General features: G+C 51.5%; 2 protein-coding genes and 1 long non-coding RNA gene across 4 annotated transcripts; 1 reads left to right on the top strand and 2 right to left on the bottom strand.

Annotated features, from left to right (window-relative positions):
- Positions 1–162,657: 162,657 nt before the first annotated feature.
- On the bottom strand, positions 162,658–179,692 carry CUNH6orf118 (chromosome unknown C6orf118 homolog). Its single transcript, XM_053668759.1, has 10 exons — positions 179,668–179,692; positions 176,300–176,970; positions 175,372–175,488; positions 174,565–174,624; positions 173,121–173,245; positions 170,612–170,670; positions 166,973–167,154; positions 164,703–164,756; positions 164,123–164,181; positions 162,658–162,821 (listed from the first exon to the last, which is right to left on the bottom strand). Exons 1-10 carry the CDS (start codon positions 179,690–179,692, stop codon positions 162,740–162,742), a joined length of 1,434 nt encoding a protein of 477 aa, XP_053524734.1. The 3' UTR covers positions 162,658–162,739.
- A 5,757-nt stretch (positions 179,693–185,449) lies between these two features.
- Positions 185,450–521,445, bottom strand: PDE10A (phosphodiesterase 10A). 2 transcript variants are annotated; one of them, XM_053668737.1, is made up of 23 exons: positions 520,903–521,445; positions 395,688–395,822; positions 281,946–282,074; positions 252,329–252,357; positions 242,990–243,110; positions 242,030–242,079; positions 230,643–230,783; positions 228,502–228,657; positions 227,313–227,363; positions 226,310–226,368; positions 224,577–224,628; positions 219,180–219,322; positions 216,743–216,835; positions 214,417–214,603; positions 210,667–210,809; positions 209,779–209,862; positions 208,107–208,257; positions 206,596–206,751; positions 200,562–200,734; positions 196,413–196,524; positions 195,163–195,243; positions 192,306–192,394; positions 185,450–190,916 (listed from the first exon to the last, which is right to left on the bottom strand). In XM_053668737.1, the coding sequence occupies exons 2-23, from the start codon at positions 395,734–395,736 to the stop codon at positions 190,799–190,801; spliced, it is 2,367 nt and encodes a 788-aa protein (XP_053524712.1). In that variant the 5' UTR covers positions 395,737–395,822; positions 520,903–521,445; the 3' UTR covers positions 185,450–190,798. The 2 variants fall into 2 exon arrangements, with proteins under 2 accessions (XP_053524712.1, XP_036981988.2); XM_037126093.2 differs by lacking the exons at positions 395,688–395,822; positions 520,903–521,445 and adding an exon at positions 361,357–362,251.
- On the top strand, positions 202,730–206,598 carry LOC128627970 (uncharacterized). Its single transcript, XR_008392274.1, has 4 exons — positions 202,730–202,852; positions 203,760–204,482; positions 204,570–204,636; positions 204,847–206,598. It is a non-coding gene; the product is annotated as an uncharacterized LOC128627970 (long non-coding RNA).
- Positions 521,446–576,716: the final 55,271 nt, after the last annotated feature.

Genomic DNA, 576,716 nt, shown 5'->3' with positions numbered 1-576,716 from the left:
ACTGGTAACTGGAGCCAGTTACATAATAACTTGCTGTTGTAAACTTCATGAAAGTGATGCTTTCATGGTGGCTTTTATCCATGAGATATTTCAGGACACTTTTGGGCAGAGGTCTAGTCCCCTTTAAGAGGCTCTTAGTATAATCTTGCCGCCTAGAGAGTGAAGAGGAACAAAGGAATATCACAGAAGAGTGTGTCGTAGTAGAAGGGGTTTAGTTCACTTACCATTTGCATGCCCTTGAATGAGATACTGCCCTTTTCAAAAAGTGGTTCTATGTATAAAACGGAGAATATTACTCTTCCTAGAACTTCTGGTAAGGATTAGTTATCACACTTACACAAAGTACCAAAGGTACCTGACACGTAATAGCATTTAATAAATATTGTCTTCCCACCTTTCAGCACAGTATGCATTTCTGCTGGCAACTTCCTTTAAGTGATTAGGTAAATGTTGGCATTCCTGAAACACACAAGACTCAGCCTAATGTTTCAGCCAGGTTAGAATTCACTCACAAAACTGAAGAGCCTCTCACCGGCCCAAACTCGCCCAAGTCTCAGCATCAGTAAGTGCAGCCCACAGTGGGTTTAGCCCTGCCCGGTGGCTCAGCTGGTCGGTGCACTGTCCCCATACACCAAGGCCGTGGTTTCAAAGCAACCAGTGAACGCATGAATCAGAGGAACAACGAATCAATGTCCTTTCCTCTTTCTTCCCCCTTCCTCCCCCTCTCCAAAATCAGTCATTAAAAAACACAATGGATTTAATACAACAAATGTTAAAAATATTAACATCGTTTCTCTTCATTCATAAAAATACTAAAATAAGGGAATAAATGAGCTTTTTGTTCACCTGGTCATAATACTACAAAACCTACTCATTACTTTGGAAACTGGTAAAAACAAAGAAGATGAAAAGATAATCTTTTATCGTTGCCTTTCTTTTATGAGCCCGATCGCAGCATAACTCAATGTGATAAAATTTTTTATGTTGAAAATGTCCCAGCTAATTAATGAAGAGTGAATAAATAAATAATAATTAGATTGTCACCATTTTGTGACATCTAATAAAGCTATGGGCCAAAGTTATAAACACCCTTACGAACACTTCTCGTCGGAAGAGAAAAGGACTATTCATGTTTTCCGAGGGAAGAAAGCAGACAATACTCTCTCAGAAGTGTTCTTACAGGAATTTGATTTCAAATTAAGCTGTTAGATCTCATTAGCAATTCACAGGAAATTCAGAAAGAGATGACATATTGAATGATACCACAGGGATGCAATTAACAACTTCCCAACAACAGTCTCCACAAAGGACAGAAGACCCACGTTCACCAACAAATAGAATTGTGAGGAAAAAAGGAGTCGGGCCTGGACATAGATGAAAAGAAACCAAAGGATATCCATTAATTGCAATGTCTGGGCATTACTTTGATAGGAATTCTAAAAACAAATTTTAGAATCGTGAGACAGTTGAACCCTGACCAGCTGGTTGCTAAGATTGGATTGTGGACGAACTACATTGATGTGTGCTCCAAAGTACTCCTGGGTGGAGAGACCCTGTGCGTGTGTGCAGGCGTGTGAGCTGCTCTGTGTAGATAAAACAAGACCGATCATCAGTTGATAACGTTTGAAGCTCTACAGTAAGTATGTAGTGCCCCTGTTGGCTTTCATGTGTTTGCAAGTTTCCATCATTAAAAACACTACCGGTGGATGTTAATTTCTTTGAAAAGTAAGAGTCCTCAGCACACTCTCCCACCCTTTGTAACTTGGCTGTGAATCGCAGAAGTCACTTTCCCTCAAGTGTCTTACACACTCGCTACTCATTATCCTGGCAAACACTTCGCACGCGCGTGTCTCCGCCCTGCCATCCTCTCAGGAGTGTCCCCCCTGTCCCTGTCCACTCTTGTTCGGTAGTGTCTCTCCTTTCGGCCTCTCTCCCCAGCCCAAGTGTACACTAATCATTTATGCCTCTGATGTCTCCCAGTGTATGCTCTCCCTGGTCATGGCCTTGGCCTCCTTGCTTCTTTCTTAGACCATCACCCACGTGCCCTGCCTGCCTCTGAGCGCCAGCAGAGCCGGCTCCAGGCACCTCGGATGTTGTAGCCCCACTTCCGAAGTGGACACGATTGCTTACTGGAACTCCGCTTCCAGAGTCACTGTTTTCTACACTCACGCGTCCCATGCACACTCCTGAAAACACTAGAGTGGCCTGTGGCTTCTGGCAAAGGGTCTTCCAGACCCCAAAAGTCATCTGGTCTTTGTTATCAAGGGAACAACCATGCTCCTGGCAATGGCAGGTCACGTGCTTCTAAACGCAGCCCCTGGACTGCATTTGAAGGGGCTCCGAATTCCCCGGGAGGCTCTTCCCGTTCCGTTCAGAAGAACGACCCTGTGCTCCACGTCCCAGCAGCCCGGCCGAGTGGCCCGCCTTCAGAGCAGGCGCTGGCGTGTCTGCCGTTGGTCTGAACGTGGTGGGAACAGGGTTCCTGGGTTCCGATGTGTCTGTGACAAGAATTCTCCACCTGCAGCTTATAACCAACAAATGTACTAGAGGCTGCTCTCTACCCCCATGAAGGGAAGGCACGTATTCCTGAGCCTAAGGTTAGATGCGGTTGGGTCAAGGAGTGAAGTCCGAAAGCTCAGGTGTGGAACTCACTCGTCTAACGACTGCTGAACCAGGATTCCGGGGACAGATGCCACAGCCTGCGGGGTAAGCAGTCCTGTCCTCATCCGTCCCGTTATTACTTTTCTGGGATTTACATCTCAAAGCAGCAGCTGATGGAAATCACAATGCTTTGTGGAGTGATAATGCAAATATAATGCTAGACCATTTTTAATATAGCTGCTGATAAATGCGCTATTAAGTGTATATAAACCAACAAATATGGGCCAAGTGGGTACCAGGGAACATGTCTATTCCTGCACAATTCAATCAACTGATCAAGTAACTAAGGTCAGATAATAAACACGTCTGCATATCAGGGCTGCTGTTCTAACTTCACGTTTCAAAAAATTACAGCTACATTGAGATATAATTCACATACCATATAATTCACTTTTGAACCCTCAATGCCAGGGGGACAGGCACAGAGGTTGGCGTGTGAACACAGTCACGCAGCCATCAGCACTATTTTCACAACATTCCCTCGTCCCCAAGTGAGCATGTCCCACTACCGATCACCCCGTGCCCCCCCACTAGCCACCGCCAGCCTGGGTGCTGCCTGTACGGATGTGCCTCTCTGGACGCTCATGTAACTGGGATCACACAGTATCGGTGCCGTGGTTTCTGGCTCTGGCACTCAGCACGACGTTTGCATTGCTTCCTCTTTTTGCCTACTTTGTACAGATGCTGCTCTCTATTCCTGCACAGACACTGTGTGTGAGCATATGTTCTAACTCTCACATTAGGGTGGCCAGGTGGCGCGCTCATCGTACATTCAACATTTGGGGAAACTCCCACACGGTCTCCAAAATGCCTGGCCCACTTTGCAGTCCCATCAGCCTGTCTGAGGGCCCGGTTTGTCCACACCCTCACCAGACCTCGTCCCCATCCATCCTGTTGATCGTAGCCAAGCCAGCGCAAGTGGAATGACGCAGCATGGTCATTCTGATTGGCGTTCCTTACTGACTAAGTACGTTGAGCATCTCCTCATGATGCTGGTTGTTTGTGTATCTTTTTTGGAGTGATGTCTATTGAAAGTCTTGGCCTATTTTAGCATGGACATTTCTGTGGTTGAGTTGTAAGAGTTCTGTGTATATTCTGGATAGATCTCCCCTCACAAGTGCAGGAGATGAGAGCAGAGCCAACTCGGCCCCCTGAAGAAACGGTGCCCCGCCCCAGGGGTCTCGGGACACAGCCGCACAGCCTGTCGGCGGCCAGGACGGCAGCAGCACTGACCGGGGGTGACGGGAAGCGCTTGCCTTCTTCCTGCATTGTTTATTGTTTCTATGTTATGTACAAGGAACACAAAGCTTTCAGAATTGAAGAGGGATATTTTAAATAAAATTTGATACGTGAATCTGGATTAACTTTACCCACCAGGGTGCTCAAATCTCAAAATGCTAGTTGTCTAATAAGATAAAAACATACTGGTCACGGATGCAAAGTCCAAATCAGGCAAAGCAGCCGCCCCCCACGGCATGGCCGGGCCACCAGGCACATGTGGAAGGTAAGGAAGGGGGTTCCAGAGCGGCAGAGTCCCCGAGGGCCCCTGGTCCCTGGCACCCTGGACTTGTCACAGTCCGTTGGCAAGGGCTACTCACGAGGTTCCTTCCACACGCGAACCTGGAAAAGGTTCAGGAGCCCACGGTGGGCATTTACCATCACGCTCACAGTGGGGGACTGGTTATTTTATGATGCGCCGTAGTGTAAAAAAATGACAATGGTATCTTACGATAGAATTGTTTTCCTCTCTTTACCAGAGGAAAATATCCTTGAAGCTTTTCATTATAGAAACAGAAAGTTTTCCCAACTGGTCCATTAGCAGGTAGCTAATGGATGTGGTCTTCACATTTAACTGTTAAAGTAGGAAAAACAAATTGTACACGATAGTAATAACTCTCTTCTCCTGAAATTTTACCTATCTCCAAAACATTTAAATAGCATTCGAAATAAAGTGTGTAAATAACAGGAAAGACCACGGAAATGAACTTGCTGATGTGACGAAACAATGAATGCACTTCTGTTTCATATTCTACAGCGCGCACTCTTCCAAAATCTATTAGAGGAAAGATGCAGTAATTTCATCTATACAAAGGACATCATGTTTATTGGGTTTAAATGCCTTTCACACACTATTATGATACATACAGAGGAAAATGATGCCCACCCGAGGCATCCGGTGCAGTTTCACTTACCCTGCGATACCAGCACCAGCTCTGCAAAGCCCGGCCCACCCGTCCCCGGACCTCACCCGGCCCCACGAAGAGGCAAGGCCGGGTTCTCCTCTGCTGCCCCCACTGCTCCTTTCTCTGCGTCCTCTCAGTGCGCCTTCGTGAGCCACCGGGTTGAACAATTCGGTCAAATAAGAAACTGGCAATAAGTGGCACTGTGTCGCTTTAAAATGGAGAGAGAGGGACAGTGAGCAGTGCAGCGAGCTGCCTGACACAGGTGCTTACGGAACTCATCTGAATGTGCGGTACAGAAAAACCACGCACGCTGAATTGTCACTTACACAGTGCTGAATTCCCAAGGAGAAACCTGTGCTACGCTACCGGACAGAAAGGAGGGACTCACTGAGTATCGGAGAAACGAAGGCTCAAAACAGGGGAAACTTTAAGACAAATGGATGAAAATGCATGGATATCCTACAGATTTTAACTACATTCGCGATAGTGAAAAATAGACATTTTTAATTTGCAAATCCTACTGAGGAAACCTCTAGACACTGAACTGTGCTTATGAAGGTGAACTATATTTACGTAGGTAGTTTTCCTAAATAGTAATAATAATAAGGAGACTGGCTTCTTGTCTGCAGTTTTTCTCCAGGACATGATAATGGAGAGGAAATGATAACAACATGAACTTGAATTTGAATCCACACGTTTCTTTAATCCTTTTAATAAAACTACTTTAAGTAATATTTTCTTACAGACTTCCATATGTAAACTCCATTACTGGTTACTAGGCAGCGATGAGAAGACATTCTTTAGCCTTATTAGCCGAAGAATTGGGCTTCAGATGCACTGACGTATAAGCCGATTGGCTGTTTTTCACAGGTGGACCTCCCTTTCCACTCATTAAGCTGCTAGTGACTTTGCTCTGAGGAAGTGTCTTGCGCCTCCCGTGAGGCACGGGGGTGGGGCTCCGACACCAGCCAGGGCCTGGAGACTGTGGCGCTGGGGTGGCCAGTGACACAGGGAACTCACCGCTCTCAGGTGAGGTCGTGATAGTTACGCGGCCCAGGACCTGTCAACAAGTGCACTTCCGCCCCTGGGTCCAACTCCGTCCTGTAAAAGTGGATCTCGGGGGTTTTCTGAGCAGCCAGGGAGAGGCACACTCATTCAGTTAGTTGGACTTGAACTTCTGCCTGTGGTGCTTCAGAGAGGCCAGAGGCCGAAGGCAGTGTGGCAGAAGTCAGGCCACGGGAGGGAGAGACGAGAGCAGGGGACACTCCAGTCCCTGGGTCCAGCCAGGCCGGGAGCCGGCGCGTTGGTCCTTTGATCAAGTAGATTACATTTTCACACAGCACCCGAACGGGCCTTCTGTCACTTACAACTGCTCCGAAACTCTTCACTATAAAATGCTGTGCGCTTGTTGCAAGAAGCCCCCTTGCTCGGCGTGCGAGTCCACTTCAGGAATGGTGTATAAGACACAGACAAAACAAATGCTGTTACTTTGTTAGCACATCTCATTCCAGATCCCAACATTGTTGTGCCGGTTGACTACCAAGCACTTTTGCTCTGGGTGACGATAGACAGTTAACGCACATGCACACGCACACGCAAGTTCACTACCACTCGGGATAGTCGGACAGAAGCACCCAGGCTGCAAAGGTAATGTTGGCGGTGCTCTACACGCGCCCGGAGTAATGGCGGCCGGTAGCAGGTGTACACAGCGTCCTCAGATGGTGATTGTGTATGCAGAGGACAACGATTATTGTCATCAATAATGTCTCGTATGTATTTAAAAATCTGCTGTTTTTAAATTAAACTGAAGGAGCAGGATATCAGTTCACCTGGGAATTCATTAGTTCTTCCTGGGTTAGAAAATCTGACCTTTTAGACGAATGTCCAGATTTTCCTAACTTATGATGATGTATAGGCTGCACATAAAGGTCAGAAGTCATCTTTTTATAAGAAGAAAAGTAGGTAAAAACCAAATAAAAATGTGGCTGTAGCATAGTTCTATAGTTAGCAAATGAAATTATTCTTGATTATTTTATTTGTTGAATATTTAAAATGGGAAAACAAAATAAATAACTACTCATTGCTAAAGTTAACTCATAGAAGGTTGACATTATATAATTGTCACTGTAATAATTCAATTAAAAATTATCCCAAAGATTTAACAAAGGAATAATGAGAAAAAATAAAAATAATCTCAGGATTAATACATATGAAATATTTACAATTATTCACAGGAATGAAATTTCCACTTGGATACGGTTAAAATTAGTGAGATTTTTAGCAAATTGCATTTCAAATGTGAAACATTTTTTTACTTCATATATTCACAGTCATTAATAAAATATAAATATGTCTGTATAAATAATCCAGTTGCATGCTCAACTTGTGAATTTTTACTGGAGATAATCTTTCATAAATTGGTCAGCTTCCATTATGGCATCCCTATTTCCTATGGTGCCCCCTTTACTGAAACCTTGAAAGAAGTTCTAAAATGTGTGTAATGTCACATGTTAACATTATACATATTTTATAATTTCATACTTGTTAAATGTCTAGTATTAAAAAATGGGATGAATGTCTGCAAAAATGAAGAACACAGATCTCGAAAACCAGAAGCTGAGAGGACATCCACGGAGAGGCCACTGTTCACAGACTGTAAGCAGGTCCAGGGAACAGGAAGACCCTGCAGGACTCGAGTCCCCACCGCAGGAACCGCTCGGCTGGAGCGTCTGTCCTTCGCACGAATAACAGGGCATCAGTGTCGCAGGGCACACCTGTGGGCAATGCACAAATACGAGCTTTCAGTTCTCCTCCTCTCACCCAGAGCTGACGTCCAAAAAATTGAAAGCAAATCCTGACGCTTTAAGAATAAAACTAAAAACTAGAACCAAACATGGCCGTAAATTGGAAGTCTTGTCCTCTGTCCCTACTTAACTACTTATATGTGAAAAGAGGCATTTTCTAATTCAACTATCCTCATTTATCTGTAAAAACACAAGTTTCACACAGCACAGAAATACCAACAACGATACAGACACTCAAGAAATACAGCAGCTCCTATAGGACCTCCCACCACGCAACGCTCTGAAAACTGCCCGGGCCCCGCTCCCCAGAGCAGGAGGGTCCTTAGAGTGCAGGGCAGCTCCTGGGAGATGCCACTGCGGGTCTGCCCCTCCTGGTCCCACCCTGCGTTCTGGGAAGTCACACCGGGACCGGAGTCTAACACTTTTTAAATGTCTTTCTTGGATCAAAACATTCAATGACAAACACACTTGAAAAATTAACTGTTCAGACACCCTTGCTATTTAAAATTCAAGTGCATGCTCTTCAGTGCAACTGCTGTATGTGAAAACCAGAATTTGAGTTTTAAGTCAAATTTAAAATGAAAACAACGGCAACAACAAAATACCACTTCACCACTTGATTTCCCACAAGTTGACCTTTGGATACATTTTGACAGGAAATTTTCAAGAATAAAGGGAGGACTCTTGAAAACAAAGTCTTTCTGAATGGGATAAATACAAATTTAAAAAGCAAACACAAATACAAAGAAAACTTCAAAGTGAGAGCGAAGAAGCATGATTCTAGAAAGAGTCGGCGTGATGATCTGATAGGGTGGAGAGCCAAGGGGCGGAGGGAGAGGGGGCCTAAATTGTAGAGGAAGCTCCGGGAGATTGAGGCTGCTGCGTGTTCTCAGACGAGAAGTGACGAACTCATGGGCGATGCTGTTTTGTCCTCCACGGATGTGCAGGAAGCCAGAAGGACGGAGCCATGTGGGGAGGCCACCGCACTCATCCAGGGACAAGGGCTAGATGACTGTGTGAGCTCCCTCTGAGGTTCAGGCCCCAGGCGTCCGCGGTGAGAAGGAGTCACCGGGCACACTGTGGTCGGGCCCAGCATCCTTACCCGGTCCGAAATGTGTCTTTCCAGCAAAACGAGGGCCTTGACTCTGTCCCTGCAACCATGTTTATCTTCAGCATCCCTTGTCATCCCCCCAGACGCAATAGCCACATTCAAACGAGAGAGCGTGAGAGTCTTCAAGAGGGGGTTGCTGACGGGACGCAGCACAGACCCTGTGTCCTGGGATGACCTCCCCCTGACACAGGACGATCTGTGTGCAGCTACCCGGAGCGAAGGTGCCCTCCCAGACGCCCCCAGGCCCAGGGCATGGGGCGAGCGCCATCCTGGCAGGGACAGAGGGCCAGCGTGGGTCCCTCGGACCACCACACTCCCTCCAGCAGCTTCCATAGGCAGAAGTGTGCAGCGAGGTCCGTGAGTGAAGAGTGCGGTGGGGACTCCTGAGCCTTCTCCCCAGCCTCCCTCTGGTTTCGGAAATAGGTTCTTTGTCCAGACTCACATCACGTTCATTCAAATTCACAGAGAAGCTCCACAGTGAAACACAAGCCATTTAGGAAACTTTAATTACTTGACCAAAGCATAAAATATTTATGAGAAAAAAGAACTTCTAGTAAGTCCATAAAGTAACTAGCTGACAAATTAATTAGTGCTTAATAACAAGAAATCCTATCACTTGCCAAAAGCACCCCAAGTCACTTATGGAATAAATAGACCGTGTTTTTTCAGCTGTGACTCCCACTTAGTAATTTTTGGCCATTACTATAATTTTTTCTCTGGCGTATGCAGCATGATTAGTAACACATGATGTTAATAACCCCGGAAATGGACTTCAGAGTGTGAATTTCCACGTTCGGTGCAGACGCAGCAGCGCCCTCTACTGCAGGAACAGTGGTCTGGCGCCTCCGCTGCATTTTCCCTCTTCACAAACGTTGAGTTTGGTGGATAAAAATTTAATACTAAAAACAAGCAAACCCAGGCCGCGCTCCTTTAACAAGGCCAGGCCTTACTGCTTTTGGATTTCTGAGCCCATGGCACATGACTTTGGTGTGACAACTCGGCAGCATAGATTCCGTTGTTCAAATGCTGACATCAGTGCTTCTACTTCGGCAGGACATGATCACAATTACAAAGGAAAATTCAAAATCGTTGTGTGTGTTTCATAAAAGTTAATTTTTAAGTTCTATGAAACAGATCATTTGGGGGAAGTATTTATCAGAATTGCTCCGAGGGATGCTAGAAACCCAAAACAAAACAAAAATAAAGTAAGGCATTAAACCGTTCAGTTTATATAACTCTCTTCAAAGAATAAGATGCAGATGGTTTCATGTAAAAACAACTGAAAACTACCAACAATAAAATTACTTCAGTACTGATTTGACAATTTCATAAAAGAGGAAAAAGGAAAAGTTTTGATAGCTCTTTAAAAGGAACCGTCTCCCACTGACCCCAGGAAGCTGCAGACCAACACAACACGGCCGCCAATCACATCCAAAATTGCTCAGGAAACAATGTGACTGAACCATGAAGAAATGTAGCATTACTTTAAAATTGATCTGCCCTGATCAAAAGAGCTAGACTGTGGAAGTTAAAGGTCACTTTATTTTTAGAAAATTGATTAATATCCATTTATTAATCAATTATTAATTAATTCTATTATTAGGTAAGAGATATGCAATATGATAGCAATAAATTTTGTAAAGTCATCTGGGAAAATTCTTAGGCGTTAATGACAATAGGAGAAAAAAACAAAATTAAAGTAGGTGGGTGGTTTCATAATCTTTCTCTCTGCCTCTCTTCACACATTGGACACATACTCAAATACATTTATATTTACCAATATATGGCATCAATAATGCATTTTAATAGATATATCAATAATACATACAAACTGCTTGAGATAGACAGGCCAGGTGACTGAACCCAGACACAAAAACAGTAAAACTACGGAGACAGGAATAGTGTCTGGCAGCAGCTGTGCCTGTACCATGATGGGTCACCCCTGGGATTGTGTTCGTTCTGTACACAGAGAGAACGAGAGAGATGAATTCACTTTTCTTGCCACAATTTTGTCATTCTGTGTGTCTTTTGGCTATTTGCGCTAATGTCTTGCATTAATCGATAAGCTGCTTTGGTTGAAAGGCAGCTGCTGCCTCTTTTTTGGAGCAATAGAAGCTCAGAAATCCACGTCTTCACATAATAAACGAACTTTTCCCCCAGGAAACATATTATATAAACAAACTCTAAAATCATAAAACTTACAATTTAACAGGATGAAACATTTTACAATTTTAGTTGCTCTTTGACTCATTCAAGAAAAAAGGCAAAATGTTGAAATGCGTTAAAGAATCTAAGTGAGAAATTATTTAAGGAAAACATGGTGTTTCTGTTCATTTAAGAATCACTTAATTAATAATAACAATCAATAACACTAAGTCCAAGTTCAAAGGCAGAATTTAATATTCAGTAAAAATGGGAGTAGGTGTCAACTCAAACCAATGATGAATAGATGGTACTTTAAAATAACTTTTTTAGCCCTGGCTGGTGTCGCTCAGTGGATTGAGCGCGGGCCTGCGAACCATACAGTCAAGGTTCGATTCCCAGTCAGGGCACATGCCTGGGTTGCAGGCCAGTTCCTAGCGAGGGACACACGAGAGGCAACCATACATTGGTGTTTCTCTCCCTCTCTCCTTCCCTTCCCCTCTAAAGATAAATGAATAAAATCTTTAAAAAAAATAACCGTTTTGACTTCCAGTCAAGATGGAGGTGTAGGCAAATACACTGTGCTTCCTTGCACAACCTAAAGAAAAACAACAACAAATTTAAAAACAAAACAACCAGAACTGACTTAAAATCGGACTGTGTGGAAGTCCGACAACCAAGGAGTTAAAGCAGAAACATTCATCCAGACTGGTAGGAGGGGCAGAATCTGGCAGCTGGGCAGAGAGGACTTGCAGCAAGATGGTGGCTGGCAGACCAAGGGGGTCCCACATCCATGTGTGGATAAACCAGGAGGAACGACTGGGGAGCAAGACAGACAGTACAACTCAGGGTGCCAGTGCGGGAGAGATAAAGCTTCAAAGCCTCTGACTGAAAAAACCTGTGGGGATTGCAGCCATGGGAGAAACTCCCAGTCTCAAAGGAGAGTTTGTTGGAGAGACCCACAGGGTCCTAGAATGTGCACAAGCCCACCCCACTGGGAGTCAGCACCAGAAGGGCCCAATTTGCTTGTGGGCAACAGAGAAAGTGACTGAAAGCCAGCAGGGAGCCAAGTAAGCAGCACTGTTTCTTCTTGGACCCTCCTCCACTCTTCAGTGCCAGAATGCACTGATGTAGTTGCCCCGCCCCAGTGAACACCTAAGGCTCCTTCTCTTAATACATAACAGGCTCCCCAAGACAAAAAAAAATGGCCCAAATGAAAGAACAGATCTAAGCTCCAGAAAAAAATACAACTAAGTGATGGATAGCCAACCCATCAGATGCACAGTTCAAAACACTGGTCATCAGGATGCTCACAGAATTGGTTGAATGCAGTCACGAATTGGAGGGAAAAAAATGAAAGTTATGCTAAGTGAAATAAAGGAAAATATACAGGGAACCAACAGTGAAAGGAAAGAAACTGGGACTCAGATCAATGGTTTGGACCAGAAGGAAGAAAGAAACATTCAACCAGAACAGTGAAGAAACAAGAATTCAAATAAATGAGGAGAGGCTTAGGGACCTCTGGAACAACTTTAACTATTCCAACATCAGAATCATAGGGGTACCAGTAGGAGAAGAGGAAGAGCAAGAAACTGAACACTTATTTGAAAAAATAATAAAGGAGAACTCCCCCAATCTGGCAAAGGAAATAGATTTCGAGGAAGTCCAGGAAGCTCATAGAGTCCCTAAGAAGTTGGACCCAAAGAAGCACACACCACAGCACATTATAATTACATTACTTGATTAAAGAGAAGAGAATCTTAAAAGCAGTCAGAGAAAAGGAGACAGTTACCTACAAAGGAGTTTCCATAAGACTGTCAGCTGACTTCTGAAAAGAAACCTCACAGGCAAGAAGGAGCTGGAAGGAAGTATTTAAAGTCAGGAAAGGCAAGGACCTACATCCAAGATCACTCTATCCAGCAAAGCTATCATTTACAATGGAAGAGCAGATAACATGCTTCTCAGATAAGGTCAAATTAAAGGAGTTCGTTATCACCAAGCCCTTATTATATGAAATGTTAAAGAGACTTATGTATGAAAAAGAAGAAAATAAAAACTATAAACAGTAAAATGACAACAAACTGAGAATAACAAAGGCTAAAACAAACTAAGTAAACTACAACAGGAACAGAATCACAGAAATAGAGATCACCTGGAGGGTTAACAGCAGGCGAGTGGGGGAGAGGAGAAAGGAGGAAAAGGTCCAGGGAATAAGTAGCATAAATGGTAGGTAGAAAATAGACAGGGGGAGGTTAAGAATAGTATGGAAATGGAGAAGCCAGAGAACTTCTACGTACGACCCACAGACATGAACTAAAGGGGGGGAATGTGGGTGGGAGGGGATGTGCAGGGTGGAGGAAAATAAAGGGAGGGAATGAGACAACTATAATAGCATAATCAATAAAATATATTAAAAATAAATAAAATAATTTTTGAGCCAATTACTCAACTAAAAATGTATAAAATTATAGTTTACCCTGTTAATTTTATCAAGATAATGTTACATGTGTAAAGAATAAATTGTAGCCCTTGCTAGTGTGACTCAGTGGCTGAATGCAGGTCTGAGAATCAAAGGGTCGCTGGTTCGATTCCCAGTCTAGGGCACATGCCTGAGTTGCAGGCCAGATGCCCAGTAGGGGGCGCACGTGAGGCAACCACACATTATTGTTTCTCTTTCTCCCTTCAACTCTCTGAAAAATAAATAAATAAAACCTTTAAAACCATAAATTGGATACAAAAGCAACATTTGAAAGAAAATATAGATGACCACATAAATCCTGTGGTTTTAGAAACACTCCTGCTGCTTTTGATTCTACTAACATCTAAATACCATCTAATCGGTGTCCAGCCCGGTGGTTGGAACTGTCTGAGTGGGCGTCACCTCTCATGAGACAGTGGGTCTCGGCACCCCGCCACAACACTCACGCTGACGTCTGCAATGTTCCCCTCAGCTCTTGACCACCAAATCTACGTGAACCTTAGGCTGCTCACAGCAACACTTAGCAGAGTTCAAGAGCATGACACTTTTGGAATCTTCTCACGAAAGCGATTCTTCTAAGGGTTACTTAGAATCCTTAGAGATTCTAAATAAGTAAGACACAACGAACCAGCAAATCTGAGGGCTTTTGGATTTCTAGTAGAGGCTAGAGAAGCACTTTCCAGCGATGACCCCCCAAAGATAGAACCCTTAGAGAAAAAATGAATAGATTGATAACACAGTAATGAAAAAACCTGAATAGCCTTACAAAATCAAATGTAAGAATGAGAAGTAAATAAAAATCTGGAAGAAAATTTTACCTTATGTCACAAAGAGGTTCACGAACCTTACTAAATTTTTTTTCATGCGTGAAAACACAGTGTGTGGGAAAGTGAGTGAAAATTAGCACCTAAGCGAACACACTATTTATGACGTGAATTGGCCCAGCTCCGGAGGTTCACTCACAACGTGTGTGGGGTGACTTTCAAACACAGGAACTCGACACGGAGACCAGCAGGTCTATTCCAAGGCCTGTCCCCCAAGGAAAAGTTAGACAAATACATGTTGAATTATGCACACTGGCTACGACAGATTTACTGCATTCCAAGAGCGGCACTAACCACGTCACGAATGGTGACTTTCTTCCTGTCCCAGAACTCTGATATTGCCCCTGTTTACACGTGGCGGACCCAATGACTCAGAGCAGTTTGGAAGCCGGTCCACATTCTCCTCGCTGTTTACCGAACAAAGCAGGAATTTAACGGGGGTGCACGCAGACCAGGTGCCTGACCTCAGCACCCTGCCGCCTTCTGTGTGGGGTGTTCACTGCGCCCCCCACTCAAACTGCAAACGAATGAGGACGAGGAAGAGGAGAAAACAAGGCTGAAAGAAACGACGCATTCATTGATGCACTCCTAGCGAGTGCACGCAGTTCTACAATTTGTGCCTGTTAAGAATAACGCCGGATTATATCTACCAATCAGAAATACTTGGGAGAGTGAACAAAAACTTCTCTGTACAGGTAAGTTTATGATAGAAATGTTTGAAATTCTATACGGGACAGATTAGGGAACTGTTGGCCTTTTTATTAACCTGCATACCCTGCTTTGCATAGAAATCATATTTTTACATAATAAAGAAATGATCAAAGTTTAAAAGAAATAATAACATATTGAGCCATAGAACCAAAGTGCAGGGGTTGGAGTCCCTGGGAGTCTCAGACCACCTGAAACCCAGACAAGGGCCCCGTGGACTCGCCGGGTCAGGGAGACTGGGGCTCCCATGTCATGAGCGAGTCTTACATAAACGTCCCCCCAAATCTGGTTGGGAAGCTAGGAAGAAAAACAACATCCCAGTTTTTAACATTTCTTTCCGGTAATCCTTCCACACGTAAACATCTCCCAGTTGTATTTTTTATTTTTTCAATTACAGTTTACATCCAATGCCATTCTGTATTAGTTTCAGGTGTACAGCTTTACCTAATCACACACTTTACAAAGTGGATCCCCCAGTATTCCCGGTACCCACCGGGCACCGTACCCCGTTGTTAGGGTATCCCTGGCTGTGCTCCGCGTGCTGGGCTCCCATCCCAACACCATTTCTCTAACTGCCAGTCTGGGCTTCCCAAGCCTTTGCCTTTTGGACCAGTGCCCCGCCTCGCCCTCTGGCAGCCGTCAGTCTGTTCTCTGTGTCCGGGAGTCTGTTCCTGCTTCACGTATCGTTTACACTGTTCTAACCCCAGTCATTCTTACTGGGGAACGTCTAGTGAGACATAGAAGAAACACGAGCAAATGGGTTGGAAAATACTCGCACGATGCCTGTGAGCACAAATTCACCAGCCGGTATGTCGTGAGTCCACACCAGAGAGGCGGGACGAGCACCCGCGAAAAGTCCCACCTGGCTCGCCTCCTCCTCGTCACCCTAAACACCCCTCGTCTTTGTCACCGCCGGCTTTTAACAGCCACACAGAGGAGCCAGGGAGCAGGTCACTCTAACACCCTTTGTGTGTGTGTTTGCTCCCTGGAAAAGGAGTCCTGATTTACTGTCCATTAAAAGGTGCTAATGAGCAGGAAGAAAGAGCCGCTGTCCAGCGCCCGGCCTGGCCCCTCACCACTGCTGGCTGAGCCGCCTGGGTGCTGGCAGCTAATGAACCTTTTTATATTGCCGGTCATAAAAGGGGCCAATGGTTCTCCTAGCGGCAATGGACTCTCCAGCAAAACCTGCCTAACAGGCTTCATAAGGAACTATGAAGAAATCAATGGCCTCATTGAGGTTAGTCTCACACAGCTGGGCCGCAAACTAATCTAGGAGACGTCCATGCAGTGCGAGTTCATGAACATTTTTTTAAAAATGGCTTTGCCACTGTATGTGCCCTTCAGTTTTAAAAGGGAAAAATAACACATTCCCCTCTCACTCAGCCACAATTGTCTCTATCACACATCAAAGAGAGCCAGAAAAACAAAACCAGAGACGGCAGAAATGAAGGAGGAACTGAAGGGGCGCTTCGTCCCCGTCCCTAGGAAACAAGGACCCCTAACATTTGCCTGGCACTTCCAAGTTCATGGGTCATTTTGCAACAGTCTTGGGAGGTGGACGGTGCCACCCCGTTTCGCACACGGAGCCCCGAGTCAGTCAGCAGGACAGGCCCGGGTGCGAACTCAGGTCTGTCCCTGCCAACCACAGCGAGTGGCTTGCGCCTTTGCTCCTGTTCTTCCCGGTCTCCCAGCTGAGGCAGATGGTCTCGCAATGTGCTTCTTTGTCTTTGTATCTGTGAGGCAGGCAGGGAAGACGGCGAGTGTGGAATCAAAGCTTCCTTCCTCTCCCTCCCTCCCCAGCCCCTCCCTCTCTCTGCCAGGAAAGCCCAGACCCCTGCACGAGAGCAGGAGGAGGAAACAGACTTCCCTGAGGTGGGACAGCGGGGTGTGGGGGGGCCCAGCGGGTCTTGTACAACAGCCCTCAGGGAATAAAGATGGGGGTAAAAGCCAAGTGTTCGGAAAACGTATCATAGACAGAGAGGAAACACAAGGAAACAGCACCAACGAGAGGAGAGTTCGAAGCAATGGGGCGAAGGCTGAGTGACGAGCCCCCAAAGATGCCCGTGTCCCCGTCCGCAGAGCCTGACACTGACCCCACAAAGCAAAAGAGCACCCGAGATGGGATTAGACTAAGGATCTGAGATGTGGTCCTTACCTCCGATCATCCGGGTGTGCGCTAGACACAGTGGCATGCCTCTGTGTGACGGAGGCAGAGGTTTGGGTGCAGAAGAGGCGATGGCATCGTGGTGACTAGAATGTGGTGTCACGGGAGGAAGGAGGCAGGAGCCGAGGAGGGGAGGGGCTCCATAGGCTGGGCCAGCCCCGCAGCCTCCAGCAGGCACCCGCACCGTCAGCACCTCCGTGCGGGGCTCTGACCTCCAGAACCTTCAGAGAATAAACGCGTTTTCAGCCCCTGTGTTGGTGGCTGTGTGTTACTCACTCCGATGGTAAATGAGGACATGTCCGATACCCCAGTGACAGGGAGATGGAAGGCCACGGCTTCCAGGGGCCATCGAGTATGACGTAGGGTACGTGGATTTCAACAAACCATAGCAGACTTTCAGAAAGAAATCGAAGAACAGCAAAGACAAGGAGAGAATACCAAGGTTTTCAAAAGAAAAGGGACCACCTACAGAGGAAGACGCATTGGGAGCCCCAGTAAAAACGAGAGTTGCAGAAAGACAACTAGATGATAATTGTAAGGAGATAAAGAAAATGTCTGTAAAGGAAACTTGAATTTTATGTCCAGTTAAATATCATTTAAATGTTAACGTGAGACAGCAATGCCCTTTGTGAGACACTCAGGAAAAAACGCCACAAGAGGAATTGGAAGGTGTGGCAGGGTTTACGAGAATTAAGCATGAACAAGAAACTAAATACGCCTGTAGCCGCCCAACAAATACGGGTGGACATATTTCTGCAATGGTCCGATGAGAACAGCACGGTGTGGTGGTGGCCATGACGGAGGCGCTGCAGGCACCCTCCAAACACGCGTTCTAAGTGAACAGGACATAAAAATACCTCTCCCCAGTGACAATATAGAGATTCGTTTTATCATTTCAATCACTTTTTGGAGAATTGACCTCTTTATCATTAGGTACTATCTGTCTTTACCCCGGAAAATACTCCTCATATTCTGGAGAATGTTGTATTTGAAATGAATAGAGCTGGCTACTCGGTTTTTCACTGCTAGTCGTTTGTTTCATTTGTTTGACTGTGGGTGTTTTTCCTGCTGACATCCTGGGCTCTGTGGTCTGGTGTCTGCAAATCATCGGGGCTTTGCAAGGGAAGGAAGCTGGCACCCCACTCCAGCCCCACGGAGCTGAGCGCTCGGTCTGCTCACGACTATAAAGACAGAGTGCATTTCAGCCTCCAAAAGCAAAAGCACTGGAATGTGCCCCTTTCCGGAGTGTTCCCAGAGTTGTATCAACCGGCTTTCCCACAACCGAAGTGAAAGGGCAGTGTGCAGTCGGGGCAACTCCCCATTCACCCAACCCCGGACTGGCCGTGCCCCTCAGAGGGAGCTCCGTGCCTGTGGTTTTGGAATGCGAACCACACGCTTGACAAAAGCCAAGGCAAGTAAACTCAGCGTACAGGTCTTGGAGGCTTACAGTAAAGGCAGGAGTAAGATGCATCCACATGAACATCCAAGACAAAAAGGACACGACACACAGCAAATTAACCATGAGAGGCCAGACCCCGGAGCACGCCACAGTGCGTTGCAGAGTTGTGCTGCCTCCCAGAGCAGCCGCTCAGCTCACAGTGCAGCTGGGAGATCTAATACTCGGCACTTCCTTCCTGGGCTACCGCCTTGTTCCTTCACGTCCAGAACTGCCACAAGTCACGAATACCACGGATCTGGTCGCAGCTCTACGGGGAAGCAGAGAATCACTACATCAAACATAAATACCTGTATTCCACTCATCTTAAAGAAAAAAGTGTAAAGTTTGAGAAAATAGAAAAATATTGCAAACTGTTGAAATGGTGTCATTTTTTATCCCTTCATTTGTCCTAAAAATATCATCAATTTGTTAATGCTAAATATGCAACTTCTAGGAAATAGTGTTTTTATTATTAGTTGTCTCTTTAAAAGTTTATAGCATTTTCTCACAAACACAAACAAGGATAGACAAATCTTCAGTAAGCAATAGCCAAATGAGATAAAGTTATGGCATTTGAATGGACCAAGGTAATTTTTGATATTTTGGTACTTTGTTTTGCTTTATAGCTTTTGAAAAAACAGGTTTACCTTTGTGAGATTTCAAATGAGGCTTAAGTAGTACATTTTACAGTTAGTGAGAGCTCGCCTTTAAAGCGTCACAGTTGGAAACTCGAGGACAGATGCACGGAGTTGCGGGACGGACACCTGCCACGCTTATCTGCGGACGCGCATGCGCAGAGTTCCCACTGCTCCCAGGCAAGTCGGTGGGGCGCAATGGCTGGGTCGGTCAAGTTCAACGTGATTATCAATAGGAGGGGGTCAAATGTGCTGTCCTACTGTGCGTTCTCTGTTTCCCGACCTATTCTGTTACTTTGTGCTTCTTACCAGTATTCATTTTTCACTAATTAAATATTTTAATCATTCCACGGTGTCTCTCGTGGCTGATGGAGGGTGTAAAAGACCATTTCTCATGGTCTCATTGCAAGTAAACTCTTTTCAGGACATGGATGCGCGTCTGTTTCCTCTGTCAACAGTCGGCGGGAAAGTCTGCATGGAGCCCTCTGCGGGAGAGCACACGCAGCTGAGACACACGCGTGTGCGGACCGGTGGAAGCAGATCGGGTCGCGCTGCACCACCTCGCAGGGCAGAGGGCGTGCGCCTGGTCCCACGTCCCTTCCTTCCGCCGGGTCTTCACCGCCGGCTCGCACACCGACTTCTGCGTGTGGCATGCACTCTGCAGCACATGGTTCCTCTTTTCTTCAAAACATTATCTTTCCAGGCAGTTTGAAATAACACCAGCCAGTTATGTTTGGCCTCATTGTCCCCATTCCCACGGTCCCTCCTTCCATCCACTTCCATCCACTTCCATCCACAGCCGTGACCCTCCGCTCGGAGAATGTTCTTCATCCGCCCCGTAGTGGACATCTCCTTGCTGTAAACACCTCAGGGGGTTGCTTTTCCATCATAAGGTTCATATTTTACATCGCGTGTTGGTGGGTGTAGATTTTGGAGTTGATGTTGTGCGCTTTCCGCTTTGTGTATGTTTAAGGTGTTTTTCCATGTTCCTCACCATCCGTCATTTCTGATTCAAAGACTCTATGAGTTTTCTTTGCCCCCTCCCACCTACTGTTCCTCTGTGCTGTGTCTCTTGTCTTTGGTTTAATTTCCAAAACTTTCCCACGTTGTGACTAGTTTGGGAGTTTTTCCTTGTTCCCCCTCCCAGGAGATGGAGGGGTTTCTAAACTTCTAGAGCCTTTGGTTTGGTTTTAATGCATTAATTTTGCTAAAACTTCACTCTTTAGCCCTGAAGACTCTCTCAAGGAATGCTCACTGCCAGTTTACGACAGAGGCCTCGGTGTCGGCTGGGGGCGGGTCACGGGCCAGGCCTGGCGAAGCCAGTCCCACAGTCCAGCAGCTCACTGAGCAGATGGCCCGTCATCTGTGCTGAGGATCCGAGGGCACCTGGCCGCTCTCCCATTGCTTCTGCTTGTTGATGGATCCACACAAACCAGGTCAGAAAGAGTCCCAGTTAAATACTCATTCAAAGCCTATTACAGGACGACGTTCCAGTTTAAATGGATACAGAATGCGTTAACTAAAATACCCATAAAGAACAAGGCATGAACAATCTTTGTAACAATGCAATCCAGAAAATATTTTGAAAGCCACTGCTTTGAAATGCAAAGCACATTTATCGTGTTATTTCTTGCTAAGTGTGTCCTATAGATATTAAAGGAACAATATCTGCCGTCCATGGCGAAGCCACTTCTATTTTTATTGATGTGACGGGCAGGGTGGCAAACTGTGAGGCTGGGCCAGGGGCCTGGGACAGCTCAGCTTCTGGACATTAATGGAAACTCCGCCCATAAGGAGCTGGGCGGCATGGCCCGCAGTGACACGCTGCCTCTCTTTGTCTCATGTCCCCCATCTATGACAGGGGACAGTTCATCCCAGGACCCCTGAGACAGCAGACAGGACATTTACAGTGTGCTCTTTCCCCCACAGTCGGTCTCCTTTCCAAGATCACGCCTTTCTCTCGTCTTCCTTTCTCAGTTAGACCGGCGTGTCCCCACGTCTTTAGTCCCCACCGGTGGACCGCCCCCCGTGCCGCATGCCTGTCCCCATGGTCAGACAGCAGTGCTTCTCCCGACACACAACCCGTGTCCTCTCGGTGGACCCGTAGGCCCGTCTGGGGCCCTGGACACAGCCCGCCGCCTCCTTCCCCTGAATTTTCTCCCCTGCACCCGCGTTGCCGTCCCGTTTCACTCCCCGAGGGAAGATGCGTGGGCGGTTTCTCCTCCTCTGTCTTACTTACTGGACTTTGTGCGAACGCTCCTCATCTTTCCAACAGAAGTAGCTACAGTGTGTTACTCAGAGGACGACACTGACCATTCCGTGTGCTGCTGTTTCAAAAGCACCGAGAACCTGTAGGGAAAGCTCCGGACCTGTTCCCTGTTTCTCCCGAATGAGAAAGGTTACAAGACAACAGCTAATACTGTGTGTGTACACCTGCTGGGCACAGTCATGCCCCCTTCGGAGAAAGGAAATAACCATAAACAACAGCAGCTGCGTGTTTTAACTATTACAGCCGTGTTGGGAACAGGCCTGGTGAGTCCAGGTCCCCAGAAGAGCGAAGGGCGCCTCACCCGAGCAGGAGTCCGCAGGTGCTTGCTTCGCTCCCGGGTTTTCTGGCTTCAAGCCCTGCGTTTTTTCGGGGGCTCTGTGTTCACACCGCCACATCCGTAGCTGTGCATTCGCTCCCCCTCTAAATGTTTTACACTCCCTTCTATGCTCACTCTCTCGGTGGGCGATGTCACCAGCGAAATGGGTACACCACCTAGAAGGACGCATGAACAGTCACCTCCCCACATACGCTGTTCGTCCAGTTCATCAGCGGCCCTGGTCCGTCTGTAACACGCCTGCTCCTCCCCTCTCCACTCACCTCGGACCCTCGCCGGCTCCCACACAGTGAGCCCAGGGCCTCCCGGCTCCGCAACGGCGTTCGTCCGGCCTCCACCCCAAACTGCCGCTGCACGGTCCTTTACACAGCACAGACCTGTCCCCGAAAGTCTCCTCCGCTCGGTGTGAACACCTGAGATGGCCCAGCCGTGTACGGAACCAGCGTGGCCGTGCTGCGCTCTCCCTTCACGAGCGTACGTACGCACAGAGAGAGATGAGTGGTGTCCGACGACAGGGTGCGACACTGAACCCTGGTCCCCAGGACACAGTATGTGGAGGTGGTGAGTTGGGACTTGATTAGGACTAGACCAGGTGGTGAGGATGGGACGCCATGATGCATTATTAGTGCCTTGTGGGGGAGGGAGGGGAAGACCGGAGCATCCTCTCCCCCCCACGCTGTGTGGAGACAGTGAGAAGGTGCCACCTATAAGCAAAATGGAGCCTTCATCAAGAACTCAACTGCCTGGCTCCTTGATTCCTGAGCTCCAGCCTGCGGAACTGTGAGGAGTGAAGGTCTGATGTCGAGGGCACCCCATCCATGGCGTTTCATTGGGGCCCCTCCGGCAGACCGAGATAGACAGACAGACAGGTACAGACAGACATTTTGTGTGAGACCGATGCACCCGAAACAAGCAGATTCTTTCAGAGTGAGAACAGCATTTTCTCGCCACCGTAAAGCACATCATGACCTTTCCTGCACTGCATCCCTCCAGAGCTTTCCTGGTCTTCCAGGAAGAATCCCCGCCGTGTCTCAAGGTCAAACTCGAAGGGGAAGCGCCTTTCCTCCCAGACCCCAGCCGCCTCAGCAGGGCAGGCGCCGCAGTGTTGGTCACGGTCCCCCACGGCCGGTGGCAGGTGGCTCAGCCTAACAAATCACCGGGGCCCATTCCCTGGCCCCGAGGAACCTGTGGGAGATGATGACTATGGACGGGACCAGTACGAGCACCCACTGAGTGTTAGGGGAGAACAAGACGGAGAAGAAAGGAGACATAAACCCAGGTGTCCGTGCCAGCCTCTGAGAGCTTGCGATGAACATGCGCCATGAAGATGTGAGACCGTCTGCCGAGCTATGAAGTGATGGATATCACTGCTCTAAGAGCTTAGCAAAGCGTCACAGGCATCTCTGTTCTACCGTGACCGGTTCCATTCCATTTCCATTCCTAAGGATGACCACGGAAAAGTATCAAAGGAAACAAAAAGTTTGCTCACTGATTCAGGCGCAGTGAGCTATTCGCCTTGGAAAGGGTGCTTCCTCCGCAGGCTCACGCAGAAAGCCTTGACTTTGGGGCCCTACACGTCGCCTCCCCTGGGGCAGCTCTGCAGCACCACAAGGCACACGTGTGCACACACTCAAGGGGCACACACAGAGGGGGGCACACCCTCACACCAATTCCTGAAACCTCGTGGAAATGAATTTCTTGTCTCTAGACACGCTATGGACTTAGCAGTAACGCTTCCCTCAAATGCCGAAGGCAAACCTCAACTTAGAATTAGATTGAAGAAATGTGTAGCACATTTTCTTGATTTTTGAACATCCTCGCAAAGAGGTGAGACGTTCCCGTTCCCACGGAGCCTTGTCTTTCCAGGAGAAACGCCGGTTTTCACCCAGAAAACCTTCGCCTTCTCCAGGTGGGGTTTTGTTTCCGGCAAGACGCTGTCAGAGTCCGTGGGGCTACACAAAAGCATCTGCTTCTCAGGAGCACCGTCAGCAAGAAAATGTGAGCACTCATTAGCGATTAAATTAAATATTAGCGTTCGTTCGTGATTAGAATGAGCTTACGACAACGGCTGTGTGGCTGAATGCTAGATTGTGCAACTATTTTAACACAGTTTTGCATTAGCCCCGAGTCACTAACTCCCCATGTGCGTGCCTCAACCGGCTCTCCCGTGCCCCTTGTCACTGCCGGGCACCCCGAGGGAGGTCTCCGCGGTGCCAGTCGCCGAGGCCTGGGCTGCATGGCCGTCAGCCTTTCTCCACGACGTCAGCAGTATCGGCGCCGGGGGCATTCCTGGTCCGGACACAGTGCCGGGCAGACTGGAAAACCCACTTCCCGCAGAGCGGAGTCCCCACCGCGGCATTTCCGACCTCCAACCTCCGACCTTCGGGGTCAGATGTTTCTTCATCGGGGGCTGGTTTGCAGGGGACTGTGCTGTTTCCTGAAGGTCATTGGCAGCAACCTGGGCCTCCGTTCACTAATAGCAGGGAGCAGCCCTCGGCATTATAAAAAACAAAATTGTCTCCACATATACCCTTTCTTACATAAATTCATTGGTTTTTCTTAGCGTAAATAATTAAAATAAGTGAGTTTTCTGAAGGAGACAGGGCGTTTTCCCACAGACAGGACTCACAGGATTCCAGACTAAACACCAACCACCTTCCTTTCTTCCTTTTTTTGCGTGACCCCCAGTCCTTTTTCAAAGTGGTTTTGTAATTATTTTCTTAACCATATGTCCTTTATTTTTATCCTCAAGGGACTGAACTGGTAAACAGTATAGTGCAGGGCAGAACGGAGTCTTTCCTGTGTTTATGACTAGGCTGTGCTCTCCACAACGTTTGAGCAACCTTAGCTTTCTCAGTTTATAAACTGAGTTTACAAGATGCAAAGGCAAGTCTTGTTTTACCAGCCAGATCAAGGCTTGCCAATAAAATGCACATTTCTAGCAATAAGCCCTTTCATACTCTCCAATGTCAGAGGCCACTGACTACTGCGTGGCGTGATTTTTTTTTTTGTAGGGAATTGACGGTTATTGTCCAGTCTGCTCGGCACATCTCGAGGACGTGTTTTTCTGAGCAGAGTTGCTGGGTGGGGGCTGCCATTGGCTCCATCTGAGTTCCCAGGGGCCTGGCCACACAAACAGTCCACTCCACCGCATTGGAGCACCAGAAACTGTTTATGGGTCAATGGCACGGGAAGATGTAAAGAAAACCGCGGGAGAACTCAGTTAGCTCTGTCTGTGGGGAAGTTCAGGATGGGCCCCCCCACCTCAGAGAGCAGGGGGCCGCCTGGCCGGCAGCCAGAAGGAGCCCGGAGAACAGGCCGTGTCTGCGTGGAGTCCGAGCGCTACAGAGGCCCCGTGCTCACCACCGCCCTGTAGCATTATCACTCGGGACCACTGCCCTTCCCCCAACCCGGTCGGTAGCAGCCACGGCTAGAGGTGGGGGGCCCACGACCATCAGAGCACCCCCTGTAACGTGAGTGACAAACAGCACATCCACAGCGTGTCCCCATCTGCTGGCCCCTGGGTGGCCTTTCTGGAACAGCACACACGAAATGCAGCTCCCCGCCTCGGAACTCCTGCATCACCTCTGCCTGTGTGGTTTCTGTCTCTGCGTCCGTCCGTCTGTCTGTCTGTGTTTATGTGGCTCCCATGTTTACAGAAGCCTGGAATACAAATGAAACCAGGTTCTGCCCCAGACAGCCAGCAGCGCCCCTAACCCAGCCCCTTCTCTCCTGGCGTCTGCACTCCCGCAGCCCCTGAAGCACAGGCTCCTCCCATGTCACGGGGGTCCGGAGTGTGGCGGCGGTCAAGCCCAGACTCCCGCGGTCCTTCTCCTGTCCCCCCTCATCCCTCAGTCCCTTCCCATCAAATGCCACCCAACTACATACCCACTTAGAGGTCGATGCTACTGAAACAGAAAAAAATAGAAAACAAAGTCACAGGCAGAGAAAAGAAAACTCGGGGACAGAGAGGACAGAGTGGTGACTGCCAGAGGGAAGGGGACGGGTAGACCGGGGTGCGGGGCCCGAACGTCCGGCGGCGGCAGGAGGCTGGACTTGGGTGGCGAGCACGCAACGCAGTACACGAGTGACGTGTTGCAGAACTGCACGCGGGAAGCCTACATCATCCACGTCACCCCACAAGTGCAATTAAAAACGAAAGTGGCAGATGAGATAAGGAGGTGGGCTGTGAGAAAAACAAAACGAAACACAACAGCCACAAGACCGCTTTTTGTGATATTTGCAGTGACTACGCAGAGTTTGTATTGTCAGCTGTAAGTTTACAAGGTTACATGCATATTCAATTCCTCCCTGTATTCCATCCACCTATAACATCAACAGGGAGGCGTAGATTATTCAGACACCAACAAAGTTTTGTTTTGCCACAGGATCGGGTGCTGTTTAGACACACACAGAGAAAGTCAACATGTCTGTGAGAGATTTCTTTTTAATTAATGTTGATTAAATATTCAGAGAAGCCAATTTTTATTTCCCAGCATACAACTTTTAATGACTCTCCTTAATGCTCACGTGATTTCCTCTGTTAAATTTTTTCCCCGTAGCACTTTCTCTTCTCAGTATGTTAGGAAAAAAACGTTACGGAGAAGAGTTTATTATATCTAAATTTATGTTCACTGCTGAGCAGATGCCCACAGGGCACTTGGGAAGCGCCTTCCCATAAATCAGGAGTAAGTGGGTGGGCGGAGCTTTTCCCAGGAGCCCGTTGGAGCCCCGGCTGCGGTTGGCTCCCAGCAGGTAATCTGCCCAGCTCCCCCCGCCCCCGCCGCCCCCAGCACTGCAAGGCCGAGCTTACAGACCCTGGTCCTTCCTAAGTAGACCTGTTTCGTTCACCCCTCCGCCATGCCGGAGGGCTTTACACCTTTACCAGGAATGTTTGAAGAAGAGGCCCACGAAGGCGTGTTGACACCTGCCAGGGTGGATTTGTAGCCGCCTGACATGCATCTGCTGGTGTGAGAGAAGCTCTTCCTCTTTTCTCAGTTTTTATCAACGATATAGACGTCAGCCAGTAGGCACGGCGTGCACACAGCCTAAAACGATGGCTGTGACAACCGACAACAAATTGCACAGCCACGATGGAGCGAAAGCCCCTTGCTTTGTGATCAGAACAAACTGCATGCAGCGCCCAGCTCAGAAGCGCCGCATCCCTGCGGCTTGGTCAGCCCCTTCATCTCTCCCTGCCGCAGAGTTTTCCCATGGAAAACGGAAGTGTTTCTTCCTGCAGGACAGGAATACACTGTGGGGGAAGGAAACAACGTGGAAAGTTTTCTGGGCAGAGGGGACCGCGGCGGCCACGGCGCTCAGCACTCCCATTTGTAACACACCGACGTACCACCTGAGGGGACTGTCCATCTCAGCTACACAGAGGGGGCACGAGAAAGCATAGGAGGGGCTGCATTCACGGAGGATGTGTTTGGACACACAGAAAACCCAGGAGAATTTACAAACAAAAACTTAAACCTAGCATGTGCCTTCCACGAGGTAACAGGGCATAAAGTAAATACACAGAAGCAGCTGTAATTTAATGTGTAAGCGACGGTCTGAAAATAAAATGTTAAAGCACTATTATTTTCAGTAATATCAATCACTTGGAATAACTGAATAAAACCACAAAGAGACATTCGAGAGCCTTCCAGAAACTTACAAAGTTCTGTTGTGCAAAATTAAAGCAATCCTAAATGAACTGAGGCCTATTGTGTGATAACAGGTTGAAAAACTCAATATACTGAGTGATTGACGCCAACTTGTTTCCACACTGACAAAGGCGTCAGGACAGTGTGGGATTTGAAAGGGGACAGATAAATATGTGACAGACCAGAATACAGAACACAGAGTTTTTCTAACATTTAAATAGAAAACGAATTTCCAACAAAACATCAAACAAATAGGGAAGTGAGCATTTCTTTGACAGATGGTGTTGAAAAGCTTGATGTCCAACTTAGAAGAGAGGGTGCCTCAAACGATAGCTTATAACACTTTTCACTCAGTGTAAATAATTAAAACAAGTGCATTTTCAAAAAGAGACAAAGCGCCCTGGCCACAGCGGGGATCTCACGGGATTCTAGACTAAACCTGCCCACGTTCCCTCTGCGTTTGCACTGAACACAGTGTTGGTTTTTTGCTCCGGTTTCATAGACATGTTCTTATTCCGCCTACAGATTCCGCCTCCTTTGTTTTCGGCCCCAGGGTCTAATTTGGGGAACATAACGCCAGAGCAGTGTCTTCATATCGTATTCTCCGTAATCTCAGGTTACGCTAAATTTCCAAATAAAAATATGCAAAAATATACAGCAGTCGCCCCTTGCTCATGATTTTATGTTCCATGGTTACCCACCTCTGTTCAATAAGAGAGATTAGCAAGATAATTGACAGGATGACCACACACTGGAGATTATACCCCTATTACCTGCAGTGGACAAGTGACCTGCATCTAGAGTATTGTTCCAGCACAGGGACCCCTCTGGGGCGGGCTGTTGATAGCTGGGGGGCCATGTATGTTGATAGAGGGAGGGTAATGAGAGCTTCTCCTCTGGGACACTTGGTTTGCAGGGAAGCTAAACCGTCTCCTAAACGTACAGTTCAATACAGCGCAAGGAAAGACATGAAAAGGGCTGCCAATGGCCGAAAGCGTGACCACTTTAGTATTTTTAACATGCCTGTGATGAACCGAAGCTCAAAGAATATACAAATAGCATAAGGAGAATATCAACACTTAAAGGACAGTCACAGAGAAAGAGCCAAACAGAACAGACAGGAAGAGCAGCAGGGAGACGGCGAAGGCGGGGCTTCCCACTGGAGGTCGCCGGGACACCATTGTAGGTGGGGCGCCCACGGAACAGGCCCTGTGACCAGGACGTGTGTGTGAGCAGTTCCTGGGGAAATTCATCCCTGAAACAGCAGAAAGGGGTGGGGAGTGAGGTGGAGAAAGGGGGAAGGATGGAGGAAACTCGCGGGGTGAGCGTCTCGGAGCTGTGTGTCACCGCGGTTAACTGGGACATGATCGTCACGGAGACTTCTGGAAGCCAGTGCAGAGCGAACATCTGAGAGGTGTCTCACAGAGGAGTGAAGGACCTTGCGTCTCTATTGTCCCATCCCCATGATGTATAACCTGCCAGGGGGACAGCAGTGTGGCACATAGTCCCTTGCACAGTGGTCGGCATGGTCCAGGCAGAGGGCTGGTCACTGGGCAACCAGTCGGGCAACGAGCCATGGTTACTGTTGCCAGGGAGAACGAGAAGCGTGTGTGGAACGGCTAACACGGGAGGGAACCAGGGCAGAAAGTCGCCACCTCTGCTCTGGGAACCGCCCGACTTCTGACTCTGAAAGTTGCTGTCAAACAAAGGGAAACATTGCATCCTATCTCTGCCACTTGGTATGAAATGCGCTCTAAGGTCATTAAAAAGCTCTAGCCTGTGAGAGTTTCCTTTACAGAAAAATGCCAGCTAATAACTGTAGCAATGAGGGAATAAGGAAATAATAATTCTGCAACACCTAAATAAAATAATTTAAGCAAAGACCACATGGTGAAAAAAGGCGAGCTTTTTAATGAATGGAGGGTGCAGGCCACCACCACTGGACGCGGGGTCAGTCTCGGCATCACAAGCAGTGGGGTGCCAGGCTCGCTCCTGGGCTGCAGACCAGGCCGACCACCAGGGGGCCAGCTGCTCTCCAAGAGTTAACCTTGAATCTCATCCGTCACTGAGAGCTTGCTTGGAGTTTACAGGCAATCCGGAAGATGGAGGAGTGAGGTAAATGGCTACATGAGGCAATCAATAAGCCAAGAAACTGTTACTTTCTACAAGGTAATGTACTCAGTTACTTCAAGTCAATGGCATGAGAACAGAAATGATGGGGTGATTTATTATAGTTTAAAAGACCTAAGAGATTGAACAAACACAGTGAATGAACTTTCTGAATTTCGCTTCGAGTAAACCAATTGAAAAATCCTATTTCTGGGACAATCAGAGAAACTCAGATATGAAAGGAGTACTAGATGTCACCAAGGGATTATTTTGATTTTTGATACATGTCATAAAATAATTAAGGCTATGTAGAAAATGTTCTTATCTCAAGAGGTACATACTGAGCACATAGTGGTAAAATCCTAAGGAATCTGGACATTTGCTTTAAAATTTCCCAGTACTGTGTGTGTGTGTGTGTGTGTGTGTGTGTGTGTGTGTGTGTGTGTGTGTGAGAGAGAGAGAGAGAGAGAGAGAGAGGGAAGGAACCAAGTGTGGCTGAGAGGTACCACTTTACAAGGTGAACCAAAAGTCAAAGTAACGTCAAAATGATGCCAAGGAAGGGTTTGTCAGCAAGGTGTCGCTGCATCATCCAGGCACATCTGGGTGAAACCCCCCCCCCACTCCTGCCAGATCTGTCCTGGCTTTTCCTCTCCCAAGGAGGAGGTCCCAGCGGACGAAACAACTTCTCTCTTAGGGGGTCTCCCATGCGGCTAAAAGAGAACGCTCACTGCTCTCAGGCTCTCAGAAGGTACCACTTGCTGTTAGATTTCCTTTGCATTATCCATTACGCATTTATTGGCTCCCTTTCTTTGACTAACCACTTCCCCTTCTTCTCATTTGACATTTATTTTATGCAAAATCTATCCCTCGTCTGCAGTGAGACCAGCAGGCCTAGAGCGAGGACTGACTCCGAGAACTGGCAGCTTGTGCGAACTGGCCCGTGTTCCCCACTGGTCCAGTCCCAATAGTGGACTGGGCCGGGATAAGCACAAACTTGGAGACTGATGGTCTCAGACTCTGGGCAGGAAAAAGGAAGAGACCCTTGGAAACCCGCGCCCAAGTGGGAGAAACGATTGTTCATTGAAACCCCTGGGCATCGGTCTCCTGGTATCCTCTTTCCGTAGCCATGCAACCTAGCGGGGATTATACAGCAGAGGATGACATTCTGACTCCGAGACACATCCATCCAGCTCCCTCCCGTGTCGTGCCCCCAGTTCCCGCTCCATGGCCATGGCAGCCAGGGCTCTGACCGCCTTCCTTCATTTCTGCCGGAGCCGCGAGAAAGCGGAGGAGGCGCTAAACGCTTGGCTGACTTCCCATCAGTCTGCCCTTCCCTTGCAGCCCATTTAGATTTCACCCCGAGTCTGGGGCCATCAGCCTCCAGCTCCACTGATGTGCAGAACAGCACAACATGTTAATTAAGCCGAAAAGCACTGTGCCAGAAACAATTTCATTTCAAAATATATTACAAATTTGAAAACAAAACTTCCCCAGTTATAGGAGCAGGCTGAACATGAACAGCAATCAGCCACACTGATGTGCTGTGAGGCTTACCACTGGGTCCCCCCTCCAAGGACGTGCAGAGAAAACCATCATGTGAGTCCTGACTAAGGGGACGTCTACAAAGTACTGGACTGGTGCTGTTCAAAACTGTCGAGACCATCAAAACCCCAGAAAGTCTGAGAAACAATCAGGCCAAGAGAAGCTTAAAGAGACAGAATAGCTGGACTGGGCTGAACAGCGAGTGCCCGCCCCACCCAAAATGTCTGTCCGTCTCAGAACCCAGAAGTAAGTCATTCTCAGACATAATCAGTCAAGATGAGGTCACAGCGGAGCAGGGCGGGCCCTAATCTAGTGTGATTGGTGTTCTCGTAACAAAAGGGGGCACAGAGACAGGGGAGGGTGAAGGGAAGATGAAGGCCAAGAGATGGGGGAGGCGAGGAGAGGAGGAGGCAGGGGCTGGGCTGGTGGGTCTCCAAGGCCGGGGAAGCCGAGAGCCTCCTGCCCCACCGGGATCTGGGGGGAGGGAAGAGGGTCTTCCCGGGAGCCTGCCCAGGGGGCCCGGCCCTGCCCACACCTGGATTTGGGGCACCTGGCCTCTGGAACGGGGAGCCAATAAACGTTTGTTGCATTGATACACTCAATTTGTGGTTCTGAGTTATGGCATCTCTAAGAAATTAATACATGTCTAATTAAATTGCTAAATATAATGTTGTGTCCAGTATAGGACCCTTAAAAAAGAAGAGTAAGTAAAAAGTAAGGAAATCTAAATAAATGATGAATTTGATCAGTACTAGCCCAATATTTATAGTGAACATACCGATTAATGTAAAGTGTTAATAATGAGAAAAACAGGGTATCTGGGGGCTCTGTTGTACCTTCATAGTTTTTCTACAAATCCAACATTGTTATAAAAATGATTTAAAATAAAACTTGAAAATGTCTACCACTTTTTCTTGAGTTTTAAAGGAATCATTCTGATATTGAAAATGTGATCCAAAGTATCTCAAACGTTAAAAGTTTCAGGCTTTCATTAATGTGGGAGCAGTTCTTCTAAAAACACTAGAACCAAGTGCTACAATTTTTCAATATAACATTATCAAAGCTAAAGAGGAGGAATTTAAAGGTAGTTTAAAGTTCAATAATTAATTACTATGCTAAATCATTATGAGCACACTAATAGATGCAAAGAAACACATTTGTTCCTGATTAAAAATAATTACTTGCACAAATAGGAACAATGGGGTATCTTCTAAGAGCAATGAACTGTGTAACAATAGAATGCCCAGCGCACTTCCGGCAGGTGAAACAGCGGAAGTGTGTTAACGGGACGTCCACGCAGAGGTGGCCCAGTCTGTGCGACTGTTTGTTATAATTCTGCTGGGTGTAACCAACGCAGAACTCAGCAAATAGAGAAATGAAAATAAAACCATACCGCTTATAACTATTAAAGATAATATAAAATGTCTGAGAGCTTTAACATGGAACCTATTGCATTTGAGGTGAAATCAGGTGGAACGAGCGGTGGAAGAGCAGAGGGGGCAACACGGCCGTGCTTTCTGCCTTCTCTCCACGCGGTAGACCCCGCGCTGGTGTTTGGAAGAGCCTTAAACAGGCACATCCCCCCACACACACCAAGAATCTTTGGATGAATGAATGAACGAGAGACAGATATACACTAAGTGAATTCCAAGTGTCTCTGACTTTGAAAATTTTTGTGTCAATTAACTTTTTAATTTTTTTTAGAAATCATTTAAGAATCAGGACCAAAACCAGATCGGATACCATATTAGTCAACGTGTGCCAGAAAAACAGAAGCAGTAGGAGGCCACATATCTGGTCGCCTGGAGAACACCGGCAGATGGGCTGTAGATAGATAGATAGACAGACAGACAGACAGACAGACAGTTGTGTGGATATTCAAGGCCGAAAGAGAGAGAGAATTTATTATCAGGAGTCGGCTGTCCCGGTCCTGGGGCCTGGCAGGTCAGTCCCAGTCCGCAGGCTGCTGGCCTGTAGGTGCCGAGAGCAGAGAACACAGATGAAGCCTGCAGGCCGTCTGCTGAGAACCGACTCCTGCCCAGGACGCCCCTCTCTGGCTCTATTCAGACCTTCGGCTGGTTGGATGTGGCCCACCCACACTATGCAGAGAAATGTGCCCGCTCAGCACGCACCCGTTTTTATGTTCTACTCATTCCAACACACTCTCCAAGTTGACATATAAACTTGACCATCACAGACAGACTTTGGCTTATCACGTTGACACTTACATTTTCTCAAGTGCCTATGTTAAAAACGTCTCGTTAGGTCCAATCTCTACTTCTAACTCAATTTTTTCTGACTCCTGATCCACCCCCCTGTTCCTTCCACCTCAGTCCCCCTTTTACTCCCTCAGCATCATCCCCTTCTTTTTTGGTAGAATAAACTGCTATTCTTAAATTTCTGAAGAAAGCCAGTATTTGGAAACTAGTTTATCGAAAACTAGAACTCCTATGTTACAACCGGGTGCACGTGGTACCCATGACGTGAGGCCAAGGAACGAGAACACACTCGGACCCTCCAAAGGGGTCTAAGCACAGCAGTATAAGGGGGGCACGTGTTGTACAGGATTTCATGTGATGCTCTTTAAATTGTTCCCCATCTTTGTTTAATTATGGTTGTTATTGCTCCGGTATATTGATGGAATAACTCATCTGAGAAGAATCACCTTTCTCTAAAACTCCTAGCTGACCCGACGCAGTTTCTCCACCACCTGAAAGAAAGAGCAAGACTGTCTGACTTTGGTTTGCACTTGGCATGGCTCCGTGACAGGGCCGTGCTCAGACTGAGTGGTGAACTTCATACGAACGGACAGGAAGACCAGGTGAAATCAGAAAAGAACCATTTTTCTCTGCAACTGCCTGCGGATACTCCCTTCCACTCGTGAAATATGCATCAGCTGTTAATGAAAATGCAGGGTCCTCCTGAAGGAAAAGCAGAAGTCGGGCACACGGAAGCCGCCAGCACCCTGGCCCCTGAGCCCTGGAATATTAACCTCCGCGCAAGTTGAAGTGGGGGCTCCTGTGCGGAGGTCGTGGAAAAGCGCCCCCGGCGCCAGCGCCAGGGCGGCTGACAGTTTCTGCATTCCAGATTCTTCTCCAACAGGTTAATAATATACCAGGGACTGGGAAGTTCAGGCTTGCAAAAAGATATGGCATGCTGTAGAATATTTAGGGTGCCCAAATTCAGAAATATGTGTTATAGGTGACACGAATATCAATCAATCTGCCTTAAGAAGTTTGAGAGATTAAATTAGGGGAAAATAAAGAAACACAAAGAGAGATATCTGTGGGTATTCTAACTTGGCTGTATTGTGCCAGTCAACGGCCCTGCGTTTTTTCAAAGGGTGCATTTGGTCCACCCCCACAGGAGCCGTTCCCAGAGGCCTCTCTTCACAGGACACTGAAACGTTGTTCCGGAGAGCAGGGAGGGGGCCTCTCACCAAAAGTAGGCTGAAAATTATACTCCTGACTTAATGAAAAAAGTTTCAGCTGCCCCTTTAAGACTTGAAAACATGAAATTTTATTCATAGAAAACCCTCCTGTTCTCAGTTCTCTTAAATTAAACTTTAAACTTTATTAACTTCTGATGAAGTCATACTCAAATATTCAAGTATAAGATTATGCATGCACATGAGTTATGCAGAGATAACTATATGGCTTTGAAACCAAAGTCAGTTCTACTGAGTCAGAATGAATCAGAATATGACTAGAGTATTACCTGCTCTTTTCCTCACACACACATACAGTGTTTATGTGTGTGTGTTTATATATATATATATCATATGTACATATATGTGATATATATCTGAGTGTATATACCCACATACTCATATATCATATAGATACATTGATATAACTGGCATAGACAAACTACAGCTCTGGGTTTAATGATAAACTTTCTGTTTAGAATAGCAGCATAAAGTCAGGTTATCCAGCCTTGGTACTCTCTTTCTTTTATGGCTTCTCTACATGGCGTTAGAACTACGGAATCTGGTCAGGGACCATTCATGAAGCCATGCAGTAGGGTGTGTAAGACACCCAACTGTCTAGAGAATGGTACAGTGCATGATGGGAGTGCAACAAGCAGTTTCCATGACGATGTGGAAGAGGAGAAGGAAGACTAGAACACGTGGGTGGAAACGAAACATCTGGCTTTAGTGGAAACCATGACGGAACACACGTGTATGTATGCACCCTTTTTCCTCCAAAACACTGCAACTATTACAGCAACAACAAAAAAGAAATATTACCCCAAACAACAGCGAAAATCTACAGGGGCAGCACAGGGTTGGAGTGGTTCCCTCAGTTTGTGAAAGGTGGTCAGCAGGGCAAGGGCTGCAGGGAGCTCAGAGCCCCGGACACATCTCGAAAGGGAGCCCAGAGGCCTTGGGCAGGAGGGAGGTGGGGTACAGGTGGGCTGCCATCCAGTGGGGACAAAGGTCTGCACACAGGTGATGGGCTTCCGCTCCTTGTCCTATGCACACCAGCACCACCTGCTGCCAGTCCACAGGACTGGGGGTTTAGCTCCTGCACAACCCAAGCTGGGGGGACAGAGATTTAAGGCAGTAGTTGCAACAGAGGCCTCGGATAAGGTGAGCGGTTGAATACAGGAGGTTAAATTCTGTAACTGGGCTATAGAGACTTCAGGACCTTTCCCCGACAAACTCCCAAATGCCAGCTGCCGGTTTCACGTCGCCCAAGACAGGACACTGTCGGGCTCCTCTCCAAACACAAGAGCCACAGCAAAAGCCCTCCGTACATGGCCACTTTCCACCCCTGCCCCCCGGGCCCTCTGGTCACTCTGGGTGGGAGCCTCCCACGTCGTGGTCCTTGGCTGTGCCCCCAGAGTTTACAGGGGCTTTCCAGGGACTTACTCAAAATAGGAGCACAGAAAGAAGGGCACCAAAACTACTATAGACACATATATCCAAAAAGCTCAACAACTAATCAAGCAGAGTAAACACAAATAAAAACACACCGAGTGATATTATAATCAAATTGCTGAAAACCAGTGACAGAACTGGAAAGAAGGCAAAACGCACATTACTACAGAGGAACAAAGGCAGTGAATACAGAATTCTTTCCAGAAACACTGCAAACCAGAAGCAATGAAGTAAAATTCTAAAAGTTCTGAAAGTAACTGCACACTTAGATTTCTGTACACAGGAAATCATATTTCTAAAAGGAAAACCAAACCAGAGCTTGTTCCCACAAACAAAAGATGAGGGAACTGGTTGCTCACATGCCAGCATTAGATGAGATATTCAGGAAGTTCATTAGGCAGAAAGGAAATTATACCAGATACAAATCTACATATACACAAAGGAACAAATAATGATGGAAGGAAAACAATGTAGGTAAACACAAATGTATTTTTCTCAATTTTATTGTATTAAAACATCATTAACAATCTTAATAAAAATCACATTAAATTATAATATTAATAATGAATAGAGCTATAGATAGTAATAACAATAGCAGCAAACTTGGGATAGAAAGTGGAAGTATATACTACAACAGTTACTGATTGTGCATGAAGAGATGTAATATTATTTAAAGGTAAGACATGATTACTTACAGAGGCATATTATAAAACTCAGAGTATGCACTATAATCACAAAACAAAACAAAATATATACCATACAATGGTAGAAATAAAAGTGGACTACTGAATATACTCAAGCCAAAAAAAATAAAACAAGAAGATGAAAGAAAAAAGAACAAAAAAAAAGCTAAATAAAAAAATACTGAGACTTCCATCTAAGATGGAGGTGTAGGTAGACACACTGTACCTCCTTGCACAACCAAAGAAAAGACAACAACAAACTTAAAAACAAACAAAAAAAACAACCAGAACTGACAGAAAATCAAACTGTATGGAAATCCAACAACCAAAGAATTAAAGAAGAAACATTTATCCGGACCTGTAGGAGAGGTGGAGATGGGCAGCCAGGGTGGAAAGGACTTGTGTCAAGGTGACAGCTGGTGCAGATAAACTGGGAGGAACAGCTGGGGAGCAAGACAAACCCAAAACCCGGGGTTTCAGTACAGAAAAACGAAGCCTCAAAACCTCTGACTGAAAAATTCTGTGAGAGTTGCAGCAGTGGGAGAAACTCCCAGCCTCAAAGTGAGTACATTGGACAGAGCCACAGGGTCCTAGAATGTACACAATCCCATCCACCTTGGAATCAGCACCAGAAGGGCCCAATTTGCTTGTGGGTAGTGGAGGAAGTGACTGAGAACCAGCTGAGAGAAAGCAAGTGACACTGTTCGCTCTCAGACCCCTCCCCCACATTCAGTGCCACAGTACAGTGATGTGGGTCACCCTGCTCTGGCAAATACCTAAGGCTCCGCCCCTTACCTATGTAACAGGTGCACTGAGACAAAAAAAAAGGCCCAAATGAAAGAACAGATCAAAGCTCCGGAAAAAATACAACTAAGTAATGAAGAGATAGCCAACCTATCAGATGCACAGTTCAAAACACTGGTAATCAGGTTGCTTACAGAAATGGTTGAGTATGGCTGCAAAACAGAGGAAAAAGTGAAGGCTCTGAAAAGTGAAATAGAGGAAAATATACAGGGAACCAACAGTTAAGGGAAGGAAACTGGGACTCAGATCAACAGTTTAGACCAGAAGAAAGAAATCAACATTCATCCAGAACAGAAATGAAGAAACAAGAGTTCAGAAAAATGAAAAGAGGCTTAGGAACTTCCAGGACAACTGTAAACACTCCAACATCCAAATCATAGGGTGCTAGAAGGAGAATAGGAAGAGCAAGAAATTGAAAACTTCCTTGAAAATATAATGAAGGAGAACTTCCTAATCTGGCAAAGGAGATAGACTTTCAGGAAGTCCAGAAAGCTCAAAGAATCCCAAAGAAGTTGGACCCAAGGAAGTACACACCAAGGCACAACATAATTACATTAGCCAAGATTAAAGATAAGGAGAGATTCTTAAAATTAGCAAGAGAAAAGAATACAGTTATTTATCCCATTAGACTATCAGCTGATTTCTCAAAAGGAACCTTAAAGGCAAGAAGGGGCTGGAAAGAAGTATTCCAAGTCATGAAAGGCTGGGACCTACATCCAAGGTGACTCTATCCAGCAAAGCTATCATTTAGAATGGAAGGGCAGATAAAGTGCTTCTCAGGTAAGATCAAGTTAAAGGAGTTCATCATCATCAAACTCTTAGTATATGAAATGTTAAAGAGACTTATCTAGGAAAAAGAAGATAAAAAATATGAACAGTAAAATGACAACAAACTCACAACTATCAACAAACAGACTTAAAACAAAAACAAACTAAGCAAACAACTAGAACAGAAACAGAATCCCAGAAATGGAGATCACTTGGAGGGTTAACAACAAGGCGGGGGGGGGGAATGAGGGAAAAAGTACAGGGAATAAGTAGCATAAATGGTAGGTACAAAATACATAGGGGGAGGGTAAGAATAGTATGGGAAATGTGGAAGGCAAAGAACTTATACGTACACAGACATGAACTAAGGTGGGTGGGAATGCGAGTAGAAGGGGGTGTGCAGGGCAAAGGGGAATAAAAGGGGGGAATGGGACAACTGTAATAGCATAATCAATAAACCTTATTTTGAAAAATATAGCCAATATAATTTCAACAATATCAACAATATAATTAAATGTTCATAGTCTAAACAGCACAATTAAAAATGAAGATTTTTAGACAAGATTAAAGAGCAAGAGTCGATTCTATGTTGACTAAACTATTTGGAAGTACTGACATGTTGAAAATGAAGGAACGGAATCAGACCCACCTTTTGCACATGCGCATTAACCTGTCTCAGGGCGTGGGCAGACAGTGTGCTCCTTCCTGAGAACTTTAAGAAGTTCATGTCAAGGTGTCTATGTGCTCCCTCCCACCCTTTGGATTTTGTCAGATATGTTATTGCCATAGATGCTGAGCATGTCACATTTTTGGTGATTTTTGTTGATTTAAACAAATGATAGCCTTTAGAAATTTAAAATATATATAAACATTAAAAACTTAATGTTCTTTATCCTTAGTTGGTGTTGCTTTTGAAGCTGGGTTTCTTTCCAATTCCGTTTGCACTCAGCCTATGGTATTTCCTTTAGTTTTTTGGCATTGGGGGTTACCTGCTGAAGGTTATGGCTTTCATATTTTTCTCTGTTTAAACTATTTTTGTTTAAGTTTTGAAGGATGTTCCATTGGAGACCAAAATTCATGTTGACAATATATTTTTTCTCTCAATACTCTAAAGACATTCTCCTTTCTTTGGGCTTCCATTGTTTCTGACAGAAAGAAACAATGGTCATTTTCATTGTGGTTCTTAGCGTATAACACAGCAGTGGACAAAAGTTGGTCATAGTCATTCGCAGGGAGAAGACTCGCAGGTCGTAACAATTACAGCAGCTAATGAACCCACGAGAACCGCACGGTGATGCGGGCACCTGCCTTTGCCCAGCCCTGTGGGTTCTTACCCTCTGCAGCTTTCCCAACACCCTCTTCATCAGTGGGTTACAGCGGCTTAACTGTAATTTGCCTGGTAGGGTGTTCTCCTCCTCTTCCTCCTCTTTCCTCTTCTTCATCATCTTTAACTTGTCATAGGAACCCGACCTCCTTGGATTGGTGTGTGTTTCTGAGAAAAGCCCCCATCACCATCACTTCAAGCGTCCACCGATTTCATTCTCGTCCCCTTTGCGAACACCAGCTCCGCACTGGCTGGACACCGGACACGGACCCAGACGGCCCCGTTCCTGTTTCCCAAGTTTTCCCTTTACAACGCTGCGGTCGTTTCCACATCTGCTCACACAATTGCTGGGCTGCATCTGGCCTCCTGACAAGGCTGCGAAAAGCATCCTCATTTCCAATAAGTTTTTCATTATTAACATTCCCATTTCTGTCTTTTTTTAGAGTTTGTTATCTCTACTGAAATTCCCAATGCGCTCATTTCTATCACCCACTTTATGGGACACTTTAACACGTTAACCAAAATTGTTTTTAAGGTGTCTGATAATTCCAACCTCCGGGTCACTGTTGCATCTGGATTTATTGACTGATTTTTACCTGGATGAAACAAAGCACGTTTTCTTGCTTTTCCATGAGATATTTATTTCTCGATTAAACACCAGATGCTATCTAATTTTGACTGCTGGTCTCTGATTTCTTTCTCATCTATCCATGCTCTGAAGAAAACAACAGACATTCATGTGCTCACCACATTTGAGAGTGGTGTGTCTTTCCATTTTTGTCCTTTAGAGCAGTGGTCCCCAACCTTTTCTGGCACTTTGGACCGGTTTTGTGGAAAGCCTGGAGGCAGGGGGAAAGAAGGGGTGAGGACACAGGAGGCGGAGCTCAGGCGAGCTTTTCTTGCGGGCAGGGTTGGGGACCCCTGCTTTCGGTTGTATTGTGATTTCCGCAATGTGATGGGCTCGAGAAACTGTGATTTGGTAGATTACCTGGCTCGTCAGGTCGGCAGTGACGGCCCGTGAACATCTGCATCCTACGTGGAAGCAGATACCCCATTCTGCTTCTAAGTGGGACAGCAGCAATGTCCACGGGGGTGCGTGACAGTGTTAGGACCGGCCCTTTCAGTAGTATCGTGCTGCTGTGGGCTTTGGGGGTCAGCTCAATGACAGCGGCAGAAGTAAGAGAGGCAGCCCGTGTGGCACATGTTCCTCGGGGACCCTCTATCAAACCAGTATCCCCCTTTGTCCCTTTAGCCTGTGGGGAGTTCATGGCCCCTGCAGCTCCTTCTCTGATGGGCAGCTCATTGTCACAATATCTGGCCCAGCCAGCAGAGTCACTGCCTCAAAGATGTGGTCCCAGGACTGGCTGCGTGGCCCAATACAGTTTGAAAGCGACAATGACTTTATCACCAGCATGAAAAATCTCGTTTGTCTACCACATGCATGGGCACAGCCGCCACTTAGATTGTCACCATGGCTGCCTGGGAGGAAGGCCCGTGATGGCCTCATGGTGGCGGAAATAATGACTAGAGAGCCGTGAGGAGAGAGCGTCCATTTTTCAAGATGAAAAGAGTGTTGGAGATTGGATGTGCAGCAATGCGGATGTACTTAACACTACTGAACTGTACACTTAAAAAGGGTTGAAATGATTGATTTTATATCATGTGCATTTTGCCACAATGAAAAAAAAAATCCATGAACGTGTTGGTTGCTTCCAACTACCCAGAAGTTTAACAGAAAGAGGATAACAATGTCAGGCTTTAAACATCTCAGGTCTCGGTGCCGCCAGAGAGTTGGGGGAGTTTCTCCAAGAAGCCTAATCACTATTGCCCCAGCAGGGCTTATGTAGCTTGAAATTAGGGAAGTGTTTGGTACTGAGCATTGCAGAATTACAATATTTGAGTTTACAGGCTCTCTGGGGCACTCACAGCTGTCTGAGGATTGCAAGGGGCGTGGCATTGCCCAAATCAGGAACCTTGGCAGCCTGGCCATTGCCCCGTCGAAGGAAAGGGCTCTCTGATTTTATAGGAAAAGATGAGCTCCCGGAAAAAGGAGCCAAGAGACAGCATTTCTCTTCCAGAAAAAAGATGGGACCGTTTCTTGCAATGGGCATCAGGGCCACAGGACAATTGAGGGGCTCTGACAGAGGCTCCTTGTCAGAGGAAAGGGGACCGTGACATCGTTCCTCATAAAAATGGTGCTGGCCATGCTGAAACATGACTTGATCTACGTAATCAGAAAAACTCGAGAACCACGGAGCCCAGATCTAGTTTGAGCACAAGAGGAAGAAGCAAAGCCTTTCGCACACAAGCCCAAAGTCCCTTGAACGAGGAGCATGCTGGCTTCCCTTCGGATTTCATAGGAAAAATCTTGCTACACCACAAGTATAGCTCATAAATCTTCCTCCGTGCCTTCTCAGTCCTCTAGGTGAAATAACCTTGCAAAATCACAAGGGAAATAACTAACAATTCTGGATATTATTAGACACGGGCTCTAAGGTGATGCTGGGAGCCCATCCAAACTCATGGGAATCCAAAATGTCACTCTCTGCAACGCGAAGTTTAAAGAAGTCATAAAATAATAGCATTTGGTCTAAATCCTTCTCACATTCACACAGGTGCCCTGTGGTCACATGACCAACTCTTGAAACAAAGCTGAAGTAGACATACTCACCAGCTGGGAAGACTCACCCTGGGTTTTTTGGCCTATGAAATAATGACTATTATGATACAAAAAGCCAATTAGAAGCTTCTGGAATGAACTCCACCAACCAAAACAAGAAAGCATGAGCAATACCACATCCCTAAGGGGTTTGCAGGTATTTGTGTTACAGTGAAATACTTGAGGGATGAAGGGCCGTGATTTCTGTAACAGCCAACAGTGTCAGTTATGAATTCACTCATTCACTAACTCCTTCCATTCACTCATTAGATCTTTGCAGTTACCCAGACATTGTGGACAATCATTGTGGATGTTTGTGACAGCGACACACCGCTACCTCGGTAAGACAAACGTGCCGTCCAAGAAGAGCCTGGAGGGCACCCTGAAGACCTGAGTGAGCTGCACACGCAGGGACCTCATCCTCTGACGGGCCCCCTCCTGCTCATTCCACCCTCCCCAACTCCACTCACAGACAGACGCACGGGGGCTCCCTGTGGCCAGCTCAGAGAGGAAGAACGCACTTGAACTTGGAGCCCCAGTCAGTCCTCCTGGTCTGTTAAGTGGCTGTGGCCCCCCAGCCCCACCTGCGGGTGGGCCTGGGAGGAATCACCCAAAGAAAAGCCTCCGGGCAGAAAAAGCATCAAATGGCACATGGGGCGCCTGCTGCCTGGGTCGAAAAGTGGCCAGAGAAGGGGTCTGTACTGATTCACGGTGGATGACTAGCTCTTTGGACAAGTGTACATGAACCTGATGGAAAAGACAGAAAAATAGGTGGCCAGACACCTGGGGAAGAGACCTGGAGGCGGGCCCTCAGAACCTGGGGGTGTGATAGGCTACGCTCCTCGGGGACTTCTCCCCCAAGGAGGCCAAAAAGCAGGCTCAGACCCCAGGAAGGCACGGCGGTGTTCTGCGGTGCCCCTCGTCTCCAACGCCCCCCTGGTGTTTGCTGAGCTCATGCAGATAAAGGAGGGCAGGAAGGGGAGAACGGCCGCACCTCCGTGATGTGGGCGTCCCTTCACCGAGGCCCAGCTGCCCGGAGACTGCTGATGGCCCTGCCTACGGTGTTGAAGCCACCTGAGCCCTCAGCATGTTGTCATTCCTGGGAGGAGACGCCGGCTACCTGGAAGGTGGATTGCACTCGTTCTCCTTATCATGGCACACGCTTCCCCGAGATGTGGGAGTGGCCTCTCCCCCACCTCTCTGGCAACGCCACCGCCCCAGGATGGCAGAACGTGTTCTTCCCAGTAGTAACATTCCACGAGACCCGCCAAGAGACCACATTCTTTCTTCAGCAAAAATGGTGTGATGGGCTCCCACCCACGGATTTCACTGCTGGTTGTCGTTTGTTTGTTTGTTTGTTTGTTTGTTTGTTTTTCACATCCGAGAGTGGCTTGCCTTCTACAAGTTTGGAATAGCCTGTTAAAGAGTTAGCTGGAGCACCAGCTAAAGACACACTGTGTAAGTTAGGAATGTTGTATTCAAATGTGTGATATATTCTTTGAACAAGCAACCCATATATGGTGCCCTATTAGTTTTCTATCGTAAAGCAAATTGCTACCAACATAGCAGCTTAAAACAGCGCTCCTTGGTTAGCTCACAGGTCCTGTGGGTCCAAAGTGTGGGCGTGGCTGAGCTGGGTCCCCTGCTCAGGGTGCAGGCTGGGTCTGGGGTCCCTCATCTGCAACTCAGGGCCCTTGCTCTCCCAAGACCCTGTGGTCTGTTGGCAATGTCTATTTCCCTGCATCTGTAGAACTTAGGGGAACTTGCTTCTGCGGGCCCAGCAGGAGAGAGCAACTCTGCCTTCTAGACCGTCTTTAAAAGACTCACCTGGGGAGGTCAGGCCTACCTATGGGCATTTGATTAACTCAAAGTCTGTTGTTTAGGGACTTTAATTCTATAAGCAGAAGTCCCTTTACCTTTGCACAGACTGGAACCTAATTCTGGGTGCTGAGTCTCACGTGGCCACAGGCTCCACCCACACTCAAGGGGAGGTCCTTCTGCAGGTGGGCACCACCTGAGAGTCCCTAAGCCACTCAGAATGCAGTCTGGCTAGACTGGGAGTTTCAGCCCCTGAGAGGTGGGTAGCACTGGTGGGAGTGTGTCCAGTGGGTTTCTGCTCAGTGGCAGAGTGTGTGGCTCGGCAGCAGCCCTGGGGGAGCCGGTCCCCCAGGTCCTGCTAAGTGATGTGCAGGCTTGTGAACCACTTTCTCTGGCTCTTTGCCCTCCAGATCCTGCAACCCTCTCATCCTCGATTGTCTGCGTTAAATCTCCCTCTGCAAAATGTATCTAGTGCAGCTTCCAAGTTCTGCCTGAACTTTGAAAAACAACGATTTGTTTATAACGTAGGCTTAATAAGTTTGAGCTTCCTCCTGCTCAAGATATTGAGATTTGTTATCTTTGCTAGGAAGTGTCTGCATTTGGTGCACACATACTGCCTTGTAGTGTGTCGCAGTCCACAGTGCAGAATCTGCTGGGCTCTGCCAACCGTTACCGCAGGACAAGTATCAGACTTACTCTCAACACCTCTCAGCACAGACCTTCTTGCCAGACGGGGGATTTTGGCTGGTAACAAACAGTGAAACCGTGGACACTGGAACCTAAGAGCACACTTCAACACTGGAAATTAGGTTAACCATCCAGTTCCTTATTTTGCACGTCAGTGGACAGAATTGGCAGTAGATATTTATGCGTGCACACGCATGTGTCATTTCGTATTTGTGTACTCCTGTGAATTAAATGACCTGGGGTATCCTCGCACAAATGACACGCGGGAATTTTTTTTTTCAGTATAGCATGTGTTCCCAATCGCACTGGCTGGGATGCCGCCTCAGCAGAATCGGGAACAGCAGCAGGTGGAGCCCCTGCGGCAGGGCCAGCTGTCAGGAGGAGGAGCACTGTGGGCGTGTGTTACTGAGGCCATTCATTCACACGAAGAAGAAAAGTCTTGATGTATGAGCTTCTGCTCCCACTGAAACCCCTTGTTTACAAATTCAGATTAGTGGATTTCATGTCCCTGGTGATGAGGTCTTGAATGTATCTTTATCTAAACAAAACACATTTTTCCTTAGAACGTATTAGCTTAGGAGTTGGTATGTTGTATCATTTTGTGAGTAAACAGATGAGGAATTAGAATTGTGACCAAATTAAACCAACAGACTGCTGCTCTTGGTGGCTTTGATCATCTTGTGTTCCATATAATATACTCACTTCAGACCGAGATGGCTCCAGCCACATCTCATCACAAGGCACACGCTTCCGTAATTTTCTCCCAAGAAAACAACCCAAAGCCGGTGATTAATTTCTCTTTTTTCTTCTCTGCCAACAATGTCATGTCATCCTTAAGAAAGCCTCACAATTTCAAGTCACCTCAGAAGAAATCAACTCAAAAACAAGAATGAGTCAGGGAGGAAACGGGGCAAATCGACCCAGGGAGGTGTTGGTAAGTCAGCCTGAGAAACGAGACACTCAGAGGCTCTGCTGTGACAGCCCAGCCTCTGCACCTCCACTCAGGGCTTTCCCCTCCTTCCTAAAAACGCCATTCGCAGCCTGTCCTGGGTTCCCTTACACAGACACATCAAGGTGACGTGTTTCCTATCACACACAGGTGCTCTCCTGAGGCAGGGCGCTTCCTCAGCCGTGAACCTGAGCCAGCAGCAGGCACAGAAACCAGACCTTTGTCTTCAAGGGACTATGACTTCCACTGATTCATCACAGCTTTGTCAGGCAAATCCATTTTTGCAACATCTTCTCAAGGGATACTTATTTCAAATTAAATGGCATTATTCCCCTGGAGAGGTTCAAATTTCTGATAATAGTAAAAAAGTCCAAATTCCCCCTGGTATATTTAGGAGTTCCTTGTTATTAAAAATGACCAGTATCAGCCTAGAGCCCCTGCTTGGCTGCTGCAATGGTCAGTCAGGGCACACAGGACATATGGACAGCGCAGGAGGGCTGCAGGCCACACTTCCACCCCTGCCAGCTCCTCAGGGCTGTCCCCAAGTCCCTGCAGACCAGCAGGCATGTGCACTCACCAGTCTGAATGTTGCAGTCCACCCGCTGGACTGCGGCAGCCTGCTGGCAGGTGGACAGTGTCAAAAGGGTAAGCATTCTTCCGGGGCTTACAGGAATTTAGAGCATCAAAGCTCCATCAGTTAGAGACCGAGAGCCCTCATCCGGCTTGGGTGCTCTCCAGCCTGGTATCCTGGGCTGCCTCGTCTCCAGCTGGTTTGACTTGGTACATTTCCTAGAATCGAGGGCCAGGTGTCCAGCCAACTCTGCCGAGCCAAAAGGCGTTTTCATTTTGGATGGATATTAGCAATTCCGATGCAATTTTAAATCTTGCAGAATCATGTATAAACATAACCTGATTTACAGCAAAGCTAGATGATTCTGACAATAGTCCTCTGCTTCTTGTAAAAATCCAATAAATGTTGATTGATTTTTTTAAATATGTATCATTAATTCTTCCACTAATGATGGTTGGATGATCAATTTTAGGTCTAACTGGAGAACACACCAATTTTATGAGACCGAGTAAAATATTACCCAGATGATTCAAGTGAAAGAGTCAATTACCATAAGTCACAATTTCTCAAGCCCCAAATTACATCAAGGTAGACATACTCATTCCATAGAACCGGTGTCAATAAGCTTCTGTCTGTGGGCTTAGTAATCACATGCACAGATTGATCTTCCAACATTACCTTTTAAACTCCATGAAGGGGAAGCTCAGGGCTTTTGAAATTGCTTAGCCTTTGTAATCTTGAATTCAAAAGCAGAACCTCGGTCTCCACTATCTGGAGGAATGGGTGAGTCTGAGTGAGCTCAAGTACCAGACCAGTGTATTGACCTTTCTTGTTCCAAGACTTCCAATCAATAACCTCTCTAAATCTAATAGTTTCAGTAATAGAACTGTTCAGTCGTTCGTTCACGGAAATAAGGATGCATACAGTTACAGTCCAGAGCAGCTCAAAGATAATGAGATCGACACCTTTCATCTTCCTGAGGATTGACAGAGAAAGATGGGAGAAAGAAACAAAAGGTTGAAGACAAACCCCAAACTTAGTTAGTGAAACCTTCTGTGTCTGTATAGGGTTCCAGTGCACACAAACAGAACACGGCACACAGTGATTTTTCAACAATTTATCTTCCTTTTTACCCACCCCGAAACACGGACTTCGGTTAAGAAGACAGAGTTAACTGAACACCTTTTCAATGCACATACTTTATTTCCCAGATGCAAACCACCACTCTGTGTAAAGGAGGACCACAGATCGAGAATTCTTTGGGAACAGATCCCTACAGTTGTACCGCACACGACCCCATCACTGTTTTAACGCAAGTGGTAAAAAAGAAGGAAATAACCCTAAAACCAACACTCTCTTCCATTTTTTAATTTACAGAAGTCCAAGATTTGCCTGTATTCTCTGAATGTATTTAGAAAACAAATAGGTCTAAGGATTTTTAATAAATGAAACCATTTCAGTTAAATTCAAGGTAAAACATCCAAGGGCCTTTATTTACATTTACCACTACCTTGTCATTAAGAATATTTAACTAGAGAATTTTTGTAATTATTACCAACTAGTAACTCTTGGTCTAGGAAAAAATAATTTAAAAAATTACAACCTACAGTTTATTTTTTTAGTCTAAATGTAAAATATTTAGGAGTAAAATAAGGGTTTACAGACATTTTGTGATTCTCCTGTTTGTTTAGTGATAGATAGCTTTAAAACAATTAGTTAAAATTGGCCACAATTATATAAGAAATGAAAGGGATAAATTAAAATTATTTTGGTGTTACAAGATACTTGTACTACCCACGAAGTGGTATAAGTGCCACCCTAAAGCAGATTAGCATTAGTTGTAAATGTGTACAACAACTGTAGAGCAACCTCTACAAATGTTACAAAAGAAGTATAACTACTATGCTAAGAAAGGAATAAAAAGGAATCACATAAAATACTCAATTAAAACCACAAAACACACACAAAAAAAAACCAGACTGGGAGACAAAATAGGAACAAAGAAAAAGGGCAAAGAATAGAAAACAATAATAAACATAATAGATATTAATGCAACTTTATCAGTAATCACTTTAAACATCAAGGGTCTAAATTCACTGATCAAAATCACAGGGGCCGTCAGAGTGGATTAAAAAAACAAGACCCAATATGTGTTACAAGAAACCCACGTTTAATATAAAGAAATATCTAGATTAAAGTAAAGGGACAGGGAAATATACCACGCTGACACCAATCAAAAGAAAGCAGAACTAGCTGAATCATTTTCACACAGACCAGACTTCAGACAGAGAGAAGTTATCATGAATAAAAAGGCTCGTTATATAATGACAAAGGGGTCAGTCATCTGAGAAAACACAACAAACTTGAACATGTATACATCTAACGACAGAGCAAAAATATATATAAAGCAAAATCTGAAAACCTGTGCAGGGAAAGAGGTGAATCCACGGTGACATTTGTGACTTGCACGCACCTCTGTCCGAAATGGGCAGAGCCAGCCAGGAAATCTGTGAGGATGTAGCTGAACTCAATCAACGTCATCAGACAACTGGATACAGTTGATGTCTATAGACCACTTCATCTGACAAGAGCAGAACACACATCCTACTCAAGCTCCTAACAAGCAGTCACTAAGACAGAACACATTCTGGTCCAAAATGTGCACCATAAATTATTTAAAAGAAAAAAAAGTCACAAAACGTTTGCCCTCAGACTACACTGGAATCAAACTAAAAAGAATGGCAGTTGGAATATTCCAAATTACTTGGAGATCAAACAACATACTTTTATATAACACATTGGGTCAAAGAAGAAATCTTAAGAGAGATTGAAACACTTCTTAAAAATATGTGCCCATCAGTAAATGAATGGATCAAAAAATTGTGGTACATATACACAATGGAATTCTATGCAGCAGAGAGAAAGAAGGAGCTACTACCTTTTGCAACAACATGGATGGAACTGGAAAGCATTATGCTGAGTGAAATAGGCCAGGCATTGAAGGACAAATACCATATGATCTCACCTTTGACAGGAAGCTAAAGAATAAAACAAACAAGCAAACAGAATAAAAACAAAGACACTGAAATAGAGAACAAGTGGGCAGCGACCAGAGGGGAGAGGGAAGGGAACTTAAGGGGAAAAAGGGGGAGGGATTTTGAGGAACAAGTATGAAAGACACAGAGATGAGGACTGTGGGGGTGGGAATGGGAGGGAGGGGGGAGACCGGGCGGGGGGGGGGATGGGAGAAATAGATTAAAAAAAAATGTACTTGAAAAGTAGCTAAATAAAATTTAAAAAAATATATGTTTTACTGATTATGCTATTACAGTTGTCCCATTTCTTCTCCCATTTATTCCCCTCCACCCTGTAATCCCCCACCTTAGTTCATGCCCATGGGTCATACATAGAAGTTCTTTGATTTCTCCATTTCCCATAATATTCTTAACCTCCTCCTGTCTATTTTATACCTACTATTTGTGCTGCTTATTCCCTGTACCTTTTCCCCCATCCTCCCCCCACCCCTCCCCACTGATAACCCTCCATATGATTCTGTGATTCTGTTCCTGTTCTAGTTGTTTGCTTAGTTCATTTATGTTTTTGTTTTTGTTTTTTTTTAGATTCAATTGTTGATAGCTGTGACTTTGTCATAATTTTACTGTTTGTATCTCTTATCTTCTTTCTCTTAGATAAGTACCTTTAACCTTTCATATAATAAGGGCTTGGTGATGATGAACTCCTTTAACTTGACCCTATCTGGGGAGCATTTCATCTGCCATTCCATTCTAAATGTTAGCTTTGTTGGATAGAGCAATCTTGGATGTAGGCCCTTGCCTTTCATGACTTTAAATACTTCTTTCCAGCCCCTTCTTGCCTGCAATGTTTTGTTTGAGAAACCAGCTGATACTTTTATGGGAACTCCTTTGTAGGTATCTGTCTCCTCTTCTCTGACTGCTTTTAAGATTCTCTCCTCATCTTTCATCTTGGCTAATGAAATTATGATGTGCCTTGGTGTGTGCTTCCTTGGGTCTAACTTCTTTGGAACTCACTGAGCTTCCTGGACTTCCTGGAAGTCTATTTCCTTTGCCAGATTGGGGAAGTTCTCCTTTGTTATTTGTTCAGATAACTTTTCTACTTGTTGCTCTTCCTCTTCTCCTTCTGATATCTCTATGGTTTGGATGTTTAACATTTAAAATTGTCCCGAAGATTTCTAAGCCTCTCCTCATTTTTTTGAACCCTTGTTTCTTCATTGTGTTCTAGTTGAATGTTTATTTCTTTCTTCTGCCAAACCATTGATTTGAGTCCCAGTTTTCTTCTCTTCAATGTCGGTTCTTCAGTCACTTTCCCCACTACCCACAAGCAAATTGGGCCTTTCTGGTGCTGATTCCTGGGTGGGTGGGTTTGTGTATGTTCTAAGACCCTGTGGGTCTCTCCAACTAACTCACCTGTGAGGCTGGGAGTTTCTCCTGCTGCCCCAATCCCACAGGTTTTTTCAGTTAGTGGTTTTAAAGCTCTTTTCCTTCACACTGGAACCCTGGGTTTCTCCGTCTGTCTCATTCCCCAGTTGTTCCTCCTGGTTTATCTGCACTCAAATGTGGGACTGCCTGCTCTGACGGCCACCACCCACACTGGTCCCCCAGTGCCACCTCACCGTGTCCTCTCTGCCAGACTGCCCATCTCCTCCCCTCCTACAGGTCTGTACGAATGTTTCTTCTTTAACTCCTTGGTTGTCAGACTTCCGCACAGTTTGATTTTCTGTCAGCTCTGGTTGTTTCTTGTTTTTAAGTTTGTTGTTCTCCTTCTTTTGGTTGTGTGAGGAGGCTCAGCGTGTCTGCCAATGCCTCCATCTTGAACAGAGGTCCTCCCAGCTTTGTAGATTAAAACACTTTTAAGTAAATAATCATAAAAATACAACAGTTGAAAATGTGTGGATTGCAACAAAAGCTGTGCATGCAAGGAAATGTATACTATTGATTATACATATTAGAAAAGATAAAGATATAAAATGTGAAAGTCCAAGCTTCTCCTGTAAGTGACTAGAGAAACTAAAGCAAATTAAATTCAAGTTAAGCATAAAAAAATAAAAATTAGAGCAGAAATTAATGTAATTAAAAACAGAAAATCAAGAGAGGAAATGCACAAAACCCAAAATTCATTCTTGGAAAAGTTCAATAAAACTGATAAGCCATTGGCCAGGATAGTTAAGAAAAAGAGAGGGAAGACAAAAATTACTAATATCACAAATAAAGGAAAAGCATTAATACAGATCATATAGACACAGAAAGCATACTAAAGAAATGTTATGAAAAACTGTATGCCTACAAATGTGATAACCCACATGAAATGGACCAATAGCTTGAAAGCAGAATCTGCCAGAATTCACACAAGAAGAAATATACTATTTGAATAAACCTATATCTATTAAAAAATGGAAGTTCCAGACCCTAGTGGGCTCACTGGTGAAATACCAAACATTTAAGAAGACATTATACCAAGTTTTCTACAACTTCCTTCAAAATATAAAAGCAGAAGGAATACTTTCTAACTCATTCTATGAGGCCAGCACCACATAACGTGAAAACCAGACTAACCTACTGAACACAAAATTATAGGCTGATGCCATTCATAAATATAGATGCAAAATCTTCAACAAAATATCAGCAAATTCAACCCAACAATGTATGGAAAGAACTGCACCCCACAGCCCAATGGGATGCATTTGGTGTGCAAGTCTGGTTCAGTGTGTGAAAGTCAATGTGACCCAAACTACCAACAAGCTAAAGAAGAAAAATCACACAATCACGGATAGATAGATAGATGCAGAAAAAGCATTGGACAGAATCCAGCACCCACTGATGATGACGATGGCGGTGATGATGGTGAGGACGGGTTTTAGCAAACCGGGAATGGAAGGGAGCTTCCGCAAACAAACAAGGAACATCCATCCAGGCGGCAGCCCCTCAGCTGCTCCCCTTGCTTCTGCCTTTAGCCTCCATCCAACAATCAGCCTGTGGCAGCCACTGTGCTTCCCTCCCTCCGTTACTCACTTCCCTCCCATCCCCCAACTCACTCCAAGTGAAATCCAAGTCCATGCAGCAGACAAGGCCTGCAGCATGTGCCCCCTTTTGGCTTGAGCACTTCACTTGCGTGACCCCCCTCACTCCCCTACCCACGGGCACCGCAGCTGCTGCTGTGGGTCTGCCGCTGTGACTTTGATGCCTGATCCAGAGCGGCCTTCCCAGGGCCTCCTTCCCCAGCCGCTCTAACCCCACCTTTGGGCATCTCAGCATCCAACATCCTGGAAATTGAAAAACTGGCCAGTCTCCACCACTAGGGGCAAGACCAGGATGAGGGACAAAAGAATTTCTCCCAGGGCACAGAATCAGGGTTTAAAAAAGGAAATACCCCACCAACGGCCACACATTCTCCACAAGGCCCACCCAGAACAGGCTCTGAAAGGCTATGGACCAGCGAGTGCTGACGATCCCCCATTCTCCAGCTCCTGTCTGCTCCGGAGAGGGGGCTCCGGTTAGCCTGTCCGCGTTTCACACTGTTGCAGCAGTGTGAACCAACACCCACGGCGGGTCTGCTGGGCCCGAGCTTCCTGAGTGCTGAGAATCCATGGTTGAGTCTGTGGACGTTGTTGAGGTTTGGACCTCGCAGGGCTCGTGATGACTGGGTGGGGCCCTGGGAAAGCTCTGCTCGGAGGCGGGTTGCAGACAGGTCCCTGGTGCCACCTGGTGACTGAGTGAGCACTGCAATCCACACACCTGGCTCCAGGGAGGGCTCCGGACCTCGTTCTTGCCATCGGAATGTGACCAGCCAGGTCAGGGCAGGAAAACAGGTGAGACGCCTGTCTACAGGCTGTCTGTCCCCTTCTTCCCAGGGCAAAGCACTTGGACTAGCGGGGCTGCCAGATTTCAGGAGCCTCAGGCCTGCAGGGTGTCCAGCCTTTTGGTGTCTTTGGGCCACATTGGAAAAAGAAAATTGTCTTGGGCCACACATGAAATACACTGCAACACGTAATCAAAAAATATCTCATGTTTTAAGTAAATTTACGATTTTGTGTTGAGCTGCATAGCCCTCCTGGGATGCATGTGACCCGTGGGCCACAGGTTGGACACCCCGCCCTGCAGTCAGGACAGTACCCTCAACCTCGGTCTTTTATGTGATTGAGCAACAGATTCCCATGGTCAACTTGAAAACTCGGGGTTTGTTTCTGTAATGGCTGTTATTGCTGTAACACATTTTCTTAGGCACTTTTCTATTGGTAATCCCCAACTCTGTTTAAAAGGTCTTACTCTCTTCCAGAGATGGAAAAGTAGGATAAAGACTAACAGCCCCCAAATACCACCCTACACACACTCGCATGTGCACCCACAGGTGGCTTTGCCCAGACAGGACTCTCAAGTGCCTGTCAACAGAACAGTCTGTTCTGTTGACACTGGTCCAAGGTGACTTTCATCTCTGCCTGCACAGGTACGTGTTACATGATGTTCTTTGACTATTGATACTGACGGTGATTTTTTTAAAAATGACAATGGCAGTAGCCTATTAAATTTTAATACAGAATTATTAGTATTAAACAGAGATTCCTGTAAAATGTTTTGAGAAGAGATAAAAGAAAATCTGAAGACCTGAGAGTCATTGACAAGAAGTCTGGAAGTCTGGAAGCCAGAATGGGATGGGGAAGGTCTCCACGTGCCCGAATAAAATACGTGAACTTGGTTACGGTACATGTGCACCGACATGTTTAAATTCTCTCCACGTAAATGTCACCTCTCAGAGAAACGTTCCCTGACCACCAGCTGATGGGGACCCTGTCCCCCAACAGGCACGTTGCTCTTCCTCCCACACGCCTTGCCTTCCTGCCCGTTTTCTCCACCACCGTCACCTGCGTCGATGACCAAGCCAATGACGTGGCCAAGGGTGGGTGTTCAGTAACTGAATGAGTAAAGTGTGGGTGCTTGTGACAAGTTTGTGTCACCCCATGCTTGTGGCTAGAAGCCTTGCTCTGAAGTGGCAAATAATCTCATCGACCTTAAAGCGGGAAATTCATTCCCAAACACTTGGTGAAGTGTCCCTCCGGTGGCCACGCTCTGCTTTGTGTTCACAGTTCACTTTTCTACACCTGGGGACAATCACACATGGCGAAGGCCAGGTTGTCCTGCTCACACAAGCAGACAGGAAGCAGCCTCCCCTCGGGCCTGGACGGTGTGCTGGACACCGGGAGTGTGAGGGCACATCTTCAAACCGCCCCCGGAAAAGCTCATTATTGAACACGCTAATTAACAAGGTTTTTCGAGTTCTGCATGCCCACACTCATTAGGTTCACTTATAACCCCCAAAGTAGTTCATTCTGCCAACAGACATTGGCATTGAAAATTCTTATTTGGGGGAGAGAAAAAAAGTACTTCTGTTTCTATAATGTCATTTGAACATGAAATGAACACCTTAACCTAAAAATCCTGCATCGTTCTCCGAGTCCCTTCCCTGAGCCAAGGTGCGTATTTACAAGACGGTAAATTGCTGAAGGACTTGACTCAGAGGAGAAGCGATCTCGGACAATGCTGAGAGGGACGGAAAACAGCATCGTGGGTCTCTTTCTCAGGAGTGTTTGGTTGAGGGTGTTAGGTCTGACTCTCTTATTGCAGGAAAAATTTATCTGCAGTTATTATGGATGGAAATAAAGCCATTCAAGTTGTGTGTGTCAGACCCGAAGTGTGTCACGCACTGGGGTGTCTCTGTTGACAGGAACTGGCAGGGGCCTCTGCTGTTGGAAGCCCTGCTCGTCCCTGGAGAATGCAACTGCACCATGACCTTGAGGCAGCAAATCTGCCAGGGGGTTGAATTCATTATGATTTCAATGGCAATTTCACTGCCCAGAAGGCCCAGTTTATTGGCTTCAGTCCGGTGGTATTGCAAGGCTCCAACTCCGATTTTCCTCTGCTTGTGCAGAGGCCGCTGGGCTCAGGCAGAATGAGTCATTATGACCAACTCCTGAGAGACTGATTCATAAATGAGAATGCCAATATTATCCATTGAAAATGTGGGCTATCGATGGGGAAGGGTGGGTATCGATAGAATCCTTCTCTAGAGTTCAGGTCTCCTCGCAAAAAAAAATTTTTGAGGCCACATTCTTTATTTTACTTAGTTCATCTATTATTCTAGTCTCTTAGGTAATTTTCCCAGGAATTAAAGGCACCGAAATTACCTGGCCTATTTCTGTGACATGAAGCAGCTATTAGCGAGATCAAAGACAGTGTTAATTAAGCTCGGGGTTTGCTAATCCCCACCAAGTTACTAGACCATTAGCTGAAATTGCAGCCTAATCCTGTCTGTATATAAAAAAACAAATAAAAATCAGTTTATAGTAGAGAGTTCACAAGAAATGCTGCGGTCGATATAAATGTTTATTCTTCCCCATGAAAAATTATCCTTTTGTCTGACTCATGAATGTGTTTTTACAATAACGATTTCTTTTTAAATAGGTTACATTGTCTTTCACATAGGGTGCATGCAATTCTGCTAACCATGCCCCATGTATCAAGAAATTACTCAAGAAAATGGTACAAATTTATTTGAGAAGCTGAGAGTCATTAGCTTCGGATGCCACTGTCAACTAAAAGATGAACATTGGTAGGCACGGATTTCCTGATTGTTGCACTAAATGGGTCTACCGCGTGATGAGGAACCTAGTCTGCTAAGGATGGGAGCACTGACTTTTATGTTGCATCGTGAAGTCTGAAGTCGAACGTTTAACGTGGGGCAAATTAAGATGTCACCAGCACCGAGCAGATCTGATCAGTCAGAAAAGCATAAAAAGGGATTGTTTCAGAGGCGGCTCAGTGAGCAGCTGCAAAAGGCATAGCTGGGCGCTTTCTCCTGGAGACTGCCCCGTGAACTCCTTGGAGATTTTTCAAAATACAGAAGAGTAGCGTTGTAATAAGATGACAATACTAAAAATAAGTCATTGAAATTCTTCATGTTAGTTACTGCGCCAGTGTCTCACATATATTGTATTATATACCAGTGTGGAGTAGCAGTAGTAGCTGGTAGTGGATTTTAAGTGAGCACGGTGGTATTGCCCCCACTTTGTACTCACAGAGGCTGGGGGGATTCGACAGCTTCATTTACAAGGTTGGTCAGAGGCGGGGTCAGGATCTTCTCTGTTCCCTTGCGCACTGGAAGATAGACGAGAACTAACAGGATGTGAGAGTCCAAATGAAAACCTTTATGACTGTGGACTTGACAACAGAGCCAAATGTTTGAGAAATGAAACAACAAAGCGGACTGAACCTGAATAGCCTTTTATCAGTGACAGGAATTGAATTAAGAAATTATTAGGGACCTTTTTAGAATGAAAATTCTGGGCCCAGATTGTTTGATCAATAAATTTATTCAAAGGTTAAAAAATAATACTACCATGCTTCAGAAATTAGAGGAAGAAATGTACACCAATTTATTTATTAGTCTTGCATTAACTGAGCAAACCAGAAAAAGAAGTAATAAGAAGTGAAAATTATAGACTAATATCCTTTGTGAACATGGACAAAAATAACAAATATTAACACATGAAAACCAGAAATACATAAAAGGGACAAAGATGCAGTTTTATCCCTGAAAGATTGATTGTATAAATATAAGTATAAATAGTAATTTACCACAGTCACAGAAAATAAGATTAACTATATATTTTATTGATTAAAGTGTTTTTTAATTTGAGAATTTTCAACCCTAATTCTAATTAAAGCTCTCAGAAAACAAAAATAAAACTTCCTCAAATGAACAAAAAGTATCCGAAAAATATGAATAACATGGACGTAACGGGAAAAGCAACGCTTTGTCCGTAAGGTCAGGAACAAGGAAAGTAGGTCTCCAACACCATGTCTGCTCCCCAGGGTCCTGGGGGTCCTAACCAGTGAAGGAGATGATAACAATAAAAATGTGTCCACGAGAAAGGAGTATAGAAGAATGTTCACAGCAGTTTTATTCATTTTAGCCAAAATCTGGACAAAGTCCATGTGTCCATCAACAGCAGAGCACATCAAACCATGGCAACCTGAAACAGAGCAAAAGACTGATCCTCCCGCGAGAATTTCCAAGTCTGCAATAAGGCAGGAGAAGCCGCTCACCGGGAGGTCCATGGTGGAAGGCTCTGTTTATATGAGGTTCTTGAACAGGAAAATTAATCGATGGTGGTAGCAATCAGAACACGTACAGCTGCTTGGGAAGGAATTAAAGGAAAGGGGTTTCCTTTCTTCTTTTTAGAAGAAAGGAAAGATTCTGTACTTTGGTGAGGGTGTCAGTTACATGGGTGTGTACATTGGTGAAAACTCGCCCATCGGAAGGTCTGTGCATCTCACAATGTGTGGAAATTTATCTCAAAAAACTAAAAAGAACTGTAGGCAAAAATTGCCACTTCATTAGTAGTGTAGGTTCTAGGTATGGGTTCTGAAACACTCTGTGAAATGTATTATAAGGCTTGAAACACTGAATAATTATGATGAGGGTTTAAAAAAATAAAAGCGCAGAACTGAAATGGCGGAGTCAACCCCGCTGTGTCACCTGGGTCCAGGTGCTGGTGTCCTAGCAGCGGACAGAGAAAGCCGTGCCCCTTCCACGCTGCGCCTGGCGTGGAAGCACTCCTTCTCGGGAGAGCTCCGCCTTGTACGACGCCTTCTAACCTCTGCTGCTCTCTTTTCAGGCCTCACACTGCAGAAACTCCTCTTCACTCCTGGACCCTGGCTCTCTGGTGGAGCTTCCTGAGAACGCAGAAACTGCACATGGACGAGACATATTTGGGGAGGGGTTTCCATTGCCACTCAGAGGTAAGGAGGTGCTCCACTATTTATGGTGAGAATGTCCCCAAAGCCTTGCGGCCCACTCGTCTCTGGGTTCAGATGAGACAGGGCTGGGAGACTGGAGAGGACAGCAGTAAGGACAACGTACTGTGAAACTGAAGGAAAGCAGTGAGGCGCTCCAAACGTGGGAGCACAGTGACATTGCGGGAGTGGGGGCAGCAACAGGCGGATGGACCGCTGCCAAGTAAGTGGCACTGACTCATGGTTAGAAGGTGGTAGAACCCTCCTGGGCTGGTTTATTCGATGGGACTAAGGCATCAGGGGAGCAGAAATGCACCAACGTGGTAAAGCTGGGAGGCAACACAGAGAGAGGCACCATCTGAGGGCTGACCTTGGCAGGAAGTTGGGGTCCCTGTACCTGACCGTTTGTTTGGGCCTCATCGATGTACCTTTAATTTCTCTCACTTGATCTTAAAAATATGCCAAGTGCTCAAATGCTTTTTTGACTTTTATAGCCATGTAGATCAATTGGGGGGATAAACGTAATCAATACAAAATCACGCCATTTTAACATTTGGTTTAAAAAAAATGTAACTAAGTCACAGATATAAATAATCCTGAATTTGCTTTTTATTGCATGAGGGGAAAAAAAGAATCAAACTATAAAGATGAATTATTATCAGAGGAAAAGTCAAGTGTCAGATGTGTGTTTAAAACGCACACCTCAAGAAAAAAAAGAAATGAAAGCCCTCTCACTTTAGATATCTACTAAAAGATACTTAGTTTCTCACTTAAAAACACTAAACGGAGTTTAATGTCCAGTGGCATGATGTCACCCGAGTGCTTTACTTTGGGAAAGACAGTGTCGTTGCCTCGAGACTTCCTGGAAGTGCCAGTGATGATGAGAACGTGTCCCCACCTCTGACTTGCCTCCGTCTCACGGGCCCTCTGTCTCTGTGGTAGTCGTACCTCTGGTTCCTCTGCATGTTTTTTCTGCCCTGCCTCATAAACAACTGAAGAAATCTCCTGGTTCCACTCTCAGAAACTAGCTACTAAAACAGTCCAACTGGCTTTCCGAGTGCTAAGTCTTCCCCGAGAACCTGGACTCAGAACCCTGGGCATGTTACTATAATAAAAATTCATGGTGACAGTCTTGACATACAGCTATGAAACGCAGAGCAGTGGTGGAAATGATGGCAGTACATATCTTCCAAACTGCATTTTACAAAGTTACACAGGTCATTGTATTGGTCCTTTCGTCATCTAACTCCCTAGCGAGGAAGCTCCTTCACACAAAGTTGGCTCGATCCAGCATGATTGGTTCTACATATGCAAACCCTGCCCAAGCTCCCCAGTGGTGCAGGGAAATGCAGGCTGAGAGGTACCTGGCCGCTGTCAGAATCAGCATGGAGACCCCGGGGAGGCAGCTGGGCAGGACTCGCCTGCCGCCCCCATGCCCTGGGGAAGCCTCATGTCTCCCTCTGTGTTGTGACCAGAACCACAGACCCACACACGGAGCAGATTAAAGACTAAATGCTCAGCAACTGAGCCGAGTGGTGGCTACTGAACATTAACCCCATAGAACCTCACGTCCTAGGAAACGGGGTCAAAACACTGCCCCAAAAGCCTGGTCACAGATCCTCCAAAACTTCCCCAAATTGGCAGAGACTGTCAGTTGCCATGGTGATGAGAGATCACAAGAGGCTTCGTGCTAAATAAGAACAGAATTGTTTCCAAAAGCAGATGATTGTCACTCTCCTTCAGTAGTTTTTTTTTTTTCCCTTTTTCTGTTGAACAGGTTTGTTTCTCCAAAGTCATTCTAACCCCACAGGTTATTCATGGATTTCACTTTGGCACCCTTTTCAGAACTTCATCTTCGGTAATAACTGTCATTTAAGTGCTAGAAAATGAAGATGGCATTGCCGTTCCTCCCTCAAAAGAACAAAATGTCCAAACAACTACAAAAAAATGTGTTTTAAAAAAGATATCATAGAATCATATACCTGAATCCTATATAATTTCAGTCACCAATGTCACGCCAACACATTTAATTTAAAAAGGCATCTATTTGCACTTGGCTGTGGGCTAAATTGAGAACATCATAAGCAGGTGCATTCTTTGTGGGTAATTTAAAAATTTAAAGGGTGTGCTTTTAATATCCCTATGCCCCTGTAATTCTAAGAAATGCCAATGACAAACTATCCCTCCACCCTATGGCGCGCCCCTCCCACCACCCACCCACCGGCCTTTGTATGGTTGGTTTTAGGTTTGTCCACACAGGCAGGCAGCGCTGGGCTAATCTAATGATCAGTGGTTTTTGATCAGGCCGAGGGTCGGGCACGCGGTCCGAACAGGGTAAATCACAGTCCGTCTGTGAGACCGGCCTGGGCACTCTCAGAGGCACGATCTCTCTCTTGGAACCCACGTGCCAGAACTGCATAAGCCAGGCCCTTCTGACAGCTCCTGGTGCTGGGGGACTGGCCTGGGAACCCGGCTGTCCTCGAGGGTGAAGAGAGCCAAGGCAGGGCGACAAAGGCCCTCGTTGACGTATTTAAAGCTAGAGATGTGGCCACGTCTGGTGCGGAACCCAAGTCTTTCTTTCGTTCATCAGTTTTTGAATTCTGGTATTTGCAACCGAAAGCATCCTAACCGATAAACCACCAGGTACGAATATTCTACTTCTCTTTATATTGTAAAAGGCTAAATTTCGTTATGCGTCTGGCCATCAAGTTCAGTTCAACTTTCTCTGTTCTATGAAGTGTCCTCAGTGCCTTTGAATAGGCCTGACGAGCCGGTTTCTGAGTGTCCACTGGACCGTCTGCGGGCTTACTCACAGTATCTCGATGGGATTGCTACCTTCATCTCCTACTTGTCTCATCCAGAGGGCACTGGATGTTACGGATTAAAATATCTGTAAAATACACTTACAGTTAAACAGCTAGTCATTGGTCATGCAACCGCTCAGTTGTAAATACAGCAGCTATTTTAACTCTCCCCTTACACTTAATTTTCCTTAAAATTCTCTCCTTTGGACTCCATGATACCTCGCCTTCTTCTCAAATGAAAACAGGATCAAACTCTTCTCTTTCCGAAATGCTTCCATTGTTCCCCAACACGCCTTCGAGGAGGAAATGAAGACCTTCCTAGCGCAGGTCACATGTGTGATCGTGGTCGTTGCGGGTTGCTTTGCTGATCTTCCCACCACAGCTACCGCGGCTGCGTCCTGAGTCTTCGGGGTCCCTGCTTTCCCTGTTCACTCACCACTGCGCCCAGGCACTGGGCATAGCCTCTCCCAAAGGACAGGTATTTGGTCATCTGCGTAAGAAGTGAGCGAATGAAACAAAACCGGCGTCCCACTTGCTCCTGGGCGCGCTGCTCTGCCTCTGCTTTTCCGGAACGTGACCTGCCCACATCGGCCCCTGTGCCCCACACACGCCCTCCCAGCCCTCACTGCACCCACTCCTTCTCCCTCTGAGTCTGTGCTTTGCACTAACCAGAAAGCCCCTACCACACTCCCTGCCTAATAATAACTCCTGTCTTTCCAGATTTGTCTGTAAGTCTCTCCTGACCTTTTCTGCCACCAGCTGGATGGGGTGCTCTTCATCTGTTCTCTGACACTACCTTCTAGAACCTTTTGTGCTGGTCATTATTACGGTTTTGTAGGGTCTGTCTGCCTCTTCTATTGGATAACGACAACTCCGTGCGCCGGAACCGGCCGGTTTCCTCCATGTCTCCAACACGGTGAATTTCAGCGCCAAAATCTAGGTTTTCACATGAAATATTTCACAGCCACCCAGGGACCTGGATTCCACGTGTAAACGAGGACAGTGCAGACCATCTCTGCTCCCTGCTGTACATTCAATATTCTGAAGTGGACGTGAGCTACATCGCTATAAATCACAATGTTTTCAAGCTCCACTGTTTCGTGACACGTCACTGTGGTGCATGGCTTGTGCGATGTCTGCCCTTGCTACCTCCTTGTGCCCACACACTTGCAAAAGCCCCTCCCACCTGGGCTTGACCAGGTGAATTGCTTTGAAAATGAAACAATAGCAGACATGACAAAGGTAGAGACTTGAAAAGTGCCTGTTCATTGAGTCTCACCCACTCATGCTTTTGGGACCCTTCTGTCATCAAGAACCATGGACTAGCCCGATGGGGTAGGTAAGAGCCTGCAGAGAGAAGGAATGAGCCAAGCAGCTGGGCGTCCTGCCCTTGCTCCGGACCAACCAGCCTGCTATCGGCCAGGTAGGAGGGAGGCCTTCCCAGGCCTGGCTGCGCCTGTGCAGAACAGCAGAACCTCCCAGCTGACCCCCAGCATCAGTAAGCGTTCGCTGTGTCTAACCACTAAGTTCGACATGGTGGGTTATTTACTGAAAGTGAACTGACAAGAGTCACAAAACCTGAGTAATTGAGCTATGCCCATAAAATGGAAAATCGAACCCGAAAATCACTTTCAGCAGAAGTGATAAAACAGAATAAATATTTCCTCTAGGACACAAATAGTCTTATACATGAAGTCTATGTCTAGGTCTAAAATCCGTCTACGGACTCAATGAATATTTTTGAGCACTTACCCTATGTGCCCAGCACACATTTGTATATTCTGTCATATAAAATATTTCAAATTAATGCAGCTAATTGGTTGAGACTCATCTTCCAGTTCAGGATGGATCTCAGCTCTGCATGAGAATTAAACACAGAGGAATGAGGAAGAGGAAGGAAGGAAGTGGTGGTGAAGGAAGAAATTATATTCAATGAAACTGCAGTCTAATTTCTACACAAGCCCAGAAAGAAACACACAGAAAGAAAGCAAAGCATATTTTTATTTTCTTTATAGTATAAAGGAAAATAAGAAATACATGTGTGTTTTCACTTGCTAGCAACTTCAGGGAAAATAAAAGCAGGAGGTGGATAATGGAGGAGAAACAAGTGACATCTCTAGCTGTCTTCAGGCATGCCGTGGGGGGACATGACATCTGCAGTGAAAGAAAGACAGTGTCTGTGATGTGTCTCCTGGGAAATAGAAAGTCAATGCATACGCGTGGCAAAAGCGATTGCTAAAATTATTGTCAGTCATCACTTCAGTCTCGAAGTCCACCTGAAAACAAAGTGGGCCCCCCCTTCTCCACGGGTCTCAGCAATTTAGCATTGAGCAAGGCTTGTGCTTAAATTAATTACAAGGGAGAAATTCAGGCTTGCAGCTCATAAAATGCAGGAGATGCCCCGCTTTCTATCAGGGAAAGACGGAGCACTAAACTGGAGGAGGGAGGGGAGAGAAAAGTCGTAAAAGGGCAGCAGTCATTGCAAAGCGTGTCATTGAAGGGCTTCTCTCCCTGGGGAGGTGGCTTCCCAGGGAAGGATGAGCTATGCCAAACAGGCTCTGGGGCTAAGTGACAAGACCTCTTAGACAATCAGATCAAGGGGACAGTCATTCAAGCAGAAATCCCCCCTTGGCCTTATCATCACTATCATTTGACTTACAGAGAACCAAGCTCTCCAGGGACTGGTCAGAAGTCGAAACCCTGCCTGTGCACTGTACATGTATGTGTTCTTGTGCCCCTGTGTGTATGTACATGTTCTTGGGCCCCTGCATGTCCGCACAGGGCTGTGCCCATAGATGTGTAACATATTTCATATGCACTATTCATGGCATAAATACAAATAGATTGAGGCGTGCCTTGGATATGGTTCAGAACAGGCCCCTTTCAGCAGGAGTTTAAAATGAACATTAGACTGTCTCATTTAATTAATTCAGGAAACAAACTATTGGTTCAGTACTGCTAAGGGACAAGCCCTGTGCTAAGCCCAGGACACACAATGATGGATGAAAGCAGAGAAGGTCTCTGCTCTTATGCAGCAGATAAATATCAACCAACCACAAAATACTGATCAGAATTACCATGGTTATAATCACGAAATTCAAAAAGGTGCAGGGATGCAAGGGATGTAAACATGGTACAATATTTGCAAATCAATAAACATAAAAAAAACCAAAGACAAAAATCACATGATCATATCAATAGATGTGGGAAAAGCATTCAAAGTACAGCACCCATTTATGATAAAACCACTTAGCAAAGTGGGAATAGGGGGACTATTCCTCAACATAATAAAGACCATATATGAGAGACCTACAACCAGCATCATACTCAATGGGCAAAATCTTAGAGCTTTCCCATTAAGATCATGAACAAGATCAGGAACAAGGAAAAAGACAATTTCCATAGTATTGGAAGTTCTAGCCACAGCAATCAGACAAGAAAAAGAAATAGAAGGCATCCAAATTAGAAAGGAGGGAACAAAACTGTCACTGTTTGCAGATGGCAGATGGTAGTGTATGTAAAAAATTCTATAGACTCCACCAAAAGACTACTCGGCCTAGTAAATGAATTTGGCAAAACAGCTGGATACAAAGTCAATACTCAGAAATCAAAGGCATTTTTGTACATCAACAATGAAACATCAGAAAAAAAAATCCCATTTGACATAGCAACAACAACAAAAAAAAGTACCTAGGAATCAGCCTAACCAATGAGGTAAAAGACCTGTACTCAGAAAACTACACAACACTGAAGAAGAGAATTAAGGAAGACACAAACAAATGGAAGCATGTACCATGCTCAAGGATTGGAAGAATTAACATCATCACAATGTCCATACCACCCAAAGCAATTTATAGATTCAATGCAACCCCTATTAAAGTACCCATGACATATTTCACAGATATAGAACAAACATTTCAGAAATTTATGGAACCATAAATGACCCCAAATAGCTGTAGCAATTTTGAGAAAGAACAAAGCAGGAGGGAATCACAATACCTGATACCAAACTGTATTACAAGACCACTGTAATCAAAACAGCCTGGTACTGGCATAAAAATAGGCGCATAGACTAATGGAACAGAACAGAGAGTCCAGAAATAAACCCAAGTCTCTATGGGCAATTAATATTTGACAAAGGGGACAGAAGCATAAAATGCAGCAAAATAGCCTGTTCAACAAATGGTGTTGGGAGATCTGGACAGCTACATGCAAAAAGTTAAACTTGAGCACCAACTTACACCATACACAAAAATCAATTCAAGGTGGATAAAAGACTTAAATATAAGTCATAACACTATAAAAGTCCTAGAGGAAAACATTGGCAGGAAAATCTCAGATATTTCATGCAGCAATATTTTCAGATATGTCCCCTAAAGCAAAAGACATAAAAGAAAGAATAAACGAATGGGACCTCATCACATAAAAAAAACTTCTGCATCGCTAAAGAAAACAGCATTAAAATGAAAAGAGAGCCAACCATATGGAAAAACATATTTGCCAATGACACCTCAAACAAGGGATTGATCTCCAAAATATATAAAGAACTCACATGACTCCACTCCAGGAACACAAAAAAACCAATTAGAAAATGGGCAAAAGACTTGAACAAACACTTCTCCAAGGAGGACAGACAGAGGGCCCAGAGATACATGAAAGGATGCTCAGCATCACTGGCCATCAGAGAGATGCAAATTAAAACCACAACGAGATACCACTTCACACTGGTCAGAATGGCCAACATAAACAAATCTACAAACAAGTGTTGTAGAGGATGTGGAGAAAAGGGAACCCTAGTGCACTCTTGGTGGGAGCCACTGGTGCAGCCACTGTGGAAAACAGGGTGGAATTTCCTCAGAAAACTAAAAATGAAACTGCCTTTTGACCTAGCAATTCCACTTCTGGGATTATATCCTAAGAACCCTGAAACATCAACCCAAAAGACTCTATGCACCCAATGTTCATAGCAGCACAATTTACAATAGTCAAGGGCTGGAAGCAACTTAAGTGCCCATCAGCAAATGAGTGGATCAAAAAACTGTGGTACATTTACACAATGGAATTCTATGCAGCAGAAAGAAAGAGGAGCTCCTACCCTTTGTGACAACATGGATGGAACTGGAGCTCCTTAGGCTAAGCAAAGTAAGCCAGGCAATGAGGGACAAATACAATATGATCTCACCTTTAACTGGAACATAATCAACAAAAGAAAAAAGCAAACAAAATATAACCAGAGTCATTGAAATTAAGAACAATCTAACAATAGCCAGAGGGAAGCGGGGAGGGGACTGTGGGGAGAAGTGTTTTCAGGAACTACTACAAAGGACATGTGGACAAAACCAAGGGGGAGGGTGGAACAAAGGGAGGGAGGGGGGTTTGGAGCAGGTGGGAGGGAAAGGTTGGGAGAAAATATAGACAACTGCAATTGAACAACAATGAAATAATTTAAATTTTAAAAAAGAAGAGGGTATGAATGAAAAGGGGATTGAAAAGAAGAGGGGGAATGGATGAAGAGGTACGAAGATTAAGACGTACAAATAGCAGTTACAGAATAGCCATGGGGATGTAAATAAAGTACAGTATGAGAAATGCAGCAGCCAAAAATCTACACACGACCCATGGATGGGGGTGCTAGGTAGAGGGCTGGGGCAAAGGGGGAAAAATTAGGACAATAACAACATAATAAAATAGAATCTTTTAAAAAGGGGGAAAAAAGGTGCCATCAACCTGCACAGAGGAATTTGATCTAATTGGGGAGATTAGATCAACAAAGACCTCCACAAAGTCATTATTTTTGAATAGAATAAAGGGAAACAAAGTGAAACTGGGTGGAGGTGGGAGGAGGAAGGGCTCAGGGTGGGGAGGTGGCCTGTGGCGAAGGACAGGATGGAGCTTTCAAGGTCGTGGAAGAAGGTCACTGCTGCTCATCACCCACCCAGAAAGCAAAGGGGAGGAGAGTACAGAGGTCAGGAGAGGCCAGGCTGGGCAAGGCTTGGTAAGATGCATGGATGACTCTGGATGCTGCCAATGAGCTCTTTAAGCTGAAACTACCTCAGACTGGTTTGCTTTCTAGAAAACTCAGCTGCAGTGCAGGAGCAAGGCCAGTGCCAGGAAGCCAATTTGAGCTAACTCAGAAACCACATGGTGTCATTGGTTTCTTTCTCGATTTTTCTTTGAGCAATGGACCCCTGGACAGAAGAATGTCCAAATGCTGAGGCTCTGGAATATGCTTTGGGCTTTTACATTTATTTGTGGGACTTATGCCACCGTTTTTGTTGGTGAGAACTCAGACATGCTGCTTGGTATAGATAGAACACCTGTGTCCCCCCCCAAATTCACATGTGGAAACCCTACCCCTTCCGTGGTGGTATGACCAGATTGAGCCTCTGGGAGAGAATTAGGGTTTGAGGTGGTTATGAGGTGGAACCCTACGACCACCTTAGAAGGTAGTTAGTCCCCTTCTAAGACTCACCTGAGAGAGGCTCTCAGCAGAACATAACCATGCTGGGCCCGTCATCTTGGACTTCTAGCCTCCAGAATCTTGAGAAATAAACTTCTGTTGTTTCTGAACCACACAAGACCATTACAGTTTGTTTTAGCAGCCTGAACCAACGCACACACCAACCCACTGTCAAAGTCCATTATGCCAGCAGTTTACACACTATGTCCTACTGCATACGGCACACACAAAACGCGCGCTCCACACACATGGCTCAGGTTATGCAACACTGAAAATCTGCATACATCATCTGAATGCATAATCTGCATGCAAATGTCAATGAAGAGTCTTTGACTAACGACACTCAGGGAACACCATTCAGCCAACATCTACACAACCTCATTGATCCAAAGACACTTACTGTTGTGTGTGTGTCTGTGTGTGTGTTGGAAACCTATTAGTATCTTTCTGGGACACAGAAAATAACTTTGAAAATAGGACCAGAATAATTTATTTCAGGTTCCACAAGACTGTGGTTCAAAGATGTAATCGCCACTCTTTCATTCTTGGAAATTCTGCAGCAACATCCAAGTGACTTAAAAGTACGACAGTTGAGGGGCCACAGCTTCCCTTCCAGGTGGACGGACTGATAATGTTTCACATCATTTCTCCAAGTGCGGCAATTTCCTTTCTTTCTGAACAGAAACCACTCCTCACCTTTCCTGGGAGCGCCTTCTGGCCTGTCACGCTTGTCCGCTGCCCCAGCACCTGCTAAGCTCACGGCTGTGAGCTAACCTACTTTATGGTGTATTTCCCAACAACGGTATTGTGAAGAAATTCAGTTCTTGAGTTTCAACCAAACTGACATCTCCACCCTTTTAAACTATATTTTAAAAATCTGAGAAGAAATTTAAAAAACCAAGACAAAAGAGAGACAATCCAGTTAACAATTTTTCACCTTCTTAAAAACTGGGAAAAAATTTTAAAACACCTATTTTTAATCAGCTTCTTCTGAGCTGCACAAATAGATCCATTGACATTATCTCTTCAATATTCACAGGATTTCACTGGAAAAAAATCTCCCAGTAGAAATACATGCATATAAACTTATTTTTAAATATAGTTTACAAAATATATTTACAAAAAACTATTTCTCCTCCCAGCAATATGCTCTATTGACTCATTGCACCCAGTAGTATAATGTATTGATTGTTGCCTATGGCTGTCTTCATTCCATTTTAGAAAGAACATAAATGAGGAACTAAGCACATGCAATGAGTGGAATTGAACTGAATTAAGAGAACACATTTGCACACACGCACAGTCCATACACAGGCCTCTATGCACGAGAGAGAAGTGTGGCCGGAACACAGAGAGCGAGGGTGGAAACTCAGCAAGAGTTCATGGAGTTAAACGGGGATCGGTTGCCGTATAGCCAGCGGTTTTTTTCACCGGGAAGCTGATATAACCAGACCTGCAGAGAACAGCCATTCTGTGTTCAGGGTGGAGAACCCACCGGAGATCAGGGAACCTGAGCTGGAGCGTGAGACAGAGGTGCCACAGAGCTGTTGTGTCTGGGAGCAGAGTGGTCTCCAAGCCCCTCTCTATGCGCCACCCAAGTAAGCAGAGCCCGTGAACCAGCAGCCACGCAGGTCTGGACAACCAGTCTGAGCAAGAAACAAAGATGTGAGAGAAATCGGTCAGAACCAGCCATTCGGGATTATCGATGTGAAGGAGATCGCCAACGACCACACAGTGCACAGCCAAAGAAGAGCGCCTGACACAGAGGTGGGAGCCGGCTGTGTTTGCGGGGCAGACAGATGAAGTGGGTGCTGTGAGGAAGGTCCGGGAGGATGGAGAAGAGAAGAAGGGAAAGCAAACCCGTCACCATGAAAACCAGGAGGAGGCGTTTCAGAATAAGAGTGGCACCACCTCCAGTCTGCGGGGAAGGTAAGGAGAGACACTGGCATTTAGACCTCGGGTCCGCGGCTCGGGACAGGCCTGGGACATGCAGTGGGGGCAGGAAGGGCTTTGGGAGGACGTAATACAACTCCGTAAAGGACTTGGACCAACAGAAAAGCAGGTGGAGCAGCGGGATGGAGATTCCAGAGTTGAGAGTGTAAGATGACGGGGGTGTGTTAATATAAATTTCATATTTATGTTAGTTGATCTCTGATTAAAGTTACTCGTCACTGAGGAGAGGCTGGGTAACGTGGGGAGAAAGCAGGGAAAGGTGAGCAGGTGACTGCCCTGGGGGCGGGAGGCTGGCACTGCATGTGGAGACAAATAAGAAAAGAAAAACCATTTGCAGGGGAGAGGACCCTCTTTAAACGTGCTGGTCAGAAATGGAAGGATTTCTAAAATCCAAAGGTTGTTACATTCTCTCTGTGCAATGTGAAGCGAGTGGAAAATGAGGTTCAAAAGAGTGAAAAAAATTGAAATATGTTCTCGGGACAATAGGACTAAAAGCTTGTCGGGAAAACACCCGACAATTGCCAGTTGGAAGTGCAGGTCGGGAGGTCAGATGCAAGCAGGGTGTTCCTGGGCGAGGCGCTGGAAGGGGGAGGTGAGGGGGCCAGCGCTGGAAGAGTGAGCACGACAGCCAGGGAGGCAAGATGACGGATCTGAAGGATTAATGGAAGGGGTCGGGGCTAAAGGTTCTCAAAGTTTAGGTGGGCGACTGTACTGGAGGCCGAGGGGCCTGAAAATGTGAGAGTGAAGAAACATCACGTGAGAGGGGTCTGGGAAGCCAGAAGGCGGGGTGCGGCGCAGTGCGAAGCAGGCAGACCGGCGCAGAAATAAGGCGGAAGGGAAGTTCCAAGGTTGCTGCAACGCCTTCAGCGAATGGTGGTGTGTACATTCCTGGAGGTCCGTGATGAGGAAGAGCAGAATATATACGGCACAGGCCTCGGAGAACTTGAGTCTCATTATGGGTGTCTTTGGTGGTGGTTTTGTTTGATTTTATATTTTTCATCTATTTAATACAAGTTAGAGGAGTAATATAGTCTGAAAGTGGAAACTGAGCTGGAAAAAAGTGTCCAGCTCTCCTTCTGAACTTGACAGGGGTGTCGGTGACATGTAGGGGGAATCCACACGACAGGGCCACCGCAGCAGAGCTGCAGCCGGTGACCGAAGGAAACACGAAGTCAGACCAACTCTGCAGCATGGCAGTCGGGCTTGTCTGGGCAGAGAGGGTTCGCTGGGATGGAGCAGGGCCGTAGCACATTGAAGAAGGCATTGGGAAGCAGAAAGTTCCAGAACGAAAATGCAGGAGACCAAAGAGAGCTGCTGGGCTAACTGGTGAGATGTTGGTATAAGCAGTTGGGATCAGCAGACAGCGACTTTGCCAATATTGTTCGGAGTCACCCAGTGGGAGTGAGTGAAGGGCTGTTCAGTCCCCCACAAAGTCCACTGAAGACCGGACCCTGCTGGACTTCCTCCAACAGCCCGGTGCCGGCCAGCAAGCCCAGACCGAACTCTCTGGGGTCCTCACAGCTGTGGCCTCCAGAGATGGGGCAATGGCGTCTCTTCATGCAGATGCATCGGTTGATGCTTCTTCTGACTTCTTAACCAAAATTGCTGCTACGTCCCTTCTTCTGAGGACGGGCTCTTGTCCAGCAGCACCCAGGACCAACACAAACTGACACACACATCGGGACTGTACAACATCGCAGTGTGTAACACCACTGAACAGTATACTTTAACATAATTAACATGACAGATCTGTTAGGTGACCCTTAGCACAGTTATAGATTTAAAAAGAAGGAAAGTAGGTGAGAAAAGAGAGGGGGGAGAAGGGCCCAGCAGCCGCACGGGAAACACCCTCCCCGGGCTCACTGAGCCGTCAGTCGGGGAGCTCAGGGAAAGTCAGGTCTTTTTTAAGCGGAGCAGTGGGTTTGGGGGGTTGGACGGATGATTAGTTTGCTGGAAGTAAGAATTCGACGACAGGAGCCGTGGGGACAGAAGATGGATTGTCCCTGCCGAGCACTAGTGTCCGACCGCCTTCTTTCCCTCTGCCATTTATCTCTCCTCTGTTTCTTCCTTGTAAAAACAAGCTATTTGTTTCAGAAACTAAAAACAGTGGAAAAATTTCGGAGATCACCTAACAAAAGCTCACATGTTATAGGTGGGAAAACTGACTTCAGGGGCGGTTACACAGATCGCCGACGCCACACATTAAGACAAAGTCAAGATTGAAACCCATGTACGTCACTTCCAATTCAGCATGAACATCGCTCCTTCCAAAGGCAGGGCAAACACTCCATCAATTTTACAATGTTGACCGTTTTCAGCTGATAATTCAAATGTACCATTTATCTATGCCTTTTAAAACCAGAATGTTAAGTCCATTAAGTACATAGATAAGCTGTCAGTTAACTTTTCCAAAGTCTTTGACCAGTAACCGGGTTTTGAGAGACCATTTTTTCGATGCACAAGGTGCAGTGTGTGTCTGTATGTGTACGAGTGCGGGTGTGCCCTCGTGAGTGTGTAACTGTGTGTGCACGTGTATGTGTGTACCAGTGAGTGCCTGTGAGTGTGTGTTTGTGCTCAGGAGAAGAGCAAGAAGAAAATATGTCTGGCAAAGGGAAACATCAGTTAAAAAACAAAAAATAGAGGGTAAACTCCCTAACCTCAAAAAAAAATTAAAACATTTTCAGGGAGACACGACATGAAATGACAAAACAATTACAAAACAATTCATCAAAATTACACAGAGCACAGCAAATGTGTAAACTTGGAGATGATAGAAGGCAAAATGTGGTTCTGAATAGGCCGTTGCAGAAGGCAAGAGAAAACCTGGACCGGGAAAACCAGGCCTCCCACTGGTGGTGGCCCCATAGAAATTACGCAGAAAAAGTCTCTCTTCAGAGAAACTCATTCGGTCCCATTCACTGTGGCATTACATGTCCTCTCGGGCGGTGGGTCAGGCCTGGACGGGAGAACAATATAGAGCCTTTACCATTTTTGATGTCACCCTTTCTGTCCTCAGATGCCATGGCCTTGACATTGCTAGTATCACTTGACCCTGCCCTCCCTGGTGCTCCGACTGCTGCTCATCGTTCTCCCAAGTGCAGAGTTCGCTGCATGTGACTGTCCCCCCATCCCTCGCCCCGTCTACATGCCATTCCCTCTGTAGAGCCGTCATTCCTCCTGGACTGTCACAAAGCCTTGTCCGTCCTTTTCGAATGTGCTCTCCTCTGTTCTTCACTGAGCCCCTGGGCTTTGCAAAGGCCTCCGACGTATCCTGCCCACGTTCTGGAGTCTGCCCTCACTTACTCATAGAGGTATGTCTGGAGGCTCCGTCATCTATACATTCCATCCCCCACCCAGGCTCCATTGGGGGCCTCTCGCCTCTGCTGGTACAACCCCCCTCGGCCGACCCCACTTTGCCTCCCCCTTTCCCAGCCCCAGTCACACCCCAACTTTGAAGGAATGACGTTTTTTCTCTGAGCACACCTTCCAAGAAGCAGAGCACACTCCACGTGTGTTTTTACTCTGGAAAATTGAAATATATACATTTCTCAATCGTGTTAACTGGAGGAAAGATATCAGTGGTGGGAGAGAGACGTTTTCATGCCTGAAGCACTTTGTTACAGGAATTTAACTACACACGCATCTGTGTCTGCCAGTTACAGCTTTACCCACTCATCCGTCACGGACACTCCGCTGCCTCTGTAGCCTGGTGACTTAAATCATGGTGTAATGAGCGTGGCAGTGTTGGTATCTCTTCAATATCCTCTCTTCATTTTCTTGGGCTATATATGCCCAGGGGCCAGGTTGCTAGAGCATATGGTAAGCTCTATTCTAATTTTTTGAGGAACCTCCCTGTGTCTGACAGCGGCCACATGAATTTTTAAAGCTCCACCAACAAAGCCCACTGCTTTTTCTCTGCCCCCTTGCCACCACTTGTGGGGACAGCTATTCCGATGGGGGTGAGGTGGGAGCTCCTGTCCTTCTGATTTGTATTTTCCGATGATTAGGGATGTTGAGCACCACGCTTTACGCTCTGCTTTCTCTTCTGTGGCTTCTAGCAATGCAACGAACTTCTCCCTTGCCCTCCTAATTGCTTCTTACAGGTTTTACAGAAACCGCCTCCATATTTCCCCTCTCCAATAAACAGGCCTGTGTGCAATAAACTGCGCTTGGTCTCGAAGTTCCCGTTCTACAGGAAATGACACATTACCTTTGTCGTTGATGGAACTGGCCAATCTGACGTTGCTCCTCACCACAGCTGCTCATCGCCCCCCCACGTCTTCACTCCAAACAACCCATCACACGGAAGAATCGCTTCTCCACTCTCTCTGTGCAAACACTTCTAAAGTGTTAAGATGAAAAATGACGTGCAGTGAAAAATAATGTGGGCTTTGTCAAATACGTTTTCCAAGGCCCCGTGACTTAAATGGCACTTGACTTCTGTGAGCCTTGGAGCTGAGAGTCTACAAAACACCAAGCTCAACACCTGGCCCACGGAGTTTGAACCTGGGCACTGTGTACTGCACGGAGTAACCGGTAATCAACGTTTTCTCTTAGAAAGGTGTCCTGGCTCTTTGAGAGGAAGAAACCTGAATCCAACTGATATTATCCATTAACACAAGTGCTGCAAGAAATTGTGAGAACTTCTTAGCAAGTAATATTTATACTGAAAATGAGATTCAATTTATAAAGACTCTAAGCATTAAATATAAAATGCTAATTGTAGAGATGAGGCTTGAGATAGGATATGTAAATATTTCAGGTTTTGGTAGCTGTTGTTTAACTCTTTCATATTTAAATATTTGATTTTTAACATAAACCAATACATGTCCATAGCAAATTATAAAAAAGCCGTAAGTATGAAAGGACAGTAACCCCATGGTGCCAGTGACATCCAGTTCCACTTCTAGAGGACTGTCAACACTACTACAAACACACTTTACAAATCATTTCCCACAATGCACCTTGGGGATCCTTCACAGCACCACGTACAGATTTACACGTCTCTCCCACGGCATAGCATTCTCCTAAGTGGACGCTCTTTAATTAAGGAACATTGGTGCCTACATCGCTGTTAGGAAAACTCTAGAAGGGTAGGCATCCTTGAACATGCATCTGTGTGCACTTGCACACACAAAATGCCTAGCAGCGGGGTGTACATTGAGTGTTTTTATTTTAAATTATTTTCAAAGCGTGACTCACCTCTAAATTGACTGCGCAGACTTCTTCAGGGGATGGAGAGCATGTCAAGAGTGCAGATGAAATTTAAAGGACACCACCAAGTCTACAGCATCCCATTGTGAGTAGCACAAAAATCTGATAAGCTACTCAAAAATTATTACCCCATCAGAAAAGTCACAGCCATCACTGACAAATGACTGCAGGTTCAACATTTCCTGCTGCTTCACTGTTTTCTCCCTAACAATAACAGAAATATTAACCACCATGCACTTAATAATAGACAAAAGATATGAATTTACATTTCACCAAATAAGCTATGTGGGTTATGAAGAAACACATGAACAAGTTGCTTAGAATCGCGGGTCATTAGAGGAATACTGTGGTTAAAGGCGCAGGGGGCACTAACACACACCTACCAGAATGGAGGAAGTTGAAAACACCCCCTCGGGGAGGTCTGAGTGAGGAGGTCGGAGGGCCACACCTGGCCACCACTGCCGTCGGAAACATTTTCCAGCACCGTTTGGCCTTTTCTTACCAAGTTAAACACGCATGTGCTCTCTGACCGAGGCCTTAACGCAAGAGAATAAAAGCATGTGCTCGTAGAAAGCCTTATGTGTTCCCTAGGCCTTATTGGTAGATGCCAAAAACTCCTGTGTCAATGAACAAAAACAGATTGACCGTGGGACGTTCATCTCACCATAGAACACCACCCAACAATATGCTGAATGAAGTAGTCACACACACTGCAAGGAATGGTCTCAGGATGCTCGTCCTGAATGAAAGCGATCAGACAAAGGGGTAGCAATGACTCTGGAAGAGGCAAGCAAAGTAATAACGAAGTGAATCCAGGCAGCTGGCGAAGGCAGGGAGGCGCCAGGGTGAGGGCACCTGAGGTCGCACTGAGCAAGGCTCCTCACCGTGATGATGATGTGGTTTCACCAGGAATTGGGTCTCAAAAATCGTGAAACCATGCACACCAGATATGTTGGTCATGTATCAATTATGCCCCCAATAAAATGTTAAAACAACTAGCCCTGCCTGGTGTGGCTCAGTGGACTGAGTGCCAGCCTGCAAACCAAAGGGTCACTGGTTCGATTCCCAGTCAGGGCACATGCCTGGGTTGTGAGCCAGGTCCCCAGCAGGGGGCGCACAAGAGGCAACCACATGTTGATGTTTCTCCCCCTCCCTTTCTCCCTTCCTTCCCCTCCAAAAATAGATAAATAAAATAAAATCTGTAAAAAAAAATAAGTCAAAATAACGTATTGCACATGAAAACTACCTTCCTGTTTTAGGAAAGCAGACTGTTTGGTAACCCCACATTTGTTCCACTGTCCCTGTCCCCCACCGGGGCTACAGAGACAAGTGAACAGTGATGGACCTCTCCATCCGGGTCACCGAGAAGGCTGTCACAAAGGCCACAGCACCAGGCTGCCCTCTGCAGTCCTCGTTTGCCTGCCTGGGCAGCCATGGCCTTGACACGTGCAGTCCCTAGAGGCTGCCACGATCCACAGAAGCTTTAGACATTTGCTCTGCTGGCAGCATGAGCACACGAGAACCTGGGGGGGGCCAAGGATCTCTGCAGAGCCCTCACCCACAGAGCCACGATCAGGGGCACAGTGCAGATGCGCCTTCAGAATAGGCGCCTTCCGTCTGGTGGCTGGAGTCCAGCCTGCCCCCCAGGGAACACTCCCCAGGTTCTGATACACAACAGCTCCCTACCCGAGCCCTGCCCATCTCACGACCAGGAGCCGAGGGATGGAAAGAGGGGACAGAGGTCTGCCTTCTCTGAGAACCCTGAGGTGACCAGTGCCAACTCTGGAGCCCAGCCAGCTCATAGAACAAAGATGACGTCAGCCATGAGAACCAAAAGTGACAAGATTGGTAGAATCCATGGACGGGCCAAAGCCTGCAGCATGGCTCTTCCATGTGATTGGCTGTAGCCAGAAAAATCCCTCGTGAAGGCTCAGGGCGTTCACGGCTGTTCACGGCTGTAGCAGGCTCCTGTTGTCTGTGCTCCTGCACACATCATGAGCCTTCCAGCCCCACTCGTCGCGTGGCGTTTAGACTGCTCCTGTGCATCTCTGGCTTTCTCGCCAAGTGTTCTAAGTCCTGGGACTGGGTTTGCTTTAACTGTGTAGCCCCAGCAACTCGCACATCGTCAGCCCCTCAGAGGTAGGAGATACAAGCCAGTGAGCAGATGAACAAAGGGGTGAATGCTGGAAAGCGCTCTGACATCTTAGATGCCAGACACATAGACCTCCAGGTACCGGGAAAGCTTGACACAGGACCCTCGCATCGCCCGGGGTCGACAGCACCCTGCCACACCCCCAGCCCCGCCTCCGGGGCAGACAGCAGGACCAGCCTTTTGAAGCTCATTGTCCTGGTGAAATTGTGCACCGGCCTGGTGAGCCCTGAGAAGCTGACTCTGAAATTAGCTTCTCGGGGGACTCAACTCGGTCCAGTGAGGAGACCAAGCACGACGGCCTCTGGCATCGGTACCTTCAACACTGATTAGCCCGTCCACGCCAGATGAAGCAGCGAACAGAGTGGCCAGGTCAGGCGGTCTCCTTACACTTTAACAGACATTAATTATTCACTGATCAAGCTCATTTGTACCTAAATGTTTCCCGGGGTAGAAAATGCAAGGCAGCCTGGGTTATGTTCTTCTCCTACAGGGTGTACTTGATGTAAAAGCAGATGGAAAAATTGTAACGTTTGTGTTTCTCACGAGTGCTCATTTCACCACTGAATTGTTGACTGTAGACACAATTCTCCGAGGTGAATTCACTGTATGGAGGTAGTTTCCACAACACATTCGAATTTTGGTAATTGGTGTGGCAAGAACAATATAGAGTCACTATAGACCAGCGATGCAGATGTGCACTGGAACAAAATCACGGAGTGAATTTTATGTGGGTAAGAAGACTGTTCCGTGAAGCATGATCAATGGAGCTTCATCATCGACACTTAGAACAAAAGACACAGGAGTGAGGCCCGGCCTGGAACTGTTGTTCTGAGCCCAGGTCTTGTGCCGGCTTCCCAAAAGCCTTTGAAACGGCAGGCACGTCTATGAAGTGCTAAGACTGGATGCTTTGCCCTGGAAAAACAACATATGTTTAGACGACAAGAAGTTTTCTGCACATTTTCACTTTTAACAGTCACTGGTTACAATATGCTGCTTGAAATATGTTGCTTTCTTTTATAGCGTGTTTTCTAATATTGAACATATTTCAAAGTTGTAAATTTTTGCTTTGGGAATATAATATTTCTTCTAAAAGCACGGCTTTGAATGGGCTATTCTCCTCTGATGGTGAGACTGACAGTTTTACTCTCTGACACTGCACAGCCTCAGTGGGAATCACAGTCTGAAAAGCCAGTTACCATCAATAAGCCACTGTAAACGATCTCATACGAGGGCTGAGTTTCTAAGGCTAAATAACAAGTCTACTTCTAAATCCATAAGGTATTTTACAACTTGGTTATTATTTTCATATGTAATAATAATCTAAAATTGGAATTATGGCCCCCGAGTCCCTGCGGTCTTCATGACTGGTGGGCACACAATGTCCCAAGCCTCTAGATCTATAGGAACAGTAACTGAGTGTGTCCTGCGGGCACATTTAATTTTTTGCTCCTTCGGGGAATGAAATGTTATGTCTCTCCATCATGTTGTTGGAAAGGTGGGATGAGACCCACTAAAATGGTTGATTTGGGTGCTTCCCTGAATGTTCTAGAATTAAACTGCATTATAATCATTTGTTTCTACGTTTGCATCCCCACCAAACTATCACTAAAATGTGTGTTTTCTTTGCATCCAGAAAGCAACAGAAATAAAAATCCGCGCATAGAAAAACTCAATAAATGCTTGTTGAATAGGTAAAATAATGGATTGATGGCCGGAGGGATGGACACATGAAGTCACCGCCACGTGCCGCCTGACCAGCGGGGATATTGATCGTCACAGATTCCGGGCCATCCAGCCCTCCTCCCTCTTTGAGAATGAGCAAGGGCTTTAAATAAACTTCTGAAGGACGCGGCTGTGTGTGATAATTAGACACCGAGACATCTGCAGAAATCTTCTCTGAGTCACACACAGGTTCTCACTGGAGAAAAGGAAGAGCCACGGCTGTTTCCCCTAATACACTTTCATGATTCTGAAGATATTTAGATTCTTTGTGGATGAGCACAGCCCTCAGTGCCAAAGACTCATCCGCCTATTTTTATGCTGATATCCGAATGCGTGTGATCCTCCCCAGAAATCTGCTAGCAGAAGCACACAGGGGGAAGCATGGGGCAAATTAAGCCGTTTTCAGGTAGCCGATGCACTGGTCCAAAATAGCTCTGCTTATGGAGACCGAATGCAGCATCCAAATGCATTTCCGATGCAATTATTTTTCCCCACTGGCTTCCAGGTAAAAAAAGGGTCTCCAAATTGATAGCGATGAGTCCCAGCCACTTTGTTGGGTCCTCTGCTCACTGTAAATCCCTTGTTACAGGAAAGTCAGAAAACAGCACAATCACAACCCAGTCCAAGCTGTTTCCCTGGACAAGCCAAGCGGAAATGAGGCGTTTTTCCCTCCTAAACAATAATAAACTTTATTTTGAAATAGTTGCAGCTCCATGTAGGCAGAATTAGAGAACATATTTCATTTCCAGCCCTTTTAAGAACTAATGGCAGCATTACTTCTCATTGTCCTGGTAAAGAAAAGGTAAAGGGTTCTCTTTACTGAGAAAAGATGAGATGTGTAGGTTTTAAGGAAAAGACGCAGCGGCTAATGGCACCAAAGTACCCCACTATTTTGAGAATTGGCAATCAGTGCCCAATTTTGAGAGAAGTAAAGGCACAATAACAGGAAGTTATTGCAGATATCCTTCTTTGCCAGACAGCATCTGCGACCGCTTTTGTTAATTGCATTAAAGCCAGCTGCCATACATCCAGACACAGAACTTTTTCACGCAGGAGAGCATCCTGCTAATTGTGATGTTTGCCCACTAGAAAGAGGAGTGTGTACCAGCAGACGGGAAACGGCCTTGCCTTGTTACTTAACCGCACCGAGGCTTACGGCTCAGGAATTGCCAAGTAATTAAAGTAGAAGCCAATATACTCTAACGTGAGGTCCTGTCCCTTGACTGCCGTGAGAGGTGCCAAGAGGAATGTCAAGTTTTATTGTACGCCCAGGGCTGGGGGCGGTGGAAGCAGAGGGATGAGCCTCGCCTCGGTCCCAGGCTGCATCTGTCTGAGCAATGAATGAATGAAGCGCTCAGCTACTTTCTCCTCACCTGCCCCTGTGTGTCCCTGATGGTGTTTCTGGATCGTGCGGGACCTCAAGGCTGTCCCTGAAAACGTGAACATCTCCAGCGTAGAGGGTGTGAGAGTCAAGATTCCATTTGCACTAACCCTGAAAACGTTTTCGGGGACTAGTTCTATAAAATAAGTTCTTTCTTCTCTAAGCTGGTTCCCTGGCTTTAAATAAATGTACGATGCACCTTCTCCATGAATTCCCCACTCCCTCCAATACGAGCCCAGGCCCAGAATGTCCTGCTTGTGACATTCTCTGCTGAGAAACCCTGGAAACAGGTGCATGCTTCTGAAATAGATTTTAAGTCGAGGATTCCGCTGGCCTCCTGGATTCTATGAGCTGAGGCCAAATCGCAAAGCACTCTGCAGGTCAGAGAGTCATCCGAACGGCAAGAGGCCATTGCACTGAAATCCTCAGTGTGTTCTCTCATGTCGGGTCACATCCCATCAAGGGGAAAGAACCGGAGCAGAAAATAGGCCCCCATGTCTGTGACTTAAATGTGTCTTTTTAAGAGCAGTACTGTTGGAAGCAGCTACTTCATGTAAATGCAGCCTGGAGCCATCAGAAATGTCACCAGGAAATCATGTCATGGGTTCAACCGTCAGTGTTAATTAGAACTGAATAATCCCGTTGCCTTCTGGGAAAGGCCTCGGAGGTTTCAAGTCACGGTTACTTCTCACCCTGCGCTCTCCCCACTCCCACTCCCCGCCTCCTCACCTGTCCCCTCAGTGTCCCTCACCTGAGGAGGTGACTCCACCATCCCTCCAGGTGCTTAAGCCAGAGGCCAGGCAGCCAAGCCCAGCCCAGCGGTCCCTCCGGTCCCTGCGGCCTCGTGCCCAGCAGATTCCCTCTCGCACGTGCCCAGTGGGTCAGCGCCGCGTTCTCCCCACCTGCAGCTCTGTTCCACGTCCGTCACCTGGATCGCTGGGTGGTCCCCAGACGATTTTGTGCAGACAGGCCCGCCCCTGCACCAAATCTCCTTAGTTTGGCGATTGAAGGCAAACTTCATTTCAGGCAGATCTGACAGCATCGTCCCCAGGCGTCCCCCTGTGTCATCTCTGTCAGGGTTCTGAATGTCCTGGCCCCTGTCCGCCTGCTTCAGCCTCTGCACACCCCTCGCCATGGCGCTTTGGAGCTCCGACGCTCTTGCCGACATCCTCTACATCTGCCGCTGCCTCTAAAACACTCTCCATCGCACCTCCAGCGGGTCCGGGCCCCTCCTCCTTCGAGCCATAGAGCCCGCAGAGCGCTCCCTGGGGGCCTGCTGGGAGCCCCCCGACCAAAGAAGACAGGACCCGCCCTGCCCGTCAGATGCCGCGTGCTCTTCTTCTTGGGCACCTGTCACCGTTGCACTTACAAATCTATGCAGGTGACCAGGGGCCACCTCTCCCTTCCCCGCTTCTGCTGTCTCCCTACCTGGGCACACAGCAGACCCTGGCAGGAGAAGTAAATTCATTAGGGAGTAAATCAGTGTGTACCTGGGGAATGGACAATTATGCCTTGGTGTTCTGGCATTTTCACAGGAATGGAGGATGTGATTGAAATGCACCAACACTGAGTAATATGGAGAAAGAATGTGAGTCAGGGTGTCTGCATGGCACACACTTCAATGCCTTATTCAAAACCAGAGTTTTTACATCTTAGTATAGAATATGTAGGTACTAAAAGCAACGTGTTAGTTACTCCTGAAATATATTTAAAGAAGTTTTGCTGCCTAATTAAAGTGAAGAACCAACAATTTTAGATCTTACCTCTTTCTGTTTCATTCTCATTCTGGACACACTGAGAAAAGCAAAAATATTTCAAAGATCGTTCCACCTCAAGAACATTGTTACCATTTTGACTGCATCACTGAAACCCTGCTATGCATTATTTATCAGAAAAGAATGAGTAAAGAATGCAGAAGGATGTTGGAAGCAGCCCCCCTTGTTTTGGGATTCACGGTGCTAACTCTGTTTAGGAGGAGGTCCCGTCCTCTCCAGCCCTCACCAGCCCGTGCGCAGCGGTAGACGGCTCCACAAACCCGACACCACGGGCCTCTACTTTGAGGACGTCACTGGGGCCAACCCACTAGGCTAAGCAGCCTCCTGGTCTGTCCAGAGATGGGAACGTGGGCTGATCCTTTCAAGGTCACTGTCAGTTGCACAAAGTAGTGGGTGAACCTTGAACATCTGTAAGCCTCCTAGTCAGGTGTCTGCAATGACAGTAGCTCCCTTCACACAGGCCACTCTCCTCTGCCCCTCGCAAACGTGTTCTTCAAAAGAGAAGGCTCTACACACACTCTTTCCCTGACTTGACTTTCTGGGTGCCCCTTCACACCGCAGCCGGCCGCACTCTGGCTCTGGCTCAGCTCTGTCATGCCAAGGGCACAGCCGTGGCAACCATCCGCCACGGCCTCGGTCTGGCAGGGCCAACAGACCGCAGTGCTCACCTTGCTGAGGTCTCCGGGGCATTTTTAAGTGATCACTGCATTGTTCTCAAAATTCTCTTTAAAATGAACATGCATCTCTGATTCTATGTAACTATCTGCTCAATTCACGGTACATTTAAGGAACTCCCTTCTGGTTTCCAGGATTCTATCCATGGTTCCCTGTCTTCCCTCTCAGCACTTGACCTAGACTGCCTTGTTGCTGATGTTTAAATACTCCATTAGCTGGTTTGTCTTCAGACAAGCATTCCTCTCAAGCCCCTATTCTGTGCTTTTAGTGACATTAACAGCAGTGTCTATGAGGTGCCAACAGTTCTTCAGTTCAAGTCTCCATCTTTTCCCCCGAAACATCATTTTTGTTTGTGTTTCCTATGCCAGTAACGAATCCACTGCGCGGCATTACCACAGCCTCACCTCCGTCCTCTTCCTAAGGGGTTCTTCGCCGAGATTAAATTGGAACAAACCTGAGTGGTGCGCAAACCTGAGGGTGCTCGAGAGGGGTGGCGATCACCGAAACCCCCCCAAATCTCCCCGCAGAGTCCATGTGTTCCTTTGCTGATTACATTTTCCACGCCAACCCCCTACCCGATACTCAAAAGTCTGCGAACTCTGAAAAGTCAAGAACGGTTACCTCTCCTTCAACCCTCATACCTAATATATTCCAAGCTTCTGTCCATTCTGCTTTGGTGACTATCCAAGTCGTTCCTTCTCTTACAGTTAGTGTCCTGTACAAAGTTCATTTCATCTTCCCATCCTAAGAAGATCTGTCTACAGTGTAACAGAGCCTCCATCTTGCTAAAACACTTGTCCTTCTAAATAACAAACCACAACGCCTTCCTGCCGGAACCCTCCCAAGGCCCGCCGTCCCGTCCAGAACAACCCTCTGGGGTGGCACCCGAGGCCCCATGACCGTGCACGGCCCGGCCCCCTGACGGGACACCGCCTGGCCCTCACACACCTGGCACGCTGGCCACAGGTCCCCCCACCTCCTTCCCCCACGGTCCACACACGGCGCTCTCCTCCTCCTGCCCCTCCCGACCCGCCTCGGGTGTCCCCCGAGCCCAGTCACTTCCCGTCACCCAGCACAATGACGCGCCAAACCTCCGTGAGGATGGCACCTCAGCACAGTCCCTGGTTCCCCTGCACGGCTTTCCCTCCCTCCCCGGACGCCTTTCTTCCTATGGACACCGATGCCCCCCAGGCCCCGGCCCCAGACGTCGCAGGCCTTCCCCGCACCAGGACCGTCCTCGGTTTTCACTCCCGTCACCCCAGCACGTGTTCCTCTTCCAGCAAATTCCCGGCCGTGCTGTTCCGGCCTCTCTACCGGCCTGTAAGTTAGGAAGAGGGCTTTCGGGTGTGGGGGCGAGTTGGTGGGGAAGGCGAGGGGCCAGCTGCGGGCAGCAGGAGAGAGCCCCGCGCCCTGGCCTGCCCATCCCGCCCGCCACCGTCCTCCTCGCTGCGCAGCTACCCGAGTCCTCAGGACCAGGAGACTGGAGTCCCTACCGGAGGGCTGCGGGTGGGCCAAGGCGAGGAGCAGAGGGGAGGAAGGAAGGCCGGAAGGGAAGGGAGGGCACCGGAATGGGGGACCCAGGGTCCCCGACAGTGTTTCCTGCCTCGTCTCACCTGACCCCGGCAGTCATCCTGCGGCACTTTACAGGATGATTTCACACATGTGGCAGGACAGAGGTCAGAAAAGAGAGGAAGAAGCTGAGGAACCAGGAGTCAAAGACAGCGACACAGCGGGTGAGAGAGAACAGAGAATCCACCTCGGGAAGAAGAGGCACCACTACAGGTGAGGCAGGGAGGGGAAGGGAGGGGCAGGGAGTGGGAGGGAGGGGCAGGGAGTGGGAGGGAGGGGCAGTAAGGGGCGGGGCGGGGGCAGCAAGGGCAGCGGGGGGCGGGGCAGGGCTCAGCAGGGCCAGGCAACCTGCAGAAGAACCATCACCAGCTCTTTGAAACGGAGGAATGTTAACTTTTAATAGCACCAGTGGACCCTGATTCCTGAGCTATTTTATCTTATTATTTCCTAAGGAAAAAAAAAAAAACGAGAATTAAACACCTAGGTAATTAGCACAGTTATTCTTTCTCTTCTAAAAGTATGTAACCTAGTGTCTATTTTCAGGCCTGTTGACACCTTCCCAGGTCTCTATTTTTGTGCTCTAAATACAATCTTCAGTAGTCAGGTACGTTTCTTAGTTAATTCAGCTGTGGCACGGCATTCGGTGCCATCTGGAACCACTAATTTTATTTTGTTTGCGTTCTCCAAGTGTGCTCTCACCTGAATTTCAACAGCAGCTATTTTCACAAAGTCCTCATTATTTTTTAATTTTCCAGAACACATTTCTTCCCCTTTCCGGTGTGTTTAAAGGAATGATTAAAGAGGCCAAAAGAACCGATGCTCTGTGAAATGTATTACTTTGAGATGTCTCAATTTTAACAAATGTCAATAAAACTTTGTTGAAACAATAGATTTTCACTTCTTAATTCTCTTTCCCATGCTTAATTAAAAGACTCTTCAAAGATTATTTTTTAAAATTCCATTTTCAAATCTGCAGATTATCGATCCAACCTGCTTTGAGTAGTATGTAATAACAGTGAGTCACAAACAATGAGTTCGACAACTAAGGCAGCAGCACAGATGAGCTCACGTGGCTGGAAGGGGAGCAGTGAGAGGCTGTCAATAAGGAGCAGGTGTGTGTTCGTCATGTCGGCCCACGCTCTCAGGTGCTGCCTCCTCCCAGCTCCGAGTGCGGACGCCAGAGCCCGGCCCTCGAGAAGGGTCACCCTCGTCAGTCCCTCCTCCAGTCCTGGCTCAAAAAATGGAAGAAGCTCAGCACCCTCGACCTGACACCGAATCATGCCGTTTCTGCGTCCCGCAGACAGCAACGCTGCCTGAGCTTCTGCCCCTTCCCTTATTTCTAAATCCTCCTTGAACCCAGCCTCCCAGGACACTGGCCCTCCGGGGTGTCCAACACCTGCACTTAAAGCTCCCCCCACATGTCCCTGGGAGCCACCTGGCCCCGGTCCCGGGCCTGATATGGCGCTCCCGTCCTTGAGGACGTACCTGGTTCGTGCCCACTGTCTGCCCGCTTAAGCTTCCATCTATCACTGAGCTCAGGTTCCCACCACCTCATGGGGCCTGCAGGTGGGAGCCCCGCCTCACTCGGCCGCACTGGCTTCTGGGTGGGTTTTCACTCGTTTGCCAGCCCCCGCCTGTGCCCTGCATAGGGTTGGAAGTGCGTCTGTCTCCACAGTCCCTTCAAGTGGTCATTCCAGGGATCAGATTCCTTTCGGCGTTGATCTTTCTCAGTCTAGTTTGTCTTAACAACAACCAGACCGGGTTTGATGAAGTCTAAGCTCACAGTGAATGGCGTGCCTCGGTTGGCTGGGCGTTATCCCACAAAGCAAAAGGTCATCAGTTCGATTCCCAGTCGGGACACAGGCCTGAGTTGCAGGTCCGGTCCCTGGTTGGGACGCAAACAGCAGATCCGTTTCTCTCCCTCTCTTTCTCCCTCCCTTCCCTTCTCTCTAAAAATAAGTCAATAAAATTCTTTAAAAGGAAAAGAAATCTAAGCTTAACACTTTTTGATATCTGAATAAAAACTCAACCACCAAACAGTGGTATATCGCAGCAAGTATGTGGTTACTCAAATTGCAGTTGTGTTTTAAAATTCGTAACACGCAGGCTCAGGGACGTGCAGAGAAGTTTGCACAGGGGGTGGAGAAGATATTCCTGGCCACGACAGGAACAGTCCCAAGGACCCAGAGGCAGCAGAGCTCAGGGTGGTCTTGGGGACGTGAACGGTGTGGGTGGAGATGACCCTGGCCAGATGCAGAATGTGGTCCAGGACGGTTCTCCATGATGGGGGGTGTGAGTCGCCTCCTGAGAGATTTTCTCCGTAACAAACACTGTGGGCGGGAGTAGGAAGATCGGGCTGTTCCTTGAACACCGCTCACGCAGTTGTGTGGAGGAGGCGGGACCGGGAGGCCGATAAGGGGCTTTGCTGTTGTCAAAAGAAAATGAAAGTGAGTGCATGAGTTCAGCTCATGCCTCAGACTGCAGGAATGGAAGTGACAAACAATTCAGACAGGCCATGGGTAGGAAGGAGTGGTTGCTCATTTGGGGAAGACAGGAAAAATGACTGTCCACTGTCCGAGTTGGGGAGACAGAGCCCATGATGAGCCCATGGTCCAGGAATCCACACGTCATCCATCCATCCATCCGTTCACTCACCCAGACATGTACCAAACACGCAGACTCCTGTGTGTCTGCACCACGGAAGGGACACTTGGACCACACATTTCCGCCTGTGACTCCGGAGAGACGGCAGGCTGGGCCTCAGCCCGCAGGCAGGACGAGAATGTCATGACAGTCAATGGAAGAAGCAAAGGAGAGTTCATAAAATTAGGAGAGAAAAGACACAGTGACTGTGAATTTTAAAGATTAGACCTTTTAAGAATGCCAGGCTGAAGCTCCTTGCAAAATCCCTCAAGGAATAAAACTGGAAACGTCATTGGGACAGTTTTAAAAAATTTAGTGAGGTCCATGATTCATAATAGCACTGCATCAATGTGAAGTACCCTGAGTTTAATGCTCATACTGTGATTATTTAAGGGGTTGACCTTTTTTCTCAGAGACACACTCTGAGGTATTTAAGGAGCAGCATTAGGTCTGCCACTTACTCTCTAATGGTCTAGAAAAATATGATAGAGATATGTCTGTACTGTCTATGACTGAAATCTATGGTTAGCATATAAGTATAATTTATAAATGTAGAGAGACAGAGAGAGGGTGCTAAAGAAAACAGGCAAGTATGCACAGTTAGTAAATGTGGGTGAAGGATATGCAGGCTTTACTTATCTGCTCTTACATCTGTTCTGTGCGGTTTTTCTATATTTTGTTTATTTATTTTTAGACAGAGGGGAAGGGAGGGAGGAAGGAGGGAGAGAAACATCAGTGTTCGGTTGCCTCTCACACGCCCCACACCGTGGAACCTGGCCCACCACCCAGGCATGTGCCCTGACTGGGAATTGAACTGGTGACCCTTTGGTTCCCAGGCCTGTGTTCAATCCTCTGAGCCACACCAGCCGGGGCTCTTTTCTGTAGTTTTGAAATTATTTCCAACTATCAGTTCATCTCTAAAAATTTTATAAAAATACTTGAGGGAATGTGGTCATTTTAGAAAAGTTAAATGAAAAAGTGGAAATTCTCATAGTAGAGAAAGTTTTAGGGACTATTTAATCTAAATAAAGTAAAAAAAAAACAACACCTTTTCATGTTAGGCATACAGGATCTGGCCCATCACTTACTAACCACTCCTCAATCAGAAACAAAACCTGTGTAAGCAAACAGATGGAGTTAAGATATTAAAATTCTGGGCAAAATCAGCAGGTAGAAAGGTTACCCAGGCATCAAGCATTTCCACTGACTGGACATTCAATGTCTGCGACCAGCGTCAGCTCTGACTAAAATTTAGCCACCGGTGGTAAGAGCCTGGGGGACCCTCCTGTCTAACAGCCGTCATAGGGCTCCTTTTGCTCAGAGGCAGCCTTTGTGAGCCAATCAGAGCCCTTCCAGCCCTGCGGCTTGTTGGCAGACTGTATGTTTGGGCCATTCCACCTTTGTCACACCCTCGGGGCTGAATGTAAGCATCACTCCAAGGCAGGAACAAATACAGTAACCCAAGCATAGTTACCTCACTATATTTTAATTTGGGGGGATACAGTAAAATTATTGAATGTCTTAAGTGTTACACTTATCAATTTTCCTGCCAATGCATGTTACACGGGTGTGCAGAGAATTCAATGGGGAAGACTAGTCTTTTCAACAAGTGCCGCTGATCGACTGAACTTCTACGTCCAGAAGTATGAGGTCGGACCCTACCTCACACGGTACAATAATCAATTTCAGCTGATATATTAGCTGACACCATAAAACTCTTAGGAAAAAAAGCATGGGAGTAAATGAGTATGGCCTTGCACTTGGCGATGGATTTTTTTTAATATGAAACCAAAAGCGTGAGCAACAAAAGAAAAAAAACACATAAAATGGACTTCACTAAAGTTAAAAACTTTTTGTACACTGAAGAAAAATTTTAAGCAAATAAAAAACAAGCTACAGAGTGTGAGGAAATACTTGCAAATCACATATGTGGTAAGGGTCTGTTTTCCAAAATATGTAAAGAACTCTTACAACTAAAGAACAAAGAGACAACTCAATTTCGATATGGGCAACGGGCACAGGGAAAGATGCTCAGCATCACTAGTCATTAAGGAAACACGAATGAAAGCCACAGTGAAGTCCCACTTTGCACCCACCGGAATGGCTGTAACTCACAAAATGGAAAATAACAATGGTGGGATCAGATGTGGAGAAATTTCAGCCACCGTGTATGACAGGTAAACAAACACTCCAGCTAAGTGGAAAGTGGTCTGCTCGTCCCACAAGACATCGAACATGGACTCACCACATGACCCAGCAATTCTACACCTGGCTAAGTGCCCCCCAAAACTGAAAAGTGTCCTTAAAGAGAAGTGCGTGCATGTTCATGGCAGTCCTATTACAAGAGCCCCAAGATGGACAGACAGCCCAGAGGTCCACCAATGGACGGTTCAAGAGACAAAGTGTGGCATCTACACACAATGAGAGACCAGCCACGAGAAACAAGGACATTCTGACAGGTGTGGCAATGCGGATGAACACTGAAAAAACATTACATTAAGTGACAGAAGCTAGATGCAGGATGTCACACATTGCATTGCTTATTTTAAATGCCTGGAATAGATAGAAAATAGGTTGGTGGTCCGCGGGGCGGGAATGGAGGGCCGGGAAGCAGCTGGTTCAATGGGCAGGGTCCCCTTTTGGACATCAAAATGCTTCAGACCCAGAAGGAGGTGGTTTCACATCACTGTGATTGTACCAGATTTCACACTGAACTGTTCACTTTAAAACACTTAATTTTCTGTTAGGTCATTTTGTGTCAATAAAAAATAAAAAGCGCATATCATTTTCTTCATTTTTATTACTGATTTGATTTTTTATTGCCACTTGATAGGGAAAATACTAGATACACTGAACAACCCTTTCCGGGTTAAAATTCAGCATCTCTTATTAGTCCATTCAAGATGACCTCGTCATGTCCATTTAAGCTGTCATCTTGTCCATGCTTGGCCTTCCTCCCCCTTCCCTGGGAGGACCCTCCCATACCGATCTGTCAGGGACCCACAGGGCAGTGGCGATGATTGTTTCCCTCGCTTTCTCCTGATCCCACCGCCCATTGTTGAAACCATGAGTCATGTGCTCCGCCCGCTTGGACAGCGTGTGGATGTTGCTCTGACGGGTGGTGACGAGCCAGCTCTGCACCCCCATGTCCCATCTCCGTGAGCTCCCAGCAGCACCCCATTCTCATGCCACAGCTCTGGCTGGGAGGAGCCCCTCAGCTCACACACAGAGCCCCAGGTGGGCACAGTGACCTCTGCCTATCGAGCTTGCTCTTCTTGAGCGAGGAGAAGGGTCGGAGGCAAGGCCCCCCAGCAGGCCGAGGCAGGGCGCCGAGTCTCATCAGACGCCGTCTTCCCTGGCGGGTTAGCAGCTCGGGAAGCAGGAAGCGGTTCCTTCAGTCCCGGGGCGGTCTGGCTGTGGGAGAGCCAGCTGAGCGTCTATGCTGGCGTCTCACATCTGCAGGCTGCAAATGCAGGCAGAACTTCCATGTTGCTGCCTGGAAACAGAATTCCTTCTTCTTTGGCAAAGCTCAGACTTTGCTTTCAAAACCATCATCTGATTGGATGAGGCCCACGACATTATGGAGGTCCATCTGCTAAAAGTCAACTGATTGTAAATGTTTCTTGTATCTGAAATACACTTTCACAGCCCCATGCAGACTGGTGTTCGACCAAACAACTGGTCTCTGTTGCCCAGCCAAGTGGACACATCAAATTCTCCATAAGGGCGACAGAGAAGGGGCTTGGAGCTTGGTTCCGTGAGCCTTTCAGACCAGCCCTGGGCGGGCCGCCTCCAGACATTTCTGTGCAGGAGAGAACCAATTTCTGCTCTGTTTAATCCTCTATTTCTTCCTATTACTTTAAACCAGGCCTAATTCTGGCTGATCCGTCTGCTGTCTTATTCTTACCGAGTTGATGAGACGCGGCCCCCTGCCTCGGCCCTCTGAGAGACCCTCGGGCAGAAGGAAGTAGAACGATCCCATTTCCCCTTCCTTCTCTCTCTGTCGTCCAAAACTCCTGTCTCCCTCCGACAGCTGGGAGTTTGGTTAAAATTCAAGGTGTAGATGAAACTCCTGCCCCCCTGGCTGAGAAAGAATCCCCAGTTTTCTCAGTCTCCTGCTGGTCAGGAATGTGCCGTGTCTCCCAGGTGATAGGACAGCCAGTGGCTGTGGAGAAGATGAACAGATCATTTCACTTGGTGCCCCAGGTAGCTAAGCCGCCACAATTTAATGGTCCATGTGCCACTCAGACACACTTGTTTCAATCCCAACCACACTCAGAGACAGAGCCACGGCCCCTGGGTCACGGTTCCACATTCCCAGGAGAGGGATTGTACGAGCCCCGGTGGAGTGTGTGTCCACTCTGGTCCTCCGGCCGGGACAGGAGGGAGAGTCGCATGGTGTCCACCTTCCACGTCAAGGATGCAGCTCCAGATTCCTGATTGGATGTGCACAGAGCTTAGCAGCTCTTTAGCAGCTCTTCACCGAAACAGCCCCTAAAACTAGACCCAGGCGTGGGCGTGCGGGAAAGGGGAGTATGTGCATCTGTGAAACAACATCCAGAGGAGCTTCTGAAACCTTCTCAGGGCAGGGAGATGAGCGGTGAAAAGGCGTTGAACGTGAAACCAGCGATGTGAACTGCAGACCGAGCCACGTCCAACAGTATCCTGAGCAGGGCTCTGTGGGACGGTCTTCACTCATTCTTAGCCCTTTTCCGAGGGAGAGAGACGTGGACAGCTCTGCGTTTGCTCTCTGGCTGATCGCTGTGTCCAGGTTTCTCTATAGGTAAATCTGGTCCCTCCTGTAGGGGTCGCACTGCTGTTGCCCCAGGTGGTCAACCTCCCTTCATCTACTTGCTGAAAGAACAGTGGTTAAAGGCCGTTAAACAGCCTCCGGGTGGGGAGCTGCCCATCGCTGGCTCCCACCCCACCACCAACTCAGACGTGCGTGGGGCTGAAGTTCTTTGCCCCATGCCAGCACTTTCTGCCAAACCAGTGGCTTTTCTCTGCCAAAGTCAGTCTTCTGGGCTTCCCAGTAATGAGGAAGCCTTTTAAATCTCTTCTTTTGTGTGTGGGAAGAATTACTTCCCATCAGAGTGGTAACAAAAAATAGTTGGCCAAGCGCACCCATGTGATCTGTTCCATCATCCTTTGAAATTTCAAATTCAACATTGAACACTGAATATTAGTGTATCTCTCAGGGTCACATGGTGAGGCTTTAACTCCTCATGGATTTTTTATGAGAGGGCTTCAGTAAGCTTCACAGAAATCCAGCAAGAAGGGTTCTCTCGGGAGTCAAGGGCCCTATTAACATACTTATCCTCCTTATTTTACATTTAGTGGATTAGGAAATATACATCCCCTTTTTTCGTAAATGCAGAAATGCGCCCGAGGGGAGCCCACATCCAGCCTCTAGCCCAGGCGCCTCAAACCCCGGACGTCACAGAGGACCCCTCCTTAGGGAGGCCACGTCCATTGCACCACGTCACTCGTGTCTGTCGCCGGCGTGGCTGCGGCTCCCACCGGATGTTTCCACACTGTGTGGAGTCCACAGGGAGTCAACACGGGCTGAGGCACCCTCTGTCTCACATCAGGGGCTGCCTCCTCCATGCTGGGAAAGGATGAAGCCGTTACCGGAACCTAGAGCCACACAGACCGTGACGCCATCCACTCCATGTGATCAAGTGGGGACTGAGTTGGAGGAACGCGCTCCAGGACCTCGTGTTACAGGCTCCTGGCGAGCCTCCTGGCCAGAGGGCCCAGCAGGTGCCATTGGTCCAGTTGGTGCTGGGCCAGCTCCTGTGGCTCAAGCAAGGTGGGGAAGGAGCAGAGGATGCCTCAGGGGAACAAAGAGCAATGACATGTCACATGCTGGGACAGCCATCTGTGACAGGTTCAGAGGCTCCCTGCTCTCCTCTGCCAAGCCAGAAGGTTCTCTGGCTCATGTGCAACCTCTCCTAATTGGTCCTGGCTTCCCTTTCATAACAGTCAAGCTCAAATCTTCTCTCAAGATGAAAGAACCAGCGGTGACACAATGTCAAGGTCAGTAGGGTCTACTGACTCTTTTTCCTCCTTTGAAGACTCACCATGATCTCTTACAGTCCAGGCTCCAGCTCACGGCTCCGTCCCAAGCCCCTTATTCTAGTATTTGCTGACCATTCTACAGGCAGAAAACACCTATTGAGTTAGCACAGGAATGAGTGAGTGCTTGGCCTTTTCTCCTTAAAATAGACTTTAGCTACAGTATCTGTATGCCCTAGAATTTCTAGAGCATTCTTACTTCAAATATTCTCACTCAGCACTCCCACCGAAGTCCACCTACAGGTGACAGACCACCTGCCCTGGTTTTCAGCTCCAAACACAGTCACACAGCTGCCGAGACCTGGCTTCCGTGTGCCAGGTGTGGGCACTGAGGGCAACCGACAGTCTGCAGAGTTTGTGTGCTGTCCTGGTCAATACCCCCGCTCACTGGGGCGCTGTAACCCGCCAGCCCCTTGACCCATTCTGTGTGTTCAAAGCAGAGTTCAGCATCAATTACCGAAGAATCATTATTGTCGAATTGCAGCCTCTTGCCTTCCAGAGCAATGCCAAGGTCATTACGGAACGCCACACTCCGGAAAACCACTCTCCCCCTCTCCCCCAATCTGGCTTCCCTCACAGAAAGGAGAGCATGACCCCCTGCTTACGGAAGGGCAAGAAAGGCCTCTGTTCACTGTGAGTTCAGCTGGAGTCTGCAGTGCTTCCCTATTTCAGTCTCTGCAAACAAAGTCGTCAAATGCAGCCAGTTTAAAAAACACGTTAAGGAGAACCCAGGACCCTCACGTGGCCCGTTTTCCCGTTTCACTAGTCATATTAGTGTTCTTTTGCCCTTTAAGCGCCACAAGTTCAAGAGCACAGCTGTGTGCACATCCTGGAAATATTTTTTCTCATTGCAATAAGACATGAGAACACAATTTCCCAGGACATAGATAACATGACAAACACCAAAGTAAGAACCGAGACAAGTCGGGTCTGCTACCACTAAGAAGCCGGGCTATTGTTCACTCAGAGCTTTGCCAGGGCTCTGGCTCTGAGCAAGTCAAGGAGTCGTGTGATTGGTGTGCTGGCGTGCGCATCAGCTTTATCACCTACACCATTATTAGAAACACGGAGTTTGTTCGAAGGTGTGCAGAAATAGAAGAGGAGGTATCTCTTTCTAAAGGAAAAAGATTGCTTCCTGGGGTGTGGTGCTGTCTTTCAAAAGTCCACGCCACCTGCTGACAAGCCAGGTGTCCCTGATGGCAACATTCCTGACACCTCAGGTCCCCTAGAGCTAAAGCCGTCCCGGTCACCTGGTCAGAAAATGGGAATGGAAAAGGAGCAAAGGGGGGAACGAGTTCTGATTTCCTCCAATGTCTCAGTCTCACACTTAGACATGTAACAGGGAGGGGGATGGTGGGTTTCCACCAACATTGTAACAACTTATCCCCTGGAAAACACAGCAATTTTTTTTCCTTTATGCTTCTCTCCTTATCACAATCGTTGTCATTTTTCTGAAATTTTGAATTTTTATTCCATTTTCATGTATATTTAATTCCTTTCGGCTCTTCTCTCAAAATATGTATTTGACCAGTGTTCTTTAATTTTTCCCAATGTACAAACTTCCCAGGTGTTCCACTCATCCGCTTTACCTGGAGCTTTCCGACGCCTTTCTCTGGCTGCCAATTCCTCCCTTGTCATTGTATCCGTCCACTGAGATCGAAGTTAGTTTTCTGAGACATGCAGGCATGTGATTCTTGATCAATGCTATATTTCTCTCTCTTGCTTATAACAATGATTCACAAACTGGGGAGAAATGCAAGGTACATATCAATTTCCTAACTCAATATATAAAAGTGCCAGAACAGTCACCATGTAGTTCACAGATCAAAGTCCCACTTCTTAAGGGGAAAAAAAACTAGCTTAAACATGAAGATAAGTTTATTCTTTGGTTCAGCTCTACAGGACAGTGTGTAACTAGGGAAGATTAAGAACTGGAGATTCCCGTGACTCGAGGACTGTCCCCCACGCATGGTTTCTCTTCTCTGTTACTCACTTTTTTACTCCAAAACTTGTATTTGATTCTTCATATACATAATTTTGCTACAGACTGAATGATTGTTTCCCCTCAAATTTACATATTGAAATAGTGACCCCAGCGGAACCTTTGGGATATAATCAGGTCATGAGCGTTAAGATGCCATAATGGGATTAATGTCCTTGTAGGAAGAAACAGGAAACTGGCTTCCTCTCTAAACTGGCTTCCTCTCTCTCTCTCTCTCTCTCTCTCTCTCTGTCTGCTCCGCTGTCCACCATACGAGCATCCTACCTGACATCTAATCCGCCCACAGCCTGATCTTGGACATCTCAGCCTCCAGAACAGTGAGAAATAAATTTTCTGTTATTTAAGCTCCCCTATCAATGGGAATTTTTAAGTCAAATTTTTCTCTCTATATTGATATTCTCTGATCGGTATGTTATTGTTATCAGTATGCTTTCCTTTAATTTTGTAGACATTCTTTGTTGTAAATACAAATATGAGCTCCCTTGGGGACATTTTTATTGAACTACTTTTTTTTAAACCACGAATGCGACATACTTTCTTCTTTGCATGCCTTATACTATTCTGTTGAAACCTGACTTTTTTTAATTATATATTTTAACAACTCTAGAACTAAATTTCTTCAGCCTCTTGCCCAACAAAGTTTGTCTACATTGCTGATTTTTCTGTTGTGGTTGCAGCTCCCTTGTTTAACTACTTCCCTGTGCTAATTCTATAGACTCTATACGTTGAAATTTGTGCCAACTGAGCTCTCTACTAACAGTTTTTATCCTTATTTTTATCTCTAAAACTGGCTCCTCTGGGTCATACTTGGATCCGTATAATTTTGTCGCCAACCAATGACTGGTTGGGAGATTTTTTAATAGGCTTTTCCTGTATGTCTTTTACCCTTTGCCAAGTGGATCTGTGTGAGAATTCTTGTCTTCAAACTGCAAGTATTTTGCAAGACTGCCTTAATCTTTGCTCCCTGCTGTTCGAAGCCCCAAGGTCAGCTAGAGATGAGCAACTGGTCCTTTCTCCTTCCCAAAGTCTCTCCCGGTCACGCACACAGCCTTTCGGATCACCAGAATCATGTCAGAGCTTTTCAAATTCACTTTTGTCTTCTAGGTTTTCCTCTAAACTCCACCTGGACCGTTGTTTTCCTGAACTGAAATGACAGCCCCAGACAACTGAGATGTTGCCAGTAGTTTACTAGTGTTTTCGTAGTGACCAATAAGTGCAAAAATGTAGACAAAATTAGCAAATGCCTATAAAAAGCAGAATTTTCAGCACATGCCCGATAAAAATAGAAACTCTGCATCGCCCTATGTCGATGGCAGTGAGCAAACTTGTAATTCAGTCTCCCAGAATGAAAACTCCAGCCAACCCCAGAGAGCTTTATCGCTAAACTTTTCAAATCCTTAAGGAAGAAACCTTGACAGTCTTACACAAACTCACCCAGAGAAAAGAGTCAGAGCCTCAGCAGCGAAACCTGAGAACAATACAGGAAGGAAAGCCCAGCACGATCTCTCCAAGACAGAAACAAAAGTCCTGAACTGCAGGGAATTGAATCAAGCAGCAAATAAACAGGATGATATGCTGTGATGTATGGAACTGATTTCAAAAGCAAGGTATTTATAATATCAAGAGATAATGTAACTCTCCAAATCAATAGAATAAGTAAAAAATTCATATAATTAAATCAATAAATACAAAAAACATTTTATGATATATCTATTTATGATAAAAATCTTTCAGCAAACTAGAAATAGAAGATAATAAGTTAATCTGATAAAATGTACCTATAAAATACATAAGCAAACACATTCGATAGTGAAATGTTGTAATGCCCCCTTCTGGGATGGAGTGTGTTAGAGATACTTCACATTATTATTATACAAGACCTGCAACGATGCAATAGGGAAGAATAGAAGAAAAAGTATATGGACAGAAAGGAGGAATTAAATCTGAAATTATTTATGAGAGATATAACTATGCACTAAAATTTTTAATAGAATCTATAAATAATTTATTAGAATTAATAGGCATGTTTAAATGGTTGCTCTATCTAGTAACCTTGCTATGAATACAAAAGTAAAAAAATAAAAATGCCCGGTTCAAACACATTTTTTACATCAGCAAAGCAAAACCCAGATCACAGAGAAGCAGCTGCCCCCTGCCCTTCCCTGCCACCCCGGTCAGCGTGGTCCCGAAGCCGCCACGCGGGGCTGAGCAAAGTCGCTCCCCGCCTGGGGCCTGGTGTGGGACGTGGGAACTGGGGTGGTAGGATCCAGGCATCCTCACAGGACAAAGAGTCTCACAGACTCACAGACCCCAGCAGGGGGCAGGCCTGCTGTGTAGCATCAGAGCACAAGCAGGGTGCGGGGGTGTCCCAGAACTGGGATGACACAGACTGGAGACTCGGAACTATGGGAGGTGACCATGCTGAGCAGGAAACCCTGGCGGGCGGGAGGTCTGGCCTGGGGGTCTGAGTCTAACCAAGGTGAAGGCCAGCACCCGTGCACAAGGGAAGGGCTGGTGGGGTCGCCCAGGGGGTCAGTTAAATGTCGGGGCTGGTGGAAAAAGTGAATAAATTTGAGAGAGCGAGAACAACAGATTTCTTGTGTCAGAAAACGGCAAGAAGTGCTGGGATTCAGTGATGTCAGTGTGAGCTAACAGATTTCAGTAGCTATGGGAAGATGCAGAAGGACAGGCAAGTGTGTACACACACGTGCACACACACACTCGTGTACACAGCCATGTACACGTTTCGTCCCTCCTCTGCCCACTGCGGGGCCTGGGAGCAGCCGAGCCAGTGCTCCTGGGTCCCCCCCCACGTGGTGCACAGCACCTCCCTCACACCACTCTCTGTGAAGGAGCCACAGCTGCCTGGAGAAAGGGCCCTTCTCGGTCTGGGACAGAGGACAGGGAAAATGTGCCTCGAATGTCTTGTCCTTCTTGAAAGCAAAAGAGTTCAGGACAATGGACTTGTCTGTTTATTGGACAATAGACTTGTCAAAAGGACGTGAAAATCATCCCCAAAACACTCTTGGTGGCCACATCTGGGACAACCTGAGGACTGAAGGTAAATAAATAAATATAATTAATTAATTAATTAATTAATAGCATTTTAATTTGTTGAATAAAGTAGAAATCCGTGAGTCCCTGATGACACGCATACATGCTACATACATAAGAGACAGGCTGTTTGCGTCATTTGAAAATACCTCCCCTAAAAACACATTAGTTAATTACACGGGGTAAAAACAGAGTCTGGCACACACCATGTATTTAAGTGAGCGAAGCTGTCACTTTCAGAAAGAAGACAAATCAAATGCTGAAGCTCCCCCTACAGGACACAGGAGGAGACAGGACATCACCCTTGTTCTGTTCCAAGGTCAAGTGCTGCAGAGGAAGAGATCCGATGGGACGGGTGCAGATGGAAACAGAGACTTATAATAAGAACTGGCTCATGTGCTCCTGGAGGCCTTGCAGTTCGATGATCTGCAAGCTGGAGAACCAGGAAAGCTGGCCGAGAGGTTCAGTTCAAGGTCAAAGGCCTGAGAACCAAGGAAGGGGCCACTGGTGTTCTGCCTGGAGTCTGAAGGCCCAAGAGCCAGGAGTCCCCAAGTCCAAGGGCAGGAAAAGATGGACATGCCAGCTCAAGCAGAGAGGAATGAGCCCTGCCTTTGCTCTTTGTCCCCCAAGAGATTGGAGGGTGCCCACCCACGCTGGGGAGGGAAGCAGATCTCTGGACTGGGTCCACCCGGTCAAAGGCTCCTCTCTTCCAGAGTCACCCTCAGGGTGCACCCAGAAATGGCGTCCCCCGGCTCTTGGAGCTCCCTCTGCCCAGTTGGGTTCGCACATAAATTAACCATCACACAGGAAATTCAGCCTGGAGTCTAGTCCTGAGAGAACGTCGGACAAGTCTGGTGAGGAGCATTCATTAAATAATGGGCCTGTAATCTTCCAGAGCACCCAGCTCGTCGAAACCAAACATCGAGGCTCAAGGCAAATAGGTACGATGTCTGAGCCTGAGCAGTGTTTTCCTGCTGTGGGTGCCAGTGGGATGGGTAGAGAAGTTTGTTTTTTTAAATGGACAAAAGCACTACACTCCCTAGTATAACATCTTTAAAACCGATGACCATTTCTATTAAATATGTGCATCGCTTTTATGCAGTCAGTTTTGTATGGAGAAAAATATACAACTTCAGAGAAAGAAAGTCGGGTGGGAAGATACACCACATAGGTTATTCTCTGTCACATTGTCATGCAGATCTCATGACAAAGTCCCCACACATTTCATATTTTGGTGGAAATGCATACGAGAGTTCTGAACCTGACGCAGAAGTGGAGAGCCAGGATTCCGTGAGGCAGTCTACGGGACATGGAGAACTGTGTAAAGCCATGGGAACTAAAAGAGTATTGACAGCAGGACACACAATAGAAATAAAACATGAAGCATCCTGAAACCGAACTCCCCCCGAGGACACTTTATGGGGACAAAGTCCGACCTTGGCGAACGGATGGCATTTTCCCAGCCTCGCGCTGGGTCCCTTGAATGTCACAGGGAGAGTGGAATGGCCTCTCCCTCCCTCCTCACCCAGGGCACCAATTTAAATATCCTCGTGTGGCCTGTGGCTACCATATCGGAGATCAGGATTCTAGATGATAATGTAAGAGAATAACTATGTGACCAAGAGTGAGTAGATGCTCCTGTAATAGAACACAAAAGAGTGTTTTCCATAAAGGAAAAGATGGATAAGTGAGACTGAATATGATTTAAGGAGTTGACATCACTGAGGGGGCAAAAGGTTCGCCAAAAAGTTGGAGAAGGTATTGCAACCCATATGGATAGCAACCCCCCAATCCAGAATCTGCAGACACCTCCCATACATCAATGAGGAAATTACCCCAAAATGGCAATAATGAACAAATGGTTTGTGCAAGTACTTCACAAAGAGAATGCCCAAGGAAATTGTTCTTTGCGTCCTGTCAACAGGTGCGTAAAATGCAAATCACAAGGTATCACTACACACTCACTGAACTCATTACAACTAAAAAGATTGACAAACAGGACAAGTAGCAGGGGTTCAGAGCAGCAGGAACACCCCCACTCTGCGTCCCCACTCCGTGGGTGGTGCCCCGGAACCCACTCCGGCAAGCGGGCATACTAAGTTTAAATATACATCCACCTTAAACAACAATGATTCACTCTGACAGACACATTCAATATGAACGCATGTGTTTGTGGACCAAAAGTCTTGGTCAGGCATGTAGAATACTCCTCAAATTGGATTTGTCCGGTATTTTCTCATGATAAATAAATTGGGGCATATGATAACACATTGTGGAGTACAACAGAATATTATAAAGATTATGAACAAATGATCACTAAATACAACTTGGAAGACAGAAAGAAGACAGAATTCACACCTGTGATTCCTTCTGTGTAAGATTCAAAACAAGTAGCGCCCCTGATACAGTGTCCTAGACTCCACTTCAGGGTCATCCGTGATGGAGAAAGGATAGCAAGCCGTGACTCCTAGAGACATTAAGGGCTTCAGGGGTATTCATACCGTTCAAGTTCACAGTTTGGATAATGGACCCACAGGTTTGCTCCCGTTGGAGCAGGCATTCAGCCCTATGCTTGTGATTTGTCATTTTTTAAATGTATTTTATGACAATACGAAATGATATATGATAACATGGTTACTGTGACCCTCATAATCTTAGAAACCTGCAACATGAACCGAGCGTATGATTTCTTCCCCTGCGCCTGCAGTCCTGAGCCTGGGTTTCGGAAGTCGCTACGCCTGCCAGTTGTCGCAGGAGCATGCTTAGCTGTTTCGGTGATCCTCAGAATTAACTTTAATTAGTATCTTTGCAATTCAAAAAGTAAATAAGACCATGCTTTTTAGAGACATTGAGAATATCACAAAGTTCCACAAAGAATTTTGTTTCCCATCCCCTCAAATAGTGGCATGCACTGTTTGAAGTGAATGGAATTCTTGTTCTAGCACAATTTTTAGAGTCTAACATTTCGAGGTGAATTTTATCACACTAACAACTTTTGTAAATGATTTCTGGGCTAAAACATTGAATTAGGATGATTGCCCTTCAGCGTGTCGTTGGAGGTTGTGTAATGAGCGTTTTTTACACAGATGAGGAACACCGTTATCCTGGCAGACATATAAAGCAAACCATTGTCTCGCCAGTTTAATACCCCTCTTTGTTTTGTTCTCTACAAATCCTTCTGGAAGAAAAACACATGTCCTTCTCTTCATTCTTTACTCCCCTCTGGGGCTCGCCTGGGTTGCTAGTTGCACATCCTGTTTTATCTACTTTGGCCCACTGGGACCAAAGACCTTTTTGTGACTTGCTTTCCATAATACCAGGCATAAATTGCTATTTATTATCAACACATATAAATGCACCGGCACTGTCAAGGGGAAAGTTCTCTTAGATGGGAACATTTGCATAAAAATAGGTGCTTGCATTTTAATTGCAGGGAATACGGCTACTTTTATCTACCCCAGCCTTAAAAACTAAAACGAGCAGAGGAACAATGTGATGGGAAAGACTCATCTGTCGGCTGATAAGGACTCTACCCCGGTCTCACATCAAACTACAACAGGCTCAGAAATTAGTAGTTACGTGAAAATGGTATTGTCTCTTATTAATTGGCCAGAGTAGCCTTCTTGTAGAACTCAAAGATTTGAGGTCTTTTAAGTTTTAGAACACTTTGCCTTAAATTTCAATTTGTGGCATTTTGAAATGCATTCTAGTAAAACCTGGGAAGATAGATACAAGGCCTGTCCAAAAAAAGTTCAGCCATTGTTAATCTAACAAGAGCAATTCACTTGATATTGATGTAACCTGGCAGCCAAGGCGCATGGACTGGAATGCACATGCGTGAACAGTGACGACTTCACTGCACTAGCCAGTGGGTGCAGTAGACACCATTGAGTGAGCACGTGTGCTGTGTGACCGTCAGAAGCAAAATGACTGAGTGAGCAGAGCAATGAATCTGCATACATTTTGAGTTCAGCTTGAACGTTCCTCCACAGAAACTATTCAGATGGTTCACAAGGCTTTCGGGGACAATGCAATGAGTGCATCACAAATACGAGTGTGGCACTAACACTTCAGAGATGGTCGAGAATCTGTTGAGAGTGATCCCCGTTCTGGAAGGCCTGCAGCAAGCAGAACCCCTGAGACTGTTGAGTGTGTATGGGCTGCAGTCGGCAGAGATCAGCAACTGGCAGTGCGAGAAGTAGAAGCCACCGTGGGGATTCTAGAACTACTGCGTCAGAGATTTGGATGCAGGCTCTGGGCATAAAACACGTAGGAAAATAGGTTCTGTGGCCTCTGCTACCAGAGCAGAAGGCACATCATGCAGCAGTTGCTAATGACTTGATTGGAGCTGCTGCTAATGACCCCGATTTCCTCAAGACGGTCATAACTGGAGATGAGTGGTGGGTCTACGGCTGTGATCCAGAAATGAAGGCCTGTCACCCCAGTGGAAGTCGCCCGGTCCTCCACGCCGGGACAAGGCATGGCAGAGTTGTGGCGGGATCACGACCGCAGGGACTGTGTTTTCTGGTGGGGGAGGTGCAGCCCATCACGAGTGCGCCCCCCCCCCCAGGCCAAACAATTAACAAGGAGCACGGCCCCATGTTCCCCGTCGGCTGGGATGCAATCTGACAAAACAGCCGCAGCTGTGGGCACCCGGTGGTTGGCAGCTTCATCACAACAAGGCGTCTGCTCGTGTGTCACTTCTGGTGAAGAGTTTTTTTGGTGAAACATCAAATCACTCAGGTGACACAGCCTCTCTGCAGCCCAGATTTGGTGCCCTGCAACTCCTGGCATTTCCCAAATCTCGCGATAGGGCGGCCCTAATGGCATTGGGAGAATGGGATCCCAAGGTGCCAGGAACTGAGGCGTCAGGTACAGTGTTTCTTCCCTCTTGTATCTTCTTCAATAAATGTCTCTGTTTTTCATGGTACGTGGCCGGGTACCTTCTGGACATCATTTACTTTCCATGTGTGTCTGTTACCTCCACGGTCATTCTCACTCCCTCTCCCAGTACAAGCTCCTTTTCACTATAAAATGGAACATTGTCCAAAAGTTCCTCTCTGGCCTGTCAAAAACACTGGCGAAAATGCTGAGGAGGTATTCCCACCACGCTGTGTGTGACAAGCTCATCTGATGAAGTGTGGCACCTTTTGTTACACCCCAGTGACCCTACAGAAGAGTTGCCCGTTCCTCTTACAGAAACAAATTGCATTCTTCTTCATCGAGTTTCTCCTTGCAGGAATAGCAATAAAGCCCGCAGTCACTCACCGGCCGAGCTGTTCCTACACTGTGCCGTCTGATCCGAGCCACTAATGTGACCTGACGGCTTCACTACTGTGGTAACTTGTATCTGTGCACGTGTGTGTGTGTGTGTGTGTGTGTGTATTTTATTTATATTTTAGAGGAGGAAGAGAAAAGGAATCTCTCCTAACCTGGAAAAAATGCACATGTATATACATATATTTAACACTTTGTCCTACCATTGAAACCCAAATGAAAGAAAAAATACAGAACACGCCTCGTGGCATTTTCTGAAGGAGAATTACTGTGATTTCTGTAGGCCACTGATCCGCGGCTGCCACGCACCGCTTTCAATGGAAACTTTATATTTTCACTGTTTCTATGCCACGTCTTTACCCCTGTGAGATCTCCGACCTGGTAAAGTTATAAAAGGAAAGAAAATTGCGCCTGAAAGGTTTTGAGCAGATTTTAATCTCATCCGTACGTGTTTGCCTCTTTGGTGAATTTCTTTAGTTGTTATTTCAGCTATTGGTGTTTTGAATAAGAATTCCCCACACACGTGAATGGCTTCTCCATCTGCTGGAGCTTCTGGAGGTAAACGACAACGCCTCGCCACGGATTTAACATCAGAACCTCGGCGTGGGGCTCAGGCGGGTCTGAGGCTGGGAAATGATGAGGCAGCTTTTGTTTCATTTTCTTTTTGTTGTTGTTGATTCAGAACAACTGGATCCAAACAGAAAATGGGCTAAAAAATAAAACACAAGTCAGAGGTGATTGGAAGTTTGTTTTACATAATGACATATTTTTCCAAGCAGGTATTAGTGTTGAGTTTTTGCCTGTCTGATGAGCTAAAAGGCGCACGAATAGTTGAAGGAAGAATAAGATGGCGTTGATTTAAAATTCCAGGCCCTTCGGTTGAAATTTCAGAAAGATTCCCCACGGCTCTTCATTTACTGAAGATTTTAAAAAGCCAGTATGTTGCCTATGAACACAAGTTATTTATGAATTAGTCTGTCTCAAACCTGACATCCCTGAGCCACGCCAGAGTCTCAAACCTGCCACTAAGTAAATAAAACAAGGGTCAGAACCAAGTGAGCAAGAGCGACTGGGAAAATAAGGACTTAACATCACAGTAAGGGACGTGCAGAAGCGAGCGGTCTGGCTTCCGGCCGGGGCTTGGTTGTGCAGACTGAATCTCATCGACGCATTCGGCGGTCTCGGGCTGCCAGCAGGGACAAGTCTGCTCTGAAGCAGAAGGAACCGAATCTGTGGGGGAAGCAACCCGAACTCCACAGTGAAGTCTCCGACAATCACAAGACACCCTCGGCTCTGGCTGTTCCCTTCTCTTCATTCTGAGAAGGGGTCCAAGCAGCAAGACCAGGCATTCTTCTTTTAGGTGGGCGTGGCCTCGATGGTCGACCTCAGTCAGAGGCCACCGGGTGTCCTTTACGGGCAGCTGTGTGAACCGGACGCTTGCAGGCCAACTGTCACTGTCGAGTAGGCAACTGGGGTGGAAGGGCTGTTTCTGATCCCAAACCCAGACCAGTGTGCCAGCCGTCAGCCTTTGTCACCTACATGTGCTCCCTGGTGACAAGGGAACTCTGTGCCTGTGACTAGGGTTAGAGCAAGAGAAAGAGAGACAGAGAGAGGAAGAGCTAGACAGACAGACAGACAGAGACAGGGAGAGACCCAAGCATCTCACTGGCTTTCAGTCCACAGGAAATTGAAAGTTTTGAGAGTTACCTCCTGTGGAATCACTGGGGAAGGCCTTTCAAAAGCAGAGGTTTTGAGCAGATATTAATCTCATCCGTACATGTTGCTGTTGGGCACTTCACACGCTGGCCACCAATCAATATGGTGATGACAACTCTTCGTAATAACAGTTTCCGAGAGCGTGAGAAGGAATTTCAACTGTCAACCACGTCACCTTTTTCCGATACCTATTAAATCCTGTGTGATCGCTATGTTCTAAATCTCCCCCCATATCTCTACTGACACAAATTATAGGACATAAAAAATTCAGAAGTAAAGATTATTCAGAAAAATGTCCTGGGTAAATTAGCTAAATTAATTGGGATATGAAACAATACATGCAAAAATGTTTAGTGTATAATATTTAACAAGAGCTAAAAAAAAACTAATATGAACCTAACATTCTAATCTATAGCCAATTGACATATTTATTGAGAATTTACACTGTGCACCACCCTGGTGAAAACGCAATAGATAAAACAAGTTAAGCAAAACTTATTCACTGTTCTTAATGAAGCAGCATTTTAACTGGGATGATAAAACAAACACTAATAACTTTAACACACACTAGAATAGAGTAAGTAAGCAAAGGGTACGGTGAGCACAGGACGACTGAAATGGGAGATTGAGTCAGAAACAGAGTCTGAGGACTATTTTAAATAATAACTTGAAAGCCCATGATGAGACCTGATACGGGCACCGAAATGAGTTATTCGTCCCACTGAGTTTTCCACCGTCACGGCTGAATCCCCCCAAATTCACATTCTGACGCTCTGACTCCCCACACCTCAGGGGTGACAGCCTCTGGAGATGGGATCTGTGAAGATGGAGTCCTCCAGGGTGGGTTCTGGCCCACCTGACGGGGGTCTCTGTAAGAAGAGATTAGCACGCAGGCACACAGGGGAGAGACCGCCCGTGGCCACAGTGACCACCTACAAGCCCAGGAGAGAGGTTTCCGGAGAACCAAGCGCACCAACAACTTGTTTTGGGACTTGCAACCTCCAGCACTGAAAACATGAAGCTCTGCTGTTCGAGTCACCCTGTGATATTTTGTTATTCATCTCTAACAAATAAATAGCCTACATTTCAGGTGTATGTGTTTCCCATGCCCCGTCCTCGTAGTTAACTCACTGTAGACGACGCTGTGGTGAGGTGCCCAGGTCGCCTCCAGGAGACCAGCGAACCCATCCCTCTGGACCGGTGAGTAAAGGCTGCTTAGGCTCATGGATGTTGCCTGTCTCTGAGGAACTGCCCACAGCTGACAGAAGGTGCCACACCTGGGAAATCACTGTCACCATCTCATAACTGATGGCCCAGAACAAAGGGCTGACTGGCAGGGGGTGTAACGCCGGCCCACTGGCCTCAGTGTGGGTGGCCAGCTCTCTGGCAGCGCTGACGCTCTGGTGCCCTCTCGCTGTGGGTCAGTCCAATGCTGGACTTCACTGGAGCCCGGGGAGCCCAGCTCTTCTCCTGCCCTCCCTTGCTCCATGGCCTGCTTGGCCATGGCGGGGACTTCTCCAGAGGGGCACTGTCTCAGTGCATCCCATGCATTGAATCCTACATTGAGAGCTGCTTTTAGGGGACTCCGCCTAAGGAGGGCGGTGACTTTTGAGGTCCTGAGAAGCAGGTGCCTGGACCACCTGAAGGCAATAAAGTTCCATTGATTAGTGGCACATGGAGTTTTGATAGGATCTATCATGCAAGAGTTTGATGCTACGCAGCAGTAAAGAAGAAAGAACTCTTACCTTTTGCGACTGCATGGATGGACCCAGAAAACACTCTTCGAACTGAAATAAGCCAATCAGAGAAAGACAAGCACATGATTTCACTTATGTGTGGAATCTAACGAACAAAATAGAAACAGAGGCATAGATACATGAAACAGACTGAGGGCCCCTGGGGGGGAGGGAGAAGGAGGAAGTGGATGAAAGAAAATGAAGGAATTAGGAAAAACACATACAGGCGTGACCCATGGACACAGACAGTGTTGTGGTGATTGCCTGGGGGGTGAGGGCTGGGTACAGGTGGGCAAAGGGGGGAAAAGTGGGGACAACCGGAATAGCGTAAATACTAAAATATAATTTTAAAGGCTGCTTGCTGAGACCAGCAGCTGTGGTGAACTTGAGCAGGATAAAGTGGCTCTTACAATACCTCAGACTCTAAAAAATCACGGAGCGTGGGAATTATAAGAACTGTAGATCTGGGTGGATGTCTCCACATGCCATAGACACCTTGAGGAAAATGGCAGGCTCAGATGACTGGACCCGATTTGAGCCTGACGGGAAGGTCGGCTCACATCTTCGATCACAGTCAGATAAACGCTCCTGTCCTGCAGCCAGGGGCGAGCAGAGCCGAAGGCCAAGCTCAGAACCCAATATGGACAATGGACAAGGTCAGCAGAGGTGGCCCAGTCCCTGGCTGCTTTCTTGCTTGTCGCACATCAAGCCGTCCATGGCTTGTACCGCCCACAACCCAGAGTGAGCTATTTCTCTAAGCAGTCCTTGTTTCCTTGAGGGGGAAATGATATTTAATTTTTTAATCTGAATGTAAGGGTACTGTGAATATGGTAGGAAGGGTCAAGTGCAGTAAAGTCAGGCTAAAATCAGTATTTTTATTTGTGTATATGCTAATGTAGAATTAAAGCTACAGATCAAATTCGAGGATTTGCAGTTTAATATTTTATTTTTTCCTGAACACAATTTGCAGAGTCAAGTAGTTTAATATGATGTCAGGTGATTTCTAGTGACTCGGTAAAGTTAGGGGCGTGACTGAAAATGGAAACACCAATGACATCTACACCTTGTTAATCCTCCACGAGATACTTACAACTGTATGTACCTATGGAAATAAACTTCAAAAATCATAAAATGTGTAATAGATGCAGGAGTATATACTAAAGTAACAGAATAGAAAACACAGGAGCAACCCTATTTATGGTTGACATGTGGTAAGATACAGTTCTCAACTCAAGTTTTCTCATTAATGAGTTACTGCTTCTAGTATTTTCTTTAGAAGTGTGCACAGAAAAATTCGTGATGTTCAAAGCATTGGGAGCCAAGCTCACTAGGAAAGAGAGAGATTGAACATAAATCATTTCAATTTCAGTGTCGGAAGAAAGCTGAGAAATCAGCTAGTGCCATTGGCGCGCCGTCGGTTGTTCTGAATAGACATGGCGCACGGTGCGGGGCGGGGGTGGCGGGGAACAGGGAAGGCAGCACAGTATATTCCCCTACCCGCAGCCTTGCGCCGCGACTTAAAATATAAATGCATCCAAAAAATTGTGTCCATTTACTTAAAGGATGGCAGAACATAAAATATTATAGCATACCAAATGAGTCCTGTGAGTCATAAAATGCAAGTAACTTCCGTTTTTTCTGCAAAAGTGTAAGATTTGAAAATACTACCAAGATAGGCACTAACCATGAAGATTCATCACAAGTGCAAACCTGGGCTAATGTGCTGCTACCCCGTCATCCGCTGTTCCAGGTACATCCGCTCTCTATTCAAAAGCATATTCCACACAGCGATGCTTCTTCTCCATTCAGATGCTCCTTTTGAGGTTTACTATAAAAATGGTTATACAGAGTAAATACAGGAGCCTTTTCTTTGATTACAGCATAAAAGGCATTTGGTGATTCAAGACCTGTTGTTTAAGTAAAGTATTTACACTAGGAAATGACCCTCTTTGACTAATACTCATATATACTGGGTGGAAGACTGGGAGCAGTAACAGGAAAATGCATATATTTTTCTTACTTTTGACTTCATTGCTCTACTTTGAAATCTTAATGCTTTCTTTATTGTAGCTTAAGCCTGCTCATCAAAGACTCGATGAGGACCTACTACATGCCTTGGTGTAGTAGGTGCTTTTCATAGAAAAATTAGGTCTCTTTCCTCTGAGAGATTTTACAAGTTATTATTATACAAGACAAATGTAATACGTACTATGGTGAACACACATACAAGCACTAAAAGCAGAATGTGGCAAATGTTATGTCCCAGGCATTCTAAGGGGATGGACACAGGTGGCGTCACTGTGGTGCCGGAATTAAGGAAGGGCTTCCAGTGGATTTTGCTTGGGAGCTAGACCTTCAGGCTCAGGCAGGACCCTGGGAAAGGGTATTACAGATAAAAAGCCAGAAAGAGCAAAGCTGGAAGTCGTGTGCAGGAAATTGAAAATGTCCTAGTAATACAGGATTGTCCTATTTTGTCTATTCTTTATACCTTTTGCCATAAAATATACCCCTTTCTGAAAGTGTTCAGAAGGGAGGGTCTGCAAATAAGGGTTTTTACAAGAAATGAAATAGGAAATACCAGATCATGCAAAACGGTCAAGGAAATCCAGATCAGAGAATGTTATTGTATCACGTAAGTAGACACCATGGAAGGTTTGGGAACAGAGCAGTCAGGCCGTGTCTTCTCTGAGGCCTGGAGAAGAGGCTGGGGTGTGGCGAGAAGCTCGGGTACCATAACAGAAGAGCAACATGTTCTCAAGTATAAGGGACACTTGACCCAGCCGAGCACTTCCCACAGACCACTCTTCTGATCCTCTCAACAGTCCTGGGACGCTGTGCTGGCCAGAGGCACCTGGAGGATGCTGAGATGCGAGAACAAGAGACTGCTCCAGCCCAGAGCGGACAGGCTGGGATACATCGCGGGCACCTTCACACGCTGCGCAATGGCCCAAACGTACCCCTAGTATTGCGATCTAGTCAAGGCTCTGGCTTATTTCCTTGGGTTCCTTTAACTCCCATTTCACCAGATTTCCATGACCAGCTTCACCAAGCTCCCGTTCATCGTTATTACAACAGAAACGCTCTCGGCCCCTCCAGACCGCCATTCCCTCACCGCCGTCACACTGCTGTGCGGGTCCCAGGTGCTGCCCGGTGAGTTCATTCCTTTCCGGCCTCCAAGCGGGAGCCTCAGGGCCCCGCCCTCACTCCACCAATTACGAACTCAGTGCTGAATAGTGACAAACACAGGTGACGACCTGGGGCCCAACCGTCTAATTCTTCTGACCTCGCTGAAGAGATAAGATTGATACGCTTGGGAAATGAACGTCAGGTGAGAGGTAAAGAAACCGCAGAGCGTGTATCTTCACCCCCAAGTTTTAAACCATTGAGCTTGTTCCCCTCGGTCCCGAATATGTAAACACAAATGGGACGATTACGCCGGCGAATGTATAAGGGGGCAGGGGCAATAGTACATGTACAGTTGTGAGCGTGCAAAACACAACAGCTTATTCTCATATTATTACTTAATAGTTATGGTATTATTTTTCAGTACGAACAACGGTAACCCTAGTTTTGCGCAACCCTGTACTGTAAGTCCCTAAATAAAATATTGTCAATGGATGAAGTTCCCGGTAGTAGATTCTATTAAATCCTAGGGCCAAAATTACTAGGTGTGACGTGAGGAGAGGGGACGGTAGATTCAAACTGTTTCAGTGCCGGGTTGAACACCTGGAATTACCTACTGGTTAGGGAGGCGCTTCTGAAGTCTTGTCTAACAACAAACAAGCATTGAGAGCTGTCGAAAGCACAGGCCCTCTGCAAAACCCATCAGAACGCCTGCCTGGGTTTTTTTTTTTAAATCATTTATTGTTATTCTACCACAGTTGTCCCAACTTCTCCCTCTGGGCCCTCCTCCACCCATCCTGCCCCCCAGTCCAGCCCCACACTGTTGTGCCTGGTTTTGACTAAGTGATTTTAACCTAAATTTGAATCTCTCCCAAAAGTGTTAGTAATTTTTTTCTAAGGTTTGTAGTGAAATTAAAGATGTGAACAACTCTAAACACTATTTCTCTAAGCTTTGCGTCTGTTTTGCCAGCTGAACGATTCCCAACCCGACTGCTGAGGGCAGCCCCCAGGTTTTTTCTGATCCACGAGGGGGTGCCTCATCTCCTGCTTGTGGGGGGGGGGCCAAGTAACGGCTCACCCAGCAACGAGACACCCACGTCCTCATACCTCAGGCTGCGGACAGAAGTTAAATCCTCCTAGAACTCACTGTAAAGGCTGAGTCTATGTTGTAGACCACTCTGCCTGGTTCTAGGAATTGTATCTCGACCCCTTGTGGCTAAGGGCGAGGGACGACCTTTGGAATGCCAGCCACGGGAGACAAAGCCTGTCTCTGGTAGCAAATGCTACCTCAGTTCCTCTTCCTGCCCCCAGAGCTTGGCCAGAAGTCAATGACGGGTAAGACCCCTCACAGCGGGGAAAACCTAAGCCAGACTCAATCACTTGGGAGGCCTTCATGGAAGGACTCGGGGGGCTGCAACAAAGAGTAATGGACTCCCGCCCCACCCACCGGCTTTGACATAGCCCGAGTCCCCATGTTCTCTGGGAGAAGCACTTCCTGGCTCTAATGCCCTTAAGCCTGAATACCTGATGGGGAGAGGTGCAGCTCCTTGCTTTGCTAGAGCGTGTCCTGGGGAAAAATCTGGCATCACAAAGACTTGCTGATAAACCTGTGAAATCTGCTCTGCTAAGAATGCTTTCATTCATGTGATAAGGGTCCCAGAGGAAATGAGTGTGTCTCCCAAAGTTTCTGAAACTCTCTTCCTGACAGACACTGACTCAGACTCCGAAGCCCTCAGATTTCTTTGAAATGTTATCTACAGTTTGATCCTTGCCGCCCTGTATTCCTGTGTATTACAACCTAATAAAAGGCCATGGAGGGGGGTGCTCAGGGCCTTTTTCTCCCCGGAGAAACTGGCCACAGCCCACTCCTCTCCTAAGCAGATCTCAGCATCTCTCGGTCATTATTCACTCACTCGTGTCCATGGCACTTAGGGGGACTTGTAAAGAAGTCGCCCCCACAAGTCTATATTTTGAATTGAAAATAGCCTATGATTTTGGGATAAGAATAGATTTCTAAGATAGTACACTCAAACAATCACAAACCACAAAACAAAAATTGAAAATTGAATGTCCTCAACATTGAAAACGTTGTTCCTTAAGAGCTCTGACAAATGAAGATGGCAATCCACACCCTGGAAGCAAGCATTTTTAAAGGTGTTTGCAATTTTTAAAAACTTGGATCCAGAATATATAGAGATCTCTAAAATAGTGATAAGAAGACAAATAAAAACCTGCAAAGGAGGAAAGGATTCTAATGGACATTTTTACCAAAGAAGATACACCAGTGACTAATAAGTAGAAGAGAAGATGGTCCGCACATACAAACTAAAACTTCAGCAAGACGCCACTTCAATGGTCAAAGGTAACAAGATCGACTCTGTGACATTTTGGCGAAGCTGTGAGCGGCTGCAGTTCTCCGACCTCGCCCTCCCCAGTGGGATGGCTGGGCGAGCACCGCTCTGGACGATAGTTTGGCTGATACATTCAGCACGCAACCCAGGGGTCTTGCTCCAACCTCCCCAAAAGAATTTTTAAAATTATTTTCAGGCCCTATTCATAATAGCAAAAACATGCAAAAAATCAAAATATCCACCCACTGGTGAAAGGACAAACAAAGCACGGGGCATCGATAGGGTAGCACAGTATTCACCAGTGAGAGAGACACAACAACATGGCTGAATCTCAAAAGCACTGAACAAGATGCATCCAGGCAAAAGGAAGCCCAAAGTCCCCAGGACGAGGGCAGGTGGCTGCCCTGGGCCGGGGGAGGGGCGCCCAGGGCAGCAGAGGTGGGCCCGGGGCCTTTCCCAGTTGACAGAAAAGTTCTAGGTCACAACTGTCATGGTGGGGGTTGTGTGATTGTAAACACATCAAAATGCACATGACACTAAAAATTGGTGTATTTTATCATATGTAAACTTAACCCCCTTCCAACTTGGTTTTAAAAAAAAAAAAAAAAAAAAAAAAAAAGGGGGGGGGGAAGGGGAACAACATGGATGACTGGAAGCATTTGTGGTAATGGAGGCATTGAAGGACATATTGACAGATGCTAAAGAATCACAAGCAAACAGAATAAAACAAGGGTAAGGAGAGGGGGAGGGGAAGGGGGGGAAAACACACACCCACACACACACACACACACACACACACTCCATGATTTGAAAGTGATGTTCCGACACATTTTTCCTGGGCATCTTTACCTGAAGCTCAAAAAAGAAGTATATACCCAAACATCACCTGCACGCCGTTTTTCTCAGCATGTTAAGACCGGGTGATGCCACCTGCTCCTCACACTGAGCTCACGTCCGAATTTAAACCAATGACACAGAAACCGCAAAAGTGCCCCCGCCGCACCGACCACGGGCGGGTGTTTGAGGTGGTCACTGCGGAAAGTTCTATGGAGTGGCACTCGTCTAAAATCACGAGGGGAGCCCTCTTTTCAAATTCAAATGGGAAAAGGTGTCGATTCTCCCTGTGGTCTAGACCTACACCCGATGCAGAGAAACTCCTAGAAACACCTTTCCAGGAGGCCAGGCGGTGGAAACACAGTGCTTTCGCCATCGTACATGGGTGGCTAGGAAGCAAGGATTCCAGAAGATTCCTGGTTAGAGCACAAGGTAGGGGGTCAGGAGAAGAAACCATTTCTGTCGTGGGCTCTGACAGATCCCGGTGTGAGGCTGTGAGCTGAGCACACGGGGAGGGGCCCCCGTGAAAGCAGAGGCCAGAGCAGGCTTGACGGAAACACGCTCCGCCCTTGAACAGCAAGCCTTCCTGTCCGCACGGGCAGGGAGCGGTGCCTCCGAAGCCCTTTCGTCTTTCTTTTTTTAAATAGATACCTAAGCGGCAAGATAGGCTCCTGCCAGAAAAAAAAAGAGGCTTCAATCATTCTCAATTTCAGTAAGCTCATGGATGGGAATATTAATCACATGAAAACAGTATATTTTATAAGGACCTTCTAAGTATCAAACTTAAAGTTAAACTCCTATTAATTAGTAATTCTTGTTGCGGGAGCTTCTAGTAGCCACAGCCAGGTACATCCTCAGTGAGCTCAATGCGCAGCGTGCACTTACAGGCTAACGGAATCTCTGTATAGGACCTGGCGTCTGAGTTTCTCACGATGCAGAGACTCACCGTCCTCGTGTTTTCCAGGTCCGAACGTTAGAGCTCTTACAAAAGAAAAAGGTTAAGCGGCTGTAATGTGGTTGTTTGGGTATAAAGAAACATGTGAGATGATTATTGCAGAGAAATTCTGTGAAACAGTGGCCTGCTACGGGGAAGCATGCAAATGAAACCTTTTTGCTTCCCATCCATCCTCACTGGCGTGGGGCCCCTGGCATGGGGCCTTCCATCACCCACCCGTCGGAGCTGCCCCAGGAACGCCGGCGCTTCCCGAGACGTATTTATCAAGCTGGGGATGAGGTTTTTCATTTTTATTGCTGGTCATGCTCTAATGTGTTTGGAGAAGAGATAGCGAAATTGAAATTGGACCCGTCCTATCTCTCCAGGCCAGCTGAGCGCTGGCAGGCTGGAAAAAACATGGCATGTGCCTCTCACTCGTTTAAAGCAAACACTGAAGGGTATCTTTAAAGGAGCTTTTCTTACCCTTTGGAAGGAGAGAGACTCCACAACCTCTGCATTTGTTGGAAGGGCTGGGCTCCTTCCCACATTGTCGAAGGCCCTTGACATCCGGCTGCAACGTAACTTTGTCAATCCATCTGCTTTCCCCCAGCACCCCCTTCTGGACTCTGCGCTGGACTGTGTGCACCCCACACCCCTCTGCACCCTGGACATGTTGCCCCTCCAGCTCCGCCCAGCCCATCACACCCCTTCAAGGTCAATCTCCAAGTAGCTTCATCTCCAGTGAGTCTATTCAACAAACTATCATGGACGACACTCGAAATTCCTGTTGGGATTTTCGGATGCAGGACAGTCCGCAGACGCCATATCCAGCCCACTGCCCGGCGCTCCCTAGTCAGGCGTCCAGGTGGGCTCCACTGGGCCGTATGGGACCCCTGCACATGCCCAGGGGATGAGAAAGGAGGCTGGCGGTGTTCCCAGCATGCCCCGCTGCAAACTCATCCCGATTACGCCCCACCCTCCCTGGGTCCCCCAAGGGGCGAAGTCTGTGGGCTGCTGCCGGTCCTCCCTGCAACTTTGTGCCCACCCTTCTCTGCAAGAGTGAGTCTTCGCAGTACATGGTAGAGGTCAAAACACTCCGGGCATAGAAAAGGCACTTCCATTGTATCAATAACAGCTGGGGGTAACGGAACAGCCCCATTCTCCCTGCGATATCCATCTAGTGTCTCCGAGACCAATAAAATGCAGAGGGCAGAGGTCACACAAGGGCAATGCGTGGCAGAAATACAGATGTGTAACCAAACTACGGGGAAATTCCCACCTTACTAGTAATCACAGAAATGCAGCCTAAAACATTGCATTCATCTCTAATCTCAGTAAAGATTTAAGTGAAAATATGCATTGTATAAATATGCACTATTAGTGAGAGTGTAAATCACGCAGGTTCTTAAAAAACGTCGTGCCCTTTAAAGCAGTAATTATACTTCAAGAAATTTATTTTAAAGAAACTGTAGTGACATATTTCATTAACAGCATTATTTATAAGAGAAAACCAAAGCACCAAGAAAAGAGAACAGTTAAAATGCAAATCTATACTGAAATTTCATGCAGTTCTTTTAGGTAATGTTTTTTTAAAAAATATTTAATAACATTCAGTGATGCTTATTATATCATGTTAATTTAAAAGTGATTTGTAACTATAATATCATGTACAGGGTTACCCCAATTTTGTGCTCTGTGTATATATTTCTATAAGCAAAATTTTTTCATTATATAAACATGGGTATTTATGTGTATTTACATAGAAACTACTAGAAATAAATATAAAAAGGTATTAATAATTATTTTCCTGTAACTATTATTGTTTTCTTAGTTTTATTTCTAATATACTATACTATGAGATTAAGCTTTTAAAATGAGAAAAGAAAGGAGCAACAACATAAAAAAATCTATATAACTGAGAAATTAACTAGCCAGTTAATACCCTGACACGAACTGGTGTTTTGGGCTTGCTTTTCATTGTTTCTGAGGCCTCAAAGTGAGACAGAGTGTACAGCACAGAATTAGACGTAGCTGTGTTACCACATTAACAAAACAGCAGCCCAAATAACCGTAGGAAAGGGGCAGAACAACTGATTTACCCCAATAGTGAGTTGTATTTAGAAACTGCTCTGTGTGATGACCACGGAAGACAGTGTATGAAACTGAACACGTACTCAGTGTGATGTGAATCAACGTAGCAGGAGACACTCTGGGACCATTTCCATCACTGAAGGAAGGACATACTTTACCAGCCAGTCTCCGATGCATGGATCAGAAATGAACAGGTCTTCCCAGCGTTTACCAAAATAAAAGATGATGGGCAGAGAATTGATAGAGAGTAGGTAGATAGAATGTAAGCAATATTAATATAAAAATAGCACAACTGGAAAGGGAACAAACACAAGTTCAAGGTGGAAGTGTTATTTGCTCATTTGATTCGTTCACTGGTCACATCATTCTCTCTCCACTGGGAAGAGAACCAGGCATCAGAATTTCTGATCCGTTCTCTATTAGTTTTCCATGGGCACATGTCACAGAAGACACTTCAGAAAAATTAACGCATTACCAATGACTAGAACTGGGCCTCCAACTTGTATAAACACAGCGAGGGAGGTAAACCGGCTCAGAACGACCTTGACTTTTCCTCCAGTTGGAAGCTCTGGCAGCACCGTAGCTTACGTGGCCTCACCCAAGCTTCCTGCCCATCTCTGGCTCCCACCACCAGGGTGCCACCACATGGCTCTGCGACCAGAAGTCACTCAAAAGAGGGATGGGAGCAGTATTTCTCCCAGGCTGACGGAAACCCTGACCCGCAATTTATCACTGCCCCTGTGGGAGGGGATACAGGGAAAGATGCTTCTAAATAGTGAAGAAATCAAGGAGGGACATGGGAAAGATCTTTTAACTACTCAGCTCTCCATCCAATGGCTCTAATTCCTCTACTTTAAAAAAGCATTAAAGTTTTACTTCCAGTGGGGCTGCTTCCCCCACACTTATCCACCTGGCTCTTCCTCCCGGGCGAAGGAGCCAGAGGAAGGCTGCGGTGGCTGCCATCACCCACTGCGGGGACTGAGCCTTTAAAAGTGAGTAAAAGGGCCACGATCGTCTATTGTGTTATGTTCTGGGCACTGTGCTTGCTGGCTCCAGTTGAACTAATCCTATCAAACGCTGTACAAAATAAGCGCCAAGCGCCCAGAGGGCCCCACAGCTGGAGGCGGCTGGAATTCTAACCCGAATCTGCCCAGACCCAGAGCCTTCACTCTTCACATCGCTATCGCGCTGCCTGGTAAACCCATCAGTTTAACGCCATCAGCTGGATTTCAGTCCTGGGCAGACACAGTTTCAATGTGCTCAGGCTTTCTTTCCTTGCACAGGAATCTGTTCAGTATAGATTTTAAGGGCACAGATGTTCTGCGCAGGTGGAACTAGTTGTCCCCTGTGCTCTCATTTACTCCAAACCCCCAACATCTAAACCCACCCCATTCCTATACATACGGACACACGCACATAAGTACACAGAATGCATGTAGCGCATCTCTCTGAAGTTGTGAGTGGTGGCAGGAGAGACGTGAGGTGCTGAAGCACAAAACCCGACCCTGCGCCCTTACAACTGCCACGGTCCTGGCGAAGCTGCAGGTGGGGTTGTTGGCCACGGAACTCTGCCGGTGCTCATGCCACCGCTCTGGCAGCTCCTTCACAGTGGCATCTTTTCTTCTGATAATTGTTATCATTAATAATAATTATTATTACTGGTATTGCTCAAGAATCAGCATCTACATCAGACACAGCTGGCTGACCAGGAGTCCCATTTTCTTGTGTTTCAGGCCCCAGCTGGGAATGACTGGTGCATCTTCCATGTCAGATCCAAAAAAGCATTCCTCCAGAATCCTCCAGAGTCTTCGCATGCCTGCTGCTGAATATCGCCAGCAGTGTGCAGACAGGGGTGCTTCGGTCCCCCGAGTCCCTGAATAAGACACAGGGAACTGAATCCCCTGTATCTATCTACCAACTCTGAGTCCAACCACGTGACCTGGGCTGATAAGCAGGAAGTGCAAACCTCCAATGACAGGGACACCCATCAGATGCCCACCCAGTCCAGTACAACCTCATCTGCAAAACCCTATTTCCTGAAACGGTCTCATTCTGAGGGTCTGGCGGATGTGATCGGGGGGATGCTGTTCGGCCCAGATCGAGGCGTAAGCACCAGGAGCCGAAGCTCGTCCAGGGCCATGTCGGAGGCTCACTGCCACAGCCTGAGACCCTGAGAGTCGGGGGCGGTAGCTGTCACCCAGCTTGGTATCGACTCTCTGCCTTCCCCGCTCCACAGAGCCCCTCGGCAGCAGGTTCTACTCCCGTGGCCCCAGGGAGCACTGCTGAGCTCAGGTGCAAACCGCCGCCTGTAGCTCTGATCTGTCTGAAGAGCTTCAAAATCACACTTGGATGTGCCCGACCAGCGTCTCCGTGAGGGGTTTTCCAAACCCTTGACAACAAGGTTTTCTAAACTGAAGTTACTGTGTGACCCCTGCAGACACACAGCAAGCCGCTCCCACTCAGATGGACCATCGTGCCCGTCTGACGCTGCCCTGCGCCATCCTTACTCCCATCTCCTTGGGGCTCGTCCCAGGGCTGCCCGAGGAAAGAACCGGACAGCCCCTCACCCGCCACCTCGTCCCTTCCAAGCTGCCGCCATCGGCTCTGTCTTCCCAAATACACAGCAACGAGGGGCAACTCCTTTGTTACTTTGTTATTAAACACTTTCCATTTTAAATTGTTCACCCTGGTATTTAAAAGCCTCACCATGGGGTGAAGCCCCATTTCCCTTCATATAATCAATCAGCCCTTTGTCTTTCTTTATTCAAGTGGTTTCTTCTGCATAAATTATCCTTCTTAGTTCCAAGCATCTTTCAAATGCTCTCCTCAGTTCAGGAGTCTTCAAGAAGCTCTTCCACAGATTAAATGTAAAAAAAGGCTCATCCACGGACAAAGCAGGCCTGTTCCTGCCGCTACCTCCGGCCTGAATCACCGTGTATCTGGAACAAACTCATAGACGGGTGGGCGGGGCTCCCCGACTGGAGGTTGAGATTCTGGCGAAAAGGGGCAGATTCTTGGTCTTCTTACAAACCCCAGGGCCTCACCCGGACACCTCCTCCCTTCTCGGGGTTGATAAGTGGGGGTTGAACACTCGATGAGTAAAATACTCCTTAACTGTTTTAAATTCTGAAGCGATACACGTGGAAAACAAGCTTTCCACTAGAATCAGCGTTTGCTCTCAGCATCCGGTGAGGCCTGTTTATCTGTCCCTTTCCCGATAAGGAATCTGAATGGTCACCGCCCAGGTTTAAACTGTCAGCAGTCAGTTCCATGAGAAAGAGAAACGCGGAGAAGGAGGGGAGGGAGGGGCAGCCTGCTGCCCTGCAACCGGAGAAAGATACAGGTTCCAGCTGCTTTTAAATGACTGCCTCTCGCCCCGGCCCGCCGGCTCTGCTGGCCGGAGCGTCTCCCCCGGCACCAGGGTCAGGGCACATGGAAGAGTCCCCGAGTGAGTGCCCGGATGTCTCTGTCTCTCCCTCAACTCAATAAATAAAAACGAAGCAAAATTTTTAAATTACTGCTTCTCCAAAGATGCTCAGAACATATCCGCACGGGTTTGGTCTGATTAGGGGGGCGCAGTGGAAGTTTTCCTCCCAAAGTCACAGCCGCCAGGGGGTGCAGTGGAAGTGCCCGCATCAGCCCAGGTACACAGATGCCCTGCCCGCCTCCGGGTGGCGCTGGCTGGGTCGCCTTGTAAGATGGGCCCCTCACCTGCCGCCAGGGGCGTCTCAGACACAGCCGGGAGCGTGGGACACTTGTCACAGCAGATCCAAGCAGCTCTGTCCAGTCCCCCTGCTGTGTGTTTTCAGAATTTCTTGTCTCCTTTTTTTTTCCCAGAGCCTGAAACCACACAGGACTTAGATTATCAGTTAGAGAGGCTCATGCTTGTAATCACAGACATGCCTTGTGCATTACCCACACGACATTTTACTTCCTGAGGAAACATTAAAACTTAGTTGCCATAGAAACGTCACCAATTCGTTAATTCACCCTCGTTTTCAAGGACAAACCCCCACTGGGACCAGCAAAGACAGCTCCAGGCTCCTGAAGAACCGCTTCCCACGGGGACACAGGGTGCCTCCTGGCTCCCTGTTCACGGGGGTCCGCACCGGCAGGGCCGCGCCGCCTGCAGCTCCACGTCCCAGAGCAGAATCCGGTCCTGCTCCTGGTTCACAGCGCAGTTAGCCAGGCAGGGAGGTGACTGTGGCCTCCCCTCCCGGCCCTGGGCACCCGGGACCCTCGAACCTTCCCCTCCACCAACTTCCCAGGACTCCTGCTTTGGGGGAAGGCTGGACACCCCCCATGCTGGAGTCCCACCCTAACGTAAGGCTCCCCCGGGACGGGGACCCTGGTCCCCTTTCTCCCGGATGGGCCCGACGCCCGGAAGAGTGTCCAGGCCATGGGTGCTGCCTGTTGAATGTGTCAGGGGTCACAAACATCAGCTATGACACCACCCTGCGGATGAGGTTCTGTGGGCCCAGGGCCCCCGCCCCCAGGTACCTGCAGCAGAAGGCGCAGGGGGGCTATACCACCAGGGCGTGGTGCCTCGCTGTTCCAGGTTCCTGGCGCCTGCTCGGTCTGTGGGAGGCTTGCAAGGCCAGAGGAAATAGAAGGAGCCCTTTACCTCGGTGTTTTTCCAAAGTAGAAAAGCATTTTATTATTCAGTATGAAAACTGTTCTTTCAAGCACTCCCACTAATTTTCATCAATAACGAGTCTGGAAGACTGACCATGGAGGAATGAGGACACGCAGCAATCCCTGCCCAGGGAGACCACGCCCCTGTTTACTTACCCAAGTCTCTGGGTGAGGCCGCGCCTTACCCACCGGACAGACAGGGACCCTGCCATCCGAGAAAAGCCACCGCACCTGTGCAGCGCTCCCCCCCTCCCGGTGCGTTTCAACAGGAGCTGTCTTTGCTCTGAGAGACGCTCCTCCCTCCTCTTCAGAAAATAGGAGAAATTGTGCTTCTTTTTAAAAGGCATGGAGAGCAGTGCTGTAAACAGAGAGAGCACACCCTAGGGTGCTATTTTAGAGCTTTGATACGTCAGAAGGCACCTCCTCACACTGAATCCGCACTGGATCACCTGCCACGGCGAAATTGTCCTGCAGGGGGCAGGCAGACCCACCTCTCCCGTGTGCACGACAGGCAGCCACGGGCTGACTCGGAAGGCCACAGTGGGGAATCCCACAGGACTGGCCCTTTGTGCCCGGGATTCAGATTACGACGGACACCTGGGGGCAGCGATCCCAAGATAGTGGATTTCCCAGTACTTCCAAAAAATCTCTAGTGGAGGCCACGTGAGCGTAACCTGTGTGGCCAGGTAAGCCCAGCAGCAGCCTCAGTAGTGAGTGGAGATCGGGTCCTCTCCGAGGAGCTCGATAGCATCTCATGTTACGGATGCGCCGGTCTGAGAACCCACAATGCAGTGGATTTTCGGGGGGACCGCCGGACCGTGCACCCCGTGGGGCATAGCCGCCCCATTCCCACTGGGCTCTCCCACACCCAGGACCGCAGGGGCACGCTTATTCGGTTAACAAATCCGTGAGAAGCTCTATCTAAACCACTGTTATGACTTACGATGATTTTATGCACCATCTTTCTCATTTTAATCCCACTAGTCCCAACTACCGTCTAACTCAACTTCTCGGCTGAGGGATACGTCAGCTGCAGCCAGGGCCGCCCACCTCCGGAGCGGGAGCTCCTGGAACAAGACGGTTTGGTCTCGGGTCAGACAGAGAAACCCCCTCCTGAATCAAACAGCAGCGTTCCGAACCAGGCCAGGTGTCCCACAGAGGTGTATGGTAGACGTTGATAAACCACGGTTGGGTTTCCTCCTCCTCCTCCTCCTCCTTCCTTTTGCCTTCCTCCTTCCCCACGTAGCCGCCGTCACGTTCTCTGCTCTGGAATCTATTTTATTCTCTGTAACCTCCTTTGCTGAAATACGAAGGCAGAGACCAAGAGATGATATGAGAAAACTCACGGAGCCGCAATTCGACCAATCGGTCGATCGGTTGGTACAGAGTGCGTGTCCCTTGCAAGGCCCTGGGCTAAATACCGTGCGGAAATGGGGGCAGTGCTGCCTGCCCGCAGGGAAAAGCCACCTGCAGAGGAGACAGAGTAAAACATTTTTAAAGAACGAAAAGTTGCGAAGTGTAATATACAGCAGCACAGGCCACAGAGAAAACATTAGAGCAAATGCAGAGAAGGGAGTACAGCCACACACCAGGGGCTGCCTCACCCGCTGCGGGCCAGGCCGGGAGTGAGGGGGTGACCGTGACAGCCTCTGAGGCCATCCTAAGGGCGCTCCTCTGTGACCATTGTCCACACAGGCTTAATTAGCAGTGGGACATGTCTGAGTCCTGTCCTTGGCCGGGACCTCAAGGGCATGTGGAAACTCCAGAATCTCCCCATAATTTGGCGCCTGCTTCCCTGGTCATTCTGGGAAAACTGGGGCAAGAGTGTATGGAGCACCCGGGCTCCCCCGCACCCCCATTCTGGGAGAGGGGCACAGGCTGCCTTTCTTGTTGTCTCCACAGAGGAGCTGGGCACCCGGTGGGAGCCCATGGCAGGGGAAGGCGGTTTCACGTGGTTTTAGGGGCGGCTAGTGTTTAATCCGCCGGTCAGTGCCCCGCACTTCACAAGGACTTAATAAACATCTCTTATTATGGCTGCATAAATGAATATTTGAAGTAGAGTTACAGGCACCATCACATGAACCTTTAAAACGTGTTTGATGCAAATGTTTAGTTTTTGGCCCCAAAAGAGTGTTCCAATTAATATTCCAACCTGCAGTCAACAAGAACAGACTCATACAACCCGGCCAACACGGAGTAGCGATGCTTTTTAAAATAGTTTCCAGCTTGATATTTGAAAATGCTGTTTTAATTTTTCATGTCTTTGAATACCAGTCAGGGTGACCTTTATTTTTATTGACGTTTACTGGGCAGTTGTATTTTTGTCGTTGTCGCTGTTATTTGTGCCTGTCCTTCAGCAAGGCTTCTCTCAAGGTTTCCTCCGAACTTTCTCATGCCCAGGGAACACAAATTAGACTGAGAGGCAGGAAAGGAGCCTTCTGGCCTCAGAGCTGCCGCCCAGGCTCTGAGGCCAGATGGCCCAGCTTTGATTCCTGGGTCTACTGCTTCCTAGCTGTGCATCCTTGGTCAAGTTACTCAACCACTCTGTGCTTCCAGTTTGCTCGACTGGAGATAATAATCCTGCCTCATGGGATTATCGTAAGGATTCAATGAGGGTTGTAATAAGAACTGGACGAGGCGGTAGATGCGATGGGAAATGATCTATCGGTTTCTTCCATCGGTTTATCACGATCTCTGCTTTCAGAGAAGGTCTGTCGGTTCCACAGTCCAGCCTTTGACAACCATATGCAGTGCCTGTTAGGACATGGGCTTTGGTAAATAAGGGACACAGTTTGTGTATCTTCTTGATACATTATTGCCTTTATCAGTAAGACAAGTTCTTTTGTATCCTTCTTACTGCTTCCCCCGTAACGTTTTTCTGCGCGCTGGCCTGCCCTCCTTTAGACAACACCCGTCACGTCTTCTATTCCTCCTGCACTGTGACCCCGGCGCCCTGGTGTTTTGGGCTCACAGCTCCTGCAGACCGCAGAGGGCTGGGTTTCTCCCAATCCGCCCAGAGAAATGTTGTCTTTAACAGAGGAGTTTAACTTGCTTGTCTTTTGGGGGGTTTTGTCCGTGTTTCGCCCGAGCTCCCCGCTCCCTTCTATCTCCTCGGTGCCTCCGAGGCCTCCCCTCCCGTTTCCACACCTGGCGGCTTTGGGATGGCGATGGAAGCTCTTCTGGAACCTGGCGTTTCCTTCTGCCCTGGTAGGGAACTGCAGGTTCCGGAACTCTCTCTCCCAGTAAATGCAGTGGTGGAACTTGTACGTGGCTTTACTTACGCTCCGTGACGTCTCTATGAAGAGAGTCCAGCTGAAGTCCTTCCCCTTCTTCCCCCACCTGAACAGCTCACCTATCCCAGCCTCTCCTGACATTAATTTCTGCTGAAGCGTAGGCATCCCCATCGCTCCTCCTTTGTAGACACGCTGTCCCTTCGGTCTGGCCGATGTTCGGGTGTCCGTCTCCCTATTATAGGGTTCACGGTTCTCCTGGGACAGGACTAGGAGTAAATTTTTATTTAATGCGGAGACTTGTGCTTTTTCAGATCAATGATTCATGTCTTCTTCCCCGTCATTTTATTTTCTTTCTATAACCCTTATGTAATACATGTGAAAACTTCAATGTCTGTCCCAACGTCCACTCGCCCTTCTTGGTGGTAACAAAACCTGAATCTTTACTTTTGTTCCCTGGAGCCATGGCCCTGTCCAGACCTTCTGGACCCTGAGCAGAGCACTTAGAAAATCATTTCATCTCTGTTCTCAGCTAGTCTGATTTACGGTGAGGAGTTAATAATGCCGGCAGATCAAATTGCTGTTTCCAACACAATCATCCTCTATCGCATCATTTCAGCAGTGAACCCCTGTCCGCATCTCCTCACACTCCACCACGTAGTTGCTCTGTTTTATGTGCGAAACCACTCACGGGGATGATGCCAATCAACACCAGCGTAACGCAGGTGACAGGACCAGACACAGTCAGAGAACTCGGGGCACAGCTTTGTACCGGAGACCGCAGGTCTCCCCTGCTGTCCATCCCAGTGAACTCAGTCCGATTTTCACCCTCAGTTACTACATAAAGAGTGACCTAATAGAATACATAATGTAGCGTCTCGCACATTCCCGACGCAGATTATTTTTTAACTCTGAAGCCCTGCGTCGGGCCAAGTTTAACAGAGGTCCTGTGGGATTCTCTTCAGCCAGTTCATCAAATGTTTCACATCCTTCACTCAAGCGGTGGCACCAAGGTAAGCAAATGTGTGGAACTGTTACAACTCTGTGAGTTTTGATGTCATTGTTCCTAATAACCCAACACGCTCCTTTCTCCAGTGCAGAAAACGAGGTCGTTAGTGGCAGAAAAAACCGCAAGCACAGCGAGCCTGGGTCACCTGGCTCTTCCTCGCCATTTGCCCATTACCTGCACTACTTTGGCTCAGAACATGCACTCACCTTAAAGACCAGGTATTTTAAAGTGGCTTTTCTACATTTGCTCTATTTTAGATATCACGTAGGTTTCAATCTCCAGTTATCTATCCTCCTTTGCTTCTTGATATCAATATAGGAAACATCTTTAATGCTCAATCTGTATAATTCGATTTGCATTAATAATCATACATATAATATGTCTTCACGCACAACATTAAGAAGTTTCATTCACATTAGCAATAGGTGCTTCTATAATTAGCTTCCACCAAAGAGAGAAGCCAACAGCTGTCCAATGACATTTAAGAGTGAATATATTTATTTTTTTACTTTATTATATCAAACTCACGGTTGCTGCCAAATTTGTTTTTCCTTTGAAACATCGTCATTACCTGGTCACTACCCCAGCTGCCAGTGAACTTTTCAGGACAGACTGTGGCGCAGACAAGGGAAGGGAATAGGTGGAAATAAACTGAGTAGCTCATTCTCCTTCGCCCGAACATTTAAAGTTGTCACCAGTATCCCCCTTCTTATTTTAGAATCTCTTATGCAGCTCTCTGCTCATTCCAGAAGGGACACATTGCAAATGGAAAATGGGTGGGCAGCTGATAAGGACTTGGTAATTATATGACTGCAGGTGGTAGGATCAGGAGCCTACAATTTAACGCAGTCACGGAGGAAGGTTTCTCGCTCACAAAGGGCAGGGAAAGAGTGTGGGTTTGTGCTGACGAAAACCACTGCCGTCCTCATGGGTGGTTTTCTGCACGCACCGCTTCTTGTGCTGCACGAAACTGCGTCTTGGCTGCGGAAACAGACGCAGGTGAGTCTAGCCGAGAAGCAGCCATTTGTAGGGAGCGCGTCACAGGGCGCAAGGCTAGCCTGCAATTGTGACATGGCAGACACTCCGGCCAGGAACGACCCCGGAAAGCCATTTTTCCCACCGACCCACGCACCACCCGCCTGCGTTGGGTAGTGCGGTGTCTTGTTCCTGACCTCTGCTGTGACATGACCCTTTTCTTCTCCATTCTGGAGGAGGCAGAGCATTTAGTAGAAGCCCCAGGGGACTGATGTAAGCTCACTCCGCCTCGCAGAGGCCGGGCCGGCGGGCTGCAACACAGAACACCGCCATCCGCTCGTTTATCACGAGGAGGACTAAGAAGACATCACGACGATGAGCATACATGCGCCTGGTTTCCAGGGGCCCTCCTGTCACGGACACAGGCCTGGGGGATGGGCGCGCCCCTCCGCACGCACACATGGTGACTACCAACTATTTCTGAGGATGATAAACGCATCTGTGCGCGTATCTCTTTCCTTTTCTGATTTAATCTTTATTGTATTCTTTCCAATAGCCTTTAGTCCCCTTACACAGCCCTTCCCCCGCAATCCCCACACCGGTGTCCCTGTCCCTGAGCCCTTTTTCCTTCTGGCTCCATCCCTCCCTCCTCACCTCTCCCCGCACAGCTGCCATCCTGTCGTCACCTCTCCCTCTGTGACTCTGTCTCTATTTTGCCTGTTAGTTCAGTGTGTTCATTAGATTCCTCGTGTGAGTAAAATCCTATCTGTCGCTCTCTGCCTGGCTTATTTCACTCAGCGGGATGTTCTCCAGGCCCAGGGGGTGGTCCGCCTTGCCTGCGAAAACTTTGCTGTATAAACAGAGAAAATGTAAAATATCGGTGTTTGGGTTCATGACCAGATATACCTCTGGCTTGTATTCAAAACGAAAATACCCAAAAAATACACTGAAAAGAGATTTCTTCATGAAAACTTCATGGATTTCAAAAAAATTAAAATAAAACAAAAATACGCTCTTTGGGATTCCTGCTTTACCATCGCCTAGGACAGCGAAGCTACGTAGGATGTTACAGTTTTAAAAATTTGACCGAGAACTGCAATTACCCATTCCCCCTCCAGCTTGTGGATTCTTGGTATCTGACTGCAGAATTACCGTCAGGAGAGTCCCTGGGCTACCGAGATGTAAAATTAAAGGTCGCTGATATCATAAAGCAGAAATAATTGTGCCCAAACCAGCGCATGCCTGGATCATTCTGAAATACACTTCACTGAGTACTTGCCCCTCCTCACTGAGTGCTGTAACAGTTTGAAGGCATATTTCATGCCCACCTCAGCGGAGAGCTTCCCCGGCCCACGTTGCTTTGAACGTTGCAGCTCCAGGGAGCATCTCAGAGTGTGGGAGGGAGAACGGGGCGGCCTCCGAGGTGGACTCTGCTTCCCTCCGGGTTCGCGTCGCCGTGAAGTCCGCAGGGTCGGCCAGCATTAGGGTGGGAGGCGCGCACTGATGACCGACAAGGTGCCGTTTGGGTTTGGACCTTCCCCGGAGTCGCCGGCATTCACTTGCCCCTGTGCCCCAGGATGCACGCGTGATGCCAAGCACCTGCTGGGACCGAACACACTCCAGCAGCTCCCGGGCCCGCGGGATGCAGAAGAGGCCGCCTGCCCACTTCCGCGGGTCTCCTGTGAGGCCGAGTCACAGCTCTCGGTGGCTCGTGAAGCAGGTCCCGTGACAGTGGGAAGAGCCACCGCGGTGGTGGGAAGTGGCTGCACCGGGACATGTTTCGGCTACTCGGTGACTGTGACCCTCAGCACATGGTCCTCCTCTGCCTTCGCCAGTGTGGACACAGCCCACGGAGCGCGACCCCTCTCCCGACCCCAGCGGGCCCCCAGTGCCACGTCTTGCAGGGTGAGGGGGCCTGGCATTCACTCATTAAAAACCTTCGTTCTCAGGCACTTCTGCATCGTGAACTTCAGAGGAAGTCTCATCCGGTCCCAAACTAATAGTCATAACAATGAGGCGTTAAAATGTGGTTGAAATTTTGCTAAACAAATAGGTTTGGCTACCTACTGAGTCGGCATGAACACTTCGTGTTTGAGCCCCTCTTCGTCCTCCAGCACAAGAGGGCGGGGCACACAGCACTCGGCAGTGAAGGACGAAACCAGGACAGCAGGGACCGCGTGCAGATGTGACGATGGGGAGGGAGCGCACGGCTGTTGGAAAGACGGGGGATTTCAGGGTGCGGGGGCAATTTAAAAGTTTATTCAATGTTCACTGTGTGCCAGGCACCGTTCTAAATCACTGTGCAGACAGTGACTTGTGTAACCTCCCCGACAACCCATGTGGGGTAGATAGACAGATGTGGTGATAGATGGATGACAGACAGACAGAAAGCAGACTAAATGAGAGTTCAGGTAGAGAGATCCTTTCCCGATGAGGCACACACTCAAGGTCAAACACACAGTGAGTGGGGGCCGCCTTCAGACCCGGGGAGTGCAACCCAGAGCCGGGGTTCAGAGCCACTGCCAGAATTCCAAACAAAGGAGCAGAAAGCAGAGCAGGACGGGAGGAAGTCAGCCTGCAGAGCGAGCCCTGAACCCATGGCCTGTGCCTCTCGCGCACTGGCTTGCTTATGCTGTGGAGGGAGGAGGGGGTTCCAGGCAGGCGTGTGTGCTGCAGCTCCACAGGAAAAGGCCCGGCTTTTCCAATCGGGACTCATTCCAGTGGGCACAGCCCTCTCCACACCACGGTGGGCCCCACGGGGCAGAGAATTCGGGGCCGAGAGGGGCCCGGAACAGCACCCAGGGGGAGCGCTCCGCAGGGGCTTAGGCAGGGAGCACGTTCTCTCAGCACATCCTGGAACAGGCAGCCGGTCTCAGAAAGCAGGGCTGGAACACAGGGAGTGCGGGGACAGACCTGAACGAGGCGGGCAACGTGGAGCAGCCTTCGGCGCAGCGGGCAGAACCACAAGCGCGGGAGACCTTCCCGGAACTGAGGGCCACCGAACTTGACCCGAAGAGATGAGTCCCTGGTGCTAGTGAAGCGTGGGCCTCAAGTCCAGTGGAACCTTCACACCTTCCAGGTGCTCAGAGGCAGTTCTCACACCCAGGAAGGAACAGCCCTGCCCTCTCAACCCACGAAACAGCGCCCTGCGGGATGAGGGCTTCCTTCCTCACAGTGCACAGGGGAACGGGGCCGTCACACATTTTTAAATACTCTGGACGGGCGGGCGCCATCTGAACGACCAACGTCCAATAGCCCAAATCCTGGTGACCATGGCGGGTGATTCCAAGTTTCCTGCAGACAGTTGCTCTATTGAGGCTGCTGCACTGAGTGCCCTCAGCTGAACCCTTCCTACTTAAGGAATTAACCAAGCACCAGCCACAGGCAGACGTAAGCTGCTTTGTCATTCTGTAAACAGGTCCAGGGGTTCTCAGTGTGGCTTCTGGAGTCCAGATTTCTCGGGTTTAGAGCGGCCCTAATTAGCTGAAGCTATTCACATTTACACAAATCCACACTGTTGTGTAAGCCTCTTGTAGCCGGAGGACGGAACGTGATCTTACATAATCGGGGATCTCACCCTCCTGGGCCTCTGTCTGGTTAGATGCAACTGCCCCGTGTTGGTGACAGGGCAGAAGAACCCGCCCAGAGCCTGGATGCCAGCCAGAGCCAAAATTATTGGAACTGGAGAAAAGATGATTTGGAAAAACCACGGGAAAAAAACAGCCCCCATGATTTTCGCCCAGACCCTCTCACACAAGGCGGAGTCAATGTGTTGAGGGGCATGATTTGGACACTTTCTCCTTGACCCACTCGTAAACCCCCCAGATTTTTTTCACCCGAGATTCTTTCTGCATGTCCCACCCCCCGGCTGCTCCACCATCTGCCTTGTCCAGGACTCAGAGCACCGGACGTCACGCAGGATTCGGTGGCATTATCCCAATTCTGTCCCCAGCCCAGAACCCTGTTCCTTTTTCCACGGATGAAAGACACAAGAAATGTGAGATCAAAGATGGTAACAGGGTCTGTTTCAACCCATTTAACCTCCTTAAGAGAATAAAAAAGAAACAATAAGAACACGTGTTGGGGCCCCTCTGTTTTCCGTGGCGACTATGAACCAAGCCTTCCGCACCTCTGTCTCTAATCTGTAAGGCCTGGGTCACGTGATGGAACCCCAGTGTCCCTGAGCTGTTTCCAACTGATGGAACGTGCAGCTGATTGGTGCTCCAGGCGAGTGCTCCGGACTCAACCTCGGCTGGCCCGCAGAGCCCTGTCCTCCAGTGCCCCTGCTTAAAATAGTCCCAGGCTCCCTCCAGAAATGCACAGTTGAATGACTGTGGGCTGTGTCTTCATACTTCAGGGCTTTTTCTGTCTCTGAATCCCTGGTGGTTCCATGTCGGCCACAGTCTGCTGGGCACCTGTCACCGACCTTTGTTTCAGACACCCACTGAGTCCCTGGCACGAGCGTCCCTTTGGATGAGCCGCAGGAAGGTGGTTACGAGCAGGGCCTGCGCAAGTCAGGGAGCGGTCAGACCGCGTCGTCTCCTGACGGGGAAGAAGTGAAGAACAGAGCCTTCATCGCGTGAAATACTGGCGGGCGGGGCACCTCGTTACTATTTTGGCAGTGACAGTGATCCCATATTTTTGGATCTGTTAACAAGTAGCTGCGTTATCCTGGAAAAATCGATTTGCATCTCTGAAAATCGCCTGACTCATTTTGCAGTGGGCAGATTTGACGAGATAAACTGCCCGATCCATTTTCTCTCTAAATTGTGTGCGGTTCGAACACCACCTCGCCAACGGGCCTGACAGTTGACAACAAATGATTGATAATCTGTCTCATGTCTTTTTAGAGACAAAACCCAAAAGCAGTGCCCCCCATCCCCCGCCTCCGCACCTTCTGTGCGCCCCACCCAGACCCTGCCACGCCCACAAGCTCTGCCGCACTGGCTGGGAAGCCGCTGTGGCCCCACCACCACCACCACCACGAGGGCCCCCCCGCAGACGTGCACGGCACACCAACCAAGCACAGCTGCTCCAAGGCGGCACATGCAAAATTTCAGGCATGCAAATTGGCAAATCGCAGATTGACAAGTCACTTCATCTAAAAGACTGATCATTCGTGTCTCGGAGCAGCCGCTGACAGGAGGCAGTGACAGGAGGCTCGAGCCACGGCTGCCAGGTGTGGGCAGCGTCCATTCCTTCTCGGAGCGCGGCGCACAGATGAGTAATGAGTGATCTGAAGGGACCCGAGTGGGGTCACGTTCGCAGTGGCCTGGATCTGTCAACCAGCAGCAGGAACAGTGGGTGGCACGTCATCCCCAGCACTGAGCGATGTGGGCGGGTCTCCCGGTCCTGCCTCGCCCGAGTCCCCAAACCGGGCGTGGTTGTAATGACCCGAGGCCTTGCTCTGCCGCACGTGAGCTCCTGCAGGCGGGCCATCACCAAGGAGTTTAAAAAATCTCCCCCCCAGAACGTACACATGAAGGGGCTGTCGGAAACTGTGCGGTGGGCAGCCTACGAAGGGTGAGACAGAAGCGGTCATTCCTCAGTTGGAAAGCTCATGGGCACTCAGAGTGGAGTCGGCTGTCACTTCCACTGAGTTGTCCATCAGATTCAGAATCCAGCACTGCACACAGGACTATCTGGCCCAGAATCTTTGGCGGCAGCACAGGACAAGCTCCTGAGCGAGGCTGAGGAGCTGCGGGGTTGGAAGCAGAGCCGTAGGGAAGAGGGAGTGTGAGCTCCCAAGCTGTATTGGACTTGCCCGACACTGTTAACCCAGACGCAGAGGGGGCCGTAACAGAGCTCTCAGGATTCCCTGACGAGTGGCTCTTCCGACTGCCGTGCAGCGAACGGCAAACTCAAGGTCAAGCAGACGACCTTCTCTGTTCTCGGTATTCTAAAATATATTCCTAGATCTAGAAAATCCAGTAAAATATGACAGCAACATCAAGTCTGTGCACAGTAGAATTACTTAAACTGAATTATATTTTCCTTTCATGGCATCAGCTTATTTTGATTATCCTTAAATGAGGAACTCTGAAAATCACTGTGTTCTTGGAGGTCCGGTACAGGAGCCTCTCCTCCTCATGTGAGAGCTGAGACAATTGAGAAATAAGCAAACAAGCAAGCATGACAAAGGCAAAAAAAAGAAGATCACATGATGGAAATCCAACACAATATCTTTGAAGGACAAACCAATATTAGAGAATTTTCAGGCAACAGGATTATTCAGATCAACTCACAGAACCAGGAGGTGCATCCACCTGGCAAGAGGCAATAGGGACTGGCATCCTTTTTGGTGGCAATAGAGCTTCCCGGATCAGAGCTAATGGTAACTCAGGGGAGCAGAGTAGCCTGTGTCCCAGCGGGCCCTGCTTCCTACCAAACGCACTCAGGAGAGACGGAGGTGTGCAGGGCCGGGACGATTCTGTCACAAAGCCCCTCCTACTTGGGAGGGGACCTCAGGAACAGGGAAGGGGCACTCTCTGATAAGAGCTAGAAACAATTCAGCTGCTCCTGTAAAGCTGTCACTGAGGGTCCTATTGGTGCCTTACATAAAACGTAACCTTCGTTGGAATCTCTGAATGAACCCTTACCTGATACGAGCCCCAGATCAGGTATCTGCTTGGAGGCCTCCACAGCGAACATGTTTAATGTTATCGTTGTCTACAACTTACTTCCAGATGCCCCCTCTCCTCTCCCCCCTCCCCCCTCCCCCCCTTCTCAGTAGCTGTTGCCCTCACCCAACACCCTGAGGGTCTCACACACTGTCCACACCCAAAGGCCGCCTGGAGCGCTTTAACAACAAGGTGAAATAGTAAATAAATAAATACTGGATTTACCTCATAAAACAAATACACCCTGGCAAACAATATGTCAAAAAGGCATTTTCCACACACCACAATGCATTTCATCTTCAGAGTTCTGATTTCCTGTCAAAATCAGAACAGAACACTGAGCTTTTCTGTCCACACTGGAACCGTTATTTGACAAAATCAATTGCTCTTCTTTCTCTACTTCCAAGGTCCACGAGTCACAAATATAATTCCCCAGCTCAGATATCTTTTTGGCATTTGCACTGGAGTGTCTGCAGGCATCTCAAAGGTAACATATCTTCAAATGAACTGATGGCCTCCCTTCGAAATCTCTCCCATAAAATTCCCTTCTCATGGAAATGTCCTTGCTGCTCGACCTCCAGAAAGTGTAGGCCTCCCCCGTGTGCCAAACGCATCGAAATATATGCTGAAACGAGTGCTTTTTACCGTCACTAAAGCTGATTTCTAAAATTCTGCATGGAGACCACTTTCGTCACAGCAGCAAGAACAACGACCCAGTGAAACAGGCACGACCAGTGACGATTCTCGCTCAGCAATCACGTCAAGTCTCCAGAAACAGTCCTGCGGGCATAGAGCAAGTGACAACCATCTCGTCAGGAAAACCAGCAGCATCTCAGTGAGAACAGGAAGGGTCTGTAACACCCGGGCAGGCTGACTCCGTCCCTCCTCCCCTCTCACCCAGAGTGACAGCAGCGCCCCGTGAGATGGGCGTAAGAGGTGCATGGCTTCCTCTCCCCTTCCACTCCCGTGGGGGGGGCCACCATATCTCCCCAGTAAAGGAAAGCCACCAGGACGCCCCTCCCGAAGGCCCTGGTCCAGGGCAGCCGGGCCTGGGGCTCTCGTCCCACCCAGTTCTCATCGCTGAGCAGAAGCGTGGTCTCGGCAGGGCAGATGGGGAATCTCTGGGCCCCGAAGCTCTCATCCCAGCCCAGGGCCCTTCTGATGCCCTTCCGGGTGTCCCAGAAAAGTGGCACCCTGCCCTGGCCCCAGCTCAAGAGCAGAGGTGTGGACTTTTTGCCCAGCGGAAGACGAAGGCCATTGAAACGGAGGACTCCACAGTTCCCCCCAGTGAACTAACTTTACTGGAAACAAAGCCGGGCAAAGTTCAACTCCAGTGGAATCACTGTGAACAGCGGCAACTGTGGTGGTGAGTGAACGCGAGGAGGTTCGCAATTCCATCAGAACGACAAGAACACCAGCCAGAAGCTCACCACGGAGAGCCGTGAAGACGAACGCTGAGGAGAGCCCCTTGGGGTCGGAATGACCTGCACGACCCAGGCTCAAGGTGATCCCTCACGGAGGCTGTAATTTCACTGGATCCGACTATGGAACCATTTATGTTCTGGAGCTTTGTTGAAAATAATAGAACAAATCACCCAGCTATTAACCCAGGCTGATGTATGGAGGGCATATGAATAGAGGGAAACAGTATTTTTTTAAAACCCTCTGCTAAAATCAGCATTATTCAGTGGTCCCCAAGGATGTACCTCAAAGGGGAAATAGACCTCATGGAAATAGTCCAGCCAAGTCAACATGCAAACGACAAAAATAACAGTCCTGAGGGGTGAGGGATGATCAAAACCCCAGTATCAGGTGCTACAATGTAATATGTAAAACATCAACAAAGTTGATGTTTTTAACAACAACAAAAGTTGTGAAACAGAGAGTCTGGAAAGTGTGACCCACACACAAGAAGAAAACAAGTAAGAGCAGGCAACTGAACTGGCTCTGGAGAGAACCCCACTGTCCGAAGTAGCAGACAAGGCTTTGAAGAAGCAAATAAAGTTTGTTCAAAGACCAAAGAAAATTATCCCTAGAGGTGTAAAGTATGATGAAAATGTCTTATCAAATAGAAAATAGAAATAGATAGAAATTACAAAAATAACCAAATGAAAATTCTGGAGCTGAAAAGTAAAATAAATTAAATGTAAAGTTTATTAGAAAGGTGCAACAGTGGGTTTGACAGTAGAAATGAACAGAATCTCAGAAAAATGTGGGATACCATTAAGTGCTCTAACCACATACATAGGAAAACTACCAAAGGAGAGGAGAGAAGGGAAGAAGTAGAAAAATATATTTGAAGAAATAATGCCTAAAGCCAACCCCAAATTAAAGAAAAATATTAATCTACACATTCAAGAAGCTCAGGAACTCCAAGTAGGATAGATACAAAGAGAGTTAGACCCAGACAAATGATAATAAAAAGCATTGACCAGTACAGACTGGCAGAAGATCTTGAAGGCATCGTGAGAAAAATAACTCATCTTTGGGGTGTGCAAGAGAGCCCCCAAAATATTAACATCCGAGTGTTCATCAGAATGATGGAGGTCAGAAGGCAGTGAGATGATATGATCAACACACTGAAAGGAAAACAACTACCATCCAAGAGTGTCGAAACCAAAACCACATTCAAAACTGAAAGCAAAATAAAAACGTTCTCAGACGCACACCAACTAAGCAAATCCGTCACCATGGTCTTGGCGCGCATGACTTGCTAAAAGAAGTCCTTCGGGCCGAAAGCAAGTGATCCTAGGCAGTTGGATTTCATTGAAAAATAGTACCATAAAGGTACCTATATAATTATAAAAGACAGTGTAAGTACAAATATTGTCTCCTTTCTCGTCTTAACCGATTTAGAAAATGATCATGCCGCGAGAAGATATGGAGGAAAGTTAAATGCGTATCACTAAGTGAAGGGACCCGCTCTGCAAAGGCTACAGGCTTTATGACTCCGTGTGACTTTCTAGAAAAGACAAAACTATAGAAACAATAAAAAGATCAGTGGTCGCCAGGGGGTAGGGAAAAGGTGAGGTGACTCACATGGGGAGAAAAGAGGATTTTTATATGAGGTATTGCAATAATACAACCCAGTCATTGTACATTTGACCAAATCTTTAGAATGTGCAACCTCCGAATGAACCGTGATATAAGCCTTGGACTTTGGTGATACTGTGTCGAGTGAGGTTTACCCTTCGTAACAAATGTGCCGCTTTTGAGGAGGATGCTGGTCGTGGGGGTCCGTGGCCCTGTGGGGCAGGGGATATGAGGGAAATCTGTGTGCCTGCCCTGCAACTTTGCCTAGAACCAACACTGCTTTTTTAAAAAAAATTAATAATATACATTACATTCACAATCAAGTGATTTTCTGACCAGTTCATCAACACAAGTCAGTAAGAAAAGAGTAGCCTTTTCAAAAATGGTGCCAAGATCATCTGGATATCCACGTGCAGAAGTCTGAAACTGGATCCCTCCCTCACACCGTACCCACAACTCAACTCAAAGTGGACCATGGACCTAAAGGTAACCCTCATATATTGTGGGATTGGGGAATTGTGGACACACTTGGAAATCAAACTGCACAAAATGTTACACTGCAGTTACCATATCACCAGCAATTTACTCCTACGGATGTGGCCAAGAGACATAAACATTTGTGCACATAAAACAAAACTGTGCAGGAATAATCATAGCACTATTATTAATAGTGTTCAAAGGTGGAAACAACTTAGAAGTATATCAACTAATAAATAAGATAATCAGAAGTACATCCCTAGAATGGAATGTTATTCGACAAAAATTGTTGTACAGAACAATCAGTAACAGAGTACGGACACACGTCACAGCCCGGATGGATCTCGGGAACGTCCTGCTAACTAAAGCGGGGCAGTCATAAAAGATCATTTTCTCTACCGTTCCCTCTGTGGGAAGAGTCCAGAACAGGCAAACCCGTAGGGGGGAGCAGAGTGAGTGGTTGCCTGGGGCTGGGGGTGAGGTAACAAAGAGTGACCATCGGTGGGCATAGATGTTAGGGGGAGGGGGTGATGGAAATACCCTAAAATAAGGCTGAGTTGGTGACTGCACAACTTTGAACATATTTTTTAAATGTTGAATTGCACACTTTAAATGAGTAAATTACAGGGTATGTAAATTACATCTCAATAGGCTCCATAAAAAAGTTACATGTATGCCACTTATTTTTACGTGTTTCAAAACTAAGATTATGTAAAAATAAAAGAGGTCCTTTCTTTTCTTTACCTGCCACCGCCATCCTGTTCGCGGTTCCAACCCGTCCTTCAAAGAGAGAGACGCGCGGGGTGGGGGTGGGGGGCAGGCGGAGGAATGAACGCCCAGAGCGGAGGCCTGCAGCCACGCAGACCCGTCTGCAGGTAGAAGCAGCACGAGCCGCGGTGTTGACCGGCAGCTGGGGGGCACCTGTGCCGCGGGTCTCGGCAGCACTGCCCTGTGCACCCTGTTGGGTCCCACGGCCTCTGCAGAACTCGGCAGGCCTTCGGGTCCGCCCAGAAGAATGCGCATGCGCTGTGAACGAGAAACTTTGCCACAAATTCAGTAAGACAGAATGAAGGCAACATTAACACACAAGAGACACCTTTCAAAATGGAAAAAAGGCCTTGAACTTTTTTAAATTCTCTCTCTATCCAGACAAGGAAATGGGACGATTTGAGGAAAGGGGACAAAGAAGTGAGGGAGGGGTTTTTTTCTTAATCATTCCTCCACGGGGCTCAATCCATCTTTCCCCCATTTTTAGACCTTTTCCCTTGAAAACCTGCAGTTTACCCCCCATTGCTTGCGAAGGCAGTGTCCCTGCTCCTTTGCAGTACAGGTGACCTGGGCGACCTATGTTGGCTCTTGTTCTCACGCACATTTGTCATTATTATTCTTCACACCCGCCGCTGCCCCCGGGGCCTCCGGCACTCACGACTGCCTAGCACAGGCAGGGACTGCGACCTGGGCGGCCCCGTGAGTGAATGGGCTCCTCGGGGACCTCCCAGGGTCACTTCGCTTCCCAAAGTGGGGGCTAACTTCCTGCTTGTGTGGAGATGCCTTCTGAGAAGCCTGGGTCACAGGTTCGAGTATGCACTGTGCTAAATCCCCTAAACGGTGGGAGCACCGGACTCGCCACCAAGCCGACAGTGGGAGGAGCCGTTGTTGGAACCCCCCGGGGCCTCGGGCCATCAGAAACCACAGGCGTCCTCCTTCCTTTGGGGCTGGGCCAGCCGCAGGAGGGAACAGATAGAAAACGGCAAAAGACAGAGCAATGCTGCTAGAAGGATGGTCTGATGTACCTTTCTTCCTTTTTAATGTTGGTTTTCAATTACTGTTTACACTCGACACTGTTTTGTATTAGTGTCGGGTGTCCAGCTTAGTGGTTAGGCGATGGCACCCTTTACGCAGTGATCCCCGGGATGTTCCCAGCATCCACCGGGCGCCGTTCGGCTCTCACCGCGTCACCGAAGGGACTGGGAAGTCCTGATGGGCAGTTATTGCACAGTCGTCCCGGGACATCAGGGGCACGTGAGGAACACACTGGCTCACTCTTCTCCGATCCTTACGTAACCCATGCAATTGTAGGATGCGTTCTGTTGTTCACACTTGCTTCCTACACGTGGTGGTGTAAGAATCTTTTTAATATGTGTCTTGGACAGCAGACGTAATGAGAGTGAGTCAGAAACATCGCCTGCAATAAAACCGGCTCCAGGGCCGGAGGAGGGCTCTGGCCAGGACGCACCAAGGCGGGAACAGTCTTCCAGAGGCTTCGTCCAGCACCTCCGCCCGGCACGGGCCAGGTGGGCCTTCCTTCCAGTAGTCCTACTGTGTGGACCTAACAGCCCTGGTGCCTTGTCAGGTTTGGAATTTGCTTGGCCTCTTCACCTGGAGGAGAAACCCTGGCAGACCGCGGTGTTAGACGCTGGCACCAGCCGGCTCCTCTTCTCACGGGGACGCGGTGACCTTCCCCCTGAAGCCCTCGGACCCGGAGCGTCTGGCCGGGATGCACTGGTGCTTTCGTTCAAGTCGCACACACGGGCAGCGCCCACTGTTGCCCGTGAGCCTGCAGTTCTGCCTTATGCCCAAGCCAACGGCGCTCTGCACCCCATCCTCTCGGTGCCTCAGTGCCGGTGCGCCCGGGGCGGGCTGTACTCACCTGGACCAGACAAGAGCAGAGGGGACCCGTGCGCTCATCAATAAAGATTTCGACCTGGCTCCAACCAGTGGAAACTCTCAGCGTGTCCAGACATTTTCTGTTCCGCAACCGGACGCTGTGGACAGATGAAGACAGATGGCATCATCCAAGAGCCGGTTTTCCTGACAAAGGAGCTCAGGTAGCCACGGCCGTGAGCAACCATGACCTCGGACATCTCGCGCGGAGACAGGCTGAGGGAGACAGGGCACAGCGTGCGAGCACAGCTGCCTCCCCTGTGGAAAGGCTGGTGGAATCGCGGGGGCGATTTTTTGTTTGGTTGAATTCTGTGTCCCGTCATCTCTGAGAGGAAAGGCTGGCGGTGTGACCAGTGGATTCACACCCCTCCCGTCGGGAAAAGCCGCGGTCTGGCTCAGCCATGCTGGGATCCAGAGCATCCAGACCTAAGCCCTTACCATGCCCCACCGGATATTTTAAGTCTGTTATGTCAGGGACAGTACAGTCAGTGGGCAGGGGAAGTCGTGAAAATGGGGCACCTTACCAATCCAGCCGCCTGGGCAGTGTGCCCGCCCGGCTCTCGGAGTAGGAACTGACAGCGGCCCAAGGTTGTGTTCCTGCCGCTGGCAAACACGCCAACAGGCAGTGACAAATTGCAAGGTGAGCAGAGAGCCTCTTATCTCTACGGAGACTAAAAGGCGGTCGGCGACTCCTCTTATAGCTCCGTGCGTGTGCAGATAAGCAGTGCGTGCCTGGTGTCCCGGGAATCCCGCCCTGGATGTCTCTGCCTCTCTCTGAGCGGATGCTGGTCCCGAGAGTCCACGTACCACGGAGTAACGCTGACGCGGAAGCATGGAGAAGACAGGAGTGTGGGGAGGTGGCCTTGGAAGGACCGGGGAGAGCACTGGGCGCAGCAGCGACCCTTGGACGCCCTCGTGAACTATGGCCGTTAAAGGTCCAGACTGGTAAAAAAAATCACACCCAAATGGGCGTCCACTGCCGCGGTCAGCCCCGTCAGGACTGACGACATGTGTCCATCACACTGCCAATGCGGTTTTAATGTGGAACAAAACGTGGAAGTTACAGGGACACGTGGGCCGTTACAGTTCATTATCATTCTGCGCGTCAGAGTGTAGATAATGAACACAGCAAGGAAATGAAAATTAATTACCGGATGGAACACAGAAAATAAAAAACATATTCACTGATGATATTTTCATCAATGTCACCAGTCAAAATACTGGTTGTCTTTGTGTGGAAAACAGAAAATGTAGCGGAACTGATGTACACCGGGCGTCTCCATCTGCAAGACGGGGGTCCCATTATCGCAGGGCATGGCCGTGAAAGCCGTACTAACGGTGTTCGCTCTGGGCCCGTGCGGGCGCCCTGAGTTGAGCTTTCCCGGTCTCCGGGCAGCGGAGGGCATCCTGTCCCCTCCTGAGAAGGCCGTGTGAGCGCCGGCCCCCTGCGGACAGGCTCAGCCTGTCTCTCGGCCTGTCCTGACGCTGACTTACCCGAGATCAGATCTAAGCCACCTTCTCAGGAACTAATTGATTCAGCGAATCAAATTACGCTTTTCCATCCATAATCTCTCTCTCTCTCTCTCTTTTTAAAAGATTTTATTTATTTTTTGAGAGGTGGCAGAGAAACATCAATCTGTTGCCTCTCTTACACATCCCAACGGGAAAAACCTGCAACCCAGGCACGTGCCTTGACCAGGAATCGAACCCACGAGCTTTCCCTTTGCCACAGGCTGCCCACCCCGTGAGCCACACGGGTCAAGTTCCGTTCACAGTTTCTGCTGAGGACTGCAGGTCTGAAGTGTCCCCGCGTTCTAAGGAGAAGTGCTGGCCAGTGCAAACAGGTCATGTCCAAGGCCCGACCACCCTGTGCTGTTCTCCCCGGCTGTGTAAGGACACCGGGCAGGACCGGACGAGATGGAGGAGGAGGACTTTCTGGAGAGCATGGTCGCCTGTATGATGGCCCCCTTCACGCAGAGGGAACAGCCGGAGCCACCACCCCGACGACGGGCTGGTGTTGCCTGCTAGAAGCACGGAAGGCAGGCTGGGTTGCTATGTGTCAAACCACCCCGACGTTTTACTGCTTCAGCACGGCAGCCATTAGTTTGGCTCACTTTTCTGTGAGTTCGAGAGGTGACCAAGCTGAGATGGGCTGCTGGCCTCAGAGGGACCCGCTCCCGCGCGCATCCTGTGGTGCTCTGTCCCGCGGCAGGCGGCCACCGTGGCCGCGGGCACTGAGCTGGGATGCCAGCGGAAGCCCACCTGCCCCCTGATGCCTGGACTGAGAACAGACGGTCTCACTTTGGGCCGAATCTCCTCAGACAAGCCAGTCTCAGGCCACCTGGATTCGTGCACAGAGAAAGGAACACCTGTAATAGGCAAAGCTTCAGAGTCACGGACAAAGAGCCCTGGACCAAGGAAAGCAACGTTCATACTGTTCTTGCCGTTCACACGGAGCTGCTGAGGCAGTGAACTCGGTGACGGAGCAGGGCAGGGCCAGGTGACGCAGGGCACGCCACTCAGGGTGGAGAGATGGAGTCTCTCCACCACGCGAGGTGCTCGTCACCAGAAGCCAGTGCGGTCGGTGTGTTTGGAAATATTACACGGGGTTCTTGTATAGGTAATAGGTTGCAAAGGGAAAGAGCAGAAGCAGAGTGATCATTTAAAAGTGATTGCGGTAATAGAGGCAATATTTGATGGTGTCTCGCTGAGCAGCTGGGGAGCTGCAGGAAATTCAATTAAATCAGGAAATATAAATAGAGCTGATAGGACCTGCTGGTGTATGAACTCAGTTGATAGGACCTGCTGGTGTATGAACTAGGGGGCTATGGAAGGAAAGAGAGGGATCGAGCATGAGGCTTAGAGCTTTGCAAGGTGACTAAGTCATGCTACTCTTTCCTGGGAAGGATGAGAGTGGAGAAAGGACAAGTTTGGTGAAGCAACTCAAATTCCACTTTTTACTTGGGAAGTAAGGGATGTCCATGGTTTGTTCAAATGGCACCACCAATCAGCAGTGAGACAGAGTGGTCGTCAGGGTGGGCAGAGCCACGGTAACCAGCATATTAATGGTTATTTTAAAACATGGAAACATATTTGATCACCCACAGAGAGAATAGAGAGAGAGAGAATGAGGTCTGGGACCCACTCTAGTAAAAACCAAATATTTAGAAGTTATGTAGATGATGAGGAAAGAGCTAATGAGACCAGAGTAGCCTGTGAAATTATCCGCCAGTTATGAACACAACGCAACCTTCACCTTGGCACCAGTACCGACCTGTGGGGCTGCATAAGTCTCCATTGTGGGGGGCTTGCTGGCCTCTGCTCACCGGTGTCATTGGTACCCCTTTGTTTGTAGCAACAAAAAAATGTCTCTAGACGTTACCCAGTAATACCCAAGGGCCAAAAATCACCCCAAATTGAGACACATTATTCCAGAAAAATAAAAGTCGTCAACTGCGTCAGATGATGCTGAACAGTCACGTGCACCGTGGAAAAAGAGGGGGCCACAGGGGTCGTCACTATGGGGGCTGCACCGACCCTGATGGCCTCCTTCTAGTGTGGACGCTGGTGGGATGGAGGCCCAGAAGGGCCAATGATTCCAGCTGAGGGGTGTAGCGTGAACAATGTCAAGGACACGAACATCTGAAACCACACCACCCAGGAAAATCAGAGAGGGCTGCAGACTCCCCGCCAGGGCCACTCCGCCTGCGCTTTCACTCGGCCACACTCTGAGCGCACCTCCCTGCTTCTGGGGTCGGCCAGGGTCCCTGCCGCCCACCCTTCTCTCTTGCTGTCATGGTGCCTGTGGGAGCTCTTGTCCCTTACACCCCAGTCACTCAGATTGCTTGGCAATCTGTCTGGGAATAGCCCCCACGTGGTTAAGGTCAGCCTGCAGTAAGATTAACTCTGAGCGAATGTCCCCCTGGGTCCCAGTTACAAGTCTGAGGGCCAGACACATTCTCCCTCCCCACGCAGGCCCACTGAGACCCGTGACCTCCAGACCAGCTTTGCTGGGCTCCCCTCCAGGGGCCAGGGACAGGGGAACTCAGAAATCCACGGTAACCTTGTTTCCGGCTGAAGACAGCTTCTGCTCCTTAGTGCCCACTTCTTGCTCACTTTCTCTGGTAATTAAGTCATAGTGTCAGTAGATGGACTCAAGCTATGGACCTTTCTGTGCAGACTGCCCAGCGTAGTGATGCCAGTCCAGACTCCGTTCCCAAACAGCTGGTAGAATCAGTGAGGAAACTACATCAGTTCCGCCTGCACGCTCCGCTGAATCCCCCAGAGCGAAGACCCTCGTCACCCTCCCTCTTCTCGTCCCCCCACACCCGGTTTTACTTTGCATTTCTCATCATCTTAGAACAAATCACGGCTTCGATCCGCCATGTTCTGATCACGTTCTGTGTTCCAAGCTCCAGGAACTCCATGTGAACGCAAATTCCGGAGGGCAAGAATCTTCCTTGGTGTGGTTCCCGGGGAAACTCAGGTTGCCAGGAACTTGCCCAGAACGCAGCGGGCGCTCCGTAAGGGGTTTGTCGAAGGATAGACCTGGACTCCTCGCAACGGGCAAACCGTGGGCCGGAGAGCAGTTTAGAGCCCGCGTCCTCTCCCCTCAGGGACGCGTGGGAAGGCCCGACTCTGCACCTGGCTTGCCTTGTCCCTTCTCCAGACTCGGCCTTTGCTGCCAACTCTGGCTTGATTGCCTGGCTTTAACCCAACTGTCTCCCAAGAACATGTTTGCTTCGTAGTCCTACCTGAGAAGCAAGCGGTGCTGTTGCTTTTTGAAAACTATAGTTTCTAATCTTTGTACCTCAACTTCTAACTCACCCCAAATGTCTCTTTCTCACCCTCAGTTTGTGACACTGGCCTTTGACACCTTGTTCAAGGTCACCTTGGTTGGAAGAAACTGCATGGCCTCTGAGCGCTGGAAGGGTAGCACGTGGTTTGTTTGGCTCTACCCAGTTTAATCGGAGCCAAACCATGAGGTTGCTTTGATCAGTTTCAGAGCATTTCTTCATCCCAACAGTGGGGGGCGCTGAACTGGCTCTAAGCTCACCTTCGCCGTTGTGCCGCTGCAATGTCATGAGCTCATTCTGCTGGGCGACTGCTGTCCCCACCCAAACAAGCACCCCACCACGGGCGTAGACCACGCTGCACTTTGCTGTCTGAATACCCATGGGACAGACTCTTCAGAATAAAATCTGACAACCAAAGTCTGGTTCCCACCTGACATTCCTCCACTGATTTTCTCGGGTGGGTAGCTTCCAACGCTACCTGAGTGGTTAAAAGGGAAAGAGTCGCTTTCCGAAAGGTGGAGGGCTCAGGCTCAGGGACACGGCGTCCCCCGTGCTTGTCACACCACCAAAGGGCACTGCGTGCCGTTCACTGTGTTCAAACACCCCACTTGTCTCATTGCCATGCAGGCAGGTCTTGAAGTCAAGTTCGTACAAATGAGGAAACTCACAGGGACTCTCGGCCTTATTCCATCTCAGTGAGTGTTTAACGTGACGTAAGACTTTCAAAGACTTCCTCTCCGAACCCACCCATCAGTCATCATAGTGCTCACGAGCTGTGGGATGTTGAAAACATATTAAGAACGGTTTTTGTCTTCAGGGCCCATAATCCAATGAAGAGAGTATTGCAGGTTTTTATAAAAGGTTACTTTTGTAAACAGTACAAGGCAAAATACTAGGACTCCGCGGAAAGGGAGAGATGAAGTTAGTCTGAACTGATTAGGACCTGGGTGGTTTGAATAGATGAGAAGGTTTGTTTCTAAAAGTTAGCTTCAGTTGAATTGACGTCATGGAGGGCGTGGCATTCACAGAATAACAGCAGAGGAAGCGGCTCCTCGGGGGTGTGTCCACACCACAGGTGACCAGCTGAGGTCATGGATTAGTTAACATATTTATGAATTACATAAATATGTATTCATGTATTATATATAATACATAAATATGCATTAACATATTAGTCCACTGGTTTCTTACTGAACGTGTTTCCTATTCCAGACACATTGAGTTGGTGGTGTGAACCGAACAGAAATAATTCCCGCCCTTGTGGCTCTCATGGTTCACCGGAGACAGAAGCTAAACAAGTTTCCGAATGAAGGGACCGCACCTTGTGTTACTCACCAGAAAGGAAGGAAGCAGGACTCGGAGAGGAGTGGCGGGGAAGAGCGTGCGGGAGAGCACCGGCGAACGCGAGGGCCCCGTGGGGCCGGGACCCGGGTGGGATCCAACCACCTGCACAGCAGATGGTGGGACTGCAGGCAGGCGGACGGGGACCGGAGCAGCACCAAGCGAGTGTGCCGTGTAGGGTGATGGGTTTTGTACAACATGGTCAGAAGCTTGGTGTTTATTCTAAGAGTGATTGGAACACCTTAGAGAACATCAAGCCAAAAACTGACATATAAACTCATGTTTAAAAGAAATCATCCGTGCTGATGCATGAGAAATAGAACAGCGAGGACATACCCAGAAGAGAAGAACCCACCCGTGTGACTGCTGCCGCCGAACTCCAGAGGGAAGACGCTGACCGTTCAAGGGGATGTCCAGAGAAAAGCCAGCGTTCTCGTGTTAGATGAGACTCCTGACAACATTCCAGGGCAGCGCTGAGCCATTTTTAATCTTACGGGAACACCTATAGTCACGCAGGGGAAACAGTGGTGGGAGATGCCAACATGGAGGGAAAACCAAAGGAAAAATTCAAAGAAAAAGTTTCAAAGGACACAAAGCTGCCAGCTGGAAGGACTCGCCTTGGAAACCGGGCTCCTTCCTACTCTAAGGTGGTCGGCAAGGGAGGCAGCTGTTTGGCCGAGGGAAGGAGCATGACTTTATGAAACATCAAGGCGCAGATGGTGTGACTGTCGTGTGCCAGGACACCCCTCCCTTCCTTGTTCCACACCCGTCTGGCCCTGCACAGGTAGGCAGGTTCGCTGCTGCCTCCAAGAAGGTGTCCAGATACGCTACAGGTTAATGGACCGAGATGGTCAAGAACTTGAAGAGGGCAATGTAACCGGATGGTGAGGACCGAAAACAAGAGATTGTTGAGGAATCGTGGTGAGGAAACCTTCTAGAAGCACAGGGAGAACAGAGAGCTTATAGCTCCCCTCCTTTCCCACGGCAACCAAATATGTGGAAAGGAGACTCCCCGTGTGAACGATGATCAGCACAGTGAAGTCAGCGTACCTGGTCGGGGTGGACAGGGACGGAGCCCACAGCGGGGGCAGGGCAGGCCTGCGAAGACCTCGGAGCCTCTAACTCCAAGCCCAGACTTTCTCCAGGAGGACAGAGCTGAGAAGTGAGCTCCTGTCCAGAGCAGCAATTGCATCATTGGGACCGAGTGAGTTCAAAAATTTGCAAATAACACAGCGTTAGTTTGAGGGGTCGTATGAGCACCAGTGGGAAATTTAGCTGCTGGAGTTTATGAAATTAACCAAACCTAAATGCCTTTCGGACAACTGCCACCGTCGCCTCCACAGAGCTCTGACCTGAGAGGCAGTGGGTCATCCTGGCAGGGCAAAAATCAGGTAGACAAGGTAGGGGACTCTCCAAACCACGCCCCACACTGAGCGGTTCATCCTCTCCACACTCGGACTCTGCTGCGCTCTCTCCCCAACGTCCCAAGCCCGGTTTCACCAGTTTCTGTGCCCAACCTCACTCTCGCCGAACAAACCAGATCTAGCCCGTCTCTCTGGAGACGAGCCGGATGCCACCCCCGTTCCAGAGAAACAGCACGTCCGTGACCCGATTACATTCCATCTCCCTGAAACCGCAGTGATTCCAGTGGAAAGGGGCTTCTTACAGCTTGAGCTGTTGATTCCTCTCAGGGGGCAGGATGTAGATTGGCTCAGAAAGGATTTTCGAGCAAAAATCCGTGCTGAGAATGTTCAGGGGAGCAGGGTCCCGGGCCCACCGCCCACCCATGGGGCCACCCCTCACCTCCTCTGGCACAGGCTCCGTGGTCAGAGCGCCGTTTTTCAGCAGAGTGCCGATCACACTGCGTGAACCTTCTGCAGCCTCTTTGGAACTTAGTCATTCCTACAATGATGCCGTTTCATCGTCATTTAATCTGGAAACACAGCCTTCCCAGAATGCTACAAGGAGCCTACAGCTCAGAACGGGGCGCAGACTGGCTGCGTGGCGGCTTTGGCGGTGTGTGGCTCTATTAAACAGAGTCTATTTGGAACTGGACAAAGGCAAGGACTAAATTAGAATCGTGGTTGGCAGGAACAGTCCCCCATCTGGCCCTGTAATCACACTCCACCTTGACCTGCGGTGGTCCCTGCCTTCCAAGCCCTGACTTTCCTCTGGGAGGGAGGCAGGCTGGGGGAGGGGGCGGGGGCAGGCGGAGAGACACACGGTCTAGAAAATATATAGTTGAGACTCTCTTATTACTCACCCTTTTGAGAAGTGAGCTGTATGAAATTTATGTCGAAATGGCTCTCTCTTTTACAGTGAAAGGAAGCTTCCAGTCGCCTAATGAGTGTGAGCACTTCATGGCCACGACAAGCAGGTGAAACCTGTAAGCCTACTGTCCCCCACGCCCTCCGACACGATTTCCACTAGGACCCGGCTCGGCGACCCTGAGCCTCAGTGGTCCCTTGGCAGGCTCAGCCTGCATTGCTGCTGGCACGCGGCATTTTCCAGGACTTGCCGCGGCCTCTATTACAACCCGGTTTCACCTTCTGCGCCAACAGGAAATTTTCTACAGCTCTCCTGTCCCCTGTGGGGACAGTGCCAGGTGGCTGTGCTCTCTGTGGTCGGACACTGCCCCCTACTGGCAAAGTGCGCTCTGCTCCACTTCTGATTTTATTTTTCCCTGTTCTGACATAGCCTGCTCCTTAAGCCATAAAGATTTAGCTTTTATCTTTCTACTTAAAACCACAACCAATAGGCTTATAATCAAATAAAATCAGCCCTCAGTCTCTGCTGGTGACAAGTCTGTGAGATCTTCCCAGTCGGGGCTGAACTCACTGAGGCGAGGCCCGAGCCCCACTGTCCCTGACACGTGGGGACTGCGGCCGTGCCCAGGGTGTCCTCAGGCCCTGCCCTCCACCCGGGCCTTCCCACCGCCCTCTGGTCTCGGGCACCCGGTGGGTGGTCCCAACCCGACCGAGACCCTGCGCTAAGCCTCCAGTTCACCTCAAAGGCCTGTGACACCCAATAAATAGATGGCCTTGAAGGAGGAAATGACACTGATCGTCCCTAAATATAGCAAGGGCCTGATGGATGTGTGATCGGGACCACAAGCTCGAATTAGCCTGTCAGAATTTCCCTCTTCCTGCGCCAGCGTGTCGAGTGACAGAGTTACTCACGGGACAGAGGACAGGCTTGTCAGCGGGAGTGCTGGCCGGTCCCTCTGGGCAGGCCCGGTTTAATTCCGGTCCTTTCCATGCCTGAAGAGTGTGTGTGCGTGTGTGTGTGCATGCATGTGTGTGTGCAAGCTGCCTCTCAGACGCTGGAGTGATCCCACAGTGAGGCATCAGGGTAAAACAACACAGTCACTGAAAAGGCCCAAACGTTTTCGCCTCATTCATTTTCCTTCCCTTCTGCAAAGGAGACTATCTCCAAGGCCGAAACGAAATAGGCCGGGCAAGGAATACGGAATCCACGCTGAACTGCTAAGACCGCAGCTAGAGGAATACAGGCCCTGCGTGAGAAACACCCACCCCCCCAAGGCCCTCGGGGCCCCCCAGGCTCAGCGGGGACACAGAAGTCAGCCAGGGTTTCACGCTGACTCGGAAGAAGGTCCCTCTGGTGCCAGGCTCTGCCTGCAGCAGAAGTAGCCATGGCATTGGGTCCTTCAGAGCAACGTGCTGGCCCAAAACGCACGCCGAGAACAGTGTCACCTGAGGAGGTGGGGACGGTTCCCCGGAGATGCCGGCCCCGCCGTCGATGAGGGCCAGGCTGTTGCAGGCTAACCCCAGGGCTGGCAGGAGCGCCCTTCACCGGCCAGACGGGTGTGTCCCAAACACACACACGTCGCTGGATTGCAGAGATCTGCACGCCCTGCACCGCTGTCTGTCGGCCTCGTCCGTGGTGGCGGGGGTGGGGGTGTCTCGGGGTCCAGAGGCCGGGCAATCCCACGGGCCTACTCAGAGCCTGACAGTGAGAGGGCGGAGCCTAAGCCTGGGCCCCCGAGAAAACGTCAGCAAGGGTGTTCGTTTTCCCCGGTCATCTGTCCCCACCAGCATGGAGAGCCCCTCAGCGGCCGCATCCGGTCCCTGCTATGGGCAGGGGTCCTGGGCATCCTCTGCCTGGGCTGAGCCACCAGGGCCGTGGTGAGCGCCCCACCCTGGAGTTGCGCTTCAGGGAACACCTGCACCCCGACTCCATGGCAGCCCCCAGCGAGCTCCACCGCAGACTGCCATCTGCTGGCCGCCAGGGCTGCCCCGCCCTGCAGGGGACAACCGAGGCAGGGACGCTTCCACTGCATGGGGACACAGGGCCCACGGGCCACAGCCACCCGCGAGGGATGGAAGACAAGCCGGACTGAGGCAAGTAGATGACAGGCCACCAGCAGAGTTTGTGTCCGGGCTTCCCGGAGGTCACCTGCCCTGGCCTCGGTCACCGTCACTGTCAGGTGGGCAGTGGGTGGCTGGCCTCCTCACCTGGATCAGGACAGGATGCAGCAGGGTCACCGTCCCTGACGCGGCACTCGCTCTCAAAGGCTGTGGGGTGCGGCGCCCCGAGACCACGCTCTCAGGGTGCTGTCCGGGAAGTGTGCACCCAGAGACCCCAGCAGGTGGGGCGGACACAGGGCTGCGTGTCCTGTGGGACGGACACCCTTCTGCTCGAAGACTACAATCCGCAGGCCTGTCCCGATATCATTCTGAGTGATGGGCCTTGTCCCAACCCCTAACCAAATAAATAAACGCCGAGAGGGGGCACAAGCGAAATGAGCGGAGCGCACGGGGTCAGAGGAAGGAGAGGCACCAGTCCTGTGGCCACAGGGACAGAAGAGAAGCAGAGCCCTGACTTGGCTCTGGGGGCCACCACACGGTCCTCACGGTCCCTGGGCCGCTGTGGCCACAGCAGCACACATGAGCAGCCTCGCAGGCAGCAGGGCTCAGGGGCTTCAGACCGAACACACAGTGTGTCTTCACCTAGAAGGCAGCTTTGGGTGAGCAAAACGGGGCATTCCACATAAAATCCCTAAACTTCAAAGCATTGATAGACCATATTCTGTCATGTATTTCTGTTTTCATTCTGGTCTTATCTGAATTTCTAACAGCTCTGTGGGGATACATTTAACACACAGGACACTGTGCATGTTTGAAGTGTACAGTTTGGAAGCTGTTGGAAGGTTTATCGAGGTTACGAATGTATCGACCATGTGCGAAGTTTGTCTCTGCCTCATGGAACCCCTCCCTTCCTTTCTCGCCCATTTATCCTCCACCCCCGGGCAACCACTGAGGACTTCTGTCATTACAGCCGCTGGCATTTCATAGCATGTCGGCCACGGGCAAACAGCGCAGACACCTTCCCTCTCTGTGGTTCTTCCACGGAGCATCGCTATTCTTGCATTTACCGCGTCAAGCCTGCATCCACAGTTTATTGCTCGTTGTTGCTGGGTGGTCGTCCACTGGAGGGATACACAGCAACTGTTCCCCCGCACAGCCACTGACGGACAACTGAGTTTCTCCCAGTTTGAGGTTATTGCAAATAAAACCGCCATGGACATTGGCATACAGATCTTTGCGCTGAACTGAGCTTTCATTTCTGCAGGTTAATACTGAGGAGTGGGGTGCCTGGGTTGCGGAAGGTGGTTCTTCAAGTTGTTTGGAAAGCACGCAACCTTCTCCCCGAGGACCAGCCCCCTTGCAGCCAGTCCACCCATCCTGCTCGGTGCTCAGCTCACCCTTTTCAGTGTTAGGCACCCCCGTTCCGATGGGGGTGCCTCACCGTGATTTCAACTCGCCTTTCTCTGAAGTCTAGCAGCGTGCACCTCTTCTCGTGTGCCTGTCCGTCATGGCTGTACTGATCTTCTTCACTGATCGGTGTCAAAATCAACCATTAATAACATTTTTGGAAATTCCATCACCATTTGTCATTATGGTGTATGGTTGCCCAAGTTGTAATTTTCCTTTCATCTCTATTATTTATTTACACACAGCATGACATTAATAATCAATCAGTTGTAAGGTAACCCTTCTTGGTAAAAATGAACCAAAATACATTTTTAGAGTTTTTTTATCCAGATCCATTTGAGTGAAAAACTTTGTATACATCAGTTTACCCGAGAAAAATGTGCTTTTACTTAAGAAATGTACTTATTTCCTCATGAAAGTCAATTTGAATTAATAAGAATTCATTTTCAATGATTTAAGTTCAAGAGTTTTTAACAGAGATATTAAAATTTTCTGACATTTGTGCTTTGTCTCACCATAGTTGCCCCTTTTACAACATTTAAATGATCCATTCTTACTATTCTTATTAACTTCAAAGTTTTCCAAGGCTCATTTGAGCAGAGTATAAGAAGAATAAATAAGCAAGTTTCATTGGTTAAATATTTAAATATATATGTCATGTATACAAGGTCAGCCCAGAAGAAGTCCAACCATCGCTAATATGATGAGAACGGTTTCTGTGACATTGATTTGACTTGGTGGCCAAGGAGCGTGGACTGGAATGCACATGCGTGAACAGTGACGACTTCACTGAACTAGTCAGTGGGGGTGGTAGATGCTATTGAGTGAGCATGTGTGCTGTGTGGCTGTCGCGTTCAAAATGACTGATCGAGTAGAGCAACGAATCTGCATCAGTCTTGCGTTGAGCTTGAACATTCCTCTGTGTAAACTATTCAGATGATTCAGAGGCCGCAGCTGTGGGCAACTGGTGATTGGCAGCTTCATCACGACAACCCATCTGCTCATGCATCACGTCTCATGCAGAGATTTCTGGCGAAACAGCAAATCCCCCAGGTGACTCAGTCCCCCTACAGCCCAGATGTGGTGCCCTGTGACTTCTGGCTTTTCCCAAAACTAACATCACCTTTGAAAGGAAAGAGATTTCAGACCATTGATGAGATTCAGGAAACTACGACGGGGCAGCTGATGGTGATTAGAAGACTATGTGAGGTCCCAAGGTGCCTTCTTTGAAGGGCACTGAGGCGTCATTGTCCTGTGTACAAGTGTTTCTGGTATCTTGTATCTTCTTCAGTAAAAGTCTAGTTTTCATACACGGCTGGATACTTTCGGGACAGGTCTTGTATATGTGCTTGGGCATGTAAGAGAAAGAGAATTTTTTTTAAAAAAAAAAGCAAGTTGTATTTCCTTTTGAAAACATCATTATAAATACATAAATCCAGAGTTCTGGCCAAGACGGAGGTAGAAACCCTTCACTTCCTCTCACAAACAAAAGGAGGATGACAACCGATTGAAAATCAATGAACAACCAGAAGACCCAGAAAATCAAACTGCATGGAACTCCGACAGCCAAGAAGTTAAAGAAACAGCCAACCAGAATGAGACATGTAAGGCAGCTAACGCGGAGAACCGTGGGGCGGTGGTGGACTGTGGGGGTGTGGCTGGCTGCAGCAAGACAGGGGACCAGGTGGGTGGGGACGACTGAGTGGGAAACTGAGACTCGGAGCTCACAGTGGACTACGGCAGTTGTCTTGGTGGGAGAGACACCCAGTCTCACACCAGAGTTCGTTGGAAAGTGGGCTAGAGCAGAGCAGGTGAGCTGCAGTGCTCCCTCCCCCGCCCCTCCCCCACAGCACAGCAAGGAGGGCTGCCCCGCCCTGGCGAATCCCTAGGCCCCGCCCCCTTACAACTTAACAGGTCACCGAGACAAGGAAATATGGCCCAAATGAAAGAACAGAGCAATCTTCAGGAAGAGAGCTAAGCGAGGAGACAGCCAACCTATCTGATGGAGAATTTTAAACTCTGGTAATCAAAATGCTCACAGGACTGATGGAGCTTGGTGGAAAAGTGAAAAAACAAATGAAAGATGCCCAAAATGAAGTAAAGCAAAATATTCAGGGAACCAACAGTGACAGGAAGGAAACCAGGACTCGAAGCAACAATTTAGAACAAAAGGGGAAAATAAACATCCAACTGGAACAGAATGAAGAAACATGCATTCAAAAAAGTGAAGAAAGTCTTACAAACCTCTGGGACAACCTGAAATGTTCCAATATCTGAACTATAGGGGTGCCAGAAGAAGAGCAACAGCAAGAAATTGAAAACCAATTTGAGCAAATAATAAAGGCAAATTTCCCCAATCTGGTGAAGGAAATAGTCTTCCAGGAAGTCCAGGAAGCTCAGAGAATCCCAAAGAAGTTGGACCCAAAGAGAAACACAACAAGGCACATCATCATTCAGTTACACAAGATTAAAGATAAGGAGAGAATCTTAAAAGCAGCAAGAGGAAAGAAGACAGTCACCTGTAAACGAGTTCCCATAAGACTATCAGCTGATTTCTCAAAAGAAACCTTGCAGGCAAGAAGGGGCTGGAATGAAGTATTTAAAGTCATGAAAGGCAAGAACCTCCAACCAAGATGACTATCCAGCAAAGCTTTCATTTAGAATAGAAGGGCAGATAAAGTGTTTCCCAGATAAGGTCAAGTTAAAGAAGTTTATCATCACCAAGCCATTATTATATGAAATGTTAAAGGTACTTATCTAAGAAAAAGAAGACCAAAAATATGAACAGTAAAATGACAACAAACTCACAACTATCAACAAATGAACCTGAAAAAAGAAAAAGAAAGAAAACAAAAACTAAGCAAATGAGAATAGGAACAGAATGAGAGAAATGAGATCACATGTAGTGTTAACAGTCGGGAGGGGGAGGGGAGGAATAAGGGGGAAAGGTACAGGGATGAAGCATAATTAGTGGGCATAAAATAGATGGGGAGAGGTCAAAAATGGTATAGGAAGCAGAGAGCTCCAAGAACTTATCTGTACAACCCACAGACATGAACTAAGGGGGGAATGCTGGAGGGTTGGGGGTTCAGGGCAGAGGGGGATGGGGGGGATTGGGAAAACTGTAATAGCATAATCAATAAAAAATTTTAAAAAGAAGAAAAAAGAGGTAACTGTGATGTTAAATAAATAAATAGATAAATAAATCCAACAAAACACTAAAAAATAAATAAATACATAAATCCAGTACACAAGATTTTACACATTTGGAATTGTCTACCAGTCTACTATACCAAAAAAGTATATTCCCAGCTATACAAAAGGACAAATAAACACTCATAAGTACCGAACATCTCAGTCATACCAACAACCTAACAAGCGATAGATACCTTTCTGCCACATGCCTTTCGACTGCTCATGGACCAGCTCTTAGTTCTCTCATTTGGTCACATTGTTTAAAGTGCGTACGTATGGAGAGAAGTGTTTAGGATGCTCCAATACTGTGGCTAAACAGTTTCATTGTAGCAATGCAACAGTTTCTGGCAACGGAGAGAAATGAACCGTTCACGGACAAGACGAAGTCTCCCCAGGGAGTGTGGGAGGCCAGTCAGAGGAAACAAGGAAAGGCAGACAAAGCGGCCAGAATGGAGGAAAGAGTCTGGGTGAAAATGAATCTGTGGGAGGAGAAACTTGAGATGAAAAGTGTCCAAGCATATTTTGAAAAGCAGGCAAATACCAAAGATTAAGGAGAATTTTTGCCACCCAGTTCTTAAGTGGGAGGACCAGCCCTGCCCACAGCCTGCTCAGCATCCTGGCTACTGCAGGTCGACCAGAAGTCCAATCTCAGGTGGGCCTTGTCTTTGAGGACAAGTGGGCATGTGTTGAACTAGTTCTTTCTGTAAAAATTACCAAACGCGTGTGATGACAAGAGAGTTACCCAACATTCAAGGAAATAAAACGCGCAAGGAGTACACTGTCCACAAAATACCAACTATAAGTAAATGGAACAGAAAACAAGTGTTGAAACAAATGCTTCAGGTGATATTGGAGTGCGTTATCATACATGCTAAATTACCTCGTGAGCAGTTATGCCTGGCCCCGTTGAAGAAATACAATACCTTTTTGCCATCAGGTTAAATAATTTAAAACATAATTAATAATTTGATAGAACAATTACAAAATCCTTCAAAGCCCTAATAGTCTGTGAAGCTCATTGAAGAAGTAAATCTGTTGTCTTTAAGCACTTAATTTTTAATACTTGAACCTGATTTTGCTGTCCATATTTAACTGAACCATGTTTTGTCTTTTGGATTCAACTGAGAAATAAAAATGCTCAAGTCTTTATTTCTTAGCCTTGTGAAAGGAAGATTAAACCTTGTCTAATTCTGGTTGAGATTTTTACCAAAGTCCTGTTTTAAAATTGCAGCAAATTTTTTAAATAAAAAAATAAATAAAAGCTCACCTATGAGTGAGCCCTCAGAGATGAGAGTCTCACTTTTCTAATTATTATTCTTCTAAAACCTGGTTTTGCTTCCCAATATTCTATTGTGTGAAAAATGAGATTTACTTGCTGTATGAGAAAGAGATTTGTATCCCTTCTGAAAAGCAATGCTTGCACACTTTTACCATCATCCCCTGTATGCTCGCCTATCTCTGGTCACCTGTCTTCCCAAGAAAACCCCCTGGAAGCGAACTTGCAGAGTTGAAACTGTGCGCTGTTTAAGCTTTGAACGTGCCTGCAAACTACCCTCTGGGATATCTGTGCTCGTTCCCACGGTGCCCAGCAACACCTGGGCTCTTTTTAAACACCTTCCTAGTTTAATGTAGCACCTTTTTCACTTCTCTCTGCTCCAGCTCCACGCTAAATACACCCCCACTCGGGGCTAAATACACCCCCACTCGGGATGGCCAAGGCCACCACCTGCTTCCCTCCAGCAAGAAAGAGGTTCCTAGTTAAGCACAAAGTGCTCTGCTGCTGAGGTTGGACTCACCGCAGATCCCTTCCCAGGATGGATCTGCTCCCAGTGAGGACACATGGGTGCTGAGGACACAGCCATCGGCCCGCCTGGGCCCGGCTCTCCTCCGGCACTTAGAACGCGTGTGGTCACTGCTCCTGCTGAAGAAGCGCACGGAGTGTGACTCGATGGGGCCTGAACTGCCTGCGCCCCCCTTGCGTCTGAGCACCCTCCTCCGGCAGCTCCCGATCCCTGTACTGAACACTTCAGCCGTCCTGCAAGCTCAGGTGTCTCATTGTGGTGCCCACCGCCCACCCGACCTCGGTTTGTTTAGCTGGCCTCGTCCCCCCGACTTGCTTACTGTCTCCAGAGACTGTCAATCACCTCTCCCAGTTCACGTCAGACCATATCCAGGACTCACGGCCCAAAGCGCTTCTGTCTTAGCAGCGGAACCTGTGGACTCCTAGAAACATGAGCGAGTTGCCAGCTCTCATTTTCAGCCCCGCATGTGTGGACGCCACGGCAGGCCGGCCCAGCAGATGGAAATGCAGTGCCTCAGCATCCGTCTGTCTGTCTGTCCTAAGGACCGTCCCCCTCGGGCCTACTGTCTCCCCAGTCTCCCCTCTGGAACTTTCCTGTGAGAGCCGTCAGCGTTTTCCTGGTTGGGGTGCGTCTCCTGGTGAGACAGACAGACAGACAGATGGGTAAACAGACCGTACTGTTTGCATATAAACATGCAGATATCACTGTACCGTACGTATCACACTAAATGTCCATGTCTAATACCTGTTCATGAGCGTTTGTACTCGGGCATGCAGAATTACTCAGTTAGGAAGCACTGTCTTAATTACAGAAAGTTGGAAGCTCCACCACCAGCTGCAGCTCCCCCAACCGCCCCAGAACCTCAGAACCTCGCTCAGCCCAGGGGCCGTGCTTGGACGAAATCCCCACCAGGATTTGGGGACCAGGACGGTGACCAGGACGCTCTGACCCTCAGACCTCACCGCTGGACACAAGCCCATGGCTGTAGCACAGCTCTTTCGGTTACCTCGGAGACCCTCTCAGAGAGAAGCCAGACGGGGGAGGGCGGGCTCCGGCCCGCAGGTCCCCCAGCTCCCACAGCCGAAACCTGCTCCCCTTTCTCTCCGGAGATCCTCCTCCAACCAGTAGGATTTCCCTTTTTTAAAAAACCCTCAGAAACGAAGTAGCCGGCTGCACCCCTTCCACGGGCACCTGAGACCACTCGCCTTGCCCCGTTCTGAGAAACTTCTCTCCTGGTTGTTCATGGGCGGAGTCACCCTGGCTGCCTGCAAGGCCCTGGCACCCTCTGGGTGAAGAAGAGAAACATGCAAGCTTCTGGAAAGATGCCCCTTGAGTCCAGCACCCCTCCCTCTGCACTCCCGCTGCTACGGCTTAGTCTTTCAAACACGAGTGTAATTGTTTCTCTTTTCTGTCATTTTAGCTAATTCACTTCTTGTAAACTATGGCACGTTAGGAGGTCCGCAAAGATTTCCGAAGAAAAGGCCTCTGAAGAATTTTTCTACAAATCACAGCGGGGCTATTCTGAGACGCTGTATTGTATTGTTGCTGTTTAAGCCTCTTGGACGTAAAGTGACATAAGGAATCAGTTCTTCGCTGAGCATCAGCGTTTTTCTTGCCGACTGCTTTCGACAGTCAGACTCTACCCAACACCACCTTCCGCCGGCGGCTCTCGTGTTTGGTCATGACTCACTGTCCTTGTTTCCCGTTTCGGCCTCTCATTCCCTCTGACACACAGGATGACAATGACCGACCTGCCACCAAGCAAAACACTTTCTGCTGTGGTGACAGCAGGAGCTGGCGGAAGGGAGGCCGGAGCCCATTCTGGTGTCACACGAGAAGGCGCTACTGTGGCCCCCTTCCTCCCCTCCTCCCTGGTGGTGGCACACGGGAAGGACAGAGCTGGGGACAGCAGGCCAGCAGTGGGAGTGGTCCTAAATGGTCCCCACTGTAATGAACGCAGCTCCTGGCCCAGGTGGCTGGGGGCCTTGCAGTGACAGACGCCCAGTGTGAGCTGGGTCTCGGGAGTGTTGGCCTTGTGAATGAACCAGCAGAGGGCGCGCTCAGTGCCGCCTGGCGGGTGAGTGAGGTCTGCCTGTCTCCACAGGGATGCTCCCTGGCCATTTGCATTTAGGTGGATAAAACATGAAGGGACAGGCATGGCCGGGTGGTCCTGGCTGAAGGACAGCCCTGCCCGCGGCCTTCCGCAGCAGCGTCAGATATTCCCAGTCGGCAACAGCCCTGTTCTAAAGGGAACTCTGCGTCCAGGGTGGGGCCTGTGACCAGTCACCGAGCGGGCTGCCCTGCCATCTTGTGGCGGAAGCAAAGAAAACGCCCTGTTCAAAATAAACGCCAAACCTGATCTTGAAGAGTTTTAGATGATGGTGTAGGTATTTCAAATGGAATGTTCCAGAAAACTGAAATAGCAATGAAGAGGGCAGGGGCTTTCACCTTGGCCCAACCTTGACCAACCCATGGTGCTGGCTGAACACCTATTAGAAACTCCCCATAAAAATTCACGAGGAATATTTTTGCTAATCCTAGTTACTGATGCACATATTTTGAATCTACAGTTCAATGAGTTTTGACAAATGTGAGCAAAATACTACTATAACCACGATATCTAAAAATTCCCGTCACCCCCGGCCACCCCTGGGACTTCCTGCCGCACCGCCGTCCCCAGCAGCCCTGAGCCCTGATGCGTTCTCGCCTGCTAGGCCTGCTCCAGAACTGCCACTCGGTTGGGTCACGCAGCATTTTCTCTTTGCTTCCAAACTTCTTCCACGGAAGGAGCTGCCTTTGAGACCAACCCACGTCACGTGTCCGAGGGACTTACTCCTCTTTCTTGCTGAGTGTTACTCCATCGCAGGGACAGGCCACTTTGTTCGTTCTTTCATTATCTAGCGGATGCCTCATTCAGGCAGTTACAAACGAATCAGTCTGCACATTCGTACACAAGTCTTTGTGTAAACCGTGTTTCCATTTCTTTCTATAAAAGCCTAGGAGTAAATCCACGTGGTCGTAATGCCCTAAGCAGCTGCCAGGTCTTTGTCCAGGGTGACTGCATCATTTTATATCGTCCAACCAGCCATGTGTGCGCCTCCCCCACGCTGACACCGAGGAACAGCGACCTGTCTGGTTTTACTTGACCTGGTAGCTGTGCTGGAATTGGAAGGTCTCGCTCAGCTTCCATGTGCGCTGTCCTGTCTGCTCACGGTAAACACAGTTCCATGTGCGCACACATACAATGTGGTGTGTCTAGGCACATAGTCTGATTAAAACCCTCTGCCCGTTATTTATTTTGGCAAATTTCTTATGATTTCTGAGTTGTTGCTGGAGTTTGTTACATATTCAGGACATTAGTCCTTTGTCAAATGTGTTATAAGTATGCAAGAATTTGTCTTCAACAGATTGATATTTATTTTAGGATCTAGGAATGTTATGTTCCCTTGATGAATTGATCACTTCATTATTATGAAATGCTTGTCATGACCCCGGTAATAATTCTTATTTTAGTCATTATTTTTAATCATTTCAAGTCTACTTTGTCTGATATTAATATGATCACACCAGGTTTCTTCTGAACATATTTTCCCCACAACTGTATATTTACAGAGGGCTCTGGGAGAATCTGACTGAGCCTTGTCTCTATAGAATGTGCCTCTTGAGTGACACGTTTGGGTCATTCACACGTATTGTAATTCTTTATAGATCGGGAGACACTTACAATCCTGCCTTTGTTGTGTGACTGCCTCACACATGTCTTGTCTCTGTTTTGTCCTTGTGCTTTCTCTTGGGGTCACACTTTAGCCTTTATGCTTTATATTTTTAGCACTTGCTCTCCAGTTTGTAACAAGTATCTTTATATAATCTCGATCTGCCTGCAAACCCGACCACACCACTCTCGGGGTGAAGACCTCGAGTTGTTATACTTCCATTTCCGCTCTATTCTCTGTGCCCTTGTTTCTTTGAACTTTGCATAAACTATGAATTCCACAGCACACTGTCATCCTTTTTGCTCTAAAACTGATCTTTTAAGTAAATTAGATTTTTTTAAAAAACGAAGCTTTTCCTATTTACACAAATACTTACCACTTCCAATGTTCTTCATTCTCTCATGTAGACCCAGGTTCTAATGCAGCGTCACTGTGTTTGGCCTGAGACACTTCCTTGACCACTTCTTGCAGCTCAGCTCATCGGACAACCGGTAATCTCAGCTTTTATTCATAGGAAAGAATTTTTCTGAAAATATTTCTACTTTATATAGATACTTGATTGGCAGGGCTGTTTTCCCCAAACACTGTAGGCATTTTAAGGTTCTCCATTGTCCTCTGGTTGCATAGCTTTCATTGATGAGTCTGTAATAACTCTTGTTTTGGTGGCTATTCATAATGTGTCTTTTTCCTCCAGCTTACTAGATTTTTTTCATAACTTATTTTAAGCAATTCAATTATGATAAACCTTTTCTAATCCTTCTTGAGATTTTTTTTTACTTTCTCAAGTATGCGTATTTGTAGTTTTCATCAAATTTGATGATTTTTGACCATTACATCCTCACCAAGTATCTTTTCTTCCCTTATCCTTCTGGTCCTCCAATTCCATGTGTATTAGATGATGTTAATTTTCTCATGTCACTGAGGTTCTATTAAGTTTTTCAAACATTTTTCTGTCTGTGCTTCACTTTGAATATTTCTATTTCTATGTCGTCAAGTTCACTATGCTTTCTTTTCTCTGCTGTAATGTCATTTCATCCAGCAAGATGGGATTTTTAAATTTAGAAGTAACACTGGGTCCTTTATATGTTTTATTTCCTTTCTCAATGTATTTGTATTTTCTTCCACTCTATCATCATATTTATAATATTTATCATAGCTGTTTTAAGATCCTTGCCATTTCTAGATTTATTTGTATTGCTTGAATTCATGCTGGGATGAATTCCCTTCTTCTCTAATACATGGCCTCCAGCAAGCTGGTCACGACGGAAGGCCAGTGGCCGGGTTGAAGGGTTTTTCCCTCTAAATTCACCAGGGAATGAGAAAACCCCAGAGTCCAAGCTCTTCAGCACCTCCCAGCGCAAATTCCCATCTTTAGGCTACAACTTTTTCCCTAAAAATAAACACTGTCTTATGTCCCCTACTGAGGACAATTACAAAGTTACCCACAAAGTGTATGTAGACCAGGGACTTCACAGCGAACATCGTCAGGGATTTTAATGGCTTTCAAGACAGGACCCAAATGATATGCAGAATGTACTTAACTTAGTAACTCCTTGAATTCACTTCAGTATTTCATGGGTCAATAAGAAACAGAGGGAAAAATTGCTGTGGCGGCAGACTTTACAGCAGGAGAAAGCAGAAACCATCCAAGGAGACGTGAACCTTCTACACTCTGGAACGTCTCGGTGAGGCTTACTCTGTAAAAGCCGCGGTGAGCCAGTCTGGGGGCCCTGATCCAAGCGGCCGGTGTCATCTTGTCCAATGTTGTCATGAAGACCACGATCGGGGCAGGCACGTGCAAGGCACATGCTGGTGGTGCCACATTTGTGAAGCCCCTGCACCCCTTACCGCCAGCCAAGATTATTTAAGCAAGTGGACATTAATGATATGACTGCATTCTATATAGGTTTGATCTATACTGCAACAGTGCTGAACTTCTTATTCCCATCAAGTACTGGAAGTATTTTTCCCTGGAGAAAGTTATTGAATAAAAGCAACAACAAAAAAAACACCTCTAAGAACTATTGTTATAAATATGTAAAACTGTACAACACTGGAGAAAGAATTTAAGGAAGACACAAACAAATGGAAGCTTGTATCATGCTCAAGGATTGGAAGAATTAACATCATCAAAATGTCCATACTACCCAAAACAATTTACAGATTCAACACAATCCCTATTAAAGTACCAATGACATAGTTCACAGATATAGAACAAACATTTCAAAAATTTATATGGAACCATAAATGACCCGAATAGCTGTAGCAATTTTGAGAAAGAAGAACAAAGTAGGAGAGATCACAATACCTGATATCAAACTGCATTACAAGGCCACTGTAATTAAAACAGCCTGGTAGTCGCATAAGAACAGACACATGGACCAATGGAATAGGACAGAGAACCCAGAAATAAACCCAAGTCTCTATGGGCAATTAATATTTTGACAAAAAGGGCGGAAGCATAAAATAGAGTAAAAATAGCATCTTTAACAAATGGTGTTGGAAGACCTGAACAACTACATACAAAAAAAATGAAACTCAATCACCAACTTACACCATACACAAAAATCAATTCAAGGTGGATAAAAGACCTAAATATAAGTCATGATACCATAAAAGCCCTAGAGGAAAACATAGTCAAGAAAATCTCAGACATTCCACACAGCAATATTTTCACTAATATGTCAGGGACATAAAGGAAAGAATAAACAAATAGGATCTCATCAAAATAAAAAGCTTCTCCATGGCTAAAGAAAACAGCATTGAAATGAAAAGAGAACCAAAATATGGGAAAACATATTTGCCAATGATGCCTTGGACAAGGGTTTGATCTCCAAAATATATGAAGAACTCACATAACTCCACGCCAGGAAGACAAAAAAAAAAAAAAAACAATTAAAAAATGGGCAAAGGACCTGAACAGACACTTCTCCAAGGAGGACAGACAGAGGCCCAGAGACACGTGAAAGGATGCTCAGCATCACTGGCCATCAGAGAGATGCAAATGAAAACCACAATGAGATACCACCTCACACCGGTCAGAATGACCAACATAAACAAATCAACAAACAAGTATTGGAGAGGATGTGGAGAAAAGGGAGCCCTAGTGCACTGTCGGTGGGAGTGTAGACTGGTGCAGCCACTGAGGAAAACAATTTCCTCAAAAAACTAAAAAAGGAACTGCCTTTTGACCCAGCAATTCCACTGCTGGGATTATATCCTAGGAACCCTGAAACACCCATTCAAAACACCCATGTTCATAGCAGCACAATTTACAATAGTCAAGGGCTGGAAGCAACCTAGGTGCCCATCAGTAAATGAATGGATCCAAAAACTATGGTCCATTTACACAATGCAGTACTTTGCAGCAGAGAGAAGGAAGGAGCTCCTACCTTTTGCAACAGCATGGATGGAACTGGAGAGCATTATGCTGAGTGAAATAAGCCAGGTGACGAGGGACAAACACCACATGATCTCACCATTAACAGAAACCTAATCAACAAAACAAACAAGCAAGCAAAATATAACCAGAGACATTGAAATTAAGAACAATCGGACAGTAACCAGAGGGGAGGGGAGGGGGAAATGGGGGGGGAAGGAGAGAAGGGTTTTCAGGAACAACTATAAGGGACACATGGACAAAACCAAGGGGGGTGGGATCAGGGTGGGAGGTGGGGATGGCTGGGGTGGGGGGCAGGTGGTGAGGGGTGAGTACAGACAACTGTACTTAAATAACAATAAAACAATAAAATCGAATTGATTATTAAAAGTTAAAAAACACAAAAGTGAAACTATCACATACATACATGTATTTATTTCCATATCTTGAGTGAGACATATATACCACATTAATTTTACTGGAAATCAAGAGCGACAACACGAGGTATATCTCCGTGAATTTATGTATCCGAACCGTCCGCGCCACACACATGGGACTTCTGAATGGTCACAGGTCGTTTTTCCAGCCACTTGAGTTGTCATCTGTTTCCTTTAGTTTCACATATTCTTCAATAAATTCCCAAATGGTCCTTAAAGTACATAACGAATAAATATAATAAATTAGAAAAAGGACGCTAAGCATAGAAGAAAATTTCAACATAAACGTGTATTTTAGGACATATTCATTCCAAAACACAAAGTGAGTCTTTGCAACCCCCCACTTTCACTTTAGAGACTATTTTGAGTAGAGCTGCGGCCCCGAAGGCAGCAAAGATTCCCTCCGCAGTCGGGCAGGTTCCCTGCAGCAATTTCCAGAGTAAGGATAATGCGGCGGCCGAGGTAGACGTGCCTTGAAGATATTTGAAATTTAGATCCATTTATTCCCTCGGCAAGACTATGAAAGGAGCCTTCCGCCTTTGCCCTTGTGATTCCGTTTTTTCCCGCGAGGACACCCAGCATCACCAGGCCTCAGGAAACCAGGATCCACCTCTGTAGCTCACTCAGCACTTGCGCTAACACCTTTTCCCCACGACTTTCTCCATCGTGGAAAAGCTGGGAGTGACATGCTCTGGTCTCTGGGCTCTTTGCAACAAAGGATGGCGCCATTGGCCTGGGCGCATGGTGCTGGCCAATGAGTTGAGTGGGAGACCCTAGGAAGGGCTTTTCTTCCTAAATAAAACAGCTGAGCCTCATGCTGAGAAGCTTTTGCCCTTTATTCCTCCAGGGGACATGGACCCGATGCCTGAAGACAGACATATGGACGCTCGGAGGGAAACTATAGTCCAGAGAAAGGGAAAGAAGATGGAAGAACCCGGCTTGATGACGTCATTGAGCCTAGACCACTAACAACGAAATGTCTTTTTAATGTTGGAAAAATGAGCTCTTTCCACATTGAAATCTTCAGTGGTTTTCTGTTGCTCCCCAACTTTCCAAAGTTATAGGATTTGAACTGGCTACAAACTCTAAGCAGTTCAACTATATCAGCTCTAAACTTATGTAACAGATCATTTAACCAGCCACTCTATTTTTAAATTAAAAGTTTTACAGTAATACATGTGTGGGTTTTTCAAAGACTGAATATCGACGAATGCTGTGTCATTTGAGAAAGGAAAGCCACCCACAGCCACAATGCCTGGTCTCTGCCCATGAGAATTAACCTTCAGCTCTTCAGTGTTTTCCAAAGAATTTCCTTCTTTCTCGCTAAAAAACATGGAGAGATTTAAATCTCGGGCTAAGCATTCTTAAGCCTAGGCAGGGATGTAACATGTCGAGTTAAGACCCACACAGGTAAACGCTTCAGAAGTACTGCGCAGTCTAGTCTAACTTTGCGTGGACGGCGCTGAGAGGAGCCGGGCAGCATGGCCGCTCCCGCCGCGGCTCCGGCACTTACCCCTGCTCCTCCCCACGGACGTTCTTCCCCAGGCACTGCCTCACCTGGCACTCGACAACCTGCCAATGGGTAGACAGCGGCCGGTCACATGTGACAGCAGTGACATTGAATCCAAACAGATGGCCACTTCTAGAATCAGGCATCACATTGTAATTTATACCGTATATAATGGACAGAGAGATGCATACATAGTAGAAACAGAATTATAATCTTTATAATCTATTAAGTGGCATATTGTTAGCATGTACGTGGGAGGGGCGCCCCGAAAGGTGTGGGAGGAGCGGGTCCATCACACTCCCTGTAAGCAAGTCCACTCCCTGCAATTCACTGTTCTTTGTGGGAGGGTTAGACAACTGGTCAGTTCTAAGAGGCACAGTCAACTGTTTAGACAGACTTTTTCATACATTAGCTTACCCTTTCCAATGTTGAGCTGATAGCTACATAGCCAGCTCTTCCTAGCATTACAGAAAGTTGTCATTTAGAAAGCTAATGCATAGATTTCTATTTGATTTATGACATAGTCTAAGAAGGCACTATAGGAAATGTGTCTATGGAAAAACATTGATTTACAAAAACTTACATTTATTTTCCTCATTAAAATATTGTTTGTTTTTTCCATTTTTATAGCGTCGGTCTGAAAGGGGAAAAGGTTGAAAGAGAAAGAGACTTGGTTAAGAACATTTCTTAAGTAGCACCCCACTCACGGAACACAATGTGTCCTGTGAACGCCACTGTTCTGACTCCGTGGTGCCCAGCTGCGCCCCACTCAGGACGGTGAAGGGACAAAGCCTGGAGGGGCGTGAAGAGATGCTGCTCTTCCGGGTCACAGATCACAGGGGCGGGGGCGACGTGAGAAGCTAGGGAACTTCAGGGAAATTCCAGAAGACAGGGCTCCTCACTTTTCAGAACTAATAACAGAATCTGCTAAGGGGACCGGACACAACATAAAAATACATATGTCGACAAGTCACATAGATGCCGACGATAACTGATTATAAATCATCATGCAAAATTATTTCACGTTTTCATTTATAATAGTAGCAGGTGCCATAAAGTCATAGGAATAACCACAACAAAAAAATACTTAAAAGCAAAGCCTAAAGGAAATTAAATAAACAGAAAACAATCCTTGTTGGGAATGTGAATATTGTAAACTGTCACTTCTTCTCAAATAAATCTATCAATTCATGGACAACACAACTAAAATACCAAAAGTATTGTTTCTGAGAATCAAAAAGTGAACACTATGAAAAAGAATATGCAAAATAACCGCACACCGATGGTGACCAGCAGGGGTAGCCCAAGAGCCGCCCTCCCTGACGCCCGACCTGGGGCAAGTGCTGGCAGCAGAGTGACCTGCGTGTGAGCTGTGCAGCGGTGAACCAGTTGGGGAGCGAACTCCTCCTCCTCCCACGTGCTCACTGCGCCCTCGACCTGGTCACATGGCGAGTTTGTGCCTTGGTGGCCCTACCCAGAAAAGAGGGTTAATAGTAGTGTACCATTTCTTGCTCTCCCTAAGGGTTGCTGAGAATTAAATGACATGGAATTTTTTTAAATGGTCAAAGCCACATCTGGTGCGCTGTTAATTGATGATACGCTTAGTTATTTTTCTTTGGGTTAGAAAGAATGCACTTCATATTCAACACCAGAAATCAATTACTTAATAGGATAGTAAATGCGGTTTTATTGCACATGCCGTTATTTGAATTAAGGAACCAAATATGAATAATGAATAAAGTAATATGAATTCATAATATGGAACCATTATAGGGAATCTTCTTATTCATTTAATCCAATCCACTTAAAGAGATGCTAGTAGTCAAAAGTTTATATGATTTCGGCATTACGGCATGCTTATAATATATAAAGCTGTAACTCATTATTATTTTCACTGTTTAAAAATTCAACTATAAGTGGGTATCTGTTCTCAGGACATTGTTTAGTTTTGAAAAACAAAGACATGGGAAAAAAACCCACAGAAATTGGACATGTGATTTTAAGGGAGAGAGAACTCAAAACAAGCGTGGACTGCCCCACCACTTTACGCTTCTGCTGAAGAGGAAGGAACCGTGGGGCTTGGAGATACGTGTAACTGAGCAACCGCAATAAAAGAGGGTAAGTGACATCAGTGACGAACTCTGTGGCCGGATTCTGCACAAATTAAAGTGACGTGATCACATATAGAAAGTCGGGCACCCTAGCATTTCAAAACACAGATTATAATTTATAATATATCTGTTCATCAAGAAAATTATTACAATAATTGTAAAAAAAAACCCTACTTTTAACACGGGTGACTGTCTTTTCAATGGCCGTAACTCGTTCCCATCTGCCAGCATAACTGTGCAAGTGACTCTAAGTCTCTTTATGGGTCCCCGTGGCCCAGCAGGAGTGACAGTGGCTTTGGGGCCCCAAGCACATTATGCTCAAATTCAGCTGGGCCAGCTCTAAGCTGTGTCATGTTGGGGGGTCACTGACTGACTCTGAGCTTCAGCTGAAACCACTTAGCACACAGTAGACACTAAGTCATCGCAGCCGTTATTTTTACAACGATTTTCTAATCAAAATATTAAACATTTTTATAGAGACATCAACAGACCTGAAAGAGATTTGACCCTTACCTGAACTCTACAGAATGTTTATCACCTTCATTTTTTTTGTTTTGTTTCATTAGCTAGATCTCTCAATTATTCTAATCATTTGTGAAGCATTAGCTACAAGTGTTTTGAAATGAAAATTTGGACCAAACTGTATATAATTTTTTACCTTATTGCAAAATCAAATGGCTTCATGTGTTCGCCAAGATCAAGGGAAGAATAACATAAACATCGAAATAAGTAAATTGCATACCTCTATGCTTTTAATCCTGTTCTCGGTGATATGTAAGATTCCAGTGTGAACCAAAGTGGTTTTAATTTCTGTTTCAAGAGCTTGAATTTCATCCAGTTTCTGCAGTATTTCACACCTCTTCCTTTCGACTTTGTCAATCAGAGTAAGGGGCTCCTCCTTCCCCACATTTTTCTCATGCGATTCTGGGGGCGTTTTTTGAAAGCAAAGCATCACTGTGTTTAATATCATAGCCCTCAGTCATAATGTTACGCGTTACTAACAATATGATGTTATACATGGCTATACGTTTTATGTAGCAATAAAATATAATGTAACGCAATCTGCAAGCACGTTGATAGGAAGTGTCTGAGTCAGGAATGGGGTGTTCCTTTTTCAGTCCATCCCTGCGGTCACTGTTTATTGAGAGCCTCACGCAGCAGCTGACACCATGCAGGGAAGACACAAGAGTGAGTGGCCAGAGAACCGAGTCGACGCCAGACTTAGGAGATGAAGACAGGAGTGAAAGGGGAGGGGTCAGTGGAGGAGCAGAACCGGGCATATCCACCGAAAAGGAAGGCTGTTCGTTGGGCCGGGGCACTGACAGCCAGGGGCACGGCTAGAAAAGACGCTGGGGCCCCATCTGGATGAGTCTCAGAGGCGGTGTTAAGAAATCAGTCAAAGGTGTCGAAGGCCCTGGGAGAAAACACCTTCGGGAGAAACCAGGAGACCATGGTCACAGTGTGTCTGGCACCGACGGTGCACAACGAGAGGCAAGACTGGAATCAGGAAGACGCCCTAGGGAGCCACCAAGGTCATTCCAACAAGACCAGATCAGGACGGTGCCTGCGGAGTACGGGGAGCTGGAGAGACACAAAGCCGATTCAGGACAAAGGACAAAGGCAGGACCAGGTCACTGACTGGACCCGCTGCAGTGAGGAGGCAGGTGCCCAAGTGACCCCAGGTCTCAGCTTGGCCGAAGCTAGGACAGGTGTGTGGGAGGGAAGCAGCAAGTTCAGCGCAACAGAGAGGTCAGAGATCTGGGTCGGAACTGAACTTGGCCCCTTGCTACCAGCCGTGTTGAAGTGGTTCAGGGGAAAAAGGTGAAGGACGGCTGCCACGGACTTTCTGACCGTGTGCCTGGTGACCCTGTTCACTGAAATAGCCAGGGACATGGGGGCAGTGGGGCGGGGGAGGAGGAGAGAGGTTGATCGTCTTGGACATGCTGAGTTGAGAATCAGGGCCATGCTCACCAGGCAGTTGGATGTACTGATCTCAAGACTGAAAAAAAAAGAGATTCCAGCAAGAAAGAAGGTTTGCATCAAAGACACGGGGACTGACTCAAAGACACGTGGGAGCCAGGGAAGAGCAAGGCCTACAGAGTGCGGACAGGAGACCCTCGCTGGGCTGCAGGCGGTTGTTAGCCCAGAGCTCGGGCAGGCTCTGATGAGATTGGTAAGACTTACCTTTCTGAGAGAGAACAATCCTCTTCTGATGGGAAAGGAGGCAGCGAGAAAGACAAAAGACTCCCTCATGCAGAGTGACAGGACCAAAGTCATCGCTGTCCCTTAATCTCACCAAATCTCACAGGGAAGGGAAACCGTCAAAGTTAAGTTTTGGAATTTGGGGAAATTTGTTAAGCCTTGTGAGAAAAACTACAAAAGAACACCCTTGACCTCATCCCCGACCTTAGCTGAAGGCCTCGACCTGAAATGACCTACAGCAGAGAAGCCCAGAGGAGGCGAGGCCGGTCGCATGACCCTCTGTCACCCCCGTTCTTCCTAACGGGGAGGATGGGGCCACAGCAAGTGAGGGAAAAGCCCAGGGGCTCTGGGACAGGAAGCCTTCGGAAAAGCTTTCAGGAGGGAGAGCACAGGACACCAGGCGTCTTCCAGAGCGCAGGGACAGTGTGAGACCCAATACTGAGAAAAACGTGCCTGGGTTCGGGACGAATGGCAGAACTTGGTTTGTCTGCCTTGTTCTCCATCAGCAGCGAGCAGTCGGCAATGAAAACGCCAAATGACGGCGTGTTTTCAGAGACGGCAGGCGGGCAAGAGCCGGTCCAGGATTCCAGGACCTGTGGGTGAGAAGCACCCAGACCAAGAAAGAGAAACACGGGTGTGGGCAGAGAGGGCACCCCACCCACTTCAGACTCTGAGATCAGAAGTCGGGCACAGAGCCAGCCCAGGTCCGAGAAGTGGCCGTGGGGATGCGGGCGACCAGAGACAGCAGGTGACGAACACACTGCTCCTGGAAGGAGAGAAGACCTGCGGAAGGAAAACCGAAGACTCCGGCAAGAACCCTTGAGGCCGAGGCCTGCTGGGAACTTCACGCACTTAGACTGTGAGTCTGTTCTGAACCTGGGGGGAGAAAAGACTGGCCCCCCGTGAGTTGCCGAGTCGGGCTCCACAAACCTGGGGGGAAAAGGTGTTTGACTGGATCATTGTGTCAACGGTAAAGATTAATGAGCAAGAAACATAACTGAACTCATGTTGATTATTTAATCATATTTTAAGTTGTGCATCTAATTCAAGGTAATTTTTAACATCCATTTAATGCATCAATCTGTATAAAATGTGATCCATTTGCCGCGAACTGTGTGTTTTTTTGCACAAGGAAGGAGGGCAGGACGAAGAAGGAACAGGCAGCGACTCGCGGGGCCCAGCTGCGTCCTGCGCGCGTCCATTCCCCAGTCCTCCCACCGGACCCGGGAGGGGCGTGACGTCCTCCTGCCGACCTACAGTCTGGCCGCTGAGACTGGCCGGGTTGAGATGACGAAGCTCAGATCCTGGGGAACCACCCGTCACGTTGCCTGGCCATGCAGCCTGTCCCTGCACCCGCCACTGAGTCACCCTGGGAGAGGGGTCCCGCAGTGGGCAGAGACCGAGAATGGGTGTCCCAGACCGGGGGCCCGGCAAACGCGGACAGCCTTGAGCTTGCTGGGGTCTGCAAAGGTGGACTTCAGTGAGCGAGGGGCAAAAACGAAGGTCCCCTTCATGGCTGTGACTCTGAAACCCCCGGAGGCCCCAGCCCACATCCTCAGGTGCCCACGAGGACGTTCGGAGCAGGAAGCTCCACGTTCCGGAGCCTGCTATGTATTTTCAGATACTTTCCCTGGGATGAGCAGCGTGGAGTCCTCCACGTGGGATCTCAGCCCACGTCTAGGTCATCGGTGTGTTTCCCAGGATCTATTTCAAATGTCTTGGTCAGAACTTGACATAATTCTCTCCACCCAAGGTCCTGACCTAATCCACGTTCCCCGGAAAACCGCACAGCCCGGAGGCGGGGGTCGGCTGCAGCCCGCAGGCCGCACATGGCCCAGGATGGCCATGCCTGCAGCCAACACAAAACTGAATTTACTGAAAACACGATGAGATGTTTTTGTGATGGCACGCCACCATGCATGCATTCGCCCTGTGGCCCAGGACAACGCCTCTTCCTCCAGTGGGGCCCAGAGACCCCGCAGGGTGGGACCCCTGCTCCAGATCGGTGCCAGTGTCCCGGCCACTGCCGGAGACCACCCACAGGCAGGGGACCACCACAGGACCTGGGGTGCCGGTCCCGGCCCTGACGGGAGCTCTCAGACAAGCTCCTCCCCGCACCCCCAAGGTATGTTCTCGAAAGCACGTCAGACGAACAAAACCTCACCGTGTGGCGCAGAACCCGCGCTCTCCGTGGTGGGGGGCAGCAGCCCGCGCTCCGCCTCCAGCTCGCTCCGGAGTCTGTGGTTCAAGAACAAAAGCAGTGAAATATTAGAGCCCATTCATTCCTTTTTCCTTTGGGTCACTTCATGTCTGTTTTAAATTGAGAAATAAAAACGAACCCTCTTGTTTTCTAACAAAAAGCTCATTAGACAATGTATATAAAGACACATATGAGACCTTAAGTGTCAAGTTAAAAAATCAGAGACTACTTCCTCGCCGAGGTTGCACAAACCACTATTTAAAGGAGCCCATTCATGTAAAATAAACGATTTTCCACATTGTTTATCATCGTTATTTTGCGACATGAATTCCAAAAAGGCAAGGAGGCAGAATCCTAGCATTTTCTACTCTGAGGCAAACAGCCCGTCAAGGGCGATGGAAAGGTCTCGCTGAGGTCGGAACAAGATTTCCTCTTCTCCTGCATCATGTCCTCATCCGCAGATGCAATTTACAAATGCTGCTGCATTTAAACTCAGAGTGAAATGCAGGAAATGGTGAAATAGGAAAATAAAAGTCTTTGCAATCTCTTCCTCTGTATCTTCTTCCTGGTTCAAAGTACACGATATTGACTCTTATTTCTAACAGGTTTAAAGTGAGGAAAAGAAAGGCATCTAATGCGCTGTGTATACTGAGGGGAACCTGTGGTTCCAGTAAAAACATTAACCGCCAAATGACTGGATCCTGCACGTCCACAGGGCCTCACAGTCTCCAAAGGCTTTCACACTATTGGCTCATTTCGTCACAGATTAAAAAAACAGAGAAGTATTGTGACCCCTAATTTTAAGAAGCTGAGGTTAACTGGATAAATAATAATGGTAACAGCCGTCTCACTACATAAATTCAGTGCGTTTCGTTTCTACAAGTTTTCCACGTGGCACAGGTTTACCCATTACGTATGTTTCTATGTCATTACTTCTCCTTCTTCGGGGACTTGAATTACAGGTGCAGTGGATTCTCTGAGGGTCTTCCACTCTGACGCTGTCTGTCTGTCTGTCTCTCTCTATATATATATGTATGTGTGTGTGTGTGTGTGTGTGTGTGTGTGTACATATAGATCTCTCTCACTGTCTTGTTTTCCTGCTTTTCTCCGCTGCCCCTTCAGTGAGTTTCCATTCACACGTCCTCCTCGTCCATCACAAGCCGCCATGGAGTCCTCACCTCTGACTTGGACTTTGGGCCTCCCTCCTCAGTTGTCACACCCTGTTTTGCGTCCTTTCTCTGTGGTTGACATCCGTGTCTGGGGTCTGAGTTCTGACCCCAGGCGGCTTTCACAGCCCGAAGGCTCTCCCGAGGCGCTGGTTCAGTTCGGATTCCGGGGCAGCTTCGCCAGCCGCTGGCTGTCCCCCCAGGACGGGCATTTCCATCGGCTGAACTGGTCGGATCCTCGCTTTGTGCTCCCTCCTTACGGCGGATTCCACGGACAAGACACTCTACGCCTCTGCACTTTGCGAACAGGGCCGGTGCCTGGGGGCAGCTGGCGTGTGGACTCTCTAATTCAAGAGCAGCTAATATTCAATGCGCTGTGGTTTGGGTTTTTTCTTTTGTTTTAATCTTTATCTGGATAGGATTTTTTTTGGGGGGGAAGAAAGGCAGGCTGGTAGTGGGAAGGGTTGAGAGCCCCACAAGTGTCTTCCGCTGTGGGGTTCTAAGTCTCCCTTAACTGCTGCTCTTTCTACACCACGCGGTTCGGAAGGGCGGTGATCACCCCTCCCACCCCCCTGCGCGCCCCCCACCCCCGCATTGCCACCACTGTGGAACTTGCTCAAGTCCACACTCACCGTTAGTCCTTCCTCCCGGTCAGTGCCCTGGGGACCGACCAGGCGCCTCTGCCACTCCTCACCCAGGAACACCCCCTCGCTGCCGGGCAGTGGGTCTAGAACATTCTAGGGCATCTACGGGCTCCCTCCCTTCTTTCTTCCCCACCGGTCCCTGCTCACGCAGGTCTGCAGCAAGTGACAACGCCTGACACTCCATGATTATTTCCTATTTTCAGGTCTTTTGAATTTTCACAGCTTTGTCTTATCTAAGAGTTACGCTGAAGTTAGAGGTTTCTTTGAGGGTTTTTGTTTGTTTGGTTGGGTGGTTTTCTTTCTTGTTTTGTTTTCTTGAGGAAACTTGGGGTATGTCTGATTTGCTTTAATTTTTTTCAGTCCTTTGTTGTTTCTTCCTGAAAGACCTGCACACAGAGAGGTCAACGAGTTCCTGAGGTTGAAGGACGAGGGCGTTCACGGGGTGTCTTTCCAGCTCTCGACTACCACGTGAAGCCCCCGGGGACCCCCAGAAAGGGTGCGAGAAACAGAAATACCGCGCCGCCTGGACACGCTCCAGGCCTTCGAGGCCTGGCCACCCGTGAGGGCTCGTGGGAGAGGCCAGAGGACCGGCGTGGAAAGGGGATGATGCCGTCGCTGGTGTTCAGATGTCGCGAACTAGGTCAGCCCGACGCAGACCAAATCAGACCGTGACCTCACTTGTCATTGTGCTCCAGGGCCGCCTTGGTGGCTGTCACGAGCGCCCTCAGCTGCTCCTGGGCCTGCTGGACGTCCGAGGTCTTCACCGGCCTCCTCTCCAGCCCCTTGGCCTGAGCCAGCAGCGCCTAGAAGGACAGGGCCCACGGGCAACACAAACACACAAGAAGAGTGAGTATTTGCCTTTTTTGGTGATTACAGTGTATTCAAGCCGTTCTGAGTCAAAACAGAAAGTGAAATGAGGTGAGTAGTGGGGAGGCCTGAGGGGTGAGGGGGACAGTTAGTCACGTGAAGATCTGGGTGACGCATTTGTCAATATTTCACGGTTTTATTCTCCTAAGAAATGTTTCAGGTGGTGGGGGTCCCACTGCTGGCTCGTGTGTGGGAAGAACGTGCCGATCAAGCACTTCGAGCCCGTGGCTGGGGCACCACGCGCGTCTTCCAGGAGCAGTTCAGTGCAGGGGCACAAAGCAACGCCGTGAGGTGAGGGGCGGCCACAGCTCCAGAGCGGACAGCAGGTGCCCTGTGGCCCGGGGATCCCTCAGGGGGCAGCTGGCTGACACAGGGGCACGATGTCCCACCGTGACTCAGCCTCAAAAGGTAAGAAACCGGGCCAACCCGGCCGGGGCCTACGGTGACGAATCCTGTCCCACCCAAGTGTCTTCTCCTGCCACAAAAAACCCCAAAGCAAAGCAAACAACCCACACAGGGGTCTGAGATGAAGAAGGACGCTAGAACTGCGTGTAATGCTGTGACTGTGTTGATCCTCACCTGCAGTATGTTCACTGGTTTTAGAGAGACGGGAAGGGCTGGGGGGGGAGGGAGAGAAACACCAATTGGTTGCCTCCCGCGTGCGCCCTGACCAGGTATGGAACGTGACACCTCTGGTGGGTGGGACAATGCTCCACCCAGCGGAGCCACCTGGCCAGGACACACACACACACATTGGTCACTGGTTTGCAAATAAAGCACAACAGGGTAAGCCCAGCGTAGACCAAACCGGACCACTCACCCTCCCTTCTCACTGAGTCCAGGGCTGCTTTGGAGGCCAGCACGAGGAATATACATTTATTTGTATGTATGTATGTATGTATGTATGTATACAAAGAAATACATACACACCAGCACACAGAAGTTATGCAAACGGTGCCTGTCAAGCAGAGAGTGGTGAGTGGAGACCAGGGACCGGAAGGGTCAGCCAGCAGGAAAGGCCACTAAGCATCAGTGACCAGAGACACTGGCAAAAAACAAGCCGTGCACATTTCCCACGGCACCGCTGACTCTGCAGTGAGCGGCAGGTAAGAAGTAAATCCTTCACCAGCGTGTCCAGCAGCCAGTCCAAGGCATAACCCTTACGGCCTGAATTACGTAGGCACGGAGCGGGGTGCTCGGAACCCGTGAACCGGCAGCACTGGGCCCGCTCTGGCGCCCGCAGGTGAGTCGTTACCTGGTGCCGCTCCGCGGGCCGAGTGCTCAGGAGTATAGCCATGTAGAGCTCGTACTCGCCCTGCAGAGAGAGGAGAGGCCCGGGGCTGTGTCCTGAGCCGGCACGGCAGGGTCGGGCGTTTCGCGTGCATGAACGATGCATCGGCCTCAACCACGTTCAGAAGACAAACCATTTCCACGCCGCCCTAAACCAGGCGCACACTCCAGCACGGTCTGAGCGCCTCTGAAGCATTTGTGCGTTTGAACCACCCGTCCCCGCAGACCAGTGCCATCAAATGCCTCGACCACATACACAGGTGACTGCCTGCCGCACGGAAGCTCCGTGGGTGTGGGTGAGTCCAGCCGGGGACGAGGCTGGCCCTTCCCGTCACATCCTGTCCCCGCAGGGCTGCTTCCTCGTCATCAGGGACCGTGGAGAGCGAGCTGCGTAGACACCTGACTTCACCTCGGCCCCCACCTGGAGGTCTCTCTCATCATGAAATTGCAGCAAACGTGTGCTCTCCTAACGGTTCATAGAAATTCCGCATGGGTGTGTATGTTACATATGCACGATTGTGTAAATCTGCCAACGACGGGGAAGCTTTGGTGAAAAACACGGCTCTGGGGCCGAGCTCGCAGGGTGTGTGCAGCCCGAGGCCCACGGTGCCCGGGCGGCTGCGGGCTCAACCCTCCGCGCCTCTGAGTGGTTTCCCGAGTCTGTGGGAGGGAGGCCGGGACACGGGCAAGAACCCTGGTGAGGCCTGAGGCTGTGTGTGCGGAACATCAGGCCTGGCTCCCAACTGCCAGGTGGGAAAGGTAGGCTACTTACCTTAATCTCCTTCAAGAGGTCCCCAAATATCAAAGAACTCTTGCAGATGTCTTCAAAGACTCCGCTGAGGACCTGGAGTTTGTTGTCAGGGTGGCAGGGGCACACTCTCTGCAGCTCCTGGAGGGGAACCAGAGCCGGCCCTTCAGGGCACCAGTCTCCCTTCCTGGGTACCTCCGGGCTGTGGACTGGAACCCCCACGGGCTTCCATCGGGGCCACAGCCCCGACCGCCCCAGGACTGGGCCCCAGCAGAGCAAGGAGGCGACCGGGGGCACCTGATGCCCTGTACCCGCTGAGAACCTGCAATGGCCTGCTCACCCGGGGGTCCTCCTTGACTTTTGTTTCCTTTATTCGCTCCCCCACACCCTGCAGCCAGGGATTCCCTGTCTGTGCCCACACGCCCCCACACCTTCCTCTCTCCAGCAGTCCTCTGGTCAGCCCACACCTGACCTCTGTTCTCCTTCCCGCACCCTCCCCTCTGCACAGCAGGCTGGGGCCCCCATTCCCTGGGCACCACCCTGGGCAGCTCTCTGGGCTCCTCACGTGGCCCTGTCCACCTTCTGCAGACGCGGTGGCCACTCGCAGACGTCCCCTGCTCCCTCTCCCTCACTTTGCTCCACCAAGGCAGGAGACCCTTCCCTCAGGGGTGCCGCAGCCTGTGTGCGTTTGCTTACTACCCTGCCCGCGGCTCCTCACGCTCAAATCCCAACGTCGCCTCCCACGTACCGGCTGCCAAGCTCAGCCCTCCCTTATGTCGCCCCAGCTGTGACCACCTGTGTCACATGGGATGTCGTCAGTGACTGGCAGTTCTGTCACCTTCTACCTGGGCGAGGAGTGAGGTGTCCAAGGGCCAGACGCTGCCCACAGCACCCAGCCGCCAGGGACAGGAGCAAGCGTGCCCCCTGCAGGACCACGGCACCGCCCCCTCACCTGTTCCAACTTCCTCTCATGGCACGTCGCTGCCCTGTGCCCAGTGAAATCGGTCACCAGGCAATCTTGCGTGGCAAGCACTTTCCTTTGGAAATGCAAGAACTTCCTGTACTTGTCTGCTTTGGTCAGGCCGGCCAAGTAGGAGCTGAGGTACCAGTACTTGTCCTTGCCCCGGGGAGACATCACACACTCACGGCTGGACCGCACCGCCTGGGGCTTCAGGATTTTCATCTCCGGCCACCGCAGCTCTTCTCTCCTTCGCGGTGTGACGCCCTCCTCCGCCAGTGTCAGCTTTGGAAGGACGTCCTCTTGGGAAGCGTGCAAAACGCCGGCCGGGGGGTTCAGGTACCTGAAGAGGGGTGTGCCGGGGCCATCGCTCGGACCCAGAGCCGTGTTGATGGTAAAATAGGCCCAAGCGCCCTTCATCTTGGCCACCGTCTCGTCGGACGGCCTTTCCGCCCTGCGGGCCCGCCGGCCCTCCGGGCTGTGGGCGTTGCGCCAGTGGCGGAGGATGGCCTCGGGGGGCCTGTACAGCTTGTTGGGGTTCAGGTGTCCGGAGGTGTAGAGCAGGATGTCATCCCGGTGGCTCTTCTCGAGTCTGTTCAGGAGCTTCGTGAGGTTGCACAGGGTCCTCACTCCCGGGGCTTCACAGTGCTTCCACCGCAGGTAAACTGCAGGGGAGACAGAACACGGTGACACCCACCCCGGGGCCGCAGCAAGGTCCCGGGGCAGCAGCTCGAGACAGCGGAGCTGGCGGTCCCCAAAGGGGAGCGGACCACACAGAGAGGGGGACACGGACACCCACTCGCCGGCGGCCCTTGCTCCGAGGCAGAGACGGGAGGTCAGGGCACATTGTTTGCTCCTGGAGAAAGGAAGGGGCGCCCGGACGAGTGAAGAAGGGAGACGGCGTCTCCTACAGTCTAACCACCTCCCCACACGCAGCAGCAGCAGCCGCAAACCCTGTATCAGCTCGCAGTTCTGCGGGTCAGAACCGCAGCCCAGAGGGCTGAGGCCTCCGTGCCGGGCAGCAGCTCGGGCAGGAAGATGCGGCCCGGCCCAGCTGAGTCTTGGAAGCTGGGGGGAGACTGCCTCCAGACCCATCCCCGTGGGTGGCACACTCCAGTGCCTCGCAGTCCTCCAGTCACTGTAGGACCCGGGGCTCCCACCCCCTTGTTTGCTGCTGTGGGTGACTCCGCCCCCGGGAGCCACCCACCTCCCCAACACATGGCCCCTCCACCTGGGAGCCAGCAGGGCCCCCACAGCCTTCCCACACCCTGTCTTCTGTCCTTCCTCTCGCGATAGGCCAGGCCCCCCCCCCCCCCCCGCCGCTGCCCAGACAATCTCCCCAGTTGGGGGCCACCAGGGCCGGAGGACACAGCCCAGGGGTGGAGCACTTCCTCCTCATGTTCACAGGCCCTAGGACTCTGCCAGGCGTGTCCACCGAGGGGACAGGGGACCTGGGGCCCTCCCGGAGCTGGGCTACCTCAGGGACACCCCCAACCACGATCCCAGTCTCCCTGACACTGTCCCCTGTGGGAACCAGTCTCCTGTCCCGCCTGTGGGGTCAGGGACTGGAGTGGCTGCCTCCAGCAGGTGGTTGTTGAGAAGCTCGCCGAGGGTCAGCACAGCTCTTCCCGGAAACCACTCAGGGACCGTCAGACAGCAACAGGACACTTCTTCAAAGCCGATCACCGTCACCACTTATCACAGGCGTCAGCACACACAGAGTGCGCTGACGCCGCACCGAATTGCTCAGGCTGCTCCAGGAGACAGACTGATGCGTTTAGGTGGACAGACAGACAGACAGACAGAGGTGCACAGGCTTATCATGAGGGGTTGGCTCGCAGGTGTCTGCAGTCCAGCAAGCCCACAACCTGAAGTCGGGCCAGCAGCCTGGGGACCCCATTCTCGTCCGAGGGCCTTGGCCAGAGAACCCCCTCCTCCCGCGGGGCCAGCCTTTGCTCCTTTACATCATGATGAGCCCAGAGCCCTGCGGAGGACCTGAGGCGGGGGGCCGTGTACCGGGACCAGGCAGAGGCCGGGGCTGCCAGCCGGTGCCCAGGACCACAGGGCACCACTGCACCACCGGAGTGTGCAGGCACTTCCGCCCCCCCTCGCCCTGAGTCCACTGCTTCATGCATTTTGGTTTATCTGGCAACAAATTCTTCTTCCTAGTTTTTAATTTACAGAACAGGAGCTTATTAAGAAATGCCAAAGTAAGACGGGACACTTTTCGGATTCCGGCCACCAGGTAGGTGCTTTTGCACAGGAAGGGCCTGGCGGGAGTCCTGGGGCAGCTCCTGACCGGCCAGCACCTCTGATACAAGGGATGGAGGCAGACGGCTCAGATGCAGACACCTCGAGCCCTGCTTGTCCTGCCACCTGGCAGACGACAGACACCCGCAAGTGCGTACAGAGAAAGTCGTGCAGAACTGCCCGAAGGACTGGCCGAGAGCCCGAGACAGACCTCACCACTCGGAAGCCAACAAGGGGGAAGGCAACACGCTCAAGTTCACGGCCCGAACGGCTTCTCACACCTGTACTAGGACGGCTGGCCCAGGGACCAGAGCGGCAGGGTCACCGAGCTCTTTGTGGAGAAGAGGGTCTTATTAACCAGGAGAAGCAGTCGAAGAACTCACGGCAGGGCAGGTGCTGTTGCCCCCCCACCTTCCAGACGGGGAAACCTTGTCGGGGACAGTTTGAGTCACAGGTGGCAGGCTGCGTGCCAAGCCATGCACACAAGCACAGTTCTACGTGTGCTTGGAAGCCATCAAATAGAAGTTTTATAAAAATATTTGGTAAATTTTGCTCAGTCCAACCAGTTTCTCTCACCCCAGAGTCCACCTGGGCCACCGGCCCCATTTCCCTGCACACACAGCGGCCTCAGCGGCAACGACCTAGAGTGAGACTCCCCACCTGCCCCCCACTGCTAAGTTCACAATAGCCCCGGGCCAAAGAGAGACCCCAAATAAAGAGAAAGTGCGGCACTTGGTGCCAGGGGCTGGTGGGGGCTTGGCGAAGAGTGGGGGGGGGGGCCTGCACCGCAGAAAGTGCCCCACAGTGTGGCTTTTTTAAAGGAATATGGGAATAGGAGCCAGGAATCTCTCCCTCACCCCCGCTCCTGCCAAGGACAGGGACACACACACCCACACAGGCGTCTGATCTGCTTCCTTTGTGTGTTGCAACTAGCTTTTCTGTGTAGGCCACTCAACCTCAAATCAGTCCTAACCCCTGGGGGTGCAGGAGCCGAGATGCAGCCGCGAGGAGGAGTGCCATCTCCCACGCGGGGATCAGAGCCGCAGGTCCCCAGGCGGTGCAACATCCAACGCACACACAACAGCAGACGCGAGACACTCAGTGCCACTCACAGTCTGGCTCCGAGTCCTCAGCCATCGCCTCCCCGAGAGCTGCCCTCCTGGCCACCAGCCAGGCTGGGGGTCACCGAGGAGACGGACAAACATTCCGAGTCCCTCCCACCATGGTCCCCTGCTGCCAGGCAACGGGACAGGCAGCCCCACTGCCCCACAGCCGGCGTCTCTCCCCTGGACCCTCCCTCTCCCAAGCCTCTCCCCTTCTTCAGCTTGCCGGGTTTACCTTGTAAGATAAAACACTCTTTGTAATTTGAAAAATCTCCCAAACACCCTTGCACTCTAATTCCTCTCAAAGCCCCGGGAGCTGAAAAGCTAAGTGGTCTTCAGTTGGGGATCTTGTGGAGAGGGGCTCACACTGCACCGTGCACAACCCCCACTGTGCCGGGAGCTCTGGCACACAGTAGGGGCAGTGCCTGGAACTCTAGCAGAGAGTGGGTGCTGTACCTGGAGCTCTCACCCAGTAGGGGCTGCATGCAGAACTCTAGCGCCCAGTAGGGGCTGCATGCAGAGCTCTAGCACATAGTAGGGGCTGCGTCCAGAGCTCTAGCACAGAGGAGGGGCAGTTGCTAAACCATTGGGTATTCGTTTCAGTGCAGTGAACCACAAATCCCCTAGCAGGACACTGAGACAAGCTGAGGTACAGGAACTTGCCCGAGACCAGGTAGCAGGGAGAAGGAGGTTTGCTTCAAGAGCTGCACCCTTCCTTTGGGCCACCCCAGGTCAAAGGAGGCAGAGCTCCAAGGCTTGCCTTGTCCTACCTGAGAGTGTTCAAGGGCAGAGGCTCAGTGATGGGCTGCTCCCAGGAGACTGACTTCATTCTTTTTTCATAAATTACTTTATTGTTGTTGGGTTCCAGGAGACTTTAAAAATGCGCCCCCACCACCTCAGGCTCTGTACTGAGAGAGGCCACACAGTGGCGCCCAGAGCTGTGGCCATCAGGACAGAGGGCACCTGGGAAGGCGCTCAGTCAGTTTCCTCTCTCTCTGTCCGTGCTGGCCAGGCACTGTCCACAAGCGCACTCAGAAGCCACGAGGTCACCACAACTCCACACGCTCGGATGGCTCCATAACTGGGTGCACCTGAATCTCACCTGAATCTCACCTGCAGACAGGTGAGGAAAGTGTTTGGGGTCTTCCCTCCCCAGGGTTGGCGCTGTTCGGGGCCCAGCCACAGACAGAAATGCTGATACAGAAGTGCCCACTCTGCGTCAGGGACCCACGCCTTGGCGCTGGGGAGAGAATGCGTCGTCTCTGACCCTCCACTGACTATAAACTGGGGTCGAAGCCGCGGCTGCCTGGGTGCTGTCGCACAGTGGCTGGGTGTCCTGTAGACCGTAGGACATCCCGCAGCCTCCGCCCTGCGCAGGTGGGCACCTTCCACCGCCAGGCTCGGGGACGGGCTCCCAGACCCTGGCAGAGCCAGTCCTGGCCGCCCCCCCACCCCGGGGCCAGCAGGTCACGTCCAGAGCCCAGCCTGCGAGGTCCTGGACCTGTTCACGAGCACATGTGAAGATTTGACTCACCTCCCGTGAAACTGCAGAGTCTTCGTTTGGATCAGAAAGACGACTTATCTGCTCCCAAGACTTGCGTTTCTGCTGAGTTGGCCTCCTGGCAGGGCACATGGACAGTTGAGCTGGCCCACCCTCCACACGCTACAGGTCAACAGGTTGGTGGACACTAAGCCTTGAAAACCCACCTGCGATGCTCCCCCTCCTAAGTGCTTCCACAAAGTGTTCGAGGCACAAACGTATTGACTCCGTATGTTACGGTGCCGTGAGTTTATCCGCCAAAGCAGACAGGATCTTCCCCGAGGCCAGACCCGGATATGAGAATCGCCAGGAACTGCGCGTGCAAATTGGGCGTGCAGGGGTACGGGTTAGTATGGTGCTATTTTGTTTCCCGGCTCTAGATGGCGCTGCAAGGCACGTGAAAATACTTGAGGAAGCGGCTGCTACCATGCAGCTAAAACCATCATTCCAACTAATTCACTTTTCCACGCATCCGTCCAACTTCCCTGTGTTCAACCAGGGGAAAAAGGGGACATTGTCTGCTCTGGGAATTCCATAAAAATGCAGAAATGCACGATTTATCTCCTGCTGGAAGCAGCTCCAGGGAGAGGAGGTGACGTGCTCTGAGGGTGGGGGGCCTCTGGGTGGGTGAGCAGCAGTTCTTTGTCGTTGAAGGGGGAGGAGCCTTAAGTGCAGCACAGGCTGGATATCGGTCAAAAATAAACGTGTTCAGTCACTGCTTTTTCGCTGTTAGAACTTGTGCAAAATGGAGGAACTTGCGAGGCCTCTGTCCTCCTCGGTGCTGTCTGAGCCCTGGGGGTGTCTGAGGGGCACCAGGTGGCCAGGGCTTGCACAGTAGCCTGATGGGCTAGGGTGCAGGAAGGTGTGGGCCACAGGGGCACACACAGCAGGCGGGGGGGGCACGCCAGGGCGGTCCTGCAGCCAGCAAGGACCCACTGAAAGATTTCATGGGGGAGAGAGCTCAGGAACTTCAACTTCAGAAAGAGAACTCAAGACAAGGTGCGGGAAGGCATTCGGGGCCGCACTGAGGGGGTCACACTGCCGGCCAGCAGGAGGCGCAGGTGAGTGGGGCCAGCTCTGACCCTGGAGCTGACAGGGGGGAAGGAGAGTCCTCCACCCGCCGCCCCCAGGCCCAGGTGCCAGTGGCTCCCCACCCGTGTCCTCTGGCCTTTCTGGGGTCCCCATGGCCAGTCGTCCTCCCCCCATGTCGTCCTGGGTTGGAATGGAAGTGCTGGTGATTCTGCATTAAAAACAGTGAAAACATCTGTGACATAATGACTTCTCACCTGACATCTTGGTTTTCCAGAGGAATCTAACCATTTAGTGAGGGACGGAGAGGCAATGAGAACAGGATCTGACAGGGGTCTCACGGGGGGAAACCGAGAGGTGGGCAGAGCTCTGCCCGCCCCCCCACCCCCAGGGGCTCCAGGGAGAGTCCGTCCAGCCTCCTCAGCTCTTGGCTTCTGTCTCCGACTTCGGATCAAGAGATGAGCAACAGCTGGTGGGTGTGTCTCACATCACACTCCTCTGCCTCTGTCCCAGCTGTGAGGGGCCCTCATGACAGCATTGGCCACCTGGACACCAGGACACCTGGACACTGGGCCAACCAGACACTGGGACACCTGGACACTAGGAAACCTGCATGCCAGGACACCAGACGCTGGGACACCAGGCAGCTCAGACACTGGCAGGTCACTTCCTCTCTTGACCGGGTGAAGGTCAGCCGATCAGAGCTTCCTTCCACCTGCCACCCCACCCCAACTGTCCCACAGCCGACATACCACCTGCTCCGGGTGTGAGGCCTGGGCCTTTCTGGGGACCGTTATTGTGCCGACGGAGCCCTCCACCCGAGACGAGCCGCACGGAGGCTGCAACCCGAGGCTCTAGGCGCAGAGCCGGTGTCGGCACTGGGACTGCAAGGCGAAGGCACCACCAGGGGTGAATGCAGACCCGTGCTCAGACTCCCGTCTGAGGTCACAGCGGAGCTCAGGCAGAAGCCAGAGCGGCGGGCTGGAGGCCCTGCTGCTCTGGGCTCATTGGAGTTCGTTTTTGTTGTGTTGTGTTTGTGATTGGACAGATCTGAGCAGGTTTGAGGAACTGGGCTGCAGGACGGGAAACGCTGAAAATGGGAACATTCGGTCCCAGGCCTGGTGCAGGCCTGAAAGGCATGGGGCAGCTGCCCGAGGGACACAGGGAAAGTCCCTGTCACTGCAGAAAGCAGCGCAGAGCCAGACAGACCTCCCAGTCACTCCACTGCTAAGGCACAGGTGACAGCGAGCCGTGTGTCCCCACCCTCCGTGGCGTCAGGAGCAGGCAATGGCTTTAGGCCCAGAACCCTGTCCAGAGGGGCTTGTCAGAAGCCAGACACCTTGTATTGTGGCCTCTGAATTTCCCCAAGGGGCAGCAGCAAGCAGCGCCAACACCAGGGACGTCACCGAGATCGCAGCAGGGCCACCCTCTCGGTTCACACCAACAGCTGTGGGACAAGGGGATGTGTGATTGCCCACCAGTGGCTTTCAGGAACACATGGCCTTGCTGATGACTTCCTGTTCCGACCGTATTTTGCACTGTCTGTGTTTTCATTGAGAACAGAGTTGCACACACTTGATGATAAGTAATAGGAACAGCAAAGATCGGCTCTGTTGCAAGAGCAGGTCAGGGCAGAGGGGCGCTGCAGCCAGGCCCCGCACCGGCCTGCTCGCTGGCTCACGACTGCCCAACCCCTGAGTTTCACTCTCCTACCCTTTCATCGGGCCATGACCTGCCTAATTCACAGCGTGGCTGTGAGGACTGCATTCGTGCAAACACTACCTGCAGTGCCTGGCAAACTAGGGTTTGCTGTGTGTTAACCTCTGTTATGAGTCTCGGCCTGCAGCCCATGACAGGCCGGTCCCCGGCAACTTGTCACTGACGGGGAGCTTGTCCTACAGACAGGGGGCCAGACCTCCGAGGGAGGCACTGAGGAGGCAGGAAGTGAGTGTGAGCTCATTCTGGCGGAGCACAGGGTGTGGCCTTCCCTGGGAGCCCATGCACAGCGCCGAGGGCCATGCACTTTCTTCAGCTGAGCCCCGCAAGCGTGCCAGGTCCCCACGTGCCCGCCCACAACCTTGACTCACTCCGTCTCAAGAAAGGACCCAGAAGACCACAGCGAACTCCAGGGGTGGGGGCATCAAACACAGCACAGGGCCTTAAGTCAACTTCTTTTAAGAAATAAAAATTCTCCCCACTGAGCCACGAGGGTGTGAACATGAGGATGCAAGGTGGCTTTTTTCAAGAGAGTGACAGTGAGCTCAGGAGAGGCTGTCAGAAGAGACTGCAGGCGCCTGCTCATGTGGCCTCGGTAGCAGAACTTGGATCTTGGAACAGAACTTACAAAGCTACAGATTTCAGGAGAGTTTTCATAGAACTTTCTGTCAACTAGAGCTCCAACGATGGCCTGGTTTACATCACAGGAGTGTGTCCTGCACCCCTGGAGAGGGGGTTGTGGGTGACCCCCGGTGCCACCTCCAGGTCACGACCTCACAAGGACAAGACTGAATCACCCACCCACAGGGCTTCGGACACAGGGTGTTTCGCTGTGGTTTCTGCTGCTGCCGTCGTCAGCACAGGTCAGCCACCGTTTAACATGTTAACATGCATTAAATTCTCTGCTGAAATGTGTGCCTTTCCACCCATGACAGAGTGGTCACCAGGCTCCAAGCACAAGGGCTCAGCACAGCTGCAGACACCTGGCCAAACACACGCGGTGACCAGCAAACACTGGGGAGGTGATGTTTCAGGTCAATTCCGATTTTCCTCTCCAGTCCTTTTCCTTCCTCTGCTCAATGCCCGCCCATCAAGGGGGCACCTGAGCTTGTTCCGGGGGCAGGTGGGGAGCTTCGGTCTGGCGTGTGGCTGTCCCGGGCCGCCGCAGGCCGCAGAGCCACTGCAGGAGCCCTGGCTTGGCCTCAGGGCCGTCAGCCCCGCGCCCTGATGCAGCTCTTCTAGAGGGGCCACGGCTCCCCGCTGAGTGCCCACCCCCTGAAATCACACAACAGAGCTAGTAACCACCTAGGAAACTGAGCGTGCCTCAGCCCTGCTGCTAGCCCACAGCGGAGCAAACCGCCCCATCCCTGCTCACAAACTTGGCGTCTCCCAGCAACAGGGCCTGGGGCGTCGGCCACGCACCCTCCTGCAGCCCCCGGGGCCTCCAGGACACGCAGGCGCCTCCTACCTTCCCCACAAATGACAGCACGTGATCAAGGAGAACGGTGGTGTTTTAAAAACTCTGTATTCAATTATTCACACTGAAGGGTAGCCATTAAAATTATGAACATCTCTAAATATATTTCATGTATCGTACATATATATACTCTGTATGTATAGTTACATATGGACAAGACTTCTCGCTGCCCCTAAGCGTGAGTGGAACGAAGGCAGGCTCCGCAGCGCCGCGCCCGTGTAGGCACACGCACCGGCTGCTCGGCTGACGATTTATTTACAATTCGCCTCAGGTTATAATCAATGGTTATCGTTCTATCGTACAGACGCGATGGGAAAGGGATCTTTTAAATACAAAGACTGCAAATGGATACGTGAAAAATTACACACATGTACAGTATGTATAATTTATAAATGCAGAGTTAAGACCTCTTCAAGTTATTGCACTTGTGCATTTTACAAAGATTTTTGTTACACGTATAAAATATTTTTTGAAATTCGCTCACTCATCAACTACAATGCAGTTGAAATTCTCCTTCCAAAACAGAGCCCATGGGCACTTGGGGTACAGACCCTCTGCCTAGCAGCCGGGGTGGGGGCGCTACAGTCTGGACCCCACCCCACGGGGGCAGTGTGGCTCAGCGGAGAAGGGGTGGCCCACAGGCTCTCGGGGGCTGAGCCTGGCAGGCACACGCGCTCCTGTGGACTTGTGAAGAAAGTCACCTTTTCTTCTCAGAAAGAGTCAAAATGCTGCATTTCTACACATTTCGGTAACTGTGTCACAGTGTCTGGAGGGAGCATATTATCTCAGACAGGGCACAAGTTGGGTCTGGTAACAGGTGGGGGGTCGCACAGCCTGGCCTTCTGCAGATAAACCTGCTGTTCCTTCAGCCAACGCACTGACCAGACGCACGGAGCGGCAACCGCACGTGCAGCTTCGGGGGCCACCGGCCCCACACGTCACCGGCCGGCTACAACAACGGGGCTGCAGTGCCTGCCCCGGCACGGCATTCTGCGTGAGCTGGAGCCCCGGATCGCACGCTTAGAACTTCCATTACGTCACCAGCAACACAAAGCGTCCACTCTAACTTCTGTAGACAGGCTGCACCTCCCAGACACGAGCTGAACGTTGGCCTGGCCTGGCGCCCGACCCCCACCTCGGCCACCTGCCGAGCGCGCGCGGGTGGCTAGGCCTGCAGGCGGCAGGTGCCCCGCTCTGCCCCCGCCCCCACGGGAAAGCAGTCTCAGGGAGGAAGAAGCTTAGCATCCGAGTGAAGAGAACCATGCTGCTGCAGATTTTCAATGTGTTTCTTGGGAAGCATCTGTGTGTTTCTCTTCGGTCCATCTTTTGATGACTTAGAACCACAAGACTGGTTCTCATCACTGTTTTCATCATCACAGAAATGCATCTAACGCTTCAAACAATCAAAACGTCCAGTTAAAAAAAAGACGGAAAACAAGAGTGTACTTACTGGACAGCACTAATTCATGAAAACTTAGGACGAGTCTATAAAGAAACCGGCAAAATGAGTGTCAGGGTGAACAGCTAGGCAGATGTAAGAGCAGGGCTGCCCCGTGCCACAGACAAGCCCGGGCGAAACCACCGCCACATGCTGGGCGGCTCGCCCTGCACGGGGACTCGAGACTCAGGCCCTACTTGCAGTAGGAGGGTGCGCTCGGTGACTAGATCAATGTCTTTGAAGAATTAAACCCTAAATCAGCGAGGTGCAGAAAGCAAACACGTGTCAGAAATATATAAAGATAGAAGTGCTTCTCAAAATCGAAACCCTGCACCTGTGCCTGGAGCCCAACACAGCCACACGGTCGCTGGTCACCGTTCTGGGAAGGACCGAACCGCACTGGGCCGCTCGCCGCTGCCGGTCACAGCAGCCAAGGCGGGTAAATCGGGTCACAGGTAGGGACCTGTTGGGGGACTGAGGTCCCGGTCATTCAACTCGGTGACTTTAACCAAGAATGGGTCCCTTTCAACACCTTCAATTATAGTTAAGAAAAGCAAAATAAGAAATAGATGAAGATAAAAAATTACAGTATTTAAAATAAAGGCACAGGCAGGCACGGTGAATGATTTAGTCCTATTTAAAGTTCAAACCTTAAGTTCGAGTTCAAAGGCGAGAACGTAACACTGAAAACTATGTTTGTTAAACACCTAGGTAGTGAGAAAGACGTGTGCGGCTGGGCTGCCTCGTGTGCACACATGCCTAGCGTGCCCGAACATTCCGAAGAAGCCAAGTCCACTGAGACTGCACAGAAGTTTTTAAAAACCTAAAAATCATGCTAAAAAGAGGAAACCTACACTACACGAGTCTCCTTTCGAGGGAGTTCTGTTCTGTGGCTGTGAACAGTCGCCTCGCGTGGTCTCGTCCGACAGAGGGCGGCAGAGAGGAGGGGAGACGGGGCCTTCGCACATGCGCCTAGAAAAGCCGTCGCTGGGGCCCGGGCCCCATCGGCCCTGGAAGAAGGGCCTTCCCTGACAGCCCCCTTCCAAACCCAACGCACTCCTTTAAAGCTGCCGCCGTCAGGCACATGAGAAGACGCCTGCATTTTTCAAATGTTGTTTCCACTGCTCAGGATCCGTGTTCCATGCTGTTAGAGTGCATTGCCAAGAAAATTTCTAGTTAGAAAATAGGCTCGTTATCTCTGAAAAAAATAATGGAATAACTGCATTTGGTGATAAAAACTGTGTCCATTATAAATCAGCACAACCAATGAAAATGTCTAGCAATCGAGCCTTCTACCAATACTTACAGACAGTTACCAAGTTTAGACTGAACAGGAAATTTAGCCCAACAGAAAATGCCAGCTTAGTGAGCAACTAATCAACCCTTTTAAGAAAAGATTTAGGAGGAAGAATGAGAACACCACTACAAAGTCTGCCTGCTAAACAGACCTGCCGGAACAACACAAACACACGCCTCCCTGCACTTTTTTCTCCAAAGCAGGTGACTAAATATCACTAAATTACCCTGGGAGGACTTATTTTAGACCAGCCTGTGACTCGTAAGTGAATCTGACACCTGGTGACAGCAGCAGTAACAGCGCTAGGACACGGTCCTCGGCTCAGACTTTGTTTCTACTGTAACAGTATTCCACAGGACACCCACGAACCGGGGCGTCCAGCCACACTGCCGGGAGACTGGTTGGAGGTCCAGGCAACGCAGCTGGCTGTGCCGAAGTCAGAGAGTACCCTGCAGCCGCTGAGTGAAGCAGCAACCTTCAAATGCAGGGCGGCCGCTGGACCCCCGAGCCGAGCTCTGCGTCCAGAAGCAGGGCTCACACACCCGCTCTCCTGCAGTCGGCAGCCCGTGTAACCGGAGTCCTCACCGGCATTCCACCCCCGCGCAACGCCGTCTCCGAGCTAACTAGCTGGCCAAACTGGCCTGTTTCGCTGGGGAAGTTTCGTAACTTCAGATGCCAAAAAGCGTGACATTTTTAAAAACTCAACCTGCAAAAAGACTAACATGGAAGAGTGCTACTAGTCAGCATTAGGTCAAACACTATTACGTTCTTCAACACAAAAACTCACTGCTTTTGAAGAACGTGGCTGACGTTATTTTTCACAGATGGGTTTGCTTCTCTCTCACACGTGTTTGTGTCCACATACGTGTCTACATGCACACGTGTACAGCCACACACGCGTGTGTACCTAGCCGGAGTGGCATTTCTGTTTCATTCGACCTCCCGTGTAACCACCACAGCAGCGGGGGCTGCGTGGAGGGGAGGCGGCAACTTTCAGGGGCCCGTACGGAAACTGAACACACGGTGTGAATTTTAAAAACAGAACAACATTTACGTACAGCTCTCTTTGCTGCAACGTAAATAGAAACAACTGATTAATATTTGCAAAAACCAAGCTATATGAACACTGTGTACAGTATCAAGTGTGTAGGAGAGTACTGTAAAATTTACTTTGTTAAAAGTACTCTTCCACTTCCCTGCCACACGAAGAGCGGATCTGCTGTGGACTGGCCTTGTCACATTCTGGGACAGCCAATTCCTGGAGGTCAGGACCACCCACGGGTTCCAAGGTCGGGGGTTGCTGTGCCGTCCCAGTGAAGATCTCTGTAGCGCTGACCACACCGGAATCGTACTCCTTGGCTGACAGTCTTCGTGGGAAAGGGTCCACACTGTCGCTACCTTTGTACACGCTCTCAAACGTTTCCACTGTGGAGTGACATTAGCCAAAAAAGATGCAGGAGAAACTCCCCAAACGACAGGTTTCTGTGCAGACATGGGTGCTGAGCAGAGCAGAGCACAGAGTTCAGCTCTGGTCGCTGCTCTGGGCTCTTCTCCTCCCCTGTCGTGCGCCTGGACTAGGGCGGGAAGACTGAGCAGCAGGGGAGGGGCCGGGGAGATGCTGCCGCAGGTGGGAGAAAAATTACAGAAGACAAAGTTGACGGTTTGAGTGTAGGGAAATGACTGCTGATGAACAACTTGCTGAATCAACCTTTCACTTTGAATGAGACTCTAAAATTCTGCAATGACACAAAGTGAAAATATAGAGAAATCATGATTGAAAACTCATTTTTATCTGTAAGACTTGTCCACTAAAAAAATCATACATCTTGCTTTTATTTTGTTCTTTATGCAAAATGACTAGCGAATTTGCCAAGACTGCAATGAAAGGTTTTTTTAATATTCTTTGACATCCTCTGAGTCAATACGAGGACGTCTGCAGTCACCCCGAGTGCGAGTCCGCAGCTCTTCTCAGGGGGCGGGAGCCCGCTGCCTGCCTGCGGCTTCCAGCCCGCCCACCGGGGCCCCTGGGTGCACTCGGAGGGCCCGCGGCAGACCCCGCCTTCTAGTCTGTCAAGTTGGGAAGCAGGAACTTGTCCCCCATCACGGGCTGCAGATAGAGCCTCTCGGGCAGCAGCCGCGATGCCGCCGATCCCAAGGCGTCTGCTACAACTCACGCTACGCACAAGCAGACCACACAGGAGCGTCCACAACAGTGATGTGTAAAAACCCCTAATTTATAACCAACAACATCGAAGCAACACTGGTGCTGAGTACAGCGGCCAAAGTACAGCATCGTCGTAGTACCATTTACACCCTCCCTAGAGAGACGCAGTGGGAAGGACCCCGGCCGCCTTCGTCCGTCCCCTCGAGGCCTGGGAGGTGTCAGCCCACTGGAAAAGGCAGCTTGCGAGGCCAGTGCAGCCCCCCGGACGCAGCTTTCTGGCCCCAGGGCCCTGCCTGGCCACTGTCTGGGATGCGACTCCGAGGAGACGGGCGGGGAGTCCTCCGTGGGGCAATTTACTGGGTGTGACCTTCTGGGCGAGGCTGGCATCCTGGTTTCTGAGTGTAGGTTCCCCCACAAAAACAAAAGTCAGAAAAGTCAAAGCAGCGGGACGAGCATCTGCAGGCAGCACGGCTCAGGCATCAGTCGTCGATCTTGACGGGCAGCGTCTCCGAGGGCCCGGGGGCCGCCGGCTGGGAGGTCAGCCACACGGCGCTCTCCTCCCCGCGGAGCACCTTCTCCCACTGGCTGAGGTTGTTCCTAGGAGACAAGACGCAGTGACAGTCGCTGCTGAGACGCAGTTTCCCGACCACGTTCCAAGGAGAAGCTGCCCCGCCCCGCCCTGCCCTGCCCTGCAGTACCCCACCTTACGGCTTAGCCCCGGGCCTGCAGCACTGCCCCGCCTCTGACCATCACCCGGCTGGGCCCGGCAGCCTCCCCTGAGCCGTCCTAGGACGCCAGAGCTCGGTGTCCCAGAAGAGCTTCGGATCACCAAGGCCAGGGGCTCCTGCTCCCTGACGGCAGGGGCAGAAAGCAGGCTCAGGAGAGGTCACGCTGGACGGGCCAGAAGGAGTAACAAAGAAGTGTGCCGTCGGGTTACTGTCAGGTCAGGGGGTCAGCGGGTCAGGGGACATTAGGAACAGCCAAGGCGGCTGGCCTCCATGGGGCATCCCTGCCACATGACACTTGAGGCCTGACAGCAGACTCTGTCCCATACGGAAAGTCACCACGAGCTGCAGCTGGTGTGGACTCCCGAGTCTCCATGTCTCAGTCACACTGTACTTGAGCTCTGGGGACTCCGGCCCCAGTGCAGCTCGGAGTCTCCCTGAGCTCCCTGCCCTTCTCTCCCCAGGCCTGTGCTGCCCACGTGGGGGCCCCGCGGCTCCTTCGGTCAGGCGCCAGCCACCCGAAGGACTCGGCTTGCCCAGACTCATGGTTACAGAGAGCAGGCTGACAGATGTTGGAGGGGCGAGGTTTGTGGGGCTGGGAGAGAAAGGTGAAGGGGGTAAGTGAGCAAAAAACCAAACAACACCCCCCCCGCCCCGATACAGACAAGAGAACGGTGAAGGGCAGAGGGAAAGGGGCCTGGGAAGGTGGGGAAGGGGGGGAGGGGGGAAGGAGAGGAGGCTCAGAGCAGCGCACACACAGCACCGAGCGCAGGGCGTGTTACGGAGCCACACCCATGAAACCTGTGTGATCCCATGAGCAGTGCCACGTCAGTAAATTCAGTATGAATCTCAATGAAAGATGGTGGCTGGTCATGGAGAACTCGGACGCTGGAGCAGGTGGCAGACGGCTCCCGTTCTCTGACACGCAGCCACCCCCGTCAGAAAGAAAGGTGACCCCAGTCAAGGACCCCGTCCCGTCCTGGCCTAGGCTGAGCTCCCCTCCTAAGCAGCAGTCTGGACAGATGTCACTGTCCCGTCTTTTCACACACAGTACTGGGGTGAGGAGGGGGGAGGGAGGGGCACCACCAATTCCTTTTTCTAAAAAGGCTTGGTCCCTTCTGGTGACTGAAGGATTCCGTATTCCTGACACAGATATGACTCCTGGGCACATGCACAGCCGTGAGATGACAGCTCGGAGGTGAGGCACGGACACCCACCACGGGGACGCCGTCCGCTCCCTCCCCGCCCCCACAGGCCGTACCTGCAGGCGTGCAGCAGGGGCTCCGTGGGCGGGAAGATCCGCATGAGGGTGGTGTAGCAGGGGATGGCCACCGCGTTGTAGAAGCCGAGCTGCGCGGACACCGGCAAGAGACACGGCAGTTAGCACCTGGGGCCCCGCCGCACTCCCCGGCGCGTCCTGCTCCCCGAGCCCCCTGAGCCCGACTGTACAGCCAAGGGCTGAGCTTTGCTATGGGGCATCGGGGCTCCAGACCACCCCTGCGGAGTGCCTGTCAAAATGCACTAAACACACCCCACAAGTGGAACACAGAAAGGTTTTAAACATACGGAAAAAACCCGCTGTAAAACCCCAGTGCAACATTCAACAGTATCTACTCATAGGTGAGTCAGATCACGGCTCAGGTGCTGCTCTCACCTCGGGTCCAGTTCGGATTCTCCCAGAGGCAGCCTGGCGGAACCGCCGCGCCCGCACACAGACGACTGGCACTGAAGAGCCCCGAAGGGCTGCTCTGTGCTTGGTGCCAGCTTCAGTGCCTGGCCCGGCCTCCCGAGACTGCACTCACCCCTCCCGCCCTCGCTCTGCCCTGCACCCCGCCGCCCCACCGCCTTGTCACGCTTCTCTCCGCAGTCCCGTTCCAGTTTTTCAGCTGCGGCACTTTCAGAGCACAGGTTAAGGAGCGGTTTTACTGGGAATTCCGGGCCATCGGCCAGCAAATGATGCTAACTCTGACTGGCCTGCAGACAGACAGGTGGACTAATAAAAGTCCTGCCCGGCTCCAGGCCATCCGCTTGTGGAGCCAAAGTAACTGCCCAGCGGCTGACAAACACAGACAAGGGATCACTGGCCCCTGGGGAAGGTGACCTCCAAGCCGCAGCCTAACACCACTTAAAAAATGAACTTCGACGACATGTGCAAAGGATCTACAAGGGTCAATCCACCCGCTTCCTGTCTGCGTTCTCCTGCTGCCGGCTCGGCTGCCTAGTGATCTCGGGAGAATCATGTCTGTGCTTCTGTCTTTAACTTTATGGCTCACGTGGACACGTGCCGGCTTTAACGCAGGCTGTCCAACCTTGTGGCGTCTCTGGGCCACATTGGAAGAAGAGTTGTCTCGGGCCACACACTAAATACACTGCAACACGTAATCACGAAAAAGAAAAACCTCATAATGTTCTAAGAAAATTCACAATTTCGTGGGGGGGGGGTGCGGGGCATGCGTTGCCATCCTGAGCTGCATGCGGCCCAGGAGCCGCAGGTTGGACACCCCTGTTCACAGACCTCCGGAGCAGAAGATGCTGAGGAAAAGGTTATATATTGGAAAGTAGAGTATCTTATTATTATGGCAAAGAATAATTTCATAGGAACCACAATTTAGAATACAGTTGATAAAATATTGGTTGATCACAGAAGTGGTTTATTCCAAACTCTCTCACACTGTAAATGAACCTGTCATTTTGGAAAAAACAAACGCTTCTCGTAATTAAGTGACACCGGGACACAGCCCAACCCTGGACGTCATGTTCGGCCACCCGTGCGTCCTCCCCTCGGGATGGCTGCTGCAAGATCCAGAAGAGAGACACGGTCAGGTCGCTATCTTGGGTTGTGTCACGTGATAAACTCCAGGTAAATAAATCAAGCGAGTGGGAAGGGATGAACAGTGAGTGGAGAGAGAACCGGCGCACGGGACACGGTCTCAGGGTGGGGACGCCTCCCACCGTGCGGCAGGCCCAGCAGACCAGGCGCCAGGCGGGACGGGCTCACTGCCCACTGCGCTCACGGGAAAGCGCCCTCGCCCAAGGTGGGAAGCCACCGAACTCGGAGCGTACGTGCCGCCTGCACACTCCGCACGCCGGGCCCACAGTCGGACACACTGTGTGGGGACATCGCGCCGCTGCGCACTGAAGCCACAGCCAGGCCAGGGCGCGGAAGCGCACACGCAGCCCTCGCCACGTCGGCACCTTCTGCGCATTGGCGTCTGTCCTGACAGTTACCCAACTTAAATAAAGCAGGAAACTTGGAGAGCCCATTCAAAACTGTCATCCTGTGAATCTTCTGAAAGCATCTCTACCCTGAAGTCCATATGACAATTATTTGTCCATAACCAACTTCCTTTGGTGACATTAGACAATCGGTGGTTTAAAAAGACTGAGAAATTTATTATACCATACATGCACATGTCGGAAATTAACAGGGCCAAGAACTCTCCAAAAATAAAAAATTAACATAAACTACGTATTTTTATGTATATTACCTGGAGAGGAAATGAGTGTCAATTTACGATGACACAAAATGAGACAAATACGTACTAAGATACGACACGTTATTGGTTTAGAAAAGGTAGAGCCGTCAAAATCTATGATGTTACCCTCCCCGCCGCAATCTTTGTATGTTCAGTGACAACATGTTTTCTGCTTTAACCACCAACCCCATCCATCCCCTCAATTCCGAGTCAGAGAGGCACGCCTGCGCACTGCTGCTCCATCTGGAGGGGGACGGGATGCCCAGGTTTCCAGGGGCCTCAGCTCTGCGCCCCGACTGCCAGCCCTCCGGCAACACCCTCGGCTTCCAAGGTCGGCCAGCAGCCTCGGGGACCAGCCCAGAGGTGGGGACACCAGCTGGGAAACAACTCCCTGTCAGAGCCCACGCTCCCATCGCCGTCAGCGACACACCTGAGCGCGCCCGAGCACGGGAAGGCTCACTGCAGCCCGCGGCAGGCACCGCCACGGGCCACCTGGCTGGTGCTCATCCCCCAAGAGGACTCCCTGGGGCTCCACACTCACTGCCGGGCCTCGGGCAGCCCAGGCACTGCACACAGAACTCAGGGTGGGGCTTGCTGGTTTCCCACGTGGGGCTGAGGACCGCCTTGCGGCTCGGTTCGTACCTGGCCTTGGGGGACTTCGTTCTTCTTGTCCCTGTCCATCATGGGGATGGGCTGGATCCCCAGCTTCTTCATCTCATCGCCCTGCAAGAGGTGGGGACAGTCGTGTGTTCTCAGCTTGTCCGCGGCGACACGTTGGGGCACCCAGGAGTTCTTCCCTGCACCTATAAACTGTCTCTGAAATGAAGCTTGTTTCTAGAGACCGACACAACAGAAAGCTCCACCAACGGTAACGTGTCATCACTTGGTTTTTACCCCGAGTCCCCGCACTGAATGCCCAGACACCCAGCTGAACCTCTGGGTCCCGCGTGCAGGAGAGAGAAGTCAGAGAGAGAGGAAACACAGTGAATGAAGGGTCAGGAGGAACAAGAACAGAACGTGGAAGGACTTGAGGGCCTTCCCCTGTTCCTAAAAAACTCCCCCCAGTGCGCTGACCTGGGTGCAGCCAGGCGCCGGGGGGGTACCAACCCGGACTGCGCCGGTGAAGGTGTGGTGGTAACCGGCCACGCAGCACCGTCAAGGGTGGCACTGCGGGTGTCCACTGGAGAGTCACTGTGCCGCAGGCTCTGGGCCGAGTGACCTGCATGCCCTCTGTCCTCCTTGTCTCATAAAATACTCTGTGCTCAACCAGCCTTTCGAGGTGCAGGGGCCGGGCTCCGGCGGGTTAATTCGACCCGCGGAAGTCAAGTCCACTTACTCGCCGTTCAGAAAGCGAAGCGAGGAGTAAGACACACACTCCTGGCCGTTCAGAGAACTCCGTCAAGAAAAGGCGTTCAGAAACAAGTAATTTACACCAGTCGGCTGCGGACCGACTGGCTGCTCTGGCAACACAGCCTGTGGCACAGGACAGTGATGCTCTCGCGTTCCTAACTGCAGGCGTGTGCAGCGGGGACGCACGTGTCCCTGGGACACTCAGTGCCCGCGCCCAAGGAGACGGGAGGCAGTGACTTTTGAGTGAGTGAGGACGAGACCCACTGCTGAACCAGGGAAAGGGCTGCACCGTCACTCCTTGGAGCCACCCCTGGGCTCTTCCCGGCGAGCCCAGAGAGCTCACACTCTCGTGGGAGTCCGGGACAGTGGCGGGTGGCCTCACTTTTTACCTGTGTGCTAAACTCGTCACCGCGGCCTCGACGGGAGTTTCTGAAACAACTTGTAACGTGAGCAGCACACGTTACTACCTCACCGACACCTTTATTCTCTCTCTTTCCCCATTTCTCCACATCACCTAACTCAGCAAGAAACCAAGGACCTACCTCAGCCCAGAATTCTGCATATATGTCGTTTGCCGTCAACTTTGTCACTGGCCACAGCTTTGTCACAGAACAAAGGTCGCAGGCAGTCATCATCAAGCCGATGACACGGTCCCTAGAACACAGGAACGCAGACCTGGTCAGTGCCTGTTCGTCACACTGAGGCCCCGCAGGATCAGCAGCGAGGCAGTGACGTGGGTGCCTCCTGTGACTGCAGGCAGATGCCCTGGGGACACTCAGCAGCCCTAATGTGACCAGAGCACTTGGTGCGTTTGTGATGAGGTGGTTTCTGAAGCACTTTGTGGTTCAAAAGAAGAAGGTTTATTTCTGGATTTGGGCTTCTAAAGTAACAAGTGTTAACTGTTTGTTCAACAGGTAAATTCACTTAAACAGAAATGGTAACATGAAAAAAGCTCTTATTCTGTTTACAAATAATTATTTCATGACTTTGAAATCATTCAAACTCATTCAATCTATATTTACAAAAAATTGGCTATACATTCTAGTAATCTTTATGTAATAAATATTTTGTACCTCATAAATCTATGAAACAAAAACGCCTCAGTAACTAACTGGACTCTATGAATCACCTGGCACCCACTTTCTCTCCGGGGACAGCTCCGCAGGGAGCAGGTCAGGGCTGGGAAGAAGACGAACGGGTCATCATCCCTGAGACTTCACTGTCAGCACTGCTGAGGCAGAACAACTCCACAGTGCTTATTTCACTATTCACCAGTAAGTAAATAAAGTTTACATTAAGTACTTCTAATAAAGAAAAGTACCAATTTTTTCCTCTTTAATGACAAATTAGTTACAACTTTTCCAGTTCTGTTTCTAAGTTGTATAAAGTATTTTTCAAGTATTTAATGTTGTGTCCTTCCTTTGATATGCACTTAAGTCTAAAGTAAGAAAAATCTTTGGAAGAAGTGGGGCCAAGGAATTTTTGAAGGGCAGAGGTATTCCCTGGGATTCAGTCAAAATAAAATAATAAATCTAACTCGTATCTTTGGGCGTTGCTATGACCACAACTCTTGGGAAGTAAATGAAAGATGAAGATCATCTCTGCAGAAATAGATGATACATTTCAACAGTTACAGTAATTAAACAGTATGATCACAGTTAAAAACTACATAGTTTGTATTCGATGGCTTAACAAGTCCCGAGAGTTGGTCAAGTTTATATAAAAAAAAAATAAATTCAATTCAGTGGAAAAATAAATTATTAATTAAGTAGTACTGATTCAACCTATCTGGAAAAAATAGTTACTCATAAAACTACAACCCCAAAACATTAAGCTCTAAAATAAGAATTAAGACTATATAAATACACAAAGAAAAATTTAACTACTGGTCATATGACCTGAAAGACAAGTAAAATAGAAAATGAGATTTGATAAAAAATGACGGATGTGGCCTTATGAAATTAAATTTATTTGTATCAAAAGAAAATCTGGACAAGGGGAGCAAAAGAAAAAATAAACAGGATGACATCGAACTGAAAATTTCTGCACAGCAAACCATCAACGAAATAAAAAGACAATTCACGAAATGGGGGAACATACTCACTGATACCTCTGATAAGGGGTTAATATCCAAAATTTATAGAGAACTTATAAAACTCAACACCAAAAACAAACAATCCAATTAAAAATGGGCAAAGGACCCAACAGACACTTCTCCAAAAAGAACACACAGAGGCCAACAGACATACGAAGAGATGCTCAATGTCACTAATCATCAGAGAGATGCAAATTAAAACCACAATGAGATACCATTGTACACCTGTCAGAATGGCCACCATCAATAAACCAACAAACCACAAGTGGTGGCGGGGAGGCAGAACAAGGGGACCCTTGGGCACTGTGGGTGGGAGTGCAGACGGGTGTGGAGATATTTCAAAAAATGAAAAGTGGATTTGCTTTTCCATCCAGCAATCCCACTTCTGGGAATGTATCCAACGGAACCCAAAACACTAATTCAAACATAAGCACACCTGTGTTCACTGCAGCGTTACTTGCAATCGCCAAGATATGGAAGGAGCCCAAGTGTCCATCAGTAGATGAGTGGATAAAACACCTATGGGACATTTACACAATGGAATACTACTTGGGCATTAAAAAGAAGACAATTTTACCCTTTGCAACAGTATGGATAGGCCTGGAGAACATTATGCCAAGTGAAATAATCCAGTCAGAGAAAGACAATACCATATGATTTCACTCATATGTGGAAAACAATGAACAAACTGAACTGAGACTCACGGATGGAGAGCAGGACGACAGCTAAGGGAGGGGGAGGTTGGGGGTGGAGGGACCGAGCAAAAAGGACTCACAGACACGGACAAGAGTGTGGGGACTGCGGGGGGTACAAGGGGAATAAATGGTAATGAAAAATACAATAAAAAATATTAAAAAACACGTAAACAAGAAAAAAAGAAAGAAAATCTGAATATACTGTGTTGGCCAAAAAGTTCATTTGATTTAGTCTGTAAGATGGCTCTAGTAATGTTTCCTTGTCTTTAATTCATTTGAAGCAATTCAGTCAAACTGTATTGCGACAGCTGTCATAACAACGTGCATTTTTTTAAAAAACTTACCCAAGATGTTGGAGTTTTGGGCAGCCCTTTTAACATCGAAGATGGAAGGAAACATGCAGCATTTCGGCATATTGTGCTTTACTATTTCAAGAAAGGTAAAAACGCAACTGAAACACACAAAAGAAGTTTGTGCCGTGTGTGGAGAAGGTGCTGTGACTGACTGAACGTGTCAGAAGTGGTTTGCGAGGTTTCCTGCTGGAGATTTCTCGCTGGACGATGCTCCACAGTCGGGTGGACCAGCTGGAGTCGACAGTGATCAGATCGAGATGTTCACCGAGAACAGTCAGCGTTCTACCACGTGGGAGACAGCCGACACACTCAGAATATCCAAGTCTATGAAGCTACTGGTGAAAATGAAAAATGTGCCTCTTATCTTTACAGAAAAAAGTAAGTGAACTTTTTGGCCAACCCAGTGCCTTTTGAAAAATTACCTGAAAAAAATGATTGTACTGTATAACAAATTTTAATCCTTAACAAAATATACATTGCCAACCAATTTACAAAGTAAACAATTCAACAAAAATAAGGAAAAGCTATGAGGAGGCGAATGGAAGTAGGAGCAGCAGTCTGTGAGCATGAAAGACCCATGTGGGGAGCTGCCCTCGACCAGCACCATCAATGGGGCAGCTCTCCCCGGAGTGGGAAGGTGAGTGCCCCCACTGTCCTTCTGGAAAATGCAGTGTGTGTCCATGTCTAGCAACACGTGTGTGTGCTGTGTATTTTTAAAGGACCAGTAGGTAAGACTACGTAGGCAAGAGTTAGTTCAGTGTTATCGATAATGAAAAGATCTATGTGGAACTGTGCATCATACATGACAGATTTAAATAAATCTTTACATAGTTCAGAGTTTCAGAACTCTGAAAAAAGAAATGTACTTGGCAAAATCACATTTTTGTTTTAAAAAGTGTGGAGTGAAAGTGTGCCCACATATACATACACGTGCACACGCGTCTCCTGTGTACACGCAGAGCCTGGTGCCCCCTGGGCACTGAAGGACCCGAACCCCTCGTGCTGGCTCTGTGTCCCCAAGACAGAGCTTTGACACCACGCGGCTCTCTGCTTGGTTCTGACCACGCAGGGTGCCGATTCTCCGAGGCTCAGAACTGGAACACGCATTTGTGAGACCAACGAAGTGCAGTTCCAGTTCCGTGCAGCAGTCACAGGAGCTCGGCTGGCACAGCGTGGGCGCTGGAGGACAGACCCTCTGCACTGGCCCTGGGGCCTGTGAGGCCTGGGCCGGCACGAGGCACATGACCAAGCTTGTCAGGGGTTCCCCTCTGAAAGCACGCCTCCCGTGTGACCCACGTAGGGTCTAATTCATATTCCAAATCCCCTCCCAGTATACTGTCAGAGATTTTGTCAAATAAAAATACCCAAAGTCAATGAAAAGTGCACATAAAACTATATATATACACACACACACACACACACACACACACACATATATTTACACTTTAACTTTCAAATATAAACTTACGCCATGTTACATTTGTGTTTAAATATACATTTACTCCAGACCCCACTTCCTGGGCTCCTAGCCTCCCAGATTTGGGTTACCTGTGTGACTGGTTATTAAGGTTCAGCGAGCCGGTCTGGTACATCTCCTCCAGCTGCTTCCGGTTCCCGAAGTAGAGCGCGAGGTCGGTGGCGATGATGGCTTTGCGGATGATCTCAAGCACCTGCTCGTACTCACTGGAGCTCAGGGTGGAGAAGATGTTGTGCCCCTCCAGCTAGGGGAGAGACGGAAACCAGCAATGACGCGCACCGGCTTGGACCTAGCACATCCTCGTCCCCAGAAAACGAGAGTCAGTCGGTGGCAGCTGGGCCACAAATGACAGGTGTAGGGAAACAAGGAGCAGCCTGAAGTGACCAATGGAATTCACGTCTGGGCGTCTCCTGAGCTACACCTGTGAGGCTGTTCCTTCGGTGAACTATTGGAACCACAGTAACATCATCTGCTACCACAAAATTGCAGTGAGTTAACTATGTACCTGGTTTGGGGACATTTCTGGTAAGTAATTAAAGGACTGTAAAATGTTTCAGTACAAACTATTCTCCCTGAATCAGAAGTGGTAGTAACTTTTACATCACACCGAAGATTACTGGGCTGGAGAGTCACCTGGCCCCGGCCCCTCGGGCACACCCAGTGAAGAACCGCGCTACCGTGTCCTCATCCGCAAAGCAAACACCCCATGGTCCCAGACGACAGCGCCCGGGACTTGACATGCACCAGTCACCGAGGGGGAGGCCGCCTCTCTGTCCTCAGGGACCTGACTCAGCGGGGCAGGTCTCCCAACAAGCCTGGAAGGGAGTCTTTTAAAAACGCTTCTCAGTAACTCCTCCCTCTGAGAATGTAAGTTTTTTATTTGTAATTGACACAAAAATGGGTTTTTGCAGACAGACTGAGACGGTAAGACGCATTAAATCTGTGCACTCATCAGTCACTTTGTCACTTCATTGCCGGCCACTGCAGCCCGGCATGCGGCTGACGTCAACTGCTCTCACTTGTCCTGAACTCATACCTGTGGGCCGACAAAACACAGTGGAACTGGAAGTTATCAGAGGGCTTCTTTGCACACCTGGGCACCTCGGCAGCACACGGCCCACTCCCTGCCACTGTCGGGAAGCTGCTGGCGCACCGTCTGTGTCCACCACAGTCTTCCTGCACAGCCCGCTCTGCTCTGTCGCGGATGTTTCCGTTCCCCCGCGACACGGCCGCAGGCAGAGGCAGCCCGGGCCGGCTCTCCTCCCTTCCGTCTGCCCGGCACTCGAAGTCCACACGGCACTCCCGATGCACGGTCCCTCTCCCAAATCACCACACGCAGACACTTGTCCAACATCCGTCCGAAGCGGACAGTACGAGCTGCCTCTCTGACTGGAGGGGGACTACAGGACCTGCATGTCCCGGTCACCACAGTCATTTTAGGGCGGCCACCCCTCCCCTGCAGCGGCATTCACCGGGACAGCAGGCCGGCTGCAGGAGGGAGCTCGGCCAGGCAGGACCCAGGTAACTGTTCAGGATGTGCGTGCGAGGCACCGGGCAGAGCTGTGCGCGTGGAGGCTGGAGTGGGGGTGGGGGGAGTCGGCACGGCAGCCCTCCCAGCGGCTCCCAGCCTCGGCTCCTCCCCACAACTTCGGAAGGTCACGAAGAGGGGTCTCTTCCCTGCACACTATGACCCTGCTCTGCTCTGACGTGGCCACGGCCCAGGGGGCAGCTGGCCTCGGCTTCCCCATCGTGAACAGCTGTTCAGCTGCAGTGTGAGAGCCCGGTCCTCCCGCACAGGTCTGCGACCGGCAGGGCGCCTGCAGACGAGCCACAGGCGGTTCGCACATCTCTGTGCCCTTCCGCTCTGTCACCAACATGCCACCCCATGCGGGGTGGACCAGATTCTGGGGTGCCGTTGAGTGTCTCACTCTCTCTAAAATAGGGACACCCCCGTCTGGGCTCCATAACCCTCCGGGGGACCACGTTTGAGTGGGCCATCAGGATCACGCGTGGACCCTTGATTCTAAGGCGTGCATGGTCCAGGACAGATGAAAACCCGTGGTAAAGGGTCTATGTGTCCTGCCAGCTGCTTCAGACTCACTATTTCCTTCATTACTTCTCAACACTGAAAGCGGAAACAGTCAGGACTTTCATAATGAAAACTTGTAACAGGAACGTTTTTACTTCCACTTCTAGCTGTGACACGGACAAGTCACTGAACCTCCATGCTGCCCACGATTCTCATGTATGAACTGGGAAGAGTCCCGGCCTCGCAGGGTGCGCACCGCAAAGTGGACCCATGAACAAGTGGACCGTGAACAAGTGCAATCGCCCCGAGTCCCCGGCTGACAGGAAGTACTCGGTAAGTGACAGAACGCTGATTAAGAGGGTGGTGGGGATAAAGTTTATCAGAGTAACGTTTGCAGTCAGAGTTAAGGGGGAGTGAGAAGGAGAGACAGACAGACACGCCCGGAAATGAACTTGGTGGCCAAAGGCCATTTCTAGTCGGAACACGTCTGTAGGCAAGGACAGACTGAAGCCAGCCTCTGTGTCACGCACATTTGGTTTTCAATAAAGGCAACAATTTTGTCATAACTGCAACAGACAACAGCAACCCCTCCGGGTGCAGACAGACTGAAGAAGCACATTGGCTGTGTCACAGAAATGTCGCTGCTATAAAAGGTAGTAAAATGCCATAGGACCCTGAAGTGTTGGGTGTGGAGGTAACTTTCTTCAAATCTGAACATATTTTGAAAGCCCTGAATAATTCAAGATGAGTGGAATATTGAGAAAATTTTCTTAATAATAAGAATAGTCATTCCTTGTTGGTCTGTTTTCTGAGATTTTTGACTTTTTAGTACTTTACATGGGATATTCACAGACAGCAAGTGACAGGAAAAGAGTCATTTTGAGTTTCAAAACAATCATTAGCAGCACCAAAAGAAAGAGAACAGAAAATGCACTTGACCTTCTGACACCAATGGCTCCGTCAGAGTCACTGCTGACGAGGGTGAGGTTGGGGGGAGAAAACAAAGCCCGCTTCCCCAGCTGTCACTGTCCACGCCAGTGACATCCTTTCCTGAGGGCAGGGCACTCACCCGCTCCCACTGAGCCGCCTGCACCCTTGGCCCCAAGCGGACTGATCTACTCACCCCCGTCAGCAACACCCACAGTTTCCCGTGTGTGCACTTGGCATACACTGTTCTGCCAAATCGGAATTCTCTCTCATTCTCCCTACTTCTGCCTTCATGGGCCACCTCTGCCCACAGGCACAGATCCAGGGGTCAGCGGCCGAGAGTTGAGGAGGCCAGTGCAGGGCAGGGACGGTCCTCTGCACCCGTGACTCAGAGCAGAGGAAAGCTCGCTCACCCCGCAAACTACCCTGCAATAGAGAGCGGCCAAAGCACATGCCCGTTCCAGGAGCTCGGGGCCACCCAAGGGCATGCACCAAAGGACACGCTGTGGCCCCAGCCATGTCACAGAACAAGGTACCGGGATGAGCTCACGTTGGAGCTGAGCCCGGAGCTGAGGAGAGGCAGCCGTAAAGGCACCAGGGAGTCCAGGCGGTGGCACGGCGGGCGGCCCAGAACTAGGGCGCGCGGCAGGCACGGCGGCCCCGGGTCAGACTGCGGCAGGCACAACCCTCACGTGTCAACCGAGAAAGAGAAGCTGCTGTTCGGAAGCCTCGGAGCCTGACACCTGTCACTGAGGAAGGGGACGTGCTCGGACACGCACTGGGGAGGGGACCTGAGAGGCGCCGGCCTGGAGGAACAGTGGTCAGGGCAGGGAGGGGTGGTCAGACAGACAAACCGACAGAAGACCCGACTCAGGACGTCAGGTAGGAAAGTCTCTGAGGGACACTCCTGCAGGTGGGCCCCACTGGGCTCCACCCCCAACCCCCTCGATGCCAGCACGACCCGCACACAGCTCTGCCGCCGGTCACCACAGGAAACGGCCCTGATGCCCAAGAGGCCGTGCCAGCTCAGCAAAAGGTAAGAACTCGAGCTTCTCTGTCCAGTTGGTCCTGTCGGCTCCTTACTTCACTCGTGACTCTATCTGTCCCCCTGCCCGCTGTGCAGGGATGGCCCACTGATGCCAGCTGGAGCTTTGGGGGACAAGTCTTCAGGCCTCCAGCCTGGGACACAGGTGAGAACCACAGCCTGGTGGCAGAGTGCAGGCCGGAGAGCAGAGCGGCAACGGGGCCAAGCCGAGGCAATGGCACTGTCCCTCCTCCCTGCAGACATGGTGCCCCAGGACAAGACCCGATGCTCGGTCTGTCACCACTCGCCCCTGCCCACAACGGGGTGGCCCTGGGGGGTGCTCAGTAAATACACTTGCCCTGAACTGATTTTCCAGGGGCTGCCGGATGGACTGAGAAGACAAATACTCAGACAGATCGAGAGCAAAACACAGAATCGGCTGCAGGGACGGGAACTGCCAGGGAAGGATGGGAGCCGCCACTCCTGGGTTTCCCTGCCGCAGGTGCAGGCTGCCTGCTCAGGGCGCCAGCACGCCCCCTCCCCACCACGGCTGGCACGGAGGGTTTGGTCAGTCTGCGACTCGGATTCAGTGTCTGACAGGAAGGGGGGGCCGTCACCGGGACCTAGGGCAACCCCCAGCTCCGCTCCCCAGCTTCCTGCTCTGGCAGTCTACTGAGCCCTCATCTTCTCTGCCAAGGGAAGAACTAAGGCGCCTTGTCGTCGCCTCTCCAGTGGCTGAAATCCCATCTCTACTGCTCAGAACCTGACTACCCTCCGGCAACTTTTGAGATGCCCACAGCTTGCCCGGATGCCCTTCTGCCACGAGCTCCTGTGCCCTGCTTGTTCTAGGAGCGCTGCTGCACCATGTCCTGACCCGGAACCCACGCTGCCGAGGCTCGCTGCAAAGACACAGACCACCACGGGCCTGGCGGGCGCGGCAGCACGGCGGGCACGTCTCCCTAGCGTGGGCTCTCTGTTATGCTGCGGCACACTCCTGTTCATCCTTCTTCCTGTACAAACAGCCCAGCATGAGCGTAAGGCCACAGGAGAATAAGCTGACGTGAATTTCTATGTCTATTTACAAAAAGCATGTTTTACATACGTGTGTGTACACACACATATACATACACCCACACGATCCTCCTAGCGTGCTGAAATTTCTAAGTACAGAGGTACGTTTGCATCCATCCATCTACACATCATTAAAAATAAAAAAAAGAGAACTGGCGTCTGGGGGCTGCTTTCGGGGACAGAACCTGCCCACGTGGGTGGCCAGCTCACTGCCTGCAGGGTGTGACCTGAAGACAGACCGTCTGCATTTCCTGTGCCTGTCACTCGCACCCAGCAGGTCCTCAGGCCAGCACCTCACGTCTGCCCCTCCTCGCCCAGCTCCTCAGGCCTGTGCAGGCCCACTGGGCAGAGTTGGCGGTGAGTGACAGGCACGGGAGGAGAAGCCGATGGGGTGGAGAGGGACCCCCAGGTGACACGAGGAAGAACAGCCCACTGACAGACACCTGGCGACTCGGTCACTGCCCAAACATTCCCAGCCCCTCCTGCCAACACAGGACCTGAAGGCCTGGGAGGGTCCCTCTCCCCAAGCAGAGGACGGACAGCGAGAGGAAGACAGAGGGGCCACCGTCCCCAGGCCAAACAGACGCCTGGCTAACAGCCGTCTGTGAGAGGGCCCAGGCCCTCCGGGGTGGCGGTTGCCCAGGTGACGTGAGGGAAGAGGCCGAACGTGAAGGAGAAACAGGTATTTCAGAGAAGTGACACGTGTCCCTGCCTTGATCAATCACCAAGAATATCCTAAATGCAAGGAAGTAAAGTTTTAAAAAACCGAAAAATTAAATGGACTTTGGAAGGCACTTAAAACCCCAAATCTAGCTCACTTTCAAGATCATCATTCAACACACCCTGGCTCAAGACGAGGGGGACCCACGTGAATGGATTTAGCAACGCAAGCCACCCCTGCCTTGGGGCATCATGTTCTTACCAAATGCAAAACTGCCGGACACACTCAATCTCGCCCCGGAGAAGTCCCAGCCTGAACCCACAGAGACCGAGCGTGGGCCACAAACAAGCGCCCACAGCCTCGGTGCCTTGGCACACTGGCCCGGCCGCCCACCTGCAGGATGGACACCGTCTGGGAGAAGTGGTGCTGCTCCATGGTGGACGTGGAGTAGAGGGCGGCCAGCGGGTGGTCGAACTTCTGCAGGTAGGTGTTACTGAAGCCCCTGTGGTCCAGGTCGTGGCACAGACACGCGATCAGCAGCCCTTTGCGCTGGAGAAACAGGGCAGTACACAGACACTCAGAACCAAGAAGGGCGAAGGGAGATGCGGGGGCCACCGTTCACCACGCCTGCACACTGACCTCCACCCTTCAGGTGGCAACACCCTTCTGGGCTCTGGCGTTCTAAGTAATCTAGCTTAGGTTAGGTTCATGGCTGTTCTGCCTGTGAACTTGAGAGCCAAGTTATTCCTGTGTTTCCCCCCTCAACTCTGGGAGTAAGTGTAGGTGGTATCACATGAAAGCAAATGTTCTCATTTACAGATAAAACGGAGCTGCACGAGGAGAGGGCAGTGCCGGTCCTTCGTTAGAAATGTATTCATCGCTACATTCTAGCAGTGCTATTGTTACTAGAAATTACGACTACAACAAGGAAATCATACAGCGTGTGCCAAATGGCTGCAGGGCACAGCAGGAGGCAGGCAATCCCATGGCAGCCACCAGGGGCCACAGGTGCTCGAGGACAGGGAAGCAGGGGCCTCTGGGAGAGGAGGGCCAGGTGGGGGAGTGGTCGGAGTGCATGGCTGCAGGTGAACCTTCCCCAAGAGTCCAGGGGTTCAGGAAGGTGGCCCAGGCACAGGGGGAGAGGACAGAGGAAGACAGAGGAGGGAGGTTGAGGATCACCTAGGCCTTATATTCTGCCTGAGCCAGGGAACGGTGCCAGCAGTTTGTGTATTAAGAGATGACGGCTCCCTTCTCCACACAGACAGATGTCCTCTGAAGCAGGATGCCAGTTTTACGAGACAGGGAGAGGGGATTTGGTGATGGCTCTCCCAGCTTCACTGGGACCAGGTGCAAAGACGCCAGGCTTGGCTGGGCAAAGGGGCCCTGGCACACGGTGGGGCCCAAGCACATGAGGCCGTCTCGGAACCTCCCCGCCCTGAGACCAGAATGCCCAGTGTGGAACTGTCCCCAGGGGTGGAAGACCAGAAACCATCGGTGAGACTCCGCAGGCCCCCTGCCCACCCCACGGAGGAGCGCAGGCACTGCTGGGGCCCGAACTGTAGTTAGCACTCTGGGCGGCCGAAAAGCAGGCCGTGTCTACTCATCCAGGACACGTGGCCCACAGGGAAAGTGCACTTGGGACATGCCTTCAGAAGACTTAATGGGGAAGAAGGGCTACAGAAATCACTCTTTCCTTGGGGGTTATTTTTAGTGAAGGTGGAATTTGTGTATCTACACTTCTTAAAATAATTCAATAAATGCTTGGCAACAGCACTCTACACCATGTGCTTCTACCCATTCACTGAGCCCGACCTGTCCTAAAACATGGCGCACGTCCACACCATACGTGTGTTCCAGACGCGGGCACGAAGCCTGCCAGGCCGCCAGGCTCGGGACGCACGCACCTCCAGGTCGGTGAAGAGCCCGCAGTTGCTCTGGAGGATGGCGTACATGCAGTGCGCCACGGTCACCGCGTGCTTCCAGTTGTGGTACGGGACGCGTCGGTAGTTCTTCTTCACCGACATGATGAAGCGGCACAGCTTCTCCAGCTCAAAGCTGTGGGGAAGAGACACGACAGACGCCGGCCAGGAGTCAGTGCGCTGCAGTGGGTGCCCACGCCTGAACCCCTCCCCGCGGACCACGTGGGTCTCCAGGGACCCGGGCGCCCCAGAGCCTCCCACGCCGCTTCCCAGCCAGTTCAAACAGGAGCCTCGCCAGAGCGCTTCTAACCAGCGTTTCCAAAGAGCACAGCCAGACACACGAACCACAGACATCCACAGGAAGACCACGGCTGTTTTCCTTTCAAAAGGAATCCATTACCTAGGTCCACAAACAGTAGCAAATGACTATATCCTGACACAATCCATGACAGAAGTGACATTCTTGTCATACAGTGTGGTCACTATATCTTATTTTATATTATCATGTACTTACACTCATCTAAGGGGTTAGCAACTTTCTCAATGGACTTCAAAGCAGCTTAAAACAAAAGCCCATTAATAATAAACAGGGCTCTTTGAAATACCAAAGAAATGATCATTCAAAAAACTTCCAAACATACTTAACCTGTATTTTCCCCACTGGAAATGTTTTTTTTTTTAATTTTTTAATTAACAGTCTTGTTTTACCATTAATAAGAGTTTTTGTTTTTTAAAGATTTTTATTTATTTATCTTTAGAGGGGAAGGGAAGGAGAGAAGGAGAGAAACATCAATGTATGGTTGCCTCTCATGTGTCCCCTGCTGGGAACTGGCCTGCAACCCAGGCATGTACCCTGACTGGGCATTGAACCGCGATCCTTTGGTTCGCAGGCCCGTGCTCAACCGACTGAGCTACACCAGCCAGGGCCCCCACTGGAAATGTTCAAATGTCCTTGAACTCCAAGGCATGTCATTCTGAGTGATCCAAATAGCCGGCCCTTCGAGGGCCACCTAAGACCTCACTGAAGCCAGTTACTCCGCACGCAGCCTTTAAACAGTGACTGGTACAAGTCACCGACAGACGTGAAAGAGAATGCAGACGTCGGCAGGAAAATAAACTTTCCTCCTAGAGAAACGGAGGGCCCTGTTAACCACCTAAGGACTGAAGGGCAAAGGAAGGAGAAAACCGCCCCCGAGCACCGCCAGGGCAGGCGGGAAGGGCAGGCACTGGCTGCTGCTGCAGCGCCAGCCCTCGGATGGAAGGACTCGCCTCCTCCTCACCCAGTCCAACTGGAACACGACGTCTGCTGACGCAGACGGTACGCACCTACTCCCAATCACACGTCAACATGGCGAGCAACGATGCTGAGTGGTGACCCACCCTTCAGTGGAATGGCCTCAGTGCGTCCAGCCTCTACTGTGTCACCTGCTGACTAGTGGCTGGGAGCCGAGGGGCAGCTGGGCTCTCCGGGAAATAAGGAAAAGGCCGTGGCTTGGTCTGACAAGTGCGTTAGCCTTTGTGACTTTAAGTATTTAGAAAAAGTCATCCACACGGCACATCTTAGTGATCGAGCACGAAAGCAGCAAGGAGTGTAGGGAGGGGAGGAGGAGGTCGCATTGCCCCCCAGTTCAAACGGGAGCCTGCAGGCCACTCCTACCAGGATGTCCCACAGGAGCGGTGGATCATGTAGACAAAGATGCCAGGCCACATGTTTTCAAAAGGGCCGATGTCGAAGTGGAACCTGAAAGGGAATGAAAAGGCGGCTCAGCTCGTGCCTGAACACAGTCAGCGTGAACACAGTAACAGGAAGGAGAGCGATGTGACTTCCTGTCCGTCAGGAGAGAAACTGGAAAAGTTCGGGAGCCCAGCCATCCCGGCCACCGCGCTCTTGTACGTGAAGGAAATCCCGCATATTCCCTTAGCAGCTCAGTTCAACAGTGGCTTAATTGCCATCACTTAATTTTCTATGAAACAATCTGTTAACAAAGGATGTTGTGGCTACTACCAGAGCAATGAAAAAGTACAAAAACGTTATGAGGAATGATAATACGCATACATTATCAGCCCCAGGTCACTTCTGAAAATCTTCTGTGCGGTTGAATAGTGTTGGCGTTTAGTTATAGTGGGTACACAGGTTATCACAGGTCCTACCACCAGGAGTTACGTGTATTCGCACGGTTAGAAAACAGCACAAAAGCTGAATTAATACTAACTTCTCAAATTTAATTCGCAAATTTAGATTTATATGGAAGTGTAAATTTTTAGATCTCTGGTATTCACTGCCATTTAAATATTAGATATTACATAGTGTAAAGTGTATAAAAGACTAATGTAAAACAGCAACCATTCGGGTTCACTTAAAAATTGCACTTTTAAGTTTTTTTGTTTTTTAAGACCTGGACAAGTTGTGCCCTGATATTTGGAATGCCCTCGGAAGGGGAACCAGCGCAGCGAACACACACAGGGACAGGGCGCCAGGACCCCAACCCTAGGTCCCTCCTCCGTTAGGGCGGCCGCCCGGACTCCGCGCACTCGGGGCACTCACAGCTCAATCTCCTTGCAGAGCCGCCCGGGCAGCGTGAAGCGCATGAGGCCCTGCCACTCCTCCGAGGTGCAGATGCTGTGGTAGGACAGCTTCTCCATGGTGACCCGGTAAATGCACTCCGAGTGGCGGATCCGGTGGTACATCTGGGCAGCAGACCCCGGGAAGAAAGCGCATGTCACTGAGGCTCGGCATTCAGTGTGGAGGCAGAACTGCTATCAAAACCGCTATTCCTGCCGCCTTTCCTGTCCATTTCTACCCATTTCCCTGCACGCTGCCGATGGGATACAAACTGCTGACCCGCTTTAAAAGAACCCTGTAGCACGTGTCTCTTTACCAGACGCTCTGCCTGGCAGGCAGCGAGACTGCTGGGGACCCTGCGCCGAGCCTGACTCAGGGATGCCCAGCTGTGGGACCTGGGGAAGCGCAGGTCTGCAGGGTACCAGCAGCCTGTCCAGCTGGGTGTTCTGTTAGGGCAGCCTGGACGGGTGCGGACGGAGACCAGATGCGCCAGGAGGCAAGCTGTTTTTCTCTCCTTTCATTAAGTTTTATAAAAACATATTAATTTCAGCCTTCTTTTAAAGTATTTAATTCTTAGGGACCTCAAAGTCCTCTAGTCCAAGGAGTCTCTAAAAGGTTTGCTTGTGAAGTCTTTGTTGGCAAAGAGTTTTGGAGATGCGCGCCCAATAAATGTGCGTTCCTTCAGCAACTGCAGGCACACGCACTGTGCTAATGTGCGATTTACAGTAGGAAACATGCACTAAAACAGACACTTACAAAAGTATATATTTTTTGTTTTACTTAATGAGACTTCTTGTTTTTACTGAAAAATTGCGTATTTTAAAATAAAAACACTGTAAAGAACTGTATATTATCAGTGTTTAATACCTTGTGAAATGGTGACATTTGTGTCTGCTTCAGTTTAATTTACTTCAGTGCTCGGATGTTCAGCTGTAATATTGAGAAAGCTGTGCCAGGAAGTGCACGGAACCAAACGGAACGAGAGGTGGTCCTAGCTGTTCGTAAACATCCACTTATAGTTCTGTTCCCTAACAGGTAATATTTTGGTGGAAATTAAGATACATTTCTATTTTCACTAATGTCAACCAGTTAATACTGAAAACTGGTCAGCTGAATCCTTTTAAATGGGAGTGGGCAAAAGTAGGTTTACAGTTGGGAGTATTCGAAACAATTTAATCTTGTACTATTATTTACTAAGTATTGTAGTACTTTTCCATAGGAACAATGGTAAACTACTTTTGCCAGCCACTGTACTATCAAACAGGTTCAAAACAATGAGACAACTTGCAAATGTCTGTTTCCAGAGTGCTCTCTTTAGGACATGCGTTTATTTGGAAAAGCAATTGCTTTCTTTTCCATGTTAATGTCACTCACTCTGTGGACTTGGGCAAACTGAGCTCTACAGGTCCATTTTCTCAGTGGGAATGATGAGAACCTCACTCGAGGCCACAGTGAGACTGAGTTTAGAGCAATGCCCGCCCCAGAGTGAGGGTCAGAACTCACAGTGGTCACCGTTTGCTCACTGCCTGGTGCAGAAAAGAGACTCAATACTTGGTTGCTGAGCTCAGGAATGACTACAGGTGGAACCATTTATTAAACTCATCCTAGTCGATTGCTTTCATCCTCATAACGATTTTGTCCACGTTCCTTTAGCGATAAGTGTCTTCTGATCCAAATCACCTGCTCTTGAGGAGTCCTCTTTCTGGGCAAAAATATACAGCAGATGCTATCCTTCTTCCTGCTGGCTTTCTGAATTGCCCCTAATTGTTTCTTTCAGATTATAATACATATGAGAAAATTAATTGATGGTTTTAAAACACTCTCCGTCTTTTTAAATGGTTATCTTTCCATCGACATACCATCTGTTATTTGTTAAAAATGAAGTGGAGAGGTTGATCAGAAACCCCGGCACCCCCTTTATCCAATAGAAGGGGTGAAACCGCATAGAATCACAGGTGAATGCAGACCAACAAAGATGCAGTGAGTGTTTCTAGGGCCACATGCCAGCCTCTTGAACGAGCCTCTTAACCGAACAAGCCCACTGAGCTGAATGACGGTGAAAGGGCTGCTCCGGGACCACGATCGGGACTAGGAGCGATCCGCACATAGGAGACGTGCTCCCGTCTAGGACACGACAACCTGCTCAGGAGCAGCAACACCTGCGTTCCCAGGACCAACCCACTGGTCTGACTCAAGAACAGCCAGCTGCAGGCAGGAAGCTCTTCCATGTGCAGGATCGAAGTGATGGCCTGTGCCTGGGTCACGCCACAGCCAGCTCCTTAGGGAAGAGCAGGTTCCAGTGACTTGTGCTCTTACATTCGACGGTTCTTTGGGACGCCTCCTAGTGTGGCTGTTTCCATCACGTGCCGATGAAGCTCACACGGCACGCTAGTGTGACATGTACACCACACTGCGACGACCCCCATCTTTCACACTCACTGTAAATGTCTGTTTGAGAGTGTTATCTTATGGTAATTATTAAAATGTTTAAAGCATAATTATATCAGAATGAACTTTTGTAGGATAATAGGAATACATGTCCACAGAGATGCTAACTTGTCCAATCGTAAGAGCTTCTCATTGTTTTTTTTTAAATGGACTGTACAGGTATCAAGTTGCTACAATACTCACATTCCATTAAATTCACTTAAACGGTGATAAAAATCAATATTCCAAATATATTGGAAATTATATTCTCTGCAACTTTTAAGCTAAACAAATATACGCTGTCACCATCTTTATTAATGAGAGAGACACAGGAAATGTTTGAAACAAAAAGATATCTGAAAAGTGCATCTGTTTTTTCCAGGAAGCCAAGCAGCAGTGACTGTCCCCAGTAGAGGCCCCCGGTGCCACCAAAAACGACAAAATGTGTGCTCACAAAACCGCACCTGTCGAGCTGCAAACCGCTGTCTCCAGTCGCTGACATACTCTTTTTCCCCATTTCTGTTCCTCGCCGTCCTTAGGCTGTTTCCATTAGTTATCATGTTAATCCTGCAAAACTCGTTCTATTTCCCAAGAAGGCAAGCAATTTCTCTAACTGCTAAGGTGGTAACTCCCATTTATACTGATTGAGCTTTATAAAAAGGTTAATAAAAGTTTCCCCAACTTCAAAATTCCAGTAGTATCACTGAAGGATCACTAGAGTTTATAGCATACTAAATGCTCAAGTCATTTAAAAAGACTAAAATGTAAAAGAAAGAAGATAAACTCAACTCCTTCAAAGTGAGAGTTCATAAACAGCAGCCCATTCCGTCATTCAGTAAACAGGCGAGACTGCCGTGGGGACTCCTAGGTGACGCCCAGAAGCCCCTGACAGAGCAGCTGGGCAGCTGCGGCCCTGTTCCTCTGAGCACCTTCCTGGTCGGAGTTCAGCACCAGCCTCACTCCTTGGCACGAGAGCCGCACACACCGTGTGCATCACAGGCAGTGAGGGGCCGGGGAGCAATTTCCTTGTTCATTTTAGCAGGTCTTGTGAAATGCAAACCTGATGCCTGAACAATTTATTTAACTTCATTTTTTAAAATAAATTCACACCTTGAAATAAATGCGAACACTAGATTGTTTTCTTCTAAGGCATTTTAAGGCTTCCCCTAAAATACGAGCCACCAGGAATCACTGCTTTTGGTTTATAAAAGAAACTTACATGGAAAAGGCCCTACACTACTTGACTGGAAGGGTTTTACCATTAACACTGAGTGGTGAGACACGTGTTTACAACTCCTCCCTTACGTTGGCACAGTGTAAGGCTAACGCGCAGAAGACAGCGAACATCTTGAAGTTGTTCTCATCCGTTTTGGAGAAGGCACTGCCGCTGACTTTGTTCACCATCTGCACCACGCCGATCACGCTGCCGCGGCTCACGATGGGCATGCACAGGATGTTCCGGGTGGTGTAGCCCGTGTACAAGTCCACTTCTCTGGGCGGGGGGGGCGCGCACAGCAGCACAAAGGAAACAAACAAGAGACAGATGGTAAATGACGCATTCTATCCTGCGTCTCATCAGTTTTGCAATTCTCACACTTCTGTCACAACTAACTGGGATGGAACTGTTACCTTCTAAATTCAAGGGCCATGTGGCATCTGAAAGTGCTTTATTAAAACCTTCCCCAAATTTTTCTAAGCAATTTGTTCTTTTGTTTTCAGGAGTTTTTTCAGAATGGTATCCAGGAAGCCTTTGGCTTCCTGACTGGTTTTAAGTATGCAGCATCATGAAGAAAACTCAAACCGCCAATCCAGAGAAAAACACAGCAAGTTGGTGAAAGAGCGTGACCCTTCGACCTCGCTCACGGTTCGGAGGGACGGAGCGTGCTCGGCAGACATGAATGGGTGCAGGGCTGGGCCAGCACCAGCCCCTCCTGCCCTGAGGCAGAGCTTTCCTAGGACACAGCCATGTCACCGCTCAATGGACTGCCAGCGGCCCTCACCAGAGGCGCCGTGACCTCCCACGCCAGGAGCACTCACTACCCGATTCCTGACAGGAAAGGCAGGCTGACTGATTCAGAGGAGGTACTCCGCCCAGAGGTGGCCAGGAGACCGCAGGCAGCGGGTCAGGCGAGCCCGCTGGGCTGTGCGGCCCCTCGGCTTCTGAGCACCGCCCAGCCAGGCGGTGCGCGCAGAGTGGTCAGGCCCCGTGACTGCCGAGCACCACTCCAGGGTGTGGAGACATCGCATCTTATGTGTCCACTCACCAGGTGATGGGTGTTGTGACTCAGAAAGAGCCATACACGTGACTTACAGATACATCTGAGTGGGGCGTGTTCACAATGCTGTCACTGTTCTCGGCGAGATACCACATTGTGTTACATATGATGCGCACCCACGTTTTTGTGTGCATGGTACACAGGATACTATGCCCATAGCATGTAATCATTATACCCCTGTATAAAGTGTGTCCGCATTTTCCCCTCCGAAGTTTGGGCAAAACGTACATGTGATACACAGCACAACATGGTACCCAGCAGAGGAGCTGGGTCCAGTAATGCTCAACATTACAAGAAAGCAGGAAACTGCTCTCCACGCAGCTGTGCCACCACCCGCTCCCATCAGCCAAGCCCGGGCCCCCCGGGCCTCCGCTTCCTGGCCAGCCCCTGCTCACGGCCACCTTTCAGAACTGCAGCCCCTGGAGCTGGTGAGCAGCGGGCCCCACTGTCGGTTACTTTCACGTGCCCCACGCTGAGTGTGCGGCCCCGTGTTTGATGGCCGTTTGTGTCTCTTCTTCTGGGAAGTATCTGGTGAAATCTTGTGTCCCATTTATCTCAAATTGGGTTAACTTATTATTAGGTTGGAAACGTTATTTATATATTCTGGGTACAAGTATTTTGTCAGACTTATGTTTCATAAATATTTTCTCACAATCTGTTCCTCGCCTTTCATGTTTTCAATAGTTAAACTCTACATTTTTATATAAAAGTTTTATCAAAGGATATAAAAGTATTTTCAGTATTTAAGCACTAAAATAAGCTTAGGTTTCTTTTTAAAAAATTAAGATCTTTGGCATACTCTTTACCATTAAACATATAAGTAGGAGATATCTGTGCTTAAATACAGGTTGTGTATATTTGACATTATCAAACACCTGATAAAACATCCTATTATTTATTTTATTTCAGTGTCTCTTAAAATAAACTGAGTGTTTGATTTATCTGAACGCTCTGGACAAAATATCTGAACTACTACTCCTGAATAATCATGGCATCAATCTTAAGACTCAACTGCTAGAGACTTATTAAAATTCCATTTGCACAATTTGGCTTCTGGTCCTCCAGAGAAACTCAGAACAGGACCACATCTCTGTGACTCCAACAACACCCGATGAAGCTGCAGTGTGTCCGGTTCCTACTGGGTGTGTCGTCAGGTGTCGCTGACAGGCATGTTATGAATATGTCCTCACATCTTGAAAGTGAGAACAGAACTACTAAAGAAGCTTCACTGTACCCAATTTAAAATGGGGAAACAGGCTCAGTGACCGAGTCACTCGCTCCAGTCCCTCCAGAGCTGACAAACGAGCAAAGGTAGGCCCCACCCCGTAGGACGAGAGGCAGAGGCAGCTGCGTACCTGTTGAAGCGTGGGTCCGCGTAGGCGTCTGGGATGTTCAGCACCTCCCCCGTCCTCGCGACCTGCCCGGCAATGCCCTTCTCGATGGAAAACCTGCGCACATGGAAGACAGGGCAGGAGCGTGAGCACACAGGTGTGTGACACAGTCTGAAACGCCTGCTGCCGCCCACAGTGAGCGGGAGGGCACTGCTGTGCTTGAAGCGCTTGTGTTAGCTTTACATTTACGCATCTAAGTCATCCTATTATTACAAAGCACACAAAAGCAGAAAAACATTGCAGAGTAATCACTGAGGAACCTTGATTTAAGATGTAATTCAAAATATGAACTTATACTGAATCACAAACTGAAACTGAAGAGTTAATTAGATTCTCCCGCACTGATCAATAACAGTCCTTTATATTGGCAAAATGCCTTCTGATTCACAATGCACTTCGACATAAATTCTCTCAGTTAATTCTGTGGTGGGAACTGAGGCCTGTGTGGGTTCAGTAATTTGCTAAAATTGCTAAAATTCCTGAAATACTGATGACAGAAGAAACACAATGCAGGTTTCTGACAGTGGACTTCCCACCACATCTAAAACCGAGACCCTGGGGATGTCTGATCGTGAGATGTGAGGCAGGGCTGGAATTTGAAGGCACCTGCAACACAGGCAGTGTATACCAACCACCCAACTTGAAACTCCTAGTGTTTTTATTTCTCTAATTTGTTCAGTGGAAAAGCAGTCAAAACAAGCGTTATCTAAAGACAATTATGTTTTGATGTTTAATATCAACATTTTCTATTACAAGTACGTTCTTTCACACAGTTTTCTGATTACAGTATTATCAGTCACCCACTCATTTCGAAATTCAGTTAACAAAGGTGTCTATAATCCACACCATCCACATACTTCAATGCCTGCAAAATAACTTCCATAACATTACACTTTGAACATAACAGGAGGTCATCGTGATTGAGACGAGGCTCCCCTGTAAGGACGACACTGAAGACACCTGAAGGGAGCCCACTGCCGCACACAGCGCCCTGCCCCGGCGTGAACTACGTGGCCCAGCCAAGCCGGCTGCCGCGAGTGCACGCCAGAGACCTGTGCTGGGCAGCCTGATTGAGAGCCTGATTGAGACTTTGCTCCCCACCCTAGGTGGCGGGCCACCATCCGTGGCAGGGCCCAGGTTAGCTGCCAGGGTTCCCACAACCACGACCCCTCACTGCTGCCCGCCTGCCGCACTTCGAGGGAGCACGGGACCCCTGGTGTAGCAGAAGTGACCATTCCCAGACTGAGGTCTAAACACAGACCGACCAGAACGCTGAGAAACAAAATGTAACAATGACAAGCTCGTGCCTGGAGGCCAGCGTTCTGTGAGTGTGGGGCACAGGACAGACCCCCCAGGACCAGAACAGGATGTGCCGGTGGGGGGCAGTGGTAAGGCACCTGCCAGACCCCACGGTCCCGTCACACCTGGCTAGTCCCCTCCCCTGACAGACGGCCCAAGTGGACAGCGGTCCTTCATGAACAGGGAACAGTGCTTTCCCAGGGTGGAGGAGTGACCAAGGCACTCTAGAGCAGGCGTGTCCAAGCTTATGGCGTCTCAGGACCGCCCTGGAAGAAGAGTTGTCTTGGGCCACACATTAAATGCACTGTAATCACACCAAAATCTCATCATGTTTTAAGTAAATTCACAATTTTGTGTTGGGCCGCATTCACGGCCATCCTGGGCCACGCACGGCCCACACGCCACAGGCTGGACAACCCTGCAGAGTGTTATGTGGAAAGTAGTTAAACAAGACATGTAAAGGGGAAAAGAAGCAAACGTCTAAAAAAGGTCAGTTTCTGAATGTTAAGCTCGATTCTCTAAAGTTCCGTGACAGTGCTCCTTGCAGGTGTTCAGACTGTGACATGCTGTTCATCTGTAAGTGACAAAGGCTGCCACTTACAGAATGAAGGAGGCGCGTCAAGTGACACACCGAACCGACTGCTCCGTCAAAGCAGCAGGTGTAAACGTCATCCGACACCGCAGGCCAGGCCCCACCGTGGTCTGGACGTTGAGACAGCCCCAGTGGCTGGGGAGCGGTGGGCACCCGGTGGTTTAGACACACCCTGCTCCTGGACACAGGAAGACCTACAGACCCCATCCAGGTGGGGCACACCTTTACCTACCTGGGAGCACTAGTAAGTTTTTCCAACATGATTTCCAAAAGGACCGCCTCCGGAAGACGGCATTTCCAGGAGTGACGCTAAAGCTTCCTAGGCGCGGTTTCGCTGGCACTGCAATGTCATTCCCAGAAGCACTACCTTCAGGAGGCGGGTCCTGGTGGGAATGATATCACAGTATGACAAGCACTGTCAGCGCACCTGCGAAAGGCACAGAACAGTGGGTGACAGGACACCTGTGCAGCCGCACGCACAGCACACGGACAGGCCATGCCTGGCTGTACCTGATCTCTTTGGTCTTCTTGAAGACGGGTTTTCCTTCCTTCTCCTCCCCAATATCAAAAAGGTCCGAATACAGCTCCTTGTTCTTATGGTCCACCTGGAAAAGTGCACAGCGGTCTGCATTCACCAGGTTTTTTGCATATATCTGAAGACAAACAATAAAGCAAGACAAGCCAATGAGAAACTCAAAGAGTGTCCAGGTAAACGTCATCACACGTGAATACTGATTTCAGCTTTCCTATACTCTCATCGGGTGGGGAATCAGCACGGGAGCTGACGAAATCAAGGCATGTACACATAAAACATAAAATCCATGGTCACCACTGCGGGCCAACACAGGCAGACCCCAACCTGGCCGGACAGATGGCTGCTGGCCTCTCCGCCACATGCTGGACACTGACCTACAGCTCACCCCTGAGCCGACCCTCACCCCAGTTGAAAATCCACGTATAACTTTTGACTCCTCAGAACATAAGCACACCAGCTGTCTCTTGGTATCCATCCACAGGGGACTGGTTCCGAAAGCCGCAGATGCTCAAGTCCCCGACATACCAGCCATTTTCAACCGGCACGCCATAACTTTAAAGCACGCAGTGCCTGACTATTTAGTTAGGGCCATGGACCTCTTTCCTGAGACTGTCAAATAAAAAATGACAGCCAACACAGCAACAGCTGTCTGGTGTGAATGAATCAAAATTATTCCTAGTTTTTGTCAGATCGGCAGAACTTTAGTCACCAGTTAGTTTCTGAGCAACACGAGATTGAAAAGGTGGGAAATCGCTATTGTCAATGGCTCAGACCAATGGCTGCCCTTGCCAGTCTGCAGACTGACTCCCAGCCACAGACTGGAAACAGCACAGGTGTTTACTGGAAAACACCCACGTCTAAGTGGCCCTGTGCAGCTTACACCTGGGTAGTTCACAGATGAACTGCAGTAAGACCCTTCAGTACAGGGAGGAAAGCGTCCAGTGCTCTGACCCCTACAAGTCTCTGTGCCACCCGGGGCCCCTCTCCCCGCTCCACGCCACGGGCTGAGCCTCTGTCCGCTCCAAGGGAGCTGCGTTCTGACCGGCTGGGGTTGGTGACACACCAGGTGTGAACAACGTGGAATGCAGCCCCTGACGGGACACGCCGTGTCCCGGCTACACTAGCTGCATCTTATTCGCAGCACCGAGAACAGTGGGCAGCGGTCACGGGGCGGTCAGTGAGCCCCAGGCACTCCGCACGCACCCGGAGCGCAGTCGCTGGACCCTCCCAGGAACAACACGCGGTCGGGAACCGCTTCTGCTCCCACTGCGCGCGGCTCAGGGGGACGGAGGCCCTCACGTGGCTAGTAGCCAGGGGCCCGGGTATCTGAACTCGACCCAGCCATCTCAGAGGCCTAGGCTGTGCTGGCAAATACACTCTTCTATTTCTGGATGAAATAGAAGGTTCACTTCATCACCTTCTATCAACTGCATTCCACAAGCACTTCCCTAAGGCCTGACCGGCCGCTGTGCCCCGCTGGGCGGGCCTGCAGCAGGCAGCGAGCGCTGAGTTAACTTATACTGAGAATTCTGGCCGCCTCGCCTGCCAGCTGACATGAAACTCCTCCTTAGAGAAAAAGGAGAATAACAGGTGTCCCCAAGCTCACTCCGGAAAGACAGGAGCCGCCTTGTGGTCCAAGGACAATGGGTCGTCTCGTACAAAGCCAGCTGATGGACCAATCAAAAGGAAGCCAGAGCAGCCAGGTGCCCAGCTGGACCCTGGAACCCCCTCACGCTCCAGGTCACTGTCATCACTCTCTGCTGCTCTCGCTCGCTCACTTGCTCTGCCAGCCCCGTTGGGCCTCAGCGGCCAGGGACTGAACAGGCTAGCACTGCGAGCATCACAAGTTCCAGCCGCCTCGTCTCCCCCATTAGCCCGCGAGCTCCGTGACAGCAGAGATGGCTACTTCCCCGCACAGTGCTCCACAGGCCAAGAACGCGGCCCAGAGCGAAGGTCAGCTGAAGCCCACAGGCCACCTCCGGCCACTGCCTGCTTTCGGAAGTGAAGGTTCGGGGGACACTGCTGTGCTTGTTCCTTTGGGCACTGCTGGGGGCCGCTGTGATGGATGTGGCCCGTGAAGCCTATCGGCCCTTGACAGAAAGTGTGCCCGCCCTGAGGTGGGAGCACATAGGACCTCCACAACCTGAGACCTGTCACTGAGGACCGTGGGAGGACACAGGCAGAGGGCTCTGAAGAAAGGGCGGGGCTGCGCTGCTGGCAGGAAGGGAAGAACCGCCCACCTGTCTGGCTAAGCCCGAGACCCGGATCACTAAACAGTAATGATGGCCCTGCACTGCTGAGGGCTGCTAGGTCATCTGCAGCGAGCTGCATCCCTGGTGCCCAGGGTCATGGCAGTTGGTTGACACTCTGTCACATGGTCACGCTAATAATTATAAAAGCTGGGTGAAATGAACAATTTCTTAGAAAAAAAGAAAGAAACTTGGGAGTTGAAAAGTTGGGATAGGTGCACTCAAAAGGCAACTAGAAAGTTGTCAAAAAATGATATACATAAAAGTCATAGAGCCCAAGTGATTCCAAGTATAAAATATTTAAAGAATTTTTAATAAATAAATTCTTACCCAATTTACACTTTTAAGAATAAAACTTCTCCAGTTATTTTTGCAACCCTTATGTCAAAGATATTAGAAATCAGCAAAGATATTATAAAAAGGAAAATCACAGACCAATTTTCCTTGGAAACAAAAGAAAAATCATAAATAAAAATAGCAACAAAATCAAATGTAGGAATAAATTAAATTACAATATTTTAAAGTTATACTTTAGAACTGTTCAGTATCATTAAGCCTATTATTATAATTATAAATCGCGAAAGGAAAAACAAAAGTCACAAAATTATCTTTGTCAAAAATTTATGTAACACAATTCAACAATCATTCATGATAAAAACTTTTAGCAAAATGGAATAGAAGAGTATGTCTCCTGATGATGTTCCTGAAAACAACAGCCAACCTCACGGAAAATGGTAAAGTATCAGAATCATCCCATCAAAGTTAAAGCAAGACGAAGACGTGTCACTGTGCTTATTAACTCATGATTAGGTGAGGAAGAAAGGAGAGCATATATCCTTGAAGAGGTGAAAACTTTACTCTTTGGTGAAACTGTTACTGAAAATGCTGAAAAGTACATGGAAAAGCAATTACAGGCGGCAAAGAAAGGCCCTGCTGGGAGCGCCTGACAGCGCACTCACCTTTCTCTGCCCGGAACTGAACAACACCCACAGCCGCAAAGGAGTTAACGAAGAAGCCCTAGAGACGTACTGATAACATACAGGAACCTGAACCAGCTCAAGGCAAGTCTGTGTCTGAGAGAGAGGCGTCACTCAGCGAGCGGCAGAGGGGGAGGGTCACCAGCACCGCCCAGAGCGCTGTGTAAAGCATGCAGCCATTTATAAAAATGGACTCAGCACAGCCGCCTGGCCACAGGGCCTGTGGAGCAGTGGGGGCCTCTCTGTTCCACGGGGACCAGGTGGTGGCGGGCTGCTCCCGGCATTCAGAGCTCACAGGTTAGAGGGGCTGGGCGTCTGCAGTGCTCAGGCCAATCCCGTGCAAGAAGGGGTATTCTGCCCAACGTGCCACCCCTCCCTCACTGGAAAACACCGGACTAGAGCAGCTGCTAAGCCAGCCAGGTAAAGAGCACCCAGCCTCGATCTACAAGAAGCACACGACCTCATCTGTACTGCCACAGGGCCTTTCAAACAAACCTACCGCCTCGCCCCCAGGATATCCTCCACCCCGGGCTATCTTTTCAAACACAAACCTGCTTTCGTCCCTCTAGCTCACAGTCCCGCTGCCCACAGGCCTGGGCGTGGGTCTCCGGCGGCACTCCACCCCTCCTCCCTGGAGTGCACCGCTCCCCACGCCCCCAGGACCTTGGTGCGGCTCCCTGGGCTCCCTGGACTCGGTCTCACCCTTCCCGCCACTGCACTCTGCTCCTTCCTTCCCCGCCCTCCTGGGGCCACACCTGATGGTGCGACTTCATCAGCGTCTGTCTGTCCTCCCCCCTCCCACCACCCCCCGGACAACCAGCCCGAGGGCAGGACAGGAAAAGGTTCACCACCTCAGAACTCCAGCTGCCACCTGGATGGGAATGTAACAGATGCCCAAGATATGTCTTAGCAGAAATGGACAAATGAAAACCTGAAGGGACCAATGCCATAACAGAAACTGGAAGGAGAGCCACAGATCTGTCTCCCAATTAGGCCGCATGCTTCCACAGCTGACTTGTGTCAACCCTGGAAGGGACAAACGACTCGCCCGTTCCACCGAGCAGTGGGCTGTTCCTCGCTTCTGCCCCAGACCCCCCACTGACCACTTCCACTGGATGAGGAGTGTGCTCTGAATTCCACCTCACTAAAAAAGTTTTCAAGACATTAATAATATGAGGACTAGTCAATAAGGGTTTCTTGTATTCCTAGTATGAGCTCTGTCACTCTACATTACGCCCTCATATTTCCACATTCTTCTAAATACTTTTCACTTCTTTAAAACTTCTTGAGTCTTGTCATAATGAAACAAGTTGTCTTTTACAGTGCAGGGAAGCATTCTTCTTCTTGTCTACAAAGCACTATCCATGTGACTGATTATTGAAGAAATGTGCCGAAAGTAACAAGACCTGATGTCACTCCGGTCACCCTCAGTCACCTTCTGTCTCCCGGGACACTGACCCTGCAACACCCCACACTCTATGGCTCTGAGATCGGAGAGAAAGAGGCCAGAGAACAGACACCATGAAATCTGGACACGAGGCAACTCCTTACTGGACAGGACTGCCATATATTTGCAGACAACCAGGAAAGCAAAAAGGAGAAAGACCATTCATGAAAATACACAACAGGTGTAAGTGGTCACCCATGGGGGACAGCACATGTCACTCTGACTGCCAGAAGCCACTGCTGCAGCGAAGTCTTGCCAAAGCACCGGAGCGGCCAGGCAGGGAGACGTGGATAGAACCCCATTTTGGGTGGCCTTTGGCCCCTCATGCCCTTTGGCCTTCTCGGAGACGGGAGGAAGTCAGGCTGAAACTGACTCAAGGGAACTACCATGTGGGCAAGACTTGGGTGGGGATTCCCAATACCACCTACACGCAAAGGTGTTCTAAAGGCCATAAAAAGAAACCAAAGGTCTTCAAAACTCACCGCTAAGTACTGAAACACTGAGGTATTTTTCAAAACATTATTCCAAACCCTCCAAGATGCACAGTGACGAAAGGAAACAACCAACCCGGTCCTGCAGGCCACTGCTCACTCACTGATAGCAGCGCACACATCACACACGCTTCAGTCCGTCGTCCCAACCTGTGTTGGACATGCATCGAAGGCCAAACAAAAGCGTTTACAAAACAAGGCCACATACCATTATGTGTTCAAGCAGAGAGTCTATTGCGACTATGTTATCAAAATATGTCCTGAAAGAAAGGACATAAAACATGTCAGTAACCTTATTGAGGACACCGAGCACATTAAACTCTGAATACATTTACCCGTTTTGTCTACGTTTAAATAAAAAACAAAGATGTGTATGATTTTTGTCATCTTGTGGAACAATCAATAGCGTTATTTTAAAGAGATAAATGCAACTTTATTACTGACTTCAGTATGAGGATTCTAATTCCAGGGGATGCGTTAAATAGCTATTTATTGATAAGGACTGATGTGGAAAGTTTGTAGTATTTCACTAAAACTACAAAAGAATCCAGTGTATTGGGTTCACATTTAGCATAATCATTAATAATTTTGATCTGAAATGCAAATATTAAGCTAAATCTCATTTACATGGTTAAAATGTAAAGTACCACTGAAAAATCAAAAAGTTCCAATGCAGTGAAACTGTGCTGAGAAAGGCACCAAGTTCACCTGGGAAGAAACAGCAGAGCACAGGTGGTGATAAGGGCTATTACGCAGCGAATTCGTATTTGTCACTATGAACAGCTGGGAAACGTTTGGGAGGCAGCTGGTATATACACGAAGTGTGAACCTGAAAACCAGATGAACTTGCAGTCGTGTGTTGTAGGGACGCAGTGTACAAAGGAGTCTCAGTGGGAGTCAGTGAGCAGGCGCTTCCAGCACAGGCTTGGGTGGACTGGGCAGCGCACTCATAACTAAGGGAACACAGCAATAAACAACGCCTTTCACTTAAACACACGTTACCTAGCGGGACTACACTAAGACTTGGAACATGCTCACGACTGTTCACTGCGGAGCACACGGCAGGAAAGGTGGCCAAGCCAACGGATTTGGAGCTGCAGGATAAACCGGAATTGTCACGTGAGGGGCTGAACCAGACTTTGGAGAAAACTTACAAGAACGGGAGAAGGTGAATGGCCTGCCTTGCTCTGTGTTATGAAATAATACCATGTGCCCACAGCTGTTATTTAATTTTCTCTCAAAGACAACAGTTGAATTAGGGGGTCAGAAGAGGCTTCATTCAACCCCACATTTCCCTAGTTTGGTGTTTCAGAAAGTAGAGCAACACAAGGCAGCAACCTCGGACCAGTGAGCCACAGACGTTCTGAGAGCGACCAGGGCCCAGGGCAGCTTCCTCCCGCGGTGAGCTGGGAGGACAGGACCCTGACCACTCCTGGAGGCCCAGGTAGGTGCCAAAGGCATGCGCACAGGCCAGAAGACGGGCGGTCTGCCCTGTACAGCAGAGCCCACGTGACCCTGGGTCTCACCAGCGTCTGCTCCTGCTTCCATGGGCAGCCCAGGGTGCTGTCCCAGTCAAGCCCTGGGACAGGGGAGCAGCGTCTCTGAGTTAGACCCGAGCTACTCTACGGGAGAAAGCTAAAACAGTAACAACTGGTTTTAACTGGCTGACATTTGTGGGAAATGCCGAGTGGACCTGATGGGAAAAAGCGAGTAAGACATTTCCTCCTCTCCTACTGCAGCTCGTTTTCACCCACAAATCAGAGATGCCTGGCGTCTCCGGCAGGTCCCAGTGAGTCTAGGGGAAAGCAAACAGCAAACTGCAACCTGAACTCAGCACAGAGACCCCTGCACCCTGCGCCTGCAGTGTGAAGTCACAACCGTGGCAGTGGCCTCCCTGTCACCTCCAGGCCGGCACCGAGCCAGCCCTCTGCACTCACTCACTTCGAGACGTCGAGCAGGAAGTCGTTCAGCTCGGTCTGCTTGGCCAGGCCTCTGCACACCTGCGCAGAAAAGAAAGGCTGTTGGAGACCAGAGCTGTTGTCCTCGTTCAAAGTGTAACTCCAGAAGGCTGCTGACCTTACCTTGGCTTCAAAGGGGTCATACGATCACTTAGTTTATAATGTAATAACAACATCAACAGCAATTCTTTTCTTGAATGCTTTAATTACTACACACTTCATATCTGACCTTGGGTGACCCCCATGGAACAGGACGGGGTGGGACTCACTTTCCTGACTGTGGCGTGAGGCCCTTTGGGAACTGCTCAGCCCCCGAGAAATGCAGGCCACGCAGTCGGCCCCCAGAGCTGCTCTTCAGACCCCTCCCCACGCTCCACTACAGACTCCCCGTCAGGCCGGGGCTCCCTGCCCCTCAGACTGGGGGGCCCACAGAGGCCTCCCTCTCCAGCACACAGGCCCTCCACCACCCGCATGGCTGAGGGGGGAGCCAGGAAACGATCAGCAACACGAAGCAGTGGAGGACACAAGGCAGAATGGGACCCTGCCGGGTCCTCACTTTAAACAGGAAACCCGGGCCATCTGTAAACTAGAGCACTTCTTCCAGAGAATTGGGCACCTGAAATTTTAAGATTTATGTTTTCTTCTACCATGTGGTGCAGAGAAGGCTTTAACTCAGGAAATGGAGTCATAAAAATATCATTGTTGTCGCCAGTGGGAGATGGTTCCTGGGTTTTAGTGGAAACACACATCATAATAGGACACCCACCCATTTACTACACAAGGGCTATGCAATTACATGTAAAGACGTAAAATACAGCCAGATACTTAAGACAGAAAGTGAGTCTATTTGAGTGAACAGACACAAACTGTCTAAGACACAGACAGAAAACACAAGGCCCTCCCCACCTGCCCCCACCCCAAGGCCAAGGCAGAGCCCGAGCCCGGAGCAGCCCCCCACCAGGAGCCCTGACACGCCCCAGGCTCACCTGCACCTGGTGGATGGCCACAGAAGCCCAGGCGAGGTTTGCTGTTGCAACCTGACAAACAAGGATGGAAAACATTCCCATTAGCCACGTGCAGACATCCCCACACAGGACACTCGCAGAAATGTGTATTCGGATTTTTCATAGGTCACGGTGCTTTTTAATATTTTGCCAAGCATGGACAAGATTTCTCTTTTACATCCTCCCTTTTTTTACAGTGGAATTGAATGCTTCTGTGTTCCTCTTCATTTTGGATAAAAAGGAAGATAAATGGATTAAGAGAGCTAGAGTCCAATGATTTCAACATAAAATTATTTTAGTTAATATGCATACTATTGAAAAGGCCTCAACCACTCTGAAATGATGGAATGGTTCTCACGCTCAGACAACAGGTTCTCAAGTCCCTAACCACTCACTCAGCCCTGTTCACTGGAGGCACAGCACCAACGACCTCGGGGCTGACTTGGGCACAGAAGGCAGGACACAAAGGGAGGGAGTGCACCGCACACTCACAGCAGCCAGCGTGAGCTCTGGAGGAAAGGAGGCGCCGCGGAGGACGGGGCAGGCACCCTGGTCGGGCAGGCTCAGGCCTCGCCCTGCTGAGCGGGCTGCCTCTCGTTCATCACTATGGGGGTGGCTGGAAATGGGCAGGACGATGGCACCCGAAGGCTCCAGGGCCCCGCGTGCCCGGAGGAAGGGGGTGGGGCAGGGCAGGTGTCACCCCAGACAGTGGCCTGGGTGCAAGCCCCTGGGCATGGCAGGCAGATCACTGTGACACTGGATTTCAGTATGAATAAGCCAATTCCCGTTCAGGGGAGAGGGGATGGGACTCTGGTTTTCAAATAGAGCTGGTGTCGGAACCTCTGTTCAGGACTTACTCTAGGAAGATGACATTTAAAAAAAATGAAGACCATCAGAATGTGAAAACTCTCCAAAGACACCTTCTATGTTGTTTGATTTACAATACGACACACTTTCCTTTTTATTATTAAAATAGACTCTTACTGTAAAAATGCCTGTATTTCCAGTTTAATTATTCCCCTCTCTATGTATTAAGTGCAAAACAAAGTTTTAAAAAAATTTTATCACTATCAGAACACTGTTCATCAGACTGCGGCTCAGTGAACAGCATGCAGGGCACGGTCCCGTCCCTGGCCCGGCCTGGCGGCCCGAGTGGCGGGCCCGGCCTCACCTCCTGGTGGCTCAGACAGAAGGCCTCTTTGCCCCAGTGCCGGTGCAGCTCCAGGATGCCGATGAGGTCACCGATGGCAGTGACGATGGGCAAACAGAGGACGGACTGGATCCGCGTCCCTGACTCCAGCCCAGTGCCTCTTGGAAAGCGTTCATCCTGAAAAATAAAACAGGGCGAGATATAAACTCAGCAAACAAAATGGAATGATGAAGTCGTACCCTTCTCTACATCAGAAATCACTAACACTTTCCTCTCTCACAAGCAGACCTTCGGAGGAGAACCCGGAGGGTCGTGGCCACAAAGACGGACGCTCATCTCCAGCAACAGGGAGCCTACCCTCCGCAAGTCCTGCTTTGACGTTTGCCTTTGCATCTGAGAGTTTAATCAATTAATACATATCGATTTCATGCAATAACACAGTAATTATCACGGCCAGCACTTTAACAGTCATCAACCTCTATCGTGCCAGACTCTCCTCAGGGCTTTGTAAGTGCAAGGGCACAAGGGGAGACTGCTCCAAGGGTAGACACCTTCCCTGTGAAGGGAAGGTGTGTAGAGCCTTTTTCTATTTGGGAAGTTAGAACAACATGAAAGCGGGTGTGGATGACAGTCATTCTAACTGAGACTCGAGGACTCGAATTACATATTCAGATCACCCAATCTATCCATTTTTTATCATAAGAAATGAAATAGGCTCTTTGACTTAAATAATTTTCTAGCTGAGCAAAACCTCTCAAAAGAACACAGGGAAATCAAAAGAAGTAACAGCAAAGCACCAACTCTATTCACTCAGTTTCTGCTGTCCACAGGGTGTTTTTCATGGATAAGAAGAGTACCAATTTATTCTTGTGGTTTACAAACATTTCAAAAGTTTGCATATATAACTGAACATTTCAAATGGCAACTACATAGTGTCCACTTTTAATACTTCTTAAAATTGAACTGCGCTTGACACGTGACAGTGCAGCTGTGAGGTCACAACACGCTGACACGATGACACAGTCACAGGCTGTGATGTGACTGCCACCGCAGCCCTTAGTCAGCGCCTCCATCATTTTCCATAATTACCTTTTCTTTTTGTGATGGGAATAATGGAGACTTGGCATCCTCGTAAGTTTGATAATTATAATACGCTATCGTTGTCTATATTCAACTATATTATACAACACTTACTTTAACCACTTTCCTTTTTTTAAATAAAATAACTAGTTACCCGATTTGCTCGAGGTCATACAAATAGAGGCAGAACCAAAATTAAAACTCAGATTTCAGGGGTCTAATTAATAATTCTTCAGGGCAAAGTCATTCCACCTAGAAACTTGTCTGTGCATCTGTCAGCCGGAAAGGCTAAGTGTGCGTGGCCACACTGCGTTACCATGCTCGCGTGGACAGAGGGAGGCCGAGAGCACACAGAGCTCCAGGCAGTCACGCTCCCTAGGCCAGTGTCCTCTACCAGTGCCCTGAATGGAGTCCAGGCCCGCCCACAGGGTTTGCTTGGGCCACTGAGAGGGGAGAGAATCTGATGTAAGCTTAAACTTGAGAACGTCCACACGCATGTCCTGTCTCTTTCTTGAGCACCCTGCCAGGCTGCCCATGCTGGGGGGGAAGGGCCGGACATGACCCACAGGGACACAACCCACAACCCTCTGAAACCAGCCCGCTTAGACACGGGGGTCCGCAGATGTCAGACATGGAAGCTACCCAGCCAAACAGAGCGCAGAGCAGCAGAAGCACCCGGCTCATAGACTCATGGGAACAGGAGGGCACTGCTGGACAGGAGGACACCAGCAGAACTCAGGGTCACTGTCACATGGCAGTGGCTGTTCACTGACGCCCACCCTGCTCAGACATGGAGCACAGGACAGCCGTCGCTCAGTTCCTACCAAGATAAACACGCATTTGTGTGCTCCCCTACGTTGGTGTGTGTTCAAACGAATTATTCAGATCTGCTCTCAGTGGGTACGTAAGTGATGGATTTCTGAGCACAAAGAATTCATGTACTCACAAACTCATTCATTGACCTATATCTTGCTCTACTGCTTTAATGAAATGCCTTAAATTACAACACCAACAAGGTATATCATCTCTCTTTACCAAACACTGACCACTACAACCGGCACAATGAGGGAGAAGCCACGCACCCCTAGGATGTCTTCCACAAGCAGCGTTTTCCGGGACTTGGCCACATAAGCGGAGGTGGTGGTGCCCTGGGCTATGGGCCCCACAGGGACGAGCCGGGGTCGTCCCTCCTTGATTCCAGGCGGGGTGAACACGCACAGGCTCTGGCAAAAAGAAAGGGACATGCTTTGTAGACTTTGTTGTGCTGTGCAGGGCACAGAGAGACTCCTGGACACAAGGGGACAGTCCTGAGAAGTCTGGGCGCTGAGGAGGAGGAAGGGCCCGGGCAGGGATGGTGCTGTGCCACAGCCAGAATGGAGCACATGGGGTGGACTCCTGCCCACTCCGCCCCCACACAAGATGCAGGCCAGAGGCAGGGCGTGGAGGACTGTCGGGGCACAGACGGGCTGGTGCAGCAGCCTCCTGTGGGGGTGCACACGGAATACCAAAGGGAAGAAAAGGAAGCTGGCCTTGGTCCAGGATAGCGTCACTCAGGAACTTGGCCCACGATCTCAGGACAGGGTCTGGGACCACGTGTCGGAGGGCTTCAGGTAGGTGTTCCATTGTCATCGAAAACCCTCCTTCCCAGAGCATGGTCTCACCATAGGACTCGGTAACTCTGTCCCTGAAATGGGTCTGCCTGCCAGACCACGACCCGGAGCACTCTTGATGAGACCATGCTCTTTGCTGAGTGCATTTTGAACAAGTCTGGACATATCTTCCCCTTTCAAATGAGTGGGTGTGGGGGGGAGTTCTGACACTGCTTTTAAATAAATGTTTTTAAAAATATAATTAGTTATTTTGACTAAATCATATCACATCTTTAAATAACTACCTACTAAATCAGAACTGCTCATCTAAACAAATCATCCATCAGGGTATTCAACCTGCTGGCATCTCTGGGCCGCACTGGAGGAAGACTTGTCCTGGGCTACACATTAACTACACAAACACTAACAAAAACTGATAAGCCAAAAAACAGGTTTTAAGTAAACTTATGATTCCGTGTTGGGCCACATTTACAGGCATCCTGGGCCGCACAAGGCCCACAGACCATGGGCTGGACACTCCTAATTTGGGAGCAACAATTTGACCTGAGTGTACTATGATTACCACTCAACTTGAAACTTACTGAGGCTCGGCGGCTCTCTGGACACCACCTTCACCCTGAGTGGGACTGCTTCCACGGGAAGGTGAAGACCCGTCAAAGCATCCCAGGCGTGTGCGACCCATGGTCCACAAGAGGCCCGGGAGGGCTACAAACTCGACCCAACACAAAATCATAAGTTGACTTAAAAGATAGTGGGATTCTTGTGTGTGTGTGATTACGTGTTGCAATGTATTTAATGTGTGGCCCAAGACAACTTTTCTTCTCCCGGTGTGGCCCAGAGACACCCAAGTTTGGACGCCCCACTAGACCGCCCTTGAAGCTACATAGGCTCCCACTCATTCCTGCCATCGCTGAGCTGGCTCTGGGTGAAGACAGCGAGGTGGGTGACCAAGCTTCGTATGTCGAACAAACCCCCCCTTTTTCAAATACAGTCTTATTTACAACCCACCACCAGGAAGTGAATGAGGCTCTCCCACCGCCGGGGGGGTGACCAGGGGTGAGGAGGGCAGTGCTGGGGCCCCGGCGCCTTAACTAAACCATCCTCTCAGGCGGCTACGTTCCAACAATTTTGTTCCAAGTATATCTGCTGGTACTTCCATCAGGACAGTGGTTAAGTGGTATTTGCCATTAAGTACATACCTGTGGGAATACGCTTTAAGTGTTTCTATTTTAAAATATTTAAATACAAGTTATACACTTTAAAAAGAGTTTAAACATTTAACTATAGAAAAGATGATAAATGACCATTTCACCTTATTTAGTTTTAAAGGGGCCAGAACTCAGCACCCATTTTCAAAGTTGTTATGATTTACTCTTCACCAATTTCCATGCGGCACAGACGGGGTAAAGCTCGCCATCAGATTTACTACTTCACTGTCACGATACACGTCCACGTGTATAAAGACTGAGAGAAGAGCAGGAAAATGCATCCAGAACAGGAAGAGAGATGATTTTGAGACAAAAATTAGAAGGATGAGGTCCCTTTAGCTTGAAGACAAATCGGAATGACGACGATTTTCTCAGACCATGAGAAGCGAATCACGAGGAGGGGGAGCGCTGAGCCGTGCCCTCACAGAGAACGGCCAAGAGTGCGCTGCGGCCCCACCGAGGGCCGCGGGCAGCTCCTCCAGAGTCCCCGGGACGGACTGCAAGCGGCCTGTGCAGCGAGCTCCCGGCTGCAGCCTTTCCACTCACTCTTATCTTGGTCGCTGACTTCGTGGTTTAAAAATACACAGCACGTACCTTTGTTGGATGACTTCGCTACGTGCCCATGAAGGTTGGAGTTAATAATATCTTTAAGTTACACTTAGCATCAGGATTCAACAGTGACAGGGCAGTTCACACATTCCTGTGTTGTCAGGTCATTTACTTCCTATTACAAAACATGTCCCACCTCTGTACAGGGTTCCTATATCACACACACACACACACACACACACACAACAGATAAGCAAACCCTGGACACACCATATATGAAAAGCTGTTCTATGTATTAGTCTTGCTGGAAAAAAAGTGGTTTATAAGTCTTCCAATTCCTTGACTGAATCTAAAAGACTTCTCTTTATGGATAATTATCAAAAAATTAAGTAACTCTTTACAGTGGGAACTTTCTGCTTGTTAACTAGCTCACGATGTTTAATCCTACTGATCAACAGAAAACATGTCACAAAGTGACACCATGCCATGTTGTCACATGCAGGCCGAAGCGAGGGCAGGGGCGCAATGAGGACACCGTGCAACAGACACGCTCGCTGATGTTTTCATGGCCTCCCACTCTCTCCTCTGTGGGAGTGGTTTCCTACATTATTTTGGGATTTTCGAGTTTGGGGTTTTTTTCACTCCATAAAATTCACCCGTGTAAAAACTCCCTTTGTAACAGCCGTGGCTGGTTGAAGGTCAGTCACTGGTCTGAACTGTGTGGTCTCTCATTCACGTTCTTTGTGATCTTTGTAGTCGAGTGGATGGCAGGCAGCTATCACTGCAAAAAGCCAGTGCAAACCCTCTGAATTTTACATGTATTCAAGGATGGGGAAAAGGTCATTAAGCTACTTTTACTTATCTTCCAGTAATTACCAACGGACACTTGTGTACTGACAAATCTTCTCCCCAGTGTGAGCCGCCAGCCCACGCAGACTGACCCGCTCCCCACCCCCGCATCTGTTTCCGAACGGCCTCCTCCGTGCCCTTCGGCTGATCTGTCAACCACACTGTTCTAGTCCCCTTAAGTTTACGGTATGTTTTGGTCACCCGGCAAGGTGAGACTTGCTTGGTTTCTTTATGTTTCAGAAGAATCCCAACTTGTTCCGCAAGCTACAGCTGGTGCTTCTGATTGGTGAGGGGCCTGAGAAGATATGTTAACAAATCGGGGTGCAGAGAAGTTCTAAAGAAATTCACAAAGGAAGTAAGGGCTTTATTTTTCAAAGTCTGTCATGATTTTCGACATAAGGATTTGACTGGGCTGTTGAATTTAGTAAGAAAAATACTGTACATTTCCACAGGATGAATGCAAATCTGAAAACACCACAATTTTAGAATGTACTGACTATTCTGCTCACACTATCAGTATCAAATTTGCCTACAAAACCCTGTTGAATTGAGTTCCTGAAACTGATTGCTGCTCTAATGTTGTAAAAATCTACGAAAACCTGTATTATCAGCACAAGCACTTTTCAGCAGCTAGAGATAAAACCTACAACTAAAAGCGAGGAAAGGGTTCAGGGTTTCAAACCTCAGCCACTAGAGGAGAACTTCACTTGCTCGGGTGCGCGGCGCACTGCGGGGCGGACGGCAGAGGGTCTCGCCCCCACAGGAGGCCTGCAGGCCCCCAGCCAGCACTAGCCCGGCAGCCCATCAACAGCATCCAGAACCCAGGCTGACGAGCCGACACTGAGGCCACGTGGTGCTCAGAAATAAGCCAGGTTCCCACTGCTCACAGATTCATGTGAGCTGGCCCACTTTTCCTAGTAACAGAGAGTTTTCATATACATTTCTACAGTTAGGTGATTCAACTTGAGAAAACTGGCAATGGTAGTTATTTTAACCAGTAGATTGGCTCAGTGAAGAAATAAAATAACTTTAAAATTATAAAAAAACAAAAAACGATTTGGTGGAAAACAGAATGGACTATTACAATTTACTTTAAAACCTACTTTTTTAATGAAATGGGAATATGCGATTCATTAGCATCAACAAATAGACAATTCTACTTCACTTGGTAAACACCTGCTCTCACCTTTCCATTCACAATTCAAAGACCTCTTTACTCATGAAACTTCATTTCTATGTTAAGGCTTTGACTCACAACCAGTTACCTTTTAGAAATACTTTTTAAGATGAAAAAAATTATTTAGGTACACCATTATTTTTATTTGAAGACACTAGGTGGCGCTAGGTAGTAAATGACTAGAGCCCATCCACCTTGGACTGGAATTAGATAAGGAAATTTGCATAATTCCTAAAAATAAACCTACTAATACTAAAGGTTACTGACAACTGAAAAAAGTCACACAACTATGGGAAACTACTGGCTCTAAACTGGCTTCTGAAACCAACAGGTAGGAAGTTATCTATGAACTTACTTTATGTATTAAAAACTTTAGGGTATTATTAGAGTCCTTAAAATTTTCAGCGTCTACAAACTCTTACATAGAACACAAAACACTACAATGACAACATCATAAAGTATGTGGCACAACAGTCAGCTGGAGGGCGTGGCTAGGTATGCAAGAGACGGTAGAAACATTAAAAGTTGAATTAAGCAAAATTTTAACCGTGGAAACATTCGTTTTTTCCAACCAGTGTTCCCAGAGTGCCTTGCACACAGTTAGGTGTCCACACTGCTCCTGGCCAGGACACAGAGCACCTGGTTTCTCCCTGAGCCCAGATGTCTCACAAATTGCTGCTTCTTTCTAAAAAATCCTTTATTTTCCCTTCATATTACTGAGGAAGAGGTCTTCCACGCTCTGCTCAAACCAGGCTAATCACCCAAGCTCTTTCAGTGTGACCCACCCCAGCACCCCATTCAAATGCAGAACCCCAAAGAACCTTGGATTTCTCTCCAATCTCTCTTAATACTATATGCTAGAAGGAAGAAAGAAACATCCAATCAGAAAAGAATGAAGTAACAACAATTCAAAAAAATGAGGAGAGGCTTAGGAACCTCCAGAACATCTTTAAGCATTCCAACATCCGAATTATAGGGGAACCAGAAGGAGAAGAGGAAGAGCAACAAGTGGAAAAGTTATCTGAACAAGTAATAAAGGAGAACTTCCCCAATTTGGCAAAGGAAATAAACTTCCAGGAAGTCCAGGAAGCTCAGAGAGTCCCAAAGAAGTTGGACCCAAGGAGGAGAGTCCCAAAGAAGTTGGACCCAAGGAGGAATACACCAAGGCACATCTTAATTACATTACCCAAGATTAAAGTTAAGAACTTTAAGTAGCAAGAGATATAAGTAGCAAGAGGTAAGGAGGCAGTTACCTACAAAGGAGTTACCATAAGACTGTCAACTGATTTCTCAAGAGAGACCTTACAGTCAAGAAGGGGCTGGAAAGAAGTATTCCAGGTCATGAAAGGCAAGACCTACATCTAAGAGTGCTCTATCCGGCAAAGTTTTAATTGAGAATGGAAGGACAGATAAAGTGCTTCTCAGATAAGGTCGAGTTAAAGGAGTTCATAATCACCAAGCCCTTATTATGTGAAGTGTTAAAGGGACTTATCTAAGAAAAAGATAAAAAATGTGTACAGTAAAATGACAGCAAACTCACAATTATTAACCACCACACCTAAAACAAAAACAAACTAAGCAAACAACTGGAACAGGAACAGAACCACAGAAATGGAGATCACATGGGGGTTAGCAACAGGGGACCGAGAGGGGGAGGGGGGGAAGGTACAGAGCATAAGTAGTACAGACGGTAGATAGAAAATAGACAGGGGGAGGGTAAGACTAGTATGGGAAATGTAGAAGCCAAAGAACTTGTAAGTATGACACAAGGACATGAACTAAAAGGGGGAAATGTGGGTGGGAGGGGTGTGCAGGGTGGAGGGTAGTAAAGGGGGAAAAATGGGACAACTGTGATAGCATAATCAACAAATATATTAAATAAATAAATAAATAAAGCCATTTAAAAAATTCTATGTGCTACAATTTAGTGTGGATTTCCCCATTTCCCGTGCTGGTGGTACACTTTGAAGACAAAAATGACTTGTTATCTATGTTTGTGTACTTAGTAGTTTAGCAGTTTTGGGCATATAGCAGGTTTGTTTAATGAATACCATTCATGATATAACATTTAAGCAATGGAGATTAAATTAACTTTTAGAAAGTTTAAGATTCTTTCCAAGTCACAAAGTAGTGGATTGCACTCACTCAATCTAACTCCAAGATCAAACTCCTCTGAAAGCGAAGTATCACTGGGGAGCCTTGAAACGGGACAGATGCACAGAAGTCCTGTCTCCTGAAGGGCTGTCCCCATGGAATGTGACCAGGGAGGTGTAAGACCCTGTCCCAGCCCCTCACTACCCCCAGGCCGGGCCACAGCCTGCACACGATTGACGCTCGGGAACAGCGCGTAGAATAAATGTCCTGCTGGATTTTAGAAAAGCACTACTTTGATAGCATTTTCAATTTCTTCCATTTGCCAGTTTATTGGGTTTTCTATGACTGTTTGAATATTTTAAATGGAGCAACTTCTATTTTTCTAAAAAACTGTTCATTTTATTTAAACTTTCAATTTTATTAGTCCAAGGATCCTCTCACAATATGTCATTTTCACTGTAACTATTGCTTTCTTTTTTTTTAAACTACTCGACACACATAGCAGTGTTTTCTCTGTTAATGAGGCCGGCAAACGGCCTACTTTAGAGACCTGGCATCTCCTCACTCACACAGACTTTCCTTTTCTGCATCCACAGGTGGGGCCAGCAAAGCCCACGGGGGCAGGAACCTTGATTTACAACTGTCCCTGGTACCAGGTCCACTGTCACGTGATCGTGCCCAATAAAAATGCAGCCTAGTGATGCATTCTTGTATTTTTCTCTCATTTGTTAACGTTTCAAAACTGTTTATAGAATGTTTTATACCTTAAAGTGTAAATTTCCACTTGAGTAACTTTGTTCACAGATTTAACAATATTGTAATTCATTTTCATCAACACTGTTCTCTGATTATTCCATTAACTGCATTGGATTTTTTCCCTTTGTTCAAGGAGTTACTTGGCATATTATTTATGTTTAAATACCAAGGTATAATTTCCTTGTCTTTAGCCATCATGGGGACCTGAATTTCTTAAATGGGGGCTAACTGCACCAAAATAGGTTCTAACTAGAGAAGGAATGGAATCCCAAGTTGGGAAATCATAAAATCATAAACTGGATCGCACGTATAAGGATTCTGGAAACCTAACTGATGATGTGGCTAACACACACCCTCTAAACCGTGGTTTGACCTGCCAGGTCACTGCGCTCTTCTACCCTCCTCTGTAGTGAAATCGCTGTCTTTCTACACTTGATTCCCCCGTGTTCACTGCGCCAACTTCGGAGCAGCCGTCCTCTCAGCAGATGAAGCCCCCCCTCTGTGGTCACGGGCCCCTCCCCCAGCCTGGTGCCCCTCCCCCCGCCCCCACTCCGCTCTGCTGCTCGCCTGGTGCTGCTCGCCTGGTGCTGCTCGCTCTGCTCTCCTGCATTTTCCTGGAGCAGTTTTGCTCCAATGAAAATGTCCTTTTTATGTTAATGGTTCCTTGTCTGTATGTCCTTTGTTTATATGTCCCTCTATGAAACAGGAAAGTTGTGAGGATTTTAGGCTGATGTGCAATTTTTTTCTTTCAATAAGCGGACCTCTTCTACCTGCAACTTTGTGACATGTTTTCATAATGAGTTTCACAGCCACACTTGATGTTCTATTCCTGGTGCTTTAATACTATTTAGTTTGTTTTCTACTTAACTTTTTGTGGTTTCTTTAATTTTTTGCTCTCTGGCAACATTAATGCTGATTTTTTACTCTACTAGTGGAACTTGTGATATATTGACATATTTTAAATTACTTTCTCGGTACCTGACTTTCAGAAAATTCATCACTTATACTCACTGTCATTCATGAAACAAGGAAATGAATACTTTTTAAAAGGTATAGGGATCTTACAACCCCCCCCCCCAATGATGGTACTTACTGATCTGCACTAAACGTTTTACGTCACATCATTTAGGCTGAAGGTTGGGACTTGGTCACTAAATCACACACATTTTGTTTAGAGAAGAAGGCATCTAAGAAAGCTTTCTACCTATGATTCAAAGTCCATGGGCAATTTTTAAAACACTGGTGAACATGCAATGTGCTAACTTTCATGTACGGGGAAGGAACACCCGTGCATCTGCTCCCCCGTATGAAAGATGGGTCTGAGTCAGTGTGCCTAGCTCACGTGTTAGCAGCGTGCCGACGTCTGCCGCAAGCAACACGGCAGACTAGGTTAAGTCGGTGCCCCTGACAAAAGCCATTTTAAAATTATTCAGAGGCTGGGTAAAGCGTAAGCTACAGATCTTTTATAACACGCTGCTGGGCTTAGCAGTACGGAAGGAGCCCACAGGAATCTGAAGGGAAGAATATAAAGGAACCCCGCGAGGCAAACCCCAAACTGGTTTTTCTCCAGTGTAGCATCCAGAGCCTAGATCAACAGACACCCCTCAGCAAAGCTGCATGGAGACAGGGGACAGGACGGAAACCTGGGCCGGCTGCCCATGGGAGTCTCGAGAAGACCCTGTGCTCTGGCCAGGCCGGCAGAGGCTCAAGGGCAGACACACGCCCAGCTGTGGGGTGGGACAAGGAAACCAGGGCCTCCGACCTCACCGCGGGAGGCAGAACGGCGATCTCTGAGGAACCACACTGAGCCTCCCGTGGACGGGGACTGCGACCTAAACCACTGCGGTCTGAAAAGGTCTAAGATCATCGAACTAAAACTGCCTTGGACCGGCAGAGCTTCCCTGGGTGACCGGCAAACAAGTGTCAGCCGCGTCCTGTGTCCAGGATAGACACTTCCACATAGGCCTCGAGAACACCCATTTCTGAACGGTCCGAGGAATAACAGGATGCACAGTTTTTAAAAAAGGAAAACATAAAACACACGAGCAAGCAAGTCACCATCTGTGCAAGATTAATGAAATAAAGCCAGGATACTACAAATTCAGAAAGCGTATAAAGCAATATAAAAGATGTATAATTAATCTATTTCAAGGAATAAAAGGTAAGTTCAGGGAATGAACAAAACTATAATGAAGGGTTGAGACAGACTGAAAACCACCAAAGAGGAATCACTTTACTGTCAATATTCAAACAGATAACACATATCAACCTGAACCTCTGCCCAGCAAAGGTGTCTTCGGGGCAAGCAGTGAAATGAGGACAGACTCAGACGGACAAAAACCGACCTTCGCGCAGCAGATTCTTGTTATGGGGAAACCCCACAGGGCAGAGAAATGGCTCCAAGTGGCAGAGCTGAGAGCAAAAAGAAAGGACAGCCCAGTGGGGTCATGTCGATGCAGCTGAAGCAGCACTCGGAGAACTCAGGACCTCAGACAGTGGGTCTTCTCCCTCCCCACAGACACCCCAGGTCAGGGAGCAGGAAAGCCCTGGCTACGGCCCACGTGGGAGACGCAAGTGGAAAAACACAGTAACTAGCCCAGAAGTTACCTCCCACGGAGGCAAGGTCTCTGCTTCCCAGAAGTGCACACTCCGGTGAAAAGGCCAGGTGAGCACACTGGCACAGGAGTGACGGACAACTCCGTGGAGGAGGGAGTGTGCAACACTCGTGTGCAACACACTCCCACGAGCAGCCGCCCCCATCCCACCACCGCCAGCGAGGGCCCCCACTGCCCTCAGAGCAGGAGAGGCTGGCCGGAGCGGCAGTGCCCGCTTTGGGGCCCACACCCCGTCCTTCTGGGGACCAGCCAGCAACACCGAGTCTGAGATTCAGGTTTCAGTGGGGTTCGGCGGGAATCTGTGGGTCCGGTTTGGCTTGTAGACCACAGTGGCTGATGGGAAGGGGCGGTGATTCCAGCAGGCTCACATGGTCAACCCCACGGGGGCTGGGGTGTCAGGGAAGGAGTCATGGAAGGCGGCCCATGACAAGAAGCTCATCTACGTGGCAGTAAATTTTAAGAATGCAAATTATACAAGAATTTTCTAGAAGGACTAATTCTTTCCTATTTCTGAATAAAAATCCAAAACATCAGAAATTTTTAGGATGGACAAGAAATAGTGAGATCTACTTGTTACCGCAGCATCTGAGACGTTTAAAATCGCCCCCGTGCGGCGAGTGTAAAGGCCCCCGAAGGGCCGGGGGAGATGCTGGGTGGACGCGGACCTGGACGAGGACAGGCCCTGTCGGTCCTGTAACGAGTTCCTGCAAAGCCAGGGAAGCGAGGCTGGGGAAGCGCAGGGGCCGCCCACTAGAATCAGGAACCCAGCCACGGGGTGCTGCGTGGCCACCCTTCCCAGGTCTCTGTCCCGCCCCCGTTCGCACAGTGTGAGCAGCAAACGCAGGCGCCATGTGGCCAAGGTGCACCTCTGATCTCGAAACACTGGCTAACACCTAAGACGTGCACAGCGTAAGTTTGCCAAGTGAATTCAGACAACCCCTGGGCTTTACGTATCTGAGCGGTGAACATGTGTCACCGGCTCAGGTTATTAGTCGGGAAATATGTCTTTTCAACACCGTAACAAAACTCAAATGCCAGTAACTGAGCGTCTTCAGTGTGCCTACCCACGCGTGCCACCTTTCACAGCGGGCTGCGCCTGCGGCAGGTAGACCAGCCTGTCCCCCGGAAGGGGGATGGGCACGCTGGGGCCACCCCTGAGGCCCCCACCAGGAAAGGGTCTGAGGACCACCCAGGCTCAGGGCGCCCCCCGCCCCCGCCAGGCACTCCCAGGCCTCGAAGAGTCGCCTTCCAAAACCGGAAAACACATTAAAAATGCCGAACCTCTGTTCTCATCTTATCCCACTGCAGATGGTGTGTCCAGAGGGCACGTACTACCCACAGGGTTGCAGTAACTTCTCCACAAACGTGCGAATGTAGCAATGCCATTGAAGACAGACGAACACCAGCCGTAATCAAACAATCCATCCATTACAAGATTTTAAATGTTGCCATGTTGGTAAAATGCTTGGCTGATAACAACCACATATAGAAAGAAATTACAACAAGGTGATTTTAAAGTGCTTAATTACAATATGTCTACTAAATTATTAACGCAATAGTTTATCTTCTTTAAAAAGCTTGTAACACCAACATCTAAACTTAGATACTTACATTATTGCACTCTCCAAGGAAATACAGTGCAAATCCATCAGCTTTGGTGGCTGCCAAGGTAATAAAAGAGGAGAAACTGGTCTGAATAGCAGAACGCAACACGCACGAATTCTCTAAGGTGCAACCTCAGATGTGGGTCTTTTCGGTGGATGTGTTAACACAAAACAGTCATGCAGTGAATTGAACAAATTCATTTACGGCTTTACTGAATTACATAGTTGAAGTATTTCCATTTATTTTGATCAGCTATTGCAAATTTTAAGATATGACCACCTCAAATCATACAGCAGCCTGTGCACTACATAATAATGTGTCAAATTTTAAAATCAGAATTATTGGAAATTATTTTTTAAATCTGAGAATTGTATTTAATTTTTAAAGTAATAAATCTCTTAGAATTGATACTCATAATTCAGAATAACCAATATAAGTATCAGCCAAAAAGAATTACGCTTACATCTACCCATCACTACTGAAGAGAACAAAAATTTAACCTTCCCAAAACTGCTTCCAGGTCGTCGGAAGGCAACTGCCACAGCAGCAAATAGGGTAAGTCACGAGGAGTGGCCGGACGCACACCCAGCTTCTCTGCACCTTGTGGCTCAGGGAAAGACATCTGGCCTATCTGCCACAGCATTCAGATGGCAGTCATACAGCTGTCCTCTCCCCATTTAAACTTACAACGCTTCTTCCTTAAAAATTAATGATTTTTCACATACATGTGGATTTAGTTCACCAAAACTTTACAAAGAAAACCAGGTTTTGATGAGAAGGCATAGTACTTCCATTAAACATGAAGTAGATACTTTTTCTGGAATTCTGGCAGGTTCGCAATAAAATACTTTCACTCCAGAGCTGGAACAGAAGGAGAAGGCAGCATTCACGTGCCCTTAGCAGGTGCGCGCTCTTCGCCATCTGCCGCGCTGAGAGGCCCCGCCCGCAGGCGCCAGGCCGGCTCACCTGACTTGATGACGCTGCTGAGCTCGTACAGCAGCAGCTGGTTGTCCCCGCCCGTGTCCAGCCGCTGCTCGATGTAGCTGTTTAGCTCATACACGACGCCCTGCATATTCGTATCTTGGTACTTTGAATAAAAAAAATAAAGGGCATAATTAAATAAAGTAAAATAAAAATCCCTTAGTTTGTAAAACATGCTGTGTTTGACTTTACACACTAGCTCCTCCTTAGGCTTTTATAGAGCATGATTTGATATATTCCACCATAAAAATAGATTTCTAATTAAAATGGCAGGCTTACTTCGAGTCATCTATAGATTCTACAAATGCCTGTTTATATTAAATATCAAATGTTACAAATTTTAACACTGTTCCTGAAGTTTTATATATAATGTAGCAAACAACTTAATCTGTAAAAAAAGTACAAAAATTTGCTAGGCGAAATATCCTAAGATGTTAGAAAAAGCCAGCCTGCTCTGGCTGGTGTAGCTCAGGAGATTCAGTACTGGTCTGCGAACCAAAGGGTCGCTAGTTCAATTCCCAGTCAGGGCACGTGCCTGGGTTGCAGGCCAGGTCCCCAGTATAAGAGGCAACCGAACTGACGTTTCTCTCCCTCCCTTTCCCCCTCCCCTCCCTTTTCAAAAAATAAGCTGTCAGGCTTGCCTTCCTGGGCGTCTCGCCCAAGCACAGCCCCTGTGAACTTGAAAAATAAGCAGCATTCTGTGGCTCCCAGCCTGCAGAGCTCCCGGGCTCCCCCTCGCACCCCGACTGACAGAGAAGCCGCGCGGGGCCCATTTCCCCTCCACACGACGTGGGGGTTTTTCGCCTCGGAACCAGTTTCAAGCCATCCTTCTCTTTCTTGACCACTCGGATCTCTCTCTCCTAAAGGTCTGTGACTTGCTGAATTACTTGCTGTAATTCTCAAGACACAGATGTGGAATTTGAATAAATAAACATAAGGATGGATGAACCAGCAGCCCACTTCACAAATATACACGGGCATTCCGGACGATCTGTCCCACAGAGGCACTCCGCCAGCACAGGGGACACGAGCGAGTGAACGAGACTCGTCTTCGGAACCATCTCGTCCGATTCTGAAGAAGCTGGGAGAGGATGCGTGAGCGAACCATGTCGCGGGGGAGAAGGCGCCTGGGGGACACAGAAAGTGGGGCGGGGAGGGGGAGGGTTCCTCTCTCCAACCAGACCAGGGAAGAGAGGCTGGGTGACACTCGACATAGGGACAGACACAGGCGGTGTGCTGATCCACCCCCAGCTGTCCTGGGGGGACTGCGGGTCCCCCGCCTCCCTCTGTGCTCCTGTCCTATACAGGGACCCAAGCGCAGGCGGCCCCAGGAAATGAAGTGTGGAGGACGGTGTGTGGGGGCCCCACACCAGAAAGCAGTGGGAAGCAGGGTAACTGGGGACGGGGGCACAGGCCTGACGGGGCCGCACCAAGCAGGGACCCTGCCCCCGGGCTCAGGAGGGTTTTAGATGCTCATCTGGGAGACTGGCCCTCAGAGTCGGGCAGGATTCCCACAGTGGAGGGTCCCCACCTGGGAAATCCGGGATAGCTCTCCACAAAGAGCACACAGAAAAAGGCCCTTCCTGGGACCGGAGCGGGGGATGGAGGCCAGATGTCACCATGTCTTCTGGAGAGAAAACCCTGTCACTCCCAAGTGAGAACCAGAAGAGGTGCAAAGGGCGTATCGGGAGGGTCCCTTAAGCTGCATCTCTGGGCTCTGGCTTTCTCGTGTGTGGAGTGAGAAGGCGCAAGTATGTGGTCTTTTAAGTACCTTTCAACGCTAGCTACAAACAGCTATGACCCTCATTTACATTGTTCAAGCTTCAAATGCTTATCTTTAACCTAATACACCATTTCCTCTGATTACCAATGAAATGCATAAATAACATAATTGCAGAATGTTTTGTTATAATTACTCTTCATGTTAATGTAATGCCCTATAAAATGAAGAATTACATAAATAAATGTGAACGAATGAGCCGAGCTGCTACCCCGGGTGCTGCTGGGACAGGAGAGGCAGATGGGACACAGGGAGGCATGTGTCCAATTGTGCACTTCTGAGATGCTGTTGTGAAAACGTCATCACGAGAAAAGCTTGCCGAGGGGTCAGTTCAGTTACGTAAACTTTCGAGTCTGTGGCTTGAGTACCAGAAATTTATAACAGCATATTAATGGTGTTAAGAACTTGCACTTTCAAAGCATTTTTAATTAAATGTACAGGGGTGACACTGGTCAATAAAGCCACACAGGCTTCGAGCGTACAGTTCTCTGATCCTCATACTGCACTGTGTGCCACCACCCAAAGTCAAGTCTCCTGCCCCATTTGTCTGACCGCTTGACCCTGCCTTGACCCTGCCCTGCCCCAGCCCTTCCCTCCTCGGTGCCCACCGTCAGCCTCACAGAGCCCTCCCACTGCCTTCCCTGTCTAGGAGTGCCCACCTGGGGCACTAGGGGTGTGGAGCACACCTGCTCCATCCCTCCCTTGGCTTCAGCGGAGCCCCGAGGCAGGAGGAACTGAGCGGGGACCGCTCCTCAAGCCTTGGGACCAAAGTGGATGCCGAGACCCTCCTCTCTAGACCTCGATGACTTGCAGAAGCCCAGCTCTGCCTTAGGGCACAACTACCAAAGAAAGGGACTCACAAAGACACAGCCCTCGGAAAGGACTCAGGGTGTGACCTCTGTCCACTGTGCTACTGGTGGCTGTGTTTCTCAGGAAACACCGGTGCACCCTGTCTGCTGTGACGCCTCAGGGCATGGGGAGCGGGGCGTGCAGAGGCAGGGCCCGGCCAGGGTGTCTGTCACCCGAGGGAACCCTTTATGTGAGACTGGGGAGGGCTGGTCTGCCCAGACTCACCGAAGCAAAAGACCTCCAAACGCGGGGAGAGAGATGCTTCGCCCAGGGAGGTCAGCCGGGCAGCAAGAGGGGTGGAAGCCTGAGTGACATGCACACCAAGGTCTGCCACCCCAGGGCACCTTGGGCACCCCAGGCACCCCAGGTCTGCAGGGTGTCACCCTGATACCTGGGAAGCCACAGCACGCACTCAGGGAAACATCACAAGGTGGTGTTACTTTGAATAAATGCTTATATCACATGCAAAACAGCCCTCAGTTTCCAGCAGAAACCTCAATAACTAAATAGTATCTTCTCATCGTTGCTTAAAATTGCCCCACCTTCTCCTGTTGTTCTGTAATGTTCTATTCTGCCATGACTTCAGATGCACAGAGAACTGCAAAAGCAGCGCAGGAAGCTCCTGTGCACTGTTGCATCCACTGTACCGTCCTCTCAGCACCTCGTCCGTCTCCCCTCCTTCCTTCACTTCTCTCTCTCTCTCTCTCTCTCTCTCTCTCTCTCTCTCTCTCGCCTGTTACGGTAAAACTCCAGGGCTTGCTTGTCCACATTTTGCAACCCACCATTTCCCTGATCTACCTCCAACTCACTCTAGTCACACCAGGGTCACAGCTGTCCCTGAGGTCACTGGTCCCGTCCACTGGGCCAGGGCCAGAGGTCTCCCTGATGCCCCCAGCCTCTGACACAGCCAGCACTCTCTCCCTGGAGCGTTCCTCCACCACGAAGGGGATGCACGTGGCCCTGCGTCCACCTGCCTCGGGGACGTGGCCGGTCAGCACTGCCGGTCGGCCTTCTCTGCGAGTCTCCTTCGGAGCTGCACGGGTCAGCCAAGCCCCAGGTGCTCTCTGCAGCCCCCCTTCTCCTTCAAACCCCACCCACTCCCAGGTGCTCTACACACCTGCTATCTGTACATGATTCTTAAATCACCCATACTGCTAAAAACTCTCCTACTTCTCTATCTCTAAATCACACTGTTCCCTCTGTGCTTGACTGACCATCCAACTCCTGAACGTCTCCATTCGGAAATCTGTCTGGTGCCCCTAACTCAGCGCCTCCCAACCGAGCCCGAGTGTGAGCATGGAGACCTGCCCTCCTACACACACTCTGCTCCAAGTCAGGCAACCCCTCCTCCGTGCTGGGGCCAGACCCTGACCATCATTTCTCCTTCCTCTCTTTCTTCAACCACATGTCCAATCAACACATGTGAACGCTGCCTTCCGAATGCACCTACAAGTCCCTCCGTGGGACCCAGGGACTGCCCCACCTCCGGTGTCACCACCCTGGCCCACACCCACTCGCCCTTCGCAGGACTGCCACCTGCCGCCACTCGTGGCAGGAGAACCCAGTCTCTCAGAGCCGCTGAACTGCCTGGCTTCAGGCTTCTGAGCGCACGTCCGCACTGGTAAAGCTGGTGACAGTGTTTCTACTCTGTACAGTGCACTAACTTTTGTGCCACGAACAACTTTCCTCTTGGGATGAGTTCTTTTCCTACCTTTTGACATACATACTGTCTATTATGTAGAAGATTTTCATCTTCAATGTCCAGTGGAATTATTCAATAGAAGATTTTGGGTATCATGACATTTTAGGTTCTTTCTTATTAAGCTTTTCAGTTTTTTCATTGGTTATCAGTATATTTAGACCCCTTAACTCTTCTTCAATCAGTTTTAATGATTTACAACTTTCTCAAAATTGACCATGTCCTCTAAATCTTCAAAAACACTTGTGTGTGAATACATATCGTATTTTTATAAATTATTAGCAATCGTCCTATGTATAGCCATATTCCCTTTCTCATTCTTTAATGTGTGTATTTTCGTACTTCTGGAATGGATGGACAGAGATAGTCCATTTAACTGACCTATTCACGGAAACACCTTTGCATTATTAATCAAGTCTATACTTCAACTTGTGAGCCCTTGATTCCTTCCCTTACAAACTCTTCCCCTCTCTTTTTCGGAGTTTAATTTTAGCACTCCAAGTGACTGTAAGATATAAATTTCACCCTGTTTCGTCCCTTAGGTCCAGTAGACTTGCCCCCCTTTTTACAGTTTGGGCTTTGAAAGCTATTTTTCAGAAGATGACCCAGATAAATGCAGGGAGAGCAGAAATTCAAGTCTCAGCGCGATTACACGGCACCAGAGCGACTCTGCTACACGTGTCACAAAACACGCAGAGACACGATTTACACAAAAGGAAGTAGCTACTTCACAGGTGGGATTATGCCTGGTTGCTTTAGATAAAAATATTTAGACAATGTCAAGCCATTTACAGACAAGATGATTATTTAATTGGTAATTTATTTGGGTTAAAGCGAAACTTTAAACTGGAAGAGTAATTTGATAAACCCAGTTAGCAATGTGTACTATAAGCCATAAAATATCCATAACCTTTGACCTAGTAACTTCAAGCCCTAGCATTTTTCTTTAGGAAACATTTCTCAGGAATAAAACTGCTAACACAGAAAAACATTCAGTCTACAAAAAATAAGAAACGATCTAAAGACTCAACGACAGAGAGAGAAAGTAAGAATGCTTCACACAGAAACTCAATGGAGTTTCCCACGACTGCCAGGAGTCACGGAGGCAGCGCTGGACTGCACGGCACCATGGGACACCCGTGGTGCACAGGGCAGACACACGAGCAGCACAGGCACCCGAGTTATTGCCACATGAGCCCCTGGGAAACGAGGGCCAAAGGAAACGCTCCCGCTATTACTGACTGGGTCACGGTGACGCCACTGTCATCTCAGGAACGGCGTTCTGCCATTTCAATGACTGTACCAGTGTCAGCAGCTCTGGAGGAGCCAAGTGAGGACGGGCCAACCGCAGAGGCGACAGGAGAGCAGGACCCGCAGCTGAGGACCAGCAGCGGGACCTGCTGGAGCCATGGTCTGACACAGACAGGCGAGCACAAGGGGCTCGGGTGGCCCCCCAGGCCATTCCGGAGCGAGGGCAGACTCCCGGCAGACAAGCTGAGCAGCTGCTGCTCCCAGAGAAGCCAAAAACCTGGGGGGCGATGCCTGCTCGGGGTCTTCGGGCTCAGCCCTTTTCTTTCCAAGTCACTCCTTCCCTTAAGGGAGCAAAGCCAAGCCGTTTCTCAAACGGACCCATGAGGAAACCCTGGAATCCTGCAACCTCCTCCTCAGATGGGGCTCAAGGGTACCTCATCCCCTGACGCAGCCGTGGTGCCCGCCTCGCGGGGAACGTCTGTCCCAGGGCTCTCCTCCCTTCCGAGAGACGGTGTCTTTGCCCTGTCCCTGCCTGGGCCTCTGCAGCATCTGAAGAGCAGACGTATCACGGATTAAGAAAATCCTACCGTTCAACCCCACGGGGTCCAGCACTCTCTACAAAATATGTTGTTAACCAAAAGAAATTACAAGTTTCAAAGTCATGAAGTTGTACAAATAAACACAAAAGACCCGAATGGCAGGGAGAAAATTCCGTGTGTGCGGTCACCAACAGATTCCACGGACGCGGCAAACGCTCCTCCCTCCACTTCTCCCCTCTGTGGGAAGTCGAGCGCTGGGCTCCCAGTGCGGCTGGACGAGCCCTGACTCCACTGCTGTTTGGGGACCAGCCCTTAAACAGAAGTCCTGCACCCTCAGCTTCTCACTATCACCAAGCAGTATGACCTTGACCAAGTAAAACCAGACTCTGGGAAGCAAAAACTTGATCTCCAATGTTGAGATAAAGAAATAGAAAAAAAGGGAAACAGACAGAGACACAGAGAGAGATGCTCCCAGGCACTGACTAGCGTGGCCACCCCAGGCCGAGGGACTGCGTCCCCAGGGCCCCCGGACACACTACGCTGTGAATGCAGGACCGGCCGCCCTCCCCCGTGGCAGGCTTCCTCCACCAAGCCCTCCCTGGTCCCTGGGAGCCACCACGCCTGTCGCCAGCCCTCTGTAACCCCGTCCTTCACTGCTGTGCTCTGAAGTCTCCCTGCCGTCCCAACAGACGGAGGCCCCCACCTGCAGACTGCACAGGCAAAGGAGACTGCACAGGCAAAGGTGTCCAGCAGGCGAACGTCTTTGCCAATGCGGTAAGAAGCATTTTACAAATCTGGACAGAAGACAAGTTCTCCCAGGAAAAGCGCAGTTAGAATTCTATGACTTGCCCTGCCTCACTTTATTAAATAACCAAAAAAAAAGCCAAGAGAAATGGGGCCACTGTGGCCCCATGCCATCAAGTTCAAAGCAACCTCACTGGAGGTACAGATGAAACCAAACTGAGGAGACTCGCCACGCCTTGCTCACAACGCTCCCTCCCACAAACCGGCACTGTTGCCAAAGTCAGTAATGACACTCCCGGGCAGCAGAGGACACTGTCCCCTCCCTACCTCGCTGGGCCCTGAGGGTGAGTCCGCACCCTCCATGCAGCAGGCCCTGCATTTGTAGCAGCAGCACCGAGCAGAAGCCCAGGCCACCTTGGGGCTCCCGGGCAGGACCTGGAGCTCAGCCCCCACAATCACCACAAGAGGGGCACGGTCCTGCGCTGCCCCACCCCGGGAGGTTGAACACACACCTAGGGGCCAGCAGGGCAAGCCACCTCCATCGGCCCTACACGCTGACTGAAGGGCACACCACTGCTCTGCTCCCAGACCCAGGGGGCACCACTGACCCCACAGCTGGCCTTGCCACCCAGCACCTAACAGAAGACCCGTCATTGAATTTACATCCACAGTGAGTCAAGGGCAGGGAACCCTAACTACACACACAAGCCTCACACCACTTCAAGATAAAACACATTAAAAAATAAATCAACAAATGACCTCCCAACATATACAGCAGCATTACCAAAAAAAAAGAAAGAAAGAACAAAAAACATACCCAAATACACAAGGTGTTAGTATTATATGTGTATACCCAGGATAAAGCTAATTTTACAGGTGAGATAATATATGCAAAATTTTAGCAAAGACTCTGCTTTGCAACCTCAAAAAATTAAAGAGTTGACAGTAAGAAATTACCAATTGACATCATAACATAGACTGAAATGAAGAGAAAGCACCAAAATACAGAAGCAAGCCTAATTTAAAAGAGCCGCTGGGAATCTGAGTAGCGTCAGCCCGGAGCAGAAGCGGAACTAGGCTGCAGGTTCCAGAGCAAGCACACGAATCAAACTGGGTCCCGGGCAGCAAACAAAAGCATCCTAGATTAAAGTGACTTTTCCCATCGCCCTCCAGGACCACCACATCTGCACTGTTGTGGACTGCACGGTGAGGCTGAGAGCTCAGGCGCACCCTGGAAGCTGAAGCCAGTCTGGTCTCTAAAGAGTATGGACATGTGGCTCTTCTTCCTGCCACCGAGGCGCTCGCCCACCGCTGCTGCAGAGACCTGGGGCAGCGGCGTGGCCGGCACTGGCCCCAGCATCTGCCCCATGCACCCCTGTGAGAACCCTCCCTTTATCTTCAAACGTCGTCACCTTCAGCCCAGTGGGCTGCTCCCAAGAGCCGCAAACATTTCCAGCTGACCCAGCCATCCCTCAACACTACATGAAGCATGAGAAAGTCCCCAAGGACGTGAAGTTAGCGAGAGGCGCCCAGTTAGACCCAGAGAGGTACAGAGAACTCGGCACCGACTAGGACAGAGGACATTCTGCCCAGACGCCAGCAAAGACCCTGGTGACATTAGAGACTCCTTTCTGCACGTAACCAAAACTTCGGGAGTATCTCCATAGGCGCGATCACAGAGGCACCCTAGTTACAGCTTATGATAAGGAGTGTGTGATCTCTCACACACGGTTGCGTCAGATGCAATCCAGACTAATTATTTTCAATATTCGATCCACTGTAAGGTCTTTATCGGCATGCAGGACATACAAAATGTGTTTCACACACAATCAATCGTGCTTGTGCGGCACCTAACACAGTACACTGATGCTTTCGGCGCTTGTTCCCCGTGAGCTCTCGAGTCCGCTAAGTCTCTCAAAGTTAACGCTGAGTCTTCTCTTGGACACAAAAGCAGCTCATTTAATATTTCTGTAAGGGACAGAAGCTCACGTCTTGGATACCCAAGGGGTTGCCCTTTGTCCCCCCCACAGAGGAGGTGCCTGGACTGAAAGGCAGGGTCAGCCAGTCACACACACGACTGAGCCTCGGAGCGTGGGCCGTGGGGAAGGTGACGGCTGCTTCACAGCCTGGGCAACAGCTGCTACACGGGAAGGCAGCAAGGCGTCGCCTCAACCCTGGCTTTCTTTCCACAAGCCCGGGACCCCATCTTGCTGCGCAGTCTCACGATTTCTACATGCTGGCAACTACTTCAGAAAACCCCTCTTGCTGGGTCAGTCCCGAGGCTCCACACTGCAACCGCCACGCCCACCGACTTGGTTCCACAGCAATGAGTGACATGGGGGGAAGGCGCTCGGCTGCTGTCATCGGCATTCTGACACTTTAACACGTCACAGCCCCAAGATGCACACGACAGGACTTAGCTCCTGTCGGCTGACAGCAGAGATCATACTCACGGTACTCACCCTGCTGACTTCCTTAGGCGCCGTCTCGTCTGGGGGAGGGAGAAGGAAGGGAAAACACAGTTAGAAACTCGGAGCAGGTCAGAACACACAACGCGTCATCACTCTCAACACAGCACAGGTTCCTCTGCAAAGCTTCTGCTTAAGAAATCTAGAATTTAGTTTTTTAATCCTGTAAAAAAAAAATCACATGACAAACCCAGAGCTACATGTACATACTAATTCTGGAGGGACATGAAACAGCACAACTTGCTAGTCATTTCCAGACTGTCTGTAAACGGCTGGGCCTGCCAATGCGGCCGCTCCACGGCTTGCTCACACACACGTGGACAAAGAAAGCTCTGTGACACCTGCAGTGTGAGTTACGCAACCTGCATGGACGTCCCGAAGGCCGCAAGGGAAATGCCAGCACGTACTTGCTGAAACACACAGTCCCCGTGTGGCACCCTGGCAGGCACAGTGCCGCCCTGGACCACAGGCCCGGCGGGGGTGGGGCATCCGTGCCAACTCGTCAGCACCAGGTCCTGGTACGGTGAGACTGATGGGTCACAGTGGTCCAGGAGAGACCGGCTGAAGGGCTCTCCCTGTAGGGCTGGCCGCGTGGCAAGAACATCACTGTGTGACCAACGGGGCACAGGAAACGAACTGACCACGACTCCACTTGCGGCCCCTCGGTTCTGACTGCCCCATGCCCTGGTCACTGGTTCCAACCCAAAGAAAGTGTGTCTGTGAGGCCTCTCCAGTCCCCTCCGGGGAGACGGCCTTCCCTCCGCCACCGCCGCTGCCTGCGTCTCGTGCAGCAACCCAACCCCGCCCAAGGCCAGCACTGGCGCACACCTCTCAGGCCCAACTCCAGGCCCACTGCGTTACCCCCAAGCACAGCCGGGCTGGTCTGCACAGCGATGAAACACGCCCCACGACCTCAAACAGGGGTGTGGTTCTTCTTTCTCTTTCAACAGCCTCACTCCCTAACCACCGGGCCTCCTGGTTCCTATGTTCTCTAACCTTTCTCGGACTGACTGCTCACCTCCCATGGCCACACCACATTTGCCCCAAACCACCTACCAACCAGGAGCCTCCAAGCTCATATCCAAATCCAGGATCTGCCCAGACAGCCATGCCCCCACACACATAACACACACACTCACACAACACACACACACACAGCACGTGCGTAAGAATGGTCATACACAGGTATGTACACACACACTCTCACCCACCCACCACGCCACTCCGCTGCTGCAGACACTCGGTGCACTGCGTGTCCACCCGGCTCTGCACGGACTCCCCGGGAGCCTCCGCCACTCACCAAACAGGGACAGGTGTCCGGCAGTGAGTGTCCAATGAAAAGCACCTCTAGTGTGCATTCTGTTATTAGACACAGTGGCTTACACATCTTTCTTATAATTCTACAGTGATTTAGTATTGTCGCTGACATTCCTCAGAATAAGTGTGTTATAGGAAAAACACTTCTCTCCACATTAACAAAGGCACATCACAGGCAGTTCGCTCACTCTTCAATCCCTAACCTCTCACCTACCCTAAACTTCCCTGAAGATGCAACTATTTGTTTTCATCACCGCAACAGATTCATTAAGATTCTGAAGTTAAAGAGGTGTGTATGTTTTCAATCCCTTTAAAGTTTTTAGCTAAGACACTCAGCGAGACAGCTGGAAATCCAGGTGAGCGAACGGCAGGTGTGAGCAGCAGCAGGGGTGTGAGCAGGTCCCCGCCAGCGCTGAGGCAGCCACCAGCTGCGACGGCGAACGGCCTGCTCCCCGCTCAGCGGTCGGGGTGAACGCCAGCTCTTGAAGGGGAAGAGTCTGATGTCCAGACATCTGTGTAAGTGTTCTTTTTGCTCTGCTGACATGTATTTATAAAAAACTTCTTTTTTGCCTAATGTATAGTTTAACATACTTGAAAGAATATTTTAGCTGAATTCCAGATTCTTCACCATATGCACTGATTTAGAAATGCATCCTCTATGTCTTCCTCCTACTTAGATGTCAGATAATTTTTGTGAAATGAATGTCAAACCCCCTGCATTTGGAGAACTGCTATTTCAGCTGAGGACATTAATGACCACGGTGAAAAATTCACCCGGAGGGACCCCTGCTTCCTGCTTCCTGCTTCCTGCGTGAGGAGTCCTCCCTCGGTTGAGGGCTCTCGCCCCAGGGACACTGGGACAGATCGAAGAGCTCGTCCCATTCCTCCCCCCGGTGGGTGGCACAGCGAGGAGCACCGGGGAGGCTGCGTGTCAGCAGCTGAGACCACGGACTGCGTGTGCAGCCCAGAGCGGCGGTCACGCAGAGCCAAGGCAGCTCCTCTCGCCACCTTTTAAGTCTACAGTGAAACGATGTCCAGACAATGCGATCTGACACTGAAAACTTTCTTCCACAAAGACACTTTCAGAGGAACGGAGAAGAAACGGGCTCCGGTCTGCACACGCGCTTCCTGACTCTGTGCAGACCACCCCGGGGGCCGGTGAAGACCCCTGACCCTGGGTGTCTGTCCACTCCCAACACGCACCCGGGACTGGCCTGCTGGCGTGCCACATGGCTCGGCAGAGACACTCACTCTACAGGAAAGGCCAGGGGACAACGGGAAGGAAGGGAATTACCATGGATACCAGATTTTGAATCATTCAAGAACAATTAATTCGCAACAAAAATGCCCACACAGCTGACACTAATTTCATGCAGCCTAAGGGTTCCATGAACATCTGCTTATTCAGCAAACACCTACTATAAATCCACTGTGCGCCAGACACTTACCCTGCTTTCTAGGAGCTCACATTCCAGTGAGGGGAATAAAAAAGAAAAGAAAAATTAATTTTGGAAGTAGACTATCTACGCTTATTAAAGAGAAATGTATGTTTTAAAAAACCCATCTTAAATCTAAAAATCATTTTAATATTTTTAAAGCTTTAGGAAGCGTAAGAGCTCATGCAAAAAAAAAGAGAGAAAAAAAAACCTTTGTGGACTTCCTAGTAAGTACACCCTTCACAGTAAGTACTTATTCTGGAATATTTTATAAATCTTTATAACAATGCATATGTTTATACTTTCCTTTGTGAGATCACTCTTGATATGTCTTTTATATGAAGTGGGATTTTAGAAATAAATCCAAATTTATAACTAGAACTTAAAGGAATTTATATTATGACGGTTGATTTAAAGTTCAGTGGCTGCTTATAATATTCTTCTGTACTCTGAATTAAGATCCCAGAAACAGAGGAGGAAATTCCACTGAAACTCATATACTTTAGAATTAAAAGGAATTATCACATTTTCTTACAATTTGATCCATAAGGACTACAGACAAAAGTAAACACTATTAAAAGACAAAATGTGAAGAGAAAAACTAGAGTGAACAATAAACTTCTTAGTTACAAGCAATCTAAATGCCCGTTTCAAATGCAGCATCAGCCGCCCTCTCAGCTCAGCAGGCAGCATTGGTCTCACAAAATCAGGCATGAAAGAACTGGAACGGATTTTGATTGATCCGCACAATTCTTAAGTGTTTTTACTCTTAGTTGATGTTTAAACATTTCCTACTAAAACAGAAAGATATAAGTAGGCTTACAATTAAAAAATGTAAATACAACATGATCCAAAAATGCAGCTGCTAAAAATGATGGTGACTGTTTATTTTTGTAATTTAACATAATTTGGTTAAGTTAAAATCAAGGGAAAAGCAGAACTATATATGAGCCTAACGTTGGCTAAAAAATATGTATTAATCTACATATGTATATAAATATACACACAAATTGCTTTAAATTATAAATTTTTCTACAGTATATCATGTCATCTCACAAGCCTGAAATTTTTAAAATGTGCTCATATGTTTTACATGTATGTAAATGTGTGCTAATAGTATCTCTGGGTGGTGAGATCCATGCACATTTTACATGTATGTAAATGTGTGCTAACAGTATCTCTGGGTGGTGAGATTCACACATGCTTTACATGCATGTAAATGTGTGCTGACAGTATCTCTGGGTGGTGAGATGATGTGGCCTTCTCTTTCTTCTCACATTTCTAAATTTTTACAATCACAATAAACTGCAGTAAATTTCAGCTGGAATGCCTGGGTCTCTCCCCCATCTTTCCCAGCCTCCAGCACACGCCTGTGCAAGCATGGAGAACAAAGGAACCGTCGGTGGGAGTGCAGCTGGGACCGGGACCCTGGGGCTCCTCCCAGAGGCAGCCCCCTCACTGCTCCTGCCTGTCCGTGCTGGCCTGGGTACTCCTGGTTTGCAGGCTAAGGCCCCACCCCTGGGTGGCTGCGTCAGCACCGGGAGAGCAAACCCTGCATTGAGGGGGACCCCAGGTGTCTGACGTTCCCTAATGCAAATCACTACCACACTCTAACCAGAGAACATGCCACTCTGGTACAACAGAGAAGAAGGAGCATAAGCAAACACAATTAACAGAGAATATGCAAAGTCAAGTAACAGGAAAAGAACGAAGGAAACTGTCACTGAAAATCCACAATATGAAAACCCAGGATGACACATGTCTCAGTAACCAAAGTAAAGCAGGAGACTATGGGTGATGGGACTTTATTGCTTAATATACAGTAAATGAACTCACACATTACAGATTTCCTTTCCCTCGGCCATGAGTTCTATAGAAAGTAACTCTATGCTTGCCATTTGCTTTATACATATGAAGGTATTTCAAAGTTGATCTTTGTTACACTGTTAAGAAAAAGCTGAAACCTGGTATTAAAAATACTGCACATAAAGTTCTACAATGGTCAAAGCAATCTTGAGAAAAAAGAATGGAGCTGGAGGTATCACACTACCTGACTTTAAATTATACCACAGAGCTATGATAATTAAAACAGCATGGTATTGGCAGAAGGCAGACAGACCTACGAAACAGAACTAAAAGTGCAGGAAAAAAAACAAGTATGTATATAGGCAAATAATTTTTGACAGAGGAGGCAAAAACACCCAGTGAAGAAAGCCACTTCAAGAAATGGTGCTGGGGGGTGGAAATGGGAGGGAGGTGGGGAGCAAGGGGTGGGGGAGGCTGGGATGGGAAAAATAGACAAAATTGTAATTGAGAAATAACTGAATAAAATTAAAAAAAAAAAAGAAATGGTGCTGGGTTATCAGAAAACCCTGTGCAAAAGAACAGAACGAGGTTACAGTGTGTCTCTGTGGACAAAGATTAATTCAAAATGGACCAAAGACATACACAAACAATCTGAATCGGTAAATTACATAGAAGAAAATAGAGGTGCTCAAGTTATGGGTCTTGGTCTTAGAAAACATTGTATGAATTTGCCCCTAAAGACACGGGAAACAATGACAAAAATGAATGAGTGTGACTATATCAATCTAAAAAGCTTCTGCACAGCAAACGAATGTGCCAACAAAGCAAAATGGCCACCAAGCCAATGGGAGAAGGCAGCTGCAAACAACAGCTCCACCAAGTACTCGCACGACTCAACACCTAGCAAACAATCCGATGAAAAGTCAGAGAACTGGAGCAGATGCTTCTCCCAAAAATACACATGAAGGGCCAACAGACACATGGAAAGATGCTCAACCTCACTAGCCACTGGGGAAATCAAAGGACAAGATGCCACTCCACACCTATTAGAATGGCTGTTATTAAAAAAAAAAAAGTTAATAACAAGTGCTAGAGAGGTTGTGGAGAAAAAGGAACCCTCATTCACTGCTGGTGGGAGTGTAGATTTGTACAGCCACTGCGGAAAACAGTATGGAGGTTCCTCAAAAAAGTAAGAGTTACCATCTGACCCAGCAATTCTACTTCTGGGTATCTACCCAAAAGCACTCAAAAACATTTGTTCACAAAGACACACACACCCCTATGTTCACTGCAGCATTACTCACAGTGGCCCAGACGGGGAGACAACAAAGTGTCCTCTGACAGAGGACTGGGTAAAGACAACGTGGTACATGGAGACTACAGAATTCCACTCAGTCATAAGGAAAAGTGAAATGCTGCCATTTGCTACAACATGGACGGACCTTGAGAACATGATGCTGAGCGCAGTCAGTCAATCGCTAAAAGCTAAGAACTGTACGAGTTCACTCACATGTGACTCGCCGACGCAGACAGCAGTGTGGGGGTCACCAGAGAGAAGGGGTGGGGGTAATAAAGGGGAAAGGGGGCCAAGTGTATGGTGATGGAAGATGACCTGACTTTGGGTGGTGGGCTCACAGTGCAATATCAGATCATGTATCGTAGAAATGTATACTTGAAACCTCTATGATCTTGGTGACCAATGACACCCCAATAAGTTTAATTTTAAACAAAAGTTCTATATTTTAATGTTACATGTTAAATAAATAAAGAAGACATCAGAATAAAGAGGGAGGTGATAAATCAATGCCTATACTATAAATTAAAATTTAAAAACTGCACTCTGTATTCCAAATTCTAAGTTACAATTTTTACATAACCTAAATTCAAACCTTCAGGAGGGACTGTGCTGAAAATTCCGAGCTTTATTACTCTATGTTCAGAGAACGTGTTTTGAACAATTTCCACCTGCAATGACAGATCATGTCCTTGAAGCCCAACGTGTGCTCATTTTCACGGCACCTTCGGTGGCTCGGCTCTTTGCTTCCTGTGCTCCTTCTGCAGGAGACGTGGGCAGTCCCAAGAGCCGCCTGTCGGCGCCAGGGGTTCGGAGCAGCAGCAGCAGCAGCCTCGAGAGGGAGCGCGTGCCCGTCCCTGGAAGGGCCTTGCGTCCCACGTTCCCTGCCGGCGTTCCAACGTCCCTAAATGAAGCAGGTCTGTCTTCTCACTACAGGGCCGTCTTAGTAGACTGGCCGCTCTTTTTACACGGGCCCATCCCGTGCGAGCTGGCACGGCGCCCTCAGCCTGCCCCAGCACCCAGCACCCTGCCACACCTGTGGGCCTGTCCAAAGACGGCCACGTGTCTCCCAACGACAAACCCATTTGCGGGTATTTACCAAACACCGGATGTGCCACACTGAGTAAATGTCTCAGAGTGTCCCATCGGACAGAAGGGAGGGACTTAATTAAACTCGGTGGCTTCAAAAGAGCCACAAACAAGGAAGCCTCTGGCCCTGAGTGGTGGTGGGACTGTCTGGCAGTCATGGCAGAGTCAACCTGACAAGAGTGATGCCCAGAGATGGGGACGGAGACCACGGGGTGGCTCCGCATGAACCCTGCTTCCATGGGGACACAGAGGCGCCACTGGCCTCATTCTCCTTCTGTCCCAAGTGCACACCGCCTGTCCGGAGGCTGCAGAATGTTCTCCTGCTTCACTGGTCGTGTCTTCCAGGACGTTCCACATCATCGGTTTAGAGTACACATGTGCGCTCTCACAGATGAACTCACATTCTCCATGCTTCCACAGCCATTTCTATTTGATATTTTCAGTTACACCTGCTCCCAGTCTCTGCACCTTTGTTTACACCCAATAAACAGCTCTTGAAAATCCCACATTTTCTTCGCACCTACACAGAAAAGTAAGTGGTACACTTTATCTAAAACTATTATTAAATTTAATTATTTTATCCTAAAATAAAACTTATTTACAGTATAGTTTATTTTATTTAAGGACAGATTATTGGCTTTAAAAGGAGGACTTTAGTAAGCTTGTTTCCTCAACCTAGAGCTGCACTATTCATGTCTAAAGGTACTGAAAAAGATTAAACTGACCTATCAGGAGACAGGTCTCTGACCCCGGAAGGGAGGAAGCTGCTCCACAGACACAGGTGAAACTGCAAACGAGAAACAAAACTCTGACAGCCAGCCACGCTCCTGGCTTTAACAACCCGCCCAATCCTGTCCCTGCGACAGGACAACCTCAAAGAGCATGGCAGTCCCCACTGAGTGGCAAGGTCCCTTCGAGAACAATCACTGAGTGTACAGAGAAGAAGAAGCTGCATGTGTTAAAGGCAGACATCACACACTTGTTGAAAGCTCATCACTGTTACAACTTTTCAAAGGAGAAGTGTCAGAGCACTGGCTTCAGGGCAAGTCACCATCCTGTGTTACCACAGAAATACACCCAACAGCCAAGACCATCATAGCGTGTGTACACTTGGCACTACTGAATGTCGCTGCAGGAGACGTGGGTAGAGGACTCACAATGCCATCACTTCTCAAATGACAGAGTAACTCACGACAGACTGAGCCGCAGACATAAAGATTGAGTTAGTATCAGCAAAAATTCAATTTTGCTTCATAATGAATGAACCTACAGGTGTGGCTAGAGTTATCATTTTCGTTATATTTGTCTGAAATCAGCACACAAATATCATGAAGGATCTTTTATGTAAATACTGGGCAACAGAGGTGAGTGGTGCCAAAACATTCGGGCTAAGTAACTTTCCAGTCTCGTAGTTTGGGGACAAGCGTGTCAGCCTCCCATTTGGTGGGAGGGCTGGTGGCTGGCACAAAGCAAGGCGACGGCCGAGAACTGCGCTGGCAGCCACTGCGCTCTTCTCTGCCATACACTGGCAAAAGCTGCAGAGAAATCTCTCGTATAAATGTCAGGCGACAAGCACACGTAGTGCCAGAGTGGTCTGAGTGCTGCGTAACGGATTTCAATGTCTTGCGCACCTGCAGAATAAAACGCCGGTTTCACTCAAGGGTGTCCTTGAAGAAACAGACCATTAAGCTGGACTTGCCCACTGACCATCAACATCAGGCAAGAGTTCACCAACAGGTGGCCAAGTGGGTCACCTCGGGGACAAGCGTATTGTTCCCACCCTGTATGTCACGTAGTCTTTCTCGTCACTGATACTGGGTTAGCAAAAAGGTTCATTTGGCTGTTTTCTATAACATAGGTCTCACAGTGCTTAGTTGTCTTTAACTTCATCCAAACCAATTTCTTTAGATTGTACTGAATTTTTGTGTAGCCGTTTTAATACTGAAGATGGGAGAAAATAAGCAACATTTTGGGTATATTATGCTTTACTATTTTGAGAAAGGAAAAAATAACTGAAACACACAAAAAAGATTTGTGCAGTGTATGAAAAAGGTGCTAAGACAGATCAAAAATGTCAAAAGTGGTGTGCGAAGTTTCACGCTGGAGATTTCCTGCTGGACAATGCTCATGGCTGGGTAGACCAGTTCAAGTTGATACCAATCCAACTGAAACACTAATTGAGAACAATTCATGTTCTGCAACATGAGAAATAGCCAACATACTCAAAATATCCAGATGAATAAACTTATCGGTGAAAATTAAGTACGTGTCTCTTAACCTCAGGAAAAAACATGGATTTTCTGGCCAAGCCCGAATTTTGAAACCCGGGAGTCCACTGACGGCTGCGGCTTCCCTGGAAAGCGCGGTGGTAAATGCGGTTCATTCCCATCAAGGCCGGCTCTCAGCACAGCGGCAGACACCCACCCTCACCCCCAGCCACATGGATGGCCCGTGTCGCTGTTCCTGGAGCAGCTCACACAAGCTGGCAGGAGTCAGAGGCGACAAAAACAGGCCCTGTTCCCAAATGCTGGCGGCCTGTACTCTGAGCACTGACAGCCATTTCTGATCTCGGAGGAGCCACGAGGCGGGAGCTACTGTCACACCTCTCCAACTACAGCAAGGTCCTCCCTCCTGATCACAGAGACTGCAGGAGACTCAGCGGGCTGGGCTGTTTTCACCCACCCTTCATTCACCTTGTTCTCCTCTTGAGGGGGCAGTACAGACAGTGAAGACTTCAACAGCGACTGCACATGCCACGCGCACAGGAAGGACACAGGCCCAGAAAACTGAGAACACTTCAAGTTTATACCTTCGGCTGATCCCAGACACCGAGGCAGCTTCCAACACTCAAAAACACAGAAACAAATCACCTCAAAACCTGGAGAAGGAGGTGACTCTGATCTGTGGTTGGTTATCTATTACATTCAAATATCCAATTTTAAACAAAAAAATCGTAAGGCTTACAAAGTAACAGTAAAGTACATCGTTCACTCAGAGGAAAAAATAAATCAACACTAACTGTTCCTAAGAAGAACTGACAGCAGGTCTGTAGACAAAGCCTTGGAAGGCTGGCGATGCTCACAGGGACAGGGCCTAGGGGACCCGCGGGACATAGGGAAGCAGGTCAACATGGGCGCTGGAGAAGTCGCAGAAGAAAAGAGCAAGATGTAGCGAGAATGTTTAAGTAATTAACATCTGGAAACTTCCCAAGCTTGATGAAAGACATGAATATAAACAAATTCCAAGTAATATATATTCAAAAAGATGTATACAAGATGCATTATACTCAAACCTTCAAAAGACGGAAAATCTTAAAAGCAGCAGTACAGAATAAGCTCACTGGATGTAATACGATAATCTGCAGAATGCTCAATAAGATAGCAAGTAGATGTCTCATCAGAAGAGTAGAGGCCAACTTACTTAAAGTGTTAAAAAAGTCAACCAAGAACCATACATCCAGTGACACTGTCACGCATGAGTAAAGAGACAGCGAGGTGTCCTCAGGCAAACGAGACCTGAGGAGGCTTGTCACGTGACACCTGACCTGCAACAAATGTCAGTAGAGCCTGAGAAATTGAAATGAAAGGACACCAGAGAGCAATTCAAAGCTGTACAATGAAATAAAGACTGAGACGTATAATTATAAAAGATAGTCTTACCTGAACAACAGTTTATAACACCACTTTATTTTTGTATCTACATGCTTTAAGAAACAAATACGTTCTTTAAAAGAATTACTAGTCTGCAAGTTAGCATTACTGCAACTTTGGTTTGTAACTCTGCGTTTTTCCTACATAAATTAAGGAACTAATACATTTAAAAGAATTATTAGGTTATGCTTGGGGGCACACAATATATAATTTTGTGACAAAAATACTGAAAAGGGAAGGGATGGGGCTTAAAGCACTTGAGTTTTTTGTGTATTCCTAAAGTTAAGCTGGTTTAAATTCAAGTGCTGTAACACTAGGATGTCATATGTAACCTGTCTGGTGATCATCCCCTCAGACATAAGCACACAAGGAAAGAAGAAAGGAATTTAAATGCAGCACAACAAAAATTAACTACACATAAAAGAAGACAAAAATGCAGAAAATGAAGGACAAAATAAAACTATACGATATGTGGAAGACGGAGAGCAAAACGGAAGTCCCGCCTGAATAGTAATTAATTCAACATAAATGGTTTAAATGCTCTAATCAAAGGAGAGATATTAGCAAATGATTGGAAAAATGATGCACCTATATGCTATCTCCAAGAGACTCACTTCGGATCCCAAACTACAAACAGGTTAAAAGTGAGAGGACAGAAAAAGATATACCATGCAAATGATAACCAAAAGAGAGTAGAACTGATTATATTAATTTCATAATAACCAAAAGAGAGTAGAACTGATTATACTAATTTCATAATAACTAAAAGAGAGTAGAACTGATTATACTAATTTCAGATGAAATAGCAAAACAAGAAACGTTAAAAGAGACAAAGAAGAATGTTATAAATTAACAAAAAGTTTAATGCAGAAACAAAATATAACAGTTATAAACCACCCTAATAACAGACTTTCACAATATATGAAACAAAAATGAACAGCACAAAAGAGGCAGGCAGTTCTACAACAATAGTTACACACTTCAACACCCCACTCACAGTAACACGTGGGCAGACACGGGGGAGATCTGATGGACAGGAGCCTCACAAGGTGATCCGGTCCTAAGTCAGGTGGCAGTGGCAGCCACACCCCAGGCATAGCACTGATTTACTGAAAGCCTGTCCACTGTCCTAGACAGCTAGCTTAACACACCGTGGTGAGGCCAGAGTAATCCTTCTGCAGATCCCTGGGAGGCAGGGCAACCCTCAGGGGCTCCCCTCAAGGGAGCTGTCCTCTCACTAAGGATGCAACCACCCCATCAGAAAGACTTCCCCACCTCGCTTTCTCCCCACCTTCAATAATCTTAAGTTCCCTCCTGAACTCCAAACGTATAAAAGAAACTGCAAAGCTGTCATTCTCAGAAGCAGAATTTTCTCAGTCTGTTGTGATCTTGCTTCCAGGTACATCCACTGTTTGAGTCTAATAAACTCTAATAAACTCTTCTAAAAGACTATTTACAAGTTTGGATATTCTTATGTCAATAAATGAATAGAACAATCAGACAGGAAATAAGAAAACAGAGGGTTTGAACAATGCACTAAACCAATTAAATCTAACACAAACATACAAAGCACTCTACTCAGTAACAAAATACAGTTTTTCTCAAGTACAACAGGGACATTTTTGCCAGACGGACCATACATTAGACCACAATTTAAGTCTCAATATATTGAAAAAAATAGGTTACAATACAAACCGTATTCCATAACAACAAGACAGAGTTAAATCAGTAACAAAAGAAAAACTGGAGAATTCTCAAATTTGTGGATATTAAATAACACACTCTTAAACCACCAATGGAGTAAAGAAAAAAGATCCAATGGAAATTAGAAAATACTTACAGATGAGTATAACAAAAAAACACAACTTATCAAAACATATGGGGCACAAGAAAAAAGTGGTAAGGGGGAGATTTATACCTATAAATGCTTACATTAAAAATTAATAAGGGTCTCAAAACAACTCAACTTTACAAATAACCAGAAAACGAAGAACTAAGCCCCAAACCTACAAAAGGAAGGGCATAATAAAGATCAGAGCAGACATAAATGTAATAAAGTACAAAAAAACAATACATAAAATCAATGAAACTAAAAGTTGGGTCTTTGACAGAATCAACAAAATTGACAAGCCCTAGATAAATGGGCTTTTAAAAGAATACTCCAGACTTCCGCCAAGATGGAGGCGTAGGTGGAAACACTTTGCGTCCTCACACAACCAAATCTAAAAACAACAAAGTTTTAACAAAATAAACGCAACCAAACCACACAGAAAATCAAACAATACGGAGTCCGAAAACAATGAGAGGCTCAGCTAAACTGGTGAGAGGGACGAAACCAGCAGCAGAGGAGATCAGGCAAAAAAGATCCCCCAACCTGGGCAGCGCACAGGCAGCCAAGGGTGCGGATCCCAGGTGCGGGCTAGCTATGGGCCGACCCAGGGAAGAGGCGTGGCTGTCTGTCTGGGTCGGTCGAGCATTTGCGTGCAGATAAACCAGTGAAGAGGCGAGCATTGAGACAGATCTCCCAGGCCCCAGCGCAGGGAGGCGGGCTCGCATATTTGTGCTCAGATAAACAGGGAGGGGCAAGCGGAGAGGACCGCCATTGCTCCCTCTCTGACCCTGCCCCCACATACAGCTTCACAAACCAGCAACCTGGGTGGCCCCGCCCTGGTAATAAACAACTAAGGCTCCGTTCCTCATACATAACAGGCACAAACAGATAAAAACATGGCTCAAGAACAACTCAGAGCCCCAGAGCCAATAAATCTAAGCGATGAAGTAATAGCCAAACTTTCAGATGCACAGTTCAAAACACTGGTGATCAGGATGCTCACAGAACTGGTTGATTTTAGTCACAAATTAGAGGAACATATGAAAGATAAACTAACTGAAATGAATGGTAATGCACAGGAAACCAATAATAATGGAAAGGAAACTGGGATTCAAATCAAGGGAGCAGACCAGAAGGAAGGAAAAAATGATCAAACAGAAAAAGATGAAGAAACAAGAATTCAAAAAAATGAGGAGAGGCTTAGGAACCTCCAGGACATCTTTAAACACTCCAACATCCAAATTATAGGAGTACCAGAAGGAGAAGAGGAACAGCCACGAGTAGAAACCTTATTTGAACAAATAATAAAAGAGGACTTCCCCATGCTGGCAAAGGAAATAGACTTCCAGGAAATCCAGGAAGCTCAGAGAGTCCCAAAGAAGTTGAACCCAAGAAGGAACACACCGAGGCACATCATCATTACATTAGCCAAGATTAAAATGAAGGACAGAATCCTAGAAGCAGCAAGAGATAAGGGGACAGTCACCTACAAAGGAGTTCCCATCACACTGTCAGCGGATTTCTCAAAAGAGACCTTACAGGCAAGAAGGGGCTGGAAAGAAGTATTCCGAGTCATGAAAACCAAAGACCTACAGCCAAGGTTGCTCTATCCAGCAAAGTTTTCATTTAGAATGGATGGACAGATAAAGTGCTTCTCAGATAAGATCAAATTCAAGGAGTTCATCATCACCAAGCCCTTATTATATGAAATGTTAAAGGAACTTACCTAAGAAAAAGAAGATAAAAAAAGATGAACAGTGAAAGGACAGCAAACTCAGTTATTAACAACCACACCTACAACCAAAGCAAATTAAGAGGACAGCTAGATCAGGAGTGAACCATAGAAATGAAGATCACGTGGAGGGTTAGCAACAGGGGAGTGGGAGGAGGAGAAGGGGGGAGAAGGTACAGAAAATAAGTAGCATAGACAGTAGATAGAAAATAGATAGGGGGGAGGGTAAGAATAGTAGGGGAAATATAGAAGCTAAAGAACTTGAGACACGTGCTTATGAACTAAAGGGGGGGAATGGTGGGGGAGGGGTGTACAGGGTGAAGAGGAACGGAGGGGGTGGAATAGAACAAATGTAATGGCATAATCAATAAAATAAAAATACATATTAAAAAAAATACTGCAATTGCTAAAATCAAAAGTAAAAGTGGGGTTGCTGCTACTGCTTCTACAGAAACAAAAAGAACCACAGGCGAGCACCGTGAGCGACTGCGCACCAGCGAACTGGCCAATGGAGACGGAACGCCACACGCAGCGGTGAAGCGGCGAAGCTCTCCCTCCAACCCACGAAGCAGAGAGCAGACGGTGGCCGCGGGAAGCCAGGGGTGGGCACGTCCTGCTGTATGGCCACTGAGTGCCAGCTCAACAAGTGAAGAGCACTGGGGACAGAGGTGGCGATGGTCACAGAGCTCTATGAACATACCTAATGCCTGTGAACTGCATCCTTAGAAATGGGCACGATGGTAGGTTTCATGTCACATGTACTTCCCAACAATTTTACAACCTGGAGGAAGCTGCGTGTGAGGCAGACCACTTGCCCGAAGCGGTCTGTGAGAAGCATGTTAGTGGCCCTGCAGGCCAGACTCGCCTCGTGAGAAGGTGAACACAGAGCGCTCCTGGTCCCGTGGTCAGTGCTCACCACCCGGTGCTGGTTCGCATGTCTCATGAAAACAAACGCTGAGTACACGTGCTTCTTACAAAGTACGACTCGTCTCCTCAGGGTCACCTCTCCCTTCGCCTGTTCACATACATTTTCAGAATTGCTTCTAACACGTAAAATGCAAACTGTCATTACATGGGGACGTTAGTGAAGCTGAGCAGGCAAAAACGCCCCAAGGTACTGAGCCGGCCTGGCACTAACGAAGAACCCGGCATATGGGCACAGCGCGCAGAGCAGGGCCGGGCCAGCAGGGCGGCACCGCAAAGGAGCGACCTGTCGCCATCCCACAGAACTGCAGAGACCACGTGAACCTGCAGTCAGGACGACTGCTGCGTGGGGTGCACACTACATGCGGAATCCTCCGTGCAGACCGTAACTTCTTAAAAGAGTCAGTCTCTCATTAAAAGCCAGTCACAGGACATGCGAGGGACTCGTACATTGAAGCGGTTCCCAAATTTTTTCTCTCACACTCCTTGACACTACTGAAAATTAATGAGACCTTAGAGACCTTTTATTTATGTGTTGTAAGTACTGTTATTTGCTACAACAGAAACAAAACTGAGGTATTTAAAAACATGTATTAAATAACAACAACATAACTTTCACATATAACATGCATACATATGTTTGTGAAAATACTTTCCAAGAGTAAAATATTTTACTAGGTAGTAGGGCATCATTTTACATTTTCACAAATCATCTTAAAGGTGCTTTAAGCGAAGAAGCTGCTGCACGCACTCTCAAACCTGCTTCTGCGTTTGTTGCCATCTCACTTGGTTAAAATGTATGAACTCGACCTGACCCCCCAAAGACAGGCGTTCAGAGGAGGAAAAGAGTTTTAAAAGGCTTTTCAGAGCATCGAACATGCTCTTTGACATCACACCAAAACTCAGCAAGTCGGTTTTCCACAGATGGGCTGAAGCCTGGATTCTGAACCACATTAATGGCCTTTTTGCACTGGGTTTGTACAGTGTGCGGTGTGTAGCATACAGACTCCTGAGTAATGGGGAACTTACACCCTCTCCCCCATGCTGGGAGTGGTGTGGGCACAGAGCCCGGCTCCCTACCAGCACTGACCACCAGGACAAGGCCGCCTCCCCCGAAGTTACACTCGGCTCCGGGGGCCGCCCCACCTGTGCCTGTGGGAAGTGGGGAGGCCAGGGCCCCAAGGCCTCAGCCCACCCAGGACGACCCTAAAGGGCACCGGCTTCAGTACTGCGCGCAGGGCCTGTGGAGCTCCCTGCAGACACAGCCACTGCCTACTGCCTCCCTGCACCAAACTGCACCTCCCTTTTGGTCCCCTGCCCCTCCCCACACAGCGGCCAATCCAAGGACAGCATGTCACCGAGAAACCTGCTCCACAACCCCCATCTCGGGGTTGACTTCCAGAGGAATCAAACCTGTGGCAGGAGGTCCAGGAGTCCCACAGCAGAGGGTGAGATGGCAGGGAGCATCCCCAGACTGCAGAGCAGCTGCCGCTTTTCAGTGTCACTTCCACAGGCTGGTGGCAGTTTGGGCACAGTCGTGTGACTGCACTAACGCCAGCCCTGCCCACCATCCACACACAGCCACCTTCCTGCTGGCTCCCGCTGCCCCACGGCCCCTTGTCCTCACTCACCTACTACGGCCCCACAGGGGACGACCGCCCCTCCCTCCCCTGCACTCTCAGTCACCTCGATCCCCTCCATCAGCATCCACGGGGCAGAACCACAGCCCTGCTTCCAACAGACTTTTGGTTTACTCTGCAGCTAAACACAGCAGTAACTTGGCTGCAGGAAACACACATCATCTGACTGTATCCACTTCCATTTAAAATGGAATTCAATTGTCAATTCAAGAGAGCCATGTGTGTGCCAAACCACCATGCCACAGATACGCCACAACTGTGGTCCCAGTCTGAACGTGGGACTCAGACGCCCGAAGTCAATATGACTGCACGTGTGTGTCCATTACACGTCTCTTACTTGGCACGTCTGGGACGGGACTGGGACAGCCACTCCCGCAAAAAAATGCGCTCTGCCTGTGTTTCTCCTATTTTCAAACTTCCCCTACTTCTAGAAGTAAGACTAAAGAGATGTGTTCAAGTTAGAAATCACTATTTAAAGTAAGCTCAACATACCTGTTGCTATAAAGTAATGACATGTCCATTAAGTCATGAATTACTGTCATAAATTCAAATATGGGTCAATGGGAAGCCTCAGGGTGAGTTTAAGCCATCCTTATGAATTTAAATACCACTGCGCTTCCACTTTTAAAAATTATCATAGAAGAAATCGGGCTGCTCTTGGACAAAGCTAATTTAACGCCCATTAAATAAATACATAAATATATCCCAGAATTTAGAATCTCATTTGATAAGAATAATACAACTCAACTGCATCAGTCAAAAAGAGGATATTATGAAATTAATTTCAACACTTGATTTTATGTGAATAGGTTAAACTGAAAAAGTACATACTTCCTCGACACAAATTTCATTTTATGAGCAAATATGCATTTCTAAAATTAGAAAATTGAAAATTTCCACACCAGAAAATTGACCATAATTAGAATATGCAGCATCTACCTGTGTAGTTTTGTTTACTAAGAAAATAAGGAAGAACAACTGTAGTTTTAAGTGTTAATTACAAAAGGTAACACACCTCGCCTCTTCCTCTAACCCTGTCAGGCTGAGTCACCACACGCAGGACTGTGACCCACCTGGGCACTCGGTGCTGTGAGAACTGGTTTGCCTCGCATGGAGCAAACACGTGAAGGAATGAACGAACAGGTGGACAGGAGGATGGATAACAGCACACCGCACCAAGTCCGCGTGGGCCACACACGCTGGGGACGGCGCGATGGACATGAGTGAGCACCCGCTGCGCCGTCATGGTGTCAGGGAGCCTCACCCTCGAGTTGGGGTTCCCCGCCTGCCTCTGTGATCTTACTAAGACGCGAGAGTGTGATCACACTGTGGTCACAGTAACGTTGCAATTAAACGCGATTCTTGGACTTGCCCAGAAATAATCTACAGAGTAACGACAAAATGGCATCCCTATTGAGTTTATTTAACATGCACGCCCCAGAGCACCATTGGACGCAGTCAACTCTTCCCAACCAAGCTCACCTTCTCTAGGAGAAAGCACAGGACAGGGTGAGTGAGGGCCTGGCCATGCTCACGTTACAAGCAGAGCAGCAGGAAGGCAGCAAATCGTCTGAATGCTGCAATTTTCCATAGATTTTCTGGCTGTAATCACCTCTACCTATACCCAGGCTGTTTCCCTGTCCTAACCCTGATATTCAGAGTATGATATAAAACTCCTGAACAGATTCGAATTAGTCAGATTCAAATGACTGCTTAATTCTGAGTCACGTTACTGTCCAAGATGCTCACATATCCAAAGGGCTCTCCATCTTCCCAACCCAGATCAAACGGCCTCAGGGTCACATAGCCATCACACACAACACCTTCCCTGACAACAGTACTTCTGACGACAATGTTGGAGCACTTCACACCGGACCCCACAGCCCACGGAAGGACCCACTTCCAGAAGTGACCTGCATCTGTGGACAACAGAGTGAGGCTGAGCTGAGGGCAGTGGGTGTTTCAGAACAGGCCACAGGCACCTGTCATTTACCCCAACGCAGTCATTGGGGTGCCCTCTAGCAACTGGAAAAACATTTACAATGATCATGAATCATACGCTTCACTTTAAATCACACACAGAATTCGGCCCTCTGCTGTGCCCGACCGTAACAAGGCCAGAGTAGAATAAAATTACTGCTGCCTTTAGACAGGATCCTTGCGCACTAAAACAGAGCCCACTCTCTGTGGTAAGCAATAATTAAATTATTCAAAAGACAACAGTTTCCAATGAGTGTCAAGACCTCCATTTTTAACATAGCGTGCTGAGAAATACAACCTCGTATCAGTATCACACCGTGAGTCGAAGTTAATCTCACTGTGGACACGAGTGCTTCAAAACTGTTTACTCACTCCAGCCTTCACTCATTAAATGAGCACTTATCGTGGCCCATTTTGTCCAGCATCACTAAAGGTGGTAGAGGCTCGGCCGGGGCATGGAGCGCTCTGCCACTATGCGACCCCTTCTCCAAGTTCAACAACACACATCTCCATGAACTGGAGGCTAAGTTGAGTAAGTGCAGAACAGACAACGTTCTTCATACATATTAAAACGTAGGCCCTGGCTGGTGTGGCTCAGTGGATTGAGCAGAGGCCTGCAAACCAGAGGATCGAGGTTGACTCCCAGTCAGGGCACAGGCCTTGGGTTGCAGGCTGCTTCCCTGCAGACCAGTTTCCAGCAGGGGACGCATGAAAGGCAACCACACACTGATGCTTCTCTCCCTCTCTCCTTCCCCTCTAAAGACAAATAAATAAAATCTTTTAAAAATTTTATATGATTAAAAAAAAAAACCTTAAGTCTCACATGGACTCAAGACTCACAGATCTCCATCCACCAAAGAGGTAAAGTTCAGATCTCATCAAAGAGACAAAAAACATACAAGTACTCCAGGAAAAGCAATTATAACCCAGAATTTCCCATGAAATTTCCCATTCTAGGGCGTTACTTGAAATAGCACTGATGTTACTCGTAATTCCCCAAAGCTCAGTGTAACCACGCCCTTCAGCAGGACAGTGATAAGTTCCAGGGACAGACAAGTGACCCACACAACACTCTGCCAGGTGTCAGTGGGAGGCCCCACACTGCAGCTGCTTTCAACATGCGGCCGTTCACTGTACATGAAGGGGTGTGACTCCCTTCCAGTCTCTGCTTTCACTTCCAGGGGGTACCTACCCAGAGGTGGAGCTGCTGGGTCACATGGTCCTTCTACCTCGTAATTTGGGGGGAAACCACCATAACGGCTTTCTGCTTCCTTTTCCATTCCTGCCAGCAAAGCGAAAGGGCTCCGTCCTGCCACAGCCATGCCAGACTCCTCCTCTTGGACTTCTCTGCACTTTCATGATCCACATCAGAATGGGTGCGAGGCGGGGTCTCACTGCGCTTTGGATGTGCGCTCCCCTAACGACGGTAATGCGCAGCACCCTTTCAGATGCTGTCAGTCTGGGTAACTTCTTTGAAAAACATCTATTCAAGTCCTCTGCTTACTTTTAAATGCTGGTTTTTTATTATTAAGTTGTAGGGGTCATTTATGTTCTACACATTAACCCCTTATCAGGTGTATACTTTACAAATACTCTATTTTCACAGGTTGCCCTTCTACTTGTTGACGGTGTCCTTTGAAGCACAAATTGAATTTTTCCAGGACAAGTACGAATAACCAAACAAGGCAGAGAGGGGAAAAGGCATCCACACAGGCTGGGCGGTGCCAGGGCAATTAAAACCCTGTGTTGGTAGTTCAGCACAGACTGAGTGAGGGATGTGTGTGGAGAAAGAGAGAACCGCAGGTGCAAGGGTGGTCGTGAGGGTCCTGGATGGCGACACGGGGTTCTAGTCACAGCAGTGACATGGGACAACTCAAGGGAAAAGGCAGGCATTTATGGCTCAAAACACCCTCTCAGACATCAGAGGGAGGACAGACTCCCTCGCAAAGACCCGATTCGTACCTTCACCAGACAAGCTCCCGCTAGCCCCGTTGCCACCACCAAACTCTGAGGAAGTGCTCCAAGGCCATGGGCGCGGCGTTAGTAAGTCTGTCTCAGACCGTCCTCACACACACTCAGCTGGGGAAGCAACCGCCATTGTTGGGACACGCTTTAGATGAACTCTCTAAATGAAAAACATCATGCAAACCCCGAAATAAGGAGTTCTGACTATGATGGATCTAAGGACTTTTAAAACCCTTAGTCTCAGATCAATTTCTAAAACATAATTACTCCAAGAGAAGGCATTCTTTTCATCATTTTTATCATTTCCTGCACAACTGTTTTGGAAGTTTAAAAACAGTCCTCCCTTGTGGTGTCTCTGCTCAATGTTCTCTGCTTCATGAGTCATTCTTGACAGTTTCATGATTTACATGGACTCATGATTTACATGGACAGACGATGCGGGAGCTTCCCCTTTCCTGCCAATTCTTCGCCCGGTGTGCACTTTTCCCAAAATGGACGCGATGTTTTACCATTAGGTTTTAAACTGTGCCGAAACCAAAGGAACAATTATTTACTGCACTTGAAATATTAGTAACGTAGGTTCTAGGAAAACTGCAAAAAAGTAACTAGCACACTGGTTTCCAGCAAAAGTGCATTCCTCGATGTTTCACAAACATTACAGAAAAACGGTCTTGCTTCAGGTTTAAAAGATGGGGCTACTGCATTTGGGCATCTGCAAGTAAGTTACCAGTGATGCCGCCAGGACGCGACCAGCGGGTGTGCTGATGTGCTCGGGGCAGACGGCAGCGGGCCGGGCGGACGGCAACCTCACCACACTGACCGCCTTAATACTGAACAAGAGAACACAGATGGGAAAATCCATTCAGAGTGCCATCAAACCTCCTGCACACCTGCCAGTAACTGCACACTGCCCATAGGTCAAGTCCAAAGCCCTCGTACGAGCCCGAAAAGGCCTTACGGGCAGTGTCTGCTCCCCAGCAGCCTCTCCCTCCAGAGCGTCCCAGCAAAGCCCCCCGTCCCTCGGGCACTGCCCGTCTCGGTCCCCTCCCCCATCTGTCTGGCCAGCCCCACTCAGGCCTCCACTTAAGCCCTCCTGCCTCCGAGAGCCTGGCAGCCCCCCGAGAACCAGGTCCTCCTGCTACCCACACCTACGTCCCACTCCCCGCTGACCCTCCTTGTCAGCACGTCCCACCTCTCTCCCAGGTTTCCTGAGACGTGACGGCACGCAGCGCGGTGCCTGTCTGGGGCCCGGCATGACGAGTGCCCCGACACATGTCAGGGAATGACCGCCTCAGTGCACTCAGTCAGCATCCATATTTCATGGAGACAGAAGAAAGATAAAAATGTTTTCCTGGGGATGAGAATGCTTAGGGCTTACTCTCAAGAACTTTCATATTCCAGTACTATAAAAGCAAACAAAAAGTAGCCAAAAACTTAGAAAACAGTAAGAGAAAGGGGTGACCGAGTCATTCCCCGGCGGAACGGCCATGCTGGCCAACTCTCTCTCCCGCCCCCCCGCCAGCCTCTCTCACAAGTAAACCACAGCCAACCCTGCCGCCCGCCCTTGGGGACAGCTCCCCAGGCGACAGCTGCACCACATGGGCTCTTGCACAGGCCCCAAAGTCAAGGACAAGGGTTCTCGAAGGTGAGCTTGCACTGGAACAACCTGGGGAGCGTGTCAAAACACAACCAGAGGCCCCCTGACAGGAGTGGCTGGTTCAGGGGGCCTGGGTGAGGCCTGACCTGTAACATCTCTAGCTTGTGTCCCCAACAATGTACAGGGGACCACAGTTTGAGAATCAGTGGCCTAGACCCAGAGCCAATTCCTCTAAGAAGCCTTCTGAATTCGTACACGTTCTCATGGCCTCAGCTCCCACAAGCCTTGTCCCGATAACCTGCACCACACACTCGCATGTGACCAAACACTCACACATGACCACACACGGCCACCCTACACCATCACAGCTTCGGAACTTCTTCCCACACCCCAAGAGCGTCGGTGCGTCGTCAGTACACACAGGGAAGACTGACTGCCGCTGCCGCTGTCACGGGGGGCCGGGCGGGCCACAGCCAGGCACAGGTGCCCACGCTCAGGCCTTGACTGACTGGCTGAAAGAGACGAGTGAGAGTTCTACCATCTCAAGCAAATGTAATTTCATTAAAAATTTCTACTTGTTAGACCTTATACTAGATATTTTCAAATATATACAGCCAACAAATACTGAAATCATCTTAGTTTTTGGTTGCTTATTATCTGTCTTCCCTACATGAAAATGACCTCAAGTTTACACTGCGTTGGCCCAAGAGTTCGTTTGCTTTTTCCCTAAGTCGGCTGTAGCGGTACTCAATCATCTTCCCCTTCATTTGAAGCAATTTTGTTAGACTGCATTGTGACAGCCGTCATCTCGGCATGCATTTAAAAAAAAACCTTACCAAAATTTGTGAATTTTTGTGTAGTCATTTTAATACTGAAGATAAAGAAAATACACAATATTTTCAGCATGCTAAGCTTTCTTAAGAAAATTAAAAATGCAACTAAAATGCAAAAGTAGATTTGTACCATGTAAGGAGCTGTGACCAGCTGAACATGTCGAAAGTGGTTTGCCAGGTTCCAAAGTGGAGACTTCTCGCTGGATGACGCTCCACAGTCAGGCAGCCTGGTTGAAGCTGACAGTGATCAGATCGAGACATTAATTGAGAACAATCAATGTTCTACCACATGGAAGACAGCTGACTTACTCAAAATATCCAAATCAATAGTTATTGGTAAAAATGGAAAAAATGTGTATTTTATGGAAAAGCACATACGGACTTTTTGGCCAACCCAATATACTGCTTGTTCTACAATTACGTGCCCACAGTAGGTACTCAATATTACGTGCCCACAGTAGGTACTCAATAAATGTCTGCTGAATGGCTAGTAACAGAAAGGAGGACTGACTGACCACATTCCAGCTGCATCTCGCCACCCAAATAAGCGTTTCTAGAAATGACTATTCAACTTTCAGTTAAATAATCCAGATCAATGCTAAACATCCGGAAAACTTTTAAGAGACAGATTTTTTTTTAAAAATTAGAAATAGTCTCATATATGTCACTTATCCTTCACAGGTTTTTATTTCATTTCTTAAAATCTGTGTTATATGAAAGTTTTAAATGTTGAAAAGAATTCTAAATAGATGCAATTTCTTTTATTAAACACTTTTATAACATGTACGATTAGCAAATAGAACTTTTATAAAAAGAAGCCCTAATAAAAACAAAGTATTTTTAAAAATCCAATAGATCATGACATTTTCATTAGCTAGAATCCCTTGTAAACAAAATTTTGCTTAGGATAGATACTAACAATGGTGAATGTACAAATAATAACTACCATCAAGAGGAACTTCACAGATACTCTAAAAACTGCTTCAGAAATCAACCTGTAACAAAGCTACTACGTTTACTTGAATGTTTCATAATCACTAACAAAATGCACGATGGTCTGATTTAATCATTAAGTTAATCATCAAAACCCCAATCCACTCAGTCAGATTGCAATGGAGCCCCTGCCACCAGACACGAACCACTTCAAAGACCTGCCCAGACACTCCCAAAAAGAACACGTTACCTGTGCACCTTTACAGCAACGTGAGCAATGAACAAAACTGATGGGGGACACCAGACGACTTCACCAATGAATTACTATCAACTCCACCCCCTTCTAGTTACCAGGTGGTAAACTCGTGTTTGCTTTTCATTCCGATCAAAGCACTCAACACATACTCTGGTTTGCATTACAGAAAAGTAAAAGAAGATGTGACAGTTCCATGTGAGACTGTAATTTCAATACATGAACAATATCTTGAGGTTCGAGGTAAACCACTTCAACCCTATTGTTCTCCTATGTGTGACATCGCCGACAGTCACTGCACCGCTTGGTACTGTCCTCCTCATTGAAACCTTCACACAGCATGCACTAGGGTGAACTCCGCACGCCATTAACATGACACCCCACTGCATGCACACACGCCGTGAAGACATTGGTCACGCACAAAGCCGAGCAAATGCAGGCAGTATGCATCTCGGGAGGTGTGACAAATCCCTCTGCCTCCCAGTATGAAATATCAACAGTTGTAACTTAATGGAAATTAAATCCCATTTCTAGAATCATGGACTGGCAAGAAATACATAGTATATACTATGTATTCTTTGAGGGGGAAAAAAGAAACTACTCATGTATTGAATGGAAAAAAGGCAGCTGAAATCAGTATTTTCATTATTAGTTATTTGACACTTACACATTCACCAACAGCTACATGGTGTGCTACTGAATATTTTAAACATGGGAATATAATTAAAATTATTGGCCATTAGCCATGGCATTGCTGGTCACAATTTTAGACAATTTGAGTTCAATTAGTCACCCTCTTGAGTACCAAATATCTTCCCTTTCGAAAATGAGTATCACAGTTACGTTTTCAAAAATTAATTTACACATTTCTAATACTATTCTAACACAAAAAGAAACCATCAGTTACAGGCGTGCTGACTCCCGATGTGCTCACCCCACCGCGCGTCCTCTGAAGCACGACCACCATCGCCAACTCACCGCCACCCCTGCCGGAAGCCCAAAGGGAGGGAACACTGCCAAGAGGGGAGGAGCGCCCTTGCTCCCTGCCCATCACCGAGATGCCACAGGCACCGGGCTAAGCAGCTGTGCTCCATCTTACGACGTTCTTCCAAGAAATGGGAGGGTTGGACCTGCATTGGACCCTAACTTACATTTACTAATTTTATACTTTGATATGTGTACAGATATTACTTACTTTAGTAATCTGAATGTTGATGAGTACCAGCTGGGTCTGTCAAATTTACTTTGGATAAAAATTAGCATAAAAGTATAACATTTGGTGAAATACATCATGACCAAGATCATTTTCTTTCTTTCCTAAGTTTTCCCAAATGTAAGAATGGTTTTAAGGGTGTACAGTCCTCAGTGGTTTCTGAGGAAATGTGTACAAATTTTTAACCAAGTATTTCAGGTTCTTTAAAAAATACTCTGAAAGATGATTGTTTGGGATGCAGAATCAGAAGTCATCCTTCCAAACAACTTGCCTTGAAACTGCACACAGAACTTTATGCATCTGAAATGAAACGGCATGAAAGCAACGGTGATAACCCGAAGTCGAGAACAGTGAACTCTTTGAAAAGCCCGTCTCCGAGGACCCGTGCTGGTCCACCTTCCCCCCCCCACTGTGCACACAACACTGAAAGTGACTCACTGCGGCCCGTCCCTCCACAGGGCCACGCTGGCTCCAGGCCTCGGAGGCTGGCCAGTGCTTAGCCTCCCTGTCAGGCCAACGAGAAGGAAGAGGAAACTTCTGACTCTTCCTCTGCTTCTCAGAGCTGGGAGCTCCTCAGAAACTTAACACCCAGTACATGAACGGTGCTTTACACAGTTTGCTGAATAAATGAAAAGACACGGCCCCTTTGATAGATTTAAGAATATACCTTCTATAGGTCCTTCCCTGCAGAAGCTTCTAAATGAGAGTGGGGGACATAAGGAGCGCATGCCTGCAGTCCAGAGCCGGGAGTGATTGATGATCGAGCACGAGGACAAGTGTCTTCATGGTTCACCTGCAGTCTTAGAACCCGCCCCTCGCGGATGCACCCGTCCACTCGTACGCCCACTCGTTCACTCCTCCGCTCACACACGTTCACAGACCCCGCCCTCTGTGTCAGCTGTGCTGTTCAGGGAGGGAACCCAGAGCCCATGCCCTCCCCTGCCCACACAGGCCCAGCACGGTCCAGGGAGGCCATCTCCAGGACAAGGCTGGTCACCCCACTCCCCTGCAGCGTCAGCGTCTGCCCAGCGTACAGCGCTCTCTCTGCCTGGTCTTCACCATCGGCCCAGGGGAAAGAGGGGAGCCGGGCCAGCATGGCTGCTCGGTGCTCACCCAGAGTCGCTCTCGCTGCCCAGTGTGACAGAGAGTCCTGCGGTCTCTCTGGTTCCGTGTCTGAAGGGAGGAAGGAAAGCCAGCCAATGTGACGCAGAGACTCGTCACTCACAACTCTTGTGTGCAGAAAGGTGACCATTTTAAAAGCAAATATAATTTGAAATTTACATAGCCACCCCTTTTAGTCGCTTAAAAACGTGAATTTTTAGAGCTGACCTTCCTCTAGGCACAACAGACCATTACAAATCCCTACAGAGATCATTTCCCTATGAGGCTGGTTTACCCATGGTTAAAAAATAAAATATTTATTATTCAGAATATATTAAAATGTACACTTTACTTTTTCTGGCATGGTTTTCCTTTCTTCATTTCCTTTTACTAAACTGACGCAAAAAGGAACCCTCTGCACAGACTGGTCTCCCTGCCCACACACTGCCCCCGCCCGGCACACTTCCCATGCACGGACACAGGGACACCGCCTGGAAACCGCTCTGTACAGCTTCCTCCTCGAGAGCGGCTCGCTGAGCGGGATGGGAAGAGCGAGGGCCGTCCCAGGAGAGGGCAACACGTAAAAGCCACCAGAGGGGGGGGAGGGCAGACACAGAACGCTCCGGCCGGCCCCTTCCCAGTCCTCAGCGCCTGCGGGAGGGAAAGGCGTTTCAGCGGCTCTGCTCTTCAACTGTCCACACAAGCTGGGGCTGAGCCTCGTTCCAAACACCCAGTCTGCGAGGGCTGCGTGGAAAGTGGGCGGCCCGAGCTCATCTTGGGCCCGACTCCACGTGGGAGGAGGGAAGAGGCTCTTCGCAGACCGTGGAGGTCGAGCCGAAGGTCTCTTTTTGCACATTCCCACCTCCAGACTCTCGCGTCCTTGTTCATCACTGACATCCTGGGTGACGTGGTCGCTCCAGGCCCACCTACTGCCCCACTGGCTGGGAAGCCACAGGTGCACGGCTCATGCAGCCTCTTCGTCCTCGGCCGCGAGCCCTGGCAGGGCCACTGCTGGAGTCATCTCCATACGCGGGCAAGGTTTCCTTCCAGCATAACTGAGTACTGCTTCAATACTATGTAATACCATTACAATATCGATATCAATACTAGTATTTAATTTTTAATATTCACATTTTATTATTGCATTCTATTTTATTACTTATACACTTACATTATATATTATATTCCGATTCATTTGTACAATACTAATGTTAAGAAATTAAGTGAATATTCTAAATATTCCAAGATATTGTTAATAACTACCATATTTTTCAGACTATAAGACTCACCCCCCCCCAAATTTGGGAGGAATAACGGTTGTTAATGCTGCTGTTGAATTCTGTTTACATTTACGTTGGTGAAATATTATGTTATTTATGTTATTAAATATTGGAGCATATTTTTTGCTTCAAAAATTTTTTTCCTATTTTTCTCCTCTAAAACCTAGGTGTGTATTATGGTCCAAAAAATACAGTGCATAACTTGAGTACATATATTAAGCAGTTCAAAGCTTTACCTGATTAGCTCATACAGAAAACAGATTTGGGTGATATGGGAAGACACATTTACAGAAATTTAAGGGTTAACTCTCACTGAAACACTAAAACAGCACCCAAAACTTTCATGTTCTAAGACCTTCACTCAACTTCCCATGTCACATACATCACGTGTTCACGTGTTCCTGCACAGTATCTGCAGCCATCTGTACACAGCAAACGGAAAGGCGCATCTTCTACTGTCTGCCTTAAGCACAGCCCAGCCACACTTCTCAAAGAGCCGAACATTGTCTTTGAGTGTTTGTGGGTTTCACAGTGAAATAGGCCAGGACAAGCCCCGCCCTCAGCACAAGACAGTCTGATGGTCTGAGAGGAGCACGCCTGACTCTGCGACTCATCTCCCTCTGCCCTCCCCACCTCGGTCTACACGCACACGCGCACACACACACACACATTCATATGCATGTGCTTTAAAAACTACTTTGTGTTCCAATATCCAAAGCTCTCTTTTTAAAAGTGAAATAAGCCCATCAGAGAAGAACAAATATCTTATGATTTCGCTTGTACGTGGAATCTAATGAACATAATAAACAAAAGAACAACACAGAAACAGACTCATGGATACAGAGAACAGGCTGCTGTCAGAGGGGAGGGGGATCGGGGGGCTGGGTGAAAAAGGATTAAGCAAAAAAAATTAATTTAAAAAATAAATGAAAAGCTTATTTTTATTATAAAAATTATGTAAGAAATGAGAAAAACTTTCAAAACTAGAGTGAGGAAAATCACCTGCAAGCAACATACTAGGAACATGCTTCTATCAACACGTTTCAGGAATGATGACTTTTAACTTGAAATACAGCACTTTTGCTATATTAATATCCAGAAAACAGTATCTATTTCAGTTGTTAATATAAAATATCTCCATATAGTTAAAATCACATTTGAAATTAATTTCTGCTCTAAAATAGTATTCTTAGAAATGAATGCTTGGCCCAACATAACTTAAGAACAAAGTTGCACCGCGATGTTCAAGTCCTGTGCACACACACACCCTGAGCCCACGCTGCTTCTTTCACCACAGAACTGCGGCTTCCATGTATAAATGTGAATGAAACATTTAATGCAAACTCAACAGGTCTTTTCCTATGGGGCACACATAAAAATTGTTCAAAGACTTCTTTTTGTAAATTATATTAACATAAATACAGCTCTGCAATATAAAGATTGTTTTTGGAATCATTAATCATAATCATTAAATATAACCAAGTCTAATACTGCATTTTGTAATATATTTAAATTTTCAAGAATTATTTGCCAAAATTTATTTTTAATCAAGGATCTTTCTTTTGTATGTATTCTCTCTCATTCTAGCTTTAAGTTATCTCTTTAAACAGACTACGACTATCACAAAATTTAAATGCTAGTATCTGTTGCTTCATGTTCACTTCCAGCATGGACCGAATGTGGGTGTGGTCACTACGCAATAGAACACAGTCCGCGCTGATCTGAATGAGCTCTTACCTTCGAGTTTGTTGTTCTTCCTCTTCAGCCATTTTTCTACCGTCTCTGCACTAACACTTTCAGAAACAAATTCATCTAATACCTGGGGGTGAAGAGAAAGATATGCCTTCACTTTTTCATCTGTCAAACCTGTAAAAGAATTGAAAAGAATAAAGATATCACTGCAGTGACTGATTTAAAATTTAAGCACAAAAAGACTAGAAAGGGGCACACACACACACGATGGAGCATCAGTCAGCCAGACAAGGAACGGTGGTCTCGTACACACTACAACAGGAAGGGTCCTGAGAACGAGTACAATCAGACACACACGAGGGACGAATCTGCTGTGGTTCTGCCTGCATGGAGTGTCTAAAACAGGAACTCACAGAGACCGAGCAGATTCAGGGCTTCCGGGGGCTTGGGAAGAGGGATATGGGGAATCACTGCTGAGCGTGTACAGTTTCTACTCTGAACGAAGGTATATTGTGAAAGTAGGCAAAGTGAGGTTGTACACATTGGGAGTACATTTAATGAACTGTACACTTGAAATGGCTAAAATGGCTACTTTCTGTTAGGTACATTACCACCATAACAAGCAATACAAAAAGAAGTTAGACCATCAGTGACTTGAAACTACAGACATCACATCACAAAACAGCTGTTCTGCAGCAGATTTCACCGTCACACCTGGACTGATGCCGTGTCCCAGCTGTGTGGTCACGCCCCACAAAGTACGTGTTTATTGTGTGTGAACAGCTAGCACAGGTTTGACACTCAAGGCAAACAAAACTCTGGGTAATGGCGCGAAACAGAGGAATATACCACTGATGCCTTTTAGGTCCTAAGAAGTGTCCGATGAACAAGTTCTTATCACTGTTTACAACACCAACCCTACTTTTGCTTGCGCAAGGGCACTAAACCCAATGACTATCAGTTCAGAATAAACCTGAAATGTGCGCAGTCTGTTCCCCCCAGATAACTTTCACGTGCACAGGATTTTCAGAGTGCCTTTCAATGCTCTCCTATTGAACACATGAACTTCTGGTCTGCACTCAGTGCTTCATGTTGGCATGCTTGGTGAAGCTCATTGTTTCTACTACTGTATCTGCTCTGTAAATTACTCAATAAAGTACCATCCTTGGGGTGATTGGGTAAAAAAGATGATGGAAAAGAACCAGATGCAAATAGAAACATAAGAAGCAAACTTTGTGACCCCAGGAAACGGACCACACGTGGCAGTGCCAGACAAGGCCCAGAGTCCCGGGTGCCCGTTCTACAGGGACAAAGTCCCGACCAGCTGGGCTCCACAGCAGGACAGAGTAACTGACTGAGGAGGCAGAACTCGGCCCTCACCCAGTCCTCTCCCACAGCGTGTTCGGATGGAGATATGGAGACTGCGAGATTCAGCTCCATACAGAGAGCTGGGTACTCGTAAGAGAATTCCGAAAGACAAGGCCCCATCCGTGTTCGCCCTGAAAATTCCATTGGCGAAATTCCGCAAGGTGTTACGTGTGAGGGGCTCATTAAAGTAAGGAAGAACCCCACCCCCCAAGAGCCCCAGACACAAAAGCCCCACAGTGGCAGACAGCTGAAGTCTGATTCCTCCTTTAAATGTCCTCCCACCACTCCGGTGCCACAAGAGCACGCAGTTCTCATCCTAAATCCCTACTTGTGTGTTACTTCTGCTTTCTCTTCAATGATCCATGATGAGGACAGCACAATTCAAGTTGGAGTCTTAATGTATTTTTGAACTTCAGGCCTTGGATATTCTTCCACCATCTCAGGCTCCCTCTTGACTTAAAACGAAGTGATTCATCTCCTGCCACTTCTTCCCAAAGTGATTTGAACCCTCGACTTCCCTTTTTTTGGTACCCTCCACTTTCTCAGAAACCCAGACTGGAAATATAAAGTCATATTGACTCATCCCTTCTTGTCATCTCCTTTCATCTCAGTGTATTATTATACGAGTCCTATTTGCCAAATTACAAAATTACATATCTGACAAAACATACAAAGGATGCTTAAAACTCAACAAGAAGAAAAACAACCCAATTAAAGATGAGTCAAAGATCTAAACAGATACTTTCCTTAAGAAGGTAAAGGTATGGCAAATTAGCAGATGAAAAGATGCTCAATTTTCATTAATGAACTGAAGGTAAAATAAAAAATGAGATTTTACTACATAGCTATTAGAATGGCTATAAAGAAACCGAGTATCAACTGTTGGTAAGGAAGCAGAGCAACAAGAATTCTTGTTCACTGATAGTAAAAATGCAAGACAGTCGTCACTTTGGAAGACTTTTTGGCAATGTCTTATAAAGCTAACTGTGGTCTTCCTGTATGACCAGCAGTCACACTGCCAGGGAATCACCCAACTGACGCAAAGTCCACATGGACCTGCACATGACTGTCTGCAGCAGCTCTACTCATAATCAGTCACCCAAAGTGGCAGCCACCAAGGAGCCCTACAGTAGGCAAGTGGACACGCGAGCTGTGGCATGTCCATGTGATTCACTGTGACACAGCAATAAAAAGAAATGGGCTCACCCACCACAAAATACATGGGTAACTGTAAAATGCCTACTGCTACATGCAAAATCTGAAAAGGCTGCATGCTGCATGATCCTGATCAGACAGCATCCTGGGAAAAGCGAAACTAGAGAGACAAAGGGCACAAAGGTCGGTGGATGCCAGGCACTGGAAGGGAAGAGAGGAAGACCAAATGGGGCACCTGGCGGGGCGGTGCAACTGCTCAGTGAGACGCCGTCACAGGGAACACACGACATTGTGCACGTGGAAAAAGCCATAGGCCTTACAGCACACAGATAAACTTTAATGTATAATGTTAAAACCTTTGGAAGGTCAGAGGTCCCAGGACAGAAGTCAGAATATGACAAAGTAACGTGAATGCATGAAGCAGCCTCCCTGAAGGAAAGCACCTTGTGGAGAAGGTGCTGCCCTGCAGAACTCTGCAGGGGAGTGGGGTCTGGGAGACCAAAGGCCAAAGGAACCGCACGCCCTCACTGTATTACACTCCAGCTAGTCGAGTTGTTATCCGTGGGGCAAGTCCAATAATTCTGACACCACTATTCATGTACACGGGAACCAAATAATTAAACAAGGAGATGGTGGGAATGAAGTTTCTCGGCAGTAAATCCCATGGGACACTACATACCAGAGAAGTCTAGAATGATCTACGTGGTATTAACTGAATTAGAGACTGAGACGTCAGTGTGAACTGATACTTGGCTGACTAGAGCTACAAATGGTCGCACACAGAAATACTGGTATGTATGTGTCCATACCGGTACTTAGGTCACTACACACACATATATTTCCTTGCTACATCAGCGGGGAAGGCCTAGAAGCAACAGCGTCCCAATGCCGAAAGACACACGTAGCACGCAGGTCATGGTTTCTAATGCCTTTCCTTTCCGATAAGAGGAAAGACTCCCTGGAGAGATGGCTGACTGTAGGACAGGACGGAAATAGCACCTAAGACAAGCTCCAGTCACCCTGAACCACACAGAGGGTAAGAAGTGAGAAGTACGCGTGTGCACGTGCACACGGGGAGTCACAGGGGTGGCAAAAGGGCACAGCTGCTGAAAGAGCACCCAGTGGTTCAAAACTGGAACAATTTGAGGAACTCACAGAAACTAATACTGATGCAAAGAACAAAATAAACGTCCGTGCCATGGTCAGAAGGTCTGTGCCCCCTCCAAAAAATTCCCATGTAAAGATCTTAATCCCCAAAGGCAGTGGATGGCATCGGTAAGTGCAGCCCCTGGGAGGCGCTCAGGTCAGGAGAGGACACCCTTAGGAATCGATTTGTGCCCTAGAGGGTGGCTGCAGAGCTGTCCCAGTCAATGTGAGGCTATGCAGAGGCTGTGACTCAAAGAGGGCTCTCACCCAACCAAGCCAGCACCATGACCTTGAACTTCCCAGCCTCCATGACTGCAAGAAATAGGTTCATGTTGTTTATAAGCTACCCAGTTCCTGGTCTTTTGTTAGAGAAGCCTGAATGGACTAAGACAATCCATGAGTCCATACTGATGTAAATAAATGACTGAATAAACAGAGAACAGACAAATCTCCCATGAAGAATTATAAATCATTTATGTAGACACTCTGCCCTCAAGAAGGCAGAGTGGAATGCCCTACTCCTTACAATTGTGTTGCAAAAATCAGTCAAAACTAAATTTTTAAATATCAATTGAGTCATGAATGAGTCATGATGTCTAAGTAAACCTCTAGACTAAATAAACTGATCAAATCCTAGGGTTAAATAAATATGTAGAAGAGAATGAGTACATTTTGGTTGTAAGCGCCATTTAAAATGCCAGAAGTTAACACATACCTTTCTGTCTCAAATGTCTCAAAAGATGTCAGTGTAATTTTCTCCCTAAATTACCATCCGCATCTCATGAAAGCATTTCCTTCAATACCCAAATGGCAGGGAGAGAAATTACGGCGTGGGGGATTCCGTGTGCGGGCAGGAGCCTGGCTTCCCGCTCCGTGGGGACAGGGTTCGCGCGGAAGCAGGAGTGACGAGGGCGCCTGTCCCACGGGCCATCGCAGTGTTGCTGGGACTCTGCCTGGCACCACAGAGCCCTGTTCCACCTGCTTGGATCCAACTCTCGTATTTGTATAAAACTCACAGCACAAGTTTGTAACTTATTTGAGGTTACAACTCCAAATGTCCTAAAACTTCGGTTTTTATTTTAGCATTTAATGTATGCTCACCTTCCTTAGCCATCAAAAGCAAAGTATCCCCCTTTCTTCAACATTTGCCCACTTTCACTTCCTATCAATACCCGGATATGCCAAGGGCCTCTCAACCGATACAGAGGCACCCAGAGTGAGACCCTGAAATGCCCCAGCTGCACTCCCGGCCATGGGCAGATGTATGGATGAGAGAGCTTCCTTTTGTCTTCACTGAGGTGTGGCTCAGAGTTTCCACGGCATCCCACGGCCCACACATCTTGTTTCTGCCAGTAAAAGACCTAGTAGTGCTTCTTCCAGGGTGAAGCCAATGAGAGCAGTGGGGTCAGACCAGACTTCTGTCACTGGCACACTCTGGCATCCAATGAACGAAAATTTGCCACCAATAATCCACACAATGCATCATACAGATACAATCACAGATATTTACGGGTATAATAGCTATTCCAAGATAACATGTATATTTGAACTTCACTTCTAATAAACTACATTCTCTCTTCTATGCAGCATTTTGCTAAGAGGCAAAAAAATTATGAAATGAATTAGATAACCAGATTAACTTTCACCCTTACTTCATTTCCAACATGTGACAGGGGCTCCTGAGAAGAGGCCGGGTACCATCACAGTGAGAGAGAGGACTCATGGGGACCCTGACAGGCAGAAGGGACACGCTAAGCCAGGCAGGGCTGGGAGAATCTCATTCGTTTTGCAACGCCCACTGCAAACCTCACGAAGGGTTACAAACCAAACGGAACCAAAGCTATGGAGCAGAGAGAGGTCCGTGTGAGGGTTGGATGGCACCCCGAACCTGAGACACACAGCAAAGGACAAAGTACAAGACTGATGCATGTTTTAGTTGAGGCCATGGCTCCTGTGGCTAGCGATTCAGCTGACCGCCTAAGGGTTACGTGAAGAATAGCTTCATTTAACGCTGAGCAATGCCTTTCAAAGAAGACATAGAGACAGGCAGATAAAAGCCCTGACAACCCCTCCTACTCCGTGTTTCTATCCTTCACCCACAGAGCTCTACGGAAAAAGGGCTCACTCCTCTGGGTGTCCATGCACAGTGCTGCCAAGTTCCAAAACGAGATACCAACATCAATGCCCGGACACTTTCCACTGCTTTACTTTTTAATCTAGTAACACTGAAGCCACTTTTCTGTCTCCACAGAAATGTAAAGCTTCTAACTACACACCCTGCTATCACACTATCCTCTCGGCTCTGCTGTCTGCAATCCACGAGTCAGCTCTTCCCGATGAAGATTCTGTGTGCGTGCTCACACACGCATGTGTACGAGAGTCTAACCTTCATAAAACCACACAAAACATAACAGCTCAACACTCAGCTTCCCGAGTTGTCGACACAGAGCTGAAGGTCCCCCCCCGCCCCGACCTCCACGGCATCCTCGGACAGAACTCTGGAGCAAATCGCAGGCATATTTCAGCACAGTCACACATGGCAATGTGTGTCTCTGAATGACAAGAACTAGTCTCATCACAAACAGTATGTTCATACACATGAAAAACTAATAATCACTTTTAATACATTCAAATAATTCAAATGTTCAAGTTTCTAACTCTTCATTTTCTTTGCAGGTTGTTTTATGAACATGAACCCAGGTTCAGTCTACATGCTACAGGTGAAGTGGTTTCATATTTTTCAACATTTTTTCTATTTTTTCCTCCTCCATCTCTTACATTTTTCCCCATTGTAACGTACTACGAAGAACACAGATCTTCTGTCCTGTGGTTTTCCATAGTCTGGATTTCTCTGATTTCTCCCTGTGGTGGTGTTTAGCACGTTGTCTGCCCTCTGTGTTTCCTGAAACTGAATCTGGAGGCCGGGACAGACGGAGGTTCAGAGGTTCGGTGTGTGTGGGGGGGGGGGGGGGGGGGGGGACTCCAGAAGTGGCACTGCTCTCTGTCAGAGGGTCAGGCCGTCTGGCTCTCTGTGATGTTAACAGCATCAGTGATGCGAGAGTCACTAAGTCATTCAGGAGGCGTGAACAGAGTGGTTTCCTAATTCATAAGGCTCCTCTCTTTACTGCTGGGATAATAAAAGAGAAACTTCAGCCCATCCACTGTTTGGTGAGTTCAGTAGCATTCTCCTGAGCCAACTGGTGGACAAGCAACTACGAATATCAGCATTGGCAGAAAGTGAAATATTGGGACAAATTTGACATGTTTCTCCCAGTGTAACTGCTGGCCTGACACTCCAATGCCCCCACCCTCTGGGAAGCGGCGGCGGACGCCTCTTCCAGCTGCTCCCCAGCCCCCGAGACAAGAATGCAGCAGTCCCGGAAGGCATGCTCCCCCATCCATGGCCAGGCCGTCTCCAGGTCAGCTTGGACGCCCGGATCTGGACGCAGACAGCACTCCTCAGAGAGCACTTCCTTGTGGTGGGTGGCGGTACTGCAGTCCGGGACTGATAGACGGACTGAGATCACGTTTATCGCACAGCATACTCACAGTGCACGCGTGCTATGAATAGATAAGGGGGGGTTGTCCCTTATATCACTTACTAAATGTGAACAAATCCGTATTTTATTTTTAAAGATTTTCATTTATTTTTAGAGAGAGGGGAAGGCAGGGGGAAAGGGAGAGAAACATCAGTGTGAGAGAGAAACATCGATCAGGTGCTTCTCATACATGCCCCAACCTGGGACCAAACTCGAGACCCAGGCTTGTGACCTGACTGTTCTTCTCTCTGGCTGTATCACACACTGGATGCATATTCAGTCTCACTTCAGGTGTCTTTGAAAGTGTCCTTATGACAAACTGTTATTATAAAATGGGATCTGCATGCCGAAGCATTTATTCTTCAATACTTCTGAAATCTTACTAGTCATAAAAATTTAGAAAACTACTTTCAAAGCAAAGGCTGAAAATAACCTGCTTTTCTCATTAGCAGGACATTTTTAATTAATCAATAAGTACTAAAAGATCTATTGTTAGAAATTTTTAAAAGAACAACTTTCCCACTATTAGTTCTACCATCTTAATCCGTGGACAGGAACCGCAGTGTGTGTGTTACCATCTGGGGGAAAACAGACGGAACCGCACGGCGAGAGCCCGGCACCCGCCCGGCCCGTCGCAGTTCCAAGCCCCAAGCCCCACTCCATGTGTGTGGCGCCCGACCCAGGTCTGTTTGATCTCAGAAGAATTCTCCCAAACTCCATGTCTTACCCAGTTCTCTGTTCCTGCCCCATCGCAGATAAGGGGCCGGTCTAAATCCCCATTATCTTACTAGAGCTAATTTCAGCTAGATTAAAAGAAACTATGTATTTTAAAAGTCTAAATTATACATGACTAATAATCTTTTTTCTGATTTAACGGTCTCAGTTTCCTTGGTGTTTACTCTAGGTATGAATGAGTAAATAACTTTCAGCTTCTGAAAGTCTTAGCAGGACTCTAATACAGATCATGACTAAAAAAAGAAAAATACCCTCCTGCTGCCCTCGCACTGCAACAGTTCAATTGTCCAAGGACAGACCGACCTGGGAGGGGCCGCCCTGCTCATGCTGTGTGCAGAGGGCAAGTACCAGTCAAGTACGTGCTTGGGGGAACTCAGGACTCCGGGCAGACTCCACCCCTGGTCAGTCGGAACGCTAGAGAGTAAAAAGGGTGAGAATCTGGGCTGACCTCTTTGATTCTGTGTTCTCTGTTCAAGGCACAAGCCCGAGGGCCGAACCAGACCTAACACTGTAGGGAGCCAGGTGACTACTGGACCTCAGGAAGACACTGCTAGGAAACATGCACTTGGACGAGGGGACCAACAGGCATAACCCACTGCACGCTGTCTCACGACGGACAGGGTCGGGGAGGGGCGTCCAGTGCGTTTACAAACCCTCCCCATCTGCGGCACCACGCACCTCAACTACCCGGCAGACGGGTGCACATACAAGTTTGCTTTAAGAACTCTTATTAGTACCAAATGACAATGCCAAAATATATGTCAGAAAAGTTTCTACTAGTAATAAAAATGAATGGTTTTAGCAGCTTAATAGCAAAGTACATCAAGTTTAAACAAACAAGTCCTTGCATACCATACCAGGCAGGTGGGCTTCATGTCACTTGATGGTGACCTGGCAAGGCTGCCTTTGCACACATGTGCAAGCATAAGCATGTGTGTGTGAGAGCACATGCTTCTGTGTTCACACGAGTTGCATGTAACTTCTCCAGGTTGCATATCTGCTTCTATGTACAACCCTTCTTATCCAAAGCAAATGAGGATTAGCAGAGAAAGAGGTTCAAATTCAGTGACGTTTGCCCTCAGAACCCCAACATTCAACTTGACACGCCTTTTGCCCACTGAACGTGCACCTCTGCCCTGCACCTGTGCAACAACGTGCCCTTCTTCCCCGGCAAAGGGTGGGACGCGGTGCAGTACTGGTGAGCCGCAGCCGCCGCAGAGTGCCCCTCCCCACGGGACGGTGTGCTGTGAAGGCGGCCGCAGCTCACTGCAGTCTCGGAGCATCGTGTATCCGGGAGAGACTAAATGCTCAAGACACACTGGCTAGATGATTACATTACAACCATCAGGGTATGGAAGAGGAAAATAAGCACAGAGCAGTAACTGGACTAGTCTTGCGTTGGCCACAGAAGCAATCATTGAGGTCAAAACAGAGATATGCCCAGGAGTTCGCCTCTTAAACCAAAGGGACTCTTCTGACACTTTCTCCTGTCTGAACTACTGTATCTCAATGGAATTGCTACTGACCAGTGTTATTTCCCAATTTGAAGTTGTATTACACACTTTACATCAAATTATAAATTCAAAGATCTGTTACATACACACACACACACACACACATTGGAGTATTCTTCAGCCATAAAGAAAGAAATCCTGCCTTTTGCAACAAGGATGGACCTGAGGGCATTATGCTTGGACATGAGTGGAAGAGAGAAAGACAAGTATGTGATTTCACTGGTACGTGGAATCCGAAAGAGCCGAAGGCGAAGTCACACAGAGTAGAATCGTGGTTGCGGGGGAAGGGGGGGGAGAGACGGTAGATGCTGGTCAAAGGGCACCGGTGTCCAGCTCCATAGGAAAGAAGTCTGGCAGTCACTGCCCAGCAGGGCGAGTGCCATTAATGACACCACATTATACACCTGACAGCTGTTAACAGCGGAGATTGGACAGTTATCACCCCCCCCAAGTTAATCATGTGAGGGGCCAGGGGTACGGTTAACTAGCCTTACTGCGGCGATCATTTCCCAATATACATGTGTATGAAATCAGCAAGTTGTGCACCTGAAGCTTCCATTAATAAGTCAAGAATCTCAATAAAGCTGGAAAAATGTTTCTGCCTTATTACCATCCTTGCTTTCCACCTGCCCGTCCCCCTCACCCAAATAATTTCCCCCACCCAAGTACATTCCCACTGCAGCCAGATCCGTCTGCGAGCTAAAAAGCAGCCGCTTGGTGGACCTGGATGGCACATGCTGCCAGGACTCTGACCCACACAATGGTGAACTGACAGCTGCGAGGGTGTCCGGGCTGCACGGGAGAGACACTGTTTCAAACACTCACAACCTGCTTCTACCAGAAGGCAAGTCCCACACTGCTGTGCTTCCCCATGGCTGAGGACACCAGTGAAAGTTCAAGTGGGAAAGACAAATTAAAAACTTAACACTCCTTGAAGTGCTAGGATAAAGGTGAAAAGAATGGTTTTTGAGTAAAAGTACAAAGTAAGCTTAAGTGCACCAAAATTTATCTTTTCAGGACTCAGAAAATTACAGCTGCCAAAGTGAAGTCCGAGCTGGAGGCAGAGAGCTGGGCCCAGCTGTGCAGCACAAGGCCTTCACCTTCAGACTCTCAGCACGTCATCTCAAATCCTGAGTCCCAGCGGGAGATGACATCTCCTGGTCCTCCAGGTTCAAAGTCACCGGATGCACGCTCAAACAGCAAGTCAGATGACCCTCTCAGCCTCTCGTTCTCTCACACACACACACATATACACACCCACAAGATGGGGCCAATAATCGCAGGGAGCAGGGATATGACACATGCAGAGAATATGAAGTCCAAGGGCATGCACAGAACATCACCCCACAGAGCGCTGAGGTGAAGTGAGGTCTAGGCCAACCCGGATGTGAACTGGAGAGGGTCCTGGAGGAAACAGTCAATGAATCAGGAGGCGGGTGAAAGCAGGAAGGGAGTAAGCAGCCTAGAGGCAGAAGTAATCACGACAGGCCAAGGCTCTTGCCTTGGAGACAGCGGGGAGGACAAAGCCGTCTGTTTGGAGGATGGTGCTGTAGGTAGAGTTGATATGTTATCTGCAATCCACATGGTAACTATACCCAAATGACTATAACTCTGTTACCTGGGAGTAAAAGTGATTTCCCAAACATTGCACAATAGCCACTAAATGCAGATAAGCATTTACTAGGTCCTCGCACTTACTAGGTCCTTGCTGCGCCTTGGCTGCGATGCACACACAGAACCTGTGCACAAACACCTCGGCTCCCAAGACCAGTACAACCTACACGTTCAGAGTAACGATAACAAGAATTTAAATTTACTACTATATACTGAGGTTTTCAGTGAAGCAGTTGAAAATATTTTTTAAAACCAGTGATAAATAGTGCCACAGAAATAAATCTTGTAGTAGCATATAATGTTTTAAGAATGCTTTGAAATACTTTAGAAAGGAAAGACATAGTTTCATGTGATGAAACATAATCTGGTGAAATAAAAAGAGAAAAATTAAGAAAAGAGATATTGAAAAAAGACAATAGCATAATAACTGTACAAGTAGATTTAAAATTAATAACCTCAGTGTTTTAAAACTGGGATTTAGATTAGATAAGCAGAATAACACCTATAATTTTTAATGGTCATTTAATACCCTGGTGAAATAATTTTTTAAGTATTTACATCAGAATTTTCATTCATCTAAGTTTAAAAGAATTATATCCTAAAGGTAAATGTATACCAATCCCATATACATATGTTAGAGATGTCTATAAACCATTTCTTTATATTACTTGACAAATGGGATCTTGTTAAATCATGATATTCATAAAGAATTTTGAAACAAAGAAAATAATCAAATTTTCATTTTCCTTCTCTGCTACAAAACATGCCTTCTTAAAATTTTACTATAAGTAGATCTAAAAATGGTATTTTTCTAGATTTCCTCTATAAAAGTCCATCGCTATTTATACTTCTCCAGCCAATGTACTAATTCATTTAAAATATTATTAAAGTCTTAAGCATTATGTCATGTTTTAAGATAAATTGGGGAACTCAAATTATAACGTAATAGCAAGATGAGTAGTCAGCTAGATAACCGAGTTAATAAGGTGCATTAACTGAACCTAAAGTACATGGGACCCGATCAACTCTACACGTTGAGATTCCTTTCTTCACTCGGTGGACATCCACTGAGAGCCCCTATGAACCGGGTGTATCTGTGCAGTTGACTAACCAGTAAGCAATGTCCTTAACCTTACGGGACTTCAAAGTCATCGTGAATGCTTGGTAAGGCTGGTCAACAGAAACTAGTGACAAAGTAAAAAAGGCAATGGAGCAGTGGGCGATGTCAAAGCCCATTCCCAGCTCAGGTGACTGACAGGGACATGAAATGCAGGGAGTACGGCAGGGTTCAAGGCCAAGGAAATGGTCTGCATGGCAGCTGGCCCTGGGGCTCCCCCCATGGCAGCCTCCAGCAGCCATCAGGGGACACAGACCAGCAGCCCAGGAGAAGCCCCTGCGGGCAAGGAGGTGCTCACACAGAAGCCACCCACATCCACTGCAGGTCTCAAAGAAGTCACATTTCCCAGGACGACTGCACTGCTTCCTATGTGGCAAAAGAAAATGTGAATTCACATCTTTGCCCATTGTAATCTTTTGAAATCATGGCAGAAAACTGTATTACATACGGTCTTATTAGAAAGATTAAGTCATTCTAAAAAAACTAAAAAATGTGTATGTGTGTTTTTCAATTGGACTGTATCGTAGTAAATCCTTTGATTGATCCCATCTTTATCCAAATCACAGGGATTCAAAACCACGGACATACTCACTTAACTGAAGTCTTTGTGACCCCAAGACTCCCCCTGGTGTGCACCCCTCTGCATAACCCACAGGACTGTGGAGACAATGGGTATGACTCCTGTGATTAGGTTGTGTCCAACTGCAGATGAGCCTTAACAGGGCGATTACTGAGTTGGGTCCCACCCAATTACATCAGCCCTTCAGGACCAGTGGACTGTCTCCTACTGGTGCCAAAGAGCACACCCAAGATTCAAAGACGAGAAGATTCAGAGCCCTGCTGTGGGCCTGCAGATAGGATGCCTGTGTCGGGGAGAGTGCAGCCAAGCCTCGGGAGCTGGGAGAGGCCCCGGGCCGACAGCCAGCAGTGAAATGGGAGCCTCAGTCCTACAACCACAAGGAACGGAAACCTGCCAATGAACCTGCCAACGAGGAGGACAGGTCTGAAAGCAGCTTCCCTCGGAGCTCCTGATGAGAACTCAGTGTGCCTACCACCTCAGTTTCAGTTCTGTGATACCCTGAGCACAGACAGAGAGAAAGAAAACACACAGAACCAGACTACAGACTATCAGTCTGCAGACTGCGGCATTGCTTTAAGCCACTAAACTTGGGGTAATTTCTTATGCAAAAACAGAACACTAATACACCTTTGGCAGTGGGTGACTTTTACTATTACCTCAGTTAACAGGAATACAGTTCCCAAACAATGTGGTCTGTAACCAGTTTAACAAAAAGCACAACCGCCAACAGTTGTCAAAGTCTATTACGTTGTAAGTAATTACTGCTGTTTTGCATAATGGAAGTACAAACTCAGGAGAGCCCATCACTACTTCACCAGTGTCCCAGTGGCACCAAAAGGTTGGGGGACAGAGCAGCAGTTCTGAAGGACCCTATGCATGAACCACCTGAGGGAACGCACCCACTGGGGGTCAGACGTTCCCGAGCAGCAACGGTCTGGGAGAACAGGTGCCAGGCAGCCGGCTGGGGCAGCCTCCCTGCAGACACGACCAGCGTCCCTCGCAGGCCTCCCAGGAAGCAGGTGCAGAAGGCCCCAGAGGAACCCAACCACCTGACAGCACAATCAGGAAACACATTCCTGAGGCCAGAGCACCGAGCAGGCGGCTCAGCCAGCCTGGGCTGCCGTAACAAAGCCCCACAGACAGGCGGCTCTGATGGCGGGCTTCATTTCCTCACGGCTCCGGCAGCTGGGAAGTCCCCAGCCAGGGTTCGGCAGGGTCTGGATCCTGGAGAGGCATGTCCCCAGCAGTCACCTAGTACCCTGGGTCCTCCTCGTAAAGACACTGACCCTGAGGGACAGGGGCCCACTCTCCTGGCCTCACTCACCCGGAGCTCCACACACAGGCCCACTGGAGGCCAGCACTGCAACACATGAACCCGGGGGACGCGGTTCAGCCCCGAGCAGTAGAGACTCCCAAGCCAAACATCTTAAATCCCTTCCACTGATGGAGTAATATTCTCAAAACAGCATTTTAATATTGCTTCAGTTTTAAAGTAGAAAAAAATGCAAAACAGTGAAAAGATACACATTTAAGTTTAAAAGGCCATTAAATTGAGTGGAATAGTAGCTAAAGGGTATTACTATCAAGGTTCAATTAACAGAAACAGCTAAAGGAAAATCATGTCTGACCATGAAAGGTTAGACAGTATTACTCAGAATCAGCTTTTATTACATATATTTATATATTTTGTTTATCTGTAAATACACAATATAAATATAAAATAGGTAGATATACACACATTTACATGTAGGAATATGTGTACGTGTACATATAAAAACACGTTTTGTACGTGTGTAGGGTGGTGTGTACGTGTGTGTCCAGAAAGTATCCAGCTGTGCAGTATGAAAAAGAGACATTTACTGAAGAAGAGACAAGAAACATTGTACACAGAACAATGACATCTCAGTCCCCTTCAAAGTAGGCACCTTGGGACCTCACACAGTTCTCTCAATTGCTATCGGCTGCCCCATCGTATTTTTCTGAATCTCATCGATGGTTTAAAATCTCTCCCCTTTCAAAGGTGACTTTCATTTTGGAAAAACCCAGGAGTTGCAGGGCACCAAATCTGGGCTGCAGAGAGGCTGAGTCACCTGAGTGATTTGATGTTTCACCAAAAAACTCTTCACCAGAAGTGACACACGAGCAGACGCCTTGTTGTGATGAAGCTGCCAACCACCGGGTGCCCACAGCTGCGGCTGTTTTTGTCAGATTGCATCCCAGCCGACGGGGAACGTGGGGCCGTGCTCCTTGTTAATTGTTTGGCCTGGGGGGGGGGGCGCACTCGTGATGGGCTGCACCTCCCCCACCAGAAAACACAGTTCCCGTGGTCGTGATCCCGCCACAACTCTGCCATGCCTTGTCCCGGCGTGGAGGACCAGGCGACTTCCACTGGGGTGACGGGCCTTCGTTTCTGGATCACAGCCGTAGACCCACCACTCATCTCCAGTTATGACTGTCTTGAGGAAATCCGGGTCATTAGCATCAGCTCCAATGATGTTCCTTCTGCTCCGATAGCAGAAGCCGCAGAATGAATTTTGCCACAACACATTTATTTCATGCCGAGATCCTGTGTCAAAACCTGAGACATGGTAGTTCTGGGAATCCCCAGCTCAGCCCCCAGTCCTCACACTGCCAGTCACCCTCCTCTGCTGGCTGCAGCCCAGGTCAACACGGTCAACAGTCTCAGGGGTTCTGCTTGCTGCAGGCCTTCCAGAACGGGGATCACTGCCAACAGGTTTTCAACCATCTTTCAAGTGTCTGTGCCAAACTTTTATTTGTGCTGCACTCATCGTATCATCCTTGAAATTCTTCTGAACCATCTGAAAGGCTTCTTTGGAGGAATGTTCAAGCTTAACACAAAATCTGATGCAGATTTGTTGCTCTGCTCACTCAGTCATTTTGAATGTGACAGCCACACAGTACACAAGCTCACTCAGCAACGTCTACCGCCCCCACTGACTAGTGCGGTGAAGTTGTCCCTGTTCACACATGTGCATTCCAGTCCCACCAATGTGGCACAAACTACTCTCATTATGTTAACAATGGCCGGACTTTTTCTGGACAGACCTTTGCGCACGTGCATACAGATGCAGCTCCACTAGTGAATTATATTCTGTTCCAGGAGAAAATAACACCACCTCCACAGCAGGAGGGAAGACTTCCCAGCTCACGTGAGGGAGCATCTGACCTGACACCCGAGACCGACATGCCTCGTGGGATGCCGAGCACGGGCCCTTAACTGCGCGTTAGCAAGTCGAGTCGGCGAAGTGTAAAAAGGAACAGGCCCCACAAGCAAACGGCCTTGTTTTAGGTATGTAAGGTCTGCTTACCACCCACAAGTCCATTAACCTGATACACTACGCTAACAGAATGAAGGGAAAAAGCACACAATCATCTAAGCCGATACAGAAGTTGCATGACAAAATCCAACATCCATTCGTGACATAAACTCTCAACCAAGCAGGAACAGAAGGCGTCCTCGTCAACCAGACAAAGGGCGTCTGCGAGAAGCCGGTACTGAACACTGCGGCGCGGGGGGACGGCTGACACTTTCCTGTGACAACAAGCGCAGCGAAGACGGCTGCTCCCTCCACTTTCATCCAACCTGGGACTGAAGGCTCCAGCCAGTTCCACTGACGCAGGAAGAGAAACGCAAGAAGTTAAAAGCACAAAGATGAGAAAGGAAAAAAATAAAGCTGTCTTTATTCAAACATCACACGTAATCCTCTAAGAATCTATAAAACACTACTAGAATAAGCATACTTTATTAAATCCATCATCTTCACAGGATTCACATCAGATTACATAGTGTGTATGTAAAGACGTGAGATAAAATAATTATTCAAACATCAATGATTCTTCTAAATACTATTAATCAGTAATTTTAAAATGAACTGAAACATAGCATCAAAAGGAATGAAATAGGCAGAAATAACTTTAGCAAAGTAAGTTTAAGATCCATACACTGTAAACTTTTCAAACACTGCAAATACAAATCAAAGAATGTTCACATGGACAGATATACCATGTACATGTACCAAAAGGCTCAGTATCATTACAATGTTTATCCTAAATCAAACTATACCTTTTTATTTAAAAACTGATAAGCTATCAAAAATTTGTATGGAGCCAAATGAAAACAGGAGGTGAAGATTTACATATCTGAGACACTCTAAGGCCACAGTGGTGTATCTTACAATTAAATTAATAATACACTATTGTGGTGTGCCAGTCTACCTAGACTTGTTAAATCAATGCATTTCCAAAGTAACACGCCTCCTTAGTAACTTTCTCCTTAGTAATCTCAGCAAACAGAATGAAAGCTCCACTCCCCCAGGTGCTCTCGCTCCCTGGCTCCCTGCCTGTCGCTGAGTATAGCTGGCTCTAACCCTAGACTTCCACCACTCAAACCCCAGCTCCTGCTGACCCGGTTGCAACCACGCCCCACTCTCCCACCCGTGGCATGGCCCCCAGAGCCTAGCTGGTCTCCCTACCTGAAATCAGCCCCACCACCCTCGAGAGGGCACGTGGTCCTGCTGACTGTCCCGTAACCTGAACCCTGCCCCTCGTTCCCTCCCCTCCCCACGACCTCCCCCCTGCTCCCTCCATAATCCCTGGGTGGAAAAGCTGCTGCACACTGCCACTGTGAGCAGCATTCATCTCAGCCTACCGTGCTCCGGCTGCCAGGCACACTCTCCTTCAGCTCAAATAAATTGTATAGGTGTCTCTACAGGTCTGGATGTCCTTGCCCTGACAAAAGGCCACCAGCACACCCTCAACGGCGAGGGCAGAGGCAGGGGACAGACTGCCCCTCACCACCCACAGCGGGACCCAGCCCTGTGGCCCTGGACCTCACACCGCCAGACTCCCAGGCCGTGAATTACATTTCTGTTGGCTACACTGTGTCATTTACAGTACTTTGTACGGCAGCCCCAGAAAACGAATGTGGCGGATATTCTCTGAAGAATATAGGGGGCGTGACAGAGAAATTATCCATTGTTATAAAGTACTAAAGTAGGCGCAAAACCAACAGTTTCTGCATCGAACTCCAAAGCTCTACCTGCTATACTGTTTCCACCTTTCACTGTATCTCACTGGGGACGATCACTCTACCTGTTCTGACCTCAAGGTTTAATTCCTCTGCCAGTCTCTAACTTATTTATCTTTGTTTCATCTACTCTAAGCAGAATACCTAGTACATAACAAGCACTCAATGAAAGTTTTTAAAAGAACTAAATAATTTATAGGTATAATTTCCTCTGAAGATTAAAAAAGGCTCTATTAGAATATATAGACATTTGTCAGATCACTCAACAGATACTCACCAACTGCCTCCTCTGCCCCAGATGGAAAGAATGAAAAACACGCTATTGTTACAAAGTATATAGGGCTCCACTGGTGCAACAGGGTAGCTGTTAGTGACGTGTGACTACTGAACACTTGAGAAGTTGCAATTCCCAGATGGGATGTGCTGTCAGGGTAAAACGCACACTGAATTTCAAACATGACCACAGAGATGTAAGGATGTAAAATATCTCATCAATTTTCATACTGACCGTATGCTAAACTTCTAGTATTCTGGCTATCTTGGGTTAAATACATTAGTAAAATTAATTTTAGTTGTTTACTTTTTGAAGGTGCCCACCAGAAAGTGTTAACATACATGTGGTTTGTAACATTGCCACTGGACAGACAGCATGCTCTAAAGACTTCTTTTCCCCCTGCTTACTCAAGATCTCTCTTTCCCCTGACTTAGGCTATGAAAGTGGACAGGGAAGCCCCGACCAGTGTGTCTCAGCCGGCGGGGTGCTGCTGGTTTGGTCGCCAGTCAGCACACACGCCTGGGCTGCAGACCCGGTACCCGGTCAGGGCATGTACAGAGGCGGCAGGGTGATGTTTCTCTCTCACGGTGTTTTTCTCCCTCCCTTCCCCTCTCTCTAAAAATAAGTAAAATCTTTTAAAAAATGCACAGTGGAAACCAATACCCCACTCAGTGCCATCCTTTGTTCTGGGTTCCACATGGGGAGGTGAGTTTAATCGTTCTTTTCTTGAAGAAAGTGCTTTAGACTATGTTAGTGATCAAAAAACAGGTTCCAACTTTGCCAATCTACCGAAAAACTGATTCGGACTCTGAGATTGTTGGGTCACTGAACATCACATGTCAGGTACACCTAGTTCACCTAGTGCGTGACTTCACGTGATTACAGAAAAGTGCTGAGGGGGAGAGCGGCTGCCTTCCTCTGTGACGCAGACAAGGGCTCTGCCAAGAACACAGGACCAGCCGCTGGCAGGGCAGAGCCCGAACCGGACCCTCAGGCCCTGCTCGGCAGTCCCCAGAATAAGCAGCCGCCCTCCACACGTCTCCTCGGCTGCTGCAGCCGCTGCGGCTGCCACGGCCCACTGGCACAAACGGGAGGCTAAGCACACCAGAGCTTCGCTGTCCCAGTTCCAGAGGCCAGAGGCCCGAAACCAGGTGGGGCCACACACCCTCCCTCCGGGGCCTGACAGGGCCTATTTCCTGGCTGTGGCATCTCCGAACCGGCAGCCCCCCCACCTCCACCACTGGTCCCCGGTCGCTCTGTCCTGGGTGTGTAAGCTCTCCCTCTGCCCCCCTTGCACAGGGACGTCGGTCACTGGGTTTCATGCCCAACTAAGTCATCCAGGGTGAGCTCCTCTCGAGATCCTAAACTCAATCACAACCACAAAGACTTTCTCCAAATAAGGAAACATTCACAGCAAGGGGTGGGGGCACCACTTAACCCTGTACACTCTCCTGCAGTCCCCAGAGTCACTTCTCTGAACAGGAGCTGGGCTCAGTCGTCCAGGGCACAGGTGCTGGCTGTCCTTCCTGGGGTTTGTGAAAGCTGTGGCTAGTTAGGGAGAAAGGGAGGGTTTGGAGTCAGGCAGACCCAAGGCAAAAAGTGGTTCTAACAGTTGGCAACTATGTGACTCTGGAAGAATTACTTCACCTCCCTAGGCCTGTTTTGTTTTTTATGATGGAAGTGGTAACACCTGTCCACTGGAGTTTTACGATCATTCATGGTGCACTGCCCACACTGTCGACCCCCAGGCTCCTGGGCCTCCCCTTCTCGCTCAGAGTTCTGCCTTCATTCCAACGAAACCTGGGGTTACCCTACAGAGAGTGATCTGCAGGCCCCCAGCACACACCTGTTCTGCACAGCACAGGTAAATCTAGGGTTTCAGACACCTGCATTCACTGGCAGCGTGAATTATGACGTGCTTTACAAGGGGTTCCTTTGCTTTACGAAAGAATCCCACATCTGGGCTGGCCTTAAGGACCGAATCAAATCTGCAGACCTCTGCTCTGCATGCGACTTAGGCCAAGAGGACACTCCGTGAAGAAGAACACAGCACACACAGAGGCAAAGTCAGGGTCTCTGACTGACCGAAACCCTGTTTCCCACTACACCCGCTGCCACGGTCAGCTGGAATGTAGTAAGACGGGATGCAGTGCGGCGCACTGAGCGGGCCACGCCCTACCTTGCTCACTTGTGGGCGATCTTTACATGTTGATGTTGACAAACCTTTGGAGTAATTATTGGCCTTACAATATTTTTTGGCTCACCTTTCATTAAACTATTAAATAGGGCAGAGAGCAGTGCCATCAAGAGAAGGGTCTTAGAGGCAACCTGGTCAAGAAACAAGGTGAAAAGACACTGCCCCTCCCCGCCCCCAGGCCTGCGTTTCACAAGCTGGGAAAGGCTGGCAAGTGACAGGAGGTCACGCACACGGACTGTCATCAAGTGTGGCCTGTGCCCGGACAGCAGCCCTGGGAAGCTGACACTCTCTCCTTTCCGAAAACCTTATACTTACTTCTCAGATACTTTCACAAGACAGAATGAATCTTTTAAACAACTGCATATTGTGTCCAGAAATAATAACCAGAAAGAGACTAGGAATCTGACCCCCATGATGTGCAAGGCATGACCGCCCTCCACTGGTGCCCCCGTGTGGTCTCACCCACTGGAAGGGCTCAGGCAAGACAAACGGGAGTCGCTGAGTAAGGATGACTGCAATGCACAGAACCTACTCAGGACACACACAGGAAATGACAACTGGCATTATTTTACTATATCAATACCAAGAAAACAGCCAGTTTCAAGATGTCTGCAGAATCAAAACCAATTTTCTCAAGTGCTACTTAATTTTTAAGTAGGAACAACACAATTTTCTTTACTAAAGATAATAAACTGACTTCTCAACCCAAAATCATCTTCAATGTATTTGCTGAAAAATTTATGCTATGTAGCACTTCTAGTAAATCCATTTTCAAAACAGAATCTGAGGTCTCTCTCCACTACTGGCGTGGTCTTCAAAGGAAGAAACTGCACGTTTATTCACCTTATCCCTGGTCCCTTAATTACTGTCAGTTCTTGTCGGTAGCAGCACTTGTGTTCCACAGAGTCGAGCAAACACTAAGTTAGCCGACACTAGACCACTGCCCCGGGGAAAACACGGGGTCAGGTTCCTGGGACCTCCTGGTCAGATTTTCGTCAACCGATCCACACGGAACCTTGTTGTACGCATGTTCCTGTTTAACCACAGGTATTTAGGTATAAACTGCAGGTTCACTGACACTAACTCAGGCCTGGACAAAGCATAGGTGACACATGTACCTTTTTCACAAGGCACGCCCCAGCCTCCTTGTGCTCATCAGGACACTAGACACAGCTTCAGCCCTAGCCCCGGGGGGCATTTTAAACGGCAAATCACCAATAAAATGCACAAAGATGACAAAAACTAGGCACTCGGTACACCGCAAAAAGGACTGCTGTGCAGAGCCTGAGATGAGACAGAAGGCACAGTGCTGCTCCGTGTGACCTCATCGGGGGACGGGCGGGGGCTGACTCATGTTCTCCGCTGCTCTGTGTGTGCACACGTGCAGAGTGACAGTGCCAGCACGAATGCCAACACCGGGGTTACACATGCACTTCAGTAAGCAGACAAATCTGTGGGTGCAGACTCTGCTTTCACACGGCAGGCGTCTGAGGAATGTGCTGGGGTTGAAGAGCGAGTGGAGTGAATGGAATCACTAACCTAAGGAGGGGCTCCGCGTGCTTCTGGGGACACACCCAAAGGCCACCGAACCTGCGGGGCGGAGAGCTGCACGTCCGTGGCCCCGGCTGCATCTGCGCACCTGCGGCGGCTGCCTCTCCCACCTTGCCCGGCTAGCACACAGGCTCCTTTCTGTTTGCTCTAACAGCTCTCTGCTGACAAGTACGCGAATTCTGAAACAGAACATGTCATCACACCGAACTCCGTTGGGGCTCCTAAGCTGAAGTGCTTCCAACAGCCTGGAGCAGAAATTCCACACCACTTAGGCATCGGCCAGAGATACTGAAAACATTCCTGTGCTTACCCGTCAGTACGGCCACTGCAGATAACGTGGTCTGCGAGGGAAAGCAGCACCCGATGCCACAGCCGAGAGCTCCACCACACTCGTTCTCAAAAAGACAGTCCTCCGATTCGCAACTTCAGCCACTGGGAAGCGTGGTGGCAGCCTGCAAAAGCAGCCCATTTCGCCTCACGGGCACACTGAGTCTGCTTTTTGCAGAGGTTTCCATCCATCCATGTTCAGGGGCACGTGGTCGGCCCACCACGTTTCCCTCCTCACTACGCACACTCATTCTACAGCTTCGTCTTCGAGTTGTGCAGCAACCGTACGTGGGTGTTCAAGCCCTTGCTCACAGCCAGGCTTCCCCAGTTTGGGGCCTGCCACACCGCCTGCGCCTCCCCCACCGCAGCTGCCAAGCCCCTCTCTGCAGTCGACGAGCTGAATGCCCCTGGGGACTAAGCAATCCCGCACACTGCTAACGCACACTTACTTCACAGGAAGAAGACAGCACAGGACTGATTCACGTGTCTTTCTAGCAGAGAAAACAGGTACGTGTAAACAAAGCACATCTCCTTGAAGGTTTTACGAACGTCTCACATTAACTCCAAAACTCCAACTGCCCTCCTCAACACGTGATCCCTTAGGGAAGGGAAGTTGGCAGCTGGAGAGGAGGGGAACATTCTCCTGTACGATGACATCGCTAACCGTGCAGCCCAGAGTCCCGATGACAGAGACAGACTGCCAGGCTCCTCCTCTCGGAGCTCCCCCGCGCCAGCAGCAGGCCACCAGACCTTTCGGGGCCTCAACCCGTCACCTGACAATGCGGATAACAATGGTATCTACACCTCACAGGAAAATAAGTAATAATAACAGATAAAAATCACTTACAATGGCGCTAGTACATGTTAGCTATTGCTACCACATAAACATGGCATCAGTTTACATAACAGTCACCAAAAGACACGAGACTACAGTGTTGGACAAGTGGCCTCAGTAGAGTGTCATGGCTTAAAAGTGGAACTTTGGAAATTCAGAGGTACTTCTAAACTCCATAAACACTTCTTTTCAGCTTCCTCAGGAACAAAAATTAGAACTTAAACAGTCACTGTCAGGTTTTCATGGTCAACACCCACACGTCACCATTCTTCCTGGTTCTCATTGGTTATGTACAATGACTACTAATACAACCCTCCCTGATGACTTTAACAGCTGTGTGTGTGGAAAGGTGGAGTTTACATGATAATGCAAAACCTGAATTTCTCTAACTTGAGTAGTCTTGATATACAAGGAGGGACCCTAATAAAACAGGAATATTCTGGAGGGTGGCCCCCTTGTAGGACAGGCTTCCTCGGCTAGGTGAGTGTCCCAGGAACCCATCCTTAACAAGGTACCAGCTGGCGTTGCTGTGAGAGGCTACACTTGGCTTCGGTGAAATTTTTTGGAGACTCTCAATACTCCTGCCCTTTCACGATGGGTGACGCCACGCTGAGTGTTCACCACTTTTGACCAAAAAAGGTCATGGCTCCCATGCCCCACCCTCCGTATTCGCCCAATCTCTCCCCGGGCAATTTTTTTGTTTGTTTCTCTGGATGAAAAAAGGTCTCAAAGGGAAACGTTTTACCCATCACAAGAGGTGAAACAATGGCAGAAACACAAAAAGGCATCAAAATTGATAAGTCCAAAAACTAAGCAGTGGAAAAACATCTTGACAGTTACGCTGCATCAAATGGAAAGTGCTTTGAGTGACTCAAGTTTAAACATGTAAGAACAAATACAAAAGTTTTTATAAATAAATTCCTCATTTTGGGGGATCCCCCACCTATGATATGTTACCCTGTTTAGGTTTTCAGATCTTTCACGTTGGTATGCGCGCTGTGGGCCCCTTGCTACCAAAGCAAGCAGAAAACGCCAGGCTGGAGTCATCTGTACCCTCCATGACTTCATCGTGAACCATCGATACAGTTCGGCAGGCGCTTTCTCGGATGACACAGAGCTCCGACTTCGGCAGTACAGTGACAACTGGGCTCTGCAGCATGTTCTGCCTGTTTTTGCTTTTTCTCCAGTCAGCGGCGAGCAAACGTTTACCGTGTGCCCAGTCACCCGGTCTGAACAGGCCGATCTCAGGAGCCTCACTTGCCCTGCTCTGTGTCAGTAACGCCACCCGGCATGTGGAGAGCAGCAGCCTGGCAGCTGGTCCGAGTCCACACTCAGCCCCTCCTCCAGGGTGATTAAGGTCCCAGTGAGAGCACGCACACTGGTGACTGAGCCCACGAGGGTTTTCTAGACCTACTGAACTACCCCCTTCATCACATTTGCCACACTTATTTTTTCACAGAAAAAAATATCAAATGCGAAGACTTGTAAGTGGTAACAAACATACCATACAATACCATACCATACCATAATGAATTTACTATGCATAATGAATTTAACACACTAACAAACACTTATTTCTGCCAAACAATTCAAAGTAATACTGAGCCATTTAAACAGACAGGAATCTAGCCTGCAGTCAAGAAAAGCAAGCAAGTATTTTTTAGAAAATACTTCAACAGAGCTGCTTTTTCAGACAAAGAGCCTTTCCCACTCTGGCACAGAATGTGGGAAAGGAGCCAAGGGGCTACTTATCGGCCGTCTGACATCAGAGAGGGACTGCGTGCGTCAGCTGGCCCGGTGGGGACCCCCGGCTTATGGTAGCAGACCGAGTGTTTCCTATCTTATTAGTCACGGTGCCTGGCGCTTCGGCCAGTACCGTGTGAGCCGGAGGAAGGAAGGTGTGTCACAGTGAGGATTCGGGTTCAAGCTGTGAGCTCAGTACATCTTCGCCACCCACCAACAACACCAGCGGGCCTGCTCGCTGACTGCAAGAGGAGTTTCTGCCTCACGCCCAGACTCACATCACAGTCTGAAACGGAACAAGGGCTCCAGCCCTGCCCAGGTGGCTCAGCTGGCTGGGGTGCTGTCCCACATAAAAAAGGTTGTGGGTTCGATTCCTGGTCGGGGCGTGCAACCAACTGACATTTCTCTCTTATACTCATGTTTCTCTCTCTCCTCCACCCCCCCTGTTTCCCTTCCTCTCTAAAATCAATAAAATGTATCCTAGGGTGAGGCTTTTCTTTAAAAGTACTCTAACTACAGATGAAACCCACTTACTTCTCCTACCTATGCAAGCGTGCATCAAAATCATACTTCCAGAAGAGTGATTCCATTCTATTTCCCTTAGAAGAGTTAACAAAAAAGCAATGTGTTAGATAACGTCCATATAATTCTTACAATAGCTCCATTAAAAGAGTTCTTGGAGCATTGAGAGGGGTTAGAACTGCTTTCCAACACAAGCTAAGGCCAGCACCTGTGGGTGTGAGCCGTGAAGGGCAGAGCGGTGCACTCAGTCACCGACTCCAACCAGGACCGAGGGTTTGCTGAAGAGAAAAACAGCCTTATAAAAACTACCCAGAAATTATTTTTTAGTGATTTAAAAATCACTTAAAAGAAACTTTAAGGCAGCCTTATAAAAGTTACTCAAAATGTATTTTTAAAAGATGTTTTTAAAATCATTTTAAAGGACATTTTAATATTTAGAGCAACACATTTACTAACTGAAAATTAGTTTTCCAATGCAATAAACTTATGTCTTTAATATCAAAAGCAGAAGGTAACTAATTATTAGTGTCATCTCAATCCATATGCAAAGTAGTCCTCCACGAGAAAATGACGCGCAGTTATCTATCTCAGAACACGCCTCACAAACCACACTGCCACCGCGGGCATCCAGCGACCACAACGGGAGGAGGAGGAGGAAGCTGCGTTGGAACCCACTACTTACCTACCACTCCTTCCCGCCTACCTGTTAAGTCAGAATAAATGCAATTGGCTTGAACCCAGATACTCCTCTCCACGGGCTGGTGGCCACGCTGCTACGAACCATGAGTACGTAGAACCACGGCTCTCAGCCTCCCGTGACAAAATCTCCCTTTGTACCCACCCGTCTCACTGGGGACTTAACTGGGTCCCCACAAACCTCCACGCGGAAACCCCGCCCCGCTGGAACTGTATCCCGGAAAGGGCCTGCAGGGAAAGTGCCCACGTGACGTGGGCGGGGCATCCTGGCACTGGGCGGGGCCTCCTCACGTGCGCTGGGAAGGCCGCTCTACAGAGCCTGCGCCTCCACCACCAGTTTCCCACTCACCTCTGAGGGGCCCCTGCTGCCCTCGTGCTCAGCCACGAGACTTTCCCTCAAGATCTTCTCCACGCCACGTCTCTGTGGGTGCATCCCACACATTCACGAAAAAACCAAACCACCCTCAGGTAGTGGACACCGTGACTGCGGCAGTTTCCTGAGGTCAAAGCACCCTAGCCCGTTGTCGAAGCCAGGTGTCCTGGCCACTGGCCCGCTGAGCGTGGCCCTCCACCCTCCTGCCCTGCAAGGCTGAGTCCTGGCCCGGCCACGCGCGCTGGCTTGACAGGAGGAGGGGAACGCCACGCGGAAGCATCCCACCAGCTGCTTGGAACGAAGGCAAGAGGCACTTCCGGTGACCTCACGCGTGTGCCGGAAACGGAAACGCAGCCAAGCCTTGTGCCAGAGCGCCTGCGTGCAAGCTCACTCCTGCTACGGGTTGCGTCAACACCCCAAAGAAACGCAGGGTCGTTGTCAGTACTGACAACTGGCCCCATACAGTCGGTCTGCGAACACCCGCTGACCGGCTCCTTACATGGGCAAGGACATCGTGACCCACAGAACCGCCCACATCGAAAAGCCATGGACATGGGCTGGGTACCTGGGCTTTCTCCAAATGTCCTTGACCGATTGTTTGTTTTCCTCTCTGCCTGAGACCCGTGATGGAAGACCTCAGTACTTCAACAAAGTACAGTTTAAAAAAATGCAAGATCTAATTTGCACATCTTTCCAGGACAGAGAACAATTATTTTTGCCTTTTAAGAATTGGGGTTGCAAACTCCCGCGATGACACAAGGTGTCTGCATGCCCCGAGGGGCGCCCAGAAGGCGCCGCAGACTGATGGCTGTCGCCCAGCGGGGCTCAGAGTCCAGCGATCACAACCGAAGCCACGCTCTGCACTCCCGGCCCCGCACGTCCAATGCATTCGGTGTCGGGGTCGCTCCTGTAAGACCAGGTGCCTCTATTTTCCTTTAGCTAGAGGAGCCTTTGTGTTTTTTCTGATTATCAAGCAGAAATGTATCTCCCACTCTTAAGGTAATTTATGAAGTTGCTGAATGCTGCTCTAAAAAAGGAGTTTTTAAAAACTTAAGTCTATACATTTCAAACTATGTTACTCTTAGTGTAACAGACACTAGGGGGAAACACCTCCCATCCGAACCCCGGCGTGACTTTAGAGAAATACCCCGGTGGCATTAAACTGCTGGGGAGTGAGGGGAATAAAGTTAGTTCGATGCCTTTCCTGGGTTCCTGCCATTAGGTCGGTACCTGGAAAGACGGTCCTAGGGCGTATAAACAGTCTTCAACATGGAAGTCACACATCCTCGCCGGCGAAAGGGGATCTGAGGGAGAAAGTGAACCACCCGTTCTGAAACAGTAACCTGCGTCTGTGCCACTCCCCCACTAAAGCCACAGCTTCTCCCCGGGCCGCCTGTAAGGAACCCACGGCACGGCGGGCGCACGTTCCCGACTACAGAGAGTTTAAATGCGGAACACTTTCGTGTTCACCACGGCCACGCGGCAGCTTCTAATGATCCAAACACACGGCATGCAGTACACGCAGCCTCGCACTCGGCCTCCCCCCCCCCCACACACACACACACCGCAGGCCAGTATGGGACACGCCAGCCGAACACTCGCAGGAGGCAGAGGTGGGACTACGGGGTCTGGGCCTGCGACTCATCAGCGCGTCTATCGCAAGTTTGTGACGTCACCCCCGCCTCAGTAGAGCCACTGGGACTAAGGAAACTCGGTCGGGGGGGTTGGGTCATCGAAGACGAGACACGCAGGGCGGTTCCCTGCACGTTCAGGAGACAGGTTTATCCCATTTAAAGCGCTGTCCTGTAGGCCCAGGCGGTATCTCACTACAATGGGGGTGCTGCCCTGTTTTTTAAATGAAATGATTGTTTTATTTTTGGCAAAAAATAAAACAAAACAAAAGGGCAAACCTATGGCATTTTCCCGCTTAAAGAAAAATACTGTTATCATTTCATGAAATCCACAAGCCTCTGAATTACTAGTATAGTGCACAAAACACAGTATCTAGAATCAGTCAAATATGAACGTGAGTTTCAACTTTGCCACTAACACAACGTTTCTATAAAAAACTTCCCCACATACACTACAAAGTGTTTGTGAGTGCTAAATAAATCATGTGAAGGCTCTGCCAGAGCCTTAATACATAGGAAGTACTCAACAAACATTTAAAATATCTTAAAATAGAAAATATTTCAATATTTTTAAATATTTGTCATTTGAAAAATATTCTAGTACACAATGAAACTATTAAGAAAGATGATACAGTTCCTTTCAAATCAGCCATGGCCAGAAAACAAATATATTTAACACAGATTAATACATTGCCAGCGTTTATGAATTCACGTGTACATTTCTCTACAAACTGCTACAGTCCAAAAAATAAAAAATAAAGTACAATCAATTGCAAACACCTGAAGCATTGTCATTAAGATACTGCAGGTCTTTACGTAGCTTCCTTCTTCTGTTTATTGGACAAGGCCCAGGGAAAAAGTAAATTGAGTAAAATTATTTGCAATGGCAATGAACTTCAGGTCAATAAGACCTCTGCGTGGCTCCGTGTTCCCTGTGGTTCCCTACAGCCCGGCACACATGACCTTTGCACGTTTGTGCAGCAGGTAATGTTACATTTGCCCACTTTCCCTCATTTTCTTAGGGGTTCTGTTACTCTCCATTAAAAACGTGTTGTTTGAATAATAAGAAAAACGGTCTCTTTCCTTATGTTAGCTTTATGGAAAATGAAGACCTAACCAAAATAACTAAAGAAAATGAACACCACGGCCTTTAACTCTGAAGATCAAGTTAGCGTTTCTTACACTGGTTTGTGAGCGCATGGCTGTCCGCTTCATTCCTGAGCATTTTGACCTGCTGACATTTATCCCACAACAAACAACAGTGCCTTACAAAGAGAGTGTTTGTGCCTCGCTAGATGGACAGACAGATGGGCGGGTGGAAAGCCAAACAGATGGATGGGAAAAATTGTAAATTTGAGGGGAAAAAAGTCACAGACTGGAGTTTTCTATGTGCTCAGGCTAATTAACTTAGCTGCGATGTGGAAGTAACTGCAAGTTTAATATCAAACTAGGAAGCAAGGGAATAGATTTTCCCAAGCTCAGTCATCTGCGTATGTCAACACTTTCAGGTGTATGTAAAACTCAAAGCATAGAAACTTTTAAAAGTTAAGGTGTAAAACTCTTCAAAAATCAAAATGTTAGGTTTAAATATGCATACTATATTACTTTATTTTTTTATGACAAGCTAAGATAAAAACTATAAAAGACAGTATTCTGAACACTACCTGAAGAATTTGGATTTTCATTTGAGAATGAGATACATTTTTGGATTATTGGTGACTATGTTTCAGAATTATTTATAGAGATTAAAATAGGTTCAGAAATAGGATAATATTGACTATTTAATCTTTAATTACTAGGTCTTCATTTATAATAAAACCAATATTAATTTCACGAGAATATTGGCTCCTGGACTTTTCCCCTCAATTATATAATTAAGAATCAGCTAATGCTAATTTACATGAAGTAGGCACAATAACAAATAACACTATTAACCACGGAGTAAGCGCTGTATTGTTTACAGGTTTTACCTCATTTATTCTTCCCAGCAACCCTGTAAGATAAGGAATATTACCCTCCGTTTCACAGACGAGGAAACGGAGGCAGAGGAAGTTCGAACCGTCAGCCGCTCGGCAGGTGTGTCCCAGAGCTGGGCTCACACCTGCGTTGGCCTCCAGAGTCTCGCTCTCCATCACCAGAGCAGCAGCACTTGCAGAAACAGACTGAACCGTAACACAAGGGCTGGCCAAACACAAGGAGCTTTATACACTTTCGGTTGTTACCCAGAAGCTTTCTGAGTCCTTGAAATGTGCCAGTGGCCACACCAGGGCCTCCTTTATTCTTCATTTAAAGCATACATTTACAACGTTTTGGGAGTAGAGACTAACATAAGTTAAAGTAACCTCGTTGTTAATAAATAGTGGAGACATTTCATTCAATTACAATAACCTTGATGAAATCGTAGATTTGTAGAGTTGTTTCCCCTCAAATAATGAAGTGTTTAAATCAAAATAAATCTGAAAATGGGAAAGAGCTGCTTTGCCTGGATACTTTCTCATTATAGCATGTTAGTCATCTGGGTTATAAAGGCAGTAAAGCAAGAGAAGGGGTCTTTTCAGGAGGGAGAGGAGGAGCGGAGGGTGGAATGAAAGGGGGCATAACTGAAATAGGCATCACTCACTGTAAATTAGGGAACGTGGTCCGAAACGACTCACGTCACAACCTCCTTGTCCGTGAGTCCTATCAGTCAGCACAAGGGGGCTTTCTTCATAGCCCCCAAAATGGGGACAGATTTCAAGCATTTTCCCTGACAAGTATTTTCTGTCTGTCTGTGTTTGGTATTCATTGAAGGCATAACCTGGAATGAGGTGTAAGTTATGCGCCGCAGTGGGTGCCAGTATGGAAATGGTTGGTTTACGGTTGTGTTTGCTCTGCTCTGCTTGAGCAAACCTGTCCATCCCGGCTGCTGCCCCTCATTCAAAGCCTGGTTTCCCAACCAGAACCACAGCTGCATGGAATGGCGTGCCAGAGATGGGAGCTGCACCCACATTACTCATCTGGCCCTGCCCTGCAACCTTGGCCAAAAGGCAATGAAAGTTCACCTCAAACTTGAGACACACAAACAACGCTCTTCAAAAAAAAAAAACAGAAAACAAAAAGTTCAACTAGGTGCTTAATATACAGGGCCTGGCACAAAACAGCTCCCCTTTCGTATTACAAAATCATAAGCATGTCATTCTGTAACATAGCGATATCACACTCAAGCACACCATAAGACATTTTAGGAGAAATGTTCCAATTACAACCGTAAATCACTGCACCCATGCTATCACCCGACCGACCACACTCAGTGGGCTTTACTTCTGCCGGACCCTATATATTACCCAGACACAGATTAAGAATATAACCTGCCTGAGATTGCTTTCAATGGGCTTTAGCTGTTTGCCAGAAGGAAAGAACTTAACCCATAAAGCTGACCCATTCATCCATCAACGCTTACTATTTAAAAGGATATTATGTGTTCATAATGAAAGGGTCAGATCTCTATTTTAAAATACAAATAGACAAAGATGTCATAGTAGGATAAAAACTACTCACTGCAGCTTAGTAAATTTTAATTCAAGTCCTTATATATGAAGTTCAAAACATCCTAAGTAGGGAAGTCGATAATATGATTCAATATTCTCAAATGAGCAAAAGCAGCACAGATATGGTGTGTTGCAATTAAATAAAATAAACTACTAATTTGGAATTTACATCAGCAAAATCTACAGCTAACTTATACATGAGTCACATCTTCATTTCTTTAAATATTTAATGGTAAACACTTATGTTTTTATGAAGAGATCTGTATTATAACTTAAGATATTTTAAAATAATAACTGTACTCATGAACTGTCCACCTGGGAAGGACACTGATACTATGACTCACACAGGTCATCCTGAGAAAGTTAAGGGCTCCGAGAGCACCCAGGCAGTCTTCCTCAGTTTGCCCAACTCTCCTCAGACTTCCTGCTCTACCACACCCCACTTTCTATGTCACCCCACTTATCCCAAGTGAACTGAGTCACCAACATTAATGCTTTTACCACTGAGATTCTTACTGCATCACAGAAGCCCGTAATACACCAGCTTCCTAATTGCCTTCTATGCTGATTACTTTATGTAATGATTTTTCAGATTCCATTTGCTAGTGGGAAAGAATGCTGTATTGGATTTCATCTGGAGCTAGCGTTGGGAACTCATTTGAAAATAGATGCCCCAGCTTTATAAACTGAAAGGGCCCAGAAGGACGGACACCCAACTTGCAGTGAGCACACCCAGTGCTGAGGTCTGAATCACTCGAGACCAGTCCCCATTCACGGGGCCAAGGCTCCTTGGAGAAATGGCTGATTCCAGGTCTGAGATAGGAAAGCGAGAAGCAAGCACGGAAAACTGTGCACCAGAAGGGCGAGGGAGGATCTCAGGCTAATGGAGACGCGTGAAGTAGGCTAAGGAAATGTTTTGAAAGAACTCGTATGGGTCACATCTGAGGCAGTTTGAGGATCAGAAAATAACCAATATAACAATCGACTGATGTAACACAGTCAACATAAAAGGGGAAAGAATAAATATGGGAATGTACTTTGTATCAGTGAACACACAAGGAATCCATGAGTCTGTAATGATACCCAAAGCGAAACAAAAGGAGCTGGAAGGGGAAGGGGAGAGGCACGCTTTACAGGATAATTCAGGATTTAAATGAAGAAGGAATAGTAGAATTTTTCACCAGTCATCATTCTGGAAGCCTCCCCAAAACAATATCTCTATTAATTAATTCATAATCAATGAATGCCCAAACCAGAAATACAATATTCACACCACCTCAAACTCTCATCCCACCGAGTTCTCATTACAAAGCAGAAAAGATACCTTCCCAGTGGAGACACCTGGCAGACACCATTGGAACCTAGAGAGCAAATTTGGCATCACGGAAGGAAGACAAAACCCACACGAAGTGATGCAGCAACAAACAATCCCGCACAACTTGAACGAGAAGTCACACGAGAAGGGGTGGCGGGAAATGAGGCTGGCGTTGCCAGGAAACAAGATCCCAGTCATCAAGCTGGTCTGCCTCCAGTCTGTGGGTGAAGCAGCTGAAATTCAGAAAAGCCAGGTGACTCTCTCGAAGTCAGGCTCTCTAGTGAGAGGCAAAGCTGGAACCTGGACCAGCTCTGTCTGATTCTAAAACCCAGATTCTTTAGACGATGGAGCCCGGCTCTAAAGTCTGGGTCTAGCCAAGTGTAGATTGCCCCCTTGAACCCTGGCCAACTCCTCCAGGGGCCAGCCCTACAGCTCACCCACCTAGTTGTCTCTGCATCTGTCCTTAGGAGATGTAATGAGAACACGCCCAACAAGCTGGGTAACAGCTTGAACAGTAAATGGAAATCTTTGACCTTATTATCAAGTCAAGAAAACAGGCTCAATTATCCTAAGAATGGGTGCCTGCAAAGGTAATAAAGATAAGCCCGGAGATCAACCAAAATTAAAAGATTATTATCATTTTATTGTTCTAGTCCATTTAAATGACTGAAAAAAACCCACAACTATGAGACATACCCATGAAACGCTTATCGGTGACCCATTTAACAGCCCAGGAAAAGCAGGGCCCCTGTTAATCAATTCTGACACCAACGCCAGGCCCCTGTCATAATCTAGCCAAAAGCCTGCTCAGCACCTCTGGTCGACATGCCGAACAGCACACAGACTCTTGATTTTCCTACAAACCTGACCTCTATTTTACAAACATGGAGGAAAAAACTTGGCTAAAACTTGGTTATTCACCTTCTATTATTAAAACAAAAAGGTGAAACATACTGGGGTGACATTGATAATAAGATTATACAGGCTTCAAGTGTCCATTTGAAGCATCGTGTATAAGGGCCTTCCCATTTCAGGATGCATCTGGTCCGGGTTTGCCCTGTGAGTTGACATCATAATTCCTAGTGTGCTTACCTGCACTCGCCACGGAACGCAGGCCCCTTGGTCCGCATCAGGAGCACCGTGTACAGGCATAACTTTCAGTTTGTGATGTGTGTATTTTTAATAAAGACTTTATGTAACACTTTGGTTTAAAAAAGGACAGTATTTTTCGGTGAATTTTATAACACATTTTGCTAAAAAATGTGTCTTCCTAGGTCAGTGTTCGTTAAAGTAAACTGAAAGTCTTTCTTGCCAGGGATTTATAAAAAGTTTGAAGGTTGAAATGGAAGTTATATTTAAATTTCATATGTAACAAATAAATAAAGATGTTTTATAGACTTGTCCTAAAAAAAAAACCAAAAAAAAGTCTTTGGTTGTATTTGGACCCAAAAATCAAGTCGTCTTCCATCATCTATGGCCGTCTTTCTCACCCCACATCCGCCAGGGGATCCTGCTGGCTGGGCCTTAAAACACACCCACCCACCCCCACCACTTGTCACCCAGGCTGCCACCTACACTGTGGCCCAGCCACCAACACCCAGTCTGCATCGGTCACTGGCCCCTTGACGGGTCCCCCCATTTCTGCCCTTCTCCTCCAAACAGTCTGCTCTCAACATAGCAGCCAGGGTGACTTTATGAAGAAGACAGGTCGGGTCACATGTCTGCTCCAATCCCTTTAATGGCTTCCTAGGTCACTTAGAGGACAGGCAGAAGCCTTCACAGGGTCCTGGGCACCCTGGTCCACCAGCCGGGCTCTGGGGCAAGGTTTCTGCACGTGCTATTTGTCCCCTCGGCTTGAACACCTGGTCACTGGCGCTGTGTGTGGCCCCCCAACTTGAAGTCAAGGCTGAGAGGACACCTACTGGGTGCAGCCTTCCCTGCTGTCATCAGTCTGACGCATAAGGATGCATCCCTCCTCCCCACTGTGTTTTCTCCATAGCAACTGCCACCGGCCTGAGGCAAACCGTGTGTGTTCCCTCCCACCCCCTCATGCAGCGATCCAGGAGGGCAGGGGTCCCCCTCCCGTCCGTCCGTCTGCTCACTGCTGCATTCTCGGAGCTACAGACAGCAGGCACCTCGTGCGGGCAAACCAGTGAGTGAGTCAGCGAACACGTGACCAACCCAGACACGCAGACCAGGGACTCGGCAAAGCACCCTTGTAAATGTTTTTCTGCCACTTTCTTCCAACACAGCACTAAATCCCAACCTGGTTTCATGTTGAACTAGTCATGACGTCATCGCAACTCTTAAACTATGTGGAAAAGCCCATGAGTCTTCGGTTGTCTTTGTACCCAAGACTTTTCCTCTACGGAATCGGGTTTCTGGCCCAAAAATGTCTTCTCCTTTTAGGTTATCTGAGTTCATTACAAACTAGTGTTAAGGTGACGTATGTATGATATTACATGTGACAAATTAATAGGAGGAAAAAGTCCCTCACATAAGTCCAAATGTAACACAGAAGGACTCAGGAGAATTTTCTAGAATCAACACAAATCCGCATTAGAAACAGAAGACCTATGCCCTGTGCCGGGGAGAGCTTCACCACTGAGGACAAGAACTTCTCGAAGGCAAACCAGGGTGGACAAGGGAACCCACGAGTGGTGTTGGGTCCACTCACACGCTGTGCCCTCCGTGTGCCTGCGGGTCCCGTTTATGTGTAATGGGCCACAACGAGAAGGCGACGGGAAGAAGACTGTGAGGCCCGTGCAGTGGGAAACCCGAGAAAGGGCGGCAGGGAGGCGCTGTGTGGGGCCGTGCGTCCGAGCAGGGAAACAGAGGGGCCCCAGGGGACAGCCACTGTGGCGGCAAGAACCACCTGCCCCAGCACAGGTGACGTTCTGGTCCCCCGCCTCCCTATGCAAGGCCGTGAGTCAGCCCAACGCACCCACTCGAACACTCATCAGCCTCATTTAAAAAGGTGCTTTTCCCTTACTTTTTTTTCACTTACTTTCTGTGGTGGAAAAAAAGAAAACAAGCAAACCTATCCATTTACTGTCTAGATCTTAAAATACCAATACACATTTTTACCATTTATTTACTCGCACCTTAGAACAGTGAAATTTATTGTTGCACAAATTCGAGAGCAAACTTTGCAACTCGTATTGAATTTCCGTTCTCCTTATTTCCAGAGCGTGGAGACAGAGAAGCCCCAAAGGACTGAATCAATCAAAGAGATCTTAAAAATACAAATTTTAAGAGTTACATGCAAATGCCCTGGCAACTCAGTCAAAGATACCTTTTGCAACAGGAAAAATAAATGAAAAAATACTTTTTCAGCAAAATTTTGCTTAAAGTTTTACAAACATAAGACACTGGTACAGAAGCCGCTCCACGTCGTGAAAAGGCGAGCCCCGCCCCCTTCACTGGCAATCACAGCATAAAGGGTACGGTCCCTGCTGCGGTCCTGATGGCCAGATCCACGAAGGGGCAATGACAACTATACCACCTGATAAGGATTATTGTGAAGACTGATAAAGGGATGCTCGTGAAATTCTTAATACACTGTCTACAACGTAGTCATTGCTCAAAAACGGTTCCTTGGGTTCTTCTACTTTCCATTAAGCTTATAGAATGGGTTGAATCACAAATTAATTCTGAAAGAGAAAGAATTCCACCATCCCTGTTGTTTTCCCAATAAATTAGGAAAACTTTAGCTACTCACCCCGGACTCAGAGTTAGAAACTTGTCCTGCCACCCCCTGAAGGGTGGCTACTCACTGCCACTCAGGTGAAATACAGGGACAGGGTCCCCGCACGGAGACGGCCTCCACGCGGTTCTCGCAGCCACCTCCAGGGGCCTCGAGGGCCCGAGCTCCCCCCACCTGACACCTGCCCTCCTGAAGGGTGAGGACCAGCCCTGCGGACAGCCCTTCCGAGTCAGCGCTCACTCTAATCCCACCTGCCTTCTAATGTACTCTGATACTTATTTCACTGTATAATCTTAAAATCACAGGATTATAGGCAAACAAAGGAGCAGGTTTAAAGAACGCACGTGGTCCTGATGGATTTCCTGTGGAGTCCTCCCGACGGGGACCGCCAGAGCTTCCGGCAGGCACCGCGGGCTCCGCAGGACACACGAGCGGGACCGGGAGGAAACACGCACAGTGTGCGGTTGCCAAGCCGCGGCCCCGACCTCGCTGAGGCAAACCGGTGTCCCTGTGCAGTCCCTGCCCGGCTGCCTTCCCGCCCCCGCCCGGGGGCAGTTTCCTCCTGGGGGGGGTGCCCTACCTCAGCCCTGTCTACATCTCTGCAAGCTTCTCTCCGACGGCCCGCATGCCCATCGGTCTGGGTCTGGGTTTCGGCTTTCTCGCAGTGTCCCCCGAAAGGCAGAGGAAGCCTGCTGCCAGCACTAACCCGCACAGTCAGCCGCGGATGGGTGACTTCTGTCACCACAGCACTGAGCAGCCACCAGGCGCCCCGGGGGGGGGCCAACAGACTCAGCAGGCCACCTGGCCACAGGTGAGGGCTCCACTCACACTCATCGCCTTGTCGCCCGAACGAGCACCCTCCTACCTTTTGATCTTTTCATAGCACAGGTCACTGCAGATGGGCCGAGCGGCGGAGGTGGACAGGAGCGCTGGTCTGGCCCACGGCAGGGGCTCTACACAGGGCGCCCTGGCCTCCCCGGCGGCAGCATCAGGCCTGCAGACGGCCCTGGCCCGGGGACGGGGACCACCTCGCCTCCTTTCTTCCTAGGGTCAAGGGTGACACCCCGGCGGGTCTTCTGCTGCCCAACCCTCTCAGGCCCAGGACTGGCCAACCGCCCTCCAACAGCTTCCAACTGCCAAGGCTGACGAGGACAAGCCTGGTCCCTCGGCGTCGCTGACATCACAGTGGACCCCGGAATCCTGGACCCTGTGCCCGCGCACAGCCCTCCTCAGCCAGAGGACCCGCCCCGTGGTCAGCGCTCCCCAGCAGAGCGAGGACGTGGCACCTCACTCACGACCACCATCGCTCCTCGATTCCAGGGGAGACACCTGGTGTCCAGGGGGACCTGCTGGGGACCCACGGCCAAGGGGCCAGCGGCCTCTCCAGGAGGCCGACTCGCCGCACCCAGGGAGAGCAGGGAGACGTGCGAGGCTCTGCGGGGCGACTGTCTAGGAAAACGGCAGCGAACGAGGCCCCTGTAAAGTGACGTCTCAAGACCCGGGTAAAACGTCATCTGGGGGAAAGCGGGTTGTCATTTGCAGGTCCTTGCTTCTACTCAAGGAACCAGATTGTGTGCGTGTGTGTGCGTGCGTGCTGCGCACACAGATGTTCTAGCGTGTCCCTCAATTCACAGAGCAGCCAGTGTTTCTTCCCTGGTTCACAACTGCAGATCAGACGTCCTGTCTCCCTCCACGAGCTGCCACAGCAGCCCCGTCCCATCAGCCTCCCTGGCTTAAAGCCCACACTGGCTTTCTCTCTCCAGCCACTGCTCGTCCCCCTGGCAGATGTCCTTCCGCCCAGTTCCTCGTCAGTCCTTCCACGCCCACGATGCGCACTCCGTGACAACCTGCGGCTATTTAATCAAGGATGCAGAGCAGCGTTTGCCCACAGAGGCACCGCGGGGCCCACGGAACTGCCTGCGAGCCCTCGGCCAGAGCCGTAGCGAGCACAGCCGAAGTGGCGTTTCCCATGTTGCTCCGCTCGAGCCCTGGAACCCGTGCCTCACGGACCCAGATGAACCCCCTCAGCATGGCTGGCGCGGACAGCCACAGCTGCCGAGCCCGGGGCTGGAGCTCTATGCTGAGCATGGTTTCGGCACGTGGTGGCCGGCCACTCCAGGGCCGTGACAGCGTCACTGTGCTTCGCAAACAGTGCAGCACCACAGGCGACTTGTGAACATTTACAGTGTTTGCTCTGCGCTCCGTCCGCAGTGGGTCCCGTGCCTCGATGGCATCGTGCTGACACCCACAGCCGGCCTGGTGGGTGGAGAAGAGGAAGCTACCACGTAAACCCCGGGGATGCCCACACGGGGAGACGCGGGGTTCCTGTCCCTCGGGTCCTGTCACAGGTGTGAGTTCTCTCGAGAGTGCCTGCTCTCTCGACGTCCCAGCCCCAACACTGTTACATGAAGAGTCTGCTGACATCTCGGTCCTTCCAAAAACTGACTCCGTCAGTCAGGCCGGCGGCTTCCTGGTGTGCACTTTCAGGAGCACTCCGTGATCGGGAGGTGTAATTTATTAGCGATAGTTCATGACGACACCGTCTATTCTCCAAGTCTTTGATCACAGAGTCCCACACTAGGAGTCTGACCTACCACTGCACCTTCAGTCCAAGTCCATCCTGGCTGCAGTAACCACAGCTCTATGGTAGACATCCAAAAACAAAGGGAAAATTGCTTTTATAACTTATCTTTTTAAAAACAGACCCTGAGGTCAGGATATACTGAGCATAAACAGGCTGATAAGACAAGTCGGAGTCTTTATTTATCGCCCTGCCCTTTCCCTCCAGATGTGCCAGCCTTCCCCCTCCTCACTTCTCCCTGGGCCCCAGCATCCTTCACGGGCTTCCACGGACACGGAGGGAAGTCATTCACAAATCAGGACAGTGTCTCGTGCTAAGGTGTCAGACAGGGACAAGCAGCAGCGAAGGGAAGCAAGGCCCCCTTGACCCACCACTGTCCCCCCACCCCCGCCCCCGTCAGTCACAACAGAGCACTCTGGGACGCAGCCCCCCGTGCGTGGGAGCTGACCCTGGAAAATCAACCCCCGACCTCGGCAGCCTCACTGGTGCAGCTTCACGCAGGGATTTCAACTGCACTGAAAGAGTTCCAGAAAAGCAGATGTATCCCTGGAGTGTCCTTCCCAACCTGCGATTTCAGCCACCGGGGCACCCGACTGGGGACAAGGCTTGAGGCAGATCTGCCCTGACACTCAGCCTTGGTGCCGAGCATTGAGACAGGCCCCCTGCAAGGTCCTGGGCGCAACACTGGTGATGAGTTTTTGTGAAACTGGCCAAAGTGAGATACTTCTGTGTTCTTCTTCCTAAAGGGGGCACCCATATGCTAGGAAGCCCAGCCCCATAAAAATCCAGTGCCCCTAAAAGACGTCGTACAGAGCTCTGAAGCGCCGATTAAAAGGCAGACTACATGAAGTCCAAACACTAGACACTGGAAATTGTTATTCGTCCGATATGAAAACAATATTAGGTTAGAGGAGAAGAGAGATAAGAGTAAAGTTACATGAAAAAGAAAATTACAAAATATGATGCTTACTAATGATACGACTCCTTTTCCGACAGACCTTGAAACGACTCTGACATTTGGGGACGTCTTTTTAAAGAACGTCCCGTCTGAAGCATCCACATGAGTGCGTGCAGCACGGGGACCTGGAGAATCTCCCAGGGCTCGGGGCCAGCAAGTGAGGAAAGGCCAGGGTACCGGAGGTTTATGGGAGTCTCTCCCAGGCAACTCCTTAAAAACCCCTGACGTTTATAACATATTTTAGTGCTGCAGGACTTGTAGCCCACGTGGTGTTAGCAGGAAACATGAACTCAGAGAGGTAACATTCAGCAGCAACAATGACACTTGTAACACCTTGTTAGGTAAGGTGGCCGGAAGGCATTCCAGTGAAAACAGGAAATACCACAGTGGGAAGGCTTTGCCCACAAGAAGGAAATCCTGAAAACAGTGACATGCGCTGTTCTCTCCTGGTGCTTGCAGACTCTAAGCTGCTCCCAGCCCCCGGCCACAGACTGAGCAGAGGGCCTGGGGGGGGGGGGGTCACCTCTAGGACCTGGGGTGGGGACGCTTCTCCAAGCAAAAAGCAACTTGGTGGCAGTCACCGACCCTTGGAAACAGAAACAGTAGCAGAAACTCAGAGAAGGAAGGCAAGTTCAATGTCGTTACGTGTTGTTTCTCAAGTAGCTTTTATACCCTCCACACACACAGTCTGTACTACCCTAAATGTTTATCCAGTGGGGGATGGATGAAGAGGAGGCAGTGGAAGCAAACACGGGAATACTCTCCCCCAATTAGCTGCATCAGGCAATGCATGGAAAGTGCAGTGAAGGCAACGTGGAACAAAGATTATTGGGGAGCAGCACTAAGGAGAGGGTGACAGGCAGGCAGGCTCCCTGCCACCGAGTCCAACACCGGGTTCCCTCCCAGCCCCCTTTCTGCTCCTTCCAAAGCTGTATCCAGTCGTTAATAGTGACTTGATAGGAAAACTACACATTTCGTCTCCTCCTTCCTTGTTCTGTGTGAAGCTCAGAGAGAGAAGGGGCACCGTAGCCTGAAGATAACACAGCCCCTGACAGTGAGCAGACCCTCGATAAAGACTTTCCAGGAACGAATCTCAGCCCAGCGCTTCGAAGCCACGTGCACTCGGTACCTTAGGAACACACACCTCCAGCCGGCCCCCTCCGCAGCGCCGGCCCCTCCGACCACACCTGCCAGAAGCTCCGTGCACAAAACTGAACGTACTCTCTAAAAACTCTGGTTCTATGCTGTCAGAAGTAGGCAAAGACAGACAAGGGTATCCCCGATGGCATCACTTGTAAAGCACACAGAGAGAAACAGCCAGAAACGCCCTCAATGGGGCGACGCCCTACAGCCCTAACAAGGGACATGGCCCGTGGGGGCTGTCTGTGGAGTGCCATTAATGTAAGAGCTTCAGCTGGCGTTACTGTTGTTTCAGATCATCCTCACCCGTGTATGTGGGTTTGACAGTGGAGGGGGAAAACTAACAAGGTCAAGTTAGTTTTGTTTTTTTACATTTTTGAGTTTTTAAAGTGAATAATCCCTACTCACACAAAAAGAAATGTTAACAGTTTTTTAAAAAATCAACCCAACTGCCCCCTGAATTCCCAATCTTTATCACGACCATCTCCCGAGTCACCAAATCAGACCCGGGAGCTGGGCCTGGCTGCCCCCCCCTTCCTCCCTCCTGAGAGTGTATGAGCGAAGAGGTGTGTGAGCCAAACTGCTCTGACCTGCTCGCTCCCCTCCACGGCCCCCCCTCCTCCCCACCGCCCGGGACCCCTCCAGTCCACCTCTGATGACACCGCGTCCACCCTTCCTGAACACACGCTGAAAACAAAGATCGTAACCACGGCACGGACTTAACCCTTCGCGTGGTCCCAGCGGTCAAGTTCACTGAACTTGGTCAGCCCGGGAGACCAGCCAGAATATCCCCGCCCACCATCTCCCCTACCGGGCTCCACATTTTCACAACGATAAATTCCTTGTAGCTGCCTAAATGTTTCCTCATTCTTTACGCCGCTTCCCCTAGCCTGGATGTACTTCCCTTCTCCCCTTTCCCACCTCCTGTCCGTGAACTCAAGTCAGGGGTCACCTCCAAACCTCTGCTCCTTTCCTTGCAGCAGAGCGTCCCTCCCCGTGCTCACGGCCTCTTCCACTGAAATGACACCCACTGGGAACTCCCGGGGGTCACTGAGGCCGGGCACCAGGGACTGTGCTCGGCCCATCCCCTGCTGACGCTGTTCCGAGGCAGGCGGGCTTCTGCATTTTACAGCGTGCACAGCTGGAAGCCTCCCCCCGTTTTAGGAAGGAGAGAACAGAAAGGCTGGGGTTGGGGATGAGGACTCTCCAAGGCCAGCAAGGGAGACAGGTGTTGGCCCCAGCCTTGCCAGCGCCCACTGTGCCGTGCTGCTGTGTGAACACATCGCTGGACTCACTTGCTTAAATCTCTCTCTCTCTCTCCAGGTCAGACCCTGTCCTCCCATGAGCAGGGGTAATGTCTCACCCACCAGCTGGTCCTCGGACCACACACAGAGCTCGGCACACAGCCGGAGCTCACAGACACCGGCTGGGTGACCCTGGCCAGGGGCCCTAGACAGCACGACCAGAACAAAGGACGCAGCTTCAGGACGCAGCTTCCCGAGGTGCAACAGCGATAAAGAGAACTCGGAGTAGGATGGCTGAGAAGAGTCGACTGTTAGCACAAATAAAACGCCTGACCCAGAACTTCTCAGTAACAAAGGGGACAGAGAAGCTGATGACGAGTGTGTGTGGCAGTCCAGGTTGCAGCAGGAGCGGGGGTAAGGTTTGCTGAGGCAACAAGCTCTCCCGGAATCTGTACCTCTCCAAACACCCAGAGTTACACCAGCTCCCTGTACTCGCTGCTGCCGTCCTGGGAAGTTCCCTCGCTTTGTCCCAGGAGCGTGATGGGGTCCAGCAATGCAATCTGCCCTCCCCGGGGGCGAGCCAGCACTGCCGATGACCAGGACTGCGGCGGGGACAGAGGAGCATCTCCGAGAGTTGCAGGTGTGGCAGTCACAGCACATGGGCAGCAGGGTGGGGCAGCAGGAGGAAAAGGGGCCCCAGGCCCACAGAGGCCAAGCAGCAGGTCCGGAGAGAAGGCGCGAAGGCATAAGGAGGTGTCCCGCGGCTGCAGCCCGGGGTGCGTGCGCTGAGGCCCAGCGAGGCAGGTGGCGAGCACCACTGTCCCCAGGAACCTGCCACCGTTTGGATCGAACCACTCAGGTCTGTTCCCTGCAACCACTGAGCGTCACGGAGGGCTTGTGCCATTCAGGTGATTTCAACTCCTTCGTTCAAAATCGAGCCTCTTTCCCAGCCCACAAAGACTTGCCAAGTTCCACCCAAAATTTTCCATCACCACACACGACTTTGGCAGTGGCCCAGATCAAACACTGTCCTCCCCCCCCTTCCCACCTCTCCCCGCTCACCTCTCCAGCACTGAGAACACACGTCATCGGCACGAGTGAAGGTTTCCAAAGCCCTGTACACCAAAGGAGACTGCAGAGAACAAGAACCCACAGCAGAATGCCAAACTCCCTCTCAGCACCAGGAAGGGGGCCGAGCCAGGTCACGTGGTTCCGAGTGGGACCAACAGTAGTTTCTGGCGGGAAACATTTGTTACTGTCCCATCCTCCAAACTCCGGCAACCGCGGGGGATGCCCTTCCCCCAGCTGACACCTGCAAGCAAACATGGGGACACCCTCTTTGCCACACGTGCCTGCGGATGTCTTTGCATTAGAAAATGCTGTGAGAAAACCGACATGGCTTTGTCTCATACTAAGAGGAATGCAATTGGAAGTATACTATAAAAAAACAATACCAAAGCAGCCTGCGAGACATCTTCTCCAACGAGAGTCTCATCTCGCTACCTTTTTTCATGAGTAACTGTCACATCGAAACAAGACCAAAAGCTAAGACGTCACCATTCTAACCAACGGGGCATGCATTCGAACAGAGTCCTCTATCGCACGTGCGATCAAACAGCGTTCGAGGAGAACATGCAGGCTGACCTGACACGTCAGACCTTCCAGAACAAAGAGAAAAGGATACTTTCTCCTTACTCAGGAGACGGCTCTTCCTTTACATTGGCCGGTGTTCCTTCCTGTACTCGTACTTTAGAACACAAATCTGTCCCTGTGCTGTGTCCCTTGTCACGGGCGGTCGACCCGGTGACGCTAGTTTCCCCACAGAACTGCCTTTGAAGAGTCATGTCATACATTCTTTGCGTGTGACTGGATGATTATTTTATTGTATCGCACTCCATAACCCCAATGTCAATGAACCGAGTGTTTAGCTCATTACAGTCAGGAAACAGCCTGCTGGTGGACACTGAGGACACCCACAGAACTGAGGGAAATGAAACTTATTACCGCTCACAGCTAACTGGGAAACTGCATCAGTTGACACGCAGCCCCAGGCTCCTCTTCCGAACAGCGACATCTTCCGAACGGCGACATCACGGTTAGACGCACGGGGACATCTGACTTGAAACGCGCGCTCACATCACTCCGCCACAGCCAGCTCCTCCTCGCTGCTCCAGCCGAACTCGGCGTCTCCCTCCCCAGGCCGGCCCTCAGCCCAGGGCCCCTTCTCAGGACCCATGCCCAACACCTGGAGGGTCCCCTGGGCTCCGGGCCACCCACCTATCTCCGCCACGAGTGCCCAAAGCCCCAGGTCATGCCGCCAATATTAGCCCCGCAGACATCTGCCCACCCTCCCCTCTCATTTTTGCGGCTTTCCTCCAGGACTGCGTCTTTATGCCCTCCCCCCACCTTCACTGCTCTCGCCAACGTGTCACCCCTCCACACCATTGCTCAGAAATGCCCAAGGAACCGCTGTAACAGATCACTTCCTGTCATTCCTCACACTCTGTCCCCCAAAACCATCAACGACTCCTCGTCACTTGAAGACGAAGCCAAAGCTGTTAACAAAGCCTCCACAACTCCCGGCTGACCCCACCTCTTCAGTCCCACCTGCCCCACTCCACTCCTGACTGCGACTCAGAGCACACGAGCCCTGGGGCTGTGCCCTGGGCACAGCCCACCCCCAGGTCTCCCACCCGGCCCCGCCCGGGAGGCTTGTCTCCTCTTCCCGGAGCCTCCCTGCCCACCTCTGTCTCAGCCTGGCAGCCCCACCGACCCATCTTCTACTTCCTTTCGAGAAGACTGATCCAGCACAGTTTCCCCAACACGCCCACAGGAAGGCATGTTCTCCCTAAATTCCCTTTCGAAACGAAGACTACTTTTATTTTGTTCACTGCTGAATGTCCATACCTGGCCAGGTCCTTGGCCCACAGAAGGCATCTGGTGCATATCTGAACGACTGATTAACAAATTCCACGGAGAAAATAGGTACACACCCTTATGCAGGTTCCGTGGCCTTCCTGACCAAACAGAAGTAGGGAACCGGGATGTGGGGGGCTCACTGTAAAGAATGTGACCACATAGGCATCTGCGCAAGGCGGGAGACTCACTGGACAGAACGGACAAAAAATACACGCACCAGGCCTAACTCCACTCATCGAGTTGAGATAAAGCGAATTGGTGAGGGCAGCCAAGTGAGTCAAAACAATTACGTAAAACCTGTCACTTTAAATGTCTGTTTTCTACCACACATTTCATACAGATACTCTCAGAAAACTCTGAGGAATGTTTCTGATACCAAAGCGATGAAGAGAGACTTGGAATTTTTCCATGGGAGACAAACAGAAGCAAAAAGGAAGATTGTCGGGCTCTGCTGGGAGCGAGGAGACACTGGGCCTTGGTTATTTTTTTAAAGAATCCTTTTTAAAAAGTGTTAAAACATTAGATTTGTGAGTCTGAGGCCCTTTTAAATATAACAGCTACCAAAACACTTTTTAAAAGTTTTATTTTAAAACTCCTTTTGCAAAGTACTATTTCACGCGTAACAACAGGATTTGCTTGGTCGTTCAGATTACCTCTATTAGGTTACTACTGAATTTGCTGCACTGAAGTTCAAGTGCCTGTTCACACACACGCTGCCTTCTCTCAGCACCTCCCTGGGCACCCACAGTGAGCTGGCGCCGTCCCCTCCCTGCGGTCACTTTCGTTTTCTGGTTTCCATGACCTCAGCGGTGTTCTCGCTGGGTCTGCAGCCCTCGCCACCGGGGAGTGCATGACTCACGCCCTGCAGGCCAAACCCAGGGACATCACGCTGTGTCTAAGTTCACTGATGCATGTCGGATGTCCTCAGACCCTGGGTTTTACCCACCAACTCGAGTTTTCTTCCTGAACTTGGACGCCTGACTTGCAGTCTGGAAATGCCGGCTCTCAAGTATGTTCTTGAACTTCCTCTCCCCTGTTGTTCTTTGCAAGGCCTTCCCCAGGTCGGGCGTGCTTCTGTCCCCACTTGGCCCTGCACGCCTGACACAGCCCGCCAGGTGATGCAACGGAACGGAGGCAGTAGCTGTGACCGTGACACAGTCCGTGACAGTAACCAGAGCCACGTCGCCACCTGCTTCTGCGGTCAGTGCCCTCCTTAGCACGGGGCCCAGCTTCACCAGGGCGAGCGTCCCTGCCCATCTTCAGCAAGGCCCCGGGTGCAACCCACCTCGGCCAACTGTGCGTTCTGCAAAGGCCGCTCCACTCCGCAGCGGGAACAAACACATTTTAGGGCCCGGCCAGGTCGCCCCATGGGTTGGCATGTTGTCCTGTACACCAAAAGGTTGCAGGTTCGATCCCTGGCCAAGATGCCTACAGGAGGCGACCAATCAATACTTCTCTCTCCCCCTCCCTCTCTCTCTAAAAATCAGTAAATCTATCCTCGAGGGGGGATTAAAAAATAAACATTTTAAAATTAATTACCTTCGTTTCTGAGTAGCTTTCACCGCTATAGAGAAGCATTTCCTTTAGGCAGGTAGTCCAAAGGAGGCGGCGCTTCTGTGGACTTTTCTAGAGTCTCCGTGGTGACGAGATATTACAAGACACTGGGGACCAGCCGCCAGATGCGCCGACCAGGCCACCAAGTTCCCGTTTGACTAGCGTGCCCTCCGCGGCCCCCGGAGGGGCTCACAGACCACTTCCCCCCAGCACGAATTATTCTGTTACCAGACGACTCACTGTGATTCGCTTCTCCTGAGCCTCACGATCTTAAACAGACCCAAGTTTCCTGTGCAAATTAAAAAATTAAGTTGATTTGTGAACAATAAAGCCAAAGATACTCATGATATTGTACATACCAGTACTTTCACAAAAACATGAAGTCTCTTTATAGCCTAACACAGTTAAGAGCAAATCTTTTTTCCAACATATCCTACCAAAAATAAGTGTTTTATTTTTAATTATGCTGGCAGACATCTCCTGAGTGAACGCAGAATGAGTCAATGCTACTGCCGTATCAGACGCCTAGAATGAAAACCACGGGCAGAAGTTCAAGAAGATATATGTTACTACTAGAGCTGCTGGTTATGACCAGAGAGACTGAGTACGTGCCTGGACCAGATGCCAGGAGCGGCTCTGGGCCAGCGTAGCAGAGCCCGTCCCTTCTCGTCGTCCACCCAACTCCACCAGCAGGATGACCCAAGGGAGCAGGGCCTGGAAGTCAGCCTGGGGTCAGCACGAGGAACTCCACGGTCCCACAGTCCGCCCTCTTTGGGTCAGTAAGAACTAAAAGGAGCCTTTACGTCGGCCAGCGTGCGGGCAGGGGGAACAGAGCCCTCGGCCCTTTGGACGGTCTGGCGCTAGAGTGAACAGCCCCCCCGGCCTGCGTGGAACTGAGGGTGTCCCAGGCCCACCCTGAACGTCAGCCAGCGCACCCGGTCCAGACACAGCAGCTGCAGCTCAGGTTTAGCTCGGATGAAGGTCAACCAAACGCACACTCAGTCCTGAGAGCAGAGGGAACCGCCCGGACCTACAGCTTTAAGGATCCACGTGGACACACCCAGTGCCCAGGCGTGCAGTCAACAGTCAGCTGTGAAGTGACCACCCAGACACGGAGACTGCTTTATCCCCCAGACAAACTGCGCACAGTAGTGCAAAGTTAGGGAAGCTGGTCAATGAAGTAAATCAGAGACGTCTACGGTGAGCCCGCTCCTCAGGTATCAAATATAAGGATATCATCTACGCTGTGTGTGCATGCGTGCACACTGTGTGAGTTGTTTCAGTGAGTATTTCCTACATGGACCAAACCGGAGCTCCAACCCGCCTGGACCAGTGTCCCTGTGCAGGAGCCTGGACTTGTTTCACTCTCTGTGAGCAGGACAGACGTGGCATTCAGGTCGCACGGCGGGAAGGGGACAGGGTGGAAGCCACGGCGACCGCAGCCTGTGGGCCCACATCCCCCCCACTGCTGCACACACAGGACCCACGGCCGCTCCACCGCTGTGGGGAAGGCTCCTGCGGAGGTGGTCTCATCGGCCCGCCGCGGCTGCCTTCGCCTCACACACGTGCAGGGGCTCACCTCAGCACTGGGTGGGAAACGTGCCGTGATGCTCTTACACGTGGCCTGTCCCTGAAAGAGAGTGGTGTATGGGCAGGGGGACCACAGCCAGAGAAAAAAGTCATTAAACCAGGGGTCCAAGGAGTCCATGGTCCTTTTCCATGTGGAGAGTCATGAAGAGGGGGTTCAGGGCCACCCCAACATTTTTTCAGGGCTCCAGCAAGGACCGTCTGTGCTGACAGGCAGCAAAGGCAGCTCTGCCCCTGCTCCCCTGTCCCACCTCCTCCCGGGGCCAGACCTTGGAGAGTGGCACCAGAGTCCCCGTCTTTAATGGCCTCATTCAGGTGACAGCCACAGCTCTCAGCGCAAAGCCCTTCGATGAAACGTGGCGGATGAAATGTGCCGGCTGAGCTATACAAAGAACGGAATGTGAGAAGCGACATTAGGCAGGTGGTCCGTGAAGCCCTCGGTACAGGCCGGCTGTCCCAGGCGGGCAGGGGCCCGGGCTGGAGTGGGAGCCGTGGCTCCCAACCGGTCTCCGAGCAGGGTTTATTCAGGCCTCTCTCTATGTACATACACGATACTAAGCCTTGCTTGTCTGGATTACGAGCCAAGACCAAGGTACATCAGCAGAGCAAATGAAAATGAAGTCGTAAATGATGCAACTCTTAAACCATGAGAATTTAAGAGCGTGGCTGGAATTCTAAACTTCAACCATCAGAAATAAGAGCACAGGCCGAGGAATGCCCAGAAGCAGCAGCCCAGGCCCCAAGCCTCTGTGCAGGGTCCGAGGGGCCGGCTCTGGCCCATCCCGGGCGTACTGGGTGAGGACCGAGCGCCCCTCCTCAGGGGCGGGTCCTTGCAGACAGCAATCCGGTCAGGACACACACGCCAACATCACTTCTATCAGGAAAGGTTACATGCGATCGGTTTGCTCTGTCCACGTAGCACGCGTGATTTTTTAAGCAAAATCGGAAAGATTTCCCCTCCAAAAGGGCTCGTTTTTTCAAGTGCGGTGCTTCGAGTGGTGTTGAAACTTACCAACCCACGAATCTGGTCCATGCCCCCAAATGCCACACAGCTGAGACTTGGCTACTGCACCTTCTCCACAAGGAACGAAAGTGCAAGGCTCTGAGGAGCCGAAGTGCTGACCTTGAAAACAGCTGAGGTTCTGAAAGGCCCCTCACTTAACGGAGGGCAGCAGACCCTGGGCGCTGGAAGTCCGGGCCTCTCTCACCGTTGTCAGGGTCTTCCATACCGTGATGTCCGTGGCGTGTGCTGTTCTTCCACACAGAGAGGACTTCCCGCTATTGCGGGGTTTTCAATGTGCCAGTGGGCAGACGGTGTGGGAGGGTGTGATGACTAAGTGTTGAAGACACTTCGGAAGCGTCCGAAGAGCCGGGGGAATGACGCCGTGGGGCGTGAGGAGTCCCAGCAGGGTGGCAGCAGCTGCTCATGGATGGGGGACAGAGTCCACTAGAATTCACAGGAAACTTACTTTTACACACAGCCCGCTGCATAACGAGGACTCTTTCTGTCCCCCTCAGATGCCAAGGGGAAAACAAGGTTAGGAGCGGAGAATTCCAGAAAGCCCCGTGCTGCGTGCCAGCACGAGGCAAGACTCAAGTAGCGCATAGTAAAGGTCTCATAGAAAACGGTGTCCCCGAATCAGATTTCTAAGTAGCATGATACCCCCTGCAGAAAGCCAGAAAACCAGTCATTTGATGACATTTTCAAATCTAAACTTTTTATTCTTTAGTTGGATATACATTAGTGTCCAAACTGTGGAGCATGAAGAAATACTAAAAACTACTTTCAATTAGCCTCCTTGGAGTCGTGAGGTTTTTCGAGTCACAGTACACAGGAGAATGCTAACGAGCCGGGGAGGAGTGATTGCTTTCCACCGAAACACGGACCAGAACAAGCTGTTGTCACACGAGTCACTTCTGCTGGGCACGCTTCTTTTCGGTTTCAGTTAAACACCATTGTCAATAGAAAGACCCAGCCACCATTAGCAACAGTCTTATGGGAAAATGCACCATTGGAAACAACTCTAAAAGCTCCCAAAAGCTTCGTGCCTTCCTTATAAAAGCAGACAATCCAAGCGTGGTCATTTCTGCACTGATGTGAGTGTATTTAAAGACTGAAATTACATGGGAATGGATTGTAGCAATCCTCTACAATTTAAATAGGTCAGAAAAGTTAAGAACTCTATGATTTCACTCATTGGTGGGATACAAAACTGAAGGCAACAAGTGAATGAACTAAGAAGAAAAACAAGCAAGCAAACCCTCATGGACACAAGCAACAGTGTGGTGGTCACCAGAGGGAGGGGGTGGGGGGCTACAGGGGGTCAAGTGCATGGTGACGGAAGATGATTTGATTTGGATGGAAGGCACACGATGCAATATACGGATGACGTGTCACAGAACTGTGCACCGGACACGTATATGACCTTACTAACCCACGTCACCCCCAACACATTTACTGTAAAAGGTAAATGCAGTGACCTGAGGGCATCATGCAGGCGTGTTTGTCCTTCCTTTCTCCTTCTCTGCTCTCGCTGTCCCCTCCCCACCCCGTCTGTGATGTAATTATTAAGGGAGGCACGTTCGAGTGGACTTGCAAGTTCTCCAGGTGCACCGACAAGCCCTCCACACGCTCGGACGGACCAGGAGCAAACACGCCCCCGTGTGGGGCAGAGGAAGGGTGGGGTCAGAGAGATGGAACTTTCGGCAACAGGGAGCAATGCGTTTTCTTTCACGGTCGGATGTGGTAGAGTCAACCAACTCCTTGGAAATATTCATATTATTTGCATTTTTAAAAAGCTATACTGAGATACGTGTAATTCACATACCCTACAATTAGTCCATGTAAAGTGTACACTCAGAGTGCACGACTTGCAATCCCCCCGTGACTAAAAATGCTGAGCATCTTTCCATGTGTTTCCCGGCCATCTGTATATTTTCTCTGGAGAAATGTCCTTCAACCCCCTTCTACCTGAGCTGTTCGTCCTTTTGTCCTTGAGTTGTAGGAGTTCCTTACCCATTCTGAGTGTTGATCCTTATGAGACACACAGTTTGCAGACACGCTCTCTCACCCTGTGGGTTGGTCTCTTCCCCTGCTTGACGGCGTCTCTCGAGACACAAGAGTTTCTAGTTTTGAGGAAGTCTGGTTTACCTAGCTTCTCTCTTGTTGCTTGACCGTTGGGGGGTCATACATAGAACCCACTGCCCATGTCACAGGTACTCCCCACTTTTTGAAAGTTTTTCCTTATGCCACTTAGCTTTTAGGAAAGACCTACATCAACGCCATTTCCACGTGAGAAATCCAAAGAGGGTTTTTGCTTTTGCTAGAAAAAAGAAAAAGAAAAGGTGAAGAGAATGTCGAGGCTTTGTTTTACATACAGCCTGACAGAGGCAGCGGGCAGCCCGGCGTTCAGAGCGGCCCCAGCGAGCCCCCTCCTGGACCCCAGGGAGCACCGCCGCGTCCGGCCGCCAGAGCTTTGAACGGGTCTGTGAGCACCTGGGTTCCCTCTCCACTTGCGCTGTGCGTCTGTGAGCAGGATGGGCGGAGGGTGGCAGAAAAGCGCACAAGGACGTCAGGCTTGGCGTGAAACTGGACACAAGCGAGTGATCTGATGGTGGTGCACGAAATGGAGACACTCTGGGTGCACCGAACGTGGGGCCTGGGGACTCCGAGCTTTTCCTTGGGTTTCATCGGGATGCTCCACACTTTGGACAGCGGAGGAAACTGATGCTTGTATCTGAAGGAAGTTTCTCCGTTTCACTCCATTTCCCATTTCTCACTCTTCATCACAAGCTCAGAGGATGCGCTTCCTGAGTGCCGTGACTAACATGGGGAGGACACGAATAGAGCACGCGTGGAAAAGAAACATGTTTCTACTCGGAAACACACACGCGGAGGACACATTTCTACTTAGACTTGTACCTGACCCGCAGTCGCAGATCCACACGCAGGGAGGGCAAAGGCATCTCGCAGGGAAGCCCGGCGCAACGCTGGGGCCGGGGAGGAGGACTGCTCCCACATGCCCTCGGGCAGCACGGAGGGGGGGTCACCCTGAATGAGGACGGGATAGGACAAAGGGGCGGCTCCCCCAGCACCGTCCACAGCTGGCCAGGCTCTCCCGCAAGTCAGCACAGCGTGATGAGCTGTATTTTAACCATCGAATAGGTGAAGGCACCAAAGGAGCTGGAATCGTTGTTTTCCTGTGCCGTGCGTCCGCCAACCGTGTCCCTTTAACGGGACGAAGGAGGGTTCCGCTTCAAACTCGGCCACTTGGTCTTCCCCAAATGCACGCACTGTCCTCACCCCCACCTGGTGTGGGGGTGGGAGGAGACAGAGCACAGCCCCTCGGCCCAGGGCAAGCGAGACCACCGGGGCGAAAGCAAGCCCCCGCCAGCACGGCCTTCAGAAATGACGGCTGCACGAGCCCCTCACTGTGCACCCACGGTCCACGGCCCGCCCGAGCGAAGGCGCGCTCCCCCCTCTCCCGCTGCACGGTCACATCACTGTGGCGACACCTCGGGAAGACGGCCGCATTCCACACGTCGTGAGGACCGTCCACAGTCACCGGGAGTGAAGAGCAGGGTGTGTGACCCACAGAGTGGCATGTACCTGTCCATTAGATATTACATCTTACGCTGTAATTTTACAATGTAAAATTGAGGTTTTACATTGACTGGAAAACCTCAGTCAACGAAATCACCCTGAGACACCCAGAAACAGACTGTCAACAGCCACCACAAGACAGGACCTAAGACCCAAGGTGACGGTGACACGGGGAGCAGCTCTTCACAGGGATGTGACGAGGCTGAGGTTACAGGTGCCATCCCTCCCTGAGCAGGAAGCCACTGAGCGGCGCGGCCTCAGACCCAAAGGAAAGGAAAACCCTGCTCAGGTTCCTGGCCCATCAGAAAGCCGTGCCAGGGAGAGCAGACGGCCAGAAGGCGCCCCGGGGCAGAGAGTGGCGGGCCCCGTCTTGGCACTGAAATGTGTCTGCACCGTCGTGGTAACAAAGTCCTCGCACCTCTGGGAGCCGCCCTGACACTCGAGGCTTTGGGAATGACACAAAGGCTGGACTGGGTTCCCAGCCCCCCCAGTCCCCATGAAGCTGTGAGGGAGGGCTCACCACATTTCAGTAAACATCTTATGATTTCAAATGAAGAACAAAAAAACGGGCTGCGTCCGACCTTCATCCAGGTATCTTGGTCAAGAGTGGTCGGAGAAGTGCGGCCCAGATGACACATCTCTGGGCGAAGAGACTGTGGAGAGAGCTGTCCTTGCACACCTGTCCAAGACACCTGGAGGGACAGACTGGGAGCCTCCAACAGCTTGAGTCCTGGAGAGAGGAGCGTCCCATTGGGCCCACGAACCCCAAACAGAAAAGAGACCTTAAGGGCCCGCACCACACCCACCCCAGGACTCCGATGCTGCTCTGGAGCACGGTGTGCCCCTTGGTGCTGCACCCCCAAGAATCGCCCGGAAAAGCCAGGACAGAAGCACACCTGTGGTGTGATTACACAGGGTGAAGCCACGTCCGATCGCCGTGCGCACTTTCCAGTCCATGGACAGCTGGGAAAGGTCATTTCGCAACCTCGGCAGAGCGCGCACCACGCTCATTTCCGAGAATAAACAAGGTCACCCCGTGGAAACAGAGCTTTTCATCTCAGTCGATGTTAAGGCTACAGAACAAAGCAAGTGCCTTTGGTGCACACCTGTGGGGACGCTGACGTGCTTCTCCACACCGAAACAAAGCCACGAGAGAGACGTGACTTTTGTGCAGCCTCTGAGCCCCGGGGAGGTGTCACAGAACTGGTAATAAAGGCCCCGCGTGACCACACTGCAGCAGGTCAGTCTTCCTGCGGTGCAGCTGAGCGGCGGCCTGTCCACGCGGAGGGGCCTGCGTGCGCCTGCAGGGGTCGAGCTGCGAGGACCCAGGCGCCTGTCTCTTCCGTACAGAAGAGGGTCTGGGGTGACATGTGGGCAAAGCGGGGCGGCCTGGCCCGCCCTCAGGAAAAGGACCGAGCCCCTGAGCGCCCTCACTCCGCACGCCCACCCACGGCCACATGTGTGCCGTGGCCTCAAACTCTCTGAAGGTGGGATTTCCCCTTGTAAACTCCTTCCCTGCAGGCCGAGTTTTTCTTTACAGTGACAGAGGCCACGGGTGCACAGAAGGATACCCCTCGGACGAGAGAAAGGGCAGAATGATGAAAAGAGGAAACCAGGCACCAGCGAACGTCAGAGACCCAGCGTTCACCGCTCCGGAGGGAGCAGGGAACGGTCGTTTGGAGGAGAACTAGGGGACAGAAATAGTTTATGATCACTTTTACTTTGAAAAACTCCTTTTTCCTCAGCAGGCCTTTCCCTGAAGCTGTGTATGGGCACAGAATCCTTACCGAACGGGTGCTGATGTAAAGAGACCTGAAGGGCGTGCTTCGGAAGCAGATCCTACCAGCAAAACAACCATTTTTTGCACGAAGTGAACACTCAAAGTGGTTCTCAACGTGAAGCGTGCACCCCGGGGCCCGTGTCCCCAATTCGGTGGGTGTGGTGGGGCCAGGGCACTGCCACGGCCGCCTGGGTCCGGCTTTGTAAATCTGGATGTGAGCGTGGCCTGTGGTATGGAGGCGTGTCTCCAGACCGCCAGCCAAGTTCACGTGTGTGTGAAGAAGAGACCAGGACTCACGACACTGCAGGTGCTGGTTTTCCTGACACAGAACCTGGCGTGGACGGTAAAGAGAGCTCGGGTTTCTGGGAGGAAGACCGCCAGCTGCAAGTCTGCAATGCCACTCGATTTGGGGCATGAAACCACGGGGTCCTCCGTGGAAACAAGAGCCTGCTGTTTCGGGAACGCACCAAAGAACGAGCAAGTGAAGGCTATTTGCCTTGTCTTGTTCCAGAGAGTTTGCAGTCAAGTACACACGCAGTACAGCCAGACAACCAGACGATGTACACTCGACACAAATTAGAAGAAAGAAAGATCAGGGAAATAAACTAGCAGATAAAAGGGAAAAGACAAAACACACACACCACAAAAACACACCTCGCGCGTCACAGAGAAGCCAGACACCGGCCCACGAACTTCCTAGCCATCAGGGGGAAGCGCGAGCTGTGGGCCGACTGTCCCAGAGCCCGGAGAATCAAAGCAGACCCCTGGTTCTGCAAACACACCACACTCTCCCTGGCGCTGAGGGCGCAGGTGTGTCCCCCCAGCTGGGGGTCTTCCCCGAGAGACCTCCTGCAGACACGGCCACACTTACTGCGTCCCCAGAACAGAGCCATGTGTCGCACAGACAGGTGCAATGGGACGCAGCACAGCTGAGTCCCCTGGTCTCCGGCCCGGTGTCACTCACGTGCCCACCTGGCAGTCTTCACTGTCATCCCTCCCAAAAGGTGGCCCGCTGTGCCCCTTAGGGGTGAGAGACAGAGACCCGCCTGCCTCGGTCCCAAGTGGAGACAAGGGGAGAGGAGCCGTCCTTCCCCCCGACAGGAGCCTGAGTTCACGCTCCTGCCCCCACAAGGCTTCCCTCCCGGGGAAGGTTCCTCCTCACTCTAATGGGCAGGTGAGCAGACAAGCACGTGCCTGGCACGGGGGCTGGGTTTACAACGGGCGCCAGAAGAGGGTGATGTCCCCAGAAGGCTCTCACTTTTACTATCATTCACGAGGGGCGATGGTTGTTACCCACCTACCACTACATGAGACTGAATGCAGGCCGCTTCACCAGCACCAGCTGCGTCCGTCTTCACGCTGCAAAGTCAAGTGCGGCGGGGGGCGGGGTGGGGGCTGGGGTGGGGTGCTCGCTGCTGTTCAGGAGAAGGGGGCTCAGTACTATCCGGCTTCTTGCTCACTGTCCACTCAGGGACAGCACGTCAAGTTGGTTGGTGCATAAGGAAACTTGCTAAAATCCTTAGGTCTCTCCTCATAGATGGTTAACTTAGCAAGATTCACGCCAGGTCTGGAATGATACATTAAAATGGGTGGTGCCTGAGTTAGAGTGTACATGTATCTACTTTAACTTACTCTGGAAGGAGTAAGTTACTTACCTCTGTGTTCTGTAAACTTTTTCCAGAGATGTGGAATTTTTTTCTTAGAGAGAACACTTTCATTTGTATCCAAATGATAGGTCTGTTCCGGTCAAAAACTTTAAAGACCATCATGAGCATTGCATCATCTTTATTTTTGGTGAGATATATCATTCGGGGCATTTGAGAAAGAAGATAGCCGTGACTGGAGTGGCTCAATGGACTGAGCGCTGGCCTTCAAACCAAAGGGTTACTGGTTCAATTCCCAGTCAGGGCACAAGCCTAGGTTGCGTGCCAGGTCCCCAGTAGGGGGCGCACGAGAGGCCACCACACATTGATGTTTCTATCCCTCTCTTTCTCCCTGCCTTCCCCTCTCTAAAAAGTAAATAAGTAAAATCTTTTAAAAAAAGAAAAAAGTTATCTTTAATAACCACCTGAGCAAAAATGATACACAAAAAATAACTAGTAGTTGATATGTTAATTTAATGAAAATGGAAGATCCCATTTTTCAACAGCAAAGTGACACCTACTGTACCTGCACAGTCACCGTGAGCTGCCTGTGCGGAGCGTCTCCCAGGGCAACGCTCAATGTGAGTGCAAACACCACCAGCCGCGTGTTATGGTTGTGCGAGCACCTCAGTCCACCACGAGCCCTTCCCGTGACCTCCGGGAAGTCCCCGGGCCTTTGTCCTTTACTTTCCTACCAACTGCAAACGCGCAGTTCTATCCCAGACAGGCATTCGCACGCGCATGGTGAACATGAACCTCTCCTTTACCCAGGGCACACGGTGTGTGTCATCAGAAGAACCCCACAGTTCTCACCCCAGGGCACAGGCACCTCCAGGAACTACTTCCCACACGCTGTCCCCACACTTTCAATCAGAGAGCAAACACACAAGTGAATTCCTGGGCTACTTGTAAGGGACTTCTACACACACACACACACACACACACACACACACACCTGCCTCTAAACAAAGTTATAACAATTTCCTTGCAGAGCAAACTGGAGAAGGAAAATAGGGGAATATAATTTGCTGACTTGTATTTGTGAAATCGATCGTCCTTCCACCGATACACAATTGTGAGGATCACACATCAGTCACAGAGAGGGCTCCCTCTAACCTTAGTTGGAGGCTTAGTTACAGCTTTTTGGAAAACCCTCCAGGGAAGAAGCAGACCAAGCAGCCCTTCAGGAAATCCCGCATTCCTGAAGAGGTTAATCCCACGTTCCTGGGATTCCTGGGCCAGGCCCCGCCCCCAGGGATCCCTGGGCCCCTGGTGAGGGCGGCTAAGGTGCTCCCTGGTCCCACAGGGAAACAAAAGCCGGGGAGTGGGTGTGGCTCCGTGAAGACCCCGTGAGAGACTGGAGATACGCGCACGCGCCCCCTTCCAACACGGCGCATTCGCCCGCTTTCATTGGGCATCACTCCACCTGCAGGACAAGCTGCCAGCTGCCCACACCAGCACCTGCCCAGCCACCCTTCACCTGCGCGGGTAACGCAGAGTGTGCAAAGGACAGGACAGTGAGCCAGGACCTGGGTTCCGGCTGAGTGACTTCACCGTTACATCGCCCAGCACCTCAGAACCTGCCCCTCTAGCAAGCTGGCTGTGACCACACCTGAGATGACTACAAGCCCGAAATAAAGGGAGTCACATCGTCAGCGCCTGGCCCTACCGTCCTGTTCTGTAACGACTGCATCATCCCTGTGCTGTTTCACAGATGTGGTCGGGGAGGCCAACCCAAGTCACGGGACTCAGTTCTCACAGTCGGGAAGCAACAGGCCCGGTGGGAGCTGCAGGTGTGGTCCCCGGCCCGAGGCGCCAAACCACTGTGCCAGGTCAGATGAAAGACTCCGGGACACCACCAACGCCAAAATGCCTGTCAGAGGAAGGAATGACGGCCACCTCCGCCCCAGGGCTGCGGATTCTGAGGACTTTCCTCCGTCACCCCCCCCCCAAGCTTGCCTGGGCCTCCAGGGTGTGTGTCTGGGACCAGAAACACCTCCGGGTGACAGTCGCAATGGTAGCTGACCGAGGACCACTGAGGGCAGCCTGTTCCGCTCCTCAAACCAGAGCTTCATGAAGATTAGCTGTGATGCACACACACAGACTTCGGAACGGGCCTGCCTTTGAGAGAGAACACGGAGCGCACACCCAGTCCCCGCTCAGTGACGCCTGTGGGGACCTACTGTGTGCAGCATGACCGGGCAAAGGCATCGCGGCTGACTGTGCAGAGGGCTCTGCGCCAGTACGAGGAATTTCCTGCTCTTCCGAGGTGGGAGAGAGAAGAGCAGAGGCTCCCCTGGCACAGGCAGGGACCCCCAGGTCCGCGCTAACGCCGGGCTACAGAGCCCTGGCATCACCATAAAGGCAGGTGCCAAGCCAAGCCTGGAGGCGAAGTCCAGCTTGAATTTCCCTGTAGCCGAAGATGAATTTCTGAAAACGTGTCTTGTCCCTACCTCTCGGAGGGAGAAAATGCGTCCTCAGGAGTCACACCCCGGAGCCCTCTCTCCCCACAGGGCTTCCCCGCGGGGCCATCTCCCCGCTCCCCCCAGTGCTGGCTGGTAGGAAACGTTAGCAATGAGACCTCCCCTAAAACTGGTCCCAGTTTCTTCAGGTGCGTGCCTCTTGTGAGATGCTTCAGGGCAGAGGCCCTTACTCCCCCCCCCAAAAAAAACCCTGCAAGCTCTCGGAATCCCCCCTATTTGGAAAAGATTCTAATACAAAGCACACCCAGCCTTCCCCTCCACTTCCCCTTCACAATTCTGATCACCTGGAGCCACAGTGGGAGCCAAACTAGGTGCAAACGGAAAGCTAAGTGCAATGAGATTTTAACAAAGAATGAGGCAGAGGAGGAGGAAGGGGAGGAAGGAAGGGCTGACTCAGTCATCTTTACATTAAAGAAATCTAGCTTTAAAAAAAATAACACGGATTCCCATCCATGCTCTCATCGCCTGGTATGTACTGTAAACATAACTACACAGATAAATGCAAAAAGTAAACGTTTAAAAAGCAGGTGCTCTGAAATCTTAAAACCTGCTCACCTAACGACATACTAGTTGAAATTTTAAAAAGTCAGGTCTGCTGTCCCAACGTGAGGCCGCCCCCCCCACGCCCACACTGTATAATAAGGTACGTATTTAGTTGCCAACCTAGGAATCTCAAGTAGAACGGGGAATGACAATGGCAAATTAACTGCTACCTGAGAAAGAAGAGAGCCCTCCCAGTACGCAGAGCAGGCAACTGCCACTCAAACGTTACATAACAAAGGGGATCGTTAACTTTCATATTCTGTGCCTCCCCAACTTTGTAACAACGCCTCACATCTGTGCTGAGTTTTACAGGGTACGGGACACGATCTTTATTACATCTTCATCTGGACCAAAAGAGGGAAGGGCGGGGAACAGGGAGGGGTCCACCTCACAGGTGAAGGGAAACCTTCAGAACGAGTGACCTGCCCAGGCGTCCACAGCCAGTGTCGGAGGCACCAGCAGTCAAGTGGCCGACATTCCACCTCAGCCCCTTGACGGCGAGTGTGAAGTCCCCACCTTACTCCCAGGCGATGTTTTATCAACTTGCTGCTTGAGGCCTTTTTACTCATCATCCCGGTCGGTACAACTGCAAACTGAGCCTAATTTTATTTTGACGGGAAGCTATGCCTTTTATGGTTCTCAACTACAATTAACCAAGATAAAAACAGAGGAACACATTAAAAACAATCTATGTAACATCAAATGTATCGAAGTTCTCTCCTGCATGCATGCCTCCCTTTTCCATTAGAATGCAAGAAATGCAGAAAATGTGAAGTTTCTAGATGTTGAAAATGTTTGTAACCTGCCAGGATGCTTTTTTTTTACTTTTTTTTTTTTAAAGGGAAGGAGAGAGGGAGAGAAACATCAATGTGTGGTTGCCTCTTATGTGTCCCCGCTGGGAACTGGCCTGCAACCCAGGCATGTGCCCTGACTGGGAATCGAACCGCGATTCTCTGGTTCGCAGGCCCGCACTCAATCCACTGAGCTACACCAGCCAGGGCCAGGATGCTTTTAAAAGATAAAAATTCTGGTGGCTTTTATTTACCAGTCCTTTAAAAAAAAACACATGCCTTTCTGCTTCTGTATTAATCCTATGTATCTACTACTAAGATTGTACCACTTTCGACTCGCCAACCATAACACATTATTTTCTCAACGAGCACCTTAAATAAATGTATCTCTACCGCTCCTGGTCTGAAGGGTTTCACAGTAAACGGTCCGTGTTACCCGCTCAGCTAACTGCACTGGCGAATCCGAACAAGCTCACTGGCGGAACGGCAACTCGGAAGGTCCACGGTTAGTTCCATTAGCTCAGAGAGAATGTACAGAACACAAAAACTCACTAAAAAGCAAGAACGTCCCCGTGACAACCCTCGAGCTGTCGCTGTGAGCTGCCAGTAGCTGCCGGGCTCTCCACGTCCCTCTGCTCAGCGTCCTCGCTCGGAGGACCGAGGCGACTCCAAGTTCCTACCCGGGTGTCAGACGTGGGAAGCTGTGATAAGCTGTGTGATGTCATTTCGCTGTCACATAAGGATCAAACGTGGATTGTGTGAAGTCACAGATAATGCATTTGTTTATAAACAGGGTAAGTCTGGCAAAAGTAATCTAATTCATCCCAAAAACACAGTAACTTGACCCTGCTACTTTGTCCAGCACCCCACGAGGAGGTTTTGGGAGCAACAGGCCCACTGAATAAACACCACTCCTGACAGATGCCACGTCCCTAACTGCTCCCCGTGGGAGGGATGTGCCAGAGGGATGTCACCCAGCGGTGGGTACCCTTCACCCACAGGCGGCCCCGTGGGTGACTCCGTCTTTGGGGCTAGTGACTCACACACGAGTGTGGGGCCTGCTTCATGGGGCCAGAGGAGACGCACGCCACCGGCCGCCCGGCGGGAGGACAGGCGGGCCTCCGAGAGCAGCATGGGGCGGCGGGTGCCGATGGACCCACAGAGAAGAAAGAAAAAATCTCTAACAGCTGGGAAAAAAATAAATATAAGTGCATAATTATCTGGGCTCACTAAGGTAGAAAACAGAACTATAAACCTTAAGAGTCCTTTAAAGGCCTTTCTATATTATGAAAGAACATAATTGATAGTCATAAAGATAAAAGGGAAAAACATCAGCATCTCAATGTACATTTCGTAATAGCAGAAAGGCGTCATCCGTTTTGGGGAGGTTTATATGGAGAATTACTGAAATACTCAAAGTAGCTGTTTTAAAAGTTATACTTCAGTAACTGGAAAACACCGTCTTGCCCAGAAAGGCCGGCTGGGTCACAGAGGCCAAGGCCACCCCTTACAGGGTGACAGCCACTCAGCAGACAAGTCTGCTGAGGGCACCACAGGAGATGCTGGGGACCGACGCCCAAGCCGGTGCCACCACGTCCCCCGCACTGGGCCACTGCAGTCCGAGCTCTGAGTCTCACTTCACGTAGGATTTGTCCCCTTCCAACTGTTAGGAGAACCCAGCGATACCCTGGACGTAAACCTACTTAACCCCCGACACCGGCCCAGGCCTGGGTGGTGCTGCTCTCCGCGGAACCCCCCCGCTGCCCCCCTCGCTCACTGCGATGCCGCCCCTGCACCTGCAGCCAGGACAGGGACACCGCCCACTTTGAGTGCTGAAGCCCTTTGTCTCGTGGGGAAGACCACACGCTGCTCCGGCCCTGGGAGGCCGTCTGCCGCCGCCACGCTGTCCAGGACACCGGAGACGTGCGCCCGGGCATGGAGCACACTCTGCACCCGGCCTGTCACCTCTGCTCCCCCAGCCACCCAGCTGTCCTCCCACGACCACCCTCCACCAGCAGCCACTCCAACTCAGCCGCCCGCCTCCGGGGACCCGGCTTGCTGACTGCCCCTGTGCATCGCCCACGGAGGAGGGGCCACGCGGCTCCCCCTTCTCCACGCACCCATTGCCCCTCCATAACCTACAGACACGTGGGCGTAACAAGACTTAAGTCAACAGTGGACAGCATGTACCTGTCTGTCCCCTGACATTGTAACGGGGCTGAAAAATCCCTGCCGCCCAGCGACACTGTGGCCGCCCTGACATCCAGGCACCGCATGTCTCTCACGAGTTTGAGGTGCTGCTGGTGCAAACTGACCTGCTGCACCGCCGGGCGTACACGTGAGGCACAGCCACTGGGCAATGGCCACACCACCGAGGGGCGAGAGTCACTCTGTGATGTTCGCACAATGACAAAACCGCCAAACAACCCGTTTCCTCAGAATGTGACTGCGCGCTGTGATGTGTGACTATTATAACAATAATACATTGTGTGTAGTATATAATAATGCTTTATTATACGTTATACATGTCACATATTACCCATTCATGATAGAAACGCTGCAACGATTTTCCTAGATTTTCCTAAACAATAAGTAAGGACGCAGTATTCCAATCTTCACTAGGAGCAGTAATCAGCATCTTAGGGAAAAAAGGAAGCTGTGCCAATGCACGAGACACAGGGACTTCTCGACGAACTGGCCACTGTCACACTGCACCGTTGACCTCTGTGTACGATACTCTGGTCATCCACATGGAAAGCAGTGTCAGCTGTCGGAGTCACTTCAAGGGTACACAAAAAATGTCAAGTGTTCTGCCAAGAGAAATTCCACTGACATGTGAGTCTCTGGGATGAGTTCCTATTTGTATGTGTCTCTTGATGTCTGTCTGACTCTTTGTAAAGAGATTTAAGACTATAAAATTGGAAAAAAAAAAACCATGAAAATCAATGATACAAACTCTAGACAAAAAATCCAAAAATTCCTTTTTTGCAAAAGGCTGCCCTTACAACCCCCGCAGAAGGTGACCCTGCCCGAACTCAGAGTGGCCCGCTAGGGCCCAGAGCCAGCGGGTCGCTCTGGTTTGGGACGGGTGTCTACATTCCCCAACTACAAACTGTTGAATTACGGGGGCTTTCTAAAGAGCTGAAGGGAGAAGTGTCTGTTTACCAAAAACAGTATCGTTCCCAATACAAGGAGCACTCGGCAAACTAGCGTCCATGCCAGCTTTCGTAAATACAGTTTCGTGGAAGCGCAGCCAAGAAGCTCTGGGTGTTCCCGCTGCCCCGGCAGAGTTGCCCAGCTGCACGAGAAACTGCGGCAAGGCCTACAAAGTCTGAAACACATACTGTCTGGCCCTTTACCGGGAAGTCTGCCCTTATTCAAAGATAATAATGTCCTACAGATATTTGCAAACAATATGCTAATTTTAGCATTTATTTTTAAATAGTCTACGTAGTCTTATGTAGTTGCCATGTTGACTGATAATGAACAGTATTCATAATTTGATCAATTACTTTATCCAGAAGAGTACAGTGATAACCATATATTTTTGCTACACTAAAACCCACCTTGCCAAATGGTGGCTGCCTCCCTATGCAGTTTAACACAGTGTCCCTTTTCAAAGCAAGGGACCAGGAACTCCAAAATGTGGAAATTCTGGGGAACTCCAATGCTTGCTGAATAGAACGTTCTGGATTAGTTAACGCTCACTTCAATGTGAGTTCACCGGAAGGCCTTTCCTTTCTCGTTTGCACATTTTGGCTAAAACCCTCCTACAATGAGTTCTGTCCGCATCTCTGCCTTCCCAGCAGCCGGCGTCAGTGAGACACCACTGACATGTGACTTCACCTCCACGTACCATGTGGATGCGGAACGAGGTCCGCTGTTTGGATTTACACTGATTTCAAGAAAAATCCTGGGACTTAAAAATTGACTAACGCTTTCTAAAAACTTGCCACGTGCCTCAGCCCCCCCAGTGGAAGGAGAGGGCAGAGGCTGTCTCCTTGAGCATCTGCGGGGGCAGCGCTTCCCCCTCTCTGAGTCTCACCTCCCGGCCCCCTTCTGCTGCCTGACTGCCTGTTCCTGCAAAGGGGGGCCTCACCTGAGGGTCCTCATCCTATGCAAGTGCACACCCTGAGCCTCGCTACTTCTCCAAGAGCCCACGTGGCCCCAGAGCAAGAAATGTATGAAATTTCGGAGTCAAGGGGGGAAGGACCAGGTGGGTGGACGCTGCTGCCTCTGCTCCGTGGAGAGGGAGGTTCTCCGGGGGTGGGGCGGGTCCTGCTGGAACCCAGCCCCACTGCCCACCTGCCATGTCACAGTGTGACTGACTCCCCCTCTGTGGGCTGGACGCCCCTGCCCAGGAGGCCCCCTCACGCCTCCCTCCTCCCTGCTGGAACTTCCTTCCCAATGAATCTCCTGCCCTTCTGTCTGGCTCTGCCTCCAGGGAACTCGAGGTAGGAGCCTCAAGTTTGTGGGCAACGTTCCTCGGGGGAAACGGGGTGACTGAGAGGATGTGGGAGGCAGAGGGTGAGCCTGACGGACCTTCAGAGCCGGGCAGCCACACTCGCCTCTGGCCAGACCTGTGCGAGTAGTCGGCCCAGATCTCCCAGTGACTGACCTCCGCCGCTTCCTAATCTCCACCCGAAACGACTCCTAGACACGACCACACAGTTTCCCAGACGCCCCCGCTGGAGGGCAGTATCCGCATCGACGCCGGGAAACCAGAACCAGGGAGACGAAGCCCGCCAGCAAGCCGAGCAGCAGGTCACATCCGAAAATAGGAGCCTGCTGAGTCTTCTCAGGAAATGGGCCAGACGGGGACAGGGCAGGGACAGGGACAGGCCCCGGACGCGGCGGCACCAGGACGGGAGGCGGAGGCTCACGCCGGCCGTCCTCGAAGCCCGGGGCCGCAGGGACACTCCTCGTGGACCTTTCACGAGGTCACAGCTTCCTAAAGAGTCAGCGGCTACACGTTAAGGATTCCTAGAAATAGCCCTGCGTTTTCTTTTCTCTTTCTGTATTAAAACACTACGGTGAGCTGCATATAGGTAACAGAAAAGCAAAAGGAAAACATCACAAATGTAAAATTCTTACAACTCAAGAAAATCCCGATCCTTGGTGACTTACTGGGCATCCGGTTTACCTGGAAGTCCTCAGAAATCAAGCAGAGCTGAAACTGGAGCCCCAATTTTACAGTAAAATCCACATTTCCAGGGCCCCGCCCAGCTTCCTGGAAGTGCTTCACTCAGTACACACTTCCCGAGAGTTTCCTGCTGGACTCTGTCAGTCCTCTGAGACGCCCACGCGGCCAGCCCCACGCCCCCATGTCAAGGAAGGACAGGCAATCTCCCGGCCTCCTGACACGCTTGCCATCCAGGTGCGCCACGCAAGGGGCAGAGCGCAGGGGCGGACAGTTGCCATGACCACGCAACTCAATGCCCGCCTGCGATGTCTCCTCGCATTTAGGAGGCACTGCCTGCTGAACAGCAGAAGCCACTCAGTGAATGAGAAGTATATACATGTCTACCGTACAGGAGTAAAGAGTTCCAAGAGCTCATCAGATCAAGGTGCAGTTCCCCGAATTATCTGTGGAGTTTTAAACTAAAATGATCCACCATAATGCTAGTTTTGCTTCACATAAATGCAAACTAGACTTAGAATGGATTTTAAAGGGATTTAAAGTGTAGCCCCTACAGAGAATCGATCATGGGCCCAGGGTCCCCTTTCTCCAAGTTAACGTGAGTTAAATTACAAAAAAATAACAAGGACTGTTCGTACCTAGGACTGAGGCTACCTCTGTAGATAACCAAGACTCCAGACCAACAATCTACAAATTCTAAAGTAGATAAAAAAAACAGTTACAAAGGAAAAAAATTACACCCGCACACCAAATCCAAGCAATAATGGCGCACCCATGGGAGATGTGCCCTGGCCCGGTCTGCTTCCTCAGCGGCCCCATTGCCCCGGCAGCAGGGGTGCCCAGTGGGAAGACGCCCGTCAGGCTGGGTGGGGGGACGTGGACCACTCAGAGACACAGGGGCTCAAGCCCAAAGCTGCTGGGTGCGGAGGCTTCCCACAGGAGGGAAGGACCCTCAAGGCCGTTGAAAAAACTGGCCCCCCCAAGTGGAAGAGCCTGGACGAACCACGTCCTCAGTCCTTTCTCTCCCCGGACGGCCTTCCCTTCTATGTTCGACTCGTTTTCCTCCGATGTCTTGCCAGGAAAGTGGGGCTGCTCCGAAGCACCTGCGTCTTCTGGTGTCAGTGCTTCCAGAGGCCGCACCTCCTGTCTCTACAAACATACACACTCCTTTCCCAGCCGTGGACACAGGAGGCAGCCCCTCCATCACCGCCACTGCCACCAACTCCCTCCTGCCACGTGGATGCCCCCACAGGGCCTGCAGGCTGCCCTCCCCAAGGGACGGGCGCTTGGGCCCCTGGGCGTCCAAGGACCAGGTGACGCAAACGCGCTTCACGTCCTCCATTTGAGGCTCCGCCGTCCACCCCTGACACATAGCGACTTCTTCCATCTTCACCTCAGTGTGACCGAGGGCGAAGCCACACTGGTGTAGGCCACCTCACCGACACCAACTCACCCTGCACCTCCATGCGATGCAGACACAACGAGCGCAGACACGAGCCCCCTCTCAACACCGCCAACCCCCTGCGTCTCACTGGGAAGCTGCCAGCCCCAAAGTGCTACAAACGCTGCCTGGTACCCAGGGCCAACGTGTGTCAACAAAGACTGGAAAAGGGACAAGAGTACCTGGTGTGTAGCTCTGCACACACACACACACACACACGCACACACACTTTCTCCGAGGCTGATCTCTACCTGACAATGACATCTGTACAAAGTTGAGGTCATCCCCAAACCCAAGCCCTGGGTATCTCACACCATTAGCAATAGGAGGCGCTCCCCCTGCACCAGACTGTATCCCAGACACAAAACATCATCATAATGTTCACTCTCAAAAACCTGGCCAGGATACACTTAAAATTGTATCAACACACAAAGAAAAGAACACAAGCATCACTCAGGGGCGGAAAATGCCAGATTTCCTATTGATGACCTTGATTGACAGAACAGATGCACAGCCCAGAGGCGGCCGACTCTACAGAGGTGGACGGCTCCTACGAGACGTGGACCTCGGCAGGAGCACGGACACTCACAACAGCCTTCAACGCGAGACGTTCCCAGGGGCCTGAGAGGCCGCGGAACACGCCATCTGCGGTGCTCAGCGGAGACCCCGATCTGTTCCTGGACCCCGTCACCCTGAACCACCCCAAAACAGGAGCAATGATCATCCGGCCCCCCTGAGACCCAGGCTACTACAAGAAAACAGCGCCTTCGAGAAAGAGGCCTATGTATGTGCAAGCTGACAGTGTCTGTGCCCCCGAGCCCGGGACGGGTGCCACGCACTGACCGCGTGAAGGCCCCAGAAGCACCATGAAGGGGTCCAAGGCGTCCATCTGGGAGACTGGAAGGCTGACGTTTAAGGTGAGGAAAGGGTTTTCACAAGATCCAGTAACTAGGGAGGAAGTGGCAGCTAAAATAAAACCAATGGGTGGACGAGGAGGAAACAATAATAAGTGATAAGACAAAGAAAAATGTCGACATTATAAACACACCACAGGAAAATAAGCAGGCTTGATAGCCACACTGAGAGAAAAGCAAAGAAACCCACGTAGCTGCTAAGAGAAACACTGTGTATTGACATTGAACCCAAAATAAAATCAGGGATTAGATCAAACAGGAGGATCAGAAGAATTCGGTTCTACCACAAAGGCACAGCCGGGGGTTCAGGGGGTGTGGGGGAGGTGACGGGTCCTCGCTCATGGGGACAGTCTCCAAGGGCCTGGCGTCGTTCATCCTGTCTGCCCAGCACGGCTCCAGCCCCGCAGACTTCCGTGGAGGGCTGAATGAGCTGCCTCAGTTCACAGAGACCCTGCTCCAAAGAAAACTCCAGTCGCCGTGAAGGCAGAGTAAATGCCAGGGGGTGGTAGCCCCTGTTTAGAGGTCTTAAAGGGCAAGAGCACCTGAGGCTACACACGTTTCCATGCACTTGAGAAGTGCTGGGAGTTACAGCCCACGCTTTCACGGGGAAGACACTCCGTTTCTTGCCAAAATGTAGTGATTTCTAGCAGATGAAGCGGGCTGGGCAGCCCTCCAACAGTTTAAACAATAGTTCGTATCTTCAATGGGAAGCCGTAGACTCTGTCCGAGTCAGAAATCACATTACAAGTGCTTTCTGTTTCCATTTTTAAACCCGGGTGACGTGGGAAGGCGTTGATAAGATCGACACGAGGGGCACTGGTGCGTGTGTGTGTGTGTTTTTAACACTCGTGGTTTGACATTCGGGATCTTGTGTAGGAGCAGTAGGTGGGAGGCTAGAGGAAGACAGAAACCATGTGAAAAAACTTCAGGGGCTGAAAAATAAACTATGATCTCAATAGGGAGACAATAAAAAAACACAAGATTACATCAGCCACACTGCAGAGCGACTGACGATTGCTCAATGGCATCTCATAAATTCTGACTTTTTTTGAGTAGGTTTATTGATTGGAGAGAGAGAATGAGGGAGGGAGAGTTGGGGGGGGACATCAATGTGAGAACGGACGGCCGCCTCCCATGCGCACACTGACTGGAGAGCCAACCCACAACCTTCTCGTGTTCGGGGCTGACGCACCCACCAACCGCGTCACCTGGCCAGAGCCAATTCTTATTTGTAAATGTAACTTTTGAATAGGTAAGGAGCTACATTATTCAACAATCCCCAAATATAAAAAGGTGCACAGCCCTGGCTGGTGTGGCTCAGTGGATTGAGTGGGCCTGTGAAGCAAAGGGTCACTGGTTTGATTCCCAGTCAGGGCACATGCCTGGGTGGCAGGCCCCGTCCCCAGTGGGGGACACATGAGAGGCAACCACACATTGATGTTTCTCTCCCACTCTTTTTCCTTCCCTTCTCTCTAAAAATAAACAAATAAAATACTGTTTTAGAAAGGTGCATATTGAAGTGTCTCTAACTCTTGCCCCCCCGCCCACTCTCCGAGGCCCGGCCCCAAGGGGCACCCCAGGCAGCCAGGTCAGGGTGCCCATAACTGCCCCAATTTCTGCCCACTCTCTCTTGGCAACCAAAACAAACACAAGCACAGGCCTTCCTGACACAGAAGTGTGTGCATGGTGCGTATTGCCTCCCACTCTGCTTTTCTCACCCAGGAATGTGTCGGGATGTCTTCAAGGCTCGTTTCTCAGCTGCCTGTGGCATTTAGCCAGGTCCCTGCGGACCGCCCTGTGCGTGGTCTCCAGAGCCCTCTCTCAACCAGTGCCGCTGTGCCCCAATACCTGGTCCGTCACATCGCCTCTGCGTGAGCCTGTGTAATGATGACGTCCCAGAAGTAGAATTGTCAGATCAGAGGGGACATGCATTTCTGACACCGCCACACAGCGTTCTTCCAGGACCGGCCCCTCGGTGCTCTCCAGGATGGCACCCCGGTACCGGCTTCCTCACAGAACCGCCAATGCCGTGTATATATGGTGTATTCACTTCCCCAACTGGGGGGTGAAAAAGGTGCCTCGGGGCTATTTTTGAATTGCATTGATCTCATCGTGAACGAGGCTATGTCTCTTCTCTTTTCTCACAGTTCTAAAAACTGTCCATAGCCTCGGACTGTGTTCTGCTGGGTTGCTCCTTTTCATTGCCATTGCCAGGAGCTGTCGCTACACGTCAGCACAATAGGCGCCACGCAGGGATCTGAGTTCTGGCCGTGTTCTTTTTCTGGGGCAGACGTTCAAGAACTCCCTGCAGTGAGGGGCTGCCCGGGCCTTGGAGGGCCCCAGAAGGCGGGGGTCCCTGCACTGGAGCCTCACAGGACAGAGTCACAGCCTGGCTTACTTGGGGCCATAAGAAGGATTTTTAATGTAGATTAACACCAATCCTTTCTTTGATTACTTCTGGACTCTGAGTTACATTCAAAGGTTCTCCCCACACCAAAGCTAAAAAGAAATTCCTCCTATTTTTTCCCTCTGGGTTTTTTAATATACAGTTGGGCATTAAACAGCATGAGTCTGAACAGCGTGGGTCCACTTACAGGCAGATTTTTAAAAATGAACACACAGTTGGCCCACCTTCCCCCATTGCCGAGTTTGCATCTGCAGGTTCAACCAACTATGGATCCAGAACCGCCTGTGGATCTGGGTGCCGAAGACCAACGGCTCTGCGTCACTTCAGACAAGGGTCTCAAGCGTCCCGGACCAGGGTACTCACGGGGGTCCCGGAACCAGTCCCCCGTGGAGGCCAAGGGAGGCACGTAGTTAAGTTTTGGAGGAGTCAAAAGTTACACATGGATTTTTGACTGCAAGGTGTCAGTGCCCCTACCCCCATGTTGATTAAGGTCAAAAGTATATCATTTGAACATGGGACGCATTTGGAATCTATCCTGGATTCGTAGTTAAAGTCGGATCTAATTTTATTTTTACTAGATGTCCCCAAGTGTATATTCAATACTCTATCTTTACTCCTATATGAGATGACACTTTAAAAATATACCTCATTCCTTATGCATCTGGGTCTATTTTAAGATTCTCCTATTCTGTTACATTGGTTTCTCTATTCATACACCAGTGCCACGCTGTTTTAATCGTTGAGGTTTTATAACTAGGTCTTTAATCTGCCTCAAAATAATTAGAGGGCGTAGTTCACCATGAGACACAACCAGCATTATTCTAAAGAGCCATGATGCCTGATGAGATGAGAATGTTTTCAAAAGCAGATTCTGATTTCGGGGCAAAAAAGAAAGTTTGAAGCTGTGGGTACCCTGATAGACTATGACGTGCAATCTCCAAACCTGGGAAGCCGTAGTAATCAAACCTTCTGGGTCGGCATCTTAAATGTCTGTGTTACAGAAACATAACCACCACATGTACAGGAAGGACCCCTTGAATCCACGCACGCCCCTCCCCACCCTGCCTCATCCATGCCTGGGTGAGCCTGCCGTTCTGGAGGCAACTTCTGGCGTGTGCTCCGGCACAGTGACCAGCTCTTCCTGCAAAATTGCTCTTACACGGTACTTGCCAACTTTAAAAAATCCAAATATGCTTGTATTGGTATAAATAATTCACCACATGCAAACACGTGGCACGGTTTCTGCACTTCGTACGCATTACTTTCTCTCTGCTACTGCAGGAAATGTTTCTGCCTGAGTAAAAAGCATGTTATTGATGCCTCAGGAAATAAACCTGAGACACCCAAAACACCCTGAATGCCTCCCTCCTTCCTTCCCAGCAGCACCCGGCGCTCACTCGCTGCCCTGGGGCCTCGGCTCTCCACCACACTGTATCCTCCGAAACTCAGAAGCCCGGGCCCCACAGGGGGCGGCTAAGCAGTGGATTTGGGTGACATAGAACATGGTAATGATGACGAAGAAAATGAAGGTTCACGTTATGCTTGCAAAATTCAACCACCCCATTATTTACTTCATGACGTCCTTCCTTGGAGGAGAATTCATTTTTTTTAAGGGTCATTGTGATCATCTTCTCCCAGTTAAACCCCTTCAGTTCCTTACACACTAGACACTTTGTGGTTGGCAATGTGCTGGGCACTGAGGTTCAGGAAATGAACAAAGGGACACCCGCTAGTGGGAGACACAGGCAATGCTGGGCGTCAGGGCGGCACGGAGGAGGGGACCCTGAGCTGGTGGAGGAGGCGGGGGCTCAGAGCTCCCCGCCAGCAGAGACATCGGACCGGGGCCACGGCCCTCCAACTACAGGCAGTGAGGCAGCGCGGGGCGCAGAGGGGACAGGCAGTGAGAAGCTGAGTGTCTGCATGGAGACCCTCCCAGGAGGGGCTGGAGGAACCAGGGCTTTTGTCCTGCGGGCAGCAGATGCACGGGACGGCATCGTCCCCCACCCACACGCTCCTCAGACAACGGTCACTGTCAACGGGGACAGGGCGCGCCTTGCACCTTGTCTGGAGTCCTCACCACGCGGTGGCTCCCTGAGGGTGAGGAACAGGTCTGCCCGCACAAACTTCTTCCCGACGATGACGCCGGCAGCGGGCACAGAGCGGACACTCCGTGAGCGGGCGGCAGGTCACGTCACCTGGAACACTGCACTCTGCCCCCTCCCCATCCCGCCCACGCACAAGCGTCCACTGCGGAAGGCCCGGGTCTTCTGGTCCTCCACGCCAGCTTCGTCTTGCACTCCTCTTCGGCAGGAGGCGGGAAGCCCTGGCCTCCGTCGGCCCCTTCATCCTACCCGCCGTTCTCTGAACTTACTAGGTAGGTGCCCACCTCCAGGACTCCGCTGGGCCGTTCTTCCGCGGGGGACCCCGCTCCCAGCTCCTCACAGCAAACACGCTTCCTCCCTCAACACACCGCTCGTCCAGCCGCGGCCAGGGCTGCAGGGTTCATTCCTCCTGGTTCCGTGCAGCTCTGATGCCGAGAGCCCTGGGCTCACGCAGCGCCCACTGTCCTGGGCCGTCCTCGCTACACACCGGTAATGGTAAGTCTTCCAAAGCGGCACCCGAAGCACGGCACTTGCCTTCCGGGAAGTTCTCGATCACCCCATCGCACCTCTGTCCACGGTCCACCCTTTCCGACACCTGTCACCGCTCCTGGCTTCCTCGGCCTGTCTCCGCCCTGCTCCCCTCACTCTCAGGCGACCGTGGCACTGTCCGTCAGATAGGACCTCGGGAACACACTGTCAGTGTCTGACCACTCCTCCTCTACCCACCCAAAAACGTTCTCCCCACAGCCCTCTGAGGAAACCGCTCCGTCCCCTGGGCAAAGCCTCGCAGGTCCCGTCCGCCTGCCCCAGCCATGGTTTCTTCCACCCTCTTCTCCAAACTACTCCTCAACCGACAGACCCCCAGGTCGGCCCCACCGGGGGCTGGAGCTCGGGGCCAGCTTGTCTCCTCCTTCCCTTCACCGAGGATGACATGGCCACACGCAGCCTCCACGGACACCCGCCCCACTAAAGGCAGGCAGGCACCTCTGCCACTGCCCTCGGGGTCCCAGGACAGCGGTCACTCACTCTCGATGTCCACCTGGCAGCTCGGTTGAGCTCCGGGGGCCCTGGCTTCTCCCATCCTCGGGCTCTTCCTCTGGGCTCCGCCACGCAGTGGTCGTGTGAGCTCCGCCCCGCTCCTCGGCTCAGGTGCCTCCTCCTCGGGGGCCACAGGGCTCTCCTCTCCTGTCACACCTGTCCTCTGCCCTCCCCTCACTCCCACTGTTCTGTTCAGGTTCCGGCTCAGGACGGTGGCCCGTGACCCCCTGCAGTCACCGACCCAGAGCTGTCAACAGCCACACCCTCCCGGCCCCACGGCTGCTGGGGAACCGACTCTATGGGCCGGCCTCCCTGAAGCCCTGAGACCACGTGGCATGGTGACTGACTCTCAGTGCAGGGACACGGTGACTTCAAATGCTGTGACATTTGAAGGCGTTACTCTCCGGTCTTGACCCATCGCCCTCTGACTTCCTGACTTTCTTCACCGAACGGCCTTCTCCACAGTCCACTGAGTCACACAGTGGGCACCTCAGAGTGGGCGTTCCACGTACAGGCCGGTGCATTGCCCGGCTCCGACCAGTTCCACCCCTTCCCCCGCCCCCGCCCAGCCCCCACACGGCCGGTCCCTTCCTGCCAAACGCCGAAGCCAAGTTCTCGATTCCCCATCCGCCCTGTGCTCCATGAACCCGGCCCGCCCGCGTGCCGATACGCCCCTCCTCCACACACCTCCCGAAGACACGTTTCATCTCCACGGTGTCACCCTGGCCCAAGGCTCCATCATCTCCTGTCTGGACAGCGACAGTGACCTTCCTGTCCTGTTTCCCAGATCCATGCAGCAAACCTCAGCTGGACAAGCTCCTGAGATCACTGGTCACCTGCCGCCCACCTGCTGAAAACCTTCCAGCAGCTTCCCCTGGCATGTGCAGCGGAACACATCTGTCCCCTGACCTGGCCCATGGGCGTCATCACACACTGCATCCAGGCAGCTGGAGAGGGGCGGTCCCCAGGCCCCTCCCCGCCAACGCCCCCTGGCTGGGAGAACCCTGCAGGCCTGACTCAGGGCGGCCCCTCTGGGAAAGCTCTGCGGAGGGGCCCCTACCAGAGCCCGCAGGGTCCTCTGTCTGCCTCTGCAGGCCAGCGTAATGCCCGCCAGCTCTGCCCGCGTCTCCCGCCACTGCAGGCTCCCGAGAGAACTGTCTCACGGGTCGGACCCTGGCTGCCCAGCGAGGAAGCCAAGAAGGCTTTCAGTGAGCCGCCTCTGAATTCTAAGTTCCTTGAAGTTAAGCACCAAGTGTTGTTTTCGTTCCTTTGCATCTTCGGGTTTGCAACACAAATATCTGAGCACCTCCCGTGTGTGTGTGTGTGTGTGTGTGTGTGTGTGTGTGTGTGCGCGCGCGCGCGCGCGCACGCCACCAGGCTCAGGGACCAGCCCAGCCCAGCCCAGCCCAGCCCACAGGCCCTCCCAGCCCCTCCCGGCCCCTCTCCACAGGGGGGCAGGCAGGCAGGAAGCGAGAAGGCCCCCAGGCATGGGTGGGCCAAAAAATTCCAGAAAGTGGTCAGCGCCACAACCCAAGAGAACAGTGTCTTCTGCTTCCTGCGTAAGCAGAGCTCAGTAGGAGCCTTGCATCCCTGGGGGCCCCTTCAGCTCCAGATCAGCGGGGGCAGTTTCCCTGACATTTTGGAAGGAAATGAAAGTGTTCTCAATTACAAGGAAGAGGCTTCCCCTTCTAAGGGAGAAATAGTCCTCCATGAAAATTACTTTTTCTTCCCTTGTCACACTCCACGAGCTGTTTTGAAACAAGCAAAAAGGAACGAGGCGTGAGTCTGGGAGAAGCTGGCCGCGCCCCGTTTAACCCGCGACCTGGCGAAGGCGACCTGCGAACCCGCTCGCTCGTCCAGCACAGCGCATCTTTTCCTGGAGACCAGGACTTTTCCCACCGAGTCTCTTAGCGACTTTCAACCACGCCACGCGGTGCCGTGAAGCCCAGTGCCTGGCTGCGCATTACATCCCGGGACCTGCTTATCCCACGGCACTGCCCGCCTTTCTTTTTAAGGGGCAGAAAAACTTTTATGCGTAAAGTGCCTGAGATGAATGCGTCAGGCTGGGACGACAGAGGACACCGGCTGTATTGCTTCTACTGCTTCTCATTCAAACTTCTGTGGCTTTTTCTTTGTTGTGCAGAGGGTGCTGCTGTTGTTGTTGCTGCTGTTGTTTAAAACGGAAACGTCATGAAATTTAAATTAAGGAACCTAAACAGTTCCACCCGGTTCAAAAAGCTGGTCCTCGGCTTGGATGTCGGTCCTCTCTGATGACTCTAGTCCCTGGCCTCCCCACGGACGCTGGAGCCGGCTGGGGCCTGGCCTGCTTGGCTGGTCACCTAGGCAGGTCCCCGAGTCTCTACCTCAGGTCCTCTGAGGGGAGAGTGACCATCATCCCCATGGCTCTGCAACAGTTCACACTGAGCAGGTCCTCAGGGGTCACCTGCCAGTCAACTGTCCATGGATCCCCACCCACAGCCACGGTCGCGGTTCAGGCTCCCACCCCCGGCACCTCAGCCCCACCAGGCCGAACAAGTTGGCGAGCCTCTGTGTCACACACATTTGCTCTCAGGCGGGACTGTACCCGTCTCAGTGTGTCTGAGCGCTGGCCCCACGGTATCTTAGTTCCCGGGAGGCACACGGGGCATGTTGCAGACCCACAGTTCCTGGAGATGCACGTTTTCTGTTCTGGACGTTTGCGAAACAGACGGTGAAGGGCGGTCTGCAGGGGCCCTGCCACCTGCATCTGCAGGGCTGCCCAGGGGGCTCACCCTGCTGCCCTCTCCGTCCCTCCCTGCCCCACTTTGCTCCACTGCTCTGCCTCGTTCCCAGTGGCGGCCGGTACTCCATGCACATCATGGAGATAGGGCAGGGGCCCTCGTGAGAGCAGAGGAATGCTCAAAATCTTTAAGGTAGTGTTTTCAAGTCAACACCAAAGGGCCTTTCCTCGTGGTGCCTCCCCTGCCGTCCCCAGCACCAGGTGGGGACAAGGTACACTGATTTTCCAGAAGACTGGCACAGCCCCTGCTGGCCTTTCACAGCACGACTTCCTGGCTTCCTTTGTACACAGACACACAGACACACACAGACACACAGACACAGACCTGCAGAGTGGACCTCCCCACCTGGCCCTCGGGGGCTGGTGCTCTCCATGGGCAGAGGTCTTCCCTTCCGACCAGCACCTTTCTGAGGTGCGCAGAGGTCCGCAGCGGAAGGCAGGTGGTGGGACCAGAGGAGGCGGGGCCAGCCTCACAGGGTCGGAGGCTGACCACTGGATTCCAGGGGGCTCGTTCCTGCTGGTGGGTCAGCCGCTCTGGGACGGGGACCGGCAGGGCAGTGCCTGGGAGGTGGCAGGAGCTTGCGGTGCACCTGCTCCCCAGGTGACCGCGTGGACCAGGTGCAGGGCCAGAGGGACAGGCGTGCAGCTCGGGCGTCACGGCGCCAACACATGAGGGGCTTTCTGATGACGATTAAGACAGGACAGGCAGCCCTTTCAACCGCGACCGACCTCAGCAGCCTGAACACGGTACATGGCGAAGTGCTCACCAGAACACAAGACCACACGGAAAGGAAGATGGGGAGTGAACATGCAATGCCTAAGACACACTTATATGCACGTGGGCATTTTTACCTTCTCATGAACCCAGACTTTTTTTTTCAAAGAGGCTCGTTTTTACTGCCAAATACCCAAAGGTCTCCCAAGTACTGGGCGCTTCAGCAGTCCAGACAAAGGCGGCTGGCCACACGGCTGCAGGCAGGACAAAGATGCCACCGTGCACGGGAGGGCGTCCCGGCAGAAACTGGCTGCTGTCCTTCAAGTATCCGTGCAGCCACCGCCAACCTTCCTCCAGGTGCTCAAATAACAGACCTTCCCTAAAGGCCTTTACACTTACTACCTCGGCAATGTCCCCGGCAGGATTTCTGTCGTCCACCTTCCTAGTCCAACACCAAGTACCCTCCTCTTGCTGACTTGGTTAGGGGAAAGAAAAAAACAAATCAAAGCACCACACCTCCTGAATGTACGACCGCTGGGTTTCCTTTTCCCGGTGGGAACTCTGCAGAAGGGGCCCCTTCGGGTGACCCGTCTGCCCCAGGTCCTCGGTCCTTCCCGAGGCAAAGCCTGCGGGGGAGTCCCTGGGGACGAATTCATCCCACTGACCTGCTCCCCTTCACTCTGCCTGACAACACACCTCCCGACGTGCCAGCCACAAACACCCAAACAAGCAGCAACAAGGCACAAAGAGAAGCTGCCTGGTCTCGGGAAAGCCCGCTTCGTCCCAATGACCCCCTCCTCGCTGCCACCCCTGCCCCAAAACGTCACCCCATCTTGACGATGTCACTGGCAAGATGTGGCAGCTTTCATCCCCCCCCCCCCACTACCTGGAGACTGTAAAAAGTACGAATTTATTTTTTTTAAAGAAGGAAGGAACAAGCGGAGAAGGAAGGCCCAGCCTGGCCTGCCCCATGCCTGTCAGATCTGGCCAGAGCCCCTGCTCTCCCCACTTCCATCCACAGCCACGTGGGCTCTGTCTAGTTAGGTGCAGGTGTCCACGCCTGACCATATCCCTCCTCAACTGCAGCCTCTGAAACGCCCACCCCTGCAGGTGGGCAGATGGGGACTGTGCCCCTCAGAATAGAGGGGGACTACAGCATGGGGGGGTCAGCTGCCAGACCTAGGCCCATACCGGCAGCCGCCAGGACCGGGTCAGGGAGCCAGCAGCAGCAGAGACTGCCGGGATGCACCCACGCAGGAGTGTGAGCTAGGCCGCCTGGCCACGAGGTGCACTGGAGCCCACCGCAGGAAGGATCGTGTGGGGGTGCGGGCAGCCAGCCGGTCAGCCCGCGCTCACACTTTCCCAGGGCTACACCCCGAAGCCACCCAAGCCACCCGGACTAGTTCCAGTCGAAAGGAGGGGCTGGACCCTGGCTGCGAGGAGGCCTGGACTGGGAGCAGGAAGACGAAACTGCAACCCAACCCTGAAAGAGTCTGCCGGGAGCAGGCGCCGCGGAAACGCGGTTCCCCTGCTCGGCGCAGACAAAGGCTCGGTGCGCACGCGGTGGACGGTGGCGCCCGCGCCCGTGCTTAGGGCTGCGAGGAGCCGCGCCCGACCAGCTGGCGCCCGAGTAGCCGGTGCCCCGCAGCCCCGGCGGTCCGGCAGCTCCGGTCCTCACCTTGCTCGCCCTCCATCGACAAAGGCAGCCCCCTCCCGTGAGCACCAGCCGCCTCCTCTCCGGACATCTCCCGCTCCCTGCGTTCTAGAGAACCTTTGCCTCGATTGCTCTGCTCTGCCTGGCCCCGCTCCCGCCCCCATGACACGCCTTCTGCCGCCCCTGCTGTAACGCTCCCTGCCTCCTGCCAGGGGCTGGGGGGCGGCCTGGCCGTGGTCGGATGAGGGGCGCGACCCGGGGCTCAGAACTGGTGGCCCCTCTCTCCTCCGCCCTGACGCCCATTGTCCTTGCCTTTGCCAGTCTGAGCACCAGCTGTCCCCCAGGATCTACAAAGTGGAGCCTGGGTTGGGTGGGGTGCGCCCTCTTTGCAGAGGCCCGCCGTTTCCACCCGGCTAGTCCTACCTCTGGAACAGGGTCATGGGGTGGGGACCGGGGGACAGCGACCGGAACACAGACACTGAAACCCGGGGGACCACGAGTGCCTTCGTCTTTGGGAGAGAGGGATTCGGGACCCTGGCGGGCCCTCTCCCAGCCAGGGGTCTCAGCAGGCAGGACCCCCCCCCCCCCAGTGGAAAGAAGCGCATTTGCTCCTGCAGCCAAGTGATCCCAGGCTAAAGTGCAAGGAGCCTGGGATGCGTGCTCAGAGTTGGGAGTATGGAGACGTGCCGGGGAAGTGCAGACGGAAACAGCACAGGGCAGCCCGCGGCTGCTGGCAGGACCGGTTCTGAACGCCCGGAGTCCTCCGGGCCACCCCTCACCCGCACTCGCGCTGAGCCTGGGAAACCCCGGTGTCCGCTGCCGCTGTGCCCCAGCCTGCGCCCCTCGAGAGAAGCCCGCTGGGCGCCACGCGCCTGGACTTCCACGCCCTGCCCGCCCCGACCGTAGGGAATGCAGAGCAGGCACTCACTGGGGCTCAGGAAACACTCCGTCAGCCTTCGGAAGCAGCTCGTGTTATTAGAAGGTCCATCTTCCATGTCGGAGCCGAGCAGCAGCCGGGCCGCAGCGGCTGGGGCAAAGCCGGCGTCTCGGGGCCGCGGCGAAGTCCGGCCGCCTCCTGAGCTGGAGCCGAGACCGGGGCCGGAGCCGTGCACGCCGGCGCCTGGAGAGCCGGAGAAGCCCGTGTGGCGGGCAACCGGGCACAGAGGGAGCCGGGGAGGCGGCGGCGGCCGGGGCCCGGCGCGGGCTGGAAGCAGCCAACCCAGGAGCGCAGGGGAGAGAAAGAGCCGCCGCCGCCCGCCGGCGCTGCGACCGCCGCCGTGCGGACTTGTGCTGGGGGGGACGCTCAAGGGAGCCGCCTCTTGTCCTCCGCCGCCGCCACCAGCATCGCCACCACCACCTCGAGCCGCCGCTGCGCCCTGCCTTCCTGGGAGTCGCACAGGGAGGTGGAAGGCAAATGAGGAGGGGACCAGAGAAGGAGGGGGCAGCGGGGGCGGCGACCAGAAGTAAAAGGAAGATGGAGAGGGGGAGGGGACAGAGGAGGACAAGGCAAGCGTGAAGAGAGCGCGGGCCGGGACCCAGCCGCAGCCGCTGCCGCTGCTGCCTCGCGCAGTCTGGGCGCCCGGGCCCCCTGCGGGGCTGGCGCGGCCTGCGCAGGAGGGGGGCGGGCGTGAGGGCGCGGCGCGCTCGGCCGGGCCACAGCCAGGCCGCTCGGGGGCTGGGCCCGGGCCCGCCACGCTCCCCCCGCCAGCTGTGCTACGCCGGGGCTCCGGGCGGAGTTTGCCGTGGCCGGAGCAGGGCTGGCCCCCGGCTGTGGGCAGGGGGGCTTGGGGGCGGGGAGCGAGCGGCTCTTCTGGGCTGGCCATGGCCTTCCTCCTCCGCCCGACCTCGGCGGGCTCCGCCCCCACAGGACCTGCCCTCCTCTGCTGGTCAGCCGAGCGTCCGCCCCAGCTTCTCTGCCGTCTTCCGCGCCCCTCGCCAGCCCAATCTTCACATCGTGTGCCGCTTTGGGTGCGGGGGACCCGGGGCCACAGCGAGTCCTGGGGGGCGGCGTCTGCCTGCTGGCTGGCGCACACAATCGGCGTGCTCCCGGTCGGGGAGCGGGGCTGCACAGTCGCTGCCTGCAAGCGTGGCGTGGTTTGTGCGCGCTCCGGCGGCTGAGCCGCGGCCACTGCTCCAAAGCAGCGGAGAAAAGCGCCGCAATGCCGCTGCCCGTGGAGGCGGTGGCGACGGCAGAAGACGCCCACTGGCGGAGCGAGCTCTCTCCACGCCGCCTCGGTCTGTGCCCACGTAGCGCGCCCCACCTCGACTCAGCCTGGCGGCGCAGGCCCCCACGCTCAAAGCACCTCAGCGGACAGTGTGCACCTGGGCCGGGGCAGGGGGGCAGGGGGACGCCTGTGGCTGTGCCGGGTGTCGTCGCAGCTGTGCCTGCTGTTCCGGATTTTGAACCCGCAGGACAGCACCTGCTCCAGCTGTGCTCCGCTGGGCAAGAGACGCCTGCCTGTCCCTCGTCCGAGCCGGGGAGCGCTCCTGGTGGTGGGCCAGCAGCTCCCACCGAGCTGTGCCCTGAACCACCCCCCACCCAGGAGAGTTCGAACTCGGAGGTTTGTTTGGTCTGAGTGTAAAGCCACGTACAGCACTTTCAATACACTGAGGTTTAGAAAGCCAGTCCATCCGGCCCTCCTTTCCGACACCCACCTCTGCGGAGCTTCGGGTGCGCGACCCAGTTTGCCTGGGGGAGGTGCGAGGATGGAAAGGGCAGACTAGGGCTCCAAAGAGAAAAACTGAGACCATGGCCCCAAAGCCCCGTCCACCCGACCAGTCACCTGTGAATTTCTCAGGCGACCCCGCCCCCTCTGTTCCCGGCCTTGAATCCAGACAGTTGATACTGGAGGGAAAAGTGCCGCCCAAAGGGCGCTAAAAACAAGGAGCTGCCACCAGTTTGGAAGCTGGAGCGCCAGAGCGCACAGAGATGCAGGTGTCCGCGTGCCAGTCCGCACGCTTGGGCTGGGACCACCGCCGCCCGCGGGGTTGGAGTGAGGGCGGCGGGCCTGCTGTCTTGCGGTGGGACCAGCTGCCAGGACTCCCACAACTAGGTCACCTTCCCAGGAGTGGAGCACGCGCGCCAAAGCCCAGCTTTGGCGAAGGGCAAGTCTGTCCCCAAAGCCCTAGGTGCGCACGAGGGTGCCGCCGAGGCGCTGAGGAAGGGCTGGGGGGTGGGGGTGGGGGGGCCAGAGTGCACCAGGCTCGGGACTGGTCCTCGCCCTGCACATTTTCTTCTCTCCGACCAGTTTTCGGTTGTTTTCATTGTGAAGTTTGCTCCGGAGACTTCTTTAGTCTATGTTTTTCCTCGCTCCCATCCAAATGCCCCACAGTGGGAAAGGACATGTTTGTGTTCACATCCAGCTGGGCAGGGCTCCCCGGAACCCAGAGAGGCTCTCCTGCCGCAACCAGGACCCAGGCTTTCCACGAGGGATAGGTGTCCGAGCGAGGGGCGTCCGGGGCATCTGCCCAGGCCCTCCAGATGAGAACCCCTAAACTTGGGGAAGGATTAAACAACCCCAGGGCTCTTACCTTACCTGGGGGCCGGGGCAGTTTTGCGTTGTATTTGGGGTAAGGGGGGGGCGACGTAGCAAAGGAGAAGACTGAGCTACGTAGTCCGGTCTGCTGCAGCCTCCTGGTTGTCGCTCTGGGCAGCCACGCCCAACACTGGTAACTTCCCTGGAAGCCGCGGGTGTGTGCGGCGCCCGGTGCGGCTCCCAACCCGCGCAGAGCGTCTCGACGGCTGCCCATGGGGTAGGAGAGGGCGCGTTTCTCTTCCGAGTGTACACTCCTCATTCCTTTACCACAAAATGTTTCTGTTTGTCCTTTATATTTCCTAAGCTGCCTTTTTGGAGTCGTTAAAGTGACTTTACAGCTACAAACAAATGTACATTTAACTTGAAATTAAACCTCCGTACCTGCGCGGGGAGGAAAACATCAAATATTTGTTCCCTGAGTTTGTTAAATCAGGATGCAAACAACAGTTTTCACTAAGCCTTTTCTGGGATCAAACTTCCGTTTTTCGTTCTTCTTTTCTCCAAGTACTTGGTGGAAGGCACACATTTCCTGGACAAGTTAAACAGAAAAAGCGTGACAACGGAAAAGGAACGTGTTGAGGAGGCGTTTACTGATTAGTGGTCACATTTGTTAAGCATGCCCCCCAATTAATTCCGGAGTCCACTTGGGTTACTCTCAGCGCAAGGGCACTCGGCGGCTTTTCCTTCGGAAACGTTTCCTACGGAAACGTTCAGCCACAGATTTACATACAAACCCCCAGGGGCAGCCGCCTGGCACTCGCTCCTGCCCCTTGCGCGGGGGTGGCCACGCCTGCGTAGCCTTTCTTGTGGATTCTTTTCCTTCAAGCCTTTCATGAATAAACGCATTGTCCCGTAACTAGGTGAACTCTGCGCTCCGACTGTCCCTACGCAGCGTGCAGTTTAGTCACAGGTCTCGGGTCATCAGATTGCAGTACGATTTAAGCAGAGCTGTCCCTCCAGGGGCTCTGGACTCACACCATTGGGGCTCCTCTTTGTGACATAAACGACCTTCCTCGTTCGTTCTCGGTTGAGAAAATGCCAGCCCACCCTGCGAACAATAAAAGCTCGAAGAATATTGAGAGGTCAGTTAACACCAGCAAAAGTGCCAAGATTACAGTGATTATTACTGGTAGTTCAAAAGAGTTATTAGTAAATAAAGAGTATTTATTAAAGAATAAATATTTTAAAAGAATATAAAGCATTTCCCTCTGCCCTTTACCAAGGAAGATGAGGAAGAAGGAATTTATATGGATAATGATATCTTCCAGTTGGTCCATCTGTGCACCTATAAGTGTATTTAAATTCTCCAAACGTTCTTCCATATATTGTTTTTAATCAAGCTAATTGTATATTTGTTTTAGTATTTTACCCATAATAATCAATTTGTGGAGGAAACATCTACATGATCATTATCTAATTGAAATGATATGTTCCTAAAAACAAGAGTCAAGGTAGATCCCAACAAATTTTAAAATGATGATTTTCCTCGTCAAACGATGAAATTTCCTTATAAATTAACCCTGCAGCCTTTTAATAGCCTCAGAGGGAGGCTTACAACAAATGCAGGTGGTGTTCTATGCACTCTTTAGTCCATAAGCAGGTTTGTATCTTAAATGACTTCACAACCTTTGATATTAGTGCTCCAAACTATGAATTTGACATTGCTGGTGGATTCTTGCAAAATTGGTTTTCTCTTTTAAAACACTTATAAACTTAATAAAATATAAAACAAAGATTGATCAAGTGTGAAACTCATCTACTTATACAGATAAAATCTACACAAAAGCCACTCTTTCTTTACATGGATTTTAAATTTTCTGATTTGTTCATAATATAGTTGAGCAAAATAACTCATAAGCAAATGGCTCTTGCCCCCCAGCACAAAGAAAACAGGTGGGGTTGCATGTGAGTTATTTTTTTTAATTAACTGCTAGTAGATTAGCAGCATATATGTTATTCAGGTGTGAAATGTTGCATTGCACAAAATTCCTGCATTCTAATTAGAAAGGTCATTCGTTCATCATCTGGCCTGTTATCAAAGGAGTTCTGGGGCCAGGCCTCCGCTCTCTCCCTCCCACATCCACTGCGTCCCTCGCTGTGAATTCCGTGCGTGTCTTTCCAAGTCCAAATCCATCATAGCTTTGTTGCCAGTACCCCTGGGACTGATGCATTTTATCTGCACATGAGAACAAGTTGCATCAAACCTCTTCCTAAGAACTTTTCTGCACATCTAAATGGCACTGCCAATTCCATTTTGAACAGCTTGGTATCAGGGCACATGCTTCTCTTACCACCCATAACCTTTCACAAAGGCCAGCACACAGTAGGCACTTTGGGACTGCTCTCCACCTGCATGCCAACTGTTACAAATTTCTATTCGTGTGGATGGTGACAAATCTTAGGTAAACTGAGGGATACATTCTTGTAGTATAGTTGTAGTCAAGCTGGAAAGGAGGAGGCTATTATAGATTTAGTAAGAAAAATATTACAAAGACAATCCATGGAATAAGACACCTTTGAAAATAGACCAAACATGGTTAAAATTTTTTTAAAAAGCCCCTTCAGCTACCCATAATATTCTTAGATCTTCAGTTTCACTTACATTATTTTTATGACTTTGAACAACTTGACTACAAAGCAAACTACCATTTTATTATTGCTTTATGCTCTAAAACAACTAAAAACCAGTATAGATTATATTATTCTTCATTTAAAAACATCAAAACAGTGTTTAATTTTCGATGCAAATATTCATAGTTGGCAGACAATTGCAACATTAATATTCCAAATGACCCTCCTCAGTGCCCGCACCTCCTGGAAAGGAGGTCGAGATGTTTCTTGATGAGCAGTAAGAGCCACATGTAACGTTCCACCAACCAAACCCACATTTAACTCCCCACTGAGAAGGAGCCCTGTTTGGTGGCCGGGTCCAGCCCTGAGGACACTGGCATTAGAGCCCTGCCCAGGTTACATAATGGACACTAAATTCTCGTGGTAACCATGGGAGCCCTACCATAGTGCTGCCTCATGGTGACACCAAACTGCATTTGAAGAGGTTGCCATTAAAAAACATTCAATCACTCTGGAAGCCCACTGAGATCTGTACAATGCTGAAGCCGTTTTGCTTTCTCAAAAACATGCAAATCAAAATGAAACTATGACTTCTGGGAAACAGTCAACACTTTCACCACAGTTTTACAGGTCAGCCGTGCCCATTTTGTTTAAGGCTGTGCTTTGGGGGCCAAATGAAAGCTGTTTGAAAAATGATATCCATATGCATTATATATAATAGGCTGAAAAGAGAGATTGAGAGAGCCAAAGTCACTGAAAGCATTGGAGTAGAATGTGAACACAGGCGCATTGGGGACAAGAACCTGAGGTTTGGGAATGGCTCCAATTACTCAAAGTGGCATGTCCTGATCCCTGGGGACACTTTAGGTACATGTGACCCGGAGCCCCACCCCAGGTTGCCAAAACCTCGCGACGCCCATCCCACCCAGACCAGGGCCTTCCTGGCCCCACAAAGTATCATGTGGTGTTTGAACCGCATATCATTCTGGTCTTTGGGATAAGCCTTCATCTGTGGCTTGGAAATCGTCTTCTTGCAAACAGTGCTTTATTTTAAAAGCCCTACTTTTATAATGAGCCTTGACATTTATACAAGGGGTCAGAGGCAGTTATGGAAAAAAGAAAAACTGTTGTCTCTTACAGCTTTGCCTCAAAATCAAGGATCCACATGGCTCGTTTAATCTGGAGAATATATTCTTTTCTGATCATCTCAGGGAAAAATAAAAAAACAAAAACAAAAGCAGGGCCTGGCCTGGGGCACCAGCAGGGCCAGTTGTTCGGGTCTGGACCAGGAATGGACAGGCTTTCAGGGTGTGGGACAGAGGGTGGGTCATTCACAGGGGGAATTGTTTTGACGTCAGGCCTTGACTCATAAACACAGGCTTCTCCCTGTGCTTCTCTGCTTCTCCTCTGAAAGTGTCGAGAGGACAAAAGGGAGCTCCGGGCAGGCAGCCCCGCCCCAGGTGGCTGACATCCATTAGGCGCTCAGACACACGGTGTCTGCAGGGGACCGTTCTTGAGGATGTGAATTTTACGTGATAGGGAAGTGAGCCCCTTGGACGCGAGCCCCCCTCACCGAGGCACACGCCGTCTGGGTCTGTAACAGCTGTGCTACCTGCAAGCGAGAACTTGGTGTATTAACTCTTTTGAAATGGACCCTTACAAGAAAAAGTGACTCAGGGAAGCCAAAGGGTCAGCAGCCCCGTATGTTGGGATATCACTGGACAGAGTCAGAGAACTCTGCCAGCACCTAGGAGGCAGTTGCAGGAAGGAGAAAAGGAAACAACGTATCTTCCATAATCGCTGGACAGGGGCATTTTGTTTGGCTGCTTCGCTGAGGTTTAATGGGTTTCTGTGCAGCACCCGGGACCTCGTAATCACCAACGAAGTACCGTCAACACAGCGTCTTTCCTCCCACTCTGTGCTCCTGACGTGCAAGCAGGCATCTGATGCGGTGTCATTGTTTCAAACACGGTGGCCATGAGTCAGCGTGAGTGTGTGGGGGTGCTAGCCCAGCACGGTGACGCCCCCTGAATTCCAGTCTGCCCTCAGCTCTGACTCCAGGCGGAGGTCAGAATCCTGTGATCACCCTCTTGTGAGAGAGTTTACCTTCCCCCTTGTCTCACCCCAGCATTCCATCCTGGCAGGCATTTCCCCTGGAACTTTCCAGAAAACCCCGCCCTGGAGTTTGGGTTATCCTGCCCTGTGCCTGCAGGCGTTTGAATTTATCCTGTGCCCTCCCTACTCAGAGGACACGCCATCACTGCTATCAGTCACAGAAACAGAGAATCGACCCCACTTGAAAAGAAAAAGGAGTGAAGCCGACCGCATTCCCCTGATTGGGAACCCCACGATAAACCTTCACTTTGCCTTTCAGCCCTGAGACGTTACATTAGCCTGCTGTGCACCGAGAGCCTCAGGTGGAAGGAATCAGCCGTGCAGACGTGGGTGATGCCGACCTTACAGAACACGCCAAAGCAAAGTGGCGTAAAAACTTGGTTGGTTTACCACGTCGTATCGGTCATTTCCTAAAGGACCCAGCGGGCCCAAGCCCAAGTCTGTACCCTTGCGGCAGAACAGGGCAGGAGGGGACCGTCGCTCTGCCGGGCCACTTGGCAGAGGACCAGGAAAATAACCCTGCCACACAGGGACGGCCAGGTGACTCCTGGGAGACCAGAGAGAGAAAGCCTCAGGTGGGCAAGCGGTGGGGAGATGCTGTCCACCCCCTCCTGCAGAGGGTCTGGGGGTGGGCCTCCGGCCGAGATTTTACCCGAGGACCTGCGCTTCATGGTGTATGGACTGATATTCTCCTCATAGACTCCTCACGCGTCACCAAAAAGTGCCCTTGTGTGAAACACAGAAAACGCAGGGTGGCCCGCAGGCAACGCCATCACAGGTGCCTGTCCGCAGTGTAAAGGCCGGGCCACGGGCTCGTGGAGGAACACCACAGGCACCCTCAGCTCGGAACGCCAGGCAGGCGGGCTCTGGAAGATTCCCCCACTGGATTTAAAAAATGGAATCGAACGATTAGAACCGAATTGAAAACGCCTGTGCCTTTCACGTAACAACCTTATGTAACTGGCATGTGAGTTACGATATAACCACCTGAATTTAAATGTGACTGTTTCCCATGACTGCCTTTTCCTCATACGTAGGCCCACGGTTGTCCAATGCACCTGTCAGAACAGGTGCCACTGGCGAGGGACGGTTTTCACAGTGTGTCAGTGTTAAATGACCCTTTGGGGGCAAGAAGTTCACTGGTTTTTGAAGAATAAACTTTTTTTTAACTTAACCCCTTAACCCTGTTCAACCCCTTCCCTCTGACAGTTATGCATCTGTTCTCTGTATATCTAGGAGTCTGTAATGGGGGCTGGGTGAAATAGGGGAAGGGGTGGAGCAGAAATAAAACAATTAAACAGAAGAAAAACCTCATAGACACAGACAAGAGCGTGGTGATGGCCAAAGAGAAAAGAGAGGGGCCCGGGGTGGGAGCAGGTATAGGGGGTGGTCAGTGCTAAGGAAAGGGGACTTGCCTTTGGGGGGTGAACACACAGCACAATATGCAGATACACCCGACACCTGTGTGATTTTATTACTCGATGGAACCCCAACAAATTCAATAAAATAGAGTATATTTATATGGTGTGTACGCAGTATATGTTATATATATGTGTGTGTGTCACAGGAGAGAGGGAGCCACCCTTGCTATAAATTCCCCAAGTCTATCACCTTTGGGGCCATCGCCCACTGACAGGCGAGGGGAAAGCCCCCTCCTGTTGGGTACTGGTGACATCTTCCTCGCCCTCTTCCCGTGGGAGTGGCAGGCTCGGGAATTTTACTTTTTAGGGACACGGTGGCCGCAGTGACCCAGAGTGATCACAGAGTAACTGAGCCTGACCCCTGAAGAGCATGGGGAGCCCCAGTCCCTTGGCCCAGGTCACCTGCAGAGCTGAGCACAGGCCCGGGGGGACAGCCCCTTGTGAGCCCAGTCAGTGCAGGGGGAGACCAGTTGCCTGCCCGGCCGCCTGCCCACTGACTCTCTGCGAGTGTGCTAGCCCCGCCCCGCTCAGAGACTCAGCTCAGCGCCGTGACTGCTCGTGACAGTGTCCCCGACCCCCCAGGCAGCTTTCACTGGTAGAACTTAGATCCATTTTACAGATTTTGCATATTCGGATTATAAACCTTGGAATCAGCAGCTGTGGAGGCAAATTGGGGCTTTGGATCTCCCCTTGAGAGAGATCCCGTGCCTTATTCTCTAAGGCAGGTGTTCATTAACACGCGGCACTCCCAGAATTGTGTTTGTGCAGGACAGGCCATTTTGAAGAGCACGGTTCGGTGCCCTCCCCACGAAAAGCGAGCGTGCAAGCAGACAGGCCTCTGTCGCGCGGGTCAGCGCGTGTGCCCTGAAGACCTACCCACCCGTGTCCGGTCCGGCTTCATTTCTTCGCCAACCATGCAGCGCAGGCCCAGGCTGGTCTCCGGGTCTGATTTAAAGAAATCCAACATAAGTCGGTTTGCAGAAGAGAGATAACACAAGCAGACCCACAAAAACATCCCTCTGAATACTGCATTTAGATCCTGATTTTAATTATAAAAATGAAGATTTCCACAACATGGCTCGGAAAGTTTCTGTTACAGAACAGACCCGGCGAGGGACGGGGAACGATATGCTACCACCGACTGAACCCACCTTGTACTCCGGGGGTCCCCCACCCCGTACTAGGTTCCCCTTGCCCACCCCCAGGGGAGGGCCTCTCTCAATGCCAAACATTGGTGAAAAGGAAAGGGATTATTTAAGGAGTTATACAAACTTAAGAGTAGTGACTTAATGTCTTCATTGAGACCCCAAAGTCCTTTAGAACATCCACAAACTCCCTTCCCCCTCTGCCCAGTCCGGGGTATTGCACCTCAGGAAAAGAAATAGAAGTCCGTGGTTGCAGAGTCCCCAAAAAGACGCCCCATGACTGCCGCACCTGGGTTTAAGTCCCTGCGCCAAGCTCCCTCTGCTGCACCATTTCTTCTCCGCCCACAACTGGCCACAGCTGCCAGCATTCCCGTGTTCATCCAGCTTTACTGGGCTGCCATAGTAAGTCCAGGCAGGTGTGGCCTGTGGTGCAGAGCCAATCATCTCCAAGCTCTCACGCAGGCTCTGTAACCAGGGGACGTTTTCTCCCGTTACATCATGAGTTGAAGTCGCTCCCATCCCACTGACTCAAAGCATGGCCACAGCTGTTTAACATATCTATGAAACCAGTTAAAGGTTACAGATACATTAAAGGGCCATTCTAGAGGTTGGCTGCAAAGCTGTTGCTCCTCAAAACAGCTCTCAATGGCCCTGCTCCATGGATCCCATCCCCCAGCCCAGACTTGTGGGGGTGAGGACATCCTATATACACATATTTTTTCTAATGTTTCCTGGACACCCTGAGTTCTGGACCCCATTACAAGTCCCCATTTGGTCCCCCCCCCTTGGCTGTACCTCATTACATTCCCACAAAGTGTGTCATGGGTGGTGTGAGGCACACAGGGCGCACCACTGTTCCGCGTTGTGCCGCCATGTCTCTGCTTGACCAGACGTTTTTGCTCCACTCCAGCAACTCACGGGGGCCGCCACAGCGTCCGGTCTTCACTGGGTATGAGAGTGCCCCGCACCCCTTACCGTGGATCCTGACGGGGTGACAGCAGTGGGTCCCCTGTTGACTGACCACTCAGCAAACGGTCCCAGCACTGTCGTCTCCAGGTGAGCTCATCCAGAAACGAGTCACCAAGCACAGTGCAACTCTGAAGGTAATGTAATTAGCGAAATTTAAAAATTTTTATGTTCCCTGGTAGGGTGGCTCAGTTGGTTAGAGGGTCATCCCCATACGCCAAGGTGGCCAGTTCAATCCCCGGTCAGGGCACATGCAAAAAGCAACCAATGAATATATAAGTCCCAAAGTAAAAGTACAGATTCACAGTTGGAAGTTTTGTACAACACCATGGCTCAGTGGGTTGGGTGTCATCCTGCAAAGCCAAAGGTTGAGGGTTCAATTCCTAGCCAGGGCACATGCCTAGGTTTCAGGCCTAGTTGGGGTACGTGTGAGAGGCAACAGATCAATGTTTTTTTCCTCTCTCTCTCACTCCCTTCCTATCTCTCTAAGTAAATAAATAAAATCTTTAAAAAAACATTTTGCACCACAGCAAAATCCAAAATTAGTATGAATGGTTTTCAAATAAGAGCCAAAACAGAATGGAGCAAGTTATAATGCTATCCTCAAAGCTTCCCACCAAAAATCCCAAACTACCAGTGGTACGTGAGTTTTACAAGGCAGAGGACCCAGAAAGGGGGTCCAAGAGTCCCGGTGGCTTTGTTGAGCAAGCAGTCGCCGAGCTCAGCAAAACTGGGCCGAAAACAGAATTAGTGAAAATCCAGCCTTTTCAGCAGATGAACGGGATGGAGGAGGGGAGAGGAGTGTGCAGCATCTCCGGGGATTTAACATCGGTGCTAAGTTCCACACCACGGACCACGGGTCTGAACCCCACTTTGACGGACACTATTCCAAAGCAAGGACAGTGTGGCCCTTAAATATTTCTGGTTGTTTCTTTCATGCCACAGCAGGCCGGCTTCATTAGGCCAAAGTGACTTCTTTGTTTTGGAAATAAAAGGGCTAAAGGCCAAGTCCCAAGGGGCAGGAGTCCCTGCAGAGTGGTGGCCGATGGCCCTTGAGACGCCCAGACGCCCTGTCTAGAGGCTCCATCTGCGTCGTTACTTCTGCTTTCTCGCATTTTATGTGGCGTCGCTTTTGGCTGTGTATGAATTCTCTCTCTGCACTGTGTTTCTTATTTGTTTTCAAACTATTTTAGGATGTGTATTCAGGTCCTTTATTTTTAGTCTTGCTTCTTTCACATCAAACACATTTTCATCCACAGATTTTCCCTGAGTTGAGCTTTTGGGGATCCCGTCGTCTTCAGAAGGAAGCCGAAAGCATCCCTCCTTTCACGTGTGTCTGATGGTCCCTCGTTTCAGTTTCAAGATCCTTTCTGATGCGTAGGTTATAGAGACGTGTGCTTACTGAGTTCCGACTAGTGAAAGATATTTTCAGCCACATTATTATTATTATTATTGGATTACAGTAAAAGAATGTGGCCAGTTAAATCTCTCATTTTAAATTTTAATGACAGTGACCTTCGTACCACGCATGTGCTCTGCCTTTGGAAAGGTCGGATGGGGAAGGCAGACCGGGGCAGGCGGACTCACGCAGGAGGGGACTCACGTCTGTGCTCCGGAGCCGCTTGCCCAGGTTCGAATCTTGCTTCTCCCTCCTTCTACCTGTGTCCCTCTGAACAAAATGCAGAACTTCTCTGAGCTTCTGTTTCCATCTTTAAAGTCAGAACAGTAACCCCCACCCCTAGTGTCGCTGTGAGAGTTATAGGACGGTGTGGGTATCAAACGGCCCAGGAAGTCCTCCATAAACAGAAGCGCTACAGACAAATAGATAAATGTTGGTCTTTGGAGTCACAGCAGACTTGGTTTTGAACCCTGGACTGCCACGTCCCAGCTGCCCTTGGACAAACCATCTCTGATGAAACTGAGGACTCGGAGAGAAAAATGCCAGAAAACCACTAGGCGAAGCGAGGGCTGGCCTAGAACCGGTGCCCGATAACCGGGACCTGCCCTTTTTCTTGGGCTGTGAGGTAGGACAATGCAGCCTGACTTCTGTTTTCGGCTAAGGAGCCTCCCTGATGCCCCCCAAGGGCTTGGCCAGGCCGGCAAAAACCAAGCAGCTTGTCACAGAAGAGCAGGAGCCACAGCCACCCCGAGTGTCCAGAGGGGTCTTCCAGACCCCAGCGTGTAGCCTGCCGTCAGGGACGCCGAGAGCCCCGCCTCCATCTCACACCAGTGGGTTTTTGCCACCGCACTTCTCAAAGCTCAGAGAACCGTGGCCTCATCCTGCCTTTCCTCCTTCCAGCTTCAACCTCGCGCTCCTCCCCAGGCGGACGCTTCCCCAACACGTGCCTGGCCCACCGCACCCGCACCTCTCTTCTGGGGAAAAGGGTCTGTTTCCAAGCTTGAGTTTTCGGTACAAGTCCTCTCACTGATGAGAAGACAGGTGAGGACATGGAGACAAGGTGATGCTGCCAGATCAGTGGTTTTCTTCACTCCTGTGTCTGTCCTACAATCACGGCTAAACTTTTTATATCGATTTGCTATTCTGCAAACCAGCAACTCTTGATAGGCTTCTGAAAGCCTGAGATTTAAGTATCTGCTCTGGGGGCTTGTTTTTGCTTTGGATGACGTGTATTAAGCAAAATGACCAACCATAAAGCTTCACATTTCATCCTTGGAAAGCGTAAATAAATTAGCCTGCCTAGTGACAAGTCGTAAGAATGGTTACGCAGCTGCTGGGGACCAGCTCCCGTGAGCGGTTTATGCCATTGACCTTGGTTTTCCTTCTCCTTAGAATGGGGAGACGTTGGGGGACTCACATGATCTGATGTGAAACAATCATGTAGCCCTGGCCAGCGGGGTGCGGTGGGTTGGGACGTCCTGCAAAGCGTAAGGTCACTGGTTTGATTCCCGGTCAGGTCACCTGCCTGGGTTGTGGGTTTGGTCCCTGGTCGGGTACGAACCAGAGGCAGCTGATTGAAGTTTCTCTCTCACATCGATATTTCTCTCCCTGTCTCCCTTCCCCCCTCTCTAAAAATGAATGAATAAAAACCATGATTTCTGAAAATCACGGACGTTCCACGTATATTTTTTCCTGGAGTGCTCTCGAAGGCAGGGGTGCTCTGGCGTGGACGACGTGGCAATCCACACTCGCCCTTCCCTTCCCGTGGGTTGGGGTGGGCCGGCCCCCTCGGGAGCAACCGGGAGCTTCAGAGGCCCCGGTCATGGTTCCGGGGCATCGGCCCCGTCTCCTCCAGCACGGACTCATTCCCGAGAAAAGGGCCGGTTCCGAAGACAGCTTTTACAGAAGAAGCGCGGAGTCTGCACAATCCATCATCTTTCCTTCCCGCGATGGTTCATTTTATGTGCCCACTGGGCCAGGCCACGGCACCCGATCACTTGGGCAATGAAGGCTTATATTGTCTTTCAGATGCTTTCGAAAGTCAGTAGTGTCTCTCCCCTCCCCCAGCTCCCCCCCACACACTACTGATTCTGTGTGTCTCTCGGGGGGACCCTGACTGCTGTGACTCCTCCCTGAGATTCCTTCTCCGCTGTCAGGTCACCACCTCTGCATTCGGCCCCTTCCCTTCTGTGTGTCTGGGAGAAAAGCAGCCTCCACAATCTCTTGAGAAGCAACCACACTTCGGGATTTCCTTTTCAAATTTAACCCCGAGTAGTGAAAGCTCAAACCCTTGTAACCATTTCATCTGGGCTCCAAAATAAAGTTCCTAACAATTGCTCCCAGCCACACACACGCCTTCTAATCGACCGGCCTTTCGGGAACAGGTTCCTCCTTCGTGACGTGATTCCAGGGGCACTGCCCCCCTGGCCACGGCCCCCACTGGTGTCGCCAACCGCGTGGCTCTGAAATCTTCCCCAGAGCTGGAGGACAACCCTCCGCCGCCCACTCAGTTTCTCTCCCTTCTTTCCCCCTTTGTACTCAGAGTCTTTGTACATTAGCTCTCACGGAAAAGAAAAAAATCCTTTTGAATGACAAATTAGCATGCACATTGCTGTCTACACGAGGCAGAAATTCTACCCTAGCAACGGCCACCGAATCAACCGTCATCCACAAGGACGGTGTCTGGCTCCTTCTAGAAGGAGACTTGAAATGGTCAGCCGGGCTCGTCCAGATTCTTCTATGCTAAGCAGCACATCGTCAGACGAAAGGGGAGAGGCCGTCCGGGAAAACATCCCATCGTAGTGGTTTGTCAGAGACTTGGGGTTCTCCCAGGGGCATGTGCCAACGGCTGTGATGGACACGCAACGCGTGCAGCCTGTGGTCACTCAGGTCACTGTGGCCTGGGGTGTCCAGCGAAGGGGGCTGTTCCGTTCACCTTCAGAACAACCTGGCCAGGTAAGTAGGGGGAAGGGAAGCGTGAGGTAGTGTCGCTCAGTTTAAGAACCCATTCGGGCAGCCGCACCCAAGTTGAAACCTGACCCTGACCTTAGAGTCTTTATGTCATTTAAGGACCAGCCTGAGGGACCAGAAGGAGAAAAGCAAGGCATCAAAGTGGACACAGAAAAGCCGTGAAGAGCCCTCTCGCCAGCTTCCTACTGAGCAGCAAGCAGAGAGGAGGACGGGAGCGGAAAAGCCTATCGGGAAAGGGAAAGTCTGACACAGCCCTTAGTCCCCGCAGCCCTTGCAGGGCTGGGGGGCTGCCTCCTCCTCCTCCTCCCAACAAAGGCCCTTGAGAGACACGCACCGACGAAGTGAGGCCGGGCTCCCACAGCTGTCTGTGCGCACGAAGGCCGGGCAACTTTGTCACCGTCCCTTTCAGGTGTGAGGTTGTCCACGTTCACAGCCAGGAACAGTTTTACAGTGAAGCTGAGCCTCTGAAATTGCTGACACTCATCTGTGTTCAGCTATGGAAACAGTGTTTCAGTTCCCTTCGCAGACACAGAGCCACAGGCGGAAGGTTGGGGGTGGCCCTTCTGGAACAGCCTCTGTCTCATGCTGGGTGCCCATGGCGGCTACTGGTGGGCGCGGCCGGTATCCACGGTGGGTCTCGGTAACAGCATTGAGCACCCACTGTGGATACTGTTGGGTCCCACTGGGCACCTGCAGTGAGCATCGCCGGGTGGTGTTGGGCACCCCCAGTGGGCACTGTTGGGTCTCGCGAAGCATGCCATTAAGTACTAGGACAGACACAAACACCATCATGACCTGAGCTCTTCCCTTTTTCTCGGAAGGAGTGGAGCATCTCCCTGGGAGAAGTGGAATTTCTCCTGTAAGGTCGTATAGATACACTGAGGAAAAATCTAAGGCCTAATGTAATATCGTGCAAGCTCTAAAATGTAAGCGAGTTGCTGCCCAAAAGCCAGAAAGGATCACAGTTCAGCTGTGTGACCTCCACCGAGCAAACCAAGTAACTTGCAGCCACTTCGAGGGACCTTCCCTGGAGACAGAGAGCTGTTAGGTACAATAAGAAAAAAAGGCAATGGAGTCTTGACTATGTGCATTGACCTTGAACTTGAGTCATCATCTGCAGATAATTTTTAGATAAAAGGGCCTTGGCAAATGCCCGCCCCGTGTAACACAAACGTGTGAAAATGCTTCTTTCAAAACACTCAGCACCTCCTGCCCGAGTGCTAAGTGTTTCCTTCTATACACTTCAGGGTGAGCCACTGGCAGAGTATGCTTTTATTTAAGTGCTAATGTTGTCACTCTACTACAGAACCTGAAATTCTGAAGACTCTCAAATGACTGTGCATTACACGCGGAAGCACCTGGAGGGACTCCCAGAGGACGTCCCACGGGAGAGTGGGACGGGCCGGTCTGTGGGTCTCTGTCCTCTGCAACGAGGCCGGCTCGCGGGGCCCCGTGGGGAGTGGGCTGGCCTCGGCTCTCGCGCCCGTGCGCCAGACATCAGACCCGACTGTTTAATCGGTTTAGATAAATTTGGAGGGTGGCAGCGTGTGCTGCACAGAAATGAATAAAATGTCTGCTCCTCACACGATGGTCTGTGTGTGCACAATCTTAGGGAAAAACTTCAAAATCTCATATTTTAGGGACCGGTGCTAACGGTCCTTGCTCTGGGAAGGGGTGTGGGTGAGTGATTTTCTCTGAAAGCCGTGGGTGGGCCCGTCATTGGAGGGTCTCTGGGAAACTGACCACAGCTCGGATCCAGGCCCCGGGTGGGGTGAGGGTGTGCGTTTCTGCCGAGCTCCCCCGTGCTGGTCCTGAGGGCCCAGCGTGCCTCTGACGCTTCTCAAAGCCAGAGAGGGATCCAGGCCATCTCCTCTCCTTCCCTCCCAGGAAGGAGAGCACAGTGGGGACCGGACAGAGCAGCCACCGGGCTAAACTGCAGCCCCAAGCAAGGGCGTGGCGATTCTCAAGTCTCGGCTGCTGGAACCGCCACGGTGTCCTGTTTTGCAGAGGCAGCTGCCACTCCCTGATTGTCACCGGAACAGCTTCTCCCGGAAGCGGGGAGCTGAGAGAGGTTCCCAAATCCTGAACCCATCTGGTGACATGTGTCTGTTTGCGTTAACACAGCCGGTTGCAGCGCTCCGAGGCAATCACTGTCCCCAGAGGAGGGCGTAATGGCTCAGAGAGCAGCCGGTGTCCCGTGGCCCTGATGAAATCCCCCTAAGTCCTTGATCTGGTACGTGACTTGCTGAATTCCCACCAATCTACTAAAGGACAAGTCAAATTTATCTAAAGGCCTTAGTTATTGTGCCCTGGGGACGTGAGCGTCAGCAACAGCAGGGCCCGGAATCTGGCTGACGTCAGCCAGTGTGTTCCTGCCCCTGGCGCGTGCGTCTGCCTCCTCGGGTCTGGGGAGCCGCCCCACTGGGGTGCTCCTACACGGCCCCCATTTGCTGGTGTGTTGAAATTGCCCGTTTGGCAGGCTGGCGGCCCCCCGCACGGCCCCCCCTTCCCTGGGATGGGAACACTGGGCTGTGTGGGTCTCATGCTGAGCACACCTCCTGACAAGTACTCACAGCAACACTGTTGAGTGAATGGGTGACAGGAAGGAAGGCCACAGATGGTGACGCGCTCTCGTAAAGGGGTTGCTGGTCAGAGCAGGACACAGCACTCCAATGGCAGGTGGAAGGACACAGGGTGGACAAAGAGAATGTGACTCAGAGCATACTCGGGACCCCAACAGGGCCGCCTCGGGAGCAGCCCAGGCGGCGGGCACCAGAGGGGACACCAGAGAAGGACGTCAGTCAAACGACAAAACCACCACCACACATGCGCGTGCACACGCAGGGGGCACGCCACCCTGCTACTACTGTGCGGCCACAGCTGTCCACTCCTGCCGTGCACCTGGTGAGACAGAAAGACTCTTCGAGCTGTCCCTGACTGGGACCTGCTTAAATAATTGGAGGCGGCTTTCATTACAGATACCTGACTATTAAGCCTCATGTTTTAGTATAGTTTTGAAAACATCGCCCTTTCCCAAGGAGATCACAAACCTCCCGATCGTGTGACTGAGCGTACTGAACACCGGGGGGCCCAGGGGACCGGGGGCCGCGCCGGGAGCCTGGTGGAGCCGAGTGCCTGAGCGCTGGAGCCGAGTGTGTGTCGACCGCAGCATTCTGAGTGTTGTGTACTGAGAACGGGCTCCTCACGCCCCCTCTCGTGTTCCTGCCATGAACCCTCTGCACCCCCTGCAAACCTCCTCTACCCTCCCCCCACATCTGCTCTGCTCCAGCACCCAGGGCTCCTTGCTGCTTCCTGAACACGAACCGGCCGGCTGCTCCCCCGTCCAGGGTGCTCTTGGCCTGCGTACCCATGTTCTCTACCTCCTTCAAATTGTTTGCCAAGGTCACTTTGTCTGAGGGCCTCTGTGACCACATGATCTCAAATTACCAGCCTCTCCCCACACCCCGCGCTCCCTCCCTGGACATTGGTGTACTCCGTGTTTAACTAGTTGCTCCCCGAGGCTCCGCTCATGAGGTCCCTGGGAGCAGGAGATTGCTCACGGCTGTCCCCAGCACATGGGTCAGCCCTGTCCGCATGGACACTCCATCAAAGCTGTTCCTCGAGTGAACGTCCATAACCCGTGTGAGCACACCCCTGCCACACACCTGGGACGCCACAAATCCTTGCTGAAGGAGAAGTTAGTGATTAATGACTTCTCCAAAACAGATTCCTCCATCACATGGTGCAGCCTCGCCTCCCGCCCGCTGTTCTTGCCATGGTCAAGTTGGGGCTGCTCCTGAGTTCGGCCCCACGGGCCCAACCACTGGGTTCAGTCCACATCCCTGGGTCCCCTGTGCAAGTTTCTCGATGGGCTGAGAAGGAAGACCTTTTAGAACCTGTGTCTTGGCACCAGGGTCATCTTCCCCAAGGCCAGACTCAACGGCTAAGTGGACATAAGGAAGAAATGCAGCCTGACCTTTAACGGAACTTAATCTGGTGTTAGAATTCTGGGGAAAGCTCCATGCACTGTTTGGTCGCTTGACCCTCCTCTCCAAACCGGTCCTGCTGTGGAGCCAGCCTCAGGACTGACCTGGGGCCTGCTGAGCCAGTACGGTCCTTGTGCAAACCAGGAAGGGACAGCAAGGCATCGAGTGGACTTCTTGGAAGTGGATTATGTGGCAATCCAACAGAGAATACCTCCACAGCTCCAGGTGATACAGGCGTGATCTTTAAAAATACATTTTTACTAAAGCTTGTTGCCAGCATAAGACATAGGCTAAGAAATTGCCACGTGTAACTATGTCCTTCTGTACTCTGTGATCCAGAAATACCTTGGAAAGGTCCAGGAGAGTCAATTTCATCAAAGGCTTCATTTTATGGATGCCTGAATCATCAGCACATATAAAAATATAGTAAACAATCTCGCTTCCATTTATTCCTTACAGCCACTGACTCACTGACACTTGCTCATCGGGAACCCGGGAACTCCACCAAAAGAGAGCCCTTTCGGCAGCAGCGCGGTGAAACCGGTCCAGATGACGGGCTGTGCGTGCAGATGCGTCCGAGGAAGGGCTGCTGAACGTCTCCTCTCTGTCGGCCCACAGTGCGTGCTGCGGGGAGCCCCCTTCGGGCGGGGGTTCCAGCCCACGGCCCGTGGGCGTCATGCGGCCCCGGGTGGGTGTGAATGAGCCCAACACAAAGTCCTAAGTTTATGTAAAATATTATGAGATTTTTTCCCTGTGATTATGTGTCACAACGTATTTAATGTGCGGCCCAGAGATGCCAAAGGGTTGGACACCTCCAAGGCCACGTGGCCACCTGATAACGGCAAAGCTGGACGAGGGAAAACCGGGCCTGCCCGCCAACCGAGATGGCAAAGCAAAGGAGAAGCAGCTGCCCGCGGGTCAAAGGCGGGATCCATGCTTTTCTTTGGGAAGATTTATTGCGTGTGTTCCCAGAAAGCCTTCCTGCTGCACCGTCCCATCCTTGTTCTCAGGCTCCCCAGTGTGACAGGAGCGCTTCCCACGTGAGCCAGCGGAAGACACATCCAGGACCTGGGGCGGGGCTGCACAGGCAGGGAGCGGAGCCCCAGGCCACTAACGCAGGGACCACCTCAGAGGACACTGAAGTGAGCAGAGTGCGAGTCCCCGCGGTCAAGGTCAGTGGGGAGAGCACCTGAAGGGCGGATGCGTGTGATAGAAAGAAAAATGGCCGCTTTCCCAACCAAATCACAAATTACATCCGCACCGGCCCTCCTGCTCCCCACATCTTTGGTAAGTGCTTTGTAGAAAACCTGCGAAAAGCGCCCAAATGGGCGGATTGGGGCAGCACCCGAAGGCTGGCCGTGACACCGGGCTGCGGAGGAACCGCCACTGCGCTTCTCCCTCGGGGCCACAGCGGCTCCCCTGCACACAGCCCTCGCCCCTCTGTGGTGACACCTTCTCCAGGAGTGCGGTCGGGGGCTCCAGGAAGGTGTGGGGGAACGTAGAGTACTCTCATGTGAAGGTGAGTGACAGGCATGACATGGGAACAAAACCAACAGTTCTTTTAAACGTCACAAACCCCCCCCCATTCAAAGTCCCGGCAAACCAGCTGTGACCCAGCGCAGGGCTGCTCCCCCCGTCCTGCCTCCCCCCTCCCCCTCCTCCCCCCCGCCTGCCCCAGGTGCCCGCTGCCTCCACCTGCCTGCCCCCTGACAGCACCTGTGGCTACCACCGCCCCCACCGCCACCACCGGTTCCCAGAGGGCTGGGGGACGGCTGTTGCCGGCCGGAGGGGTGGATTTTTGGTGAGAAAGTCACACAGCTTACAAAGGTGTCCGAACCACGGGATGAAAGTCACCAAACCGAGGGGCCCTGACATGATTCTTTAAAGTGAAGACAGGGATCACGACCTCGTGCGTCACTCCGAGAAGGCGAGAAAGGCAAGTGGAGGCGGTCACGGCTGAGAGGTTTCTGCTTGGCACCGCCCCTGCAGGGAGACCCCCTGAAAACAATGTCGAACCGGCTGGACTTGCCCACCAGGTCCCTCAGCAAGAGGGCATTTTCAGTGTTTGGTAGTGACACCGGGGGACAGGCGTTAGAAGCAGGGACGCAAGGTGGGGACTGCCCAGCATCTGCGCGCTGAGTCGCCTGCCCTATGCGGTCCCTGCAGGCTTTATCTCAGTGCTCCCAAGGGGATGGGGACAGAAGGCCACCCTCGCAAAGTATTCACATTCACATTACTTTTATTTCAACTCAGGCCATTTACATTTTTCAAATTTCAAGCCACATGGTGAACAGAAGCAACCCCCGCCCCCCAGGACTGTCTAGGCAGCGTATGCACGGAACATGTGCAGAATGACGGAAACTGTGCTGTGGCGTTTGTGCAGAATTCACACCGGCGTTCCAGTCTTGCAGGCCTGGCTTTCCCCTCACCAGCCGTGTGGCGTTGGTGGAGCCACACGCCCGTGTGACCATTCAGTGTCAGGACCTATAAGGTGGCCAGAGGTGCCCCAACGCCAGGCCGCGGCCTGAGACGATGCGGCTCTGCCTGCAAGGTGCCCAGCACCCAGTGTGGCCCCAACACAAGCCACCAACGCTCACTCCGGGGAGAGGCCCCCGGGCATCCCCTCAGGGCCAGGCCTCCAGGGAGGCTGCTGCACCTTGAAGGGGTCGAGGCATCGGTGAACAAGGGCAGGGCATGTGACCAAGCCTCCGGCACACCCTACCTCATCATCATTCGTCACGACGAAGGCTCTGCTCCCTCTGCCAGCTGTGGGCTCTGCCTCCTGGGTCACTGGCCCCGGAATCACATCCATCCCCACTGGGCACACACCATGACCACAGCTGTGGGAGGGTCCTCTCTGTCTGGCACAGAGGGGACAGGGGACAGCAGGCGTGTGGAGGGGGAAGAGGCCAAGTCGGAACCAAATCTGGCTCCCAAACAAAAGGAGAAGCTAGTCACTGAGAACACGATTTCGACAAGTTGGTGGCTTGTCTTTGTATTTCCCGCAGCTTCAACTCAAGCAGCTGTGGGATCCCCGCCCCCCAGGAATAAGTCTCTTATTCGAAAAGGAAGTCCATGAAAAACGATGCTGATTTTACAGCCCTATTTCCGCAGCACGTTTTCCCCTGATGTGAACAATGTTTCTACACAGAGACAGAAAGGAGGGGCTTCCCCCAGGACAGACGCCGCGCCTGATGCTAAGAGTACGCCCCTAGGGGCTGGCTTTCTGAACGCGGCGTGCGGAGCTGTGGACTCCTTTCCCAGGGAAACTGGCGGGAACTACTTTTAAAAAACCAAACACGTCAAGCTTCTGGAAATGGTTCTAAAGACCACAGAAAAGGAAGAAACATCTATTCAAGAAAATCTACAGAAATTTGTTAGAATGGCAAGTGCCTACGGTATTTGAATTGAGGGGAAATCTCCACTCCCGGCTCCAGACTGGGAACCGACTCCAGGCCGCTGCAGCCCAGCACACAGGGCTCCCTGTCCCCCAGTCTTCCTCACGGGGCTTCCTTCCTGGGAGCAGTGTTCGCTCACCCCGCCCCCCTCCACCTGTGTCCCAGGCGAGTGCAGGGGGGAGGTGGGGCCGCTTTGTCTGCCCAGACTCCGCTCATGGGAGACGTAGCTGAGAACAGTGAACCCTGGTCACCATCCCCCAGCTGTGGGGGCTCCATGCCAAGAGAGGCAAGCAAAGCAAAGGGGACCCCGAACCTCTGCCTGTCCCTCCCGCCCCATGCGCGCTCAGCCCCTGGAGCAGCGGGGTCGCTCAGAAGCTTGCCGCAGCCCCAGCCCCAGCACCCTGGTGCGCAGACTGGCCTGAGCAGGGGGGAGAAGTGGGCTGGGGAACAAATGGCTGCTCTCTCTTCTCAGAGGACCTGACTTCATTGGCCACAGGGCCCAGAGAAGCTGGAACCTGAGTGCACACTCGGAAACAGCAGAGTCGTGGTGAAAGCAACCAGAAAGCAAGGTGAGGTTTCAATGAAGAGGCAGCCCAGGGCCGGCAGGCGGGAGAGAACCCAGCCGTCAGGAGACCCCAGGTGACCTGTGACCTCCGAGGTTCTTCCTCCCAAGTAGCCAGAATTTGTTTGGATTTTGGGGGTTTGTTTGTGAACCCACTTGTGCCCCAGGGCATTATTGAGGAGACCTAAACCAGTCAGCCAGCAAGGCAGCGGGTGGCGATGAACAGCTGTGTACTGTCCAGGGAAGTAGGAAGGGAGCCCGCCAGTGGTGCCACTGTCACCCAGGTGACTGTGGGCAGACCTGAAGCCCTGCCTTCCCAGGGAGCATCAGCAGAGGCTTGTGCTGTGTGTGTGCATGTGCGTGTGCATGTGTGTGTGTGTGAGAGAGAGAATAGGCTTCACTAAAGCAACCCAGCCAGTCAAAGCACCGGAACAAGTTCTGGGTAGAGGGAGAACCAGCCAGCAGAGTCGCTACAGTGTATTATCTGAAAGGGCCAGCTCCCAAAACAACAAGAAAATTAGGAGACACAGAAAAAAACAGGAAAGTATGACCTGCGCACAGGGGCTGGGGAGCGAGAGGAAGCAGAAATTAAACCTCGAACAGGGACCACCCATGAGGTGGCAGGTCCCAGAGCGGTCTTTATAAACATTCTGGACCGAGGGCGGCCGCACTGGATGGGGCGGGAAGGCACGGTGACCATGCTGCCTCAGATGTAAAGTATCAACCCAAAGAGAGAAGTCATGAGAAATAAAAAGGTGGACACTACAGAGTTGAAAAGCACAATGAAATAGTGACGAGAGGGGCTTGGTGGCAAACATTAACTCGCAGAAGAGCAAGCTGGCAAACCTGAAGATACAGGTAGGGAATCGGCAAGCTGGACAGAAAAAGGAGCAAAGAAAAATTGTCAGACTGAAAAAAAAAACCCATCCAACTACTTGTTGTCTGTAGAAGACACACTTTGGATCCAAAGATACAAACAGATTTTTTTTTAATGAACGAAAAGGACATACCACACGGATAACCACCCAGGGAAAGCTGAAGTGACTAGACTAATATCAGATAAAATAGGTTTTTAAACAACAAAAAGCACAGGGTACTAGAGATAAAGAGGGATATCTGATAACGGTAAAAGTTCAATCCGTCGGAGCGAAAACCACTCGAATATATGCTCCCAGCAACGTCGAGCAAAAACTGACGGAACTGAAGACAGAAACGGACAAGCCAACAGCAGCAGTTAGAGGCTCCCACACCCCAGTTCCAACGACGACTAGAACCGCGGGACGGAAGCCCCACAAGGCACCGGGTTCAACACCTGGATGGCAACACTACCAAACAAGTGGGTCTCACGCGTATCTATAGGAACCCCACCTAATGGTAAGAGTACGCGTTTTTCTCAAGAACACATGCAAAGCTCTCAGGGTAGACCATCTTCCAGGCCATAAAACAACCTCAATAAATTCAATATGAAAAAATTTAGAAAGCTTTATCTCTGGCCACAGTGGAGTGAAATTAGAAATCAATAACATGGAGAAGTTTGAAAAACTCACGAACAGGTGAAAATTAAATAACATACTTTCAAACAACTGATGGGTCGGAGAGGAAAAGGGAATAAAAAGGGAATCGGAAAAAACTTCTAAACGAAGGACAGTGGAGACCCGCCATGCCGACACGGTGCAATGCAGATAAAGCAGTGTGCACAGGGAAATTCACAGCTGTGAGTGCCTACATTAGTGAAGCAGACAACTCTCCGATCGATAACCTACTCTAACCACTTACAACACTGCGAGAAGAAGAACACACACAAGTTCATGTGCGGAAGAAAAGACTAGAGAGGAAACTGATGAACCGCAGAGCAAAGGGGCAACAGAGGACATCAGGGAAGCCCCAGCCTGGTGCACAGAGGCTGACGGCAGGGGGTTCCCCAGAGACAAAAGGTGGGCGTACATCAGCGTCCACCCACTGGTGACAGGCGAACAAGTGCTGGGGGTCCACAGAAGGGCATGTGACTCATCCACAGAAAGGAATGACGTACGGACACAGACACAACAGGGAGAGACCTTGCAAATGTTCTGCTCTGCGACAGATGCCAGTCACAGCAGAGCACGTCCTCGGAGCCCACCCAGTGAGAGCCCACGTGGGAAACTCTGCAGAGACAGGAAGTAGAGCAGTGGTTGCTCCAGGTGGGGCGGGGGGGGGGTGCAAGGGGCAGAGACGAAGCTAAGGGCCTGCCGGGCCTTTCTGAAGTGACGAAACTGCTCTAAAATTCACTGAGCTGGCCACCGTGCACATCTATGAATGTGCCGAAAAGTGTGACACTTGATGCCTCAAATGGGTACATTGTAGCCCAATAAAGCCTCAGATGTGCCCTCGCTTGGCAGGTCCTGACACCGGCACACACAGCGCGTCTCTCTCATGTCCCTTTTCACAGGTAACACCACACAGAAGAGCATTTAGAGAAAAGAACATCAAAATGTCGTTTGTCACCCAATACATTGTGTAGGTTCAGAAACGGAGAGGACTAAGAGGTCAGCTGAGACTTTACCTTTGGACGAGGACCACGAGGCGCACCCCAGGCTGTTTGATGCCCGGTTTTACAAGGACAAGGCTCGGAGTTCTTCAGCCCCACGGTCCAGTGGGGAAAGTAGCCACCGAGTGCTCACCGCAGGGAGTCCCATCGCCCATTCTTCTTTGATTTCCGAGCAGCACGAAAACCATGCAACTCGCCAGGTTGGGTGGCCCCCTAGGAGGCCCTCTGAGAAAGGGGGGCGCTTTCTGTAAGTAATTTTTCTCTTTGAGGGGAAGGCCTCCTGCTGGGGACTTTGTGGGCAGGTCTGATAAGAGGGACAGGCTTTCCCAGGCTGTTTGGAAGCAAGTGGATCAGCCGAACCGGCTGGAAACCACAGGGCATCATTTCTGGAGGGCAGAGGCGAAGACCCTACTTGGAATTCCGTGTGTGTGTGTGTGTGTGTGTGTGTGTGTGTGTGTGTGTGTGTGTGCGCGTATATATAGTCTTGTAGCTGAGAGTCAGTGAAGGGCGTTGCCCACAAAGAGTAAACAGATCGCCCCAGGCACCTGCAGATACAAGGAAGGAGGGACATTTTCTTCAAACAAAGGGCCCAGCCTACGTGCAAATTTCTGGCCCACAGGAAGGTTTGCCTGAGGCCTTCCTGGGCCCTGCTGAGGCGGTGGCTCTGGGCCTCCTGCAGGTGGGGTTCTCCTCTGCCCCCTGAGTTTCTGCAGAAGCACTCACCATGGGTCGCCACCCCTTCCTAGTACTTTCCGGGGGAGTTCCACTCAGATCCCAGGAAACCCGTCTCAGTGAATCTCTAACATGACCCAACACTGCTCAGGGCTGAGGACACCCCAATAAGTAAGATGGTTTCTCTGCCAGGGAGTCACAGTTGGGAGAGGAGGGAGGGGACGGTGGCGGAACACTCGGAGAGTCAGAGCAAGCCGGTCCCGGGCCTCTCCTGTGCGCACGGGGAGGGGCTCGGTCTGGAAGCCTGCCCGCTGGGGGAACCCAGGGAAGGGGGATTCTCCTGGTGGCGGGATGGTCTCGGAGGATGAGCGGGGAGCGGAAGCCGCCTGGCCCCTGCGCTGCAGCTCAGGGAAGGGGGAGGGCAGTGCAGCCCCATGCGTGACAGACACTTTCCTTCAAGTGCGAGCCACGCTTGAGCCCTGCCGGAGCAGCTCCCTCGGGGTCAGGGCCGGGTGAGCCCAGAACACGCCCCGAGACACTCCACTCAAGGATAAGCTCCCTGTTCGATGGAGCAGAGCAGAAGAGGGTACATTTTGAAATGTGATTTTCTAAAAACACGCTGCCCTTTCTCTTCCTTCTGACACTTTTGTGTCACAATGAAGCCAGACCACGTTCCCAGGGCACTGACGTCAATGGGCCTCTTGCCCAAGCCAGGACCTCGAGCCGGCCCTACGGGCTTGATTCTAATCTCTGGCATGTGGGCTGACAGCTTCTCCGGGACAGCACTGCCCTTCAGGGGACACCTGTCTGCACAGCCCCACAAAGCCTGGGAGGTTTCCAGTTACATTTCAGAAATGTAGCCGAGTGTCAAGAAGTGGACTGTTGAGGTCGACTGACTCACTGCGGCACAGGGACACTGTGTGTGGCAGGCTGCTGACCTGTGCCGCACTGACAAGCAGGTCCCCAGGAGGCAGGCCCTGTGAGCCCTGAGTAACCTGAGCCGGCAGCCAGCCTTGCGCCCCAGGGGGCTGGCGTTTCTGAACCGCCGGCCTCGCCCCTACAGTGCCGCCCTAGTCCTTATCTAATCTGCCCCGGAATGAGGGAAGGGGAGGCACAATTCCCAGAACCAGGTGGCACTACCGGGAACGTCCGGTCCTGTCGACAATCACCGGCTGCAGTGGCCTCTGGTAACTGAAACGCAGTTCGAGCCCCTGCACTGGCAGAAATGCGCCCGGGGAACACCCAGGCAGTGTCCCCTCCCGGGAGAGGCACCCACTTTGCTTAAGCAGAGACTCACTCTGGAGAAGGGAGGCTGGGTTGCACGGCCAAGGCCAGGTTCTTGGGTTGTTTGCAACACTGCAAGTGATCATTTCTAGTCACGCGGAACCACAACCGTTCCCCAAGTCTAACAGTGTAACTCACACTCCAAGGTCACAACGCCTCACACCCGGTGTGGGGCCAGGGCCCCGGGGGCCCGGTTAGGCCATGGCAAGCGATCAGAGTCCGCACGCCGGGCCCTCAGCCCCAAAGCTGCAGCCTCGTGCGGGCAGAGGGTGTGTAGGCTGAACCTGGGTTGGTCCACCAGCTTTGAGAGCCTGAAATGGTTTTGCAGGCGAAGCCACCGCAGAACAGAAAGACCAGACCTGACCGGCGGCCCACAGTCTCTCACACCTGTGGCTTCACTCAGTCTTCCCCAGCCCCCACTCGTGAGTTCCAGAGAAGGACAACGTGGGTCCCAGACTGTGTATCGGCTGTGAGCATCTGGAAGGAAGCTCAGCAGCCATTGCAGACACAGAGTTAAAGTGCGTGGCCGTGAGCTGGTGCCGTCTTCTGAGAACACAGAAAAGCAACACCACACCCGCGAAAGCTCGGCACCTCGGTCTGGTGTGCGGACCTGCGCTGAAGGGCAGGCTGTCCTGGCCGCGTGGCTCTGTGGGACTCGGTCTTAAGCCCCTGACCTTCCGTGGGAACTCCCACCTCCCTGTCTCCATCCGGCCCTTTCCATGCCCCAAATCGCCACTCCCTCCCAGCAGCCGCCCCGCACCCCACCCTCCCCCCACTCCCTGACCCTCACGCAGGGCTGTGGGGTGGCGAGGGGGCTGAGAAGATGACCGGGGCCCAGCCAGCCCGTGTCTCCTCGTTTTGAGGCCCCCTGAGATTCTCTAAGGAGCAGTGTTGGTGGCCGGTCTGTCCCACAGTAGCAGGGAGTGACTTCACAAGTCAAAACTCAGATCACTGAGAAGAACGAATGGAGCAATCAGCTGCAGTAGGCCAGTCACAGCAAGCACGGATTCTAGCACTTTCTTTCACACACGTCCAAACAGACTCACTCACACAGGCTCACCGAGGCGGGAGAGGCTCAGCTGCGGCACAGCCACGCACAATATGTTGTCCCCGACAGAGAGGCTCTGTATGCGCTGGGGCACGGGCGCGTGTCCACGGGCTCTGGGCCAGCCAGCACCGTGGGCGTTGTTGGCTGGGGTCCTCGAACGATACCCAGTGCCAGAGGGACAGGCGCACCCACTGGGGACGGCTCTGGGGGCCGCTGTGCTCATTCCAGGAAAGGGAGACGGCATAATGATCCAAAGGATGGTGGGGAGAACACGGGGGATCCACTGAAACTGTCACTCGGCCAACCCTTCCGTGGCCCAGCCCACTGGGGGTGTGGCTAAGACGGCTTCGAGGAAAGGGAGCCGCAGGGCCAGTCGGAGGGACACTCCCCTGCAACCTCCGCTTTCTCTGCATGGGGTGCTTCCCAAGAAGAGTCCCCAGAGAGTTCACATCCATTGTCCTGTTTGTCACCTGCAAATTTGCCAATGTGTTGAGCACTTGGAGGGAAAAACTGAATCAAAGAGATTCGGTCAACAGCCAAAGAAAAAGTGTCGATGAGGTCTCATGAACAGGTTTCACTGAACAGGGAGCCCCCTTTTGTCACTTTGTGTGAGAAGAATAGGAGGTTAAAGGGGACGCACAATGGGAGGAGCAGCACACAGACAACGTCTTTCCTGTTACGCACTCGGCGCTCTCATGCTTTCGGGCAAGGAAAACGACAAAGCCACTCAATAAACACAGGACCAGCGAACCCCATCTTCAGTGGGTGAAATCCACAGGCAAATCCTCCACAGCGGTTACACCTGTGGTTCCCCTCCCTCTCGGGCCGGCTCCTTCCTGTCTCAGCCCGCTAGGCGTCCTCCGTTCAGAGGTCCCCCTCCACACCGCGGACCTCCTGTCCTCCTTTCTCCGAGGGCGGAGCGCGTCTGAGAGCCAGCAGCTCCCCCTGCGTCTCCCACGAGAAAGCACTCCAGGATTCCCATAACACTTTCCAAGACAAGGCCTCCTCAACCAGAGCTTGTTTGGGGCTTCCTTGTGCTTCCCGATAACCTGGCACCCCGTGCAGGCCAGGACCCCAGAAACTCCTCCTGGGGGGGGGGGCGGCAGATCGCGTGCATTCGAAGGATGGTCCGAATTAGTCGATACAACATAACTGCGTTACTCCAAATCCAACTGACTAAAAGTTGACTTTCAGCTGGAAAATTATTTATACACAGCCTTGCAAGGTGATTCTTTTGGTACTTAACATGGCTATGATCACTGAGGTAACAGATAATTTTGATGAAAAGGAAAACATGGAGTCTATTTTTTTTTAAAGATGCCACAACTTTAAAACTCTGATGGCTGCCTGTGTGTTATTTAGACAACTTAGCGCAATCGTCGGCTGCAGTTGAAGACTTTATCTCAATGTTGCACATCTGATTAATCTGCATTCACGATGTAAACGGAGCCTTCCCTTCAAGAATACTCATGACTGCTTAGAAAACACAGGTGTGACAAAGGAGGAGGGGTGGACAGGACTGCGGTCCTCCAAGAACTTGGAGGTCAGGGCACGCTTGTCCCCCGAGCGGGGCAGCTGTCTGGGTACAGAGCTCTAACAGTGTCCGCGACAGAAACGCAGGGGACTCGGGCAGAGGCTCACGTGGCGTCATGGGCACTGAGAAGCACATGCCGGCCAGGCTGGGCCCTGTAGAGCAGGGGAAAGAGAGTCTGAGAGGCAAAAGTGCCCTCGTCACAGGGAAAATGTTCTTGACCAAGTGACAGGAGTCTTCTGGGGACGTTGCTGTCATCTGGACGAAGCATCCTGTGCGGGTGTCGCTGCCCTTTGCCTCCACGCTGTGTTCTCTGAGCAAGTCCTGGTCCCTGTTCCTGGAGCCCCAGGTATCTTATCAGGAAGAGGTTTCCATGGGTCACGGACAGGAGCCTTTTGGTGACCGGACAGGGACTGTGGCCAGTGTGAGTCAGCAAGAAAGTGTTCTGATGAACACTCACGGCGGCAGTCGGCTCTTCTGTCGGGTAATGGCTGAAATACCGTCTCTGACCCTGATAAAGACAGGGATTGAGGGGACCAAAGCCCCTGCGCCCCCTTGCTGCCCCCCACCCCCCCCAATCCTAATGATTCCCTTTGGTCTCTGTGTTAACACCTTTTCTCCATTAAAACCCCAAAGACTGCGACTTGGTCAGTATATTTTACTAGGAGCCCCCTGGTAGCCAGGACAAAAGGGGAAACCTGGGTGAATAATTCTCACTATCGATAAATGTGTTCTTTGGAAGCCAGTATTAGAAAATATTAAAATCGAACTTTCACTTAACATCTGAACCTTAGGGAGGGAAAGACTTCTAATAACAACTTTTCCAGGTCCCACGCAGGGAGAGCCGTTGTTCAGAACAGCCCAGCCCCAGGGCTGCCCCTCCCAGGGTAGGGGATTGGAACGCACGGAGCCTTTGAAAATGGGAGCCCTGGGTCCTCACTGGAGTGTTAGCACACAACACTTGTGATCAAAAGGTTGCTGCAAATCAGCTGTTTAAAACACAGAGAAGATTTCCCCAGGAGAAAAGCAATTTCAAAATTACGAGAGTGGCTGAGGGAAGCCCAGAACATCCCGCCTCACCCCCAGTGCCGCTGCCACAGTGCTCACAGGAGTCCTGGCGAGGTGGCACGTTTGCGTCCCTGCACGTGGAGCCAGGCTGCCCGGCCACCGTGGCCCCCGGCCCTGCCCCGGTCCTCCCCAGACTGGGGCTGGCATTGCCCCCTCTCCGCTACGCTCCAGTTCGGGCCGGAGAGAAGCCCAATCCAGGACTCCAAGACCGCCCTCCCCCATGGCCTCCCTCACGCAGGACACGGCAGCTCAGCGCAGAAACACCCATCAGGAGCCCACCAGCCGAGGTCGCGGCGGTGGCCTGGAGGCCCCTCTGGAGGTCACGGCCCAGTCTCGGGCTCCGCCGAGGGCTGCTGAGAACTGAACGGCAGACCGATTCTGAAGGACAACTGTTGGAGCTTCGTGAATGCGTTTTGACGGTTGTCTGTGCTCTTCTTTTTAAAAATATATTTTTTTGATTATGCCATTACAGTTGTCCTATTCCCCCTCTTCATTCCCCTCCACCCTGCACACCCCTCTCCCACCATTCCCCCCCTTTCATTCATGTTCATAGGTCTCAAGTTCTTTAGATTCTATTTTCCCCTACTATTCTTGCCCACCCCCCTGTCTATTTTCTACCTACCGTCTATGCTACTTATTTTCTGTACCTTCTTCCCCCTTTTCCTCCCACTCCCCTGTTGCTAACCCTCCATGTGATCTCCATTTCTACGGTTCCGCTCCTGATCTAGCTGTCCTCTTAGTTTGCTTTTGTTTTAGGTGTGGTTGGTAATAACTGCATTTGCTGTCCTTTCACTGTTCACATTCTTTGCTCTTTGTTTTCCTCTGACACTCAGCTCTAGCAGCCGTGGACTTGGCCTTCACCCCCAGGCCCTCACGGGTGACCAGTGACTCAGCATCTCCTAGCATGACTCAGCGTCTCCTCGTGCTTTGGAGGCACGGCCCTGCTTTCGCAATGTCTCCCTGCAGTGTCCAGGGTTTGACCGAAATCTCCTCTGGGCCGGCTCTGCTACCCTTCCTCACGACGTCCTCTTCTCCTGGGCGGGCCTTTCCGGACCCACCCCCTTCCCCGCAGACAGCAGCGCCACCCCACAGGCGTGAGGCTGGGGTGGCTGCGTCCCTGCTCTCCCATGAGTGTCCACTGGCCACAGGTGGCTGCGAAGCCCTGGGAGGCGGTGGGGCCACTGAGAAATGGAATTTCAATGAACTTGAACCATGACGGCCACAGAGGGCAAGTGGCTACCCAGGAATGGGAGGGCGTTTTATTGGTTTCCGCACGGGACGTGGCCGTGCACGTGTGTGTGCCTGTGTGGGGGTGTCCGCCCTGCGTTCGCCTGGAGCTTCCTGGCGTCCTTTGCCTGCGAAGTTCTTTTACGAGAGGAGATAAGCGACCTTTCCCCATGACCCAGACTGAAACCACACGTCCTGATTCGCTCCTGACCCTCCCGCAGGCAGGACGGATCCCCACCGGGCTGGGGGGCGGTCCCCACTGCTGCCGGTGGGCTTCCGCCAGTCTGCCTGGCCCACTGTTAAAAAAACAAACGAGTCCACTTGACACCCAGCACCCTGCCAGCAGCCGGCCATGCCTTTGTTCTGTAAAGCACACTGACTGGAAGACGCCGCCCCACCGCTGTCCCCACGGCTCTCGCCCTGCCCGGACCCTCTCCTGCCCCGGCAGGAGCAGCACTCGGCCAGGCCCACAGGGTCTTCTTGCCCTGTCATCACGTCCTCAGTGTGAGGATAGGACCTGCTCACCTGCCCGCTGGCTCATCACGTCCACGCTGCTCACCTTCTCCTTGAGACGCCCCCTCCTCTGGGCTTCCGGGCCACCACAGGCCTGGCCCCCCCTTCCTCTCACCTTTGCGGTGGCATCTCTGCCTCCCCCACCCCCTGCCCTCTACATGCCCCAAGGCAGCAGGCTCGGTTCTCAGCTGCTCGCCACACTGCTCTCTCCAGAGCGTCCCCACCAGCGGTGACTGGAAATACCCCGGTAGGACTCCTTGGCTCCTGCTGGTCCCTCTGCACCAGAGCCTCACGTCCTCTGTCTGCTCAACACCGTGCGTCAGGTGTCTCTCTAAACGCGCCCCCCCCAGCACATCCAAGAACAGTCCTCAGCTCCCCCAGTCCACACAGCTGCATCTTCCCTGGGATGAGAACAGCCCACGGGGACATTTCCGTCCTCTCTCCGCACTGCTCCCCAACCCGCAATATCCCGGCAGACGCCGCCAACGGTGTCCTCCGAGTGGTGCCCGGGGCGGGCTCTGCATTTTCTACTCCCCAACCAGGACATGAGCCCGTGCAGACAGGGACTGTGTCTGGGCCCCGATTGGGCTCCTGACACATGAGCCAAACCAGCAGGAGTCACGTCCTGTCTGCGGAGGAGTGAGTGGGTCCGGCCCCTGGGCAGCGCTCGGCAGCCGGCTTTCACGAACACACAGAGAAAGTCAGCTCAGAAGCTGTGTCTTCCCCCCACAAAACAGGCCTCGACGTGCAAACTGACGCTTTTCGAAGATGGCATGTTAGAAACAGAGAAACACACGTGTGTTTTGTATTTGGGGAACTGTGCTTCCAAGGTGCTAATAGACTTATTTCATAAAAAATTTTAAATAAAACAGGAACCTCTGGCTAGATCCTTTGTCTAGCCATAGGGACTATCGGATAAAAAAATATATAAAAATGCTGGGTGCAGAAAATGTCCTGGGTTGGCAGTGATTCGGGACACACTCCCTTGTGTTAAATGACTCATTTGGCAGTGGCATTAATCAAGAAGGTGTCTGACGTCATCTCAAAAAATAAAAGATAAAAAGAAAGTATACCAGCGACGGAAGTCCTCAAAAGTAGAAAAAAGAGAGAGCAATGCCATGAAGAAGTTCCAGCGAACTCTGTGTTTCCGGACACCGTTCTAACACGGAGAACCCGCAGCTTTCCAGCCACAGCCAGCGTCCCCCGCCCGCCCCCTGCCCGCCCCCCACCTGCCAGTCGGGAGGCCCTGCTCAGAACAGGACGAGGTCAGAGAAGGGCAGGCCCGGAAGGGGCGGGGTCACCACGGCCACGCTCTGGTACCTGTGGCATTGCAGGGGTCCTGGCTGCCTCCCGCCGGCTCATGGCTCATCTGCTCTCGGGCCTCGGTCCTGCCGCTGGGGCTCAGCACGGCGGGCCCTTTGCTCACAGTCTCTGCTGTGAAGGGGAGACGGCCGGCTGCGGAGAACAACAGGGAGGACATGTGTCGATGTCAACTCCTACTGAAACATCCACTGCAGTCAGGGGTCCCCCGTGGTCTGCAACCGCAGAGAGACCCTTACAGATGTGGGACACTGTGCCAGGGCTGCAGCCGACCCTCCAGTGTCGGGGGTGCACACACCAACCCCCCCAAACACGGCTCCCAGTTGTGGGTTCAGAGCCAGGACGCCAGAAACCCCTGCTTCAGACCCTGCCGCTGGACGCTGACCGTCGCTGTCGGAAGGGCTTTAGGAGTTGGACTTGCCTTGGAGGTTCCTCAAGGGGCTTCAGTTCAGCCTGCACTGCCCCACGCCCCTAACCAGACCTGAAGTGCAGGAATGAGCCCATGTGTGACCCTGGGGTGGGCAAGGGGATGAAGGTGATGGGGGCTTTGTGGGTGACGAGCAGGACAAACTTGCTTGTCCAGGACAACGCAGACCACGCTCAGCTGCGCTGCATGCTCTGCAGGACAGCCCAGGGGTCACACCATGGCCATTGTCCCCTGAGGGTCTCAAATGTCTCCTGTGGGTCTTTCTGCAACACAGACATGTCTGGTGAGTTGCTCGGTGTTCATTTCAGCCCCTGGATATTATTCATTATTGGCATTCGAGCTGGACGTGTAAAAATGCCTTGCCGGACAGTTTACGATACGGCGCTCGATCTTAGGAGGCTGCCTGGCAGGTTGTCCTTGTCCCCGTTGGTCCCCCATTTTTCACCCTGTTGTAAGAGTTAGGCACCCTCCCCAGGGCCGGGCTGTGGTGAGGTGCCCGTTGCTCGGGCCAAGGAGGCGAGCTGGGCTGACATCCAGCCCGTTCAGCAAACCACAAGGGCTGCCCGGGCTGCTCGGCCTCACGGCTTTGCAGAAAGGGAGGCGGAGAGCAGCCCTCTTCTGGTGACCCCCTGACCACGTAGCTGGGCTGGGGGCATCGCAGGGGCCGCATCTGTGTTCACACACACACATGTTCTTCTGTGCCCCCGGCTTGAGACGGGTCACGGCCGGCCATCACTCTGTGTGTGCAGAATAATAACCCCTCCACCCTGAGATGGGGACTGAGCCCAGCCGGTCCCAGGAGACGCCTGTCCCATGAAGGCAGGAATTCACGGAGTTCCCTGCACGGCCCCGAAAGCTCCCACCAGGCTGAGAAGCCCAGAGCCGGCTGACCTGGCTGGGCAGTTACGTCCAGCAACAAGGCGTGGCTGGGGGGCTCGGTGGGTTAGCTGAGGCGGCACCCAAGGTCCGATGTGGCTGCTAAGAGGTAAAGGCACTGAAATGCAGTTTGAGGAAGAACGAATGAAAGTTCTCGGCAAGAAATAGAAGACGGTCTCCGAACGCCCTGCCCTGGCCCAGCACCAAGGCAGCGCTGCTCTCCCACAGCGAAAGGAGGCCACACCCAGTTGGGATGGTTGTTCATAACTCGTCTCCAAATTAGAACGTAGTGCGGAACAATGGCGCAGTAGACTTCTTAGGATGAAAATGAACACAAGGGAGAGAGACACTGGCTCCTTATGAAGAAGGGCTTTCTAATTTCTATGGAGCGCTTCTGAAATGGGCCCTGCCCCCGCGGCGTGGGGCAGAGGGCAGTGTCGTGAGGACCTCCTTGCACTGGCCAGTCCAGCTTCCAGCACAAGGTGTGAGGGCTTTGTGATGGACGCATGTCCACACTTCCCTGGGGCTCCCAAGGCCTCTGAGTTGGCCGTTCGGTGCCCACGCTGCCTCTTAGCTCGAAAGCACTGCATTGCTTTTTATCGGCTTCAAGGTGTAGCATATTTGGAATGCGAAGAAGACCCGAGACAATTCCTAAGGATGGTGGACTTGAACTCCTCGGCTGCCCTGGAGAGCCCTTCCTCTCACCATCATTTCCTGTCCATGGCTAAGTGCCACTTAGGGACTCGGACACCGTAAGTGGTTCCAGACTCCGTCGTGGTCCACAATGAGTGAAAAAGCAATGGAATCCAGATGCTGTTCCTGGCGAACAGTCGTTTTTGTAGGAAAGTGAGCAGAATGGGACGTGTCGTCCCGGATCGCTCTCAGGCCTTTCTCTGCCTACGAGGACCCCGGGCCTTGCACCCAGGGGGCACGCGACCCCCGTTCGCAGGGGCACTTGCCGGCAGGGATCACCCACTGCACACAGTGAGTACGGCCTAGGAAACAACACTGATAGGTTAATTAAGAGAGGCTAAGGCTTTTGTAAAATTCCTGAAGCTGCTAAAAATGCCCCGTGAGAGCTACGTGTGACGAGCTGTCGCGCCCAGCCACCAACTGGTGGTGTGGAAATGACAGATTCCGTGGCTCCAGTTTCCGAGCCTGGGGGCTCCCGGGGGCAAGGTAACTTCTTACACGGCACTGAATCACAGACTTGTGTGAGTAATCCCATCTATTCTTCCCAGATTTTGGAGTGGAGCAGAATAATTTCTGTGAGTGTGTCAGATAATTCTGCCTGGTGAATCTCATCTTGATCTCAGATAGACTGAATGGAGACCCCATTCCCGGACGTGTCCGCGCTGTGACGGATGAGGCTTTGTCACCTCACCATTGCCTGGGGACAACCACAGGTGCCTCCCGTGAACCTAAGCCCGCTCCACCTGTGAGCAGCCAGGACACAGTGCTGGGGGGCTAGTTTTAACTCATGTTCACGCCACAGCAATACCAGGTGAGCCGAGATACTGGGCAGTCAGGAAGCGTCCTGCGGAGCATCTAAAACACCAGAGCTAACACTGGTCACGCCTTCGCAGGCAAAACAGCACAGCCCACTGCTCTCACCAATGCTTTCATGAAATTTGATCCAAAGTCAACAAATATCTATTTTGCCCCTCAGAAACCTAACCTAAACAGCACTTTCATTTGAATTCGACATAATCCCAAGTCCTCTCAATTCAATATAAACAAAAGGTGAACACCCCAGGATCTCAGCTTCACTCGGTCTGGCGGGGGGTGGGGGGTCAGACAAACCCGCTGGTGGCTCTGCAGCAGACAGCTGAGAGGCACCGTCCCAAAGGCTTGTTGGGTCAGCGGAGGCTGTGGGACGCTGTCCAGGACCATAATTGCAGTTCTGAGACTCATGGTAGACAGTCCCCAATCGCTCCTTGTCCCCTGGTGCTCTCTCTCCCTTGCATTCTGAGTGGGTGGCGAGCGTGCTTGTTATCTGGTACACAAAGACCTCCGAGCCTTTGAGCTTAGAACATGACATTCCTACAAAAGCAGTGAGCTCCCCCCCCCCCGCTTCACTCGAGACCCTGCTTGCTCATACACAGCAGAGGGTTTGTTTGTGATACACAGGCTGGAGCTGGACAGCGGACTCCAAGTCCTGCCATCAGGTTCCAAAGCCACAGGAACTGGTCTCACAGATATCTAACTGGAGCATGGTTTGCCAAAGTCGCTCACAATTCTGCACCTTCAAGTGGATGTGCAGAAGCAGCAGGGAGTGCACGGGGAGCCCCGGCCTGTTCCAGAGAAGCAGGCGGGACCAGAACTGGAACCCTCTCCTTCCAAGCTCTGGCACGGCCACGTGCTGGTTCTGATCAGCAGCCTCGGTTGGTTCCTTAAACGGGGTTAAGCCAACTTTGAAGGTGTGCGAACAAACAAGGAATTAAACAAAGGCTTGATTATTTCTCTATTTCCCCTTGGAGGTAAGTCTGTGGAGTTTATTCAAATAATAAATCTCTCTAGGGAGATGCTGAGGAAAACAAGGAACCTTATTCCACCGAGAAGCGCACTCCCTGAATCATGTCAACCCTCCCAGAACCAGGACGGCTGGGGTTTCTCGGTTTCTGCTTCAGTTAAAGCGCACAGCACACAACCCACCAGCGTTCAGAGAGAGGGCTGAGAGCTGGCCAGTGAACTGCTACATAGGAATCAGCTTCATTCACATGCTCACGCCAGGCTTCACCTGGGGCGGCTTCACGCCCGGAGACTTGGCTGTGAGGTCACTCTGCAAAACTAGGGACTTGATGCAAACTCACAGGTTAAGTAGTGAAAGTCACAGAGTCTGCTCTCCCGGGGGCTCTGATGTGTCATCTGAAAAACGAGGCTAGAAAACCTTCCCCGCTCCCTCGGGCCGTCTGGAGGCTCCGAGCGCCAGCGAGGTGAGGTGCCCTGAGAAAACGAGGGGAGCGACCCAGACGCAACTCTGGAGGACGACGTGTCTTGTCGCCGCTGTGCTAGACCAGGGGGTAAACAGCCAGTTAGAAGAACATCGGCTAAGAGCCGGGGGGGCCATGTCGGGTTCTCCAACCCGAAACGAGGAGCATCTCTTTTTGATGTTGTGAGGTCCATGTCAAGCATCACTTCAAAGTTTCTTCTGCCGTGCCCACGGGGTCCTGAAAACCCCTCCAAGGCCTGCCTACAAGGGTCATCAGTGGAAGTTTGGTCAGCAGCCGCACAGCAGCCGCACTGGCTGGGAAATGGCGGTCATCAGGTGAGGTTCGCCTACGCTGCTAATGAGGCGGGGAGAAGACAGCGGGAGGATCAGACGGTGCCGTCGAGGCAGGTGCACCCTGGAAGTCAGGAGACCGACTCACCGACCAGTCACCAGACAACCCCGATCCCGGTGACGTCTCTGTTCCCGAGCAGAGGCACGCCACCCTCCGGGGGTGCAGAAGACCCAGACCTCAGAGGTGGCTCACCGAAGGTCATCTCTTTGTGGCGATTCATGCTCAGGTGTCCTGAGACCTGTGCACTCAGGTGTGCGTGACTGGCTGCCTTCTACCTGACAGCTCACAGCTGTCTCTCGACTCTCATTCTTCTCAGTGTTGTCACTGCCTTTTGTGCTACTGGGGGAATCAACCATGGGTACGTCTCCTTTGCAGTTTGCGGTGTGGACAGACGGCCTCCCTGCCCCTGCCTGCCACCTCCCTGCCCCCCACATTCCTCTTCTGCTGCTTCTCACGGAGACGCTGTGCTCTTTCAGCTATGACTGGCCACCAAGACGTGTCCACTTTGCCACCCCCAGCTCCACGCTGCCGCCTGCAATCATTCAGTGTGGCCATGTCTGTACCTGTCAGGCGAAGGGACTGGCCTCTGAGCTCAGGGGCTTTGAAGGGCCGTGTCCACCTGTACCACCCAGGTGGACGCGAAGTCCACTCCCTCCCGAGAGCTTCCCTGAGGGAGCTGGGTCTCACTGCACCGCTCTATGTCTGCTGGACTTCACAGACGCCAACATGTATTACATTGCTGAACATACAAGGTAGGGAGAGGAGACCCAACGAGCCACGTGGACACAAAGGGTCAAGTTCGGGGTCTCGCAGAGCAAAGGTGGCAGCTTGTCCCAGCAGACGTTTGCTTCCCGCGACTTCCCAGCTCTCAGAGGAAGTGGGTGGGGGGAGAATGCAGGAACTCCAGCAGCTCTGGGTTCTCTGAAGTGAGCAAGTAAATAAATTGAGAATTATTTTAGGGAATTGAAAAACACTATAACCTTGGGGGAACTATATGGAGAAAACATTAAAAATTATTTTTCACTGGGGACAAGAATTACGCTCAGCAGTTAAATGGAAATCTGCAAAATTTCGCACTAGTCACAAGCAGAGCTGGTCTCACGAGTAAGTGAAATAAACGACTGCTAGAGGACGGGGGTCGAGCGGTGCTGGCAAAAACTCAAAGCGTGAGCCTGCAGAGGCGGGGCCGGGAGGCAGCTGCACGTGCTCGGTGGCTCCGTTACGGAGGAGTCTGGGCTGTGGCCTGTCCTGTGTAAGAGCGGTGCCCAGACTCGCCGAGCCCTGGGGGTCAGCTTCCCCGGGAAGGCCCATCTCCCCGCCATCAGGGCTGGAGGCGGTGCCGGACCATCCGTGCTGAGTTAAGGACACAGTAGAGTGTTTTACCAGACCAGCCTGCCCACCGGGAGGAGATGAGCTGAGATTGCCTTTGGAAAACTCCTCCGCTTCACTGACCACACTGGAGATGACAGGGAAGCTCAAACGTGTCCACATCAACCCAAACAGCCCAGGGGCAGGTGCACAACAGCCCAGGTCTTCAGGGCCTAAAGTGTCCACACACCATCCTGTCAGCAGGGAGCCGAATGGAGAGGTCCTTACGAGGGCACAGGAGCAGCGAGCGTGCTGAGGGAGCTTCTGCCCTTCCTTCTACCCTCCTGCCACCCAGAATCTGTGCTGGGCGTCTGCCCAGGACAGGGGACCCTTCCCAGCTGTGACGGCCACACACTGAACCCCACCCGGGCAGCCTCACCGGGACAACTCCACCTGCACCACCCCACATGGACCATCCCACCTGGACTGCTGCCATGATGGAGGACCCCACCTGGGCAACCCCATCATGGATGGAAGCGCGGGCTCCGCCCACTTCCGGAGGGACTTGTGTGCAGGGCACGACCCCGCACAAAGATCGGTTTTCCCGCTGCACTTGGAGCGTGCCAGAAGTAATCTGCATCTTGAGAGCTGTGACGGTTCGAAGACAAAGCATCCGCGTGCGATCCACAGCCAGTTTCCCCACGCAGCACGGCCTCCCGGGGAGAGTGCAGGGAGAGCCGGGGTGGTCATGACGACGTTTCCAGGAAAAATGATACTGCAGTCCTCTGTCAGGTGGCTGAGGGGGCTGAAACCTGGAAGGTGGCCTGGAAGAAGAGACCACGTGCCCCAGAGGCACAGATGTCCCCAAAGGAAGTTCAACCACTCCTGGGGGCCAGACAAAAGACACCCGTGGGGTAAGAGGTGGCCCCAGCTCCTCAGCTTTTGGCATTCTGCTTTCTATAGTAGCTGCATTATGGAAGAGTTATAGACACTCAACAAAAAGAAAAAGAATTATCACTTGAAATGAAACTAATTAAAGAGAATTAGGAAAATGGATATATTTAAACCTTTCCAGTTAAAATTCAATTTCGGTGAAATTGAATATCAACCTCCTTCAGATGGAAAATCCCAGAACTCCACAGAGATGTTTTTCACCCTCGTTTTATTCTCTAACTTACAGATTTGAAGAGATTTTTAAAAATCAGAATATCTGGATAAAATCAGTTAAAGTATTCTTAGATATGGAAAATTGGAAATCTACTTTTAAAAAATATTGTGCTGGGAGGCACTTGAAGACAAAGATTATAATAAAATGATAACCCCCCCATGCTCCCACCACTGGGGGCCGGTAACCTGTTACTCAGCAGCCATGGGAGCACAGATGGGCAACCAGGGGGGCAGCGAGGGGGCCAGCCCCGGGGATCCAAGTTTCCTGGGGATCATTCGGGTCTGAAGCAGCCTTGGACTCCCATCTTTTTAAACCACGTGCACGGTGAGGCCGACAGTAGGGATTCCTTCAGAGCTGACCCTCTGTGAAGGGCAGAAGAAGTCTGGAAGTCCTCAAATCTGTTCTCAAATAACCCTACCTGCTGCGGACTGTTAGGCAGGAGAAAAGCCCAGGCTATTTGAGAGGGGGAACCAGACCAGCTTGAGACCCGCTGGTGACACAGACACCAGAGATAGTGACCGGCGCTGCGCCCTGGCAGTCTTTCAGATTTGGGGGACTCTCTTACGGGAGTCGGTGGGTATATTTGCTCTGCCACCCTGGTTTCCAGTGACAGTGCTCAGAGGTGCCAGGGCCTGCTCCGCATTCCAGGGTGTCACCGCAGGGGGAAGCAGCCCTGTCCCAGGAGCAGCGTGTCCCCAACTCCCAGCATGGGGTCGCTGGCACTGCAGACGCACTGGCCCCCTTCCTGCCACAGGTGCCCTCAGTGGCCCAGCTCTCAGCTTGATGAAACTCCTTCCGCTGGGCCCGCTGACACCAAGACACAAAACCCAGTCAAGCAAGAAGCTCCTGAAGAATATTGAAGGATGGAGATGTATTTTCTCATGTGTCACTTTAGGTTAGAAAACAGCTCTCGGGCTGGAAAAAAAGGGGCAAGGCCCCCGGATGCTGCGGGCTGCCCTGTGTGAACCTGTCCGAGGTGCACCTGTCCAAGACAGGTGTCCACGTTGCCGAAGTTGGGCGGCCTGGCCTCAGCTCCCGTTAACCTGACTCTCCTTCAAACAACGTGGCCCGCAGGCCTGCAAAGGTGTTGTCGGGATAAATGGCAACGTCTGTAAAGTGCTGTGCTGGGAGTTCTCTGCACAAAAAGCCCCGGAGAAGAATAGAACATTAGCACATTATTATTCCCACAAAGAGTGGGTGGAATCGCAAAGAGACACCATGTCAAAGATGTAAGGAAACTTGAAAGTCTGAGCCTTTAAAAGGCTGAGATTATTAAAACACCCAGTTGTTTGACAGGAGAAAATTAAACTGTTCTCTCGTCTCAAAAGATATAATGCTCCTTTTTCACTTACTGTACCCCACAACCTCTCTCTTCCTGCACCAAACTTTCACTGAAGTCAAGAAAGTTCCATGTATGAGAGATTGTTGTGCAGATACACCCTGAAAAGACAACCCAGTCCCAGAGGACAAAGAAACTGTGGCTTGTTGTTAACAGCGGCGCCTACCATCACGAGGGGCTGTAGGATCCGGGATGCAACCCCCACATCCAGCCAAACGTCCCCCCATTTGTGGGTGCGGCCTGAGGCTTTGGGTCCGTGCAAGCCGGGGAGAGGAGCTCGCCGTGCAAGATGGGTGTCGGCTTAGGGCCAGGACTCTCCGAGGGCTGCTCCCAGCGGATAAAGGGGGCTGGAAGGAGCCGGCCTCCCGGAAAGGCAGACCGTGCAGCCGGTTGCCCCAGCCACTGTCACACAAAAGGTCTCCCAGGTGGGAACAGGTGGTCCCGGCACCTCGAGTGGGTCTGGGGTCTCAACGTGCTCTCCTGGGGGACCCCCGCTGGGATGCAGAAACCCTAAGGACGGGGCACAGGAAGGTGACACTCCTAGGCTGCCTGCCAGGAACAAGAGCAAATCCACCCGGAGGGACATCGCCACCACCTAAGCCAGCTGGCTTTCCAGCCAGAAAGGCATCAAAGTAAAAATGGCTGAACGAGAGAGACAAGATGTGTGAGAGAGATTAGACTGACCACGATGCCAAGGTTAGCATCCCCCAGACACCAGAATCTCAAACCAGAGAAACTACTGGTCCATTCGAAGTTCTTACATTTGTGTATGTTTTTAGTGATTTACTTTTCAGAAAAAAGTCTACGGAGCACGACTAAATTTACAGGATCGCAGACCACGGACAAGGGCATCTCCTGCAGGTGTGATGTCAGCTGTTGACCTGCGAGTCCACGCCCCGGGACAGCGGCGGAGTAGGGGGTGCAGGCCTGTGCGTCTGAGTGGCCCGGGCCGTGACAGCCATCGCTGCCTCTGCCGCTCGTTTGGCGACACCCTCTCTCTGCACGTCATCTCACTTGAGTGTGGCATTTGTCAGTATCATCTATTTCAGGTTCAAAGCAGCAGAACACTGAGACTCAGAATTACATCACACACCTCAATCGAAACCAGTCTGTGAGCCTTTAAAACCTGCGAGACTTCGCCCTGCCCCATCGTCTCCCCCACCAGAACTGAGCACACCGCCCCCTGGCCCCGCTGCCCGCATCTAGCCAGTGCCTCCATTCCGGCCCTTCCCAAGTCTGACAACATCACTTCATCATTACGACCTTGACACACCGGTGGGGCTCGGCATTGACCTGGTCCCAGGAATGAAGGCCACCGCACAGAGTTAAGAAAGTTGCTCATGAGCAAGGGTGTCCTTGTCCAAACCCGGGCCGTCTGACTGTGAGCCCCTGCCCACCCCTGTTAGTGACGCCTCTAGAGCCAAAGCCAAGGCCCCTCCCACAGCAGCCAGGCCACGGCACCTTGTCTCTGGCCGCTGGCCACCATTTGTCAGCTCTGAGAAACTGGAATCCAGTGTGTTCGACAACTCAGCCGTCACAGCCACGACTCACACCGCTGGCTGCTGGACAGGGCCTCAGGCAGGTGAGCGGCTCCTGACTCTCGTCTGTCCATCTCTGCCTGGGCCTCCCACCTGTGCTGAGCGCCACTTGTCACACACACTGGTAGGGTTACACTTCACTTCTTCTATGTCCTTGTCTGACATTTCATGGCAGCAATGCCACACACTTGTCCACTGGCGCTGTCGGTGTTCAACAGGGAACTCGGAATAAGCAAAAGAAGTCACCTGGATTATTGGAAAGAAAGATTTCAGACCATCATGTGCACAGATGATATCACTAACTACACAGAACCTCAGGAAACATAAAGACAGGTTGTTGGAATGAGTTCAAGTTTGCCAGAGAGAAGACCAACTGCCTCCTGACAGCTAGTAACAACCATTTAGGAAATGCAGTTCACATATTGGGCTATTCTGATAGCAGCTCATTACAGAGTCCCGCGTTCTAAGTCTGATACAAAGTATTAATTATCTTTAAACAGAAAACGACTACATTATTGGAAAAGATGTTTAAAACGTGAATACAGAGTGATATGATATGGATGAGATGGGCAGGCCAGTATGATGACGATGTCAGTTCTCCCCCAAATTAACCTGAAAATCCTAAGAACTCCAACCCGATTCTCAAGGGCACTTTCTGAGGAGACAAGCCCAAAATTACTGGGGAAGAGAAAAGGCCCGGGAGCCTTTTGAGGAAGGAGAGCCGACACTCATCTTTATTCACATCAAGACTCATTGTCGTCCGCGGCGAACTCAGCAATGAGGTCGCTGCACAGAAGTGACAGGCTGCCCGCAGGAACGAGACGGGACCTGGGAACGGACCCGCACGTCGACAGAAGTGAACTATGGCAGACGCACAGTCCGTGTTTAAATAGACAGGGCTTGAACGGTTGTCTGTTTCCATCTTGAACAAAATAAAAATCGGTTCCCTACCTTGTACCATACACAAAAGTCAGCTCAGGTAGGAACAAAACCTTCATATAAAAAGGAAACTTCAAAATACTTAGAAGAAAATTTGGGAGAATATCTCCAGGTTCTGGGAGCACGAATCTTAAGAAGAATGATTGACAAAAGTGAGAACTTCAAAGCAAAAAACTTCTGTCCATAAAAAGGAAGTAAACAAAACCAAGTAAGACATATCAGCTAGACAATGTTTATGAATAGAAATAGAAATGAGAAAGCATCCAGAATATTAAAGAACCCCAAATCAACCAGGAAAAACATCAGATACCAGATTTAAAAAATGAGCAAGAGAAATGACCAAAAAAGCAAACACTCCATAAGTGTACGAATGTGCTTCAATCCATTAGTGATAAAAATATCACAGTTAGGGCCACCATATAGCATTTCACGTGTAGCAGACTGCTGGGAACCTGAAATGCCCACGTGCTGGAAAGAATATAGACCATTTGCACTTGGTCAAATGACGCTGGAGGCAGAGTGCATGACAACTACTGGTAAGTCCGAAGGTGCGCCTACCGTGTGGCCCAGGTCACCAGCCCACCCTCAGAAATTCTCACGTGCACGCACAAGGAGGTGCGTCTCAAAAACAGAGCTCTTTATGATAACAAACAAGAAGCACTAAATGCCCTTCACAACCCCATCGATGAGCTGAAACCTGTCCAGGCCGCAGAGCTGCCTGTAACCCTGGAGAACTCAACGACCCCGCGCGGCAGGTCAGCGTGTGAACAGGGCAAGGCGCAGGACAATCACAAGACTGCTGAGGCACGGGTTTTAAATTGGCAAAAAAATCCCAAGTGTCACTCAGATCTGAGTTTTTGTTGTAACAGTTTCTGAACATGCCGAGAATGACCAACAGCAACTCGAGGACAGTGATTTCCCGGGGTGCGGAGAAGGGCAGAGAGGCCAGGGTGGGGGGTCACACATGGGGAGGGGTCTTAAACGGGGGGGAGTGGCGTGGATGTGCGTTACACTATTCTTTCTTTTGTTTCGTGTGCCAGAGACAGTGGGCAATGCATGCATCACGGTGACGTGTGTGCGTGTGCACATTGGTGTGGGTATTCTGTAAGCGGGGCCCAGGAATCTGCACTTTGGACGGGCGGCCAGGAGCCAGAGTGAGGGGTGACCTGGAAGTGACCAGCCCCGCCCAGGGCTCTGGGGATGTTTCAGCCTGATAAATAAGAGACAGCGGTTCCCCTCTCTCCGCCAGAGACACATTCCAAGACCCTCAGTGGATGCCTGCCACCGATGCCAGAAATATCATAGTACATTTTTTCCTAGACACACACACCCATGATACAGTTTAATTTATAAATTAGGTGCAGTAAGAGATGAACAACAATCAATAATGAGATAGAGCAACCGTAGCAATGTACTGTGACAGGGATGATGTGGATGTCATTCACTCTCGAGCTTGCTGATATCCAATCAGACAACTACCACGCCTGCTCCGGGAGGGACAGGCGGGCACCCAGCCAGCGCGGAGACCCTGGACGAAGGGATGATTCAGGACCGAGGGGGGAGGCACGAGATTTCATCACCCTGCTGAGAATGTCACACGACCTACAATTTATGAGTTGTTTATTTCTGGAACTTTCAATATTTTGGTCTGCAGTTGACTGCAGGGAACGGGAAGTGGGGGAAGTGAAGACGAGGTTCGGGGAGGGATGACTGTGTTAATAATGACCAAAGAGATGCCCGCGTCGGAACAAAAACACACGAAGCAGCACACACAGTAAGGCGTGTGGGGGTCAAGGTCAGGGGCAGTTTTAGACAGTGTGGGGTGAACTTCCTCACTCACTCCAGGTTCCGTCAGTGATTCTGGGGACAGAGTGTTGATGGAGTGGGCCGAGGCTCTGCCCGCTGCAGTTTACATTCCTTCATGAACCAGTGTGTGAGGAAATGAGACAGAGGGGCTGTTTCCGTGGACACCTCCACTGGGGCGCTTTCCCTGGAGAATCGGCGTGTTTCTTCCTTCCTTCTGCCGATGGTCCCCAGGGGAGCAGTGCCGGGGGCGGGGGAGCCGGGCAGGGCGTGGTCCTGGTGTCCCTGCCCCAGAACAGCAGCCGGCTCGCCCCCACCCGGGGCAGGAAGAGCAATGCTGGGCAGGGCAGCCTGTTGCCAGGCAGACTCTAGGCAACGTAAAAAAACGTAGCTGCTTGCCAAGCTATCCAAATATTTGATAGCCATCTTTCAAAATAAGAACATATATGGAAGACTAATAAGGTTCGGAAAAGTCTGAGTCTTTGGCGTATCTGTGACATTTACTAAGAGCTCTTCAACAGCTCTGTGTGTTTCCAGAATGTGTTGGTAAATTGCCTGCAAGAATTTTACCTTTCCAAGTGCTTCCTTAAAAATTGTGTGCTTTTACAAATAAACATTAAATGCAAAGGTTTCTTTTGCCTTATTATACATCTTGCTTCCAGTATTTTCTGTTTGTTCTTCCTGATGAGAATGTGCTATATACATTCATTACATAAAACTTGAAAATTTATAAAGTTTTACAGAAAAAAGGAACCACCACAAAAGCACAACCCTGGGAAAGTGGCTGATTCTGTTGTGTAGGTTTTCAGCATCCTTTGCTTTCGAGTAAATGTTTAAATTACTTATTGTCTAATCAGTTAAATATTAAAAATTAATATTGTTCCTAAGTTATAAAAGAAACACGCTTCCAGCTGGAGACGTCGGACTGAGCAAGCGCGTGTCCGTCCCGACTCGCTCACGAGACCACATCACATCTGCAGACACTTGCTGGGGCTGCGACGCACCGGGCGCTGCTCGGGTGCCCCCTTCACATTCGCCCGGTCTTCGGCCAGCCCACCTCACCCACTTTACAGATGAGGGAACTGAGGTGAGACCACAGCGCTGGCCAGTGGCGGAGCCAAGCTTGGAACTCAGCTGATCAGACTCAAGTCTGTGTTCACAGTGGTCAGAGAGGAAGGGGAGATTTTCTTAAGGTCTGAGTAAACAAACCCAGAACCTCAGGAAGAAGCGAAAGGGACCAGCGGCAGGTGAGGGAGTTCAGCGAATTTCCTGGAGGCAGAAAGGCCACGAGCCTGCTGGTGGATAGGCTCACGTGGCCGTGGCCGTGGCCGCGCAGTGTGGGCCAAATTCTGTGGGGCCCGGGCCGAGAGCCCACAGGTTAGGTAGGGGCAGAGGGGTTGTCGAAAGGTTGGCAGATTGGCCCCCTTCGTCCCCTACCCATCGCCCCTCCCGAGGGAGACCAGGCCCATGTGGCTCGGCGTTTGTCACCGGGCAGAGACGTGGAGCACTTTCTCTAAAGACAGGCAGTGAGAGTGTGCCGGCCCCCAGCAGGCAGCGGCCCTGCTCCGGGCTCACTTCCCCCCACGTAGGTCTCAGTGGCGGAGCCCTGCCCACCTCCACCCGCCTTCCACGGAGCCCCCCACAAGCCCTGCGTGCTGTGCAGACCCAGCCGGAGGCAGGCCTGCAAGCCCTGCAGGCACGGCCACGCCAGACTCCCGGAAAGGAAAAGTCCCGGCCTCCCCCTCCGCATGGAGGGGCTTCTGCTCCCAGGGGCCCATCAGAGGTTCGATGTGGATTCCACTCCGGTTCCTGGGAACAGAGAGGAGGCCCAGGCGCCTCTTGCCCTGGAAAAGGACACGTGGACCATTAGAAAACACTAAGTGCTAGGCTCCCTGGGCTTGGGAGAAAGGGGAGGCGTGGGGGGTGGGTTCCTGCCTGTCCTCTGTCGGGCAGTTTCAACCTCGGACGAGTGCAGGCCCCGTCAAATGTCTTCCCTCCAATGTAGGGCAGAGCCACTGGCTCCCCTGACGCCACCGCTGCAGTTTCAATGTCAAGGACGCGACAGAAGTGTTTGTTTCCCTGACTGTGCCAACGGGAGACGTGAAAGATGTGGGTGCAAACTGTTCGCAGCGACATGGCCACCCAGCGCCGCAGAGGCAGAGAAGGGGCCTCGCAGCAGACGCGGGCGGGGAGGTTCCAGAAGAGCTGGGTGGAAACGAGAGCGCCCACCTCGGGGAAGGGCGTGGGCAGGGCCTGTGACCGGAGCCAGAGGGAAGAGGCGCCCGGACGGACGGGGAAGCAGGGCGACGTCGCCCGAGGGACCGGCTGGAGAGGAAGTAGACGGTGTCTCAGTGCGTGCACGCGGGTTTTTGCAGGATGTGAGCGAGTTCCCCACCCCCCAGCTGTTTCTTCACGTGTAAAATGAGGGTAACGATCATACCCGCCTGGTAAAGCTGTTCTGATAATTAAATGAGTCAATGGACTTAGGGCAATAACCGTGAGCACTGAATTTGACACATACGAACGGCTCGGTAAAGAAATGGCCGCCATCGCTGTCACCATCGTCACCATCCTTCTCATCATCACCGTCCATGACCTGCTTCTCCAGGTAAAGTTACTAAGAAATGATAAATCCAACACAGGAATCAGGAGAAGCTCCTCAAGTGTTGCCCAGGCCTCTGATACTGCCTGCGGGCTGCACCCGCTCACACGCTTCCCTGCCGAAGCACAGATTCAGGCCGGTCGCTCCCAAATTCAGTTCCTTTACCCCTTTACTGGTGTCCGAAAACTTCCACTGAATTCCTCACTCCAACATTTCTAAGTCGCAGATCGGAAACACGTCCCCGGAAAACAAACAGGAACGAATCGTTCCCCTGCTACCAAGGAAGGAAGAACCAACACTCCAAAAGCTGATGGGACGAGTGTTAAGGAGGAGACTCTGGGAGACCAACACGACTTGGGAGATCGTGCTTGGAAAAAAGTTAAATTTTAACAGAGCAGCTCTACCAGAATGGACTACGGGAAGGCGCCCCCTACGGGTGGGACGTTTTGCTGGATCAGCACACGGGTTTGGGCTCGGAGACCCGAGTCTCCCCCGCACTCCACCTATTGTGCGAGCTCAAGGAGTCACCGACCTGCCCTGGCTGGCGTGGCTCAGTGGACTGAGCACGGGCTGAGAACCAAAGGGTCGCCAGTTCGATTCCCAGTCAGGGCACATGTCTGGGTTACAGGCCAGGTCCCTGTTGGGGGCCATGTGAGAGGCAACCACACATTGATGTTTCTCTCCCTCTCTTTCTCCCTTCCTTCCCCTCCCCCTAAAAGTAAATAAATAAAATATTTTTTAAAAACACCACAGGACCTAATCCACTGTGCACACGGTTCTAAGCATCAGACGCAACACGCACGGAACCGAGCAGGGCTCTTCTGGGCTCACGAGCGGATGTGAGTCTGTGTCACGTCCACCCGATGCCCATCTTATGGCCAATCCTGTGAGCTTCCCTCCAATGGCTGCATCTCGGATTCGGTGTGAGATGTTGTAGAAAACAGAGCTTTGCTTTGATGATAAAAGTTTGTTTTTAAAATATGAACATGAGCTCCAAGGAGTAAAATACAGTTCTCATAGAAACCCCCTATGTGAAGTGGTATAAAGACAATGTCCCAAGAAAACCACCAGCGGTCCGTAACACGTGTAGTTTGGCAATAAAAATTGATAGCCCCCTTCGGAGACTTGTTTTCTTAGAGTCACCACTAATGAGAATCCGTTTCGGGAGGGAAAAGGGAGGTTTTCAGAAGGCTGTGAATTACGGAGTCGGGCCACAGCCCGGCCCCTGTGGCCGTCTCCGCCCCTGAGGACAGGGGGCGTCTGAGAGTCGAGGTTGACGTTCCCATTTCCCAGTCAGCGAGGGATGAGGGTCGTCCTGTACGTTTCAATAGTCCTTTGTGGCCACTTAGAAAAACTACCCTGTTTTCTCACAAGTCACTTTGTAGTGCAAAATGTTATATAGGTATTGCCAGTAGGAATAAAAAGAAACACATTATGCATGGAAAGTAGCCATAAAGGTCGAAATGTGAGAAACCGTATTGACAAATAGCCAATAAAGAGCAGCTGTTTGCACAGTGGGTGTGTCTTCAGAGGTACCGCTGTAGGAAATGACCCTCAAAAGAGCCTCTTCAAATACCCAATGCGCAGGATTTTGCACAGAAGCAGGGTCTACACATCCCTTTCTCCTGTAGGGAGCCCCCTGGGGGCACCTTTCTTCCTGCGGGACCGGTGGTGGCTGGACTGTCCCGGGCCATCGACCAGAGCCAAGTGAGGCCAAGGCCCGGAGCCCCATTAGACTGCAATAAAACATGAAGTCCCTGTGTCCCTGACATCACTGGACAGGATCGGCACTAACTTGATCAGAGCTGTGTGTCAAGGGGGGGGACACACACTGTCAGTCTCCACTGTCCAGTTCAAGGTGCCCAGACCCAGAGGGGCGGGTCCCTGGGCCACCAGACACCTGGCTGGTGAGGTTTCGGACTGCAGCCCGCACCTGGGTGGGTCTGCATGGCCCAGAGGTGCAGGGCCTTCTGCCCCCACCCGCCAGTCCCAGAGGGCTCACTTAATAGCTTTGGGAAGTGACTTAAGTCCGTCAAACTTCTTTTCTTATGTGTAAAACGGGCATATAAAACTTATTTACACAAGTATCGCACGTGGATATGGAGACGTGTTCCACCACTGAAGTAGTAGCACTGGATCCCCACTGAGACACTCGTGTGACTTTCCCTGTTCTAACAGCGACGGTCAGTTAGGGGCGGGAGGAGGAAAACGCCCGCCTTGGATGCTCTCTCTCCAGGCAGAAGGGCACAGCCACCCAACCCCTCTGTCCACTCTGGATGAGCTTCCGTCGGGGGCAAAGAGAAGCGTAAATAACGTCCCACCCATGTTTTTCTCCTTCAGCTAAACCCCCCTGAAGAAGTAGCCATGCCCTCCACATACAGAGCCCCAGACATACAACAAAACAACAGCAGACGGGAACTCGGGGGGAAGCTGACTGCCCGCCCCCAGGGGCGGACCTGAGATCGGGGGACTGAGTCTCAACCCTGCTGTGCTTTGCTGAAAGTGCCTACATTCCCGTGGGAAACCGCCCCGGTGTCGACCTTGCGCAGTGGCTCCTGAGGCCCAACATCCCGTGAGATGACAAACACCAGTTTCAAGTTCGCAGTGCTTAACGAGGCTGCGGACAGTCAGGTTGTTAAATAACCCCTACCCCATGGGGGCAGCCCGCAGGCCACCCTGAAACTCGGGCTTCTCGGAGGCGGGCTCCCTCTGCTCGTCACCCTCCCAATCACCCAGAAACAGTGCTGTGAGCCCCACTTGTTTCCATGACACACGGCACAGTGAGCAGGGCGTCTGTCTTTATTGCAAAGGAACCTGCGAGGCTGTTCCTTACCCAGTAATTTGGAAGAATGGCTGACAGTGACTCAAACCAGGAGACGATAGTGTTTGACGTTAGAAGACTGAACAGGGTAAGAATCGGGCGAGGGGGCTCCCAGAAGATGTGACAGGGAGTGGTCGGCACAGCGCCTCTGGGAGAGAGGTTGGACAGTGGACACCGGGACCCAGCCAGACGTCACGTCGGAGGGTCCCGGGGTCACCTCCCTCAGTGGCAGGGCTGGCGGTGAGACCCACATTCCACAGTCCTGAGAAGTCTGGGAGAAGAGCAGAGATTCGTGCGTGGGCGGGGGTGCCTGGGGCCCCTTGGCTGACAATTCTCTTCCTGCCACTGACTCTGCCGGGGACACAGAAAGCTGTGCCCACAGAGGCTGGGCCCAGGAGGGACACATGACGTTGGCTTCACACAGACTCAGCCCTGAACGGATCCCAAGTGACGCAGACAATAGCAGATGAACCAGGCTCTGGGCGAACCTGATGATATTATTTGACCACAAGGTAATGCCAGAAATAGAAGAACGTCATTGTATAGTCACCCAGGTCTGGAGGCGCCCAGGTGCCCACCAGCAGACGCGTGGATCAAACAGCTGCAGTCACTCACACGATGGAATGCGGCCGGCGGTAGAAAGGAGGGGCTCCTGCCCTCTGCAACGGCGTGAACGGACCCGCAGATGACCACCCCGGGCGGAACGGGCCAGGCGGGGAGAGACCAGGGCCACACGGTCTCACCCATATGCAGAATCCAATGAACGAACTGAACTAACAAAACAAAACAGAAGTCTGGATGTGTGGGACAGACAGACAGATGTCACAGGGGCGGGGGTGGGGCATTGGGTAAAAGAAGGGGACGGGATCGGCTAAGGAACACAAATGCACTGCCGGTGCACACGGACAGTACTGTGGTGAAGGCCTGGCGCTGCGGGGACCCGGCGGAGGGGGGCAAAGTGGAGGGAGGGGGGCAATGGGGACACCTGCAATGGTGTCAACGATAAAAAAGTTTTTAAACATTTCAGTAGGAAAAGGTTGCTTGGGAAGACAGAGGTGCCCAGAAACAGCATCCTCCGGCTGCCTCCCTACATTAAAAAGGGTTCTGTTCGTTGTTGAGACAGTTATGCGTTCACGTTCAAAAATTTTAAAAACCGTAGTTATGCACAAACAGTCCACGTCTCATCTGCCCCCCACGCCCCAAGCAGCTCGGCGTGCACAAGAAGACAGGACTAGCTGCTTCCCCCCCCCCCCGCCCACACACACACACACACACACACACACACACAGAGTCTGGCACCTCCTGCTTCCCTCTTGGTAACAGGGCCTGAGCCGCTCCCACTCAGCACTGGGGTCCATTCTCTCTGTCCCTGCGAGAGTGGGTGGACGGACAGACGGACGGACACAGCTCACTGTGTGAGCAGCTCCACATCAGTGGACTTTTAGGTTGCTGCTCCTTTGTGCTGTTGCAGAAAATGCCGCAGGGAATTCGCCCGTGTGGCAGGCGGTCCTGGGCTAGTCACATCTTTTGGGTGGTGACAGGTGTCCCCAAGCCGCTCACTGTCCGCCACCTCTGTTCCCCCAGTCCCCCTGCAGAGCGTGCTGCCTGGGACCGGTTGGTTTCCCGACCCCTGTGAGAAGCGGCTCCTCCGACGGGGAGGCTGGGCACCCTTCCTGTGCTCGGGGGCCTCTGTCGGCTCTTTCCCCGTGAACTCGATGTCCGCATCCTCTGTGCCCACCTCCCGTTTTCTGTGAAGACGCAGATCTGTCTCTTGTCGATTTGTGGGAGGTGTGGTGTGAGCTGCTTGTGGTTTTTTGGAAATTTTTCTAATTTGCTTTTAGACATTGTTCACGGTGAGCTGTGGAAAGTGCCATGCGACACGTCGACCTGGCCTTTCGTGGCTTCTGAATTTTGAAATACAAGTAGAGAAGCTATTGCTTTGCTGAGTTTATAAGAGAATTCCCATATGGCCTCTCATATGTTTATCCCTTCATTTTTTAAATTTTAATCTCTTACCCATTGGGAATGAATCCTGGGATCCAGCGCGAGAGATCGAGCCACCCACGGCTTTTCCCAGACGGCGACAATGGTCCCCGACGATGCCGACTGGCCGTTTGGGGTGCACAGAGTCCCCCTCGGGTCTGTACCTCCCACAGGACCTGCTGTTCCCCTGCCCTGGTTGTGTCCATCACATGCCTTTATCATCCTGCTCTAATCACCGTGGTTTAATGAAACGCTTTAGTGTCTGGCAAAGCAATTTTCAATTTATTTATTTTCCCATGTGACCTTTAGAAACATTTTGTCTCATTAAAATAATTTTCATGTGTTTAGTGGAATGACTTAGAGAGAATTTCCAACTTTACGACGGTGATTTTTTTCCCTAAAAGCAAGCCGGATTCATCTTGATTTCTAATATTTTTTAGTAAACCTTAACAAATTTTCAAGCTTATCTGTGCTTCTCCAGAGGCAAAAATCTGTAAAAACAGCAGCAAGTTGAAGTGTCACGGGCACCGTATAGTTCAGAGATCTTTTTATACATCCCTCGAAAGATTATATAACATGCGATTTTGCCTAAAAAGGAAGCCAACTACTTTCAAACTTTCTATTGTTTTATAATTGAATCTTTTGGCTCACAAGCAACACAGCTCTCGGCACCGCCTCTTGAGCGAGCGACGGTCTTCCCCAGAACGGCCATCTCCACAGTGAGCGGAAGGTTGTGACAGGTGCTGAGTCCCTTAAGTTTCACTTGAGATTAAACACTTAAAATGAGGCTTCGCATTTTCCCAGCCTGGTTTTCCAACGAAACCCCTGGCACGAGTAAGGCTGCCTGCCGTGCTCCTCCACCGGCTGCAGAACCTGGCCTGTGCAACGGCTGCAGTGCCATCGTTGCAAAGGGACCTGCCGTCTTCCCTTCGGAAGTCCGGTCCTTCCCTCCTTGCCATATCGTGAAGTCTTGAAAAATGTTCATTTCCTTACAGGAGAAGAAAAATGGTACCTTGACAACAATCATGGAGTAAAATCGTGATCATTTTCACTTGATTATTTCCCAGCACACACACGGCAACTGAGGCCCAGGACCCCTCAGCTGGTGAGGAGTGAGCCGGACCAGCAGGAGGTCCCCGGTTGCAGGACAGACGGCAGGCACCAGGCACCTCGGGTCTGGCCGGGGCTGAGGCGTTTGGGGGTCTGAGCTCTCCTTGGAGGCTGAGCTCTTGCCCTTGGGCCTGTTAGTTAGTTTGAAAAATTCGATTCTACCATCTAGAAAACAAAGATAATATTAGTTCTTTCCTCACAGGCACCCAAGCACCAAGAGATATTATTAAAACCAATTTAGAAAATCACACTGGGGACTTCTGCCAAGATGGAGGCGTAGGTGGAAGCACTGCACCTTCTCGCACAACTAAGTTTAAAAACAATAAAGTTTTAGCAATAAAAACGCAGCCAAACCACAGAAAATTGAACTACACGGAAGTCTGAAAACAACAAACCCTTCAGCCAAACCGGTAAGAGGGGCAGAGCCAGCAGCAGAGCGGGGTCGGCAGGAAAGATCCGCTGGACTGACCCGGGCACGTGACCCAGGTGCGCCAGCACCTGTGGGCAGATCCCAGGTGTGGAGAAGCAGGCGGACCCACTGAGGGCGGACTGTGGTCACACATTCGCGCGCAGATAAACTGGTGAAGAAGCGAGCAGTGAGACAGACCGCGCAGGCCCCAGTGGCAGGAAGCTGCAGAGGGAACTGCCATTGTCCCTCTCTGATGCCACCCCCACATACAGCGTCACAAAACAGCGACCTGGGTGGCCCCACCCTGGTGAACACCTAAGGCTCCCCTCCTCATACGTAACAGGCACGAACAGAGCAAAACATGGCTCATGAACAACTCAGAGCCCCAGAGCCGGTAAATCTAAGCGATGAAGAAATAGCTAAACTTTCAGACGCACAGTTCAAAACACTGGTGATCAGGATGCTCACAGAACTGGTTGATTTTAGTCACAAATTAGCGGAACATATGAAGGCTAAACTAATTGAAATGAATGGAAATACACAGGAAACCAATAGTAATGGAAAGGAAACTGGGACTCAAATCAAAGGAGTGGACCAGAAGGAGGAAAAAAAATGACCAAACAGAAAAGGATGAAGAAATAAGAATTCAAAAAAATGAGGAGAGGCTTAGAAACCTTCAGGACATCTTTAAACATTCCAACATCTGAATTATAGGGGTACCAGAAGGGGAAGAGGAACAGCCACCAGTGGAAAACTTATTGGAACAAATAATAAAGGAGAACTTCCCCATTCTGGCAAAGGAAATAGACTTCCAGGAAATCCAGGAAGCTCAGAGAGTCCCAAAGAAGTTGGACCCAAGAAGAAACACACCAAGCACATCAGCATTACATTAGCCAAGATTAAAATGAAGGACAGAATCCTAGAAGCAGCAAGAGATAAGGGGACAGTCACCTACAAAGGAGTTCCCATCAGACTGTCAGCGGATTTCTCAAAAGAGACCTTACAGGCAAGAAGGGGCTGGAAAGAAGTATTCCAAGTCACGAAATCCAAAGATCTACAACCAAGATTGATCTATCCAGCAAAGCTTTCATTTAGAATGGAAGGACAGATAAAGTGCTTCTCAGATAAGATCAAATTCAAGAAGTTCATCATCACCAAGCCCTTATTATATGAAATGTTAAAGGGACTTACCTAAGAAAAAGAAGAAAAAAAAGATGAACAGCGAAAGGACAGCAAACTCACAGTTATTAAGAACCACACCTAAAACAAAAGCAAACTAAGAGGACAGCTAGATCAGGAGCAGAACCATAGAAATGGAGAAAACATGGAGGGTTAGCAACAGGGGAGTGGGAGAAGGAGAAGGGGGGAGAAGGTACAGAAAATAAGTAGCAGAGATGGTAGGTAGAAAATAGATAGGGGGAGAGCAAGAATAGCATGGGAAATATAGAATCTAAAGAACTTGAGACACATGGTCATAAACTAAAGGGGGGAATGGTGGGGGAGGGGTGTGCAGGGTGGAGGGGAATGAAGGGGGGAAATAGAACAGCTGTAATGGCATAATTAATAAAATATATTTTTAAAAAAGAGATCAACAACAACAAAAAAGAAAATCCCACTGGGTCTAATATATTCTAGCATTAAAAGTCTGTTTGCAAAAGAATCTGATACAGCAGATGGGGTGATACTGCTCTGATTATTTTCCCTTTCGAAAAAATCAACAAAGTTTAGATACAGCCTTTGCGAGATTCTATCTAGTGTAATTAATTTAATTAATTTAAACAATAAAGCAAATTGTCGAAATTTTTTATTTTTTATTTTTTAAGTCTCTCATGCACTGTTCTAAAACATTTCCTCTAAAAGCACAAGACAATATTCCGGAGGACCGAGTCAGTGAGCCATCCACCAATAAACAAGAGCAAACCCTTCCTCATTTCAGACGGCTGGTGCCTGCCACCTCGCGCGTCTCCCACCCCCTCAGTGGGGCTGTCCATGGAGGGGAAAGGGACATGAGCCATGTGTGCGCCAGAAAGCCGGGAATGACAGTCACTGACAGAACAGCCCCGGTGACAGGAACCACAGCAAGGGGTGCATTGCCAGCTGCCTTGATACATCCTGTGTAGGTCTGACGTGGACGTTCACTTGTGTCCACTAGAAATGAGAGGCTGAGCCTGGACAGAGCGAGCTCTTCATGATGGAGAAGGAGGGATTCACAAAGGGCCGTGTTTCGCCCTTTCTTACGGCCGAGGGGTGTCGCACAGCGTATACATGTGTCCCCCACCTTCTCTGCCCAGTCCTCTGTTGAAGGACATCAGGGTGTCCCCATGTCCTGGCCACTGTGAATAATGCTGCAGTGAACACGGGGCTACATACGTCTGTGGATGACTATTTTCAGATTTGGGGAGTGGACACCCAGAAGAGGGGTGTCCAGGTCGGTGGTCACTCCACTCCAAATTTTGGAGGAGCCGCCAGGCGTCTCCATGGCGGCTGCTCCGACCCACAGTCCCACCGGCTCGAGAACACTATGCTCAGAGAAACCCATCGGTTGGAAAAAGCTGAGAAGCCCATGATTCCACTTACACATAGAATGTAAAACTGAGACTCACACACCGACAGCCGTGTGGGGGTCACCAGAGGGAATGGGTGGGGAGTAAAGGGTGAAGGGGCCGAGGACCTGGTGATGGAAGGTGGTCTGGCTTTGGGGGGTGGGCGCGGTGCAGCGTACGGATGAGGTTCCACAGAAACGTGCGCTGGAGACCTCCGTCACCACACTGGCCAAGGCCACCCAGTGCGTTTCAAAGCCAAAAGCAAAAAACCCCCAAATTAAAAAAGAGTGATCCTTATGTATGATGATCTTACCTAGTTAACATTGCTTAAAAGGCCTCAGCTAGACTTCTATTTTAAAATTTGATTTGTCTTCTCCTCACTCTAAATTCGGCATAAACCCAAGGTTCGGTGCCCAGTAGAAAAGCTCGGTGTAACATGTACTCTAGACAATGACCTGGAACGCAAGCAGATACTCTGAAGGCTTCTGCAAATTAAGCTCAATTCCCCATGCAATTGTTTTGTTTTGCTACCTGGTCGGGTCTTTAAAACGGTTACGCCCCGCCTTTTTTATTGTTTATTTGTTGTGCGGGAAACACTTCCGGCAGGCAGTGGGCAGGGAAATGGCCTGCGGCTCCAGGGCCCCACGGCCCCTCCGGAGCCTGCAGCCGCCGGAGATACTACCGTGCGCAAGGAAAACAGGCGGAAACGTGGACACACACGTGTGCAAGAGTTTGCCACTGCGCTCGGAACCGTCCCACTTGTCTAAAACTTTAGAGACATGTGAAGAGCCCGTACAGTTCAGAGATCTTTTTATACATCCCTTGAAAGATTATATAACATGCGATTTTGCCTAAAAAAGAAGCCAACTACTTTCAAACTTTCTATTGTTTTATAATTGAGTCTTCTGGCTCACAAGTAACACACCCCACTTCTAATTTATACTTTTAGCTAAAGTGAAAAGCAATGTCTTCTTATGCTCCCACATAAAACATGGCCTTGATTTTGCTAAATCATTTCACTCTGACACTTAGTCTTATCGGATTTTTTTTTTTTTTTTGGCCTTGGGTTCCCGAAAAGACTAGGTCAGATAGCAGTGGAAAAAAAATTACTTATTGTTAGATTAGATGGTTAAAAAGTAGAAGCCCAGAATTAGGTTCATATAAACATGGGTTTATTGTAAATATTTTATTAAGATACGATACACGTATGCTGTGATTCATTCTGTGAAAGCGACCCTTCCGTGGGTTTCCGTGTGTCCTTAGGGTCGCAGGCCTGCCACCCTGCTGCAAGTCAGCAAGGCTCCCTGACACCCAAGGGGACGCCCACGCTCATGAGATCACGCCCGAGAGACCTGGCTCTGCAGCTCTGGGAAACCGCGGGCCCCCTTTCCCCTCTGTGGGCTTGCCGGTCCTGGACGCTGTGCAGACATGCAGTCCTGTGACCAGCCCTCCCCTGCGGCTGGCTCCTCTCACTCAGCAGCGTGATGTTTCCCAGGTGCGGCCGGGTGGCTGCCTGTGTCTGAGTTATGCTCCTCCTCATGGCTGAGCGACGTCCTGGGGTATGAAGGAGCCGTCTCTCCCTTACCTTTCCTTCATCAGCTGATGGACATTCTTTCTGCCTTGGAACTGTTCCTGTACCGCTCCTGTGAACACTCAAATACAAGTTGTGTGGGAATGTTGGCTTCCGGTCATCTCAGGTAGATACGGGGTCCGGCACAAAGAACACCCCTCTCTTATTACAAAAGCTTTTATTACAAAGCCATAGCATGGAATTCTGAAACATAACAATATCACACTCAAGCACACCACAGGACATTTTAGGGGAAATGTTCACATTAAGAGTATAAATCATCACCCCCGTGTTATTATTCCCCGACCAACCACACTCCACAGGCCTTACCTCTGCCGGGCCCTGTATTTCTAGTAGAATCACTGGTGTCACCATGTTGGACTCTTTGAGGAGCCACCACACTGTTCCCAGAGTGTCCGTCCCACCTCTGCATCCCCACCAACAGTAAGCCAGGGTTCCAATGTCTCCGAGCTCCTGCCAGCGTTTGGGGCCTGTGCCTATTCTTTAATGTTAGCCACCCTGCTGTGTGTGCAGAGACATCTCACTGTGGTCTGGCTCTTCGCTTCCCTATTGCTAACGATGCTGAGCGTCTCTTCACGTGCCTACAGACCATCTGAACGTTCCTTAGAGAAATACCCACTGAAATCCTTTACCCATTTTCAAATCGAGTTGCTCATCTCTTTGTTGTTGAGTTGTAAGAGTTCTTCATATACTCTGGACCTTTATCAGATATACGATTTGCAAATATATTCTGCCACCCCGGCAGCAGATACAACCTGTGGGTCGTCTTTTCACTTTCTTGGGGGCGCCCTTGGAAGCACAACAGTCTTTAATCTTGATGAAGTCCAATTTATCTACTTTCCTTCTCACTGCTTGTGCTTTCGGTGTCATGGGTAAGAAACCATCCCCGAGTCTAAAATCACACAGATTTCACCCGTGCTTTCCTCAGAGTTTTATGATTCCAACCTTTACATTTAGGTCTTTGTCTGTTTTGAGCTAGTTGCCGTTCATTGTGTAAGGTAGTAGTTTATTGGGTTGGGCAAAAAGCGCATTAGTTTTTTCCAAACGATGGCTCTAGTAGTGCTTAGCTGTCTTTAGCTTTATTCAAAACAATTTTGTTAGATTTTACTGAGACTGTGTACATTAAAAATATTATCGAAATTGGTGAATTTCTGTGCAGACATTTTAATATTGAAGATGGAAGAAGATATGTAACATTTTCAGTGTATTATGCTTTATTATTTCAAGAAAGGTAAAAATGCAACTGAAATGCAAAAAAAGACTCGTGCCATGTATGGAGAAGGTGCTATAACTGATCAAATGAGTCAAAGGTGGTTTGCAAAATTTCTTGATACTATTGACATTTTGGCCAAATAACCCTTTGCCGTGGGGCTGTCTGATGCACTGGAAGGTGTTCAGCAGCACCCTGGCCTCTGTCCCCTAGAAGCCAATAGTGGGAGACAGCCAACATCCTCAAAATACCTGCATCAATAAAGTTACTGGTGAAAGTGAAAAATGTGTCTTTCACTTTATGGAAAAACACAACAGACTTTTTGGCCATCCCAATATTTTAAATGTCTTTAATTTAGCTCTCCAACTTTCCAACATTTACAGGGAAATAGAAGACTATGCAACATCATTAAAAGCATCAGAACAGTATAGAAATAATCCAATTGTGTATTTCTAAGCAGTTTTGAAACCTAACATATCCCACATGTTATCATTTTAACATATTGCAGAAACATGGGATATATAGTATATATAATTTATAGAAGATGTAGATACATAAAATACATCATATTGAATCCATCACAATATATGTAATGATAATCTAGGGTTAGACATTCCAAGAACACTGGGAGCAAAAGGCAGAAGTCATGACCGGCCCCCTAACTCACTTTTCCCTGAATGTCTATGAAGGGCAGGCGATGCCCTAACGCCACCCAGGGAGGCGCTGTGCCTGGGTGGCGTTGACTTTGACTCGGATCTGGCAGTACTAACCCTGAGAAACACTGCAGCTGTCAACCTCTTTCTTATTTTCACACTTTCCTCCGTTTGTCTAAAAGAAAGCCAGGCAAACACCAAGCACAGAGCTCCCCGAAGTCCGGGGTGTCACACCGTGAGGGAAAGCGGTGTGAAGCGAACTGAGAAGTTTTCACGTGCGTTGCCCTGTCCTGTAAGGAATACACAGGAAACTGCGTGCCCTTCTTCATGCACTTTGCACACTGTTGCACAAACCTTCCCACTGCGACCCTGCTCGACCACTGTGTGTGTTCTACATCCACGCTGTCCTGCAGAACTTTCTGTGAGGACTGGGGTACCGGGCCGCGGCCGTCAGCCACAGGTGGCATGGAGTGCCTGACATGCAGCCTGTCCAGCTGAGAAACTACGTTTTTAATTTGATCGGACTTTAATTCTGGTGAATTTAAACAGCCTCAGGTACCCGGTGGCTGCTCTCTTCACAGCGGAGTCTTCTTACCTGGTGCCTAGAATCTGCTCTAACAGTGCACGTGAATTCCGGAGTGGACGAGAGAGTCTGTGGAAACCGTACACTATTTCAGAGAAGGAGGGAGCGAGAGACAGCCTCTGCGGGGCTCTGTGCGGGTTCGTTTGGACGGTGATGCGCACTGCTAGGAACACCACTCTCCGCCACAGGCAAGCACGCGTGGGGTTCTGGCTGAAGAGACCCTCTGTGCTGCCAAGCATGTGACTAAAATTAAACCGAAGTTTCATCGCTAGTAGTTTTTTACGCCCTGTGAAAATCTTGGAAAGCACATACTCACACTCGGATAGAAGTGTAAAACATGAGCAGGCTTGTGCGCAGGGATGGCATCTGACGTCTGAACAAAGACTCACAGCATTTATGACACGGATGAGGGACAGACCGGGGCTCCGAGCTCCGGGCTGAGAACTGCCAGCCGCTTCCTTAGCAGCTCAGCCTGTGTGAGTTTCGTCTTTCTCATATGCAAATAAAAGTCATGATTTATGCAGCACACTATCTTAAAAATTGGAAGAGATTCCACAGACATAAGTCCCTTATAGACAAAAAGACCATCCTTAATCTATTGCGCGATTTCAATGTTTTTCTTGTAATGTTATTTCAGGATCGAGGGATGTATTGACATGTAACGAAAACAGTTTCCTTATTCGGAAACGAGTCCTGGCAAGACCCCAGTTTCCACGTCTACTCCCCACGCGGTGGGCAGACGTGCAAACATCACAATAGGAATGTGACCGAACAAAAACAGACAGACAGAAGCAAAGCCAGAATGCAGGAGAAGCCCGGAGCCAATAACAGGAGAAAGAAGAGAACCCCGAGGCAGACGTGGGCACGAAAGCAGCGGGCCCTGCGCGGACGGGTGGTTAGCGGGGCTCGCTGGCTCGGGGACCAGTCTATTAAGAAGCAGGGCAGAGATGGAATGGGATTGTTTCCGGAATCTTCACCACAGAGGAGGGCAAAAAGCAACCCTGTCCATGTAAAAATAAGTAAATGGACGGGGAAAACCAGACAGCCTACACCCAAGAACTCAAAACCACATGAAACAATTCTCAATTGGGAAACACTAGCCTTGGGCCGGAAAATCTCAGAACTGCTGTTTCACAACTGATCGCAGGATTCAGCATGAGTGCTCAGTGTATTTGGCTGTTTGTTTTTGGTTTTGTCTTTTTAAGCTGAGATGTGTTTAAGATGCGATTTCAGAAGGGCTTCTGCCTGAGTTTTTCAGTCGGAGAGACCTGGCGTTTGCTTGTTCAGGAAATTCGTGTGGGAGCAGCACCAGCTTCCCTGGGACCCCTGGGGACCACGGGCCTTTTGAATCTGAACACTGGCTCCATCAGAAAGCCAAAAAAAAAAAAAAAAAGGAGAGAGAAAGTAAAGAGAGGAAGAGTCCAAAGTAACGTGCAAGGACTTCTAAACTGCGAAGGCGGCCGGAATGCAACTCAGACCTGGTTATCTCCACCTAGTTACTGTGCCTTTTTAACATTCCAACTTTGCTCCGAAAACTACCATGAAATAGGCTCCTAGTAATAGATTTGCAACAAGAGAAATTAGAAATATCTTTCAGGAGAATGTCAAGGGGAGAAAGCTAATGGCAGAAACAAATGTATTTTTCTGTGTGTTTTCCGAACGCATACAGAAGAACTACATACTGCCCTTGAGTCTGTGAATGGCCTGAATCAGGCACCCCAAGTTCCCAAGAGGCATTGCCTCTGGAGAGTGGGGGCGGGGGCTCCACATCAAATGCTCTTCACGGTTGCCAACAATCTTTTCTTTGCTTGAAAGAAGATTATTCCTTGGAAGCTAATGTGGCAAAAGTACACCTCTCAGTTCTGGACGGTTGGGAAAGAGCTTTATGTTTCATTGCTTTCTTTACTTTCCTTTTTGGCATTTTTTGTTTCTTTAACAGTTCATTTTCTTTTTACTCTGAGGAGAATATGATTTGTTTAGATATTGATAAAAAGGGAGATTTGGAAAATTCACAAATACATAGAAATTAAACAGCACGCTTCCAAAAAACAATGGGAAATCAAAAGGGAAATGAGAACTCTTCGAGATGAATTCAGACCACAGCCACGCTGGCGAACCCGGAGCAGGGGCATTCATGCACCGAAGGCTCGCTCTCTGGGGCTGCCTTACTTCCAGCTACGTCTCCCCCTGACCTTAGGACCACAGCCGGTCATCGAGGACTTCTGCTGGAGGCTTCGGTGTTTGCACGAAGGGGAGGCTGATTTCCCATGTAAAAACAGTTCACACGATGCCCTCCATCACTGTAGTAAAAGACAAGAACATGCAGTCATCTAGAAAGATGGAGAGAAGGTGAGGAAATCCAGTCGTCTTTCAGGATCAAAACGTTCACTCCCCTGTCAGTGGATGGGAGCTCTCTCAACCTGATAAGAACCTCCTACAAAAATTCTTACAATAATTCCCCATGAGCTCAGAGGCCCTCCGCCGTGGCTGTGGCCCTACTGTGGGCCACCGGCCAGTCCCTTCTCACTGGGCATCCTTCGGTGTCGTCACTTAGAAAGTGCAAAGAAACGCAGGCCCCCGAGCGCCCTGTGCAAAGGGCTAGGCTGGGTGACGTGCAGGCCACACTTCTCGCTGGTGACCTTTGAAAACAGCCCACATTCCATCCAAAAGAAACATGAATACTTGCAGCTGGACTCACAGAAAGAATCGTTCTCGTTTATCTCAGGAATCTTGCAGAGAACGTGGCATCGAGACAGAGGTGCCCCATTCCAAACCCCGTGCCAGGACCGCCTGTTGCTAGACAAGGGGTCAATGGCAGGCTGGGGCTGCTGTTCAGGGCTGTGAGCAAGGCCAGGGGAGGATTCGGCCTCCCCAGAACGGGGGACGTTTTCCTGACACAAACGGGGGCCCAAGCCACCACCGCACCCACAACAGCACCCACCACCTAACGCTTCCTTAGCAACTCCCTGAACACTTTGAAATCATCAGTTATTTTGGCAACAGGACGAATATTTGCTGTTCTTGAACTTTTCAAAGGTCAGGTCATCGGCTGAAAATGAGCCAGCTTCCTTTGACCGCACTGCCCAGCACCCCCACCCCCCTTGAGATCTACCCATCAGACCAAAGGCAAAAATCTCAGCCAATGAGAGAAATAAAATGAACTCTCTGCACTTCCTAAAATGGGAACATGAAATTTCACTTGGGGCATATTGGGAAAAAGAAGTGCCAGCGTGGACTGACTGTGTGCTACTACTTTGCTTCTGATTAACAGAAAGAATGAAATTGTTTGAAAACAAATCATTTTGTTCGAGCAATTGGACATTTTTTGGTTTATCTTCTAATGCTGGTTATCAAAGTATACCTTAATACTCATAGTTGCAGAGATGAAAACTTAACTGATAGTGCCATTAACTAGTATTAGAGTTTGAAACCCATGCTTAATTTTCAGCAACCACAACCAAAACAATGGCCAATGATTGTATTGTTTTACATTCACATAAAACTCATGAACAATACATTTAATCAGGTTCTGCATTGCCGAAGCCCTCAGATAATTTCATCAGACTGGTATATTTGAGAAGAAATAGAAGTCTATTGACAGAATTGAGCTTCAATTATCTATTAACTGTTTTCAAACATTCCACTCTATGAGAAAAAAAATAGTCCAACTGTTTCCTATCAAACATTTTTAGCTGTAAAATGTACACCAATTAAAATTATCTTTTCAGATTGAGCCTTGTAAGTTACATAAATTTTGTAGCTTTTTCCTACTAATAATGACATTTATAACACACATTTAAATTTTTCTGAAGTACAAAAAAGGCTATGCACCCCCCCCCAGAAAAGAAAAGCTGATTTGAAAACACCCCTGCAAAGTCTCTCCTCCCCTCTCCTCCTGGAGAATCGGTGCCGTCTGATGAGACGCGGCAAGTCCAGAATGTGATACGCTTACTGGCCCGCTGCTCAGTTCTATGAGATCAAACTTGTGCAGCAAAACGCACCAGGCAAATGCTGCCTCCAGAACTCTGCACGTTCCCGATTCAACGCAACCATCCAGCGCGCCTGCCGGGCCACACTGTACCCCACCTGCTGCGCCTGTTCCTACACCCCGTCAACAACAACCACACTACATGCACAGCCTCCTACGTGATGGGAACATGCAACTGAATAAGACTCGACTCTTGCCCACAGGGGCGTGCAGGAACATGGTGAACTATAAACCAGGTGGTGCGTCGGGAGGGAGAGAGACAAACACCTTGTTGAGGGGGGCACCTGGGTGGGACAGGTCAGCTCTACAGAGTAGGGGGGGTGTGCAGGTGCCAGAAAGTCCAACTCCAGGAGGTGAGGCGAACAAGGCAAAGAAGGGGGTGTGTCCCCCAGGGAGTAAGACTCGAGCAAAGGCCAGTAAGAGAACCGTGAAGGCGGGAACCGCCGAGCATCCCAGAGCTTCCCCAGCCCTCTCCTGACCTGCCGCTCCTGGGCCTGCTCTCTCTCTGTCTCTTCCACGGGCTCATTCTCTCCTTCACACGCCAGTTTCTGGTCTCCATCGTTCTAAGCGATCCTCTGCTCCGCTCTCCTCTCAGGAGAGGGGCTGCGGGTGCTCACTGCCTCCTGACTCCTCGCCCCAGGTCGGCGGCTCTGGGCTGGTGAAACCACCCCCTTCAAGGCCATGAGCATTCACCTCATTAACAAATCGAGGGCTTGTTTGATTCTCTGTGTTTGTGCCTCTTCACACCTCTTCCTTTTGCTTCCTTAAGACCAGCATGACTTGGGTTTACTCCAACTTCACCCCCACTTCCGCATCCCACCGCCCAAAACGAAGGCCCCCCTAGAGCCCGTCCTCTCCCGTGTACCCCTTCCTCGTGAGTTCTGTCTGCACCCACAGCTCCAGCTCGATGGCTCTGCTCTAGACTCCAAATACCCGATCGCATGTTTCAAACATTCCCGGGGCACACCACTACAAAATCGCTGTGCCATGGAAACGAAAATTTAAGAAATAATAAAAATAAGAATGCCTAGTACTTTTTTCTGCCTAAACAGTTCTGGGAAATTTCAATAACCTGGAATAGTCTCTGCTGTTCACAAAGACCATTTTCTTTCAAAACGTAATTGAAATTTGTCATGCTTAATGAATTCCAATATGTAATTAATAGAGATGCCGAGTCTAGGAAGGCAATACTATAAGCATTTTGTATTGTAAGAGAACAGTTAATAAGTCCCCGATGTGATTCATTTGTAGGTGCTATGTTCTCTGGATGATACATTAGAGCCTTGTTCTATGAGAACAAACAGTCGTAACAGTGACAGAGGGAAACTGTAAAGTGCAAGAGTCGGGTCACATGGACACCCAACCGATGCTCTGCACCCCTGGGCTCCGGGGACTTTTCAGGATGAGCTTGATGAGGCGAGAAGACACCTTCTGCGAGGATTCATTCGGACCATCCCGTGCTCTCTGAAGTCAGCCAGTCTTCACGGTGAGTCACGAGTGGGTTCAGAGGTGCAAGGCGGGACTTTGGGCTTCCCCTCCCGAGTTGCTGTCTGCTGTTGGCCTTGAATGTGCCCAAGGTATCTGACTGTCAACTCTTCTGTTGAATTCATATGAATAGGTGACCTTGACTGTGCCTCCACTTGGCGTTTGTTTCGTGTTTGTCTAATCTTCTGCGTCCGTTTGGCATCTGACCACTGGCTGGATCCTGGGCCACGCTTTGTCATTCCCCACGTGGTGCGTTCGGCCCCATGACTGAGTAACTGTGAAAGTTAGCCGAAGAGAACAGGAGGGATGCCGAGGCAGCCACAGTCTTAACCCTCCACGGGTTTACGGGGAAGAGAAAGTAAAGCACTCACGCTCACACACACACACAGGAGCCATCACGTCACACTGAGAGCCGGTCTGTGGTCAGCAGCACTGTGCCCCCGCCCCGATGGTGCCCACCTCCTGGTTTCTGGAACCTGTGAGAGTTACCGTACGTGGCTAAACGGCCTTCACATGTGACTAGGTGACGGACCTTGGGACGGATTACCCAGGTGGGTTCAGAGAAATCCCAGGGCAGAGGGGAAGGCAGAAGGAGGGTGACCGTGGAAGACCAGGTCGGGGTGCCGCTGGGGAGGGGGGCTTGACCAGAAACGGCTCACTGGGAAGGTGGGGGAGAGCCCACAGGCCGAGGGGTGCAGGCGCCTTCACGTTGGAAAAGCTGAGGGGTCAGATTCCCCCTGGAGCCTCCAGAGGGTGTGCGGCCTGCAGACACCCCAGCCCCAGGGGTCCTGCGTTGGACTTGAAACTCAGGACTATAAGATGATCCGTTTCTGTCATGTTAGCCCCCTGCATTTTTGGTTACTAGTTACACCAGCCACAAAAAAATAACCTGATGCCCCAAGCATTTGCCTGAGTACTAAGGGCAAGAAAGCCCACAGCAGAGAGGAACCCTCAAGACCGTGGGGACCAGGGTCGTGGGTTTGCTGCCTGAGCAACCTGTCATCTGAAAGTTCTAATTAAAGTAGCTTGCCTCACATTCCCTAAATCAAAAGTTTCTTCATAATTCAACACTAATCACAAAGGGAGCATATAGCTCAGTGAAAGGACTAAGTCATGTGAACCGCTGACAAGTTAATTGTCCTCTGGGACTCTGCTGTCACCCTCCTCAGGAATCTGATTAGTTCCTGCAGAGAAGTCACATCGCTAATGTAAGGCTGCCTCCCAGGCACTGCCGCTGACGCCCCCGTCACCCCCTGTCACAGACACCTACCTGACCACCCGAACCCAAAAGCACCGTGAACCTCGGGGCCGGGGTATGAGGAATCTGGGAAGTGCATTACCATGGCCTCAAAGGCAGGCTGAGCCCAGGGGCAGTTCTGACGTGCACGACAGTCACACTCAGAGTGAGCGGTCCTTGCGCTGTCACTGTTTCACTTGACCTTCGGAGACAAGTACCGGACTCAATGACCCACCGCCCCTGACCTTTCCTGGAACTTGGAACTCCGCTCACTGGATTGACCACAATGACCCCTGGGTCCCCAGGTCACTGTCTCTGTCACAAGCTGGTTCCAAAACTGAGATGCCTGCTCAGAAGGACACTGGGCAGTGTCACCCCGAAGGCACAGGGACACACTCGCAGGCTGGCCGACAAGCTGCCCCCCACACACCCCGCCTCGCTGGGACACACCACGGGGAGCAGGGGCCACAGGCCAGGTTTCAAAGGCCGGCTTCCATTTTTGCGTATGTGAATCATACACAGTTTCTTAAAAGATGCTTAATACAAAGAAAAGCACAAAATGATCTCTATAAATACAGAGTTTTGTACGTGTTTTCATGCTGCCGAAGCCTTTCCCTGAGTGCTGGGCGGTCCTTTCGGGCGCCCGTGCACCCAGCTCCCCTTACATCTCCGCAAGGCGACATCGTCCTCAGAGGCAGTGGCCGTTCTGAGGCTGCTCGGCGACCCGCCATGGCGTTCCCAGGTGGCGCTGAGTGGACCCTGTGCCCAAAACCCTCTAGGGAAGGAGGGCGCAGTGATCCAGGAGAGTGGACCCGCGCAAGCCCAGGGGCTAATACCCAGGCCACCAGCAAAACTCATGTCGGGTTTGAACCTGTGTCCTGTCAGTCTTTCTGGGACACACCCTCCTCCACCATCCGCGCAGAGCTGTCGGAGTTCTCCCCTCCGCCTCGGCCCGCACGGGGCACGGCTTCTCCCTCCTGCCCTCACTCCGTAATGAAGGACGAGAGTTAGGAAACACGTGTGTGTGCGAACGAGGAGGCCGCTTCCTCAGACGGGGGCTTTCTAGTAGTTTGATGACTCTGTCGAATCCCGGTCTCCAGAGCGGCACCAGGCACACGGGTCACAGAAGAGAGGAGGGTTCTCGAGATGGGAGGTCCTTCTTCAAAGGAGCACAGAAGGAGAGGCCGGGGTGTGGTCAGGCAGAGGCCCGGCACAGGGGGACCTCACACTGGGGACCAGGGTGTCGTGGGATGGGCGCTTCCCAAACACAGATGGGCGCTGTGTGAACCCTCGGCTGGCTGTCGGCAAGACAGGTGAAGGCTCTAAAAAGACAGTGTCTGCGATGTAGGAATGATAGAAGAATACATGTAATTAATCCCAATCGATTTAGAGGAGAGGAAATCAGAACAGAATCGAACAAGCGACTCGTCAAGTTCCCCCTTTTCCTTGACCTGGATGCCAAGAGCAACCTGGGTTTACGCTGTAACAGGGACCGGCTGGCATCAGGGGAGAGAGCAAGATGGGCTGTGGGAGCGGGTCTTTGGTTCATCTGCCCTCGGGGCTCCACCCCAGTGAGCAGCAAGGCCCATTTCATTGGCCCTCCCGGGTGCTTGTCAAGCAACCCCCTCGTGCGTCCACCTTCTTGGTGCACACCTTCTGCTCTCTACTTTCCTACATGAACTTCTTGCTCATTTGCTATGACATCGGCCTTTTTACCAACACCATTTTGAGCCCTTCTTCTCTTTGTAACAGTTAGCCCTTCCTGCAGAGGGAAGAAACTTCGGACAATTGAGGAAGTTTAAATAATCCCAACATTCAATATGGCAGAATACGAAGTAATAGACAAAGCAACTCACAGTGTTTCTGTTTTCAATAGAGAAGTGTAAAAACACAGCAGGCAACACCAGGTCACTTAGTTAAAGGCCCACTGGGAACACACAGCGCAGAGGTCTTCCGTAACTTCTCTTTCATCCCGTCCTTTTCCACGAAGGCCAAGCTAGCTGGCCGGAGAGTGGGGGGAGGACGGACACCGGGGTCTGCAGGGGCACTGGGGGGAGCTGGCGGGGACTCCGTGGCCCTGACTGTGAACAGGATTTAGGTAGGGGCGCTGCCCAGACAAGGAGACTTGAAGTGATTGTTTGGTCAGTCAAGTTACATTAAGACAAGGGCACAAATGGGTGAGGTGGGGCTGGGGCCCATCAGCACCAGGCTGACGGACCCCTGGCTGTGGGGTGGGCCTGAAGCAGACTTGCCCTTTAACCTCCCCAAGGCTCACAGGTCCGCTTCTGTCACCGGGAGCCCTGTGCCAAAGAAGGGTGGGTTGTCACCCACTCAAAAACGAACACATGCGACTCAGGGCTGGGGGAGAATTCAACCTGCCCATGACCGTTGTACAGATCCGTGATGTCTTCATCGCTACTTCAGCTTTCACACGCTACGTGTCGCTATACCACGTGTGCAAGTGCCAGAACCCCGGTCTCCCAATCTGTGAAATGGGTGCACGATCCCTGCCTCCGAGCGCTGCTGTGAGGACCGAGGGAGCTTATTGACACTGAACGCCTAACACAAGGCTTCACGCAGACCCGCCGCTCAGTGACTAGTAACAGTCCTTCTCTCTCCCATCCACTCTGTCTTCCAAATCGGGGCATAAATTCTGACAAAGCAGAGACTTGAAAATCTGCTTTCTCTTTGAGTCCATAGTCATATCCAGTCGACACAATAAAGTTTAGATTTAACTCAAGAGTGTTTGATTAGCGTCACGGACGTCCTCACAAAGACAATCCGACTCAGTTTTTATAAGCCTTAGTGATAAAAATTATTGTTGCTATAACTTTACGTATTAAACCAAGTTCTCGTTCACTTCGTATGATCAAAATTTTAAAGTCTCTAAATCTACTGCCCGTGAAAAAATACTGTTTTATCAAATTTACGCACTTTGTAAAAGGGTTAGTTCAAAACCAAAGTATTCTGAACACCTTTCTAAAACAGTTTCATTTATTAAAGGAAGAAAAAGAGAATGAAGTGAGACTCCCATTCAGCTGTCCCCAACTGTGGCTGCACGCAGCGTCGCACTGGGGACTTCGAGAATGCAGGTTCATATGCATCGTTCACTCGCCCCCACACTCGACCTTTTGACAAGGCGTCTCCGATGTGCAAACACGTTCGGAGGCCACTGACAGTTTGGAACAACCCCCTTAAAATAACGGCTGTGGATCGAAATTTGCACACACACACACACACGATCATAACTTGGCTCAAAACTGCTTTCGTAACTCTTTTGAATGAGTGGAAACTATATTGCTCGTGCTAATGGCATCCTTCACCATTTACAACACTTTTTAACATCCTAAGACACAGACCTGAAAGACATATTCCAGAACACCGTGTTCACCAGGTGGTCGGTTTATTGAGAAGCTCATATGTGAGGACAAGGTCAGATATGCAAGGTGTAGCCTCAGACCCTAAGACGGTGCACATCTGTGGGAGTGAAAATTTCACACGTAGTTACTGCCAAATCATGATTAAGCCTCGGTTGTGTGGTGCACACAGTCAGTGCCCCAGGAGGGCAGAGGAGGGTGACCCCAGGCAGGGCAGACTCAGCGGGACCTGGAGGTGACCCACTCCCAGGGGACTGCCGCGGGCGAGGGGAGGGGACCAGAGCGGCCACACCCCCGTTCCAGGCACAGCCACGCGTCTTCCCCAACGCCGACTCCCCGCAAACAGAGAGCGAACACCGACTGAGGATCAATGCCATGGACTCCGTCTCGCAGGAACCAAGAAGCCCCTCTTCACATACAGAAAACTCGGCGTCCGTGTGGCTGTCGAGGAAGCAGCGGCTTCCTCCAAACAGCAGCCCCCTGTGCCCTGAGGAGGCCGACAGACCGCACTCGGTCTGTGCTCAGGATTTTAGCGGCGCCCATGCGGTCGATGTCAGACCCCGCTCCATCAGGAAAGGGGGGGGTGACTTCTTCTCAGTCCGACAGTGGGGACCGCAGCCACTCAGGACGGACGGGCCCGAGACGATAAAATCTGGGGTGTGAAATGAGGCACCGATAGAGGCCTTCTGTTTTAAATCGTTAAAGGAAGATTTACTAATAGGGCTTCCCTATTTCAAACTAAGCTGCTAATTTCAAATCTTCATATACAGTAATAATGGCAATGGTATTAGTAACCATTCCGAAGCTTGAATTAGTGTAGAGAACATTTTCTGGCTTCGTTCTAAAAAAATATGTCTTAGCAATTAAATATATTATTACTCCTCTGACTGCAACTTCCTTCTCAATGGGTATTTCTACATTCAGTGTAATGAGGAAGGCCTTACAGTTGATGTCATAATAAACGTAAGCACGACTAACACGGTAAGCTGTCTCTTAAAGACACAGACAAGATCCAATAAAACCCCCCGGAGAAGCACCAATGAAACACCATGACCACCACGTTACTGATAAACATTTAGACACACACAAGAGCAACATAATTTCTGAGGAGCAAGGTGTTAATAAATATAGAACTTTTACAAGAAATGAAACAGATGTTTCCCAGCATCCGGCACTGAAGTTTGGACGCTCAGTGGCGATAGTCCCACGGCCGTGAGCACCTGCCACCCTGGGCTGACCTTCACCCGGCTTCGCACCCCTGCGGCTCAGCTGGGGAAGCACCTAGGAAATGCCCTGAATCACTGAAAACAGGGATAAACGAGATGACGGATGGAGAAGCAATCGCATTGGTGGAGGGCACACCGTGGTCCCTGTCTCTCCAGCACTGGGAGTGCCCCTGATGTCAAGCCCAGACTTTAGTGAGTAAAAAGCACCAACTTAGGTCCATCAGTGGCAGCAAAGTGCCACCCTGGTCTCAGGTGCCAACAGCAGGCCAGGGTCTGGGGGGCGTGGAGGAGGGGGGTTGCACGGGGGTGCTCTGTGCCCCTGCTCAGTTTTCCCGCGGCCCTAAAACCTCAGTAAAAACACCTGTAGAGAAAGGGGGCACTGGCGGGGATGTGTTACTGGGGGATGGACACACGTGGCCAAGCGTTCACCCATCGGTGCCGTCCATCTACAGTCATTCAGGTAGGAAGAGCCACAGGACCTCACACACTCCTGCGGTGCACACGCACACGCACCCTCTCCAACACGCGCACAGACCGTTTTCTCATCGGACGGAAAGGTGCCATGGTGTGACTCAGCTGGGCTCTCTGAGCCAAGGTCTCCCCGGCCACAGTTGGCCCTTGAAGGGCATGTCTCAAGTGCAGCGAGGATCTGATTGTCACCTTTTGTAAGTGTGGGGAGGAAGCGAAACTTTCTGGAAGGAGGACCTTTCGGCACCGATGGGGGAGATCTGTGGGGTGATTAATGAATAAACATGAATGTGTCTATTGTGCACTGCACACGGGCCCGTGAGGGAAATTAGAATTCTATAGATACTCTGCTGGAAAAGAACACCTTACGTGACACGGGTTATTTTAGACGCTTTCAAACCCGAGCTGTCAGTTTGGCGTCGGAGGGAGTGAGCGCTCAGGCTCCGCAGCCCCTGTGCCTGCTGCCGCTATTGTTCCCTTCTCTGGGGGTGGTTCTCAAGAGAATCAGCCGCGGCCCCACCCTGGGGTAACCTGCCAACGCCTTTGTCTTTCTCTCCTCTCCATGTTCTTCTTGTTCTGCCTTCTGGAACTTCTCCCCCGCTTCGGCGGTCCTGGGCACGTGCCCTTTGCCACCGCACTGCCTCAGCAGATTGACTTCCAGCAGGGACTTCCCTGACAGTGACCCAGGAGGGGCTGTGCGGGCTCCCCAGGGTCTCCGAAAAATGTCTCAGGGGACAGTTTCTGGGGGGAACAGTAGGCCACCACCCGGGGCTGACACCAGTCCTCCTGCCCTGAAATGCTCACCGCACCCTGAGGACATAGATGTGGCCCAGAGTGTCCCCTCCCTGCAGCCCTGTTCCGAGTGTCCTGGGGGAACCTGCCCCGGAACGTGCCCCTGCGGTTTTAACCTTCATGTTTTCTCACTGTCCATCTGCAGGAAGCCTTTGCTCATCGTGACCAGTTGCTGACTCCACACGGTCAGGACAATGGCCCTGCCCTGGGGGCTCTGCAGCCAGACTGCCTTCACACCCCTCCTCAGGTCTCCTGACACCTGGGGAGACGGCCCCCCAGGGACGATGCTCACTGGCTTTCCCGTTGGGGCCGACACAGACTTCCCCCCCAAGGAAGAGGACCCAGCCATACCCGGTAGCCTGCCCGGTGCAGTGTTGGACGTGGATATGAACCCACGGTTACGGCTGATGAGAGTCGGCCGGGACCTGCCCACAGAGGGGTCCGTAACCCCTCCTCCCTCTCGGGTGCGTTTCCCAAAACAGTACTAATGACTCCCTGATGGCATCACAAATCGGGGCTCTCCACTCACTCTCCACTGTCTCCTGTTACAGCCTTTATTCTCACTCCCAATCAAGACCCAACAGAAAGTCAACCGGGACTTCATTCGGCTGTTCTGGGCCTTGAGTCCTGTTTCACCAGCAAAGGCTCAGCCGTGACTCCTTTCCCCTCATTCTCGTGACCTTGAAGCTGTGAAGAAACAGGCCGATTCTTTTGCAGAATGTTCTGGACTTTACCGGGTGTGCCCACCCTAGCCCCCGTGTGTCCTGTGCACAAAAAGAGAGATTTAAATGGAACAGCAGTTAATCACCCAAACTGGAACCAGAGATGGACGGGGGCCTTCTTCATACAACCGTACCTGGGTAACAGGCCGGACACAGCTGCAAACAGCAAATGGACACTCAGTGCCCCTGGTCTAAAGGCTTGGTTGAGTTTAGGGGGCCGAGGCAGGGCAGGACGCCTCTCAGGCGATGCCGTGTCTCACATTGTCACAGTGCTGAGCTTGATGACTTGGTTACGTGGCGATTGTGTGTGGTGTTACTGTTCGCAGTTCACAGGAATCTGTGGGGTGACTATTGGGCGTGGGCACCCTGAAGATACCTTCTTCTGCAGCAGCTTCGGGCTGACCGCTGCTGGTCCTGGCCAAATGCGTCATTTCCTCGGGGGTTACGGAGTGGTTACTTTCTAGACCTGCCTTTCAGCCTTTGTTTTTCAGAGCTCGCATTGGTTGCTCTGCAGAGCCTCCCCCGCACCCAGGGTAAGTGCAGACCCGCCCGCGGACACAGGGCCCTTACGTGCCCTTCACCTACAGTGTCCAGAAGGACGGCTCAGGGGTGACCGTCCCCTCAGCTGGGGAGGGATGCCATTCCTCTTTCTGTCTCCTTGGCGTTGCCATTGCCTGGTGGTCCTCTGTTAATACACAATCTCACGACCACTTACTGTACTTGTTCTTTTCCTGGCACAAGACATTTTAACATGATCGGTATAGTACAGGTGTGTTACAGTCTGAAAATTTAGCAAATGAGTAAAGCACGGTGTTCAGTCTTCAAATAAAAACGAGTGTATTGGGAATACATTCCTAACGCTTGACCTGGGACTAATGGAAGACAAACGTGTTTACACACCCAGTGCCTCCTGGTTCTGAGCAGAGAGCAGGAGCGTGTGCTCACTCGTCACGACTTCCTGGCTGTGGTTTTCTCACTGAGTTTGCTGGTGTGCAATCTAATTACTCTGGGCACACAGCAGACCAGGCAGCGAGGGCGTCGGGAAATTCAGGTCACGTTCTGTCATTGGGTGGAGCTTGACGTGAGCGGTGCAGAGCCGTCAGCAACCCTGTGCTCGGTCCTTCTTTCTGCTGACGAAATAGTTAAGAAGCCTTTCTCTGTTCCAGAAACCAGGCCACCTGCCCTTCCTGCGTACTGAAATATACATCATTTAAAAAAATATGTCTATGCTGAGTTGGAAAAACAGGTAACTCTGAAAGTTTAAAAGTGTGTTGCTATTACCTTTCTCAGAATAATATGATCACCAAGACCAGTGATAAATTCACAGTGAAGCCCCTGATTATATTCTGCTTATCGGCTTCAATGAGCAGAGAATGTGGCCGGTTCTGTGCAATCCGATCTTGTGGGAGAAACAGGCCAGTAAAACCTGCACCAGACACTTTGGGGGAAATAAGGAGCAGACTCAGACTCAGGGCGGCCTGTGGAATGTCGGCCACATTTCTGCGGCCCAGGCCTGGCCGGTCCCAGGGCCCAGTCCCGGCCCCACAGGCCAGCACGTGGCCACTTGGGTCACTTCCGGACCTCACCAGAAGACAGAGCACAGATACTCAAGTGTCTGCAGAACCCACAACCACTGTCCACAGCTTCAGGGACGGCGTGTGGCTGGAGAGAGAAACACAGGAACCCACCACCACGAAAACTGCCTCACCACCGTCGGGAAGAGCTGAAGATACTCACGTGAAAAGACAGCATTTGAATGACATTAATCATCAAAGCTAATTCAAAGTAGTGGTGTGGTTCAAGGTGCCTAATTAACTTGAGGGAAGACTTGATTATCAAAGATCAAAATTAATCATAACAAATTTCATGGAACCATGAGCCACTCCAATTTAAACTTTGGCAAAAACAAACAAACACGCCCCCATTCCCATGGCAACCTGCAAAGGCCATCTCGGACCGGAGCCCCAGTCCGGCTTCTGCGCAGTGAACGGACACGCGGACAGAGAAGGAGGGGGGCCCCCTGAAGCCGGACGCCTACCTCATCCTTCTGCCAGTGGCCAGGCCTTTTCTGTTTGTTTGGCTCTGCTGGGATGTTTAGAATTTTACGAAACGAGTCACTATCAGGCAGGATTCTTCAGCTGCCTAGGGGAGCCGAAGCGACAGCAACGGTTCATTTTTAAAACGTTAAGGGTACAGTTTTTGGTCCTGCTTCTTGGTGACAGTACATCTCATCTCATCGTCCCCGTCCCCTAAAAGGCAAAGGACAGTTCACTCCTTTACCATGGAGGGACTTCCGAGGAAGGGGCTTGAAAAGGCATTTTCTGTTCTGAATTGTCCAGTACGTGGGATTCACTGCGTCTCAACTCACGGGCGCTGTTCCTTCCAGCGGCTCCCAGTCCATCCGTTCGATCACCACGGGTCGCCCTCCACGGCACAGAGGGTTTCCCTCAACAGCTTCTTCACTCAGAGGCCACCCGTCTAGTCGCCATCTCCAGAAAATCTGAGGATGACTCTCCACCACCCAAACGGAACAGCCACTTGCCAGAGCTGGAGCAGCTTTCTCCCCCTTTTGTGGATATGACGGTCTTCGCCAAAGAGATTCCCACTCTGGGGACTGCATGTGCAGACCCCACGGAGCCGCGTGCTCCTGTGACCGCCGTGCGAGCCACGCTTCCCACCTTCACCTGCTCGTGGTGAAATCGGTGTAGCCGGCAGCTCCTCCGGGTGCTGGTCAGGAGAGTCACGCTTCCTTCCTGTGTGTGTGTATCAGAGTCGAAGCACAAAGGTGCTGGCATCTCTCAGCTCCCCGGGGACAGGTCCCTGGTGCTTTGCTCACGGAGCCAACGTGCTCAGCACCCGGGAGGAGGAGTTCCATAAAGGAGGCGAAGGAACCGTTTTAAAAGCACGGGCGTCCCCTGGCCAGGCAGTGTCGCCCCCGGAGCCCGGAACTGGAGCAGGACAGAAGCCGGCTCAGGTCGTCTTTCTGGTATTCGTCCTGGGCCGGGACACGCACAGGCCAGGCTCTGACTTCTCCGAATGGACGAGTCCTGTCACAGGGGCCTGGGGATGGTCTAGCTGCAGAGATGTAAGGAAACTGGGAACGGGGAAGGCTGTCGTGGGAGGCGGTGCATGGGTGGGCAGGGGCTGGGGGCCCGGGGATTGCACACAAACCAGCCGGCTGCCCTCACGGTGGGGAGGAGTGAGAGCCAAGCCCCCAGGGGAGCCCCACCAGGGTGGTCCGAGCCTTTTCCAGAACCCGGTGGTCCTGGCGAGCTGCCTACACAGCCAGAGGGGCCCTGGGAAACCCCCGTCCCACCTGCCTTTGCAAAGTTAGGATTTATGGTCTACGTACCATGCTGTCTAGCTTCGTGGAAGTCAGAGAGGTAAAGCAACTTGTCCAAGGTCGAACTGTTAATTAGAGGTTGAAGTGCCACTAAAATGCATGCCCGGTGGGCACCCCCAGAGCAAGCCATGGGACGTGGTGGGTCGTGATGACCGCACAGCTGTGGACAGAATCGGCAGCAGCTCGAGCCCAGCACCAGGCACAGGGCCACAGAGACGAAAGGCCAGGCACAGGGCTGGGTTCAAGTTGCCAACTCCCGATGGCACCTAATAGGAAGTCACAGTAAAGACAGGAACCTGCTCTGGTCATCAGCATCGCTCGGTGAATCACGCTCCAGAATCCTCCAGCCCCGCCCTTTCTGCAGCGCACTGACTGGGGAGGGGTCTGTAGGAGAGTCTTAGGTCCTTCACCGTCCCTGCAAGTCACAGCGCTTCGAAAGCCCTCCCCTTTTCCCAGGCACTGGTCGGCTTTGACTCGGCGAAGGAACACTCAGGCAACAACGCTTTGTGTTGAGAGAAAGGACTCGCCAGGTCATTAGAGCACACGATTGTCCCAGTGCAAAGGTGCCCGTGGCCACAAGTTTCAACTCACTTTCCAGTCCAACCTGTGCTGTGTCCCAGTTAATCTTTCTGTCCCAGCTCTGTTACAGAGCGGGGGCACGGACGTGTGTAAGGGGGACACGTTGAGCGATTTGTGTTCTCTCCCCCAAAAGGTCAGAACGGAAGCTCGTCCAGGTGGAGCGGTGGTCGAGGGGATCGTTCCGGTTTCAGCGCCGCCCCCAGGTCGAGTAGAGTGACCGTGGTCACTGAGGGTCTCGAATAGAATGACTCCTCCTGGAGCGGCCCAGTTGGCCTTGAAGGCGAGTTTTCACGACGCCAGTGACCAGAGGGGCGAGCAGGGGAGGGAAGAGCAGGGGGTTCTCGTGGTCACCGGTAATGATGCTGAGCAAAAGGTTTGTGCTACCTGAGCGGAAAGATAAACAGCGACCGACGCCACCTGGGAGTCCCTGTCACCACTCAGCCTGTCTGCTCCCTTCTCTGCCCCTGATCGTCACACATCCAACCCCTCGCCTCCCGGCCTTGGCCCCTCCTCCTCAGCTCCAGTTCCTACCACGGGCAGGTTCACAGTCTTCCTGCGGGGCCACCACCCCACGATGTGGGAGCCCCCACCCCCACCTGCCGCATCAGACCCCACTCCCCACCCACGGTGGCACCAGACCCCATCGTCACAGTTCAACACTTCACGACACGCACCTGCACTGTGGCCATCTGCACTGAAGTGCCTGCTAACTGAGCATGGCCTTGACCTGTGTCTGGGAGACACAGGTGTGCACTGGCACAGACCACAGTCCCCCTTGCAGAAGGCTGCTGTGAAGGGGTGACAGGGGACAGATCCCGGGTGATGGGGCCCAGAGCTTGCACCATCCCGGGGACCCTCTTTAACGAAAGCATTACAGAATTCCGACCCCAAAATCAGGGAGCAAGCCCCAAATTAGGGAGGGGCCCATGCTCATGAGCGACCCCAAATCCCAGGCTCTGCCAACTCCACGGGCCACCTGCCTGCAGGTGTGATTCACGTGTGAGGGACTCGAGGCAGGGGCCCTCACCTCCCGCCGTCACCTCCTTGCTCTTGCTCAGAAGGGTCTGATCCCGCCCGTTCTGCCTGGACCTGACTCCCAGCACCCCCACGCCCTGAGAAGACATTGCTGGGGGTGGGCCCTGCTGCCTTCTCTACAGGACACCCCAACCCTGCCCTGGAGCTTATGGGGACCCTCCAACACAGGCAGCAGTTCCGGGTTTTTCAGTGGGGCCGGGTTAGCTCCATTTCAGCAGGTAAAGCGCGAGCCCCCAGCCGGCCGGGCTTCAGGTGGTGGTTCGGGCGCTGTGGGTCTGGTGCGCGTCAAGCATCACGGGGGCTTGAGTCACAGATGGAAGGGGTGGCGGAGCCTGGCCGCCTGTCTTTGGAAGCTGGCACTCAGGAGTGGCTTTCCCCGTGTTTCCAGTCTCACCAGATGAGTCACCTCTGAGTGTGACTGCTACCCTCCCAAACGGCGTATTTCTGACGCCGCGTCCTCTGGAGCGTCCTCTGGAGCCTCGTCCTTGCTCCGCTCCCCTGCCCTCCTTCCCGTCCCTCCCGGCCCAGCCCGGTCCCTCCCATGGCTTTTCCCCACGTGTGAGGACCTCCACTGTGCCTTTCTAGCTCCGAATGTCCCTGAGCTTCCAGCTCACGCCTCCCACCCCACCGGCTTGTCTGCATTTCCCTGAGGAGCCTGGACTGAGCCCGTGACGACCAAAGACAGACGTGCACCTGCGCCGATGGGCCGATTGCGTATTGCGAGACCGTCCTGCTGTCTACTCCCTACGTGAGACCGGAAGCCGGCGGCAGAAGTGAGACTTGCCCACCTTTCAACGCTCAGCGCGCAACCCACCCGCGACAGAGCAGGAGCTTCCCGAGGCTCCGAGTGGGTGATCGACACATAGAAACACGCAGCCGTTCCCGGGGCTCTCTGCACAAAGCGGACGTTGTGTCTGGGACATTCCACTGACATGCTGTCCGTGCGTGGGGCCTCTGTCGCCCCCACACCCCAGAACATACTTCTCCACGCGTGCAGAGGTGGTGACCAGGATGAATAGAACCTTCCAACTTCTCTCCCAGGCCCAGCTCGGTTCGAGCAGGAGGAGGCAGCCCCCCGCCCCCCACTGCCCCGTGCAACCAAACCCAGGCCGCTGCCCTCTCCCCTTTTCTGATGCAAAGAAGTAAATTTTCTTCACACCAAGAATGGAAAGGTAGACGCTTTTGAAGAAGCAGCTAACAAAATGAAAGGGAAAAACAAACCTGTGTTTAACCAGGAATTACTCTTCCACTTAGTTCCACGTTGTGAGCAAAAACGTTGGTTTGAAAAGCTAGATCCCAGGGAACCACAGAAATGGGTGTGTTGGGAGGGTGGGCTGGGGGCAGGTTGGTAGGAAAGATTCCACGGGAAATATTTTATCGAAACAGCGACTCAGCCTGTACTCAAGGTCCTCCAAACGCCGTGCTCTCTCCCGGACCCGCGAGGACACGCTGGCAGCTGCCACAGGGGTCTGCTCCCAGCTCCCCCCGATGCCTCATCTCCCCACCGTCCATCACTCATCTGCGTGCACCTGCTGTGTTTGCGTTTCGGCGGCGTGCCAGGAAAACAGTGATCGTGTTTTCTCCAAGGGGCGGGGGGCGGGGACAGGGGCCCACCCGTTAGAAGAGAACCAAGCGACTGAGCCCGCCCCAGGCAGCCGCAGGGAACAGGGGTCTTTGGCCGTGTGGTCAAAGCTCCAGTTTCCTCTGAAGAGGCAGGCAGCGTCCCCACGGCGGGTCTTAGAAACCTGGGGTGCTGCAGGAGGAGGTGCAGGCTGGTGGGACCCCTGGCAAGGGAGGGGCTGTGAGAGGAGGGAGGGGGTGCACCGGGCGGGACACTGGTTCAGGCACATGAACTAGCCACACACACCTTGGGTGGGGGCGGGCTGTGAACCGTAGAGGGTCTCCAGGCGCCAGGGGGAGACACCCCTGTTCTGGAGGAGAAAGCTCCTGAGGGAGTGCGTGGCGCAGGGACCAGGAGCACCTGGGGCCTGGGCCACCCGGGGCCCTGGAGCCACCGTTCCTGAGGGCGTCTCCCACCTGCACTTGCAAGTATCAGCCAGCCCAGCGACAGAGGGAAGTGGGAGGAGGTCGCAACGTCCGGGGACAAAGTGACAGATGAAGGTACAGGAACGTTTGAAAGCGGGGAAGCCCTCATGGAGGAGGAAGAGGCAGCTCCTGGGCCTCGGGGCCTCCAGGGCCACGGCGGACAGGAGGGCACAGCGGCGTCGGAGGACAGCTGTGGTCTACCTCCCCCGGGACCTGCCCTGCGGATGTTCACACCCAGGGCTCGCCGGCTGTGCCCGTGTCCACACTGAACGTCGGGACGCTGCCGTGAAGGGGTCTGGAGCAGGCCTCCCCTGGACACGCCACCCTAGTGTGTGAGTTATTCTGAGTTAAAGAGAATCGAGACCCAGGGGCTCATGAGAAACTCATACCTGTCCCTGAAGGAACTTAAATGAGGGGCCTGACCCGTCACGAGAGTGGTCCCCAGCATTAACTCGGTGTGGCCTCTGCAGGGCAGGCACGCGGGGAACCGGGACGGCTGGCCTGCTCTCCCTGCTGTCCTGCGAACGCACCCTCCCCTCCAAAGGGCCGGGAGCCTCCGGGCTCAGGACGCTGTGTGCTGAGTGCTCCCTCGCCGTCCTGAACCTCTCCTGACCGTGAGGTCTCTGACTCCGTCACTCATAAAAACAGTAGCGGTAACAACAAACACGTTTCTACAAGGTAAATCACGTTTCCAGAGGGAAACAGAGACTGTGGCGATGAAGACAACCAGCGCGGGCTGGCCGCGCTGCTCCGGCACCCTGCCGAGGTCTTCCGATGAAGCGCTTCTCCCGAACAAACGGGAAAGGCACAGACCGCACGGGGTTCGGCCACCACTGGACTGCAAGGGCGGGTCTTGGGCGCGTTCGCCGTCCCCTCTCAAAGAGGTGCGGGCTTGGCGAGATGGCCTGTGCCTGTGTGGCCTTTCGAAAGAGGGCGCCCCGAGACAGGGTGTCTTTTCCTGTCCCGACCTTCTCTGCGTTCCCGCACCAACAGCGGGCAGGGCCTGCTCTGAGCCGCCTCACGGACGCCCCGCAGGGGCGTGGGCACGGTGCATGTGTTCTTCCGTTCACTGCAAAACTTCAGTCTTGGGTGTGTGACTGTGACAAAACCACAGAGTGTGAGGGGTTCCCACATAGGATCTGCGTGTCACGTGCCTGTCACGTCACACTGACGAAGGACCTTTGTCCCAGGGACCCCGCTCTGGCCCACGCTCCCTGGCTCCTTACCCCCCACCAGTGAAAGGGGTCCCAGCACCCTGTCCCACTCAGCCTGACTCCCCAGGACACAGGGTCTTCCCTGACCGGCGGCCCGTTTCCTAGTTACGAACTCACCCTCCTCCTGTGACTGACTGACAGCTCTAGGTCCTTCCGGAGCCGCCCAACTCTGCTGCACATGTGGTTCAGGCCCTCAGTGCCTGGGCCACGTGGCTGAGTCCCCAGGACCCTCCCAAGGCTCCGTGGGCTCCCAAGACACTGGGAGCCCCAGCCTTCCAGGACCTCGATACGCTGGTGACAATCGCAACTTTGGATGCAGAGCCAGCTGCCTTGGGTCCTGGGCGTTTACCTGGTAGGTTTGAAAGGCAGGGGGAATCAAAACACAGGAACCCTCATCACTGAGGTGCTTCAACTGTCCCCTTTGCGCCTGACCTCTCAGGACCTGAGAGCACGCCTGCGTACTCTCCCAGTGCCCCTGTGAGTCCCGCCTCCTGACATCTACACAGCACACGTCTTCACGTGGCGCTGGTCAGGGCCAGCACGTGCTCCTGGGGCTCAAGCCCCAACCTGTCCTTGTGGAAGAGAAAACTTGAGATGAAGAACTTGGAAGAGAGATTCTGTAAGTACCTACTCATTTTTTTTTTAGGATTATTTATTTATTTATCTTTAGAGGGGAAGGGAAGGAGAGGGAGAGAAACATCAATGTGTAGTTGCCTCTTGTGCGTCCCCTGCTGGGAACTGGCCTGCAACCCAGGCATGTGCCCTGACTGGGAATCGAACCTTGATCCTCCGGTTCACAGGCCCACTCTCAACCCACTGAGCTATACAAGCTGGGGCTCCACTCACTTTTTAAATGTGTGCACTTGATTCTCTCTCTCAAAAACAGAAACTGCAGAGTTCACGGTCAAACCCACAGGCATGGGCCGGCTTGCACGCCCTCTTGCTCAGACACCAGCAGCACGCCCGTGTGGACAGCGCTGGAAGCCGGCTGACCCGGCGGGGCCTTCCCTGGGGAACAGGGGCCAGCACTTCTCCCCCCGCCTCTCCGCGCCTACAAGGAGCCCAGCAGGTCCCCCGGGGGCCGTGCGCTGGGCTCCCCCAGTCCCTCCTGCTTTCAGCTCCCATATGCTTCCGGCCTTCCCGCCCACACGGCGTGGGAGACGCTACAGCCTGTTTTCTTGGCAGGGAAGGAGGGAGGACAGCAAATGGGACGTTACAGTAGAACCGGCTGTTTGGAGAGGGGCCTCGGGGCCAAGGCTTGCGGGAGACTGGGGGCCGGGATGGCGCTGAAGTCAAGTGAGGTCTGTGGCTCACAGACATGTCGACCATGAACTGGAGAGAAGAAAAGGGCAAGTTCGACGTCAGCCTCCCGCTTCTCTGGAACTTGCGACGCGTTTGAAAAGCACATGCTTCAACTCCCCAACGTCCTCTTAGACATTCGGAGTCACGCTGCAAACACAGAGGCAATCCCATTGCTGGCAGGGCTGCAGCTCAGCAAACAGGGAGGTCACACGCCTCGGGCCGGGGAAGCTGGCGGTGGTAACGTTTTCCCATTTGGCCCAAGTTCAACTGTGTTCAGAGTCGGGCCTGCGTCACGCCTGGTCCCATGTGTGTCTGCAGAGCTCCATTCACATTTTTCTGCCCCGACTCCAAAGCATGGGTGTGATGCACAGTGAGGATTTCTGCAGGGCTGAGGGAGGAGGGTCACGCTGCAAGGAAAAGGACTCGCATGTCAAGGGCCACTTGTGGTGACTCTCGGTGGAGTCAGAGGCACCTGCTGTGTGCCACCCGATGTCCCTGCCTCGGGTTCCCTGCCTTTGTTTTCCTTTTCCTTCTTGCTTTGGAGCTGGCTGGCTGGGCTCGCTCAGGGTCCCCGTCCAAGCTCGGTCTTCCTGGGAGAGCAGGGAAGTCCGCATCTCTGACCACCCTGGACAGTCTGCAGAGGGTCACTCCGGAGCAAGCAGTCACCAGGTGAGTGAGGTCTCTCATGCCTGCCATGGCCGTGGCTGTCCCCTCCCTGAAGTCCCACACATTGGCTGCAGTGGCACCGCGATTCCCGGGGTCTTCCACGAGTCACAGACTGAGACTGGCCTGCACACGAGAGGTTGCACTCGGAAAAGGTGACATCCAGCTCAGAGGTGGCCGGGGCACACAGGCCAGGCCTGCCCGATTCTACCCCCACCCGGGCTGCTCCCCCGAGGTCTTGAACTGTCCTGGGCCCTGGCTGCCTTCCCTGGAAAGTGGCAACGGGAGATTGGACGGCCTGCCTTCTCCGGCCTGTGATCCTACCAGCTGTGCCCCCTGCTCAGCGGGGGGTAAGGAAGTACTCCGGTGCCTCTCAGAGCTGCTCCAAACTTGCTATTATGTACCACTCGAGATAAATACCGGTTCTCGAGTGTCCCAGCGAAGCGGAGGCGCCATTCACACTTGCCCGCCTACAACCATCAACACACGAAGCCATCATGTGAATCGACTGATTTACACCAAGACCTTCACGCGGGTCAGCGTGGGGAGGGAGGTTTCGACCCACCCAAAAGCGCTCTGCTCCATTTAAGACGGCAAAAGGCTGGGCGTTAACACGCAGGCTGCGGCTTCGGAAGCGAAGGACATGGCTGCTTGCTCGTGTCCTTTGACACGACCCTGGCCGAGTGCAGTTCAGAGAGAGCTCGACACCCGGCATGTGGCCGGCGCGGGGCACGGCAAGGAAGGCAGATATCTCCTCCGGTAAATCACCCTGAGTCTTAACAGGCTACAGACTCCTGAGACAAGCTCTTTCGCCCTGAATAGGACTTGCCGTGGGACTGAAATGTAAGTGGACACAGCCACGTGGAAGGGAACCGCCGTGGTCACCAGGAGGCCCTGATGTCTGCCCTTCCGCTGAGAAAACGAGGCTTGTTCTTCCCCGAAGAGGCCGCTGGCCTGGGAGCCTCTGCCCGGGGCAGCCCCGGGCCAGGTGGGGCTTCACAGCCCAACAGGCCCCCCGCTGGCCCGGCTCCGCTGTGCCCTGTCCCTGCCCACACGCGCCCCCCACTCCGCGCTCCCTGCTGACCTCCTCTTGCTGCCCGTTGATGAGGCCCTGCAGCTTTCAGGGCAAGTTCAGAGTCTGAGTTTAGGGCACTGCGTCCTTCCTCTGCGGGTCTCTCATCTTCTCCAGGTAGAGGGGCAGCTACCGACCCCCGCAGCCCACGTGCCTCCGTCCCCTTAGTGCCTCTCCAAGGCCCTCTGCCCGCAGCACACCTGCTCGGTGCCCCTCACACCCACACTGGGCGGTCAGGTCGATCACTCACCCCCACAGACCAGCACCGCCTCTCCAGGGGCCTCCCTGAGCGTTCTGCCTGCCGCACACAGCGCCTGACTTCAAGCCTGCTGGGCGCTTACTGGGCAAACCTCACCAACAAAAAAATGGTGCCTCGGGCTGCTTTTTAAGATGTCAGGAAACAGGACCCACCGTGTAGTCCCTGCCTGGCTGCACCACCTGGTGAGAGGCACAGCGGTGTGTGCAGTGGGGTCACCCCATAATGGGGGGCCCTGGGGTACCCACATGCCGAGCTAATGACACACCTGCGAGCTGAGCTCCCCAAGTCAGCTAGAAGCACAGAAACACCTCCGCCCCTAAAACCAGACTGGATTTCCCCCCAGATGATAGACAAATTCAGTCTCCGTGAAACAAGATGGAGAACGTTGGTGGGACCCTGGGCTCCCGCAGCTCCCTCGCTGGGTTGGGTGTGTCCAACGCCCCACCCGGCGGGAGGGAGTTTCCACACCGACGCTTTCTGGCCTGCGACTGGGTGAGCCAGGACGGCTCCCCTGGACCTACCGGTCCTGCAAACAGCAAGCATGGGCCCACTTGCAGAGGGGACACGGGCTTGCTCCGGAACCACCTCTGACTGTGTGAGGCTTTTGCACGCTGATGTTTCCTCTTCTATCTCCATGCCAACAAGCCGCCCCATGTCTGGCAGACCCGATTAAGTGATCTGAGATGTGATAACTCGCCGCGATTCAAGTATCATAAGTCACGATTAGTGAAATGTAAGTTAAAGATCTAAAAATTTTAAAATAGAGGAATGTTTAAAATTATATATATTTTCTCCAGATATTACTACCTTTTCTTTCTATTAATGTCTACTCTCTACATACCAACCTGCAATGACATACGGTGATCTTTGTCTTGCAAAGAGAAAGGGCCGATACCTTTCATTAAGACTTGTTCTTAGACACTCTGCAGGAATCGGGTGGGCAGAATGATGTGCTATACAGATGCAATTTGAAAAGAATGCCCACATGGAATACTTAGCTACAAACCTAACAAATATGTACAAGGCCTGTGAAAAACCTACAAAACTCCAACAAACAAAATCAAAGAATAACCAAACAAGTGGAAAGATATCCCATGTTCATGGACAGGAAGGCTCAACATTGCCAAGGTGTTGGTTCTTCCTGAATTCATCTGTCGACTTAATGCAATCCCACTCAGAATCTGAGAACGTCATTCCGTGGACAGTAACCAACCAATGCTAACGTTTACACGGAGAGGCAGAGGTCCCAGAACACCCCACGCAACACAGAAGCCTAACAAAGTTGAACAGCTGACACCACCTGACTTTATGAATGGGAAAGCTCCAGCTATCGAGAGTGTGGTACAAAAGGACAAACAGACTGACCGAGGCAACGGGACAGAGTCCAGAGAAAGACCCACGCAGACACAGTCCATGGAGCTCTGACACGGAAGCAAAGGCAAGCAGAACGGATCGAAGACCATCGTTTCAAAAAGTAGTGCTCGAGCAAGTGGACATGAACCTGCAAAAAATGCATGTAGACACAGACCTCGAACCCTTCAGGAAAATGAACTCAGAAGGCTCCACACCGGGTCATTGGGGAAACGCAAATTAAAACAACAACCAGACACCACCACACATCCATCAGAACGGCCAGAGTTCAGAACGCAGACAATACCCAAAGCCCGCGAGGCTATGGGGCGTCGGAAACCCTCACCCACTGCGGGGGGGGGGAGGGGTGATGCCACATGGTACAGCCCCTTCGGAAGACAGTCTGGTGCTTTCCTACAAAAATAAGCACAATGTCACCATACGACCAGCAATGAATTTGCTACTTGGCATTTATCCAAAAGAGCTGAAACTTAGGCCTACACAAAACTTACCAATGTAGACAGCAGCTTCACTCCTGATGGCCTAACCTCGGAAGTGACTAAGGTGTCCTTTAGCAGGTGACTGGGTAAGCCGTCGTCCATTCAGACCACAGGATAACATTCAGCACTAAAAAGAAATGAGCTATCAAGCCACGATGAGACATCGAATAACCTTAAATGCATAAAACTACGTGAAAGAAGCCAGTCTGAAAAGATACCATGCTCTCCGAGGTCAGGTGGGGATCTGAACTGATTCAAGGGTGCACACTGTGTTATGAAATATATGGTCTATTTATTGCTTTTTAAAAATCCAGCGAATTCCAGATCCGGAAGCCCATCAGGCACTGGGGGTATGGGTGTGGCTGTGGGGGTGGAGATGTGGGCGTCTGGCCCAGTCGGTGCCGGGAAGAACGCCAGAGGTTGGACCTCCCACACCCTCCCCCGGGTGGCTCGCTGCCCACCTGACTCCTCGGGTCACCCGCTGCCCCCAGACCGCCTCCCACCGGTCATCCGACGAGATGGCAGATCCCAGCCTTGCCTTTCATACAAGATTATTATGACCATCAAATAAAACAACAGATAAAACCCTATTAAATGGCTTACAGAGTCTTGAAAAGACTTCATCCTAAAGTTAAATTATTGGTCCAGTGGAGGAAATGAATGAGTCCTGTTTATGTTGATAAACTATGGCACAACCACTTCCTTCATGATTTCCATATTCTTCAAAGTCTTATTCACTTAAAATTTAAAAGCTCCTAACTCCTTTACATAGGAATACAATAAAGTAGAAATCAAAATCCAAATTTTCTAGAAACTTGTTCATACAGCCATATTCCTGTTGGGTGTTTTTATTTATAATGATGATGATGATGATAATAAATGCTCAGAGGGCATTTATTATTATTATTAGCATTTATGCCCAACCCATATGGACAATGACTATAGGGAGGTGAGCACTGTGCCAGCCGACGACAAGCAAAGGCCACTCGTGCCGGGCCAGCTTCACATCAGCCCCGTCCCTCTGCCTGTGCCCCCGCGATCTGATATGGGAACAGGTAAACCAGATGCTAAGGCTCATTGTGCTATTTCGTCAGATGATGCTTGGCTCCGGAAAGATGGCTGAATCACAGGATGAGAGCAGACTGTGCGCACCTTTGATTCTGAAAGATGAAGAGTCTTAAAAATGCCTGTTTGTACAAAAGAATCAACACTGCCAGAGTGGCTGTCACTGGCAGAAACGGATGCAAAACGCAGGGAGGGAAGCTCTGCTGTCACCAGGCTCCAGGCCCCACGCCCAGTTCCTTGGACTCAGTGGGCATCTGAATGGGTCGATCAGGTGACAACAGCAAGAAAGAAAAGAAAGAGAAGGAAGAAAAGAAAGAAAGGAAGGAAGGAAAGGAAAGGAAAGGAAAGGAAAGGAAAGGAAAGGAAAGGAAAGGAAAGGAAAGGAAAGGAAAGGAAAGGAAAGGAAAGAAAAGAAAAGCACCTCTTCCCCACTGTTCTGCCCCAAATCACGGAATTTAGGATGCTTTTACTCTTAAGGAGTCAGGCCTTTGAACTCGGTCTGTTTGGAGCCTTGTTATGGAAACCTAGATGGTGGATTTAACCGGGACCCAGGAGAAGAGCTGAGTGACCAACTGACTCAGCAGCGACATGTGGTCTGGGAAAACTGCCCAGAGAGAGGAGAGGACAAGTCGGATCACGGGGAGGGAAGGCTGAAAGGCAGGAAGTTAGGAGGCCTGAGTCACCTAGCTTGGGACTTGAATGTCACAAAAGTGCTCGACTCGAAGCAGAGACAGGCTGCGTGGGGTGGGGGAAGGGTGCATGACAGCAAGGAGACCCCAAAGGAAGGTGCCGAGGTCCTGGCTCAGTGACATCCCCCGAAAACCCCCAGAGACGGGTCTTTGAGTGAATGGATTTGCCTCTCCAACTCCAGGTTCTATCTCCTTTGATCACAGACTGATAGAATTATTGGACTTTTAAAAAATAATAATTGTTTCTACTGGCCCATTCCGTTCTCCTTCATACTGCGTTTGGGGACAGCTGTGGTCCAAGGATCTGAGGGGTGGATCACCTCCTTGAGGCCGGACCCCACTCCACAGAGCAGCATCTGTGTAACACAGGCCCATTCCTGCCTCCCACAGCCAGGTTGGGCCGCCTGAAGCCGCCGAATCAAGAGGAGAGCCAGCCCTGATGGCAGCCCGAGTCACCTTTCCGTTTACTATTGATTGATTGGTTATCTATTGCCTCCACCCTCCACAGTTCTCACAGGGGATTTTATGCAAAGGGGCTGTTCCCATCCCTCAGCTTATGAAGCCCTCCCTCTGTGGAGAGAGAGGCTGTGCGATGTCACACACTCTCAAATCGGGCTGCTGACCTGCGACCCAGGTCGGCCTCCTTTGTGCCGGTTGGTTGGCAACTGCCACGAAATGCAAAGTTTCTCTGAAAGTCAAAGTCAAGGTCTTTAAGTTCAAGCACTGTTCAATCCCAGGGGGAAAGCTAGGCAAATACTAAAAGCAAAATGTAACCTAATTTACATGGGGAGAAAGACACACTTCTGTGCGTCATTGCCTTTAGAAGTGTGAAGCTGTTCCGTGCAATCAGCTGCCTGTGGGACAGGGGAGAATGAAATTCAAACCGCGAGAAGCGAGAATCATGGTCTTTTATAAATGACTACTTCGGACTCAGAAATGGAGCAGAATCCATGTGAACCTGCCTTTTAACAAAGGGCCGCGAAATCTGAAGTGCTCCCAGGATGGCTGACGAACAGTCTCATTAATGAATCTGGAGCAGACCTACAGCGATTGAAGGAAACATCCTTCCCGTGGACAGAAGACTAAACCCTGGGTCTACTTCAGCTGTTGGGCCGTTTATGTTTAGCAGATGCTGAGTTGCAAATCAGTGTAAACTCCTGAGAAAGGGTGAACTGGATGGTTTAAGGTTTCAAAGGTCAGTCGGGCACAGAGGACATGCAGGGGCTGGACAGGAAGCTGATGTGGGGCTGACGACCACGGAGAATGTCGTCTGTCTGTTTAGGAAGCTCCGTCGGAGCTCCAGTCCTGGGTTTCCACCCCATCTGCACGGCCGGGCGTCCTCTCACTCGTAGCCTTTCCAAAACCCGGGTGGTCTCCTCCAAATGCCTCTGCACCTGTGTGTTTGATTGGCCGCTGCCCAGCCAATCAGCACGCCCGCAGGGATTTCCGACGCCCCTCACTATGCACATTTCATCACTACTTCCGCCCTATTTCTTGCTCCTTTAAAAATGCCACATGCCCGGGAAACTCAGATCCCCATTCTCAGTGCCCCACCCCGTTTCTCCTGCTTCCAGTCCCCACCTGCTGCGAGCACCGTCCACGGCTGCCAGCCGTTTCCACACCTTCCGGCGACCTGAGCGCGTCCCCACGTGACCACGCAGTCTCCTAACCCCTGCGAGGGTGGCACTGACTCGGCTCCAGCACACTGCCCCCCAAGCTGCCCTGATCCCCATCAGGACCCTCCATAGTATTTGACCCAAACCTTCCCCGAAGCTCCCACCAGACCACCCTGAGTGGCTTTCACTGCACGCTTTCTGCCCTGGGCTGGGAGCTCCCCTGGGTGGGACCCCAAACCGGGCCTCGCCCCCATCCCGGTGGCCCTAGGGGGCCTGACCCACAGCGGGCTTCAGGAAAGGCGTCTTCAAACGAACGGGGGCTTCTCTCCTACATCGCTGTGTCTCTCCCTCCCTCCCTCTCTAAAAATAAATAAATACAATCCAGTTTTTCAAAAGAGAGCATGTACAATCTGAATTCATTTTTGTTTGAAAAATATAGTACATTTTGCCGGGGACAGTGCACTCCCATGTATTATATACACCCATGTTTCCTGCCCAAACTTTCAGGAAAAAAAATCTTTCATTTTAATTTTTTAATCCAATTACTTATTTATTTTTTAAAGGAATATTTATTTTTTTTATATTTATTTATTTATTTCTAGGGATGGTAAGGGAGAGAGAAAGAGAGGAAGAGAGACGTCACTGTGTGGTTGCCTCTCACAAGCCCCCAGTTGGCGACCTGGCCTGCAACCCAGGCATGTCCCCTAATGGGGAATCGAACCAGTGACCCTTTGGTTCTCAGGCCAGTACTCAATCCACTGAGCCACACCAGCCAGGGCAATAGTTTATTTATTTATATTTAGAAACAAAACCAACCATCATATTCCAGGGTATTATCTTGTATATTGATATTACTGCTTTCTAGAGTTACACTTTTAATGCATAAACATAAATAAAAGACTTAAACATATTTATAAGATACAGAATTACTACTACCCATGTATAATGTGCATCCTTATTTTTCCCTCAAAAATTTGGGCAAGAAAGTGCTCATTATACGTAACAAAATACTATGCATATAAATGCACCACAAATATCTATAGAAAAGATTCCAACAAGATTATTACCGCTGATGTAAAACTCAGGATTTCCATTTTAATTTTCACTTATTTATATCTCCAAAGTCTCTTACAGTGAATGTGTATCAATGTTCACACAAAATAACAATAGGAATCCTTTGTAAACTTCTGCCACGAATTAGCAGGAGCACCTCCCGAGTCCATCCTGTGGTCACTGGTTTCCTCCCCTTCCCCCTCAGACTTTCTCGTTCTGTGTTTTCCTCTCTGTGTCCTACAGGTGAGTCTTAGCAGCTCTGCCATTAACCTTGGACCTCAGTCTCTCTGGTTGACGTGGACCTGAGCGTGGGGGCACGTGAGGACCAGTCCTGGGGGCAGAGCATCTTGCGGAGAAGACACCGCCCAGCAGGTGCGGACGGCCGAGCAGGGATCCCACCCTTCTGCAGGCTGGACTCTACCCCGTGTTTCACTTACACAACAGGCTGCTTTACAAAAAAGAAAAAATTAGTCACTATTTAACCGAAAGCAAGCTACAGGGTGTAGCCTCGGTTCTCTCCCTAGTTCGCCAGTCCATCTTCAGACCGACGGTCCCTGTCACCCGCCCCCTTCCGTCTGCAGCCTCTAAGTCCCGCAGTGTGCGGGTCCACAGCAGCGCAGTCAGTAACTCCGAGTCTGGGTGAGTGTTAAGATCCGATGAGTGGGAAAAACAAACTTGACAGCCTATTCTGTAATTCGAATCGATATTCACTATAATATTATTCCATTAGACTTAAATTAATGGCGCTGTCAACATTTCACCCTCGGAGACTTTTCAAAAAATAGCTAAAAGCTATTTATTAAGTACTAATCAACTCAACCAATTATAACCAAATATTTGTCGCATCTGGCATTGGAAGTCTCTCCATGCTTTTGACAGCTAGGAAGCCACTGGGGCCGTACCCGCCGCCCGCAGCAGCCGTACTCGGGGTTGGCAGCTTCAGGAACCAGCATGTTTGAAACAGCTTTCTGAAGGGCAAACGTTACACTGGCATCAAAGAGAACGCATATTGGTAATCGAGCCCCAGAAAGCAAATCTCAGTCCTGTAGCAATTCCTGAAACTCTCTCCCAAGTTCCAGGAAATGTATTAAGTTATTAATTTCCACAATAAAGTCAGCCACCCCCAAATGATCATAAACATACTCATAAAAAACACGAGTATTCGACCACATTGTGTGAAACTGCCATGAGACTGTTTGAAAAGGGACTTCTCGTCCTGCTGGTACTCCTGCTGAACTTCAATTAGTAACCAAGACGACACCAGGCGACCCCTGTCAACACTGTCCTTCAGAACTGGGGCTTCTCTTCTCTGTCCTGTGCACCTCGCCCCTCCAATAACGACCCCCTCCCTCCCGGGTGGAAGCCCCTCAGGAAGCCCAGGCCCACTCAGTTCGGGTCAGATCAGACGCAGCTTGCCGAGAGCAAGGCCCCGGAGATGCCAAGGAAATGGCCGGATAAAGGAACAGAGCCAGAGAACTTATTTGTGAGAAGCTCCAGGTCTCCTTCAGCCTTCAGCTGGGGAAGTGCGAAGCCCCCAGCATACGGCTGAGCGCCTCAGCTGTCCCCTCGCTGCTCCACGGAGCAGACTTCTCTGTAAGTGAGTCTGCAGTGGGCCCACTCCCTGGGGGGGTGGGGGTGGGGGGGTGGAAGCAGCAATTCCACTTCCGTTGCAGAAACCACAACACACACACACACACACACACACACACACGCCATCAGAGACAGGGGACGGCCACGAGCTGGCTCTCAGACAACGAGGCAGGGGCTCAGGGGCCCACAGTTGGGTTCAGCACTGGCGTGGAACACTGTTGGAGCTCAGCGGACACCTCGCAGGGGGCCCGGCCAAGGCCGAGCGCTCACTTAGCACTGGGGCAGGGAGCGAGCGATCGAAGATTCATCCTCCAAACTCGCACCCAAGGGTCCCACCCTCCCCAGCAGTGCAGTTCACTGGCGGGGAGGACAGGGCAGGGACTGGCTGGAGTCCACGCTTTGCAGCGAATAAGACACTGAGCCACAGTGACAGGCTCCATCCATCTCGGAGAGCGGATCCGAGCAGGGTTCAGGCCCGGGCTAAGGGTGCCGGGGGAGTTGCCTTCTCCTCTCCGGTTCTGCCCTCACCGGCAAGGTTCCCTCCCCACCCCCTGCCCTGCCCTTCGCCCCCTTCCGAACAAAAGCGCACGATCATTATCTTGACAGCATGGAGGAGAAATGGAAGCCACTTCAACGATGAAGCATTTAATATTTTAATTACCGATAATTGCATTAGTGCAGAGAAGCACAGGAGATGGCACAGAGAACTTTAAATTATGCTAATGTAGTTCACTTGTCTATAACCTTTTTCTTGACTCACTTGTCTATAACCTTTTTCTTGACAGAGTATAAAATTTCGGAGTCAGCTCGCTGACGTGACTGAGCGGCTACATTGTCTCTTCCTTGTGATTAGAGGAGGTGACAGTCTCGTGCAGAAGGATGGCAGGTGCCGCCCAGAGCCACTGGCCACCCAGCGAGACTACCTCAGAAAGGTCAGCTTTGAGCCTGAATACACCTGCCCACGTTCGGAGTTTGCAGTTTCTGAACTTGGCAAAACCTTTCCTTGTTCATCTCACACCTCCAAACTCAAATATTTATGCTTAGTATGTCCAAGACGCCTTCCACCGTGGGTGGTGATCCTTGCTACTGCTGCACAAAAATTGTTGGCTGGGTCACCCTGGCCAGTGTGGCTGGTTGGTTGGAGCATCATCCCGTAAACTGAAAGGTCGTGGGTTCAATTCCCAGTCAGAGCACATGCCCAGGTGGCAGGTTCCATCCCTGGTTGGGGTGCATATGAGAGGCAGCTAACTGATGATTCTGTCTCACAGGGATGTTTCTCTCCCTCCTTCTTTCCCTCCCTTCCTCTTTCTCTCTAAAAGAAAGAAAGAGAAGAAAAGAAAATTGTCCATTGGCTTGCCTAGCTTACGAGCCCACGGGTGGGCAGTCAGCAGGGACTGGCTCACATCTGTGGTCCTGCCATTTCAGGGCTCTTCGGTCCTCAGAAAGTCGCTGGCTCTCCTGGGGACTCGAATTCCCCTCCCGGGACCGCGGGAGGCCCAGGGAGGAGACAGAGAGTGCCTGGCACATGGCGGGTCTCCTCCTGTGATGGATTCAAATCTAATTTTTGATTGCTATTCAATTTTCAAAAAGTCCAAGTCTTCTCCCAGAGGCACTCACAAACGGAAATGTGGTAAATGTGGAAGCCCACACAAATTGCTTGCAACGAAAAATTAACCTCGAAATATCGGGCTGCACGGTCACGTCCCATGAACGAGCTGCTCGTCAGGACACTTTGGGGGAAGCTCCAGCTTAGGAAAAACACGGAACTTCGGAATTCACAGGCGCAGCCACCGAAGCACACTTCTCTCACGGCGATGCTCCTCTCGTCCTGCCCTTGTTGTCTGGACCTTCCAACCGCTGACTTGTCCAGTTCCCCACCAGCAGGGGGCCCTGGCATGGAGCCTGTCACCCTGTCACCATCTCTCAGCCCACATCTCAGAACGAAGGCTGTCCCAGCGTGCGCGTGCCACGGTGACAGGTCAGAGGCCTTCCTCACTCTGACGCCGTCACAAAGGCGTTGGTGCCATCTTGGTGTTTCTTGGAAGGAGTTTTGCAGTCTGAATTTCTTTTCTTAGGACAAGCTACTGTCTTTTGTTTCTTGCAAAAAATTACCTTCCCTTCCACACCTGCCACTGAAGGTTGAACACCGCCTTGTTGGAGTCCGAGGAGCATAGGCACCAAGCTGCCCTCTGCGTGGCGCAGCCGTGTCTCCGTCTGCCTCTCTCGGACGCCCTCAGGACAGTGACCTCTCCAGGCCCGCCTGGCTGGCCGTCTCCCGGGAGGAGGCACTTCGTGGACTGTGGCTCACACTGGAGCCATGCTCGCCCTGTCCTCCCAGCCTGGCCTGGCCCCACCTACCTCTGCCCCGCAGGCCCCGCCTCTACCCGCAGGCCCTGCCTCCACCCGCAGGCCCCTCCTCCAGGACAGCCACGCCCTCCCAGCCCCTTCCTCTCTGCTCAGTGGCCCCTCCCTCCTGGCTCAGCACCTTCTCATGGGCTGATGCTTCTGCCTGACGGCTCTGCCTGCAGGTGGTCACGTGACTTGTGCAGTCATTGCACTGAGACCTCTGTTCCAGTGTCACCTGCCTTCTGTCCCATCGCACACCCCCCTGAACAGCCCCCACGCCTTCCCCCCAGCTCAAGCTTCACGGGCCCTGGCTCTGGGTCTGTCCGTTCGTTGTACCATGCTGCAGTGAATGACCGTGGCTCTGTGCTTTCCCACCGGCCCCCCACACTGGGAGCCGGGAGTGCGGCGGGGGGGGGGCTTCACCCCATTCCTTCTAACGGCACCTCGGAGCCTGGAGTCAGACGGCGCCCGGGAGCGGGGCTCAGCGCCTGCACGCGGGGGCGTCGCTCAGCCAGTGACTCTGCACAGAGCCTTTCCCCAGGTTGCTCACGTGATGGCCGAAGGCTCTTTCTCCTTTCTCAGGGCAAGTGGGTCTCGGTGGCACAAGGATGGATGAAGTGACTGAGAGCCTCATCTCGTGTGGTCCCCACCAGGGATGTCGGCTGTACCTCTGGCCTATGGCCCCACCAGGAAGGCCCGCCTCCCACCCACAGCACCTGAGTCAGGCTGGGGCCAAAGTGACGGGAGCATCGGCCACTGCAACCTGCTATCTTTTTATCATTCCTCCTCCATCTGCATGGTTTTCTTATTAGGCTCTTGCCTTAAAATCAAGAAACTCTTTTTATCCCCTTAGAAGTCCTAAAATGTCATTGTCATAATTTTGATCGGTAACACAGTTTCAGAAGAGGAAGCACTCTCAAGCTTCTTAGAAACTGCCAGCACATCTCAGCCCCCAGGACGCCCGGACCTTGGAGCGTGGAGGCCCCGGTCAGCCCTTGCGATGCCGTGCTCTGCTGCTAGTCCAGCTGAGGACCGGGCTTCTCCACTGCAGAGCTGACGAGCAGCCGCCCAGTGACGTGCGTCCCTGCAGAGACTGGGTTCGGGCCTGCACGCGGTGCACAAAGGAAACCCGGCCCCCTGAGTTCGCGCTCCAGACTCGATGCCCTCGGGGGCAGCTGTCTGCCTGGCCACGTCCCTCCTGAGGCCCTGCATGCTCCCCACTGGTCACACAGTGCAGGGGGCGGGGCCAGGTCGCTGGCAGCCTCTCATGTCAGTTTGGAGGGAAGAAGGGTCTGGGCCTGAGTGGGCCCTGCAGGTGACTCCACGGGCATGGTGGTTGGAGAGGGCAGGGAGGAGCTGGGGACACAGAGCAGGGGTGGAGGGTACTCGCGGGGCAGACAGGGAAGCGGGCAGGAAGGACGGAGAGGTCAGTGACCGCACTGAGCATGCTGGGCAGGGTCGGGTGGGGACAGGGACTGGTTGGTGGGGCGGCAGCCTCCTGCCTCTGAACGCTCCCCATGTCCCCCCCCTCGTCAGAAGTGGCAGTGCAGGGTGGGGCAGGGCCAGTGCTCAACCCACCCCCACCAAGGTCCCCACACCACGGAGGGACCAAGGCCAGGAGTGAGAGAAGGGCCCCGCCCAGGGCTCTGCCGTCTCTGACCAGCCATGCCCAGCAGCGTGGCCAGGGAGCTGGGCTGGCCACACCAGGTCTCCACCCGGCGCCTCCCACCCACGCCCATGCTCCTCTCCAACACACAGGAACCCGCGTCCTGGCCTCCGGCGACCCACCCCCAAACGAACAGGACTAAACCCCACAGATGTGAAGTCGCTCAGTCCATCCAGGTACCACAGCGTTTCTGTGGCTGCCAAAAACCGAGCTGATGGTATTAAACACATATCCCTTATTTTGATGCATGGCTTCAAAGACTAATCAGAACAGTTGGCTGCCCACAAACTCCCACACTAAGGACTCTGGTCCAGACAAGCACAGCAAGAGTACAGACCTCATTGCGAGTGGGAGGCTGGTCCCAGGCCCCAGCCGTACCCCCGCCCACTGGCAGGCAGGAAATGACCCAAATCGGGCTGAAGACTGAACCCTAGCAAGACAGGAACAGCCCTGCCTAGAGAAAGCCGCTGCTCCAGGCACACTCCTCGGTCAGAAGCTCTGAGACTGGAAACAACTCAGCTCTCTGGGCACCGAACACACCAGTGCGGGCGAGGCCGCAGTGGCGAGGCCCCGCGTCCGGGCGCAGTCCACACAGACAGAGGGCCAGCTCCCTGCTGGGAAGGATTTCACAGTCTCGGGCGTGGAAATCACTCACCGCCGACCTGAGAGCGAGTTAGGTCTGAAAAATCACTCTCTGGCGTCTTGAGACAAAACTTAGGGAAGGTTGAAGAATGTGAGGTGGGTGGGTATATGGTACGTATTATGTCACAGTTTGTCATGTGTAATGTACACTTTCTGGCCCAGATTTGTGATGAGAAAAACAAGGGTGTGCACTGTAAATGGGTAGCATTAATTCCGTATCTATGTAAATGTTTTTAATCCTTTATTTATGCTTGTGTTAAAAGTGTAATTCTAGAGAGCAGTAACGATATCTGTGTGCAAAATTATACCCTGGAACACGATACTCGGCTTTGTTTCGACATGTAAATAAGTTAAAAATTAAACTAAAAAAATTAAAAGGAAAGATTTTTTTTTTTCCTGAAAGTTTGGGCCAGAAACATGGGTGCACATTATATATGCAAAGTACGGTCATATAAGTATACACACACATTCACAATCGTCCCTATATTCGTATGTTAACTCTGAGGAGTAGAGGTCAACATGGCTACTTCGCAAAGAGATTAAAGTTCTGAATAGCACGCACAATTTACACCATGAGAGAGGATGTGCTCTGGAAATCCGAATACAGTTCTTTCTACTCCTAACTCCTGTCCTTGTGTGACGAGACTTACAAAGTCAGAACAAGCCCTCCAGCAGCATCTGCGGGAAGCAGGCGAGTTGGGGCCCGGGGGCACCCGGGCCCCCTCCGAGGTGCACAGCACCCTAAGCACCAGGGCCGTTTTCCGTTCGGTGCTGGATGAGAGGTCCAGCTCCTCCCCCTGAAACATCGCCTCGCTCGCCAATGCCCAACATTTCTTTCAAGAGAACAAGCTTTCATTGTGCAAGGAGACAAAAGGCTTGTTTAAGGTGAGGCATCGATGCCAATGACTTCGAGGGGGCCAGCCAAGGAGCAATGGTAAAAAAATAGCAGATCCATCAGGTGCTGCCCCCCACGCCGGCCTTGCATTGGATCAGCGCTGGTCAGGGAGGGGGTAGCAGAGACCAGGAGGGAAGTGGGGTGACATGGTGGGTCCCCACTAAAAGAGGAAAGGACCGCAGGAGAGTCAGAGGGCAAGAACGTGTCCTGAGCGTCATTCCCAGGATTCTGGGCACCCCCAGGCTCCTTGCAATTGGGACAAGTCCACTGTTAAGTGCCCACTCCCAGGCTGCTGTGGCCCCTGGACGTCGTCACAGCTCCCCCAGGGCCCAGGCGCTTCTGCTGAGTGTCCCCATGTTAGGGGTCGGCATGGCTGTCAGAAGAGCAGCACTGTGCCACCGCGCACGAAGTCAGGGGCTCAAACTCTGCATGAACGGCTCAGCAAAACGCGGTCTGCACGTCAGCACCGACTGGCCTCGCCTCCTTCCTGCCTGGGACGCCCACGGGCTGTGGTCCGTGCCGGTGTCCTAGGATGAGGTTCCACTGTCCCAGGCAGGGCATGGGCACGGTTTCACCCTCAGGAAGTCGGTCCGTGGCATGTGACGCCCGAGAGCAGACAGTGCTCACCGAGCAGCCATGGCCTGTGTACTCTGCGGGCGCCTCATGAGGACCTTTTCCGCTGAGGACCGTCGTCAAAATCAAAGATGAACTATGAGCGTCCACTTGCGGAGAGAGCTTGCTCGCACACTGCCTTTGCTGCTAGACCTCGTCTCTCTACCCCAAAGGAGGTGTTTTCGTTCTTCCCCAGCAAAAGAACGGTCACCCTGGCTGGACATCCGTGGGTGCCCCGCCCTCTCACCAGAGGCCAGTGAAGCCCCCACCCTCAGTTCCGCCGCAGCGCCCCAGTGCAGAGGAAAGCCGCCCTGCAGGGACAGCAGGGAAACCCCTCCCGGGAGGAGTTCTGCACGTCACCAGGAAACACGGTGGTCCCGTGCAGGGGCCGGGCCCATGGGGATGTGAGTGACCCGAACCTCCAGACCCTTGAATATTCCGGAAAACTTACTGGGCAGATGAGTTGGAGAACAATGAGATTCAGCATGGTCCCTTTAGCTGGAGATCTGCTGAGCCTTTGGGGGCAGAGGTGGTTTTTCAAACTTGAAGGGGTAGAAGTAAGATTTATGGACAAATTAGAATGAGAACAGAATCATCACTTTGTCCGGTTGCTCCCACCGGTCTGGGTGGCAGAGCCGCGAGGACACCTAAACCACACCTGCTGGGAGCCCTCTGTCTAGTGTTTCAGCGTCGCTCTGGAGACGGCACGGAGACCCTCTCAGTGCTCCTTAGACCCCACCCCAACTGGCCAGAGCGGCCTGGCCCCGGAGCCCGAGCCGAAGTGGTTAGCAGCCAGACCGCCCCAAGCTGACCTCAGGCAACAGAAGCGCCGGTGTTTGCCATCCAGGAACCATTAAAAAGCCAGAGGTCCGCCAGTGAGGAAGACTCAGTGCCCGGACCACACAGAGACACGGACAGGACTGAGGGCACGAACACCACCAGACTGGAGTCCTTTCGCCCCCCTGCCCCCTGCCGTCCCAGACCTCCGACGGCGGACCTCTGAGACCCTCCAGTTGACCCTCAGACTGAAATGAGGGAACACACAAAGACCCCTCCCCTTGCTTCATATCGGCGTGGGGGAGGTGGGTTTGGGCTCTCCCCATCTCCTCGGTTGGCTGCCCCATAAATAAAAACTGTTCTTCTCTGCACAAAAGAACGGCTGCCTTAGAGTCTGGCCCCTCGGTGCTGGACGCAGGAAGGACCCACCAATGCCGGTCACCAACACATGCTCCGGGAATCCCTGCTGGCAGCTCGGACTGGGCCCCCCACCTCTCACTAGGCCCCCCCCCCGCCCGCCCACGGGGAGGGGGCTGTGCTGCCTGAATATCAGACAAATGAGCAGAAATGGCAACAGTCCTCCACCAGGAGCACAGAGGTGGGGACAGATGTCCTCCGCCTCCAAGAGTCTCGGATGTGTCAGTAGCTGAGCTCATCGTTGTTACAGAGTTCAGGCCTGGGGGCCGCTCCCATGCTACTGTCCCCCGGGCCTTGGAGCAATTATGGGATCGGAAGCTTGCTTTTTAACTCTTACTTTCCTTTGCCTTTCCTCCCCTGGAGGCCTCAAGACACCCCTTCATAAGAACGGGCTTTGGCCAGTGTCACAGGTCTGGGCACCCTGGTTCCTGCTCCACTGGTCACAATCCTGCGATTGCCCTTGACACCTGGCCTCCTTTCCCTCAAAAGCCACCGTGCATCTCAGACACACCCACGCCTGCAGCAAGGACAGGCCCAGCTGGGACTCGGCTAGCGCCGCTTCTCCCTCTTCCAGCTGGTCTGAGCGTCTGGACCCCACGGAGCCCAGGGAAGCCACAGGGCAGGATCTGGGCTGGGCCCCACCGTCCTCCCAGCCTCCCAGCCCCCACAGTAACGGCCCTACACATCAGGCCGTGGTCGGCCGGAGCCACAGGAGGTTGCGCCAACACAGAGACTGAGGCTTGCACACTAGGAACACAAGAACACGCTTCCGCCACAGCTGGTGGGCAGACGCTGCATGTGCGGCGGCACATGGCCACCGAGGGCAAGTGGTAGTGGCATTTTTCACTCTTATTTGTACTCTTTCACTCTGTGAACTATTCTTCTTACTTCATTGTGCTTTTTTACTTGCCTCACAAACCCAAGAGGTCTGTGTTGTATCTTTTGCCCAAGTTTTTTGTTTGAAAGTGCAGATGGGCATTTGCTGCCAGAGGCTTTCCTGGAAAACGAGGCTGCCCGGCTGCCTCGCTCACTTGCCGGGAGGCGCGTGTGGCCCCAGGAGAGCCAAGGGCCTCCTCAGTAACCCGCTGGGTCAGGCAGGGCTGGCATCTCTCTGGTTTTCAAAGGCGGGACTGGGCCTGACTCGGAGGGGAAGCTCGGGCGCGAGCTTCCGAAGTTCAGGCCTCCTTCTGCCCACGAACTACAAAGGCAGGCACGTGACATCAACACACCGTGACTTGAATGCCCTGAGGGCTGGGGGCCGAGGGCCAGCTCCTGCTTCCTTGGAAAGCGGGCTTGCTGGGTCCCGTGGTGACGCCATTCGGTTTCTTGAGAAAGCGCCAAGCGGGTTTCCTCAGTGGCGGTGCCGTTCACATTTCCACCAGCAGCGCCCAGAAGTTCCACTCTCTCTGCAGCCGCACCAGCAGAACCCACAGCCAGGTGGACGAGATGGGGGGCGGGAGGGCCCACTCTGTTCCCTCCCTTTTGCTTTTAGGCCCTAAAGGCTTCTGGGCTCAAGCCCTGTCTCCATCCTGCTCCTGGGACCTGGCTCGCTGAGAGCATCACGCCCGATCCCGGGAGACTGGGGTGCTACCCGCCCACAGGAGGTCGAGAGGGCCACTCGGACCGGAAGGCCCGCAGCCCCGGGGGCGCTCAGTCCCTGCCCCACCCCCTGGCAGCCAGTGGGCTCATCTGAAAGCGGAGTCATCCTCCACTTGTTTCTGAGCCCCTGGGGAACACAGCCTGTGACGTTTCCACGGGACACACCCATGCTCAGTGACCAGCACACGGGAGAGGGACCCCTGGCATGTCTCAGTGTTTCGTGCTGGAACCAGCGCCTTCTCCGCCTCCGAGCCCGCCTCCGGGGTCTGCAACAGGAACCCCGACCGGTGCCCAAGTCTGCAGCCAGCCTTCCGGCCCGGGTGGTCCTCTCCGAGGTGGGCAGACAGGTGCAGAGGGCGCGGCGCCATCCTTGCACTTGACAGACTCCACCCTCCCTGAAGGAACCACTTTGCCTTCTCCTCCCCCCCCGGGGTGTCGTTCACCCCAATGAGCTCGTGCAGGGTGGGACAGCCACCGCAGCTGCCCTGGGAATGGGGAAGAAGTTCCACAAGAACTGTCACCTTCGTCTCAAACTTTCCAGCAGAATTCGACTACAATTGCAAATTTTCCCTTCAAAGAGGGGTCAAGACTCACTGAGTATAAGAAACTGATTTTTAAAATCCCGTAAAAGTGTAAATCAGATTTATTTTCCCCCACTCTGTTCTCAGTCGACTAACCACCCCGGATCTCTGGGACTTCTGCAGACGCCAGCCCCCGGCTCCCAGACTGAAGAGTCCCAACAGCCGAGAGGCAGGGCTCTCTGCCTGCGTCTGAGGTGGGAGTCCAGCAGGGGCCTGGGCCTCTGCTTCTCCTTCCTCCTGTCCTTCCTTCTCTTCCTCTCCCTCCTCACCATCCTCCTCCTCGTCACCATCTCCACCCCCCTCTCTGTCCTCATCTCCCAGGAACCTCTCACAGGTGCCTCTGATCCGACCGGGCTGCAGGGGCTGTGCTGTCTGTAGCTGGGACCACTTTGACCAACAACAGGCCAAAGGCAGGGATTTTCCAGTTTCCTCAGCAGGACTTCCTGCTGCCCCATTCTGGGGCTGACCCTTTTTGCCTCCAAAATACTCCTTACTGACCCCCCGCAACAGTGCTTCTTACCCCCGCCCTGTGAGAACACATCCCCACAGGCCACAGACACCTCGGGGGAAGGGGGGGCGTGGGGCTCCTGCCGGTCTCAGAGGTGCCCCCCCATGCTCACATGCCCACTCCTGTCAGGAAAAGAAGTGTGACCCACTGCTATTTCTGCTTTGTGATGAATTATGAGCAAAATAAAGACCAATATATTAACCTAGCACATGCATTATAAAACATTCACAGAAATCGGAGCCCCAACAGGGGCAATACAGAAATAACTACTCGGAGCTACCGCACACTTCCTGTTCCCCCCAGTGAGGGCCCTCGAACACCCCTGGGTGGGGAGCACCCTTCTGAAGGCCGACCTTCTACAACTTAACCCGGAGAACATCTGCCCACACTCCTCCTTGACTTCAGTTCTCTCGGAGTGTGGGTTTCAACCCAGAGGGTTTTCTTCACAGTCGGAGACCTGGTGTCTCCACACGGGACCTTGCAAACAGCCGGTGTCTGTTCATTAGTGTCATGTAAGGACTTGGAAAAGCTGTTCCCCCAGCTCACTTTGGGGTCTCAGTTTCCTCCAGTCTGATGGTCCCCACCTGGAAGCCGCACCGACCATGTTGGAGGCTCACCAGTGAGAAGCAAGGCTCCCCAAGGGCTCCTGGGGCCCCCATGCACCGCCCCTCGGGCCAGCCCCCTCCCTGCTCCCAGGCCGAGGTCCCGTCTGTGTCAGGGGGCCTCTGCTGCCGGCTCTTTGAACCCTACAAGTGTGAGGGGGCTACACTCCTGTCACATGCTGTGACCTGAGTTGTCCCCAAGGTGAGTGGGGGACACTTGCTGGGTGCTCTTCACTCTCCCGCACAGAGGAAGGATGGCCCACGGGCAGCTGTCTGCTTTCGAGGGGCCACCCAGCCCAGGAAGGCGCCGGGGCCTCGCGGGAAGGGTGCTCAGGAAACAGAAGCGGTGAAGTGACGCCCAGCTCCCAGCTGACACGGCTGCTTCCCCAGGTGTCCCCGTGGCCACGCGCACCCAGGAAAGATGCGCGTCCCCACATCCTGGCTTACTGTCCCTCGAGGGAAACAGACACACAAAGCGGATGTCATTTTCACTATGACAGGGTGCCAGAGACGCAGAGGGTTCTTCGTCTTTGTTGTGATTTTTGCTCAGCCCGAATTGCTAAGTGATCTTGTCCCTTCACAGGAGTTCTCATCTGCATGGAGCTACTTCAGAAAAACTCTGAAAGGAGAAAAAATACACGCGCAGTTTGGAAAGGAGTTTTTAGATGTGCTTGCCGAAGTGAACTTGTGCAGCAGAACCACAGTCCTTTCCCCTGGATTATAGATACTTGATAGCTTCATCCAAACAAAATCTCAAAGAGCTTGTCTTTGACATTAGAAACTTGAAAGGCACCGTCACACGTTTTTTTTAAAATGTTAAGATTGTCACGATCAATCAAGCAGACAAAAGCCAGGGAACCAGAGGCAGAGATGACAACGCTGATCTCTCTATTGTCACCAGCCGGGTGATGTAACCACATGACTTCCATTAAATGAGCCACTTAGCCCGCCACCGATGGGCCCATTAGAACCGCCCCCTCCCCCCCAGCTCTGTAATTAAGCTTGTGAGGTTACATCTTTGCATTTGCTAAAGTAACGTGGGCATTCATATTTAAATCTAGCTCCTTTGCATACCACCCAGGGGACGCCCACCCACCTGCACCTTCCAAGCGGGTTAAAAAGCCCTGACTGAGATGCAAGCTGACTATGGAGACGCCTGGGTCTCCTCCGGGTAGCCGAGGGTTTTGATGTTAACTCCAGGGAAGTCAGCTCAAATGAGTCTCGGGTTTTCCGTGGCCGAGGCCGGCACCAGGCCCTTTCCATCACCCGCCCTGTTGGGCGCCGAGAGGTGAAGGAACGTGCGGTGGGAGAGGCAGGCCTCCAGCCCCCGCGAGGACAGGCCTTATGACGTGCAGTTGGAAGGCCCGCGGTCTCTTGTTCTCCCTCAGACCCTCATGGCCCCAGACGACCTCCCAATTCCTTGCACTTCTCCAAGGCTGGGTGGCTTCCTCCGAGAAGCTGGGTCACGCCTGCCTGGCCAGCCGGAGAGACTGCCGTGACATTGGTTTCTGACGATGGAGACCTGGCACAGGTGTGGGCTGCTCTTGGAGGTGGACGAGGGCGTGGCAGGAAGACCACCCCGTGGGCTCAAGCAGTGGCGCCAACCAGATGAAGAGACTCTGACACGCAGGGGAGCACAGGGCACCACAGACTGAGACGTGACCGAGCCCCACTGCCGGAGAAGGCAGATGGTCTGGCCCAGAGAAAGGGGGCTTCTCCTTAGGCTCGGGGGGCAGGTGTCGGCGTGGCAGTGTGGACGGCCCTGACCACCAGATGCAATCCCGGAGGGTCACGGCCAACCTGATGTCTGACGCGGGGGCTGGACAGTCCCGGGGGTGCTCACAGAGACCTGTCCTGGTGGCCGTGAGCTGCGCGGGTGCAGAGATGTCACCAGAGGGGCTGCAGCAGACGGGCGGGAGGCTGCCCAGTCACAGTGACGCCGAACCCCTCCATCAGGGGCCGTCCTTGGCCTCGGAGCAAGCTGCGCAGAAGGCTCCGGAAGGCAGAGGGTCAGGATTCCACGGGACCCAGTGTGGGAGGGGGACAGAAGCTGAGTGAGTCGCAATGAGGCTTTATTTTTCTCGAACTAGGTCATTCTGGCGGGAAAAGCCCACGAGCCTTTACTCTGGGACCTGGAGCTCTGAAGGGGCTGGAGTTCAGCGTCACTCACGTCTCGGTTACAGTGAAGGTCACAGGCCTCAGGAGGTCATGGAGGGACCGAGAGCACAGACGAGGGGGGAAGAACGCGGGCCCACTCTGGGTCCAGCCTGGAGCCGCCTTTCCTGGGAAAGCGCCTCTCTAAGACTCGCGGAGAAGCGCGTTGCGCAACAGGCTGATCTCGCGTCACCAGGGTGCCGAGGGCGCCCCACTCCCACCGGCAGAGGCGAGCAGGCAGCAGCCCACACCCGTCACCAGCTCCCGTCAGCCTGGAATTCGAATTTCTTCACACACAAGTTAACTTAAAAGTTAACTTAGAAGTTCTATATGTTTTAAAACCACAAGGCAGGATAGAAATAGCTTTTAAACCCTGTGCCTAATACATGTATTTTGACCTAATAGGTGTTTTTCCCTTCCACACTTCCCCCCAATTCTTGTTTTTCCTCTTCAGCCGTAATTGAAGGAGGTTGAGAAAAATGCTTTAAAGAGAAAGCAGCGCGATACCAGCATCATCGGGTGGGGCCGAGTCCGAAACTGCAGCGTAAGAAAGGCCGGAGAGCTTGTTAAAATGCTGACTCACGGGCCCCCCACCCTTGGGACAAGCCTGGGCTGTGGTCACGTGAATTAGCGTCGGGAGGGGTCACAGGAAACATGAGCAGAGGCAGGGTTCTGAGCCTGAGGACTCGTGCAGCGTTGAGGGGCTCTCCGCTGCTGGCTCGGTGGGCCCTGCGGTCACTGAGTCACGGGGTGATGCCAGAAACCAGTCTCCTTCTGAAGTAAGATGAAAAACGGCATTAACGGTGCCAGCTCTGACCTCCAAGGGCTCCGGTGACCCCGAGGTCCGGCCGGGGCAAGTTCGAACTTCGTGTGATGCAGAGTCAGTGACACATTTTTATGTTTACAGACTCATCACCGAGGGCAGGCCAATCTAAATGGAAAGGAAAGAAGAAATGCAGCCTCTTCCATGCTTTCTACCACGTACAACCCAAGGACAGAGGTCAAGGCCATGACACTGACCAGCTCCATTCACCAAGTACAAAAGAGGGCACCTTCTCGGGGACCAAACGAAAGTCAAGTGAATGTGAGGAAAGATGGAGAAGAAATAAAATCAGGATAACCAAAAACAAGGGGAAATGGGCAAACTCAGTGTTCAACACCAGGCATCAAAAAAAGAAAGAAAGAAACCAAAACCCCAAAACATGGTGCCCACGCCCATTCGGTTAACCCCGCCCACTGTGAAGGCAGGAAAACAGACCGGAAACGACCCGCCCCTCCCCAGACTCCCTCGTGAGGCTGCTGGGCAGAACGTTTCATGCACTTATTTGGAAACAGAGGCCGCAGCCCAGCTCCGCGGCCGGGGCCCAGGGGGGGTTCCAGCAGCCCTGGTGGGTCCGGCCAGGGCTGGGCTTGTCTCTAGACCCTGGAGGCTCCCGTGGGCGTGATCTATGTGCTGTTAAACCTTAGGAGGAGAGCGTTCAGGCTGTCTGGGACCCCCCGGAACACACGAGACAGGCATTAAAGTGCATCATTTGACGTACGACTTCCGCGGTGCATAAATCAGCCAACATCTGCTACGCATGGAAGTGATTTATTATAGTCTCGGTGGTGCGTTGAAGAAGAAGGCTGTGAATCTGACCAATGAGTGGGCACGAGACCTCGGCCCTCTGCTAATCAATTAAATAGCTGTGTCTCGGCAAGAAACACTCCCGCGGCGGCTAGCGTCAGGGCGTGGCGGTTCTGACCGTGGGTGAGACACGCAGACGAGGCGTCTGGGTCTGGGGAGTGACTCCGGGGAGGGCTGACCTCCGAGTGCAATTTCCAGAATGCCCGCCAGCCCGTGATCCATCTTGGTCGTCTTTGCCCAGGCTCACGCACCCAGCAGACAACGGCTCTCCACGCCTGGCCCCCGGACTGGCACTCCCTACTGAGTTTCAGACCTTGAGGCCGGGCAGCCGTGCCCTGTGGGGGCGGGGGGTGGTGCTCAGCACCCCCCACTGACAGCTTTGGAGACGCGGCCAGGTTCCGAGAGAAGCGTGCGGCTGGCGTGTCGTTCCCTGTTCAGAAGCACTAAGGAGGGCGCAGTTGCAGGAGGTAGACACAGCTGTCACCCCAGGAAGCTGTCCTTAAATGAGAGACCCTCCCCCACGGCACCTAATGCTGTTTGCAAACCGACAAGCCTGGCCGGCGCTGAGAACCGGTCACCTGGCCGGCAGGTGCACGCGCCCCTCCGGGCAGCCCTTTCTCATCAGGGTCCACTGTCAGCCCCCGGGGTTTGCCGAGCCTAGTTTCCATCCGAAACCCAGGGACAAGAGATCCCCTCAGGGGACCCCCAAAAGAACAGGTGTGTTTCCTGTCACCAGTCTGTGGAACAATGAAGTATGAGCCATCGAGATGAACAATTTGGAAACCAAATAAAGGCAGAACTCGGCTGAGGAAAAAAATGCCGCAAACCAGGGAGCAGAGCAAATCCATGCACCTCGCTGCTCCCTTCCCGGGAGGGCCCCCGAGCCCGGAGCCTTACCCTGACCCCGACTGTGGGAGGTCCTGCAGCCCCTCCCGGAGCTCTGAGCACATGCTCTGCCGCCCCAGTGGGGGTCTGCACCTGCGTAATAGGACCACGTCTGAGCCTATTCATTTTCAGAAGATGGCAGAGTGCCTGCTGACCCCCGTACTCCTGGTTTGGACAAGAGCCTCTCAAAATAATTAGCTTCTCCCCCATGCACATCTAATCACTGCAGGCAGAGCTAGCATGTCCGTGGGCACTTCCTGCCCTTCGGGACTCACACAAAGGCTTGGGGACACCTGAGCGAGGGACCCTCTGCGAGCTGGCTCAGCGCGGCCAACACCCCCAGCTCGAGGCAGCCACCACCAGGCCTGTGAGAGAGAAGCATCGGGTGCGCTAAGCTGACACAGCGGTATCAGCACTAAAGGCTGACTGAGGGCTAAGGATGGAGCAGCTACATGGTTACAATCAGGGAGAACACTCCCCGCGGCACTGTACTGTGCAACACAAACGACACTTTCTCTAACGCACAGTGGAGCAGCACCACCGCCCTGCTACACGGTCTGCATCAGAAAACGATCTGATGGAGACTGGGGACCAGTCAGTGAACACGTAAAAAACAGCCAGGAAGGGAAATGCAGGGTCACACGCGGGGCTGCAACCTTCAGTCAGGGTGGAAACATTCAAGTGCAAGGGGGGGGGGGGGCCTCTGTCCTCACTTCCCGTAAGGAGAGAAGGAGAGTCTTGCTTTAAAGCAAGCTGGTGTGGCTCCAAGGCATTGCAAGCGGGGAGGGGGGGGGTCGTTTGTTTGTTTTGGGGAGTTTGGGATAGCAGTTAAGAGGAAAAAACAATGATTCTTTGTTTATCAAGAAAATGAGACCAATGTTAAACCTGAACCATTAAGATGTGAATTACTGTATTTCTTTGAGCCTAAACAAGTTTTCCTGAATCTCAATCTTGATTTCATCCTGGTCTTTTGGTTACAATTTATTATATTTAACCAGAATTTGTCTTCCAGTAGCGTAGTTTCTTTCAGTAGTTTCTCTAGGTTGACGGACTTTTCAGGAGAGATACACAGCACTAATTCGCGAAGCATTTCTTCCCACTTCTCCTCCCGGCCAGCAGCATTGCGCCGTGGCCCTGATTGGAGGAGAGGAAGAAAATCTGCCTCAGAGGACATGTAACTGTGCTGGGGGCGGTATTTGTAGCCTTTTCAGAAAATGGTGGGTCTCTTCTCTGATACTGGCTGGAGCGCCAAGTGGCAGCTTCTCCCAAGTCCGGGCCGCGCGGACTCTGAGACCCCATTCAGGCCTTTTTGTCCCCAGACGTTAAAACCCAGAATCTCACTTAACCGCTCCTCCCGACCAACATGCCTTGGTCCTCGGGTTGGGAAAGTGTCGGTTCACTGAGTTATACACGGGGTAACAAGTTCACATGCGTCTGCATCACCACGACTCCTATGAGAAAAAGCCTTCAGGTCCCAAGAAGTTCAAGCTCGTGCTGACTGGCGGCAGTTTCCAGAACTGCCATCTCCACTCCCAATCTTGAATTGGATCATTGACAACAAATACCATTGTTCGTTTCCCTGGAGGTGACAGGCACGCTGTGTGCCCTTTTTGAGACACTGTCTGCTGAACACCTGAGTCTGAGTGACCAGTTTTCCAGTTGTTTTCAAGCAAAAACGGCCACTCGGAAAAGATAGCGCTCTGGCACGCCCTTCTGGCACTTCCCTGTGTTTTCTCTGAGCTGTCACGGTGGCTCCGGGAGCCACTCGGGCCCTGCGTGTCCCCTGCCACGTCGCAGAACAGATGGACGCACGCCATGCCAAGGTTAGACGAAACGAGCCGCTTCCACAGCTTCCCGGCCGGCAGGGCCCAGGGACACGTCTGTGCTGCTACTGACCCTGGGGGCGGGGGTGAAGACCCACTGCGCGCTCCTGCCCCACCGTGGGAACGGCAACCCGCTGAACGGCTGTTCCTGTCCTAGCGTTTTCCCGAGGAGAAGACTTTTGACCTCCCAGCTCCGGAGAGTGTGGCCCCGGGGCCAGTGGACCCAGTGGGGGCAGAAGGCAGCAAATTCAGTCTCTCACCGGTGACAGCTGAGAAGTCTGCAGCACCCTCACGTCCCGTGACGCCCCAGTAAGACTGATCAGCTTCATCCATGCGCGCCTCCACAACCGCAGTGTGTCCTCCACACACAGGGGACTCGCAGTGGGGCGGACCCACTTTCTCCCCCTGGCCCTGGAAGGGCCTGCTCCTGGGCGCCCTCTGCTGGTCAGCAGGGGAGGGGCCAGCCAGGAGGCGGAGGCCCCGCCCAAGGGCCCTGCCCCAGCTGGGATTTTCGGTGCGCACCCCTGAAGGCCAGGTTCAAGGCTTTCAAGTTTCTTCCACTACTCATTTAATTTCAATAATTAAAATGTTTTCAAAGAATCAAGGTTACTACATCAGAACTAAACATGATTTGAAGTGTGGTGTCCTTCAAGGTTCTGTAGCAGGTCTAGGCATCTTGTTAGGTTCCTACTGTGTGTTTGTGTGTGTGTGCATGAGCCAACACATGTGTTTTTGTGAGTGAGCATGTGCGTATGTGTGCATTGCACATGCATGTGCATATGTGTTTGTGTGTGCATGCGTGTAGAGAGGAAGAATGTGGATGGGCAGGTGCACATACGAGAAAATAGCCCATGGGAAGGAGACTTTCTATTCACGCAGAACCTCCTAACACCCTCCTCCAATACAGGTGACTATTATCATTGTCGTCACACTACAAGAAGGGTGTGGTCACACAAACACCACATGAGCATGAAATTTCTTTTAAGAGTTATTCTGGTTCTGGATAAGTTTGCATTCATGATCCCTCACAAAAGAGAGAAAAGCAACTGAGGTATTTCAGACTTAGCGGGAATTGACTTGGTCCCATCAGACATCGGCCAGTGATGAATTATAATGTCTCCCCCAGGGTTGCGCACACTAGAGAGAGGCACACCGGCTGCTGCTGGCCGCTGTCCACCGCTGACACCTTACAGATGGGTGCGTCTTTCTCTGTGCGAGGCCCTGCGCCAGGCCCTGGGGTGGGTAGCGGTTGGGACGCTGCGTCCCTGCCCCCTGACACCTCGAAGTCTCGGAGCTGCTCAGCGCAGGTGGCGGCTGTTGGGCTCCCGCCCGGAGCTGGGACTTACGGACCATGGAGACGATCCAAGTGTCAGTTGCTCATTACCTGGTTGCTGTGAAACGTGTCAGTGTGCGGCTGCTTGTGCAAACGTGCGGGTGCTCTGTGCTCACGACTTCCTCCAGGACGGCGTGAGCGGCTCCGCTGCTCACAGAGCCCTGCGTTCGATGGCTCTCAGGTTGCAAGGGTTCAGGTCTCTGCCACCGATTTGGTTTTTGTGAATTCGTGATATGTAAAGAAACCACCAGGCCGACGGCATATGTGAACGTGAACGCGGGAACCCAGCAGCCACGGCGAGCGGCGGCCCCACGTGAATGCGATTCTTGCAGCCTTCCCGCGCCTTTGAGGAGTGGAACGGTTACGGGAATGTCGCTGTATTTCTGCGAATGTGCTAGTCTGTCTTACATTTCAAATTGTGCCAGAAACGAAAAACAAATGCACCCCTGACTGCAAACGCCTTGCAAACCAGGCATTTGGAGGCCGTCCAGGAGGAGACCTTGGGTGGCTTGCAGAGCACGCAGGGAAGACAGTCGTGGGAACACGGCTCTCAGGGCCAACTGCCCCCCACCCCCGAGTCCAGGTGTCAAGGGCGAAGGCTGCAGTGCCTGGCCACGCTGGCCCAAACGTCCACCGCAGCCTTGTCCTCGCTGTCCTGATAGGAAGGCCCTGGGACGCTGCCACCACACACTACGCACCTTAGAACCGGCTTCCCCAGGAGGCAGGAACGACACAGAGCCACCAGGGTTTGTGAAGGCTGGCTCATTGCAGACCCCAGGAGTCTGCGCACCCCGGGCTCAAGGAGAAAGCAAGTTAGGAATGCCACGCAGAAGGGGGCCCTCAAAACACATGAGGCTTCCAGGGGAACGCGGTGGGGCATTCTCCCTCCGGGCCTTCGCAGTTTGGGAGAACACAGTCACACCTCGGTCCCCCTCAGCTTTAGAACGTGTCAAACCCTGCACTCATCGCATTTTAATGAGGGAAAAAAAATGTTTCCGCACCCGGCGCTTGCTTGGGACTCGTCGCACTTGCTAGAACCTGTGTGAGTCACGACGCTGCCCTGCAAGAGAAAATACTTCCGCGCCGGTCAGTTTCTGCACTCGTCACTCGCTCCGGGACAAATGCACGACAAGTACCGAGGCACCGCTGTATTTACGAGGGTGCATCGTGCCTTTCTGAGACCAGCAGCTGACAGGTGGCAGGCGCAGAGAGCGGCAAAGGAAATATCCACATTCAGAACATTTCAGAAAATCCCATTTTCTCCTTGCTACAATGTTTTCTCTGAGTTAAACGGTCCTACTGATTTAGCGCCAGCAGACCTTATAAATGTGAACACAGTTGCATCTTATCCCCCTACAATCATCCGGAAGGCGCTGGGCCGGCAGATACACAAAGAGTGGGACTCAGCCGTAAAGACGGAAATCTTGCGTCTGGAACAATGTGGATGGACCTCGAGGGCACCGTGCTGCATGAAATACGTCACAGAGAGACAAATGTCAGTGATTTCACTTCCACATGGAATCTAGAAACAAAATGAACGGACAGGTAGAACAGCAACAGACTCACAGACAGAGAACATTTTGAGGGGTGCCCCATGGCTGGGGAGGTGGGGGGAAGGGGGAAAGGGGAAGGGGTTAAGGAGTACAGATTGTAGTTTCAGAATCGTCCCGAGGATGTAAAGTACAGCATCAGGAATGTAGTTGATAACATTTTAATGACTACATACAGCATCACATGGGTGCACACTAGATTTTTCTCGGTGATCCCTTAGTAAGTTATCTGATGTCCAGTCACTGGGTTGTCACCTGAAACCATTATAATATTACATGTCAACTGTCGTCAAAAGTAAAAAATGATTTAAAGTCAAAAAAGAAAAATAATAAAATCGAGAAAGGTGTTTAAAAAACTTAAAACTTATTTAGGATGAAGCTCAATATTTGAACTTGACATACAATTCTTGCTATAAAGATAAGTCGTCCTGACGCGTCTTTAGAAGAGACACGAAGGATGTCGTTTAAAACTTAGCAGCAAAAAAAAATTGCCTTTACTTTGGATGATGAAATTAAGGCAAGTTTTTCCCTTTTTATTCTGCTGCCGAATTCACGGAAACACACAACATGAAGGGAAAGAAGCTATACCTAAAACAATCCTGTTCTGAATGTTTAAAAAATCTGTCAGGCAGGAATTCAAAGTATGTACATATTTTAAGACTCTTAAGAATTAGGAAAATCCTGCTTCTTCCATAAATGGAAAAGGTAGCAGAATCCAGATTCCTGTCATTACTAGCCTTCCCCAAGGGGCTGAGGCGGGAGCTTTGATCTCCCAGCTCCAGAAAAAGGCTTTTTCTGAGACAGTGAAGCATCACTCAGTCTCTGTCACGGCAAAGCAGGGGGCAAACACACAGGGCAGGAGCCGCCCCCTGGGCGATGGATGAGGAGGAGTCACTGAGCGCTGGTGGAAGACGGTGCCACGGCCCACGTGCCCACCAGGCGCCCCCTGTGCACCGGGTCTTCCTCGAACCCAGGCTGACCAATATGGAGCCCACGACCCAGAATGGTGAGCAGCACGGGGATCTAACCTCCTCGCTCCTGGGGAAACAGCCTCTCCCTTGGTGGCGCACCCGCTCACCCCCGCGGAGGGAAAGGGCTTCGCCCGGGCTGCAGAGAAAACTCAGCCACTTAGTCTCGTCCCTGGAACAGCAGGTCTCTGTTGAGCAAGCTCCCTGCTCGGTGCCCCGAATGCACAGACGTGCCTCAGTGGGGACATTCCTTTGCCGCCTGCCACAGCCTGCTCTGCCCAGTTGCAGCCTAGTGCCTGGTGTACAGCAGGTGCCCGGCCGCTCATATTTCTGCTCAGCTCCTTGTGGGACTGACTGTCTGGTGGCCGAGCACTTCAGAGGGAGCGCGCCTCGCTAGCCTCCCGGGAAGCAGCGTCTCAGCCGCTCCTCGGGCGCCCCGGGACGAGGACATCAGCGTGGGGGCCTCCGGCCTGCAGCCTGAGGGCGCGGCCCCGATCGTCCGTTCTTGCCGGCAGCACGCACATATCTCGGGTTTGCTGTCGTCACCCACAATTCACCGCGATTTTTTTTTTAATTTCTAGAAAGACCGATTTTCTTTTGGTTTAACCACAGATACCTGATTCTACCAGCTCCTTTAGAATGGATCACCCACCTGCTCTGTGGCTCTTGAGCCCAGGGCGTGGATTCGGAGCCAACAGGTGGTGTGTTCGTGCAGAGCTGGCTCCGGAATGGGAGGGCGGAGAAGGAATCGGAACAGGCTGTTCCCAAGACCTGGCCCTCACCCTTCCTACTGCGGGGCAGTCACAGCAAGTGGCCCGGGGAGAAGCCTTTGGGGGAAACACGAGGCGGGCCTTTGGCAGTTGCAGCCAGAATTTCAAATGACCCTCACGCAGCAAAAGCCGTGTGTCCCACGGAACAGGCCGGGACACCTGGGACGACCCCGCTGACTCAGCACAGGGGGGGGCACCTACGTGTGGCTCACTGGGATGCCGGCGAAACCACGGGGCGTGCGGCTCTCGCTGGAAGAGCGGTCCGCCTCCATCCAGAGCAGCCTGGTGGGACGAGTTAACACTTAAACTGCAGCCCAGACAGCGCATGAGAAAATGACAGTGGGGAAAAGAGTCTTTGGGACGGCTTTTCATTCTCCCTGCTCCCACCTGGACACTGGGAGACACGGAAACCACGGCAGCAAAGCAAGTGAAGGTCCCGTTCGCAAATCCTGCCTGTCAGAGCCTCATCCCCCCCCCCCCCGCCCCGAAGTTAGGAGCCACCTGCACAGGAAAGCCCACAGGCTCCCCGCCCTCAGAGCCACTGCCCAGCCCCCGTGCGCCCTGGAGCCCATGGGCCACAGCGATCACAACATCACGGGGAGCCAAGTCACCAGAGGAGCCTCGGAGCTGGGCCCGGCTGCCGGCCACTCAGAGACCACGGTTGGAGCTCGCTTTGCTGCGAGGTCCCGCTGCCGTCCCCGACTGGCCAAGGGCTCCCCACGCCCCTGAGCATGGTCTGGGACACCTCCCCCCAGGGGAACCGGACGGAAGCCCTTCCCCCGGAAACCTCGAAAATCATTCTTATTTCCGAGCCTTACTTTCTTTTTAACAGCTGTATTGAGCTGTAGTTGGCATACAAAATCCACACGTGTTTGGTACATACAATCGGGGCAACACCCTGGTGCCGCTCATACCATCAGGGCCGGAGACACAGCTACCACCTGCAGAGCTTCCGTGTGTGTCCCCTGTGTGTCTGTGTCTGTGTGTGAGGGGGAGGGACTAGGACAATTCCGGTGAGATCTGGCCTCGTGGCAGACTGGAAGGGTCGCATCCAGCACTCTGAGCTACGGGGACAGTGTGGCGCGGCAGGTCTCTGGGACCCTGGTCCCAGCACAAGGGAGACTCTCCACGCGGTCCCCACACCTGCACCACCCTGCGCCTCTGCTTCTGGGGTGGCCTGTCGTGGACGTGGGGCCTGCAACCTTTGTCTCCGTCTGTCTGGCTCGTTTCCTCGGGCCTCCTGTCCTCCAAGGCCATTCCTGCTGCAGACGGCAGGATTTCCGATTCCAAGGCCGAGTGATGTTCCCTTGCGGTTGAGGCTGCCTTCTCTCCGGTCTGGGGACACCTGAGTGGTTTCCGCACCGGGGCTACCGTGGAGCACACCTCCCACGGAGGCCAACGGAGGGAGAAGGGGCCGGTGCCACCGTCCGGGGGCGGGTGGCCATCCCGGAGGGTGCACCTGGGACCACAGCAGACAAGGGCAGGTGCATGTCCAACCCGGGTGCAGAGACCCAAGGACAGGGGCTGCGAGTGTGAGGCGGTCGGGGCAGAGACCAGCGGGTTCCAGACTCAAGGGGCAGAGGGTTCTGAGGCCCGAGTTACATGCAACGCCTCCTGTGTAACCTGGTTAAAAACCCCAAACCGTGGGGGGAGACATGCCGGGTCTTCCACGCAGATGCACCCTCGTTTTTTAGAAACTCCGTCATCATCCAAAGTTTCCAAAGCCAAGCTCAATGTTGTTGAAATCGGAGGCTGCTCCCAGCTGGGTGTCCAGCACGATGGTCTTCCATTCCGGGCCGTTAGCAGGCCGGCTCAGGTGTCGCACGGATGACGGGGCCGGGAAACGCCGTGAAGACCCAGGACAGCCGTGAAGAGGGAGGCTTCTGTGTAATGGTCCGCGCTCTCCCTGAGACGCCCCGGAGGAAAACGCCGACACCCCCGGACTGCCTCTCTGCCCACCAGCCAAGCCCAGCGGCCCTCGTCCCAGTGGGCTTCCCAGAGCCAGTCCTGGACCAGAGTGCGGCCCCCCATGGGCTTCTCCGAGCCCCGCCCCGCCCTCCCCCCCAGACGCCGGGCCTGGGCTTCGCCTCCCTCACACATAACGGAAACTTGCACTTACAACTCCACACCACGCGGGACCCAGCTCAGGGTGCGCGCCCCAGAGGGGTGTCTGCATCAAATTTCATTTAAAAAAATAAGATATTTTCCACTGAACCAATATGTTTAGTATCTGCCTCTGAAAAAAACACTGTGGGCAAAGCGAGACTTAGAAATAAAGAACGAAACTTTCGTGGTGCGCAGGGCAGCGAGGAGAACACTTTTAACCTGCCCGGCGTCGCGCGGACGACACCGGCGGGAAGCGGCAGGACTCTGGGCACAGGCCCTGCGGCCGTGGGCGTGAGGCGGCTCCTGGTTCGTCGGGGCGTCCCGGGAATGAAGACCAAGTCGGCGTTTGCCAAACTCTCGCAGCGTCCCAGGCACTCTTCTGAGCGCTCCGGACTGGCTGTCCCGACAGTGGGAGGGGCGGTGACATCCTCGGACCTTAGCCTAGTGACCGGGCTGTGAACGTGGACTCAGGGGTCCGGGGTCGGTGTCCAACCGGCCTGCCACGTGGTGTCTTTGGGCCACTCGACCCCAGTGGTCCTCCGGAAGTCAGTGTTGGCGCCACACTGGTAAGTTCTCACGCTCAGTGACCAAAGGCTGAATAGATCTTTGACAGTGTCCCTGGGCCCTAAATTTCCCGGCTCAAATTCCTGTGTGGCTTCCCTTGTCCAGTCCGAGCCAGGTGACCCGGGGTTGGTGCCAACAGTGGGTGTGAATCCTCAGGGTCACCTGTCCCTGTTCCGGGTGGGGTGACCCCCTCTCAGAGTTCAGCAGGGGATGGTGGCGGGCCACCTGCTGGGTGAGGACACCGTCTCCTCAGCTCACTCTGGACACCCCGCTTTCCTGAGACCCCCAGTGTGGGCTCCTGCCTGTCCAGACTGCTACCTGCTGGAGCCTCTCTGCCTTCCTGAAACTGGGGTCCTCGGCCGGGCCCAGGCGGGGGGCTCGGCGGGGACGCCCTTTTTCTCGGGTGTTAGGGTTTCGGCTTCTGAACGTGAAGCCGCTACAGGACGGCTCTGCTCCAGGCACGGGCTCAGCCGGCAGCCAGGGAGCCCCGGCCGAACGGGACATTCATGGAAATCCCTGGGTCCAGGGAAACGCTGAGCACATCCCCCCCGCCCCACCCCGCCGACTTGCAAATCCATGTGCGTTTCAAGGGAAATTTAATCCGTATGTTCCTCAGTCATTCACGCTTAATTCATCATTTTGTCATTTCATAAGAGCTTTTGATGTTTAAGGAGCTTTCTGTGTAGTTACATAAGCCTTTTTGTTCTCGAAACCACAAAACCCACATTTTAAAAACAACCACCAAAAAAAAGACGAAACAAAACCCGTTCTGAAAGACTCGGGGTCGATGGCGCATTCGGAAGCCGTAAGGCGCTCGCCCAGGGCCGAGGCTTGTCCTGGGCAGCTCGCCCCCTTCCCCAGACCAGAGCACGGCACCGCGCTGCCAACGGGAGGGGGAGACTCCAACTGATGTTTCAAAAGCCCGCCCTTCGCAGCGAGAAATGTTTAAATGAACACCATCCACACCCCGGCGAGACCGTCAAACGCTCTCCACGTGCCAGCAGACCACATCCTCTAGAAAGAGTTTCCCCACTGCGGGCAGAGCAGCGGGCGCTTGGCAGGTGAGGGGCGTCGCGCCTGAGTGCGAGGTCGAGGCGACAGGGTCGCGTGAGCCTCGCCCGGAAAGCGTGCCCTCCCCTCCCCCCGCGTTGAGCACTGCACGCCCAGCAACCTGAGTCCCCACAGCTGTTCCTGTTGGTGCACAAATGCCGTGCTGACCAAAGAGTCTGTTTAGTTTTGTCCAAGCAATGGCTCCGGTGCTGCTTAGTTGTCTTCTACGTCATTTGAAACAATTTTGTTAGACTGTATCGAGGCAGCTGTCGTATCTGCCTGCATTTAAAAACAAAACTTTCAAAACTGGTGAATTTTTGTGCAGCCATTTTAATATTGAAGATGGAAGGAAATACATGACATTTTTGGCATATTATGCTTTATTATTTCAAGAAAGGTAAAAATACAACAAATGCAAAAAAAAGGTTTGTGCCATGTATGGAGTAGGTGCCATGACTAATCGAACAAGTCACAAGTGGTTTGCGAAGTGTCTTGGTACAACTGACATGCTGGCCAAACAACCCCCTGCTGTGGGGCTGCCTGGTGCACTGGAAGATGCTCGGCAGCGCCCTGGCCTCCGCCCACTGTCAGCCAATAGCAGGAGAGAGCCGACACTCAAAATACCCACGTCAATGAAGTTACTGGTGAAAGGGAAAAATGTGTCTTTTATTTTATGTGTCTTCTTCTTTTAGAAGAAATAAGTGGACTTTTTGGCCAACCCAGGACAAGTCACTTGGTGAAACCCTGCGCGGTGACAGTCCGTGTGGCCCTGCAGGACACAGCACCCAGGCAGAGGCGCCCGAGTGGCTCCGTGTGACCCGAAGCACGACACCTGTGACGGTGCTCACACCCCCGCTGCTGCGCCGCCCGCCTCCCCGAGCCCCGTCTCTTCTCCTCAGACGCCTGAGACCGTCGGGCAGGACCCCGCTCTCTGGGCGAAGCCCCCGGCCTTGGTGACGCGACGTGAGCCTCAAACAGGCTGGGACGGGTGGCCGTCTCTGTCACCGACCTGGTCACCTGGTGGGTCTCCTGCAGAGCGTCCTCCACGTCTTCACAGCTGTGTGTCCATGTGTCTGTCTCAGCAGCGACAGAGCGGGTTCCTCAGGGGCATCTGTGGCCCAGCCCCGGCCCCAGCCTCCCGGGGTGGAGCACAGGGTCAGCGTCGTCTGGACAAGCAGGTAAACGCCCGCCATGAGCACCAGGTGAGTGTGAAAGCAAACGTACCAGCGGGCTGTCGAGTGTGTCAGGGTTACGTGTCCAGAACTGGGAGGGCACGTCACGCGTCCTGCCTTTGGTGTAAAGCAGGTGATAAGCCACCTGCTAAGTTTCACTCACCAGTTCATTCAGGTTTGGGGACGTGTCGGAGGTGGGGATGGGCAGGGTGGGACCCCGCGTTGCTGGGTTTGGTTGTGGGTGCCCAGCGCTGCCATCAGCCTCTGGGGGCCTGGGACCTTGTGGATGGAACACGGAGTGGGCGGGTCCAGAGAGACAGTCACAGGTGGCACATACACAACGTGTTCATCCTGTGAGACCTGGCACTGTGTCACACACGGACTCAGCAGATGGGACCCCAGGTCGGAAAGCCCCCGGCCTAAAACAGCAGCCCCCCAGCCCACCGCCCCGCACGTACCCTGCTCTGACAGGTCCAAGCCCGGTGCCCCTGACTGGGGACCGAAGGGGACAGGCACGACCCTGGAGGGCAGACACAGAGGGGGAGCCAGCCCGCAGCTAAATATCTGCGTGACTCGGCGCCCTGCCCCCGCCCCAAACACCAGCGTGACCACGACCTCACGCGTGCCCTGACCGCACGGGGGTGGGGCCGACGCAGAGCCGGCACCCCCTCCTCGAAGAGCCAGGGGCCTGGGAGTGAGGACCCGGCTCCCCACACCTGCCGCACCTGTTCGCTGGGTCGGGGGCCGAGTTTCCACCCAAAGGTTCACACTGGCCCCGCCTGACAAGAGCCCCCGTCACCAACGTCCGACTGCCAGCCCTGAGTCCCCTCTCGTCCGTGCCCACTCGGAGAACCGGACGAAGGGGTTGCCGGGTCTGGAGAGGCGTCCACCCGCACTGTGTCGGGGACACGAGGGCAAGTGGCAGAGGGGCCGGTGGCAGAGCTGGAACCGGAGCCCGTCACGCGAGGCCCCCCTGTGCACCACGTCCAGCCCGGTTACTCTGTGAGCGTGTTCCAGCGCGGAATTCCAGTCGCACGGGTCACGTGTGTGTGCTGGCACCTCGCAAAGAGGCCTGAGGTCGACATAAACGGCTCAGCCTGGGTGTTGCAGACTGAGTGTCGGGTGGAACGTCCTTTCCCACGACCATAGAGAAACCCGGGAATGAGCCCGGCGCTTTCGATAGCGGTGGAGAGGGTTGGATTCATGGAGCCCCAGGCTCTGGGCAAAGTGCTGCAAACGCCGTCCACTGTGGGGCTTACGGGTAATTGGGAAGAACGCAGTGAAGAATGGGGGGAGGGATGTAAACAGAATTAGGGAGCAGACGGCACCGATGGGCACTGTAATTGCAGGTTTAGCGGAGCTGCTGCTGCGTGGGGTATAATTACAGACCTCGGGGAACGGGCCGGGGCGCAGCCTGCGCCGACGCCACTGCTGTCCACTAGAGGGCAGAACACACCAAGTAAAGAGCCCGGCTGGAGCCTGGAAATCTGGGGCGTGGACCTTGTGGTTTTCCACATTCATTAAGATTCCCAAACGAACGTTGACATCGTTCTAAAGTGTGTCGGGAATGTGGATGGGGCTGAGGTGGGGGCTGTATCAAGACTGGTGAAGTCAGCGCCTGCCGTGTGGTTAGCAGGGGGCCACGGACGGCGGGAAGGTGTGTTCTGCACCTACGGCCAGGCTGGCGGAGCGGCTCTGGGGGCCTGGGAGTCACTGGGACGTCCCTCTGGAGGGAACGGGACGAGCTTGAACCGAGAGGCAGAACCGGGGTCTGCAGGGGGTGGCGTTCTGGTCTCCCGGAATTCCCCGTCACCCCACTGTGCGCCTTCGGCAGAGGGAAGTGCAGAATGGACACGTGTTCTGCTGTTCTCTCGGACGAGCGTGTGCGCTGCATGTGCACACACGTGTGAGCGGATGTGTGCTGAGCGGGGGTGGGGGTGGGAAGACGGAAGGCATGGCCTCTGCCCTTCCGGAGGGAACATCGCAGACTGTGCACACACGTGTGCGGCCGCGTCTACACGGAGAGAGAGGAGCTGCACAGACAACCGAGTGTGGATGGGGTCTGCGTGTCTAGGACACTGCGCGTGTGTGCTCAGCCCCTCCAGTGCGTGCTGAGTGCCTGTGACAGGCTGTTACGCCAAGGAAACCGCACAGACGAATAAAATCACGTCCGTCTCTGTCAATAATTGTAGTGTAAATAGCTCAAAAACTCACTTGCCACAAACAAACTGAAACTGTTAGATGAAATGTTTTCAAAAGCCTGTAAAAGGCACAGCTGAATACAGGGGACACGTCCAGGTGGGTCCCCAGGTGGGTCCCCAGGAGGCTGGGAGTGTAGGGATGAGCCCTGGGGGGGGTCTGGGCCCCTGGTGGAGACTGGAGAGTGGAGCTGCGGGGTCACCGGTGCGGAGGGAGTAGGGGCGGGGCCCCCGTGAAGCCAGAACCCAGCGGACACTCCGTGAGGGTGTGGACACGGAAGGAGGCGAGGGGAGGCACAGGTGCGTTCCCACCTGCACTCCCCGAGGGGCAGAGACGACCGCCCCCGAGACTCCGCCATGGGCCACCCTGGCTGGGGCCACATTCACCCCCCTGATCACACACTGAACAGGAAATCTGTGTCATGGCGCCCGCAAGCGGTAGCTCCAACAAGCAAGTGGAAAAATCAAACGCAGGTCACTGAAAGGCAAGGTAAGAGACTCAGAGGACAGTGGGGAAGGTCCCACCCACACCTAAGTGGGGCTCCGACGGAGAAGAACGAGACATTGGGACAAGTGAGTCAGGGACTTGAGGGGCGTCCATCCCACAGCAGAGTGGGAACACCCACCCGGACGCACCCCTCCGCCCCGCAGCCCTGACCTTGCCTGCTGTCCCTCCCACAGACTCGGGGGCAGCGCTGCTCATGGGACACGGCGGGGGGGGGGAGAGCCTGGCAGGAGGAGGCGGCGCCGGAGTGACAGCTGCCTGGGCAGGTTCTGCGCCGACCACGGCCCGGGCCAGTCGGTTCTGCCTCGCCGGGCCGCTCTCACCCGGGGACAAGGCACGGCCCGTGGGGTGAATCGCCATGTGACTGCCTGCGTGCTGGGAACTGTGGTGACAGCTGCCACCGAGGACGATGGTCTGCACCACTGTCACCTGTACAATGTGCTGCGGTGTGGCCAGGCCCCTGGCATGAGAGCCCACTTCTCCGGTCACCACAGAAGATGAGGGGAAAACAGCTCTGCCACCCCCGGGGCCGCCTGGACGATGGGGCCCTGGACGACGGGGGCCCGGAGGGCTGGGAGGGCGGGATGGAGCAGCCCTGGCCCGCAGGGGCGTCTCCGAGCCCCTGACCCAATCAGGGGGCACTCGGGACAGCAGGTAGCGCTTCCTGGACAGCGCTTCCTGGACTCCCGGCTGGGCACCCCTTGCAGGGCCTGAAGCGCTAGGTCCCTGCCACCGCGTCCCCGTCCCCTGCCGGCAGCCACATCTGCACCCCGGGCCTGTGCCCTCGAGCGTCACTCTCGCCCTCTGGTCCTCGTTCTTCCCGGGGATGGTTTGGGGGGTCACACACTGTGTCCATCATGTCCGCACCAGGGACCCTGCCCCAGCCTGCCGCTCCCCACCGGTCTCATGTCACGTCCTCTGATAACTGGCAGGACACACACACACGCTGAAGGACAGCCGATTATATCTGCTCCGCTGGGTTTCGAAGCAACGGCACAAAAGGGCAGCGAGGACGACATGGGCGTGTCCCCCGCCAGCCTCCCCGCACGGCCACAGCACCGGAGCACATCAGAAGACCGGCAGGGACAGCACCGCCGGGACTCCGCGCGAGTCCCGCCACTCACGGGTGCAGCGTGGAGTCTGCTCAGCTGCGTTTCGGGGGGGCTCCCACACGCTCCCGATGAAGAACGGGACTGAGAGACGCAGCCCACGGAGGAAGGTCTGAGTCCCCAGCCCGGCTTGCGCGGCACGACCCCTTCCGCCTGGTTCCCTCCGCCCGCCCGGTGCCGGTTGGACTGTGTTCCCCCCAAAGGTGCGTTGAAGTCCTAACCCCCAGCACCCGGGGGTGAATCCACATTTGCTTGGAAAGAGGGTTGTTATGGACGTCATGAGCTCCAACGAGGTCAGACTCCATCAGGTCAGGCCCCACCCAACGTGGATCGTGTCCCTGTGAGAATCAGAGACATGGGGGGTGTCAGGCAATGACACAGAGACACACACGGAGGGGAGGTGGCCACGCAAAGGCGGAGTGGAGACTGGAGGGGTACCGCCCCCAGCCCGGCGCCCCGGGGCTCCCGGAAGCTGGAAGAGACAGGGAAGGACCCTTCGCTGGAGCCCCCAGACCCGGACTCCGCTCCGCTGACACCTTGACCTCGGACCGCGGCCCCGGGGGCTGTGAGACAATACATTTCGGCTCCTGAAGCCCCTCAGGCTGTGGCTCTTCGTTCCAACAGGCCAGAGGACAACACGCCCCTCTTTCTAGGGTCCTCACCCCACAAAACAGCTCCTGCTTGTCCCTGTTCACACCCTGCATGCTTCCCCTCCTCCCCTTCGCCCACACGCCCTCCCCGGCCCCCAGGGGTCTGAGCTGTACTGATGCCCCCCCCACCCCCGCACCATGTTCCTGCTCAGATGCTCGTCCTCCGAGAAACTGCACACACAGGCGCCGGGGTAAGACCTCCCGCAGGTCACGCCGGAACGCCTGCCGTCGGGTCTGGTTGTCGGAGCAAGTCTGCCCTGCCCAGGCTGATACAGGACAAGCGTGGTCCCCCTGCTGAACCTCGAGGGGCTGGAGGACCCCCCCACACTCTTCACTTTATGCACCGCACGCTCAGTAAGTGCTCATGTCTGGGAGGCGTGAGGATGCGTCTGTGAACAGAAAAGATGAGCGTGAACCTGAGGCATTTAACTACCAGGAGCACTTTTCTGTGGGTCCAGAACTGACAGGGACGCAGAGAAGCAAACTGAAACTCCTGGCTGACGGCAGGTCCCGTGCTCGCCGCCCGGAAAAGACCAGGTCCTCCGGGAGCTTCGTGCCAGGATAGCCGGTGCTCTGGCCAGCTGGACTGGTGAGCTGGAGCTCACAGCAGTGTCCTGGAAGGACAACATAAACTTGGGGACACCGGTGTGAGGATTATACTCAAGAACTTGGGGCTGGGCGAAACCACCCAGGGAGAGGGCATGTGTGGACAGCAGGAAAAACCACGGGGCAGCAGACCGGGCCGGGCGGGCCCTGCAGGGGGCAGCAGTGAGAAAGGCGAGGGCAGTGGGGGGCGAGGGGACCAGGGGACCAGGGGACGAGGGGACGAGGGGACCAGAGGCATGGGTGGGGTGCAGGAGACCCTGAGGAGAGTGGGGCCGGATGACGAAGGGCACACGCATCTCCTTACTCCTCCAGGTCTCGCCACAAAGACCACCTGACCGTGGGAACCTCCTGCCCCCACAGTGTCCTGACCAAGCCCCCCGGGCCTCCACCTGCCCCACAGTCGTGCACCTGACACCCGGTGCCCATGGGCTCTGTTCTCTTTCCCACGTGACCTCCACAGGGGCGAGGCCTCGGCCAACTCGGGCGTCTGTCCCAGGCCCGCCGCAGGCTGCCGGCCGCGGCACAGGGTCAGCACACCCTCGTGGCACGAACGAGCGCAAGCTCAACGGCTGACCTGGGGGATGACACTCGGGCGTCGCTGCCAGGACTTTACAGCTGAAAAACACATTTATCAGCAACTGAAACGCAGGCGAGTAACGAGAAATGCGCCACATGAGACGACACACTTGGCGACCACAGTCAGACCGCAGGCACGCACCCCGGTCCCAATTTCGCCTCTGCAGGAGTTCTGTCCGCAGGTGTTGACCGAGCCCCTGGGGGCCAGCTGACACCGGTGGCGCTGGGACCCTCACTGGGAACCCGCTCCTCCCCTCGGCATTCCAGTCCAGGGAATCGGCACAACGCACCTTCGTGATGACAAATCTCAGGGTGTGCTCTGCCGCCAGAGCCAGATCACTCTGGGGGACACGCTTGATGTGGGTCCCTTCTGCAGAGGTGGCATTTAACCTGGAACCTCAGGAGGGACCCAGAGGCTGGACCCCCGGGGGGACCCGAGGAGGCGCGTGGTTGTCAGCGGTGGCTCGCCCGAGGAGGTCACCACCCTGGCTCCGGCAGGACATGGCTCTCCTGGGAGTTTGTGACACCTACTCATGTAAAAATAGCATCCCCTCTGCTTACAGAGCCGGGTTGCTCAGCAACCTGGTTTTCCCTTTTCTTTTTGAATCTCCTCCTGCACTAATTTCTCGTTGGCTCTTTGGGTAATTAGACTGGTCAGGGCAGTGTGAGAAGTCACAGTGGCGAGAACTGAAGGGACTGTGATGTCACCTCGCTGGAACCTGGGGGCCTTCCCGCCCTGTGAAGACCAGTGGAGTGTGGAAGAGACCATGGGGAGGTTGGCAGAGACACGGGAGTCTTGCCAGTTGTCACTCGAGAGTAAAGACACAAGCCGGTGGGCACAGAACTGTGTCACGGTCACAGGTGCCGGGTTAGATGGGACAGGAAGCTGAAGGTGAGGGCCTTCCTGCCAGACACTGAGCATCGCTGGTGATGAAGGTCACTTAAGGTTACAGGATAAGTCGGTGACGGCCTTGAGTCTCCTCAGCACATCCTCGAGGCCGGGTCCCATCATCACCCCGTCAAGCAAAGCCGCGAACTCCCCTTTGCTCAGCATGCTTTCTGCACCTACAGTCGGTGACGGGGTGGCACAGTGCGGGTCACGTGGGGTGGCACGACACCCCCGGACTGACCAGCAGACCGATAACGGTCAGGCGGAAGCTCTGAGCAGCGTAATGGACAGGAGAAAGCCGCAGATCGCCTTTCTTTGTGCGCCGTCTGTCTGCACTGCAGCCAGCGGTCATCCACAGTTCCCCCCAGTTTGAATGAAGCAACAAGAAGTCTTCTTTAAAAAGTAACAATAGTGACGGTGTTGACCACGGACACGGAGGCGCACCTGTCTCATCCACTCACGGTCCCTCGGGAATCTCTGTTCCAGGAAGTCCCTCCCTCGGCCGGTGGCCTGTGGCCTGGCCTCTCAGAAAGACATGGGTGTGTGTTGGGACCTGGACCAGGGCCTCGGGGGCTGAGTGTGCATGGCTGCGACACAGGGAGAAAGTGGAACAGCCTCTGAGAAACGAGTGTGTCCCTCTGACCCGCGTTTCTGGCTTCAGTGTCTCAGGTTGCCGGTTGGCCGACGGATTCTCATCCGAGCTGACCAGTGGTTTGGACATGATATGCGAAGCTCACCTGAAATGTCTCCCTCTTCCTCCTGCTGGATGTCAGGTGACGGAGCAGCAGGGGGGACCTTGGCAAAGGGGCAGCCTGCACCCCCTTCTCCTGCGTGGAGCAGAAGGCCTGCAGCCCGGGTTGCACACGAACCGAGACCCTCGGCCTCTTCCTTGCCTGTCTGTACCCTCCGGGCCCTGGGCCTCACCCACAGACATCCCAGCTGTCTCCTCACCCCACCCCAACACCCCCTGCTCCCGGCCCCCTGACCTGGGAAAAGGGGGGTCCTTTCTCCTGGCTGCTCAGGACTGTAACCCTGCAATCTTCCTGAGAGGCCCCCTGTTCACGTACTCGACACCCAGGTGGCCAGCAAATCCAGGCACCTCTCGGCCCCACTGGGCACCCAGTGTCCCCTCCCCCCACGGTCATCGCTCAGCACCCAGCCTCCCTCGGAGGCTGCGGGAGTCCCCTGGTCCGGGCCCTGTCACGCTGCAGAGTCTGTCATCGCGGCAAGCAGAGCAGCCCAGACCCGCGCAAACCCTCCGCACCCCTCGCCCACCCTGCTCATGTCCGGTGTGAACCAGCTGCTCAGTAAGCCATGCTGAGTGGGCAGTGTGACATCCTGCAGAGATGAAGCCCACCACAGGGTGGGAGGGGGGGGACAGGACTCCGGAAAGGGCCGAACCTGAGCAAGCGGAAGGTCGGCGACAGTTGGTCAGGAAGGAGCCGGAGCGACAACAGCAGGTTCGCTCCCTGGCTCCCCCACCCCCACCCCGGCAACAGACGTGGCGTCTTCACTGCTCATCAGATTGTCCGCTGCATCCACACAAGTTGCTGACAAGTCTGCTAAGTACAGCACTTCCTGTTGGCAGATGCAAGGCAGCAGTGTGTGCTGGCCTAGAAACACGCTGCCAGAATAAGACTATGTGAGGAGCCTCTTTTAATAACATCCTGGGGGGGTTGTGTTTTTGGAGTCCAATGTGGTTCTGCAAAGACAGTGAAGCTTTAGGTCCCGGCACAGTGAACGACGTCCTCGGTGTCCATGACCCGTCTCCTAGAAGACCCTACAACTATCCCGGAGTTTAAAATTGAAAAAAAAATCCAAATTGCACAGATAGAAGCTAGTATGTATTCAGAGTGTCACTTTATAAAGTCAAAGACACAGAACGCAGATTTTGGGGTCAGGGGCGCCCGGAGGTGAGTGGCTGGTCAGACATGTCCTGGGTGTCTTTTCGGAGCCTTGGATGCACCCTCTGCACAGGGGGCCCTGACGTGCACCCACAGGGCTGTCGTGAGGGCGGACCCGGCAGGAGAGCGGGGCAGGCCCCGGGCTCTCAGCGCCGGCTCACAGCCTGTGCAACCTCGGTTACTAAAATCTCGGACAGCCTGTCTCATCCCGATGTCATGCAAGGACTTTCAAGAATCAGGATGTTATTACCACCCAAAAATTCTTATAACCTTTAAACACCCATGTGAGCCTTAGACCCACCCTTCCCGAAAACACGGCTTTCTATCAAAACGCGGCCGCGTTTGAGTGGAGAAACACAAATATGTATCGTTCTTCCCCAAACACGTTCACTAAGTGTGAGGTTCCCAAAATGGCGTGCGAGGGCCGTGTTTTAGAAATCCATCTGAGTTTCCAGAAGTGCCTCATAAGAGAATTTTTACTTTCAAAAAGGACTTTGGAACCCTAGCCACTCCCTTAAACAAATGATCTCATTCTATAAATGGGAGCTTGTAACCCCACCCCCATCCGCGGACCGAGCGGGACCTGGCGTGGCTTCCAGGCTGCAGACCCAGGGCCGCCCCATCCGCGCTGCGGCCAGGCGGCCGGTTGGCCAGACGGAGGCGGGCCACAGCCCCCCGGGCATTCTGCCGACGTGCCCACCTCCCGCTCCTTGCCAAGGCTTCTCTGTACGTCAGTCACTTGCCACCGGGGGCAGAGAACTGCCCACGGTGACCCTGCCTTTCACGTCTGCATGTCCTGGAAGGGAGGACAGGCCACGGGCCTGGGGAAAGCTGGCCCCGACGTGTGCTGAGTGTCTCGAGGAGGATGAAGGGCTCAGAGGGGGGGCCCCGCAGGCCACCTTCAGAGGGAGCTTTGAGGGACAAGAACGTGTGTGCAGGCTTCCCTCTGGGACGGGCCTGCCCGTGAGCTTCCACTCGGTCCCCCAGTGGGTCGGGTGTGGCTGTGAGATTTCTGTGCAGACACACACAGCCGGTCCTCGTCCCGCACAGGGTCCCCATATGGGAACTCAGCTCTGCCCTGAGATTTACTCGTAGCCCCACAGTGGTGCTGAGGTGCCCGTGCTGGTCTGCAGACGTCCCCGCGGGGGTGGGACGCAGCGACACCGGCCTGACGGCGCCGGTTCTCAAACTGCCCATGTGTCCCATTTGGGGCCCATTCTGTGCCACGGCTTCCTCTCTTCTGCAGTGTTCAGTGCCTCCGCCGGCTCCGGACGCCCCTGAGCCAGCGCCACAGCACAGCCTTGTGCCACACGGAGGGAAGACCCTCGGGGTCAGTGTCCCTCGGCCGGGGGTGAAGGCGGCCAGAAGTGCACGTCAGTCAATCAGTCCACCTGCCTGTGAGCTGAGGCGCCCTTACACACACACACACACACACACACAAAATAAAGTTACTCACTGGCCACGGGACAAAAATGTGCGACCGGAAGCTCCCAGGGTTCCTCCCAAGAGCAAGGGTTCGGCGTGTGCTGCACCAGTGTGGGTGGTGAGTGTGCGGAGCACACCTGCCTCAAGGGATGACATATAGGGTCAGGGGTGTGTGCATGCAGACGCACACACATGCATGGCATGTGTGACCACAGAAACGAAACAGGCTACACACACACATACACACATAAGGGCAAAGGCAGGCATGCAGCTGTGAAACAGTTTATTCTTGTGTTATTAGTTATTTAATTAGTGTCTACTTATTACTACTTATAACTTCTAATAACATAGGAGTTTATTCTTGTACTATTTAATTAGCGCTTACTTATCATCACTAATCTACCATTGTCCACCCGTTTGTGCACGCGTGAATGTGTGAGCATGTGTGGTACCACGTGGGCGGTGGCTGGGGCTGTGGGTTCGGGGAGGGAGACTGTCGAGGCTCAGTAACCCCTGGAGGGAAACCGAGACGCCCCAGGAGACAGGAGGTGAGACCTCCAGGAACCGCACGGCGCCCACGAGTCAGCCATTCGCCAGCACCCTGGTTCCGGGGAGGACGCCCTGAGCGGAGCCACCTGACTGCCCTCGGCCCCCCAGCTTTGCAGAGGGGGCTCCAGGCTTTCCTACCACAACTCTGCTCCATCGGCTGTGGGGGCCAGTGTTCAAGGGCATCTTCAGTGCAGCTGCACAGTGATGCTTTTCCAAAAAGGTCACTACTCTAAACATTTTAAGAGTCGCTAAGTACTTTTCTCCAAACAGTTCACGTTAACAAGCCTGAAACGCACATACTTTGAAAAGACACCTACCCTGGATACGGACCCTGCTGGTGTGCGGCACAGGGGGAAACAGTGGCTTTCCAGCTGTCGGCGTCCTGAGGCAGGGCTGTCCTACAGCCTTGAGGTTCCCATAGCAACCTGCTCCATTGCCTAGGTGACGGCAATCCTATGATGTCACTAGTGAGCTAAACCGACTTGGAACACGCACCATGGACATTTCTTCCTGGCTGCCCCCGAGTCTCGAACTTGCCATCGGAGCCTCCGAGCTCCCAGGAGCCAAGGGCAGAGCCCCGACGTGCCCCAGGGACACTTCTTGGATGGACTCCAGGGCTCTGCCTGGCCAGCTGCCTCGGCGTCAACGGTTAGCGGCACTAAGCCGGTCGCCCCCGTGGCCGCGTGGGGGTTTTCCCAGCTGCAGACCAGATCGCTACAAGACAGTGGGACAACTCGAGGGAACATGAACCACGCCCAGTGACCGGCAGCCATGCAGGCCACAGGATCCCCTCCGCGCACAGCTGACAGCGCGCCCGGGCCACCCAAGGCTGATTCTATCTTCCTCCGCAGACCCAGCGATGGCCAGATGGCAGGAAAGCTCACCTGTGAGCATGGGACCCCATGAGGAAAGGCGTCCATGTGCTCAGCGAGTGTGTGGGAGAGGAAGCAGATGTGTGAGTGGGGCCATTCAACACCCACTTCAGACCAGGGATGCGACCGGACGGGGGTCCCCCGCCCTTCCCGTGTCCTGACACAGCTGGCCTGTCCACGGGACAGACGTGGAAGAGGATGGTTCTGAGCTGCAGGGGGAATGAGGGGATGGAGCCACTCAGCTGGTTTCAAGGCGCAGCCCGGCCGGCCTGCACACGCCACTCCCAGAACCATCTGGCAGAAACACGGGCCATAGCAGGGCTCTGAGCAAACCGCGTCGGTGGCCCTGACCTGCCTTGGAAATGGACCAGTGCACTGTGGTCCAGAATCGGTTCCCCTCTGCCGACAGGAAACCGCGCCACTTTAGCTCAGGCCTGGAGCTAACTCAGAGTGCGGCTGGCAGAGCGGGCCCGCCCACCCGAGAGGCCTGGCTCGCCGGGCCACCACCCGCTGTGACTCGCTGGACACGCACCGGACTGAGAGCTGGGCAAGAAGACAGGAGAAGGCCGGACGGGGCCACTTCCCTCAAATTGTAGGAATGTTTAAAGCTGATTTTTAAAAATTATAAAATGAGAAATAATTTAGGCAAAAGACAAGAAAAGGTGAGGAAATTCTGGAGTGAGGAGGCGTGTCCCTCAGAGGGCCGATGCGCCTGCCGTGGCCTGTCCCCGTCCCACGTGTCCTGGACCCTGGGGTGCGTCTGTCACCCGCAGGGACAAGTCTCAGCACTGCTACCCTCCCTCCGATTCTGGGGCCAGTGACTGGACCGGCCCCGCAGGCTCCCACACTGCCAGCCCCCCAGGGTGCCGCATGTGACAGTAGACACGGCCCCACGGGCTCTGCGGTCACTTTCCTGGGAGCCCAGATGACGGGCAAACCTTGCAGCTTCTCCGCCCTCCATCGTCACTCAGTGCCCTCAGACCCCAGCGCGCCTGCGACATTCTGGTGGTCACTGCCGCCCACTGTAATTCTGGTTGCAGTTCTAAAGCCATCCGAAGTCCGAGGCAGCCGGGAACGGGACACACGTCCGCCTGGAGAGGACGGTCTGGTAGGAAGGCGCTCCTCGCCCTGCCCAACCCAGCCGTGCGCCGGCCCCAAACACCGGCCCCCCCGGGGCACGCGGACCACGGCCACCGTGCGTTGTCCACAAGAACCTGGTGGCCGTGTGGGCGTGGCTCCAGGAACCCCGACTCAGGAACGAGGGAGGACTCCGCTGCAGACAGTCCTTTGGAACCGTCGTCAGTGATCGTGGGGACTAGTGCTGGTTCTTCACTCACAAAACGTCGACCCAAACGCGTTTCTGACGACCTGACAGTTGCGGGAAGGAGAGGGTCCCTCAGCAGCGTTGGGAGACTCCGAGACCTAAACCCACGTCGGAGTCCCGCACTCTCTCCTGACACAGCCGGGCCCGAATGGCCAGACCCCACACCGGATGGCGGGGGCCGGCCTCTGCTGGCCACCTTCTCCGTGACGGCACAGCAGCCAATGCTAGTGACGAGGGAGAAGAGGGAACATGACGGCCATTCTGCCGTCCGCTGCCTCCTCCCCGCCCCGCGCTGACTCGGGATGCACACCAAACCTGCCTCCGCACTGAGAGCCACGTGGCGTGGCCCTGCCGAGAAGGCGGTGGGAATGAAGCACCCAGAGGCCCGCTTCCTCTCGGCCGACTCTGTCTCTTCTGTGTGGGCCTCATGCAGCTTAAATGTCGACTTGCTCAGTGGGGTGTGGACCGACCAGGTCACTATAGTGGACTGAAAACACCACGATCTCTGTTAGTGGACACTGTCCACTTCTGTCTCCACCACGTGGAGATCTTCAGAGCTGTCTCTGTCCACGTCCCGTGCTGGTCAGGGTCACCCTCAGTGGCAGGCAGCAGATGTCCCCCCAAAGCGGCTTAAGTCACTGGCATTATTATTCCATATATGGCATCTTGGAGCTGACGGTCCCAAGGGTGGTCAGCTCGGCAGCTCACAAACACCGAGGCTCCAGGTGGCAGCAGTAGTGGCCCGGACTGCACTCGGCCGGCAAAGAACTGGGCGATGTCCCCGCTCTGTCCTCATTTTATCTTGGAAACAACTCCTTTTTCCCAGCGACCCTCTCCTGCTTCCCAGGCCAGGGCTGGGTTAGGTGGCACCGGGGACTGCCGGTCATGGGGGACGGAGTGACCACGGTCGTCTTCCATCAGTTCCGATTCAGCCACGGTCCCAGGACCCGTGGGAGGTCCCCCGAGAGGAGAGTTGGGGTCCCCTGCCAGCGGCAGTGGAGCAGAGAGAGGGCGTCTGCAGGCGTAGGGACCAGCCTGCCGTTGTGAATCGGAGCACCCCCCCTTCCCACAGGGGTGCAAAGCGGGGTCAACCAAGTAAAGGACAGGGAGAAAGCCCAGGCAGACGCTGCGTGCGTCCTTTCGGCTCCGGCCCGCGACCGGCCCAGAGGCACCCCCAGCGAGTCCCCCGCTTTCGCGTCTCTGCACCGTCAACCCCCCCCTGGACCCCCAGCCCAGCTCGAACGTGTCTGCCCCTCCGGGAGCCCAGGAGCCCGGCGCTCACTCGTGTTCTGGGTCTGGGAGGTTCGTGCTTCGCTGTGTGTTTTCTCGCTGGGCTCCTGACGGCCCCGAGGGCGGGACCAGTCTCCTGTGCCTTCTCGTCATCCCCATAAACACTCCATAAACACAGAACATCCACCCAAACCCAGCCACGCAGCACCCCAGCAAGGAAAAGGGTTGTGACTCAACAACGCCAGGCGGTGTGAGGAGACAGGGAGCCCTGGCCGAGCGGCCCAGCGGGCTGGGGCCCGTCCCGAGGACCAAACCCGAACACCCCAGGTTGTGGGCCTGATGCCGGGGCAGGGCAGGTGCCAGAGGCAACCGATCCACGTTTCTCTCTCTCTGAAAGATCAAACGTATTCTCTGGTGAAGATCTGAAATGTATGTGAAACAAACTCACGAAATCCACTCCACTTGCCACCCATCGGAACGGTAGGCAGCTGTGGCCGCGGTGGTCTCGCCACGTACAGAAGTCGGATCGGGGAGACGGACCCAACGTGGGCGCGCTCGCCTCCTCAATCGCCTTCCTGTGGGGAGTCGGTTCAGGCTCAGGGCAACCCCGCCCAGGAGACGCGCTCTTGTGAGCGCCCCGCCCGCACCCACGCACAGCGGGCTCTCCCACTGCCGGTGGTCTCGGAAAAGTCGACGGCTGAAACCTCACGCACACGTTCGGGCCCCAAGAGTGACAGTGTTTTTGGCTTCGTTTCCACCTGGGACACACCACAGCCGGCACCCGTCCGTGGAACTGAGATTCAATGCCATCGACACGCCAGTGGCCGTAACTGCCCGTGTCGGCCGCGGGGAGCAGAGCCCGGCCCCCTCTGCACGCAGCACTCGCCCCAGCAGCCAGCGGTTCACGGGGAGTGGCAGCGCTTTTCACCGAGGTGCCTGGCGGACAACCTGGCACCGCGCTCGGCCCAGGTTCACGTCGGAAGCGGTTTGCTCCATTTCCCTGCGCGGCCCGAGCGTGAAACACGGACGTGTTTTGAACCAGCTCGGCTCTGCCCTCTGGTGTTAGCAACCCGGCCGCTAGAGACACCCCACGGTTCACGCTTCCTGCCCCACCCCCACCCCTTCGAGACTTTCTCACAGGGGAGCCACTTCCCGGGCACCTGGGGACACTAAGGAGGGACACAGTGTCTCGGGTTGTCTCTGCGGCTATGACAAGTCACGAGGTCTGCTCACACCGAATGGGCACAGCGAGGGTGTAAACCACCTCCTTCCGGAAGTGCCCGGCACCCACAGATGCGGCAGATCATGGAGGCGGGAAAACCGACTCTGTTCAGGGGTGAAGCGGGAAGACAGAGAGCTCCCGACACTCCCCGGGGGCCCGTCGGCACCATCGCCATTTTTCTCGCCTTCACCTTCCCTGATCGGAGCAGGTTCTTCAGAGACAGAGAACAGATGGCCAGACCCCAGTCACTGCCCCTGTCTGGTGACCAGAGTGACGTCCCCTTGGCTGGGATGCGAACACACGAATCTCTGGGCACCTGTCCAGAGAGAGGGGAAGACTTCCTCGCCCACGTGAACCTGTGCACACTTGTCCAGGGTGGCCTCCTCCCAGCAGGCACGTGGGCCGATCTCGCGTCCTTCAGCGGCTACGTGGCTGGACAGCGTCCAGGACGCCCGTACCCAGCAATGCCTCGCGGCGCTTCCTGCCCCCCAAGGGGCCTCCCAAGAGATGCGCCCAGTGACCAGAGCCAGTGCGGGGAAGACCACCACGAGGTTCCGTTTAGACGGCCTCCTGAAGAGACAGCACCGAGAGGGGGAGCCGGTGAGCAGTCGTCGGAGACACGGAGTGGCCGGGAGGGCTGGGGCCGTGCACGGTTGCAGGAGCGACCCTCGTGTGTACTGACGGTGGTGGTCAGAACTTGGACACGTGTGATGAGGGCGCAGAACTAGACACGTGCACACTCATGCATGAGTGAGCCCAAGGGACTCCTGTGACCCCTGGTGGACGCCATCCCGGCCACTCTCCCGGCTGGGACGCTGCACAGCCACCATGCACGATGCCACTGCTGGGAGACCAGGGGGCAGGCGGGAGGCCAGGGGACAGCTGCCCGCATCACCGTTTCTGCAAGTGCACGGGAAACCTGCATCTCAGCATAAATGTTTTCTACAACTCATCGACAGCCCGTGTGCCCTTGTTCCCCGGGGAGGGGAGGGCCGGCTCATGGACTAGGGTTCCCATGGGCTGCCCCCGGGTCCCACCTGCACTCGGCCTGGCGGAGCGCTGAGTGCGGGGCTGGCGACACCGGGCTGGTGTGAGACCCTTGGCCGGACCGAAGGCCCAGAGAGGAGCTGACAGACAGAGAGGAGCTGATGGACAGAACTGCTTATGCCCCGAAGTCACCTGGGACTCGCTCGGAGCTAAGCCCGTCCCCTCAAATCGGGCAAAAGACACTGTTCAGCCCATTGCTCTGGAACCGAATGTGTGTGTCCTTTGGTGTTGAGAAAACACTGTCGTTCGGGCTTCTCCCGTGGGATTCAGGTCAATGTCTCAGGAGTTCAAGGTAAGAAGACCCCAGCTACCAGGCAGATTTTCCCAAGTGTCTCCTCCTTTTATCTACTGTTTATCTATTAACTCACAGGGCTACGCTCTCCTCGGTCCTTCAAAGCCTGAGATTCACACTTTCTCTTGAAACAACTTTGCATTGGAATCCATTCTCACGTTGCACCCAAAATAAACCACGTTAAAAAAAGAAACCTGTCCTTAATAGAGCCATTCTGTTTTTGAGTCTCTGAATAGTATTTTTGACAACTTGTAAAGGAAATATTTGCAGAGAGCAGGCACAGTACACACCCAGATGCTGTTCTGGGCCCCACGGTTCTTGATGCACAGTAGGACTCAGTAAGTATCTGTTGGGCGAATGAAGAGTCAACAGCGATTACTCAGCGAAAGAACAGCGACCAGCCACCCAGGCTCACAGGTAAAAAGGGGCTGGGACCGAGCTGCTGTCGGGGGCTGACAGCCCCAACTTTAAAGCCACAGCGCCCAAGCTCTGTAAACAGCAGGCCGCAAGAACTCCCTTGCTTGAAGCCAAGCCGGCCTCTTACTAAGGGTTGATCAAAACACTCCTGCCCACGGCAGAGACTGTCGCCTGTCGATGCCGAGGTTCAGGACGCTGTAGCCCAGCTGAGGCTGCCTGAAGCCCGATCCTAAGTGTTTGGACCCACGTCAGGGAAGGGCCGCGTGGCAGCCTCTCCCTCTGCTTCTCTCTCCGTGACCACCACAGAGGTCCCCCGCTGACCCGCCCCCGACCTGCAGGTGCATCCAGATGTAACCAGAGCATGCAACCCTCCCCAACCCGTCAGGAGCTGCTGCAAACGGAGCAGCGGGTTTGGGACCCGAGACACACAAATGCACACCCGTCCCGACTGCAGGTAAAACTCCGGTGGAAGGAGCTCCAAGCCAGCGTCCCCAGGACGGGAACCCAGCGGCTGTGTCCTCACAATCGGCTGCGAAAGACCTCAGCGCAGAGCTAACCAACGGTGATGGGAGCCCGGGTCGTGTGTGCAAAGACGGTTAAGCCTCCAACTCAAGTAAGGGAACATCAGGCTGCACCTCTCGTTTAAGTGGCTGCTCTGTGTATGGCGGGCATGCTTTACCGAAAAGTGGTGTTTCGTAAGAAAATAAAGCCGACCCCTGAGTAAAATGTTACTCAGCCTGGGAGAGTGTCAGGTGGGGACATTCTCATGGCACTGGGCAGGGGAGGTTGGCTACTCTCTCAGGTCCCCAGGGGCTTTCTCGGGGCAGCGGGGCCGATGCTTTCCAACACCCTGGTCCCCGAGCCCTCGTCAGGAATGTGCTCAAGAAGGACTTACGCGAAGTCCGCAGGTGTTCACCGTGTGACGACAGAGACTCTCACTGTGAAGAACTGGGGTGTGTGTGGGGGGCAGATCGGACAAACTGGGAGGGAAATTCTGCTTAGAGATTGGAAGTGGAATTTCATTTGGAGCAGTCAGTCTTTAGTAGAGGAACTGCACAAGAATGTTTGTCCCTGTGATGTTGTAGCGGAAAACTGGAAAGGACACAAACACCCACTGACAGGGGACAAGTGACACATGAGAAAAACATGGCACGGCTGCAGCACAGAATGTCATGCAGCCAGTACGAAAAATGATCAGGATTTATCAGCTGAGCCGGCAAGAGTCCCAGGAAGTATTGTTGATTGAGCCAAGGCCTAGGAAATATCTAGAATACCCTCTTTTGTGAAATAGCACAAGAGCTGTGTAATATGGACATATTGGCTATAATAGTCTTTGTGGTATATATAAGATACGTTTCTCCCCAAATCCCCTTGTTATAGACTTCAGGTGGCAAACTCAGATAATGACACTTCACATAGAGAAGACCTGCTATGTATATGCATATACTTATATCTATAAATCAGCAAACAGTGTTAGGAAGTCTCGGGTTTGAGTTTATAAACTATTCCCATAATGCACTTATACCCGCGGTTTTTAACAAGGAGAGCGAAGCAGGGGCACTGAACACTATTCTGCTCTGGGCCCCTCGGGTGGCCGGTTCCCGCGAGCTCTGTGGACTGGATGAGGGCTGAACGACCGCAGGAGCTGCGCGGTCCCCACGGTGACCCCCAAGGAGACTCGAGGGAGGACAGCAGCCCTCCCAGACGTAACGTCTCTCACTCGGGCTGACGTCGCCCACAGCCCCGGGTCCGCAGCCCTAGTCCCTCTGCCTCGTCAGTCCCGCTCGCTCCTGGGGAGCCTGCTGAATCCTGGGCTTTTCTTTGCCCTGAGACCTTCTCGGAAGGACAGACAGAATCCACCCCCCGCCACGGGGAGCATTCTTTGCCCCAAGTACTTGGATTGCCCCAGTGACCCCCACTGCCACGTTCCTGGGCCCCCAGGACTGAGGAGGCCACACACGTCTGTGCTTTCAGCAACCCACATCCGTGCACTGAAGGCGATTGGTGACCCTTCTGCAGGGTCATCGGCAGGGCCCTCGGTGGGAGAACCCCAGACGGGGGCACGCGCACACCGGACATTTTGTCCTTCAGGGAAATTTGCCAGGGGCGCCCTCTGCACTCGGAACACGGGCCCTTTCCACAGCGCGCCATGTGTCTGGAGGACATTCCCAACCTGCAGCACCTACACTCAAACTTTTCTTAGGCTGAGATCTGCAGACCAGGCTGACCCGAGTGGCTGTGGACAAAGGGCCACTGGGTTAAACACGTGTGTGGAAACTGGCCAGGGAGGCACACGGATGTGCTGGCAGCTGCCTGCCCACCGCCGGGCCAGGGAAAAAAATCAGCCAATGGGATTGCACACGGGGGACGGGACCGAGCGAAAACCACAGCTCTGTGTCACATCCATGCGCTCTGGAAAAGGTCACAGGACGCTCCGGGCACTTTGCCGTGGTGGCGGCTCCTGGCGCTCCGCTGGCCACGCCCCGTTCCCACTCACAGAGCTGACACGCCTGGTGTGCAGGGCCCCCCCCATCCCTCCCTGCAGAGCCATGGGGCACCCCTTCCCGGGGCTTCCCCTTGCCCTTGAAGGCCTCCTCCTGCCTGCAGCCCCTCCCCGGAGCTCTGCCAGCCCACCCTGCCCTCAGCCCAGAGCCCCGTTTTTTAAAATGAATAAAACGAAGTGCGACTACTTGTAGGGAATGGGCTAATAGCAGGCCCATTCCAGCACATGCAGAGCAGACAAATTCAGAGAATGGAGGCAATTTTCTCCAGATTTTGATTCATAGTCCATTTTTCTATGCAAAACACAGATTGAACTTAAATTGTTCCATTTTTATAATGTCTTTTCAAGAAACGTGATCCAGCACAAACTTGAGCACCATCTGCAGGCCCAGCCCGGCACTTCTCACTCCGATCCACGCAGGCCGGGGGGGGGGGGGGAAGGGAGGTGAAGGTTAGCGGCCCAGACCTGGGGTCGGTTTGAGCTGTGCGCACGAAGCTGAAACTCAGGGACGCTGTGACCGTGGGTGGGCTCCACAAACTCTCCCTGAAGGGGGAGCCGCAGCGTTGCCTGCCTCAGAGGGCTGTTGTATGGGTCACAGGAGTTGATGATCCCTTAGAACGATGCCCCCCCAAACGAGAGCTGTTAATTCACTAACAGTCAGCCTGTAATGAGGAAACTGACACAGTGGACATCTCCCCTTTCCTGCCACCTGGAAGGCACTGCTCGGAGGACAGAGGTGCCCCTCCCCCCCGCCCATCCAGGCGGGACCCTGTCCAGGGTCCTCTGCCAGAGCCGGCTCCTGCCGCTCCCCTCTTCTCTACGGCTGGGCGCAAAGCCCACGCCACCACTGCCACCCTGTCCGAGGCCATGGGCGGCGGGGCCTCTTCCGGACTTCCAGGGTCTTTGTTTCCTTCCCGGTCCACGCAGCCCCCCGCCCACGGTCTGCGCGGAGGTGCAGGAGTTTCCACTGAGCCCTCCCGTCTCCCAGCACAGTCCGCCAGGGCGTGCGCGTCTGGGCTGTCCTCGGGAAAACGCCCGTCCGCAGCGTCCGCTGCAGCCACGAGCTCGGCGCGGTGTCCAGTCTGATTCTCAACCCCCTCCACGGGGCCGACCCTCCTGAACCCGGGCCCGGGCCTGCCTTCTCCAAGCCGGTAGAACCCTCGCTCCCTGTCACGGAGGACATGCGTCTTCTGTGCGCTCAGTCCAGACGCCCCCGGTGCATTTTATCGCACACCGGCGCTGGTGGTCTGCAATCATCGGTGAACGTTCATGGGAAGTTACCCCGGCACGCACACGGTCGCACTTCCTGGCGGGTGTTATTTCCGGTCCCGATCGCCTCGGAGGTGGGGACCGGTGTTCTCCTCAACTTCTCCTGGGGCGCCACGAGGCGCAGACAGACGAACTGATTTTCCAGCAGGATTCCAAGTCGCCGTTCTGGCTCCAGAACCCCCCCCCCCACTGGCCACTGCACGGCCCTGCCTCCCAACACGAGCCGGACCCACCTCGGCCAGGGATGGCTGCCCTCTCCCACCTGGGCACCACCGGTCTCCCCAGCTGGGGTGGATTCCATATCTCACACGCAGCTTCCAGTGAGACCAGCTTCACAGAACCTCGATGGTATTTTGCCGAAATTGAATGTTGGAACCGTGGTCACTGTGTCTGACGTGAGCTTGCTCTGTGTTGTGTGTGGGGAAGACACTGGAGAAGAACCAGCCCCTCAGGGTCACACACGCATCAGATCCTGATTCAGGTTCTGAACAACCCCCCAAAGATTGCTGATCTTTGGACGTTGTTCTCCAGGACTGCCGACGCAGTGAAATTTCCAGCATCCTCCCCTTAGCTTGTCCTTTTGTCTTCTTCACGCAGCAGGGAAAACTCGCCAGGAGCCAAAGAAGTTGGGGAGAGGCAGGAAGCCACACCTCTCCGACTCCTGGCTCAGCAGCCCCGCCTGGGCCTGGCAACAGGCCTCCTCGGTCCCCAGCACCCCCAGCCCCCCCCCCCCCCCCCCCCCCCGTGCCCTGCGAGGCCACGGTGTCCCGCCCAGAGCCTGGAACAGGCTCACTTGTTCTCTCCCACTCGGCCCCACTCACTCCGCTAAGTAAACCTCTCCTGTGCATTTCCTCAGCCACTTCTTACTTTTACAAAAGCAGAGTGGCCACAGCACATTCCTGAGCAGGACTCGTGGGGTTTTCATCCTCTCGGAACTGTGAACGGCCGCAGCCTCGCCCGTCCACCCAGCCTCGCACTGAACCCACGTCGGAGGACGAGGAACAGAATCAGGGAGACTGCCAAACTGGCAAGGCAGCCTTCTGAGCTGCCTCGGAGCTACCATGTCTGCAGTCTCCGAAACTCGCTAATTAAAGTTCACATGTGAGAGTTTGCCGCTCAGCTTAGTCGATCACTTTGGGCCTTAATCTCTCTGTTCTTACCAAAGCGTGTAAAACACTCAACGACAAAATGTTAATTTCTCGAACACTTACTGCCTCCAGGGATAAGAGAAGGAAATTTTCTTAGTTAGCTGTTCATTACTTTTTAAACATTAATACACTTTCTTTTTTAGAGCACTTTCAGGCTCACAGAAAATCAAGGAGGGGGCATAGAGGGGGCCGTGCCCCCGTCCCCATCCCCCAGTGGTCCTCCGGTGCGGACACCGGGCATCGACGTGGCTTCCATGTCACAGCTAATGGCCCCCCCACCGAGACTGCATTACTAACCGAAGCCCCCCGATTACAGCAGGGGGCACCCTGGGGGTTTCCAGAGGCCTGCACCGTGTGTGTGCAGTGTCCGCGCCGTGCGGGGCCAGGCCACCTGCCTGAAAGCCCCTGTGCCGCACCCGCTGGTCTGCCCCCCCACCGCCCGGCCACCACTGACCTCTGTCTGGTATCCCGGCGCTGCCTTCTCCAGAGCGTCCGTCCTGCACCCCTTGCAGGCAGGCTCCCTCCGCGTCGTCACCAAAGTTTCCCCCAGGTCTGTCCCGACTCCGCAGCGCACTTCTCGCTGCTGCGTGAGACCCCGTGGCCTGGGTGGACCACAGCTAGTTCATCACCCACCTGCCGGAGGACGTCCGGGCTGTGCCCGCGTCTCTGCCCACTGTCAGTGAAACTGCTCTACGCATCCACGTGCCGGGGTTTGTAAGGACAGAAGGAAATCTTTTCGCCAATTTTTTAAAAATGGCAGTTTCACAGTCAATGCCACCTCTGACGTTGTCCCCGTTGCGATCGCTGATGCTGCTAAGACAAAGTTACCGGACCCGAAGGTAAAAGCGGTGGTCACGTGACCGTGAGCCGTGTCTCGCAGGACACCCCTTCCCACAGGGACACACTCACGGGGCCTGAAAAGATGGGGCTGTGTTTCTCTAAGGTGACAAGAGCAGACAGGGGTGACGGCCAGAGGAATGTCCCAACGACTGCCCTCTCTCCACCTTTGTTTGAAAAGAGTTCGAAACGAGGACCGCATTTCCGCAGCGATCTTCCCGAGTCACTGGGTGCTTCTCCAAAGCCCCGTTTGGTGACTTGGCTCTGTGGTTACTCGTGGTTCGGTTCCTCCAGGTGGTGCTGCTGGGTCCGGAACCCACTAGCACCTCTAGAAACAGCAGCGACGGTGCCGGCCGCCCGAGGAAAGCAGTCTTTACGGGATTCAGCGTGGCCGGCCCGCGCGGTGCCTCGAATCTTCACTCCTGGGACCCATCGGACTTCTGTAAGCAAAGGAGCCTGCCCTTCAACGGGAAAGAAAAAAAGTCTTTCTATTTAGACTCATGTCACCAGTCACCACATTTGGCCTCTTCCCGTGGGTCTCTCTTGGTTTCAAAAATAACGATTTACGCCGGGAAGCAGGGGCTTCCTCGCTGTCTGTCTGTCGAGCGCAGAAGGAGGCCTGTCCGCTGTGGCTCAGATCTCAGCTGAGTCACAGGAGTGGGGTGCGTGGGGTCGCAAGGCTCCGCCTCCGCTGGGCCAGGGCCTCCTCAAATACAACTGTTCCTGAAGACTGACTATGTGCACGGTCACACGCACTTAGTCAGTAGGATGTGAGGGGGCAGGATGGTCCTCACCACCCTTACCCTGGACACTGCTTGCCGGCTCTCAGGGAGCAAATATTATTACCACTCATTACTCCACACAGCTCACCTGGCCAGGCGCCCCTCTGTCCATCGCTGTCCTGGGCTCTTCGCACAAGTTACTGTACTGAAGGCCACTGGACTCCAGAGCCCCCTGGGGTCAAGTGCACAACGCTTTGAGCGGCTGCCTCCCCGTTAGTCAAGGACGTAGGTGCTCGGGGCTCTGCACCTGGGAGGAAAGACGGACCTGCACCAGGTCTAGCCCCTGGTCTCTAAGACCCCAGGCTCTTCGGAGAAAGGCAGGCACGTTTGTAAAGGAAGAACACAAAGCAGACTCTTCCGTCTGAGTTTCAAATATTTTGTGTGAGGAAGTCCCAGCGGGACCCACGGCACCCCGGCAGCCTGCTCTGGGCCTGCTCTGCGCACCACTCGACCCACCAGAGTCTGGCACCCACGGCCCCTCCCCGCGCACGCGCACTGAGCCCCTGCCTCGGTCTCCCCGGGCCCAGGAGGAAACAGCCGACACCTGTGTTTGCGATCCTTCCAAGAACCGGGACTCACTGATACTCTTTCTCAAGTAGCAAGAGTGACAGGCGTGAGTGAGCTCAGGCCACGCGGTCCCGCTCCACAGGGCAGGCCAGACCTGGCCGGGACCAGAGGGCCGCACATTCCCGCCATGCGGCAAGTGGCACCTGGCCCCCAGGAACCAGGGACGCCAGACGAACGTCTGCCTAGTGAAACTGGGACCGCAGGCCACCACGCGGTTGGTCTGTGGTTTTACAAGAGCCTCACCGCCCCGCACGTGTGAGGAGGGCCTGGCATCCTGGTGCTTCTCTCAGCGCCATCAGCACCACATCTGTGCTGGGACGCCCACCGGCTAAGCACGCATTCCTGGGGGGAGAAAAGGAGAGCTGGGTGCTTGGGTCCACAGCAGCAGGGGCCCTCGGACCAGGCGGCCACGCGAAGCAGCAGCCGGACGGGGAACGATCGCGGCACAGCGGTGACGTGTCCACTTCTGGACACGCACAGAGTTCCAGGCCCCACACCCCGGCCTCCAGCCGCTCCTGGAGGGCCTCGCCCACGCATGACAGAGAGACACTGCAGTGTGCTCAGTGGGGGTGGAGGCCAAGGTGAGGCCCCATTTCCACCGGACCGTTTCCACACTGGCGCGCGAGAGGCTCTCCTCTGGAGCTGGTGGGGCGGGGCCAGAGGAAGCCCGGCCAGCAGGACAGGGGGGCCGAGGGGGGAGTCACGTCAGCGTCCCCGGCTCTGCTCTCCATCTCTGATGATCTTGTGGACAGAGAAGAAAAATTACAGCGTTTTGCCATAAAAAAATAATGAGCCATTTATCCCCTACCCGCCCCGTGAACATTACTGCATCCCATTCTGTGCGGATTAAATCAGGGGACGCGATGATTTACATCTAATGTTTGCATTCGTTTCAGGAGATTGGCCATCTTTGAGGTATTTGTGGAAGTCAGCCTAGAAAACTGATTCCCTAGGTAATAATCTATTTGGGCCCCTCTCTTTGAAGAACAGAGCGTAAGGAGGGCGGTGCAGGCTGCGGCGGAGAGGCCGCGCTGCTCCGAGGGGCCCCCGGAGTGGGGCACGCGTGCCCCGTCCCCTCTGGGGCCGCCTCTGCGGGTGTCGGCCTCCTGGCAGAGTGGTCTGGCATGGCGGTGGTCAACCGAGGTGGGTGAGACAGCCCACCCCAGACGCTCAGCCGCCGAGGCTCCCCACCCTGCCCTTCCCCACCCCGACTCAGACCAGTGAGGACACACGCCCCGTCACTCCCCCCACCACCTCACCCTACGAGTTCACCTGCGCAGGAAAAAGCGAGGGACAGTGTAGCAAGGGGACACGGCTTTGACATGAAAGAGACAGACGAGCCCAGCCCACCAGAGGTCTGTGGCGCTGTGGCACCTGGGAGAGGCCCCGGCCACCCTGCCCGTCTGCAGGAACTCGGACGCCCACCCCTGGACATTTCTCGCCATGTGGGCGCACATCCAGCTTTGCCTGGCCACACCGTCTGGGTGGGAACGAACATTCCAAAAGCCTCGGAGAAATGTGTTTTACATTGGGGCCTGAGAGAGGGTGTGATAAGGTCCAAGATCCTGTTTTTCCAGACGAGTCGCCCACTCTGGACGTCAGCCACAGGTCCTGGAGTGTCTGGAAGATGCCTGTCGGAAGCTGAGCTCCCAGATGTGCTGCGGGGGGGTCATATCTGGCCCCAAACCAGCTGGTCAAGACCAACGGTCAACAACCTCTGGCACTATCTTTATGAACTCGGATTCAAGGTCCAGTAAGATGCCCGGACACCGAGCATGAGCCCACGGCCACACCCCTTGTAAGGACGGAGTCCACCTGCTCCGACCGAGCCTCAGGCCGTCCACCCATGTGTGACCGCAAACGGCCGTCCATGGTGCCCGGAGTGTGTCCTCGTTCCACACTGATCCTGAAGCTTCCTAAGTTAAATATGAGCCAAGCATACACACACACTCCCATGAGTCGTAACTGCGGTTCTAACTCTCCGACCTTGGAAGTATTGTGATGTCCCAGGGGATGGAAATGTTTCCGGTGCTGGAAAAATGCAGCCTGCCTTCCCACCCTTCAGAAGGAAAGTTTTCCAGTAGCTCATCCAGATTCGTGTCCGCTTCCTCTCTCTCTCTCTCTCTCTCACACACACACACACACTTACACAGGAAAGGACAAAACTATTCTTGATGCTAATCTGAGGCAGCTCGCACCTCTCTAGCTGTCTCATGTGCCAAGTGCAGCCGGGTTCAAGTCCCATCCTTCCTACGTCCAGCGGTGTGACCTCTCACAAGTTCTTTGACAACTCTGGGTGAAAATTTTCTCATCTAAAATGGAAGGATAAAGTCTACCCCCGGGACTGTGGCAAAACTTACTAAAAAATATCCAGCATAAAAACAGGCAGACTTGGGTAAATAGATCTAAGAATAAACCTAGAGGAAATGAACAGTATCTATAGGAAGAAAACTTTGAAACAAATTAAATAACACAAAAGACTTATTTTTCTTCATATACATTTTCGTCTTTTGACTTTTTGCCAATTGCAATGATCTTTCCATTCACGAATAAACAAGCAGAATGAGAACAGTGAAGACGTGCATTGAAGAAAACACCAGCAGAACGTGCACTGGACCCTGTGAGAAGTCTCCTGAACCTCGACAAAAATTACTACGAAGAAATCCCTTTTCCACAAAGAAAGAAGGTGCATGGAAATGGGTTCTGGACGTTACGCCCAACAGGCTTCCATGTGAGCAAAGGGGCCTCCAGGCCCGGGGAGGCGCCAAGCTCCAAGGTCATGGCCATTCATGCCCCATCACAGCCGAGACTGGGGCGATGGATGACTCCCTTCTGGAAACCTCCATAACCCTTTGGAGGACGGCCATGAAGCCACTCATTTCATGGGTCACTCAACACATTCTTATCTTGCCATTAAGACTGGAAACGGAGCGCTTGCCCGTCTCCCCCGGCAGGGCCCAGGCGGTGCTCACAGGAAGCCTGTGAGGGGCGATGAGGGCCCGCCCGTGGCCTTTCTCTCCCCGACGGCACGCGGACCCAAAGCGTTACCGGTACCTGGCTGAGCACAAGCCAAGTTCTCCATGTGGCTTTCACCGAAGGGGAGCACGGGGAGTACCACAGCTGTCACTGACAGCCCCTGACCTCTAAAAAGAGAACCGGGACGTGTGAGCCATCAGTCGGCCCTGGGGTCACAGCGGCGCGGAGAGGGGGCCGTGCTGGGCAGTCTCGAAGGTCACGTGGTGCTGATTCTCGCAGTTTGCCACGTGCTCGGCCACGGAGGGTTTACCTGTGTGTCTCGGCAGGTCATCTGGCACCCAGCAGACCCGGACTGTCCTACCTGAAGGGGAAGGTGAAGAGCCACCCCTACCCATGGAGTTGGCTCTGATTAGGTTTAAACACTGTAAGGCAGAAAATAACAAGTGACACCTGGCAAAGAAGCAATCGTGGCCTAAATGACGAGGCTCGAGTCCGGCTTCCTGGGATGTGGGGGGAGGGGCAAGAGGAAAAGGCCCACCCAGTTGCCACGGAAGCCGAAAGAATCTCACTTACAGAAAAAACAGTCACTCCCCCAGCACGTTCGAATAAAGACTGTGAATGAGCCGTGACAAGACTGAGCGTACACATCATGTGAGAAAGGACAGGGCACCTGGCATTCCATCAGGGGAGGCGGGACGTCTGGTCCCCCGCTGGGTGGACTGGCTGCTGGAACTCCCGCACTCGAGTTACTGGCAGGAAGGCTCTGAGCGCTGGCCTGGCCGGGGGACCCCAGGACATGGCTCAGGGCTCAGCCCCAAGGGCAGCGGCGTGGTGACTCAGCTGGGACCGAGGCCGTGAGCTGCCCGGTGACCACAGACCTCCACTTCCCATCAGTGGGGGCGGAGCGTTATCCGGGACAATCCCCCATCCGGAGAACTGGGCTGTAATTTATTTAAATAAATCAACTACTAGATTTATTTCTTCTTTTCACCACAAGGCCATGACGATTCTGGCCTTGTGGGCTCCCACGGGCATCGAGGGGTCTGTAAACCAGGGGTCTCACTACTTGTTCACAACAGGGCCGAATACGCCCACGAGTCACTAAACGACGCCGCTGCCCCCTTCTGTCCTCTGTCCTCAGCTTTCCCCTCCCCCCTCGGGTCTGCTCCCTCCCCTCCCACCCTCTAGTCCACTCTCTGCATCCTTCCCCTCACCTCCCCCCCCCATCCCATTCAGGGTTTGGAAGTGTGGTTAGGACTCACTGAAAAATAGACTTTGTGACTCACGGATCAGCTGCTACCCACAATCTGACACCATTCCAAACACCGTGGAATCGAGGTGCCGGAGAACCCCTCCAAAGAAAGTTCATTGAAGTTGGTTGAAGAGGACAAAGTAATGTGTTACATACGTTAACAAAACCTTACAGCCTTTAAAAAAAAAAAGCATTCTGAAGAAACATCCAACATTCGGTTCTTGGCAGTGGAAGGCTGCAAGGTGGCTACTGGACAGGTAGCGGATCCGGCATCACGGCCGGGATCACCCCCCAAGGAGAGATGTTTGCTCCAAACGAGTGTGCATCGGCGGGGCCACGCTAGTGTTCGTTCACGACCATGGGGCCCGGTCACAACTCAGGCTCTCGGCTGCCCGCACGACCCCTCCTCCACAGCCTGACGGAACTCCCGACCAGAACCGCAGCGTCCTGGCCAGTGAGCCAGCCACCCCGCGAACCAGCCACCGAAGCCAACATTTCTTTACCCTTATTCTCTCTCGTCTCCCAAACACCACTAGAATCTGCCTATTTAATTATTAAATAATTCTTAAATAATGCTATGCGTGTGGATGGTGATTTTAAACTTGCTCTCCCGCCCCGTACGTAGGCCGGCGCCGGTAACTAGTTCGGGGTCGTTACGGCAAACGCGTGGCGTTCTGCTCCTCCGGGAGTCTCCTCTTCTCCATCATTTTTTGACAAGTGGCGACTTACTGCTCTCGGATGGCAAGAGTGCGTATGAAATGAGCCCTTCTAGGCTCTTCCCGGCGGTGGGAGAGGGAGGACCCGAAGCGCCGAGCTGACCTCCTGCACGGGGAGTGTGTGGGTGCCCGGGAGGCCACCCCGAGCTCCTTGGAAGGCAAGGGACCCCGGGAGCTGCCCAAGGAGGAGGCAGATTCGGAAGGGCCTTCGAGGACACGGAAGGAAGGTTCCGCAAAGACAGGCCGGCCCCGGGACGGGGGGGCTCTGGGGAGGGGAAATCCCATAAGCATCTTCCGCAGGAAGCGGCGTGTACCTGAGGGGTCTGGAACGGGCTGGGGGGAGTGGGGGCAGGGTGGACACAGTAAGGCTTTCCATTTCTGTCACTGCTTCTGCTGACCGAGGCCTGGCTCAGCCGTCCCCTCCCCGAGAGCCCCTTTGGGGCCACTGTGTGGTGGACCTTCATGCCGCGAGGAAGAAGAGGGTGGCTGTGCCTCATTTCACCAGAGAGTGGGCGAGGTTCCTTGTGGGAGGAGGAGCTGTGTTGGGGCTGCCAGACTCGGGGAGACCCTCGGGGACGGAGCAGGCGGCCTTGTGCTTGGCGCACAGTCCGGTGGGCTAGTTTCCTCTAGAAACAGACCCTTCCCAGCCTGCAAGGAGGAGGGACTCTGTCAGGGGTCCTCGGGCCCGGCCAGCAGGCAAAGGGCTTTTTTTCTCTCTGCTCCAAGGTCCTGGGGCTCTGACCCAGAGCCACGGTTCACCTTGTCGCCGGGGAGGGAGGGGCTGTGCCCCTGGTTGCGGGTCCCGAGGCTCCATCCTGGCCTCACTTCCAAGCCCTGCCCCAGGGGACGTCCACACACTTCCCTCTGTGTAGATTCCTCCTCTTCGGATTGTCCCCCTTGACTGACACCAGCCAGAAGCAGGGAGAGCTGGCCAAGCACACGGAGTCTGTCCAGGTGGGACTCTTGGGGGAGCCACCCTGGCCTTGGTCTGTCAAACCCTCTGTGCCGCCTAGGTCTGCAAGGAGCGCGGGTGACAGGGAGCTGGATCACCTGCCCACGTGTCCATTCAACAACTGTACATACAGAGCATTTAAAATCTGTCAGGCCTCATGCTAACAACCGCTACAGGTGCACTGGGGGTAGCTAAGAGGCTTCCGCCCTTACCAGGACTGCACTCCCGAGGGCAGAGGCAGGCGACAGAGAAGCACATCCGCAGAAAAGAAAACGCCCGCTAGCACGTCACCCCCAGAGTTAAAGCCCATCCGCAGCCACCCGAGGCAGGGCTGCTCGCACCGCATGGCAGGGCCCGGCGGGCCTGCCGTGCACTCACTCGGAAGACAGTCGGCGAGCCACGCAGGACGCGTGAACACTTGGCAGCGCTGGGCTTCTCTTCTCCCACAGAGTCCGCCTTCCTTCCAGGCATGTGGGGACCCTGCTGCTCACCTGCTCCCCACGCTGCCCTCGCCGCCTTTGAGCATCTCTGGAACTGGGACCGAGTCAGAGCCCCGCCTGCGATCCATTTGCATTGCACGAGAGACACTCAAACACCTGTGAGCTCAGAGTCGGACAGTCAGATGGGGGACATGAAGACTGGGGGGAGTGGGCAAGGAAACAGCAGGAATACGGAGCGGAGGGGGCCAGGCTGGACAGACACGTTATCCGTGGGCACTTGACTCTTCCTGCGTGTTACAACACGTCACTCTTTCGAGTGGACTTGGGACACTCACGAGGCAGCTGGGAGACGCCGTGCTCCCTCCGCCACTGTCAGTTCCACAGTCGGTTACTGTCTCTGTCCACAGGACGTGTGCCTGACTGGGACCCCACCCCGGAGCTCTGACCCCGGTCACTACAATCCACCAGGGCTCAGAGAAGTGAGGGTGGCCACCACCAACGCCTTGCCGCCTTTCATTACATGTCAAGCTGCAGGTGACATCGTGCACAAAGCAGGACATTAGGCTGTGACTGCAGAGTGTCCGTTAGCTTGAATTCGGGGGGCACACGGCACCACTGGTGCCAGGTCAGGGCTGCGCTAGCCCTCGAGGTCAGGAGGCCTGCCCCGAATGACACAGTCCTACGGCCTGGAAACACCCAGAGTCCCCTCCGCATTCCTAAGCTCGCTCCAGGACCGTGGTCCTCGCGGGCTCACCTGTGTCTAGCTGCTGTTTCCACACCGGCTCACTCGGGGCTGCAGCGCCAGCACCCAGGTGTGAGTCCCAGAACCCCCACCGGTTTTCACCTCCCAATGGAATGAGGAAGAATCTGTCAGAATGACCACAGAACTGGAGGGACACGGAGGGGGACAGCCTGCCCTCACACCAATGGACGCGCGGCCACCCACCCACCCTGGGCCAGAAGGTTCCCTCTCCACGGCCCCTCACACCCTCTTTTCTTCCCACTCGGTGACGTTCTCTTTGGCTGGAGCAACCACCCGCCACACCCAGACCCCGGGAAGACAGCCGCCCTCGTGGGAGACCTTCTCCTGCCCGGGTCAGGCTGACTGACACCCATCACCCACGGGCGAGGGCGGCGTGAAGCCACAGCTGCCCCTACCCCTACCCCGTCAGCCCAGGCGAGGCAGGTGGCTGTCGTTTTGCCTATCTTGAGGTAGAAAAATAAAAAGAAATAGAAATGAGAAACCTCCACCGTGCTCAAGGATGGTTTGGGAAAGAGGGCAGAGCCCTGGCCCGGCTGGCGTGGCCCCTCCGGACGTGGAGGCGGGGCCGTCCGAGGCAGGGGTCCCTGCCGCAGAGACGCTGTCCCCAGGCGGACCTCAAGGGACCCGCCTCACGAGCAAACTGCACTTCGGGAGTTGCACCTTCCTCCTTCCCACACCTCCTTCTTCAGGGTCCATGAAGCGCGCACAGCACGCTGCTCAAATCAGTACGAATCACATGCGCACCCACGGTGGAGAGGCACGACGGACCTTGTGAACCAAAACCACGCACGGACTTTTACTAACAAGAATGAGACCCGGTGCACTTACCCAGGCCCGACACCCGGGCTGTGGGAGTGGGGGGGGGGCGTCAGGGGCGCTTCTCAGAAACAGGGGGCTTATGATTGTCTGACGTATTTGCAGAAAATCGAACTCCTTCCCTGATGGGCTCCAGTGGCTCAGAAGTGAGACAGGAGTCCAAACATGGTGTGTGGGGTTTGTCTTTAGAACAAGCGAGTGTCCGTGGCCACCAGAAGACCAATGCGGGGTTTTACAGGCAGTTCTGTTTGCAGTGGTCCCCAAAGAGAAACAGCCCAGACGCCCATCAGCACCAAAGGACAAGTAACCCGTGGGACGTCGCCGCAGCCCTACACAGCACTGAGAGCAACGCAGGTCTGCACCCACACAGGCGAACCCACAGACACGACCTCGGAGAAAAGAGCCCAGACCCAGGAGCACGTGCTGCTCAGGTCCACGGACACGAGTCCAAAAGCAGGCAAAGCTACGGAACAGCCCCCGAGGCTGGAGGAGTGAGTGGCGGTGACCTCTGGGAAGAGGCTTCATCGGGGCGGACCACCAGAAATGCCCTGCCACCCCGGTGACTGGGTGTGGGTGCCAGTCGACACCCGTTACACCGTCTACCTATGACGTCCCCGTGCTGTCTGCCTGAGAAGGTGAACTTCCCGGAAACCAGTTAAAGAGAAAAATATTGGCCCATAGGCAAAATCCAAATTTATACAGTTAGGAGTCGACTCTCACTGCAGACTTCCGTGCTCACCACTTTATATTTTTAGGCTGAGATTTTGCCCTGGCAGAGCACAGCATTTCCAGAATTCGCCCCTACTTCTTCCGGTGGGAAACCTTGGCAGATGCCACCGTAACCAGCTGATCGAGCTCGCCATCCCTAACGGTGGGATCAGCTGACGTTCCGTGCCTTCTGATGGGACCTGTTGAGAGGACACAGTGTCACCCAGGTGACATGCCGGCCCAAAATGTTCAACCTGGATCCAATCTTTAGGGAATATCCCATGAGTCTAAATCGGGAACTTCCGAATGTAATAATACACAGTTGACATCCTTTTACATCCAAAAGTCATCCTACAAAGAAACGAGAGCCAAAACGAAAAGACGGAAATGACGGAGAACCACTGGGCTGAGTGGGGAGGAGGCGGAGAAGCTGGACGTCGGAGGACCTCCAAGGGCCAGGAGGACAGGTTTCTCCCCAGCGGGACGGTGGGCGAACAGGGTTTAAGGCTATTTCCGGTGCAGAGAAACTAGCAAAATAGCTTGTGATGAAACCAAAGCTTCTAAGTAAATAATAATCCCCTCGATCTGGTTTCAGATCAATAACTATAATTATTCAGTGTTTTCACCACACACTGTTCCCACAATGCCTTCCACATACCCATCACGTTCACGGCTAACTCCACACAGCGATGTGACCATTTCTAGGTTCAAGGCCACCAAGGAAAGGAGAAGCAAAGCAAAGCGAAGTCTGTCCGGCATTGTCCACATTTCCACACTGGATTTCCCTAAGTTGTAAGGACAACAGCCTACAAGTTGAACATTTTATGCAAATATCTCCCATCAGGTCGGTTCTGAACCCGTGTGGGACACGGAGCGCACCACAGGGTGACACTCGGACCACAACTTTGCACACACACACCCACATCCAACAGTGTCAAAGCACCTCCCAGGAGCTGTTCGGTCGAAGGCAGGACCACCTGCTTCACAGCCCTCCCCCGAACTACAAGAAACGGGGTGGAGCCGCCAAGGTCAGAGCCCCAGGCCACGCACCTGTGTCCACCAGGAGCCCTTTGGGATCTTACCTCCACGCCCACAAGGAACCTCCAGAAAGAAACTGCTAACAAAACAGGAGCCATCGCAACACCATAACCCAGAAATGTCCACACGGCACCGGACGTGGACGCCTCCCAGCTGCGACAGGGGGCGGCAGGCGCCCTGGCGTAGACCAGCCCTGGGTGAGGGCAGAAACACGACAATGCGTTTTTGTTCCTCCACCTGGAGCTCCCACCACACTCTCTCCAGGGGGCCTGCAAGCCTAGCAGCCGCTGAAAACATAGGGTCAAGCCAACCTGCTGATAGATGGTCTCAAAATCCATGGCTGCCATTAAAAGTTAATTTCCAATTGCCTTAATTTAATACATGCTATAATGTACTTTCAGTGGTTGAAATGGACAAACGCAGCGGCCTTCCAAGTTTTTGGGATGTGAAAGAAGCCCCGTGGGATAGTCAAGGGCAGCAGCCGGACCGACGGGGACCCTCGTCTCTCTTCCTCGGGTGCACGTCATCAGACTCGGCGGGGGGACCCAAAGGAGAACCAGTGACAGTGCTGCTGGGCTGAGAGGCGGAGGAGACCCCTTCCTGAGCTGTGTGCCGGGGCCCTTCCACGGCTCTGTGTGCCCACCCAGCCACCCGCCCCTCAGACGCAGGTTCCCCTGGACCTCTGCGTCTCCCAGGGTCCGAGCGGGCACAGTAGGACGTCCCTCCGGACACATGCCTGCACCCCTGCCAGTACATGCCAGGGACACGGAGAAACATGCTTCCCGCCGTTCCCAGAGAAACGCAGACCCAATGACGTGGCAGGTGGGTGTTCGCACGCCTGATGGGTTCCCAGGTGCACATTCCCGGTGATCACTGACTACCGTGTTAACTCACCAAATACAAAGATGCAGTAAGATCATTAGACGTTTTTAAGCTCTGAAACAAAACTGATTGGTACAAGTCACTTCAACATGATGTAATCTCCGAAAAGTTGTGGGTGCAGGCACTGGCCTGTCAAATATTCCCGGCTGGGCCCCGTCACAAGAGTGACCGTGGGGATAATTAGCTACTGTTAGGACAGGGTCCCCCGATATAACTTTTTTAATTCAACTGCCACACGTTTTCACCAAAAGAAGGACAAGAAATGTTTGTTAAAATACAGTTTTTAACACCAGCAAACACACATTCATTAATGATTAAAATGGCATAAATGTCCCCAGGTTTTCCTTTACCATGACAATGATGTCACTCCCATAGACAGCACTAGCTGCTAAACCAAAAGAACAGGGTCAGGACCTCAAGCGTAACCCTCAGGTCAAAGCCAAAGGCTGAGCATAGAGCTGAAGGCTTTGTCAGACGCTCGCGGCGATACCCAACTACTCCACTATTCTTCCCAAAGGTGGAAAAATACCCACCATGCAGATAAAGCCATTTGCAACACTTGGATTTCTTACCAAATGCCAATTTCCTGGTGAAATTCATTGAAGAAATGCACCGACCGCGGCTCCGAGACCAGAGCCAGCAGACAGTCCGGCCCCAGGGAGGTCACTGCCATGCAAGCCCTTCGGGGGTAAGCAGGCTGCTGGCCCTCCCCTGCTTCTCGGAAACCCAGGCTGACTGTCCAGGGATGGCCCGGCCAGACCCCCGCTGTGACAGGCACACGCCCCCCGGGGGTTCCGAGTGGACACAGAGACCCCTGCTGTCCGTTCAGCAGTCAGGGACCCGGGTGACTTCGTGTTTCCTATGACGTCAGAGCAGAAGGGCCATGGACTCCATCTTGGAGACACACGCCCGTGGCCCTGGGGCTCTGCTCTCATCTGGTGCCTGCTGCCAACCCCCCCCCAGAGACCTCCAGGCTCAGCTCTGCCAAGGGGGCACTCGGGCCAAACAGCTCCCCCACCTACAGGGGTCCGACAAGCCCCACACCTCCTCCCACCTCCTGGCCCAGCTGAACCCACAGCACCGCACTTGAACCGCCTCATTTCGCCTTTGCAGTTCAGCCACGGCCCGGAAAGCATGCCTGGTCCATGTGGGCCTGCTTTTGACCAAATTCAGAATGTTTTCAGCAAAATAAAAGGTGTCTGCTCTGGCTTCTAGGCTGTGGGAGTCGGACAGCCAGGCAAGACTTCTCTTTCCACAGGGAATTTTCCATCTTCTCTCTGTCACTGGGATTGTTCTAGGCCAAGCAGGGCCCACAGCCTCCCCTCAGCCCTGCCTGGTCCCAGCACGTCCCCACGGCCCAGACCTGGCCGCCAACTCCAGGGCCCTGCACCCAGGGCAGCCGTCAACATGACGCAGCCCCGAGCATCTCTGGGCTGGAGGAGCTGGGGGAGGCAGCGCCCTCCCTGCCGTCCCTCACGGCTCACAAACACCAGGGGGGCAGCTCCGGCACCCACCCTCCCGACACAGGTGTCCTGCCTGCTGACGTGGGTCCAGGCTCTGCCTCCGAAGGACAGCTTGTCACCCCAGTGCACAGGACAGCCAGGCAGGCAGAGGGGAGGCCGGCTCGGCAGCCCCGTGCCCACCTCCTGGCCTCCTCAGCCTCCCCTCCACCCCTCCACCCTCCCTTCCTCCCCACCGCCCTGCAAGTGCACCCAAATTGGGGCCTCCGGCATCAGCCTCATCAGCTCGCTCCCGCCCCACCCCCAGTTTCCTGAAAACACATGTAAAAATCCCATCTGTGGGGAGAAAAGTCTACCCAAGTTGCCTTGACATGGGGAGCTGTGACGAAGGCGGGCTGGAGAATTCCTGCGGAGGATCTCAACTCCCGAAGGCTCCCCTGCCCTCATCTCCTCCTCCTCCCCTCCCCCTACCTTGCTCCTGGCTGCTGCGGCCCCCGGACCAGGCAGGGGGCTCCTCCTCCGGGAGCGGGGATTCTCCGCCACCTCCTCCACCCTCCAGGGCTTTGCGTTTCTTCGACATCTCTGCCCAGGGCTGGGGCTTGGGGGTTTCTCTCCCCACCCCCAGCCCTGCCCCCTCGCAGAGGAGAGCGAAGGTGGGGTTAGAGGGAGGGGGGAGACGGGGAGAGGGGTAGGGAGGAGGGGCCGGGAGGGTGATGAATGGAAAGGGGTTGCTGCTTAGAGAGGGGAAGGCACTTGGAAGAGGCAGGCAGGCTGCGGGAGGCAGGCCGGCGGGCGGCGCAGGGATCCCACATCAGTTCATCAGAGCCTCCGTCTAGGGGCTGCTCGCCGCGCTCTCCCTCCCTCCCTCTCGCTCCTTCCTCCTTCCTCTTTCCTCTTTTTCTTTCCACGGGAAGGGTGAGCCGAGGCTGGAAGGAGAAGCGAAAGCCCGAGAGGAGAAGCTGCTTGGGCCCTCGGCTGATGTGCTTCGGGTTTGAGAGGGGGTGGGGCGGAGGTGGTCCGTGTCAGGACCCCTGGCCCTGTCTGCTGAGGGAGGAGTCGGGGCCTGGGCTGGGGGCCCGTGTCTGTGGTGTTTGGGGAAGGTGTTCAGTAATTGCAATGAAAATTGGGGAGAATGAAGAAAATAAAATGCTGCAAAACGCAAGAGAGCGATGCCTCCAGGTGCTAGGGACACTGGACCTGCTCCTCCCCTATGACATCACAGGGGCTTTTGCCAAAGGTGCTGGGGAGGTGGAGGTGGGGGGACCGGAGGAGGGCAGGAGCAGAGGTGAGGGGTGGGGAAAGGAGGAGAGATCTTCTCCCATTCGGGGTCAGGGAATGGGAGGGGGGCCCTGGGCGGGGGAGCCAGGAAGGCGCTGGGTGCACCAGCCCTTCTCTCCGCTGCCTCAAGGGGCACCTGCCGGTCTAGCGTCACCGTGGCCGTGGCTGCGGACTGCAGCTGGAGGACGGGGCACGGGAGGGCGCCTGCAGGGACCCTGGAGCTGAAAACTTGGTGTGAGCAGTGGCCTGGTGGCGACCGCGGGGGCGCTGGGGTTGGCGCGGTGTCTCTCACCCCCTCGGCTACCCCGTGTTTTCACACTCAGGTTCCTTCTTTCTCACGTCCACTCGCTACCCCTCCTCCAGAACACAGACACACACGCATGTTCTTACTGCCAAAAAGGTTGGAAGGTGATGATGGGAAGTTTTTAAAAAGTAGGATAAAGGTTGGCACTAAGTTTTTCTGGACTCTCAAGGGTTAAATAACAGGTAAAAGGAACTAACAACTTACCGCCAAAGTCTGCTGATGCGCACGTCTGCTCCCTCCCGTTTCATTCAAGTTCAGACGTTTAAAAGAGAGAGAGGGGGCGGAAAGGCCACCCGCCGGGGAGCACAGTGGGCCCGGGGCTCCGTTGAGAACTGCGCCAAACAAGTTGCCAAGTGAGGCTGGTGACCCAAGTCCGGGACCTCCCCGGGAACGCTCCCTTCCGCTCGCTCAGCAGGCATAATCCAAAGGCTGCGGGTCCTGTGGGGTACGCGCCGCTCTTCTCGGAAAAGGGGGGCACCACTCGGAACGGCCGGCGGCATGGCCGGCTCCCTCCTTTCCGTCTGGGGGTCTCCAGGACGTTCGCGCTGCGCACTCTGGGCGCCCACGGAGACCGGTCCGTTTCAGCTCGTCCTCCCTGCGGCCGCAACTTTGGACCCGAACACCGATTGAACAGGAGTGCGAGTGTGCACGCGTGTGTGTGCTTGTGCGCGCGCGGGCGTGTGCGCGCGTGCCAGGCTGTGTGCCAGGCTGCGTGCCCGCGCGCACCGGGCATCGGGTGCTCTCAGGAAAGACTCTCCTTGGCTGCCTGAACTTGGAGAGTTTTCCTTTAAGCCGGAGCTGCTGCCCGGACACCCCCCGCGTCCAACAGGAGGCGATGACGTCTGTAGCCTCGTTGCCAGACAGTCCCCGGGCTGCGGCTGCCGTTCACTGACAGGAGCCGGCGCTCCGACGTCAGCAGCCGGACCTTTGGCAAGGCTGCTCCCGCGGAGACGGCTTCCACCCCCGCACCTGCCAGCCCCCGGGGGAGGGGGGTAATGAAATCAAAGGCCCTGGGAGGGGGCCCGAGCGGCGCTGACGCGGGGGTGGGGGTGGGGTCCGATCTGCCCTCTTTGTCCTGGAGCTCGGGAGTATATAAATAGTGCTGTCTCCAGCCAGACTCTCACGCGCCCCCCCCCCGCCGCGCGCCCCCGCAGGGCCCCCGCGACAGGCCCTGTCACTTGCTGTCGGCCTCGCTCCTCCGGGAGGGAGGCAGGGAGGGGGCGGGGAAGCAGGGAGTGGACAGACGCTGTGAACCTCCTCCCATTCATAGATTCAGCTGGAGCCTTGAGGCTACCGCCCGGCCCCGGAGTCGCTGTGAATGGATGGGTGCCCGCGCGCCGGGACCACCTGGTCCCCGGGGATTCCGCCCGCCCAGGGGGCGCTCCTCCTACGCGAGGACACTCTCCCTCGCCTCCGCGCGAGTGTCAGGACCCCAAATGACCATCCTTAGGAAAAGAGAGGCCTGGTTTCTCCTGCCCTTCCAACCCCAGGGTCTCTTCTGGCCCCACGACGCTAGAAAGCAAAAGGGAGCCTGCAGCTGCGCCCAGCCCCCGCGCGGGAGAGCCGGTGCGGACTGGACCAGGGCCTGTCTCCGCCTGGATGGGAGCAACAGCTAGGGGAGCAGCCACGTGTCACACGGCAGTGAAGGGGCCCGGGGCGCCTCTCCCCCTGTGCACTGCTGGCGGCCCAAGCCTGCAAGCCCTCCGCTCCTGAAACCCCCACAGGGGCACAGCGCCTGGGAGAGGGTGTCATATGGGAGGGGGGCACCGGGATTAGTGGTCCGGACCATGGGCACTGGATCGATGCCAGTAGGCCAGACCCTGGGTGGGACCCAGAGCCACCAGCGGGGCGTTGTGGCTGCTTCTGGCCCAAGACCCCAGAGGGTTAAGCTCGGTGGCTCCCTACAGACCTCGGGACTCACCCAAGGTCTCCCATGGGACGCAAGACCCAAATGCGTGTGGCTGAGGTGAACCTGAAGTGAACCTGAGCGCCTTTGCTGGGTCTGGCTGGTGGCAGCCGCCCAGGAGTGTCATGAAACAGGCCACTGAGCCCTCCAGCGCAACGTGGGAAGCACCCCTGAAAGGCCCCCCTTCCACGCGGGCACTGGCCCCCGCTCCCCTGGCTGCTGGAGGAAGTGGCTTCGCGATTCCCTTCCCACGCACGGTCCCCACTGGTCTGCGGGGCCCTTCCACTCACTCACGGGGAAGAAGGAAGGAAACGCTCCTGACCCACCTGCTCCCGGCCCCCCAGCCCGGGTCTCTCCTCCCACTGACAACGCACGGCACCTGCACTCGCCCCGGAATCCGTCACAGGTTTCCTTCCTCTCCTTGGCCCTTGAACCCACTCCACGGAGACGTCTTAAGACTTCTGTCTAAGCTGCTCTGCAGTGTCCCACTGTCACCCAAGTCCCAGTCAGCCCGCACTGCTCAGTCCCCTGGCGGTTGTGAGCCCTCACCTGTCGAGAGTTACCAGCAGCCTTGGGCCGAGATTGAGGTACCCTCCTCCTGTGAACTTGGCCTTCAAGACACCACCTCACCCACGGCCTTCCCTTTGGTCATGAGTGTCGAGTCCACATCTCCCCGGCTTCTGGGTGTCGGTGCCCCGTGCGCCCCCCTACCCCCCATCTTCTCTCCCACCTGCTCCCGGGGCAGTCTCCGTCAGCCCCCTGACTGAAGTCCCATCTGAACCCTGGAGACTTTGGCACGTGTGTGCTTCCTCAGACCTCTCCCCTGACCCTGGACTCACATCCCCGACCCGCACCTCCACCTGGGTGTGCAGAGGCATCAGGAACTCAACGGGCGCCTTTCTTAGTACATTTCGTGGGGCGGCGTTGCTCTATCAGACCAGAGAGGTTCCAAGTTTCTGTGACACACCATCTGTACTTTTATTGGGTGCCCACCACCCCAAGTCCAATCTTCTGTGGCCACTCATTTGGCCCCTTTACTATCCCACTCCCTCTGGTCACCACCACATTGTCATCTGTGTCACAAACAGAAAAAAACAGTCGACTGTCTTCGTGACATCCCCCTGACCCTAAACCTGCTCTTCCCTGAGTTTTCCCACCTCAGTAAGTGAACCGTCCATCCTGTCCGTTGCCCTTTGGCCAAAACCTTGGAGGACCGTCAATCCCTCTTTTTTTCATCTTCATATTCCACCTCTCAGCAAACCCTGTCCCCTCTGCCTTTGAATGTGGCCAAGCTTCCCTCCCCCAGGCCCTTCCTCAACTGCCTGCCCTTGGGGGTGAAGGGGCCAGAGCTGACTGGGTCCTCAGAGTGCCACGCTCCTCTCCGCTGGTCCTGTTTATGCCATTTGTGTCCCCTCTCATCAAGCAAGTAAATATTCCAGCTCCAGGAACTTCCCAATGTCCTATCAATGAGACAAACATTTTATTCATTCAATAATCAAAGGTATTAACAACTCATGCATTCTTGTGTGTGATTATTTTGCTCGTATTTGGTCCATTAGAAGGGCCCCTGAGCATCTCTTTAAGCTGGCCCCAATGTCCACATGGTGTGCCACATCGTTTTCTGAAGTTTCCCCTACTTCTGGCACAGCAAGATGTTTCTGGAGCCCCGCGTACCGCTGAGCAATGCAGGTCCTTGGAGTGGCATTAGAGACCAAAGTCGGGACAGCAGGGTGCTCATTCCTCCTGGGCTACCAGTTCTTCGTAGCCCTTGTGGCAGAAAGTCTAGGTAACGAGTGAGCACACACACACACCTGAGCACACATCCATAACTTCGCAGGTCTGGAAGTCCAGAGTCCTTTTGGCCTGGCCCCATGGCATCTACATACGTCCCTTTTATCACAGTGACATCCCTGGCTCCCAATGACATGGCTACTCACCTGCTGTATCCCACCACAAAACTGTAAGTTCTCTCATTGCCTTGCCCACGCCACCGCCACCACCACAAAGTCCTGCAGGAGCTCAGTGGGTCGGCCACCACTCCCCGCCAGCCCTCTCGCCAGGGGCGCCGAGTCCACTCCTAAGTCATTGGGATTTCTCCCTTCCCTTCCACTTCCCCTCCCCCTACCGCCTTTCATTTGAAACACGACCAGGTTCATGGGTTTTGCTTTCCTTTCAGTTTCAGGTGCCCCCCTTCCCCTTCTACTGGGTGAGTTTTATTTTTTTAGTATGTATCTTCTTAACACGCTTCTGAAAGTAAAACTGTACTCTACGGAATGCAAAGAGAAGGCCGCTCCCTCCATCTCCCCGCCTCCCCCAACCCCTGCAGGGGGCCAGTCTCACTGTGGTCCGGTTCTTTAATGCTGCTTCCTGTTGTGAAGGTGAGCAAGTGGCTCGTTGTCCTGTTTTCTCTGTGAAGCTTCCACTGTCTACGCTCTTCTGCATGTTGCTGTTCTCCACCTAATGCCGTCACCTGGCAGTCACCCCTCAGTCTCTCGGTGTCTGCCTCCTTCTCCGACAGCGGCTCAGTGCCCACAGTGCATGTGTTCCTACAGTTCGCCCAGCCAGTCGCCTGTGCCGGCCCAGTCGTGCGACTTCCGACACGTTGCAGTTGGAACCGGTGCCGCGACACATCGCTTAGCGCATTTACACTCCACACCGTCAGAGGGGTAACTTTGGGGTGAATTCCTAGAAGTGGGATTACTGAGCCATAAGGTGAACGTACACACAGGTTTTTTAGATGTTGTCAAATTCTTCCTCGAATGGTGTGTTCCAATTTACAAGCCATAAATCTTTTCCTTTAAAAAAAAGTACAATTTCCCAAGTGTAAACGGATCTGCATCAGTGGAAATCGCTTGGTCTGTTTGGAGGGAGCAGTTTGGCCCACTGGGCGGGGATGGCTGGGGTCCGGGGCTGCTGTGCCCTCCGGCCGCTCCGGGTGCCATGGACTTAGCTGGACTCATGTGCTTCTCAGCTCCTGTCTGCTGAACGGAGCCCACAGAATCGAGGCTGGTACACGCCTCTGTGCTGCGCGGCAAACATGCTGGGAAAACCCGTCGGAGTGGGGCATGGTTTCTGTTCCACATTCTGCATATTCTCGCTGTGCTGGTCAGACTGTGTTTCCTCATCTGTTCAAAGGGGATGAAGATGATATTCCTCCCACCTTGGCCGGTGCGGCTCAGCTGGTCGGAACATCATCCGGTGGCCAGCGGGTTGCGGGGGTCATTCCCGGTCAGGACACTCAGGCTGCGGGACTGATCCTTGGTCCCGGGGTGGACAATCCCAGTGTGGGCACAGGAGACAACCAAGGGCTGCTTCCGTCCCATCCGTGCTTCTCTTCCTTCCTCTCTGTCCCTTCCTCTCTCTCTCTAAAAGCCGTGAAAAAAATGTCCTCAGATGAGGATAAAAAATAATAATAATAGTATTAACATTTGTTCTGACTACCTAGTAGTTTGGTTTAAGGACCAAGCGTGTGCCATCATAGACGTAAGGACAAAGTTCTATCTATCACTCGATCTATTGATCTACCACCAATCTATCATCACTCAATGCATCTGCCATTTATCTCTCTGTTCATCTATCCTTCCATGTATCTATTTTCCCTGGATGTCCGCAGTCTTTGAAACATCCCTGGTCCAGGAGTGAGGGGAAAGGACATTTAACTGAGAGCGAGGACACCTGCCTTTTCCTTCCCTTCCGTCCTCACCACAGTGCGCACACGGTCTACCTCCAGAAACACCATTTCGCCTGCCCACGCCTCATTGCCCATCTTCATGAAGCCAAACGGTTGGAGTCCTTCCCCTGTGAGAGTCTTCCTGGTCCTACTATGCTCCCCGGGCTCAGGCAGCGGGCTCAGGCATGGGGCGGAGCGCCAGGCGTTCTGAGACAACCCCACGCCCAGCTTTCAAGCTCTTCTCAGAGAAAGATATCGTTTGAGACAGGATTTGAACAGAGAGAGCCACTTCTGTTCCTACGTCTCAGGCCATTTTCCCACCCAGGTTGCGCATGACCTGCCACCTTTGAGCCAGGGAGAAGTGCTCAGGGTTTTTTCTTGTGTTTCCGTAACATCTTGAATAATGACAGTTTGAGCTTAGTCAGCCCACAGAGGAGTCTGCAGAGAAAAGCAGAGGGGAGGACCATGGGCACCTCCGCTGCATCTTCACTCCAGGCTTACCTGGGGTGGGGGGCGGAAAAATCACAGAAGCCCCCCCTGGCCAGAGCAGAGTGAGGAGAGGAGCTGGGAGGGAGAATGCAGCAGCCCCTGTGGGGCTGACTGTGCTTTCCAAATGCACCTTCGACAAAGACCTTGAAGCTCTGGTTCTGAAAGGGTCCGTCTTTGGAACCAGGCCTCCCCCCTCCCCCAGCCAGGCTGCCGCACCTGCCGCTGGTCCCGGGAGGGAACGTGCGGGCGCTGTGGACTTCCATCTCCTGCACCCTCGACCCACGGCCCCTGAGAACGGACCATCTCCAGCCCCAGCCAGCCCCTGCGAGTGCCCCGTGACATTCTCTCTAAAAACCTCGCCGTCTCCACCCTTCCCGGTCTGGAAACCGTCAGTCTCATGGAAAACCCCCTCCTCCTTCCACCTTCTCCAGCCTGTCACGGGAAGAGGACATAAATGTCACCGAGGGTTGTGAGCTCACTTCTCCCAGATCCAAGAGAGTTCTCTGCACACTGAGGCGTGCGGTGCTGGAGGCACCCCTGCCCACCTGGAGCGTTCCACTGAGGAAGGCAAAGAGCGTGACTAATGCACACGTGAGAGCACACGCTGCCCCAACACGCACCTACGTGTCGTTGGGTCTTTGGTCCAAACGGTGTTTTTCATGTGAACTCTGGTAACCATGGTGCTGGTCAAACAAAACACAGATAGACGTACCGGACCAGTGTGGCGAGAGGGCTTTCTGTGGTCTGCAGGTGCGCGTTTCAACCGTGACAAAAAGCAAAGAAAATGTTGCACCACGTAGAGGCGGCAGTACTGCCCGAATTGAGTCAAGATGGCGATACACACCTTCGCTTTATTTCAAATGCCTCCATATCCCTTTTTTAAAAAGTTGCTTGTGTCTACCAATTGCCTTTTATATCTTGAGACACATTTATCTTAAATGGACGCTGAAAATAGCTAATACAATATTTCGATTGCTAGCAATTATGAAAGGAAATGATACAATTGGCAGAGTTCACAGATGACGGAAAATAGGAAACATTCTCCTGGGGGAAGACAGGTGAGGAAGCAAAAGGAAAATGGGAGTTTGGACCGGAGCGGACCCCGGCCCTCGGGCGCCAGGACGGAGGACCTGTTCTTGGCCAGGCCCCGAGGCCGCGGCAGCCATGCTGATGCCGGTGACAGAGGGCGGGACCCTGCACTGCGGGCTGCAGGTGCTCACCCTCCCAGGATCTGTGCCTGGGGGTGTCCTGGCCGCCGCTGGTCTCTGCCTTTCATCTGTTCAGTCCTATAAAGCGGGCGCACTGAGCACCACGCGTGTGGCAGGAGAGCCAGGCATGTCTGCCCTGTTTTTATTCCTTCCCTGGGACCAGGGTGTCTGTGCAGCCACGAGGAGGCCACGGGAGCCTGGGAGCCTGGGAGGCCACGAGCTGCCAGGACCGGGGACTGAACCCAGGGAGCGATGCACGCCCAGCGGGGAGTGGCTCTATTGTGGGCCAGCTGTTTCAGCAGCAGAGCCTCTCCTGCCCACTGACAAGGGTGGGGAGCAGCCAGGCCGGCACCCTCCTGGCCCAAGCAGCCCCCCCCGGGGCGGGGGAAGCTCAAACAGCTGCACCTCTCTACAGCCACAACTGTGTTCAGGGCAGAGAGAGGGAGCTCACGCCTCCAAGTTCACATACAGCAACGCTTCCGAGTTACAGGCATGAACCCTAACAGGTGCCCTAGCGTGGCCGGCAGAATCACGCCCCAGAGGTGATTAGCCTGAGTTGCCCAGGTGCACTGGGCCCGGCTGAATTGCATGAGATTTCAAGGAGGAGAGGGTCTCCTGGCTGCAGTGGTCAGAGGGAGCCCGTGGGGAGCTGGCTGTGCAGACGGACGGAGGGGCCGGGAGCCTCAAAGCGTGGGTGCCTCTGGAGGCCTGGCAAGACCAGGCGGGGCTCTCCCAGGGCCTCCAGAAGGAAAGCAGCCTGCAGACACCTCAGTCCCAGCCCGGTGGGAGCTTGTGGGAGTCCAGGTCCCCCGGACCATAAGAACAAACCTGTGGTGTGTTAAGCTGCTAAATCTGTGGTCATCTTACAGCGGGAACATGAAATCAGTGCACTTACATTAGCAGTAACGAAAGATGTGGACGTTATTTTTCACCACAAAGTCCATCACAGCCATGTGGGCCCGCAGGAGTGTGGGGCAGGGTCTTGGGGTCCTTCTGGTAAGACACTATCGAGGGAAGGTCTGGAGGTACAAGAACTCAGTCCACACCCAACCATTCCCAAATAAATGTGACAATTGTTATGGCAAGATATGAGACGCCAAGAAAGCCTTCAGTGACTTTCAGCGTGGTCTCCTGGTTTTAAGGCGGCGAAGGTACTTAGAGCTGGGAGTGTGCAGTGGTGGGCGTCCCGCCTGGGGGCGCTGTTCTCAGGACTGGCAGTTGGGGGAGGGAACCTGGGTGAAGTATCGTTTCTAAGAGACATAATACATGTTACACAGCCGTCCTTAGGCCCACGGTTCAGTGCCATTGGTTACACTCACGATGCTGTGAGACCACCCCCCAGCCCCCCCGTTTTCTCATCCTTGCAAACAGAAATGCCGTCCACATTAAACAGTTGCACGTCCCCTTCCCCAGACCCTGGCAACCACCCTTCTGCTTCCTGCCTCTAAGGAGTGGGCTCCTCCAGGAACCTGTATCAGAGGGATCACGCAGCATCCGTCCTTCTGCATCTGGCTTATTTCCCTCGGCAGGTTGTCCCCGGGGTTCACCCATGTGGCGGCTTCATGTGTCAGGACTCCGTTCCTTCTTACAGCTGAGCGACATTCTGGGGTGCGCGTGGACCCCATTTGGTTTTCCACCTCTCAGCCCGTGCCCATCGGGGTCATGGCCACCAGCTGCCTCTCGTGAGTAAAGCTACTGTGAACACTGGGGGCTCGAGTACCAGGCGTCCGTGGGTTCAGTCCTAAGGGTTTTACTGGGGATGAGAAGGACCTTGTCACACGAGGGCTTCTTGAAATCTCTCTCTGCCAGGGTGGGGGGCGCTGCCCTCGGCAGTGGAGTTGGAAAGCTGCAGGTCGCCAGGACACCAGGAATAATAAATGCATCCACCCCCACAAGTGGGCGCAGAGCAGAGGGGTCCGGACGGAAGGCTGGGGGCTGCCCAGCGGCTGCCCAGCACAGGCCCAACCCTAGGACGGATTTCCAGCACATGTAGGGAACAGTGAGTCCGGCCGGTGTTCTGTGTTTGCGGAGCGTGAGAAAACCCGCCCGCCCCGAATCCAGGTGTTTCCTCCCGCCAGTCCTGTGTTTGCTCTGTTTTCCCCGAGAAGCTGCATCCACGCCTAGGCCACGGCAGCCTCCCACGTCCCCACCCAGCCCCCGGGGCAGGGGCAGACGGGCAGGGCTTCTCCAGCAGGGAGAGCCAGGGGCCAGGGCTCTGCAGAGAAACAGGTGGACGTGGCGGGCTGGGTCCCAGGTCAGACATGCACCCTAGGGCACATGGTCTCTCTTCTCCCTGCCCTGAAGACTTAAATTTTGACAAAAAAATAACCCTGAGTCTAGTAGGTTTCAGGCCTTGAACAAGAGGCGCTGGCTGGAAAGGGGGCCAGGGACTCGTCTGGGGACAGCCAGGGGTCAGTGATGGCGACTGAGACCTCAGCGTCCGGATGCATCCTCTGGGAAACACTGCCCCGCCCACGCCCTCAGCGGCGCGCCTTCATCTGGGCGTGCAACCTGCAGCTCCCAGATCAGGGGCCCCTCCCCCTCCCCCTTGCACCTGCTCCTCCTCCTCTCTCCCTGCACTGGGGGTCCAGTGGGGTTGTGGGTGTGCGTGGGTGGTAAAGCTTGAGGGACTGCGGAGCCCGGTGCAAAGAGGGGCAGGGTGTCAGCAAGGGGTCTCGGCGCTGGGCAGTGGGGAGTTCTGGGGCTCAAAGGGAGACATTGTGGGGGTAGGGAGATGCGAGTCCACAGAGGGGGTGCGGTGGCTCATGGGGGGCGCGGCCGTGGGCGCTGCAGAAAGGGCCTGGGAAGCCGGCCCTCGTGAGCTCCTCAGGGCCCCCTGTGCCCCCGGCACCCGCGCCCCCGCTGGCTGCTGTCGTCAGAGCTGCCTGCGTCAATGCTGCTCCGTGACACGCGCAGCTTTTTTTCTGAGCTCCTTTTTCTCAATGAGAGCAGCCTAATGGGATTTTTATTATCAGACCCATAAATCAATCCGCTGGGGCCCTCGGCCAGGCGGTGCACCGTGCCCCTCCCCCGCCCCCGTGCGAGGGGGCTGGGCTGCCTTTTCCCCTTCACAGGAAAACTTTAAATGTTTCATCTGCACGTTGTGAGCCCGCAGTTCTGCAGCGGGGCCTCGGCACCAGGTAGCCGGTCCTGCAAATGCTTCCCACACAGGAGCCGAGTGAAATGGGGTTTGTAGGCAGAGGGTGGCCCGAGGGGACCCACAGAGTTCAGCTGCCGCAGGCACACATCAACTCGCCCAAACCCCCAGTTGGAGGGGGTTGCGGGTGCCTGGCTGTGGCTTCTCCTGCCCTGTTTTTTTTTTGTTTTTTTTTTTTGGCGTTCGTGTGGGTGGGTGTTATTGACACAAAGCAGAGCACCAGCTATGAATGCAAATCGAGGAGCGAACACGTCAGCAGCAGCAGCAGTCTGGGGCGCAGGAACCCTGCCTGCGGCCGCGTTCATTCCGCTGTCTAGTGCGCCGATCTCTCAGGAGGTGAAGAGATCTCATTCATGTCTGACCTCCAGCAGTCGGCCTGCGGCCCGTACCAGCTCTGGAGAGGGGAGGCCCGGGTTAGTCCTGGGCGGACCTCCATCCCAGCCCCCACCACAGGGAGGCCCAGAGACCCGGCTGGGGTGGGGGGACCCTAGGGAGGGAGGCCCACATTCCAGAAGTGGATGCTCGAACAGGCCCCACCCCAGGGCACCGCCCCTAGGCTGCCGCCGCAGGTATGCCCGCTGATGGTCCACACAGAACCAGACCTCTGCAGGCTGCCAGCTGGCACCTGAAGCCGGATCTCCGGGGCTGCCCTGCTCACACTGCCCCTCCCCCAACTTCTCCAGCTGGCCTCCAACTAACAGGGGGTGCCCGGAGCCCAGCAGCCTGGGAATAAAGTGGCTACAGAGAGCTTGGCCTGAGTTTTTGTGAATTCTTAGTGATTTTAACTCTCTTCCCCCACACTGTGGCCTCCTTACCTCCAGACGCCTGGCACAGTCACGGGGACAGGTGGAACAGATGGACTGTCCAGTGAGAGCAGAACAGGCCCCTGCGCTGGACGTCCGGGCTGGGACGCGGGCGCGGACCGGGGGTGAGCTTGTCTGCTGGATCGGGGTCGATGTCTCCCCCTCCCCCACCCCACCCCAGACCCAGGAGTTCTCACTCCAAGTCCACAGCAGGCCATGGCCTCTTCGGGGGCTGGACTCTGTCCTTGTAGGTGTAAGTGAGTCAGCTCCAGCCGGGTAAGGGAGGCCGGTGACACATTTTAAGGTGTGACCCAGCGAACTCTGTTCCCCACGTGCTCTCTGTCCGTGCAGCAGATGGGGAGGTGAGAGGACAGTGAGAAGCAGGAGAGAGGGCTGGGGACAGAAGGGGGGACCCAGACAGGGTCCCATGCCTCCGACTGCGTTGAGGGGTGTAACCCACGGAACCCACCACGACCTCTTTTATGTCGCAAGTGGTGCCCAGCGATTTTGGGGTGAGGACACTGTACCCCTGAGGACACTTTCGAACGTCACCCGTTGCCTCCTGTCTGCCCCTACTCCTGTAAGGGCCCCGCTGTGAGTGTGGTAATGGGTGGACTTCCAGGCAGCCTGCATATCGCATGAGATAAATTTAAAATGGTCTTTACTGCGAAACAATTTTTATACAGAATTAGAGAGGCAGATGCAACGAATGGTACCAGAAAACTGGCTCACATTTTTCCCTCCAAAGAAGGGGGTGAAGGACACATTTTGTGAATAGGTGAAGATTCGGATGTCACTGGATGTCAGTGGAGAGAAACGGGAGGAGGACTCGCTTTGCGGGAGGAAGTGGGTCTGCCAAGGGTGGAGCAGTGGGTCTGCCCCAACAGTCACCCAGGCCCGCGGTGGGAGGTGCCTGCCAGCCGCTGGCTCCGCCCCTGCGGCTCCTGCGCGGCCACGCCCTGCTCTGAAAGAGCCGGGCTGACGGCGCCCCTGGGACCGCGACCCGCTCAATCAGCGCCTGGGAGCAGCACCTGCCCCAGGAGACAGAGAGGAAGGGCGCCGCCCAGGCGTCCTGGGCGCCTGTGCCGTTTGTAGCAACGCCCCCGGCAGAGTGAAACCCAAGCAAGGACAGCGCTGTGAACGCTCTGCCATGAGGTTAACTGTGCCACCTCCCTTCCTTTCCCGCCTTTCAGGGGGACTGGATGGTGAGTGCATGTGTGTGCATGTCTGCATACACACCTCTGCACATACGCACAGAAGCGCTGATCCCAAGTAAGGGCTGTGAGTCCACAGAACATGTACTGCCTGCAACTTCTCCAACGCCAGCTGGGTATTTTAGACACTTCATTTCACTACACACCTCCACGTTCATCACAGGGCGTGGCGGGGAAGCTCAGGGAAAAAGACGTGGTGTGTGCACGCGCAAGTCTCCCACCACCGAAGGGCTGCCTGCACCACGCGCCCCGCAGACAGACGGCAGTGGGTCAGGGGCTGGGGAGCAGACATGCACCCTGGCTAGGAGGAGGCCCTCGGCCTCGGCGACGTGGCTCTGGCCACACAGGCTGGATACATAGTAATTTTGTTAATTAAAAGAAAGGCGAAGGGGAGAAAAAGCAAAGGAAACATTAAGGGATTTTACAGATGTTTAAAAATATTTTTTCCCGTAAGCAAGCAAGACTGGCACAGTGAGAGCGGGGAGAGATTTCCTGGCTGAGGATTTTTCTTTTTTTTTTTTTTTTTTGCCATGTGCAGTCAGTCACTCAGGCTCCACGGGCTGTGTCGGCACTTCCTCCCCCAGGACAGAGTCTCCGGGTGGCACTGCTGCTCTTGTTTCTGTGTGCTATTGTCTAAAAGTCTGAGGAAGAAAAGTGTTCATGCAACATCAGTCTTTACATTTCCTTCCTGTCCATGGTCTTTACAGAGCTGAAGTGTGTGATACACTCAATTTTCAGTGCATTTCACTGGGTAGAGGTAATGGGGGAGATGGATCAAGCAGAAAAACAGCCAGGAGGGAACCCAAGTTAATGTTTACCTAGAGTAGGGTGTAAACCACCCTGGAACTCAGACCTGCCCGGACTGGCGGCCCCAGGCTCCGCCCGGCACAGGCAGGGCCCACTCAGAGCCCCGACCACTGTCACTGGGCCCAGGTGCCCAGGATTAAGGCTCTTGAGTAACTGAGAGCCACAGGCGTTCCCTGGAGCCTCAAGCAAATCTCTGGAGGGTGGAGATACGGCTCCGCAGAGAGAGAATCCGAGCGAGAAGCAGTCACAGGGACAGTGAGTGAACACAGGCCTGTTCCGGAGCTGCCTTCACAAAGGGCCACGAACCGTGAGGCGGCGCACCAGGCAGTTCTCGCAGTCCCGGAGGCCGAAGCCCAAGACCAGGGTGTGGGCAGGGCTGCGCGCCCTCAGAGACTCCGGGCAGATCCCTCTCTGCCTGCCACTGCCGGAGTCCGCGGGCACTCCTTGGCTCTGGGCTGCCTCCCCCAGACGTCCACCACTGCCCGGCACGGCCTTCTCTTCGGGTGCCTCTGCCCTTCCCGTTGCTCCTACAAGGACACCAGTCCTATGGAAGTCACCCACACAGCTTATTCTGACCTGGTTGCATCTGCAAAGCCCCTGCTTTCAAATAAGGTCCCCATCACTGGCACTGGGGCTTAGGACGGTGGCATGTCTTTTCAGAGGACACACAGGCGCTTTGGGGCTGGACCACAGGTGGGCTGTGACTTGGTCCAGGAGGGACAAGTCCTGAGTTTCTCTAAAAAGGGGAGGAAGTCCGGGGGTTTCCCACTGTCCAGCAGGACAGTGCTTCTCGCCTGATGTCAGCCCAGCCCTGAACAAGACCAGGTCAGTGTTAGCAGCTGCGGGCATGGACAGACTCTGGGACAGGCACTGAAGAGGTGGCCCAGGGCCACCTGTGGGCTGTGAGCCTGGCTTCTCAGATCACTCAGGAAACTCGGAGGCAGCAGAGTCCACCCTGGCTCCTGTGGACCGCTCCGTCCCAGCAACTGTGCAGGGGCCTCAGAGCTGACGGCCGTCACTGCCCTCACTGTCTTCCTCCCACTCGAGTCCGGGGGAGCGAGGACAGGCCTCGGGATGTGGAGTCCCAGGCCAGCCAGAGGATTAGCTGGACCTCTTCTCTCATCCCGATGTGTGTGCCACGTGGTATGAGGACGTGTGTGAGTTTACAAATATGACTCACGGTTTAAGTGCCGCCAGGCCGGTGGTTCCCAGCTGTGTCGGGAAGCGGGACCCCATGGAGCACAGGAGGGGTGGGGGGCTGCCGGACCTCCACACTCGGGGTCTGACGTTGCAACTTCACTGCCACTGGCTCTCTATACTGCCGATGCGTGTGAGGTTTGTGGAGGATTTTATTTGGGCAAAGGGTTGAGCAAATTAAAGAAGTAATTAATTTGTGAATTCATTGAATAAATATGAAGGCGCATGAGATACACCCATAAACAAAACAAACAATAACCCCTCCATTTCTGGAACCACCGTTCTATTGGAAGGAGCCACACAATTAAGGATAATTTGTGGGAAAAACAAACATGAGGATGGAAGGCGATCTGTGCTTTGGGGAGAAACAAATGCAGGAGTGCCGTGGGACCGCGCCGTAGGAAGCGTGGGCTGTACCCTGGAGAGGGCACTCGAGCAGAGGTGGAGTCGGCCAAGCAGCTGGCTGGCTGGGACTCCCACAGGACTGCAGGCTCTGGGCAAAGAATGTGCCGGACCCGGGGAAGAGCCGAGGACTAGGACACAAGGGGGTTAGAGCGCTGCAGGTCATTGCAAGGATTCGGCTTTTACTGAGTGGCACGGACAGCTGGGCATTGCTCTGTTGCCCAGGGTCTCTCTGGCTACAGGGGGTGAAAATAGACTGGAGGGGGCAGGAGGGGGCCGCGGGAGTCCAGCCGAGAGACCACTGCAGAGTCCCAGTGAGAGACGGCGCCCTAGGAAGCCAGTGTCGTGGGAAGAGGCTGCAGTGTTCCCAGCGCAAGGAGGGGGCGGAAGGGGCTCCCTGAGCGGTTCCCTGCATGACGTCAGGAAAGCGAGGAGACCGGACAGCTCCAAAGAAAAACACCTCTGCCCGACCAGCCCGGCAGGGAACTGAGGAACATGGTCTCTCTGCAAAGGCAGGAAAAGCATGACAACTGAATGCAAAATGAGAAAGGAAGCCCATAGGAAGGATGGCCTCAGGGAGTGAGAAATGAGACCACGGCCACCCCCCCCCCCCAAATGGGTGAAACAAAAACATTTTTATTCCGGCAGCGACGGGAAGGGTTTGTCACCCCACGCTAAGGGGATGCTGTAGGCATGTCCTTAGATGGGACAGCAGCGACGTCTGAAGGGATAGAGAGTGAAGAAAGAGATAAATGTATAAGTAAATTTAAATTAACCGTGACTCGGTAGAAGAAAAAGAGTCATGTACATGGGGCTAACACGGGAAGGAAAGTGCGTGAGGGTAAGACCCTGTAGGGTGAGAGCCAGGCAAACGGACCTGAACTATTCCGAGGTCCCTTTCATCTTGCGGGGGAGGATGAAGTCACTCACGTCCAACTGCGATTGGATCCAGATGCAGTGGGTCCTGTCGGCGGGAACATTTCCAGGTGGGGGCCTTCAAGTGGGAAATGTGGACGATCACACTCTCGCTCTGAAAGGTGTCGACACAGATGTATCATGTAAATCATTAGCCCGGGCAGCCAGAACCTGTCCCAGACGTCGGCCACCACCTGGAGTCCACAGAGTCCCTCATCAGCAGCCACCCCCCTCCCCCCAGGACATGCTGGGGGAAGACAGCTCAGGCCCTGGGACGTCCGTCAGAGGAAGGCCCCCCGGTTAGATCGCAGCTCTGTGCCGCGGGCAAGTGAAAGATACGGTTTCGGTCTCTGGGTGGAGCAGATATCTGAGTGTGGGTGCAGCCCGGTGCCCGGCAGATGTCTTTAATGGGACAAAATGGTGACGAGGAGTTTGGCTTGCCTAGCCAGTGTGAAGGGTCAGACTGCCTGTGAATGGGCTGAGAGAGAGACAGAGAGACAGACAGACAGGCAGACAAGGGGGTGAACAAGCAAGAGCTACAGTGAGCACCGCTCACGGAGGCTGCCGGCCTGTGCGAGGGCCGTGGCTTCCCCCTGCTGTGGGTAAAGAAACGCAGAGTCAGCGGTGCGGCATGGGGGCCGACGGGGTCTGACTCACACGTTCAGAGGCTTTCTCGGGCCACATTGTCCACAGCAGCCCACAGGAAGGCCAGGCGGGGGCGGCCGCCGCCCACACGCACTGACTGGAACTAGTTAGAAGCTGCCCAGCTTGGAGCAGGATGCTCCTTAATGGTGCGCCCTGGCCTCAAAGCCGCACCCCCTACACACCGCGGGGACTGTGGTGCACGCAGACGATGCTTTGGTCCCTCGCAGCACCGTGCAGCCCAGAGCTCTCCTGTGCGCCGGAGGGGAGATGGGGCAGTCACGTCACAGTAGCTGGAAGCTGCCAGGCAGGCTCCGGGGTGCAGAGGTCAGTGGCAGTGAAAACCGATCTTGTTGAGGGTCAGTCCCTCTGGAGTTGGAATTTCTGAATGCGTGGACTGTGTCCTTGCTGGAGGGTGGGCCAGGGCCCAGCTGGCTGGGCACGGACTCACCCAGCGTTTGCCAGGCGACCTCTCCCACCAGGGCCTCGGGAGCTGCGCACGGCACGCTGGTCTTCTCTGCCGGAGCCGCTTCTTCGCTCCACGACACACCGGCGTTTATTTGTGAAACATGGAACGTCTGCTCTGGCTGGTTTTTTAGTTCCATTCTCCTCCTTTCAGGGAATTCTGTGGAGGTATTTCAAACCTCTTTCTTTATGACTTACATGTAAATGCCACTGGAATGTTGACGGTTTTGCTGCCTTATTGGCCAGCGCACCTCGGATTTGATCGGCTCCCCCCTGGTGTGACTGCAACACAGACAGCGTCACAGGAAAGGCCGCGCTTCTGGACAAAACCAGGGAAGCTCCGCCCTCCTTGCTTTAGCACCAAAGCCGCCGCCACCCTCGGCTTCCTGCTGCCCCTGCGTTCAGGAAAGGCCCACTGGACTCCACAGAAGAGCCAGGCAAGCTTGCTAGGGCATCAGCAATGTAGGAACAAAGGCACGTAGCACAAGTCTTACTTCTCTAATTTAGAGAAGCAAGTCAGATAGTATTAAACTGTAAATTACAAAATTAAGTTGGATTAGAACTAGAGTGATTATAAAAATAAGTCATAAGAAGAGATAAATGCTTACTATTTTTAGATTTTAATAATTTTTTTGGCCACCGCTGACAGATTGGGCCCCTCACACACAGCAAGGGCCCCTATTGCTGAGTTTAAAAAGAACTTCCCAGCCCTGGCTGGTGTAGCTCAGTGGATTGAGCACCAGCCTGCAAACCAGAGGATTGCAGTTCCATTCCCAGTCAGGGCACATGCCTGGGTTGCAGGCCAGTTCCCAGCAGGGGACGCATGAAAGGCAACCATACATTGATATTTCTCTCCCTCTCTCCTTCCCTCTAAAGATAAATACATAAAATCTTAAAAAAACAAAACAAAGAAATCTCAAGGTACATTATTAAAAAAAAAGAACTTCTTGGAGACATCAGGGGGCACACAGGGCCCCTTCCAGGTAAGTCAATTGTCTATAAAAAAAACCGACCCAGAGCCTTCAGGAGAACGAAATGCAGTCCACAGTTGATGGAACATATTATACCTGTCTAGTTTTTATGCTATATTTAGAAGAGGAAAACTTCAAAGCAGTTATAAATGTCGCCACAGAACTTAAAGTATGGAATCAGTGAAGTAATAGAAAATCTCAACATAGAAATGGAAACTGTTAATAATCAGAAAATCTAAGGCTAAAAAGTACAATAACTAAAAAAATAAAGAAATAAAACTTCATATGGGAATGGATGGAGAAAACAATCAGTAGATTAAAAACAACAATAACTAAGCCCTGGCTGGCGTAGCTCAGTGGATTGAGCGCGGGCCTGCGAACCAGAGTATCGCGGTTCGATTCCCAGTCAGGGCACATGCCTGGGTTGCAGGCCAGTTCCCAGCAGGGGACGCATGAAAGGCAACCATACATTGATATTTCTCTCCCACTCTTTCTCCTTCCCTTCCCCTCTCTCGAAAAATAAATAAATAAAATATTTAAAAAAAAAAACAACAATAACTAGAAATCATCCAGGCTGAGCTAAAAGGTAAAAGACTGAAGATAAATGGACAGTCCCCAAGACTTACAGAAGGGTGTCACCCACACTTACACGGGTGTGTTCTCAGAAAGAAGGCGGGTAGAAAGGGGTAAAAAATTATTAGGAGGAATAAAAAGCCAAGTCTTCTTAGTTTTGATAAATAACCCATCAAATCAAAGAACCAAAAAATACATCAGACCCCAAGTACAATGAACACAACCACACTCAGGTTCACACAGTCAAACTGCTGAAAGCCAGGGGCGAAGAGACAGCACTGGAACCAGACAGGGAGAGTGACGTCACACACAGCGGGAAACGATGCGGCCACGGCCGGGCTGCCCGCTGGAAACGAGGCCAGGACGCGCCGAGGTGGCCTGTTCCCAGCAGTGGAATGAGAGGCAATCCAGAAGTCTACGTCCATTAAAACTGCCCTTCTGTTGTGAGGGGGACACAAATGAAGGGGACGCAAGGGTGTTTCTCAACAACCAGCAGCGGAGACAACCTGTTGGTAACGTACCTGTGCTGCCGGGAACCCTGGATGAAGCTTTCCAAGCCGAAGGGAAGGAACCCCAGGTGGTAACTATCTGGTGGGTATAAGGTGTAAGGCAGCGTGTGTGTGTGTTCTCTCAGTTTCTTAAAAGACGTCATGTAAAGCAAGTGTTTGAACATTGTCCTGTTAAGTTTATAAGGCTCACGGGGACATCCTACATAACAACATTAGCATAAAGGAAGCAGTAGAGAATACTGCTATATTAGTGCAAGTTTCTATGTTTTACTGGGACCCATCAGTGTTAATTTGAAGGCTGTTTTGATATAAGCATAAATTATATATTTTAATTCCTAGAAGTACTAAAATAATAACAAAAAATATCAATAAATTTGACATTTGGACTTCTGGCCAAGATGGAGGTGTAGGTGGATACATTTTGCCTCCTCATAACCAAAAGAAGGACAACAACAAATTTAAAAACAAAAAACAACCAGAACTGCCAGAAAATTGAACTGTATGGAAGTCTGACCACCAAGGGATTAAAGAAGAAACACTCACCCAGGCTGGTAGGAGGGGCAGACGTGGGCACCTGGGCAGAGAGGACTCAAGACAAGGCAGCACCAGGCGAGGCCGTGGCTGGTGGAGTGGGTGGCCCCACATTTGCCTGTGGATAAACCAGGAGGAACAACAGGGGAGCGAGACAGACCACGCAACCCAGGCTCCAGTTCAGGGAAATAAAGCCTCAGAACCTCTGACTGTAAAAACCTGTGGGGGTTGAGGAGGCAGGAGAAACTCCCAGCTTCACAGGAGAGTTCATTGGAGAGACCCACAGGGTCCTAGAACGTACACAAACCCACCCACCCAGGAATCAGCACCAGAAGGGCCCAACTTGCTTGTGGGTAGTGGAGGAAGTGACTAAGAGCCATCAGAGAGCTGAACAAGTGGCATTGTCTTTTCCCGGACCCCTCCCCCACATACAACACAGTGACGGGGTTGCCCTGCCCTTGTGAACACCTAAGGCTCCGCCCCTTACTATGTAACAGGTGTGCTGAGACAAATGAAAAATGGCCCAAATGAAAGAACAGATCAAAGCTCCAGAAAAAATACAACTAAGTTACAAAGAGATAGCCAACCTATCGGATGCACAGTTCAAAACACTGGTGATCAGGATGTTCACAGAACTGACTGAGCTCAGTTGCAAAATTAAGGAAGAAATGAAGGCTACTCAAAGTGAAAGAAAACAAAATATACAGGGAACCAACAGTGAAAGGAAGGAAACCAGGACTTTTGTTCCAATGATTTGGAACAAAAGGAAGGAATAAACATCCAACTAGAACAGAATAAAGAAACAAGAATTCAGAAAAATGAGGAGAGGCTTAGGAACTTCCAGCACAACTTTAAATGTCCCAACATTCTAATCATAGGGATGCCAGAAGGAGAAGAGGAAAAGCAAGAAATTGAAAACTTATTTGAAAAAATAATGAAGGAAAACTCCCCCAGTCTGGCCAAGGAAACACACTGCCAAGAAGTCCAGGAAGCTCAGAGTCCCAAGGAAATTGGACCCAATGAAGCACACACCAAGGCACATGGTAATTACATTAGCCAAGATTAAAGATAAGGAGAGAATCTTAAAAGCAGCAAGGGAAAAGGAGATAGTTAGCTATAAAGGAGTTCCCATAAGATTATCAGCTGATTTCTTAAAAGAAACCTTACCAGCAAGAAGGGGCTGGAAAGAAGTATTCAAAGTAATGAAAGGCAAAGACCTACATGCAAGATTGCTCTATCCAGCAAAGCTACTATTTAGAATGGAAGGGCAAATGAAGTGCTTCACAAATAAGGTCAAGCTAAAGGAGTTCATCATCACCAAGCCCTTATTATATGAAATGTTAAACAAACTTACCTAAGAAAAAGAAGAAGATCAAAACTATGGGCAGTAAAATGACAACAAACTCACAACTATCAACCAACAACTGAACAAAAAAAAACAACCTAAGCAAACAAGTAGAACAGGAACTGAATCACAGAAATGGAGATCACATGGAGGGTTATCAATGGTAAAGGGGGGGGGAGAATGGGGGCAAAGGTACAGGGAATAAGAAGCACAAATGGTAGGTACAAAATAGACAGGAGCAGGTTAAGAATAGTATGGGAAATGGAGAAGCCAAAGGACTTACATGTATGGCCCATGGGCATGAACTAAGGGGGGGAATGTGGGTGGGAGGGGGGTGCAAAGTGGAGCGGGATAAAGGGACAACTGTAAAGCATAATGAATAAAAGGTATTAAAAATATATCAATAAATCTATTAATCTCTTACAAATTATGCTTAACCCAAAAAAGAAGAAAAAAAAGATAGCAAAATGGCAGATCCAAATTCAATCATATCAATATTTATATTATAATTGATCTAAACACTTCGGCCTAATGAATAAAATGGCTAAGAACATAACAGGGAAGAAGGCCTTGCCTGCCCATCTCCGAGCCATGAGGTCACGTGGCTAGAGCTATTTTTGCCTGTGTATTTATCATTCTTGATCATAAACCACTTATTTATACCTTGTCTCTCTCTAGGCATCTAAAAGCACTTTATGTCATCTTTAATTAATCTTGAGATCTGGGTAAGGTGACTGAAAGCCTGTCTCCCCATATCCAGTTGTAGAACTAAGCCCGCGGATATAAGCTGGGGGGATCTAGGGGCCCCACTTCCTAACTTACAGGTTGTGATTGCTGGAATGGTGAGGATCTTAGTTGACATTCTGGGTCAGGGGCAGTGAGGGCTTAGGAAGCCCAGGTACTTCGGGGAAAGGTGGACGGTGTTATAGGGAGAGGAGGCACTTTCTCAGTGCTAACCAGCTACACTCTTCAAGCTCACCCTCCCAAACGGAGAGAGGAGCTGCTCGGAAAGACGCTGTCTTGGCGACTTCTGTCTTATGCTGACATTCCGGACTTGTCCATGCAACATCCTATTGGGCCACCTCCTCGGTTCTGGTTAAACAGCGGACATTGTTGGCAGCCGTACCAGTTAGGGTCCAACTGCAAACTCGTGCGGGCTGGAAAAGGTAGTGTCTCCCTAACCTCCTGCTTTTCCTGAGAAGAAGATAATAAATGTTTTATTCAAATGCAAAAACAATAAAAATAATTTAAAAATAAACACTCCAGCCTAACAGCAGAGATTGTCAAACTGGACATAAAGATAAGATCCAATTATATATGGTCTACAAGACACAAGAAGAAATAAATGCTTAATGTTTTTAGATTTTTAATACATTTTAAATTCAAACTTTAAATTCAAAGATATGTACATATCTATATAGTTTTTTAATTTACACATATATTAAAAGAATGGGAAAAGATACATTATGGAAAGAGCAAGCATAAGAAAGCTAGAATGGCTACATTAATGCCAGACAAAACAGGCCATAAAACAAGGGATATTATTAGAGATGAAAACCTAAAGGGACAACCAAGAACGGAAATCAATTAAACCAAACTGCTCCTTTGAAAGACCATTTAAAACTGATGATCTTTAACTAGACTGAAGGAGGAAAAGTCAGAGGATGAAGAGCTGACCAGTATCTCGGTTGTAAGGGGCACCACAGAGTCGCCTTCCAAAGCAGAAAGCCCCAGGCCCCCGTGGGTTCACTAGTGAATCCTACCAAATAGTTACAGAAACAAATTACGCCCATTCTCTATCATTCCCACTGGAGGACAGAATCAGAGGGACTACTTCCCAGCTCAGCCTGTGCGGCCAGCATCACCCTACTGCCCAAACCAAAGAGAGACATCGCCAGAAAACTATACAGCAGTAGGTCTCAATGAACACGGAGGCAAACCTCCTCAACAAAGTCTTGGCAAATCAGATCCAACCACGTGAAATCAATTACTGCAACCCACACCACCAAAAGAATAAAATGACACATCACGTAACAGTACTGATGGACGCAGAAAAAGTACCTGACACGACCCAGAGCTCATTCGTGGGGAAGACTCGGCTGGAAGCTCCCCTGAGGTCAGACGTAAGGCAAAGCTGTCCTGTCTTGTCACCACCACTGACCTGTGTCGGTTTGTCTCTTCCGGCCTCGTTGAGATTTAGTCCACACGGAGCCCAGTGCAAGTGTCCTGTGCACTGTGGGACGGCTCGGCTGACCACCACCAAGTGCGTTAACACCCATCATCTCATTCAGATACAAGAAGAAAAAGTTCTCCTTGGGTTGAAAACTCTTAGGACTGGCTCCCTTCACGACCATTCAGTCGTGTTAACGACGGTCGGTACCTGGACCTTCCGTCCTTAGTATTGAGTTTGTCTTGTAACTCAACACTTTCATCCACTTCCCAAAATTTAGAGAAGTCCGACCGCTGAAGGCGGAGGGTGCTCACCTGTGAGTGGCGTTTGGCCGGCCACAGAGGGGACTTGGGGCCGTGGAGACATGCTGTCACTGAATGACGGTGCTGGCCACAGAGGCGGAGCCCTGGTCAGAGGGGACCAATTTTTAACAAATGAAGGAAAGTGAAGCTCAACAGCCCAAGACACCAAGCCAGGCTCTAGGTGCCATGTGGAGTGACAGGGGTCCCCCTGGGGTGGCTGGGGTGCCCTTTCCTCTCCCGGGTGCACTGGGGAGACGGCAGCCGCTCTGCGGAGTCCAACCCAGACTCTTCCGGATCCGTCCAAACGCCTTTAACCAGAAGAGAAGGGGCAGCGCGCTCAGAGCCCCAGAACCTTCCTCCTGCTCCTGCCACAGGAGCGCTGAGTCAGCCTCCCGCCCCCGCCCCCGCCCCCACCCCAACCCCAGCCGGGGCAGGGCGGCCTGTGGCCAGTCTTCCCACAGTGCTTTCATTTTCATGGCTCTGGGCCTTCCTGGCTACAGAGCAAACCTATTAAAAATTCACCACAGCCCACATGAAATAGAGTACATGGGTTTAGTAAAATTGCAGGAAACCAGTTGGGATAACGTTATATTTTGTGGACATTTAGTTAAACGTTTATTTATTTCAAGTTTTCCATGTTTTTCCCACCCACAAATTGTAGCCAGGTTTTTTCCCTTTGTAGCTCTTAACCACCCCAGAAACGCTCGTGGAGCGGGGCCCCCCCACACTTACCTGGTCTCTCCCTGCACAGGTCCCCTGACCGCCTGCTGAGGCTTTGTTTTGTTTTTTGTTTTTAACTTGTATTTCATTTAAAGAGAGCTCACCCACCCAAGGAACGGGTTGGGGAGGGCGGGGCAGGGTGGGCTCCTAATGTCCTCGGCCACACGTACCTGGGGACCATCCAAGAGTGGTGGCTGGGTCTCCAAGGCGGGCTCCCCCAGCCCCCTAAGGCGCAGATCCCAGGCCGTCCACCCCGCAGGTCCACGCCGGCCCAGTGGCTCTGCATCTGTAGCCAGCCACCGGCACAGCCCATGTACGGATGGGTTCCTTCCGAATGGGTGCAGAGCCTGACTCCTGGGGACCTACCTAAGGGGTTACTAGGGAGGACCCCCAGAGGAGCCACCAGCAGGAGGGACACAGCAGGAGTCTCATTCCCTGGCCCCAGGGTAGGGGTGCTTATCCCTGGGCCCCAAACTGCTCCCCAACCTCCCAAGCAATTCTCCCAGACGTGGCACAGCCAGCCATTCGAAGCCACCATTTACAGCAGCTGGGTCGCAGGGGAGGGGACCGCAGGTCCTGGGCTACAGCCCCAAAAACCTCGCTGTGAGGGGAGTTCTGATTCCTAAGCTGGTGGCCCCCACAGACAGGGGTCTTCCCACCATTTCAGATTTCCAGGGAGCATGCCCAAGACAAAGATGACTTCCAGAAGCTTCCGGGGGATTCCAACCGCAGCCAAGTTTGGGACGCACTGGCTTCTGACTGAGTTTCATCAGCCCGAACTGTCGCCCAGGAACGCGACCTTGGAGAAGCGCTCACAGGCCGGCTGTGCTCCCGGCACCTTGCACATGCGGCGCTGCTGACGTGGTTCTAAGAGGCTGCCCAAGGCTGTTTGTCTCTGAAGAGCCTTGGGAGGCGGAGTTGGAGCCAAGGGCAGGAGTACTGACCATAGTGTGATGACATTTATGCCCCCTCCCAGGGTGAGGGACCTCCCCGAGGCAGAATTCTTCTCGGGTCTGTGAGAATTCACAAACGGAGACGTCCCCTTTGGGTTGTTTGTAGGAATCGGGGGTGGGGGACCTCAGGGTTTTCACAGCACACAGCTGGGGACCCCTAAAACTGAGCCATAACGATACCCAGGCTGCTTCTTCCTGCTAAGGCTTCAGAGACCAGTGCCCTTGGAGCTGATGCGACAGGTCGCTAACCTCTGATTCTCCGCCTTCTCGTTTTTAAAACATGATGGACAGCATGGCCCGCGCAGGAAGGCCGAACGAGACAGCACAGGAGAAACACCCAGAATGTGACTGAGCGTCACGGGTCCTCAATGTTCATTTGTGGATTTCGAATTTGAAATGGCACCCAAATTTGTGGAAGGTCCCAGCAGGAGGAAGAGAGACAAGACTGATTCTCCAACCCAGAAAACTGAAATGTGGAACAAAACGAAATTTTCAGGTAAACAATGAACTTTAAAGATACTGATGGTGCACAGTGAAAATGCTAAAAATACATCCTGGGGCTTGTAACTGGTGGAACAGTGAAATGTATCAGAACAGCAGTGAGCGGACCTGGGCGGGGGATGGAAGCAGGCTGTCTGTCACAGGCTCCTTCACTACGCGTGACACACACGTGACAAAGGTGTCTCGGATCATGCAAAGGTTGACTTGATACATGGTAGACCCCAGAGTGACCATGTACACACCCCAAACAATGCACCCAATAATCCAGTGATGGCAATAAAATGGAATTATTAAAAGTAGTCAATATAGAAAAAGACAGTAAAGGAGAAGAATAGACAACAGATGGGAAAACCAAGAGCAATAACAAGATAAGAGATTGAAACATGAGCATATCGGTGCCACAGCAAATGGTCTAATAGTCTAATCCAGGGACTTCTGCCAAGGACCAGAGAGTAATCATTTTGCACGAGGCCCGCAATACAATCTCTGCCGTCATGGCAAGAAATCAGTCACAGGCGTCCACAAGTAAACTGACGTGGCTGCGTTCCAGCCCAGTTTATTTACAAAACCAGATGGTGGTTTTGGCCTAGGGGCCATCGCTGGCTGGCTTCTGAGCTAAACAGTGTAATTTAAAGGCAAAGATATGTGTGTGCATATACACACACATATATATATGTATATGTGTATATATACATATACTGAGATGCTATCAGTAAAATATTGAAAAACATATTATTAAAACACTAGTCAAAAATGCTGCGGTGGCAAATGTAATGTCAGACAAAGTAATTTCAAAGCAAAGGATTCATTAAGGACAATGAGGAACATTTTATAATGACAAGAAGATCGATTCATTTTGAGGGCCTACAATGCTAACTTGATATGCACACACCAGATCTTCAAAATCCTTGAAGCAAAAGCTGGTGAAACTAAAGGAGAAATAGACACATTTATGATAGACAAGTGTAAATGTATTACATCTCTCTCAGTAATTGATCAAACAAGGGGACAGCAGAGTAATAACGATACGGAAGTCTTGACGGACACTGCCATGGACTTGGTTTAATTGGTGTCTATAAAAAACACCCTTCCTCCACCACAGAACACACACCCATTTCAAGTGCATCTGGAGCTTTACCAACACAGACCACGTTCGGGGCCTGGACACAAGTGCCCCTGAGTTCAGTGAATTGAAGTCATACAAAGTGCATTCTGTGAACAAAATGAATTCAAACTGAAAGTCAGTAACAGAAACATATTTGGTAAATCTCTAAATATTTGGAGATTAAACACTCTGAAATATGCAGTGTTTCAAAGAAAAAGCCAATGGAAAAATTAGGAAATATTTGTTTGGGATAAAAACAAAACAGCCTATCAAAATGTATGAGAAGCAGCCAAAGCAATACTTAGAGGAGTATTTATAGCATCAGATGCTACTATTCAGAAAGAAGTCATGTTTCAGATCAATGGGCAGAACTTCCATATGGCAGAGTGAATAACTCAACAAATCCTCTCCCCCAAAAAGAAAATCATTATTTACAAAACAACAATTATTTTTAAAAAGAACAACTGTCCTGAGCTACACAGCCTCTGGGAAAATGGGACTGACCACTGCCCATGACTGTGCAGACACACAGACAGCCCCGGGAAGCCATGGCAAAAGGCAGAACAACAAAGCGGAACCCAGACTGCAGCGGCCACGGGACCCCCTGTTTTCTCTCTTTTCAGATTCTCCTGGTCTGTGAGAAAGGAGCAGGTTCATTGACAATTAGATCACAGCTCACACGAGAAAACTAAAAAGCCCCATGTTGTCCTCAGGAGATAAACCACCTCACTCTTCTACCTGCAAGTCATAGGGTATTTTCAGGGTAAGAAATGGAACCCCTTTAAAACGGAGCTGGAGCGGCCGGCCCAGAGGAGCAGCCCTGCCTGCCTGATCCTCAGACCCCTGGAAGTTCAAACAGGACAAAATGACCTTCAGACTGAGCCTACACGACCTCATGTCTTCTAGACAACTGTTTGCAAAGGGGACAAGGAAGCAGAGATGATGACCACCAGGCGGATGGGCGCTGGGCTGAACACTAAACTCATTCTTTGGAATAAACACGAACGACTATGTTATCTGCACCAGTAGCAACGCCTCCCTTCTCTGAGAGCCTTGTCCCCCTTCTCTTTCTCCTAAATGTCCCCTGCCCTTGACTTCTAACGCCTAAGACCACTCTCTGGTCTTCTGCCTGAATCAGCGATTCCCAAATAACTCTTTTTATTGATCTCCAATAAGTGCTTCTTGCCTCTCTCATTTTGAAAGCCTTTTATCTTCAGGTTAGCAGTACTGCTTGTACAACTTAGAAGTTTTATATCAAAGACTTCCTGGGGCACAGCTTCAGAAATCACCTTTGGATGTGAGCGAACACCTAGCTACTTACCTACTCATCCCTCACGGGAACCCGGGAGGTGCCCAACACTTTGCCAAGCCCAGCAGTTTCCCAGGGCTGTCGTCACACATTCCGCAACTGAGTGGCTTCGAACAATAGAAATCTACTGTGACACAGCCGGAAGCCAGAGGACTGCATTCAGGGGCCAGCAGGACCACACGCCCTCCCTCCAAGAACCGCCGGGGAGGGTCCGTCCTCCTTCCCCGGCTCCAGTGTTGGCCGGCATTCCCGCTCCTTGGCTCATAGACATGTCCCTCCAGTCTCCGCCTCCGCTGGCCTTGGCCGCTGTCTTCCCACGGCCCCTCTGGTGAGGCCCCCCCCCACCTGCCGAGTCAAGGGCCCGCCCTGCTTCGGGGCAACTTCGTCTCAATAACTGCATCGGCCACGCCCCTTATTTCCCATGAGGTGGCCTCCTCAGACCCTAGGCCTGAGACTTGAATGTGTTTTGGGGACACAGTTCAACTGGTGACACCAAGGTTTACCAGGACGAAAATGGGTAATGCATTTTAATACTATGTTTTTCAGCTTCCTTAAAATTATTTTTTTTTACTTTCACCACATGCAAAATATATCCAGTCCACCCAATTTTCCTATTTTCCCCAGTGCTTCAAAGTCTGAAAGCATTTCTCTGCATTTTTCTCACCGGGCCACAGGCGACCATCCTCGTTTCCACTTGGATCACCACCCAGTCCACGACTGGGCCCTCCGCTGCGCTTTCTCCCTGTAGTTCCACACCTCCCGTATCTCAAACCGGTACCTGAAACTCCCTGAAGCCCAGGCCACGCCTCCGCCAGGCTCCGCCGAGGGCTGGGACCAGGACATGCCCGCCACCGGCACAGAGAAGATCCTAGAGACTCCGCATCATTGCCTTCGCCCAGGGATCGTGTCCCCGCACCGCCTGCTGTCCAATATCCATAAAGCACCGCTTTCTGCCGTTAGGCTGGTTTTGTGGCGCCTGAGCTGGGAGGGTGAACCCAGACGCTGCTGCCCGCTCTGGGCAGGCAGGGCAGGTCACCAGCAGGCCCTGTGTTGACACGCATGTCCTCTGGGCCACGCACTGATGTCACCAGCCCATGGGCGCTCCAGCCTCTGGTTGTGCACACTTTTCCAAGACGCTCGCTCGACCACCTGCCATGGCCGTGCTGGCACTCCCTCCACCCAGCAGGGACAGCCAGCCCACCTTGCGTGTGCACGATCTCCTGGAGGCCCTGCCGGGGTGAGAGACCGTGTGTGGTGGGGAAAGAGCCCCACCCCCCGGGAGAGCTGCAATCGGCAGGGAGACACTCCAGGAAAGAGAAAGGGTAGGTGACCCAGTCTGATCTCCTTGATCATGCCAATAACTGTGCCTCACGACAAAAGGAATTTTCTAGAAGAGCCCTGACCTACTTTCAGCGGAAGGCAAACCTATGGCAAAGGAACCTGGGGTCTGCGGATCTGTGGCACGCCGTCCCCTGGGAGACGTCACACCAGCACGCAGACACCTGAGTGCGGGGAGCAGACGAGCACGGTCTGCGCGGTGAGTGGCCAAACCTCGCTGGGAGCTGCCCCTCCAGCTCTGGGCGGGCATCTCAGGGCTCGGTGCACAGGAAGGACCCAGACTCTGGACCCGCTGTCCCTGTGTGGGCCTCAGGTCCCTGCCAGGGAGATTTTCCAATCCAGGCACCACCCTCACCCCCACCCCATACACACACAGCCCCTCTGAGCCCTTGGCCAGCCCGGAGCACCCTCACCGCCCTCTTCACGGTTTGACACTGTTTGTCTCATGCACAGAAGGGAAGCTGGGGCTGTTGCTCACTGAGGCCTGGAACTGGGTCAGTCCTCCCCACTCACCACACGGGGGTGGGGGGCCAGACTCTGCGTCCCTGTCAGCCTGCAGGGGCCGTGGCTCCCTGGGGCCACAGGCACTGGCTGGAGAAAACTGCTGCGTGAGCCAAGGGCTGCTAGTGAGCCTGGCACCCCTTGGTCTGCATTGGTGGGCCCCCAGTCTCCACGACCACATTCCATTCGAAGGTTTTTCCAAAAACTCTGGTTGAGAACCAGGGGCTGTAACAGCCTAATGGTCTTGTGCAGAGATGGACAGACCCTGAGCCGCCAGCCCATGCTCAGGCCATCAGCACCAGGCACTGGGAGCAGCACACGCAGGGGACAGGCCCACACTGTGTCCCAGGCCTGCAGGTGGGAACAGAACACCTTCTGTCCAGTAGCTCAGGCCTCAGGCGCCCAGGGAGGCCTGACCCACTTTCTCAAATCTCTGTCTGTCCCGGCCTCATCTGGGCGGCAGAATCCAAACACTTCTGCCCCCTTCCCCGGCTGCTCCCCTGCTGAGAGCCTCCGGACTCCACCAGAGACCCCGTGAAAGTGTAAATCCCACACTGTTACCCTCACCCTGCACCCAGAACTCTCCAGGCTTCTCCATTTCCTTCCAGGTCAAAGGTAAGACCTGCCCGACGGGTCTCTCCACCTGCACCGCTCCTCCCTGCCCCGGCCACGTAACTGAGCGTGGGTCCGACTCTGGGGCCTTCACCTGCCACAGTCGTCCCCTGGACACCTTCTGGGCTCACTCATTCGCCTTCAAGTTGCAGCCCAAGTCACTGCTGAGACCCATCTCCCTGTCCCCGAGAAACCCCGGCCTGCCCGCCCTCACCAACGCGAAGGGATTCACTGATCTGTGGACTTTCCTGTCCCCCCAGTAGGCGCCCCGTCCCCTCCCAGGCAGGGTTCTGTCTGTTGTTTTCTCCCGTGTGTCTCAGGCCCCCGAACGGAGCCTGGCCCACGACACGTGATCAGTGACAGTCGAATCCATTAGCGGCTGGGAGAGGCTGTAGGTTGAGTTGCCACTGGGTTTTTCTCCAGATTTCACCCCATTTTTAAAACCTGATTCACACACACATGCCGGGAAGGTCACATCTTGAGCCTTAAAAATATGAACTTACAAAACGATTAGTTGCCAATAAATTTTAACTCACTGATCTTATGACTAGATTCAAACCTGATTTAAAATTAAGAATTTTTCTGATTTATGGAACTGACAAACAAAAATGAATCCAGAAAAATATCCTTTGTCATAGGAATTCTATCTGCAAGGCTTCTGCCTGCACCAAAAATAGTCTGTGATCCGGAGTGTTCACTCTCCGAAGCCACAGCCAAACATTCTTCCAGCAGCCCCCGGCCGGCTGCACAGTTGGCGGCCCAGCTGGTGGCGGTCCCGGGGGAGGCTGGCAACGCTGACGTCAATTGGCAGGGCCCGGGCTGGAAGGAGCCAGGCCCGGGCTGTGGCCCACGCGGTTCTCATTCCTCCCGGTGTATCACTCACTTTCACTTCTCAGCATTCGAATGCTTCTCCTGCAAGGGCTTCAGCCAGGAAGTGGTGACCTTTCTGGACTCTGTGGCCGTGTTATTCTCCCCGGTTTGAAAAACAGAGGAGTTAAGTGTGCACCACTACCAGTAGTGAGGCTTTCGTTACACATATATTGCTCAAGATCTCCACATAATCGTTTCAAACGTCCGAGCCCTTTCTGTCACGGTTGTGCGTGTTTTATCTGAAGGGAGGCTGCCGGTTACTGCGGAGAAGGGCCGCCACGCGGTGCCAGGCCGTGATGTCGGACCTGGCGGTGGCAGGCCAGTCGGTTCTCTGCTTGCAGGCCAAGAGCTGCTGGGCTGTCTTTTGTCTTCCGCGTTGTGTATGCAGACGGACAGTTGCCTCGGGGGGGTGTTTGGACAGGACACCTCTCGGTCACTCTGGGTGCCAACGAACCAGAGAGAGGAGTCACATCACAAAACTCACAGTAGTTGAGTGGATCACGGGGTGGGCGAAAACAAAGCTGGCTCGATTCGGGATATAAATAGAAAATGTTTTCTTAAAGAACCTCATTTCTACTAACATTTACGTTCATCTAGAACGTCTCCTGCTCTGTTGGCGACCGAATGACAGGATGTGAGTATCTCCGAAAATAGAACCAGGCAGAGGACAGCCATGCTGCTGACCGGCCTGGCCACCCCCGCGGAGCACCCACTTCTGTGCCGTGCAGGCCCGGTCCTCCCCGGGGGTCCCAGGGGTCCCGTGCCCATACCCAGGTGCCTGTTTGTGCAGCCCCGCCCTCAGTTTCTCTCACTGCTCTCTCTCCCCCCTGTGCCAGGAAACTGACAGGGCATCACCGACCGCCCTGGACGCCGACGGGGACAGGAACGTGTCCCTGCTTTCTGCTGTCATCTCGTCCCCACAGAACTGTGAGCTCAGCCAGGACTCGTTCCTACACATGCTCAGCTTGCTCCATTCTCAACTGCTGAGGACACATCCAGCCGCCCCTCCTTCCTCTCGGGGCTCCACCTTCCGGCGGCCTGTCTCTTTCTCTCCTCCTTCATTAAATGGAGAACCAGCACCTCGTACGGGTCTCCGGCACACAGAGCATCACTCCAACCGTTGCTCTCGACTGGACGGGTGCCGAGGGGTGGGTGCAGCTCCCTTCACTCCTGTCCAACCTGAGCAAAGGCCCCTCCGGGCCCCGGGCTCTATCAGTCCGGCTGTTGTCCCTCGGGCCTTTTCACAGGAACTCTGTGACTCTGAGACTCTGTGACTCTGTGACTCTGTGACTCTGAGACTCTGTGGTCTCCCGCAGCCCCTCCTCATCCTCGGCCGGCTTCGCCAGAACACAGGACAGACACCCTGAGCCACACTTTCTCCTTCATGCCGATGGCAATGTCAGACATGCACTCCTACAGTAAGTGACGTGAACGGACAGTAAAAGTCACAGTAACCAACGTGAACTTCTTAAGACACTTGGCACTCGAGCTGCACTCTCCTTCTTTGCTACTGGAAGCCACTTCCAGGTTTGCTGGGTGACCGAAGACCCAAGGTTCCGTCAGGTCCCGACAGAGTAAGGCCACGCGGTGTCCAGCACGGCCTTAGAAATACGGCCTGCTTGCCACGTGCGTTCAAGATAGAGCCCTCTCCTGAACAGTAAACGTATGAATCTAAAAATAACTAAAACCCCCGGCAGTCTAAAACATTGGTCTAAATCCAAAACAGCGAAACACTAAACATCACATCCACCCTTGCACTTGAACTCTGCACCAAGATAGCCCTGCTGAACAGCAGTTCAGAATTGAGAAATTTGAGGATTGAAAAACTCTAAAGTGTCTAAGAAGTCTGGAGCATGATCCAATGACCCGAAACAAGCGAGTGCACTTTGGGGCCACACTGGAAGGGGGTTTGGGGGGAAGGGAGAAGCTAGTCCCCGTGTGGCTGTCTGCCCACATGTGTGGGGGACCACACCACACTTTTTGAGGGACATGGGCGACTTGTGCCCGTTCTGAGGGAGGGTGGGGACAATACAGTCACTGTTTCCTCGAAGGCTGGCGTGACTGGCGATTATCAGCTTACAGAAAGAAAGGGGACCGACAGTTCTGTTAGAGATTTCTGTCTGACTCCACCCACAGACTGTCCACCGGTTGTCACTTGGGCTGTTTGCTGTAGACCTTGTCACAGCCAAGAGCCAGGTTTCCCTACAGCCCTCATCACGCAGTGGGGCCGTCAGTTCTGGGAGACAGACCAAACGTTCAGACATCTTGCTTCTCCTTCCACCCTAGTCAGGAGCTGGGAAGGAACCCTCACTCCACACGCGTGTCTCTGCTGCCCTGGTCCGTGCCCTCTGTTTGCGTGGCGGTGGCTTTGGTCACCTGAAGTGGCCCAGAGACAGACAGACAGGCATTTTCCAGCAACCCACAGCCACACCTGGGCCGGGGCTGACCCTCCCAGAGGCAACGGCTGAGGGCCGGGGTGAGGTTCAGACCCTGAGGGGGCCCTGCCGACCGGCCGAAAACCAGGCAGCAAGAAACCCGCTTTCTGGACAGAAACGGATCTCTCACCAGGATGTGGCTGACATCACTCATGTTCTTCCCCTGTCACAGTGCAGACGGGTCACTGTCCCAGGGAGAACACGCGGAGCTTGGCCTGACTTCCTCAGTGGATCAGGTTTTCTTTATCCCCCAAAGAAAGGAAAACAAACCACTAATCACGAGGCTCACGAACAAGTCCCAGGAGAGGAGTTTGACCAAGACCCGGTCGGGGTGCTGCTGGGTTTTCCCCTTTTCCCCACGTCTTTGTCTGGAGACTGAGAAGCACCTGCCACTGCCGGTGACACTGTGGACCCAGGGGGGTTACAGCACACCGGGCGGGGGCCGCTTGTCCGGCTGCCGCCCGATGGGCTGGTGAGCACAGGTGGCTGCCAGGAACCAGCGAGGCCGCCGGTCCTGGAGCTGGCCTGGGTCCGGGGACTAGGCGGGTCCCTTCACAGAAGGGCCTGAGTGGCCAGGGTGGCAGGTGGCAACGGCTTCAGACCTGTGGCTGCCTGTCCTCCTTCCGCACTTTCTCTCTTAAATGAGAGCCACCGGCACCAGGGCCCAAGGCGGAGGAACTTAGACGTGCACTTGAGGACTCGCCCTGACCGACAGAATCAACAGCTCATCAAGGGAGGGGTCCTGGAGACCACTGTGCCCCGTGTCGGATGCCAGTGCCCACGGCGGGCTAAGGTCACGTCGCCGGCTGCCTGCTCCGCTCTCTTCCCACCGAATAACACAATTCCTCTGGAACCTCGCTATGCTCTTCCCGGGAAACCGGTCTTCCACACGTCTGGTTCATATGCTCCTCTAAAGGTGCTTCATACACAAAACTGTTAGGGCTTTAACACAAACCAAAAATGCCACCAGTCCCCATTATTCAGAAAATAAGCCATTGGGGGCTCCTTCTTCTCCTAGAGAGTGATTCTCCTAGAGAGAGAGGATTTACCTTCTTTAGCAGCTTCTAAGAAGCACCCACATGGCACTACCAAGTACTGTGAAACGGGATATTTTGTAAAGCTATAAATGCATAAATGTGTGAATGCTGAAGACCCCCCCACCAGGCCCTATCTTCCCCAGATTTCTCCTCATCGTAATGCCTGCAGTTAAAATTTTGTGAGTTTTTCGAGTGTACCAGAACGTCTTCCTCCAGCGTTGGAAACCCTTTCTGAGGACCCACTGTGTGTGGGAGGTGCGTGCACAGCCCCAGCGACGTGCGCAGTGTGGGTTTTGTGTGTTCTAGTACCGTGGACACGTCGCCGGGGCTGTCACACGTTCTACGGTGTCGGCAGGAACACGGCGTAGTGACCGGAACCAGCCACTGCCGTCCCAGGACACCCGTGCTCTGAAGTAGTTACTGCCCCAAACGTCTCCCCACAGCCGGGACACTGTTTACCGAGACTTGTCATCAATTCCTGTTTCAGCAGATTTATTTGGAAGGCTTTTCTCGGTAATTCGGCCCAAAGCGAGCAACACGGAAGAACGCGGACGAACGGCAGCAGCTTCGTGAGCGAGCACGGGACCGTGTTTCCGGTGCTTCCACGGGACGTGGTCCAGAGCGTGTCGGGTCCAGTGTCCGTGGGGACGCTGAGAGGGACCGAGGGGGTCAACGCTGCCGCTGGTGGAAAAGAACCCTCCCCTCATTTCTGTAAGAAACAGATCACGTCTAAACTGTGGTCAGCAAACTCCACGGCCGCTCCATCACTCCATGACCTCGCTGTGCAGTAAAATATGGGTCCGGCATTTCGGCGGAAAGATGAAGAACACGATGCACAGGGGCCCAGGAGGGAGCGCTGCCCTGGCGGGCGGCTCGGTGGGTTGGAGCGCCGTGCGGTGGGTGCATCAGTGTCCCAGGTTCCGTTCCCGGTCAGGGCATGTGCCCGGGCTGTATGTTTGGGGTGTGTCCGGGAGGCAGTAAATCGATGCTGTTTCTCTCTCACATCAATGTTTCCCCTCCTCTCTCTCCCGCTTCCTCTCTCTCTAAAATCAATAAAACATACCCTCAAGTAAGGATTTTGAAAAATGAAATGTAAAGGGGCACCTCTGTGTTTCTGGAAGAGCCAGGAACATTTCAGTTTCCCCGCTGTCTCTGAACGGAGCCTTGAACAGCAGTTAGAGCCCCGACCGGAGTGGCTCAGTGGGTCGGCTCCCGTCCCGAGAGCCAGAAGGTCACCAGTTCAATCCTGGGTTGCGGGCCACGTCCCAGTTGGGGGCGTAGGAGAGGCAACTGATTGATGTTTCCCTCACACATCTTTGTTTCCCTCCCTCTCTTTCTCCCTCCCTTCCCTTCTCTCTAAAAATAGACAAATTTTTTTTTAATTTAAAGAGTAAAGCACTTAGACATTTTCTAGGCAGGTAGTAAGGGGAAAACACATCAGGCCAAGGACTGTCCTTCATCCCGCACCAGAAAGTGCGGCAATGACCTTGGGTAATAACGTGCTCATTGTGTGTGAGACATAACACCCGAAGTTAGGAGAATATAGAGACAAAGAAACACACACACAGGATCAGGAGTAAATAACAGGAATTTGGGCACAAGAGATGACAGGAGAAAAAGCATAAGGTAAAGGTGGGCGTGAGGCTAGTTCTCAAAATACATGGCATAAGTCCAGCTGGGACGAGTTTCTGAACAATCCCCGCTGTGCTCCCTGACCGACGGCATTCATCGGAGGGCTCGGAGGGCGGCTGCCCGAGACCGGTCAAGTGCTGCGGGGCAGCATGGCTATTTACGGTCAACGGGCTCAGAAAGTGCTTTCAACAACCGTGGAAATCACCCTGCCACGAAAAATACACATCCTCCCAACATGGAGGCTTTCATTTTGAAGTAAGCCCTTCCCCTGGTCTTTGGGCAGAGCCTCTGAACGCGGTCGAGAGCCAGAGCTGCGGATGGGCCAGAGGGTGAGGAGGGAAATCCTGTCCAGGTGGAGGAGACGGCCAGCCGGGGGTGGAGCCATGCCCACCTCCAGGACAGTGCCACGGAGTGGGGAGCAGGCCTCAGAGCTGCGGGCCCAGGAGTCAGTGGTGACGAAGACTTGGGACAGCAGGTGCTTCTCCTTTCACGGTGCTGCAGGCCGGAGACCGGAATCCAGACGTCGGCAGGGCCGACCGCCCTCTGAAGGTTCTGAGGAAGGGGCTTGCTTGTCTCTTCCAGCTTCCAGTGGCTGTCACCAGTTCTCAGCATCCCTTGGCTTGTGACAGCATAGCTCCAATCCCTGTGTGTATTGTCACACGTGCTCTCCCTGCGTGTCTGCGCCTTACGTGGTGTCCCCCTCCACGAGTCTGCAAATTCTCCCTTCTTACACAAGTGGCGCTGGACTCGGGCCCGGCCTGCCCCGCCTGACTGATGACTCCAGTGGAGAGCACTGCGAGTAAGTGCCCCTTCTGAGGTTCCAGGTGACCTTGAACTGGGGGGACACTTTTCAACCCGGTACGATGTTCAGTTCTAACTGAGACTTGGACTTTTACAGTGAACAATCACCCCACTTGGGCAGCAGTTACCCCAATTCCTTCAAACAGAGAAGGCTATCAGGACCTCCGTAAACAGAGGAGTGGTCGCTCCCTCCTCTCGTCACCGCAGATGTCTGCGTGTGACCGCTGAGCCTCACGTGTGTGCTTCCTCATTTTCTCGTCACTGCTCTGTGCAGGGGCTGCTTGGGTGTGACGCATTCTGGGGTGAAGGAATGAAGGACACGGGAACAGAGTGACCGTTGTGGAAGCCCCACTCTGTGTCAGCTGTCACTCCCAAGATGGTCTCGGGGAGTGTCCACAGACCTGTCCGAAGACACCGATGAATGGAGAGGGTCTGAGACCTGCCCCGGGTCACCCCCGGAGAACGAGCTGGGCTGTTCGGCTTGCCTTTACGGGACACGCCTCTGCCCCTCAGCCAAATTTCACAAGTAAAGGAGGGAGGAAGACTTCGGGGCTGGGAGAGAGGTCAGGGCTGCCTGGGTGACCCCCCCGGTGGCTTCTGGGGAGGCCACTGAAGACTGGACCTGCGTTCCAGTTACTGTTGGCCAGTGGACGGTGCTTCTCTGAATGGAGTGGCCCACACGGCCAGCAGAATTAAAAAGTTATGTGCCCATGATATCTAGACATTAAAACGACGCAAGAAAATGCTGTTGGGTGGGAACAGATTATTTGTTTCCTTCTTTATGCTTTTCTGAATCTTTTAGTGAACATCTTTGCTTCTATTATAGACTTAATGAAGCATGAAAAATCCAAACATTTCTGACTCTGGCATCTCAGGTCAAGACTCGAATATTACTTCAGCGTCTACCACCTGAGTGATGGATACAGTTTCACTTCCTTATCACCTCGCCCACGTCTGTAGATGCAGTGAGTCCTCACTCAACGTCATGGACACATTCTGTGACTCCACATGAGAGATCATGTAATGAAACCACAGACGGACTGGTACAAACAAGAGTTTGGTTCCCGTGGTTCCTCGTCAACGTGATAACAAAACAGATGAACAAAGCAAGGACCTGCCGTATGGATAAAAATAATTTCTACCCCCCACGAATGTTGAGGCTGAAATTGGATCTGAAAGGTCTACGTGCCTTCCCAGCACCAAAGACAAACTAGGAGGCATGGACATGCTGTTGCCAGTCTGTTTTCTCTCCGGGACACACGACCCAGCTCCCAGGAGACAGGACCTCGTGTACCCAGGACAGCGCTGGCCACCGCCACCGCCTTTGCCTGCAAGCCTGTCTCCTCACTGGAGTAGTCAGCTTTATTGAAAGGCAATGAAATGCAGACCAGACCAGACGTGCCAGCCACTGAGATGGCACCAGACCCATTCTGGCAAAGGAAATAGACTTCCAGGAAATCCAGGAAGCTCAGAGAATCCCAAAGAAGTTGGGCTCAAGAAGAAACACACCAAGGCACATCATCATTACATTAGCCAAGATTAAAATGAAGGAGAGAATCCTAGAAGCAGCAAGAGATAAGGGGACAGTCACCTACAAAGGAGTGCCCATCAGACTGTCAGCTGATTTCTCAAAAGAGACCTTACAGGCAAGAAGGGCCTGGAAAGAAGTATCTCAAGTCATGAAATCCAAAGACTTACATCCAAGATTGATCTATCCAGCAAAGCTTTCATTTAGAATGGAAGGACAGATAAAGTGCTTCTCAGATAAGATCAAATTCAAGGAGTTAATCATCACCAAACCCTTATTATATGAAATGTTAAAGGGACTTACCTAAGAAAAAGAAGATAAAAAAGATGAACAGTGAAAGGACAGCAAACTCACAGTTATCAACAACCACACCTAAAACAAAAGCAAATTAAGAGGACAGCTAGATCAGGAGTGAACCATAGAAATGAAGATCACATGGAGGGTTAGCAACAGGGGAGTGGGAGGAGGAAAATGGGGGAGAAGGTACAGAAAATAAGTAGCATAGACAGTAGATAGAAAATACATAGGGGGAGGGCGAGAATGGTGGGGGAAATATAGAATCTAAAGAACTTGAGACATGTGGACATAAACTAAAGGGGGGATGGTGGGGGAGGGGTGTGCAGGGTGGAGGGGAATGAAGGGGGGAAATAGGACAACTGTAATGACATAATCAATAAAATAAAAAATATATTAAAAAATAAAAAATAAATAAATTTTTAAAAAGGGGGCCAACTTGAAACATTCCGGCGCCGACGGAACTGTGTGAGCCACATCAATGAAACAAACGTAGCTTTTATTGTAAACAAGGTAAAATTTAGGTTGTTTCTTATAAAATGCCTCCGAAATCATGACAGAAACTTAAGTCACCTCCCTAAAGTGTGAGACAGTAACCGCTCACACCCCCGCCCTCTGAAGCCCCTGCTGTGATGAGCAGTCCCTGCACAGGTGGCGACTTTGCTCTCACCCCATCGGCCATTCTGCACCGTCACGCCTCTGAGCGCCCCATCGGTTGTGGGCCTGGAAGACCCCCATTGCAAACCGCCCTCACGTGCACGGCGAATCCTGACCCGATGCAGTCTTTCGGAGCTGGTGGTTTTAACGCTTACTGTTCCCGGTTTTCCACGCCATCAAGGGTCACCGAATACCCTCCCTGTGCCGCTCTTTCCTAGAACAGCTCCCCGCATGTGGGAGGGCTCAAAATATGTTCAGCTAATAAGTGAATTCATGTTCCTCAACACTACAGGTTTATACGTTTTTAAATGTAAATTTAGCCCTGGAAAGCGTGGCTCAGTTGGTTGGAGTGTTGCCCCACAAACCAAAGGGTCTTGGGTTCGATTCTCGGTCAGGGCACATGCCCCGGTTTCAGGTTGGGTCCCCAGTTGGGGGGGGCAACTGATCGCTTTTTCCCTCTCACATCGATGTTTCTCTCCCTCTCTCTGTCCCCTCCTCCTAAGATCAATGAGAATGTTCTCCGGTGAGGACTATAAAAAAGTAAATTTTAAAAAGGAGGCCTTTTCTCTAATGCAATTTTATAGTTTGGAATCCTAGCAAGGCAGTTACAGTACAACCCCCCATCTTTTTTTTTAGGGGTGGATTCACAGAGACCGACACACGTTACCTACAAGGACCAAGATGCTTAAATATAAAAATGAAAGAAGTGTAGGGACAGTAGTGGACACAATGGCTTCCGTGTCCACGGATGGGAGTCCTGCCTCCCACACGTTTCCCTTCCTGGGCCTCAGTGTCCCCCTCGGCACGTGAGGACCGAGTGACGTCACACATGCAGACACTTGGCACCATACTTGACACACGAATGACTGTTTGATATTTTTATTTATCTGAAAAAATCTAGCAGTTTCTGGCACCTATTAGGCTTTCAAAAAAACATGTCTTCTTTTACTCTGTAGTTAGAAAACAATTACAAAGTAAAACATACATATAAAAAATGCAGACATAAAAAAAAGAAAAATTAAGTTTGGGCCAGCCCCTCCGTCAGAGTCCTGACGTCCAAAAACCGTATTTGAGTTTCTGGTCCAATTCTCCTGGAACACAGCCCGAGGCCCCTTCCCGCTGCACGGCCGTGGCTGGAGCGCCGGTGGGGGCCGCCCAGGAGGCAATGCTCACGCTCCGCCATGTGTGCCAAAACGGAGAAGCTCATCTGAAAGCAGCGTCCGCCTCCCCAAAGCCTCCCAGGAAACCGTGAGCCTTGGCCAGGCCACCCAGCAAGCCCCTCACATTCAGAGTCTTCACCATGCGGCTCTCCCGCCCGCTGCAAGTCACACGTTCAAGTTCCAGACGAGTTCATCTCCCAGACAGAGGCGAAGCTGAGGATTTCGGGTGTTAGTAGCCAGCACGCGGCAGGGGTGTCTTCTGCCGGCACCAACACACAAGCGCGTGCGCTGCTGTTCCACACACTTGATCTTCGCTCTCAGGGTTTCATCGTCAGTCAAAAGAGTGACATTTTTAATTGCACCATCTTCTCTTTAGGGAAGAGGAAGACCGGATTCCACTCCGCTGGCCCCAGAGCAATGCGCCCACCTGATCCTCCCTAAGAAGGGGCAGTGTCATCTACATGGAGCGTTAAAAACACCGAAAGGCTAACAAGCCCAGAAACTGTTCTGCCCTGTGCTTGATGGGACCCTGACAGTGGCAGATCTCTGAAAACCACCGCAGGCTTTTAACGTGACGAGTCCTCGCGGGTTTTATGGCTCAATGATTAAACAGACTCGCTTGCAAGGCAGGGGTGAGGATTAAACACAGCGACAAATGTGAGAGCAATGTCTGTGTTTTAAGGGGACATACACACACAAGTGCATTATTACACACTTGGTCCGGGAAAGAAGTAACCGTGTCAGTGACGTCATGTCCTCTACGGGACCTTTGTTACCCGCCGACCCTTCGCACTTGCTGCCCTAACTTATGAGCCTCGAATGCTCTGCCTTCTCCGACTTTCTATTTTTCTGTTCTTTCTCTTCTGCGTCCATTTTTAACACAAGATAAAACCATTAAATAGCTTGAAAAATACTGCTACGCCACTTAGCAGGATCCTCCGACCGATGTTCTCAACTGCAGAGACAGCTTAGGAAAAAATATCAGAGTTTTGGAATCAATATTTCGAAGTCCACGGCCTCTGTGAAACTTTGAAAGCTTGTCCGCAGCTATCACGGCCACTGCGGAGCTGGATCAACCCTTTCCCGTGTAAGAAGCAGGGCTTATGTTCTAAGAGACGTGGAGTCGGGGTTTTTCACAGACATGGGTGGGAGACCCACTCAGAGAAGGAGACAGCCCGGCTTCCCCAGGCCAGTCACGTGACACGTTGGTCATTTTGAGAAGCCTCCAAGCAAACGCCTTTTCGGGGGGCGAGGCTAGAGGTGGAACTGTGCTGTGCGCAGGCCGCTGGGTCCCCATTTCTTTGAAAAGAGAGAAGCCGCTCTGCCCTGTCCCTGGCACGGGGACAGCGGTGCCGGACACAGGGGCCCGCTCTCCAGGACGGCACACACCTGCCCTCACTGAACAGCGAGCTGTGCTGTGACCACACCGTCCAGTCACCGAAGGCCAGCTCTGTGGATCCTGGACCGTTCTGAGTTCGGAAAGACGCACGAAGCAACTCACTCCAGGCTCCGGGGGTCAGAGCCACCACGCTTCAGAGTCTGAGAGAGGCACGCAGAGATGGCCGCGCCCCCACACCCACACGCGTGGAAAGTCGGGCTTTAAATCTCTGTCGACCGTGCAGCCTAATAAAGCAGCGGCTGTGTTCCCTTGCACAGAACAACTCAGGGCACTGAGAGCCCAGCTGTGGGGAGGAGACACATGTCTTCAGCTGTTTGATGTGTCCGCGCCTGAGATCGGGACTGGATACCACTTCCTGTACAGTGTCGTAAGACAGGGAGAAAGAAAAAACGTTTAATTTTCACATTCAGTGGGCAGACATTATCACCTGAGCATCTTGTTGAAATGCAGACTCAGGGTGAGAGCATTTCTCACCAGCTCCCAGAGCACTGGCCCTGGGGTTCTGTTTGTGGAGGGTCCCCCCACCGCCGGTGAGCAGCGAGGTGGCAGCAGAACGCCCTTTCCGGACAGGTGGCTATGGGGGCCTCGCAGGGTCCCCTAACCGGGGAAGTTAGGGCAAAGCTGGTGACGGCATTAGAAAGTGGAAGACAGTGCAAGCGTCAGAAGGATGCACACGAGCCAAACTGCACCGGGTCCTTTCAGGAGCCGGACGGCAGGGCGGTGAGCAGAGCCTGTCCGTGGAGGTTCCCATGTTCCACGTGCACTCACCGCCGGCCCCCGCTTCCGTCCACGGGGAGGGATGGACGGGCGAGAGCATCCTGTCCGCTTTGACGTCACTCGGTGTTCTCCCCGCATTTCCCGGGGCCCTCCACATTTCCGGCCTTGCCTTCACCACTGCTCTGAGCTCACTTGTTTCAGGGGGCTTGCAAAGCCTCACTTTGACCCAGAAACTCCAGACACTGCGTGAAACGGCCATTTGGCTGCCCCCCCCCCGCCCCGCCGCATCAGCTGTCCCGGACCTGGGGGCCGCACGTCCTCTGTCTGCCATATGACATTCTAAAGCTATTCCAGGTGAGACATTTGCACACACACTGAGTCTCAGATAATGGAAACTACTTTGAGTTTGTGAAAGGTTCTGGTTCTGGCCCCCCCAGAACAAGCAGAAGCTGCCACATTCGGTGGTCGAGAGCAGTGTGACCCGGGAAGGTCCGTCGGGACCCTCACCTGGCCTGGTGCTGCGGGGACGCGGGGACTGATGCCCGGAGCAGGGGGTCAGAGGTGCGGAGGAGGCTCTGGCTTCCGCTCCCCCTGGGGCCACGCCCCTGCAGAGGGACAGGGCTCCCAGAGGGACGGACGAGGACTGTCCCAGCGACCTTGTATCTCAGCACGCCTGGTGCACCGCAGGCACTTAGAAATACCTGACAGGTGAATGAAAATCATAGCTTCGTGTTTTAAAATTTTGTTACATTTATTGAGGCGACATCGGTTAATAAAACGATATAGGTTTCAAGTGTATAATTCTCTAATGCACCCCCTGTATGCTGGAAAATCATTACCCTTCATCGTCATCCTCGTGCCACATACCACATGGGGCGAGGCAAATCAAATTAAACAGTGTTACTGAAAAAGCTGCGCAATTATAAAACAATTTAAGTAAAGTATGTTAGCATTTTACCTACTATGGATATAGATACCAGTAAAATTGGAATATGTAAGATTCGAATCTCATAATAGTAGAAGCCATTGACATTTTTAAAAAGTACATATGCATGTTTTCTGAAGTTCTTTCCAGCAGATTAACTTTAGGTGCCCATACAGTTATTCAACCCAAACTGTATTTCTGAACTGCCTCCTCTGTGACCAGCTGCTTGATTAGTTAGGATGCTTTTGTTTATAAGTGACGAGCAAAACCACGACCAAAATAATGACGACAATGACAGCAACAAGACGACTCCCTGACGTATGACAGGGAGTTCACACTCTCCTACAGCAAGTGTCAGAGGTAAATCGCTGCACCCCGGGGTCAGCTCGCAGCTGCTCAGAGCTGCCGGCTGAGACGCCAGGACTCGGACAACCAGGCTCCCCTGAGCTCCCGGCTGGACCAGCCGCCCTGTCCTGGGCCCCGCAAACCCAGTCTTGGCAAAGACACCCGCCAAGGGGTTTAGAGAGGGTCCCCATGCTTCTGTTGGGCCCGGCCTGTCTCCCCACGGACCCCTCCCTGCTCCTGGGCCGTAAACTTCGGGCTGTCTTGGCCGTGTTTGGGGTTGGGCTCCATTCTGTGCTCAAGTTAGTAGCTCAGTGGCACCAATAAAATCTGTCCTGCCATGTTTAACGGACAGCCTCTTCTCAGCCTCGTCACAAAAGGGCAGGTGCGGTTCTGTGGGTCAGGCCTGACCGGACGGCCCGCGGCAGACGGAGGACCACGTGCCTCTCGGGAAGGCAGGTCTCCTTCGCCAGCAACACGCTGACGGACCCCGCACCTCCTCCAGGCCACAGGGCGTGGGGGCCGCCCCTGGCTCAGCCTCGGCATCTGGGGGAAGGACAGCTGTCAGCGACCCAACCACCGAGACGATCGCATCCCTGCGTGGGGTGCGGCGGCAGAGAGTTCAAAGGCCGACTCTGCGTGCAGAGAGTGTGTGGCACAGGCCATCACCCTGATGAGCGGTGGCCATCAGCCCCCAGCCAGGTAAGTCGCAGGCAGAAGAAAATGCTCCCACGGGTCACTGAAGTCAATGAAAGCAGCAGGTGGGAAGAGGCGGGGTGAGTTGGGACACTTCGGAGAAGGTACAAGCAGGCGGGTCACACCAGCAGAAGCCTGGGTGCTGAGTGTGTGACCTTCGCACCCCCCCTCCCTCTCCCCCTCCTCCTGCTTGTCTGCGTCCGTCTCTCTGTCCTGCATCCCATCTCCCTGCTGATGGTGCAGTGACAGGGACAGAGTTGCTCTGAGTGGTGAGGTCCGTTGTGGGGCCAGCGACACCTTGTTCCATTGGACAAGCACAGGGACAAGTGTGCCTGGCGGTCCTTCAGTGAGCCTAAGGAACGACCACGGGTTTTACTTGTGTTTTCCCAGGAGGAGGGCCTCTGAGGCCAGAAGGGGCATCCCCCAAACAGAGCTGAACATTGAGTGCCCGTGCGCAGTCAGCGTGTCCGAACAGCTAGAGACGCACACACCCAGCGCCCTGCATGGTCTGGATACAGTCACTCACCCCGTGAATGGGTAGCACCTCTGCGTGCTCAGCATGCTGTGCAGGGTCAGTCCCTGGGGAACTCGTGAGTGGCAGTGTCTGTGTGTCCCCTCTCTTCCTGTCTCTGCAGCACTAACCACTTATCTGTACTCTGAGTCGGCGCCTCCTGCGGAAGAGGCCTCACAGCGCCTGAACCCCGAGCCCCACCCAGCACGCACACAGGGCACGCGCGCAGGGCACACGCCCTCGGTCTCCGCCCACTCTGCCTTCCCTTCCACTGCCCTTCAACGAGACAACGCGCCGTCCCGCTTGGTGATGGGAAGGACTGGTGCCAGGTTGCCTTCGGGTCTGCGGTCCTCTGAGGCCTCGGTCTCCACGACACCAGTGGACCCCACTCTAAGAAGTCATCCCTGCCTGGGCCTCCTGTTCTGTGTCACTTGTCACAAAGTGTGACAATGTGTTGATTATTTGACCATCAGTGGACTGCCAGCTCGTCATTTCACCCTTGTCCTGCACCCTAACTTTGTCACAATTACAGCCCTCACGAGTGCAGACACATGACCCGAATTACCCATTCACCTGCCTGACACCCCTCACACACTGCAGGCCACACCAGAACCACGCGGGAAGCCTCCTCGTGAGAACCAGGACAGCACGGAATCCCGGCTCTGGAAGCGGGAGCCCCGGTTTTCCAGGGCAGACTGCGGGCACGGTCCAGCAGACCCGTGTGGTTCCACCAGCTGGTAAACCATCAGTGAGCAGCAGAATCTACTCAAGGCCATTGAGAAAGACAACAGCAAGCCGGCAAACGGAGTTGGGGCCCCAGAAACAGCCCCATTTCTGGGCTCTGGCGTCTGAGAGAGCGTGTACGCGGTTCCCAACCACAGAAGCTTCTAGAAGCAAGTCAGCGAGATGGACGGAGTTCTCTGCTTTCAGCTGCAGCGAGGAGCAGGGCAGAGGTTGTCTTGCTGTTTCTCACAGACAGGGGCGAAGGCTCCGGGGCGAGGGCTCCGGGGCGAGGGTGGGGGACCGCAGAAGGGAGGGCGTTGTGTCGCCCAAAGACAAGCACAGGTTCTGCAAAGTCAGTGGAGAAGGAGCTCCAGGTGTGAGCTTCGGGGCGTCCCCCTGGGCGGGGTCGCGCACGAGCAGGGAGCGTTGCACCATCTGTGCTCGCACAATGGCCGGGAGACCCACTCGCTGCACAGACCTCTGAAATCGGGCAAGTGCCCCGGGAGCTGAACTAATCACACGCTTACTGTGAAACTCCATCACCGGAACACGGGCTACATAATAGAAGTATGTTTCATGGACCACGGGGGTCGTAGCCCTTCTACACTAATCACAGTACTTTGAATATTTGTGATGTTCTGACCCTTAGAACAGCTGCAGAAGGCTGTCACTGGGTCGGTACCTGATGGATGGAAGCCCAGGGCCACTCCCTCCCCGCCCAGGACCCGCCCATCGTAAGGGGCTGAGCCAGGGTTCACCTCTAGGCTTGGTTCTGTCCCGACTCCGGGTCCCTTCTCCTCCGCCCTCCCACTGCCTTTCCCGCTCTGCCTCGCCCTGTGACTTCGCAGACCGGCTGCACGCTGCAGCGCCCTGCGCCATCGCCAGGTCTCCTCCCCCATAAAGGGGGTCTCTCCACAATCAGACCTTCGGGGGTCCCTGTCGGCAGACTCTGCTGGGTGAACTCCCTCTGCCCACAACATCCTCAACCAAATGCAGGAAGGAGAGCACCACTGCCCCTTCCCGCCTCCCGCCCACTCCAGGCCGGCCCTGGCCCTCCCGGCGCACGCACGCAGGCAGGTCTCGTACTCAGTGGTCCCCGCCCCCGTGCCAGCCCCTCTGTCCTTGGCCCCTTGCGGTCTGGCTGCAGTCCTTCTGTTGTGCTGAAACCAGAGGCCTTGCGGACGATTCCCTCGGCACAGTACCTGGCATGTGGCGGCAACCTCCTGAATATTTGCTGGACCAGGAAGCGGCTGCGGGCGCAGATGAGCCTGGGCTCAACTTGGAGAGGGCGCGCGAACAGCGAGGGAGAAACACCGGGACCTGGGCGCTTTGCTGGTGTTGTTTCGCCCTCGTGTGGCCGTTTGGGTCATTGCAGCGAACCGCCAACAGCTGCGCCGCCTGTTCCCGACTTCCCACAGACCAGGGTGATTCTTGTGCTCGCCCCACCGGCTGCGGACGGAACTAGGTCGGAAGCTAATGGGACCTACTCCACTCGCCTGCTTCTCCCCAGGTCCCCCTCTGCCTGTGTCTGTTCACCCGCCTGAGGGCTGGCGTTCCCCTGCCCTCCCTAGGCGGCCTCTGCTTGTCTCCACTGTAAATCCCGTGGGTCCACTCCCCCGTGTTAGTGATGGCTAATCCCGCAGCTCAGTCGTTCACGCCCAGACCCTGCTCCGACTCCTCTTTTGAGCACCTGCAGCTGCAAGCTGCCCTCTAAGCACAGTCTTAGCTGCATCCTACAAATTTAGGTACTCTGTACTTGCATTGTCTTGCAGATCAAAACATTTTCTAATTTCCCCTTCATTTCATCTTTGGCCCATGAACTATTTAGAAGAGGTGTTAAGATATTTGGGGGGGTTTCTAGAAATCTTTTTTTTAAAGATTTTATTTACTTATTTTTAGAGAAAAGGGAAGGGAGAGAGAAGGAGAGGAAGAGAAACATGAATGTGTGGTTGCCTCTCGTGCGCCCCCTGCTGGGGACCTGGCCTGCAAGCCAGGCATGTGCCCTGACTGGGAATCGAACCAGTGACCCTTTGGTTCACAGGCCAGTGCCCAATCCACTGAGCCACACCAGCCGGGGCATTTTTCTAGAAATCTTATTGCATTGATTTCTAACTGAATTTCAGTCTGTCCAGAGAACACACTTTGCAAGGTTTTGATCCCTTTAAATGCACCGAGGCTGTTTTTCAGTGGCAGCACGTGGACCAGAGTCTTAGTGAGTGTGCTGTGTGCCCCGGAAGAGAGTATGGGTTTGCCGCAGCTGGACGCAGTTTTCTACAAATACCAGATCGATAAAGGCACCAGATAGTGTTGGTGAGGTCAGCTGTGTTCTGCCCGTCACAGAAAGAGGCAGAATAACACTCCTGACTGTGAGTGTGGAGCTGCCTGTGTTTCTCCATGGTGCCCTTCTTTGCTTTAATTTTGGTGTTCCTCACGAAGCCTCGCTTTTATGATTACGATAATGAGTGTCTGTCACAATGCTCCGATAGGCCCACAACCACCCACGCTTTCTTACGCTTCCTGTTTGCTCTCAGTCTTGCTCTTCAGTCCACGCTTGCAGCCCAACACAGCTGTTGCAAGTAACGCTGCAACGAGCAAAACACGGAGGCACCCACGTGTATCTTTTCTAGTTAGTGTTGTTTTTACTTTTCTTCAGATAAACACCCAGGAGTGAAATTGCTGGGTCGTAGGGTGATTCCGTTTTTAATGTTTTGGGGAACCTCCGTACTGTTTCCCACGGTGGCTGCACGACTTTACGCCCCCACCAGCAGAGAACGAGGGGTCCCCCTGTCCCCACATCCCAGCCAACACTTGTTACTTCTTGTCTTTTTGATGATGGACATTCTAATAAGTGTGAGATGATATCTCATTGAGGGTTTTTTTTTTCCATTTTCCTGGTGATTACTGGTGTTGAGCATCTTTTCACATATGTGTTGGCCACCCGCATGTCCTCTTTGGAAAAATGTCCATTCAGATCTTCTGCCCATTTTTAATTTGACTTTTTTTTTTTTTTTTTGCTATCAAGTTGTATGATGGATGGGTGCATGGATGGAGCCTCCTAGGAGTTTTATGGTTTCAAGTCTTACACTCAAGTCTTTAATCCACTTTTAATTAATCTCCGTGTGTGTTGTCAGTTAGTGGTCTGGCTTCATTGTCCGGCACCCGCTGTCCAGTTTTCCCAGCTCTGTTTATTGAAGAGACTGTCCCTTCCCCATTGTATGTTCAGGGCTCTTTTGTCCTAAATTAATGGACCACATGTGTGAGTTCAGTTCTGGGCTCTCTATTCTGTTCTATTGATCTCTGTCTATTTTTATGCCAATAAAACCATACTGTTTTAATTATTTTAACTTTGTGATATAGTTTGAAGCCAGAAAGCATAGTGCCTCCAGCTTTGTTCCTCTTTCTCAAAATTACTTTGCCTATTTGAATTTTTTGTGGTTCCATAAAGATGTTTTTAATTATTTGTTCTATTTCTTTTTAAAATGCCATTGGAAATTTGATAGGTATTGCATTAACTTCATAGATTGCTTTGAGTAGTATGGACATTTTAACAATATTTAGTTTTCCAATCCATGAGCATTAAATATTTTTCCATTTACTTTTGTCTTATAGTTATTAATATAGTTTTTTACCTACAACATTAAATTTATCCTTATGTACTTTATTCCTTTCAATGCAATTGTAAATAGGATTGTTTTTCTTATTTTTTTGTGATAGTTCATTATTGGTGCATAAAAATGCAACAGATTTTTGTATATCAATTTTGTGTCCTGCAATCTTGCTGAATTTGTTTATTAGTTCTAACAGTTTTTAATGGAATCTTAAGGGTTTTCTGTACACAGGGCGGGGCAGAACCAGGTCTACGGTTGCTCGTGTGGAGAATAAAGCGACAGTTAACCCTCCAAGGATAAACTGCTCCACTCACAGCTGTCACCTACTTCTGTTCTCCTTCTATGACATTGTCACGCTCAAACAGTGACAATTTCACCCTCCCATGGAGGTGCCTTTCGCTTCCTTCTCATTTTATTTATTCATTTACTTACGTTTTTGTTTTTGCCTCCTTTCTCAGGCTGGGGCTTCTGGTACTTTGCTGGTAAACGTGGCAAGAGTAAAGCCCTTGCTTGTCCCTCACAGCGAGGGCTTCCCACTGTCCCTGCAGAGCCACCTGCCGGCTGCGGGCTTGTCACCAACGGCCTTTCCGATGTGGAGGGACCTGCCTGCCATACCCACTTTGTCAAGAGTTTTTATCATAAATCAGCAATTTTCAACGTGTTTTATCTCTTAGCACACACACACCAATTATTGAAATTCTGTGGCACACCAAAACATGTATTTTTTGCTGATCTGAGAAAGAAAACAGATGCAGTTTGGACTCATTCCCACCGGACGGCTGTTGCCTGTTGGCTGTTGTCATTGTCTTATTGACAGTCTCAGGGACAGGAGGCCAGTGCCCCTGACGGGATAGTCCGGTGCCGTGTGTTTCACAAGCTCTCGCAGCACCTGGTTGAAAACCCTGGTCACAAACGAGTGTCGGACTTTGTCAAGCGCATTTCTTGCGTCTGTTGAGAGCATTGCAGGGTGTCTGCCCGTCACTCCGTAAGCACATTGGACGGTCCTTGCATCCCTGGCATAGGTCCCCCTTGGTCTCTGCACTGTTTTTGCCACATTTTGGGGAGTATAAGAGTATTGCACAATAAAAGATTTTAAACTGCCAGAGCTTGCTTTGGAATAAATATATACATGGTCAAAATAGAGCCGATTCTCTGGAAAAGACCACCAGATCCAGGAGGGTGGTCTCCTGCAGTCGGGAGCGGGGGGAACACAATCAGGGGGACACATGGAGAGGCATGGAGTTGTTACCGCATTACTCGTTGAAACTGTGGGTGTGCTCTTATGAGAACGCATTAAAAGGAAAGTGCACAGAAAAAGACGACACAGAAATTATTGCGATCAACTTTGTGGGTCCCTGGACATCACAGAACCACCCCCCACCCCTGCGCCGCCCCCCACCCGCCGGGGGTCCCAGGATTACGGCCCTGGACGTGAGGAACTCCTGGGTGTTACCGGGCCCTCTGCTTCACACGGGCACCCAAGGAAGAAACCGCTTCTGCCTGGGCACCTCCTGTCCCCGGGGCGGAGCGAGGGGACATGGGCGGCCTGGAGGAGGAGGGGAGGTCCTTCCCGGCCATTTGTTCCGTGACCAGGGAGAGGCCACCCGCCTGTCAGAAGGCCCGAGTCCCCGCCTGGGCCCGCACACTCGTGGGAACTATTACTGAGGGTGTGAATGACTCACAACCACAGACAGCCGCCGGTCCCCAGCTACCACCCATGGTTTTTGCCCCCAAATGTGTCCAGCTTCTCTGGATTCCTATGGAGACTGTTCTTGTCTCACCGCTTCAGTCTTTGTGAGACACAGACAGGCTCTTTCCGGCGTCCTCACGTTCCAGTCGGCAGGAGTACGTGTGGGTCGAGCCAAACTGACGGCAAAGAAACAAATCTGGGGCTCAGCCCCTTAAACAGCCAGACCGCTTCCGCCCTTTGCAAGGGGACAGCGCGCCCGCAAACCCCCGGCTGCCACTCTGCTCCGACGTGCTGTGCCTTCGCCTCCAAAGGCCAGACGAGTCGTGGCTGTGGACAGGGGCTCAGATGGTCCTGGCCGCTACTATAGGGAGCCCAAACGCTCGGACAACGAGACAAACAGGAATGGCCAATGTGTGGATAAATAAGACTGAACAGGAGAAAATGGAACTTTCTAGCAATTCTCTCAACCCTGCTCCTGAGGCTTTGCTCCTGAGCTGCGTCCCCATCTGACCAAGCGCAGAGGGGACGCCTCTGCGTCCCATTGCCGCCTCCCTGGTCCGTCAGTCTGTCGGCAGCTTGGACCTTCCGTGTGGCCGTCCTTTGTCTCTTGCCCGCTCCTCCAGCCCTCCCTGATCCGTGAAGGACAGTCCCTCCAATCTCCCCAGTGAGCCCCGCGGTTCCGCCTGGGCGACCCCTCCCGTCTCTGACTGCCCGACCCACCCACGTGCTCCCGAATCTACCTTCCCTCCGCCCCACCCCCGTCTCTGCAAGCCCACTGGAAAATCCCGCAGACCCCTCACCCCGATGCCTCAGGTGGTCTTTCCCCCGTGCTCCCCAGCTCTGCTGCCTCTGCATCGTCCCCCCACTACCTCCCCCCCGTTGCCCAGGTGGGCCTGCGTGTCACTCATGCTGCCCCTTGTCCCTGACCCTCACGTCCATGAAATCCAGCTCATTCTTCAGCCAACACCTCCCTCCAGGGGCTAGACCTCCAGGAGCCTGGTGCGCGCCGAGCACCCAGCCCAGCTGGGACTGGCGGGGGGGCCATCGCCACTGGAGCCACCCTCCGGAGGAGGGCAGAGAGCTGGGACAATGAGGGTGACCCTCAGACATGGCCCGTGGGAGCAGCAGTCACCTGGGCCACTTGCACAGGAGACTTGCCAGGTCGCTGTGAGACCCCCTCCCGGGAGGCTTGCTCAGGGTGAAAAGTCGGGGAGCAGCCAGGGAGACGGCTGGGCCTCCTGCGACAGGTGGGGACACAAGGCCGTCCCGTCTGACCTCTTGGAGGGGCCTGGGGCGCCCTGGGAAACCAGGGCAGCTCTGGACTCTCTAGTTCCTGGGTTGGCCAGGACCTCCGCCCCTCGGGGACAGCCATGTGTGAAAATTCGCACCTGCTCACACAGCTGAGTCGCACAAGCCTCCACCGCCTCCCGTAGGCAGGTGAGTGACTCAGGACGAAGCATAAAGCTCCTTGTGTGCCCACACTCCGGGAGCCGACCTCCCGCCCCAGAAACAGGAGCGACTGCCACAAGGTGGCAGGAAGGGCGCCGGGGACAGCCTGGCAGGGTGTCTCCTGAAATTCCATGGGGCACCGTGGGGCACAGAGCCAGGCACAGACAGCGGAGTCACAGCTGGGGGCCGGGTACGTGACAGAGGTCAAGTCTGAGGGGAGGGGGGAGGAGGCGGGCCGGTGCAGGGGGCCCCAGCCGTTCCCCCCCAGGACGGGGGCCGAGCTCCTGGGGCCGGACTCTCAGGGCGCCTGCTGCTCAGTGTCCTCCCAGGGGGCCTCCGGGCTGACAGAGGTGGGAGACCCGGACGGCACAGGCTCGCGGTCCGTTGATTGCTGTGCATTATGAACTATCGGTAGCGAACTCCTTACTGTGCACAATTCTTTGTTGGCACAATGGGTTAAGAAACACTTGAGAAGGTGGTAATAAAGGTTAAAAATGTGTGCGTGCACGTGTGCACACACATGAACATGTAACTGTGCGAGCGTGAATACGTGTGTATGTGTACGAGCATGTGTGTGTGCTGTATGAATAGGCGCAAGATGTGCTCGTGTACATGTATGAATGTGCATGTATGTGACTATCTGGAATGTGTGTGCATGCTGTGTGACTGCATGTGTGTGAGGGACGAATGTGTGTATAAAGCGTACACATATGCGTGTGGGCGCTGTAGACAAAGTGACTGTCACATGGCTACTTCCGTGTCCCCAGCCCCTGCTGGGCCAAGCCTCCCGCAGCTGCGGCAGCCCAGGTGGACGGCCCCGCCCAGAGCCCGCCCCTCCCGCCCCGCCTTGGCAGGACAGCAGCGTGGCCGGTGCGCCTGGCTTGCGTGGCTGGACCACTCACCTGCCAGTCCCCCCAGTCCACACGTCCGGTCACTTCAGTCACCCCAATTGTCCTCACCCAGACCTCGGCCCCCCGGGCTCTGTGCACACCCCAGTCTGACCCACATCGCCCCCCGCCAGGCCTCACAGCCCATCGGAAAACTGCCTTTTTATTTTAAGCCTGTGCCATGTCACTGGTGTGTGACAACACGTCGTGAAGTGTCCACAGCGCATCGTACAACGGACGTGTCCTGAGGTGGGCACGCCTGTCCCCTCGACACCACAAGGGTGCCCCAGGCACATCCGTCTCGGCAGACACCTCCTCCCTGCCAGCTTCCCACTCAGGGGTTTGCTGGACCGAGCGTTCGCATTGCGTGTGATTTTCCATAAGTGGGACCACTCACTATGGCTTTTATTGTCAGTCCCCATTCACACAGTGCGGTCGTCGTGAGATCCCTGAACGCCGTCTGATGTATCAGCAGCCTGGTCCTTCTGTTGCTCAGAAACATCCTGCTGCTTGCACCCACCCAGGTGGCTCCCTCACTTGCCCGCTGATGCGCGCCCGGGCCGCGGCCGGACATGGGGCGTTGCTCATCTGGCTTCTGTGGGGGTCCCTGCAGGTGCCTCTGCGGCACGAAGACTCCGTTTCTCTTGCTGAGCGTCTGGGAGTGGAAAGGCTGGTCCGTGTGCCCACAACCTATTTAATTAGAGAAGCTACCAAACATTTCCCCGAGTAGCTGAATTATTTACGTGGCAGCAGTGGATGAGAGTGCCCGCGTCTTTGCCAACACTTAGTACGGTCAGTCTTTTGTGTTTTACCCATCGTAACAGGTGTGTACTGGCTTCTCGTGTGGTTTCAATTTGCATTTCCATAATAATTAACTATGGACAGCGTATTTTTATTTTTTGTTACCTATATATCTTATTGTGTGAAGTGTCTGTTGAAATCTTATGCCCACATTTTTGGGTGGGAAGTTGTTTTCTTATAATTTAGTTGTAAAAGCTGTTTATACATCAAAAGTACACATTTTGTATATATTACAAATATTTTTCTCAGCCTGTGACTAGTCTTTTCATTTTTATAATACTGTATTTTGAAAAAAAATTTTTTTGAGGAAGTCTAATTTATTGATATTTTGTCTTTTATAGTGGATGGCTTTGGGATCATCTTAAAGAAATTTTTCCCAAACTCAAGGTCACTGAGATTTTCTTCTGTTTTTTCAAAGTGTCACAGTTTTATGTGTTACATGTAGACCTAAAACCTCTTTCAAGTCAATGCTTCATTTTTCTAAAAGATGTTACTTATTTATTTTTAGAGAGGGGGAAGGGAAGGAGAAAGAGAGGGAGAGAAACATCAATGTGTGGTTGCCTCTCACACGCCTCCAACGAGGGACCTGGCCCGCAACCCAGGCATGTGCCCTGACTGGGAATTGAACCGGCCACCCTTAGGTTCACAGGCCGGCACTCAATCCACTGAGCCACACCAGCCAGGGCATCAAGCTGAAGCTTTACACGGTGTGAGGGAAGGGTCTAGATTTCGTTTTTTGCCTTGTCTATCTGCGGCCAGCCGATCGTCCCAGGACTGCTGGTTAAGGGTTCATTCTTGAATCGCCTTGGCATCCTTGTCAAAGTCAACTGATGAAAGATCTGTGGATCGATTTCTGCACTTTCTGTTTAATGTACCTCCTTTTCTATCTTCATGCCTATACCACACGGCTCCGATCAATATGGCATTATAATATGTCTTGAAATTATTTAGAATAAATCAGCCAAACTCACTCTTCTTCAGAATCACTGTGACTATTTTAAGTAATTTGCATTTCCCTTTAAATTGTAGAATTAGCTTTGAAATGTCTGTTTTGCTGAACAAAATATTTCTGCAGGTCAAATACCCCAAACAAGAGTTTCTCATCCTGATGTGTTCTTTTAATAATTTTTAATAAGATTTTATTTATTTATCTTTAGAGGGGAAGGGAAAGAAAAAGGGAGAGCAATATCAACGTATGGTTGCCTCTTGTGCGTCCCCTGCAGGGAACCGGCCTGCAACCCAGCCATGTGCCCTGACTGGGAATCGAACCGTGCTTGTCTGGTTCGCAGGCCCGCGCTCAATCCACTGAGCTACACCAGCCAGGGCTCGCCCTGATGTTTTTACTTAAAAGGAAAATGTGTTTACATTGGAGGTAAAGTCAGGAAGTTAAATTCTGGTCATAGCCCTGGGGGCCCAGAGCCCCGTTGTGAAGGAGGCAGTGGGGTGCAGGGGGGTGGTCTGGGGGAGGGGGGGCAATGGGGGGCCGTGAAGCACGGGCAGGGCTTGGCAGCGAAGCCCCCCCACGTGCCTTACAGCTGGCT

The sequence above is a fragment of the Artibeus jamaicensis genome, unplaced genomic scaffold (assembly GCF_021234435.1).
Source record: "Artibeus jamaicensis isolate MK-2021 breed Jamaican fruit bat unplaced genomic scaffold, CSHL_Jam_final contig_497, whole genome shotgun sequence".
NCBI classification, from domain to species: domain Eukaryota; kingdom Metazoa; phylum Chordata; class Mammalia; order Chiroptera; family Phyllostomidae; genus Artibeus; species Artibeus jamaicensis.
The sequence above is the reverse complement of the archived record's forward strand: the minus strand, read 5'-3'. Positions and strand labels throughout refer to the sequence as shown.

What these genes read in the sequence shown, in the direction of transcription:
- CUNH6orf118 (XM_053668759.1), bottom strand. Translation starts at nt 179,692, where the DNA reads ATGGCTGAGGACTCGGAGCCAGACT. An exon ending in TGAGGACTCGGAGCCAGACT is followed by an intron (nt 176,971 to 179,667) that starts GTGAGTGGCACT and finishes TCTCCCCTGCAG; the next exon opens with TTTACCTGCGGTGGAAGCAC. An exon ending in ACAGGATTAAAAGCATAGAG is followed by an intron (nt 164,757 to 166,972) that starts GTATGCAATTTA and finishes TTCCCCTTTCAG; the next exon opens with ACCGACGCTATAAAAATGGA.
- PDE10A (XM_037126093.2), bottom strand. Translation starts at nt 362,251, where the DNA reads ATGGCCAGCCCAGAAGAGCCGCTCGCTCCCCGCCCCCAAGCCCCCCTG. An exon ending in TTCCTGCTCGACGTCTCGAA is followed by an intron (nt 224,629 to 226,309) that starts GTGAGTGAGTGC and finishes CCTTTCTTTCAG; the next exon opens with GACATATTTTGATAACATAG. An exon ending in AGACGGTGTCCATCCTGCAG is followed by an intron (nt 200,735 to 206,595) that starts GTGGGCGGCCGG and finishes TCTCTCCCCTAG; the next exon opens with CTGGAGGGGCACAACATCTT.